Here is a 576,716-nt window from a genome sequence, read left to right as displayed (position 1 = left end):
CACTTATTTATGAAAAATTTTTATTTTATAAAAATTAGAGATTTTAAATTAGGCCATTGCAAATTATATTTAAAGTTTTTGCACCCCCCCCCCCCCCCCCTTGGAAATTGGCTTGAAAAATCGGGGGGCAAAAAAATAATTTGTAGAATATGAGTCAAATTTCTTTTTATAAAATCAATTGTCTGTGGGCTCTACAGTCTGAAAAACTCGAAAAATGAGTCTCCGAGTTGAATTAACGCTTCTAGCACGAAACAGAAATGGAAATTCGAACAATCAAATTTCCGAAAATCGTCCAAAAAATTTTCCTTCGTTTTTGTCTTTTTTCGTATATTTTTGCATAGAAAATAATAACGTATCTATACCTATAAAGAAGGATTTCTGTCTGTCTGTCTGTCTGTCTGTCTGCCTGTCTGTCGGTCTGTCTGTCTGTCCGTATGTTCCTTATAGAATCGAAAACTACTGAACCAATCGGCATGAAAATATGCATGTAGAGGTTTTTTGGGGCCAGGAAAGGTTTTAGTGATGGTAAGAAACCCCTCCCCCCACTAAGAGGGGGGGGGTCCCATACAAATGAAACACAAATTTCTGCATAACTCGACAACTAATCAAGCAAATAGAACAAAATTTGGCATGTGGGTGTTTTCGATGACAAGAATTTATTCTATGGTAAATTGAGACCCCTCCCCTCTTTATAAGGGGAATTATAACTCCTCTCCTCTTTAAAAGGGGGGGGGTTCCATACAAATTTCCTCATAACTCGAGAACTAATCAAGCAATGTGAAGGTTTTCGAGGGCAAGAATATTTTCTATAGTAAATAAGGACCCCTCCCCACTTTAAGGGGGGGGGGGGCTCCTGTACCAAAGAAACACAATTTTCCTCATAACTCGAGAAGTAATTAAGCAAATGGAACCAAATTTGGCATGTGGGTGTTTTTGGAGACAAACATTTTTTCTATGATGAATTGGGACCCTTCCCCGTTTTAGAAGGGGGGATCCTATACACATGAAATACAAATTTCCTCATAACTGAAGAACTAATCAAGCAAATGGAACAAAATTTGGCATGTGAAAGTTTTCGAGGGCAAGAATATTTTCTATGGTGAACAAGGACCCCTCCCCGCTTTAAGAAGGGGGGCTCCTATACAAACGAAATAGAAATTTCCTCATAACTCGAGAACTAATCAAGCAAATGGAACCAAATTTGACACGTGGGTGTTTTTGGAGACAAAAATTTTTTCTATGATGAACTCGGACCCCTCCCCACTTTAGGAGGGGGGGCTCCTATACAAATGAAATACAAATTTCCTCATAACTCGAGAGCTAATCAAGCAAATGAAACTAAATTTGGCATGTGAAAGTTTTCGAGGGCAAGAATATTTTCTATGGTGAATTAGGACCCCTCCCAACTTTAAGAGGGGGGGCTCCTATACAAACGAAATACAAATTTCCTCATAACTCTAGAACTAATCAAGCAAATGGAACCAAATTTATCATGTGGGTGTTTTTGTAGGCAAGAATATTTTCTATGGTATATTTTCTATGGATTTCCCCACTTTAAGAGGGGGGGGGGGCTCCTATACAAATGAAAAACAAATTTCCTCATAACTCGAGAATTAATCAAGCAAATGGAACCAAATTTGACATGTAAGTGGTTTTGGACGCAAGATTTTTTTCTATGGTGAATTGAGACCCCTCTCTTCTTTAGAAAGCGAGTTATGGCCCATCTCCTCTTTAAGAGGGTGGGCTTCCATACAAATGAAATGCAAATTTCCTTATAACTTGAGAACTAATCAAGCAAATGGAACCAAATTTGGCATGTGGGAGATTTTGGAGTCTTGAATTTATTTTACGATAGTTAGAGACCTCTCACCCCTGTGGTAGGGGAATATGGACTCTCATACAAATAAAACAGAAATTTTTGCGAAACTCAAAAACTAATCGAACTCGAGAAATTCGAGACTCTTCCATAAAACATTAGTCAATACAAGACCACAAAAACTATCTATAGTAACACTAGATCATTCAGGACGAGACGGTCGCGAGTGTTGCCGGTGACCCGCCGTCGGAAGCGCCGCCCACTGGGGGGCTTGCAAAACTCGAGATTGTGACAAAGATCATCCGAGATTCATGATTTATGTACAACACAGGTTAATTTGTGGCAATACGAAGTTTGTCGGGTCAGCTAGTATATTATAAGCAAGAATAGATTCGGTTTTCACGTTTAAACCTTAAATAAAAATTCTTAAAATCCATGTTTTTTTTTGCTCGATTAAAAAATTCACTTTGTTTTTTTTTCGCCCCCCCCCCTTCAGTGGCCGAACACGGGAAGGACAAAAACTTTATAAAATATTTGTAATGGCCTTATAACTCTATACCTATAAAGAAGGATTTCTGTCTGTCTGTCTGTCTGTCTGTCTGTCTGTCCGTATGTTCCTTATAGAATCGAGAACTACTGAACCAATCGGCATGAAAATATGCATGTAGAGGTTTTTTGGGGCCAGGAAAGGTTTTAGTGATGGTAAGAAACCCCTCCCCCCACTAAGAGGTGGGGCTCCCATGCAAATGAAACACAAATTTCTGCATAACTCGACAACTAATCAAGCAAATAGAACAAAATTTGGCATGTGGGTGTTTTCGGTGACAAGAATTTATTCTATGGTAAATTGAGACCCCTCCCCTCTTTATGAGGGGAATTATAACTCCTCTCCTCTTTAAAAGGGGTGGCTTCCATACAAATTTCCTCATAACTCGAGAACTAATCAAGCAAATGGAACCAAATTTGGCATGTGAAGGTTTTCGAGGGCAAGAATATTTTCTATAGTAAATTAGGACTCCTCCCCACTTTAAGAGGGGGGGCTCCTGTACCAAAGAAACACAATTTTCCTCATAACTCGAGAACTAATCAAGCAAATGGAACACAATTTGGCATGTGGGTGTGTCTGAAGACAACATTTTTTTCTATGATGAATTGGGACCCCTCCCCGTTTTAGGAGGGGGGATCCTATACACATGAAATACAAATTTCCTCATAACTGAAGAACTAATCAAGCAAATGGAACAAAATTTGGCATGCGAAAGTTTTCGAGGGCAAGAATATTTTCTATGGTAAATAAGGACCCCTTCCCACTTTAGGAGGGGGGGCTCCCATACAAACGAAATACAAATTTCCTCATAACTCGAGAACTAATCAAGCAAATGGAACCAAATTTGGCATGTGGGTGTTTTTGGAGACAAAATTTTTTTTTCTATGATGAACTGGGACCCCTCCCCACTTTAGGAAGGGGTGCTCCTATACTAATGAAACGCAAATTTCCTCATAACTCGAGAATTAATCAAGCAAATGGAACCAAATTTGGCATGTGAAAGTTTTCTAGGGCATGAATATTTTCTATGGTGAATTAGGACCCCTCCCCACTTTAAGAGGGGGGGGCTCCTATACAAACGAAATACAAATTTCCTCATAACTCGAGAACTAATCAAGCAAATGGAACAAAATTTGGCACGTGGGTGTTTTGGAGACAAAAATTTTTTCTATGATGAATTGGGACCCCTCCCCACTTTAGGAAGGGGGGCTCCTATACAAATGAAATGCAAATTTCCTCATAACTCGAGAATTAATCAAGCAAATGGAACCAAATTTGGCATGTGAAAGTTTTCTAGGGCATGAATATTTTCTATGGTGATTTAGAACCCCTCCCCACTTTAAGAGGGGGGGCTCCTATACAAACGAAATACAAATTTCCTCATAACTCGAGAACTAATCAAGCAAATGGAACCAAAATTGACATGTGGGTGTTTTTGGAGACAAAAATTTTTTCTATGATGAACTGGGACCCCTCCTCACTTTAGGAGGGGGGGCTCCTATACAAATGAAATACAAATTTCCTCATAACTCGAGAGCTAATCAAGCAAATGAAACCAAATTTGGCATGTGAAAGTTTTCTAGGGCATGAATATTTTCTATGGTGAATTAGGACCCCTCCCCACTTTAAGAGGGGGGGCTCCTATACAAACGAAATACAAATTTCCTCATAACTCGAGAACTAATCAAGCAAATGGAACAAAATTTGGCACGTGGGTGTTTTGGAGACAATTTTTTTTTCTATGATGAATTGGGACCCCTCCCCACTTTAGGAAGGGGGGCTCCAATACAAATGAAATGCAAATTTCCTCATAACTCGAGAATTAATCAAGCAAATGGAACCAAATTTGGCATGTGAAAGTTTTATAGGGCATGAATATTTTCTATGGTGATTTAGAACCCCTCCCCACTTTAAGAGGGGGGGCTCCTATACAAACGAAATACAAATTTCCTCATAACTCGAGAACTAATCAAGCAAATGGAACCAAATTTGACATGTGGGTGTTTTTGGAGACAAAATTTTTTTCTATGATGAACTGGGACCCCTCCTCACTTTAGGAGGGGGGGCTCCTATACAAATGAAATACAAATTTTCTCATAACTCGAGAGCTAATCAAGCAAATGAAACCAAATTTGGCATGTGAAAGTTTTCGAGGGCAAGAATATTTTCTATGGTGAATTAGGACCCCTCCCAACTTTAAGAGGGGGGGCTCCTATACAAACGAAATATAAATTTCCTCATAACTCGAGAACTAATCAAGCAAATGGAACCAAATTTGGCACGTGGGTGTTTTTGGAGACAAACATTTTTTCTATGATGAATTGGGATCCCTACCCACTTTAGGAGGGGGGGCTCCTATACAAATGAAATTCAAATTTCCTCATAACTCGAGAACTAATCAAGCAAATAGAACCAAATTTGGCATGTGGAGGTTTCTGGAGGCAAAAATATTTTCTATGGTGAATTAGGACCCCTCTTAACTTTAAGAGGGGGTGCTTCTACACAAATGAAAAACAAATTTCCTCATAACTCGAGAACTAATCAAGCAAATGGAACCAAATTTGGCATGTGGGAGATTTTGGAGTCTTGACTTTATTTTACGATAGTTAGAGACCTCTCACCCCTGTGGTAGGGAGATATGGACTCTCATACAAATAAAACAGAAATTTTTGCGAAACTCAAAAACTAATCGAACTCGAGAAATTCGAGACTCTTCCATAAAACATTAGTCAATACAAGACCACAAAAACTATCTATAGTAACACTAGATTATTCAGTGTGTGCGAGTGTTGCCGGTGATCCGCCGTCGGAAGCGCCGCCCACTGGGGGGCTTGCAAAACTCGAGATTGTGACAAAGATCATCCGAGATTCATGATTTATGTACAACACAGGTTAATTTGTGGCAATACGAAGTTTGTCGGGTCAGCTAGTAAATAAATAAATAAATAAATAAACGTCATCAACGCACATTACACATTCCAGGCAAATCGTATAATATGCTGCCACTTATTTATGAAAAATTTTTATTTCATAAAAATTAGAGATTTTAAATTATAAATATTTTATAAAATGTTTTTTTTTAATATGTCATATACTACTGCATTTGTTATTCAATACCTTAATAATACTAATATATGTTATTCCAAACTCTAAATATAGTCATGTTATTTATTTGTTATTCAAATAACACAAGTAGTTATTCTTTTGGCCTTAAAGGAACAAAATTTTGATATTATATTTTGCTATTTTAGCAACTATGTCAGCCAAAACAAGATCAAATTTGGAAATGAGTTATTCGATTTCCATAATACAGTTTGATATTATTTTGCCTTTCGCGCCTGCTCGGGAAACGGCGCAGTGCTTTAAAATCCAGTTTGGCACAATGAAACCGTGTATGAATATCGATAGATTTTTTTTACCATTTGATAAGTAGATTATAAAATAAGTTACGCAAGTTACGGGTGCATAGTCAAGAACCAATTGTCAACCGCACCTTTTCTTAACTTTACAAGATAACCAGCGTTTTACTATGCAGATAAAATTACAGTTCTAAAGTAATCTTTGTGTCTAATCGGACACAAATTTTTAAGATAAGATAAAAATACATCCTGTACTATCGTTTCGTCGGTAAATGTATGTAAGGTAATCACGCAATAAAAGTGCACTATTTATCTATAGAAAAACAATCAAGAGAAGGTATGGTAAATTTTTTTCAGCGGAGAACACACAAAAAGAATTTCGCAAAGAAAAATTGACCGTAAATTCCGCGTGAGATAACTCATTTATATTATGTTTGTTTAATATTCATTAAAATTCTATCTCCGCATTCCAATTGAGCTTTTTACCTTATAGTTTTTGTTCGTAAGCGGATTCAATCAAGGATAAAAATATTATGAGTTTTCCGCATATACGCGTATTTCGATTACCTACCACTGCTGGCACGCACTGGAAAAGATTGCAAATATTCGCCGAGATACGGTTATCTATGGGCAGATGGTGGTGGTTGTTGTTCTAGCAGAATTGAAACGAATGCTTTTATTTATTCAATGGAAAGATCGCTGCCTGAAGAAAACGTTAATCAATTGGCGAGTTCAGTAACTTATTGACTGCTATAGCTAAAAGATTAAAACTCTATTTAACATTGTTTTGATCTACAAAAATTCTTTCACTCTATTATATGACCAGACATCAACGAGTATTGGATCAATACCATTCATACTTAAAATAATTGGAAATAATCGCAATTGCTCCAGCCTGGAGCAGCAGTATTTAAATCTCCCCTGACGGACCATGGAAAGTGTTCTCAGATCATTCGCTGCATCATCAAAATTCTAGACTGGCAGCTTCCTTTCTCTTTCTTTATCACTTTTATCCCGCTTAGGAGCATCCCATTAATCATTAAAATACATAAATCAATTATCGCCATTTCGCCCGTTCCATTTTTTGCTACACATTCTCTTCCCCCATGCACCCGTCCCGGGCGATACGATGCCATTCAGCGTGGTGCATGCAGCAATCGCTACCCACCGCCCAAGAATCAATCTCGATTTCTTTGTTCTACGCTTGACCAGTTACTTTCACATCGCGGTACCGTAAGAATACGCCCCACTCTTGCCCATCCACCACCACCCACCACCAACGCCGCACCGCACCACACCGCTTCGTTTGTGTCCAGGTTCACGCATGCTTTGTGTGTTGGTGCGTTGCTGGCTGAAGGCAGAGACCACTGAGCCAGAGTCTGCAGAGCTGTCGCATCTCCTGCCGTTCGGGCAGGCAAACCCAAAGTGGAGACCCAATAAAAATGCGGAAAAGAGAAACGTGATCGAGCTCGCTCGGATAACTGTAATATAACAGTGAATTTTGTAACAGATACGCCGATGACTGATTACGGTTTTATGACCGCGACGTCGACTCTCGGTGGCACACGGAATTGTTGCTAGAGACAGTCTATGCATGTGAGAAGCAGATCCCAGCGCAGCGGGAGAAAGGCTTTCTTCGCGCTGCTTGCACTGCTTTCGACCCGGCGCGGAAGGTGCCGGAAAGCTCATCGAAGTGTGCTCATTGGCAGTGAAGTTTGGGTGGCCAGAGCGGGCGCAGGCAAAGAAAAGCATACGGCAGGCAGCTCCTCGATTGAGTAGGTTCGAAGTAGGAATCCACGCGAACGACGAGAAACACAACAGAAAAAAGATTTCTGCTACTCGCGGTCATTGACTTCTGTGGTATCTTTGGCTTTGCTTTTCTGGCCTCCGGGCACCTACATTTAGGCTCGTAAACGCTCTAGCCTGTGTGTGGGGCGAAGCGAAGAGATAGGTCTTCGGGCAAGATATTGGATGATTGTAAATTACCTACCTATAATTCGATGTGCGGTTGCATCGTGTAAAGTTCACCGGAAAAGTACTGCCGGGTAGTTCTAAGCTTTTGTTTGGCCAGCTTATAAAATTTTAACGCAGGAATTTTTTCTGTGTTGAGGTAATTTAGTGCTTCAACATTGCATTGAAGACGAGCTTTTGTAAATATAGGAAATATTTCTTTTCATGAAGAAATTGCAGGCTTATAAACTCATCAATTATTGTGAGTTATCTATCTGTTTGGTTTGATGCTGAACTGTACTATCTGGGCGCCGTTTATAACAAACGTTTAATTTCTATTGCAATTGAAATTACATAATAAGTGAAACACACAGTTTTACAAAAAGTTTTTGCACAATTGCATTTAGGAGAATTTATTTAATGTTTAATACTAATACTAATTCTCGTTAAAAGTAAATACAAATAAAACTAAATTTAAATTTTTAATGGTAATAGTTGGTAATAAAGCGCATCCATTAATTCTGCCAAGAAAGTGGACGCATGGTTATTGCTCTCGTTCATATAATCAGGGATGGTCCGATCATTCTGACTTAATTTTGATTCATTTGACAGTACCGTCTCAGCCGAGCGAAATTTAAGAAAGTTATTTATGGGATATTTGTAGAACTAGTTATTATCTACAATTTTGCTGAATAAAGTTTTGCTGTATCTTTTGTACTTACGGTGCTACAATGCTAGTACCTCATTAGTGACTAAATGAACGTTCACTTAGTTAATAATCAGGTACAAGCACTGTAGCACCGTAGTTACAAAAGATACAGCAAAACTTTATTCAGCGAAATTGTAGATAATGACTAGTTCTATAAATGTTCCATACATAACCGAGACAAAGTGGTCGGACCATCCCTACATATAATTATTAATGTTTCACTTAAAAAAAAATTTCAGAATTTATCCAAACTAATTTAACTAGCACACATGCGCACACAATACATTGTGAAAAGGTTGGTAATCCATTTCTTTCATTTATATTCAATAAAATGTTTTATTTACAATATGTGTCATCTCTTACATCGAAAGCAGTTACTCTTCAAACAATGCAATATGGTTGTACTGTTTCCCTAAATATAATTCAAAAGGTCTACTTTCAAATGCCACGAGATTGTCTATGTGCCCCAGTTCGATCGCTCCTGTCAATCCGTCACTCGGGTACAGGCCTACACCGAGCAGTTATATAATTGTTATTTGCATAACCTCTCACACCAATAGTCACCCATCAAAACATTTCTCCGCCGGGATTGATGATGCAAAACTATTATGCCGTACCGGCAGTCGGCCACCGCGGGGCCGTGTTTCACCACACAAAGATCACGGCCAAAACGAGTCGAGCCGGTTGCTAGCTACATGGAAAGAAAGGCAAGGAATCTGCGTTTATTCCGCTCTGTGCTTAACTCACATAACCTTATTCCGTAAGGTACCGAGCGAGGCAATACAATCACGTCGCCGCTCGCGGAACATTCGTACCCACGACGACGCGGCGACGACGACGACGACGGTCTGTGTATAGGTATTCCGTTCATTAGGTCAACCACAGAAAAGGTGAACGAACTCCTCCGCGTGGATATCAAGCCGGGGCGCAGGGGCTCCCCCCGGCGAGCGAGAGCTTTCGCGTGAAAAAATCACTCGAATGTGACTGTGTCCCATCGCACGATGTAATTCTACGGAAATAACAGAACACGCGATTACAAGATGCCACATTCGACAGATATCGTGTACCTGAACGCTAAAGCAGCCTTCTATTTGTAATTGTTCCTCGGCTGTATTATTCCATCCAACCTACTTGAAGAAAGCTCTCATACGCATTATTGTCCCCCGTTCCAGCCGTCTTGCTTGTGGAGTTGTAGCTACAAATGTGGAGCAAGCGATCGTGACTGGTCAATGAACTCCACTCTCGCTCCGGGAGCTCTTTTCGCGCTCTTTTTCCGGGTTTGTTTGACCTAATTTTCCGATCGTAGCATGACAGAACGCGGTGGCTTTTATGGCTCTGTATATCTACTACTTGCGTCGAGTGGACTTTTTGATTCTCAACAATCAATAAATATGCAAATTATGCGACTGATTTTGAATAACAAGCTTCTGGAACGAAGCCTCACTGCATACATTTGTATATTGTTAAATGATTTTTGAACACCTGATACCTATTGTTGATAATATTATTCTTGGGAAATTTCTCTGGAAATTTCCAAGTTGAAATGGGCTGTTTGTTTAAAATTTCTGCGCCTCCGAACTAAAGAAATCTGCAATAATCGTAAAAATAGTTTGAGTAAATAGGAATGAAAATATTGATAAAACGCTAAATATATTGTTTATTAAATTAATCCTCAACATTACAAAAAGTATATATTTTTAACATATCTGGTTCTTATTGAAATTTTACTAAAGGTTCGTAGCTTTTTTTCGGCATTTAAATCACCGTAGTAGAGAGTCATTAAGACATTCACATCACAAAGTAGGGTAAATGTAGCAAATATGCTAAGGATATTTCATTTGTTTGGGCAAACTTACGTATAAATATCCAGTTATGGCTCAAAACGCATGTTATTTCTAAGTTTTCTAAACAGTTTGGGATCTGCAGTAAAGGAACTAGGCATCAGTTTTCATAAAGTTTCGATTAAAAATCTGATATAAAAATCCTCTTGCACCAATGTTACCAACCGTCGTAGTAGTGTTCCTGTCATTTCGACATAAACTTCCGTTTTGTAATGTAATGGAAAGTTAGCTGTTACAGTAATACCGTTCTGATTCAAGCTGATTCGGATACCTCAGCATGAAATGCTCTTTTACATCGCTAATTGAATAAAATGATCAAGTGAGGTATAACATCAAACTATGAAACTCCTTGTATCAGTAGGTGCTGAAAAAAATGTGAACTAAATTTTTTTTTTGGTTAGCTTACTCTTAGTGTATTGCGGAAAAGTTGCTGTTTTTTCGTTTGATATTTTTAATCAATTTTAAAGCGATTATCTTTGTTTGTCATGGAAGGCAGGTATTAACTAAAACAAAGTTAAAATTCAGTGACTAATGTTTTATTTTAACGAAATTTACTTATTCAGATGTCCGAAACTTGAATCTCAATTTGCACGAACGTATCAAACTTCGGACAGCCACAAATAACATAAGATTTTTCAAGTTCTTATTTTACGAAAATAAAATGTCCTGGTTATACGGTTATACAAAATAAACTTGCTTCAAATGCCGTTCGAAAAAGCAAATCCTTGAGTTATAAATGCCTTTAAGACTTGACGCTAAACTTGACGATAAGCGTTAATTTCCATCACAACCACTGGCGTGCCCAGACGGGAGCACACTAGACCACGTGCCCCACTTTTTGTACAAAATTTAATGCACAAAAGAATCTTAAATGTATAGGGGAATTGTGGGTAAGATTAAGAGGGTGGATAAGACGGACAGGTGGTTGATTCTACCAGTTAAGCATTAAAATTCGTAAATGTTTTGATGGGCATCCAACCATCTTGCTATCTCATAATGTCTGAACGTTTCCATCATCATTTAGAACTTTCCAATTTTGATAAAGTACAGAAAAACTAAAAATTGGAAATGATTCTGCGTCTGCATGTAACATTTTTCCATCGAAATTAAGCTTTTTGAGTGGCGTAGTTCCAAATTGTTGCCCATAGTATGAAGTATTTCGATTTAATACCTTTTCAAGTAACGTCTGCGTTGAAATAATACGTAATTTCATTTGCGTATGAAAAATTGAGAACGCTTTAAAAAAATTTATAATGATGGGGTGAAATGGACAACTGCTAGTGTGGGTAAGATAGTCAGTGAACATACTAAAATAAAATTGTTAATTTTGCTTCTTAGTGATATCTCAAGCATATAAATGAAAATTTAACCGGCAAACGTGAACTTCAAACAAATTAGCAGCGGTCAGGCATGAAACAGTTTTTGGAATGCTTGTTCATATTGCCGCTGCCGAACAATTCTTTATTAGCTGCCTCTAGTGGGAGGGGGTGGACTGCCCCCTTCAGTTTTTGCACGCTACACCACCAAATTTAACGTATTCAATTTGTTAAGGGTCAAAAATAATAATATGCTCTCAGTTGGGGCGATTTACAATACCTGTCCATCTTGCCCCGACACATTGTCCGTTTCACCCGCAGCACTAAAAAAGTTCACTTTTTCGGACCATTTTTAATATTCAAAATATACATTGAAAAACACTTTTTGTTCAATATTTCACTAGCTGCTTTTGAAAACAATATATTGAACTGAAGTAGGGTAGATGCTCCAGTAATGGAGGGATTATGTCGGGGGATAGGTTTTAAAGACAATTTGAACGCTAAATTTATCAGTTTCCAATTGAACTACATGATAATATGGTGCACCATAATGTTGGCTTTAAATACATACCAAACTTATACCATTCTGCTGGTTTATATATCTAAACCATTGCTTTTCCTGACATTAGTCTGTGCTCCCGAAGTAGTGGTAATGTTGCTATAATAGTGGAAAATTTGCCTATAATAGTGGAATTTTGTTTACCGCCCTTAGTAACGCTTGCAGTGAGCATGGCAGCAGGTGGATAACAGCGTAGGCTTGTTAAAATGTTATGGATTGTTACGAATTTCTTAAGCAATTGCACTTTATTGGTCTGCTCAATAGGAATTTGTAATTTTTGCACCAATATCTTTAATTTTAACTGTGTATCTTAGATAAAACTGTTAACAAATATATATTTAACAATAGAAAATTGAAATTATCCCGAAATCCGCCATAATTATGATATATTTCGCGTTTCCACCACTATTGGTACTACCACAACTACTGGAGCATCTACCCTAAACTGTATTTAGGTTTTATAAATCATAAGTTCTCTGTATTATATTAGCTGTTTTTCTTAACCTGTTCGTCTTACCTACAGTTCCCCTAATCAGGAAATACAAGGATTTTAATTTAACTGCCCTAAAAATTTTGCGATGAATAAACTAACAGCGTAAACATAGATTTAGCCTTAACAGCCAACGATACCTACTCTCACGCGAGAGAATACCCAGCTAGCACCAACTCGTATGTCAATGTACGGAAATTATCGTAAATATCTCCTAACAAACTCGAAATCGTTACTAAAGCTGGATAAAGTGAAACCAAGTTGATTTTCTTTCGTATATAATGATAATCACTGACATACATACGAGTTTCTGCACAAAATCGTATAGTAGTACGGAGCGACTCGCGCTTAATCGGATATTATCGTATATAAATACTTATATAGCCGTAACGCTCAAAATTATTCGTAATCACGTAAATCGCCTCCAAAATAGTACGGATATGCCAATTTTGCGCATCAAATACGATGTATTAGCAGGTACATCTGTACGTAATGCTGATTTTTATCCTTTTTATACATATGAAAATGCTAACTGGCTATTAGAAGCATAGCATTCAACGCCTATGGCTCTCACGCAAGGGTAAGACAAACAGCCGGCGCGCCGTTGCTGTGTAATCGCGAGTAATCGGTGTCAGCAGCTCGGGTTGCAACGACGAACGAGAGCGACGACTGTAGCTGTAAGCTGAATACACACACAAATACAGAATGCGAAAAGGGATGCTTATGCCGACGTGTTCGTTAGAATAAGTGCGCGTGTGTGAGAAAATTAGACCACACGAGTGTGGGCTTCACAAAACTGGTTTCAAGTCCACTTAAATACTTAGTTGGCTTGCAATTTTGAGACATTGCACAATTTTATTGATTAACTTCTCTAAAGACACCATCGTTGAAAAATTACGACTTTTTTACGCAATAGCAAATGAACGTATTTTTGTAGATCTAGGAGATAATCAGGCAAAACGGGCCGATTGTGAATTCATCACGGTACTAAATCGATGACATTCAACTCTCCTGATGACTTTCGACTAAATTAGTACTATTCGAGTTTATTCCACTGTCTTTGAACTAGTTTATATAAGTTACTAGTTTTATATAAGAATAGGTATTTTGTAAGATTCCACACCAGCGGCTTCTAATTCTTGGGATTACGAGCTCGTTTTTGCCCATTGTGCATTGCCTGATGACCAAAGTTTCTCCAATTTACTTGGTTGTGGGCTAGCGCTCTCCAATTCCTTGGTCACAGTATACTCTCCGCCATATCGCGCTCCACCTGATTTAACCAGGTTTCAAGTCCAACTTCCAGCAAAATTTCAAGTCAAACGTCAAACGTCAAACGTCAAAACGACAAAGAATGGCTTTGTACATTATGGAAATTTCTGAAACGAAAACGAACGAACGAACGAACGAAAGTAACAATTATTTATCGTGGTTTAACCTTCTTCAGCTCGACGTGCAAAATTCTCTCCTACATTTTGTTTCATAGGCTAAGGCCACAACAGGAATCTTTGCAGATTCTTCATCTGTTCAAGCAGACTTGCAGGCAGCATACGATACAGTGAAACGAAATTAATTATGGCGGACAATGGCTGAACAGACCGCTAAAAAGAAGCGTCACACACAATCGTCGAATCAATTAGTAGCTATGTGAGAATCGGCCCTCGACGTTGCCTAATTAACGAGTAGACATGATGACACTGGACGAGTTTACAATCAGCTCGCTAACTAGCAGCCCGTTAACTCGCCTAATGCAATTTTGGCTTTACTTTCAGCCATAAAACCGGACATGACCACAAGCGATTTGCGAGCCACCTGTGTATAGGCAATTCGTGTGCGTATGGTTTGTACCTTCGCTTGGAACTGTGTCGCCTCGAAAATATTCAGCACGTACCCACAGAACAGAAGTGGAAGTCCGAACGATTCGGCGATCAAAAATGGTAACAGAATCTCTATTGCTTTTATTTTTCTTTGGGAAGGTTTTCGCATAGAAAGGAATAACAGCAATATTAGCAGAATACTCGCTGCCTATCGCATTGCAGCTTCCACATGTTTTCGTATGCATTCGTATGCATTCGTGTGTTTTCGTGGAAAAAAGTGAGTCGCCACCGCCAGGTTCGCTAGAACCTGTAGAAAATAGCATGTAACAGGTGACGACTAAAATTTTGGAATTTTTTTGAGGCCCCTATACTCCACAACAAACGAGCTCAGAGAGAAATGAGAGTCTGTATGTGTGCGCTCTCTCTCTCTCTCCTCTTTTTGTCAATATATTTTGTTTTGTTTATACTTGCCTTGTTTTGCTTAAAATGGCGTCGAAACAAGAAGCATTTCGGGAGCGCGTTGTAAAGCAAATATGTTGCGGCTTCGACTGTTTACCATATCCTAAGATGCCCAACAACTATTCGCAAGCAAGGTAGTGGAAGACCAGCCAAAATTATGGACGCAGAAGGACATCGTTCTCTTTCTCGTTTCTTTAACAACAGCCCTCTGGTTTGGCTATCAATTGGGTATTTTAGTGGTATATAAATTTTTCGCATATTCTGATAAGATACGATGCCACTGTATCGTCACACAGAGACTTGTTCAAATTTGACTAGTCGAAGTAATAAAAACAACATTTTTTGTATTTTTAAAAAAAATTTGGGATAAGACGATAGCTTATAAACAAACCACTTTTCTTCTTAGCTCGCCTTAGACAACACAGTGAATAGAAACACTATGGTCATCGGACGATGCAGGTTTCATATGAGAGCTGTCAAAAGCTAGGTCAAAATGAAGAGCTCTATCAAAAAGATAGAAGAGAGGGAGAGAACTTCTGATATCATGCCAATCAATCGGTTTGGTTGATATCTGTCAAACAGCAAATCATTCTATTTTTGATTTTTATTAATTTTTTCATCAATTATTGACATAATTGAGGTAAAAAAAGAACTGCTAGACTCAGGAAACGACGGGCTATCAATTAAGGTAAAAACATCCACTATTTTGGGAAAATTAAAATACCCAATTAAGATGCAGCAGAGGAATGTTTGAAGAATATATTGGTCCCGTTTCTACAAAAACATCATGTAGATGGACAATACGTGTTTTGGCAGGATAGGGCATCATCGCATTACACCAAAAAACACAATCGTTCCTGAATACCCATTCGATCCCATTTTTACCCAAAACTACGACCCAAAAAATCTGTCTCAGTGCGCCCAATCGAAGATTTCTTCGGGGTTTTGAGTTCCTTGGTGTACAAAAATAACTGTAGAACCACGAATTGCAAAAAGTTGATTGGTAGAATCAAAAGATGCATTCGCAAAGTTGACATGACGGCCGTACAACGCCGTCAAACGAAAGCTTTGGCGAACAGCCTATTACGGAGCGTTTTCAAATGTACACTAATTTTTTTTCAACATTGGATAATGTATTTTTAATTTCGGTAGATCAGATCTTCTTCATGTATCTTTGTCTTTTGACAGCTTGAAAAAAAATTCCTAAATTTTAGTTGTCACCCGTTACGATTTTAAATTTCAACTTCCACTTCTGTTCTGTGATGGACCTATATTTCTCTATTCATACACACGAAACTGCAAGGCTTCCGACTCAAATTGCATATATACGGGCGTATCCCTGATTCCTCCTCAGACGATTTACGGTTCATTTCATTCAGGAAACGCAGAGCAAATTGTTTGGTGTAATTAGTCGTCATCGATTCTGCGAATTTCAGAAGCAGTTTTTTGGTTTGAAACAAAAATTCTGTTCATGAAAATATATTCGCTGTGTTAAGTTTAGCAAGAAAAATACAGTGAATACATTTCTATAAACAGAACCTCAGTTTTAGACCCAAAAACTGCTTCCGAAATTGGGCTCTCCGACGAAAAGTTAATGACTGCTAGTTTCCCGTTAATCATACGGTTTCATGCGTAGGGCACCTTAAATTAACCGCCTAAAATTAAATCTCAAATTTTTAACACAATAAAGTTTTAATTAAATGATTTATCATTTACTGAATTACTTATTCATATTACCCGAGAAGGAACAAGTTTCTTCAAATGTTATTTCGTTGGATGACGAATCGTCATGAACGTAACGATCCTCTTCCATCTTCCTAAAGCATGAATATAGCTAGAACTTGGTGCTTTGCATTTCGCGCCATCTGGTAGCAATTAATTGAAGCAGCTGCGTCAGGCTTTCTTGCTGGCTGTGACAGCTTCCATGCAGTTGCATCCAACATTGTATGCAACTTATGAGGTTTTAAGTGTTGTAATGTAGGGTAAGGAACAGATAAATCAGGGTCGCCTATTTTAATCAGTTGAAAATAAATGAGCTATATATTGTTGATGCAGTTGAAAACCGTAATAATCGACGTGCGACATTCGGGTTTATTCTTGTTCTGCGTGCCGCAAGTACGTCGCACGTGGTGCGTTGTGTTTGCACATTGAAGCGCTATACAGCTCACCATATGCGACGTAGTTGCGACACACAGAACACGAATAATACCGAATGTCGCACGTCGGTTTTCAACTGCAACTGCAACAGCAATATGTAATATTTTATTTATATTTTCAGAATCCTTATACTTTTTGATATGAGGTTCTATGATAGTATCTAAAATACATTATGTAGACTTATCTTTTGATCAAAATAATGATTCTAGCTAAAATTACAACGCCTTAAAGTTGATGGATATTTGGGGTTTCGCAAACAAACGAGAAATTGACCGTGCACTTAAGCAGTTTTAGGCCGTTTTTATTCAAACTTGTGATCTTTCATAGTGTGATAGATATTCATAGTGTGTAATTTGCTACCATATATCACTGGGGATTTTAATTTAGTACGTACCGCTAAGAAGAAGAAGAGTAGAGGGGCGCTAAATATTATTTATTAAAAAGTAGCTGACCCGACAAACTTCGTATTGCCACAAATTAACCTGTGTTGTACATAAATCATGAATCTCGGATGATCTTTGCCACAATCTCGAGTTTTGCAAGCCCCCCAGTGGGCGACGCTTCCGACGGCGGGTCACCGGCAACACTCGTGACCGTCTCGTCCTGAATGATCTAGTGTTACTATAGATAGTTTTTGTGGTCTTGTATTGACTAATGTTTTATGGAAGAGTCTCGAATTTCTCGAGTTCGATTAGTTTTTGAGTTTCGAAAAAATTTCTGTTTTATTTGTATGAGAGTCCATATACCACAGGGGTCAGAGGCATACACTTTTCGCTTCGATTTTGCTCTTTTGATTACAGCATCTCAGCCAAGCAAAATTTGAAAAAGTGAAGTATGGGGCGTTTGTAGTATTAGTTATTATCTACAATATTCCTGAAGTAAGTATTTCTATGCCTTTTGTATTTATGGTGCTATAAGGCTGCTACCCTCTTGGTAGCAAAAAGAGCGCTCTATTTGCTACCCAACAGCGTTGTAAATACTAAAGATAAAACTTAACTTTCTTCAGCAATATTATAGATAATTACTAACTCTACAAATGCCCCATACACCACTTTTTCAAATTCTGCTTGGGTGAGGTGCAGTAATCAAAAGAGCAAAATCGATGCGAAAAGTGTATGCCAAGCCTGGTCAGAGGTCTCTGACTATCATAAAATAAATTCAAAGTCCAAAATCACCCACATGCCAAATTTGATTTCATTTGCTTGATTAGTTCTCAAGTTATAAGGAAATTTGAATTTCATTTGTATGGGAGCTCCCCTCTTAAAAGGGGAAGGGGTCGTAATTCACCATAGAAAAAATTTCTGCCATCTAAAACTCCTACATGCCAAATTTGGTTCCATTTGATTGATTAGTTCTCGAGATAAGAGGAAATTTGCATTTCATTTGTATGGAAGCCCACCCTCTTAAAGGGGAGATGGGCAATAATTCGCTTTCTAAAGAAGAGAGGGGTCTCAATTCACCATAGAAAAAAATCTTGCGTCCAAAACCACTTACATGTCAAATTCGGTTCCATTTGCTTGATTAGTTCTCGAGTTATGAGGAAATTTGTTTTTCATTTGTATAGGAGCTCCCCCCCCCCTCTTAAAGTGGGGAAATCCATAGAAAATATACCGTAGAAAATATTCTTGCCTACAAAAATACCCACATGATAAATTTGGTTCCATTTGCTTGATTAGTTCTCGAATTATGAGGAAATTTGTATTTCATTTGTGTAGAAGCACCCCCTCTTAAAGTTTGGAGGGGTCCTAATTCACCATAGAAAATATTTTTGCCTCCAGAAAGCTCCACATGCCAAATTTGGTTCTATTAGCTTGATTAGTTCTCGAGTTATGAGGAAATTTGAATTTCATTTGTATAGGAGCCCCCCTCCTAAAGTGGGTAGGGGTCCCAATTCATCATAGAAAAAAATTTTGTCTCCAAAAACACCCACGTGTCAAATTTGGTTCCATTTGCTTGATTAGTTCTCGAGTTATGAGGAAATTCGTATTTCGTTTGTATAGGAGCCCCCCCTCTTAAAGTGGGGAGGGGTTCTAATCCACCATAGAAAATATTCATGCCCTAGAAAACTTTCACATGCCAAATTTGGTTCCATTTGCTTGATTAATTCTCGAGTTATGAGGAAATTTGCATTTCATTTGTATAGGAGCCCCCCCTCTTAAAGTATGGAGGGGTCCTTATTTACCATAGAAAATATTCTTGCCTACAAAAATACCCACATGATAAATTTGGTTCCATTTGCTTGATTAGTTCTCGAATTATGAGGAAATTTGTATTTCATTTGTGTAGAAGCACCCCCTCTTAAAGTTTGGAGGGGTCCTAATTCACCATAGAAAATATTTTTGCCTCCAGAAAGCTCCACATGCCAAATTTGGTTCTATTAGCTTGATTAGTTCTCGAGTTATGAGGAAATTTGAATTTCATTTGTATAGGAGCCCCCCTCCTAAAGTGGGTAGGGGTCCCAATTCATCATAGAAAAAAATTTTGTCTCCAAAAACACCCACGTGTCAAATTTGGTTCCATTTGCTTGATTAGTTCTCGAGTTATGAGGAAATTCGTATTTCGTTTGTATAGGAGCCCCCCCTCTTAAAGTGGGGAGGGGTTCTAATCCACCATAGAAAATATTCATGCCCTAGAAAACTTTCACATGCCAAATTTGGTTCCATTTGCTTGATTAATTCTCGAGTTATGAGGAAATTTGCATTTCATTTGTATAGGAGCCCCCCTTCCTAAAGTGGGGAGGGGTCCTAATTCATCATAGAAAAAAATTTTGTCTCCAAAAACACCCACGTGCCAAATTTTGTTCCATTTGCTTGCTTAGTTCTCGGGTTATGAGGAAATTTGTATTTCGTTTGTATAGGAGCCCCCCCTCTTAAAGTATGGAGGGGTCCTTATTTACCATAGAAAATATTCTTGCCCTCGAAAACTTTCACATGCCAAATTTTGTTCCATTTGCTTGATTAGTTCTTCAGTTATGAGGAAATTTGTATTTCATGTGTATAGGATCCCCCCCTCCTAAAACGGAGAGGGGTCCCAATTCATCATAGAAAAAATTTTTGTCTCCAAAAACACCCACATGCCAAATTTGGTTCCATTTGCTTAATTACTTCTCGAGTTATGAGGAAAATTGTGTTTCTTTGGTACAGGAGCCCCCCCTCTTAAAGTGGGGAGGGGTTCTTATTTACTATAGAAAATATTCTTGCCCTCTAAAACTTTCACATGCCAAATTTGGTTCCATTTGCTTGATTAGTTGTCGAGTTATGAGGAAATTTGTATGGACGCCCCCCCTTTTAAAGAGGAGAGGAGTTATAATTCCCCTTATAAAGAGGGGAGGGGTCTCAATTTACCATAGAATAAATTCTTGTCACCGAAAACACCCACATGCCAAATTTTGTTCTATTTGCTTGATTAGTTGTCGAATTATGCAGAAATTTGTGTCTCATTTGTATGGGAGCCCCCCCTCTTAGTGGGGGGAGGGGTTTCTAACCATCACTAAAACCTTTCCTGGCCCCAAGAAACCTCTACTTGCATATTTTCATGCCGATTGGTTCAGTAGTTTTCGATTCTATAAGGAACATACGGACAGACAGACAGACAGAAATCCTTCTTTATAGGTATAGATTATGAAGTAGAATAATACAAGTTTTAGAAAAAGTTTTGTACTTTTTCAATTGAAATTTTTATCATGATTTGCATTTACCTATTAAAAAAATAAATGTAAATGAAATAACGGCGGTTTTTGAATTGCATAAATGGACCAGAGTAACACGAATTCACAGCGAATAGAATAGCTTGATACTTTGCTAGTTTATTATAACCATAAAATAAACATTTTAAATCTTAGATAATAACCGTACTATGATTATGGAGCAGAGTGTGAGAATAAGGGTCAGTTCTCAAATTACGTAATACCAAAAAGAAATGGAGATACGTGAACAGCATCTTGAATAGTTCGAACGTATAAACTATTGATTTTACAGTTACTCGGGAGTGCTCGACGGATTACTCACATTAGGAAAAGCAACGAGTTGACAAAAAAGATAAATGGAAGAATAAACCTTTTATTTATATATTGTGCTATTATTAACATAGTGGCGGGTTACTGCTTTTGTGAGAAACGCATGGATAGTTTAATCTGTCGATTTCCGGAACGAGATTGCTACAGTTTTTACTGTATCTAGATTACAAGAATGGTTTATTTACGTTTATCTTGTCGACCAACTACTCCAAGCTGATCTGAATTTGCAATCAGCTCTCACTATTTCAGCTAAACATTCTTTTCTTTTCGATTTTGTTCGCGGTGTTTTTTACTTTTAATAACTTTCGCCTTGTATTCTGTAGTCCGCCGAACCCTATGTTTCTTCTTTTTGACTGTGTCCAGCGCGTAATTTTTCGATTCCGAAGACATTTTTATACTATTGAATTGTAGTGCGAATACTGCTTACAACATTGCTCGTAAATATTGAATGATAATTTTGTACCTATCGCAGCGCCGCTCTAGGTGATTATCGGAAACATGGATACTTGGGGTTTCTCAAACAAACGAATATTTGCAACCCCAATTGAAAGGGTTTCGTGAAACTAACTTTGTCTAGAATTTTGAGGGAAGGTGTAGATATCCTCAAGGATTCGAAAACTGTTAAAAAGTCAATTTTCATAAAAATGGCGTTTGTGGGGTTTCTCAAACAAACGATTCATTTCCTTTGACAATACTGTTTTGTGTGCACACACTGTGCGGTGTTATATTTGTCCGATGTGACACTACTGTTTTCGAGTGTTTTTGTTTGATTATATAAACAACATTATTGTAATGACAATTTGTCATTAGTACGTGTTTTTAAGAATTGTGGCTTGTATGTAATTGATCCCAAAAACTGCGTGGAACTAGCCTGCGGTACGCGCTCTAACACCAACTCCCTTACGTTTCACGCATCGCATTTACGCGGGAAAGCTCCCAACCAACTCATGACACTTTCCAAGTAGCACATTTTCATCACTTTTGGTTGCTGCAACCTATTTATGACTGAAATTAGTCATTAATCGGTTACCACAACTAGTTTATAACAACTGTGCTAGTAGTCTCTGTGTGACAGTTACACGCTACCGGCAATTACCCAAATAATGTGTCATTAACACACATTATGCATTCATGGCAAATCCTCTGATATGCTATAAATACCAGGATGACACACGGCCGCCGAGACGTAGGGTATTGAATTGCCTGATTTCAACAGAGAAATTACGTGAAACTAATGAAGATTTGAGTTTCAGAACGAACAACAAAAAATCTGCCGTGAAACGGGGTAACATTGTTCAGTTCAAGAACGAGGGCAGAAGTTGTTTATTTCACTTATTTATGAGAATGGTCTAACTGATTGATGTTACCCCAATGATCAAAGTTACCCTATTTTACGGTACCTGATAAAGCCACTGGACAAGGAGCTGCAAGGAGGAAGTGGAGGAAAGAAGTGCTTGTGAGAGAAGGTTTCCGGACAAGTACATTCTAGTGAATATGCCTTTTCCTGGGAGCCAGTTTCAGTACGTGCGCACTATGGGCCAGAAATTAAAATTTTGGAACAAAAATATTTGCGGTTAAACAGCATATCTTAGCTCAATGTGGTCTTCGGCAACTTTTTGAATAAAAAATTGATACATATTTTGAAGGGGTCGTCTAATATTTAAGCGTTACTTAAACAACAATTTAAGTAATAACTTTTTGAGTAAACTTTTTCTTACCTTTTTGGTTTCAAAATATTAAAGATAAACAAATTTGAAGTAATTTTTGTGAAGATATCAAACTTCTACCTTTTACCCATTTTCAGCAATAGACCTTTGTTTATAAACGACCCCTCATATCACATTTCTTCTTGTAACAAGTTTATTTCAACAGACAGCTCAATGTGAAGTTCTAGAAAATATTTTGCACATAAAAGAGGAATATTTTTGCTGAAGACTGTTTAGCTTTATATGCATTAATTAATAAGATATAACTGATTTCAGGTTAAAAACCGTCTGATGAAAAATCCGAATATCTTAGCCATCTGCAAGTATCTGCAATTAGTTTGCATACTAATTTGTAGGGAATTATTAAAGCTATCTGCCCAAATGTGTATTTCAGAGAATACCTGGGAATACCATGGCTGGGAATACCTGGGAATAGTGCGGATTTTTTTTCATACATTTTATAACTTAATAAATATGCGTCCTAGCGTTAAACAGTCTTCACAGAAAATATGTATTTCAACATACTAAATAACTTTGTAGAACATTTGTACGCAATAAAATGATCGTGTGAAAAGTTATTGAGTGTAATTGATTTTTAAATGCTCTTTTTTAACACATCATTATATTTCGTAACCGGCAAGAGACAGATAGTTACTTTATTCAGCAAAGTTGCTTATTTTAGTATTTTCTGCAACTTTTGGAGAAAAAAACTTTTTTTTTTAAATTATTTAAGAAAACAAAAGTTTGTATCACCCTAATAGGTGAATTCATGGTCACTCTAATAGTGCACGAAGATGCGCTATATTTTATAATTTTACTTCTCCGAAGACACCACCCTTGAAAAAATACACATTTTTCATCAAACGGTTTTTAGCGTAAAAACAGTTATATCTTATTAATTAATGCAGAAAAAGCGAAACCGTCTCCAGCAAAAATATTCCTCATTAATGTGCAAAATGTTGTCTAGAACATCACATTGAGCTGTCTGTTGAAATAAACATGTTACAAGAAGAAATGTGATTTGAGGGGTCGTTTAAAAACAAAGATCTATTGCTGAAAATGGGTAAAAGGTAGAAGTTTGATATCTTCAGAAAAAATACTTGAAATTGGTTTATCTTTTATATTCTGAAACCAAAAAGGTGAAAAAAAATTTACTCAAAAAGGTATTACTTAAATTGTTGTTAAAGTAACACGTAAATATTGGAAGACCCCTTCAAAAGATGCATCATTTTTTCATTTAAAAAGCTGCCGAAGACTACATTGAGCTGAGACACGCCGTTTAACCGCAAATATATTTGTCCCGAAATTTCAATTTCTGGCCCATAGTGGTGCGGGTGCATTAGTTCTGCTTAGGGATCGTTCAATAATGACGTCCATTGCTTATGGGGGGGTGTCAATTTTGGGACAAGTTGTGACAAAGGGGGGGAGGGGGTCTAGACAAATGTGACATCCGTCGAAAAAAATTGTATTTTCATCAAAAGGCAGCAAAAATATGTTTCTCAGTCATTCATCACTCATCGATTTATTTCGATCTTCGAACTTATTGTTCCAGCTGACGGCGCTTGAAAGTCAGGCATAATTTGTGATTGTTAACTAGATAGACCGCGCGTTACATTGAAGAATATATGTAAATCAATTTCAGTTCATTTGCAATCAAAGTTTCTAGATTTTTACTAAATATTGGATAGAAAAGTACAATGAACTCTAAAAGCTATAATCACGATGTAGTGAAACTTGCTTCGCCGACGCAGATTGAAGCTTGTTTTGAAGCGGAGCCGTGCTACTTCAATTGAAACCAAAGCTTCATTTCTTCATTGATTTGTAACAATTTGCAATTGGATGTTGTTCCCGCAGTTATTATTTGTTATAAATTGTTATTTTCTATATTTTTTTAATCATTTTTTTAACTCTTAAAAGGTTACGATATTTTTAAACCATTTTTTACTTTCAACACGCTTTTCATTTTTATTTTGAGTTTGTGCGACGTCCAAGGGGTGGGGGGGAGGTTGAGTTTTGTGACACAATCGGACAGAGGGGGGAGGGGGGGGGTCCAAAAAAGTAGAAATTTGGAGGACGTCATATTTGAATAGTCCCTTAGTGGAACCGAAAGCTTTAACCAAGCGTAAGAAAGGGTAAATATAAGTTGTATATAAGATTTTCTTGTACGAAAATCTTGTATATATTTAGTTATATTACTAACATTTTTCTCTCCCGATTCATCTTGTAAAAGACCGAGAACAGAACCGTTTTGTTTTACGCTTTCCGGGTACTGAACTTATTAATAAAAGAACTGCAACATTGATAATGTGTAGCATTTTTAAAACATCATGCGATTTATCCAGTGACTTGGTGGTTTTTACGATGTTTAATATTATGCACCAATTAATGCACGTATTTTGTTTGTTTTGATAAATTTGCACCCTTTTTATTCACCCCTAAGTTTATGCATCGATTGATTTGCCTATTAAATAATTCAGCATTCATTTTTAGATCGATTTAGTCTGGAAACTGCTCAATTTTATGCACGAACTAGTCCACCTATTTCGTCTGTACTTAAAAATTTACCTATGTCGTCTAGTTTCGTTGGCCGGTTCTAATTCATCACCTTTCTAAACAGCCAACAGCCAAAAGCCAAGTCGATTCTAGTCGCTCGATTCAGTACAGCTACACATAAGTATATCAACCAGTAAATCTTCCATAAGGATTGTATGCACCGTACGTGAACTTATTATTTTTTAAAGGGAAGTTTGAAAATTCAGGATTCAAGATTAAAAGGATTTCCATCGCTTCAATTTTTAAGGTAAAGTTTAAAACCGGTTCTTTACCCTATTTAGCTTACATTTGATTATGTACAGTAAACCCTTGAATATTGCGGTGTTGATATGGTTTGTCCACTGCAATTCATAGTCCCTATTAAACAAGTGGTGCTATTTTTTATTTCTAGGGGTTGGAGCCATACAAATACGTAAATCTTTGCCGTGGAAACAATTCAAGCGTACTGGAACAAAGCCGTACTTCTCAGCAAAACCCAATATAAACATTTTCATGCAAAAACAAACTTTTAAATGGCAGGTCCTCACCATCTATCAATCATTCTCACTCAAATCATTTGGCGATTGGTGAAAGGCAACTGTAATTATCGTTTCATTTGGACACTGCGGATTTCGGTCTTATAAATGATATAGTTATGTTCTGTAGTTATTGCTTTATTAGTTTCACGTTATAGTGGTATTTATAAAATATCTATGTATAGAGTTTTGTTTTGTCATTAGGTTATAAACGATTCAAACAAAATCAAGTATATTTTTATGTCGCGTAACATTTCCGTTTTTCGATTGCTAAATCAAAATATGGACATTACATATTGGTCACTTCTTAACTGTATGAGTATAGTAAATTTAAATTAACTCCTAAGGGAAAACCTAATAATATAGCAGGATTGGTCCCTGACCTAATAGTGGAAGCTTTCGAGTAGCTGTACATCAACCGGTGGTCATTGGTGGCTATTGCACGGTGGGTGATTTGAGCCTGTTTCCCGGAAACTGTTTCTACAGCTAATCGTCAACTGAACTAAGGGTTGCCTTACAGTTATATAGTATACACAGTGTAGTTAATACTCGCGAGCTAATAATATTAACTTGGAGTACGGTTGTGCAGTTACGGTATAATATAATGTGCGGTTAATTATTTGAACATTTGGACGACCTAAATCTACGACGGCTTAGTCGGTGCCGCCGGTTTTCTCAGTGCCTTATTTTAGGTTAATAATAGATCATCTTACGAATGATGGGAATACAGTTTCGAACCACTGAATGGGGCAATGTAGAGAAGCTCACGGTACGCTCCTAGCGCCTTGCAATATTCCGTCGAAACTTCTGGTACATCAGTTCCATCGTTCGAAACTCCGGCTCGTAAATGTCGGGAAGCTCCTGATCCAACGCGTGACAGTATACCATAGCCACCGATCGGGCACCGGTTAGTTGAAACTCGAATTCACTCAACTGTTTAACGAAAGCCACATTCGGTCGGATTTGTGGTCGACGAGTTTTCACATGATTGTACGCATCTTTAAGACTCATCCTATGGTACTTCATTAGATAAGCTAGGCAAAGTGAAGCGGATCGACTTACACCGGCCACACAATGTACCAGGGTGACTCCGTCGCGTTGGGATTCCTGAAAGTTAAAAAATTACTCATAAATGCTATAGTAGAACATAAAGTAAGCTGGGAGGTACCTCTTCAATTCTATCAGCTACTTCGTGGAAATATTGTGCCAGGTCCGCTTCCCGGTTGTCTTTCACCGGCACCCGCAGATATCCGGTCGTTTCATCACAGGGCAATGGAGTGTTGGGAAGTTCCGATTCAGTCGTTGCGTTGATCACCAAACTTACGCCCAGTTGACGCATCATCGATACGCTGGCCGCACTGCCACCGCATAGATACAGATTACGTAGCAACTTTGATACTCCGGTGATAAAGGACCTGCCATGAAGAGAAAAGCAAAAAAAAGTAACATTATTGTAGTATTTTATAGTGAACATGGTCACTCAATCAATGTTATTTAGCAAAGAAAATCGAAGGTCTTCGAGAAAGAGTAAAGATAAGTAAATCTGTTTGTGTTGGCAAAATAAATCACATACCTAACTGAACCAAAAAATCAACTGACCGCATTTCTAAGTACGCCCACCGTTGATAAAGCGTCTCCATCAAAGAAAAGATATCCATCAGCGAGTGCAAAAATCCACCGCCTCGTTTTGCCATTGAGTAGCCAGGAATGTATGTCAGTATAAGTATTAACACTGTCCACATGTAAGACATCGAGCTTAATATGGGTTCTTACAGGTCAATACTGCTGTCTGTCACTGTAAACAACCTTAGTGCACATCTGTAGAGTCTCGTTTGTAGACTAGCACAACTGGCGGGTGATCTTCCGGAGTAATCATCATCTATGATGAGTAATTTAGGACACTAACGCGTTGCGGAGTACATACTGGCAAATTGTGTTATGCGTGCCGAAAGCCAGATGCGATGTCAATGATGACGAGTGCCACCCAAACATTGATGGATTGGCCAATTTTGCGACCGTGCCAGGTTGGTGGACGTGGGAAGGGTATTTTAACCAGCGCTGGCCCGTTGGCAGTGCGTGAATAAACATTACCAATGATGATGATCTACGGGAGAAAATGTTTCCATTCCGTTGAAAATAAGTAACGTTCCTTCCCTGATGTTTTGTTTATTCTCGTGTGGCCCTGAGATGGAAATTTGGTTGTCAGGATTGTCGAAATTGAATTTGAAGATATGATGTTAGAAAGTTTTACAATCACTATTGCTGACAATCTGACATAATAAGTAGAATCGGTGCAATGAGAAGACTTCAAAAATATTCAAATTTGATAAAAAAAATTTGAATTCCTTACAGTGAATCCAAATTTATGTACACAGTACGCAAAGCTGAAAACTATAATACAAAATCAAAAGCTTTCCCAATTTTTCATCACAAACCATGGGGGACATTGCAAGCCAACTACTCAACATGTCAACAAGTCAAACGCTTTGTCCGCTGCCGGGGGAAGGAAATATGTTCTGATTCATTTAGCTGGCTTACCGCAGCGCAAAGGAATGTGCTATTATTCAACATTTCACAGTCGGATTTTGACAGCTTCCATATTGCGCCCGCACTCGCGTCTATACCGAGCAGCGCAGCGGCTTGCGGCTTTCAGGAGAGTGAAGGAATGCTATTCGAGGGGCCAGCAGCATGCACGCGACTAATGCAAGCAGTTCTGCCGTCGGCGGATTGTTTAAATTTTACGATGCGGTTCTGCCCCATTTGAACAACGTCGCTTGGTCGGAGAATTTCCACTTTTCTGCTTGGAATTTTCATCAACACTCTCAAATGGTATTTTCAATTTATCGTGCAAAATTATCCGCAGGCGTACTTGTGAAGTAATAACTAGCATTTTCTGATCAATTTGCAATATTTTAACAAGCTATGATGAAGAAAAACTGCACCACCAAATTTTTGCCAAATTAATGACGTCAATTTTTTGTTTCATGCATGAATCTAATTCCTAGAACCTTGAAACTCATCAACCCGTGCGATAAAAAAGTCCCAAAATAAATCACCATTTTATTAAAGAAAGTAATTGAATCCCATGGCTCTTCTGGTATATCATTTATTAAATGAAGCGTTCTGCAAAGGAACAATAAAATCAGAGCACTCACCCTGCAGTTTTAACTTTGACTTTTAGTGACAACGGCTTTACACCCGCACAAGATACGTCACACGGAAAATAACGACGTGGCATCTCAGAGTGATGATGGTACAAGGCGAAGAAAAACGTCTTTGTCTTCGGCCCAGCATTCCTGGCCCAGCCGAGCGGGAATGATGTGTACAGCGAGCAAATATTCGCCAATTGGTTTTATTTGCTGTGACATTTTTGTCGCTTGGTTGATAGCGCAGACGCGCGGATAAGTGTCGGTATGGGAGGACCTTTTGCTAATTGCGTAAGTGAAGGGTGACGATGAGTCGAGGAACTTAGGATTTTATATTCTACCCTCAAAAAGTTAAATTGGTACAAACGGAAACTACCTACTACAATGAATGGGAGGAAAAGAATGTGAAAAAATTCGAAAAAAAAATGTGTTCACGTAATTCAACATTGAGAATTAGAGTGCGGTACTTTTTATTTCAATCCACTTGGACTCGAGAACACAAAGAAGTACCACAGATTTATAATGGATGTGTTTTCTTGAAATAACTCTACTTTTGTTTGTTTTGTCGGATGTTTTAGCTGACAAAAGTTGAATTAAATGACACAAATGTAGTTTGCGACAAGCTAATTGAACGCAGAGTACGTTGTGTTGTGAAGCATCAAAATTTAAGAAAGACTGAAGCACCGTTGATTAGACAATCAAAAAAATTGACTGTTGGCAGAGCTTGATGTGTTAGTGTTATACGCTGCTCGAGTATTCCACTACCGTTAGACGATCAAAATACAATGAAATAGTTAGTCAAATAGTCAAAATTATTCATCGATTGAAACCTGATTAACAAATTAATCAAAGTTTAAACATAAAACGAATTTATAAGAGATTAAATCCCGTTTATTCAATTATTCATTTAGCTTTTATTTTATGTAGCCTTGAGATCGCATCTTAAAGCGCTCTACAGACGGAGCTATAAGTGACTCGCCTGTTTGTAGGCAATCCGAGGTCGTAGCTTAGTAGCTGCGTGATGCATGAATAGGCCAATTTACGAACTGAGAACATTACTGATATTCTGGAGATTCTACCATCTTAGACGGTCACGCGAAAATTATAAGCGTGATTAGCGTCTGCAGTGCGCTTTACCATGAATTATCAGCACCTAGCAATACATAGTTGCTAAAAATTAATATTTCTAATGTTTTGATCGAGCACACGTTGTTATAGTTTGACATAGTTTTTGCCCTTTGAGAAACAGTTTACTAATGCTATCAGCCGTGATTTTGAGAAAAAATATAACAAATCGGACGAACTACATCTTATTCAAATGACCATTAAGAATACGTAATAATCGGACAAAAACCAAAAACGTGGTGACTAGGTACGCTTAATAATCTAAATAAAAATAAGAGCCCGAATCTTACGATCAGGAAAATACAACTGTCTGTTCAGAAAACTGCGGATACATTCCATTGGCCAGTATTTGCGAAGATGTTTAATCTTTGCATTAGTTCTTTGAGTTCTTCATAAAGTCAGTGTTAAGTCAGGCAGAACCAAGTGACAAAATTCTGACTTCGTGAAAAATGCATTGAAAGTTTGCTGCTCTGTATTGTTTATAGCTATTAATCGTTCGAAATCATCTTATAACTCTGGCTATTTGCGATATTTATATAGTCTGAGTAGAGTAAAATGTTGCTTAGAAAATTCTTGATCTTTTGCTTTCATTAACTCATTTTTTGAAATTTTGCGACTTGGTCCGGTCTGATTTAACACCGACCATATGATATCACAACAAGCAAGAGCAGGCGAGTCGAGCAGTCGAATCAAGCAGTCGAGTCAAGTAGTTGGGTCGAGCAGTTGGGTCGAGCAGTTGGGTCGTGCAGTCGAGTCGGGCAGTTAAATCAAGCTGTTCAGTCAAGTAGTCCAGCCGAGCAGTTGAGTCGAGCAGTTCGGTGGAGCAGCTAAGTCGAACAGTCGAATCGAACAGCCAGTTTAATCTAGCAGAACAGTCAAGCAGTTTAATCTAGCAGTCCAGTCGAACAGTTTAATCGAGCAGTTGACTCGAGTAGTCTAGTCGGGCAGTTGAATCGAGCAATCGAGTACCACAGTTGAGTCCTGCAGCCGATTCGAATAGTCCAGTCGAGTAGTTGAGTCAAGTAATTAAGTCGAGCAGTTGAGTCGTGTAGTCCAGTCTAGCAGATGATTCGAACAGTTGAGTCGAGCAGTGAAATCTAGCAGCTCAATCGAGCAGTTGAATCTAGCAGTCAAATCGATTGAATCCAGCAGTCCAGTCGAACAGTTGAATCGAGCAGTTGAATCGAGTAGTCTAGTCGAGCAGTTGAATCGAGCATTTGAGTCGAGCAGTTAAAACATACAGCTTAATCAAGCAGTTCAGTCGAACAGTAGAATCGAGCAGTTGAATCGAGTAGTCGAATCGAGCAGATAAGTCAAGCAGTTGAGGTCGAGTGGCTAAGTCGAGCAATTAAGTCGAGCAATCTAGTCGAGCAGATAAATCGTCGAGTAGTTAGTCGAACAAATGTGTCAAGCAGTCCAATCGAACAATTATGTCGAGATGTTCAGTCAAGCAGTCAAGTCTATCTGCCAATCATGCAGTTGAGTCGAACAGTTTAGTCGAGCAATTCAGTTGAGCAGTCCAGTCGAGCAATCGAATCGATCAGTCTTATCGACCAGTCCAATCGAGCAGTATAGTCAACCAGTTAAGCAATGGAGCAGTCCAGCAGTCGACCAGTGAGGTGACTGAGAATAGAACTCATTGCAACGAAAATATGACATCCTGTCAGGGGCCTGTTTTTAATTACCGATAAGCCTCTTATGACGTCCTGTCAGAGACCTCGTTTTGGTCTACAGACAACCCTCTTATATAAATAGATGATCATCATAAAACTTTTTTAAATTTAATGTTTAAAAAGTCTAACGTACTCATAGGTAAAATAGCATTGCTAATTTTTTTTTGCTCGCAACAGATTGTCTTCTTGTTCTTCTCATCATAGTTGCATCATTCCTTCTTGTTCTTCTATAAACAACTTTTTTCATATTTTATAACATCATCGCGTTTCTATCCATAGACTGATAATTAATAATTAATTTATGCGACGCATAACATTTCCGTGTTTTCCAAAACTCAGCGCGTTAAGTAATATCAAAACAAACGGATATTAATCAACACCCAAACAAACCTGTTCAGAAATCTGCGTGTTTTACATAACCAAATTTACGTAATCTACTTTATTTACGTAATCAATTTTAAAACACCTGTAAATGTGTTCTTGCGATTCATCATACTTAAGTCATAATTTATTTTTATTTTTCATTCCTGCTTTTCTAATGGTTTCGTTTTTAGTCTGGGTTTAAAAAAATTTAAAAAAAATTGTATGCTAATAACATAAATCCCTTGTTGGAGTTCAATAAATTCCCAGCGAATGTTTATCAACAATTTTGATGTTGAAATCATTTAGTTTATAATGAAAATGTCCTTGCCATGAGCACTCTAAGAGCTCTTGATTTCGAGATAATGGAGTGCAAACATCTAGTTCATGCGTACATTATTCGTCTTTGTTCTCTTGTTTATTTTCCATTGGCACCTGTACGCTATAAATAAATTATGTGAATTACCGACGACCGGACCTTACTTCCCCATTCATAAAATTTATTCATTCATAGTTTTTTTCAGAAACTTTTCTTTATAATAATGCAAAAGAAAGTATTCATTTTATGATCATATTTTATTTAATTCATCTTCTATCTAAAGTTGTACGGGGTATTTCCTACACTAATTTTCGAGCTCTACGTCTGCAAGTAAATTTATCAAGTACAGTATAGTAGGTATACAACGATGTTTGATAGGGCTTAAACATGATAACAACTTGTTCTTGTGAATACCACGGACGAATGCATAGTGTGTCGAGTTGGGGTGCGCAACGTTAGGCATACGGATTTTAGGTATACGGACTTTAGACATACGGACATTAGGCATAATGTACGTTACGCATAATGGATGGTGGACATAATGGACGTTAGGCATCATTTACAAAACTTTGCTTTTCTACGAATACGAACTTGAGCCAATTATCGCTCTTTCACAATACAATGAGAACCGGGGCCGCCCATTAAATATGAATTCATTCCGCATAATGCTATTTTGCATAACGACGTTTGCCATAAAAACATTTACATAAACATAAGGAGATGGTGGAAGAAAAATATTTGGAATTAAATAAAAAGAAAACTAATCCAATTTAATTCTACTGTGTATTACACATACATAGTACATAGATACATAGTAGAATTAAATTTGATTAGTTTTCATTTTATTTATTTCCAGGTTTCGTATTCTACTAAGACGCTCCAAAAACTTCAGAAAAATATTTGGCATTACGACCTTTTGGCATAATTTTGTTAAAAATACAGTGGACTTTCGGAAAAGTTAATCGATTAACTTTTCCGAAATATTAACTTTTCTGAGTAGTCCTAAGAGTCATCGAAAATGGTAAATACAAAAGCGAAAAATATATTCTCGGATACAGGATACACATTTTTAGGAATCTGGAAGTTGTAATGTAAAGTAATATGTAGCAAGATCCTTATGAAATGGTACTTAGTTCCTTTCAGTAAATTTAAAATAGTCGGTTATTCTAGTTTACTTTTGATTTTTCATTGTCTATGACAACGTTTTGACAATGTTCGCGCTTAATTTTTGTTCCCTACTGTTCCTTCTTTTACATTTAAAATTCAATTTGAGTTGGCGCTTTTTCAGTTTGTTATCAAAAATCCTGAAGCAACTACGTGCCCGTATTAAACTATTACTACAACTGTCCGGTACAAGAGTATAATTTAATCCCAGCTAGCAGCTATGATGATACTCTGTATGAAGTTGTGGAAAGGCGATAATAAACCGAAAAATGAGAAATAAAGATAAAAGGAAAACACACGTGTGTGAATGAACGCTTTGGACAGCCAATAAATTTAAACTCTCAGAAAAGTTAAGCCCAAAATTAACTTTTTAGAGCGTTACATGAGAGCTAATATTCGTTTAACTTTTCTGAACAATTAACTTTTCAGGGATTTTCCGAGAGTCTACTGTAGGGTAAAGTGGTGCAGAATGCACCACTTAAGCAAAACATCATTTTGCAGAGCAACGGCGTGTTTGTTCCACGTTTTTCAACTTCCAGAAGACTTTGGAATCTTTTTTACACTTACTCCTGGTGAAATTTCCTAACAAAAACCAGTATTTTTTGTTATTTTTGACGATTTTTGGCAAGAGTCAAATCATTATGTGAGGCAGAACGCCAAAGTCCGTGGACAAAACGCATCAAGTTTGCCCAGCTAAGCGTTAAACGCAACCTAAAAATTTTACATTCAATCACGTGTTGTATAATCTCCTAAAACTAGGCTGCCGAAATGGCGGAAGCGTTCGTTATAGCGTTTGTTACATACGCTTGTTTGCTGGGACACAATGGGTTCATATCTCAACATAATTGGCAATAAAATTTAATCATCTTTACTTTTCTCCAACTGATGTGTGATGAAATATTGTAAGTTAAACAATGTACAATTAGGTTTAAGGCAAATTCTAAGTCCTATACAATACATAATATTGCTACATTTTTAATAAATAATCCGAAACAAAAGATGTACTGCAAATTAAAAATATTTTATAACTGTTCGATCCCGCTGTGATGCATTCTACCCCTATTTTGTATTTTGAAGTTTTTGATTACTTTTCATAGATAGCAGCGCCGTCGGTGTCATAGTCCTTTGAGATGCAAGGAAATTCAAAAGTGAGTTCAAAAGTTTTGCCACAAGCAACGCCTGTTGCACCTTATGACGACACTCAAGTATATCGAAACCAAGCAAACGGCTCCAGTCAGGATACGGAGGTAAGTTATCTGGATCACGCCAAGGCAGATTCCGTAGAGCCAATCGTATAAACCTTCTCTGGAACGATCTAATTTGAAAGTTCCATTAGAGCTGGTGCGGTATCCATTAAACATGTAACGACAAACAACTGAAGAAACGTTTTAATGGAGTAGCAATTATGGATGGAGATGTATTGCCGAACATTCAAGCCAGAGTCGGCGCTTAGACCGGCAAACCTGTGCGGCGGAACGGAGCCATGCGCTTCAGGGGGGGGGACTCGCGCTTGATGATGACTAAAGAAAAATGTTATCAATTCTAGTGGACAATCCCTGGCTGTATAAAACACAATTGGCTGTTCAAAAATATTTGCATGATTTGGATGATATTCTACCCGTTTTCATATAGAAAATGGACAGCGTTATAATGTCTGAGCTTATCAACATTTTTCGAGCAAGTTTTACTTTGGGACCAATCCCGGAGAATTGGCGGAAAGTAGACAGATACCGGAAAGTAGTCATACCTAAGGCAGAGAAGAAGCGAAAGGCTTTCAGACCAACAAGTCTGACATCAACGCTTCTCAAGTTGAAAGAGAAAATCACGGATAACTATATCCGCAATGAATTTTCAAAGAACTCTCGGTTGCATGGAAGTCAACATGCATACCAACACGGTAAATCTACACATACTGCACTGCGTTTATGACGTTTATTGAGAAATCGCTCAAATATCAAGAGACGGCACTTTGTGTTTTCCTTGATATTGAAGGTGCTTTCGATAACGCGTCTTTCGCTTCAATTTTTACGGCTCTCTTTCAAAACGGTATCGACTTCAATGAATTAGATTCAAGCAATGCTTTCAAGTAGAGAAATCACAGTATTATTGGAAGATACATCTGTATATCGATTTTTACTAAGGGTAGCCAACTTCTAGGTTTTTCAGATGACTTCGATATCGTAGCCAGGAACTTTGCGATGGCGGAGGCAATCTGCGCCAGACTGAAAGCGGAGTCTAGGAGAATTGGGCTGAAAATAAATGCGTCGAAGACCAAATGCATGAAAGGAAGAAGCTCAAAGGAATCAAACGCGCGTATCCCACGGACGGTAACCGTTGACGGCGATGAACTAGAAGTGATAGAGGAGTTCGTGTATTTGGGATCGCTGGTGACCGCGGACAACAACACTAGTAAGAAGATCCAGCGGCGCATCCAAGCGGGAAATCGGGCCTACTTTGCCCTTCGTAAAACGCTACGATCAGGAAGCATACACCGCCGCACGAAGCTAACAATGTACAAAACCTTTATTAGACCGAACTACCGGACTTTATGGACTTGAAGCCGTGACGCTGCTCACGCAGGGCAAACGCGCCCTTGCCGTACTCAAGCGGAAAGCGCTGCGGACGATACTTGGCGGAGTACAACCTGAAAGCGGAGAGTGGCGGAGGCGTATGAATCGCGAGCTACAGGCACTGCTTGGGGAGACTCCCAGCCTCCCATCTTGCAAAAGTTAGCAGGCTACGGTGGGCCGGACACGTCGTAAGGATGCCGGACGACAGTGCGACGAAAATAGTCCTCTTCAACAACCCCACCGGCACCAGGAACAGGGGGCCCAACGTGCTATCACAAGCTATCGCAGCATGGTAACGAGATTATTGCTTACGCCGATGACTTAGTACATATCGTCAGAGGAAAGTTTGACGCAGTGCATCTAAGAGCTAGAAACACCATAACATGGATATCAGAACATGGTATGACATGGTATCTTTTTTGATTAAAGCAAAGGAACGTTTGGTGCGAAAAATGTTAGACTGAATACTGGGCAAGTTTTCGATCTGCGGTTAAAAATATATTGGGTTTAGTTCGTGGCACTGGGACTCCAACCCAGATTTTCTCGATTAGTACTCGAGTGCTTTACGCATTTAAACTATACCACACCCATGTATTAATTAGTCTCAGATCTAGTTTTTGTCCTACCAGTCCAAGCATTCCTTCTTTCGCACACATACGCTCCCCCGGTGACGGTTATTAAGTCGCGAAAAAGTCAGTAGCCACCCTACGACGGCAGCTTACTATACGATAGTGTTACGTATTCTTTTTGCATTATGAAATTTACGAATGATCCCTAACTTATCTCACGAAAATAATCAATGTCAAATGTACACGTGTCAAACTAAAACAGCACACCCTTTGCTCAAAGTCAAGCGTTGGCAGTGACAATGATTTGTCCCTAGGATTACAGTCGTGAAAAATGAGCTCTGCCATGCGTTCATCACATTCAGCAAGCAATCCTTCACCCATCAATCTTTCCCCCGTTTTGATAAATAGCCAATTGGTGACGGTCCAAATAAAAGCCTATACATGACTGTTAATTTAACCAAAAACTTCTCTTTTAGTGAACATCTAAATTTGTAATGCACTTTTGCTACCTTTGATCATGTTCTGTCTATTTAATTAACACAAAGTACAACCGTTACAACAGGGGCTGAGATAGGCAAGCACAATTAAAAATTTAATAAGGGTAAGTGAGACTCTATAAATACAGCTCAAACCCGATTAACTACCTGTTAGCTTTCAGTAGATATTTCCTTACATTCCACAGTGACTTTTATTGTGTACCGCGTGCAGCAGCACTTGACCAAATATATTTATATCATCACTTGTCGTCACTTCGTCGCCATCCGCACTCGGAATACGACATGTCACCTTGAATTATACTTTTCCCACCGCATCTATTTCCCGACCTAACACCACACAGAACATTTTTTTCCAACCGCACAAAGCTACCGTCTGCGAAGGTGTGGCAAAGAAATAACGCGCGGCACGCAGAGTGTGAAGGTAAGCATTTTCATTTCCCGCATTGCCGGCGCACCATTTTTATCTCGTAATATTTTTAACTATGTAGGTATCTAAAAGAGAAACTGTTGGGGCAGCATTCTTTTGAAGAAGCGGAGATTGTATAATACGAAACATGTCGAAAACATTACACTGGTCGGCCTACCTCACTAAATCGAAACTATTCGATACTCTTTTAAGGATCGAAAAATTCAATCAACACTGACGACAATGTTTTCATTATTGAACTTATCTAAGGCTTTATAGTCCATATGCTTTTTACATTCTCGTTTGCCCCCCAGACTAATGAAAAAAAACAAATACTCACGATGAACTGCAGCTACTGGCGGCGATGCCACTGATGTTGCTAATACTAGCCGCTGGGGATGGGGGATTTTCGTGACGTTCCAGCAGAGCCTGAATCTGGTTCGGTTTTGCCGAAGGCAGTGTGATTCCGGAGCAGCCACCACCACCACCACCTCCTCCTGCATGACAGTCACCGCCGGTGTCGCGACCGGACTCGTTGTCCATCACATCTGTGGTGGCTTTTGGCGTAATCGGATCCTCCATTAGCGTCGTCTGCAGCCCGTCCAGATGATGCTGATGATTCACTCTGTTTATGTTTACCACTTTCATTTTTCCGATCGTCTTCACTTCGAATGTACGTTTCACTTATTTTTTCAATGTTAGAACACTTTGAATTAACTCACAGGATCAACGAGAGATTTGCTATGTCTGTCAGAGCCTTGCTTCTTTGTGTGAAAAACTTACTGATAAGATAGTCGCTCAGGTAAGCCACGCCATGACCATGACGCAAGCAACAAACTGTCCATACAAAAGAAAATCAATACCGGTTCAGTGGCCAGGCACACCGCCGACGAAATTCTGAAGTCAGCCCAGAAACAGACACTCACTTATAAAGGTGTTCAACGAAATTGAGCGATCGAATATCGAGTGCCTAACTTGCTTGTGCTCTGTTTGAAGTTCAATTCACGACTAAAGATGAGAATGGAATGCCTCTGAGTCGACTCACCCATTGGCGTTGGTTGGTTTCGTGGAGACGAATGGTTGCCGGTGCGAGGAAAATTCTGTTCGCGTGTAGAGTGAAGGGGACGCACACAAAATTGTACAGCGGGTTACAATACAGGTTAATTTGAATAAGATTTTAATTTTCATTTATTTTAATCACAATCATGATTTTTCAAGCGTCAAACAAACTTGCTTTTTAGGCCACAAAATAAAACATTCGATCCGAATGTGCGACCACTTTCCCTCCCCCTCCGACCAAACGAACCGAACCGGCATACGACGGGTGGTGATGAGTCGGAAAATTCTTCGAGCGAGCAGGAGCGGTTGCTTGAGCTTTCCGCAGGCGTCCGTTCTCACTCGCTCACACCAGCGGATTGTTTTCAGCGGATTGCTCTTTTTTCGGTTCGCGCACTACATACCTACACCACTATATAGCCATCGCACATCTCGTCCTTCAGTGCAAAATGCCACTATTGATGGGTGGTCAGTTCGCAGCCGCCAGGCGTGTGGGGACGCTGTTATTAAACCCATATGCGATAGGTACCGGTTGCCGAACAGCTGAAATTCCTCGGACTGTTTTTCCCTCGTTTAGTCCCGCCGTGTTGGCTGTCCCTTTCTATTTTACTCTCACACACTCTCCGGCACCGACCAGCAGCGTTTGCGGAGTAAAATTCAAACAAGGAAAGTGACTGTTGAACACACAAAATGCGAAAAAAACCGCAACTATTAATAAACACATTCTTGGTCGGGGAAGGCAGGCAGGCAAACAGCTCTTTATGAATCGTTCGAACATATATGTGCAATTGCTGTCGTTTTCTTATTTAAGTGGCATACCATAGCTGCATTTTATTCGAAAAATTGTGCAGACTAGAAAATTGGCGTTTCTATAAGTAAGTAGGTACATGTACATTAGTTCACAAATCATTGAATCGGCTGCTTTTCTCGTACCCAATTCAACGGCAGGAATGTGCCGAACATTGATTTGGCAGTCCTGGTTGGAATGATTAATAACTGAATGTTATGCTAGCGATAAATTTAGCTCCAACTTTGTGTACGCTACTAATCGACAACACCGGACTCCGAGCACTGGTATATGTACAAAGGTTTATGTTTTGGATTCCATCTCGAGTATTGCGGGTGTAGGAATTCTTGTTTTCGTCCATAGTATGTTTACACTTTCCACGACATGTTCACGCTTAACGCTCATGAATCAGGTGTTATTTATTTTCGTGGTTACTGATTTTGAAACCGCCGTTAATATTTGTATACCTTTGAGGCATGCATGTTTATGGTATTTTAGTTTCAAAAATATTATTTGTGAAGAATTTCGGTTGTAAAGTATTGCATAATAGACAGGTTCTATTTTGTAGAGCAAGTGGTGGCTCGTGCTGTTTCAAGCAGTTTCAATGTTTCGCGATTCATTCCTGCATTTGAAGTAGATACATTCCAGCGTTACGGGACACAATAAGCCCTCAGTGTTACCCTGTGAATTGCCTCCTGTTTCACGAATTTTTTGGCAAATACCTTGTAAAATAGTTTAAAGAGTACTTCATCTCCACTAGAATGCCAGAAATTTGATGAAACAGCCCAAGTAACAATGTGAGTTTTATTGTACTCTTATGACAGCTTTTATGACCAATTCTGGTCTTAAATACCATCATAAGAGTGTAATAAATCCCGAATTGTTACTTGGGAGGAGCCGATCTGCATAATAGGAATAGTGTCCCGTAACGCTGGAATGTGTCAGTAACGCTGGAATGTGTCAGTAACGTTTCCTGACTTTTCAAAGACGGTTTCGAAGATCCCGAAGATGCACGTTCCACGTCGTTGTGAAATTTAGCTATCAGTCTCAATCGTCAGCCAAATCTGCAGCCATACATCCTACTCAAGTGCGCGGGCTGTTGGTTTCACGAGCGGGCTGAGCAGAACAACGCTACGAGGCTGTGCGCTCGCGCGCGTTTGTGTGTGTGTGTGTGTGTGTGTGTGTGTGTGTGTGTGTGTGTGTGTGTGTGTGTGTGTGTGTGTGTGTGTGTGTGTGTGTGTGTGTGTGTGTGTGTGTGTGTGTGTGTGTGTGTGTGTGTGTGTGTGTGTGTGTGTGTGTGTGTGTGTGTGAGTGTGTTGATAGCAGAATGTATGCATACAGCACCGGCGGTTGTTTGTCGTACGCTTGCGTTAGGGCCGTAAGCGTTGGATACTATGCTTCTCACACTCACTCATGTATGAGGTGGCATCGTTTGCTACTCGCTCGATTTGAAACATTGGTTTCTATCCGCCTTCTTTGCCGCTTAGCAAATCGAAAGTTTTCCTTCCTGCCCAAGTAACAATGTGAGTTTTATTGTACACTTATGGTGTTTTATATAACCAATTTTAGTCTTAAATGCCATTATGAGCGTGTAATAAAACCCAAATTGTTATTTAGGTGGTCAGCTGTCTTCGTTTTTCTACCACTTCCTACCACTCCAGTAGCAACGTGGCTTTTATTATACACTTTTGAACCCAAAACTGGCCATAAAACCGCGAAAAGAGTACAATAAAACTCACAATATCATTTGGACAACACTGGATCACTTTGAATAGCTTCACTACACGGGACACGGGTTCCCCGATGCTTCGTGATCCATCGTGCAGTCATGATGCTATGCTCGATAAGCACTTAAAAGATTGCGATGAAATTCTGCCAACGTAAACATTACACTCACTCAGCCTACACGCTACAATGTTACAAATATATTAATGTGTTTCTATTTTTCCCAGTACTGTCTTTAGCCGCGGCAAGGTTTGTCGGCCTGAGACCGTTTGCAGCGATCAAGCAATGAAGGCTGTGTGTTTTAATAACTATTCTAACCTATCGCAGAACTATTCGTCAACGTCATCAAGTTTTAGGTTCTCGGTGTGTGAAATGATAATACTTGGAGTGCTCCGAATTGAATGCCTTAGAACTAGGGCAAGTATTCAGCTTGTCAAGCATACTTCCAAAAGCGAGAGCGAGAAAAAGTGAGTAACAGACAGACAGACAGACAGACAGACAGACAGACAGACAGACAGACAGACAGACAGACAGACAGACAGACAGACAGACAGACAGACAGACAGACAGACAGACAGACAGACAGACAGACAGACAGACAGACAGACAGACAGACAGACAGACAGACAGACAGACAGACAGACAGACAGACAGACAGACAGACAGACAGACAGACAGACAGACAGACAGACAGACAGACAGACAGACAGACAGACAGACAGACAGACAGACAGACAGACAGACAGACAGACAGACAGACAGACAGACAGACAGACAGACAGACAGACAGACAGACAGACAGACAGACAGACAGACAGACAGACAGACAGACAGACAGACAGACAGACAGACAGACAGACAGACAGACAGACAGACAGACAGACAGACAGACAGACAGACAGACAGACAGACAGACAGACAGACAGACAGACAGACAGACAGACAGACAGACAGACAGACAGACAGACAGACAGACAGACAGACAGACAGACAGACAGACAGACAGACAGACAGACAGACAGACAGACAGACAGACAGACAGACAGACAGACAGACAGACAGACAGACAGACAGACAGACAGACAGACAGACAGACAGACAGACAGACAGACAGACAGACAGACAGACAGACAGACAGACAGACAGACAGACAGACAGACAGACAGACAGACAGACAGACAGACAGACAGACAGACAGACAGACAGACAGACAGACAGACAGACAGACAGACAGACAGACAGACAGACAGACAGACAGACAGACAGACAGACAGACAGACAGACAGACAGACAGACAGACAGACAGACAGACAGACAGACAGACAGACAGACAGACAGACAGACAGACAGACAGACAGACAGACAGACAGACAGACAGACAGACAGACAGACAGACAGACAGACAGACAGACAGACAGACAGACAGACAGACAGACAGACAGACAGACAGACAGACAGACAGACAGACAGACAGACAGACAGACAGACAGACAGACAGACAGACAGACAGACAGACAGACAGACAGACAGACAGACAGACAGACAGACAGACAGACAGACAGACAGACAGACAGACAGACAGACAGACAGACAGACAGACAGACAGACAGACAGACAGACAGACAGACAGACAGACAGACAGACAGACAGACAGACAGACAGACAGACAGACAGACAGACAGACAGACAGACAGACAGACAGACAGACAGACAGACAGACAGACAGACAGACAGACAGACAGACAGACAGACAGACAGACAGACAGACAGACAGACAGACAGACAGACAGACAGACAGACAGACAGACAGACAGACAGACAGACAGACAGACAGACAGACAGACAGACAGACAGACAGACAGACAGACAGACAGACAGACAGACAGACAGACAGACAGACAGACAGACAGACAGACAGACAGACAGACAGACAGACAGACAGACAGACAGACAGACAGACAGACAGACAGACAGACAGACAGACAGACAGACAGACAGACAGACAGACAGACAGACAGACAGACAGACAGACAGACAGACAGACAGACAGACAGACAGACAGACAGACAGACAGACAGACAGACAGACAGACAGACAGACAGACAGACAGACAGACAGACAGACAGACAGACAGACAGACAGACAGACAGACAGACAGACAGACAGACAGACAGACAGACAGACAGACAGACAGACAGACAGACAGACAGACAGACAGACAGACAGACAGACAGACAGACAGACAGACAGACAGACAGACAGACAGACAGACAGACAGACAGACAGACAGACAGACAGACAGACAGACAGACAGACAGACAGACAGACAGACAGACAGACAGACAGACAGACAGACAGACAGATAGTCTAGAGTAAGGTCGCTTTCGGGACATGTGAAAGACACAGAGGTTAGTTTTACTACCGAAACCGGGAAAGCCGCCTGAAGATCCAGCATCGTACAGACCAATCTGATTGCTGGATACACTCGGGAAACTTTTAGAAAGAATTATCCTCAAAAGGCTGACGAAATTAACGGAGAGCGGTCTGTTTAAGATGCAATTTGGGCGATTCGGAAAGGTAGGTCAACGGTCGATGCCATTCGTAGTGTAGTGGAGAAGACCAAACAGAAGCGTAGGGGCGCTGTGATAACGATCGATGTCAAAAATGCCTTCAATAGCGCCAGCTGGGAGGCCATCGCCGCATCACTGCACAGAATAAGGATCCCAGACTACTATACCTGTGCAAGATCCTGGACAGCTACTTTCAAAAAAGAGTGTTAGTCTACGAGACTGCCAAGGGACCGAGATCGGTGAACATTACGGCGGGAGTTCCTCAAGGTTCCATTCTCGGACCGACCCTCCGGAAGGGATTCAGGAAACGGAAAACGAAGAGTTTTTAGTACGTAGACGCAAGTTGGCACCTTGCGAATCCTACTCGACTGTCGATACGAAGAAAGCCCCAGGACTATGCCATGCCACAGTGGACGTCGTTCGCCAAGGGACCCGATAGTTTAAAAAAAATGTAGAATTTTTAGCAAACCTGAGTTATTTTGTTTACTATTTTTTCTCAGCTTTCCAATGGTGGTCTTTAAATTAAAATCGGCTGGTGGTTCATGGCGAAAACGACGATTTTTTGATAAAATCTAATATGGCGACCTAATCCAAGATGGCTCCCAAACATTTTTTTCCCAATTGAAAGCCCAGTTCTTCTTCTTTCCATAACCGTGCCATTTGTTAGTTGTTTCATTGCAAATTTAGAAAATATTACATGATATAGATCTCAAGGTTTGCTGAAAATTCCACATTTTCTTAAGCCGTCGGGTCCATTGGCGAACGAGGGGTCCACTGTTCCGAGGTTTTAAAAGTCTAATTTTCATTTTTTAACCATTTTCAACCAATCAACTACAAAAGTTCTAATATTTGAAGCCTTCGTGTCAGTAGTGGCCCCGTTTCAACGAGAATTACTCATCTATCAAAAAAAAACTTGTACCTCTTAGCAAATATTTAGTGTTATGTTCGCTGGTTATACCATATCGTTGAGGCGACGCAAGAAGTATTTTAAATGTCTTATTCTTTACTCAACGGAAAATTTTGGCATTCTAATTAGTTTTTATTTTTAATCCATCTTCTTCAAACGCAATGTTTATTTTACGGTCGCACTCAATTAAGCGTAAAGTACGAGACTGGCCAAATATAAACCAGTCACCACCGGTCCTGTTGCATGACAGCAGCAATGCAGCAAGGTGCCCCCTGATTCGTTCCATGAAATTAAGCATACCGCTGCTGTTCCCGTCGAGGTACAGTAGAAGAAATTTTCCTCGTAGGCGGACTGCAATTCCAAGCGAATCATATGATTGAATGTATATTTACACATTTTGTTGCTGTCTATAATTAATCTCCCATGAGTCGGCGCAACGACTCCCACTTCGAACGGGAGCTGATGGTTTCAAATCATTTGCTGCTGGACGTCATTACTGCAAGAATGTTATTAATTCATTCACAATTTTTTGTTCGAATGGTTTAGCAAGTTCCAGTCCAAACAAATATTTCTTTTTTGCTTCGGTGTAATTTGTTTATTGAAAAATCATCACCTACAGAAATAAATAATCTATTTTGGGTTTATAGCGCCGTGCACTTTCCACAGCCCATTATTATTTACTGCTAAATTTCCTGTTTATTTACTTTTCGGCAAGAAGTAAATAAATTACCGATAGGTACAATCGGCACTTTGTTGTTTTCCTACTTCCAACAAAAAATTCGCAATTCGACTTTTTCAATTTAATATCTCACTAAAATGATGAAAATCGATATGAACATGATGGTAATGAAAAAATTGCAAAAAAAAACTTGAACGCTTTAAAAAGTATTACCAAACTAACACAATTTAGATGCTATTTTTTCTACCCCCATCCATAACCCCTCGAACGTCGCCGTACCAAAGAAGGCCCTTTCCAAGGGAGACAGGGCGACCCTCTCAACTGACGTGCGACCGCATTCCTTTGCTGCTTGAAACGCTTCATGAATGACCTCGCGTCTCCACCCGATGCGTCAGTCTGCGCTTTGCAAGCCCTGCTGCTCTGGTTTGCCCCTCGTCTGTAGTACGGTCGTAAAGGAAACTGTGGAATGTCTGCGGGTATCATCGGCCGGCAAATACCGCCTCGTACGCCTTTTGCGCATTGGAAACTCTCGCCATGGTGCAAACGAAAATCGGCATCAGTCGCATCGCTACGCTGCTGCGCGTCCCAATAAAAATATTTTCGTAAAGGTGAACGTTTCAAAACATTGGATCATCAGCGGAGTACTTTTGGGGAACTGAAAACGTACTGCTTGGCACGATGAGATACAACAACGATGTCGATACAGAGTAAAGCGAAGAGTGGGTCTACCCGGGAGGGATACAGAAGCGAAATGGCATTTATTTTGGTTCGAAAATTTCTTCGCATTAACATTCCATCGGTGTCACGACGCCATATGAACTCTGTATCGGGAATGGGAAATGTTCATAAAATTCATATTAAGATTATCAATTTGACTTGTAATACTCATTTTTTCAATTATTGTTAGTCTTCATGGAGTTTTGGCATCGAGTAATTTTATTCAATAAACAGATCTACTACTTGATGGAAATGTTAAAAGCAAAAACAAAATGGAGAAAAAGTACTCTTAAGTAGGGGTTAAACCATATGGTACATGACTATCCAGTTAGCTTCGAAATACGATGCTCGAATCTTGGTAGACGGTGCTACTAAATAGAGTAAGTAGGATCGTTGCACTAGCCCCGCAATTGTGCTGTGCTCTAGTTTATTGTAAAGTCTGTCGATAAAAAAGGGTCAAGTTTTTAAAGATGACTACACCCAAAGATATGCTTTTTGGCCCACATATAAGGGATAGACAAAATTATTGAGACAGGTTAAATTTTGATAACATAAAAAAATTTACCGTCTGAAAAAGACAATATCTCTTTACAATTTTTCTGAAGAACTCGCAGATTTGTCATGACCAGAGGCAGGGATGGAACGCATAGCTGTGATTTGATTCTGTTTTTTTGACTGTACCACTTCAGACAAGCATAATTTGTTTGATTAATTTGTTGTTATGTATGAGTCACTCTTAGATTTATTTATAGTTTATTATATTGCTGAAGTATGTATTACTCTTTCTTTGTTAATTGATGTTTTGTGAAGCGGCTACCTCGTTGGTAACAAAATAACATTCTTTTTGCCACCAACGCTATTGTAACCTTATAACACCATAACTACAAGAAGTAAAGCAATACTTAGTTCAGCAATAACTAACAAGCAACTAACTCTACAACTGTAGTATACAAAACTTTAGAAACTTCTAGGCTCATTTTAGGGCATGACCGGAACCATATCCATATTTTTACCATATTTTAGTTTGAGCAATGCCAAAGTTTGCTTCTGAGCCACCTGGACAAAATTGAAGGCATTTAATTTTATGATTGCAGTGATCAGAACATTCAAAACACATCAGACTACCAAGCGGAAGGATGGTAGCGGTAGGAAATCTGGCACCACAGACCCGAAAAATGCCACTATGGTAGTTACCCATTCAGCACCACCAAATCTTTCGATTCGCAATGTGGCAAAAAAGGTCGATGCGTTCTGGATTACACGTTAATGAAGTTCGCAAGGCACCGAACCGTAGTGACAAATCCAACACAGTGGCCAAAACTCGCACAAGGAGGCTGTACAGGAAGTGACTCACAATTATCGCACAGCATTATGATAAATGAAGAAAGCTACATAAAGTTGTATACCAGATATATCATATATGCTTATGCTACTTAAGAACGAAAGCAATATTCAAATATTTAATATTTAAATAAGGCTTATACAAATTTAAATAAAAGTTTATGTCACCCCCCCCCCCCTTCAAAAATTTTCGAAATGTGAAGGGGCAAAAAAATAAAGCGTCATGTTACTATGTTGCATTCTTTATTGATAAACAGATTTTTTACAGTTCAACGAGTTTACATCTCTAAATACCTAATAAGTACAAAGTTAAAGTAATAATCCCGTTAGTCTCGATCAACTTTTTTTCACCAACTGAGCTTTCTGATTCCTGCTGCAGGTCGCAGGTCACAGGCGACTATTTTGCTTAACCTTTAAGTTCTGGGCATCGAAAATTGGGGTGCTTGCAATCACACTTTTGTGTCCATTTGCTTTAAATTTTGTTTAATTTTAATACAACTTGTTTTAAAACAACCGAATTTGAACCGAAAAGGTACGACAAATTAGACATTCCGTAATATCAGCTATTAGTGCTTTCGGGGCTCCAAATTGGTCGTTTTATACCGCAGTGTAGGTAACTGGCTACCCTAATTTGGATGTTATGGACGTAAAATCTAAATATACAATTTTTACCATGCATTGGATACATGCAGAAAGATTTCACTGAAGTGTTCGAAATTTGAAATTTTCTGACTGTTGGCATGTTATGATTATCATTGGGATCAATGGTCGCCCCGGCCATAACATCAAATCAAGCAATGTTAAGTTCTGTTGCTTTTTTATTGAGAGCTAGATAAGGATTCTCTATGCGCAATGGGCACTCTTCTAAACCTTCCTGGTACAATCATCGTTTAGTTATCAATCTTGCTGAACAATTTAAGAGTGGTGTCAATTTAGCACTTATGTGTGATTTACTTGCTCGAAAGTATCTTGGGAGATGATGTGAAAAAGATACGTAAAAAGAGACGTGCAACAAAGTCATCCTAATACTGATTACCAAAAGGCAGGGATGGTTCGACCAACCCGACCCAACTGACAGCACCGCCTCATCCACGCTAAACTCGAAAAAGTTATATATGGAACACCTGTAGAACTAACTACTATCTACAATACTGCCGAACAAAGTCCTGTTGTATACCTACGGTGTCCCAATGCTGCTACTCCGTTGGTTAGTGAACAGCCATACAGTACTATAAACACAAAGGATACAACCCGGCTCCATTCTGCACAACCGCAGACAACAACTTGTTCTACACTAGCTCTACAAATGTCCCATACCCAACTCCGCCAAATTCCGCCAGGCTGAGACGGCACTGCCAAACGAACCCAAAACGAGTCAAGGTGATCAAACCATCCCTGCCTAAATAATTAAAGGAATTAAAGATGTCGGAGAGTTGCGAGCTTTTTCAACTGTCAAAGAGTTGTTATTGAAACGGTTTGCATTCTTAACATAAAGGTAAATACGTTATTGTTGGAGAGCCAACATCAGCTGAGGAATGCCCTGATATTCATACTATTTCGTGGTTACCGTGCTCTGATCTAGTAAGTGACACAGATTTGGAGCATTTTAAAACACAAGGTAACTAGCTGAGTGACACGCATGTTCAAAGCACCCCCCTCCCCCCTACAACAATATTTTAAGACCAGGACATAAACTTTTTTTCAAATTTGTATAAGCCTATTTTGACGCCTCTTTTTTCAGAAAATACCAAAGGGGTCGTTCACTAATTACGTACAGGAAGAAAGAGGGTGGGGGAGGGGGGTCTTAGTAAAATCTTACAAAAAAATATTTAGGGGGGAGGGAGCAGGGCTTGAAAAGGGATCGCAAGTTGAATGTGACTGCCGTGAATGCGAACTTTCCGCATTCAAACTCCGCTTTTTGAACGATCATTTGACTGTTTTTTTGAATTCAGTCAATCTCCCGCTTGCGCTGCTGCCGTCTTACAATTCATGCGGCATCTCTGCAGAAGCAAACAGTCAATCTCCCGTTTTGCTTTGCGCTTTGAGAATATAAACTGCAAACTGACTGGAAGCATACGGTGACGTATTTTTTCGTTTCTCTTTTTGTCTCCAAATCGGCTGCTCACAGTAATAGTTTGTCACCCGGACGTCGGTCCGACGCAAGCAAAATATTCGTTTGTATTGGACGGAGTCCGACCGACTTCTTCCATGCACATGTAGTGGTTGTTTTTTTGTAGTATTGAATCATACGATTGTGCGGTTGCTTTTCGTTAGCGTGGTGATTGCCAGTCATTTGACTGTTTTGCAGTCATTCGCTGCTCTAAACGGTAAAGGCAACTTGATCGAAACGAAAATGTCAAAAAGCATTAGAACGCATTCATACTGTTGCGTGCATTCGGCGTTTGACTGAGCAAACTGCCAGTTGTGTTATGCATAGCGTTCGTATTCCACCTCTAAACGGACGGTGTGAACTTGAATGCGCGTTGGTGTGACTGCGGTAGAAAAAAAGGATCGGTCGAAGCCCTGGGAGGGAGGCTTCATCATTTCTTACGTAAGATTTTCATACAGAAAAAAATTATGAAAAACTCAGATTTTTAATCGCAATTCACGTTACTTATTACAAATATTTGACAAAAACTTTAAAAATAATTTGTAATGGCCTAACGCCTAATTTCCCGTTAACAAGATTTCTCAAAGAAGTCACGAATGACCCAAAACTGGTTAAAGTGACTATAATCTAAACAAAAAAAAAGATTTCTCAAAGTTTTATAAATCATGTTTATAAGCACAAAAGTTAAACAAAATTTATAGGTTTTGAAGGCTTTGTAATCGGGATAAAAAGCTGATAAAATCGGGGGTTGACAAAATCAAAAGCTGACAAACTTGGAACATTACTGTAATATGATACGCATGTTTGCCGTTTCATTGGAAGAGTAGTGAAAATATGTACTGTTGATTAAATGGGATTGAATTGGTAAAATCTCTTCAACCAACGTGGGCGAACCAGCCGGTATGTAGGCAATACCGTCACGTTATCCGTTATCACGTTATCCATCTGTTTCGCTATTGATCTGTTTTTGAACGACAGTAATCCACCGAATACGACCCTGGTTGGTGCTCTTTTCTCATTGTAATTACTCAGGCTTCTTCAAATAGATACAGATGGTTTTTGGTAGACGATAAGCCTTTTATAAGCCCCAACAATATGCCAAAAATCAGGTTTATTGTTACTTGCGCAACTATGAAATTATAGTGGGCGTCACTCTAGAAATTGGGCCCAATTTAGCAGCAGCAACCTCCTCATTTCTCGCGACTATAACTCAAATTCAGTAGCATTCAGGACCAAAATGCACTCCGATATTCAGTAAATGTTATTCTATCAATTGGTATAAAAATCTTGACTCGAATAGATATAGTTTCAACGTAATTTCTGAATATTTTTCAGGCTACCGCTCAATGGGCTGAAACTACCCTCCCGAACGCTACGTGGCAAAATGGTAACGGTAAAGCAAAGCAAAGCCTAGCTGCTACATTCCGCTATCGAAACTTGACCTTCTGTTTTTTTGATACGACAGACTTCGCAGTCAGCTATTACAGTACAGGACAATTACAGGGCCAGTTGCTACGATCGTATTGACTCTAACAGCCTCTCCCAGCCGAGATTCGAACATACGACGACTGGCTTATTAGGCCAGCGTCATGCCTCGAAGCCAACTGGGAGGCAAATGGTAACGGTACGGTACTTATAATTCGTAAATCTGTTTTTAAAGAGTTCTTTTCTTCATATGTCAATTTTCTGGGCTTGGTATTTCTCCTAATTTCATTTTTTTCTTTGCCGTGCAACAATTGGATTGTACGCGTGCAATATTCGGCAAATGACGTTAACCAAGTGAACAACAATTGGGTCTGTATACTGTTGGACAAAAACTCAAATTGCATAATATATGCAATATTCCAGGCTATGAAAATATATCAAATGTTTTACTGGAAGTTTACAGGACAAATTTCGACTTAAGTAACGTAATAGATTCTTCGAGAGATAAGAAAAACTGAAAGTTCCTGCGTTAGGTGTGCAACAATTGGCAATTTATCCTATTTCGCCTACGACTTCATCAGTGTCTGTTTTCGAACTAAGTTTGCCAAAGCAATTTCACAGTTTTTAAAGGAGTCTGCAAGTCGTAGGTGAAATACGTATTTGTCGCGAATAAATGAAAACAGTAGAATTTAATTTGCAAAAAGTTTTCTTTTTATTTAATTTCAGGTTTCGTATTCCACTTAGACGCTCCAAAAACTTCAGTCGGAACAGCCTTGCATAGTGTCATCGTCTCCATCATCTTTCACAGATACCTTCTCTTCTCTGTTATCAATCTCACTATTCGCAAATAGTGGCTTGGAGATTTCATCTGCTTGTGTAATCAATGTAAAGGGTGTCTACAGTAAAATTACAACACACAAAATTCGAGTAAAAACTAGAATAAAAATTTTCAGGGTATCAAATAAAACATTTGAACTTAGTTTTAACGTCTTTATTTTATTTAATTTCACCTTCTTATCCGAATACACGTACTTTGCCCTTAATCCCACCAATGAGATTTTGCGCAACCACAAAATCGACAATTTTATGCATTTTTACCCTTGCCTTCTTCATTTGACTGATTTAAGACGTTTTAGAAGATTCTACTTCAAAATTGCCGCAGCTCCGGTGTATTTGAAGGGCTACGATCTTTCGGCATGAAATCGACATTATTTGCCTTATACCACTCCAGCACGTTCTCTGCGTAATGGCTTGAAGCCAAGTCTGGCCAGAAGATCGTAGGACAGTTGTGAGATTTCAAAAGAGGAAGAAGTCACTTTTGGAGACACTCTGTCAAATGCACCTGTCCATTTTTATTTTCGATGTACTTGTGCAGATTTTTTTTTGCAAAGGAGTTGGCTTTTCGACGCCATTTATCATATCTAACGCACCTGATAAAAAGACTGCCTCAGTAAAAACAAAGTACTTTGAGCTTTCTCCATGTAAAGTTTCAATTATTTTACCCAACGGTTCAAAAGTTAGAGAAATTTGAGTGTGTTGCAATTTTACCATGGACACCCTTTATCATTCAAATGACTTAAAAAATATTCCAAAATCTTCTCTACCAAATCCTTTAATGGCAAGAACTAGGTATTCTGATTTTGTTTTATAAATTTGATAGCTTCGAACAATTTGGTGGCTTAGAAAACCGATTGTTTAAAAAAATAAAATAAAATAAAACGCGAAATCTGGCTCATACAATGAAATATTATTACAGCAAAGATGTTCTGCTGTTCCTCAAACGGGTTCAACAACTTTATTTGACAGTTTTACACTCAGCATTGCTAATAGTCGAAGAATCTTTTTACCATTCATCAAGTTGTTTTTCTATGAGTTTAACAATCTTCTTTCGAACTTAGTTGTTAGATTTCTTCGAAGCGGTCATATTTTCGGTGCAAAATTTAAAAAATACTAGGGTATTAAAAAATACCGGCAATGCCGATACTACCGGTTAAACCGCGCTAAGCAGACGGTGGGTACGGTAGAAGCAAGTAATAAAATCAAAGGTATTTATAGTGTCTAACAGAGTGGAACAAGACGTACCTAAAGACGAAAAAATGGAAAATTAGATTAGGGAGGGTCATTAAAGCAACGCTTATTACGTTCGTAGTTGAACCAGTCTCCTTCGAATCTTCCAGTTTGGTTAAAAAAGAACGAACCAAACTGCTAATCAAGCAACGATTGCAAAGCACAACCAATAATTTAGTGCAAGTTAATTTTGAATAATTTCCTTATGTTTGTGGTAAGAAGTTTGGCAGCAAGGAGTTAATTTGATATTTACATAGGTCTTTCTTGTATTCCGCACTAGATTTTCTTAGTAATATCTTTATTGAAATTGAATAACCAGACAAAAATTCAATTTACCCAGTACAAGTATCCTTATTATACTTCTCGACCCAGTATCACTCTTGCCTTGCCTTGCCAAATGGTTCCAAAATCCAGCATGCAAGGATGGATGACACTAAATTCATGTCAAGTCACTTAACATCGAATGTCTTTATTTTGTTTTTGAGTATTGATGCTACCTACGACTGTTCGTTCATTAAGCAAACGAAGCATCATTTTACATGCGCACCTCCATCGCTATGAAAGTATTCAGTTTTTAGTGCTCCACATGAAGAGTAAAGCAGAATTTTAAACGGGACAGCAAAACATTTGGATGTCCAAATGGCGTCTTCCTAGAAGATTAACGTATATTATTTCGAGAAGATCGTATATTTTATCAAGATTAAATAGAACTGGTAACACTAATTAACACGTCGCTGATCTTTCCGTGGACGTTCCGTAATTTAGTCTCTAGTAGCGAATACTGAGTCAATATTCCTTCTCTTACGTTACTATACCTACGGATATATAAATTGTGCAAATACTAACAATATTTTACAATACTGATGCCATTTAATTTATACCCAGTAAACATCGGTGGAACAAAACACAGAAGAGCAAAATTTTCTCACATTTTTCTTCATATTTACACCCTTGGGTATTCTAGAGAACCAAATTCTTCAACACTGGCGCCACTCCCCATAAATTTAATCGCTGCCACAATTCGTAGGATCACCTTCGTTGGTCCAACGCACCCGGGTGATGGTGCGAAAATTGACTCACAGGACAAAAATTTTCTTTTGGATTTTTTTTCCGTACATTCGTTGGTGGAAAACACTAATCGTAAAATTATTAATGACTGCTTTGGACGATGATCGCGGCTCGCGTACACGCAGGTGGAAGGGTGCGTTCCGCATGTTCCCGCATATTTTCTATACGCTCACTTTAGTAGCGCCGGACCGCGAGGCGTACGAATTCTGGCAAACCGCTCGGTGTGACTTTTCCGCCACTGGGAAAAGAACCGCCCGGCAGAGAAATGGTGTTTACTGCCAAACTGAGGGACTTAATGGGGAAGCCAAACACACGAGGAATTACATTCCTGGCTGTAGTATTTCATACAAAGCTGACTTGATTGATTGGTGCGGTGTTTTGCCGGGAGGCTGGGGAAATATGTGGGAGCGGTTGAGGAGACTGGAGCCGGTTGTGAAATCCGACTCCGTACTGGCGATGAAGATTTACGCTGACCTCGCGTTCCGAAGGAATCAGTCGCAGTGGCAGTGGGTGGATGTAGAATTTCATTAGTTATATAAGCGTGGAATGTTCGGACGAAATTAGCAACCTCTAGAGCTGACATATTTAATTAAAAGTATGGTAAATAATAAATTTTAATATAAATTAAATGTAGAAAGGTGGTAAAAAACTTGATACGGAGTGCACATCAATAGTTAAAATTGTCATAAAAAATATGCGTTTGCTGTTTTCAGCATTGAACTTCATGAAATCGTTCAGAGTTCCTGACATCAAAATCAATATTGTTTAGTAAAATTGAAGCTGAATTATCTCGATATTTTTAAAAAATTATTTTTGATACATTTACAGTTAGAGACAATCTTAAAATATGATGACTGCTTCAGTTGGTGGATTCTATACTCTTTCGTGCGCATTAAGTGTCTTAGATTTCAACCACCTTTTGGATTACTTTAAAAGCATGACAAGACGAGTGTTTTCCATTTAGGTTGAGTGTGTTGACTCTAAACAGACAAGTTCAAAGCCCTCAAACGGATTCCAACAAGAAACATTTGCTACAGTAAATCGAATAACTTGTATGCTATTTTCAGAAGGAAAATTCGTGTCAAAGTTCAATCAGCGTCGAGCAGATGAAATTGAAAATGCCAACCTATACCTAGTTTTTTGTCTATTTGAAAAATGAAATATAAAATGAAACAAAAAAGTTACTAATATTCAAAAACAACAAAGATGTCAAAAATAGCAAACAACGATACAAATAGCAAATAAAAAATGGCAAAAATAGAAACACATGTGCAAAATAAGGAACAAAAACAAATTCCAAAAGACAAATATGTAGCCTGAGGTCCATTCCATTTCACGCCAACAATATTTTCTGAGTCGCAAAACCTTTAGTTCACGCCGTCTAAATAACATAGAACTATTTGTGCCAATTGTTATTTAACGGCTGGTGAGTCACAGCCATTGATTGTGCATTCCATTAATTGCATTGACAGTCATTGATTAAAACAATAGTGACACACGATACGGCACTGAAAATAAATTAAATAAATTTTATAGCGAAATGAAAAAATAACCAGATGACAGGTATTTGGCGTAGTGCGGTAAAGTAGCGGATAGACGGATTTCAAGTTTCCAAAAATAAAAACAAAAAAATAAGCGTGTGCTGTAATGCGTAAAAATAAACAACGTCCCAAAGACACCATTTTCCGCTGCCTAAGTAAATAAATCGCCATGGTCTGCTGTGCGAAGTACAGCTTTAACGACTAAATACATGTCCTGAAGCGATCGTGAAAAACAACTGATTTGGTGCTAGTTACTTGCAAATGATGCCACTGTGTATGTTTACGGTAACTCCAATTAGATTAATTTAAACAGCACTAAACGGTCACGGCATGACTTCACGATCAATCATAAACCTGGTATACCTGTTAAACCTGTTGCATAACGCTTGCGGTATGACTACCAACGACGAGGATGGATGGGACCGGCTAAATGTAGAAGAAAACATTGACTTTTCCCGAAATAACCCCTCGTGGGAACAACATTCGACAAAAGTGGGCGTTACGGTGTATTCAGTGCGAGCCATGTGTTGAACGAAATTAGGTTTACCTTTCAGTTAAAAGCACGTCTGTTGTCAGCTGGTCAACAATATGACAGGCCGCCCCGGTTCGACAGGTATGAGTAAGCCACGAAAGATAAGTACCGCTGCTGTAAACATCAGGACAACAAGTAAGGAATAATTATATTTTTCTAACAATATCGATGGTCATGTGGTCGAAGCTATCATACCACAGAGTATAAGTCATACAGGTCAATCGTTACGGCGTAGGACATCGTCTTTCATGTCATACCTGATTTTATTTATTTACTAATTTAATTTTCACATTTTCAAAAACATTCCTTATTTAAATTGACATATTAAATTCTAAAACGACATTAATTTCGCATTGACATACTCTTTTTATTATATACGATTACATGGTAACATATTAATACACATAACTCAGTGTGAGCACGGTCTTTGGTTATCTGGGTCCAACAATCAACAATTATTCAAGCTTACTCATGACATTGTCACAAATCAACACTTATTTGTGGGAGGAAATACAAAATTTCAAATCAACAAAACCAGATTACGAATCAACACTTATTCGTGGGGGAAAATGCTTCCCATGAACGAAAAACGCGACAGGATTGCAATGGTATAAGTTTAACCCAGATTTCAACAACGATTCCGCAGAAAACCGGTTCTTGTGAATACTGCGAATAAAGTGTCCTGAACAAACGATCATTACGAAAAAGTATCATAATTTATCAGAAACAACATGCCGACCGACGTATATAATACAGTAAATAGAAATAAAGGGTTATCTTGTCTATCTAGCGAAAATGATTCCTCCAATTCATGCCCACGGTAGTGAATACCACCACACGCGTGCGTTTCTTACAAGAAACCATTGGGCTGAAAGGATTCAATAACTTCAGAAGATTTTCTTTTACCCAAATTACGATAGTAAACAAAATAACAATAAACAAAAGAGCCTCAAGTACACTGGTGCAGCGCATGCTTGTGAAATTGCAAGTTCGGTTGGGGCAGTACAGACCAATAAACCAATTAAAGCCTGCCTACCTGAGCAAATCAAGCCTTCTGTAATAAGTATATGGTTGGCGAACTGCTGGATAATACGTTACATCGGTACTTCGCTTACCTACAGAAATAAAATAGACCCCACACTGATCCTTAGCCTCTTATCCAGCAACTAAAATGTAAACAACCTTGTCAGCCTTGGGTGTTTGTTCCCAAATCGAAAGCGGTTAATTGTGCCGTTGTACTCCAGGTTAGGAGCGGCTCGCGACAACGTCTGATCCAGAGCAGAGAATTAAGAAATGTGTTGTATCGGCACTGCACCTAAGATGACAGTCCCATCACAAGACTCGCTACCCACCCATGTACCCTACCCACGAAACCCACCTAACCCACCTTACTATGAAAAATCAAGAATCTTCGACTCGGAACACTCGGCATAACAAAAGCGAAGGAATAAGGACATAGAAGTGCAGATCGCTCAATAGCGACAGGATCCTGCTTGATCAGTTAGAATCCCGCAAACTCGACATCGTGGTACTGCAGAAGATCTGTCGCAAAGGTGAGAAGATGTGGAGGTTCCGTAGCGGCAAGGCCCAAGTTGACCCGAGCGGTGAAGTGACTAACATGCTGAGAACGGGTTTTGTAATGATGGACCGAAATCAGACCGTTTGATGAACTGAAAGGCGATCAACGAGAGAATGCGTGTGTTTGGCATACTAGGCCGTTTCATCAACTAAAACCGTTGGGCTTAAACGTCTTCCTAACACTTGACCCTTCTTTATCGACACACTTCGCAGAAGTCTCTTATAGTACAGGACAATTACGGCCTAACAGCACCGCCTAGCCGAGATTCGAACATACGACGATTGGCTTGTTAGACCAGCATTGTAACTCGAAGCTAACTGGACGGTTCGTTTCTTCTACTATATTATCATAAACGACCGCAAAAAGGAAGCGTTCTAGGCGCAGATGGAGGCAACGTGCGATACGATAAATCGATGGCCGGTTTTCCTCGAATATCATTTACATACGCTACCTGCGGGGTGCACATATCGACTTGGGTCATTACCTAGTAGCAGTACATGTGCGCTCGAAACTATCGACGATTTATACCTCGCGGCAAAGCCGCCCTCCTCAGTTAAGCATTCGGCAATTAGACCCGCGAGTCACCGAGTGCTACGTGCGCGTACTGGATGAAGCTCTACCTTCCTCTGTGGAGCCAGGTGTTTCGATCCTCGAAGTCTGATAGAGTAGGATACGGTCAATGAGCCCGCTACCGCAATTTCAGGCGAAGAAACGTTGAGTGCACGAAATTGTTGGTTTGACGAGGAATGCCAACAAGCGATGGAGAGGAAAACAGAGCTTAGAAGAAACTATCTTAGGATTGCCACGTAGAAGAATTTGACCAAGTATAAGTTGACCACGATCCTGAGGAGGAAAAAGCGCCAGAAGGACAGAGAACCTGAGGAGCTAGAATAGCTATTCTGGGCTAATGAGACGCGCAAGTTCTATAAGAAGGTGAAGCAATCTACAAAGATACTCATCGAAGTATGATATGTGCAGGGGCGAGGAGGGAAACCTGGTCACAACGGAGTGCAAGGTGATCGACAGATGGAAGCAGTTCGTCGATGGGCATCTTAATAGCAATTTAACAGAAGGAGTAGAAACGAAAGTTAACCTAGGTGTGCCTACAAACGATAACAGCGTCCCGGTTCGAAGAAATGCGCCGAGATATCGGTCAGCTGAAGAATAAAAGAGCCACCGAATAGGACCGACTCCCGGCAGAACTCTACAAAAATGGCAAAGAACCACTAGCTACGGCACTTCACTGGATAATGTCAGTGATTTGGAAAGATGAGAAACTACCGGAAGAGTGGATGGAAAGAGTGGTTTATACATACCCCACTAGCGGGGCAAAAGTGCGAATATCGCGGGGCAAAAGTTCAAAGCTAGAATCCATGAAATTAGCCCAGCAGTAGCTATCAAAACCATATTATCTCCAATCTACGTTATGTTTCGGTAAGGAATGTTCTCAATTTTCATCTATTCTATTTTGCGCTGGTGTATTGCAGCTTCCGTTAGATCGAAACTTTTCGAAACGTTTGTTTTTTGTTTCATCACATTGTTTTTCTTCGGGCAACATCTGTAGATCACACAGTTTTCTGCAGATCTTTCATTTCTAGTATTTGTGATATAGTGCCTAAAGCTGTATATAATTAGCTATACATTTTTGCCTCGTCCATGAATCGCACTTTTGCCCCGCTAGGCGCTTGACGGGGTTAGATTAAATTACAGAAAAGCGAAATATATTTTGTAAATTATTTTCGCCGTATTTTCAAAACAGATATGTGAGTGATGTAAAACGCTGCTACAAATTTTCAACAAGTAATATCCTCCTGTTGATATCGTATTTGCCCCACCATGGTATTTGCCGTATAACGAAAAATTACATTTACCATTTAATTAAATTAAAATTACCAAAGTTTACGTTAGATTGAAGCTGTCAAAGTAGTCACCCATCCATGCCAATGTAGAAAATTTACTCGGAATCTGCACCGATAAATCATTGAATCGCACTTTTACCCGCATCGCACTTTTACCCCTCCTTACTCTATAGCGGAGGCAGTCTACGCCAAACTAAAAACAGAGGTTCGGAGGATAAGATAACAAATCAATGCGTCTACAACCAAATAGAGTACATGTGGATATTTTCGGCCCATTAAGCGTCAGTCTGAGCAATATTCATCTCAATTCAGCAAATTACGTTAAAACTCCATTTATTCTAGAATCTAGACAAGATTTTCATACCAATTGGTTCGATTTACTGAATATCTGAGTGCACTTTGGTCTTAATAAAACGCTGTTAAATTTGAGTTATAGCCACGAGAAATGATGAGATTGCTGCGACTATTTTGGGCCCCTTTGTTATTGTGGTGTCTGTGGGTATGAAATGGGGAAGGCAAATGGGGAAGGCAAATGGGGAGCGTCCAATATAGCTCTAGCTATCCCAAGCCCCTACCTAGCGCCTCAACGTGGCCATACCCGGTAATGCTCTATTGAGTAACCGAGCTAGGAGGTGCGATACTGGGTGGTTCCCGGCTGCCTGATCTGAAAATCGAGGTTTTGGGCAGACGGCGGAGCCACACGACCTTGTTAATAGGTAAGCATAATATAAGTTATTTAATTATTGTTTTCGTTTTAGCTTATGAAGCAGCTCCTGCTATATAGTGAAAACTTACGATACGAGTGTTAGTACTGCACATGGATATTGGATACCAGAAGAAAAACTTAAATTAATTATTAGATGCACTTATGGAAACCAAAAGGAAGTAACTCTATTGCATTCGAAGGACTGCTGGTGAGATTGTTCTATTTTTACTCATATATACCACATTTCATAAATAAACTAGAATCGGGAAGAGGGAGGGACCTTCAGAGCACTTGTTTGAAGCGGTGGGCCTAGGGAGAGTGAAATAGTCAACTTTCTAGGGTTAATCTTGGCCCAATTAACAACACATTCTCCCCAACTGCTGGAGTCATTCTGCATTAAGACGGTTTATTCAACGATTGACACAGGCGACTTAGTCCTTGGAAGGAGATTCTCTAAATCCCTGGTACGTGTAAGCGATGTTGCTTACCGACCAATTCCCTTTTGGCCCTTCATACAAGAGTTGGGAAGCATGACCAATCGTTGAATATGTTCAACTCTTTTTGACATGATAGGCTCATTGCTATGAACAGATGTTCTGCTAAGGCAGGTGGTAGTACACTCAAATCTCGTTTTACGTCCACTATTGGGGGGACGTAAATCAAATCGGTCGTAAAAAAAGTGGACGTTAATTCAAATTTCGGACGTAAAACGAGAGGACGTTAATTCAAATTTTGGACGTAAAACGAGAGGACGTTAATTCAAGTTTTGGACGTAAAAAAAGTGGACGAATTGACATAATTGGTTCCAACATGGAAGAACTCGTGATCCTGACCGTATAGAACGTTGGTGTCTTCGACAAAGTTGTTTATCAGATCAAGGGCTTTTCGTCGGATTGTATGGATTATAGAATTGTCTCACTACGTGGCGCTAGTGTATATGTAGTACTCTTATGCAGGCTATATCTTGCGCTGCTGACTATCTAGAATGTTGCGGTCTTCGGGAAGTTTACTCAAATGACTGACACCTTCAAGATGGTATGGAAAATAATGCAGAATTGACCCATTATGTGGCGCTAGCGTATATGTAGCATTCTTATACAAGCTGTATCTTGCACTACTGACTATCTAGAAAGTTGCGGTCTTCGGGAAGGTTGCTCAAATGATTCCCACCTTCAAGTTGGTATGGAAAATAGCGCATAATCGGCTCAGTACGTGGCGCTAGCGTATATGTTGCATTCTTATACAAGCTCTATTTGGCGTTACTGACTATTTAGAAAATTACGGCCTTCGGGAAGGTTACTCAAATGACTGCCGCCTTCAAGATGGTATGGAAAATAGCGTAGAATTGACTCACTACGTGGCGCTAGCGTATATATAGCATTCTTATACAAGCTGTATCTTGCGCTGCTGGCTATCTAGAAAGTTACGGTTTTCGGGAAATTTCGGAAAAATTTCTGTTTTATTTGTATGAGAGTCCTTATCCTCGTACCACAGGGGTGAGGGGTCTCAAAGCATCATAAAATAAATTCATGTCTCCAAAATCACCCACAAGCCAAATTTGGTTCCATTTGCTTGATTAGTTCTCGAGTTATGAGGAAACTTAATTTTCATTTGTATGGGATTCCCCTTCTTAAAGAAGGCAAAGACCTAAATTCACTGTAGAAAAATTCTTGCCTCCAAAACCCCCAACCCCAAATTTGATTCCTTTTGCTTGATTAGTTCTAGAGTTATGAGTAAATTTGAATTTTATTTGTATGGGAGCCCCCCCTCCAAAAGAGGGAAGGGGTCTCAATTTATCATAGAAAAGATTCTTGGCTTCTGAAACCTTCACATGCCAAATTTGGTTCCATTTGCTTGATTAGTTCTCGAGTTTTGAGGAAATTTGTGTTGCATTTATATAGAAGCCCCCCCCCTCTTACGCCCTCCTTAAAATTGCTCTTTTACCCATCCATAAAATTGCTGGCCGTTTTATCTATCCAACGACATATAAATCGTTCAGTTTCGTTCAGTACTTTAGTAGTTATTCGCATTTGAAATCTTTCATTCAAACGTTACACAAAATAATAAAAATCAATTCAGTGGTTCAAAAGTGATAAATTATTAAAGAAGGAAAGCTTGGCAAAAGTTAGGATTTTTTGGGACCACTCTTTCTCAAAACGGGGCTCCCTAAGTGCCAAATGGAAAAATACGAGTGTAAAATTTGTAGAATTTTTATGGACGGTTGACCAAGCGGGAAAGAGAGGGATAAAAAATACACAATCATCCTAAGAACCTTCCCCGGCCCCAAAAACCCCTGCACCCTTGTTAATTCAAATTTTGGACGTAAATCGATAGGACGTTAATTCAAATTTCGGACATAAAATGAAATCACGTAAAATGAATGGACGGTTCGGTAACTTAAACTACCTTTCCGAAGAAAGGAACTTCTTGTATAACCAAGATCATGAGTTATGGCAAATACAAAAAAACATACACTAGTGCAGCCGATTCCATACCACCTTGAATTTTTCATACCATCTTGAAGGCGGCAGTTATTTAAGTAACCTTCCCGAAGACTGCAACTTTCTAGATAGTCAGCAGCGCAAGGTACAGCTTGTATAAAAATGCTGCTTATACGCTAGCGCCACGTAGCGAGTCAATTCTGCGCTATTTTCCATACCATCTTGAAGACGGCAGTCATTTAAGTAACTTTCCCGAAGACGTTAATTCAAATTTCGGAAGTAAAACGAGAGGACGTTAATTCAAATTTCGGACGTAAAACGAGAGGACGTTAATTCAAGTTTTGGACGTAAAAAAAGTGGACGTTAATTCAAATTTTGGACGTAAAACGAGAGGACGTTAATTCAAATTTTGGACGTAAAAAAAGTGACGTAAAACGAAATCACGTAAAATGAACGGACGTAAAACGAGATTCTAGTGTACCATATATTCATATATTCATTTGTTATTGTGATGTCTGTGTGGTTTAAATTTTCGGCAGGCTGAACGCGCCAGTATGGTACAAACTATAGATGGTAGAGTAAACATAGATCAGCGGATGCACCTTCTCGCAGAACTGGCAACGAAAAAAACAACAAAGACACCTCAGCAACACTGTAAAATTGTCAAGTGTTGCAAAGAATATCGTGACGTCTTGCTCTTTTAGAGACACGTTTTGACAGTTCTTTTGCATGTAAAGGATTTATCTTCGCAGATCTATGTTTAATCTACTATCTATAGTTCAAGCCATAACAGTTTTAAAGCAATCCGTCAAATAATTCAATGCGTGGTACTGTGCGTGCGCCCACCCCCCCCCCCCCTCCCGGTAATTTCTTAGTTGTGCAATTCACAATAAAGCTGATTTTTGGCATATTGTTGAGGCTTATTGAAGGTTTATCTCCTAGTAAAAGCCAGCTTTATTTATTTGAAGAAGCCTGAAAATTTGCGATGAATAAACAGTACCACCAAAGGGCCTGTTCGGTGGATTGCTGTACAGCAGAGCAATTCTCGTGCATTATCTGCAATAGTTAGCTCTACACACTCAACTGTATCATATGCTGCTTTATAATCCATGATAATATGATGCATGGACACGTTGTACTCTCAATAGTTCTGATAGATTTGCCTTTATGTGAAAGTTAAATTCATAGTAGCATGGCTCCCCGATACTGCACTACAAATTCTGTTGCTGTTGGGGGTAGATGACGTAACAAGGTTTGGAAGAGCACCCTGTAAGCGACGTCGATCAGCGCCGTAATAACGCGGTAATCATAGCGATAGTTTTTTTTATTCTATACTAGCTGACCCGACAAACTTCGTATTGTCACAAATTAACCTGTGTTGTACATAAATCATGAACCTCGGATGATCTTGGTCACAATCTCGAGTTTTGCAAGTTTGTAAGGAGTTCAACCTTAGATGATTCATTTTGGCAGTTACGTAACTATGAAATCATCCCAGGTAACCAATAAGCATCACCAATGCTATTCAAATTAGAGATGGTCGGGTAGCGGAAAATTTGCCCGAAACCCGTACCCGTACCCGTACCCGCCGGGTTCGGGTCGGGTTCGGGTATTGAGAAAAAATAATTTGCGGGTTCGGGTCGGGTACGGGTTCTTAATTTTTGTTTTTGAAACCGGGTACGGGTCGGGTCGGGTATCTCTATTGACCACATTTAACACTAAAGATGGTCGGGTACCCGGGCCCGTCCCGTACCCGACGGGTTGCGGTGACAATGCTAATTTACAGCTAATTACCGACACGAAGAATATGAATACAATTTTGGATGCCAATTTACAACACCTATGCAGTCAAAAAGCTAATACCGTGGACCCACGTTCGTTTGACCGATTTTAATCTAAACACTTTTTGATTTGAACCCCGTTGGTTTGCACGACGTGCAAATTAAAAATGGTTCAAATGTCATTCTCAACATGACATCATTTGCTTATGCACACAATGCACATAAACACGATTTGTTTGTTTTGTTGGAGTTCGTCACCGTGAATTTTATATATCACCGAAAAAATCAACAAAATTGATATATACGATATTATTTTGCGAAAAACCTTAAGCGGAATGTACCATTTCACGGAAAACTTTTTTGTGGAAAGTACCATTTCGCGATCCTCTCCTTACTCGCTGTCGCTCGTTCCAGAAAACCCAGGTAGACCTAGGAAAACAAATAAACCTAGACAGTAGTGATTTCTGCGGGGAGTTGCCTTCCCACAGTGAGCGGCGCTTCCGACGGCGGGTCGCCGGCAACACTCGCAGCCGTCTCGTCCTGAATGACCTAGTGTTACTATTGATAGTTTCTGGTGGTCTTGTTATTGACTAATGTTTTATGGAAGAGTCTCGAATTTCTCGAGTTCGATTAGTTTTTGAGTTTCGCAAAAATTTCTGTTTTATTTGTATGAGAGTCCATATCCCCCTACCACAGGGGTGAGAGGTCTCTAACTATCATACAATAAGTTCAAGACTCCAAAATCTCCCACATGCCAAATTCGGTCCCATTTGCTTGATTAGTTCTCAAGTTATAAGGAAATTTGTATTTCATTTGTATGGGAGCTCCCCTCTTAAAAGGGGAAGGGGTCGTAATTCACCATAGAAAAAATTCTTGCCTCCAAAAACACCTACATGCCAAATTTGGTTCCATTTCCTAGATTAGTTCTCGAGTTATGAGGAAATTTGTATCTCATTTGTACAGGAGCCCCCCTCCCTCTTAAAGTGGGGAGGGGTCCTAATTCACCATAGAAAATTTTCTTGCCCTCGAAAACCTTCACATGCCAAATTTGGTTCCATTTGCTTGATTAGTTCTCGAGTTATGAGGAAATTTGTATGGAAGCCCCCCCCCCTCATAAAGGGGAGAGGAGTTATAATTCCCCTTATAAAAGGGGGAGGGGTCTCAATTTACCATAGAATAAATTCCTGTCACCGAAAACACCCACATGCCAAATTTTGTTCTATTTGCTTGATTAGTTCTCGAGTTATGCAGAAATTTGTGTTTCATTTGTATGGGAGCCCCCCCTCTTAGTGGGGGGAGGGGTCTCTAATCACTAAACCTTTCACTAAAACCATCACTAAAACCTTTCCTGGCCCCAAAAACTTCTACATGCAAATTTTCACGCCGATTGGTTCAGTAGTTTTCGATTCTATAAGGAACATACGGACAGACAGACAAACAGAAATCCTTTTTTATAGGTATAGATTTGAGAGTTTTTCAGCCTGTAGCTGGTTCACAGCGATCGTTCTTTTTGTAGATAGGACCAACCACACCTTCCATCTACTCCTCCGGTGGTTATTCCTCCCCTCAAGTAATTCTTTGAATTACTCAGTAAAGTGCCATTCCCAACAATTGAATAGCAGCTTATTCAACCGTCGTATAGCTTATTACCGGATATAGGGTGTCCCACATCCAATTGCACCACGGAAGAAAAGGTGTAGAAAATTACCCATTGGGTATTTTCTCTTGAAAATTTGGGTAGAAGTAGTCTAGAGTTTATTTGTTTACATTGTATTTTTAACGCTAGTTTTTCGAAAATTGGAAAAAATGGCGTCGGCCGAAAAGCAACGTCGCGAATTGAAACACCGGAAAATCTTTGACTCTCTCATCGGAAAACCACTCGGAATCGTGCAGTCAATGGTCAGCCGTGTGATTAAACGTTACTGCGAAACTCTGAGAACACCGCCCAGCACAATTTTGATGTTTCAGGATTGTAAGAAAGCAGAAACTTTCAAAAGTTTGCCAAAAATACATGATTTGGCAAGCGATATACTAACTAATTGAGAAAACAATTAATTAAATTGATACCCTATCAATCAGTTAAGCAACAATTCCAGCAGAAAATAACTCTCACTCGGTTTGTTTACATTTTGCAGATTGGCCCTTTTGAAAAGTTGGTGCCGAATTATTCAAATAGATGTTACTAATTTTGTATTCATCTTTACATTAAATTTGCGATATACATTTGGGCAATACATTATTACAATTTAATGAAGATTGGCACATCAATTGATGATTAGATGAAAAATTATTCCCTGGTGATTTATACAGAGTCTTACGTATTAGCTATCGGGATACTCTGATGCCGCAGTGAAAATTGTCATGAACATTTGTTCTCAGGTCCGTGTCGCTGCGCAAATATTAGCTAAAACACGATTGAGCTTTCTCGTGCTCTGCGTTTCAAGGCCATGGCAAAGAAATTTCTCACCACGATAGTGAAAGCTGATATTATATTTATGTTTCCGGATAGAAGAGACCCGGTTTTGCGATTCAGTGAGTCGAAATAATATTCAAAGACTAATAATAAACTATAATAAACATTCTTCTTCAAAATTGCAAAGAAGTTTTTATATCTGAGAACATATGATAGCAAACTATTTTTTTTCTCGATTATAGTCACTTTAACAGCTTAGGTCATTCGTGACTTCTGCGGGGTTGGGATTTAAACCCGGGTTCTCGGCATGAAAGGCGTAAATGCTTACCACTACGCCGGGATTGACCCCGGTAGCAAACTAATTAATTTCAAGAAAAACAGGTATTTTCTTGGTTTTGTAATGTAAAAACAATAAATACAATAAATTAAAGTAGTAAAATGGTAAATAAAATGGTAACATTAGTATCCAGGATAAGTTTTCGACTACAAAATCAATCCGTCTTTGAGCGACTCATGTGGTATATACTATCTACCTACTACCCAACAATTTATTAACATGATAAGTAATAACGGCCATTAATTTTTGATAATTTATTCCCAATCACTAAATCAATACAAATACTTAAGTCAGAAATGTTAAACAATTGAAATGAGACCTCCTTTTGGGAAATATTAAATTTTTCCGTGGATTGTATGATCCACCCGAATCTAAATTAGTTCCAGATATTGCAAAAAAGTCCGAAACCGCAACTCACAGTGAAGGTTCCACTATTTGAACGTTGTTGTCCATTCGATGACCGGGGAATGTCATTTAATTTTTTTATTTATAGAGCATAAAATGATGTAAACAGTCAGTGGTAGTTCGGTAAACAAAGCAAAACTTTGGACGATACAATTATGACGTTATTACGTACGAAACAATGCGTTGAAGGGTGACCGATCGGCGTTGGTGGCGTCAACAGATTGTTCGAACAACACAACAGATTTGAATGACGAAGTAAACAACGATAAATCTCGCTGTATTTTTTTTTTTCTTTTCTTGACGGACGAAATTACCAGTACCACAACCGGGTCATGCAACAACCGTAGGATTAAGGTTAAATTTAGCGCGTTCAGTTCAAAGTATGGCTATTTTCAACTGACACAGGAAAGTCGCAATAAATCGTAAATCATACACAAAACTTCGCAATCATCAACTGCTTGATTAATGTGAACGCTAAAACGGCTCGGTAGCGGGTGTTCGGATTTCATTAAGAATATCAATTCAAAATACCGAAAAATACACCTGCACCCGAATGTGTCACTCAAGCAGCTCATATCAAGAGATGCTTTGCTTACTTTCTTGTCAAACATGTGGTCGTAGATAACGGAAGCTAGCCTGTCAAATTTTGATGACGCAGGTGTCTCTTCAGATCTAAGCATTTCTTTTTGCACTGAAACAGTGTGGAATAAAAATGTTTAGATTGGATAATATTTTGGGAAACTTAGACGTAAAAGGTTGTCAAGCACAAGCATAACAGTTTCGAAGAAAATTAACCGTTATGTGTGCGACAGGGTACCCGGGTACCTTTTCAGTTTTAAAATAGTTATAACTCATTCAATTTAAAACATACGTCATTGAAATTTTGCGACATCGTAAAACTCGTTGATCTTAAGTAATTGAGGTTTTTTTGGTGCATATCCATGAAGGGGTTTAGCAATGAGAGTCACTTGAATTTTTTTATTACGTTTAAGGGCGACAAGGGTACCCGGGTACCCATGATTTGCTATCTTCATAACTTTAGTTATGTTGAACCGATTTGGATGAAACCAGTGGCATTTGATTCGTACATTTATCTAGTTTTGATTAGACAAAGCAATTGGCCATCAAATGACAAGTAGTTCCCGGGAATCGGTAATTCCGGAGCAACATCCGGTAAAACGTGGGAAGCCGCATGTTTTGAAAGAATATTAGCTTTCAGTAAACCTATTAGCTTTGAACTTGACACTGTGGACCCTTTTTTCATCTAATTATATAAATTGGTGACTTTAGATCGCATTGGCCACTCCAGAATTTGGTTCCTGTAGGGATACAGATGGCGAGTTGGGTGCCTAATCCAATATTAGAATTGGTTTAGCGGATCTTTTAGATGTTTTGAACTGAAATGGTCAGTTTAGTACTGATTGATAATTTCGGAACTGGTTCCAAATGTATAACGGATGGTTCTACGTTTTGAACGGTTCTGATAATGCTAAGCATTATCTTGAATCCTGCGGTATCATCTGTGACCCCGTAGAAACCATTTTCGAAATAACCAATCAAAATACATCGAAATGTAAAAAATATCACCTACCGAACTAATTCCAAGAACTTTGAAACCCATATTGCTAGGTTTTACCTCCAATCCTGGACTGGCCACCCATGACCCCACAGGAACCTACTCCGGAATGGCCAACCTGATTCATCTCATTATATGAAATAGTACATTGTATGAATTTTTAGAGTTTTTATATCCGCATGACTGATTTTCCTGCAATACAATCATTTCTCTTCCTCACAGCGGACACTCTGTCGGAATTCCGGATTTTCGGGCCCCGTATGTCTTTTAGTGGCCAAATGGCCAAATGATTCAAAACTAGATAAATAAACGAATCAAATGACACCTATTTCGTCGAAATCGGTTTAAAATTGTTGATGTTATAACAATATCAATTTTGGGTACCCGGGTATCCTTGTCGCCCTGCTAAAGGTGTTTTTTTTTTGTCGCACACATAACGGTTAAAAAGACGTTAATACCCAGAGTTTTGCTCTGCTTTGTGTTGCGGACGATTTTTGGAGGCGTACAAACGGTAAGCGGAGAGTGGCACAGGCACATGAAGCGCGAGCTAGAGACATTACTTGGAGAGATTTCCATCGTGCATCTGACGAAAGTCGGGAGGTTGCCGTATTTTTTCTTATCTATAATATCAACCTTGTGTGGATATTTTTGGGTTTTTATTTCCAGTAACATCTGTTTGCTTATAATGCACAAAAGCGGGAGTGTCCTGGGAGGGCACCGTAAATATACAAGATAGAGCGATACTTAATTTAGCAGTATTGTAGATAGTAATTCTACAATAGTTTGTACTAGCTTTTTCAAATTTTGCGTGGATGTGTAGGTATAGTCATATAAAGAAAAACTAGGCACAAAATAGATAATAGCCCTAGAGAAGATGATCACACCATAAAAACTTGTATAGAAGCATTTGCTCTAGTTTCCTTTTCTCGCAGAGTTCCAAAATCATACAACACTCACTGTAAACAGCAGTTGTTATTGCGTTATAGTATCCGAAAGCAGTGAGTCACTTTTATTTGCGCGGCAAAATGTGGAAAACAAGCAACCGATTTTTCCGCGACAACAGTGCAATGTACCGGATGGACGCATCAATTTTTGAAACGGTTCCGGTGAAACCGGTACTTTTGTTTCCATCGTTAGTATTAAAACCTACTATTATGCTAAAACTTAATTTCAATTCAATTTTACTAGATGCCCAAATGTGCCTGGCTAATTGTCTAGAGCTGTGATATAAACCCCGTAAAGACGATGCAAACAAGCTAGCGACTATTTTTTCATGAAACTACACTCAAAACAAGCTCAAGTTTCGATTAACATGCAAAAATAAATATCTGGGCGAGCGTACCGTCTAAAAAATTTCTTATTCAACGTTCCACTGATATATTTTTTCAAATCAGAAATATTACAAAATTCAAATAAAGCATATAAAATACTCACAAAAAAGCTTTGATATCAATCGATGTGTTCTAGATGACCTTTTTTAAGTAAAAATAGCCCTAATCCTCGAAATGTTTTTTTTGCAATTTTCATGAATTATTTGTTTCAACTCTGTACTGATAGGACATTAAAGTTTTGGTGTCAAAAGATCGTCCCTTTAACCCTTTAACGAGTAAGCCGGCCTTACTCGTTAAAGGGTTGTTTGTATCTTAACACGGTAACAAAAAATTTGGACTCAAATTCAATATATTTTGGTATGAAAGGTGTTATGATCAAAATTTCGTCAAACAAAATTACGTGCGATTTTCTATTAAAAAATTGAATCATTTTTCATTTTGCAATTTAATTAGCATTGACTGCTTCCGGCTGGCCGAATCTAAACTGCCGGAGCTTTTTTTAACTCCTGTCATCAGATTAGGCCACCTCGTTCTTCCAACTCTCAATAGTTTTTTTTGACTCCTTCGGGTCCCTCTTGACGATGGCTCAATACAAATTTTTCAATTGAATGGCGTTTTGGCATATCGAAAAGGTTTTTGTCCATGGACACCAGCTTCACGTTGTTGACGGCATGTCACTTCACTACCTCTGCTTCGTAATGACAGAATGCCAAATCCGACCAAAACAGCACAAAACAATCATGTGGTTTCAAGAAAGGAGGGCAGATGTTTCTGCAGACAATTGATCAGCCGCTTTTCAAGTCACAAGTACAAAATCTGCCTAAACAGATATTTCTTTGCCAACCACGACTATTTCATTTGCTTGAAAATTTCTTTCACTGTTGTCTTTTTTAGTTTTACAAAACCTCGACCTCGAGTCTGCCTTGTCGTATGTTTCCTCGTTCATTACCACCTTGACTTGATCATCGTTAGCATTGTCGAGTACCGCTTCCTGGGCCGTATTTTACCCGTTTGGTTTCGTTTGACAAAGTTATATATGACGCATTTGTAGCACTACCTATCGACAAATTTACTGATTAAAGTTTTGCCGCATCTTTTATATTTACGGTGCCACAATGCTGCTAGTTCATAAGTAGCTCAGTGAACGTTCACTTACTTACTTACTTACTTACTGGGGTCCATGACCATCGGTCCAACAACACAAAGGAATGAAATCAGAGATCTCTACTACCGACGGTTACCCGCCATGGCTTTCATCTGTCGCCAGGACAGTTTCTCGTCAACAGCTCAGATGTCGTTAGCTAAGCTGCGTCGCATAGAACCTCTAGGTCTGCCTCTTCTATGTTGTTCTGGCGGATTCCAGTCGAATTCTTCTCTGCAGAGCTTATTCCCTCTTTTCTTCAATGTGTCCGATCCACTTCTACTTACGTATTCGAATTTCAGTTGCTATTGGCCGTTGATGACATCGATGATGGAGTTCGTCGTTGGATATCCAGTTGTCAGTTGTCTCCGCTAAGACGCAACACGTTTCACAGGCTTACAGCAATACGGATTTAACGTTTGAGTTAAAAGTTGCTCTGCATATTGTTTCGGCATTGTGCGAGCAAGACAATATCGTCGCGGTCATTTAACTGCTCCATTGTTAGAGGATTCAAAGGCAATCCTCAATTTGGTCTACTGCCAATCACTCCAACTAATATCTCATCCATAACGATGAGAAACAGTAGCGATGATAATATGCAGCTCTCTCTCACACTAGCAGTAACCCTTACAGGGGCGGACACGGAATCCAGTTTGGTACCGCGGAAGCGTAGCGTCGATCTTCTCCTGGATCCGTTTGAAGATTACCTTACAGAGTACTTCAAGAATAATACAGAGCAACGAGACGCCACGCCAGTTACCGAATTCAGATAGGTCTCCATTTTTAGGGACTTTGTATAATATGCCCTGCATCCAGTCCACCGGAAAGGTTGCGTTTTCCCATATATTGCTGAATATGTCATCTAGGCTGACAAATATGGGTTAGCATCTCGGTTGAAATGCATTCTATCCCTGACGCTTTGTTGGATTTCATCATTATGATGACTGCTTAAATTTAATCCAGCGATAGTACCTCCGAGTCAACGCGATTGATGCGACGGACTAATGGCGCCGCTGGTTTTGTAGGTCTTTAATATTTGAGACTCGAAAGAGTTGCTCGAAATGTTCAGCCAATCGCTTAAGTTGCTCTGTACGGTCAGTCAGTAACTGATCAGCTCAGACCTTTAGTGGCATCTTAGTATTCATCCTGGCACCACTAAGGCGATAAATATTGTATAACAAACGCATATCACCATTCGCGGCGGCGATTTCTCCTTCATCGAGGCTCACTTGTCTCGCTTGTAAGCTCGTTTAAGGTGAAATTAGCAGTCATCGATTCTGCCAATTTCAAAAGCAGTTTTTTTTTGTTTGAAACAAAAATTCTGTTTATAAAAATATATTCGCTGTGTTCAGATTGGCAAGAAGAATGCAGTTTTTACATTTTTACAAACAGAACCCCGCTTTTGGGCCCAAAAACTGCTTCCGAAATTGGGCTCTCCGACGAAAAGTCAATGATTGCTAATTTCCCGTTAACAGACATCTCCAGTTCAACGTATCGTTGTTGGGCAGCTGTGTTAGCCGCTGTGGTTCACGCTCGATCAATGTCGGCTTTTGCCTCACTCCACGCATCCACCAGCCATCAAGCTTCATCCGAAATCCACTCTTTCCGTCCGCTGCGCATTTTGCCGAGGGTTTTGTCATCGGTCATTATAACGCCGTTCTTGATATCTGCCCATTGCTCTTCGATGGTTCCACCAAGTGACAAATCCGCGACGCGGGATTCAAGTTGCTCGACAAAGGCCCTTTTCACCTCGGGATTCCCCAATCGGCGGACTTCGTAAAGACACCCAACTTTCTCGTTGCGTCGGTGGATATGTGCGACGCGAAAGCATGCCTCAGCGGTAACAAAGTGATGATCGCTTGCATTATCGACCCTACGCTTGTTACGTACATCAAGGCTCCTTTTTCACGTTCGGCTCTGCCGTCACGAGAAACCCATGTGATCTTATATGCTGGTCTGTGAGGAAAGAGTGATCCACCAATGACCATGTTGTTATTACCATACAGACTCCTGTAAACGACTCCCCGTTTTCGCTCATCTCTCCTAGGCCATAGCGTCCCATGATGCGTTCGGTCCGCGTTGTTTGAGCCAATTTTCGCGTTGAAGTCGCCCAAGTGGATTTGAAGGGGGCATTCGCGATTTACTCAACCATGCTGTTCAGCAGGGTGCCCAACAAACATTTTTCGAAAACAGACACTGAGGAAGCCTGCAAGTCGTAGTCGAAATACGTATCTGTCAAGAATAACCATACACTGTACAAAGTAGACTTTAATTGAAAAAAAAAACATTTTTTTTGTATAACAGCTTATCAATCGCTCTTATTCCGGTAATTGACTATACAATGGTAGAATATTCTTCTAATAAGCAAAAATATTTGTGGAGTGTAGAAATTCTCTTTCTCCTGTAGGTCAGCAGCATGTACTGGATTGGAGTAAGATTTCTAACCTGTGTTCTAAATCTGGCCACGATCATTCTTTCATTTATTGGTCCCACTTCATCAGGACCGCATGCACCCCTAGGCTCAGTAGGAATCCAACTCCACCCTTTCGAGTAACGTGTTCACCTCGTATGCCAGAGAAGAGCAAGACTTGTCAGATGATGTCTTGTGTTCGCAAGTATCTGGCCAATGGACCTTGCTTAGCCCCAGGATTTCATGCCTTTGGAAGTTGAGCCAGCTTATCCTGCTGGCAAAGGGTCAGTATATTCCAGGTTCCGAATCATGTCGGTCTTTTCATGCGAAACTAAACAATTTATATGTCGCTCGATAGATAAAATGACCAGCAATTTTATGGGGGGCTAGATACCAATTTTAAGGAGAGCGTAAGAGGGGGGCTTCTATATAAATGAAAGACAAATTTTCTCAAAACTCGAGAACTAATCAAGCAAATTGAAACAAATTTAGCATGTGGCGGTTTCAGAAGGCAGGAATTTTTTCTATGGTGTACTGAGACCCTTTCCCTTTCTAAGAGGAGGGGCAGGCTCCCATACAAATGAAATACAAATTTCCTCATAACTATAGAACTATTCAAGCAAATAGATCCAAAATTGGCATGTGGGGGTCTCAGAAGGCAATTTTTTCTATGGTGTACAGAGACCCCTTCTTCTTCTAAGGGAGGAGGCTCCCCTACAAATGAAATACAAATTTCCTTATAACTCGAGAACTAATCAATCAAATGGAACCAAATTTGGCATGGAGGGTTATAGTAGGGATGAATTTATTTTATAACGGTTTGAGGATAAGACCTCTCATACAGATAAAACAGAAATTTTTGCGTTTGTGCCATATTTTCTGCTAAGTAACAAGCGGCAAGCTGTGAAAGTAAACTAGTAAAACCTTCTCGAAGCAAAAGACAATGAATCGACGCCGCTAACTTACGTGCCTGTTACCATTCATAGCAAAAGAGAAGGACATTCGAATGGCATGTTTGCGATGAACGTGCTTTGGCTTTAATATTATTTGTAACTAATGGCCCTTTAAAAGACCACAAACGAGTCAAAGTAAGAATATTGAAACATGTCAATCTACGCATAATCATATTCAATACAATAATCTGTGGGCTGGTCCAGGGATGGCACAATAACTTTGACTTTATTCACATTCATTTGACAGTACCGTCTCAAAGTGATTTTTAAAAGAAATCTCTATGTCTCAATGGTTGCAGGCCTTGTAGTTATGAGCCCCCGTCCACGTGTTTTCATAGCGACCATTGCATTCAATAACGAATATGACACCCTACGAACCGTTACTTTTCAAGAGATGGCGCTTTTCTAGTGGTAGTAAAATCCAAATTTCTCAGTTATCTATGTTTACCTACCTGAAAAACAATCATTAATCATATTTTAATTGTGGTACAGTTCCTCTGTTATACTATGTTTGTGAATATGTTTGCAAAATTTCATTTCGAAAAAAAAAACAATTTCGCAACATGAACGCAATAAATAAAAACAACGTTTACTAATTATTTATTGGTTCAGGTGTCAAACGTTATATTGCGATTAGCGATAAACACAACAGAAACTGAGATGCATGAGAGAGTAAGGTTGCTGCGTTGAGTAAGTTTATTGTCGCGCAAAATTCAGCTGTTTCCGAAATGTACAATATGTGTTACGAAGTTACGACATCTGCTGCATTCAACAGGGAAACATTGATAGTTTCAAGCATACTCTCACGCATGGCGCATGATGAAACACTAGCGCCAACTTCTGTTATTTATTATCAGACGGTGTCCTATTGAATTTGAGCATTTCACTCTTCTCTTTTAAAAATTCAATTAAACAATGGCACTAACAGATTGTTATAAACATAAATATGCCAGAAATGCAGTTTATATTACTCCTTGATCTAATGATCTGATATAGTCCTACGTCACCCTTCCGTACAACCCTTAGGGCTGTATACGTTGTAGTTTTTTGTGCATCAAAAAATATGCGTGTATCTTTACCAATATTACTTTGTGCTGGAGTTGCATTGTAGCGATGGCAGCGACATCAAGTTTTAGTTTGCCACTTATTGCTTCGAAGGATTACTCGTTGATTATTGCCCCTTTTATGACTATTTAGACTACTGTGATAATGGCTTTTTGTTTAATCAACTTATGAGTTTGACTTCTTTTTCCTTCTTGCCCTTCTTTTTCACTTCATTTTCCTTGAGCGAAATCATGTGCGAGATTCGATTGTGATAATCGTGTAAATCAGGGTAGTCTAAATAGGGGCAAATGCCGCAACATATAAAAACATTTTACACACCTCTCGTCAATTACCTGTAGGTCTGTTCTCTGTGATATTGCCAATAATAGTTTAAGCGTATATGATATACGTCTTGGATCTTCCAGATTAGCGTGTATGCGACAGGGACGAACGAGACTATTTGATAGCGCGGTGGAGGTATCGGTTCGGCTTGCAGTAATTGTGCCGATTATAATTAACGGTAAATGAAGTTATTCAGCGATATACAGTAAGTGTAATTCCACAGGTACGAGTTAGGAATCATACTTGAGTAGCTCTATCTGCACCGGAAGTGCCATTTTCGAGTATTGCACTGCTAGCAGTACATTGCATCTTAACCCTCTAACGGGCAACATCGTAAAAACGATGCGATCAAGCTAAAGACTGTTTTATCATGAAAGTACACGCAAAAGAAGCTTAAGTTCTGATTTTCATGCAAAAATAATAATCTGGTGGAGCGCCAGGTTAGAAAAAGTCCAATTTCTCTTTTCAGTTTTTCATGTCTAACGCTCTACCCAGATATTTTTTCAATTCAAATACATTGCAAAATTGATATAAAGCATGAAATTTACCCATAGAAAAATTTTAAGGTCAATCATTTTGTTCTAGATGTGCTTTTTCATCAAAAGTAAAAAAGGAAATATTCGTGCATTAATTATTTTCGAAATTTTTCGGAATTTTTGTTTTTGAAAAATGATAACTTTTGAATGCATAGTCAGAATGTTGTGATATTAATATCAAAATGTCAAGAAATCTGTTCTGAACACATTTTGCATATTGTCCATTTAAAACAAATTTCGTATGCGGCTCTGGAGCTCCAAAAGCGAAGGCCGTCTACAGACGGCCTTACCCGTTAGAGGGTTAAGCTAGCGGTACATTGTTTTTCCTATGAAACAATGGAGCATTAAATTCGCCGTTTGGAGCATTAATTAGCATTAATTGAGCATCACTTAACAGAATGGTTCAGCTAATGTTCTACTAACTTTGTACTGCCAGCTTAAGAGACACTTTCAAGTAGCCAAAACTTGAGTAGTGGTCAGTACTTTTAATTTATGATAATGAGAAAAAATATCAACTAAATGAATCTGTAGAAAACTGCAAATAGGGGTATTGCAAGTTACCCAGTAAACGGGGTTGCTTGCAATACTTTTCTGACTTTGCGTTTCTTATGATATTAACCGTTATGTGTTCGACAAAAAAAACACCTTTAAGTGCTCGACAAGGGTACCCGGGTACCCACAAATTGAAACGCTTGTAACTTTGGCAATTTTTGACCGATTCGGACACTTTTACCACCAAAAGATTCATGAACTTATCCACTTCCAGTGTGGTTATAACAGAGCCGGAAGTGGCTCATCTGGTTCCCGGAAATCCGGCGGTCCGAGGATGTGTTCCGGAATTAAAGCACATTTTATATTTTTGGATGTAATTATAGTAATATGGGTGTCCAAAGTTCTTCCAATTACTCCGACAGATCATTCTTCATTGTTTTAAGACAATACAATGATATATCCTTGGAATGGCCATTCTGTGACAAGTTCCCGTGGGACCTCCTGTGGCCATAAAACTGTTTGGTTTGCAACACTGGCAATATGGGTGTCTAAATTCATGAAATTACTCCAGAAGGTCATTTTTGATTATTTTGATTCTATCTGATGATTTTGCCACGGCATGGCCATTCCGGAACATATTCCCGTGGGGCTTCACAGTTGTCCAAAACCAAAAATATGTGCGCATTAGAGTTTTGAGTGGGAAAACTTGATTTTAGGTTTATGGAACCTTTGGGAGAGTTTCTTGAAATTAAAAGTTCTATCGTATGGTGAAATTCAAATTTTGAATAATCCCCCTAAAAGTGAAATAAAAAATTTATTTTTCTGCAGCTTCGATATAACACATTGATGAGTTCTGCAAAGTTTTAGAGCATATTATTACAAGAAATTTTACTGAAGACCGTAACCTTCTATCTCTTCAGCGAAGATAGAAAAGTCCTATTTCTTATATGTGAATCTTCAAAATCAGTTTTTCTATTTTAGCTCTTTTTGTAGTTGTTGTATGATTTTTTCATGTTCTATAAAGTTGTACAAATAGTAAAAATAAACAACTTTGCCGAATGTAGTATACTTCTATCTTTGCTTATTTAGGAGCTGTAAAACTTTTGTTAGAATAAATACCCTAATTTTGATCCCCAATTACGCGACTATGCGCAGACGGATACAAATGAAACTTCCTGACTTTTTGTAGTTTTTTATTTAGTTTCAGATTCATGTAATGTAATTTGTATCTGTTTGTGCATAGTTGAGTAATTCGGGGTCAGATTTAGGGTATTTATTATAACAAAAGTTTTACAGCTCCTAAATAAGCAAAGATAGAGGTATACTACATTCGGCAAAGTTGTTTATTTTTACAATTTGTACAACTTTATAGAACATGAAAAATCATACAACAACTACAAAAAGAGCTAAAATAGAAAAACTGATTTTGAAGATTCACATATAAGAAATAGGACTTTTCTATCTTCGCTGAAGAGATAGAAGGTTACGGTCTTCAGTAAAATTTCTTGTAATAATATGCTCTAAAACTTTGCAGAACTCATCAATGTGTTATATTGAAGCTGCAGAAAAATAAATTTTTTATTTCACTTTTAGGGGGATTATTCAAAATTTGAATTTCACCATACGATAGAACTTTTAATTTCAAGAAACTCTCCCAAAGGTTCCATAAACCTAAAATCAAGTTTTCCCACTCAAAACTCTAATGCGCACATATTTTTGGTTTTGGACAACTGTGAAGCCCCACGGGAATATGTTCCGGAATGGCCGTGCCGTGGCAAAATCATCAGATAGAATCAAAATAATCAAAAATGACCTTCTGGAGTAATTTCATGAATTTAGACACCCATATTGCCAGTGTTGCAAACCAAACAGTTTTATGGCCACAGGAGGTCCCACGGGAACTTGTCGCAGAATGGCCATTCCGAGGATATATCATTGTATTGTCTTAAAACAATGAAGAATGACCTGCCGGAGTAATTGGAAGAACTTTGGACACCCATATTACTATAATTACATCCAAAAATATAAAAAGTGCTTTAATTCCGGAACACATCCTCGGACTGCCGGATTTCCGGGAACCAGATGAACCACTTCCGGCTCTGTTATAACCACACTGGAAGTGGATAAGTTCCTGAATCTTTTGGTGGTAAAAGTGTCCGAATCGGTCAAAAATTGCCAAAGTTACAAGCGTTTCAATTTGTGGGTACCCGGGTACCCTTGTCGAGCACTTAAGGGGTAAAAAAATTCGAAGCCCCCCCATTCCACCCCCTTAAGTGCTACATGAAAACTTATTTTATGAAAAGTTGCAATTCAACTAGTTCTTAGATGTCACAGAGTTTCAGTATCCTTGATCAAAGAAAACTTTAGAATTTCGTACTTTGAAAGCTGAAAAGGTACCCGGGTACCCTGTCGAACACATAACGGTTAACCCTCTAACGGGTAAGACCGCCTGTAGACGGCCTTCGCTTTTCGAGCTCCAGAGCCGTATATGAAACTTGTTTTAAATTGAGAATATGCAAAATGTTTTCAGAACAGATTTCCCGACCTTTTGATAACAACAGACTATGCATTCAAAAGTTATCATTTGTCAAAAACAAAAATTCCAAAAAATTCTGAAAATAATTAATGCGCGAATATTCCCTTTTTTACTTTTGAAGAAAAAGAACATCTAGAGCAAAATGATTGTCCTCAAATTTTTTCTATGAATAAATTTCATGCTCCATTTCAATTTTGTAATATCGTTGAATTGAAAAAATATCTGGGTAGAGCGACACTTGAACTTTGAACTTTTTCTTACCTGCGCTGCTCCAGATAATTATTTTAGCATGAAAATTCGAACCTAAGGTTCTTCTGAATGTACTATCATGATAAAATAGTCATTAGCTTAATCGCATCGTTTTTACAATGTTGCCCGTTAGAGGGTTAAATTTGATTTCAAACCGCGAATGACTATTTTTAGTTATTTTGAGTGTATTTCTAGTAAAACAATAGATACGGGAGGCATGTTTTGTTTTGCAATTTTATCTATCGCTTTTTTGGAGATATTCGGTGGAAATGCAGCATGTCGGCGAACTTCAAATTGCCGTTTCCACGTTCAAGGCACGTGGAATTTTCCACAATTTTAATTTTTCTAGAGATGGCAGTAGACACAATAACATCGTACAGATACAAACTTATTTTGTACATATTGTCTATTACGATAATTATCTATTTTACAAGTGCTGCAAGCCACACCATATTGGAAGTAACAACACGAATTCATCGTTACTTCTCCTAGTTCAAAATATAAACTAAGCTCAAAGCTGCTATTTGTTAGCTTATATGATGCACTAATTGTGTACAGGAACCAAATGATAAAAAGTAATTTCATGTCAATGAACTGACGCAACTTTGAACATCAATTTTTCCTACTCTGAAAGTGAAATTACTTTCCAATCGTATAAAAACAAGCAAAACAATGATATAATCGATTAAACTTAACTAACCAATGAGTCAACGTCCCTGCTTTAAATCGACATTGGCTACAAATGGTTATGTTAACAAACAAATGCGTTGGAGCTGTCAAAAGCGTGTCACGCCGAAGTGTTGCAAGTAACCCCGGTGTTGCAAGTATCCCCGGACGGTAATGAATTGTTTTCAAGGGTAGAACACGAAGAAAGACAAACACTGTCAGCAATTCAGTAGTCATATCCGTGGGCTGACAGATAAAGGAATACTACGCAGGGGTAAAACTGCATGCATTGAATGCGTTTTATATTCGCCCTCATGCAGGGCTGTCAATTTTTTCGAGCACTGCGCACAACACCTGTCCGAAATAGATAAATCATGCTACTTGTGTTACCAAAATCGACCCGCATGAAAATTGAGACATACCAAAAACTTAATCCCACTATATTTTAGTGTCGAAAATTGTCGAAAAATCATCTTTTGAGTAATAAACAATGCAAAATAAGTTTTAACGACTCTTGATTGTCGAATAGGTCACAAATTATTATAATACAAATCATCGCTGCACGTTTACATGTTAAGCCATCTTCTTTCTATCATAAAACTCATAAAAGTTATCTTGAAATACGTGAAAATAAATATATTTTTGATATAATTTAGACTGACACTCTAAGCATTTCAGACGTTTTTAATCAATGTATCTATACAAGATAAATAAAAACAATCCAACATGAGCAGGATCGTCTTGCTTTGTTTAGCAGATGTCTGACTCACCCGCTACAACAAACTGCGTTCAAGTTCAAGACTATCAACAAACGTCAAGCACATCCTATATCATTCACTGCACCATAGAAATATTTTGTTTTCGTTGCCACTGTTTCGTAATCGGCAAACGGGAAACCGTAGCAAAAAAATACAAGCTTCGAAAAACACATTTTTCTTGGCACACTTTCCCGACCAATTATTTCACGAAAACAAATTCGCTCTAATGAGCGAATCTGCCAACCAGCTGGTACCGTTCCAATCATCCGAAACGCCGAATTCGACAATCGTCCTCATCTACGCCGCGTCAGCCCAAGGCAACCGATCGCCATCGCCACTAGGAATGCAGGTCGGCAAAAACGAAAAAAATTTACGCCCGGCGCAAATCATTCTAGCAAATTTGCAAGATGAATATGACGTCCAATAGCTATGAGAAATATTTTATTGACCTTGAACTCGACCATCGTATTTAGCTGCTATTTCGGTATAATCTCGAGCTTTTTTCCCTCGAGTGCACTTTCACTAGTCGAGTCGGCAGAGAATGAAATAATTAAACGGTTCATCAGCCCCATGTCCATGTTCCTCGAATGAAGGCGAAAAAAGTGTCTCGTATAAACTAGAGCAAATAATTTTGCTCTGGCGCTGGCTTTTATCTTTTTGGCACGCACTTACGAGGCTGGCGACCGTCCCTGAGTTGATCTAAAGAAATTGTTTAGGCAATAGATTTGACTCGTGCTAGCGAACAATATATATAACACTTCTAAATTAACTGAATGAGATATGATACTGCATTGGGAAGTGTGTTTATTCACCGCATGGCGTTGAGTGACGATGTTTTTGATGTCGAAAATCTGACTCAATCCGTCGAATGACGAAAATGATGATTATCCTTTATAACAGTTTTATTTGGGATTATTGCGTTGTTTTGTGAATAATTTCTGCTTAGTATAAGAATTCTTCATGCCAGGAAACAATTGATTGTGCCTCGAAATAAGTTTTCCATGCTTTCATTACTGATACGGTTATTTATCAATGTAACTACAAACTACGGTAGGTATCAAGATCAGCAACTCGTCTTATTTTGTACAAGATATAATGAATGCTGCGCCTATCATTAGGCAACATGTAACGTAGTATCATTTCATTCTATTTTTGTTGCAAGCAATGTTTCAAGCAAGTTACGGCGGATATCCTTCACTCAATGAAAACTTCATTCTAATAAGCTTACGAGATAATACTTTTTTATTACATTACGAACTACACAACAAAATACCACCAGCTATGTTTAAACATTCATATAAAACTTGAACGTTTCGAACTTACATAATTTACGAAAAACACAACATTCCCTCACTTCTCATCATCGATACTAATCTTATTATCAAAACCTCCCGCTCCATTTTGCCGTCCATACTTTTCGTTGGCCAGCATCTCCTGAGCTTCAATTGACCAAGGCTGCAACTCACCGGACGCCCAGAACCAGTAGATCATGCAACCAATCAGATATACTCCTGCCGCTATGTAAAACACAATCCGCCACTCGTCATCCGAGTGGTTCGAGGTAATGTAGCCGGTAATGATTGGACTCACAATGCCCGGAATAGTGGCAAATGTATTCGATATGCCCATCATAACTCCCGCACTTTTCGGTGACAGATCCAAGTGGTTGACCGCAAATCCAGACCAGGCAAAAGCACCCAAGCCAACGGCAATCGTGATGCAAATGATCGTCGGCACAGGTTCCAGAACATATGCACCGACTATCATGAATACGGTTTGACCAAGGAACGCTCCGCAGTTGAAGAAACGTCGAACCTACATATGAGAAATCTGGTTTTACTTTGCAGTTTTATTTAAACCATATTCAACGTTACCTGTGTAGTTGTCAGCCATCCTTTATCTTGACTCAAATCTGCGAGATATCCGGCTACGAACAGGAAGATACCCATCACCAGGTAAGGAATGGCCGATACGAAACCAGTTTTCTCCAAATGGAAATGCATGGTGTCTATAAGATTTAAAATTTATGATTCACTACAATTCGTTTGAAAATTCTTCCGTTCTTTACCCTTCAAAAATGTTGGCAGTTGGGTGAGCAGCGTATAGAATCCCCAATTTTCCGAGAAATGTGAAGCAACGAGAGCCCATACTGCCATCGACGTTAAAATTCCCTTCCACGGATGCTTGACCTTCTCCGGAGCACCTTCCTGCCTGTTCAGGGAAGAAAGTATGTACTTCTTCTCTTCCGACGATATCCAAGGATCCACTTCAGGTGACGTTTTGATCATGAACGTCCAAGCCAAGAACCAAACGCAACCGATTGCCCCGAAAATGTAAAACACACTTTCCCAACCGAAAGCTTGCGCAAAGACTCCACTCAATGGCATAGAAGCGACCGTCCCAGCATAGTTCCCGGCAAAGGCTATCGAAACCATTCGAGACCGTTCGGTTGGTGGTGCCCATTTGGACCAAACGGCGTGAATACACGGGAAAGTTACTCCCTCGAAAACACCTTCGATGATACGCACTGCGATCAGCACTCCGACGCCAGCCTTTGCCGCTACTGGCGTCAGCAGGGTAAGAATAGCAGTGGCTCCAATTCCGATGCCGAAAACCTGAAAGTAATATGCAACGTGATAATTTGCTCTCTAGTCAGTTATTTCGTGTGGAGATGCTAATTGCAACTATCAAAAACTAATTCGCGTGTGATAAGAGCGCTTAATATTTACGAAAATATTTGCTCGCACAAGCGTCCAGATTACGGACTTTTTGTTGACTAGACTAAATTTAAAACCAAAATATGTATGCAAAACAACTAGCAACACTTACGTAATTTCCGCCAAACTTGTTGGAAATAAAACCTCCAAGGAACGGAGTCAGAATGTAACCGTAGAAGAATGAACTCAGCACGTATCCCTGCAGTTGCGAGTCCCAATCGAAATATTGCTCCTATGGATTTGGAAAGGAAAATGGTTAGTCAAGTGAAATAATTGTAAGGAAGTAACTAGAGTAAAGTAAATTTTGATATACATTAAAACGGGGCAACTACAGTGGTAAGTTAAATATAATGCACGCAATGGTTCAGTTTCCCAACAGAAAAACGGTAAGATTTTAGGAAATTTTATGCTTTATAAATACACTGTACGATCGTCAATTTTAATCAAATATTTTATTTGAATTGGGTATTTTAATTTTCCCAAAAAAGTGGATTTTTCTATCTCATTTGATAGCCCGTCGTTTCCTGAATCTAGCAGTTCTTTTTATATTTCAATTAAGTCAATATTCGATTAAAAAATTAATAAAAATCAAAACTAGAATGATTTGCTGTTTGACAGATATCAACCAAGCCGATTGATTGACTTGATGTCAGAAGTTCTCTCCCTCTCTTCTATCTCTCTGATAGAGCTCTTCATTTTAACCGAGCTTTTAAAGCTCTCATATGAAACCTGTATCGTTCGATGACCATAGTGTATCTATTCACTGTTGTCTAAGACGAGCTAAAAAGAAAAGTGGTTTACTTGTAAGCTATCGTCTTATTCCAAAATTTTTTTTCAAATATAAAAAAATGTTTTTTCATTACTTCCATTAGTCAAATTCGGAAAAGTCTTCATGTAGCGATTGAATGGCATCATATCTTGTCAGAATATGCGGAAATGTATATACCACTAAAATACCCAATTGTAGGTAACTGGAGGATTTCACTGATTTAACAAAAATGTGATAAACCATTACACAACAACAATATTTGCTCGTTTGTTGTAGTATCGTAAAATTATTATAGCATCATTGTCCCGTAATCTGATACGCATGTGATATGACATATATAGTAATTTAGAAAGATAGGAGGCATTACGATCTTGACGGTTGGTAAATGGTTGGTAAATGGATAATTCGCGACTACGAAACTGAAAAAGATTTTTAAGCCTGTTCGCACTTATACGCAATCCCATGCCGAACTGTCATTGTATGAATGATGACAAAAGCAAAAATACTTCCCTCTTCTTTTTTTCACATAAAAACCAAACAAATATCAGCAACTTCGTAGTCGCGAATGCGTAAAACAGACCCCATAGCGGTTCTTATAGCCTCTTATCCAGCAGCTCCTACCCCTAACGGCTCCTCCTAGCCCTATTTAAACGCTAACACCGGTTGAAGAAGAAGGGTGGTTTTGCAGTCCGGCGTGTTTCCCAAGCACAGATATCAAATTGGACTAACGGGTAGTAACTAAAATTTTGGAATTTTCTCGCGGCCCTTATGCTCAACAACAAACGAGTTCAGAAAAAAATGAGAGTATGTATTTGTTAGCCCTCTCTCTCCTCTTTTTATTAATATTGTTTGTTTGTAAAAGCGAATATGTTGCAGCTTCGACTGTTTACCATATCCTAGATTCACAAGCAAGATAGTGGAAGACCAGCCAAAATTATGAACGCAGAAGGACATCGTTCTCTTTCTCGTTTCTTCAACAACAAGCCCTCCGGTTTGGCTATCAATTAAGATGTACCATACGAATGTTTGAAGAAAATTTTGATCCCGTTTCTACAAAAACAACATGCAGATGAACAATACGTGTTTTGGCCGGATAGAGCATCATCGCATTACGCCAAAAAAGCCGAATCATTCCTGAATACCCATTCGATCCATTTTTACCCAAAAACCACGACCCGAGAAATCTTTCTCAGTGCGCCCAATCGAAGATTTCTTCGGGATTTTGAGTTCCTTGGAGTACAAACTAGAGAGCCACGTACTGCAAACAGTTGATTGGTAGAATCAAGAGATGCGTTCACAAAGTCTCATGGCAACTACCGTCGATTCGGGCGAAACTGATCACCTCGGACCAACGAGTAAAAAACTCTTTATTCTACGTTTATACTGATTCATAAAGCTGAATATGCTGAATAAAATTTACTATTTTGATCGAATCGCAATTTTCAACATGCCCGATTAAACTCCTTGTCGTTAACACAAATTTCGTTGCAGAAGAAAGTTTTGATAGAACTAATTCGGTTCTCTAATTATCTGGCTGTGTTTTGATAATTTCCATGAATAAAATAATGCGACAGAAATCGTTTAACTTGACCTTTTACAAAATAAAACGATTGACAACATCATGAACTGAGGCAACATAGATGTCTAGATCGCTATGGGTGCGAAATAGAGCTGCCACCTTCGAAAGTTTGTTCTTGTTCTTTCTGTGAAGCAGAATGGAGATTTATAAAAGGGTGCAAAAGACAGACAATACTTCGCACAAATTTTACGAACGCTTCATATGGCAGTTGCCTGAGAGTGCAAGAGATCGGTTTGTGCTTACATAGCGAAATGCAACTACGGGGTATGAAATGGGGAAGGCAAATGAGGAGCGTCCAATATAGCTCTAGCTATCCCAAGCCCCTACCTAGCGCCTCCACGTGGCTATATCCGGTAATGCTCTATTGAGTAGCCAAGCTAGGAGGTGCGATACCGTGTGGTTCCCGGCTGCCTGATCTCATAATGCATTTTCATTTATTTCAATTATTTTTTCAGTAAGGGGAAAAGCCAAGATGGAAACGGTCTCAAACAACTTTTGTCTCAATCTCAGGCATAAAAACCCCTTGAAAGAGCTTTACATGTACCTTAACCACTAATTACAAAAATCGCGGTTTCTTCCCCTATAGCTAAAAAATTACAATACAGTTCGGTTTGATTTATGGACCTCAGGCAGTCATAAGACTGATTGGGAGGTTCTCCTTCGCTGTCTGTTTGTGCATAAGAGAGCATACAGATCACTTGTGTTTATATAATATTATCTATAATGTATTTTTTTAAAGTTTTCTTGAATGTGTAAATAGATAAAATATTTTTAAGATATATTGGCAAATTATTAAAATTAATTATTGCCGGATAAATACAACCAAGTCTAACGTAATTTGTTCTTGGGGTTACGACGCTGAAGTTACTCACATTGCGAGTTTCATATCGATGGGCTTCATTTAATAACCGTAGGTTTAGATTGTGTTTGATCAGATTTGTTTTTACTTTGTATATAAATAGCACAGACTCGTAATAATTAATTTGGCGTAGGTTCAGCACTTTGTTAACAGCATATAAGTCTAAAGTTCTTACATTTGGGTCTAAATACTGCTCCCAGAAAATGATTCTCATGAACTTATTCAGAGTAATGGAAATTTTGCTTAGAACATAGTTGGGCGCGTTCTGCCATATAATATTTAGATAGCTAATTTGTGAGTGTACATGAGCATAGAAAAGATTCTTTTTCTCTCGCATAGGCAACATATGGCTAGCTTGACGAAGAATTCCGAGAAATTTTACTATTCTCCGGTGTATTTGTTCAACGTGTAGATTCCACTTAAGATTTTGCTGTAATATCAGCCCTAGGTATGTGATTGAGTCGACTCTTTGTAGCTTTTCTTTTCCTAGCCATAGAACATAGTCCAAGTCACCATAATGATTAGTACTGGCAAAAATTATATATTTGGTTTTAGACGCATTGACTGTTAACCCGTTGTCATAAAACCATCGATAGATTAGATTTAGGTCATGTTGCATATCCTCAAATAATCGTTCTACACTATTGGACTCGAACAGTACCGCAGCATCATCGGCATACAGTTGAAGTTTGCCCTTCAACGGCAGCTCAAAAATGTCGTTAATAAAAATATTGAAGAGCAGGGGACCTAATATGGAACCTTGGGGTACACCAAATCCCACGGTGAGATCGGAGCTTGATTGGTTTTCAATTACTACGCGTTGTTGTCTGCCGTTCAGATATGATTCAAGTAATGTCAAGGCTTGATTCCTTATGCCATACCTTTGCAGTTTAGTCAGCAATATGCAATGAGAAACGCAGTCAAAGGCTTTTGACACATCGATGAAAATAGTAGAGCAAATTTTACGCTGATCAATATTTCGTTGAATTTCATTAACAAGGTTAATGGTAGCACTCGTGGTATTCGAGTTTGGCTGAAAACCATATTGGTTTTTGTGAATTGTGGTATGTCGATTGAAGAAACTGCGTAACCTTTGTTCGATTAACTTTTCAAATACTTTGGAAAAAGTTGGGAGTATTGAAATAGGCCTATAGTTACAAGTATACTTTTTTTGACCGCTTTTGAAAATAGGTACTACTTTTGCATGTTTTAAACAGTCAGGAAACGAACCTTCTTCGAGCATCTGGTTGAACAAATGTGTTAATTTGGGAACAAAGATAGCCATGTTGTTTGTAATCAATTTAGATGGAATTCCATCGGTTCCAGCTGCGCTTGAACTTTTTAGACCATGAACGTAATTACAGATTTCGTTATTTGTAGCCGGTAGCATAACTATGGAACCTGGAGTAGTAGTGTGAAGCGTGAATGTCTGCGCATCATGATTGAAAATTTGTAGCAAGTTATTGTGTAGTTCGCATGGAATTTTGACGAAGTAACTATTGAAAGCATTGCAAATTGCTGTTTTATCCTTCAATGTAATTTCACCAACAACTATTTCCGTTATTTCTTTGCGGGTATTAGATTTGTGGAAGACAATTTCGTTCAATATGCTCCATACCTTTCTGATGTTGCAACGATTCTGGGCTATTAAGCTTTGGTAATAACTTTTTTGTTTTTGTTTAATAATTCGGGCTACGTAGTTTTTTTGTCTTTTGTAATTTTGATGAATTATTTGATTTGCCGGCCATTGAATTGTTCTTTTATACAATTGATTCCTAGACCTAATTTCTTGTAAGACAACCTCATCAATCCAGGGTGCTTTACTACAGTATCTTTTACTAGTATGGACAACGTATGCGTTTCTTGCCATTGTATCAGTTATGAGCTTCGTTAGATTATTTAGGGTGTCTGTCGTATGTATAGATTGTGCCAGTTCAGACGAAATGCGATCGAAATTATATTTGACATTATGTCTTTCTTTATAACCAGGTGTACGCCTATGCCCGAAGCTAACTAATAATGATTTGTGATCACTGAAACTTATGTTATCTAAACAAAAGTAAAATTTTTGGCAGTATAAGTCCGTAAATGCATGATCTATGATCGAACCTGAGGCCCCACTTCCACGAGTGGCATAATTGCTATCAACTTTATTCAAAAACGTAAACCCATTAGACTCTACCGCCGACACATAACTACGATGGGTTGCGTTGAGTAGGTTAATGTTGAAATCTCCCACGCAAAGTAGTTTATTAGATCGTTCGAGAAAATTATCTAAATAATCTACACTGTCTCTAAAACTAACATGAGGAGGCCTATAAATTGTTGCGATGTTTATTTTGGGATTTAATAAAGATATAACTACCAAACTACCTTCTAAAAATTCTTCGTTTCTGATGACATTATACTGCAACGACTGATGAATAAAAATACAGGCTCCACCGCCTGTTCGATTGGAGCGCGGACAGCAAACTACGTCATAGTTGGGTAAGTGGCACATATAAAGTTCGTCTGGGCTCAGTCTAATTTCAGTTATACAAATAAGGTGAACAACAGTTCCAAAATTAGATATATATATCAGTAGATCATCAAGTTTGTTTCGTATCGAGTTTATGTTAACATACAATAAATTAATTCTGGTATTTGTGAAAGTTTCACTCAAGCATGGATAGTAGACATTCAAGTTGTCTCCTAACTGTACAGTGTTAATAAAATCATCTGCATCGTTTGTTTCCGCTGTATCCGTCATAGTGACTAGATCAAAAGTAATGAGTCCAGTAGCCACCAACAGCAGCAGCCGCAACAACAGCAACAGATGCATCAAGCCTTCTTTGGAGATAAGCGCAGCTTTTTTAAGTCTTCAATGGAATCGATGACGTGGGGTTCTGACGAATCATCCCGCTTGCAGTAAATATTGCCTTTGCTGCACCAAACGTATTTATAACCATGGGTCGCTCTGAGAGATTTTGCCTCTTTAAGGATTAATCTGGTTTCTCTGGTTAGATTCTCGTTTATAAACACTTTAGAGTGGTAACGCTTGTTATTAGGAGACGATCTGGAGTTCCCCGGCAGCACTCCGTTGCCAAAGTCGATTTCATCGACGAAGATGGATTTACCCTTACGAGCGCGCAGAATGTCATTACGTACTTTGGAGCTACAAAATTCAACCAGAACCATTCCATTCTTAATACGCTGAATTTTTTCAATGTCAGTGGTAAATAGTTGAACCCCAACAGCTGCAGCAACCTTGGTTACTATGGTTTGCTCGCACAGAGAGAGCTCTTTAGGTACACCGCTGATGACAATTTCGTTCTTTAGACCACTCTGCTCCGCGAAGCGCAATCGTTTTTTTAGATCGATAATTGATTTATCAATAGCCGTAATTTTATTGTCATGAGCATCCACTTTATTACAGCAACTAGCAAAGTCCTTCTTCATTTCCTCATGTAGAGACTTAATGTCCTCATATTGAGCAGATATAAACATTTGAGATGTTTTCACTTCTTCGACTGAACATTTTATTTCACTCTGACTTTGCGACAATTCTCTAATAGACACACTTAAGTTTTGCATAGCATCATCTGATCGTTTGAGGTTCAAGCCATTTTCTTCACATTTCTTATTTATACAATCCACCGAGGTTTGCAGTGCTTTCATCGTGGCTAGCAGTTCATCCATCTTTTTGTTGTTCTCATATGAAGATTCGCATGGTGTTGAACAGAAGTAATAATTGAGTTTTTGTATCTTATTGTAGCGAGATTCGGATAAACCCGCACATTTCATATGGTAGGCGTTGCCACAATAAACACACTTCACTTGTTTTTCGTCCGTCTTGATAGCAGAATTACATGCCAGACACTCATCCATGGCTAGTCTTTTGTTTCGATTGGACATGACGCTCATCAGCAGCTGAACAATAGCCACAACGAGCGTATATATATTTCGATCGAAGATTTTATAATTATTTTTGAGTATAAATACTGTATATATCTATTAATAAACACCATACTAGGATTCTGCACTATCAGATAGATGTTGTTGAATTTCAATTCGAATTTCCGTAAAAAAATTGAATATTTTGTGGAGCGACTAGTGAGGCGTGTCGTCACTCTCAATTGCACACACTATAATCGAGGTTTTGGGCAGACGGTGGAGCCACACGATCTGGTAAGCATAATATAAGTTATTTAATTATTTTTTTCGTTTTAGCTTATGAAGCATTTACTGCTTTATAGTGAAAACTTTGGCCAATACGAGTGTTAATACTGCACATGGATATTGGATACCAGAAGAAAAATTAAATTAACTATTAGAAGCACTTATGGAAACCAAAAGGACGCAACTCTATTCCATTCCAAGGACTGCTGGTGAGATTGTTCTATTTTACTCATATATACCACATTTCATAAATTAACTAGAATCGGGAAGAGGGAGGGGCCATCAGAGCACTTGTTTGAAGCGGTGGGCCTAGGGAGAGTGAAACAGTCAACTTTCTAGGGTTAATCTTGGCCCGATTAACAACACATCGTGGATAATGAGCGGACTCTTCTCCCCACCTGCTGGAGTCATTCTGCATTAAGACGGTTTATTCAACGATTGACTCAGGTGACTTAGCCCTTGGAAGGAGATTCTCTAAATCCCTGGGACCCTGGTACGTGTAAGTGATGTTGCTTATCGACCAATTCCCTTTTGGCCCTTCATACAAGAGTTGGGAAGTATGACCAATCGTTGAATATGTTCAACTCTTTTTGACATGATAGGCTCATTGCTATGAACGGATGTTCTGCTAAGGCAGGTGGTAGTACCATATATTCATATTCACATAGCGAAATGCAACTACACATTCAAAGAGACAGTCAAGCTCCCGTATATGAGGAGAATTAAATTATTTGTTTCACTAGATAGGTGAAGATTGTATACGTAAATCGTACATTTATGCATGTATACAGCAATGTTTAAAGAAAAAAAACGATTACGATGCTAAAATTGGTTTAATATCTTTTTTATCGTTCATATTTATTTAGCAGATGCATTAACCATGCTAATGTAGAGCTGACTGTTTGATTTTCGTGCTAGTTGCTATACGCGACATTGTTGCCTACATGCAGGATGTTATGTTGCCTATCTCGACTACGCCAGATTTTATACTGCACGCTAGCTTATTGCTGTCAGCGCGTATAGTTTAATAGCAATATAGTCTTGATTTCTACGCGATCAATTTCGCCCGTTATTTGTGATTTTTCAATTTCACGATTATATTAAGTTTTATCTAAAATAAAACTATTTATATAAGATATACATGATACAGTCGTGTAGCCAGCACTACAGTACTTATTATAAAATTGAATCATCTCCCTAAATATGTTTCTATTCAAAGATATTTAAAAAATACTCGAAAAAGTGATCAATTTCACCCGAATTCACGGTACCGTACAACGCTCCTGTTTCGACGTCAAATGAAAGCCTCGCTGTACAGCCGATTACGGACCGTTTTCAAATGTACACTAATTTTTTTTCAACAATGGATAATGTATCTTTAATTTCGGTAAATCATATCTTCTTTAAGTATCTTTGTATTTTTTTGACAGCTTGAGAAAAAATACCAAAATTTTTGTTGCCACCCGTTAGGTTAAATCGAGTTCGTAAGGAATTTTGTTGGGACCTTACGGACTTTATCACTCTTTCAGGCGTACTTTCCAAGCACAGATATCAAATTGGTCTAGGTTCAATCGTCGCAAAGAATCTCCGACCTGTTGGGACGGGGAGATTTCGTCACTTTGTTTTTTAAATACGTTAAAACTATTATGGCGTCTTTTGCAACCAATCATGAAGCGAGGATTTATAGTTGGACAATGCTTCATTATTTTCAATTTTTCAATAGTTCAACGTCAGGAATCCATACATTTCGTTCACTGGGTCAATTCTTAGAAGAATTTCCGATCGATTGGTGTAAGAATATTGAAAATCGATCAAGAAACCGCTTAGCTATTAGCGTTCAAAACCTGACCACTTTTCGAGAAAGATTTTTTGGAATGACACACTCCCAAACCTTGCCGTAAGACGTAGTCCTACGTCAAAAAATAACAAAGACAGCTAATTGAGTGATAAATTTCTCATGAAAGGTTATTATATTAGTTTACTTGCAAAAAAATTTACAGCTTTATCAATCGAACTCTAACCGTGATGGCGAAAATAGTGAAGCTACTCCGTTCAGAAGTGTGCACGTTCAAAGAACGGTACCCCGCCGCGTCGAAAACCGACATCGTACGGCGCTTTGTGGACGCCGGATACGCCCGTTTCGGCATCTACAACATCTTGGCACTATTGGACAACAATCAGAGCATCGAAAGAAAACCCGGTTCCGGACGGTCGACGACCCTGAGCGACAAGAAGCTCTAAAGGAGGCTAAAGAGGAAGGCCGAGGGAAAAGTTGCTACATCGCTGCGTGCGCTTGATCGGGAGGTCGGTGGAACCGCCGACCAAACAGTGAAAAAGTACCTGGTGAACATGCTGTGGCTGACAATCAGCGAGAAGGGGATGTCAAAGTCGCTCTTCTGTCACTCCGGATTGGCCGTGAACGGGGAATTTTATAGTACGAAGTGCCTGCCGGAAGTTGCATCGTTCATCTAGAAATACGATAAGGGCGAAGACGTGGTGTTCTGGCCGGATCTGGCGTCGGCCCACTACTCGAAGTGATCGTTGGAGGATATGGAGCGGCTGGTACCCGCCCAGCGTCCCCCAGCTGCGTCCCATCAAGAATTTCTGGACAAACCTGAAGCGTAAGATCTACTCCAACAATTTTGTCGCGAAAACTAAGGAGGAATTGGTAAATAGAACGAAGAAAGAACTCAAAAACATGCCTACACGCATGGTTTCGTCCCCCATGGCGAATGTTCCGGTTAACTGCCGGAAGGTTGCTCGCAAGGGCGTAGAATTCTTTTGCAAGTAAACTAATATAATAACCTTCCATGGGAAATTTATCACACTCAATTAGCTGTCTTAGTTTTTTTTATCACCAGCCGAAAAAAGTCCATTTTTTTAATGCAAACGTTATGATACGCTCGTCCGTTAACGAGTCCGCGACCGCAGTGTTAGGAGTGGAAGCCTCGAGTGCAAGAAATGATTGGTTCGACAGGGAATGCCAACAAGTGATAGAGAGGAAAAAAAGAGTTTGGAAAAACTATCTGAGTATATCAACGAAAAAGAATTATCCTGAGGAGGAAAAAGCGCCAGAAGGAGAACAGAGACCGTGAGGAACTGGAACAACTGTTCCGGGTTAATGACACGCGCCAGTTTTACTAGAAGGTGAACCAAACTCGTAACGGCTACACACCTAAACCTAACATGTGTAGGGACGAGGGAGGGGACCTAATCACAAATGAGCGCGAGGTGGTCGACAGGTGGAAGCAGTATTTCGATGAGCACCTCAACGGCGATAAAGTAGCAAGAGACGCAATGGAAGTTAACCTCGGAGTCCCTACAAACGACAACTGCGTGCCGGCTCCCAATCTCGAAGAGATCCGGCGAGAAATTCGGTGAGAGCAGCATACGATACAGTTGAACGAGAACAGCTATGGCAGATAATGCACGAATACGGTTTTCCGGACAAACTGAAGTGGCTGATCAAAGCTACTCTGGAGCAAGTGATGTGCTACGGGCGCGTTTCGGGGACACTCTCGAGTGCTTTCGAATCGTGCAGAGGGCTACGGCTAGGGGATGAACTGTCCTATATGTTGTTCAATATCGCTATTGAAGGTGTAATCCGGCGAGCGGGACGAAACGAGAGGGACGATCTTCATCAAGAGTAGCCAACTCGTAGCCCTCGCAGAAGACCTCAACATCATTACTAGAAACCTTGGGATGGTGAAGGCAATCTACACCAGACTAAAAGCGTAGGCGAGGGGGATTAGGTTGCAAATCAATGCGTCGAAAACCAAATATATGGTAGGAAAAGGCTCCCGAGAAAGTAACGTTTGCCTCCCACGGACAGTGACAGTAGTTGATGAGTTCATATATTTGGGATCTCTGGTAACCGTCAACAGTAATACGAGTAAAAAGATCCAGCGGAGCATTCAAGCTGGAAATCAAGCCTACTTTTCCTTCCGCAAGACGTCTCCATCAAGGAGCATACGCTGCCGCACAAAACTGACGATGAACGAAACGCTTGTCAAACCGATAGTCCTCTACGGACTTGAGACAGTAACTTTGCTTACGGAAGACATACGTGCACTTGCCGTTTTTGAACGAAAGGTGTTGCGGACTATTTTTGGCGGAGTACAAACGGAATTTGAGAGTGGCGGTGGCGTATGAATCGCTACAAGCACTACTTGGAGAGATGCCCATCGTACACCTGGCGAAAGTTGGGAGACTATGGTGGGCCAGCCACGTCACCAGGATGTCAGACGACTGTGCAGTGAAATCTGTTCTCTTCATGAACCCCAGAAATAGAGGGGCCCAACGTGCTAGATGGCTCGATGGTAACAAATTAGCGACGAGTAGCCCAGGACCGAGTACAATGGAAAGCAATCCTTGATACGGCAAGAGCCACCCCGGCTCTCAACTGCTAAAGTTTCAAAGTTTCATGACGATATTTGTGGCCACCCCAACTCAGAAAGAGGCACCCTAAGCGCATAATAAAAATTATTGGTCTAAACCGTTTCGAAAAGGAATTAACATAAACGCAAAGCTTTGGGCTTAAACGTACTTCCTAAGACTTGACTTTTCTTTATCGACAGACTTCACAGCCGCCTATTAGAGTACAAGACAGTTACGGAGCTAGGGCAACAATCCTACTGACTCTACTAGCAGCATCACCTAACCGAGATTCGAACATACGACGACTGGCTTGTTAGACCAGCATCGTACCTCGAAACCAACTAATCGGCACCGATTTTTTTTTTGGGAAGGGTGACATGTCTGAGCGAAATATGATTAATTGAGTGAACTGAAAAATTTCGATATAGACCAAAAATATATCGAGTAGTGCAATGCAAGGTGGGGTTCGCACCGGTATGCGTATGCAGCATGATAGAATCGAGAGAATAGTAATAAAATTATGTATTAGACTCCTGGTACAATGGGGCCGGTAGTTTAGTTAGTAAAACATTCGAGCGCCAATCGAGGGACCGTGGGCGTGAACCCCACCTGGTATTGCACTGCCCGGTATATTTTTGGTCTAAATCAAAGTTTTTCAGTTCACTTAATTAATCATTCTTCACATTAGAAGAATTCCTCCCTTCCCAAAAAAGAATTTACGTTCATGATCGCATATAGTGTCATATACAAGTAACGGGTGGCAACTAAAATTTTGGAATTTTTTTCTCAAGCTGCCAAAAAAAGACAAAGATACATGAAGAAGATCTGATTTACCGAAATTAAAGATATATTATCCATTGTTGAAAAAAAAATAGTGTACATTTGAAAACGGTCCTAAATCGGCTGTTCGGCGAAGCTTTCGTTTGACGTCGAAACAGGAGCGTTGTGCGGCCGTCTTGTCAACTTTGCGAATGCATCTCTCGATTCTACTAATCAACTGTTTGCTATTCGTGGCTCTTCAGTTATTTTTGTACACCAAGGAACACAAAATCCCGAAGAAATCTTCGATTGGGCGCACTGAGACAGATTTTTCAGGTGGTGGTTTTTGGGTAAAAATGGGATCGAATGGGTATTCAGGAACGATTGTGTTTTTTGGCGTAATGCAATGATGCTCTATCCGGCCAAAACACGTATTGTCCATCTGCATGATATTTTTGTAGAAATGGAATCAAAATTTTCTTCAAACATTCGTCTGGTGCATCTTAAATGATAGCCAAAGCAGAGGGCTTATTGTTGAAGAAACGAGAACGAGAACGATGTCCTTCTGCGTCCTTGCTTGCGAATAGTTGTTTGGGATCTTAGAATATGGTAAACAGTCGAAGCCGCACCTTATTTGCTTTTTAAATATTGTACCGTATACTTTTGCCGAGATTTCTGTTGCAGTTCGTAGAAGTGTACAACGCGCTCCCGAAATGCTTCTTGTTTCGACGCCATTTTTAGCAAAACTGGGCAAGCATAAACAAAACCAAATATATTAACAAAAAGAGGAGAGAGAGAGCTAACACATACATACTCTCATTTCTATCTGAGCTCGTTTGTTGTTGAGCATAAGAGCCGCGAAAAAATTCCAAAATTTCAGTTGCCACCCGTTAGTGACTATACTTCAGCGAGTGTCCCAACTGATGTCAACCCCGATAAGCGCAACCATCGGCTTCTTGTCACCCAAAGTAAGTATTGGTCATGGGCTTTTCCCAGTATATCCTTAATAAACGTATGCGATGGGCTTCTCTTGGTTAAACTGGAATATGCATTGGTCGTTGGCTATTTTGGCTCAACTCAACAACAACAAGGACCTTGTTTTTTCATTTTGTATTTTTTAATGGATTTGCGATAGTCAAATGCAAATCAAAATAATGATTTACAGTCGTATTTTCGGACAAAAACATCACAATCAAAACAAGTTGCACACGCAGTTCCAAAAACCCACAAACAAAATAGTAGAACGAGCTCCCCACATCGCTGGCAAAAAACGATGCAGCATCTCTGCTGCTCAGCCCGTTGGGTTTGTCAGAGCCACTGTGGGAAAGAAACCAAAAAACCATCGTTAGATAGCCATTCACTATTAAGCAATTCCACGTCAAATCGTCCTAAAAAAAGCTAAAACAGAATCCCCAAGGTGAACCTCTCTGATTTGCTTTAACCTTTACATACGTGTTTGATAGGGAGAAACTCATTTATAAACAATCAAAACTGACGACAAACTGATTATTGAGCAAAAAAAAAAACTTGAAATCAAAATAAAAATATGTCATTTTTGGCATTTGAATTTTAAAATTAAATTAAAAAGAAAAATCAATGGCCCCGTTACATGTTTTTTGACATTTTCCAGCAGGCGAATATAAGAACATTATGACCAAAATGGAAACCCGAAACAGCACGAAATTGTCATAAACAACATGTTTTTCTGAGCTGAACAACTAAAGCCACCTATTGTTGATATCAAGCATATTTCGTATATTTGTTTTGAATAGAAATTAAAATTTTGAATGGAATATGATCGGTATCTTTGAAAGTTCAGTAAACTACCCTATAAACATTTTGTTTGCTTGTTCAACCGTCATAGGCATATAACTAATATTCAATAAACAAGCGCTTAATAAGCAACTAAACAGCAAAAATGTTTGTTGGGTATGACCAAAACTCATTGCAAACACTAAGATAGTAACCACAAACGTTCATTATCGCTCGTGACCGGTAATTTGCGTGCTGTTCTCATTGACACTGTAACGCTGTATCACTAAGTAACTACAGATAATTTTCTTCACTGGAAGCTTGCCACTAATTTATGTAAGAGTCGCGGTTGTCTGTATGTCAGACATCACAAATCATGAATGTACTCACCGCTCCAATTGTTCCGTTTCCGTAATCTACTGTCCTGTTTTCGGTCATGGCCACGATTGCCACGCTAAGATTTACCCGTAGCGCATAAACGTTGAAGAAACCGAAAAAGGCCATAAACACCACCATATAGCGCCGGCGCTTCCAAAACATCCATAAGGGCGAAGTGATTCCATCGCTGTAATAGTAAAACAATGATAAAGTAAAGTAATTCGCTACTATTCCCACAATATGGTGAAATAATCTAAAACAAGCAAAATTTGAATAACCGTGCATAGAAACGGGTGACAAGTATTCGGTCGTATGAACCGACTTTTCTTTGCTTATCTAATTTTGGAAAAATAATTAAAATCACCAAATCAAAAAGATTTACAACCAGCGTCAATCCAATCCCGATTTTAATCTGATCAATACAGCAGTGTAAAGTGCTTGAATGAAAACGATGGATCAACACAAAGAATTGAAACGTTTGATCGACACACACACCGGACACGGTCGAACACGTGTTTGATAATCCGGCGTACTCTCCATTCATCAAAATTATATTCCGGCGTGCGAGTCACTAGCTGTGTCACAGCTGTGACTCTCTATCAATTAGACAGACGACTGGCTGGTATTACTGGCTTATCTTTATAATAAGCAAATAACGGTTGCAATCACAAAACTTAAAGATAGTAGTTCATTATCAATATAATCCGACATGGTTGGCCGTTTAATTGGCGTTTAATTGACCATTTGGAATTTTCGGTACAAAAGGGGGTAAGTACAAGGCGCATGCTGGTTGATATCGTTATCATTAGAATTCCGTACCGATATAGCTTTAATTGGCGTTATTTCCCAATTTTGCGAAACGCGGGTGGGCAATTGAAGTGTGTTCATAAAACCACGAGAAAAGGTCATGGTGCCGGAAATGAGTTTACGAAACTGACGCTTTGTCGATTTCTAAATTACCACGCAACACAATAAAACTCGTGATATCTACCAAAAATATACCAATTTTGATTTTTTCCTTTTGCCTTTCTACTATAACAAAGTTCTACTGAAATTCAGTAGAACTGATAAAAAAGTATAACATATTTCTGTTACCTACAAGCATTAATTAAATGGGGATATTTTTTGAAAATTACTGTTGAGATCTATCAAATGAAACCGAGTTGTTGAAAATCGGACGATTAATTCAAAAGTTATTCATACTTAAACATATTAAACCGTTCAAAACGTGTAGAACCAAAATACCGTCAAACAGGGTAACTTGCAACAGTTCTCAACTATGAGTGCAAGTAAAAACTTATCTGTAGCATATTTGAGTTATTAGGTCTAGGAAAGAACAATTTCACATATTGAGAAAAAATATGCAATCAATATAGGCTGTTGTAGAATTTTTTAACTAATTTGGGGTAACTTGCAACAAGCAATATTTTTTGGAAATTGAACGAATCTGATTTGTATGAGTTTCTTTTGACTTGAATATGCAAATGATAATCCGACTTGCGATTTTTAATGCTTTTGCTATGAATATACGCATAAATGTCCTATGTCACGTTAGAGAAAATAATTTATGAGCCCCGTAACGAAAATTACGAATTACGAACTGTGTAAACTTTGTTGTTATCCATGCAGTTGATATTCCGTGTCTGGATCCGATAGAGCTGCCATCTTTAAGGACCATTCGCATATTACGTAATGTGTTTAGGGGAGCGGGGGTTGTGTAACGACGCATTATACGTCGTAAAGCCACTATGCAAAATCGCGGCACGAAGGGGAGCGGAGGAATCATCGATATCTTGGTTACGTTATTATATGAATCTTCATTACGTTACAGGTGACCGAATTACACACTATCATATTGCTGGTCGATTTCTCTCAGTGAGGATATTAAATATCCTGAAAATGGCCACAGAAGAGGCCAAAGAAAATTTTTCTTTTTGGTCTCTTCTATGGCCATTTTCAGTATCGCTTCGCTTATTCAGCCGAGAGCCGGGGTGGCTCTTGCCGTATCAAGAATTTCTCTCCATTGTACTCGGTCCTGGGCTACTCGTCGCCAATTCGTTGCGTGTCTCGACACACGCAAGTCGGCTTCAACCTGGTCGAGCCATCTAGCACGTTGAGCCCCTCTATTCCTGGTGCCGGTGGGGTTCTTGAAGAGAACGGATTTCACTGCACAGTCGTCCGGTATCCTTGCGACGTGGCCGGCCCACCGTAGTCTCCCAACTTTCGCCAGGTATACGATGGGAATCTCTCCGAGCAGTGCCTGTAGCTCGTGATTCATACGCCTCCGCCACTCTCCGCTTTCCTTCTGTACTCCGCCAAAAATAATCCGCAACACCTTACGTTCAAAAACGGCAAGTGCACGTATGTCTTCCGTAAGTGAAGTTACTGTCTCAAGTCCGTAGAGGACTACCGGTCTGATTAGCGTTTTGTACATCGTCAGCTTTGTGCGGCGGCGTATGCTCCTTGATCGAAACGTCTTGCGAAGGGAAAAGTAGGCTCGATTTCCAGCTTGAATGCGTCGTTGGATCTCCTTACTCGTATTATTGTCGGCGGTGACCAGAGATCCCAAATATACGAACTCATCAACCACTTCCAGTTCATCGCCGTACCATATATTTGGTTTTCAACGCATTAATTTGTAACCCTATCCTCCTAGCACCCGTTTTTAGTCTGGCGTAGATTACCTCCGCCGTCCCACGGTTTCTAGTAATGATGTCGAGGTCGTCTGCAAAAGCTAGGAGTTAGTTACTCTTACTGAAGATCGTTCCTCTCGTTTCGATGCCCGCTCGCCGGATCACACCTTCAATAGTGATATTGAACAACATACAGGACAGTCCATCCCCTTGCCGTAACCCCCTGTGCGATTCGAAAGGGCTTGAGAGTGTCCCCGAAACGCGCACGTAGCACATCACTCGTTCCAGAGTAGCTTTGATCAGCCGCGTCAGTTTGTCCGGAAAACCGTACTCGTGCATTATCTGCCATAGCTGTACGCGTTCAACGGTATCGTATGCTGCTCTGAAATCCACGAAAATATGATGCGTGGGCACGTTGTACTCTCGACATTTCTGAAGGATTTGTCGGAGAGTAAAAATTTGATCCGTAGTAGCACGGGCCCCCATAAAGCCCGCCTGATATTGCCCTACGAATTCTCTTGCTATTGGGGATAGACGACGCAACAGAATCTGGGAGAGCACCTTGTAGGCGGCGTTGACCAGCGTAATGCCGCGGTAGTTACAGCAGTCTAGCCGGTCGCCCTTGCGGTTCTTGACCAATTTTGAAGGGTTGTTCCGGGAGTCGGTCCTTCCCGGCGGCTCTATTATTCTTCAGCAGACCGATTTCTCGTCGGATCTCTTCGAGATCGGGAGCCGGTACGCTGTTGTCGTTTGTAGGTACTCCGATGTTAACTTCCATTGCGCCTCCTGCTGCTATATCGCCGTTGAGATGTTCATTCAAGAACTGCTTCCACCTGTCCATTTTCAGTATATCCAGAGAAAAACTGACATATTTCCGACTTACCAAACGTATCTTACACTCTTCAGGTGTGCTTTAATATTGCTTGATGCAAATTTAAATGATTACTTCACTCGTGACGAAGTTAACGGAACACAGCTTTTTATATCTACCAGCTGTTGCAAGTTACCCCGTTTAAGTACTTGTTTTACGAATAATGTGGTTACAAGCAGGATAAACAAAACTAGTCAACATGAATCAATTATTTTGTTTCCTTATTATACATTTTACTTTAAAAAATGTATGTCAGGCTTCTTTTATTTGAAGTGCATGTGGGCGAAACAAACGTTTAACAGACGAAAAATTGATAACGAATTTGACACCATCTTGTGTGTTTTTTTTTAAATTACCAAAACAACAGAAAATTAACATAACAGTATCTAAAGCTTCTTTGAGCTGTTATCAACAAAATTCAGTAACTGATATAGATTTAAAATTGAAGTAATAGATCAAAAAGTACAATAAATTGAATCAATGTAGCGTTGTTGCATGTTACCCCTTTTGACGGTACCGTCATCCGGGGATACTTGCAACACTTTTGAACTTCGACTTAGTATAACTTCCGAAGTACGGCGTTTAGGTCCAAGTGTAAGTAGCCAAAACTTGTATAGTGGTTAGTACTTTTGATTTATGATTATGAGAAAAAATATAAACTAAATGAGTCTGGAGAATGAACAGAAAATAGGGGTGTTGCAAGTTACCTAGTAAACGAGGTTACACTTTTCTGATTTTGCGCTTATAATTTTAAATCTGTTTTCAAACCGCGAATGACTATTTGTAGTTATTTTGGATATATTTGTAGTAAAACAAGAGATACTGGAAGCGTTTCTTGTTTCTCAATTTCTGCCTCATGCGAAAGCGGTACAAAACTATTGTTTCCATAGTTTTCAGCTTTAAAAACGGTTGCCTTCATGGTAACTTTTCTCAGATGTTCCACAGTGTTCCGCCCTAAGTTGTACATGGTGGGATACAGTATAAGTTGATTCACAAAAAATAAGTGAGATTAGCTGCTCATAGGTGCTCTCCCCCGAGATACATCCCCTTAAAGATTACATGTAAAAATTAAAAAACCAGTGATAGCCGCTAAAGGGAAAAAGATAGAGCTCTATTGTCTTCGACGAATATATGCAATTTAATGTGATTAATAATTTCTTAGAACATTTTAAAAGCATATGAAGCGTCATAAAGAGCTAAATCGAAAAGATTCAGATTCATTCACATCACTACTTATAAGCGACAAACACTTTGTCGCGATCCGTACAGATAATGATAAACCTCTTGTCAGATCATGTTCATTGCATGATTGCGTTGAGAAATATAACAGATACAGACGATTGGTTGTGTGCATTGTATGAATACAAACAACATGTGTGACCTTTTTTCTCGCAGCTAGGTAAAATGTAACACTATGATCGACTGCTGAGACTGTTTAGAGAACAAAATCTTGTGATCAACGCTAAAGATTCACTGTTTGTCATGATCTGTACGGATCGTGATCTGTGCGTGTGGCGATAACTCACAGAGTTTAACAAAATCATTGATCTTCCGTCCCTGACCTAAATCATTGCGACACTGCGTAGCAACTGTTGCGGCAGTCGATCACAGAAGCAAAGTGCGATGTTGCAAGTATTTCGGAGCCGTATCGTGTTCCTTCCGATAGCGGATGGCGGAAAAAGCAGCTACGGCTGCAATTGACGTACTAGGAAGATTTCCGATCCAGGTATTACCTTCTCAGATCACATGACAGATGACAGATCGCATGATGGGTTCGTAACTGCCAAAGTCAATGGAATCTTCATACGCAGCTGCTACGCTCCACCAAGATGGACTATGGATCAGTTTCATAATATGCTAGATGAGCTTACTGAAGAGCTTATCGGACGGAGGCCGATCATCATCGGAGGTAACTTCAATGAATGCCTGGGCGGCGGAATGGGGTAGTAGATGTTGTGAATACTCAATGGCATAACAGGTTTCATGCCAGACGCCATTATAAATCGCACTGTAGAAATCACTCGACGTGGAGAAGCGCTGTGTGAACAAAGTACGTCTTACCTGTCCAAGAGTCTGCTGGAAAAGAGGCCAATACGCGAGCAATGTTGCCAATGATAATCGCGCACTGTGACAGCTTCACATGACAGCGTTGCCAACACTTTCGTCGTTAAGGGGGAAGTAGAGTGACTATATATAGAGTCCTGCATGCACCTCACATACATGTATCTCACAGATGTACCAACGCATGAGGGTACAGTCTAATGGAAGCTCTAACGAAGCTAGAAATTACATAGTGTAACGAAGGCAACACTAGTACATTTAGAAGAAATGGCCCTGAATACATTATCGATGTCACTTTCTGCAGCCCGTCGCTAACAGTAAGCATGAACTAGAGGACTTAGAGTAAGAGTTAGTGAGGACTTCACGTACAGCGACCACCAGGCAATTCGACATATCATCAGTCGTAGGAACCCCGTGGTACCACACAGAATTCGGGACTGCGGACGGAAGTGGAAAACGAAAGTGTTTGACAGAGAACTTTTTGTTGTTTGCTTTACGTGTCGATAATGACTCCCTGGACCTGACGGCGGATGAACTGACAGAAACGCTAGCAAAGGCATGCAATGTAACAATGCCTAGAAAACGGGAGCCTTTACTGGTGGAATGACACACTTGGGGAACTCCGCGCTGAATGCCTTAGGACCAGAAGAAGCTTTCAACGAGCAAAGAATACCTCTGAGAGAGAGACACGGAGAATAGTGCACCAGGTGGCCAAGGCTTCACTGAAACGGGCAATAATGCAAAGTAAATCCAACTGCTTTAAGGAACTTTGTCGAGACGCCGGTGCTAACCGCTGTGGTGACGCATGTCGCGTTGCAATGGCAAAGATAAGAAGTCCGACGACGCCCACCGAAATGTGTCCAGGGAGGCTAAAGATTATCGTTGAAGCGCTTTTCCCGGAGCACAATTAAACGATCTGGCAACCTTGTCCATACGGCGTCCATAGGGTGTTGACGCCGATGAAAGACGAGTCTCCAACGAGAAACTCGTAGCTGCCGCGAAAAGTACGAACCCCCAATGTAGCGCTTAGAACGGAATTACAGGCATTTCCAGACATGTTAGGACGGTCTTACAAAAATGTTTTGAGGAAGGCTATTTTCCATATCTATGGAAGATACAGAAGTTAGTACTCCTACCGAAACCCGGAATGTCCCCGGGTGATCCAGCAGCTTACAGACCCATCTGTCTGCTTGACTCACTCGGTAAACTGTTGGTGAGAATTATTCTCAACCGACTAACAAAATACACGGAAAGTGAACGCGGACTGTCAGAAAGGCAATTCGGGTTCAGGAAAGGTAAGTGTACGCCATTCCCGATTTTTCTTCGGCGGGGACTAATGACTCCAGTGTTGCAATGCATGCCATTAGCAGTGAACATGTGATAAACTGGAATAGTGCTAAACTTTTAAAAAATGTACGAAAATCATCACATTTGAATGCGTGGGAGTCATTACACATCCTCACAGCTGAGCGGCCACTGATGAACGAGGATGATGCTCCAATAGTATCGCCGCTCTTCGGCTTAACAAAGTTAAGTCTGTAGCTGCTATCATTAACATAATAAGTTGGACTCGGCCCCGTAGATGGGTAACTACTTATCCGAAACCGGTCGGCAAAAAGGTAATTTTTATACTTTGTACGAACAAAAAGTAAAGTGTCCAAAGGCATTTAAGAGTCATTCTAGTTCTTACGTTAGCACGACTACGTAATTGAAAATATGTAGGGTAATTTGGACACCCTAAGCAAATCACCTATTATCCCAAAATCTATGCATCAAAACTCAAAAAAGTTGAATCGTATACTGAAATTTACTTGTTTTTTGTTTACCAGCGGAGTTTAACAATTGTTTGGCTAGCTTTGCTAGCTTTGTTTTGCTAAAATAGGTTAAAATAAAGATAATGATTTTTTGGCATCAAAATTTTCTTTTGGGTGAAATGAACAATGTGTAAAAAAACGGTTGTTTTTAACGAAATAACATACTTAGGCTTATAGCAGATAACTTAGGAACACATATTAACTAGTAATAATGTTTCGAGCTCAATTCCGTCTATCTGAGTGGAAGAGCCAGTTCATAAGTTATACCAATATCGCTTTAGTTTTTTCGCAAGTAAACAAAACCATACTTCGATGAATCTAAATCTTATTTAAAGTCTTATTCGACATTTGTCACATGCAAGTGCTCCTGCATTAGTTCCTGGTGGCTCAGTAAGGGTGATCAAACCTAAAACTGAAGATATAATGACAGTTCGACATATCGATTGGAATAAATTGGTGACATTGCATTTTGCACAACCATAGACATTCAGGGAAGAGCCCCGAGTGCCTCAAAAATCACAAATTTCAATATGAATCTGAGTATGAGTATGAGGGAAAATGACCAGAGAAATATTTCATTGAGTTTGTTCTCAAACACATCGAAACCCGATTATTAAAATCCCTGACTTTTGTTGCGAATGTTCCCTTTGGCGATCATACGTTATTGGCGGGATTGCAAATACTCTCAAATACTCAAAATCCATTCTTGATTGTCTGTAATGATCTTTTCGGTGAATTCTTGTTGTAACATCACATGCACATATTTTTTGTACTTTTACGGTATCTAGAATTAATGAGACCGAAGAAATGGTTTAAAATCAACTGGACCATTTCACCCCAAAAAACTGTCCATTTCACCCCACACAGCATACAAAAATATGAGTTTAAAAAATTGGATTTATTTTTATACAATCTAGCTATAATTTTCTATCAAACAGTTTCTCTTATGTAGCCAAACAGAACTGCACTGCACAATAATTTGAAAAGTTTGTTAAATCACTGGAAAAACCTTAAAACCTAGAGCATCAAAATTACATTTGGTGTCGTTTTAGGCAATTGTCTTGTTTACATTTACATTTGGCAACATCTGTCAAAGTTAAACCCAATTTTTTTACGTTAATAATCGTGTAAGAAGATAAGGAAGAAGTTGAGAATAATGTGAATGCAGAGAAACTGCTACTTTCCTAGATAAAGCACCTGTCGATTTTACCACAGATGTCCAAATCACCCCAAAAGACCCTACCATGGCATATTAACACTGGAACTGCCTAGAGGTATGGAAATCGTTGGCTGTGCAGACGATATCGTAACGACGGTAGTAGGCGAGACTTTGGAGGAGGTTGAAATGCGATCGAGACCTGGATAAAATGAATGGAGTTATAAATTGCCGACCACAAAACGGAGGTACTATTAGTTAGCAACTAACAACACTAACATAAGTTTAGCCGAAAATTGCAATTTTTTATTGTAGTGTGCTGCCTAGGTTGTGTATACAATGCAACACCAAATTTTGTAATAGGTGTAATATTTAAAAATCGATTTAGTGTCAAAAACTGCACAACTAAATCTGTGTGTAATTTTATATGTTTTCGATAGGGGAAACAGCAGATAAAAACGAGTGCAATATTCTTATCGCAAAAGCGAGTACATACAGCACTTTTTTGCATTTCCGACAAACACCAATCGATAACCTCATCCAACCACAAAAGTTTCGACGTTGTTGGTCTTAAAAACAGCAATAAATTTTCCCTTTCAGCATTGAGATTATGCACGAACAAATCATTTGCACTTGTTCCTTTTTATGTAGTTCATTATGCGTTACTTGTTAATATCATAAGCCTTCATTAGACAAAACCCCCCAACGGAGCATCACCGTTCAATTAGGTAGGAAGGTACCATTATCTAGCAACAGCAAATTGTGCAGTGCATTAAGATAACTATCACCGCATTTATTACCTTATCTTGTTGCTGTCTGCCGTATCCATATCGTCGGTCTGTTCGCGTACAATTTCGCGATTTCAATTCAATCTTTTAAATCCACAATAGAATAATGACACCAGAGGCAAAGTTCACTGACGGCAGCAGCTCCTCTCGTTCTGTTCTCAAATCGGTCACAGCGCGTTATCGTGACACCAAAATCGGTCAGTCGCCACTCAGTAACACTGTCAACATCTGTAAGGTTGAATTTTGACAAATTGGTGCATTATTGATATGCCGCTATCATTGTTGGTCAAATTTCGAGCGTCATGCACTGCTAGTGAAATATTGCACCTGTACGAATCAGCTGTAGTTAATAGCCAAGGTCGCCGAGAAAACTAGTTGCGTGCGCTCGCTACTCGATTCACGGCGAACAAACTCAATGCGGAAAACAGCAGAAGCAAATTGCTGTAGTAATTTTTTCCTTTTACTACCTCCCGCTTTCCGACGGTGGCAGGGGTTCGTCACTTAAATTTCGCTGGGCACCAGGTAAAGTGTGGCACTGGTGCAATTTACCATCAATTACATTTAGCCAAGAAATTAGGCTTTCTATCGAACTGGCCCAGCTGGATTCTTTCTAGTGAAACCACACTTTTGCGCTGGCCACAGGGACAACCCCTGGAAACTGGGAAACTGAACAATGCGGGTGGCTGTGCTGTTATTTGCGAAAATACGAGTAACTCACGGAAAACCGAACCGATTGTGTTGAGCTCAAACAACCGACTGAAGTTGGGCTGTTTGACCGCGTTTAATATCAGCTCCTCAGCTCACTGCATGTCGATAGCTACATATTACTCACGTTACCTGCCAGTCTATGGGAAGCACCTTAACCCTCTAACGGGTAAGACCGTCTGTAGACGGTCTTCCCTTTTGGAGCTCCAGAGCCGCATACGAAATTTGTTTTCAGTTGGCAATATCGAAAATGTGTTCTGAACAGATTTCTTGACATTTTGATACTAATATCATAACATTCTGATTATGCATTTAAAAGTTATCATCTTTCAAAAACAAAAATTCCGTAAAATTCCTAAAATAATTAATGCGCGAATTTTCCCTTTTTTACTTTTGTAGAAAAAGGACATCTAGAACAAAATGATTGACCTAAAAAGTTTTTCTATGAGTAAATTTCATGCATTATTTTAATTTTGTAATATATTTGAATTGAAAAAATATCTGGGCAGAGCGTTAGACATGAAAAAGGAAAAAGAGAAATTGGACTTTTTCTTACCTGGCACTCCTCCAGATAATTATTTTTGCATGAAAATCAGAACTTAAGGTTTTTTCGTGTGTACTTTCATGATAAAATAGTCATTAGCTTGATCGCATCGTTTTTACGGTGTTGCCCGTTAGAGGGTTAAATCCAAACGCGAATTGCCGAATGTGTGTAGGTATGTGCCCGGCTTGTCTTGTGGATGAACAGCGGAAAGTGAATGGCAGGCAGTCATCATCATCATGGTACGTACAAGAATAAAAAATTAACAACAGTGTTGATTCGCTCGTTTTGCACTCGCTACAATCATCGTCGCAAATTAGAACGTTTTCATGTGAAATTTAAGTATTTGAATAAAGTAGTGTTAAGTGGCTGGTGGTTACGCTAAGCTGTATTGCCAGATGACCAGTTTACGGTCTTCTCGGATATTGTTAGAAACTTCAATAATCGTAAAAGTTACGCAACGTATCGATAACATCAAAACCTGTCATTCTCGAGGCAGACGACTCGTGAAAGACCTTCAGATACATCTTCGTTGTGGGAACGACTGTGTAGGCAAAGAATGAAGGACGAATGCTGTCGACGCTGAAAAGGGTATGACGGGTACTGTTTGTTTTGAAACTGCGAAAAGGTTACGCAGGGTTACACAGCTGTGCGTCACATATCAGTTAAATTTCAAACTATAAACACGGTCGAGAACCACAATATTCTACTTCAGGCCAGAACTGTTTTTTCAGGTTGTTGAATAGGTACGGTGGGCCCTGGCTGGGGGGTATACTAGGGCATGTTCCTCACTTGTTGCTTAAAAAATTGAATCACATAATAGGCTTTTTGTAGCAGATTGCACGGCTCAGATGTTGTAAACTTTCGAAGAAATGCCTCGTTTTTTTAATACGAATTTTGAATGTATCCCAATTTTTATATTCATAAAAAGAAAAATGTTGTTGAAGATTTTAATATTGTGCTTTGGCAAATCAACAATACTAATATTTTATTTTAATATAATTTTAACCAATTTCAAAAATTTTAAAAATAAAAAACGATTAGGTATAAGGAAATATTTATTCCTAAACAAAGTAACGTGGTTCAGTCTTCTACAAGAAAAAACAAAGTAAAAATATTAATCCAAGATGAGGGCAAATTTAAATGAAATCAAAATTTACGACAAACAAATAACAAGTAAAAGCAAATTAAAAATACAGTACATAAATAGACATCACGGAGAACAAACTCAATAAAAGTGGTAATTTTGGCAAATACAAAAATAATCTTTTACCAAAACTAGGTTCATTTGAAACAAAGCCATATGGATTAATATTAAAAAACAAAATAAGTAAGGAGGGGTAAAAATGCGATGCGGGTAAAAGTGCGATTCAATGATTTATCGGTGCAGATACCGAGTAAATTTTCTACATTGGCATGGATGGGTGACTACTGTGACAGCTTGAATCTAACGTAAACTTTGGTTGCTTACGAAGCATAGTTGCTAAGTTATGTGCAAATGTTATTTTAGGGTGGTTTTGATGTAATTTTTCGTTATACGGCAAATACGATATCAACAGGAGGATATTACTTGTTGAAAATTTGTAGCAGCATTTTACATCACTCACATATCTGTTTTGAAAATACGGCGAAAATAATTTACAAAATATATTTCGCTTTTCCGTAATTTAATCTAACCCCGTCAAGCGCCTTGCGGGGTAAAAGTGCGACTCACAGACGGGGCAAAAGTGCGATTCACGGACGAGGCAAAAATGTATAGCTAATGTGTAGGCACATTAGGCACTATATTACAGCTATTAGAAATGAAAGATCTGCAGAAAACTGTGTGCTCTACAAATGTTGGCCGAAGAAAAACAATTTTTTCCCGCTGATGAAACAAAAAACAAACGTTTGGAAAAGTTTCGATCTAATGGAGGCTGCAATACACCAGCGCAAAATAGAAAAAGTGCAAATTGATAATATTCCTTACCGAAACATTACGCAGATTGAAGATAATATGGTTTTGTTAGCTACTGCTGGGCTAATATCATGGATTCTAGCTTCGAACTTTTGCCCCGCGGTATTCGCAGTTTTGCCCCGCTAGTGGGATAAAAGTGCGAATCTGCACTTGATCAGAAGAAAGAAGAATTTGTTTTGCAAAACAGTATTACCGCAGATGATTTATGGTTGAATGTGAAGACATTGAGTTACTGCATTACTTTAAAAGATATTATGTTGTTGTCATTCTTTATATCTCACGAAAATTGATGACAACTTCAAACATCGCACTTATGCCCCGCCCTACTCTATCATATAATTTGATTGAAAATTGAGTAAATCAATTTTAAATTGAAATACATTTGAGAAAAAAGGTGTGCAGTTTGAGAAAAAATAAAATAAATTTTAAATGTAAATCTAAATCTTTGGATGTAATGTCATCATTTAATGCCATAATTTATTTTAAAAATTGTATTCCATTCTAATTTTGACGTTGCATCCATTTTATTTAAATTTGGCTAAAGAAATTTTATCGCTCATGCGTAGATTTAATCTGCAGATTCCTTCATTTTACCCGATAACTCTAATATTTCAATTTCTATCGAATTTTGCCTAAAATAAAAAAACTCCCTACCTAGTGACCATGGTTTACAAGCACGATTACTCATTTTGAGCGATCCCGGAAGGCACTGCAGAGAATCTTTTCTCGTTCTCCTTCAAGATTAGCTTAGGAGCTAAAGCTCGTTCGCCTTGACCTCTACAACTTCGTTACTTCGAAAAATAACGATGCCAGCATAAATAAAATATGCCGAATGAATTGCTAACGAATCTAATAAAGTAACAAAAATTAACAACAATTACTCAAGTATGCGTAAAAAACCTAATTAGTTTACTCATTTTTGTAGATCTTTATTCACTGAATTAAGAAAAAATATTTCATCATGTAAACTATTCTTTAAAAAATCATTTTTTGGTATAATCAAGCTTAAAATTTGGATTTATGCTGATAGCAGCAGAAATACAGTGGTTTACCGATTATATCTACCCATCCGAAAATTTTTGGCAGATATATTTGGAAAGTAGACAAATTTGAGGAAAAATAAATTGCTCCAAAATAATTTAAATGAACAAAAAATATTGTTATTATTAATCTTTTTTTTTTTTCAATTATATATTATTTTAGCGTAATCTTATGAGCCCTATGCTCATTTTATTCATATCAACCAATTCAAAATTGTTCCGATTTCATTCAAATTTTGTGTGCTTATTCCTTTGCAGTAAATTTTAGATTCGTATTTTTATTTGGTACTTAGGGTTCTTTTTTCTGAGTCAGTGTGGTCCCAAAAATTTTTTCCAGCTTTCTTTCTTTAAAAATTCCTAACTTTTGATCCATTGAACCGATTAAAATGATGTTAATACCAAATGGAAAGTATTTTAATGAGCTTTTTAGACAAAAATATTGGACTGAAGCCCAAACTTTTTTTATTATCGCAAAAACATTGAAAACATTCACTTTTTATGTTTCCATGGTATGTAGACCAAAGAAACTCTAAGTTTTCATAAAGTGTCGAGAATACAATGGAGACGCATGGTTTTGTTTTTACTTGTAATAAAAGGGGTTTTTCAGAAAGAAATGCGTCTCCAAAATAAAAAGCCATGCGAGTCCATTGCATGGACGCATCTTTATTTCCTATAAAAAGAGTATCTCAAAAACGGTCTGTTTTTTGATATCGTGTGTAAACGACTAGCTTGCCATTGAAAGTATAATAAAAAAATAAAAAACGAATATATTAAAAGCTTTAAGTAATTTTAAGAGGCTCATAAAAAAAATGTTTTTGCAATCATGAAAAACTTTGAACGTCAGTTTACTGTTTTTTTTTCTGAAAAACTCATTAAAATACCTTTATTTGGTAATAAAATTATTAAAATCGGTTCAATGGTTCAAAAGATTAGAATTTTTAAGGAAAGAAAGGTGACAACCATAGTTCCTAGCGGAGACGCTGTGTGCCCGATAGCATTACGGTATAGAAAAATCTCACAAAGGATCATTATGAAATGTTAAACATAAACGTTACATAATAAATGGAAGTTACTTTGCGTATTTGACTTCAGCATTATTATACCCATTCTCTGTATAATTACATACCACAGATGCCATATAGTAAACTATAAAATACAAAGAAATGTTCTCTGTTATGCATAAATGCATGAAATCTTCCAATTTTTCATGCCGTATGGTTGAAACAATTTTAAAAAAAGGTAGATAAAACCGGGTCAAAATGGTAGACAAAATCGCGGGTACCTAAAATCGGGTGTAGATTAAACTAGGTGTAGATATAATCGGAATACCACTGTATTACAAAGGAAGTTCAAATAAAATATTAGTTAGTCCATCACAATTGATTTTATTAGTGTTCTTAGGTCTTGCAAGAAAATTTCTACTAGCAGAGAGCCGGGGTGGCCAAGCCAATACATAGTGGAGATTTTTTTTTTTTTTTTTGCAAAAAAAGTTCTTTATCTCATTTGGGCATTTGGGCTAGGATCAATCTTTTGATATCAAAAAAATGGTATTTTTATGGGAATTCTAATGGTGTGATCCTTGTTTACGGCACGCGCCTGTTTCTAGTAGTTTTAGCCAGATGAAGGGGATTTTACCCTACTTTTCTAGGAGTACTGAGATGTATTGATCAATAACTCTGGAATCCGCTGGAATAAAACCGATCTTTTTTCGACACAAGAAAGCTAACTTTATGTAGTTTCCGTTGGCAGGGTATTCAATCGCGGCAAAATTAGTCATTTTACCCTGATTTTCTCAGTTAACGTTGCCAAATTAATGTAGCATGATCATTATTAGACCAAAACAGAAAACAGAAAATACAAAAAGAAAGTGACAAAAACGAAGAAAGTGTGAAAACGCTCGAACCATGAGCAGCATACGCTATCTAGAATTTTGACGTAGGACTACGTCTTACGGCAAGTTTTGAGATAGGGTGTCATTCCAAAAAATCGAAAAATGCGAGCGTCACGAAAAATGAAAGGTTTTGAGCGCTAATAGCTCAGCGGTTTTCCGATCGATTTTCAATATTCTTACACCAATCGATCGGAAAATCTTCTAAGAACTGACCCAAATGAAGAAAAATATAGATTCTTGATGTTGAACTATTGAAAAATTGAAAATAATGAACCTATGTTTTACAGGAATTCTCGCTTCGTGATTGGTTGGAAGATTCTTTACGATGATCTAAACCTATACCAATTTGATATCTGTGCTTGGGAAGTAAGCCAAAACAAGTGACCAAGTTACCACATTTCAACAAGATTTCATAATACCGCGATTAAACCTAGACCATTCTGATGTCCTTGCTTGGGAAGTACGCCAGAAAGAGTGACAAAGCTCCCTCGTGCCAACAAATTTCTTACGAACGCGATTAAACCTAGTCCAATTTGATGTCTGTGTTAGGGAAGTATGCCAGAAAAAATGACATAAGTTCGCTGAGCCAACAGATCGCAAATTCTTTACTGCGAGACGATTAAACCTCGGCGAATTTGATATCTGTGTTGGAAAAATGTGCTACAGCTGTAGTGTTCGGTTATAATACGACTCTGTATGAATACGCATGCTTGCCGTTTCATTAGAAGTGTAGTGAATAGATGTGCTGTTGATAAAATAGGATTGAATTGGTAAAATCCCGTCAACGTGGGGAACCATTGGTAATAAAAACAATCTTTAATTTCAGTAAGGTACCAGGGAATCAATAGTTTGTGTTCTTGATTTTGTTAAATTGTATTCAAATGCACAATCTTTTGAGAATTGAACGTATGCAATGTTACTACTTTGATAAATGTTACATACAACGCATGCAGCATGTATATATGTTGCATATAGCATGTATACATGAAGAATCGAATGATAGGACTTTTGCTGCATACACATGCAAAACGTCTGTTAGGCACACATTGCATCTTTTCCTATTCGATGCAGCAAAAACGCGTTGGATAAAATGATCATTTTTTCTAAAATTATTTATACATTCGAAACAATTAATGTTTAAATCAACCAAGAAATGTATCCCGATATATATATATATGTTCACATTTAGTAACTAATATTTCAGTGAATTAGCATTAAATCGGTGAGCCAAAAATACGATTTTCGGATGTAGCATGCCGCCAAGTTCGAAACAACTGAATGTAGCATTGATTTTGGTATAATTTATTGTTTTCTTGGCGATTTTTGATCAATTCTACCGCGTTTTAGCTTGTTTGTTGAAAATAGATTTGTTATTTAGTAAACAGATATATTACCTTGCTATACATATAACGCAAATAGTAATTTCTGTTTTCAATGAAGATATTAAATTATTTAAAAATCTCGCCCTTTCCAACCCTTACAGTTTATATGGAGCTGTCACTTTTGCCTGCCCAACAGCTCTTCAATACATATGCACCCTGCAAATATCCTATTACAAGCATGAATACATGCTACTATCACTACAAAGAGACTTACGTAGTCCTGCGTCACCTATATATGCGGTCGTGTCCTGTACACAACCCCTCTGATTTTTTTTTTTAAATCTGTAGACAACGGACCACATTCCAAGGATATCGAACAATAATCGGGTACAAAGTATCTCTCCCGCCAAGCAAAGCAGCACTATGATTGATAAGCAAATCACACTTACGACTGGAGGTGATGTTCGGCATCTTATCTATATTCGAATGTCTAGCCTAGCCTGGTGACGTAAAGCATGATTTGCATTTAGAATGAAGTACAATGATAGGCAGCTTCTGGTATTTGGAATGTAGAATTGTAGGTACTGATAGGTATTGTATGCGTTGCATTGTGGGCCAGAGAGCTTATGTACACGGACTAAAATGACTGCGACTTAAAAAGGTACCTACTTTAGTATTATGATATATCCAACAACTTTGAGATCTATAGAACGCAAGGTAACATTTTTCTGAGCGATCGTCAATCCATTCTATAACACAATACCTGCAAACCAAATGATGAATGATGGAAGATGACATTATGTTTTGTTAACAAAAAAATAGCAATGCTGCAGGTTGGATATCTTTTGACTCTGTGAACTGTTTTAAGTAAAATAAAAAACGCGACAGGTATTTCCAATACAGATTTTTTTTACATAAGGGTATTGGCTAAAAGTTTAACACTGTTTTATGGGAGCCTACCAATGGTTGTCGTAGTTGCCTCAGCCATTACTCTGGTAAGATAATAGTTATTATTCCTGTCAAAAAAAAAATTCGGTTTAATAAATATTTGTTTAAATATACACAGAATACATCCAATATGCTGGATGGCAAGTGCTACGCGAATACTTCTATCGCGTAGATTTGTTTCAGCTTATTGTACTGCGACAGTCAGCTGTGGCATTTTTCACATATGAAACACTTAATTTACCTATTTATTGCTGGCTTTTATCACAAACTAGCCCATAGTTAAACTAAGCACACTTTGTTTCCTTCCGACTTGCAGAATTTGCCCGCATCAATGCATAATATAATGAATGTGACAGCTAATTCATCGTCAAGCAAATAACCTATTGTTGGATATCCGAGCGAACTGTAGGTATAGTAATAATTTATTGCAGACCGTGATTTATAAGGCTAAGGTAACAGAAAAAAATAATTTCAAAGTTTAAAAAAGTCTCCTCCAAAAATTGTTATTTCGAAATTTTAATGAAATCGGCGAGTAAGAACAGATTTCTCTCCCTTTTATTAGATATTCTTATTTCAACAAGATTATGATCGATATGAAAACAATATTCAGATCTACAAAGCCCATCGTATATCACAGTCTATAATCTATAATTTATAGAATCACGTTGTATCCCCAACAGTTTTTCAATGTATTAATAAACGTTCTTACAAGTCAAAACTATTTATTTGTAGTTTCATTATTCATTTAAATTATCAACTCCAAATAGCACCGGAAATTGAAGACAGACAGTTATGTAAACGCCAACCAGATTCATGATTGATCGATGCAAAGTTTGCAAAGTACAGGCAAACATTTATCGGAGAGCCGCAAAAGTGTCACTAAAAAGATATAATTTTCACACTAGCTTGGTTACTAACAACGTTTATCAGCTGTAAATACCACTATGGGCACAATATTGTGGTACAACTCTCATTCTTTGTATTGTTGTATCGAAAATATGAAATAAAGTCTAAATAGGAGGTCATGTGATATCCGGAGTGATTCGCGATTAGGGCGCAACTAGCAAAATGTAAACAATGAGGAATATCGTCGTGATAATTTGCAAGTACATTTTCAAGTCGTAATTTAAATGAAAGTGACAAAAATCGAGTTTAAAGACATGTTTTAAGGCTGAAGCAGCACAAGCATCAAACCGCGTTGGTGCGATCGAGAAAGACAGCATTTTGAAAATCATAAATATTTTTTAAATAACGATACAACATAGTTTGTCGAATACATCATTGTGTGTAAAACCCGTACCTGATATGATATGTCACTACAGTAAAGAGTTCAAAACTATCTAATAAAAGCACACTATTATTGAAAATTTTGCCCCGTATTTTTTGTCTCTCTAGTGCGCTGGCTTGGCCTTAAAAGCGTTTTCATATTATTCATTCAAAACAAATGCGGCTCCGAAGTTTTTAAAACGAATAAGGCCATCCACAGACGGCCTTACTTGTTAGAGAGTTAACACGTAAGACACGTGTTAATTTCATATTTATAACAAACTAGCTGACCCGACAAACTTCGTATTGCCACAAATTAACCTGTGTTGTACATAAATCATGAATCTCGGATGATCTTTGTCACTATCTCGAGTTTTGCAAGCCCCCCAGTGGGCGGCGCTTCCGACGGCGGGTCACCGGCAACACTCGCGACCGGCTCGTCCTGAATGATCTAGTGTTACTATAGATAGTTTTTGTGGTCTTGTTATTGATTAATGTTTTATGGAAGAGTCTCGAATTTCTCGAGTTGGATTAGTTTTTGAGTTTCGCAAAAATTTCTGTTTTATTTGTATGAGAGTCCATATCCCCCTACCACAGGGGTGAGAGGTCTCTAACTATCATAAAATAAATTCAAGACTCAAAAATCTCCTACATGCTAAATTTGGTTCCATTTGCTTGATTAGTACTCAAATTATAAGGAAATTTGTATTTCATTTGTATGGGAGCCCACCCTCTTAAAAGGGAAAGGGGTCGTAATACACCACAGAAAAAAATTCTGCCATCTAAAACTCTCACATGCCAAATTTGGTTCCATTTGCTTGATTAGTTCTAAAGTTATGAGCAAATTTGTATTTCGTTTGAATGGGAGCCCCCCCCCACTCCTAAAAAGGTAAGAAGTCCTAATTCATAATGGGAAAAATGGTTGCCTCCAAAAACACCCACATGCCAAATATGGTTCCATTTGCTTGATTAGTTCTCGAGTTATGGGGAAATTTGCATTTCATTTGTATTGGAGCCCCCCCTCCTAATGTGGGAAGAGGTCCTAATTCATCACAGAAAAAATTCTTGCCTCCAAAAACACCTACACGCCAAATTTGGTTCCATTTGCTGGATTAATTCTCGAGTTATGAGGAAATTTGTATTTCGTTTGTATAGGACCCCCCCTCCTAAAGTGGGGAGGGGTCCCAATTCATCATTGAAAAAAAAATTGTCTCCAAAAACACACATATGCCAAATTTGGTTCAATTCGCTTGATTATTTCTCGAGTTATGAGGAAATTTGTATTTCATTTGTACAGGAGCCCCTCCTCTTAAAGTGGGGAGGGGTCCTAATTCACCATAGAAAATTTTCTTGCTCTCGAAAACCTTCACATGCCAAATTTGGTTGCATTTGCTTGATTAGTTCTCGAGTTATGAGGAAATTTGTATGGAAGCCCCCCCTCTTAAAGGGGAGAGGAGTTATAATTCCTCTTATAAAGAGGGGAGGGGTCTCAATTCACCATAGAATAAATTCTTGTCACCAAACAAAACACCCACATGCCAAATGTTGTTCTATTTGCTTGATTAGTTCTCGAGTTATGAGGAAATTTGTATTTCATTTGTACAGGAGCCCCCCCTCTTAGAGTGGGGAGGGGTCCTAATTCACCGTAGAAAATTTTCCTGCCCTCGAAAACCTTCACATGCCAAATTTGGTTCCATTTGCTTGATTAGTTCTCGAGTTATGAGGAAATTTGTATGGAAGCCCCCCCTCTTAAAGGGGAGAGGAGTTATAATTCCCTTTATAAAGAGGGGAGGAGTCTCAAATTACCCTAGAATAAATTCTTGTTACCGAAAACACCCACATGCCAAATTTGGTTCCATTTACTTGATTAGTTCTCGAGTTTTGCAGAAATTTGTGTTTCATTTGTATGGGAGCCCCCCCTCTTAGTGGGGGGAGGGGTCTCTAACCATCACTAAAACCTTTCCTGGCCCCAAAAACCTCTACATGCAAATTTTCACGCCGATTGGTTCAGTAGTTTTTGATTCTATAAGGAACACAGGACAGACAGACAGAAATCCTTTTTTATAGGTATAGATAATCTCGACTGCTTCCCAGCCTCAAACGTACGATCACCCTATTGTAATCAATCAATAAAAGTGACCGACCATTTCTCGGTATGGCACGCGAGAGAAATCAATCATTCTATCAATCACTCGATCGAAACACGCGCAGACATTTGCTTGTCTTGGTATATCTACAGCATATCCTGTGACAGCGTCTCGCCATAATAATATGTCTCACTCCCTGCAACAGGTGGTGCGTTGATAACAGATGATTTCTTCCGAAAAAATCATTAAGCACCTGATGGATTTCAATCAACCTTGTCATTTTATGTTATTTATGACGGGATATAAGAGTATGAGGGACTGAACAGATCTCAAGCAGTCGGCCCCACTGCGTCAGGAACTGCTTATCGGCTGATTAATTTTAAACTGAATGATCTTTTATTGCTTTTCATCTTGAGAAACATCAAAACACATGTATACTAGTCAAGGTGCTTCAGACATCAAGATTAACAAACTAAACATGTTTGTAAAATCGCCAAAGGCAAAAAAAATATTAGAATTAATATTACACTCAACTGCCTGAATGAACGGCTTAATCCACCAATCAGTAAGCGTGTGTCTTCCTCATATAAATTTTATAATATAAGAATTTAATTGAGTCTATAGCGGCGCCAGATACAACTAACGGGATCTTATTCATTTAAAGTTCGACGCGTGGGACGTAAGGGACGCCGGTACAACAAATTTCAATATAAGTTTCAAATACTTTATATCGAACCCAAATTGTAACTCTGTCGGTCGTATCAGACCATCCAGGTCATATAATTAATGGAATTAAGGAAACCCCTATCTTAGTAGACCACCCTCATGTTTTGTTGTTTCGACCTTTAGAATAAGGTCAGGCATTAATTTTTTTTATAATTGGTAGTCTATCGTAAAGATTACTGTTATAAAAAACCTATCATACTTCTAGGTGGCCTTGATAGGGTTTGAGACAGAATTTTTTTAGATTTTTAAAGGGTTTCACATAGAATAAAATCAAATTATTTGTTTATCCACACACAGGTCTCAGTTGCCATGGGTACATTATCACGTCCTGTTGTGCTATTATGAACGGTAATCATTAATACGGACAGGATGTGCGTAAGAGATTAAGCTACTACAAATACCGGAATTCACTGGCTTTATCAGCTGTGAATTGGTAAGAAATAGATTAGATTAGATCAAACTTACAGACAGTTATAAATAGAATTTGCTTCTATCCAAAGCTGCATTTTTTTGTATTGTAGTGAAAGTACTGAGTGTTTATGTGGAATGGCAAACAAAAATTATTTCAATTTATTCCATCACTGCGATATTACAAAAATCGTTAGCAGGATTGCTGTTTGTAAAAATTAAGAATGCATTTTAAAATACCTCAAAGAAGTTCGTCAGGGCCGCGAATGTTTGAAGCATAAAGAAGCAGAAGCAAACAATTAGATATAATTGGTATTATACTTAGTTGTATTATTTACAAAAAATAGTGGCTAGCAGTTTGTTTAGCGGTACTTCAATTTAGCGAAGGCTAACGAAAGCGCTAACACATTTAAAACTTAACAAACACACTATTCGCTACTCGCTAGCTAGTTAATGGTTAGCTAATTAGTAGTACCCACCCCTGTAAACAAACAAGATTAGATTGGAGGTAATATATGTTAATATTTTAAAATAATTTTTAGCTATTCTAAGCAGTGCCGCAAGTCGCATAAAAGTTCCATTTATACAGGAAACTCCATAGAAAATGGAATTATGGAATGGAATGTTATGCGAGTAGAGGCAGTATCATGTTGTACTAAAAATTGGAAAAACAATATTTATCAAAACAAAGTAAATAAACAAGATTAGGTGTGGTGTAATATTATCGAATAAATTCAATGGACAAATTTAGTAATTTCAGCAATTTCCACTCAGTTGCATATGCTTAGATTCGAGTTCATGAAAGAAAGAGATGAACGATATGTGCTGGAAACGCGTGAGAGCATAGGGAAGAAATAAGAGAAAAATGTATTTTGACTAAAACGCGAAGCAGAGAAGATTGGGTTGAAGATCTTTGTATCTTATTACACCTAATCTTGTTTATGCTGTAACAGCAGTCCCCGAATAAGGCGTTTTCGATTGAGAACGTTTCCAATAAAGGACGGTCTGGAGTGATTCCATTAAGGCGGTCGAACGTTCTTATTGGAGTCCACGTAGTATATGGGATTTCACTTAATTGGTTCCAACATGGACTAATTCGTGATCTAGACCGCATAATACCTTGCGGTCTTCGGGAAGGTTATTCACATCACTGCCACCTTCAAGAAGGTATGAAAAAAGCGCAGGATCTTCTCACTACGTACTTAGGGGAATTGTGTATAACGTGCCCCCACTGGTCAATGCGCCCATCCTTCGTTTTTCCCTAAACAAGCGAAATTAAAATGAAAACCACCCAGAAACCATAGTATTTGATGGAACTAGCCTACTATGCAAGTATGACAGTTGTCACATGCTGTAAAAACAAAACAAACAAAATAAATTTGTTTTTGAGCAGCTTCCGATTTAACTTTAACGTTATTTCCATAAGCTATTTTCTTGTCAAAGTCTGTAAATAACTTGTTGTCGGTTGGTGGTTGTTGCGATTCAATTGCGTAAAGTGAGCTTCGAAAAGACATCCCCGCTGAAAATGACGGTAAGAAACGCTTGATTTGCTTTAGCATTTAATATTTTTTCAAATAAGTAAAAGCACACCAGTATGTCCCACTTGCGGTAGTGCAATTTGCCCCCCTTGCAGATGTGGCTATAAACATAGGTAAACAGATCAAAGTTATTATTTACCATTATTATTACCATTATTTAATTTAATTAGTTTTGTAGAGTAACCGTGGTGGGAAAAATTTATTATCAACGTCCAAATTCCAGGTAATTCCACGTCGCGGTGTAAAATTCCACAGCTGCAGTATAATGTGCCCCATGCAGAAAAGAAAAAGTGCACCAGAATGCCGAAACTAGGTTTATTTTATATAACAATACGATATTTTGAAAACAAAGGAAATAGTTTTACTTTCTACAAAAAAAAGTTGGACTGTCACTGGTAGAAATACTCTAATTACCGCATTGGGCATATTATACCGCAGGTGGGGCATTTTACCCCGCGCAGACGAGAAACACAATATTTAGGTGCTCTTATTAAATAACTCCTAGCATATTTATTCCACAATACTAAATGAAATAAACAATTGCAATTGATTGTCAGCTTAAATACCAACATATACTCGAAGTTGTCACGTTAATTTGGGGAAGCATAACAGAGATATATCCATTTATTCTTAGGGGGGCACATTATACACAATTCCCGTACTTACTTATTCAGCCGAGAGCCGGAGTGGCTCTTGCCGTATCAAGAATTCCTCCCCATTGTACTTGGTCCTGGACTACTCGTCGCCAATTCGTTGCGCGTCTCGACACACGAAAGTCGGCTTCAACCAGGTCGAGCCATCGTGCACGTTGAGCCCCTCTATGCCTGGTGCCGGTGGAGTTCTTGAAGAGAACGGATTTCACTACACAGTCGTCCGGCATCCTTGCGACGTGGCCGGCCCACCGTAGTCTCCCAACTTTTGCCCGGTGTACGGTGTACTCTCCGCTTTCCGTTTGAACTTCGCCAAAAATAGTCCGCAACACCTTTCGTTCAAAAACGGCAAGTGCACGTATGTCTTCCGTAAGCAAAGTTACTGTCTCAAGTCCGTAGAGGACTACCGGTCTTATTAGCGTTTTGTACGTCGTCAGCTTTGTGCGGCGGCGTATGCTCCTAGATCGAAACGTCTTGTGGAGGGAAAAGTAGCCTAGCTTAAATGCGTCGTTGGATCTCTTTATTATTGTCGGCGGTGACCAGATCCCAAATATACGAACTCATCAACCACTTTCAGTTCATCGCCGTGAATAGTCACTGTCCGTGGGAGGCAAACGTTTCTTTCTCGGGAATCTCTTCCTACCATATATTTGGTTTTCGACGCATTAATTTGTAGCCCTATCCTCCTAGCCTCCGTTTTTAGTCTGGCGTAGATTGCTTCCGCCGTCCAACGGTTTCTAGTAATGATGCCAAGGTCGTCTGCAAAGGCTAGGAGTTGGCTACTCTTGCTGAAGATCGTTCCTCTCGTTTCGATGGTCGCTCGCCAGATCACACCTTCAACAGCGATATTCAGTAACATACAGGACAGTCCATCCCCTTGCCATAACCCTGCGCGATTCGCAAGGGCTTGAGAGTGTCCCTGAAACGCGCACAAACGCCTTCTATCCACTCCTCCGGTAGTTTCTCTTCTTCCCAAATCCTTGAAATCAGCCAGTGAAGTGCCGTTGCTAGAGGTTCATGGCCATTTTTGTAGAGTTTTGCCGGGAGTCGGTCCTTTCCGGCGGCTCTATTATTCTTCAGCAGACCGATTTCTCACCGGATCTCTTCGAGATAGGAAGCCAGTACGCTGTTGTCGTTTGTAGGTACTCCGAGGTTAACTTCCATTGCGTCTCCTACCGCTATATCGCCGTTGAGGCGCTCATCGAAGAACTGCTTCCACCTGTCGACCATCTCGCGCTCGTTTATGATTAGATCCCTCCCTCATCCCTACACATGTCAGGTTTTGGTGTGTAAGCCTTGCGAGTTTGATTCACCTTCTCGTAAAACTTGCGAGTGTCATTAGCCCGGAATAGTTGTTCTAGCTCCTCACGATCTCTGTCCTCCTTCTGGTACTTTTTCCTCCTCAGGATCGTGGTCAATTCAATCCTCGCTCGTTGATACTTGGCCAAATTCTCTCTCGTGGATATGCTCAGATAGTTTTCCCAAGCTTTTTTTTCCTTTCTATCGCTTCTTGGCATTCCCCGTCAAACCAATCATTTCATGCACTCGAGGTTTCCACACCTAGCACCGCGGTTGCGGCCTCGTTGACGGTCGAGCGTATCCTACTCCATCCGTTTTCGTGGGTCAAAGCATCTAGCTCCACAGAGGAAGGCAGAGCTTCATCCAGTACGCGCGGTAGTTTTCGGCAGTTCGCGGGTTGTCTAGTTGCCGAATGTTTAGCCGAGGAGGGCAACTTTATCGCGAGGTATGAGCCGTCGATAGTTTTGAGCGCACATGTACTGCTACTAGGCAGTGGTTCAAGCCAATATCCGCACTCCGTAGGGAGCGTACGTTAGTGATGTTCGAGAAATCCGGCCCGCGATGAGAATATGGGCGATTTGGTTCGAGGTTCGTTGGTTCGTTGGGTGATCTCCAGGTGGCCTTGTGGACACCTTTGTGGGGAAAGAAGGTGCTTTTGATTACCAAGCCTCGGGAAGCCGCAAAGTTGACGGGGGATTAAAAATTGTTATTTCTCAATCCACGGTGTACCTGAATGGTCCCCAATATAAATATAACTTAGGTAAGCCGCACGTGTGCTTCTACAGCAACGTACAGATGGTGAGAATCGAATTGGAAAGATTGCCAAATACTACTCGATATAAGCAATTATGGTTGATTTATGACGTGCGCCAATTAGTAATTCCATATCTCTCGTCATTTCTGAGGTTTTATTTCATTATTATTTGATTTGATTATTATTTGAAAAGAGGATCATTGCTCAACCTGACACTAATTTCTGCTTCAGAATCACGCAAGAATTTGCTTATTCCTTTCAATGTCTATGAAGTTATTGGGTACAAATCAGAAGAAACAGTTTTCTTGTAATTTTTGGGACGTGGTTAAATTGGTTATGGAGTTTAATTTCCCTTCAAACTTTAACAAATTCATTTAAATTGTATTTCTGATTCTCAGGGAAAGGCGGCACACTAAATTTTGTGTATTACGGGGTCATTCTTGACTTCTTCTAAGATTATATTAGGATCTAAAATTCACCTACACTTGTAAAATTCCAATAGATTGAGTAATTCACAAACATCCTAATGCTATTATCGTTGATAATAAGCTATCGAATATCTTCTGCCGTTATCGTTGCTTCAATAAAATACGAAAAATACAATTCCAAAAAACCGGAATCCGAAGTTTCTTATCGCAATAATCATGATTACAAAATAAACAATCCATTTTCACTTCGCTATCAACCAACCACTGATGATCGGTGCATAAATCATAACATATGATAGCAATCGCAGTATATGAAAGGATAATTTATATTTCTATTTGGTACCTATCTACCAACAGTTTCATTTCTGATTCTGATTGAACTATGTAATGCCAATAACAACAATTTGCTGATAGCATAAACAAGGCCGTTTAATCAAGGACATAATTTTCATCAATAAACGAAACAAAAACAAAAGGAAGCCGCTGTACGGCACTGACCGAGAAAAGAAATGCATAAAAACGAAAAGCTATTCTGCTTCGAAACTTCAGTCATAACTAAGCACCGACCACAGTTTGACGTAGGTATGTTGTACTTCTGTTGAATCTGAAATGTTTGCTAAGTCTAAATACTTGCGAACACTTGCGGCAGCATTACACATGCCAATGATATTTCCAGGGAGGGGGTAAAAATTAGGCGTAAATTTTGTTTATTAGCGAACGCTGGCTGGTGGTATAATTCACCTAGGTGGTAATGATAGCGTGAATTATTATTATTACCCCGCACGAGTTGAGCGGATTGTGATTGTCAGCCCATGGTCAGGCCTATAGTGAAGATAAGCTATCTCCGGTAAACAGCAGTTCACTGTAATGAAAGTTGAAGAAACCTTCGTGATACACTTCCTGCTGGTCGGCTAATATATTAAAATAAAAATGTTTAAACTTACGAATTTATATCTCGCTAGTGCGAATAGTAGTTGGAAGTTAGAACATTGTCTACTAACATAGCTGACCTGAGGTCGATTCTTCGCATTATTATTCTGACTCATCACTGAGCAGAATATTTTGGGGTAAGTCCCAATATAAATTATTCAAAACAATACCAGATTGAAGGTTCAAGGTGGTTTTGTAGAAAAAACAGCATTTGAAAACAACAACTTAATGTCACGCGATTCTGCAGAATGTAATTCTCAATATAATAACGAAAGCGTTAAGTGATGCAATGGTTTTCTAATCTAAATTTCAAAATACCTATGAGACTGGAGCATGAAACTTAACAACATCCGATAAACAACTCAATTAGGTACGAGGAGGTATCGACTTAGGTGTGAATATTTGATAAGACGATCTTCCTGGCTGACTTGTTTAGGATAATTGCTCGATTTATGAATTTATTATTTATAGCATAATGTCCTTCAGATATATTCATAGCTCCGTTCAGAGTGACATCGTTATTAGTTTGTTTCAATGGACAGTCAAATTAATAATGTAACAATCTTCTAAATATATTTGTCAGAAATAATTATTCAAACAAACATACATATTTAAAATTGCTTACTGAATAGAAAAAAGTTTAACAAACACCATTTTGTGAGCAATTTTATAATCATATTTTGTCCCATTCCCTGACATTTTGATGCACTCTGATGGCTTTGTGAAATTGTCTCGAATGTGATGGGAATAACATTAACTATTTTAAACTTGGCGATAAAATCATTTCCAGAAACGGCAAGCCTAAGCTACTTCTTCCGCATACAAACATACTAAGGGTAAAGTAAAACTAACATATCCTCTGTACAACTTTACATTTATTACTGCACTCGAATGTGCAGCGTTCTTCACCCGACGTAGAACTCATTTAACTACACAATAAAAAGCTCGTCGTAACATAGGTTGTGTTAGATATAGTGCTTCCTTCCACTTTTGCGTAAAATATCATAACATCATGTTTATTCGTTAATATAACAAATGAAAAATCTGTAATTTCCTCAATTAATTGAATTCAATTCAATTACAGAACAAACTGCACTACATCTACTCGTCACTTTCGAAAGCACCCACCTTGGCTTGGATTTGACCACAGACGACACAAACTTGTTACTACCTTGTGGCCAGTTGTTTACGACCAATTACACCTTAGCAGCAACCTAGTGACTTAACTAAACAGTCATCGAGTGGCGACGAAAAGTGCGCGGAGACGGACTGGTTTGCTGCATTTACTTAAAGAAAGTAAAAGCGCGCTTGTCTAGCTGCTTTTTCTGATTCGATTTGCTCACACATTCAATCACACCTTACCTTACCTGTCTGTAGGCCTTCGCTGTACTCGAATGCGATCCAGACATAGGTTCAGGGTGACGATAAAATAGAAAATTTGATGGTTTAGTTCGTTTCATTTTATTTTGATTTTGATTTTGATAAAAGTTTTGTTTAATTTTCCTATTAATAATATTTTTCTTCATAAATAACATATCACCTTAATGATCAAGTAAGTTTATGGACATCCAGTGCATCAGAAAGTGAACTTGAAATGATTCAAGGCCCCTCTGTTTGTTGTGAGAGCGAGAGTCGAGTAAAAAACGACTGTTTCCACGCTGTTGACAGGAATTGAGCAATTTCATCCATCATTCATGTAGACACTGTAGACCGTTATGCATCATACACAGCAAACAAAATATGTGCATTTCAAATGATATATTACCGGAACATAAGTAACATGCATTTCTCTTCAGGTGACATCGAACTGTTTATAAAACCATGAGGATGAAAGATGAAGCAACATTTTTAATAACTTTGTGGCTAATATTATGTGACCAGATACATTGGCAATGCTTGTTAATTACTTATGAGTGCGTCGTGCTTTGAGTTTGATTTATCGTTTATTATCGATAAAGGATAGAGCCAACTTCTATGATTTCTTTCTACTATGATAGCTTTCTACTTTAACTACATTTCAGTAAAGTGGTTTCAGGGATATTATTTAGGTAAAAACCATTTCAGGGAATATTTCGATATATTACAGAATAGTGTTGATCATGTTCTGGTGAATGGTCGGTACTTTTAACGTAGGACTACGTTTTTGTTTTTCAATGGATTTTAGAGATATTTGCATCAATCGATTAGAAATTTTTCTAAAAATTCTTTAATATAGAAAATATAAAAATAATTTGTCCAATCACTTTTGAAAAAGGCATAAATATTAGGCATTGTCAAGAGCGAACCAATAAGCTAATCGCATGGAACCACTCTTTTGCTCACCAGGCCCGGTACGACAATCTTATACGGACAATCTGCGGTTTCGTTTACTGCGGTTCTAAAAAAAGCGACCGAACCCTCGCTTTCCAACAGGACAGGAATTATTCATTATCAGTAAACCTGAACCAAATTGAAGTCCTGAAGGTAAACAATTTTGTAAAAATTCGAATGTGCTACGTACGTGTTTCGGGAGTAGGGTAACCAACCTATTTTGGACCCCCTCAGCAGCTGTACATAATTTGGACACTTACAGCAAAATCAAATGCAAGTGTCCAAATTATGTACAGCTGCTGATGGGGTCCAAAATAGGTTGGTTACCCTACTCTCGAGTCTCTTCGAACCGCCAGGAGAGTGACAAGAGGATGGACCGTCCTATTACTTTACTTTACTTTAGTGTCAACGGTCCGTTACCGATCCTGCGCCGAACGAATTACGGTCCTCCAGTACCGTTGATCCTGGGCGGCCGTTCTCCAATCCCCACGAACACCAGCTGAACGTGCATCGTCTTCAATAGCACACATCCACCGGATGCGCGGTCTGCCTCGGAGTCTACGGCCTCTTTCTGGTTATCTGCTGAAAATAGTTTTGGCTACTCTTTTATTGGGCATTCTGGCCACGTGTCCAGCCCACCGCAGCCGACCACATTGCACTATATATACTTTCACTATATCAGCATATTTGTATACTTGGTACAGCTCGTAATTCATGCGTCTGCGCCGCATTCCATTTTCCATTTTGCCACTAAGTGATCACAGAATTTTACGCTCAAAAACTCCAAGCACTCGTCGATCAGCTTCCTTTAGCGTCCTTGATTCGTGTCCCTAAAGGGCCATCACCGGGAGGATAAGTGTTCTGTAGAGCGCCAGTTTTGTGCGAATTTGCAAACTACGGGACATCAGCTGGCTACGTGATCCGTAGAAAGCCCGATTCGCGGCTGCAACTCGTCGTTTCACTTCGCGGCTTACATCGTTGTCACATGTCACGAGTGTACCAAGGTATATAAATTCCTCCACTACTTCATATCGTTCCCCATCTAACTCCACCTCGGCACCAACACCACTTGGGCTCCCAAGTTCCCTACCAGCAACCATGCACTTCGTTTTGGCGGTATTAATGGTAAGTCTCAATCTCGCAGCTTCCCTTTTAAAGGGCCTGAAGGCCTGTTCCACTGCTCTACGGTTGATTCCGATGATATCGACGTCATCCGCAAACCAAGGAAGCATGTGAGATGTCTTGATGATAGTTCCATTCCTTTCCACGTTTGCCCTTCGTAATGTACATTCCAAGGCAATGTTGAATAGCAGGTTAGAGAGTGCATCCCCTTGCTTCAGCCCATCCAAGGTCACGAAAGCAACTGAGGTCTCACCCGCTATTCTAACGCATGATTTGGGTCCGTCAAGCGTCGCACGAATCAGCGTAACTAGTTTCGTTGGATAACCATGTTCTAGCATTACCTGCCACAGCTCATTTCGTTTGACTGAATCGTACGCCGCTTTAAAGTTCACATACAGATGGTGTGTCTGCAAGTTGTACTCCCGGAACTTGTCTAGCAACTGACGCAGGATAAACAACTGATCCGTCGTGGAGCGACCCTCACGAAAACCAGCTTGGTAGTCGCCGACGAAGGACTCCGCTAACGGTCTCAGTCTGCAGAACAGGATGCGGGAAAGCACCTTGTAGGCAGAATTGAGCAATGTAATTCCACGATAGTTTTTACACTCCAGTCGATGTCCCTTTTTGAAAATTAAGCAAATGAGGCCATCCAACCACTCCTCCGGCATTTGTTCTTCCTCCCAGATCCTGGCAATGATCCGGTGAATTGCTTCGTACAGCCGATCGCTTACAGTTCCTATCCTGTCCCTGGTGATCTCCGCATTTACCTCTCCATTCAACAGTGTCAGGAAGTGCTCCTTCCACCTGGGTGCTACCGCCGTATTGTCGGTAACCAGGTTGCCAGCACTATCATTGCACATCACAGGCATGGCAAAATTCCTGCATCTCACCGTTTTATAGAAACTCCGTGTGTCGTTGCTGGCGTATCGCTCCTCTGCGCCGGCGAGCACGTGCTCCTCGTAGTCGCGTTTCTTTAGACGATAGATTCTTTTTTTCGCAGCTCTAGTCTCTCTGTACCCCTCTCTGTTTTGACGCGTTGCCGCAGTGAGCATGCGATTCCTGGCCTGGTTCTTTTCATCTGTCACTCTCTGGCACTCGGCATCAAACCAGCTGTTACGCTGTCTTCCACGCGTCGTGCCTACCACCTCTCTCGCAGCTGTTTCGATGGCACCATGGATGTTATTCCACAGCCCATTTTTATCTTCTCCCTCTACCTGCTATTCTGCGATTCGCTGGTTAAGCTTCCTGGCGTACTCCACTGCTACGCCGTCTGCCATTAACAGCTGGATGTCGAAACGCAGCGTCCACTCAGTGCGAGCTTTCGCCATGTTCGACAGCCTTGCGGGAATCTTACTCACTACGAGATAGTGGTCAGAGTCGATATTTGGTCCCCGAAAAGACCGTACATCGATAACATCCGAAAAGTGTCGACCGTCAATCAAGACATGATCGATCTGAGAGCTAGACTCTCCATTTGGATGCCTCCAGGTGTGTTTCCGAATATTCAAACGTGGAAAGTAGATGCTACAGATGGCCATTCCTCTGGCCGCGGCAAAATTTATGAGCCTCAAACCGTTATCATTGGACGTCAGATGAAGGCTATGTCTTCCAATAACTGGACGGAAGAATTCCTCCCTCCCGATCTGCGCGTTTGCATCTCCGATGATGATTTTCACGTCGTGTTTTGGGCACTCTCCATAGGTCCTCTCAAGCCTGTCGTAAAACTCGTCTTTAGCATCATCGGATTTATCATTTGTCGGTGCGTATAAGTTGATTAGGCTATAGTTGAAGAATTTGCCCTTAATCCTCAACACGCATATACGGTGATCTACGGGCCTCCATAGGATAACTCGCTGCTTTTGTTTTCCCAACACTACGAAACCGACTTCATGTTCTGCTTTTTTACCGCCACTGTAGTAGATATGCTACTTGAAAGAAGTACATGCAATAGGGTCTACTGCACGGAACTCGCTTTCTCCGGAATTTAGCAGCGATCTCCACTCCGAGTTGATGCAGATCTCGACCAAGCAAGCCAGCCCGTGCCGGTTCATGGAGAGTTCGAATTTCTTTCTTTGTTATTCTTAGTAATTGAGTTTTCGGTATACTACCTCACCGGGGTCGCGATACCCAGTAAACATTTTCATATGCATATCAGAGCAACAAATGAGTTATATGTACTTATATATACCCTGAAAAATTGTATCTGATGCAGAAAACTAGCATATGCGTACTAATTTGGAAGCCTTATACGTACTACAAAATATACGTTAACAATTCAACTTAATAAGTCGTTGTATGCGATAAGATCCGAATCAAAGCGATTAGTTTTATAATGCTATACAAATCTGTACTGGAAGTCGTAGGCACTTGCTATCGTCAAATACGACAAAATATAAACTTGTGTGTACTTCATTAGGCTATATTTACGATACTGAATTTAATAAAAGCCAATAACGATAATTTTCGTACATTGATATACGAGTTGGTGTTTGCTGGGTACCTGCAAACCTGGGTGGGAGCTTGAGAGAACCAGAGCTATGTTTGACACTCCTTCCAGGTAACTCTCTCCATTTCATACCCGGATCATCCTATATGTTATCCAATATTGCTTTGAAGGTGTGATCTGGCGAGTAGGCATCTAAAGGAAGAGAACGATCTTCGGGAAAAGTAGCCAACTCATAGCCTTCGCAGAAAACTTGGAGTGGCGGAGGCTAGGAGGTTTGGGTTACAAATCAATGTATCGAAAACCAAATATATGGTAGGATGAGACTCCAGAGAATACAACGGTCCCCTCACAGGGACAATGCCGACGGCGATTAACTGAAAGTGGTTGATGAGCTCATATATTTGGGATCCCTGGTCACCGCCGACGGTGACAAGTCTCCTTACTCCTTCAAGGACGTATTCAACTGAAACTTTGCACACGAAAGACATACGTGCACTTGCCATATTTGAATGAAAAGTGTTGAGGATTATTTTTGAAAAGCAAAGAATGGCCTCCGAGTATGAACCACAAGCTGCAGGCACTATTTGGAGAGATTCCCTTCCCATACCTGGCGGGAATTAGAAGATTACGGTGGATTGGCCACGTCCCAAGGTTGGCGAACGACTGTGCAGAGAAACCCGTTCGCTTCAAGAGTCTCGCCAGCACCAGGAATTGAGGGGTCGCGTGTGTCGAGTCACTTAACGAATTGGCGACAAAAAACATTCACGGCATTTTTGACGTAGGACTACGTCTTTGTTTACTATTCTGGGTAGGGTAGCACTTTGTAAAAACGCAAATAGAAGTGTAACGTTTGAATGAAAGATTTCAAATGGTTATAATTTCTATACTACTGAACGAAACATAACTGTTAATATGTCGTTGGAAAGATAAAATGTCCAGCAATTTTATAGTAATATACCCATAATAATCTTTCATACGCCTAATAGTGAAAATGTATGTAGAAACAAGGTCAAATTTCGTTAACATGGAAGCGCAGACCCCATTACTAACAAGACTGGCATCTCTGTTATTTTTCCTTATAAGCATCATCCGTCATCATCAGCGGCGCTTCTTTTAGCGAAGGTGGTAAATTTTGCATGTGTGTTAGTAAGCTTTCCGAAATTCTGTATGGTCGACTATGTTGGTATGGCGGTATAAATATTAGCACTCACTCACACAGATGCATCCAGGGACCACCTTGGTCGGCAGAGCGAGCTATAGTACCATCAGTGTCTCCCGAATATTGGCAGAGCTGTCAGTTTTCTTGTTATAGGGGTCTTCGATGGAAGGCTAGCGGTAAGTACGAATGACAAGCGGGAGCAGACAGCAGTGATAGCTTCTAGTAAAACCTTTTCGGTGCAGGATATAATCAATCGATGCCGATAACCTTCGTGCCTGTTGCCATCAGAGGTGTGAAATTGTCAAAATTTGGCGGACTAAACATCCATGCGGCGACTTCTCTGAAGTAGCCTTCATATCAATAATAACAGCTAGTAGTAGTTAAATTATAGCTAATAGGCTCTGTTTAAATCTGTCTGATTAGTTTCAGTTGTTTTAAGATGTATCAATCAGTAAGTAGCAGAACCAAAAGTACCAAAACCAATGAGTGAGACATGGACAATGTGTGTAGTTCGACACCCACACCATCTCAATTCATACCAAAAGGGAAAGACATCCGACTGACGGATCATATTTGCGCTAAACTTGCTATGGCATTGATGTTATTAGTAACCAATGGCCCTTTTAAGGGCAACAAACAAATTAAATGAAGGTTAAATGAATTTTTTTGTAATTTGCACTTCGCATTTATAATTGCAAATTGACTTTCTTGTAAAAATGTTTAGTTTATCGTAACTAAAATGCTAAATATATGCTACTTTTGTGGCTTTCCCTTCAAAGTACTAAACTACAACACTTTAAAATTCCCCAAAACAATTTTCGGTGTTGCTAATGCATCGAAGAGATTGATGTTAAAGGCCACCAAGGCTGTTTGATGGATGACATTCACATTTATCTTGAAACATTTACTAGGAACTCGAATGTCATGATAATTACATATGTGCCTTCCGGGACGGCATTTTGGGTAATTCACTCGCCAACAAGATACAAACGAAGATCTGAACCTCACGAGCGGTTTCCGTAGAGCATCTGTTCACTGTTTTAATTAGTCAAGCTAGAGGCGATAGATTCTTATGAACATACACATGCCAGAAGTTCAGTCTGCTCTAGTCCTTGCTCTAATAATCTAACATAAAGGAATACTTCATCAAGTAAAACATGTTATCAATACAATACAATATAATGTTAACATAGGTCTACGTCACCCTTTCGTACAACCCTTAGGGTTGTAGTTTTTAGTTTGGAAGAACTAACCATACGGTATGAAAACTGTAGGACGGTCAATGGAAATTTCAACCTTTATAATGCTTGATACAAAGTTATAAATAAAAGATGGAACACATGCCCTAATGTACATACCCTGGACACGCTACTGTCCATAGTGATCGACGAGACTTCTTGTAACCCTGAGAAACAGTTGTCTGATACACTTGGTTATGTTTATAATGAATGCTAGAAAGTTGTATTATGATGCATAGAACTTTATCTTTATTATCAAATTAGGCAGTAAACACATCGATAACGATTCGACGATAACGCATCGCTGCATTGTCTTTACCGTAAGCGCCATTGCCAAATAATATACAAATTGCCTATAAAATGATACCCCAAAATGACAGTTTCCAATTCGTAGTACTTTTCTTATCTAATCATGTATCGTTCAATTATACCTCAGCCAATAATGATACTCATTACCGAAACGATTACTCGTAAATTAATGTCACAGCTCCCATACAAATACAGAAGCAAGACAAAATGCCATAAAAACACACATTCCAGACTGACCGCCCCAGCAGCGCGCGGTTTGCCAATAATGTATCGATTTGCGTTCACACAAGGAGATCTTGGACGCTTTAGTCTTTGCTCTAATCTGTTATCTGTCGAAATATTTGCGGTTATCAATATTAAGCGAACACTTCAATACATCATCTGCAACAAGACAAACGTCAGGCACGTAACCGAAGTGTATCTCACAGCACAGGTAGGATGAACAAAGCCGCAAAATCTACTTTGCGTTTTAGAAAACGGCACTTGATAACAGCAATTTGCAGTGGGCAGTCTCCGTCCGTAGCAGGTAATTCCACAATGAAATATTTGTCTCTATTTACTAACTCATATGCAGTCGAATGGAGCAAACTCTCCCGTTCGGTTCAATGTTCAATACACTGGCCTGTGATCGGAAAAATTTGCAATCATGGATGCAACCGGCGTTGTTGATAAACTGAGGTGATAAAAAAACAAATAAGATTTTTTTAATGAGATGCAAAACTGTGGTTGCGATTTTCAATTTTTTTTCTTACACACAGCGATGGTATCGATGCTCCCATCTGGCAATTCTGGAAGCGACGCCGTTTTGTGGTGGTTCTCATGGCGTTTCTAGGATTCACGAATCTCTACACGATGCGTATCAACCTGAGTGTGGCCATTGTGGCCATGACGGAAAATCGAACCGTTCTACACGAGGATGGAAGTGTGGAATATGTCAGTTAGGACATCTATTAGTGGTTGCAAATAAATAAAGTAGGTTTTTGTCTCTGTTCTAGGAACAATATTTTGACTGGAGTTCAAGCTTGCAAGGTCATTTATTGAGTTCATTCTTCTATGGATATTTGATTACGCAAGTCCCGGGAGGATATCTCTCCGATAAACTTGGAGGAAATTACGTGAGTAGAGTAATGTTACCGTAGATTCTGGTTTGAATAACAGGTTGTCCACTTACAGGTTTTGGGCGTAGGCATTGGGTTAACGGCGATTTTAACGCTGTTTATGCCATTGGCAGCACACGGTGGGATAGGATGGCTTATCGGTCTGCGAGTCTTGCAGGGGATGTGCGAAGGAGTAGCTTTCCCGTGCATGCATACCGTCTGGTCCAAATGGGCTCCTCCGTTGGAGCGATCCCGTATGGTGATGTGTTCCTTTGCAGGTGTGTTTGTAGGGACGATCCTCGCCATGATGGTCAGCGGCATTCTGGCGCAAGCTATAAGCTGGGAAAGTATCTTCTACGGGTTCGGTGCAATCGGTTGTGTTTGGTGTGTTGCATGGTTTCTGATCGTGAAACAATCACCGGAGCAGGATCGGTTTATAACCTCCAGCGAGAAAGATTACATATTGAAAAGCATTGGTCGCGCTGAGGGAGACACTAGAAAGATAAAACATCCCTGGAAAGCGATTCTAACATCAAAAGCCGTTATCGCTACTACCGTTTCCAACTTTGCCGAGAACTGGAGTTTCTATTTTCTTCTGACTCAGCTGCCAACATTTCTGAAAGGTTTGTTGTTTTAGACCAATAACATTTAAGAAATTATTTTAATATTTTATCTAACAGAGGCAATGCATTTTGAGGTGCAAACGACGGGCTTCGTAGCTGCTCTTCCATATGCAGCGATGGGGATTAGTCTCAGTATCGCAGGCTACCTCGCCGATTGGTTCCAAGTTAAGTGTATCCTAACAACTACCCAAGTTCGTCGCAACTTCAACTGTTTGGCATTCGTTGTACAAACGATTTTTATGCTGCTCGGTGTCATCATACTGGAACCAATCCCGACCATTAGTTGCATAACGATAGCAGTTGCAATGGGATCATTTGCGTGGTGCGGTTATGCAGTAAATCATCTGGATTTATCGCCCAAGAGTGCGGGAGTGTTAATGGGTATCTCTAACTCAGCTGGCACCATCGCCGGTATTTGTTCGCCGATTGTTACCGGTTACATTACTACGGAAGGAACGGATGAAGAGTGGAAACTAGTGTTCTATATAGCAGCATTGGTCTATTTAGTTGGACTGTTGGTCTACTGGTTCTGGGCATCCGGAGAACTGCAACCTTGGTCTATTGAAATGCAGGAAATGAACGCGAGCGCAAAGGATTATGAAAATCAAAATTAAGCGTGTTATGACAATAAAATAAGCATTGCTGAATAGAACCAATTTTGTGGTGGTAAAGTCAGTTTTACAACTTTTTTATTTTATTTTGTTTTATTATACGGTGACTTCAGTTCAGAGTACGAATTCGGGAAATATTTATGCGCAAAAATACAATATCAGTTACCATTTCTTCTAGTCTACACATTTGGATGACTAACAGCTAATGCAAACAGAAAATCTGGCTTGAGATTTCTTCCAGTTTATAAGTGAGATTTTTGGTGAAGAGACGCTGAGAATAGGCTATCAAATCACTGGATCCAAGGCACAATATAGTTGCCACGCTTCTAGATACCTAGCCCGCATCCCTACCTGGAATGCCCGCAACCAAGAGAAAGATCGGGTAACCAACTTTTCCTTAGAAGAGAGTTTTTCTCCTCAGTGTTTGTTTTGCGGAATAGTGAGACTGACCAGATTGGAGAAATAATTGGGTTTGTGATGGTAAAGGCAACTACGAAGAAGCGCCCAACATAGCTCTAGCCATCCCAAACCCGTACCTAGCGCCTGTACATGGTCATACCAGGTAATGGACTGTAGTTTTGGGCAACCAGTAAGCCACACAGGCTGGGAAAGGGTGAACATGTGTATTCCATAACCTCTGTTCATTAACTCCTATTCCTCCTTCCTCCACGAGGTGCCGGCTGGGGTACGCAACTTCGGTTGTTGTATGCTAACAGGAGGGGGGGGGGGGTACAGTGGCTCCCGCCCACATTAAGATGGCAGCCCCATCAGCGAAATAAGGACCTTAGGTTAACAGCCTACTGTACCAGAACATAAAAAAAAGTTACCGAAAATGAAAGAAGAATTCTCTCTGGATTATTGGCAACGACCTTTAGCATGAAAACACGGACACGAATCGGCACATGGAATATACTGACCCTTGCCCAGCAGGGCAAACTGGCTCAACTTGCAAGGGAAGCTAACCGCCTGAAGCTTGAAATTCTGAGGCTGAGCGAGGTCCGCTGGCCGGGTACTGGCGAACACAGGACATCATCCGCGCAAGTCTTGCTCTACTCTGGCATACGAGGTGAAAATGCTACTCGAGAAAGAGGAGTTGGATTCCTACTGAGCCCAGGGGCACAGGCGGCCCTGATGAAGAGGGAACCGATAAATGAACGAATAATTGTTGCCAGATTCAGAACACGAGTTAGGAACCTTACGGCAATCCAGTGCTATGCGCCAACAGATGCTGCCGACCTGCAGGAGAAAGAGAGTTTTTACAGCCAGCTGGACAGCGTGGTTGAGAAAATCCCGAAGGGGGACATCCAAATCCACATGGGCGACTTCAACGCGAAGATTGGCTCAAACAACGCGGACCTTGAACGCGTCACGGGACGCCATGGCCTAGGAGAGATGAGCGAAAACGGGGAGCTGTTTACAGAATTCTGTGATAATAACAACATGGTCATTGGTGGATCGCTCTTCCCCCATAGACCAGTACATAAAGTCACGTGGGTTTCCCGCGACGGCCGAACAGAAAACCAAATCGACCACATCTGCATCAGCCGGAAATGGCGAAGGAGCCTTCTTGATGTACGCAACAAACGCAGGGCTGATATTGCATCCGACCATCATCTTGTTATCGCTGAGATACGTCTGCGCGTCGCACTTGTCCCGCGACGGGAGGAGAAAGTTGGGGTCCGCTAGCTACGACGTCCGCCGATTGGAGAATCCTGAGGTGAAAAGGGCCTTTGTCAAACAACTTGAATCTCGAGCCTCGGAGTTGCCACCTGGCATCAAGAACGCCTTCATCACGACCAGTGATGAAACCCTCAGCAAAGCGCGCAGTGGGCGGAGGGAGTGGATTTCGGATGAAACTTGGAGGAAGATCGACGAGCGGAGAGAGGCGAAAGCCGGCATTGAGCGAGCACGAACCAGATCAACTAAGACAGCTGCCCGTCAACGATACGCCGAACTGGAAAAGGCTGTCAAACGTGCTTGTAGGCGGGACAAGAGAGCCTGGACTAACTCCCTAGCCGAACAAGGGGAAACCGTCGCCGCCAATGGTGATATCCATTTGTTGTACGATATTTCTCGCTGGCTTAGTGGTGCCATGTTGAATACAAAGATGCCGCTAAAAGACAGAGCTGGTCAGCTATTGACTGACCGTACAGAACAGCTTAAGCGATGGACTGAACATTTTGAACAACTCTTCCGAATTTCAAATGTCAGAGACCAACAAAATCAGCAGCGTACGACGCCTACAGTTCATCGAATAAATCGCGTGAACTCGGAGGCGCCATCGCTGGATGAAATTGTAGCAGCCATCAAGAGTACGAAATCCAATAGAGCGCCAGGGATAGATCGTATTTCAGCCGAAATGCTCAAAGCTGACCCATCTTTGTCAGCCCAGATGATGCATCAGCTTTTCAGCAATATTTGGGAAACCGCAACCTTTCCGGTGGACTGGATGCACGGCATATTGGTCAAAATCCCTAAGAAAGGAGACCTAACTAAATGCGGTAACTGGCGTGGCATCACGTTGCTCTGTATTACTCTCAAAGTACTCTGTAAGGTAATCCTCAACCGGATCCAGGAGAAGATCGACGCTACTCTCCGGCGGCAGCAAGCTGGATTCCGTGCTGGCCGATCATGTGTAGACCATATCACAACGCTCCGCATTATATTGGAGCAGATCAACGAATTCCAGGACTCTCTTCTGCTGGTGTTCGTTGACTTCGAAAAGGCGTTCGACCGACTCAATCACGAAAACATCTGGGGCGCACTTAGGCGTAGAGGAGTTCCAGATAAGCTAGTCCATCTTATCGAGGCTCAGTACGAGGCGTTCTCGTGCAAGGTTTTGCACGACGGCATCTTATCCGACCCCATAAGGGTTACTGCTGGCGTGAGACAGGGCAGCATTTTATCAGCGCTTCAGTTTCTCAACGTTATGGATGAGATATTAGTTGGAGCAATTGACAGTAGACCAAATCGAGGATTGCCTTGGAATCCTCTAACGATGGAGCAGCTAAATGACCTCGACCTAGCCGACAACATTGTCTTGCTCGCACAACGCCGAAACGATATGCAGAGCAAGTTAGATGACCTCTCCGAGAGCCCCCAGGCAGCAGATCTCACAGTCAATGTAGCGAAAACTAAGTCTATGGTAGTGAACACTGACAATTCCACCAACTTCACAGTAACGGGACAACAAGTTGAGCAGGTAGACGCCTTCCAATATCTTGGTAGCCATACAACGCCCGATGGTGGTACCAAGACTGATATAGCCACACGGATCATGAAGGCCAGGGGTGTCTTTGCAGGTCTGCGAAACATTTGGCACTCAAACCAGATCACTCTACGTACGAAAACCCGAATCTTGAACTCAAACGTTAAATCCGTACTGCTGTATACCTGCGAAACGTGGTGCGTCTCAGCGGAGACAACGCAAAAACTGCAGGTATTCATTAACCGGTGCCTGCGATAGATCATTCGTGCCTGGTGGCCTGATAACTGGATATCCAATGAGGAACTCCATCGTCGGTGTCATCAACGGCCGATAGCCACAGAAATTCGTGAACGTAGGTGGAAGTGGATCGGACACACCTTGAGGAAAGGAGCGAACGAGGTTTGCAGAGAAGCACTCGGCCGGAATCCACAAGAGCAGCGTAGAAGAGGCAGACCCAGAGGCTCACGGCGACGGAGCTTAGCCAACGACACCCGGGCTGTAGACGAGAACCTGTCCTGGCGACTGGTAAAAGCCATGGCGGGTAACCGTCAGCAGTGGAGATCTCCGATTTCATCCCTTTGTTCTGCCGGACCGGCGGATATGGACACATAAGTAAGTAAGTACATGCTGTACAGTTAGCTTTGCCGTTGACAAGAAAAATAATTGATTCAAGTAATCGTCATTTTTCAGGACTTGGAAGCAGAGAATGGGAAAGTCCCACTGGTTAGCAGTTCCTGTTAGGCACTATTTGCTGAGAAAGCAAAATTACGTGCGCCCATGAACCAGCAGCAGTGATTTCGCAGTTGTAATTTTGGATTTAGCCGCAGTTAACGCAGATTGTGTGACGACGATAAGACCAGTACCTTCCACAGCTTGCTGTCCGTATCGACGGAGAAATGAATAAACTTTTCTTCAGAGTTACTGGAGGTGTTCTGTCAAACATTCAAGCTGCTGTATTGCACAATAAAAGTGAAATGAATACCGAAATTTTTAACAGTTTTATCAATTTATCAGAAACCTTCCTTTTAAGGATGAAAACATGCTTATATGAAATGATAAATGATTGTTGTTCTCCGCTGGTCACAATATAGTTTATTGGGCCAGCAGTATTTATTAAAACAAAACATTAGGTTTAGTTTTAATGCGTTTTCCTGCACATGTGTTGCGGAGAATTAGTATTTAATTTGGTGTTAAATTGGTTTTAATTGTTATCACTTGCTCACGGCAGACAATTTTTCAATGTGACGTATATTGAAATTAAAATAACTGCGGCACCGCTCGTGTTGCCGTTGGTGGTATATCACAATAAGGAATTATCAAGGCAATTACAATCAAAGAGAAACGGTAGGATCCCATTTAATTGTTTGTTACTTTGTAATAGTAGAATTAAATGGAATTTTCCTTCGACGTTCTCGTTGATTCCTGAGTTGTACCAAGAATTGTTCGAAAATTGGAATTATTTCAACTAATACGAAGCGACAATTTCTAGTTAGACCGAGTTAGAGCTCTTATATTTTCTAATTTGATTTTCCGATCGATTGGTGTAAATATATTTGAAATCTATTAAGAATTGGCTGAATTACAAGCGTAACAACGCGTTACCATTTTAATGACGTCATTTCCAACAACCAATCACGAAGCGAGGATTTCTAGATGGACAATGATCCAATATATCCAATTTATCAACAGTGCACACTTAAAAATCAATAGTTTTTTTTTTGGTGTGGATGCGTAGAAGATTTTCCGATCGATTAATGCAAAAATATTTAAAACCGATCCGGAAACCGCAAAGCTATAAGCGCTCAAAACCTGTCATTTTTTCGTGACGCTCCCATTTTTCAATTTTTTGGAATGACACGCTATCCCAAATCTTACCGTAAGACATAGTCCTACGTCAAAATGACGACAAGTTGGACTGTGACAACTATCGAGCGATCACCGTTCTCAATGCCGCCTACAAAGTGCTGTCACAAGCCATTTTCGGCCGACTATCACCAATTGCGAACAGATTTGTAAGAACATAACATTGTACTGCGGCAGACCCTCCAAAAGGGCCGTGAATACTAATTTCCCACACATCATTTGTTTGTTGACTACAAAGCCGCATATGATACCGTTACCATCGACCGGAAAGAGCTATGAAAAATCATGGACGAGAACAGCTTCCCCAGGAAGCTCATCAAATTGATTCAATCTATTTAATCATAGTGCTGTGTTCGGATTTCGGGTGAAGTTCATTCGAATCACACAGAGGGCTTTGTCAAGGTGATGGTCTTTCATGCCTGCTGTTCAACATAGCACTACAAGATGTTATGAACCGAGTTGATATCAATACGCGGGGCACGATCTTCAACAAATCTAGTCAATTCGTCTGCTTTGCCGATGACATGGATATTATCTGTGGCGGTGGCTGAACAGTACACCACACTATAACGCGATGCAGAAAAGATTGGATTAAAGGCCGGCGGAACCGAGGTCGACCGACGACGCTTGGGCAGTAGTATAATAATCGACGGCGATAAGTTTGAGGTAGTCGACGAATTTGTCTATCTTGGCTCACTGGTAACGGTGGACAATGATACCAGCCGTGGGATTCGGAGGCGTATTATCAGCGGAAGTTGTGCTTACCATGGGCTCCACAAGCAATTGTGGTCGGGCAGACTATGTCCCCGTACAAGGTACGCCCTGTACAAGATGCTTATTGGACCGCTTGATCTCTACCGGCTTGAAATATAGGCAATGCTCGAGGAGGACCTGCGAGTGCTCGGAGTTTTCGAACGACGAGTGCTAAGAACGATCTTCGGTGGCGTACAGGAGAACGGAGTATAGAGGCGGAGGATGAACTATGAACTCGTACAGCTCTATGGCGAACCCAGTATCCAAAAGATGGCTAAAGATGGACGGATACGATGTGCAGGGCATGTTGCAAGAATGCCGGACAACTACCCTGCAAAGATGGCGTTCGCCTCAAATCTGGTAGGGACAAGACGACCAGGAGTGCAGCGAGCAAGATGGTTAGACTAGATGGAGCGAGATCTGGCGGAGAGTACTCGGTGTCCGAGGAATTGGAGAGCGGTAGCCCACAACCGAGTTATATGGAGAAACCTTGTTCAACAGGCTTTGTCTTAGGACGACAAGCCACTTAAGTCAATCTATCACGGCATTTTGCATTCTGTCACAGTAGTATGAGTCTATCACACCACTAAGCCCGTTCATAGTTTATTCGAGCTACAACGCCGAGTTTGCGTGACTGAAACTGTTCGAGCAGCATTCGGTCGCTACGTACAAAATTCAGTACTGTAGTTAGTCTCAAATACCGAGTTTCCATTCGTCATCCTTGTTTCTTCGCCCAGATCGATGCCGAATATTCCGATCCGTGTTTGCTTGAATGTTCGTAGTAATCGCTGTTTGGGTAGGTTACCTTACTAGGATCATGCTAGCAAGCTTCGTGATGGGATTGTCATCTTAGCTTTAGTGCCGATACACCAACGCTGCTGTTAGCCGCGCCTAACCTGCAGGCACTCACCAGGTTGAGAAATGTATATCCGTTAAGAGCCGCCTCTGAAGTAGGAATAGATGCTCATGAAGGCTACATCTCATGCTGATACTTAGCATTTGGATAAGTGCCTCCTTCCCTGTCCGTATACGATCTTAGTTCCCAGCGGGGTTGGCCACCCCATCTCGACTCAGGTTACCGATGGTATGCATTATCAAGCCCTTTTTTCCTCACACGTATGGTGGCTATTGACTCATATATTAAGAATATTTGGTTACCGCCTACGACATCTTAAGTAAGAGGATTTAACAACGCATTCAAGATGGAAAACAGACCTAATTTTCCCTTCCCAAGAGGTTTCGATCAAGGAGCGTATGCTGCTTCACGAAGCTTACGATGTATAATACGCCAATTGAACCAACGGTCATTCACGGACTTGAAACTATAACTTTGCTTATGGAAGGCATGCGTGCCTTTGCCGTATTCGAACAAAAATTGTTGCAGGCTATATTCCACTGTGTATTAACAGGAGACGGAAAACGCTCCAAGAATTCCACGGTAAAAAAATTCCTGGTGAAAATTGGGAGGTTATAGGTGAATCAGTTACATCACGAGGATGTGTCGGACACCAGAGCGGTGAAATCTGTTCTTTTCAAGGACTCTACCGGCACCAGAAATGGAAAATTTCAACGTGCTAGATGACTCAACCAGGTTGAAAATAACTTTCGCCTGAAGATAGGGTATGCCGAGTGCCGAAGACCAAATGGAATGGAGACAAGTTTTCAATACGCAGAGACAATCTGCGATCGTTGATGACGACGAACTAGAAAAGATAGAATAGTTTATTTTGGCCTGTATTTTGGTCTGTTTATTTTGGGCGTGTATTTTGGTCTTAATAAAACGCTGCTGAATTTGAGTTAGAGTCGCGAGAAATGATGAAGTCGCTGCGGCTAAATTGAGCACATTTTCTATAGCGGTGTCTGTGTTTTTTAAATCCGACCGGCCGAAATAGCCAGCACAGGAAATAAATGCTTTTCAAAATCAGATCAAATGAGAGACCGATAGATAACATGTCAGTATTGCCTAGATACCGGCTCATTGAAGATAACTAGTTTTGCAGTGACAACAGCTTGCTGCTGGCGCTAGTGTATCATTGAATCGTACATATACACTAGCACCAGAACCAAGTGGTTGTCAGTGGTGTTACTAGGTATGTTAACCAGATAGAAGAGTTTCAGAAATAATTGCCTCACACATTGGTAGTAGTGTAACTAGAGCACCATATGCTGAAATTAAAAACAAAATGCTGCAAAAGAAGTAGAATTGTTCTGTGATAGCATATTCACAGCTGTTTAGTTTCTAGAATAAGTAAACGTGATCATAATTGTGTGTTTTCCAAACCATCATCAAGAGGGGATACGCGTAAGCGATTGATGCTAGTTTTTTCAGCCTGATTACGTGCCAGTGAAAAAACAGTGGTTTTGATGTTTATTGAACAAAATTTAGCAAATTACTTACATTTTTATGAAAATAGTTATAGCACATTAAAGCTTATGAGTGCTACATTCGTTTCAGTATTGTTATATAGTGGCAAAGTTTTTATTTGGGAAAGTGTAGCCAAAAAAGGTAATATATACCGAAATTAGTAGCGTGCTGGAAATACCCTCCAGTACGCTATATAAATTTGAGTTCGCTGGTAATCGCTAATAACAAGTAAGTAAGGAGAACGTATCACGCATTCATGCTGAAAGTCGGCCCTACTTTGTCCTTCACAAGATACCGCGATCAAGGAACCCTTGCTAGGGCAGTAGTTCTGTATCAACTTAAACTGCAACGGTGCTCACAGAAGACATCCGTGCACTTGCCGTATTTGAGGAAAAGATTTTGCAAATAATTTTAGCAGAATATAAAAAGAAAACTAAGATTGGTTACGGTATCGCTTGGAAAAATTTTCTGTTGTAAATTTGGCAAAAGTTGGAAGGTTATGATGGTCCGGACGCGTTGTGAGGTGCTGACGGCAATTGCAAAAAATTGACGATAAGAGGCTCACTTAGAGTGACTTAGAGGGATGCGAACTAAAGACAATTTTCTATAGTAACGTCCATACAATTCCCTCATAGTATTTTTCAAACAATTTTCAAAAAGTTAATTGATTGTTGAGTTACGACCTGTAGTTAGATCCTTGTGCGTTGAATTAAATGAGTGTCTCCATTTGGCACTTTCTTAGTTTGACAATTTCTATTTCAGTTATTACTATAGTATTACACACATGTATTATTACATGTTGTACTTGCGGGTGAAGAAAGCTGTTAGCCATTTTTTCTTTTCCTTTTGTCTTAATACTACTACCACTAAATACTGCATACCTTGAACATTCTTGAACGTATCGTAAATAAACTAGAAGTTTAAACTAGCTTCAACATGAGATGATTTCTAGCAGAAACAACTTTTTCTGCCGATAGGCAGTATATGCAGTGTAGGCCAGAAACTTATACTTTAGTCATATTGACGTGACTTATATGGAATTCCGAACCGTCGAATTACGTCAGACCATTCCCAGCATTTTTATTGATTTTCTACTCGTCGTTTAGATGCTCCTCGCCGTATGAGCACGTATCATTGAGAGACATTTTTAGAATCAACGTCTGCCAACAGATAAGCGGTAATTAAAATTCGCTGCTGTTTGCCGTTTCGTCACACGGCAGCTGTAATGATAATATTAGATAGAAAACTGTAACTAAGACTGCCCAGGAGTAACTATACAGTTATCAGATCGCCGAAGGTTCTGCTTCAGCACGGACGACGGCTCGTTAATCCTTGCTTATTCGCCGGGTACACGCAGCCTGTGAATAACATGGACGCAACGGAATGCAGTAAACTAAGGTTTGTTGGTTGAGTAAAGCTTCTTACAGTTGTAAGTTTAAAATCAATTAATGTTTTTTTGCAGCGATGGAGTCAAAGGTGCACTATGGATGTTCTGGAAGCGTCGACGCTATGTAGTGGTATTTATGGCGTTCTTGGGATTCGCTAATGTGTATACATTGCGAGTGAATTTGAGCGTTGCCATAGTAGCCATGACCGAGCTTCGGGACGTTGTGTACGAGAATGGAACCATAGGACATGTTAGTATGAAATTGGAACCTAATCAAAATCATCACACAACAAGATAGTCAATTTCCAGGCACAAACATTTGCGTGGAGCTCCAGTATGCAAGGATACGTCCTAAGTTCTTTCTTTTATGGTTATGTATTTACCCAGGTGCTGGGAGGTTACTTGTCTAACAAATTTGGCGGTACAAATGTAAGCGACCGTACCAATTGTAATCTAATCCAACATTAGATCAATCCGCAGGTCTTCGGAATAGGAATCGGAGGAACAGCGATACTTACACTACTGACACCAGTGCTGACCTCGGTAGGTGTTGGATGGTTGATAGCCATTCGAGTGTTGGAGGGCTTCTTCGAAGGCGTGACCTTCCCTTGCAGTCATGCCTTTTGGTCTCGATGGGCTCCACCAAGCGAGCGTTCTAGGATGGCTTCGATTGCCAGTACTGGTGCATTCGCGGGAACCGTAGTTGTGCTGCCGATTAGCGGAGTGCTTGTCAGTGCCTGGGGATGGACGAGTGTTTTCTATTTCTTCGGTGCTGTTGCATGCATTTGGTATGTGGCTTGGATCATAATAGTGAGAAGATCACCAGAGGACGATCGGTACATATCAGAGCAGGAGAAAAATTTCATTATCCAGACGCTCAAACGAACTGAGGGAGATTCGGAAAACACGCAGCATCCATGGAGGGAAATGCTTACATCCAAAGCCGTGATATCTATGTCGATTGCCAGCTTCACTGAAGATTGGGGTTACTACACTCTACTGACCGGCTTGCCAACGTTTTTAAAAAGTACTCAAACTAATTAGGAAATCCAACAACACTAACCAGCTATTTCTTTGCTCTAGGTGTTCTCGGTTTTGACTTGCAAAAGTCCGGCTTCATCTCGGCCCTTCCTTATCTCGTGATGGGTATTCTGCTGAGTTACGCTGGTTATGTAGCCGATTGGTTACAAATTCGCGGATACCTTACAACGACACAAGTGCGCAAATATTTCACCTGTGGAGGTTTTACGGTCCAACTGATCTGCATGATGGTCGGAGCTTGGATTCTAAGTCCTACACCAACTATCATCTGCATTACCATAGCTGTAGGATTTGGAGGAGTCGCATGGAATGGTTACCTTGTAAACCCGCTAGATCTTTCTCCTAAAAGTGCGGGAGTGTTGATGGGAATCAGTAATGGCTTTGCAACTATCGCCGGAGTAATTAGTCCTATTGTTAGCGGTTACATAACTACCAACAACAGCGAAAACGAGTGGCGCCTGGTTTTTTATATAACCGCTGGAATTTATGTTATCGGAACGCTGATTTATTGGGTCTGGGGATCGGGAGAACTTCAACCGTGGTCCGTTGAGGCAAGGGAACAAAGAATAATGCAGAAAGATAGCATTACGTCGAACACAGAGCACAGCAATAAATCAATATAGATATGGTAATGAATCTATTTTGGATGGCTAAAAATTTACATTGCAAAGCGCATGGCAGTGTTCTATCATAATTCATGGACGTTAGCGGCTTCGACAACATAAAGCCATTCATTTTGGCTTTTCACTAGTGAAAATATTTGTTGCAACCAACTGCAAATTGACAGAATCAGCTTTTGGATTATTCAATTTGCAGTACTCTTTGAATTTATCCTGCAATTCACGATTGGTCTGCTGCAGTTTATCCCTTTCAGCCGCTAGTAAGAGGTTAATTGCTTCCACACGATTGATTTTATCGAAGAAAAACTCATACTCAGCTGGACAGTTGGTAGCGGTACGGCCTTGCTTAACACGCCTTTCGAAATACTTTTTGTCGTCATCGCACTCAAGTTTGGAACAATTTCGAGCTAGTCCCAGTATAAGCTTACCTCGTCCCAGCAATTGGTCCAGATGAGTTTGTACATGAAATGCATTGTAGGAAAGCTCTTTCATGCGATCCTTATGGTCTACTTCCAATTTGGCCAATGTCCGCTTATGAGAGTCCAAATCAGTCTCAAGCTTACGTTTCGCGAATCTTTTGGTTATTACTCTCCGATTACCAGCTATATCTACTTCAATTATTTTTCTGTTCAAATGTCTTATGGTTTCACGCAATTGTTTAATTTTCACTCTATTTCCGGTAATCAATTGCTGGGATGCTTCATCTGTGCCATATAAGTCGAAATAAGCTTTTGCTTTCTCCGGATGCAAAATGGTAGTTAGATAATTTTTTACAACCGACTTGATTTCCCCGTGCAGTTGCTGGAGGTGGTCCAGCTTTTTGTCGCGCAGTCGATCGCGTTTTTCAATATGCTAGTTATGGGCAATAAACAGTTAGTTTTGAATAACAACAAGTGAAGGTAAGCATTTACTGTATTAATAGTTTCATCATTCTTCTTTATAAAATCCACACGGTCATCCAGCAGACCTTGTTCCATCGCATCCTCCAAAGAAATAATTGCACCTTCCATTTGTAGAGTACACTCATTTCCATGGCTCTGCGGAATGAAATTAACTTGTAGGTACATTGCTGAACAAATTAACAGGCAATAGGCAGCATTAATAAACAAACCTCTTTCAGTAGAGCATCACGGCGAAACTCGTCCAAGAGATTCTTGCAATCCTTTTCATATTGTTGCGATAAATTGTCCCGAAAGTATGCATGAATGTCTAAAAATTGTACCGAAGTGTAAAGCAATTAAATAGCGCAATAATAAAAGAGCCATAACAAAGTAAAAACGCAATTCGATTCTGACAAAAATCCGAAAAATTATGTTGCTAATATCGAGCGTGTTTTTGTTTCATTTTTATTTTATAGTCAATTCTGATTGTTCTATCCAAAATTAAAGTATAACCATGTATTAAAAAGACCAATAAACATATACCTAACTGTTGACTCAAAAAGATACAGTCAGCAGCAATCGAAATGGACCATTAGAAAATCGCCATATAATACTAAACCAATAGCTAGAATCTACTGCCTAAAGTTTTGCACGGTCGTGTAACAGGACATAGGTATGCTGTTTCTACTCGCTATCGTTCATTCAGCCGAAGATGTAGCAAGCTATAAAACTGTAATAAAACTGTTAATAAAGCAAATTAATTGTGGTATTACTACGAACAAAATACTTTGCTACGCCACATGTTTTATAAACTTACTATAAGTGGAGCGTAGCAATATACTATGGCGTACCAATAAAAAATTGATCTTATTTCGATTACTTATCAAACCGCAGCGCAATCAATCTGATAGTTATATAGCGCTGTTAACCTCTCAAAGGTCTAAATCATTTTAGCACCCGAAAATTTACTAAAATGGCCGTAACTTTTTTAGCTTTCTATATTTATTTACCCAATTTGGGAATTTTCCCGAGAGTCTTCTCTATTTTCATGATATCTACAAATCATGGTCATAGATCACATGGTTCCGGAGTTATTTCAGTGTTCCATGGGGGACCGCGACATGGGGTTTTAGATCATATATATGGTAACACCATGACCAGTTTTACTGCTTCTATTATGAAGAATTTTAGAGTTCATATTACAAATTCTAGTATTAATTTTAGCCCGCAAACAAAAATTCATCAAAGCAAGGTGTGAGCTGCAGAAAAAGTAATTACCAAACGATTCGATAACAATCAATCGAATCCTGCCACAGGAAAGAACTAAATTGATTTTGCTAGAAGTTGATATTGAATAACTGAGTGTATTTATTTTGTTGACACAAATAGTTTTCAAAAATTGCAATATTTCGATGGCGCGTTGATTTTATCCACCTATTGTACCAATATGCACAATAAAATTTAATGCGCATATGTTGCCCGATTACGGTATCTGCTGAAATTTTATTGTTTATTCTATCGGACAATATACTATGGTTATTATGAACTAAATCGATCAGAATAAGCTGACAGTGAAACTTTAACTTTTCTGCTCACGGATATGATTCTTAAAGAGGTTAGGAACCTTCTGAAGAGTGGGACATAGGGAGTCTTATAGGGTAGATGCTATTTGGTCACATCACTAAGCACACTATAACTTCATTTTTCTAGTTTATTGAGACATATGCTTCAATTAATGCTTGTGGGATATAAATTTATCAAATACAAGGTATTTGTCACAAGGTAAGACAATTGCTTTCGTTGTACGAGAAGCTTTATAAAGAAAAAATGAATTTTCCGATTCAATTATATTGTACCAACAGTTGCGCTAATGTTTCCTTAATTAAGTTTGGTGTTCCTTTAATTGTGTTATTCCATATACATTGCTAGGTTGCTAAGTGAAAAAACATTGTAGCAAAACTATAGAAATGAGCGCCTATAGTTGTGCGCTCCAACTGCACGTATAGTTGCGTTAGATTTTGGAAAATTGGCATTTTAGCAAATAATGCTTTAATTTTAAATGGTGTAGTGTAACTACCAATACTTCTAAGAACCTGTTTCATACAATGAACGTAATTGTTTTATCTAAAATGCTACGGTGACGAAAATATGCATTAATAATGAATAGTAGCGCAACTATTGGTACTACCACAACTATTGGATCAACTACCCTAGCAGTCATCAGAAAGTTCTTTTGGAGCTCATAATGTTATTACCTGTTTTAAGAAATTGGTCTTGAAAACTACTAGAGGAACGTAAAGAAACTCAAATTGCTAATTAAGTATGGAACTTTGTGTTGAAACCAGCAAAAATTTCAGCCTCTTTATCTCTGCGTCTCTATCTCCAACCCCCTATCTCCAACTCTTTATCTCCAACAGTCTATCTCTATCTCTATCTCTATACCTATCTCTAACTTTGTCTCTGGATCTATCTCTATCGGTATCTCTATCTCTATCTGTTTCTGTACCTGTATCTGTATCTGTATCTCCATTTCCATCTCCATCTCCATCTCCATCTCCATCTCCATCTCCATCTCCATCTCCATCTCCATCTCCATCTCCATCTCCATCTCCATCTCCATCTCCATCTCCATCTCCATCCCAATCTCCATCTCCATCTCCATCTCCATCTCCATCTCCATCTCCATCTCCATCTCCATCTCCATCTCCATCTCCATCTCCATCTCCATCTCCATCTCCATCTCCATCTCCATCTCCATCTCCATCTCCATCTCCATCTCCATCTCCATCTCCATCTCCATCTCCATCTCCATCTCCATCTCCATCTCCATCTCCATCTCCATCTCCATCTCCATCTCCATCTCCATCTCCATCTCCATCTCCATCTCCATCTCCATCTCCATCTCCATCTCCATCTCCATCTCCATCTCCATCTCCATCTCCATCTCCATCTCCATCTCCATCTCCATCTCCATCTCCATCTCCATCTCCATCTCCATCTCCATCTCCATCTCCATCTCCATCTCCATCTCCATCTCCATCTCCATCTCCATCTCCATCTCCATCTCCATCTCCATCTCCATCTCCATCTCTATCTCCATCTTCATCTTCATCTCCATCTCCATCTCCATCGCCATCTCCATCTCCATCTACATCTCTATCTCTATCTCTATCTCTATCTCTATCTCTATCTCTATCTCTATCTCTATCTCTATCTCTATCTCTATCTCTATCTCTATCTCTATCTCTATCTCCATCTCCATCTCCATCTCCATCTCCATCTCCATCTCCATCTCCATCTCCATCTCCATCTCCATCTCCATCTCCATCTCCATCTCCATCTACATCTTCATCTCCATCTCCATCTCCATCTCCATCTCCATCTCCATCTCCATCTACATCTTCATCTCCATCTCCATCTCCATCTCCATCTCCATCTCCATCTACATCTTCATCTCCATCTCCATCTCCATCTCCATCTCCATCTCCATCTCCATCTCCATCTCCATCTCCATCTCCATCTCCATCTCCATCTCCATCTCCATCTCCATCTCCATCTCCATCTCCATCTCCATCTCCATCTCCATCTCCATCTCCATCTCCATCTCCATCTCCATCTCCATCTCCATCTCCATCTCCATCTCCATCTCCATCTCCATCTCCATCTCCATCTCCATCTCCATCTCCATCTCCATCTCCATCTCCATCTCCATCTCCATCTCCATCTCCATCTCCATCTCCATCTCCATCTCCATCTCCATCTCCATCTCCATCTCCATCTCCATCTCCATCTCCATCTCCATCTCCATCTCCATCTCCATCTCCATCTCCATCTCCATCTCCATCTACATCTCTATCTCTATCTCTATCTCTATCTCCATCTCCATCTCCATCTCCATCTCCATCTCCATCTACATCTTCATCTCCATCTCCGTCTCCATCTCCATCTCCATCTACATCTCTATCTCTATCTCCATCTCTATCTCTATCTCCATCTCCATCTCTGTCTATCTCTAACTCTAACTCTATCTTCTTTTTCTCTATCTCTGGTATCTACATCTATCTACACTCAAATCGCTTTTTACGCGAAGGATACGTTCAACGTAAATAAAAACCGTCTAAATTCCGAAAATCGTGTAAAAACGCGTAAATCCGAAATTCGCATTAAAAAAATGCATTCGAAAATTCGCTTAAAAAGTTGCGTAAAAATAGTCGCGTAAAACACAAACTGCATTAAAAGCGACTTCATATCTCTCTATCTGTGCACTCATAACTTTTTAACATGTTGTATATTGAAGATATTTCGATTAACATTGTTTTTGAATTACCGCGGTTTTCACGTTCTTCGAATTAACGCAGTTTTTAAGGGTGCGCGACGTTAGGCATACGTTAGGCATTAGGCATAATGGACGCTAGGAATAATAGATGAAGGGCATAATCGATGCTAGGCGTAATGGATGATAAGCATAATGGACATTAGACACATTCCAGCGTTACGGGACACAATTAGCAACCATTTTTACACCAAACTTTTGGCAAAGAGCTTATAAATTTGGTGACTAAAGGTGACTTTATTTTTCCAGTTGTATGCCAGGGATTTAGTGCAACAGGAACTGATTTGCGAGGTAGAAATAGTGTCCCGTAACCCTGGAATGTGTGATTAGGTATAATTTACAATACTTCGGTTTACTATGAATACGCACTTGAGCCAATCATCGCTTCGTCACAATACATTGATACTGCTGTTTGGGATAACGTCGTTTGGCATAAGACATTAGAATAAACATAAGGGATCATTTGGCAGAAAAATATTTGGCATAACGACCTTTCGGCATAATTCCGTAAAAAAGTATTGTATGACTTACAATCGGATCGGATTACCTACGAATGGCCGAAACACAAATTGCCAAAGCACAAATGGCCGAAGTAACAAATGTTATAGAAGATCTAATGACCGAATGTTCAACAGGCTTTGTCTAAGGACGGCAAGCCACCTAAGCAAGTAATGACGTCCTTCAACCTGCACAAATATTGCGTATATGCAGTCCTTGCTCGCTGCCGCTTTTCCGGACTAACTTCGGGCTCGTTCAACCACGGGACAAGTCCTACGAGTCAGTAAACCTAGGCTCACAAATCGTGGAACAACGAAGCTCTGTTAAACGAAGGCGTTTTTGAAGTATGGTTTATTGTTTTGTAGTAAATAGTTGTGAGTTGTGACGCTTATATTGTTTTCGTTACATTTATTATTTGTCAACCATTTTTCAATTCATATTTTTTATTGAATTGGCACTTGGGCATTCCGAGAAAATTCGCCCATGCTAAGCCTGTTGAGATCCAGCCAAATACAACTTCGGCCTTATATGACAATGGTTGAAATTCGACCATTTGAATTTCAGCTATTTGTTGTTCGGCCATTCGTCTTCCGGCAATTAGTGATTCGCTCATTTGTGATCCAGCCATTCATAGGTAATCCGGCTTACCCTATATGCAATGCGTTTTCAAACTGAATCGATTGGACCTCCTGCAAGCTAACGGCAGATTGTCTAACACACACGCACGATAGATATAATTATCGTTCTTTATACCTATTATCTATTGTGTCTATCTGCCATTATCCCTATCCCCATTTAACCCTAATGTATTTACGCCTAACGTCCAATATGCCTTAAGTCCGTATGCCTAGTGGGGTACATCCGTTTTTACAGCAATATTAGATTTAGAGCGGGGTCTCAGCGATTTTTTGGAATTTAAACATCTTTTTCGGCAAGTTTCGAATTAGGGTAAGGGCGCTATTATTAGTCCTATTGCTTATATTGGTCTATATCTGCAATGATAAACAATTATCTCTAAATTTTCTAACCTAAGTGTAAGTTTCATCTATGCTTAAAAAAAATACGCTAAAAATATGATTGATATAGGCATTCATTGCAGATATGGATAATTGTAGTGAAAATATGACCAATGCAGATATCTCATTATAAAGCAACTTTATTTTTTATTTTTGTTATGTTATACCGAAGTTACGTTATATCGAAACAAAAAACGCAATTTGTTACTACTCGAACGAAATTGATTGCAAATGACAGGGAAGGCTTTCAAACCGTTAACTTTCGAATTTCACGATGATTGATCTTGTAGTTTGAAAGATTCGTTAAGAAATACGAGGAAGCGCAGAGTGTGTAAAGATTTTGTTAATTGTAATTTAAAAATCGAGTTACGTTATATCGAAGTTGCTTTGAATCGAGATTGCTTTATATCGAAGTATTACTGTGTAGGCAATAGGACTAATAATGGCGCCCCGACTCTAATACGGTTTTTGCGACTATTTTTTAATTGACGCGGTTTTTACAGGATGCGGCAGGAAGAATGCGAATATGTAAATCTTTTTTTTTTCATGTGTGAACTCATCACTGCAACCAGTATAGTTGGTCTATTGTGATATCGTCCGGGTGTTTGCTGTATGACCTGCACTGTATTTCTTTTTGCTATAATCGCTATTGAATGAGCGATATGCTTATAAAATTTTATGCGTGCTTGTATGTATTAGGGTTTACCCTTCCTTCAAAGCTTGATCTACTTTACCCACTTATTCTTCGCTGCCAGGACTATCGCACATTATAGTCATCCATGGCGAGGACTCATTCGTACCTCTGACCAGTACACTTAACTATAGGAGGGACATTTGCATTGTCAAGAGGCTACAGAGGGTGAATATAGGGTTCAGCATGAAGGAAGGGTAAATGGAGGGGTCTGAGAATAAACCCATGCTAAAGTCACTTGACATCGATTGGCTTGATTCTACTAAGATTCGAACTGACGACAACTCGCTTGTCAATGTTAATCTATGTTAATCTTTAATATTAGGTCAATTTTTGTAACCAACGACTTATTTTTGTTGACATTATATTTGTTTACGTTCACTTTCAAGTGCTGCATCAGAACATCGGAATTGTTTTTTTTGCAAAGGGTCTAGCCGGTTTTCCATACAAAAAATGCCCCCGAATCTAATTAAATTATGCAATGAATCAAACAAAGTACTTGACCTGAGGAGCATTTTGGCAAATTTTCAGATCATTAGACGCCATCTTGAATCAGTAATGGCCGCTAGAGTGAATTTCATTTTTCGCAGTTTACTCTGAAACCAATTATCATAAAAATTTGAAAAAAATCACAGATGTTATACTCACTGCAGGACACATTTCCATTGTTTTTTGGAAATTTTCAAGAGCATTTTTTCCAGTGTTCCAAAGATGGCGTCGCTTATTTTTTTCTATCAAAAAATTGTTCAATCAAATGTATAAATAATAGGCTTTTTTGTAGATTTTTAGAAAATGTGGATGGCGGTCAAATTTTCTTTTGAAAAGTTCAATATTAAAATTGCTCTTATATGTAGTTCAGGAATACGGCAATAGGTTACTAAACCAACACACTGCTTACACTACTGGTAATTTATGATGGCTGGCAGTGCTTTTGAAATAAGAATTGTGTTTGTATTTGAAATTGTATATAATTTTTACAATTTCACAGTAAAAAAAATTGAAAAAATTACAAAAATATTAATGAACATTTCTTTCAGTGTTTCAAACATGACGCCGCAGATTTTTTCATCAATAGATAACGAAATCGATTGTGAGAATTATATAATTTTCGATTTTTATTGTAAAATAAATAATAACTTGAGAGATTATATTTTCTAAACTTTTAGCGAGCATGCGAGTACTGTAGTATATCAGTGTCCATATGCAAATTCGCAATGTTTCTTAATGCTCTAATAACCATTTGAATGTAGTGCGAGTGGAGTTTTGGTGCAACAGTACCCGCCCAGTTAGTTTTCAGGTACGATACGGGTCTAACAAGCCAGTCGTCGTATGTTCGAATCTCGGTTGAGCGGTGCTGCTAGAGTCAGCGAGATCGTTGTACTAGCCCCGTAATAGTCCTGTGCTTTAATAACCGGCTTCGAAGTCTAACTGGGCGGGTACTGTTGCACCAAAACTTCACTCGCACTACATTCAAATGGTTATTAGAGCATTAAGAAACATTGCGAATTTGCATATGGACACTTATATACTAGAGTACTCGCATGCTCGCTAAAAGTTTAGAAAATATAGTCTTTCAAGTTATTATTTATTTTACAATAAAAATCGAAAAATATATAATTCTCACAATCGATTTCGTAATCTACTGATGAAAAAATCTGCGGCGCCATGTTTGAAACACTGAAAGAAATGTTCATTAATATTTTTGTAAATTTTCAATTTTTTTACAGTAAAATTGTAAAAATTATATAAAATTTCAAATACAAACACAATTCTTATTTCAAAAGCACTGCCAGTCATCATAAATTACCAGTAGTGTAAGCAGTGTGTTGGTTTAGTAACCTATTGCCGTATTCCTGAACTACATATAAGAGCAATTTTAATATTGAACTTTTCAAAAGAAAATTTGACCGCCATCCACATTTTCTAAAAATCTACAAAAAAGCCCATTATTTATACATTTGATTGAACAATTTTTTGATAGAAAAAAATAAGCGGCGCCATCTTTGGAACACTGGAAAAATGCTCTTGAAAATTTTTTCGATTTTTTTTACTGTCATATTCGCATCGGAAAATTTCCAAAAAACAATGGAAATGTGTCCTGCAGTGAGTATAACATCTGTAATTTTCTGAAAATCTGAAAATTCTGAAAATTTGCCAAAATGCTCCTTAGGTCAAGTACATTGTTTGAATCGTTGCATAATTTAATTAGGTTCGGGGGCATTTTTTGTATGGAAAACCGGCTAGATCCTTTGTGAAAATTTACGCCGAATATGATACCGAAGGAGATTGCCAAGGTGGTAGTATATTATTTGGCCGCAGATTATCACATTAACCGCCTAGTTAGCTTCGAGGTACGATACTGGTCTAACCAGCCAGTCGTCGTATGTTCGAATCTTGGCTAGACGGTGTTGCTAAGTAGAGTCAGTAGGATTTTTGCATTAGCTCCGTAACTGTCCGGTTCTCTAATAGCTGGCCGTGAAGATTGTCGATAAAGAAGGGTCAAGTCTTAGAAAGACGTTCAAGACCAAGGCTTTTTATCACATTAAGTCTCTACAAAAAGTCTCTACAGTTCTGTTTCTGAGTGATGAAAGCCGGGAAATAGAGATCCGCGGTTTGCGCGTACGGCAATGGTGGTCAAATCGGTTCGTGCACAGATTGCTCGTAACCCGGTACATCACAAAAGAATGTTTGTCAAGAAAGCCAAAATTTCTCAGAGATCCATGCGAAGAATCATCAAAGAAGGCTTGCACGCATCTTCCGAAGCCAGAGCGAAACGCTACTTGATTACGGGGCGGGTTAAGGAACTACGAGTGACTTTCTCAAAAAGATTACTTTTTTTTGTTGAAGGAAAAAATGATAATCCTGTTCTCCGAAGAAAAGCTCTTCAGCTTCGATGCTATGTCGAACAACCGCACAGACCACTTTATGTCACCGCTGAAAGCTCAAGCAGCTTGTTCCAGATGTCCCAGAGAAAATAAAGTTTTGGTTCCAAACTAAACATCCGGCTAGTATCCATGATGTTTTGTTTGATGGCGTCCAACGGTTTGTAAATGGCGCTTGTTTTTATTGATGCTGGTATTAAAATCAATACCGAAGTATATATCAGTATTTTGAAGGATCAGGGTCAACTTATCAGAAAATCAATACACTATCCAACAATATGTTGAAACGCTACACGTTACACGTCAAATCAGACCCAAAGATGACTGATGGAAATATAAAGTTTTGGTCAAAAGATTTGCGCCTTTCTAGCAGATCGGAACTTAACCCGTTGGATTATTCGATTTTCGGTGTGAAGACCCTGAAGTCCGTCATTCATAACACGCACATGGCTTCATTGATAAAAATTGAAGGAATTTAGTTTGAAAGGACCCAATAAAGATAAGTGAACTCAAAAATTGTAATATTACCTATTACTTTGAGTAGTTGAAAATTGGATTTGAAACAAAATGCCATAAGTTTTCGCATGATTTTCCTGTCGCTCCCTATATTTACGAAGATTTTTTAACTAAAAGTCGGATTTTTTTACACGGTTTCTTTTCGCGTGACATATCCGGGTGCAAAAAAGACTTGAGTGTATCTCTCTATCTATATTGTTACATAGAGAGAAAGGGATCTAAGAACTTTTTTGAAAAATGGCGCTACGTAATTTGTGTACGACACTATTTCTGATAGTATCATAGGACACAGTACATATCTTAAGAATTTTGCCAAATGTTATTTCAATTACCTAAATAACATTGAATCAATTTCTTCAATCGCTGCAAATTTCTAGAGTAAATATCCTCGATTTCCGTCCGGCTTGTAAGCAGCCTCTCTATGCAGAAATTTTTCCTATCTAGCCGCGGTTGGATGTACTGCTGAATTTGCAGCATGTCCTCCCATATACTTTGATACTGCACATCCGAACACATTTGTTCCCATTGTTCAAACACTCGTTTCTCAGTTTGCAGTGAAAAGTTCTGCTCTCTTTTTAGTTGATCCTATAAAAAGAAAATAAAATCTGCTTATCGTATTCATCTTCCGGAACCTTTCATACCCACTCTGATGGTCTGCCTCTTCAGCTCTTCTGCTGCTAACCGTTTGGCCTGTAATCTCTCGAGTTTCCGGAGCTTTTTCAGGTTGAAGCCCACCGTTGGTTTATCGGAACCATTCGGATTGCTTCCATTCATTGCTACTGATAGATGTTGGAGCTGTCAACTGAATGCTCCAACCAACGTCGACCTACCTAGCGCTAACTTGATTGCTAATGAGCTTTTTCCGTACACACCCGTTTAAAACATTGCCACCATCAACGAAGCAGCCTTTGATTTGAGTTGATCCTACAGAAGAGCATCCGTCTGTATATCTACCTGAGATGGGCCATCTATTTAGCAATCTGAGGGGTCTGTTCAAACTCGTTGATTAAAACTAGAGTGTGGTAAATGGATTGACCATGCAAAATCAGGGTTATACCTGAAATGCTAGACAAGTTCATGCGCAGTCTAGACAACGAAATTATCTCCGGGATAGCTTCAACCCTGCACCGAGGGCAGTTCACTGTGAACCCGAGCTACGTACGCATTTGGCCCAGCCGCGCTCGTCATAAACGCCAGTTTTTTACACGCACTTATCACCACACCAGCCATGATAGGTAATTAATTTATTACCTTTTTGCTCTCCAGCCAGCCAGCCAGCGTCAGATTAAGCTCTTTCTTACATCATCATTATCGTGTCGCTACACCAGACGCATTCCCGACGGTGCATGGTGCATAGTAAATTACCCGCGCGCTCAGGGCGGGTGAGTAAGCTTTTCCACAGATTGGAAAAAGAAAGTATCTGTTTATGGTTCATTCAGGAAGCCGAATCAATTATATTTGCTAATGTGATGTGGAAAAGGAAATAAAAGTTTATATCGGAGATCTTTCTGTATACTATCGCTTACATAGCAAAAATAGTTGACATTCAAGGTCACGCAAATTCAAATGTCGTTTGAAAGAGTTACGTTATTGCATTACCTACTGAGTGAAATAGTGCAATTAACAATCTAATTTGAGAATTCCGTGTTGCACACTCATTACCATTAGCTCATTTCTTACTAAAGCCAACAAAAAGATTTTACTTTAAAAAAAATGATTAAAAACGAAAAAAATTTGATCAAAACCGAATAAAGCTTTTTAGTAGAGTTTTCAATAGCCTGAGATAAAATTCTGTATAGCGTCCTCGAATGCTGAAAGCAAATTTAGTTTATAATTGTAAAAAAGGTTAAACATGTCGCTTGATTGCATCCCAGATAAAACAGATACGGATACAGAGGTGGATATTTTTTAAAGCTCATAAAATTTAACTCTATCGATTTACTACGGTTGATACTGTAAATTGTAGTTAGTTACGATGATTTGCTATCATAATAGAGTACAAAAACGCACTTGCATAACATTGCCAGCGGATAATATATGTTCAAAATCCTATCCGTGCGTTTTACGAGGAACTCTTCAGAGTTCTCTTCGACATAAGGAAAAGTGGGTGTGAGCATGAAACATAACGATTAAGTAGCAAAACCATGAATGGATGAAACATTGGCTAATACACTATTGGACCATTTCATATAAAAACTGGACTAAAATAAAAAATATAACGGATCATTCATATTCAAGTATGTTTGAAACAGATTAAAACTGATGCTTAGTCAGCAGTGTTTGTTACCCATCTTTTGAATTCAATTCGAATTCGAAAGATTTTGATAGACAAAATATAAAGTAATGACTAACTATGGAAGCGATTTATGTATCAGATAGAAGTTTCGTTCGTTTTTGGATATTTTTGGTGGTAAAGTAACAATAGTTTATTAAAACGATGGATTCTTTAATAAGCTTATTAATCGCTGTCATCCTTTCCGTTCGGTCCAGAAATGATCAGATTGAACGAAATTGTCAACCCGTTAAATACATGCAGTAAATATAGCACTCGAGAACATTTTAGAAAATTGTCGGGACGCCGTATCTCTTTATTCATATGTTTCTGCGTTTCGTTAGACATTCGACCAATTGAAAGCATAACTTTATTAGTAATTCAATTACTATGCAAGTATTTTACGCTCAAGAAGTCCAAGCAATCCTCGATCAGTTTCCTTCAGCGTCCATGATCTACTGTGAGGTCCAGGACCACCGGGAAGATTAGTGTTTTGTAGAATGCAAACAGTTTTGTGTGAATTTGCAATCTGAAGGAACTTAGCTGGCTACGTAATTCGTGGATTGTCCGATTCACAGCTGTAATTCGTCGTTTTCCTTCACGGCTCACTTCGTTGTCACATGTCACTACCGTACCAAATCATATTGTTTCCTTGGCACCAACACCATTTGGACTCCCACGATCCCTGCCAGCAACCATGTACTTCGTTTTAGTGGTATTAATGGTAAGTCCCAATTTGGCTGCTTCCTATTTAAAAGGCCTATAGATCTCTTTCCGATTATATCAGCTTCATCCGCATGGATTCATTCAATCCAAGCGGGTTGAGGTCTCACTCGCCATTCAGATGTATGATGATGACCCATCCAACCTCGCACGACTTAGGTTAACTCAACTAATTTCGTCGAAAAACCTTGTTCTAGTGTTATCTGCCACAGCTCATTTCCTTTAACTGAATCGTACGCCGCCTTGAAGTCCACAAAAGGATGATGAGTCTGCAAGTTGTACTCCCAGAACTTGTCTAGTAACTGACGCAGGGTAAGCATCTGATTCTCACGAAAACCAGCTTGATACTTGCCGATTAAGGCAAACCGCCTCAGTCTGCAGAACAGGATACGGGAGAGCACCTTATAGCCAAAATTCAATAACGTAAGGCTTTAATGGTTTTTACACTCGAGTCGAAATCTTTTCTAAAAACTAGAGCAAATGAGGCCATCCAACCACTCATCCGGCACTTGTTCTTTCTCACAGATTCCAACAATAATCATGTGGATTGCTTCATACAGCCGCTCGCTTCACGCTTTTAGAATTTTAGCCCGGATACCATCCTTTCCAATAGCTTTACCGTTTTCTTGCTCACTGATTGCCTTCTTAACAGTCTCCTGAGTTGGTGGCTCTACAACTTGACCATCGCTCATAATTCTTATTCTGTTCCTGTTGATCACTGTGTTTACCTCTCCATTCAACAGCGTCTGAAAGTGATTCTTCCACCTGGCTGCTACTGCAGTTTTGTCAGTAAGTTTTTATTTTACTTCTATTTCTATGGGAAAAAGCGGCATCTTAAAATTATCCTTTAAATAATCCAAGAATATATAAAATATACGAATTGTAAGTTTCCCATCCCATCTGAGCGCGTACAAGTCTTTCGAATCTACGCTCATACTAGCATTCAGTTCAATCTACCATCAGCTGCACGGGAAACGCCAATGTAGTTCAGCGTGAATAGCAGTATCGAACATGTTGCGCTACATCGAGCTACAACGCCATATGCCGCGATGCGACAGTTTGCCGCGCTCTAACTCTGAGCGCGAGCGACACTGTAGGCCGTAAGCAGCGGAGAGCCGGAACGGAACTGCCGGCAACCACACTCTAGCATGAGAATAGTGACGAATGATGGAAATGCTATGGAAACAGCCAATCTCTGCTGGGGAGGGTTGCGGCCGGCAATGTTATACAGAGCGCGCGTCAGTTTCCAATTATACCATCTGATTCTATCGTTTGCGAAAATAGATTCGTTAATACCAATATGATTTATTTGTGAACTAGAATCTTTGATCGAGCTTATACAGCATATTTTAATTATCAGTATAAAACATAATTTAAATATTTGATTTGATGTTATTTTTTCGCTAATATCACTGAATTATTTTTGCTACTTTCTTGACAGTAGAGTTCTTGAAACTTATTTGCATGTTTCGTATATCTTATTGTTCATCATATTCTGTAACTTGCTGATCGCCCAATTTATCTTCCGCCATATTGTCCACAAAATGACCGATTTGTAGTCTCTGTCTTGTCTTAGAAAACTTCAAGCACTTATTTTGTCTTGCCGGAGTTAAGACTAGTTTAGATTGTGGAAGTGATTTTTCCCAGTCGATTGAAACCTTCAATAATTTTCTTGCACAATTGCATTTCTTGCTACATTCATGGTTTCTCCTCGTTAAAGCAGTTGGGTGTTTTGTGTTCTCAACTCAGAATGATGTCGGAACAATCGCAATGGACATTTTACTACAACGCAGAGGTAGCCACTGCTGATTGCAACACTAGCGTCTCAACCCGTTCATGTTCGCTTTAAACTGCACATAAAAACATAAATTTTGACTAACCTAGAAAATAGGAGTTACAGTTTTTCTTGCTTTCGTGCCAGTGTAGAAACTTTTGGTTATCAGAAAATGATAACGATGAAACCCACTAGCGAAATGTAGGGCCCGGACATTTCAGAAAAATCTTTTTTGGCCTGGAAAATCGATTCATCGTAGAATGGCAAATCTATTCAGACTTATCACAAAAATGCCTGCCGATTAGATTAAAAACTCCGGACTTTCGGGTGCAATTGAATCTAAAATCAAACTTAAGTGCCATTTCAAAATCAAATTTGAGTGCCATTATTTTGAAATTAGACTTGCAGCTAGACTTGCAGAGTTAGAATTGGCCTTAAAATAAAATTTAAAATTAGCCTTAGAAGCAGGCTTGACATAGGGCAATACATTAGGCTTGAATTTGGACTAATTTGGATTTGAAGCTTTTTGGAGTAATTAGGACTGAAAGTTTTCCTCGGAATTAGACATGAAATCAGACTTAAAATAGAATTTGAAGTTTATATTTAAAATTGGGCTTAAAATTTTACTTGTAAGTAGGATTGATTTAAACTAGGAGTTGGGCTTGAAATTAGATTTGAAATCAAGGTTGAAATTGGTCATGAAATTATGGACTTGAAATTATGCTCGAAATTGGACAAAAATCGGACTTGAGATTAGACTTGAAATTATAATTGAATAAGACTTGCAATTGGGCATAAAATCAGACATGCAATTTGACTTAAAATTGAACTTGACATTGGACATTATATTTACCCGAAATGCTATCTGCGTGGTTCATTGTGCAACTTCACTAGCTCAGATCAATCACGGAGGTGCGTGGTCGTTCGTGGTACGATGTGTGTGGTCGTTCATGCTCATGCTCATGCTCTTGACATTGGACAGAAATTAGGCTTCAATTTCGACATGGACACTTTTCGTCTTACTCTCTCACACGTTTTGCCTCTGCTTCGTTCTTCCTTTTTTTCTAGTCCAGTTTTTACACTTTTTTCCCATTTTTCCTTCTTTCTGTTCCATTTTCTTAGTTTTTGCTTTTACTTTTCTTCATTTTCCTTCGTTTTTCATCTCTTACCCTAGTTTGTCCTGTTTTTTCAGTTTCACTATTCCGGTTTCCTATGTTTTCAGTCCAATTTAGCTTATTTTCAACCCTGTTTCCTTTCGTTTTCCCTCTTATTTTTTACTGTTTTTTTTTGTAGTTTTGTTTCATATTTCCAACTTTTCTGGAGGAAAGTTGGAAGATTTTTCTTCCTTTTATCGTTTCCAGTTTTCGTCTCTTTCGATCTCTCCTCATTCTCGCTTTCTCGCTCGCTCCTTTTATTTTCTGTTTGACGTTTGACTTTTTACCTCGTTTCCTCAATGGGGTTTATTTTCGCCCCCCCTCTCTCTCTCTCTCTCTCTCTCTCTCTCTCTCTCTCTCTCTCTCTCTCTTTCTCTCTCTCTCGCTCTCTCTCTCTCGCTCTCTCGTTATTCTTAATTTCTCTTTTGGTTTCTCTTGTACCTTTTTTTGGTTTCCTTTAATTAACTAATGTTTATTTGAGCGTCTTAGTAGAATACCTGAAACGATAAAAAAGAAGAAAACAAAAGTTATTTATTTAAATAACTTTGGTTTTCTTCTTTTTTATCGTTTTAATTACCCTACCTTATTCTTTTCGGATTTTGATAAAGGAAACTATTAAATTGAAACTTATCGCCGGTTCGACGTGTTTTCATTTTCGCTTTGTTGTCTCGTTTTCACTCTTTTCTTCTTCATTTTATAACTTTTTCTGTCAGATTTTTTTTCTGTTCCATCTTGGTGTCCAAGTCCCAAAGAAAGAAAACCAGAGAAATCGTTTTGCCTCCTTTTCTGCCTCAGTATTTCTTTTCACTGCCCGCTGTTTTCTCTTTCTGTTTTGTAAAGTGGAGGAGCGTTTGGTAAGAAGAATGGTAGAATGGATAAAACTGTGAAATTCCGATATTGAATAGATTGGAGGGAGATCGGATATCAATCAATTAAGTGTGGCTTGGAGTCCCACTTACCATTGTTCTACACAATATATTTTTGTCTCATATGGAAATTTCCCTGTTTCATTCAGTCTACCATCCTTCTCATCAAACGCTCCTCCACTTTACCAAAAAAGAGTTTACGCTGGATCGCGATAGAGTCAGAAACAAGTAAAACAGAACAATGTAATTGATATTAAATTGGCTTTGAAGCCGGGTTTGAAATTGGGCTTGAAGTTGAACTTGAAAGCTTCTGAAATTTGATTCGCATTATTCAACCATTTACCATCCACTTTTTGAGGTATGTAGATTTTTAAATGCCTGATCATGAAATTTGTTGACGCCACCATCCGTTGAGGAATCCGGATCAAATGCGAAATAGCCGCGATCGAAATCTTCTTCAGAAAATATTTTATAGATTTATAGAAAAAGTGTTGCAAAATCACTACAAATTTTTTCCGAGCTATTCCTAACATTTTCATCACGGTGCATTATAGCGCCTGAGCGTGTGATTGGTCAGACTGGCCCCCGCCAAGGGCGCTAGCTCTAGCAATGACATATGCATTAAAAAGTGGACTGATTTTAGCGATTTTCATGCCACGTTCTCAGTTTATCTGTTTACAACAGCCATGGCGAAAACTGTCAAACAACTACGCTCGATGTTTTGTTCGTACTGCCAGCCCCATTCCCCAGCGAAGAAGTTGCGAAGCAATAATTACCACATATTGCGAAGCAGCGAAGAGCAATCTCATCGTTTCGCCGAGATGTCGGAGTAATCGGCTAAACGGTGAAGAAGTATTTGTCGAGGGTGGCTGTGTCTGAGTAGCAGGCAATCGCCCCCAACTGCGACCAATAGAAAAATTTTAAGCGAAATTTATCGTTGATCGCCAAGGCTACAAAAGAGTTGCATAATGTGTTAACGCCTGTCTTTTGATCGGTCATAGTGAAGGTTCCGGTATTCGAAATTAGTTCATTTTTGCAAAGTCCAGCGAAGTATTGGATGAGGGGCGACTACGAAAAAATTAAAAACCTGGAGGGAATACTGATTTGGAAACGAGGGGTCGCCAAATTGGGGTTCCTTCAAGGACGCCATAATGTCACGCTAACGCTCTGATACATTATGAGACACATTTCACACTGATAATAAAAGTTGGTTTAAAATACGAAAACGAACGTTTGCTTTACGCATTCTATCGTTGTTTTCTATCGTTCTATCGTTACCACGAAGTAGATTCATCCGAATCCTAAATGTTTCGTACATATGAACAAAGCTATATTCGTACGAATTATTGCATTTTACAAAATGATTCGTAGATTTTACGAATGCACGAAAAAGCTCACGATAAAAATAAAACTAGATTTCACTATTTTCCGATAGGTGTCAGTATTCTACATTACCGACAGCCAGGGCTGTCCTGCGCTTAGTGCACCTATTTTGCTTTTTTAGCTATAATACCTCAGCCAAACATAATTCGAAGATGTCATGTATGGGGCATTCATAGAATCGGTTATTATCCATAAGATTGCTGAACTAAGTATTGCTCTATCTTAAGTATTTACGGCGCACTCCTTGTTTACACTGAGTGGAACATCCAGAGCGCTCTCTGCGCACTATCCAGTGTGAAGTGAGAGTGCGCCGTAAATACTTAAGATAGAGCAATACTTAGTTCAGCAATCTTATGGATAATAACCAACTCTATTAATACCCCATACATAACGTTTTCGAACTTTGTTTGGCTGAGGTGTTACAGCTAAAAAAGCAAAATAGGTGCACTGAGTGCAGGACAGTCCTGCCGACAGCCGACACTTATCGAAAAATAGCGAAATCTTTTTTATCTCCGAAAAAAGCTGATTTTTCGGGAATCGAACTGACCTCGTTGTTCGTACTTCTTTACGAACAGTCGACGACGCCACAAACCACAGAACCACAGTTACTGCATACCAAGCAGGTCATAATTGCACAAATCTATTTTCTCTTCGAACAATAAGCCTACAAATGTTTTTAAATGGTAAGAAATTATTTACAAATATTTTTTCAAACAAAATACGAAATTATATTCTCAGTGTAGTGGGTGTGGTGTCCAGCAGCGCTGGAATGTGTCATGGATTGAAAATTATCCGATTTATGTTAAGTTTTCACGCAATTGAAGAAGTTTATAGAAGTGGGCTTTATTTCAAATTCATGTTTTCAGTTGTACTCTTTAAAATTTACTGGTTGCATGCGTCCTAATATATTGCTAAATTTTCACTACTGACTGGCGTGTTTTTTTATTTTGCGGGTCTTAAAGACCCGAGGTCTTTTTGGATTTTAAAGACGTATCTTTTCTTTAACGGCATGTTCAGTCTAATACTTTCATAATTTGCCTTATCGCGTTTAAAAACTTCAACGTGCTCGCAGTTGTTGGGCCTTTGGTCTTCGTGTAGAAATAAAAAAAAATCAATCACTGTGTGAATTGTCTCATTTTTCCAAATAGCACCCTTGCTGCTTCGTCGTAATTGCCTATTCCCGTCCTATCCAACACAAATTATTAAAAATATCAGCGATTTTTGTAACACATAATGCAAAATTAGTTTTTCCCTAATATTATAGTTTGTTGACTATCATACGCGATCAATCAAAGTGAGCTAAGATCTATTTGAATGCTTTTTTTCATTAAAGAATTCCTAGCAGTCAAATTTCCTACGTTTTTCCGTGCGACGAAGAAGAACATGACAAATAATCGTTTCAATTTCCGACATTCATAAAATGAAAATAGCCCACGCAACGCATTGTCGTTATTCTGCAGCCGGAAAGTTTTGCATGACCTGCAGAAATTTTGCAGAATAATATTTTACATGCCGTCATACGCAAATACATGCGCGCTAGCTTCGTAAACATTATTGTGATTTTTAGTTCGGACGATGAAAAATTTTGATGGACGGATTTCAAAACGGTACGACGAATTTAAGATATAAAGTCAGTTGCGTAATTTCAATAAAATACTTCAAAAATCGCTTTTTGGTGAATTCAAAGGGCACGGATCGGAAGGTGAGTGTGTTTGAGTCAAATCAGCAGCGGAACTTTTGGATTATTCTTTAAATCCACCTAAGAAATGATGAAAATTAGAGTGGTTTTCCTTACTACGACGGGAATTGGAAATAAATCCTAAGTTACATCGAAAAGGCTTCTCCTCCTTTCATTAAAATTTCAATTTATTGAACTTCCTCTCTTAACCCCAAAGCCCGCACTTTTGCCTTGACCCTTTTATCGAACCAACCATTACTTTCAATTTCATTTTAGATCACTTTTGTGTGACTTATTAATATTTTTCAGTAAATAAAAGTTCAAGAATGCACGAAAGCTTAACCTGTTTTGATGCAACAACAATATTTTTGGTTTTTGTGTCAGCCAATGATGGACCGGACAAAGTGTCATGATAGCAGATCTTGCAAAAACAGTGCCCAGCCTTTGTGAAACATTAAGAAATGAGAAAAACCGGCCAACATAGATATGGCGACATCCGTCTTATTTCGGCCTTGATGTAAGTCTTATCATGCATCACAATGCGGTGTGAACGTCTGTCTGTACAGATTATTTTGCGTGAGTTTTTGTCATCGTCCTCTGCTTGTTGTTCCGATTTGGTATCTCCCAAACTTTAAATGGATATGTACAGTTCAAAGTTTCATTGTTGTTGTTGCACTACATGTATCGCTTTATCTATGAATGAAATTAAATTATCATTATTCTGTGGATTTAAATATAAAATCAATTAAAGACATAAATTTCACCACGATTTTTCAGCAACAGCTTTTTACAGGATATTCTATAGCGACGTGTGGTTTTTACAAAACATGGTTGCTTATTCAAACCCTTCCAAAATGACGAACACTTACAGAGAAAACTTTTTTCTCCCATGATTATGATTCTTCTATCAGCTCCGGGACCATGTTTTCTGAAGTTCACAAAACATAGCGAATTACAAAACTGCTTACCCATCCCTCGCTCTCATCCCATGGGAACCTATACGCTATTATTTGTGGCCAGTGGCCAACATAAGGCAAGCACAATTTAGTTGTTTAAAATCCTTCTCAGCTTCTTGTTGGTGCGAGCGCATGCATCTTTCCAGCAACGCTCACAACATCGCCGGCGACGACTCTCTTGGGAGCGCGAAACGCGGCGACGACGCTATCGATGCGATGCTGACTCTCCCCATGCCGTGGCAGCACAAATCTGCTCTTTTTTTTTTTTTTTTTTTTTTGATGTTTTGTCTTTGACGGACAGGGCTGAGACCATAGACACAAATCTGCTCACGTTTTGCCACGACGAAATGCGCCACATGGGTTGCTGCATTTATACGCCCATGGAGCCCACCGTACCGTCCGTCGTCGTCGTCGTCGTCGTCGTTGCCGCGTTCTGTTGTTCACGCGAACGGCGTGCGCGTTTGAGAGGAACTGCGGAGATGATTGCAAGCGAAAGCGAAACCTGCCTGGCAGCCAGTCGGTTAGTCCGCTTGGTGACTTTCGAGCGAGTGGTTTTGTGTCCGACAGTTGTGCTCCATGCGTTTAGACGCCGCGCGCGCGGTCAGAGTTCCATCCATCCATCTTTAGTTTGAATTGGTAAACAGACTGTGATTGATGATTTGTTCAATAGTGACTTGTTCTGCGAGAAACCGTGGATCCGGTTCTTCGGAGAACCTAAAAGTGCACAATCTCTACGGTTTGTGGGTGCCCTAGTTAGGGTGAGTTAAGCCACCTTATGTAACGTGACTCCCGTGCGCGCATTGACCGTATCGGGGTTCAATCAAGCCGAAGACGAATCCGAGAAGCTGAATGAAATATACGGACTTGATTCAAGTAACCCCAGTAGGAGTGATATTTTTTTGTTTGGTTTCTCGGTCTTCTTGATACTGTTTGTTCAACCCCTTCGAAACGCCACGCAGTTTATAATTATTTTGACCAGTTTTTCACCTTCGGTAAGAGGCTCTTTTGGCTCTTTTCGTAAAAAGTGCAAACACACAGTGAAGAAGCTACAGGAAGATAAGAAAAACGAGTTTCATCACTACTGTGACGTGAAGTGAACTGTATTATTTTAGTGTGTTTTACTGGGCGACGAACAGCCGTGCGGTTGGGCAACAGGTAGAAGTGTGATTGGCGGTTTGTTACTTGAGCCGAGCGGGCTGGTTTTGTTGTTATTGCTGTAGTAGTGGTGGTGATTCCTGCTAGAGGTCCAGGCACGGATAAGCCTACTCATAGACCCGTGCTGGTGGTTCCAAGTGGGTGACTTGCAACGGCAGGGGAAGCTCGCGGGATGCTTCGTGGCCAGCCTCCACACACACTGGATGGAATATGCTAATGAGAATCGACAAGTCAATAAATTATGAACGCAGCTGAAGACGGATGTTGTTCTGAAGTACTTCTTTTTACTTCGCTGCCTCATACGGTTATTGCCTATATGCGTTGTGGAGGCGAATCAGCACCAGAAAGAGATTGAAAATCGAAAGTTGCGAAACAGTTTTGTGCGCGATTGTGGAGATCTGAAAAGGTGTTGTTGTTTATTATAGTCCGACAGAGGCTCAAGGAATTCTCCTGGCCACGGCTAATCAGCTTGCTAATCCTATGCCAGCTGCACATACAATAGAGTGACAGATAGCGCTAGTGAGGAAAAATTGTGTGTGTTGTATGTGGTGTGCTTTCGACTTAAACGCTGAGCTACCGAGTTAAAAGCGAAGTTTATCTCGCACGTGGAACCACTGGAGGAAAACAACAACAGCCTGAAGTTCAACGCTAACGATGGATTGTGTGTTAATTGTCTGATTGGGTAAGTATTGCGAGAGCTCGATCGCGGCTGTTTGGGGGAGTTGATCGGTGATTTGCCACCCAGTATTTGCGATACGCGTAGGAAGCGTCCCCGCGCCGCTGGTTTGGGAAATTTTCGATAGCGTTGCATTGATTTTGTACTGTTCAGTCGAATATTTTTCATCAGGTTTCAGTTGATTGATTGTTGGTGCAAAATAATATTTCATCGAAATGTGGCGCAAGTTGTTGTTTTTTGCTAAATTGTGATTCTTCAAAAATAGGTATCAGTTTGATGTGGGCTCACTCGAAAATAAATTAAATCTATCGCTTTGTTTACGTAAAAGTCTCTACGCCATTTCCTGTTGCGGATCTTCCAGACGTCCGCTATAGACTGTTGAATTTGGCAAGACTGTTGTTGAAATGTACAAACAAAATTGTAAGACATGATCAAATTCATCAATTGATCATTCGCATGCCAAATATAAGCATCGATTTCGTCGACTCTACAACTATTGGAGCCAAAAGTTTCAACAAGAATGGTTTACAGATTGTGACAAATAATTGACTCTTTAAAATAAAACAAAAAATCTTCACAGTCTCCCAGTTGCTATCCAAGTTCGACATTAATCTTACAAGACACGGGACTCTTACAGCTGTCTACGAAGTCTATTGTATAAAAACAGAAGACCAAGTTTCGGAATGGAATGTACTTTCTAGGATTTGCTTTGCTTTACTTTGCTTACTAACACCGTCTAAATATTGAACGGTAACTTACAAAAGCATATAGTAAAATATACTTTCATTCAGCCTTATTGTACATTCACCAGACTCCCATAATTAGTCAGTATGCTTTAAAAAATACTTTCCAACCGATCCTGTACAATATATTTTTATTAGCCCATGATATTTTCTACGATATTATTTTCAACAAAGCATTACCTTGACGCCACATTCGTTATTGGAACTTGGCCTTCTATTGCGCTATGGTATCTACTGCTATGTAGTCCATATAGATATTTCACTATAATACCTACTGAACGGCCGCTTTAACCGTTTCTAGCATATTTTTCCTTTTTTTATCGCACCACGTGAATCAGCGAAGATTTTAACCATTATTGCAACGGTTATTGTACCGCTGACCATGAATGAAGGAAGACCTATTGAAACCCCTTTTTGAATGGACAACGAAACTTGCAGATGCCTGGGCCATTAAACTCAAAATAATTACGATCAACCGAGCATCAACTGCGGGAAATCGGCACTGCAAAAAAAACGACTGAATACAATTTCTAGTGAATAATTATTCTCAGAAAATTTCTAGATAATATTTATTAAACTACATCTAATGACAATTCTATCTTCTGTTAATTCATTTTATTACCAAATATTTCGAAAATTGAACTTTGTAGCGTATCACAATACAGGTGCCTCGGCTCTGCCAGGTTTTACTAAAGAAATATCCGTAGTTTTATCATTTGTTTTATTTATCGCAGCAGAAAGGACTATTATTTCGTTTCAAACAATAATTCAATACAATTTTATATCAAATTTTTGGTTTCAATCACCGTTCAACTGATATTTGCGCATAATTGGAAGCTTTGTTAGTATAAAGCGTTCATTAGTTTTGCTGAAAAGTGTAAATTAATTTCGATTTGGACTGCATACTAGAGTTTCCTTTTACACGGATAAACCTCGCTTCTTTCCGGCTACTTCTGCGGGTTTGGGTTTTTAACCCTAGTCCTCGGCATGAGAGGCGTGACTGCTAACCACTAAACCTGGATTGACCCTTGTTTTTTGTTGTCTTTTTAACGTTTGTAAGTCGTTTTTCGTTATCATTAACATCCAGCTTTCTGGCATTTCTACATCGTTTTGTTTTTGTCTTTTTCTACGATCTGTCATTTTTTATCGGCTTTTATCGCAATTTGGCATATTTTATCTTCTTACTGGTTTTATTGAGTCATCATTTGTAATTTTTTTTTTTTTTTGGCATTTCTTGTCACTATTTTGCTGTCTTATCACCCTCCCTGACTTTTGTTTACAACCGTATCCTGCATTTGTACGAAATAAATCTGGAGTGCCTCAAGGCAGCAACATGGGGCCTTTGCTTTTTCTACTGTCCTTCAACGATGTGGCGTTACTACTGCAATCCGGCAGCAAGTTAGTATACGCCAATGATTAGAAACCATACGCTGCGATTAGTGATGTAGACGACTGCCGTCGATTACAAGATTTACTGAATTTATTTGCCGATTGGTGAGACAGAACTGGCTTATTGTGAGCATACCAAAATGTGAAATTATTAATTTCCACCGCATCAAAAACCCTATCTGCTTTAATTACACTATTGACCATATTGAATTACGCAGAGTGGATCGAGTTTGTGACCTGGGTGTCTTGCTGGAAGCTAAATTAACATTTAATTTACACCGTGAATTGATTATTTCAAAGGCTTCTCGACAGCTTGGGTTTATTTCTAAGATTGGACGACACTTTAAGAATGTCCATTGTTTAAAATCCTTGATTTGCGCTCTAGTACGCCCTCTGGTGGAGAACTGTAATTTAGTTTGGTTTCCCAAGCAGATCACTTGGAATCTACGCATCAAACGTGTGCAAAGGAGATTTGTTCGAATGGCTTTGTGACATCTCCCTTGGCGTCATCCCGATAACTTGCCACCGTATGAAAACCGGTGCCGTTTAATCGACCTAGACATACTTGACCACAGATGCAAAATGCATCAGGCGATGTTTGTGGCTAAACTAATCAATGGTAAAGTTGATTCTCCAAAACTGTTGTCCTTGCTGAATTTCCGGGTATCACAACGACCATTACGATCGACGGGCCTACTACAAACTCCATTCCATCGAATGGCATTTGGATATAACGAACCAAACACGGAATGCCTTCGGACATTTTTAAAGGTGAAGGAACTGTTTGAGTTCGGCGAACCATCGCACTGCACCATAGGCCAGAAATTAAAATTTGAACGGTTAAACAGCATGTGTCAGCTCAATGTCGTCTTCGGTAACTTTTTGGATAAAAAATTGATGCATATTTTGAAGGGGTCGTCCAATATTTAAGAGTTACTTAAATAACAATTTAAGTAATAACTTTTTGAGTAAACTTTTTTTTCACCTTTTTGGTTTCAAAATATTAAAGATGAACCAATTTCAAGTAATTTTTCTGAAGATATGAAACTTCTACCTTTTACCCATTTTCAGCAATAGACCTTTGTTTATAAACGACCCCTCAAATCACATTTCTTCTTGTAACATGTTAATTTCACTAGACAGCTCAATGTGATGTTCTAGGAAATATTTTGCACATGAAAGAGGAATATTTTTTCTGAAGACTGTTTTGCTTTATATGCATTGATTAATAAGATATAACTGATTTTAGGTTAAAAACCGTCTGATGAAAAATCTGAATATCTTAGCCATCTGCAAGTATCTGCAATTAGTTTGCATACCAATTTGTAGGGAATTCTTAAAGCTATCTGCCAAAATATGTATTTCAGAGAATACCTGGGAATACCATAGCTGGGAATACCTGGGAATAGTGCGGTTTTTTTTTCATACATTTTATAACTTAATAAATATGCAACCTAGTATCAAACAGTCTTCACAGAAAATATGTATTTCAACACACTGAATAACTTTGTAGAACATTTGAAAGCAATAAAATAATCGTGTGCAAAGTTATTGAGTGTAATTGATTTTTAAGTGCTCTTTTTTAACACATCATTATATTTCGCAACCGGTAAGAGATAGATAGTTACTTTATTCAGCAAAGTTGCTTATTTTAGTACGTTCTGCAACTTTTGGAGAATGTTTTTTTTTTAATTATTTAAGAAAACAAAAGTTTGTATCATCCTAATAGGTGAATTCATGGTCACCTTAATAGTGCAGGAAGATTCGCTATATTTTATTATTTTACTTCTTCAAAGACACCACCCTTGAAAAAATACACATCTTTCATCAGACGGTTTTTAGCCTAAAAACAGTTATATCTTATTAATCAATGCAGAAAAATCCAAACAGTCTTCAGTAAAAATGTTCCTCTTTTACGTGCAAATTGTTGTCTAGAACATCACATTGAGCTGTCTAGTGAAATAAACATGTTACAAGAAGAAATGTGATTTGAGGGGTCGTTTATAAACAAAGGTCTATTGCTGAAAATGGGTGAAAGATAGAAGTTTCATATCTTCAGAAAAAATACTTGAAATTAGTTTATCTTTAATATTTTGAAACCAAAAAGGTGAAAAAAAATTTACTCAAAAAGTTATTACTTAAATTGTTGTTAAAGTAACACCTAAATATTGAACGACCCCTTCAAAATATGCATCATTTTTTCATTTAAAAAGTTGCCGAAGTCCACATTGAGCTGAGACATGCCGTTTAACCGCAAATATATTTATCCCGAAATTTTAATTTCTGGCCCATAGTGCACTGGTTTGCACAGAAATTGAAGAGGTGTAATTTGTTATAAGTTTTTATTCATTAAGACAATTTTTATGTCAGATGAAATACCCCAATAAATGTACCGTGAACGTACCATATTCTGCCCTGTTAAGACATTTTTATGATTCTTCCGCTATTCTAAGTATTCTAGATTTAAATTAACAACGTGGATAACAGCAACGTATAGTGCTACGGTCTATAATATCTGGTAAAAAAATATGGGAATTATAAGTCGACCAACAATTGAGTATATTTTTCGTTTTGTAAACTTATCCAAGTTGCCTGATTCTGCGCACTTTCTTGCCCATGTTCCTAATTCTGCGCATGTTTGCTCCTAATTCTGCGCACCCAAAAAAGTGAAAATAAGTACTCCTGCCATGCTGTTTAGGTCTTTATACGCTGAAAGCACACAAAAAAAATCCGGCATTAGCCATTACCATAATTAAATCCATGATCCGGCCTTCTTGTGCTGTCCGGGTGGCAAAGGAATTTTGTTATTATTTCGATTGCCTCATTTAATATTTTATTCTCGATAACGTGAAGGACGAATTGATTCGGGTTTTCTGCATATTGAACATTACACTGTAAACTAATACTAAAAATTGTGTTTTCATGTAGAAACCACTTCCCCACTCTCTGACAGTCCCGCGAGGTTGGACATTTAAAAAAAATAAAAGACATGGTTTCATGAATTGGCGCTCGTAGGTTCGGACCCCGAGACACAGCACAGGATGCCAATCAATGCAAGTTAAAGATTCTACTTGAATTTTCATGCCTCTATACCTCAGCCATTTGAATGAGGTTGCGTATTCTTTCGCGATTTCTTCGTAGGATACATTACTGCGCAGAATTTGGAACATGAATAAAAACTCTGTGCCTAAATCTGCGCATTATTGCATCGCATTTTTCTAAGGAAAGCAATGCATGCAATCACTCTTTGGTCAAAAACATGACTAAAACTAATTATTCTTTCTAATTATGCTGGGAAATTTGATCATTGCAAAGAATTTTGATCATAAATGTGTTAATTTTCTAGAAGGACAATCTTAGTGTTGGTGCTAACAACGATGTTTTCTATCATATAAAATACTTTCAGTTTCACGTTAAATTATTTCGCTCTCAAATATTATGGCCCATTTGTGAATAATGGCGTAATATTCAATAGACATTTATAAAAAATAACGCAATGATCATAGTTATGCACAATGTTAAAAAATACTTATATAAAACAAAATGCGCAGAATTAGGAGCGGTCACGGTGAATGTAAATAAATGGTTTCGAACGAATCGGAAAGCACCATTCGCTATTTGCATTTTTTGGAATATTTTCGGCGTCTCTTCATTGAATTTTGGTCGCCTTTCGTCTCTTATTCATCGTCTTTTCGCCTACTTGTCTTCATTTCTTGCTCATATTTTTGTTTTCGTCTCTCAGGAAAGTAGCACGTACAAGGGGTAATTCAAAAAAAGCAAACGTTACAAAAAAATGAAAGATTTTGATGGTTTGAATACGATTTGGGATTGATTCATAATAGATGTAGTATATATGTGGTTGTTATTACAATTTTTATTGTCTATCACTAAATATGGAGAATGACCTCCTCCAGTGGGTTCACTCTAAAACCACTAAAAAGAAAAAAAAATCACTAAATAGTGAAAATTAAAAAATAATTTCAAGATCAAATTTCGCTACATATTTTCTTTGTGATTACCTTGCTTCACAGGCAGAGACGACAGTTATACGAACCTTGGTTTCCTTTTAGAAAAAAAAGTTACAAACTCCCCTTACCTCGTGTCGGGTCGAAAATTCTCTACGACATTTAAACCTACACCAATTTGATATCTGTGCATGGGAAGTACGCCAGAATGCAAAACCACCCTTTTTCTTCAACCGACGTTATCGTTTGAACATTATATCTAGTCCAATTTGACGTCCTGAAACTAAACGATTACGTTAAAGTGTAAAACCACCTTTCTTCTTCAACCAATTTTAACTTGAAACATTGACTCTAGTCCAATTTTATGTCCTGAAAGTGAAACGTCATAGAAAAGTGAGCGGTCATTCTTTTCTTAGGCCAGATTGCATCCATATACTGCAAGAATTCGTTCGGAACTGTTGGCTTGCACGGAAACAGAGCTGAAGGCATATTTGTGCATGTGACGTGACACAGTATTTCACAAAGTAAGGAAAATCAGCGACTGTCTTAGCCGAGAATAGTTTTTGAGCGTTTTATTTGTTGCTTTGCTTCAGTTAGTTGCTTGTAATCCTTTACATAGTTTCAATTATACTTCTGTCAATTATGCAAATAGTAGTAAAGTAGAGTATCCAAAGGAACTTAAGGTGCAGAGGACATTAGTTAATTGATATTTTAGCTGGCTGTCCACATGTTAATTGTAAAACAATTATAATTCAAATCAATCTATCACAATGAATAATGCTATCAACTAGTCCTACGTGAACCCGTCGTTCGTTCCCCTAGGCACAGACCTCCAGACCATTCTATTTACTCGTATATGACTATACGCAGTCATAACGTAAACTATTTTGGAAAGAGACTAAGTGTCTGATGCGAATAATGATTAATTGGATGAACTGGAAAATTTCGATATAGACGCAAAAATATATATCCAGCTGAACAATGACAGATGGGGTTCGCACGCACGCCCTTTGGGTTGGTGCCCAAATGTTTTACTCACTACTTTACTGCCTCCCGTTATATTGAGTACAGGAAATGACAGAGTTGGAAGAATAACACAAAATAACATAAAATGGATCACGATCAGTACAATGACTAAATTCGAGAGATTGGGAATTTATGGCATCCTACACTTCTGGTCCTAGTAGTCCTCGATATATGATGCTGGCCTAATAAGTCAGTCGTCGTATGTTCGAATCTCGACTAGGAGAGGCTGCTAGAGTCAATATGATCGTAGCTACTGGTTCTGCAATTATCCTGTACTCTACCAGCTGGCTGCGAAGTCTGTCGTATAAAAACAGAAGGTCAAGTTTCGATGACGGAATATAGCATCTAGGCTTAGCTTTTTTACACTTCTGGCTACGATCGTACCTGACCGGATGGAATATGTCCGTTAAGATAAAAAAAAACTATGTTTCGTAGTCGTTTCCAGTTAACTTCAGAGTTCCACAAGGCAGCCATCTTGGTCCGTTTCTTTTCCTATTATACATGAATGATGCAAACTTGTTCCTGAATCGTTACAAAATATCTTACGCTGCCGATTCGAAACTTTATTACAGCATCAATAAACCAAGTGAAGCTCTCTCTCTCTCTCTCTCTCTCTCTCTCTCTCTCTCTCTCTCTCTCTCTCTCTCTCTCTCTCTCTCTCTCTCTCTCTCTCTCTCTCTCTCTCTCTCTCTCTTCAACAACGGCTAGTGGCTTTTGCAGCGAGGTGTAAGACAAATCGTATGGGTTTGAACGCTTCCAAAAACTGTGTTATTTATTTTGGACGCAAGCGATCACTAACACGTCACGACTACGTCCTCGATGGTACATGTTTAAAACGTGACAATACCGTAAAAGATCTTAGTGTAGTTCTTGATTCCTCACTGGCATTCAAAAATGTGTCATATATTGTCGCTAAGACCTCGTCTCAGTTGGGATTCATTTTCCGGTTAAGGACGTCTATTATCTCAATACATCAAAGCCTTGGGGTTAAACCGTCATTAGACATTACCCTTCTTTATCGACAGACTTCGTATGCGGCTGTTAGTGTACAGGAAAATTACGGGACCAGAGTAACGATCCTAACGACTCTATCTAGCAAACACCGCCTAGCCGAGATTCGAACATACGACGACTGGCTTGTTAGACCAGCAACGTACCTGGAAGCTAACTGGGCGGACAGTGGGATTTCGAATTTGGCATGGTTCGATTTTGGCATGCCTCGATTATGGCAACAAAAGTATCCGCTTTTAGCAACACAAAATATTTCACTACCAAAAATATGCTTAAATATCAGTCAGTTTCCGCATACATGCTTTAAATGGCGAAAAAATTATGTTGCCAAATTCGATATCCAACTGTGCTGTGCCTTAGTGCGTTCAACACTCGGATATGCTTCGGTCATATGGGCGTCATTTTATCAAAATGGGATTATCAAAGTCGAGACTGTCCGACGTAAGTGTGTTCATTATGCACTACGTAACCTACCATGGAACGATCAATATTACCTACTCAGTTGTGCTTATCACTGCAAGGTTATCCACCTTGATTCATCAACAGACCTACTGACATCCTTATTGACTGCCCTAAACTTAGACGTAAGCATCCACGCAGGCCTGCTCTCCGTTCCCATTCGTTCCTCGATACAGGCAGATCCAGGACGAACTATGGGATGCATGAACCAATAAAAAATATGTGATGTGTCTGGATGTGACGTGACGAGACTGTTTCGAGTGCTTCGATTTTAGTTTGTGTAGACCCAAAGCAAAGCAAAGCTTTGAGCTTAAACGTCTTTCTAAGACTTGAACCTTCTTTATCGACAGACTTCGCGGCCGCCTGTTAAAGTACAGGACAATTACGGGGGTTGTGCAATAATCCTACTGACTCTATCTAGCAGAACCGCCTAGCCGAGATTCGAACGTACGACGACTGGTATGTTAGTCCAGCAGCGTGCTTCGAAACAAACAAGACGGTTTAAGTGATGTTAATATTATTTGTGAATTAATTTGAGTGAAGTCATTGAGGTTGTTTTTGACCTGTTGGCTGAGGTTCTTTTTGAGTTGTATGAATAAAAATTAGGTATTAGATTACTTAAAATAACGGGCGGCAGTAGTTTAGTGAGTATAACATTCGGGTACCAATCGAAAGAGCGCGGGTGCGAACCCTACCTGCCATTGCACAATCCAATATTTTTAAGTCTTTGTGGAATTTTGCAGTTCATCCTATTAATCATTCTTCGCATGAGACACTTCCTTCCTTTCTAAAATATTTTTGTGTTGTCTTCTCACAGCTTTTTGATTGTTTATTTGCTGTCTTCGTATCGTTTCTACGTCGTCTTTTCGTCATCTTATCGTTGTTTGTCAGTCATATTATCTTTGCCTTTTCGCAGTCTTTTTGTCATTACTTCGTTACCTTTTCTTCATATTCTCGTCTCTTTGTCATCTCTATGTCGCATTTTTGTTGTCTTTTCGTGGTCTTTTTGCCATCTTCGTAGTTTCGTCGCTTTTTCAAATTTTTTTCGCTTTTTTCGGCATCTTCTTGCCGTATTTTGTTACTGTTTTGGTGTCCTTTCGTCGTCATCTTGATGCTTTTTCTTCATTTTGTTATCATGTTTTCATCATAGTCCTGTTTGTTGTCACGCAGTCTTTTTCTTCTATTTCATTTGCTCTTTCATCGTCTTTCAAACTTTGTAAAGGTTGCTTGTCGAACTGCATCAAATCAATTAGTTTTAAAGAGCTGTTAAAATGGTAACACCCTGATCAATAAAATGTATTGCTACTATTATGAGTAATGTTAGATTAGAGTTCAACACCGAAATCATATTTTTTATGCGAGACCATTTTGCCATATTCCAGATTTTGTTTTAACTCGCAAATAAAAATTCATCATTGCAAAGAGTGTTGCAGAAAGAAAGTTATTATCAATCGGTTTTCATGTCACTGGAAGCAACTAAAATGATTTTGCTAGAAATTGAGATTGACCAACTGAGCAAAACCGCTTTGTTAAAACAGCTGCTTTTTGAAAATATCAAAATTTCGGTGGCGTGTTTACTTTATCCAACTATTATATTGAGATGCACAACAAAATTTAGTGTGCATATGCGGCACAACTACGGAGGCTGCTGAAAATTTATTAATTATTTTATGGGACATTTTATTATAGTCGCTATAAACCATATCGATCAGGATGATCTGACAGTAAAACTTTAACTTTTCTACTCATGGATGTATTTTCAAGGTTAATTAGATAGACAGCCAGTCTAATTTAGCTTTCTACCGGAGCAAGCTGTACGCTTTTAGCTTTGTCTAACAAGGCGAAAAGCTTCATCAAATAATGGCGATAGTTGTCAAGCAGCAAAAAGCATAGTCGGTTTCGTTACGCCTTTCTGCAGAGCGTGATAAAATTACTTACGCTTATAACCTTATTACGCTTATTACCTTAAAAGAGGTAATAAAAACATTCTAAGAGTGGAGCACTTGGTCACAAGCAAGTTTTATAGCGGTCATCAGGAAGTTCTGACGATGCTCATAGTTTTATTAGCGGTTTTTTGCAACTGGTCATGAAAACCTCTAGAGGAATGTGACTGTTACTTGGGATAGGAAGACAAGGAACAAGTTGATGTTATTTATAGAGATTTAGAAGCGGCATTTGATCGAATTGACCATACAATACTCTTACGCAAACGATCTCGGCTTGGTGCTTCTCAAACTCTCAGTGGTAGAGTACTGCATGTAGAACTGGGACCCAGTGTATCTTCGGTGTTCACTAATAAGTCTGGAGTTCCTCAAGGTAGTAACCACTAGCACTAGCACTAGCACCACTAGCAACCACAAGGGACCACTGCTTTTCTTGTTGTTCTTTATTTATTTTGATTTAGTTACGGTATTTAGTTACGCAAAGTGGGCCAAGTTAGTGACCTTGGTATCTTATTGGACAAAAATCTGACATTAAACTCGCATCGTGAGCTAATTATCTCTAAAGCATTTCGGCAGCTTGGATTTATCTTTAAGATGGGACGAAGTTTTGACGATCTCCGGTGTTAAAACCACTGTTCGCCCGCTGTTTGAGCATTGTAGTTTGGTGTGATACCCTAAGCAGCGAACTTGGAACATACGGATTGAACGCGTGCAAAGGAGATTCAATCGACTCTTACATGGCGCCATCCGGATCACTTACACACATCTTATGTGGCACAATCCGGATCACTTGCCTCCTAACGCAGATTGATGTCGTTTTCTTAGCCTTAATCACTGGAACGTAGACGCAAATGCAATAGGTATTATTTGTAGCCAAAATTATCAACAGAGAAGTTCACTCTCCATGCTTAATTTCCGGGCATGAATTACTAATTCAAATTTTGGACGTAAAACGAGAGGACGTTAATTCAAATTCGGATGTTAAAAAAGTGGACGTCAATTCAAATTTTGGACGGAAAACGAGAGGACGTTAATTCAAATTTCGGACGTAGAAAAGGTGACGTAAAACGAAATCACGTAAAATGAATGAACGTAAAAAGAGATTCTAGTGTACATCGTTGGCCGTTATCCTTCGTCTCGAAGGACAGGCTTACTAGTCTATTCATTTTTTTCTACTGACCTGGGCGTACCACCAGAAACACTAAGCTGTCTCTCAACAATCCATTTAAAGCTCTCTTATCAATCACAATTTGTGCAATGATGCTTTTAATTTTCCGATCACTGTTTACCGATGTTTACATTATCGTTCATTTACATCTCTCCCCTTATATCACAAAGCCCGCTTCATTTAGCAGGGAAATGTGGTGTTGCAACACTTAGAAAGTGTTTTGCTTGAAAGAATGAATAAAAAACGCACCCAATCGAAAGTGCTCCTTTCTAAATGACCTATGCTTTAACAATCTTTTCTTTTTCTAATGACCGACATGATTAGTGATCTATTTAAAAAGGAAGTTACCGAATGATTGCATAAAGCAACGGTCCAATTGATTGACTAGCTCAGATCAATCACGGGATCCAACTATTACGGGTACTTTTTATATAAACGAATCTTACGGTCAAACAGGTTCCCTCGGATAAAAACAATTTTTACTCGATGAAATTAGTCATATGGTAGACGGTTGTTGTTGTTGCTGGTGGGATAGACATCAGCCAGATGTCTCTTTTAGGTACCTTCAGAGATAAAAATTATTCAGTACAATACGAAGCATCCTAGATAACCGACGATATCTTTAATCGAGGCTCGGTTGAAATCTCATTATAAATAAACATTAAATCAAAATTGTCTACCCCTACAACTGAAGCAGATGTAATGTAATAAAAAAAATCATTATTATGTTATTAATTTACTATATTTTATGCATTCGCATTAATGCACATTAAAAGTCCATTAATGTATTCATTAAAAAAATATATCAAATGTTTTATTGGCAACAGTTACCATGGCTAGTAATGTTGCAAATATGTAATAACTATGTTTAATTTGTATCATATTTGATCGTAGGCAGGGTTGGGATATCGGGAGTGCCGAAACCGGTAATGCCAGTGCTACCTGCAAATTTTATAGTATCAAAGTACCCGTACGTCTACAAGAGGATGCCGTTATTTTCGGTTTCATGCACCGATACTAAAATTCATACCCACTGCTGCCGAAATGATACTGATGGATATTCATCCCTGAAAATTTTATAATGTACAATTTAGTTGACCGAACGAATATTCAATTACAACTCAGCACTCGGGTTCAGGGCTTGAACAGAGATCGCAAGTTGACTGTGACTGCGTGAATACGTATGATTTCTGCTTTCAATATGCGCTTCGAAAACGATCATTTGATTGCTTTTTGAATCCAGTCAATCTGCCACTGCTGCCTACAATGCCTGCTGCCATGTGTCCTCTCAACTTAAGAGAAGGCAACAGTCGTTCACCTGCTGTGCGTTCACATTGAAGAGTGTAAACTCAAAACTAAGCTGCTTGGGAGTATAAGGTAACGTATTTTTTCGTTTTTCTATTTGTCTCCAAATCGGTACACACAGTACCGATCGCCCGGCGTCGGTTTGTGTTAGACGGCGTCCGATCCACTTCTTTCATGTTTTTGTAGTATTGAATCATACGATAGCACGGTTGCTTTTCGTTAGTGTGGTGACCGCCAGTCAATTGATTCGCTGCTCTAAACGGTAAAGGAAACTTGATCCAAACGAAAATGTAAAAAGATCAGAACGCATTCGTACTGCCGCACAATCGGAGGTATAACCGAGCGCATTACTGATTCTTAAAGGCTAGCAAAGAGTGAACATGTGCAAATCTAATGCTAACTGTCATCCCTACCTCCACATGGTGTCGGTTGTCGTATACAACCTTGGTACGACTGATGTACCCAAAAATTGAACAAGTTACTAAAAATGAAAGAAGATATCGATCTTGATTATTTGCAACAACCTTCAGCATGGTACCACTGAATCGGAATATACCGACCCTTGTCTAATAAGGCAAATTGGCTCAACTTACAAGTGAAGCTAGCTGCCTGAAGCTTGAAATCCTTAGGCTGAGCGAGGTCCGCTGGGCGGGGTCCTGACGAACACAAGACATCGCACGGCAAGACTTGTTCTACTCTGGCATATAATGCCATGATACTGAGACGGTCAAAGCTAACCCATCTTTATTAGTCCAGACGATGCTTAAGCTATTCAACAATATATGGGAAGGCGTAACTTTTCCGGTGGACTTGATAATACGCCCTGCATCCATATCACAACGTTCCGTATCATATTGGAGCAGATCAACGAATTCCAGGACTCTCTTCTGCAGTTCTGCTGTTGAGGTGTTTGATCAATTCAACCGCGAACACATCGGGTCCGCACTTAGGCGTAGAGAAGTTCCAGATAAGCTAATCAGTCTCATCGAGGCTCAGTACAAGGCGTTCTCGCCACGACCCTATAAGGGTTACCGCTGGTATATGACAGTACTGCATGACCTCGACTAAGCCGACGATATTGTCTTCCTTCCTCGCACAACGCCGAATCAGAATGCAGAGCAAGTTAGATGATCTCTACGAGAGCTGCCGGAGTGCCAGGTAGCAGTCATAGTCAACGTAACAAAGACTATGTCTATGGTAGTGAACACTAACAATCCCACCAACTTCACAGTAGCGGGACGACAGGTTGAGTAGATGAAAACCTTTCAATATCTTGGTAGCCAGAAAACACCCGATGGTAGTGCCAAGACTGATATATTTACACTTATATCCTGGGATATGGGAAGCAGGGCAGTGCAAGGCCTGCTACATCCCCCCTCTTCAAAGTAGGTTAGCCATCTTGAGAATTTTGATTCACGGGTAGAACGTCGCAAGATAACTTCCCAAGTAACAATTTGGGTTTCATTACTGTCTTATGATGACATTTAAGACCAAAATTGGTCATGAAAACCACTATAAAAGCAGGCTTCATTCTCGGTTTTTTGCTCAGTAGATGCTCAATTGACTACAGCGCCTAACTAAACAGAATTCAAAAAAGTAGTGTAAATGGCGATTGTAGAGCTTATTATTATCTACATTATTGTCGAAGAAAGTATAGTTCTATCTTTTGTATTTACGGCGTTATTCGATTGCTACCCCCGTTGGTAGCCAAATGAGCGCTCTTTTTGCTACCAACGGGATAGCAGCCTCATAGCCTCATACTGAGCAAAAAGCGAGAATGAAGCCTGCTATAAAAGTACAATAAAACTCACATTGTTGCTTGGGTTCATCTAGACCGGATGGCTTCGACGTCGGTATGGATGAAGCTTCGTCCTTTGCCTCTTCAATAATCGTAACAGGATGCGAACCAGACGTACGCCATTGTGGATTGAACCTCCTCGAGAAGGATTTCCCATGGTCCACGATTTGTCCCAGGAACTCGATCTGAAGAAGCGCAAAACAGCAATTTTAGAAGCGTAAGTGGAAACCATACTCACGCATACGTTCGAAAAAATTATAGAGGTTTAGATCGTGCTCCTGTCTCCTGTCGTCCAAATACCGCTTGACTCCAGAGATAGCGATCACCATGCACCATGCTATCGACGATACTTTGGAATGCGCCTGGTACTGACTTGACTCCAGCTGTATTGGAAATGTCTTCTATGTCTGTTCACAGTAAACCACCTGCGGGATTCTTCCTCAACCTCGACTTGCAGGCGTTTGACAAGCCCAGCTAGTTCCGCTAAGATGTCGTCTGGGTTTCGCAGAGGTACCGGTCACATTCCAGCGTGTTGTTCACCCCCGTCGAATAATCTCCATAAGCACATACACACGCCTACTGATATATTGCCCGAATTGTGTACGACGACTATCGGAGCTGCCCTGTCCGAGAATTAAACCAGAGAATTGCTATCATTTTTCTGGATCTTTTTGAGTTCAGCGTTTACTTTAGGCAGGTCGCTTGGGACTGACGTGCGACGGACTTCAGGTACAGTTTCCCATGCGCTTTCGTGCACTTACCCGTGCGGAAAATGGTGCTTAAAATGGATGATCAACTGATCGTTCGTTTCTTGGATGGCGTTGACATCGACCAGGCTCCTAATCGGCGCTGACCATAGATCGAAAAGATCCATAGTCTCGATTGCCAGAAAGTTGAATTCAGCATTGACCGAGATGAAGCAAGCGAAACCATGGGTATAAACGTCCTTAAGAACTTGATTCTTCTTTATCGACAAACTTCGCTGCCGGTTATTAGAGCAAGCGTGAAGGGCGCTATATCTCTGCATATTAGCGTTGATAGGAAGAAATGCTTATCAACTTAGGAACTATATTGGCTTGTTTCATTATGCCTGATTTTTGTTTTCAGGTATAATAAATTCAAATTTGTCAAGAGGTTTTCGAGTCATTTTAAATCTCGCATGTGCATAATATTTTTAGATATAAATTATCAAATTATGGTTGTATATGAGCACCAATGGCATTATATTAAATTTATTAAAAGGTATTTATTAAAGGTATCTTAATTTTCGTAATTACTGGCTTTACCAGAAAATTTTTGAATAGTCAGGTTAGTCTTATTAACTCCCCCCAACTACTAACAACAATTCCTTTCCCGAAATACTTGTGAAGATGCAGAGGATTCCCTGGTCTTTAGTAGCAACAAGTATTGGACTAACATTCCTTCCCATCCCACCAGGACCCGCATTCGGACGTGGCCGGCGTCGGTATTGATCAGCATGCAGGGACCTGATAAGGTTGCACAATGAGGAATAGCGTGCTGTCCCAAGTATGCTCTTTCCAGCCATCATTTTGCAATTTTCATCGGTCCTGGTCAATAACGGAGTAGCAGCACACGGGCGGTATCCTATGCTTATGCTTATGCTTTGCTTATGCTTAAACTTCGCTGCCGGTTATTAGAGTACAGGAAAACTACAGGGCTAGTGAAAAGATTCTATTGACTCAATAGCGGCACCGCCCACTCTTGATTCGAATCTACGATGCCTGGCTTGTTAGACCAGCATCGTATCCCGGAGATAACTAGGCGGGCAATAAGAAAATGCGACCAATTTTGGTAATGTCGCCAATGGGGATCTCGATCTGGAATCAGAAAGACATAGGTTACCTCCCGAAGCTGTCACTGCAGACTCTATCGTCGCTTGAGTGGATGGTTGTCCAATGCTGATCCACGTTTCGTTCGAAATAAAGGTGATGTCAGATGCATGGTCATATTGAAGTTTGACTGCTTCTCGTTTTGTTCTCTTTGGGGTTCGATTGCTTCAATGAGCTGGGCTTGTTACTCGAACAATAGCCTTCCTTGTGTCCTTATTGCTAACAACTGAAGTATGCAACAGCGAAGCGAATGGACACTCACGGACATAGTGCAGGTTACCGCACTTCCAATAGGACGTTTTGAAAACTTTTCAGCACTTTTTAGTGGCAAAATTCTTCTGGTTGCGAGAGACAATATTTACGTTGCGTTCTTCTTTGCTTTCTACCATCGGTGAGTCCAGCTTGAAATTGACCACGCGATGAAATTCTTCTACAAGATTCTCCAGAGTTACTTTACCTACATCTCCTGCTGCGTTTTCATCGGCTTCCAGCTTCGAAATCAATCTGGCTCGGACATCCGCATCCCTTGGCGATTGCAGTTCACAGACTTCTGGCGACCGGAACAATTTCTTCAATTTCTTAACGGTCTCGTCCAGACTGTAGTCTTGGGGATGCTTGAAAAGGATGGTATTTACGTATTTCTCGTGCGTAGAAGTAATCTCACTCGGGCGACATCATCCAGGGCTTTGCCGTCTGTCGTGGAAACGTCCTCGTATCTCGCATACTAGTCATCGAAGAACACTTCTGCGTTCAAATACCTAGTACTGGAAATCTTTAATGCCGTAGACCAGCGATTCGATTAATTCTCCCTTCACTGCCGTTGCCAGCCAGATTTGCACGGTTCTCCAGGTTTTCGATCTGCTGCTGCTGCTGCAGCTTCATGATGAGATTGCTGAGCTGCAGAGTCGCGTTCTTCAGATCCACATTAGATATTTTTTCTGGGTTGAAAATTCTGAGATTCTTGAAATGCTTCCAAATTTTTCACTCATCCCCAATTTTTGTAGCCATAACCAAGGTAAAGAATTGGTAGTTCAAAATAAGTAAACAGGTCTATTTTGCTTAGCGGTTGGCTAACGAATGACAATCTTTATTAAACAAATTAAACTTATGTCCTTTTTGGGAAGTAGGGCCGAGCAAGGCCTGCTACAATCAGGAATTGGTCCCGATACCAGTAGCAATATCAGTACTGCCTGTTGCTTGCAGTACCGAAATACTGGTTCAATGATTTCTGTACTCCTAACCCTATTCGTAGAGATGACCGATAATAATCGTATTTTTGATAAATGAGTTATTTTATAAGTACTGAAATACGATTATGCCAAATGCTAATAAGTTGTATTCAAGGGTATTTAAAGTGCCTGATGCATTCATTTTTGTTGGCTCCTAACACATAAACGCATATTAGTAAATATTTATCTAGTCAACGCAATAAGCAATGCCGTCGATGAGTTGGCGACCTTTTCGATTTTCAAGTCAAAAGCGCCATTGAACCCATTCATCGAGTGATGAATGGTTTTTTCTCTGCCGGAACCGGTAATTTATTTTTTCGTCATACACGAACAATGGCTGGCTGAACCTGAACAATTATGCTAAACATGCTAAACAGTGTTTTACCTCTCGTCACTACCGTCGGTCGTGTCATCGCGTAGCCGTTGTTATTGTACCTAATTGTTTCCAAACTCATTTCTACAAACGCACTCGCCGGTACGGTACGCAGAGGAGGTCTTCGTTTCGCCATGCTAGGAGTCAAGGTTTGCCCCGACAATGCGACGGTCGAACGTTGACCGAACGAAGATCACGTTCGACATGTGTGTAACCCAAAAACAGTCGCCTTGTGTCAGGTGTAACATAATGTCAGTTTGACACGTTCAGTTACTGTATAGCGGCAGTCAGTCCGTCAGCAATAGCCTGTATGATTAGCACCTCCGGTGAACTGAAGTTTTCCCAGTACCGGAGTGTGTAATAGTTAGTGTTTTGACTTCTTCGAATAATTTACCGTTCGTTGTTCGTTTTCTGTGGATGGTGGTTTTGCACTGATAATGCGGGCTTTCGAAATGGGGCCAACCAGAGCGCTTCCTGGTCTGGTTGTGACACCACGAAAGAAAGGTAAATTATTGCTACAGTTCAACAGCTTATGGTGCCGCACTGACCATTTATTGAATATTACAATTTTAACAAGCGAAGTCATATCTTATTGCTACTGAACGACAGAAGAGCAACTTCCTAACTACTATAAAATATGGCTATAAATATTTTTTTATTTCATTCCGATCAATAGTTGGCATCATTTTCTGGCATGCTCATTACCAAATTAGCTGAAGGACCAATTGGGCATATTGTTTCACTACCTTATGCAAACAGCATACGAAAGGTCAATAAATAAATCTCGAGTCGAACAATCCCGATTGGATTTATAGCCATGAGGGTTTCTTTTTTGCAAAATGCCTGGGGCAATCTGTATTCGTGTGAGTCAGTTTTGAATTATTAATCATTAATGTCTGCTCCACGCTGTTATTGGCAACTACAGAGACTATGGGCTACAGAGACGACAAGGCACTCAAAAACAGCTCAATTTTGGTTCAAAACGGAGGGTACCATCATAAATAAAGGTAACTTTTCGATTAGATTTAAATTTACCCTTGTCGACTCTGCAGCCTATAGTTTCTGCAGAAGTGGCAACCTACGGGTGAGCAAGATGGATGTGCAATCGTTCTCACAGTCACCTGATCGGCAACATAAAAAGACTCGGTCCGTGCTAACCGGCAGCAACAGTCAATGGATCCGAAGCCGAAAACGGTGACCTACTCATGCTAATAAATGGGTCCAAGCAAATGTGTTGTTTGAACATATGTTTGGGTTAAAACAGTAAAAACACTTGATCCGGTTCTACGAGCAAATGGAACGCGGGTCCTTGCGGTTAATTAACATCTTGTGGCACAGGTGCAGTAAGACCAATAATGCTGGCGTGCTCGCGTTTGTGCCGATTGATACAATACGGATCTTTATGCGTATGCAAACTTGGGCTTATGCATGCATACCACAGTACTGGTATACCTAGTTAGTGTTAGCTGGTGTAGGATTGAAAAGTTTTATGCAGCAAATGCGAAACTTATTGTGAGCCCACTTCAAAAGCATCTAGAGATTATCCCATAGTAAGGATACCGTCAGTTCATATATTCCTGTTTCCACCACATGGGTTTCCCTTCTTTTAAAAATCATGCAATTATTGCAAATATACATTGCAGTAGGGGCAAGTCCCGCAGCGCCGGACAGCTCCCAATACCGGACACTTCTGATTTTCATAGTTCAAATGGTGCACCTTAGTAGCTAATATGTTAAAACCAATAAAAAGGATGAAAAATTAACATGTGCGATTTAATAGGTCAGAATCATTCATGAAAACAGAGATTTGTTTGTTTTTATCTACCGCCGATCGAATTGTTATGTTTCGGCTAATCTTCGGATCAGCATTACAATCATATTCGGTCACATAAAATTTCGTTTTTCACTGTTAATATTCGGCAGGGCAGTCTTCTGAGAAATTTATCAAGACTGAAGTTTGATGTTTTCCCGTTTCGACACTTTGTTGGTGTCTTTTTCAAGGGGTACTGTGGTAAAATACATTTATATTGTTATTTTTTAGTTGCTTACATAAATTTCAATTTGCTTACATATCATTTAGTCTTTTGTTCTGTTGTTAGGATTGTTTCGTTTTTCATGTATAAAATATCTTTCATTAAGGGGGCATAGTACTTTTTCAATTTAAAAAACCCGATTTAATCTACCTAGTGGTGAAAGAACCTTTGTTATACGGTCTGCATCTACGTTAACGTTGCGTAGTGCGTTTGTTTACATAATTTTTTTGGCAATTGAAAAAGTTTACAAAATTTGAACAAAATAGGAGCACTTATAAATTTCGATAGATCCTTTTTTCATGAAATTGCTGAGAAAGTATAAGTAAGTTGTTACTAATTTGAGTAAATGCAAGTAAAAGTAAATTGTAAGAGGAAATATTATTATTTAACATATACATTGCGTAGTAAATGTCTAGTTTAAAGGTTTTGAACTATGCATAATTTACTGTAATGCCATTCTAATTGATTCAATAAAGTTTTCATCAATTTTTATTAACCTTCGGTTACTCACGCTGTTGTATTTTGTACAACACGTGTAGGTTTTAGAATGCCATATTGTTATAAAGTTACAAATTGATGTTTAACTAACGTATATTTTTCAATAAACTTGTTATGAGCAAAATACCATAATTATTCAGTGCATTAATACTTTAAACTGTTGGCAAAATAGATCAGCAAAAACTGACATCACAGAAACGAAGCAATCAGTATGTGAGGTGTACCGCAATAGGCCCCAGCTGGAACTTTCTCTCGTTTCTCCATATGGGAAAATAGTGTCTGTATGCAACAAAACTATCAGCAAAAGTAAAATGTTTTAAATGTATCCGTCTGTCGATAGTCGAGTAATTTGGGGTCAAAACTAGGATATTTTTATAATCAAAGTTCTACAGTTCCTAAACAAGCAATCATAGAGGTATACTATATTTAGCAAAGTTGTGTATTTTTACTATTTGTACAACATGAAAAAGTCATACAACAATTACAAAACGAGCTAAAATGGAAAAACTGATTTTACAAATTCATATAGAATAAATAAAATATTTCTCTCTTCGCTGAAGAGATAGAAGGTTACTGTCTTCAGCAAAGTTTCTTGTAATAATATACTCTTAAACTTTACAGAACACATCAATGTGTTTTGAAACTGAAGAAAAATATTTTTTTTATTTAACTTTTAGGGGGATTAATCAAAATTTAAATTCTACCAGGCGATAGAGCTTGCAATTTCAAACTCTTCCAAAGGTGCGATAAACCTAAAACTAGGTTTTCCTAGTCAAAACTCTAATGCGCACATTTTTTTGGTTTTGGGCTATTGTCTCCCGCGAGCAACCGTGTTACAAAAGTTGGCGCGAGTGTTCAAGGGTTAATATCTTTTGACCGGCAAAACCAATTCTTCTGAAATTTTGCAGATATATTTGCAGCAATTAAACCTCTAATTTGATGCCAAAAAAATTTAAACTAGATAAATTATCTAAGATGAAATAGTCGAAAATAATTGTAAATTTTAATGTGTTGTATACGATTGCTCATAACTTTTGAATTAAACGTCCAATCAAAAAACAAATCAATAGTGATCTATTAGGCTATATTACCTTTCAAATGAGAATAATAGCGCATAAATCGGTTCAGCCAACTCTGAGAAACAGGCGATCATTTGTACCTAGTCAAAACCGGTTTTTTAAGGCTAACTTTTAAACTGCTTGTCCGTTTTCAATAAAACTTGGTAAAAAGTTTAGTAATAGCAAGAGCTTTCGTTTGGTACTAAGATCGTTCAAATTGGTAGCGTAGTTCCGGAGAAACGCGTATCACGTAGTTTTCACATTTTTGCTTATAACTTTTAAACGAAACGTCAGACAGCAATGCAATTCAATAGTGATATACTAGGCAATAATACCTTTCAAACAAAAGTAAAAGCGGTCAAATCGGTTCAGCCACCTTTGAGAAACAGGCGATAGAAAATGAGCTGCACATACACACATACACACATACACACACACACAGACATTGCTCAGTTCGTCGAGCTCTATCGATTGGTATATGTGATTCGGCCCTCCGGGCCTCGGATCAATTTCGTGTTTTTCGACCAATTTCTAAACCTTTGTTATATAGTATAACAAAGGTAAAAATCGAAATTTTTTTTATTTCGAAAGATTAACATTTTGACCATACGTGTTTCAAGTCATTTCGATGAATTCCAAAAATTGACAAAGTTACAGCTATTTGTACCGCGCATGTCTGGAGCGATTACACAGCGAATAAAAACTTCAACGTCGTTTTTCTCGAAACCCGGTTTTGAAAGTCGGTACCATAAATATCTCAAGAACGGCTCAAGCAATTCTCATGATTCTTTTTTTGTTTTAAAGCCAACAAAATTATCTAGTGTTTGACCCATCCTTTTTTTGATATTACAATTTTTGTATTTTTTAGAAATGTTTAAAGTCAATTTTTTCGACTAAAAACGTTACTTTTATGTTTGAATGTCCGCCATTTTGTTATGCGTTCGAATTTTAAAAAAAGAATGGGTCAAACACGAGATAATTTAATATACTTTCATGTCATTTTGGAATTTTTCAATTCGGATAAGCCCCCCAGCGCCAATCCATGGTACCGTAAATCATGTTTTTTTCGAATGATCATGTTCAAGGAGTCGTAGGGGAGAGGGGAGGAGGTTCATATATGCAAACAAAATTGTAAAAATTAGTATAAAGTGCAATGTTTTGAATGCAAAAACCCAAATCGATTCGCTTTTCGCGTTATCGAGAAAAAAATATTAAAATAAGGCAAAAAATATGGTGTAAAAAGTACTATGCCCCCTTAAATATTTACCAGGCTCCATAGTTCAATTTCCCACAAAATTATTCAATTCGTTAAAAATATAAATTGTATTCAGCAATTCCCTTCACCCAGCATCGAACACCGAGCCATCCCCCAATACCGGACAGCAAAATGCTTTGCTTGGTTCAGTAATATTCCTAAATGAAATCACGATTTTGCAAAAAAAAAGAAAGCAGAAAGAAGACATCGCTTATACCGCAACGGTTACCTTAAATATGGAAAAAAACGAGGAAATGATGATGAAGATCAATTTTTCGAAAAAACAGAAGGGTCTCGATCACGGCAAAAATATACAAGGCCCTACTATGTTTCCTTAACAACCCAACCCAATTTTCAACATTATGAATGGAAAAAACATTTACCACGTGCAAAACAAATCGAGGCCTACTACAATGTTTACTTCGACAAATTTGGTGATGATGGCACATTTTATGTTTATCTCTAGCCTCCTATATTTAAGTCGTGGGCCTCGATGTAGTTCGTAAAAAACCATTAACTTTTATGCAAAGCCATTTATCAAACATCTTTGGTCAACAAGTATGCAAGCAATAAGTGATTTTAAACATTTTGACATGTACTTGTCATAACTATGAGCCCTGAGTTGGTTTATCTTATGATTTATATTAAGTGTCCGGTACTGGGAGACACAATCAATTTTTATCGATTTCTCTTCTGGACGCGTCTTCTGGCTCTGAAGACCCAGACACAATGCATACGGATTTAACTACGTTGCGGCAATATGACAGTTTTTCCATGGGTTTTCTGTCAAATTTCCGCAACGTAGTAAAATCCGTATGCACTGTGTCTGGGCCTTGAGACAACTAGCACGATGGTTGCTAAGTGTGTCATTCCACCAGTAAGCTGGGCGGCGGGCGTTTCTCGACTCCAGTTTTCTCGGAATGATAAATCATGCCCTTATCAATTCGCGTGTTCGTCAATTCGCGTGCATTCCACCGACCGATGCTATATATTGAGCAGTTCCACGCCAAATTGTCCAAAAAAAGCTGAAATCTGAAATGAACCTCTTTGATTTGGATGAAACTTTACGAACGTGTTTGATAGGAGGAAAAATGCACCTTCCACAGGTTTTGGCGCCATTTTGATTCAGGACTCATTTTTAATAAGGGCGTATTTTTTAATTTACTATTTAACGTGGTTTTAACCAATTGGTCATTCGCCACGCAAAAAGGGCGTATTAATTTTCATGTTTGAAAGATTCTATCTCGACAGCTATCGATTTTACAAAAATTATGTCTAAGCAAAAGTTGTAGAAAATTGATTTCTGAAGATGAAAAAAATATGCACTGAAAAAAATATTTTTCCAATTTTTCAAAATTCAAATTTTTTTGGAAAAAATAGAAGCAATTTGCAGCCTTTTAAAAGTTATTCTGTGATGGACCAACTTTCATGTTCTACTTCGTAGAACATCGACTTTCATGATTTTTTTCCAACTTGTGATTTTTCAAGTATAATATATGAATTTGTAATGCAAATAACAATTCTTTATGTAAAATTAAAAAAGAAGAAAACTTATCCAATTTAATTCTACCATGTATATTTTTTTGGATTAAATTGGATAAGTTTTCTTCTTTTTTAATTTTAGGTTTCGTATTCTACTAAGACCCTCCAAAAACTTCAGTCAATTCTTTATGTCATTTACAATAAAATTGGTCATAATAATTATTTTTTTAAATGCAGCCGTTTTCGAGATATTCAGAGAAAAGTAGGATTTATTTTAATTTTTTATGTTAACCACGTCTTTTCCATATGTTACTCCAGTTGTTGAACTGTTTCTATAAAATTTCTAATAACTACATTTAATTTCCTACAACTTATCCGAAAACACCTTATTGGTTCAATCTTTCGCTTTTGAGTTGTGGGTATTTTACAAAACTTTTCTCGAAATAACTGGACACACTGATTAGTTAGTAACTTTTTACATAACAGAAATTTCGACTAAAAATAGTTGAAAGAATGTTGTTTATACCGGTAGAGTTTTACCAAAATAGATTAAGAGATTAGAGTGATATCTTTGGAACAAGAGAAAGTACGCAAAACACTTTGGGTACTTTTTTCGAAAAGCCAAATGCTTCTCATCGATAGAGCGGTAAACAACTCGAAATCAAACATTCGACCGTATCCCAAGTAATCAGACGTTCAAGAAGCATCAGACTACCAAGCAGAAGTCTGTGATGTTGAAGAGCACTTCAAAATTTATCAAATACATAAAAACCCCTAACCCAATTCTAGGAGTAAAGCAAAAAAAAAATTGACTCGAAAGAGTTTCTAATAATTTTTTTTTACATTTTTTATGATCCAGATTTGGAGCGCTATTTATATTCATTTAAAAATAATCGAATTTTCTCAACCTGCAGCTTGTCTCAACCTGCAGCAGGCTACCCAATATGATAATTTTTATTACTTTTACTTATAGGGGAGATGCATAAGCTTTCGCCCTCTCCCCAATCTTCACCCCCCAGGTCAAAGTTGCTTTTACTATATATATATCAACCTTTAGGCATAGTAAAAAAATGTATGTTTCCTTTTAAAACATCAAATTTATTTTCATTTCACATCAATTGCGTATAATTTCGTAATTTATTTAGGATGAAATTATGAACTATAAAATGATGCCATTGAAAACAACACTATTTTTTTTATTTTAAAATGCCGTCATTGAAAACAACTAAACAATTTCATAAAAAAGGGATCTATTGAATTTTAAATGTGCTCCGATTTCGTATTCAAATTATTTTTAAAGTTTTTGCGACCACCCCTCCCCTTGGAAATTGGCTTGAAAAATCGGGGGGTAAAAAAATAATTTGTATAATATACGTCAATTTTTTTATAAAATCAATTGCCGGTGGGCTCTGCAGCCTAAAAAACTCGAAAAATGAGTGTACGAGTGGAGTTAACGCTTATAACACGAAACAGAAATGGAAATTCGTATAATGGAATTTACGAAAATCGGCAGAAATTTTTTCTATTATTTATGAAAATTGAGTTTTGACGAAGTGTACTTAATTAGTTTCTCACTGATCGTCCATTTTATATTTTTTTCCTGCTTAAACTGTGAACTCTTCAATATTTTCTTCTTTGAATTGGATGAACAGTAAACAGTAAAATCAATTATCTTCTTTATTCATACGCGTCAAACGTACCTGTGAGTTCATTACCTTCAATAATAATTGATGAACCGAGTTTTATTTCGCTGGTAGACAACGTCCTGATCAAGCTACTCAGGTTAACAATAATCATTACCAATGTAATTCAAATGTATTACCTTGGGAATAAACATTGAAATCTCTTTAACCGCTACTTAAGAACCAGTTTTGCAAAATATCCGACTACTTTACAGCGCTTATAGCGCTGACAAAGTTTATACACAGCCGATTAGCGACAGAAAGAATTGGAGTAGTATTTTGGGTGCCAATTTACAGCAACGATGAATATATGAATTTATATGATAAGAATTTAAAGACATATTAGTATATTGAGAAAGTTGAATCAATACAGACCTCTCCACAATTATGTTCAAATTACGTGTCGAACCTAATTCAAAAGATGTTTTCCTAAGCAGTTTAAAGGTGGGTCTCAGAGTTGTTTGCGGTCTGAAATAAAAACTTGGTGGTTCAAAATCCCTCCGTTACCCTACGCAGTCAAAACCGCGCTGTAAAAAAATGCGAGAAATGCCAATAAACGGTTGATTTACTGCTAATGTTAATGCTTATTGGTTACCTGGGTATTCAAAGTATAGTTATCGCTATTCGACAATAGAAACAACATGTAAAAGGCTTGAATTCCTGTGCATATTGAACCAACGGTTGAATTTTGTTCCGAGGATGTGCGAAATTCAGATCTCAAATAATTTATTGCCACTGCACTGTGAAGCTATTTCAGCTTTCGAGGTGTCTGCACAGATATAAATTCAATTCGTCCGTTTTTGCTTTTCTGAAGTGCTTGATTACCAGGTGTGCGACGGTTCTTGTATTGATTCGTGTTTGTTCGACTACCATTCAGTGATTATGCGATGCCTACAGCCTGCGTTCAGCTCGATTGCCGGTAATTCGGTGTGGAATTGAAATTAAAATTATACGACGTGTTAAAGGCGAGAAATCGAACGAAAGGTGTTGCTGCAGGTCGTAAATATACTTTACTTTCTGGCGGAAAAATAGATTTTCAACTAGCTCTACGATAAGTAAAGTACTTCTGCATAATTATCTTTGATCAAGTATCATGGACGGCATGCACGAAAGTAGAGTGATAATCGTATAGGCGTGCATTCAGTAACTATAGGTACTAAACTACTGGTATTTGATAAACAGTGCATGCGTTGCAAAAGCGATGAAGAAACTATAAAAGGCATTCCATCGACGTGCTAAAGACTACAAATGAGCTTATTGATGGTAAAAAAATGATTTTCAAGACGGAAAATAGGCAAATGGAAATAGTTTTCTAACAAGCCAAAAAAGTTTACAGACTAGAGTTTTTTTTTAAATCAGTCGAATTAAGGCTACTTGCCCATGCATAAATATATTACAACTTCAATGCGTTATTTATGAAAATCTGTGACGCCCGAAGTCGATGCAAGGAATGTTGATTAGGTTAGTTTGTTTAGTTTTTTCATAATATCGTATAATGATTGTAAGAGACAACGAATTTGATATGGTTATTTTTTTTCACGCACGCAATGTTTGTATGGCTCATTCTAGGAAGAAACTTAAAATTTCGTAATCGATTGTTCGTTTCTCGGCCATTGTCGTAACAGCTAAGATCGCTGTGAGGCAGCAGTTGTTCATCATTTTGCTGAACAGAAGCGAACAGTAACCGATGCAGAAGATTTTATTGTCCTAAAGATAAAAGTTCACACCTGTAGTAATAATCTCGATCGTAATCGACCGCAGTCCAGTTCAACCTCTTTGTTTTCAACTCCATATAACAGATTTATAGGGTAATAGCCCGAGATCGGAATTGTTTTGCTCCTTTTCACAGTATTTTAATGTCAACCGTATTTTAATGGTAAATATCAAACAAAAAAAATGGGAAAATATAAAACAAACATTCATCTACCCGGTTTTCTATCAAATTGTGACATTTGATGGCGTTGAGCTGGATGATTGTTTTTCTCTACCTCGACTGTGGGCTGCTCCAAAATCCTTCATATAATAGGGAGCGATATTCAGTGAGTAGTTATCCCGTACCCGTGGTTCACCACAAGATAAATTAAGTATCTTTTTGCTTTTCTTCTTGCTACAAACATTAAAAGAAAATTGCTACTCATAAAAGGCCTTTTTAATGGTTAATAAGAGCAGGGCGGTGTTTTTGGTGCTTTAACAAAGGCAATCATGTCCAGCGCTTCAGGGATAACGACATTGATCATGGTCAATATTGCTTCACTACCGATTACTGCAAAACTGCATTGTGACTAGCTAGTTGGTCGGTCGATTATGTAACAACAATTTGGAACGTGTGAAAGAGACAACCTCATTTAGTTTGGCGCAAGTCCAAGCAATGTATTTATATCCGTTTTTAGCAAAGTTTTAGCTAACAGTTTATCATTAATCATTCGGCAGTTCTAAAAATGGGCACATTTTTTTTATAAAAGCCGTTGCCGTTTCGTTCCGTACGAACCTTTGCCGACACGTACAGCAGATTGCATAAGGTTAGTCATAACACTAAAATTAAGATAATACGAGAAACAATGCTTGTGTGGCAATATTAGCTGGCTAAACTGCTAGCTGCTGTTTTTTACACACAATTATATGTGATAATAGTTTCCGTGCTATTTCCTGAAATTGTAAACAATTAAAAATGAAACAACGGTTTAAGGTAGTATAAACATTTGCCTGTCCATTATTGGAAAAAAGTTGCCACACGTTAATTTTCCACACTACAAGTGCAAAATATATTACCGTGCCGCTCAGCAACATGATTTCAATGTTTTCCTAGCGTAAATTATATCTCGGGTGGAGTTGTTTTATGAGTATTAAAATTGTTGGGTTGAATCATAGAAAACAATTCGAAATGAAAATATGCCTTTGTTCTATTTACTGTGACGCCATTCTGCTCACGTTAATGTGACTGAATTGTAGATATGTTTTAAACACAAAGTCGTTATTTCTTTAACGGGAAAGCCGTCTTATGATGGACATCGCTTTGGGAGTTTCAAAGCCACTTACTAATTTTTCAGTCGACAGTGCGAAGGGTTGGTGCAGAATTAGTTTTGAACTAATTTTCCACCGATATAACAACATTTTGACGACGAATTTTAAAATTTTTAACATTCAAGTCGCAAAGATCTAGAAATTTGCGTTAAAAATATTTGCGTGAATTTTTGTTTTGTTTTGTTTGTTTATTCTAGGAATAAAAATTGAATAAAATACTCAACATCCATTTTTTCTGAAAATCCTTCATGAGTTTTATTTGAGACTATTTCTCACCTTCAGCTGACGTTCATAAGAGTTTTGCATAAAGACTAAACTTATATGGATGCAGGAAAACTAATTTATTAGCTTGACTCCATTATTTTTACAATGTTGCCCATTAATTAGAGGATTGAAAAAGAGTATTATCCAGAATCATCCAGAAGACAACTCCGTTTCAGTTACGTACGTCTCAATTAGCCTTTGTGCAGCAAACAACTTTTCAATTTAAGGGGCCATTAACGACTAAAAATTTTGAAAAAAATCACTTATTTTTTATTTTACATCTAGATTCTACAGACATTTCCGCTTGTTTTGATACTAAATTTGCAGTGATCCAATCTCCGGAAGTGAAAGAAAAACCATCATACAGATTATTGCAGTTCGGTGCCGAACAAAGTCGACGTAATAAAACGGCGCTTTGAAAAAACACTTTCCAAAACTGACGTACCTTTTTCTCGGGAAACTCTCGGAAAGCAACGTATTGGAACAAACCTTTTTATTTTGTTTTGTTTGTAGAAGTTTGGAGAAGACTTATGTAAACTGTGCAAAACACTGCTAAACAGAAAAAGCAGACAAAATTTTATTTTTTCAACCATCTTTGTTCTCAGGCTGTATTTCGATTACAAAGCTCAAAAGTTTCAAAGGTCTTTTTCACACTTCTACGAACAAAATAAAAAGAGGTTTGTTCCAATACGTTGATTAGTTTCCAGCCGACCGTTTCCGAACATAAAGTTTAAAGGAGCGGCGTTTTATTACGTCCAGTTTGTTCCGCGCCGCACTGTAATACTTATGTGTATGATCATCGAGTTTCATTTACTTCCCGTGGTCGGATCATTACAAAATTAGTAGCAAAATAAACGAAAAAGTCTATGGAATCAAAATCTGAAACAAAAACCCCGATTTAGTCCACCTGGTAGTGAAAGGAACCTTTGTTATGCCATCTTACTCGTTACTTGAGATTGAAATCGACACGTCTTCGGAACATAATTCAACTGTTTGTTAACGCTGTGTAGTTATTTCATATCCCTTTTACTGACAGTTAATAAATATAAAGAATAATAATAGGGGAGTGTCGTCGTGGTTGGGCCACGTTTTGGAGTCCACCCGTAACTTTCGTTTCAAAAGGAGTTTTGGAAATCTAAATACATCGTTGCAAAGGTCTAAGAATAAGGTAACTTTCAGGAAAGTTTTGAATTGATTGCTTGAAAAATACAAAAGTTATAGGCATTTACGTGAAGACAAAAAATGTTGTCATAGTCGGGCCATGTTGTGCAGGTTGGGCCACCGCAGAACATCTAAGACATATGTATTGAAATTCTATATAGAGACATGGAAAGAATGAATTCCGTGAACAGCGACTCATATAGGTACAAATACCCTATTTTTATTTGCATTTTTGCGAAATTTTGGCGATCTTGTAAAATCAATATTGCTACAATTGCCTTTTTCGAAGTGTACAACTACAATGAAAAAAATAACAAAAATCTAGGTTTTTATCGTATTTATTTTGCTTTATTTCATCACATTTTACGTGACTGACATTCTCTAGCGATTATTGCGCTTCTGCGCTTAACATTATGGTGGCCCAACCATGACTACTCAAGTGGCCCGACCTTTACAAATAGCGCTTTTCTAGTATTTTACCTTAGCCTTCCCAAATACCTTACTCAAGGGGATTTATCTATAGTCTTCGTGTGCAGCACAACACGCTTCATAGGTTTTCAAAATTTATTTCGTTAATTGCATTTCATGAATCATTTCTTGAAGAAAAGTTTATTGCGTCTGGAAAACTTTTTTTGTAAGATTTAGTACCTGACTTCACTACGGGTGTTTTGAATACACGATTGAAACTCGCAATATTGTGAAAAGTTAGCTTTCGCAGTAAGAAGTTTTACAATGGTTGTATCATAGATATCATGAGTTACTAAAACTGTAAAATCGTGATGGCCCGACCATAACAGTGGCCCGACGATAACGACAATACCCTACCTTTCATTTGGTATCAAAACCAGCAAAATCGGTTCAGTCGTTCAAAAGTTATGATATCAAAAAAAAAGTTTTGCGAAACGACGATTTTTGGACCCACCCTGTCTCAAAAAGGGGCAGCTCAGACGCCAAATGAGAAAATATGGATTTAAAGTTTTCTGAAAATGAATAAGTCCATTACAAATATTTCATCAAATTTTTGTTCTTCCGTTGTTGAGCCACCAAAAAAGGGGGGGGGGGGGGGGGGCGAAAAAAACAAAGAGATTTTTGAAATCGACCAAAAACATATGGGTTTTAAGCATTTTTATTTAAAGTTTAAACGTGAAAACCAAATCTATCGTTCCTTTTCATATATACGTTATTATTTTCCACGCAAAATAGACAAAAACGAAGGAAAATTTTTTTGGCCAATTTTCGGAAATTCCATTGTTTGAATTTTTCATTTCTGTTTCGTGCTAGAATCGTTATCTTAACTCGTATACTCATTTTTCGAGTATTTCAGGCTGTAGAGCCCACAGACAATTGATTTTTCAAAAAAAAATTAACTCATATCAAACAAATAATTTTTTTTGTCCCCCGATTTTTCAAACCAATTTCCAAGGGGCGCGAGTAACCGTGGGTTAAACCAAATTATTTTCTTCGTATAGTTGTCTGATTGCGAGAAACAGCAAGTGGAGAAAATGACAATTGAAATATTTCATCACTTTTCTTGTATATCAATGCAAATTGTAAAATTGCGAATTGTACACGCATATATGCATACACACATACATTGAATACAATCGACTCTGGATTGAAATATTTTTGTTTTGCACGTCTTAAAAAATATACAGTAGGATTTCTAATTTGGCAACAAATTCGTGTCGCCTATGTTGCCAAAATGGCGACCCTTTTTTGATGTGAAAAAATTGAATTTAAATGCGTTAGAAATTGACTAAATCAACGATTGCAACCTTTTTATTTTCATAAAATCCGCCAAGAGCTATCCGTGCGGAGTAAGTAAGTTTTTGGCGACTTGCTGTAAGACGTAGTCCTACGGTAATAAAAATATTATTGTTCGAAACATTCCGCAAACTTTTTTTCATGAAAACTCTTAGGTCAATATTTTTTCGTCATTTAAAGTATGTATGCGAAAACTGACTGAAGCATATTTTTGGAAGTAAAATAATTTGTGTTGCCAAAAACAGATACTTTTGTTGCCAAAATCGAACCATGCCAAATTCGAAATCCCACTGTATATTATAAAGTACTTTAGTGTTTAAGATTGAATAGCTTTCGAATGTATTATCAATAAGATGGTTCCGTTTCAGATCTGTCAACGGTAGTTTTCCAATAATAATAAATTGCAGCATGCTTTTCATTGAACTAATGCTTTTATGTTACAAAAATATGTTTTCAATACTTATTCTCACATTTCTATATGTAACTTTCAAACCAAAAGGCCAATCATCATAAAATTTGGAGCTGTTAGCTGTGAAAAGACTTCCTTTCATTTGCAATCAATTTTGATCATATCGATTGACCTATGGGAAAATGAGGACTCGTATTTTTCATATTTTTATACATAACTTTTGAACTAAAAGTCCAATCAATACGAAATTCAATAGCGATTTATGAGGGAACAGTGGGGAGGGGGCATAACTCCGACATACCTGGACGGTTATTCATCAAACTTGGCACACATGTTAATAAAAGGGGGTTAACAAAAGGGGGTTAATAAAAGCGGGTTAACAAAAGGGGGTCCCTTACCCTAAGGGGGGAGGTCCTAAAAGTAGAGGGGGTTGCGTTTTTCTTGCATTCAGACCGATTTCAGTTGTGCGAGTGACTTTCATAGAGCAAACCGATGCATAATTAACTACTTGACAGAAAGGGGAGCTGATTGGGAAGGAAACAACAGAGCGTGGGGAGGGAGATAGGATGAGGAACGTGAGTATGAATAACTTCGGAACGTCTGGACGGTCCTTCATCAAACGTCGTTTGTCAAGCACATATTTTTTTGACATAACGAATCAGCGCAGGGGATTGACTTGGTGGCTGGATTTCTGAAAAGAGGAATAGAGTGGCCATTAACAAGGGAGAAGTTCAAAAACGTAAAAAAGGCTTTGTCGATTTATACGGATTATAAAGAAGAAGACAGAATTACAAATGGCTGGGGGACAACAGAACGGGAACTGACAAAGGGAGTAAACTTTCACATGAAGAAAAAGGGTTTTGTTTCTTGCATTATGAGAATTTTCGTTACATTAACAGAATTATACACAGTGATTAAGAGACAAAGCGGTCCCTAGTAAGATGGGATAATCTGCTAGTCCTGGTATATTTATATACACTCATGTCACTTTTTACGCGAAAGATACGTTCCGAGTAAATCAAATCGCGTAAAAAAACTGCGTAAATTCCGAAATTCGCGTAAAAACCGCGTAAATTCCAAAAATCGCGTGAAAAACCGCGTAAATTCCGAAATTCGCGTAAATATAGTGGCGTAAAAAGCAACTTCAGTGTAATAGAAAAGCAAATAGAAAAATGTTCGATGTGTAATCCAATTTTCAGTCAAATTTAATTCTAATTGATACTTAGTAAAATCCCAAATACCACTTTTTTTTCTATTTCAAGTCCAATTTCAAGAGCAATTTCATATCCAATAAGGGTAAAATTCCATTTATTACACATCACCCAATTGTTGCTCTCTTAACGTCTATTATGTCTAACATATTTATGCCGAACGTCCATTATGCCTAACGTCCGTACGCCTATCGTTCGTATGCCTAATGGGGTACACTCGGTTTAAGAAATCACTCTTTACATTTAAGCTTTCAGGTCTTAATTTACTTCATATTGCTTTTTATCGGTTTCAAAATGCTCCATATGTATTCACAATATCTGATTTGCAAAATAGGTATATTTAGTCCTATTTTTTGCTCTAATGCGTATTGGTTAATAAATTGGGAACAAATAGGATTTGGCCATTTCCTTGGGTTGAAAAATTAATCAAATGGACAACACTTGAATTTTAACGGAAATGGGGAAAAAATCAAATATCATAATATATGGTTTCATAGCATAGAATATTGAAAAATTATCCTATAAAAAAATTTCAAGTCGAATTGGATGTTCAATATGCGTCCAATTTAAGGTCCAATCCCAGCTAGCACCAACTCGTATATCAATGTACGAAAACTATCGTAAATATCTCCTAACAAACTCAAAATCGTAACTAAAGCTGGATAAAGTGTGATCAAGTTGATTTTCTGTCGTTTATAATGATAATAACTGACATAAATACGATTTTCAGCACAAAATCGTAGAGTAGTACGGAGCGACTCGCGCTTAATCGAATATTAGCGTCTATAAATACTTATATAGTCTCAACGCTCAAAATTATTCGTAAATACGTGATTACGCCTCCAAAATAGTACGGATATGCCAATTTTGCTCATGAAATACGATTTATTTAGCATGTATATGTGTACGTAATACTAATTTTTACCTTTTTTATACATATGAAAATGCTAGCTGGGATTATATGTTTAATTCCAAACCTAATTTCAACCTTGAACCTTGGTCAAGAGAATTCATTGCACTTATCGAGGCAGCGCAACTCTTGTAATTTGCACTGGTGGAAGGCAGAAGATGTGGAAGAACCTGCGTATAAATCTTCAATTGTATTACTCTACTAGCTGAGTGGCCGATCTGAGTTTAACCTTGGAGAGAGAGAGATATGGTGAGAAAGAGAGAGAGATGGTGAGAAAGAGCGATGGAGAGGGAGATAGGAGGGAGTGGAATGACACAGAAGGCGTTTTATAAATTAAAAGCTGCCATACGTACGCATATGAGTAATTCTCGTTGAAACGGGCTACTGCTGACACGAGGTCATCAAATATTAGAACTTTTGCATTTAATTGATTGAAAATTGTTTAAAAAAGGATTAAAAAATTTGGATTTTTAGCAAACCTTGGTATAGATCTCAAGGTTCATGTGATATTTTCTAAATTAGCAATGAAACAACCAACAAATGGCACAGTTCTGGAACGGATGTAAAATTTTTTGGCGGCCATCTTAGACTTGGTTGCCATACTGAATTTTATCAAAAAATCGCCGTTTTCGTCGTGAGCCCCCCAACAGATTTTCATTTTAACGCCACCATTGGACATCCGAGAAAAAATACGGCAGAAAACATTCATAAAAATAGGTGTGCATTAGCATTAACTAAAATAACAACCACTTATCTGGTTTACAAAGTCAAGGTTTACAATTCTCATGTAATGTTAAATCTTGCTGCAGAAAGTTAATTGTTTAATCTAGTTAATTTCACTGCGTACCTAATTTGATGAATGTTTTTTGTAGCATTTTTTCTCGGCTTTCCAATGGTGGTCTAGAAATTAAAATCAGTTGAGGGGTCATGGCGTACATAACAATTTTTTGATAAAATTCAACATGGCGACCAATTCCAACTGCCATTTATTTTTCACTTGCTTTCCAACATTTAACTTAGAAGTGATAGCTTATTCGGCAACATAAGTCATTTAACACCAGAGTTCCACAAGGCATGCATATCGGTCCATTTATTTACCTGCTACAAGTGAATGCCACCTGCAACGTTCTGAAACGTTTCAAAAAATCTTACGGTGACGATTTTAAGCTCATAGAAAAAATTGTTACACATTTTTTCTAAAACCTCATCTCGATCGGGAATTATATTCTGGATTAGCAAATATTTTCAGGATGTTCATATCCCGAACGTACTACACTGTGCTTCAGTACATTTACTCCTCGCATATTCAGTCACTGCGTTACTATCAAAACAACTACTCAGCAGTTACATCAAAAAACACCTCCAACACTAAAATAAGCCACGATTCTGTTCAAAATAGTTTCAGTATCCAAGAGAGTTTTTCATATTTTTCTTATCTTATCTTATCTCACACTAACGCAGCCAATACTTGAAGGCATCCTGGAAAATGCCGATTGCTTAAATCGGTCATTTTTCTTGTCAACGGCCAGGCCAACTGCGCAGCATGTACCGCAGAGAGAATTCCAAAGAATTAAGTGGAATTAAAAATGATACTTAATTCCATTCAACTCATTGAAATCAAGGGGAAGGAAGAAAGCGTGGACCTCCCGTACCAAACGCTTCCCTTGAAGATATTGATTAATTTACAGATTACAAATTGTAGTCGTTGGGAGTATCTTTGCTAATAAAGGTTAAGTGATACTCCGGACCCTCGGGGATGAACTTATGGCATTAACCATAGTCTGGCTGCAATAGGCCAAGGTTATAGCGCCTTTTTTCGCTCTCTGAAAATTGAAAAATTCCGTCTACCTGGCATCATTTTAATTACTTAGTAAAAGAATAAAATTTAGAAATAATAAAATATATGAATGCAGGAAAATCAAATAGATAAACGAGTGAAGTTATGAAACGACCTCACCGGCATTTGTTTCTTCGTCCATTCCATTAAATCCCGCCACTGAACAGCATCTTCGATTAAACCTGAAACAGTCCAAAGTCCCATTCGAAAGCCAGGTTTTGGGTGCCTCCGGGGCAGAACCCCACAAACCGCAAAAGTCACTACCGTATGCACAAGCGTAAATTCGGACCGCTTCCAGTAACAGTTGCCTCCAGTAATTCCGTCTGCATCCAAACATGTAACTTGCTTGTCACTATCTTCAAGGCACATTCCAATTCTATATCTGCTGCCGCTGGCCGAAAAACTAATCTGTTTGACTATTTCCAACTTCCCAACTCGTACGGAACCGATAATTCGTTTTATTAAATATTGCTTCCCAAGAGAGTTTTTCATATTTTTTCCAGAAAACTGAGATTTTTACGTGACATATTAAAATTTTAGAAAGGTCTATTTAAAAAAAAGTATGTCTTAAAGAAATAAAGGCAATTGAAACCAAATTTCCGGTGTTTCTTGCAATCTGTTGACTGTTTAGTGAATTCGAATTATAGCCATATTTTGACAATTTTAACAATTTAAACGCTGCAAAGTCCTAATCATAACCCTTCAACTGATAACTCTATCCTTTTGCAAACATTTTGTGGTAATAACAGAATTTAGGCCATTACAAATATTTTAAAAAGTTTTTGTCCCTCCGGTGTTGGGCCACTGAACGGGGGGCAAAAAAAAACAAAGAGAATTTTTTTATCGAGCAAAAAAATGGATTTTAGGCATTTTTATTTTAAGTTTAAACGTGAAAGCCAAATCTATTCTTGCTTTTAATATATACGTTATTAATCTCCATGCAAAAATCTACGAAAAAAAAACGAAAGAAAATATTTTTGGCCGAATTTCGGAAATTCCGCTGTTTGAATTTCCATTTCTATTTCATGCTAGAAGCGTTAACTCAACTCGTACATTCATTTTTCAAGCTTTTCATGCTGTAGAGTCCACAGACAATTGATTTTATAAATAAAATTAAATTATATTATAAATTATTTTTTTGCCCCCCGATTTTTCAAGCCAATTTCCAAGGGGGGGTGACAAAAACTTTTAATATGATTTGCAATGGCCTTATTTGACGTTAAATATTTGAAACCTGTAAAACGATTCTGTTGCAAAGTTTTACATTTTACTTAACGATCAAAATCAGCAGACATTAACTATTCGTCGGATAGCCCTATTTCGGGAGCAGTTTTTTGGCACAAAACAAGGGTTCTATATTTAAAAATGTATTCACTGCATTCTTCTTGCCATTCTGAACGCAGCAAATATATTTTCATGTACAAAATTTTTGTATCAAACAGAAAAACTGCGTTTGAAATGTACAAAATCAATGACAACTCATTTCACCTTAAATCTTATAAATAAAATTTACGATCAAAGAGCAATTCAATGGTGATCATTGTTAACAAAAGTTAGGTAATAAGACCTCTCGCACGAGATCAATAACGCACGAATCGGTTCAGCCAACTCAGAGAAACAGGCGACTAAAACCAACGATACCACATATTATACATACACACGCCTCCAGGTATTGCATCAATTTTCGGTCTTTCGACCGGTTTTTGTACCTAAATCCTCAGGCGAAAAAGATGTAAAATTACGTACTTTCCACATTAGTAAGTTTCTATAAAATATTCTAACAAATCATTTCGACAATGCTTAATTGTGAGCTCCTCAAATCTGTTCCCGAACAAACAATACCAACGAGCAAACATAATTAACTTTGTCCTTCTCTGTTCTCCGTTTCCAGTGCCCGACGCAAAGCAAACGACCGCTCGCTCGGCCATCAATGACAGCCTGAGCCGCAGCAAAGCCGACCAACCACTTGATAACGAAGCAAACAAGCAGCGAAATTCCGTGCGGTTTGAGTAATAACCATCCAGCATCCATCGACATCCCGAAAAGTGCGCACTCACACCATACCGTCGTCGATACGAATGTAAAAAGTTGCAAAACCGGAGCTGCTGAAAAATATTTCTCAAAACGGGAGAAAACGACTCCTGCAGCAAAATAAATGAATAAAAGCATCGGCGGAGAACTTCTCGTTACAATCACCATCCTGGCCTGCCCAGGTCCGATCAGATTCGAGCAAGTATCCCATCTCGCGCCGAGCGATTGCATATATGAATACATGAAAAGTCCGATTTCCAGCGTTTGAACAGAAGAAATCCAGTTTTGCTGCAAGCTGCGGTCCCTGTTCCGGACAGACCACCGCCCACTTCCCGCGCCAGGTCCACCGATTGGCGAAGATCAATTTCGCCAGTTCGAGACGAAAACCGGCCCTTACTGCTCTTTGTGTGTATGCGATTCAGCCAGGCCAAGCCAGGGCACATTCTTTCACTGATTTATGCATGCTCGAAATAAGGCGCATTTTCAGCAACAGACCAGCAAAAAATATCAGTGTATCAGCAAGGCAACGAAGAAAAAGCACCAAGACCGGTTGCCGGCTGTATTGGTGGTGCTTCACTGAGCAACTGGTTCTAGATCGGTGGTGGTCCCTTTACGCCACTTGACCCGCCAAGAGGATCCGAGCGGGTTTAAACTGGCTACGAGCGAACGGAGTGATCGTCCGTGGAGGTTCTACATGAGTGCACCGTGCGATCACGCGGACTGTGATCTTGCAACTGATACTGTTCGGTGTGAAAAGAATGTTTCAATGTGACTTCACAGCCAATCAAAATAGTTTCAGCAGGAATAATCGAACGGAAAAACGGTTCGGCTAAAAGTGGAAAAGTGTGCAGTGCGAATGAAAACTTCCTCAAGTTTTTCTTACCGATGAAAAGTGATTCATTCAACGAAAGAAAATCGGTGAATGACTGAAAACTAAGCGAAGCTTTAAAAAGAGGGTAAGATTAGCAAGAAGAAAGTGTGCAAGGTTTAGAAAACAGAAACAAAATATACGAAAAATATCGTCTCCGAGAGTGTTTTTGTGTGAACACACGTTTGTTTTTGTTCCCCTTTGTCTATCCATCTATTTTCATCCAAAAGGGGGCAACATAAGAAACAAGAGAAAAAAATTACCATACCTAGACCCAATGCAATTAATCTCCCCGGCAACTCTAGTGGAGTGAAAACTTGGGGCCAAGTGTGGTTTTTAATAGTGTGTAAAGTTTTCGACAAAGATTTTTCTTGTTTTGGTTTAAATTATTCGGCTGTTTCCGGCTGTTTGGCGTGTCCCCAATAGGGTTAGAGCAGAGAACGCGTTGCTAATCGTGAAATAAATTCAAGGTAAGTTATGATTTAAATAAGATTTACTAATGGTTATATTTGAAAATAAACCGATTTTTTAATGTCATTTGGATCAAATTAACATAATTTAATCCTGAAAGCATAAATATATAATTTATTAAATAATGGATCGTTCAGTAGTTCGAATTTCTTCTACAGCATTCCAATAAGAAAAATAACGCATGGAAATTTGAACAGACTAATGCTTTGGCACAAAGCAGTTCTATTTGATTGGAGTTATTTTTACTGCCACTACATATCACGCTGTCTGAAAGGACGGATTATGTCATTTTGATGTAGGTGCAAGAAAACTTCTTTCACAGCGTGTTAGCACAGGTTTACACAATCTAGAATTTGTCAAAGTAAAAAAAACGTCCATCGGGAAAAATTGAAAACAGCCAGAAAATAAGATTTGCACTTTCAATTCCTCGAAACTATGACCTCCCGAGAGGCATACGGACACGAGGCATAGTACGCTAGGCATAATCGATTTTAAACATACAGATATGAAGCATACAGCCCTGAAGCGGTATAGATTTCAGACCAGAGATATGTGAGGCCTAAGAGATGTGAGACCGAATGGACGCAAGGTCGATTAAATGTGAGGCCAAGTGGACGCGAGGCCAAATAGATGCGAAGCCGAATGTCTACGCGTCCATTATGCCTTTTGCCAGTTTACCCTACATACATTATGCCTCACATTCATTATAACTGACATCTGTATGCCTAACTTATTATGCATTGTGGACGTGCGTCCAATGTTCGTATGTCACGTCACGTACCAAGATCAGTTTTAAAAAAATTGACTTCTTAGCAAACCTTGGCATGTTTGACATCTTAACATGTGATATTTTCTAAATTTGCTAATATATCAACAAATTACAAACAACACGATTTTGTAAAGAGCAAGGATAATAGGGCTTTCAAATGATGCAAATAAATTCTTTTGACGATAATCTTGGATTTGACTTTTTTTTATTAAATTGGATTCTACGTCTGGTACCAGCCAAATTCGAGGCGAACACTCTTTCAGCGGGATTATTGTCCGACATTCTCACAACATGCCACGCCCGTTGTGTACTTCCTTTAACGACTTTCTGGACATTGGATTCACCGGTGCAGCTCACCAGCTTTTGGTTCATCCTTCTTCTCCATCGCCGTCCTCACATACCCTTTTAAAGGTGGTCCTAAGCACAACACATTCCGAAATGGTGCAGTGCCTGCACGTCCGCATCGTGTTCGGGTTTCGTGCCAGTAAATAACTACCGGTCTTGTTAGTTTATGACGCAGGACTAAGTCTTTCAGGAAGGTAGCTGGTATAGAGCGTCATTCCAAAAAATAAAAAATGCGAGACACGAAAAAATGAGTTTAGCGGTTTCCCAATAGATTTACAATATTTTTGCGTCGGTCGATTGGAAAATTCTCTACGCGTCAACTCTAACAAAGAAACCTATTGATTTCTAACTGGAAATCCTCGCGTCTTGATTGGTTGAAAAAGACGCCAACGTGATTCAATGTGATTTTAAAAAAACAGTGACAAAATCTCCCTGTTCCAACAGGTCGAAGATTCTTTGCGGCGATTGAACCTAGAACAAGGAAGGCAACGCTCAAGTCTCAATTCTAAGATTTGTTATGTTCCTCTTCATGAACATGAACAATTTTATAAGACCGCTAATAAAATTATGAACTCCACCAATACTTCCTGATGACCGCTATAAAGCTACCTTCCGACCAAGTGGCCCACTCTTCAGAAGATTTTTATAACCTCTTTAAGAATCAGGTTATAAGCTCAAGTAGTCGTATTATGGTCTGCTGAAATGAGCAATAAAACCGATTAAGCTTTCGCTGCTTGACACCGCCATAACTTATTAAAACTTTTCGTTTTTCGCTCTGGTAAAAAGCTAAATCAGTCCACCAGCTTTGTTAAAATGAAAATACATTCGTGAGTATAAAAGTTACAGTTTTACCACAGACTAACAGACGTGACACTTCGAACAAATTTTCTAACAAAACATCGTTTCAATGACACCCCTAAAACTTGGAAAAAAAACACTAGCATCACCTGGTGCAGTCTTCGCGCTACGCAAAGCAGCTTGCTATAAATTTAGCAATGCTATAAATACTATAGCTATAGCTATAGCTACTTGTATATTATCTGACAACAGCGCCAGTGCAAGCGAGCGGCGTTCTCGCGCAGCGACTGTTGTTGGAGTCTTGACTTAAGGAGACACCGAATCCGAAAGTGGCTAACATTATTGTGCTAGAGCGACATACACTGTACTGTACATCTCATGTGTTCGTTAAAAACCTAAACGTTTATTTGAATATTGCATTGGTATTGGTATTGGTATTGGTATTGGTATTGGTTGTATATAGTATTGGTAATACATGTCAAATGGCAGAGCTTGCAAACATAAACACAGTTGATCCGCAGCCAACCGCACCGACTACGAACATCGCGAAACATTGTTTATTTTCTTTATCAAGACATTCCGATTCATCTAAGATTTGCAGCAGCAATCCTATTGATCCTATGCATTCAATAGGATGATTGCTGGTCAGCTGTTAGTTTGTTTACATTCTCTAAGCTTTCTCTAAGCCGCATTCTCGATGCGGCAAAAGCAGAAACCTCTTTGAAAGCTTATTGATGTGGTGAAACTTTGAGACCGTGGTGCTGTTATTTCGGAAAGCGCTAGGGCAACGAAATATGTGCGCAACCAAATATCTATTAACCAATTCCAGATTATACGTTTTATTAACACGTAATGATCTATATAATCCGTTGAATTTATTTTCCATTAGCAATTATGTTTTGTTGAGCGTTTGTTTGTTGTTACTGGGTCGATAAATGGAATGACAAGATTTAGGAAATTCTAACAGCACTGGGAGCACTGATTACGTGCTCTGCCAATACATATGCATTTTAAGGCACAAAACAATACATGCATCGAACGGTAGCCATTTATCCAGCCATCTTTGAGCCACGTTCGGTTTCCCCTTAAGTGAACATTTGAAATGATCCTTTTTGTTGGCGATGGAATAAGGCTTCAGTGTTACGTCTGTTAGTCTGTGGTTTTACTGTCGGATCATCCTGATCGATTTGATTTAAAGCAACCATAAAATTAACAAATTTTCAGCAATCTCCATTGGTTTGCAGCATATACGCATTAAATTTTATCGTGCATGTTAATATGATAGGTGAATAAAAACAACGCGCCACAGAAGTTTTGCAATTTTAGAAAAAAAAACCCGATTTAATCCACCTAGTGGTGAAAGGAACCTTTGTTATACTTTGTCTTACTTGCTATTTGAGATAGAAATCGACACGCCTTCGGAACATAATTCATCTATTGGTTATCGTTGCGTAGTGCGTTGATTTACATAAAATTTTTGAAAATTGAATAAGTTTACAAAATTTTAACAAAATAGGAACACTTTTAAATTTTGATAGATGAAATTGCCGAGTAGGGATAAGTAAGTTGTTATTAATCTGAGTAAGTGCAAATAAAAGTAAGTTGTAAGTGGAAATCTTATCCTTTAGCATATACATTGTCTAGTAAAGGTCTAGTTTATAGGTTTTTAAACTATGCATATTTTCCTGTAATGCCATTCTATTTGACTCACATCAATAGAGTTTTCTTGAATAATTTTGATCAATTTTTATTAACTCACGCTGTTATATTTTATACAACACGTGTAGGTTTTTCAACGCCATATTGTTATAAAGTTACAAATCGTTATTTAACTAACGTATATTCTTCAACAAACTTATTGTGAGCAAAATATCATAATAATTCAATGCATTAATAATTTAAATTGTTGGGAAAATTTATGCAGCAAAACTATCAGCAAATGTAAAATGTTTAAAATGTATCCGTCTGCTGGTAGTCGAGTAATGCGGAGTCAAAATTAGGGTATTTTTTATAATCAAAGTTCCACAGATCCTAAACAAGCAAACATAAAGGTATAGTATTTTCAACGAAGTTGTGTATTTTTACTATTTGTACAATTTTGTAGTACATAAAATAGTCATACAACAATTACAAAAAGAGCAAAAATAGAAAAAATGATTTTACAAATTCATGTACAATAAATAAGATATTTCTATTCGCTGCAGAGATAGAAGGTTACTGTCTTTAGCAAAATTTCTTGTAATAATATGCTCTATAACTTTGCAGAACGCATCAATGTATTATATTGACACTGAAGAAAAATAATTTTTTTATTTCACTTTTAGGGGGATTAATCAAAATTTAAATTCCACCAAACGATAGAGCTTTCAATTTCAAGAAACTCTTCCAAAGGTTCGATAAACCTAAAATCAAGTTTTCCCAGTCAAAACTCTAGTGCACACGTTTTCTTTGGTTTGGGGCTATTGTAACACGGTTACAAAAGTTGGCGCGATTGTTCGAGGGTTAATATCTTTTGACCGGTAAAACCAATTCTTATGCAATTTTGCATATATATTCGTACTGTCAAAACCTCTCGTTTGATATTAAAATAATTGAAATTAGGTAAATTATCTTGGTTAAAATCATTATAAATTATTGTTAATTTTGGTGTGGTGCATACGGTTGCTCATAACTTTCAAATTAAAAATCCAATCAAAAAACCATTCAATAGTGATCTATTAGGATATATTATCTTTCAAATGAGACTAGTAGCGCATAAATCGGTTTGGCCATCTCTAAGAAACAGGCGATAATTATTACCTTGTCAAAACAGGTTTTTTAAGCATAACTTTTAAACTACTTGTTTGTTTTCAATTAAAAATTCCTGAACAATTTAGCTTTAATCAGGGCTTTCATTTGATAGTAAGATCGTTGAAATCGGTCATGTAGTTCCGGAGAAACCCGTGTCACGTATTTTTCACGTTTTTGCTTATAACTTTTAAACGAAACGTCGTATCACGAAACAACTCAATAGTGATCTACTAGACAATAACACCTTTCAAACAAAAGTAATAGCGAACCATTCGGTTCAGCCATCTCTGAGAAACAGGCGATAGAAAAAATCATTACATACATACACACACACACACACACACACACAGACATTGCTCAAATCGTCGAACCCTATCGATTGGTATATGTGACTTGGCCCTCCGGGCCTCGGATCAATTTCGTGTTTTTCGACCAATTTTTAAACCTTTGTTATAGTATAACAAAGGTAAAACAAAGAAAATGTATTCAGTTAGTCAATCTCAATTTCTAGCAAAATCATTTTGGTTGCTTCCTGTGACAGGAAAACCGATTGAGAATGACTTTCTTTCTGCAAAACACTTTGCTTTTATGAATTTTATTTCACGAGCTAAAACAAAATATACTAGAATTACTTGATAATATGGCCTCGCGTAAAAAATTATTTCGGTGTTGAACTCTAATATTCTTCATAATAGCAACAATAAATCTGATTGGTTATGGTTTTACTGTTTTAGTAACCCTATGAGCCGAACAGATTTATTGCTGTTTGACAAGCAACCGTAATAAGATCAATTTCGATTGGTGTGCCATATTGTATTGCTACGCCACGCGTATAATAAGTTTATAAGAGACGTGGTGCGGCCAATTAGTTTTATCGTGATGATATAAGCCACCACAATAAATTTGCTTTATTAACAGTTTTATTACAGTTTTACTGCTAGCTATAAGCGTATTTTGATTCGTTTCCTCTTGGTATTGCGTAATACCATAATAAAACCAGAGGTAATAATTAATACTGCAATAAAACCCATATAACCTTCCTTCTGTGGCTTGCCGTCCTAAGACAAAGCATGTTGAACAAGGTTTCTCCTATCAATTCGGTTTTGCGCTACCGCTCTCCAATTCCTCGGACACCGAGTACTCTCCGTCAGATATCACTCCACCTGGTCTAACCATCTTGCTCGCTGTGCTCATGGTCGTCTTGTTCCTACCGTATGTGAGGCAAACACCGTCTGCGCGAGGTAGTTGTCCGACATTCTTGCAACATGTACTGCCCATCGTATCCGTCCAGCTTTAGCCACCTTTGGATACTGGGTTCGCCATAGAGCTGTGCGAGTTCATGGTTCATCCTCCGGCTCCATACTCCATTCTCCTGTACGCCACAGATCGTTCTTTACACTCATCGGTCGAAAACTCCGAGCACTCGCTGGGCCTCGAACATTGTCCATGTTTCATGCTCGTAGAGAACAACTGGTGTAATAAACGTCTTATACAGGGTTCACTATGTACGGGGACTTAGTCTGCTCGACCGCAATTGTTTGTGAAACCCGTAGTAAGCACGACTTCCGCTGATAATACGCTTCCGAATCTCACGGCTGGTATCATAGTCCGCCGTTGCCAGTGAGCTTTAACCCAATCTTTTCTGCTTCGCGCTTCAGTCTGGAGTACTGTTAAGCACCACCACAGAAGTTCTGCCGATAATATCCATGTCATCGGCAAAGCAGACGAATTGATCAGCTTTGTTGTAGATCGTGTCCCGTGTCTTGATATCCGCTCGGTTCATAACACCTTGTAGCGCTATGTTGAACAGTAGGTAGGAGAGACCATCTTCTTGACGAAGCCCTCTGTGTGATTCGAGTGAACTTGGCAATCCACCCGAAATCCGAACACACCATCCATCGTATATTGAATCGGTTTGATGAGCTTCCTGGAGAAGCTGTTCTCGTCCATGATTTTCCATAGCTCTTTCCGGTCGATGGTATCATATGCGGCTTTGAAGTCAATGAACTCATGGTGCGTGAGAACTCTGTATTCACAATTCGCAATTGGTGAAAGTCGGCGCAAAATGATTTGGGACAGCACTTTATAGGCGGCATTGAGAACGATGCTCGCACGATAATTCTGACAGTCCAACTTGTCGCCTTTTTATAGATCGGGCAGATAACCCCATCTTTCCATCTTTCCAAATTCTAACAATTAGCCGATGCATACAAAGGGCCAGTTTTTCTGGCATCATTTTAATAAGCTCTCCTCCGATGCCATCTTTCCCAGCTAATTTGTTGTTCTTTAGCTGCATGATGGCCCCCTATCATTGGGGCTGGCACATCTTCCTCGTTTGGTGCACCGTCGGGATCGCTTTCCCCGCCGACATGGTTCTCCGCCTGGGCGCCATTCAGGTGATTGTCGAAGTACTGTTTCCACCTGTCGGTCATCTCACGATCGTCCGTCAGAATACTGCCATTCCTATCGCGATACATTTCGGCTCGTGGCACGTGCGGGATCCGTTCAGTTTCTGGTAGAACTTTTGCGTTTCCTGAGAACGATGCAGCCGCTCCAACTCTGCATATTCCTGCTCTTCCAGGTAGCGCTTGTTCTCCCAAAATATTTGGTTTCGCTGCATATTCTTCTGTTTGTGTCTTTTCATATTCTGACGTGTGGCACTGCGCATCTGGGCCACCCGCGCAACGCATCCATCACGCTCCTACATTCATCGTCCAACCGATCATTCCGCTGATTGCGGGCCACATACCCGATGGAGCTCTCCACTACACTGTTGATGGCTATTTTGATGGTGTTCCAAGAGAGGGGTTTCGTTCAGCTCGGCCTCCTCCGGCAGCGCAACTTCGAGTGAACGCGCGTAGTTTGCGGCGACGCCTGGTTGCTTCAACCGCGCGTGATCTAATCGAGGCTGACTATGGTTTCTATAGATTTCAGCTTTAAAAACGATTGTCTTCATGGTAACTTTTCTCAGTTGTTCCACAGTGTTCCGCCCTAAGCTGTACATGGTGGGATACAGCATAAATTGATTCACAAAAAATAAGTGAGATTAGCTGCTCATAGCTGCTCTCCCTCGAGATACACCCCCTTAAAGATTACATGTAAAAATTAAAAAACCAGTGATAGCTGCTAAAGGGAAAAAGATAGAGCTCTACTGTCTTCTACGAAAATGTGCAATTTAATGTGATTAATAAGTTCTTAGAACATTTGAAAAGCATACGAAGCGTTATTAAAGAGTTAGAACGAAAAAACTGTTTTGAAGGGTGTCCCTAAGAGTTTGGCTCTATAACTTCTTTCATGTAAGAGATACAAATCTTCAGTGTTCAACAAAGTTTCTTAAAAATAGTTTAGCTACAACTTTTCTGTACGTAATAGTCATTTCTGACTTAAAATAGAGAAAATATTTTTTGTATCTAATTAGGGACACCCTAAAGTCCGAATATTTTTTCACCACTGGAAAGTGCTTTTTGAATGAAGAAACTTGTCTGCAGCAACTATTATGCTATGTCTTAAGGTTTCGATGCTAATACTTATGTCTCACTATTTTTAAAACCGTCCCACTGTGCGACGGTAAGCATTATTCAGCCGTATACCAGCCAACCCCATATAAAATACAAGTAAAACCAAGTTCTTGTAGGGATGCTTCTGTTTCACTTGTAAACCACATTGGGTGGGACTGCCTGATTTTTTTCCGTATTTACAAAACCCCAAGAGGATTTTGGATTGCGACGCAAGCCAACCTGTATCATTAAAACGTACGTCTTAAAAAGTGCAGAATTTAGTATTTTATAACTGTAACTCGCACTTTTAAAGATGTTCTTTATGTTTTGTGGGTAAGAGTAAATGTTTCATGTGACGAATGAAAACTTGGTTGAACTGAAAATTTGATGTTAGACCAAAAATATCGACTAAGCGAAGGTGAGAGTCGAACTCACAGTCTCAATCTCTAGTTGAGCGTGTTCGTTCAATCAATTACACCACTAAGTCGACATGGTTTCTTCAACAAAGTTATAGTAGATGTAGAAGCAATCAACTTTGCGGAAGAAATGTCATTTCTATCACTGTCTGATGCAGTGTAACAAAGCAATTTACATTTTACATGAACATATTGTTCTAGAGGCAATTATCCATCAACATACAAAACACGAAGTTTTGCAGAGTATCATAAATCTCCAGGACCTTTTCTTATAAAGTTATCGCATATTCAAGCTTTTACGAGCCTATAGAGTAGAACGGAGCAAGTGCAGGTACAAAATCAATGCTTCACCTCGAAACTTACGTCAAGTAGTGATATTTACTCTTTAAACTAAAGGCACTCCTTCGACCTAGTAATTAGCCGGAACTATATAAGCCATTGATTTACTTGAAATTGCACTTTCAAACAACAACACGTTTCGTTTTAATACGGCTACATCCTTCAATTTTTATGAAAATTTGGCATTCAAGATAAAACAAATATTCATTTTCTTCACTAAAAGTTTAAAACTTGACCGGAAATTAAAGCAACCTCCACGAAAGATCAAATGATACATTCAACTTGATTCTATCCTCGTGGTTGTACAGATGGTTCAATAAAGAATGCCCAATTGAGTGGTAACTTTTCCTAGAATGATTGCTGGAGGCAACAAATATTTTATACAGATCTTTTATTCGATACGGACATTTTTGCTGTCATCTAACTGACGATGTAAAACACAGCAATAAGTGTAATTCAGCAAAGAGTCCAGGTTGAAACAGAATAAAAACAACTGTAAAGTGATCGTAAAATTTAACTACTTGTGTTCCGGCAGTAAGACAGTGTTCGATCTAATTACGGAAACCGAGTACCACTCGCAACGGTTCCAATTAAGTTTGCCGTATAGGAATGTCAATTATTTTAAGACCCGTAGGGCTAGCTAAGGTCAGTACCACGGTAATACTCTCACTGTTATGTAAGACATGATTAGCTGAAATATGTCATTATTTAGACTATTTTTTCTGTTAATTATCAACTGCTGTCTCTATCTTAGACAGTCAAGTCTATAGGTATGAGGGTGAGAATCAAGTTCGTTAGATTTTTGATGGCTTCAGGGACTATTCCGACGGCAGCGAAGTTCTTAGACCCAGTGCAGTCAACTGCAGCGCAATAAAATTCATTGATAGTCGGCCCATTAATTGCTAAATTATCTGTAAACTGAGAGTAGTAAAACTGAGGGAGACTTCGCGTTTCAAGATGGAATTTTGAATTAGACTCCAACGCAGAACAAATCAATAAAGAAAACAACAAATCATTTTATCTTGAGTAAAATATTTGTAATAAAAAGTTTACAAATCTTTTGAAAAATGTGAAGCAATTAACTTGCTTTTGTGTCGATGCCTATTAAAATGATTTTTCGGACAATTCAATGACTGTAAGGTACCTAAATAATCAACTATGGCTTCCACGGCAGTCATAATAGTGCCCATAGTGTACTTTCATTCACATACTGCAAAGCCTGACTTGTACTGTACTGGAAAGTATTGGAAGTTCGAATTCCTTCGTGTCAACGCTACCATTTCTTTTTAAAATATGAACCTTACGTAACACATTATTATTCCGATCGTCAAAGACACCGACAAACGAGTCATCGGTGGTGGTCGTAGTGATGGTTGTTTCCGGTGATCATAATAATTACGTTGGCACTAATTAAAGAACACTAGTTACAGGTAGTCTTACATGAACGGAATAGTTAGATACTCGGACAAGCAATGCAATAATTTGTTAGTTTGTACGATACTTTTATTAGCAAAAAGTTTTCAGTTTTGATCGGAAGAGTGAAAGTGACTTGTGAACAAAATGCAACCTCGTAAACGAACAAATTATCCTTACATCGAGATAAAACTTTTATGTATATAGTTAAAATAATAATAATTCGTGTGTGATGTGTGAGATGCGTTTTTTTTATTTGCACTTGAACAACCGTTAGGGTTTCCATTGTGCAGACTTTTAACAGTTCACTTCTTCAATTTACCCAGAGTATCACATCACGCAAAACATCAGCAGTCAGTGCGTTGGGAAAATCAACGATGCCAAATATTCGAAATCTACAACGAAACATAAACCAACACGATGAGCCATAAAAACGGATACTTCAAAGCCAGGTTAGTGTCAGTGCGCCTGTAAAGTCCACGTGAATGGGAGCCCTTCATAGCGAAAGGAAATTGCACACATTGTCGGAAAAATTTAGATCAGTGAAAACTAACCTTCCCTGCATTCAGCTTTCGCAGGTTTCAGTGTGGAAGATCATTAAAATCAACGAAACAACGGGTCTGAGGAAGATCTGACAATCAGTTCATGTGGGTAATGATGGGTATCTCACGAGATGTGCAAAGTTGCAAAAGGTAAGCAGTTTTCAGAGACGAAGAATCATTCCGAGCCGTAGAGCTCGTACGAGTGGAGCGCAAAGAAAATCCCAACCGTCCTCAGTTGTCAGATGATTAGGTTATAGCTTTCTTTCAAAGGCAAAGGAAAAATGCAGAAAGTCATTAGATAGAGTTTAATTGTTTGTCTGCTGGGCATGCCCGGAGCAGGCGGTACCAGTCGCACGCGAGGAAGATCCTCGAGATGGCGTACAGTCTTTGTTTCCTTGATTTCTGCAGGGCTAAAGGCAGCGGACAGTAAAAAATAGTCGCAATCTGAGACGACCGATATTGTTGTTTTATATGCTCCAGATATCACGCTCTGCGGTCTCTCTGGGTCTATTGTTTCTTTCCGCCATACATACGGTGGGGAAGATTCCCTTGTTCGTCTGTTTCGCTACCTGTTGTGACGCTTTCACCGGTTGGTTGACCTGGCGGGGTTGCAGGCCGATGCTACCTGTAGACCTATTCAACGAACGAGCAACAGTGGATATAATCTTAACGCTTGTGTTATGTTAAATCATGGGGTAATGCACTACGTATAGGAGCGTGTTAGTAAATGACTGCGACATTGCAACTATAAAGTGAAACATAAATTTAAACGTAATGTTACTTTTTTATTTCTGAAACTGTAGTCCTCATTTCCGCAATAGTCTTTGCATTATGTTTTCTTAATTACTTCTATCAGTTAGTTAAATTTATAAGTGAAAGGACTACAATATCAACTTTCAACCTTAGACAAAAACTTTAATGTCACGACTTTTCCTAAAGCTTTTCTCGTTTAGTCATTTCTGTGGTCTGCCTATTTGTTTACTTTTCTTCTAAGACTTCCTTCTCTTGTGAGCTATGGGTTTGTTACCTTTTACCTTTTTTTGCGTAAAACACTTAAGACATGTAAGTGTTTTTCATCGTGCAAGGTTAATATTATACTTAATGCTTATTACGTCACGAATTTTGTTTGGACATATGACTAACATCTAACAAATAGAACTACGAAAAATGGGTTAGAATTTGGGGGATTACCTACGAATGACCGAAAGACAAATGGCCGAATCGCGAATAGTCGAAACAAGAAATTGTCGAAATAATAAATTGTCAGAAGTTTTTGGAGCGTCTTAGTAGAATATGAAACCTGAAATTGAATAAAAAGAGAACTTTCCAACTAAATTCTACTATGTATATTTATTCGCGACAGATACGTATTTCGCCTACGACTTGCAGACTTCATCTGTTCGAAAACAGAAACTGATGAAGCCTGCAAGTCGTAGGCGAAATATGTATCTGTCGCAAGTAAATATACATAATAGAATTTAATTGGAAAATATTCTTTTTATTTAATTTCAGAAATTACAAATGGCATAATAGACCTAATGGCCCAAACGACCGAAACACGCATGGCCGAATGAAAATATTTACGGCCTTCAACCTGCCAGATATATGCTTGGGTATAATCTGTCCTTGCTCGCTGCCGCTCGTTTGGACTCATCTTAAGGATAGTCCCTACTAGTCAGTAAACCCAGGTTAATGCATGCACCTAAATAGAAGTGGTTTCTGCGGAAGGGGGCTGTCTCTCGCAGTGGCCGTGCTTCCGACATAGGTCACCGGAGAATACTCGCGACCTGCGGCTGTCTCGTCCGGAATCATCTAGTAGTTACATGCTTTCCAATTCATATTTGTTGTATTGAATAATTTATTTAGGCATTCTGAGAAAATTTTTCTTTTCATGTTGAGCCTTTCGAGACTCTGCCAAATAGGGGTTCGGCCCGAATATTTTCGAGCGAATATGGCATTCAGCCATTTGTGATTCGACCATTAGATCTGTTTTGCCTAGCATTTTAGAACATACCCATAGGGCAGTGTTTGTTTAGCATCTAGGATCACTCTCAGTTATTCTAACTGAGATTTGGTATCCTATAAGATTGAAAGAATCTCACTGCGTTTTCCACCGTAGCCCTTAGTGAAAACTATCCCAGCAACTTTAGTTGCGATCTCTTTTGTTCTTTCAGATCACGAAGAGTTTCTTTGAGAGCATGTTAAGTCACAACCATAGCCCGATTTGGCTACAGCGTGGACATAGGACGACTCCAGAAAGTGAGTTCTCGTCAATTAGTCTAGTACTTCTGAAGGGTATTTTGTGGACGAACCATCTTCTTTCTTGAGAGTACCTTATACGCTCGAATGGTGCATAGCAAGAGTCCTATTAACTTTTGCCGTAATTGGAGTGATTTTATTATTTTCACAATTGTTTACCCAAGATTTTAGTTTTAATCATCTTAGTTCTTTGCTGCATTCGGTTAGGGTTGTCCTATATTGAGTCCAGTTCGAAGTTGAACAGTTTTCGTGCCATTTTGCAAAATTGTTCGAGCATTTCGTTCCACCAGAAGCTTTTCGTTCCACATTTCTAGTCGAAGTATAAAAAGATTAGTGGACAATTACTATTATATGCAGAGTCTAGCGTTCCCTTTAAGACCTTTGATGCCGACACAAGTTGTTAAACCGACCTAATACTGATGCCTGTTGGTTTTCTTTTCTTTCTTTTGTTCTCGATATACGACCTGTGACACTAGGCCACCCACTTATAGGAAAAAGATGACAGGAAGCACCTCGAATGATTTTACTAGAAATTCATATTGAGTAATTAAGTATATTTATTTGATTAAAATAACTAGTTTTCAAAAATAGCAAAATTTCGGTGTCGTGATGATTTTACCAACCTATCATACCAATATGCACAAGAAATTTCAACGCGCATATACTGCGTAACTACGGAAACTGCCGAAAATTTAATTTTCATACGATCGGATATTTTATTATGGTCGCTATATGGTTCCAACGCAGCTCATACTGCCTCCTAGTTGGTCTCGAGGTATGATACTGGTTTAGTAAGCCAGTCGTCGTATGTTCGAATCCCGACTGGGAGAGGCTGTTAGAGTCAATAGGATCGTAGCAACTGGCCCTGCAATTGCCTTGCACTCAACAGCTGGCTGCGAAGTCTATCGTATAAAAACAGAAGGTCAAGTTTCGATAACGGAATGTAGCACCTAGGCTTTGCAGCTCACAGTTTTGCAGCGGTTTTATGAAATTGGTTATGAAAACCACTAGAGGAATGCAATAAAACTTAAGTTGGGCCGCTTGGGAAGGTCGATGCTACGATAACAATTTAGGTTGACCTGAAGCTTCAAAATCATCCTTTTTGTGTATGCCTTGGAGGGCATTGGGTTAAAAGGCCACTGCGACAGTCTTAATGATCGTCTTTTGTGGCAGGCCCCGATTGCTCATCCTTAAAATCCGTTCTACGATACTCCGTTCCGTTGGTTCCCGGCACGTACCGCTAGCAAGGAACTATTTTCTAGAGGGCATTCACGCGCCCACCTGCCACCAGCATAATAATCACTATTCTGGTATCCAAAAAATACAAAATATATCTTCAAATATACCAATATCCAAAATACCCCAACACTTAACACACACACACATTCTAGCATCTGAAAAAAATTTACGAAAACCTATTATTTTTCGGTTTTCCAGAGTAGGGTCCCCCCATAAATCTCTTACCATAATGGTAACGGTAAGTTAAGAACCACCATCTTTACCTAGTCCGAGACTTGGTGGTTTTTACAAGAAAGAACCAGATACATGGACTTGTACGAAGAGTTGAAGAATTTGGATTTAACCTACTCATTTCGTTGCTGCTGTATTACTATTAATAGATCATCCTGTATTGCACCTTGCTTGCTCAGTGTTGGAACGGTCCCCAGCGAGGATCCCAATTCTGATCTCTAGTCCCTCCTGCAAGAGCTGCAAGGGCGGTTTGCTTTAGCACATCTTGTCCCATTCGCTCTCGGGGCCATAGATTCCTCTTCTGTTTTTTTTCAAGCACGAATTTTCTCCAATACTAGACTACTCCGATACTCGTAGTCTTTTCCCGGATACAGAATCAGACTAGGTCAGTACTCCCGTGCCTCCTTTGCAGAAAGCACTGAGGCCAGCAGACTCTTTATTTTCTTTTTTTGAGCTTTTGAGAGTTTACGTTTCTACCGAACGTCATTCTCAGCCGGATCTTCCATTTTAGGTCCGGAACTGATCATGAAGTTTACTCTTATCGGCGTATCGGCATGTTAAGGATAGACAAGGAACATGACTGAATATCTCCCAGCGCATTAGCGCATTTTTCAGTTCCTAGTACTCCACAAGCGCCGTTTGCAGCTAAGTATTTGTCAACCTCTCCCTATCATTCATCCCTTGGCACAGGTCATATGACACCTTGATATAGGGGTTTTCATCGGTTACCCAATCTACACTAAGTTCTCGGCCGGTACCCCGAGTAGGTAGGATTTGGAAGTTAAGGACCACTGTGGGATCTATTTTATACTAATAGGTAAGTTATAGACCGCGAAGTTCTGGCGGTACGCATTCTTCAGCCATTTACCACCCAAAAAGTTTGAGCCTCGATAAAATGGACTGAGACTCCATTACGCTTTAATGTGCCCCATATGTTTTCGACGTTTAGGTGGTCAAATACATTTTCGAAATCAAAAAACACCAGAACAACAGAGTCCTGTAATTCGTTGATTTGGATATGATCCATGATCCACAAGTACGGAATCCAGTTTGCTGCCGCCAGAGAGTAGCGTTAATTTTATTTTTTCCAGGACCCGATGATCACCTTGCATGATGCGTAGCAACATGAAGCTACGCTAGTTTCCACATTCAAATTGATCACCATTCATTACCAAGATGCCCTGTTGGTTTCTGGGATATTACTGTAACATTCGCGCTGACAAAATATATGCCGGACCATTTTTCTTCAACAGTTCCGCCAAGCTCGCTAGTTCTACAACTCGGGATGCTAGTTGACGAAGGCCACTTTCACCTCAGGATTAACCTGCATGCGGACGTTATTAAGGCGCTCGACTTTCTTTTCCCGTTGTCAAACACGAGCAGCGCGCATGCGTATTTTACCGAAGCGAAGACAAAATGGTGGTCAGAAGCAATGTCGACGATGCGTTTTTTGCGGATATCAAGTGGGCTCCTTTTTCACTCTCTACTGATTCAGGTGTCAAGCCATCATAAGAAGATCGATGAGGGAAGAGCGAGCCATCTATCACCATAGTGTTCATACCACAAAACTCTGCAAACAGTTCTCCGTATTCGCTCATTTGTCCTAGACGATGACATTCCATGACACACTCGACCCAGCTAGCATTTTTATATGTATAAAAAAGTTAAAAATCAGCATTACGTACATATCTACATGCTAATAAATCGTATTTGATGGCGATATACGTGATGAGGAACAAATATACGCGTTTCAGCTATATAAGTAACTATATACGATAATATCCGATTAAGCCCGGCTCGCTCCGTGCTGCTATACGATTTTGTGCTGAATATCGTATATGTGTCAGTTTCTGTCATTATTTACGACAGAAAATCAGCTTGGGTGCACTTTATTAAGCCTTACTTACGATTCCGAGTTCATTAAGAGATATTTACGATAATTTTTGTACTTTGATATACGAGTTGGTGCTGGCTGGGGAGGTCCCCGTTACTCGAGTCAATCTTCACAATTGAAGTCGCTTAAATGGATGTGAACGTCACCCTTTAGCATTTTCACGACAACACTTTTAAACTAGCCTTAAAAATTCTTCTTCGCCTGCAAGCCAGCCTGTAAGTGGCGCGTAACGCTGAATTATCGTAAGGTTTCTCATTAGTGTTCTGAATCTGGAAACGATTATTCTATCGTTTATTGCTTCCCATCTCATCAAGGCCGCGCGAGCCCCTGGGCTCTATAAAAGCAAGTCGTACCCGAGTCGTACTATTATCCTGTGTTTCAGAATATATTTGACCAAACCTCGTGATTTTGATGAAATGATGGTTCTACAATTGATGAAGGGGCGGTAAGGGAAAGTAATGAAGAAGGATTTTTTGGGAATGGAGGGAAAAGAGAGGAAAGAAAGGGGGGCCACTCTTCCCCCTCCATTCCCAAAAAAAATCCTTCTTCTTTACTTTCCCTTACCGTCCCTTCATCAATTGTAGAACCATCGTTTCAAAAAATGTTTCAGAATATAATAAGTCTAGTATACTTGCTATGATGGTATTTTGTATTTATCAATATTTTACCAAATGACTTCGCTCAGTTTCCGTTTTTCGAGCTTCAGACAGCTAGCTCCTCTAGCTAATTGGGCCAACTCTGCTGGGCAGGGGTCAAGACGTTCCATGTTCCAACTCGTATCCGTGTTGGCATAAAGCCCTTATCCCACGGGTGAGCCTTTCACGTTCGGCCGCCCACTCCGGGACAGACGCTATTTGAGCCGTCCCTAAGCTGGGAAATTTACGCTGGACGAAAACTACCCCATCCAAAGAGAGCATTCTCCCTTCCTTGTCGTAAAACTAAGATTACGTAACCCAGGCAAAATTATTGAGCATTTTACTATATTTTTGGCAAGCAAGCTATTTAATTTAGCTATTTAACAGGTAGTCAAAATACCAAAACCATCTCAAAATGTTAAGACTCCTTTGTCATCTGGCTACAATGAGTTGTTAAAAACTCCCATTCCTTCCAATTTTAAAGAACTCGTAATGGGCAGGACCAGCGATGAAGCTGAAAAAACCTGCATAAATTAATCGATTTGGAAATTCCGTATCATTTACTAGTACCTAACCAAATTTAACACATTTTGTCAACCTCATTACGTACCCACATCTCGAACTTTGAGTGTAAGCTATCATAAGGTTACTTTTTATGAGCAAATTTATAGCTTGCTAACTGTCAAAGAACGATTGCACAACCAACAATAGCGTTCGCCTTAAAAGCTTTTAAACCGCCGGATGTGTCGTAAAGGCAATTAAATAATAAATATGCAAAACGTCTCTACTACGGCCAAGGTTGAACGACGTTGCTTCATGGTTTTCGCACACCCACCTTCGGATTCTTCTTTCTATTCCACGATTGTACGATACTGTGCATCGTAAATTGCGGTAAAATCAATCAATAGTAGCAAATCAATGTAGCATGGCGCTTCAGATCGTAACATCGCGTCACCACACTGACGCTGAAGCCTGGAATTTGGCGACTGGCGTAGTTCCCAGAGCTGAATATTAATACACGCTACTCCCTTCCGACGTAATTACATAAATCCATGTTTTATTCATCACCGTCACCCGGCACAGCTAAACCATCTTTTCATCCGACGAAAACGGCACGACGTCTCAACTAGTTAGCATTCTAAAAATGGTAACAGAAATGTAAAAGGTTTGCTTCCTGCACACATCACCTGTTACTGCGGAACCAGCATTGCCATCACCCATCAAAACGGTGGGACGTGACAAGCTAAACTGTTTTTCCGCCCAGAGCAACTGGGCGAGAGTCGAAATGGTTGAAATGTACCCACCGTCACCGGTTGGCTTCTAAACAAATGATGCGAAACGAAATAGAATGTTTATTTTACACCAATCTTTCCAGAATTCTTCTAACGCTTCAACAGTTTACGATTCCGCGATTGCAAGTCCCCGCACGGAAAACCATTCCATTATGATTTATTTGACAAAACAACTGTTGAATTATTAACAAACGATCGACAACTAATGCTTTTGCCAATGAGAAAAAAATTGCAACACCTAACTATTATCATTACAATGAATCGACAGAGAACGTTCTCGACTGGAATTGACACGCAACGTTGGTGATGGAAATGAGTCAGCCGAACTATTGATTTTATTTGGTACGATAAAAACAACTATCCCAAATTCTTGACAGTGATCGATAAACACCCTTCAAAAGTGCGTGAGTCAAGCACACATACGCACCACATATCTGATTACTTTTTGCCATTGAACTTTACCCGAAGGGGAAATCGACAATCCCGGCCGCTAAGACAAATTCTTATTGCGCTCTCTAATGCATTTTTCTCGCCTTCGCGTGCTGGTGATTCGCCCTTCTAGTAACGCGCATCCCGCAATTCGTTCCAGCATCAGCAGCGAGAGGAAAGGGAAATCTTTACTTGCTGTGGTTTGTTGCTGTTAGTAGAGTGCATTTTCTTTGGGAGGAAAATTGCCCTGCAGTAATCGCGTCCCCCTGTCTGCGTGCAGATGAACAAGAATAGTCCAGTGCTACAGCAAGTGGTGATTTTCCACATGTTCCTACCTACGCTTTGGACGAAAGCAGGGAAATATATGGTTCCTAAATTTATTTACTAATAGGTTTTCAACAGAAATGTTTAAAATGTATCTTGCTGTCGGCGGAGTTCAATTTTGTCGTAAAATTAGAGTTTACACAATCTTGCCGTCTCCGAAGCTCCAAGCAATTTATAAAACGTTTTTGAATGCTTGTCCCTGGGGATTTAGAAGACATAATCATAAAATGAGAAATTTAATGAGGGTAAGCTGGCATTTTTCTCATAATCGTTTATTAATACGGTTGCACGCAACATTTTGAGATATTTATGGCACAATAATTATAAATTGAATCCCACAATGTTTAGACTGCAAACTTTGGAGAATCCCAAAATGAAACTAATTTCTTTTACGCAGTTGGCAGAGCAGATTTGTACTATTATTTGGTCTGGCGCTTATGAAAATAAAAACTAAGCTAAAGTGATCTGTAATATCTTCGGGAAAATAAAACCAAATTTTAGCAATACATAAATTCCCTTAATCTAATTTGGTCCTTTTGAGATTTTAGATTCGTGGCGATTAGTGCTATCGTCACCATTCAGCTCAATCTTGCGCCACTCGTTGCCAATTTCCTAGATTCAAAGGTCACTTTCGACATGGTCGAGTCATCTCACACGCTGGGCCTCTCTGCTCCTGATGCTAATAGGGCTGTGGAAGACAACTATTTTCGCTGCAATGTCGTCCGTCAAAATTTTGCTCAAAAGGCGAAAGTCTAAAGTCGAAAATGTCGTTCATCAACAACCTGAAAACAAGAGGCTCCAAATGAGCGCCTTGAGGTACGCCGCGAATTGACTTGGATTGGACTTTTCGTTGAATTTAATCTAATTTGAGCAGAATTTCAAATTTAATTTAAAGTCTAATTTACCCGCCCAGCTAGCTTCGAGATACGATGCTGATCTAACAAGCTAGTCGTCGAATGTTCAAATCTCGGTTGAGTCTGAGCTCGGATACTGCTAAAGTCAATAGGATCGTTGCACTAGCTTGTAATTATCCTGCACTCTAATAACCGGCTGTGAAGTCTGTCGATAAAAAAAGGGTAATGTCTTAAAGACGATTATACCCAAGGCTTTGATTTAAGCTGAAATTCAAGTCCAATTTCAAGTCTGTTTTTAAATCTAATTTTAGGTCTAATTTAAATCTAAATTCAATTCTGGTATCAAGACAAAATTTCTGGTTCAAATTGAAGTAAAGCTTCATGCCCAGAAAAATCTAAAATCAAGTTCAATTTTAGCATCAATTTTAAGTCCAATTACAAGTCTAATTTTAGGTACCAATTTAAAGCCGGTTTCAAGTGAAATTTCAAATTTTATTTATCATTAGTTGAGCCCGAATCTTACGATCCGCAAAATATAAATATCTGGCTTAGAAAATACTGATACCATCCATTTACCTGTATTTTTTCAATGCTGTTAGTAGTTCTTTGAAGTTTAAATTAATTTCAGTAATTGCAGTAATATAGTTCTAAAATGCGATTGTACATGCAAAAATCATAGCCTGAAACCGAAATTAATAACTTTTATACTCGTATTGGGTTGACACCCTGACTGACTGACGAAAATCCTTGAAAAACATCGTCCGACGCATTCCGCTTGCACACTAGCACCCTTTGCACTATGGTCGAAAAAGCAAAAATTCGAGACAAAAATCAATACCTCGAAAACTATTTCCTCTACAGATTTCATGTATTCAGAAGATGTCATTTATAAACAGAGACCAGGGATGAAAGATCAGTGATTTTGATTAAATCGGTGAGTTTTCGCCAAACGCACAGATCACGATACGTACAAACATGATCCGTAGATCATGACAAACAGTGAATCTTTAGCGTTGATCACAAGATTTTGTTATCAAAATAGTCTCAGCAGTCGATCACAGTGTTACATCTTACCTAGCTGCAAGAAAAAAGATCACTCATGTTGTTTGTATTATGATTCATACGATGCATATAACCAATCGTCTGTATCTGTTATAATTCTGAACGCAATCATGCAATAAACATGATCTGTCATGAGGTTTGTCATAATCTGTACGGATCGCGACAAAGTGTTTGTCGCTTACAAGTAGTGATGTCAATGAATCTGATCGCTTCTATGATCTTAATCGCTAAAAGCGATTTTTTTTCTATCTCTGACAGAGACCCATCTTTTGGCATAATTAGTCACTAGGGTGGTACACTTTTGCTCATTATAAATATTTTAACTTTTTGTTCTTGTGATATAGAGCAATATTTTCTAAGACAAAGTTGTAGATAATTTATTTTGCGGAAACTTTGCTGAAAAAACGAAAATTATTTCTCGTCTGTGTATCGCTATATAACGATTTTTCTAGATTGTGTCAGGATGGGCCTTGAAATATTAGCTTTTTTGCTCTAACATTTTTCTTTGAAACCCAATTTGGAAACTGTGTTCGGATGACTTTCAAGGAATATAAAGGTACATTTTTTAAGCCAGCAAGTTATAGAAGTTTTTGTTCCAAAATATTAGAGTTTTCCACGACGGTTGGCGTTGGCACATATTTTCAAAATGAAAATGCATGGTCTAAAAGTCCATGATAAAATCCATGTAATAGCATTTTTGCACACTTCTCCTGTTCTGTTGAAAAACGCATTTAAAAAGTGAGTTTGTCTCTTTTTGACAGCTTGAGAAATAAATTCCCAAATTTTAGTTGCCACCCGTTGCTACAAAGATATCTCTGATTACTACCCACTTATACGCCTTACAAGAAACCCCTTGCGCTCACGATTTGTTGTTGTTGGTGGTGGTTTTACCAGTGTGCTGTTGCGTTTTTCAAACTAAGGGAAAACAATCTACTAACACAACCACTAATTAGTATTCTCTATCAACAGAGCGCACGTTTCCTTTTGCTGCTGTAAGCTTTCGTATGCTTATAGAGAGTGTTTAAGTTAAACATCTGGCATCATTTCGATTTAAAATTATACCGAAATATAAAAATATAGTGTGCAGTTACACATACAGATCGCGCAGATAAACTTTACATACAAAATTATCAATAGAGAGCGCTGGCATATAAACATCGAATGATGCACACTTTGTTGTTTTATATAGACTGAGCCATTGTCGTTTTAACCAGGTTACTGACATCTGAACATTGTTGTATCATAAATTTTTAATACTGATTTTAAATCTCTCCTTTTTCGGACCCACAACAAATCCTGTCCCGAATGACAGGTGGCACATTTAAGGTGGCTTAGGTATTAGTTGCCACTTTCTACAAATCATGTGGTGAGCGAACTGCGATTTATACCATAAAAATATGGCGACCTATCAAGGGCCTGGTTTTAGTACCTTATTATAGGCTCTTATACATTAGATTTTCGGTTCAAATTAGACTGGAGCTTAAAAGTGGAATTAAAGGCGGACATAGAATTAAGTTTGGAATTTAACTTGAAACAGAACTGAAGCTGGATTTGATATTGAACTGAAATTAAGAATAGTTTTAGCTTGAAGTTTTACTTCAATTTGAACTGGAAGTTTTACTTGAAACCGAATGTGAATTCAAACTTGAAATTGGACCTAACTAGACTTGAAATTGAACTTACAATAGAATTAAAATTAATTTTGAAATAAGTCTTAAAACCGTCTTATTTTGGGATGGAAATTGAACTTACAATTGAACATGAAATTAGACACGAAATATGACGTGAATCGAAATTTCCAATTTTGCTTGAAACTGGACTTTGAATGACATAAACTTAAAATTAAAGCTGAAATTGAACTTGAAATCAGTCATGAAAATGTTCTTAAAATCGGAATTTAAATGAGCCCAAAAATTTATTTTGAAATTTTACTTGAAACCTTGAACTTGAAATTGGACAGGACATTGCGATTAATATTGGTCTTGAAACTAGATCTATATTTACGCAATTATTTCAATTATCGCAACAATTGCTAGCGATCATAATAAATTCCTCAGACTTCAGGGTTGAAATAAATGTTTTAGAGTACCTGGGACACGTACCCCAGCCTTGGCACACCAGTGATCGATCAATTTCTACGAAACTCAGTGATGTAGTTTCAAGTACTAAGCTTGTGTCCGCCGTCCTTCTTTCGTCCTTTTGGTCGTAGCCGAATATTGCTATCCATGTTTGCTTGAATGTAGTAGTTTGGTTTGGGTAGATTGCCTTACTAGCCAACCAGGCTACCGAATCTCGTGATGGGATGAAACAATATGTTTTGTAATTCAGCCGCCCCTGGTTCCGGTCAGACGCTGTCTTGAGCCGCTCTTATCTTGGAGTATATAAACTCACTGTGAGTAGGAGATGACCACATATTCGTCGTATTGTATTACAGCAACCTATTTGAAACTGAACTTAGATGTAAATAGCTTAAAAAAGCAAAACCTAGGTGCCTTGTTAAAGCAGCGTCGTATCTCGAGGCCGACTGGGAGGTGAATAGATTGCTGCAATCAAATGTAATGAAAGTGTCTTAGTTGGGGATTGTTTGTAACCGTTGTCAAGTGCCGTACATAACATGGGACTAGACGCTGTAGGCTAACACTAAATATTCTCATTTCCCTGTAAGCGTACGACCATGATTTGCACCTCCAATGGGCCGTGTGCGTAAAAAATAGAAAGAAGAGGTTCCAAACAATGTTGCGAATCGAGCGAGAAGTCAACCATGCCTACTCACGCGAAAGAGTATAAGAAAAATAGCATTCAACACTTACACCGCACACGAAGTTTAAAAGAAACAGCCGCCGGTGCTGTGTGAAATATTTTGTTACCCACACACTCGCGCACGCTCATTCTCACATCGTCTTCCTGCATGGCTTATTCCCGAACCCTAAAAATAAAAAATAAGAAAACTTATCCAATTTAATTCTACTATGTGTATTTTATTCACGACAGATACGTATTTCGCCTACGACTTGCAGGCTTCCTCAGTGTCTGTTTTCGAACCTGAGGAAGCCTGCAAGTCGTAGGCGAAATACGTATCTGTCGTGAATAAAATGCACATAGTAGAATTAAATTGGATAAGTTTTCTTATTTTTTATTTTTAGGTTTCGTATTCTACTAAGACGCTCCAAAAACTTCAGTTATTCCCGAAGCAAAAAACTCTGGGGAATCAAATGCCCGTGAGGCTGGTAGCGCACTGGGATACAAATTTTCCATTATCTTTTCTTCTTCTTCTTCTTTATCTTCGCCCTCGATTCTACTAACGGGCGGGAACGTGAGCCCTCGCGTGTAATCGGCTTTAGCAGATCGGGCTGCAACGACGAACGACGAGCGACAACTGTACCTGTTAGGTAAACACATACGCGCAAAAACTCGTTGGACTGCATGATGAAATAAGAGCGGTAGTTTTAAAGGGATGCTCATGCCCGCGTGTTCGTTAGAATGAGTACGCGTGTATGAGAAAATAAGACAACATAAGTGCGGGCCTCGCAACACTGGTTCCAAATGAGAGCCTTGAGGGACACTAGAATTGGATTCTAGCTTTGTTTTTCGTTGAATTCCGTTATTTGCTGGCAATTTTATTTTTTTATTGTCATTCTAAGATAAATATGTCTGGCAAGCATTTCTGTCCACTTCTTAATTCAAATTGGAAATATTTACATCTTTAATTTTTACGCAGTAGATTATGTGTCAAAAATCTAACGCAGTGTCTGGAGATGTTTCTACATCATTTTGTTACAGAAATACTTGAATATGGAAAAAGATATTATTTGGAAATTTAAAAAGAGAGTGTCGCTTCTATAGAAGGATAAGTCAAAACTTTAAAACACAAAATTTATAAAAATACATTTTGCTTACTGGGGAAGTATGTCTATTAACCTATTTTAGTACAAATCGGAACTAAATTGATGACAATTCTCCATGTTTTAGCGGTCAATTGAGATTGAATAGCTCAAAGGAAAATTGCTAGTGCTGTAACTCAAATAACCAACAGGATTCAAGGCTTTCATTTCGGGCCTATTCTTTTTATATTGTAAGTGAACGACATTGTCTTTATTCACAAAGAACTAAAGTGCTAATCTACGCCGAGGACAATAAACTCTTTATGTATATATATGAAATGTAAAAGACATCGATGTATTCCACATGAAATACACAAATTCTTCATATGTTGTAAAAAATACCTGCTACAATTTAGCACCAAAAAATTGAACCAAGTATCATTTTGCAGAAAAAAAAGCAACACCAAGAATTTCAATTACATTAAGGAATAAAACTTAGCTCAGCTTAGCTTTACACTGGTAGACTGACCGTAGTTGCACTCCGTGTTTGGCCGATCCAGTGAAATTGCACAAAGAACCAATTAAATAGTGCCTCAGAGGCAGCATGATATTATCATTGTGTAACGTCTACTCTCGTGTAATCCTGTAAACGTGTAATTCAATTCAATGGACTTCTACTGCAATGATGCGACTACCACTGCATTTCCACAAATATCACGGGATAGGATTTGTGTTAGTAGGGAAAAATATGATCCAACAAAACAACGCGCGCAATTACATTTCATCGATCTTCAGTATTGATTTCTGTTTAGAAAACGCATGCGACGTGGCTGGCCCTGAATTTGACACATAAAAACTGCTTCGCAACTATACCGGGCAAAAATATTTTGCAATGAATTACATTAGGACTGTGCACGAAACTGTGCAAAAGGTGAAAGCGTTATGAATCTCGAAATTATGCTTAGACGCCAAACGAACTTTTATCGACCATAATAAAACAATAATTCGCAAAACCAATAACATGCTTGGTTTTTTCAAACGCACTCTCACTTTCTGGTCTCGTATGCCATCACAGCACTATATATTGCTTATTTGAGGTCAATATTGGAATACTGCAGCTTTGTATAGTCATAATTTTCATTCACGCACGAAGAAGGAATAGAATTTGTAATTCTATTTGTACACAACCTCTCTTCTACTGCCCATGGGTTCATAGTTGACCTAACAACATTGCCGAGAAAACGCGTCTTTATTGTGCAAAAATATTAAAGCCATATAACCGTATTAGTAAGCTTGTCGATCCAATAATATGTCAATCAAGTACAGATTATCAGTCAAAAGATGACCAACAAGGTTTTGGGATTTATGACTCGTTTATTGCGTTTGCAAACTGATGATCAGCCTATTTGTTGAACTTTTATTCTCATGGCTGGGCGTACAACTCGCAAAAAGCAGGTTACTGTGCTGGTAGTTTATGCAGGGAGTTACGTCAACTATTAGTAAACCATTGGCAAAGTGGTTCATGCAAAAACAGTTCCCCCCGCGGGCTGGATTTGCTGGATATGAGTAATATTTTTCTATGTAAAATCAAATATGTGCCCTAAAGCACTTCAAAAGTATCTGTTGATGCTTCTGGCATAAGAAAGATACGTAAATTTGAACAACGCGATGAACCAAAAGTGTTAAAAAAAATTCTCTTTCAATTTTATCTTCATTTTTTCCTCTCTTCTCTTTTGGAATATTTTTGCATTGAAAGCAATATCACACCTTTATCATACCATAAAAAAACAGGAATAGTTCTTGTATTCACGAATATCCCTTTGGTAGAAACGCCTGAAACGTTTAAAAGGGTTTTTGAAACATTTCTATATTTTTTACTGCATTAGAGTATGTCGTTTAATTTTGTCATTTTGAATAACAATACAGTCGATATAGTAATGATCTATGCCAAAATAAAATGTAAAAACAACCTTGTGTGACCAGCCGGTTTAGTTTGATCATTACGAAAAAATATCCACCATATTTATTTTTACAAAAATTTCAGCATAAAAAACTCCAGCATCTCTGTTGTATTATGTTTATATTCCACATATATTATTATAGCACCTATACAATCTACGTCGTTCAATCTAACAAAGTAATTTGCCGGCATGTTCGAACATACACCTACAATTCTCTATCAACCTGGAATCTACATTAGCCGGCAATCATTCCTTGAGGTACGGCAATGAATATTCAAGTAATGTTCTAAACACCCTCCAACGGATGAGTGAGAGAAGGGGTGGCGGTCTTACTTAGTAGCTCTGAAGGTTTCTTGGAAACCGAAAGCGTTCCGGTGATAAACAACTGACCGCCTGTGTCGCCCATAGGTAATTAACACCGGGTCGGACTGTCGCTTCCATAAAAGGGAGCAATTAATCAAAGCCTTAAAAAGATCAGCAACAGGATTGACTCGGTCGGTTTGCACTTCGAAATGACTTGCATTTGCATATCAATAGAATGCGACAAACGAACGCATCTACTGGACTGGACTGCCGGCCGGAGCAATACAGAATGATGCAGTGCGTCTTTGCGCCAACCCGGAGGCCGGTACTTAGACTCAGGTGAAAATGCATCGCCTTGGTGCTCATTTAAGCTCGGTCATGAAGTGTCGGTACTTTAATCGATTATGTCTAAGCGCAAACTGCGGGCCGTTTCGTGCCCTTGCAGGCCAGGCGCAGGGCACTATTTAAATTGGATGGTGCAATGCAATTATTGCCTATGGTGCTATATGGTCGGGACGGCAAAGTGTCATAAAACAAGGCTTGTTTGGTTCGATCGGGAGATAATTGGCCAAGTGGACCAGTTGGTTTGGCGTTTCTGGTACATGAGTCGTTCGTTTGCATTACAAGCCCGCAGGCTCGAAGGTGTTATGAAACCGGGCTGAACGATTTGCATATTGATGGATGTCACTATGCAGTCTGGGTGGCAGCAGACTGTGTAATTAGTAAGATTTAATCAAGTGTAACCATTTATGTGCGCCTGTGTAATCAAGTATTCTGCAAAATTTGAAGAAAAAAGCAATAATTCTTATGATAATCCAGGGATTAACCTAATTTTTCTTTTTCAAAAACGGCTTAGATTATTCAAGGCACATCAACATTTGTCTGTTTTGAATTAACGCGTGTATGGTGAAATGTGAAAGGTTGTCAGTCCGATATTAATAATTATCATAATTGGAAGTCGATAATAATTTGACATTAATAAATAGCCATACCGACGCGACGCGCTAGATGAAGATGACGATAACAAATGTGCGGAACAGCCTTCAATAGTTTTCGCTAGGTCGCGAACTTCTCCAAACGCTAGCCGCTCTATCGGCCATGACAAAGCAGACTCTTTTTTCCTCTTCGAAAATAATAATCTATTATAGAGGACTTTTTAGGGGTTGGATCTTTCTCCTCCTAACGGCAACGGCAGTTACCCGTTCCCGTAATTATCGGGTCACACCGGGTATTATGACGATAATGATGGCAGCCTTTAAGGTTTACGTCAGATATTAAGATGCGCTATTACCTACATTTTCGGTCACGGTTTACCGTGGATCTATCTTGAGGGCGGTCGTCGTGTTTAGGAATAAGTTTCATCGATATCCGACATTATTTTAGACGGGCATAAGTTTGCAACTGGTTTAGTTGTCTTTCCTCAGTTGGCTTTTCACGAATTGTTCGTAATACAAAATTTGTTTGACATTAAAACTGGAATGTTTATGTCTGAAATAAATAGAGATATAATTATAAACTTTCTATTAGTTTATTTTACTTTTTTTTAGATGCTCTTTTGCTATAAACAATTACTTATTATACTGAAAAATAATAAAAATACGGAATTGGATTTCAAGCCTCCTACTTCAGTTGATCAATTTTAACACTTTGTCACTGAAATCAACAGTTTTCTCAAACGCTTCTGTATTATGCAGTTTCTAAAGGTAACATGTTTCCGAAAGATATTCTTTTCCCTCCGTAATTGACTTGCATTAAACCTGCTCTGCTGCGACCATCTTACGAGCAATTTCGCAAAAACGTTGCGATCAAGCTATTTGCATAAAACTACACTCAAAAGAAGCGCAAATTTTTATTTTCAAGCGCAAATAATTATCTGCTCGAGCGTCAGGTAAGAAAAAATCTGAAAAATAATTTTTCTTTTTTTCATTTTTAATATCCAACGCTCAATCCAGTTGTTTTTTCAATTAGATTTTTTACACAATATTCAAATAAAGCCTGTCAATTACTCACAGAAAAATTTTGGGGCAGATTATTTTATTCTAAATGTATTTTTCTTCAAAAATAAACATGGTCAAAATTTTCGAAATAATTTTTTTTTCTATTATTAACCTTAATCTTTGTTATTAAAGATGATGAACTGAACGCATGTTAGAATGCTATAGTATTGGCGTCAAAATGCCAAGAAACCTTTTCTGAACAAATATTTCATATTTTCCATTCAAAATGAGGTTCGCATTTAGTTCTGAAACCAATGTTGAAACTTCAGCAAGAAACAAACGATGTTACTCTTACCCGAGGGGGTGTGAGAAGCATTGCATCGAACGCTTAACTCCACTGACGCAAACGTACGACAAACAACCGCTGATACGTCTGACAGCCCGCTTACGAAGCTGGTGTGCTGCCAAAAGTTCGTGAGTCCGAGCGTCCCAACAGGATGAATGGATGCAGATTTTACTTTACTTTTTCCTTTCTCCTTCATCTTATAGTTTCATTTACACACGCGAGTAAGAGTGTGGGCCCTTGCGCGCCGACGAGACAAGCTAGAATGCTAGCTGCTGGGTTAAAACGGCAAGCGAAAACGACGAACGTGGCTGATAACTTAATGCACAACCGCGAAAACTCGTCGCAGTGCAAGGCAAAATGAAAAAAGGGAGCCCAAAATGACAATGTGTTGGAGAGCGCGTGTATGGGAAAATTAGACCACTTGAGAGCGAACTTAGCAACACTGCCTGAGACTCTAACGGGTGGCAAATAAAATTTTAGAATTTTTTTCTCAAGCTGTCAAAAAAAGACAAAGATACACGAAGAAGATCGCATTTACTTAGTTATTGTTATACACCAAAGAACTGAAAATCCTGAAGAAATCTTCGATTGAGCGCACTGAGACAGATTTTTCGAGTCGTGGTTTTTGGGTACAAATAGGATCGAATGGGTATCCAGGAACGATTATGTTTTTACGGCTGTATGCGATGATGCTCTATCCGGCCAAAATAAGTATTGACCATCTGCATGGTGTTTTTGAAGAAACGGGATCAAAATTTTCTACAAACATTCGTCTGGTGGACATCTCAATTGATAGACAAACCAGAGGACTTATTGCTGAAGGCACGCGAAAGAGAACAATGTCCTGCGTCTATAATTTTGGGCTGGCCTTCCACTACCTTGCTTGCGAATAGTTATAGGGCATCTTAGGATATAGTAAACAGTCGAAGCCGCAACATATTCGCTTTTTTAATGTTGTACCGTACACTTTTTGCCAAGATTTCTGTGGTAGTTCGTAAAAGTATCCAACGCGCTCCCTTCATACTTCTTGTTAAGCAAAACTTGGTAACCATAAAGAAAACAAAAAATTCTTACAACATGCCCTGCACATCATATCCGTTCAGCTTTAACTACCTTTTAAATGCTGGGTTCGCCATAGAGCTGTGCGAGCAATACAATCTGTCCATCCTGTACGACGCCGAAGATCGTTCTTAGCACTCGTCTTTCAAAAACTCCGAGCATTCGCAGGTCCTCCTCAAGCATTGTCCACGTTTCATGCTCGTAAAGAACAACCAGTCTAAAAAGAGTCTTGTGGAGGGTCCGGTACATTTTGTACGGGAGCTTCGTCTGTTCGACCGCAATTGATTGTAAAGCCAACCCAGATAGCAATTCGGGTTTTATTACACTCTTATCATGGCATTTAAGACCAAAATTAGTCATGAAAACCGCCATCAGAGTACAATAAAACTCACATTGTTGCTTGGGAATAGTAAAAACGACATCCGCTGGTAATACGCTTCCGAATGTCATTGTCATCCCCCGTTACCAGTAAGCCAAGATAGACAAATTCGTCGACTACCTTAAACTCATCGTCGTTGATCGTTACCCTACCGCCCAAGCGGCGTCGGTCGTAGGTACTGCATCCGCCGGCTAGCATGTATTTTGGTTTAGACTTATTTACCTTTAACCCAACTGTTTTCTGCCTAGTGCTTTAGTAGATTGAATCAGTTTGTGTAGTTTCCTGGGGCAGCCGTTATCGTCCTTGTTGTTCGATAGCTCTTTTCGGTCGATGGTATCATATGCGGCTTTGAAGTCAACGAACAAATGTTAAATCTGTATTCACGGCCCTTTTTTGAGGATCTGTCGCAACGTAAATATTTGATCCATTGTTGACCTGGAACCTGGTGTTTATACCATATTAGAGGATTTGCCTGGAATATGTAATGTGTGTTAATTACACATTATCTAGGTGCCGTAAAACGGGGTAACATTGATCAAATTGATAATTCGCATAAATAAGTAACGGTAGTTGACGGTAGTTGTCAGAGTCAGTTGACAGCTTTCCGCGTAAATGGGATGAGCAGTCAGTCAGTCGTGAGATGGTGAACAAACAGGATACCACATTAGCGATTGTGAACCACATTGGGTTCTTTTTGCCAAATCGAACCTGCGGGATGATTTTAGTGGTAAAATATGAGGTAAAAGACAAAGAATATATTTTGCAACGCAAATGGAATGGCACTTTATAGTCCATATCAATGTAGCCGGAAAGGCAAAATTGCACACGAGAAAAAGAATATATTACGCCGGATTTTATTGAGATTGATTCCAAAGAAAGCGAAATCCAAGGTACAATACTTTAGGGTTAACACAAAAGATTTCAATTTCAAATATAATTTAATAGAAATTATATACGGATACGGATAGCGGATTTTAGGTAGCATTTGTAACTTTTTGTCCTATAGCATATCTATCTATTGAACAAATCGCACATTTTCGGTATATTTCGTACACAACAAAAATAAACGGTAAAACAGTTTGGCATTAAAGTTTCGTATTGAAGTTGAGCCGGCGAAAGGCCATGGCCAACCTGAAAAAAATTTACATTAAATTTTGTAGTAGAAACAATGTCTCCTCTTCCATAGCTTATTTTATTGCGGACATTAAAATTTATCGTATGCTTATTGCAAAAGTGTCATAAACTCGAATTTTATTCATAGTTTTCTTTTTTATGGAATGGACTTGAGCAATTTGTATTAAAGTTGAGCCGGCGAAAGGGCCATGGCCAACGTGTATTAAGATTGAGCCGGTGAAAGGGCTATAGTCAACATCTATGAAGATTGAGTCCAGCTAATGTTTTAAAACTGTTAAACTATTGTAGTTAGAATGTCATGACCATGACCATGACCACTTCAGGAAGGCAAGGTTGATAGACGTACAACATCTGACAAGTGTGTGACCTCGCCAGGTAGCAGGTATTTTCCACCTGCCACACAACAAGATCTGGTGGATACTGGGACTATTATACGTGGACTAACAAAGATTTTAAAACAAGTAATTTTTTCCTCCTTTAGGTCGGCACATTACAAAATGGATAGCGACTTTCTTTACAGGTTATGTATGAGAGTTAACGAATTTCAATATAACAAGCAAGAATAATTTGACGACCGCAGCAACACTTCACCAATTCGTATATCAATGTACAAAAATTATCATAAATATTTCTTAACAAATTCGAAATCGTAATTAACGCTTGATAAATTGCGCCCAAGGTGATACATAAGATTTTCAGCACAGAATTGTAAAGCATTACGGAGCGAGTCGCGCATAATCGGATATTATCGTAAATAAATACTTAAATAGGGTAACGACCCCAGAATTCGCCCCTTTTATCAGGTTTTTATGCTGTAAAATGAATAAATCGCCATATTATTATAAAATCAGCCCTGAACTTAGACAAGTATGACTATATATTATTATTCTATCTATTTTGGCTATTCGGAATAGCGAAAATTGACATTTGATAGCAAAAGACCCAATTTTGAACAGGAACCTCTAGTACCACATTTCGCCCATAGCGATCCAAAATTCGTCCCCCATGTGACCCATATTTCGCCCACTTGTTATTTGTTGCAAATTTCCCAAATAACCTCAATTATTATTTTAGAATTGTTGTTACTATTATTTACCGTTAAGATTATGTCTATTCAGTGCTTAATATGGCAATCAATTCAGGAATTCGTTAAATGTAAATCTAAATTTAAATAAACTGAACATGCTCACCTCCTGATACTTGATTCAGTAAAACTAAAAAACACAGAGAAGGTGGGTTTTTACTAAATGTTTATTTTCATAGCAATAAAATAAGACTTTTGACACTCGTCAAAGATATTTAAAATGAATGGTCCTGTTGGTTCTTTTTCTGGTCATTTGTTGAATTCATTTTTACTATTGATATGTGGGCGAATAAATACAATTCAGTGCATACGGAATGGTACAATGTTTATTTTAGTAGTTTAAAAAACCTTATATAATGATTACTTATATCATTGCTTAGTAATTTTTTGGGAAAGAGTATTGTTTACTGTGAACAATAAAAAATTAGATGAACTGAAAAATCTTGATATTCGGCTATATATATTGACTAATCGAAGGTGAGACTCGAGTCCACAACCGAACCTTTTCCCCAAGAAATAACTAAGCTTAACTGCTATATAGTCCATAAAAAGATGAAGAAATTTTTTTTTTTAGTAAATCACTGTCTATAAATGGGTATGCGGGTTTACTGTATTAAATATTCCTGATAACTGGTAAGCATACCCATCTTACCTACTCAACAAGGATATTTTTGACATAACTTGGAATTCTTAACTAGCATTTTTGGTTAGACCGGGTTTGTAATACTAAGATATTAGAGTTTTCATGATATTACCGAAATATTCTGTTTTATCACCACGATTATTTCTTTGTTGTCTGCATTGCACTTTAAATACTTTTCAAAGTTTTATCCATGACAACAATTTTATTGCGCTTATATTCGCGTGGTTTTCCACGTTGTCAGATTTATTCTCATGACAAGAAAAATTGTGATTTTTGAGAATATTATGCGCGTCTTACTAATTCGTGCAGTTTTAATCTTATTATCAATTTCGATGTCGATTATTGCTAATTCAACATTTCGTTTGGAAGAAGCCCCATTAGCCCATGTTTAGCAGGTAATTCTTTTGTTAGATAAATTCAAATGAAGATATGATGTGCTTTCTGCATCAAAATATTATTTATTCGATAATTTTACTCACCATTTTGATAAACATAAATCAGCGAACAAACTAATCGATTGTGACTTGCTTTTGCTTATGTGTGGCATATTTGTATATGTTTGATAGATGAGGGCGAAAACTGGTTCACGCAGTTAGTTCGGTTAAGTATATACAGATTCGACCCGGGCGAATTTTGGAACTCATATGATTTACAGTACCCAGTTTTCGCCCAGTGCATTTATGTTCTATTTTCAGCAGAATTGCAATAAAATATTAAAATAAAAGCACAAATATGAAGTTTGAATCAGATCTAACCAAATTGATGCGAAAAAAGTGCAAGAAGATACGATTTTCCATTACTTTTCCTCAGTTTTATTTTTCGTACTCGTTCTTGAGAATGGAAAAATCGCGTCTTAAATACAATACCTATTTTTCAAACCACATTAAATCATTAAAATACATAAAACAATACAACGAATTCTATTCAAATAACTGAAAACTGAGTTAAATTGAATATAAATTGAACTAACAACTTATAATTCAACTATATATTGAGTTAAATCACGGGAATACCAATGGGAGGGCGAATTCTGGGGTGGGGGCGAATTGTGGGGTTCTTACCCTAAATAATCACGTATAACGCCTCCAAAATAGCATGGATATGACAGTTTTGAGCATCCAATACGATGTAATAGCACGCACGTAATGCTGATTTTTATTTTTTATATACCGCCATACGGGGTGAGATTGTGCCACGGGGGTGAGATTGGGCCAAAAACCAAAAATGTTTATTTGTGAAAATTTATTATATCTATAGAAACAGGTGACCTAAATTCAAAATTAAGATGAAAATAACATATTTATTCATAACTTAGAATGGAACACAGATAATATTAGCAAACTATTTAGTCTAAACAGGGTTTTAAAGTTCGCGATCGAAAATACTCGGAAATAACGCTTGTAAAAAATGTCCCCCATAAACTAACCCAAACAAGAAATCGCATCAACTTGCTATTTTAAAGGTATATAAACTAAATATTTACAATGTATTGAAAGGTTATTATGCGTTGGATAAGGTTTGATTACGAAAATAATATTTTTCGAAACTTTGTACTTTTCGAGCTTTACGGGGGTGAGATTGTGCCAAGCCATAATGATCGATCCAATTTGTGGATTTCACATACACAACAAAAATACGTCAGTATACACCAGTATATGTATATGCTTTTTTGGCACAATCTCGCCCTGGATGACGGTACTATACATGAAAATGCAAGCTGGCTGTAAAGTGTCTATAATAGACCTGAAAAAATATATATTGAATGATTCATTTTACGCATGGGGAGGATGTGGAATCCTGGGACGTATACCATATTAGTGGATTGGCTGGAACGTATAATGTGTGTTAATCACATATTATTTGGGTAGTTGCCGGTAGCGTGTAACCGGTACAGAGAGAAAGCGTCGGAGACGACTGACAGTGACAGCTTTCCGCGTAAATGGAATGAGCAGTAAGTCAGTCGTGAGATGGTAAACAAGCAGGATACCACACCGTTCACAATTGATGCTAGTCGGCGGAAAATGATTTGGAACAGCACTTTGCCGACGACATTGGATACGATGATCGCATGTTAGTTCTCACAGTCCAACAGTTGTCGCCCTTTTTGTAAATCTGGCAGATAACTCCTTCTTCCAAGCGGCCTTTGATTCTCCAGTTGCACATTCAAAAGTTGAAAGTTGACGTATCGACAGTTCCACGTCCCGACTTTCCAGTCCATAGTCCTTTTCGTCAAATGGGTCTATTCCGATGGTTCCAGTCCAAATTTTTTTTATTCCTTATTAATTGCGCTTATTAGTTTTTCAATGTGGCGACTTGCAAAGCCTGTGTCCAACCCCCTGTCTCGTTGGAGAACCAACGAAAATCGAAAGGGTCCTCCTTCGCTGTCAGCATACGACCTTGATTTTCACCGGGGTTGGTTACCCGATATCCATTAAGGTTACTCTATCGCGGCTGGTACCACGAGGGATAGAAGTTGCTAAATAAAAGGCTGTGGACAACTGTAAAGGCTCTATTTTATGCCTACAGGTGTACAAGGCGCAGACGGTACGCTTTATTCAGCTTTTTACCAACCAATCATAAAACATGTAATTCTGCAAAACTCCGATAAAACAGGGGAGGGTTTAAGGGAGGATATATGCAAAAAGGCTTTGTTTATCTTTATAAGGATTTTCAAAGAACAAACCCCTCCCTTCTATCACGTTGTCAATTGTGCACACACTTTACACTCTGATTGAGAGGGAGCCACCAAGGGGGGAGGACGAGGAATGTAAGTATAAATGTATGTTCCGCAATAACTCCGGAACGCCTGGACAGTCATTCAACAAAATTGGCACCTATTTTTGGAAAGAATGATTAATTGGATGAACTAAATACTTGTAGACTAAAAATATATCGGGGCAATGCCAGGTGGGTTTGTTTGTTTGAAATTACATTTTTATATAGGGATTACCGAAAAAACAAATTTACAGATGGCTAATGGACAACAGGAGGGTGAAGGGAACTGACGAAGGGAATAGACATGTTTAAATAAAGAAGAAAAGGTTTGTTTCTTGCATTATGAGAATTTTCGTTACATTAACGAATGTACAAGTGGCTGAGATAGAAAGGGGCTCCGAGTCGGGTTCAACAAGATCGCACAATCAGCTAGTTGAAAACAAAAATGGTTATAAAAGTATCCACTTTGTAGAACATAAATAAAAAATTATTCTTTGTCAAGCTCAGTTTGTCCATGTTTCGTGACATAAAAGTTATTTTTACTACATTATTAATAGGATTTATTTCTAATTCCCGTCGCAGTAAGCAAAGCCATTCTAATTTTCATCATTTGTTGGATGGATTTAATGAATACTCCAAAAATTCTTGTGCTGATTTGGCTAAAACACACTTACCTTTCGATCCGTGAACTTTGAAATCACTGAAAAGCGATTGTTAAAGCATATTATTAAAATTATGCAACTGACTTTATTTCTTAAATTCGTCGTACCGTTTAAAAATCCGTCCATCAAAATTTTTCATCGTCCGAACTAAAAATCACAACAATGTTTACGAAGCTAACGCGCATGTATTTGTGTAGTACGGCATGTCAAATGTTATTCTGCCAAATTTCTCCAGGTCAGGCAAATTTTCCTGGCTGTAGAATAACGACAATGCCTTGCGCGAGTTATATTCATTTATAAATGACGGAAATTAAAACGATTAGTCGACATTTTCTTCTTCGTCGCACGAAAAAACGCAGGAAATTTGGCTGGTAGGACTTCTTTAATGATAAAAAGCATTTAAATCGATCTCAGCTCACTTTGATTGATCGCGTACGATAGACAACAAACTAAAATATTAGGGAATGACTAGTTTTGCATTGTGTGTCATAAAAATGCTGATATTTTTAATAATTTGTGTTGGATAGGACGGGAATAGGCAATTACGACGAAGCAGCAACATACCCTAATCTATTTAATTAATAAAATTCTAAATTTCATGAAAAAGCTGCTAGTTACCAAATTTTAAACAATTTGAGGTGAGAAGCCTTTTCTGTGTTCAAACCTTTATTTAAAACAGTTAGATCACTTATGATATTGGAGAACGCCATATTTTTAAACCATTTTGAAAGCAGTCAAAACAGCCGTGTTTGCCATTTTTTAATGTTCTTATCTGAATCCACCAGACAGCTGTAATAAAACTAATATTACTTGATAATAACACTTAATAATAAAACTACTTACTTCTAGAAAGACAAAGCAAGTGCTTCTATACTTATTGCCTGACGTAGAATAAGCTGCGCTTGATTGAATAAAACTTGTTTCAATTACTTAAGGTAATCAAGTTTTTTACTAGATAGTCATAAACTCTGTCCTTCTAGTATGAACAAAGAAAACGTTGTTCACTGTCACTATCCAGTACATCTTCGTTGTTTTGTGACTTCACTGATTGCCCTAACGAAGGGGTGTTCAAAATATTGGATAGATTTTTTTGTTTACTTTTATTTAAAAGATCAACTTTTTACTATTTTCTCCAGATTTTAGCGTAAATTTTGGCAGATTAGTGGTTGATACTAGAATATTCTTTCTTAAGAGTATGATTTTTAAAAAATAAACGGGTTAAGGGGAGTTTTATGGCATCGTTGTAAAAACAAATCCATTTGTAGAAAAAAGTCATAAAACTTTGTCAAAACTATTATCAAGTTTTACGAAAGCTGTAAAACATCGTTGAACGGGAATCAAGCATCCTCTAAACCCGCTTATTATTATCTGATACTATAAGTATATTATTCTGTCTGTAAAGAAAACTAGACTCCTGACACATCGTCGTATTTTCATAGCAACAATAGCAGCTCGCCTTCTAAATGCTTTACACAAAGCTGAAACTAATACCTCTGGACCTAAACTACACCTGGTGCTAGGATCCTAGGATCTGATGATCACTCTCTTATTCGGAGCAGGATTTGCTGTGGGCCCAACGAAATTGGTTTCATACGAATAACAATATTCATGATACAACGATGTATAGATGTCAGTATCCTGGTTAAAACCCCACAATTGACAGTGGCAAATTGATATATAAATGCATACGAAGACTCAAACAAACTATGCCAGATTGTAGTCAAGACAAGCATCAATAACGAGATTATATCTAATAACGCAACATAGAGTTAGAGGTACATTTAGGCGTTTTGGCAATAAATCCCGGTAATTTCCGTTATAGTGAATTTTGATCCTCGCAGTTGGCCCAGAATCCTCCCAGTTAGATAAATTGCACTCATTGATAATGCAGTTCAATGAGAATGTCATACTTCAGAACTGTCTATCAAATTAGATAAAATTCACATGAGGAAAACCATTATAAAACCTGGTAGATTCTGCAATGCTCTAATAAACCTACTATAAGAAATGAATAAAACCAATTTACGTTTAGATAGTTACTTGTTTTATGATATTGAATTGATTGAGCTAAAAATTTACACTGCGAATGATTTGTATTAAAAAACTAATAAAATTAAAGAAAACCTTGAGCAAGAAATTGAAAAGTCTCCCATTTACACCTCCTGCAGCAAACAGACGCACATTTGAAACCAAAGTAGTTTTCCTCAAGTTTCTCTTTATTTATTATCCCACGTAACATCAAACGGATCATCACGATGACAATCCGAGGGGTGTATACCTTTCACGCGATCCTATTATTAGCCGGAAATTTGGTGACACCGTGTCGCGGCGGCGCGTGTGGAATAAAATCAGCGGAAAGTCGGAATCGCAACATTTTCTGCTTACTTCACAATGAAAGTGCAGCGGAGGGGTAGCTTTGCTTCCTCTTCGCAGGTAATCACACAACACACATACCCCCTCCTTTTCGTCACACCATCGCATCGCATCGCATCGCCATCGTTTCAACAGGGATTATCACACCTATTGGAAGAAGAAAAGTTGTCTTCGGCCAATCTACCGGAGGCGGCCTTCACGTGCCGTGCGGTTGGCGAAAACCTGAGAAACACTCGGAATCTACCACCGACCGCCGCTGCCGGTAACGTAATCTAAATTATGAATCAAGGTGGGTGATAGTTTTCGCATCGCTGAACCGCCCGCCCTGGCAAGTCATGATGGACCCGGTGAGTGAAAGCGTAATCAAATTAATTGAAATTAAGTTTTTTTATCGCCCCTAAGCGTTTCGGCTGCAATGGTTGTTTGGCCATCAGACCATCCGGCTTGCCACCACCACCACCACCACCAGCTCCGGTCTTTTTTCTTTCTTTGCCGATGCGATGTGGCACTGCGGTGGGTCCGCGGTGCACTATTTGATGGGAAATAACTTCCAAAAGCTGCTACCGTTTTCATGCGGCTGGCTACTCGTTTTCGGCTCGTTTAGGGTAATTGTGCTGTATGCTTTGCTTTTTCCGTTTTATCGAGGAAAATCAGTTAACAACAATTGCTGAAATAACCGCCTAGACTTGCACTTTCAGCCAGCGAGCCAGCCATTCAACAGGGCACACTAATTGGGTGGGGTTTTTCCACCGACCAACGAATTGTGCGAACTTATGGGTGTTGTTCTGCTTGGAATTGAACCGATTTCGGGTGGGAAATTTCAGTTTTTGATTTGCTGCGGGTGTATATTTCACATAGTTTCTTTGTTATTGTATGATTTCCAACGGTCCAGAGGACGAGTTACACTAATTGATCTGATTTCCATTCTATTGTTTAGTGGAGGTTGAACTTATTATATTCCATTCATAACAACTACACGTAAAATTGAATGTACGGACAGAAATTTCGAAACAAAGTTGAGTTTCTTCGTAGTACTTTTGTTCAATGCAATTGTGTTGTATGGAGATTGATTTCAATTGTATCTCGTGCATTTTTAGGCACATCAATTGGCTGCCCGCGGAGGGCGCCACTTCTGTTGTATGCAAAACAACCGAGCTTCTGAATTTGAATAATATCATTTTGTCGAGATTGTTTGTCATCAAACTCCGTGGTCCACTCGAAACAACTGGAAAATTTCTCCACTGCGCTTTTTATTTTATTTCTTAGCCGGTCGTAAACTGGCGGCTACGCAATTCACCGCCTGATGGGTTGTCTCTTACTCCAAGACACTTGAAAGTTTTGAAATGCAACAGATTGATTTACGAGAAGTTGTGCATGTTCAATTGTATTGGAACAAGAAACCACCGTACGGACGCCGATTCGGTTTATTGCCGACCACAATTGTAAGGCAACTTTCCCGCGGCGGCGCTGACCGGTTGAAGATGTGACCACCCTTGTGTTTTCTGTTCGCTGCACGACACGGTTGTTGACAATAAAGCGATGCTGTATAATCTTGGCTCGGCCTGACACAGGCTAAGTGTTATGCTGCAAAAGATCAACTCGCTAAGCCATGCATATAAACATGCGTGATCTCGACCGAGTAGATGCGAGTGTAGTGTCTAGGAAGGAAGCACTGGCTGGTAGTGACAATCCATAAGCATAACGTAAATGCATGAAGAAAAAAACCTAAACGTTTAAACCTAAACGTAATTGGCAACGGAACATTTATGTCGCGACATTGTAGAAGTGCATTTTTTTCATATCTACCAACCAGTGAACAACATCATGCCATGAGTTCAATACGCGAATGGACAACCGATGCTGGGAAAAGCTCATCAGCCTGGTTTGTGTTTTTAGCCGGAGCTTTGGAGGAGCGGCAATGCATACCGTAGAGTCTCGCTTTGCCTCAACCATTCACGCAAGCCTATCTTTGCACTCACGCGTACAGCTGATCGGGTCCGATAACAGTTGAGCGACGATCAATGGTAAAGGTTTACCTGTTTGCTTAGTATGGCAACATTTTATCACATGAGAAGGGGTCAGCCGTATGCGGATATAGCAATTTGGCGACAGTTTAATTGGCGGACAGTATGTATTTGTTGCGTTTTATTTGCACTTTATTTCGTTACACTAATTTGTAGTTAATCCATTATACTAATATATTTGACATAGGGTCGAATAAGTAAATAATTTATTTCAATAATGAATAATAAGCTCCTGCTGTCCGGTTTTGTTCAAACATCCCGTTTCAACGCTGTTCTACCAACCACTTAGATAGACATGTAAATGTGGAACCGGAATTTGCCAAAAGTATTGGCCCTAACTGTCAATGTAAGCCTCATCAAAATGCATTATTGGCAGCATTGCCTTGTTTTGAAAATCTAGCAAAAAATTTCAGCATCCTTGGACTTGGACTTGCACTTGGACTTGGACTTGCACTTGGACTTGGACTTGCACTTGGACTTGGACTTGCACTTGGACTTGGACTTGCACTTGGACTTGGACTTGCACTTGGACTTGGACTTGGACTTGGACTTGGACTTGGACTTGGACTTGGACTTGGACTTGGACTTGGACTTGGACTTGGACTTGGACTTGGACTTGGACTTGGACTTGGACTTGGACTTGGACTTGGACTTGGACTTGGACTTGGACTTGGACTTGGACTTGGACTTGGACTTGGACTTGGACTTGGACTTGGACTTGGACTTGGACTTGGACTTGGACTTGGACTTGGACTTGGACTTGGACTTGGACTTGGACTTGGACTTGGACTTGGACTTGGACTTGGACTTGGACTTGGACTTGGACTTGGACTTGGACTTGGACTTGGACTTGGACTTGGACTTGGACTTGGACTTGGACTTGGACTTGGACTTGGACTTGGACTTGGACTTGGACTTGGACTTGGACTTGGACTTGGACTTGGACTTGGACTTGGACTTGGACTTGGACTTGGACTTGGACTTGGACTTGGACTTGGACTTGGACTTGGACTTGGACTTGGACTTGGACTTGGACTTGGACTTGGACTTGGACTTGGACTTGGACTTGGACTTGGACTTGGACTTGGACTTGGACTTGGACTTGGACTTGGACTTGGACTTGGACTTGGACTTGGACTTGGACTTGGACTTGGACTTGGACTTGGACTTGGACTTGGACTTGGACTTGGACTTGGACTTGGACTTGGACTTGGACTTGGACTTGGACTTGGACTTGGACTTGGAATTGGACTTGGACTTGGACTTGGAATCAAATGTATAGCCTGTACGGTAGTCTTTCCAGCAACGATATCTAATCACACCGGATTATCACACGAGGGGTCCAATTTTTATTGGAAGGAACAGTCAGTTGTTCTAAGAAACGAGGTGATATCGTAGACTTTCTGCGGCGAATGCCAAATCAAAATACTTCATTCTTGCCGAAATGTCAGCTTTATACAATAGATTTTACATGAGCTTAACGAAGGAGAATTGAAAAACCACATGTCAAATGCTGCTCACCAAGACTGCCAGACTGAATTATTTCTCCTTTGGATTGAGAGTAGCGATGAAAAGTGGATTAATTTCGAGCGTCCTAAGCATCAAAGATCTTGGGTAAGTGCAGAGGAGCCATCAACATCGCTTGCACGGCCAAACCGCTATAGACGGAAGACAATGCTTCGTGATTGGGGGATCAGAAAAGTCTGATCTAAAGTAAGTTACTCAAACCTGGCGAAACTATTTGCTTCTAAAGAGGAACAGTTCTTTTTGCGTGGTATCCACATAAATTGCACTCTAACATGGCAACCTCGTCAGCGGGATAGGGACACAAATAACACACAAAACAAGTTAGAAAATAATCTTCATGGAAATTAGTCGTTTAAGAGTACTATAAACGTACTTTGAAAACATATGTCGTTATTATTAAGGTTTTGAGATGTTTTGTGATAACATGAATTTATTTGACAGCTCATATCAAATGAATAATGTTTGTTTTTGTCAACATGTCAATACGAAGTTTTTATTATGTCTCCATTACTAAATTTAAACTACTGGAAGAACAAGATGTAGCTTATGCTATAATAACGTTTTAAAATGGTATGAAATAACTTGATATAAACTTCTTTCAATTGTTGTTTCATTAGACTTCAATTTTTTGCGCTTTTCTGGTAATAGAGAAGTGCTGATGTATGTAATGTTATACTATTCTATAACAAGCTGTGTTGCTTGGGGACCTTAGGCTAACAACCTACTGTATCCGAAAATTAAAAACGTCACTAAAAAAGAAAAAAAATAATCAATCTGGATTATTGGCAACCACCTTTAGTCAAAGTTCGTAAATCAGGAAACCTATCTGAAGACAGTAACTGGCGTGACATCACTTTGTTCTGTATTACTCTTTAAGTACTCTGTAAGGTAATCGTTAACCGAATCTAGGAGAAGATCGACACTACTCTCCAGTGACAGCAAGCTGGATTCGGTGATGGCCGATCATGCCCAAGTAGCACACTACAGGTTCATTAAGTTGAAGCAACTTTATTACGGCTGAAATTAGTCATATTTTGTTTACCACAACAAATTTGTAACAACCGTGCTAGTAGGATGTGTAGACCATATCACAATGCTCCACATTATACTGGAGCAGTTCTTCGAATTCCAAGACTCTCTCCAGCTGGTCTCCGTTGACATCGAAAAGGTGTTCGACTCAATCACGAAAACATCTGGGGTGCACTTAGGAGTAGAGGAGTTCCAGATAAGCTAGACTATCTCATCAAGGCCCAGTACAAGGCGTTCTCGTGCAATGACATCTTGTACTAGCCAATATGGGTTATTGCTGGTGTGAGACAGAACTGCATTTTATCACCGCTGCTGTTTCACCCCATCGTTATGGTTGAGTTGGTGTGACTGACAGTAGAACAAATCGAGGATAGCCTTGGAATCCTATATCGGTAAATGAATGAGCTCGACCTAGCCGACGACCTTGTCTTGCTTGTACAATGCCGAATCGACAGGCAGAGCAAGTTAGATGACCTCTCCAAGAGCTCTCAGACAGCAGATCTCATACTTAATGTAGCAAATACTTAGTCTGAAGGGTGTCCCACATCAAATTGTACCACGGAAGAAACGTTGTAGAAAATTACCTAATTGACCGATCATTTTCAAACTTTCAGACAATAAATTATAACACAATCAGTGCTGTTAATATTCATCAGCATAACGTTCAAACTTCTGGATTATCAGTCTACCTTGCATTGAAAATCTGCTTGCTTTGATCAAACGTACATAATAACTATATACAGCAAGCATGAACTTCATGCACGAGAATATATAATATCAGCGCCCTGTGATATTGTAACTGATATTCACGTTTGAGCAGTGAAAATCAATCAAAAAAATTTATGTTGTTATTTAGCATCTATTGCGTTGCTGTTGGACATAAGATTTTTCTTTTCATTTACTGCATTTAAAAATCTTTTTTTCCTGAAGTGAATATCACCTTGTGGATTTGAAAATCACTTTCTCCTGTTCTATTTTCACGCTATATTGAACTTGTATACTACGATGAAAATCGCTGTGGAGTTGTACATACGAAACTCAGAGGCATAAAAAACAATGTATGCTGAGAAAAAAGATTTTCTGTTTTGTTTGAAATTCGGTGATAATTAAAGGCCCTGAACACAATAGTAAGCTTTTGGCATATTTATTTCATTCGACATCAATACCATAACCGTATGCTCGCACCTTACGCTTAACTGTACTCATAAGATTCTGTATAACATCTGGCTGCAGCTTCATTTGTACGGGAACCCACTTTTTCTTCATGTCTTCCTCTTCATGGTTTGACCTCCTTGATGCTTCCGTAGTGCCTGCTCCATAATAATTCAGTATTTTTCGACGGACCAGCTTGCGTAAAGCCAATTCGCGATGTACCTTTCCGGGTGACTCCATTTTTTCCAATTTTCGAAAAACTGATAGCGACAATTGTACAAAATCTGTTCTGATTTATTAAGACTGACAGCCGATAAAAATAACATAATGATAAAAATACAGTGTAAAAAAACACTCTAAACTACTTCTACTCAAATTTCAAATAGCCAAATGAGTAAGTTTCAACAGCGTTTCTTCCGTGGTGGTATTGGACCCTTTATGATTGTGAACACTGAGCAGATGAAAGCCTTTCAATATCTTGGTAGATAACGACAGACAGACAGATATGACAAAAAAAAGACAGGAGCACCAGACAGATAGGATACACAGGACAAATACTCAGGGCAGACAAAAAGATAGACAGGATAGACAGAACAGACAGGAGAAACAGATAAGACAAAACAGGCAGGACTGACGTGACAGTGAGGATAGACAGACAGACAGACAGACAGACAGACAGACAGACAGACAGACAGACAGACAGACAGACAGACAGACAGACAGACAGACAGACAGACAGACAGACAGACAGACAGACAGACAGACAGACAGACAGACAGACAGACAGACAGACAGACAGACAGACAGACAGACAGACAGACAGACAGACAGACAGACAGACAGACAGACAGACAGACAGACAGACAGACAGACAGACAGACAGACAGACAGACAGACAGACAGACAGACAGACAGACAGACAGACAGACAGACAGACAGACAGACAGACAGACAGACAGACAGACAGACAGACAGACAGACAGACAGACAGACAGACAGACAGACAGACAGACAGACAGACAGACAGACAGACAGACAGACAGACAGACAGACAGACAGACAGACAGACAGACAGACAGACAGACAGACAGACAGACAGACAGACAGACAGACAGACAGACAGACAGACAGACAGACAGACAGACAGACAGACAGACAGACAGACAGACAGACAGACAGACAGACAGACAGACAGACAGACAGACAGACAGACAGACAGACAGACAGACAGACAGACAGACAGACAGACAGACAGACAGACAGACAGACAGACAGACAGACAGACAGACAGACAGACAGACAGACAGACAGACAGACAGACAGACAGACAGACAGACAGACAGACAGACAGACAGACAGACAGACAGACAGACAGACAGACAGACAGACAGACAGACAGACAGACAGACAGACAGACAGACAGACAGACAGACAGACAGACAGACAGACAGACAGACAGACAGACAGACAGACAGACAGACAGACAGACAGACAGACAGACAGACAGACAGACAGACAGACAGACAGACAGACAGACAGACAGACAGACAGACAGACAGACAGACAGACAGACAGACAGACAGACAGACAGACAGACAGACAGACAGACAGACAGACAGACAGACAGACAGACAGACAGACAGACAGACAGACAGACAGACAGACAGACAGACAGACAGACAGACAGACAGACAGACAGACAGACAGACAGACAGACAGACAGACAGACAGACAGACAGACAGACAGACAGACAGACAGACAGACAGACAGACAGACAGACAGACAGACAGACAGACAGACAGACAGACAGACAGACAGACAGACAGACAGACAGACAGACAGACAGACAGACAGACAGACAGACAGACAGACAGACAGACAGACAGACAGACAGACAGACAGACAGACAGACAGACAGACAGACAGACAGACAGACAGACAGACAGACAGACAGACAGACAGACAGACAGACAGACAGACAGACAGACAGACAGACAGACAGACAGACAGACAGACAGACAGACAGACAGACAGACAGACAGACAGACAGACAGACAGACAGACAGACAGACAGACAGACAGACAGACAGACAGACAGACAGACAGACAGACAGACAGACAGACAGACAGACAGACAGACAGACAGACAGACAGACAGACAGACAGACAGACAGACAGACAGACAGACAGACAGACAGACAGACAGACAGACAGACAGACAGACAGACAGACAGACAGACAGACAGACAGACAGACAGACAGACAGACAGACAGACAGACAGACAGACAGACAGACAGACAGACAGACAGACAGACAGACAGACAGACAGACAGACAGACAGACAGACAGACAGACAGACAGACAGACAGACAGACAGACAGACAGACAGACAGACAGACAGACAGACAGACAGACAGACAGACAGACAGACAGACAGACAGACAGACAGACAGACAGACAGACAGACAGACAGACAGACAGACAGACAGACAGACAGACAGACAGACAGACAGACAGACAGACAGACAGACAGACAGACAGACAGACAGACAGACAGACAGACAGACAGACAGACAGACAGACAGACAGACAGACAGACAGACAGACAGACAGACAGACAGACAGACAGACAGACAGACAGACAGACAGACAGACAGACAGACAGACAGACAGACAGACAGACAGACAGACAGACAGACAGACAGACAGACAGACAGACAGACAGACAGACAGACAGACAGACAGACAGACAGACAGACAGACAGACAGACAGACAGACAGACAGACAGACAGACAGACAGACAGACAGACAGACAGACAGACAGACAGACAGACAGACAGACAGACAGACAGACAGACAGACAGACAGACAGACAGACAGACAGACAGACAGACAGACAGACAGACAGACAGACAGACAGACAGACAGACAGACAGACAGACAGACAGACAGACAGACAGACAGACAGACAGACAGACAGACAGACAGACAGACAGACAGACAGACAGACAGACAGACAGACAGACAGACAGACAGACAGACAGACAGACAGACAGACAGACAGACAGACAGACAGACAGACAGACAGACAGACAGACAGACAGACAGACAGACAGACAGACAGACAGACAGACAGACAGACAGACAGACAGACAGACAGACAGACAGACAGACAGACAGACAGACAGACAGACAGACAGACAGACAGACAGACAGACAGACAGACAGACAGACAGACAGACAGACAGACAGACAGACAGACAGACAGACAGACAGACAGACAGACAGACAGACAGACAGACAGACAGACAGACAGACAGACAGACAGACAGACAGACAGACAGACAGACAGACAGACAGACAGACAGACAGACAGACAGACAGACAGACAGACAGACAGACAGACAGACAGACAGACAGACAGACAGACAGACAGACAGACAGACAGACAGACAGACAGACAGACAGACAGACAGACAGACAGACAGACAGACAGACAGACAGACAGACAGACAGACAGACAGACAGACAGACAGACAGACAGACAGACAGACAGACAGACAGACAGACAGACAGACAGACAGACAGACAGACAGACAGACAGACAGACAGACAGACAGACAGACAGACAGACAGACAGACAGACAGACAGACAGACAGACAGACAGACAGACAGACAGACAGACAGACAGACAGACAGACAGACAGACAGACAGACAGACAGACAGACAGACAGACAGACAGACAGACAGACAGACAGACAGACAGACAGACAGACAGACAGACAGACAGACAGACAGACAGACAGACAGACAGACAGACAGACAGACAGACAGACAGACAGACAGACAGACAGACAGACAGACAGACAGACAGACAGACAGACAGACAGACAGACAGACAGACAGACAGACAGACAGACAGACAGACAGACAGACAGACAGACAGACAGACAGACAGACAGACAGACAGACAGACAGACAGACAGACAGACAGACAGACAGACAGACAGACAGACAGACAGACAGACAGACAGACAGACAGACAGACAGACAGACAGACAGACAGACAGACAGACAGACAGACAGACAGACAGACAGACAGACAGACAGACAGACAGACAGACAGACAGACAGACAGACAGACAGACAGACAGACAGACAGACAGACAGACAGACAGACAGACAGACAGACAGACAGACAGACAGACAGACAGACAGACAGACAGACAGACAGACAGACAGACAGACAGACAGACAGACAGACAGACAGACAGACAGACAGACAGACAGACAGACAGACAGACAGACAGACAGACAGACAGACAGACAGACAGACAGACAGACAGACAGACAGACAGACAGACAGACAGACAGACAGCATCAAATTTTACCCAGTTCATATCAAGACAAGAATCACCTGCTTCATCAGCGAATCTCAATTCTCAATCCCTTGGATTACTTTACATGGGAATACCTATTTAGTTAAACTGTAAGAACTAAAATTCACACTTCAGAATCATTCTAGTCAAATCTGATCAAAAATGTGGTACAAAATATGATTTATAATCTGGACTAAAATCAGACAGAAAATGCGATCCACAATCTAGTCCAGACCCAAAATCTGGTCCCACATCTAATCCGAAATCTCATCGAAAATTTGGTCCAAAATATTATCCAAAACCTGATCCAAAATCTGGCTTAGAATCTGATGGTGGTTTAACATCTGGTTCAGGTCCAGTATCTGGTCCAAATTGTGGCCGAAATCGCACCAAAAATGTAGTCCAAATTCTAGTCCACAATCTAGTTCAGATCTGTTCCCAAATTTATTACAAAATCTGGAACAAAATTTGATTTAAAAAAATATGGTTCGCAATCAGATCAAGGTCTAGGTCCAGAATCTGGTTTAAACCCTAATCCAAAATTTGGTTGGTGGTTTAAAATCAGATCAAAAAGGTGGCCCAAACTCTGATTTATATTCTGGTCCAGCTCTAGAATGTGCACCCAATTTTTTTCAAAATCTGCTCCAAAACCTAATATTAAACTGTCATTCCAAATCGGGGCAAGGACCACAATCTAGTCCAAAATTTGATCAAAAATGCGGTCTAAAAGATTATCCAAAATGTGGTCAAATCTAATAAAAAGGTGGTCCAAAATCTGGCCAATAATCTGATACATCACCAAAATCTGGTATAAAACTTCTAAGATGTAGTCCAAACTCGGGGTAAGGTCCGAAATCTGGTTCAAGTCCAGGATCTGGTCCTAAATTTGATCAAAACTGTGTCAAAATCTGGTCTGAAATCTGATGAAAAAAATTTCGACCAAAATGTGGTCCAGTACTAAAATTTGGTCCAGGTCCAAAATCTGGTTTTGGTCCAGAATATGGTCCAATATTTGATAAAAAATGTGGTTCAAAATCTGGTTCAGAATCTGGTCTAAATCTGTTCCAAAATTTGATACAAATTCTGATAAAAAATGTGGTCCAGAATTTTGTGCTGATTCAGGATGTGGTTGGTGGTTGAAAATTTTATCTAATCTTATCTTATCTTATCTCAGACTAACGCAGCCAATACTTGAAGGCATACTGGAAAATGACGATTGCTTGAATCAATCATTTTTCTTGTCAACGGCCAGGCCAACTGCGCAGCATGTACCGCAGAATTCCAACGAAACAAGTGGAATTAGAAATGATACTTAATTCCATTCAGGGGGGCTCTGTAGTCGTAAGGTAACAGAGTCTGCTTTGACAAGCGAATGGTCATGGGTTCGAATCTTAGTAGAATCAGGTCATTCGATGTCAAAGTGACTTTAGCATGGGTTTATTCTCAGGCCACTCATCATCCTTCCTTCATGCTGAGTTCTATATTATCCCGATATGGTCAATTGACAGTGCAAAAATGAGACCCTTATAGTAAAAATGCACTGGTTTGCCACGCCAGGGATGACTATAATTGGGACTGCGCGCTGTCATGTGGAACGAGGTGGGTAAAGTAGAGTAAAGCATTGAAGGAAGGGTACCCAATTACACACAAGCACGCATAAAAAATTCAATAAGCATTTCGTCAATCAATAGCGATTATAGCAAAAATAAATGCAGTGCGGGTTAAACAGCAAACACCCGGGCGATATCACAATAGATCAAACGTTACTGGTCGCAGTGATGAGTCCATACAGGAAAAAAAAAATTAATCCATTCAACTCTTTGAAATCGAGGGGAAGGAAGAAAGCATGGACCTCCCGTATCAAACGCTTCCCTTGAAGATATTGATTAATTTACATTTTACATTATGTATAGTATGCAGTCGTTGAGAGGATCTTTGCTAGTAAAGGTTAAGTGATACTCCGGACCCTCGGGGATGAACTTATGGCATTAACCATAAACCAAGCTGCAATTGGCCAAGGTTATAGCGCCTTATTTCGCTCTCTGAAAAGAGAGTTGGTGGTTAAAATCTTATCTAAAATAATAAAAAATAATGGGAAAGATCATTGATTTAAGAAACGAAGGAGTGCTTATTCAGGTCTTCGGCAAGTGCGCCACAATGTTACACTATGGCTCTGCAAACAGGCCTAACTAGTCTAACAAGCCAGTAATCGTATGTTTGATATTTATGGCCACTTATTGCACTTTTATCCATTTGTAAACTAACGTTGGTTCTTCTAAAACACATCGGATGTTAAAAGCAGTAAATTTTTTTTGTATTTATTTCATTAATTTTGATAAATGCGATGAGAAAAAATCATCATGACTCTGAGTAGATAAGCTACGATTATATACGATGTTGATCAATCTGCACTGCATCCTCTTCTGTATGCTCTCCCGATTCCCGATAATAATCGTATTAGCATAACATAAACATAACATAAAATAAACATAAAAGAAATGGCAGTGAAAGGGAAACATCGTTCACATTATAATTTTCCAGCGGATTCACATTGTTGGTTTTTTTTACATAAAAACTTTTCTTAAATTCCATAGTTAGCATAATAAGAACAAATAAAGGTAAGCGTTTTATTTATATGGCCTAATGTTGCACAAAAATCATGAATAAAATTTCTACTCTGAAATTACTTTACTTTACTTTATTACTTTATTTATGGGAACACCGTAAAGTATTTGTTCACCAACTAGACGCTCGGTAATGTTCCAGATTTAAAAACCACAGTATCGCTAACGTTCGCCACCTCATTCTCACGTCTTTGCGTGCAGCAAACCGTGCATATCGTTTTTCAAATCACACCTTATAATCTGCGTTCAATTTTTGCTTCGTTATTAAAAGCTTCCAATTACCGCTGACACCAAACGGATGAAACAAATTCCAACACGCTTTGTTCTACCGAAACCAATTGAAAAAAGCGCGAAAATGGTGAAATAAACCGCGATCATGTTTCATTAGAGCCGTCGATCGGAGCTCGATGCGATGGCGTGCAGCTTGGTGTATGGATAATATTCCGAAAAAAAAATTGACAGACAGACAGTTACCACCGCGTGCCAAATTCTGCTCCAAACAATTTTCAACACTAATGACAATATAATCGCAACCTTTAACCGCGAAATGTCAGCCAGTTAGAGATCAGCTATGCTGCAGCATGAGCTAGCGACTCTTACTCGATAGTCTTACATAACACGAACAAATCACCTTTTAACATGATCAGCACATGACAGTTAATGAAAAACTTGACTTTAAGCTCAAAGTTCGGAAATCGACCACAGAAATCAAAAAGATTAATAACTTTGACGTAATCGAGACCTTGACGAATTAACAAAAGTCATAATCACGATTACAATCGCCATCATTGTCATCGTAATCGAATTGGACACGCTAGCTAGACTCATCTGTCTCAACAGCCATGATGGGAGAGCTTAGTCTTAACTTTCCATTTCTAAATCCTGCTGCCTAGCAATGATACAAATTTTCTCCCAAATAGGCACCATAAAAATGCAACTATGTATGCAACGCCGAGATCCCATTGCGGCAACCTAATCCACACCATTTGAGGCGGACCGGGCGGTGCATTCAAGTGAGAAACCGCGTCACGCTGAACTGAAACCGTGCATACGCTGGCAATAAATCAGCTCACATTAGAGCGTTGACATACCTCCTAAAGGCAGCAACAACATACATTGTGAAGGCGTTTATTTCCAGAAATTACGTAACGCGAAGGAAATTTAATTTCTGTTTTGTAGCCTGCAATGGCTGAAAGGAGATTTATTTCTTATTGGTAATCGGTTTCCGAAAAAATTGGATCGCATATTGCGCACCCATCCGCAGAAGACTGTGAACTGTAAAAAATCACGACATTTCTCTGTTGTGGCGTCAAGCTTCCTGCGGTCAACGCGATGGTGCCAAACGCTGGCGGCTCAGTGTCCCCATCTTCGCAGTGATGATCGGTAGTAGTAAATTGTTAATGATCATGATGGCACTGTTGCTGATTGAACTTTCTTTTGAGCAAAGGTCATCCGTAGCGCTTTCGCTTCGTGAAATTGACCGTCGGTATATGCTGGCCGCATAGTAGTGCTTCGGTTGCTACATAAATGCTGATAATAATCACTCAATAAGAAACAATTGGACGGCTAATGGCCATGGCACCCAACAGTCAAATGTGCGATTTAAAACACATACTTAATTACCGATAAAGATTGCTTTTAATTTTTAAGTGTTGTTAGATTGTGCCTACAATGTTTACTACTGGCCATATGCAGACGTTGACAAGGGTGGTGGTCTGAATGTTGGTGGGCTCTTTACAATGAAATAATAAATGTAGGATAATGTCGTTAGCGTCGAGCCACTGTTATGGTCGCACCATCACGATTTTACAGTTTTAGTAACTCGTGATTTCTAGGTACAAACATTGTAAAACTTCTTGCAGCTAGCTTTTCACACTATTGTGAGTTACAATCGTGTATTCAAGGCGTACTGAATTCAGTGATTAAAACTTCCAAAATATGTTTTCCAATTGCAGTGAACTTTTCTTTAAGAAATCATTTATAAAATGCAATTTTATCAATATAAATATTGAAAATGCAATAAATAGGTTGTACTCAATAAGAAGGTAATGTTTTTGGGTAGGGTAAGACGAAATGCTATAAAAGCGCTTATCGTAAAAGTCGGACCACTAGTGCAGTCATGGTTGGACCATCATAATTTCAAGCGCAATATTCGCTAGAGAACGTAACTCACCTGAAATGTGAAGAAATGAAGCAAAATTAATACGATAAAAACCTAAATTGGTGTTGTTTTTATTGTAGTAGTACACATCGGAAAATCGGTTGTGGGAATATTGATTGTATCAAGATCGTCAAAATTTCTATGACAACTTTTTTTGTCTTTATGTAAATGTCTATAGCTATATTAGTTTTCAAGCAATAAGTTCAAGATTTTCCAGAAATATACCTTATTCCTAGACCTTTACAACGATGTATGTAGATTTTCGAAATTCCTTTTAAAACGAAAGTTATGGGTGAATGCCAAAAGGTGGCCCCAACCACGATGACATTCCCATATATATTTAAAGTGATCTATTTTCGATTATTGAATTTGTGAATCAGAAAATCCTTCATTATTCACAAAAAGCCAATCCACTATCAAGAAGTATCTGTTCGGCAATTATGGTCTGGAGAAGTAGTTCTTCAGTAGCGTCGTCAGATTCACTTTTCTTTAAACTAATACGGTAAATGACTTCTCTGATAAAAAATAAGTTGCTTCATAACTCATACTATTCAAGAAAAATCAGCTTTTCTAATAATTGATAACTAACTATTATTTCATATTTCTTTTCAGGTATGCATCTAACGTCATGATTATCTGGAACATAAAATTATGAAAATATAATCTAGGTAAGTTTTAGACAGAAATATCTATGTACTACAAAACGCATTATTTATAGAAAAACATCTAATTGCGACCAGTACAGCAGTAATTTTTGCCTCCTATAAATAAAACAGTTATCAAACTTGCGTGAAACTACAGTTTTGATTTGAAAACAAAATTGGGAACTGCTGAGGAAAAGTGACCACGCGTCCTCATTTTCATAAGAATCGATGGAGGCGCATTGTTCAGTATGATTACATAACGTAAATCTGGTACGTGTCTTAACCCTTTATAAGGCCGTGGCAATTATATTGCCACCAACGAAAAACGTTTGTTTTGCGTCTATAATGACATCAATATAATTATAGAAGCAAAATAAAAATTTTTTGTTGGTGGCAATATAGTTGTCACTGCCTTACAAAGGGTTAAATGAGAAGATCAAAGGCACAGTTTTTCAATTTTTTGAGGATGATTATATAAACCATGCCATGCCCAACCTGAAAAATTACGTTTCTGTACAGAAACCTGGAAAACAGCAGTGCATTCTGAAAAACCTGCTTATAATGAATCCAAGAGATGCCTAAAATATGGCATCAGAACTAAACGATTGGTACAACATTGCAAAAACAATTCAAGCAACTGTTATTCCTGTATGAAAATAGAAATATAAGGCCATCCCTAAGGGTACAAATGCCCTTTGGGTACATGGTCAAACCGTAGGGAAAACACGGGCACTGCGACCAAAAACTGTCCATTGGATTAGATCTTCGTATCTTACCAACTACAATAAATAATAAACATTGCTACAAATGATGGTTAATACCATGTAAGTTCATCGTTGATCAGGCACAAAAGCGGGAAGGTAACCGCTTTTTGACTAACTTTTTAGCCATTTAAAACACAAAATGTCTGTTTAATTTTTAACTTGTCTTCCTTTTGTTTTCTTATTTTCCATCACTTCCAATTCCTGTCTTAAAGGGTGACCCACATCAAATTGCATCCCGGAAAAAACACTGTAGAAAATTATCTAGTTGACCGATCTTTTTCAAACTTTCAGACAATAAAATATAACCCATTAGTAATCTTTTGGCATATTTATTTTATTAACTTCAATACCATAACCGTATGCTCGTACCTTACGCTTAAGTCCACTCATAAGGTTCTGTACAACATCTGGATGCAGCTTCTTCTGTACGGAAACCCACTTTTTCTTCATGTATTCCTCCGACCTGCTTGGGATGCTTCCGTAGTACCTGGGGCTCTCGTGTTACTTCAACAGAGGAAGCAGACGCTTCTGTAGACACTCCTTGAGGCAGATCTGCCCTTTTGCAGTCCCGATAGTCACGAACGGCGCACTCCGTTTGTGCTGGAAGCTTCTGAGTGCAGGATTCCGATTTTTTTCCAATGTCCCGATAAGATAGTTGAGGATTGCAAAATCAATTCACGAGGTTGCTTTTCGAGTAACGCCATTTTTTCCAATTTTTGAAAAACTGACAGCGATAAATATACAGTGTAAACAATACACTCTAAGCTACTTCTACTCAAATTTTCAAAAGAAAATACCTATTGGGTAATTTTATACAGCGATTTTTCCGTGGTGCAATTTGATGTAGGACACCCGTTATTTTCCAGCACTTCCAATCTTTACGTTATGCCAGGCAACCGTGATGGCAGATCTACTGATTTATCCGTAATTCTGCCGATTTACGAATTTTCTACGGACGTCCGGATCAAGTGCTCATATCTACAGATTTTAATAAATTTTATGAAAAAGGTTGAATTTTTTTTTATTTTAATGTAGTTTTAACTATACCTTAATCTATACCTATAAAAATGGATTTCTGTCTGTCGGGATGTTCCTTATAGAATCGAAAACTACTGAAGCAATCGGCGTTAAAATTTGGGTTTTTGGGGCCAGGGAAGGTTCTTATGATGGTCAAAGACCCCTCCCCCACTAAGAGGAGGGGCTTCCATACAAATGAAATACAAATTTCCTCATAACTCCAGAATTAATCAAGCAAATGAAACCAAATTTAGCATGTGGGTGTTTTTGTAAGCAATTTTTTTTTCTATGGTGAATTGAGACCCCTCCCCGTTTTAGGAGAGGAATTATGACCCCTCCCCCCTTCAATAATGCGGGGGGGCTCCTATACAAATGAAATAAAAATATCCTCATAACTAGAGAACTAATCAAGCAAATGGAACCAAATTTGGCATATGGGGGTTTTGGAGGCAGGATTTTTTTTATGATAGCTTGAGACTCCTCACCCCTACCACAGGGGTAAACATAACTTTATTTTTGCTGAGAGAACGAAACCTTGTTCTATATGTATCAATGTTCTTTATGCTCTTGTTACGCGATAAATAAGAACTGTTGGACATTTATGTATTCATGAAACTATGAAAAGATGATTAAAATATGCATAAAGACAACAAAGAGACGACGAGAGGACAGCTGTAAGCTGACAAAAATATGATGATAATATGAGAGAATAATTACAAAAAGATTGCGATGAAAAGTTTGCGAAAAGACGACATAAAATAATGAAAATAACTTTAAAATACGATGAAAAGACGCCAAAACAGTTACAAAAACAAGCTGCAAACACACACACACACACACACACACACACACACACACACACACACACACACACACACACACACACACACACACACACACACACACACACACACACACACACACACACACACACACACACACAGACACACACACACACACAAACACACAGACACACACACACACACACACACACACACACACACACACACACACACACACACACACACACACACACACACACACACACACACACACAGATAATTTTGTATTTTTGGACCAATTTCTAATCCTTTGTTATAGTGTAACAGAGTTGAAACAGCAAAGGATGCAACAACAGCAAAGGAACAGCAACAGAAAAAACATGCAAAAAGGATGACGTTAAGATGGGAAATATACGTCAGAAAGACGAGAAAAGAACTACGGAAAGACAAGTAAAAGACACCATTTTTGTCATCTTGACCACAATCGGGACGAAAAATAATGAAAAGATTACAAAAAACGAAGATAAGGCAGCAAAATGTCAACGGAAAAACACCACAATAGCAATAAAAAACAACAAACAGCTGCGAAAAACAAACGACCAAAAATGCTAGAAATAGACATCAAAAAACAACGAAAATACAAGGAAAAGGAGACAAAAAGACCATAAAAAACAACAAAAGTATGACATAGAAATGAAAACGAGGCGACAACGCGTGGATGCATGAAAAAAATGACAAAAAACGGCGAAAAACAACGATAATATGACAAATAAACAACGATTAGATAACGTAAAGGCGACGAAAAAAAAACAAAAAGACAGTAAATAAACAACATAAAGAAAACGAACTGACAATGAATATACAGCGTAAAGACGACGGAATAATGACGAAGAAGTAAAGACCAATAGGCGAAAAGACGAAGAACAAAACACGATAGACGACAAAAAATAGCGAATATACACCAGAAGCCAAGAAAAAAACCCGATTTAATCCACCTAGTGGTGAAAGGAACCTTTGTTATACGGTCTTACTTGGTATTTGAGATAGAAATCGACACGTTTTCGGAATACAATTCATCTATTGGTTAACGTTGCGTAATGCGTTGGTTTACATAAAATTTTTGAAAATTGAATAACTTTACAAATTTTGAACAAAATAGGAACACTTTTAAATTTTGATAGATCCTTTTTTCATGTAATTGCTGAGTAAGGATAAGTAAGTTGTTATTAATTTGAGTAAGTGCAAATAAAAGTAAGTTGTAAGAGGAAATCTTATTCTTTAACATATACATTGCCTAGTAAAGGTCTAGTTTATAGGTTTTTGAACTATGCATAATTTCCTGTAATGCCATTCTATTTGATTCACATCAATAGAGTTTTCTTGAATAATTTTAATCAATTTTTATTAACCTTCGGTTACTCACGCTGTTGTATTTTGTACAACACGTGTAGGTTTTTCAACGCCATATTGTTATAAAGTTACAAATCGTTGTTTAACTAACGAATATTCTTCAATAAACTTATTCTAAAGAAACTGACTAAAGAAGTGACAGGTAACTCATTTTCGTTTCGTCGAAACCAAGTGCGCATGAATCTCGATGAAACCTTCTGAATCTTTTGCTCGAAAACTTGCGAAGTATCAGTCGATCAACGCGACTGAAAATAATGACTGCAAGCAAACGGCAACAAATATCATCGTATCATCACGAAATCAATCCGTGCTGCCTAACGAAAACACCAGGCGATCAAATTTGTATCGTACAGTTCATAAAATCGCCTAAATGTTGAACTCGAAAAAATATTGTTCGAACTTTTCCTAGCAACTTTGAACAGAGTCACGCACAACAATCATCGTTGAGCAAATCAGGTTTAATGATGACAGGAGGCCGCGAGTGACTGAGCTCCAGTGTCTTTTCTTTAGTCAGTTTCTTTAACTTATTCTGAGCAAAATGTCATAATTATTCAATGCATTAATAATTTAAATTGTTGGAAAAATAGATCAGCATAAACCGCCATCACAGAAACGAAACAATCAGCATGCGAGGTGTACCGCAATTGACTCCAAGTGGAATTTTCTCTCGTTTCTTCATATGGAAAAATGGTGTCTGTATGCAGCAAAACTAGCCAATGTAAAATGTTTAAAATGTATCCGTCTGCTGGTAGTCGAGTAATTCGTAGTCAAAATTAAGGTATTTTTTATAATCAAAGTTCTACAGTTCCTAAACAAGCAAACATAGAGGTATACTATATTCAGCAAAGTTGTGTATTTTAATCATTTGTACAATTTTGTAATACAAGAAAAAGTCATACAACAATTACAAAAAGAGTAAAAATATAAAAACTGAGTTTACAAATTCATATACAATAAATAAGATTTTTCTATCTTAGCTGTAGAGATGGAAGGTTACTGTCTCTAGCAAAATTTCTTGTAATAATATGCTCTATAACTTTGCAGAGCACATCAATGTGTTATAATGACACTGAAAACAAATAATTTTTTTTATTTCACTTTTAGGGGGATTAGTCAAAATTTAGATTCCACCAGACGATAGAGCTTTTAATTTCAAGAAACTATTCTAAAGGTTCGATAAACCTAAAACCAAGTTTTCCCAGTCAAACCTCTAGTGCGCACGTTTTCTTTGGTTTGGGGTTATAGTGCGCGCGAGTAACTCTGTTACAAAAGTTGGCGCGAGTGTTCAAGGGTTAATATCTTTTGACCGGTACAACCAATTCTTATGAAATTTTGTATATATATTCGTAGTGTCAAAACCTCTCGTTTGATATTAAAATAATTGAAATTAGGTAAATTATCTTGGTTAAAATCATTATAAATTATTGTTAATTTTGGTGTGGTCTATACGGTTGCTCATAACTTTCAAATTAAACGTCCAATCAAAAAACCATTCAATAGTGATCTATTAGCATATATTATCTTTCAAATGAGACTAATAGCGCATAAATCGGTTTGGCCATCTCTAAGAAACAGGCGATAATTATTACCTTGTCAAAACAGGTTTTTTAAGCATAACTTTTAAACTACATGTTTGTTTTCAATTAAAAATTTCTGAATCATTTAGCTTTAATAAGGGCTTTCATTTGATACTAAGATCGTTGAAATCGGTCATGTAGTTCTAGCGAAACCCGTGTCACGTATTTTTCACATTTTTGTTTATAACTTTTAAACGAAACGTCGTGTCACGAAGAAACTCAATAGTGATCTACTAGACAATAATACCTTTCAAACAAAAGTAATAGCGAACGATTCGGTTCAGCCATCTCTGAGAAACAGGCGATAGAAAAAATCATTACATACATACACACACACACACACACACAGACATTGCTCAAATCGTCGAACCCTATCGATTGGTATATGTGACTTGGCCCTCCGGGCCTCGGATTAATTTCGTGGTTTTCGACCAATTTTTAAACCTTTGTTATAGTATAACAAAGGTAAAAAACTATGCAAAACTACGAGGAGACTAGAAACGGATGCAGAAAACGCGACCGCGACTAGAAATATCATTAAAGACTACAAACGACAACGCCATCAAACCAGAAACCTACAAAATACGATAAAAAATGGCAAAAAATTGCTGAAAATAGACAAATGAGCCTAAGCGGCGAGGGGCCCATCCCGGTGTGGTGGTTAGCATTTATGCCTCTCACACCGAGGACCCGAGGATTCGGGTTCAAATCCTAACCCTGCAGAAGTCGCAGCTGTTAATGTGACTATAATCAAAGTTAAAAAATAAGCGGAGTACTCAATAACAAACAAAAAACGGAAAATAAAGACAGACGATGAAAAACCAAACGACAAGAAATACAGAAAAGATAGACATAATGCGAATGGCAAAAAGCCAAAGACGAAAGTCGAGAGTATGCGTCCTTGAGTAATTAACGAAAAATATGAAATGTGTCATAAACTGATTTGATTCAAAAAGTATTAATTTCCTTCAAGTAGGTACTATAAAGAACAATACTTGTGCGATGAAAAATGATCAAATCTAGGCGGGTTTATCCGTGTTAAAAGGAACTCTACTATATCAGAAAACAATACATTTCGAAATTTATTTACACTTTTAAGCAGAAATAACAACAAAGTGTTGAACAAACCTTTAAGTGGAGCACAAATTTTAGGTTAAACTTTCATTTAAATCAAAAATGAGATTAAATTTTGCCTCTTTCTTAGTTTGAAGCGGAATTATTACCCTTTCTTTTGTGATAAAAACAAATAGTAAAACTACGAATTTTTCTTCAGTAAAACCAGGCATCACTGCCAAGCATAACCGGTGAAGATGATATGTAAACCTACGGGGTGAAGTGGCTGTCAAATTCATACATTTTCGATGTCCTACGCATAGGTACCAAAATGTTAATTTTGACAGGAACCAAAAAATTTGCTGGGAATTTCCCTTTACCGAGGACCGTTTGAAAGTTGCTCTCTTCACTCCTACATGAGAAAGAGATAGCAACACACCATGCCCTTGATGTAAACGTCCGCATGACAACGCATCCCGCATTCGATCCTCTGTTAGCTGCGCTCAGTGCAGTACTCCCAAGATCCCAACATCCCGAATAAGGACATAGGGTGTGCTTTACGCTTATTCTGATTTCTCAGTTGTCCACTAATCAATAAAGTAGATTTTTAGAACATAGTGTAGAAGTGATACGAATTTCAAATTGATTAATGAACAACCCTAATTTGCATTTACTATTATATTAATAAACTTTAACAAACCTTTGTATTGATTGCTATTGTGCTTATTATTGGATAAAAGGTGAGGGAACAAATAGATTAAGGAGTCAGTTGAATTTGTATAGCCAATCCGTGCGTTTGCTTTTAATCAGTGCGATCCGAAATTATACCGTCTTACAATACTGTAGACAGGATCGGCACTGTGTCACGGAATACGTTCTAAAATTTGATATCGTGGGCGATAAATTTCTTCGCGGCTTGTTTGTGGGCAAATATAATCGGATGTCGGTCACTTGTGATGAGTGTTCATGAAAGTGAATTGGAAGAGATTTCCAGGATAGTTGCTGAAAAGGTTATCGGCAAAGATAGCGATTGCGCGGGTGGTGTATCTAGTGGGTTAACGGAAGAGATCCAGATTGCCCCCGAGAGTGCATCCGATTCGGAAGGAGAAACATTTGGTTCACCCACAGAAGCACGGCGAGACAGTTTTTTTGAACAATTGTCAAAAAAGGACCCACGATATAAAGTTAAATTGCAAAAGACAAAGGCTGACGATTCAATGGCGGAACAAACTCTAAAACAATTAATCGACGCGTTGCAAGTTCTGGGTGTGCGAAATACTGAACGACGATTCGACGTGCGCGACGTTAAAGATATCGTTGTAGCTTTTGACCCTGATGTCCCCACCACCCCAACGGCGGAACAATGGGTTGAAACAATTGATAAAGCTGCTGCTCTGTATAAGGCAAACGATGAGTGGAAGCTGCAGTGTGGCATCGTCAACTTGCAAGGTGCATCAAAATTGTGGTTTAGTGGTGTCGAAGTAACGACATGGCAAGAGTTCAAAACGAAATTGATACGCGATTTTCCCAGTTCGGTAGATGTGGTTAGCATACATCAGACGATGATGAGCCGAAAAAAGTTGGCTAGTGAAAGTATAGAAACGTACTTTTATAGCCATGTTGCGATGGGAAAGAAAGGAAAACTTCCGGACGAAGCTATTATAAAATATATCGTATCGGGTCTAGAAGGTCGCTACGGGACCATCGCGCAGATCGGAAGTCTACCGGATTTGTTGAAGCAGCTGAAGTGGTTGGTTGAGCTAAAAGATCTAAAGCCAGCCGAAAACAATTCTCGTGCTACGCCATCGCGATTTGTTAAGCCGACGGGAACAATGAACATGAAATGCTATCGTTGTGGCACTGTAGGACACGTTGCTGCAACCTGTAGTGAGAAAACCAGTGCAAAAATACAAAGTGTTGAATGTTTTCGCTGTAACCAAAAGGGCCACATAGCGAAAAACTGTGGCAAGTTTGGTTCTAAGGAAAAAGCCAGAATCATGCAAGAGATCAGCCAACAGAGCAATTTTGTTAAAAATGTGCAAATTGGTGACTGTAACCTAGACGCGCTGTACGATTGTGGATCGGCAGTTACTACCATAAAGCAAAATTGCCGCCGTGCATTAAATAATATTGAACGATGTGATCTAGTGTTAATCGGGTTCGGCGGGAATAAAGTGAACGTTACGGAAAAAAGCACTGAAGTGCTAATCGTCGATGGATTAAATCTGGAATCGGCTGTGTACGTAGTCCCGAATCACGTACAAGCTAATGCAGTAATTATCGGTCGAGATATTCTTGACCGTGAAGACATACGTTTCATCAAAGAAAAGGGTAGTGCCAGAATAGAACAAATTGTTTCCAGTGACTATAAAGATGAAGATGCAGCTGTTAGTGGTGGCCGGCGAGATGTGTTTAATGTTCGAGCATTTGAACCCATTGAGGCGACGGAAATCAACGTAGATGGCGAAGAAGAACGGGGAAGAATTTTGGAAGTAGTGCAACGATACCGACATTGTTTTGCGAAAAATTACCATGAAATGGGTACGGCAAAGGACTGCGAGATGGTGATCGAAATGTCTGGTTCGGAAAAGCCCGTTTATACCAAACAATATTCCCTGGAATATTCTCGGGAGAAAGTAGTTGAATCAACAGTGAAGGAGTTAATGGAAGCGAACATAATTCAGCCGTCGAAGTCACCATATAATAGTCCGACAGTACTTGTACGAAAAAAGAATGGTGATTGGAGAATGGTCGTCGACTACAGGGCCGTAAATGCGAGAACGGTGAAAGACAAGTGGCCGATGCCAATAATCGAAGATTGTCTAAACAGACTGGTTGGAGGACATTTGTTTATTGCCATGGATTTATTCCGCGGGTATCATCAAATCCCTATCGCGGAAGGCAGTCGTAAATTTACCGCATTTTCAACTCCGCATGGGCATTTTGAATATTTAAAGATGCCATTTGGTTTATCGAACGGAAGTGCAGTGTTTCAACGGATGATAGATTCAGTTATTGCGCCATTGCGGTCGTTGGGATTTGTTGCGTATTTAGACGATGTGACATTCGGAGGCGGCGATATCGAAGACGTTATGAAGAAGCTTGAAATATTTCTGGGCAAGCTGAGCGAACACGGGTTAACGGCAAATTTGGAGAAGACGCATTTTCTCAAAACATCGATCAACTTTTTGGGTCATGAGATAAGTGAAGGTGAGATTCGACCGGGAATTGAGAAAGTCGTTGCAATCCGGGAATTTCCTAGTCCAACGAACGTGAGAAATGTTAGAGAGTTTCTCGGTCTCGCTAACTACTTCAGACGGTTTGTGAAGGAGTTCAGTATTACAGCGGAGCCATTAACTAGACTGACCAAGAAGGAGGCAGAATTCGTCTGGAACGAACAACAGCAGCAAGCTTTTCAGAACCTTAAAGAAGTGCTTATTAGTCGACCGGTTGTAGTTATGTACGATCCCGAGAAAGACATCGAACTACACACAGATGCGTGCTCGCATGGACTGTCGGGCGTTCTGCTGCAAAAGATGGATGACGGTCTTCATGCCATCAGCTATTTCAGTCGCAAAACGTCTGAAACCGAGAATCGAAAATATAGCTATGAGCTTGAGGCTTTAGCGATTGTGGAATCAGTGGAAAGGTATAGAAAATATTTGCTTGGAAGACAGTTTCTGATCGTAACAGACTGTGAAGCCGTTAAAAAGACTGTGGAGAAGAAGCAAATGTTACCGGTAGTGGCAAGATGGTTATTAAAACTACAGGAATATGACTATGAACTAGTGCACCGGAAGGGTGAAAAGATGAAACATGTAGACTGCTTAAGCCGTAATGCCGTTGAAGAGCCGGAATGCGAAGAACCGGAACCAGTAGTGGCACATGTCATGGAAGTGAGCATTCGTGAAGATCAGTGGCTGAAGCTGTTGCAGCGTGAGGACGAAAAGCTGCACGAGATTATGAAAATTTTATGAGCTCCACCAGTGGATAACAGGGGCAGACAAATTTACAAAGAATACGCTCTAAAGGAGGAGGGCGTGATGCGAAGATGCAGTGACGGACTGAAGTGGGTGGTACCAAATCGTGCACGTTGGCGAGTGGCACGATGTTACCATGATGACCTTGGTCATAAGGGAGTGGATAAAGTGATTGAAGCGGTGAAGAAAAATTTCTGGTTTCGCCGAATGCGAAGCTACCTGAAACAGTACATCGGATCGTGTATTCATTGTGCGTATGTGAAGGGCAAAGTAGGTGCAAAGGAAGGCCTGCTGCAACCAATCGAAAAGAATCCAGTTCCGTTTGATACTATTCATCTGGACCATTTAGGTCCGTTTATTCGCTCATCGCTTCAAAATGAATATCTTGTGGTATTAGTGGATGGTTTTACGAAGTATGTGATATTGAAGGCAGTCCGTAATACAAAAACTGGCCCAGTGATCGTAATGCTAAATGAGGTGTTTGCAACCTTTGGGAAACCGAAACGCATCATCACAGATCGTGGTACTGCGTATACATCCAAGGAGTTCGAGAGTTTTTGTGTACAATTGGGAATTATACACGTGAAGGTGGCGGTTGGGACCCCGCGTGCAAACGGTCAAGTAGAGCGTGCCAATCGAAGTGTTTTGGATTCTATAAGGTGCATGGTGAAGGAGGATACCAAAAATTGGGACAAACATTTGCGAATGATTCAGTGGGGGTTGAACTCGATGGTCAACAGCACAACCAAGCTGTCACCAAACACACTTCTCTTCAGCTACAATCCTCGAGACATTGTCGAAAACCAGCTAACGATGATGTTCGCCAGTGAGTGCCCTGAAGGTCGATCGGATGAACTAAAACAGTTAGTGCAAGCGAGAATAAAGATGGAGCAGCAGAAGCAAAAGAAATACTTCGATGAGCGGAGGAAGCCGGCCAGGAAATACTACGAAGGCGATCTCGTGCTCGTTGAAAAAGATCTGCAGGCCACCGGGCAGAGTCGGAAATTGGAACCACGATACAAGGGGCCGTACGTCGTTCAGAAAGCGCTAGGCAATGATCACTATTTGATAGCCGATGTTCCTGGGGTACAGTTGACACAGCGTCGAACGTCGACAGTGTTCGCTGCAGAAAGGATGAAGCCATGGTTAATCAACAGGTTGGTCGAAGACAGTGACGATGACGAAACCCAATCTAATGGTTCGAGTGAAGATTAGCTTATTGCCGGGTCGGAATAAAAGCTGTGGTGTCCGATGTAGAAGTGATACGAATTTCAAATTGATTAATGAACAACCCTAATTTGCATTTACTATTATATTAATAAACTTTAACAAACCTTTGTATTGATTGCTATTGTGCTTATTATTGGATAAAAGGTGAGGGAACAAATAGATTAAGGAGTCAGTTGAATTTGTATAGCCAATCCGTGCGTTTGCTTTTAATCAGTGCGATCCGAAATTATACCGTCTTACAATAGTTCAAACCTAGGACATATAAGCTAGTCAACTACGAAAAATCAACTTTGTTGGTTGGTTAATGAAAGACTGAGAAAGCAAACCGCTGTATTACAAAGACGGCTTATGGAATTAACATAATGTCTTCAAGTAAGTGGTAGGTATTTAATTAAAATGAGGGGAAATTTCATTTCAACAACGCATATTTCAATGCTGGTTGATTGGCTGGGTGGGCAACAGGGGACTTTATATTCAATTCTTCTTTCGAAATGTGAAACCCTTTTCTCGAGCTGCTTATTTCTCATCAGCATGTGCCTTTAACATTGCCATAACATAGGTACATTTCGAATAAACCCAAACTGTAATCCCATTAACCCCGTGAAACTTTAGCCTCAACAGTTACTCGGGTACAAAAGAGTGCTGCTCTGCAGAGCATTTCGAACGTAACAATCGCAGCTTTTTACAGCTACCAGTACCCTACTGGTTATATCACTGCTCATTTAGTCCGTTCATCCGTCCTTCAAACCTGTTGCTAAATCACCGAAATAAAAGTAACCTCCCGCTTTGGCTAATAAATCAACCGCTACTGACTTACTGACTGACTAGCTCATAGCTGTGTGTTGCAAATGATCCCTGCCTGAGCACGCAGCCACCCGATGGGAGACAAAAATGCAGGATGATCCATTCGCTCACTGTTGGACGCCTGTCTGCTACATATTTGATACATTCGATGGATCTAGCTGTGAGCCAGCGCAATTTTCATTATTCCATTCGCATTGCAAACTTTTTTTTGCCATTTCCTTGGCCGTTCATTACCGGGCCGGGCATACGGCACTGTACGCCGCAGAAGTCCGAATCCGTGATGATGTCTCTTACGATCGATCGACGCACGACGCCTACGTCTCCGTACATGTGTTACCGTTTTGTAATTCCGAAACAGAGATTATGAACATAATTATCCTCCAACTTTCGGTCACCGTGGCACATAGTGGAAAGGCCTTGTGCGCCCGCATAGGTTATTCGGTGATTAGGTTGAATAATTTTTCTACCGCAATCGAGCGGCGGTGCTTGCTCCAGATTCGGCGGACGGCGGATAGTTTGTTTTTGTGTCTTCGCTTCATCGATGCAGCCAGCCAGCGCAGACCAGCAGCATCAGCGTGCGTTGTCGATTTGCAGCGACTTGATTGCCGTATCGGATCGAAGCGCGCACGTGTCGGCCGCGGGGGGAAAATTGATCTCAGGAAGGAAATTATTGTTGGCTTTTAAAATTTGGGCACTATTAAGCGGAGTGAGAATGTGCAAGCATTTGCATAATATCAATCGTTCGGTTTTGTGAAGGAAAGTATTGGGCAATGTGTGGATAGATTTTCGTAAACTAAACGCTGTTTTATTCAGTTATTTTGATGACTCATTAAAAGATTAGAGAAGAAGTGTCATTCTAAAACGCTACAGCTAACGCAATTTTAAGCAAGATACTAAAATTATCGTGGTTACTAAGTTTAAAAAACAAACTCGGAGAGTGCGCGATTGTGTCTATTTATGTCAAACTCGTATATCTACACGAAATCAATACTCGGCGCCTGTAGAATCGATAAAATAGTCTGTAAAATTGATGAGATTTCAGGGTTCTCACGTCACAGAAATCTATAACACAGAAATGCCTATACCCGAGTCCCGATCGGTGTAAACTAACAAAAAAAGTGGGAAATTGTAAATTCAATTGGTAGAAATTTACAACTTTCGAAAATTCTTTATATAGACCAAGTTTGAAGAGGTTAAAGTGAGAGATTCTGTGGAAATGAGTGGAACATAGTTCGAACATTTTACCAATAAAATTTTTATAATATTAAACATAATGTTTTTCTTTTAACTTAATTCTTTTTCATTAATCGAGGTGGTTGGTGAAATCTTTTGTTCCGACCCAACACATGAAGTTGGGAAACGGATACAACATCGTAGGGGACACACCATAATCAATCTTCATGTCCATTTTCAAATCCGTTTTCAAGTAAAGTTATAAGATCAATTAACCCTTAATTGAATGGACTTTACCCATTCTAAATTCCGATTTTATGTTCAATTTTAAATCCAATTTCATGTCTGATTTCAAATCTAATTTTGAGGATATTTCATTCAAAGTCCAGTTAAAATTCAATATTTTATTTTAAGTCCAATTTCTATTAAAATTTCGTGTTAAACTTCATGTCCAATTTCAAGTACAATCTATAGCCTTATTTAAGTCCATTTTTAAGACCAATTAAGATCTAATTCCACGTAAAGATTAAATCCGATTTCAAGGTCAATATTTATTCAGTTCGAATTGAAGTAAAACCTCTAGCGCAAACTAATTTGATTTCAAGTCTTATTTTAGGGCCGACTTCATGTCCAATTTAATCTCTGCAGCCAAATTTTAAATATTAGACCGCATGAATAAAAGATATAGAGCAAATGCTCCCATACGATTTAAACGGAAAAAGCAAAGTAAACTGTTTTATTCATACAGCCTATTATTTCAAATGTTATGTTTTGCTACCGAATATCCCTGAGACAAAAAATTCTAAAGGCTGCGTAAGTAAAAGTTGTATTTCAAATCTCAAAAACTACCGCCATCGCAAAGCATAATGAATACTAATGATTGATGTTCCCCATAACAATATCAAAAGTTGTAGTAATATCAAATGTTTTGTGAAAATAACTTAATTCCAAAATCTAGCCATGCTTTCGCTATGCAATGAGTGTGCCGTGTATTGTTCCTTTTCGCTGTTTCGCGGGATTTGCTCAAATGTCATCAGATCTATGTTGCCTGCGAACCTTATTAGCAATTCGGAATAACTTCCATTTTCAATTCTGCATTTTGTCAAGATGAAGCCGCCGGATAGATGAAATTGTCACGATCCTGCTCGGAAACAATCTTGTCGTTTGCAGGCAGGTAGAGTGCGGTACCCTGTTTTTTGCCTCTTTTCCTTCACAGCGGTATGTTCTGTCTGTCACATTGTCAAAAACAATCATAGGCGTCCCTAGCCTTCCACTTCGGTGGTTTTGGAAGAAAGTAATACCAATCAAGCCTTGCATGCGGACCCGATCGAATAGCGGAATAGCGTGACATGCTTGCAGCTGTTTTATGGTAGATATTTGTACACCTCTTTTGCCGTTTGATTTTCTTCGATTTCCGACCAGCCTCCCAAGGAGTGAACAATATGTTCTCTGCAGATCCGAAATATTTTTGTTTCACGGCGATGAAATTAATTTATTCTATTTTTATACGCTTTTTTTGCTGTTCGCTGCATAAGCCGCCGTACGCCAGTTCGGGGGAGGCGAACAACCTTTGTTTTTACAATGAGCTCTCCTATGCTGCGCCCGTACATCGTATCGTGTGCCTTGCTTTGGCAGTCGCAGTCATAGGATTTTGGAGGAACCGAGTTTCCAGCTCTGAGGTAATTATTATTCCCTTCCCATATAGCGTGAATGTTCGTTTATGGAGTGCACAGATGCATTACTACAAGCAAAACGTGACAAAATATCTCCCGCGAGCGGTCGCACGCGTTTGGTTCGGAGCAGATTTTCACTTTCGACGTTCGACGGCGGCAAACACTTTTATGTCATGCCACGAAGAGGAAAGGCCATCGCTGCGCTGCGCTGGCTGGAGCCCGCTGGACCGGACGCCGATGCCTTAAGGAGTTCGATTTCATTATTTCATCGCTTGTAAATGGAAATCACTATCGAAGGACAATGACTTCATTGGTTCTGCCGGCTGTGACAGCTGTGATTGTTGGTTGTGTTATAGTTGTTAGATAATTATTCGTTGAATAATATTTATCGTAGAAACGTAACAAATGCGGCAGAATGAGGCAGCAGTTGAAATGTATTGCGTGTAAAGACATTCGCATGCTTAAGGCAAGTTAACTTGTTTTCGTCATCCAGTTGTGCGAAGAGATGCCAAATGTTAAGAAGGAAGATGTGAAATCATATCAAATATTTAAACTTTTTAGATGTATTTATTTATCACAGCAAGTCAAAATTGTGGCTTTCAAAGCTGTACCGTTCGCAAGATCTGCAAGCTATTTACAAAAGGACAAATTTATCTTGTTCCTCACCATTCGAGTTTTAAATTTATTCCATCTATTTTAGATCTATTCTCGACTGACTTATCACTCTATTCGAATTTGATCATCAGGTCGAAGTTTAACGCTCAGTTTTGAGTTACACTCGGTCAGCAAGATTCGGTCAGTCGGAACATGCATTTCCACTGCTGATACTATTGCTATTGCTCTGGTTGGAAACGTAGTGAACTACAATTTCATCGATAAATTAATCGAACAATTTTTTGTGGATGTTTTCTCTGTTGACCGAGCAGCCGAAGCCATTACAACCACCGTTATGCAATATTATCCAATAACAAACGAACGCGCAAATAGACGGATGCGCCGATAAATTTCCATGCTTGGCGATGTTGCCAAAACTGATGAATCGAAAACGAGCTTTTCTCCGGTTGAAAATGAAATTAATACTTAAGACATGCACCAGTCGATTGAAGTCCTATATTTTTTAGAATCCCATCAAAGTGGTGGTCTTAACAACTTCCAAAGTTAAAGAAAAATATTGTTGGCGAACCTTTTACGGAAGAAATTGCTGCGAACGACCTTTGCCCAAGATGAGTAAAAAGCCGTAATAGCAAAATCACTATAATTGGCAGTACTTTGTTACCCTTGAGAATTACACCCAAAGACCCAAGCAACCAAATCTCTAAAAACCGTAGAAAGCGGATTGGCAGTAAAATTTCGTATGACAACCGCATGCGCATGCCGGCCTTTTCAGAAGGGTTTCCAAACAATTTTGCAGATCAATTTACATGTACCAAGCGTAATGGCAATTTCGTACCTTTTCTTCGCTTTTTTGTAGGTTAATTGGCAAAATGATTCCGAAATTATGGGCTTTGGCTCAAAGTATACATGTTATAGCTATTGATTTCATTTGCCCACATTTATGTCCATGTATTTCCTGGTTTAACTCTGCCATTCAAAGAAAAATTATGTTGGCGAATTTTCCAAAATACAAGCTCTTTTATTTCACAGTAGGTATGACTATGAAATGAAAATCGAAAGTCGAAGCTGAAATGTCAGGAAGTAGGCTAAGGCACGGGTTGAAAGAAAGAAAGAAACATCAAAAATCGGTCAATAGAGCGATCATTGTGCAAAGTTTGATCTTCAACGTAGAGACAAGTGGCGTTGCGATTTAGGCTAGATATGATCTAACGGTGGCCGAAACCATGTGACTAAATAATAAATAGGTACTGCGTACCCAAAATCTACTAGTGGTGACTGGCATTCGCAAATGAATTGACGTCTGCGATCGGTCAGTAGCTGAGATGTTTTTTTTTTCGTTTGAAGCTTCCGTGTCGGAACCGGTCAGGGAGAAGCATCTCATGACCTAACTTTACGCCGCGGTGCGGCAAGTGCGACTCACAGTGGGCCACTTATGCAAAATGCTTTTGAAGTGGGGTAGTAATTTGCGATCGGTGCGGTTTGCTTTGTTTTGTAGAGTTAAAATTTGCGTCAAGAGTCCTTTTCTAGACTGAATGGTTGCACATTCCAGTTCAAGCAAGTTCAAAAAAAGAATCCGTTACTTTGCTGTAAGACTTAAGCAAAACAATTCTGTTCCAAATGTCTGCTATTTGGCGAATTCGGCATTAACTTATTTTATAGCCAGTCGGCCTCGAAGTACGGTACTAATCTAACAAACCAGTCGTCGTATGTTTGAATTTCCATCAAAAGAAAATTACGGTCCACTATGAGTTAAATATATGGGAATGCAGGGCAAAATTAAAACTGCAAGTTCAAAATATTTTATCACATCGGTACACCAAAACATTGTTTGTTTGTGATTTGCTTAAATACCCCAAAACGTTTGCCTATCAAAAATGTCTCAAGCGCCACATTCTTTAGTTTTGTTGTAACGGTAGTCTTCACAATAAACGAAGGTAAATAATGAAACAAAAGTGTTGAAAGTACCTCAGGCCACGACAAGATGTGGCGGGAAAAAGCGGAAAATTAGGGATGAATCTTGATGCAAATCTTATTAAGTTTGTATAACTTTCCTCCTTACTCAAGCTGAAGGATCAGTAGATCGATCCAAGCTATATAATCGGAGCCAATAATAAACAGATTGGAACTCAACTTTACCCAGAGACCGAGTGGATCACAGATATTGGTTAACCTTTGAACCACAGCGGGCTGGATAAAAACGAAACTCTACAACCCCCATATTAAGCGTCCGAGACGTGGTGGTAGACATTCGTCAGAGCTCTTGTCGCTTTACACAATCATATGCGACTTTGAAATCAATGAAGAGGTGATACATGAGGACTCGCAATCACGGGACTTCTGGAGAATCTATCGCAATGTGAAGATTTGGTCCGTTGACGACCGACCCTCCATGACGCTGGCCTAATAACTTCTCATGAATTCATTGGCTATTGGTGACAGTCGATGGAAGCTATGGAAAGCACTTTGAGGGCGGCATTCAGGACATTGATTCTAAGGTTTTCTGCGAGATTGCAATCAGAACTGCAGGTTGATCTAAGGCAAACTATGCCTTAACTTACTTTTCTTTACTTTACTTCAGGGATGGTTCGATCACTTTGACTCAATTTTGATTCATTTGACAGTAGCGTCCTAACCGAGCAAAATTTGACAAATTGATGTACGGGACATTTGTAGATAATAACTAGATCTACAATTTTGCTGAATAAAGTGTTGCTGTATCTTTTGTAGTTACGGTGCTACAATGCTAGTATCTCATTAGTAACTAAATGAACGTTCATTTAGTTACTAAAGAGATACTAGCATTGTAGCGCCGTAATTACAAAAGTTACAGCAACATTTTATTCTGCAAAATTGTAAATAATAACGAGTTCTACAAATGTCTCATACATAACTTTGTCAAATTTTGCTCGGCTGAGACGGTAGTATCAAATGAATCCAAATTGAGTCAAAGTGATCGAACCATCCCTGCTTTACTTTAATGGCTGACGATCCATATTAACGGATCCTAGCCGAATATATTAGTGATTTCCAGGATTCTCGGTTATGGGTTACCAGTCTCCAGTCACCCAGCACTCCTGCTGCGTGTGCATCTTCCTCAAGCGCACGGCCAACGAGTGCGTGGTCCACCTCGAAGCCGTCGATCTCGCCCAGGTTTTCTGCTGAACACTATTTTTGCTGACCTTTCTTCTGGCATGTCCAGCCCACCGTAACCGCCGGCGTAGTTATACACCTCGTACAACTCGTGGTTCATACGTCTACGCCATTCGCCGTTTTTCATCTTGCCGCCAAGTATTGACCGTAAAATTTTCGTTCAAATATACCAAATATACACCGATCTGCTTTTCTCTACGTCCATGGCTCATGACCGTAGAGGGCCACCAGCAATATTAATGTATTGTACATAAATAATAATGTACGCGTCCCCAAACTTCGTGACTTTAGCTGGCAACGTAGACCGTAAAAATTCCTATTTGCAGCAGCAATACGTCTCTTCACATCGCGAGTGACGTCATTGTGGCATGTTACCAGAGTTCCCAGATATGCGAATTCCGTGACAACCTCGTACCGTTCCCCATCTATAACAACCTCAGATGCAACATCATTCAGACTTCCACGTTCTCTGTCAGCAACCATGTACTTCGTTTTGTCAGTGTTTATGAGCAGTCCGATTCTCTTTTGAAAGGCACAAATGCCTCTACAATAGCTCTACGATCAATACCAACAATGTCGATGTCATCTGCCTAGGAGCATGTGCGATTTAGTAATGATGGTTCCATTCCTTTGCACGCCCGCTCTACGTATCGCCCCTTCCAGTGTTATATTAAACAGTAAGTTAGAAAGTGCATCACCTTGTTTCAATCCGTCTAACGTCACGAATGCATCTGATATTTCATTCTGACGCTAGATTTTGATTTTAAACGTTGTACGACACAATTTTATTAGCTTGGTCGAAAAGCCGTGTGCGAGCATTATCTGCCATTATTCATTTCTTTTCACTGAATCGTACGCTGCCTTAAAATCCACGAACAAATGGTGAGTCCGCAAGTTATTTTCCCGAAATTTGTCAAGGATTTGACGCAAGGTGAACATTTGATGTGTAGTCGATCTTCCTTCTCGAAAACCACACTGGTAATCGCCGACAAAGGATTCTGATAACGGCCTCAATCTGTTGAACAGAATACGGGAGAGTACCTTATAGGCGGAATTTAGAAGTGTTATGCCCCGCTAGTTACTACAATCGAGCCGGTGTCCCTTCTTATATATCGGGGAAATGAGACCATGAAGCCAGTCTGAAGGCATTTCTTCTTCCATCCAGATTTTTACGATCGTGGCATGGATTGCTTTGTGCAGCTGCTCACTCTCCACTTTCAGAAGTTCGGCCGGAATTCCGTCCTTCCCAGCAGCCTTTCCTTTCCTTTTCTGTTCTTTTATCACCTTTTTAACTTCAACTAGCGTTAGTGGCTCCACAGCTCGACCAACTTCCTCAACTCATATTCTGTGTCGGACGCTTTCTCCATTACCTGTACCATTTAGAAGCTCTTGAAAGTGTTCTTTCCACCTGGTAGCTACCGTAACCTCGTCAGTCAACAGGTTTCCTTCCTTGTCGTTGCACATCACTAGCACCGGGATGCTCTTAGTCGCCGTACTGTTGACTATTTTATAAAAACTCCTCGCGTCGTTCCTAGCAAAACAACCTTCTGCCTCACTACGCACCTGCTACTCCCGCTTATGACGCTGATAGGTTCTTTTCTCTAGTGCTCGTAGCTCTTTATATCGGTTCCTGTTTTGACGTGTAGCCGTAGTGAGCATGCGACTCCTAGCCACGTTCTTCTCATCTGTCGCTCTTTGGCACTTTTCATCAAACCAGCCATTTCTAGGTTGGCTTGTTCCGGTACCCAGTACCTCAGTGGCTGTACTTTTTAACACATCATGGACTCGCCGCCACGGAGCAGCATTTCGGCGCGCAAAGTAGGTGATACAGATTTCCATACCTCTGGCTGCAGCGAAGTTTATCCATATATCGAAGTTTATGGCCGTTATCATTGGTCATCCAGTGAAGGCTATTGTTTTCAATAATTGGGCGGAAAAACTCTTCCCTTCCGACCTGTACATTCGTATCCCCGATGATGATTTTGACGTCATGTTTTGGGCACTCTCCATATGTTTTATCAAGAGATTCATAAAACGATTGCTTCACATCATCGAGCTTGTCGTTCGTTGGAGCGTATGTACCTACTGATCAAGGTATAGTTGTAGAACTTGCCCTTGATCCTCAACAGGCAGATACGGTCACTCACCGGCTTCCGTCGAATGACTCGTTTCTTCTGCTTGCCAAGTACCATAAACCCAACGCCTGTCTCTGCTCATTCGGTGCCACTGTAGTAGATATGGTACTTGAACGAGGCTTCAGTTGTTTGACCGGTTGCCCGGAATTCCCGTTCTCCTAAGCCTCGCCATCTTACTTCTTGGAGGGCTGCCATCTCAGCGTTGATTTTATGCAGCTCTCGAGCAAGTAGGCCCGCCCGTGCAGGTTCCAACAAGGTTCTGACGTTCCAAGTACCGAGTTTTCAAACAGTGTCCATTAAACATTGCCATGTCTTATGCCAATTGTCTAATGCTATTTTTCTAATTTCATTTTTCTGGGTTTTTTGTTGGTTATTCAGTAGACCGCCTTACCAGAGCTGTGCTACCTAGCTTCGCAGACTATCTTAGGTATAGCTGGCGAGACCACAGCATTTTGAAACTCAGCCACTCCTCAGGAGAACAAACGCACCGGTGCACAGTGGTTCCATTGGTATCAGAACTCGCGTTTTTTTAATTGCGCCGAAATGGTTGATTATACTGGTTAAGTATGTTCAGAGAAATTTCTCAGCGTTAAAAGCTCTTTCATATGGCATGAACGATTATTTGATTAATCCCCCTAAAAGTTAGATAAAAAATTTATTTTTTGAACAGTAAGAGATACAGCAAACCAAAGTTCTACAAAATTTTTGAAAAGATTATTATAAAGAACTTTGCCAAAGAAAGTAACCTTCTAGCTATTATAGTTTTAGAGATAAAGAACAATTTTTGTGGAGACTTTACGAAAATCAATTTTTTATCCACAGTTCTTTCTACAGTATTTATACGCATTTGACATGTTCGGCAAAGATTTTCTAACAGTCAAATTACATACTTTTGTAGAATATAGTAGCTTGCTATCATCAATATTTGCGGAGAAAATTAAAGTTTTCGTTTAAAAATTAACCAATTTTCAACAGCAATAACTCCCAAACATGCAAATATATTCAAGCCATTTATTACCCATGTGAAAGTACAAGAAAAATACTACAAAATGCAAAACAAATTAGCTTGACCCTGGCCATCCCTCTACCAAAACACTCGCATTGAAAATTGTTACTCGGTTGAATTTAATATGGCGTAGTGTAAAAACCGTGTTATCCCGATCAAGTAAAGTGTGCAAAATAAATTATGAAAATGTGTAATCCAAGCAGCATGGATTATTAAGATTTTTCAAATTCGTTTTCGGATGAAATTTAATTACTGCAGTTCGAGGTGTACAAATTTCGAAGTGTATTTGAAGATACTTCATCCTCACTATCGCTGTTACTGTGCATATCAAACCTCGTCAAGTATTATCAGCTCGAAAGCTGCATCACTAAACACGTTTTCTGATGAAGAACTGAAGACAGTAACCGAAAGAAGATGAAGATGAAACCGCAGATCTTAGCGAGTATTAGCAAACATTCATTGATGATGATCACATCACATCAATTGTTCCCATGAAAGCAGTAACAAATGGAAAGAATATATTCCTAAATCCACATCCATCTTCGACCAGATATGTTTCTTTGAATTAGCCTAATTAGATCGTCTTCGACCAGGTATTGCCGGCCGTTGCATCTCCAGTTTGCAAAGGAAACGACTGCACTAACGCTGCAAGAAAAAATTAACATAGACCAGCAAATCGCAAAAAATCATCCTACATCCTACATCATGTACGTGAAGGTAGAACGGTAGTGGTTACGAGCTGATGATGACAATGGTGGACAAGGACATACAACAGTTCCGAACTCATCACACAAGGAAGATCCCCAGAATGGCTACAAATACGGATCTTCTGCCGTCTGTTAGAATCTTCTGATCCGGTAATTTCTAGCATGAGGGAACTACCAAATAACAAAAATGTCCTCTGAAGATGTACCTACTGCAACTGTTGGTCAGTACATATGATATGCACAATAATAGCGATAGTGAGGATGAAGAATCTTCAAATACATTTCGAAATTCGTACACCTCGAACTGCAGTAATCAAATTTCATCCGAAAACGAATTTTGAAAATCTTTTTCTCTACAAACAATCCATGCTGCTTGGATTACACATTTTCATAATTTATTTTGCACACTTACTTGATCGGGATAACACGGTTTTTACACTACACCATATTAAACTCAACCGAGTAACAATTTTCAATGCGAGTGTTTTGGTAGAGGGATAGCCAGGGTCAAGCTAATTTGTTTTGCGTTTTGTAGTATTTTTCTTGTACTTTCACATGGGTAATAAATGGTTTGAATATATTTGCATGTTTGGGAGTTATTGCTGTTGAAAATTGGTTAATTTTTAAACGAAAACTTTAATTTTCTTTGCAAATATTGACGATAGCAAGTTACTATATTCTACAAAAGTATGTAATTTGACTGTTAGAAAATCTTTGCCGAACATGTCAAATGCGTATAAATACTGTAGAAAGAACTGTGGTTAAAAAATTGATTTTCGTAAAGTCTCCACAAAAATTGTTCTTTATCTCTAAAACTATAATAGCTAGAAGGTTACTTTCTTTGGCAAAGTTCTTTATAATAATCTTTTCAAAAATTTTGTAGAACTTTGTTTTGCTGTATCTCTTACTGTTCAAAAAATAAATTTTTTATCTAACTTTTAGGGGGATTAATCAAATAATCGTTCATGCCATATGAAAGAGCTTTTAACGCTGAGAAATTTCTCTGAACATACTTAACCAGTATAATCAACCATTTCGGCGCAATTAAAAAAACGCGTGTTCTGATACCAATGGGACCACTGTGCGGTGGGCTAAGGTGCTTATGGCGGCGTCTACTCGCCTTCAAGGAAGCCGTTAGGGAAGACTTGTAGAGCCCACTACGCATCTCCCGGCGCCCATGAACCCTGCACACTTATGTCTCGTGCCAGCAGATAAATTTGTTAGAAGCCCCTAATCAGTTTCCGTGGCTGTATTTGGTGGTCGATGCGATCGAAAGCGGCCTTAAGTTTATCTGCCGTAGCTGGTCTCGATTGACTGTATCGTATGCTGCTTTGAAGTCAATAAAGATTTGACGCGTAGGCACATTGTACTTCAGACAATTGTGCAAGATCTGTCGGATTTAAAAATTTAGCTCGTAGCTCAAGTATTTCATCAGTGCAGGGCCTCCCGGAGAGATAAGGAACAAAAAAATTTTTTGTGGAAACTTCACGAAAATCAACTTTTTAACCACAGTTGTTTCTACAGTGTTTTTCCACATTTGACATGGTCGACAATGAACAAAAAGCGACAAAAAAGCAATAAAAGCAATAATGAATATTGTAACTTGATATCGTCAATATTTGAGAAGAACGTAAAAAAGTTCTTGTAAAAATCATACAACTTTCAATGGCGATAACTCCCAAACTTGGAAGCTATTTATTACCCATACTGCCGCTTCTCGCATAACAGTCCCATTTATATAGGAAACTCCATGGAAAATGGGAATGTTATGCGAGCAGCATCATATGAAAGACAAGAAAAATACTACAAAAGGCAAAATTAGTCTGACCCTGCATAACCCTCTACAAAAATACTTGCAATGAAAATTGAGTTTAATACGGCCAGTAAAAAACGGTGTTATTCCGAGTACCTAAGTAAGTTTCCGACATAATTAATGAAAATGTGTAATCCAGGCAACAGACCTAGAAAAAGATTTTCAAAATTTATTTTTGAATGAATTCAATTCAATTAACTGAACTCCATCCAGTGGTGTACAAATTTCAAAGTGTATTTGAAACTATTTCATCATTACTATCGCAGTCGCTGTTACGGTGCATATCATAAAATTATTCATAAAATACTCATAACATGTATGAGTATTTAATGAGCGGACACGGAAAGGCAAAACTGCGGATGCAATTCAACTAGCTTGTTGAAGTTTCTACTACAGTTTCTATTTCATATTTGCTTTTAAACCATTCACAATCCATATCGTAGCTTGATGATAAAATAATTGGTAGGTCGAATTCCTAGATATTTAGGTTACAGATATATTTTATTACCCGATGCCATTGCTTCCAATGTTGTTTTGTATCGATAAATCACTTCTGGATTTATACAGATAATTTTTGCTGATGATTCCCATTCATAGAAACCGTCGTTTGAGCAACCCCTTCTTCCCGATTGCGGCTTGCCGATATATAATCCCATCTGCGTTTTGAACTGGTATTTGATTACCTTTCCATGAGCAGCAAACTTTAAAACTCATTTATGAACAGTGAATATTTCCAAACACATACTTGATAGGAGTAACGCGCTTTTTCTACTACGCCATGCTAAATTTAACCGAGTAACAATTTTCTATGCAAGTATTTTGGTAGAGGGTTATGCAGGGTCAGACTAATTTGTTTTGCCTTTTGTAGTATTTTTCTTGTACTTTCACATGGGTAATAAATGTTTTGCACGTTTGGGAGTTATTGCTGTTGAAAGTGAAATTAGAAAAAAACGCGTGTTTTCATACCTTTCATAGCTTTAAGACCACTCTGTCAGTGGTGACAGAACCATTAAAATGTTTTTTTCGCATAAATACAAAATTGCTTCCCGTTTACATTGCAGATTATGTTGTGCAACTATAACTAGTTAGCGAAAAAATGGACAACAACCAATTTCCAGCACATATCGGATAGCAAACTGTAAGCAAAGCCATTATGATTAGCAAAAATAAAGTTGGCGAAATCTCTAAAACGGAAGCAGGATAAAATTTCTATGTTGTTTACACCTTACACGTGAAGCAAGGAACAATAAAAGTTGACCGTATCAGAGCCCCGTATGATACAGTTGGGGCATAAAGCCCAAAGTACTCCGTTTGCAACTGGCATGTTTTCACCTTGGGTTAGGACCTCCTGATTTGCCGACCGTCACAACAAGCCCCGTGACCCAATTTGTTGCCTAAGTTTACAACACTCCCTAATTTAACTAGTCAATTATAACAATTGAAATTGGGTAAGGGCCGGTTAATAAGTTGATGATAAAAGAGTTATATAGAGATAAGTTAAAATGCAGTATTTTGATCATATTTTTGCAATGTTTCGATAAGAACATTATCTTGAATCACTTTATCATAGTTGTGATTCATACAAACACAAATACATACAATACAATGAATTAAAATTTGTTGTCAAAAAACTCACATTTTTTCAGCTGCTGAAGAGAATTGCCACCTCGCTACTTTTATGCACTGATTACTGCATTTCTAAAAGTCAGGCACTCAATTTTCACCTACCATATTGTAGTAGACATTTGAGCGCTTGCGTCATTTGACGTCACAAGCAAGCTTATAACAGTGGTAGTTTGGGACAAGTTTGCAATGCATCAGTAAAATTCAGGACTGCCTAAGAAAGTACCTTGGTAATTAAACTACGCCTCGGCTGATTATAATTAGTTTCAGGGTCTCAATTTTTAATGCGAAATTCTGAAATTTACCGTCCGTATTATTGACTTTCAGTGGTAACAACTTGAAGAACTAAAGTTAACAAGAAGATTGGTATGCTGATATCCCCCATTTAGTTAACCCATCGCTTATAATAAGGTAAAACAATCAGGTTAGACTGCTTAAAATAGGTTCCCTACCCCAATTTTTTTATTTATTATTTAATTATATCCATCCGACCTGTTCGATCTTAATGGATTGGATTGGAAAAGCCTAGTAGAGGCCAACCTCTTGGAGACATAAAAACCCTACCATCTTTAACAATGTATCATACAGCTAATTACATCATTTAAAGTCAACATTTCATGGTCAATCACTTAATTCTAATTAAACTAAATACAAAAATTACAGTCACATTATATAATACCACAATTAATAATTGTTTGATAAAATTTCTTTGACGATTCACCAAATTCGTATAAATGTTCCACCGAAGAAAACGTACAGATGAAAGCAGTGATAGGTTCATTGAATCCAAATGCTGTTCGGTGCGATTCAGGTTGCGTTATCCGACGGAACGAAGAGAGCGCTGAAGAGCACGAAAGTCAAGCAATGAAAGAATATTCGGCGAGTCAATTTCTCCGTTCAACACCTTGACGACAAGTACAGCTTGCTGAATTTTTCGGGGTCGTTCTAAAGTATCTAGACCGATTAGGTGACATGGTTCAGGATACGAAGGAAGATTTACAGGATCACGCCACGGGCGATCACATAGTGCTATGCGAATAAATCACTTCTGCACTCGTTCAATTCTCAATGTTCAGGCTACTTGAAAAGAAGTTTAGTTTCAAATCGGCCGCGTATATCAACTTACATCCATCACCCAAAAGTAAAGCAACGCCATTAAAATATAACGAGAAAAGCAATGGGCCCATATTGCTGCCTTGCCCCTGATCCAATTGTAAATGGGGAGGAGAGACATAAATTGAGCTGCACGCGTAGTGTTCGATCACTTAAATAAGAATATAACCACTCAACAAAGCATTGCGATGCGGCAAGTCTGGAAAGTTTACGTAAAAGTATTCGATGATCTACACGGTCGAACGCGGCCTTCAAATCTGCGAAAATTACATCAACTTGTGCCTTTTGCTCTAGGTGCGAGATACAAAACGATGTGAAATCCAAAACATTCGTACAAACAGAACAAGCTGGCATAAATCCATGCTGATCGAAGGTGCTTTTGTACCTTTTTGTATGAGCAAGAACAGCCGTGCTAATTACAGGTATGGCCTTTTGGAAGCGCTAGGACTTGTAATGACCAAAACTATGTTGGGCGCTCAGTTGTCTTTCCCATTTTATATTCACATTTTGTATGAAAAACTTACCTTTGACTAACTCTAGCAATTAACCATCGTATTTTGACGATGAAACAATCTTCGAAGACTGCCAAACGTTCCAAACGATTGATTCGAAGTATTGCAAAACCAAGTCAGTCTGAATGAGAAAAGTGTTTTTTCATACGTTCCTATACAATTAGTAAGCAAAAACGGCACAATATCATATAATCTAAGCATTTTAAAATTATTAATCTTGCAAATAATTAAATTTCAGTTCGTCAGTCTTTACGAAAGTTTAGAAATTTTTCACGTGAAAAGCAATTTTAGAATACAGTCACCCCAGTATTATGGGCCAGTCCAGGCTTGTTATTTCCTCACTCATTGTGCAAAAAGTGCAACTTTTTTTGTTCAACACAATGAGCAGAACTGCTTTCAGAAATGAGAAATAAATCCACACAATGAGAAACAGACTAAAGATAATGAGAAAAACTGACGCGCAGAAAAACTTCTTAATGCGCTCTTTAAATGAGCAACTTTCGGTTTTGCTCCCGGTCCTCTTGGTAGCTACAGCAGTAAACGTGAAAACAAAACAACTGGTGCGCGTACAGCAACTATAGACTCAGAGGCGTCAAGACAATCAAAAGTCGTTAAATTTTGAATCTTAGCGGAGAATTACCTTTGTTTATAATGGGACTTTCCCGTTGGTGCGCGTCAAGAAGCAAATGCATGGAAATTCCAATGTTGTCATATCTAAATAACATTTTTCGCACTGTTGCCGTTGTGACATGCCTAGCCATATGATGCAGTTGCGTTCACGGGCAGCCAAACTCAACTGAATATACTAAATGTAAGAATATTGATTCAACTGCATTAATGGATTAATATTTTTCTGATGGCAATGACCGCTACTGACAATCGTGGTTTTTTCTCAACGCACTACCCATGTTAAAACTACCCGTAGTTGTCATACGTCAGCGCATCGCATCAACGTATTCAAAGTGTATTAACATTCTCCTCAATTAGTAGCACAGTGTGCGGTTGCTCATACAACTGCGTTCAGCAAGAAAGAGAAAAGTTAAAATGAAACGGAGCAGAATAAATCGCGTTGAAGACTGAGCACAGTTTGAATTTTTCTCTTCTCTTTTTTTCTTCTGAGGAGGAACCATCCCTGCACCAGTCTATACTTTACGTTATTTTTAAACGTAACAAATTAATATTTAACTATCGAGTATGAGTTCAATATATAGCAGCAACATCCTGCTGCATGGTTGGCAGCAATACACTCAGTTCCAATGCGTTAATTTTCTTAATTTTCCGATAGTTGTCAGTTAGCTCCAATCGACTTTCGATTTGCTGTTTTTTTGCAGTTGTTATAAAATGTCGGTTGTGAATTATAAGCTGAATAGCGGCGTAAATTTGTGTGTCTGAGCGTAAAATGGATGGAAATCGAGGGAATAGGTATGTATTCATAGAATTACGGTGAAACCACCTAGAAAAATGCATTTTCCGTTTTAGTATACGAAATTAAATAATGGCCCATAATACTGGGAGCAAAATTGACTTTTCCCAGTATTATGGGTCAAGCATATAAATCAACCGAATTCGCTGTTTTTGACTATAATTGTAATTTTTATCTTCAGTAAAACGAAAAAACGTGCAAGGAAAATCAATAGACTAAAATCGAAGCGCTATGATCCTGATTTATTGCATTACGCTCTTGATCTAGCAAGACAAACCGAAAAAATTCGGGAAGTTGCAAGGGATCACAATCTACCGTACAGTACTGCTCCGCGTTATTTTTGGAAACCACCCAAAACTAATAAGCCAGAACCAAATACTTTTCTTCGTCTTGAACTTACATACTTTACTTAGTTGGCTTGCCGTCCTAAGACTAAGCCTGATGAACAAAGTTTCTCCAATGCACTCGGTTGTGGGCCAACGCTCTCCAATTTCTCAGGCTCACTCCACCTAGTCTAACCATCTTGCTCGCTACACCCCTGGTCGTCTTATTCCTACCGGATGTGATGCAAATACTTTGCAGGGTAGTTGTTCGACATTCTTGCAACTTGCCCTGCCTATCGTGTCCGTTAAGCTTCAGCCGCCTTTTGTATACGCCTGTATTGTCTTCACATTTATCTGTTTTAGGCTGCCGCTCTCCAATCGCTCCTAATACCCGTCGTTCTAGCATCGTCGTCAACAGCGCTCATCTAACGGATACGAGTCTACCTCGAAATTGCTGGCCTCTGCAGGGTTCTGTGCTCAATATTGTTATCGCTGATCTCTCAACCGGCATCCTTGCTACATTGTCAGTCCACTGTAATCTGCTGTGTATTAGTCCTTTCCCAACATCCGCATCTTTGTATACTTAGTTACTTACTCAGCTCTTGCCGTATTAAGAATTCCTCTCCATTTCAATCCTGATCGTTCCTGAGCTACTCGTCGCCAATTCGTTAAGCGTCTCGACACACGCAAGTTGGCTTTAACCAGGTCGAGCCATCTAGCACGTTGAGCCTCTCTATTCCTGGTGCCGGCGGGGCTCTTAGAGAGAACGGATTTCCCTGCACAGTCGTCCGGCATCCTAGCGACGCGGCCGGCCCACCGTAGTCTCCCAACTTTTGCTAGGTGTACGATGGGAATCTCTCCAAGTAGTACCTGTAGCTCGTGATTCATAGGCTTCCGCCACTCTCCGCTTTCCGTTTGTACTCCACCAAAAATAGTCCGTAACACCTTTCGTTCAAATACGGCAAGTGCACGTAAGTCTACCGTAAGCAAAGTTACTGTCTCAAGTCCGTAGAGGACTACCGGTCTGATTGGTGTTTTGTACATCGTCAGCTTTGTGCGGCGGCGTATGCTTCTTGATCGAGGCGTCTTGCGGAGGAAAAAGTAGGCACGATTCCCAGCTTGAATGGGTCGTTGGATCTCCTTGTCCTTGTCCTATTGTCGACGGTGACCAGAGATCCCAAATATTCGAAATCATCAACCACTTCGCCGTATTGATTTATAACGTCAACGTCTGCTCTTCGTGGCCGTAGAATATCACCGGGAGCATCTTATAGAGCGTGAGTTTCGTACGGATTTGCAAGCAACGGAACCTCAGCTATCTACGTAACCCGAGAAGCCCTTATTGGCAGCCGATATCCGCCTTTTTACTTAACAGCTCACATCGTTATCACATATCACTAACGTACCAAGGTAAACAAATTCGTCGACCACATCAAAAGGAAGGTACAATGCAATTTTGAAAAGCCCATTAGATTGCTTCATATTATCTAACGGCGCAAGTGCATTCGTTGTCTCACGTCTCACCCGCGTTTGCTTTTTGACGTTTGCTTTTCAACTATCAAGGATAGCACTTGGCAGCCTAGTCAGTTTTGTTGAAAAACTTTTTATAAGCTTAACCCACCACAACTCACTTCGTTTAACTAAATCGTACGCCGCTTTGAAGTCTAGAAATAAATGGTGATGGTGAGTCTGCAAGTTGAATTCCCAGAATTTATCGAGGATTTCTCGCAACAAGGTGAACATTTGGTCCGTCGTGGAGCGTCCCTCTCAAAAACCGCACTGGTACTTACTAAAAAAGCTTTCCTGCAACGGCGTAAGTCTATGAAACACAAAGCGGGAGAGAGTTTTGAATGCAAAATTGAGGAGGGTAATGCTTCAGTAATTGTTGCATTCTAGTGATGGCAAGATGACCCTTTTTGTGAATAGAGCAACTAACCAGTCCGTAGGTAGTTCTTCCTTAGCCTCTACCTTTAGTATAACCTGATGAAATGCACAATGCAGCTGTTCGTTCTCGACTTCAGGCCTCAGGCCATCTTAGACTTAGCCTCTACCAGTGATGGGACGAAGGAAAATTTCGCATCCAACCAATGCATTTATAGCCAGTTTGATCCAAGTTCAGAATCTTTCAAGTATTAATTCATATGATTTACAATTTGAAAATCTAGAATTCGGAGCACATAGTTTTCCAATTCTGTTTTCCAATCTAGGAATCTTTGCTCCACATCTTAATCTTTTTCGACTCGGACGACAAATGCCCCAGTTTAATACATGGTCCGGCTGGAAGCGAAACCTGCGAAGTAAACAATCTCGTTCAAGCCAACAGCACAACATATATAGGTCATTGCGCGCCGATTTTGGTTTCCGATTCCAAACTTTCATTAGCGATACCTCCGAATGCGAATTGGGCTCACAACGTCTCATCGCCGGCGCACCGCGACATTTTCAGACTTTGATCTCCGAACAGGAAATCAACCATAAAAAGATTAACAGTTCATATTTAAGGGGAAAAAAGGTGGACCGTTCTCCACACCCCAGTGGAGATTTTCGGTTATTGATTCATATTAATTAACTATCACGAGCTCCATGCATCCGGTTGTTTGCCACCGAAAGCGGAATCGGGCGAAACCAAATCAGTACCAGCCGTGTTCTGTGAAGTGGACCAACCAGTTTTGCTGCGGAAATTTAAACATTAAACTAAAGTAAACTTACCACATCGTAAGAAAATTTGCGCTGAGGCACTTTTCGATTGCAATCTTTCTGTTTGCACGTACCCCTTTTGTCAGCGTTGGACCCGGTTCCCGGTTCTGTGCGGTCAATCGCATTAGCCAGATTTTGATATTTGAGCCAATTCTCGGTGGTTGCAAAATGTCACACGATTTCGTACAACAGTAAACTAAGTAATAATCTTGCTAACCGTGGCAAATGAGCACACGGCCAAGTAACGGAGAAATCTAATCACACAAAATTGCAACTCGTGGTCATTAATCCAAGTCGCTAACCCATAAATGTACTGGAGCTCCGTGCGCCCATTTGTTCGAGTGCGCCGCCGGTGGTATTGGTGATGGCAAAAGTCAGTTTTGGAGTTTCAAATTTGTGTATCGCAACCAGCAACGGGAATGGTTATCTCACGACTATGGGTTTGAAAACCTTTGTTGTATGCCTCCGCTGAGATCAGGATGAGCAAGCCTCACCGGAGAGGAGCCTTTGAAGCATGGCGGCGGCGAGTCAAATAAAACGATTCACCAAGATTGGATCGTAAAATTTTAAGTTCTTCTATGCAACACGGTGTGTTTACGTCCGCCTGAGGGCATCCGTCGTCTGGTTGAAGGTGTGAATAGTTGGACGTTATTGAAAAAAAAGAACGGCTCATTCGAAAGCCACCAACCATACTCAGGTTCGATTACACCGAGCACAAAACGTTCGGAAATGGATTCGCTGACACAATTTATAATGATGAACGATCAATTGTTTAGTGTGAGTGCCAAAGTGGGAAACTCATCAGTCACAGAGTGAAAGAAAAGGCGGAAGAGTTTTTGGAATTGGATAGATCGCTGACGGGTTCAATAATAGTATACGTTTCACCGCAAGTCCCGGAGTTCGATCGCTTTTACAAATTTATACATCTGAAATATATAGAATGAATGCACTAAATTGACGTTTTTTTTATTAAAGTATCTAATAAAATGCGTTATAACTTCATCACACACGTACATAAAAATCAAATTTAATATAATTTAAACAACATTCGGTTCCAGAATACATTTGCACTTCTTTTAGAAATGTGCAAAAACCTTGACATTTCCTGTCATCGTTGCTTTATCTTTCCGGCTACCTCAAACTGACAGGAAGTGTTCGCTTCGCTTAAAACCAAAACTCCACCGGCAACCTTTCACAAAATCCATCTCCACAGCGAAAACACTCGACAGTCAGCTCGGCGCGCAACATAAGCACACAAGAAACGTTATAAAATAAAAGCATATCATTATTCATCAAACTTGTCAGCGACATTAAAGACGCCAGCTTTGCTTATTTTATGCTTTACTTTCGACTCGTGTTCCGGTCTGACACCTTTTGGCGCTGGTTTTATTCCGCCTATCATCATCGGACAACCCCGACACATGTGCGGAACTGACTGTGAATGCCAAATTTAATATCACCTCACTAGAGCCAGTTACTTGCTCTAGAAAAAAAACGATAAAAAGCGTTTATGTAATAATACAATCTTGTTCGGTGAAGCTAATGATCCTGCTGTTATTTTCAATTTGGATTTGTTTAAAAGCAATTTAAACAATCTAGAAAAAAAAGCCAGGATGCAGCATTATCGCTTGCGCATGTCGGCGCAGCGAAAGCAAAGTTCACAAATATCATGTTCGGTAATGGTAATCAATGTGTAGCATAGGCATATTTTCAACCAAAGCAACTGGCAAAATAAAACACGACCACCAGTCTAACCAGTAAGTGGAAAGTGAGGTGCACCTCATAGTGCCGGTAATACACGCTAGGAGCCCTAACTGCAGCCTCTCGGGTCTAAACATGGAAACGGCGATGAATGAGACACTATTGGAAGCACTCCGGTGTCGTCGAGATTCAAAACAATTGACCATAATCATACCGGAGGCCATTTGAGAAAGCCACAAACAGCGACTTCCATATACAGATTTCACGAGAAGCGGCACTTTGTGGTGCGGTGGCTGCACCTAAAGCAAATCTCGCAAGGCGCTGGAAGCTTAGCGAATTGACGGGAGGGGGAGTGAAGTACACGTGTGATGGATACATACTCTGCTTGCTACTTACTCGGAACCAGATCTCGGAGGCTTTGTTGTTTGAGAAGAGTCAAATTTGGGCAGCTGTGGCTACCGGTCGGTTTCCTAAAATGTAACGATTACAAAGGAATCTGCTGATTTCTCATATAACTAACCTATAGATAATCTTTGTGAAGAGCATCTCTACTTCTCCTACATTTAGTTTCCTATCAACGAAGTACTATTAACATATCGGTAGTTGTGCTGAAATTGTCTTAAGTACAAGTAGTTTCAAATTCATGGAAACAGGAAGTAAACAATGATGAATTTTAAAGCAACAGTATGATAAAGTATGACCGTTGTTTACAATATGAATTACTAGTTAATTTATGGTCTATACATTCAAAAAAAGAAGATCCCCTTATGTTTGGTGATCGATTCATTACATTTTCTGTACACAAGTAAAATACACGGAGTAACAAAAACATGGCAGCTTGTATGAGCTCCTGCAGTGAACTTAGCACTCAGGTTAATGTTAATGGGTTCAAATAATCACAGCATTCGAAACAAGAATGGACACACTCATTTCTTTGTAAATCTTTTCCGTATCGCGTATAGTCACGTGACTACAATTTTGACTGATGGACGATGGATCGGTAAACAGACGGTGGATGATGAAACGTACATGACGACTGATAACTGGAAAATACCAGGATCGCTACACTATGTTGTCAGTTTGCAGTTACCGAAAGTGCACTATGTAAAGAACAAACTGTCGAAATTCGCTGAAATATTCTTTCTCTGACAAGCGATCTGTAGATGTGATAAAATGAATCAGCCGCTCACATCAGCTGAATCACATCAGGGACCGTCAACGGACAAATCTACAAGGATGAATGCCTCCAAAAGTAGTTTTTGTCCTTCTTGATATCTCACAAAAATTAGCTGGATTTAGCATCCTGCCACTCTGTCCGGCCCTTCTGTGACTGGTACAAAAACACCCAAGTAGCACACGTTGTCACAACTGAGTCGCAGCGGCTGATATGCGACAAATTTAAATGTAAAACTTCGGTTACAGTAACCTAAAATATAACAGTTGTGTAACCGAAATAGCGCAACTTATGTAACTCAATATGGTTACATTAACAGTTACTCAATAACGAATATGTAACATGTATAGTTACAAAATGGTTACTATTGAAGTTACACATAAACTGTAAATTGACTTTCAATTGGTGGCAAATTAGTTATCTTGAAACTTTTATTGCATAGCGAAAACAATGCTGCAGGTTTTTTATTCCAATCTATGGCTGTCAACGTCAAGCAGTAAATTTAACTGTTGAATATAGAAGACTGTATAAATTTCGCTTGTTATTTCAACACAAATTTTAACGCAGTTTCAAATTTATGGTGAAATGCACGATTCTAGCTTTGAAAAATTCACGCGCTCTTATTTAATCTAGCTTTTCGTTACTTACCTCTTTGAAAAATTGATTTTTTGTAAAACAAATATGTACAAATATAAAAATTTTAATTTTACTTTACTGATTTTTTACATTTATTCTTAGCAATAATGAATTAGTGGAGCATTCACCTAGAAATCATTAGAAAACAAATTGTTTTCGCTATCACTTAGTAAAATTCATAGCCTTTGGTTTTAACTACTACACCATCTTCCTTGAAGTTTTGTATCGTTTTCGGCATATTGCATGAAATGATTTTAAGCAGACATTGTTCATAGATATCGGGAAAAGGTGTTTTTAGTGATTGTTGTAAAAAGAAAGTATTAATTTAATATCAAAGAATAGTTTCAGTTTGAATAAAACAGTTTACCAGCAGTGTTAATCATAGAAGGTTACATTTCAGTTACATTCTAGTTGCACGTAACCTTAGCCTTCGACCTGGTTACGCTATCGGTTACGGTAACCAATATTAAATCTACTGTGGTCACTTATTCCTTATGTCGTAATTTCTAAGTTATACTGTAACCTATTTTCATTCGGTTTCGATGTAACTTGATCGTTTTGACGTTTGAGAATAATCAAAATTTGTTTACTTAATACCAATGTCTGTGCGGAGAAGATTCCAAGTATCATCAATTAAGTAAATAAACGCATTTACAAGAGCATTTTACAACCCGTGTACCAATTGTTTATCTTTACCATTAGTAAAATTCTTGAGATCTAGTTTTTGCTTAATCCGTTCCGTTGTGTTTACAAGCAACCGTGAACAAGTTGTGGCGAAAATGTTTTAGCCGACTTTTTTTGACTTCGTAACTGCTCGTAACGGAAAATTAACTGTTTTGCGACCAGTTGATGACAGTTTGGAAAAAGGTTTCATTTGTGTCACTTGATAACTATTTGGTAACTCGTAACTGAGAGCTGACTGTTTTGCGACGACCAAGTTGTTGACAGTTCGAAAAAAGGTTTCAATTTGGTCATTTGGTAACTACCTGGTAACTTTTTGAGATTTTTGTCACTATAAAACTAAAAAGTAACTATTTTTAATTTTATGTAACCTAACTCGTTACAAGTATCCTAAATGTAACTGCTGTGCAACCTTTTTGTATTTTTTTATTTTTATGATTAGTTACAAGTGCTACTTGGGCAACTATGTTGAACAACACCCGAAATAGATAACCCTCCAAACACTACAGCACTCCACCCTATCAAGAAATTTTGGGCCTTTCTGAAAGGAAACTTTCGAAATATCCTAAAAGTGGTAGAAAAGGATGAAAATGTTTTTAATACTGTATCCTATTTAGTAAAGCTCTTGCTCATAACATGTCGCTTAACTGTTAAAAATAGCGATACCTGTAGGCATAAAATATACTCCATAGTGGTTCTTACTCTCTTATCCAGCAAGCTTACCTAATCGAATTACCCACATGGTCTTTTGGGCATACATCAAGCTGAAGCGGCTAGCTTTTGATGCTCGACCCTTTTGACTTAACTTCACCTGTGCATGTATTTGTTACGCCATACCAAGTCCAAATCAGCAACCAGTCTACGCTTGCTCGAATGCTCGTAAGCATCCCGAGAGTAAAAGATCCAGCACTCCGCAACTCGTAAGCACCCGTACTGAAGACATCGCTACACGGGTGGCTCAACTCATCCTCCGATCAATGTTGCGTACCCCGCGCTGAAGTGCTCTAATTTTCTCTTACGCGCGTACTCGTTCTAACAAACACATTTGCACGAGTATCTCTTTCAGAACTTTTTTATTTTCGTGTGCTCTGCAAGGAGTTTTTTTTGTAAAATGTAGCTAAATAATCAGCCACGATCGTTGCACTCGCTCGTTACTGCAATCTAACAGTTGATATCTTATCGGTAATGAGGGTCCGCATTCTTACCCACGTGCGTAAGCATGACGTAAGATAAAGGAAAAAAGAGAAGTAAAACAAAATCTGTATCCATACACCCTAGTGAGCGCTCCCACTCACGAGCAGTTGGCTTCATGAGCGAGCTGTGCAGAAAGACGCTTCGAAAATGTAACTATGTGCTCGCGAGTGTGTAGGTAGCAAAATGTAAACACCAACGCTTGCGTTAGTGGAGTAAGCGTTGGATGCTATGCTGCTCGCGAGGATTGCTTCTCCCTCGATATGCAACATTGCAACCGATCATCGGAGGCAGCGATCCCAGAAGAAGAAAACAACATCAGGACAAAGCGCAATCAGACAAGATCAGCAGGCCTAAAATTTCATTATTGCGAACGAGTAACAGGAAATTAAATTTGATAAAATAAAAACTTGATAAAATTCATTGTTCTTATGTGTATCCGACTCCTTGATCAGTGATCCAAGGCCCCAAGAGCCACTGCTTACGTTCCAGTTAGTCATTGAAAAGAGGCTAGCAGAGCAGAGGCCAGCTCCGCTATATCGCCTATGGTGAAAATGTTGAGCCTTCAGCTTCCAAGCGAGCACGCAAGCTCTCTCCAACGTATTGAAGAGCCGTTAGGTCGTCATCGTAGTTCTGCAAAAGGTGTGCTGGAAAGGCTCAACAGAACATAAGTTAGGTATGGTGGTACTATTTACAAGAGCTGTCTTAATACACTACTAGCTGGGTACAGCTTTCATAGTGTTAGGTGAGATATGAAAAAGGTTGTAATGTAAAAAGGTTGTAGAATATGTAGGTTGAAAATCAAACACCGGTTCTTCACCAACGTTTAGATAGACGTATTATCAGCGGAAGTCGGGTCTACTACGGACTCCACAAACACTTGCGGTCGAACACACTGAGCCCACTGTATAAAATGTTAATTAGACCGGGCACGAAACGTGGACACTGCTAGAAGAGGACCTACGAGCACTCGGAGTTTTCGAACGGCAGGTGCTAAGAACCATCTTTGGCGGAGTGCGAGAGAACGGTGTATGGAGGCGAAGAATGAACCATGACCTCACGCGTCTCTACGGCAACCAAGTATTGAAAGTACGTTGGGCAGGACATGTTGCTAGAATGCCGAACAACTATCCTGCAAAAATGGTTTTCGCATCAAACCCGATAGGAACAAGACGAAGACAGCGGGTACAGTGAGCAAGGTGGCAAGACCAGGTGGAGCGAGATCTGGCGAGGACCGGGTGCTCGCGGAACTGGAGACCAGCTGCCATGGACCGAAATAGATAGAGAAATTATACTGCGCAGGCCTTGTCGTAAGACGTTAGGCCAATTAAGTAAGTAAGTAAGTTCTTCACCAACGTGCACAGCGCTCACCTCGGCAGTTTTGAGGATCATAAGGAGGAATTTTAAATGCAGTTGGAGCGTGAATACGACCACTGCTCAAAACATGTAATCGACATCGTCATCGGATTTCATCGCCAAGGTCGGCTAGGAGGAGGAATACAGCTGAACCAACCAAGGGCCCTACGTACGACTTATCGACTTTGTTGCCTACAATTACATGGCTGTACCTACACTCAAAATAATCCGCACATAACTAATGGAAAATTTCCATATGAAAATCCTTATGATTATTATGTGCCACATATAAACACAATCCGCCCAGAAGTACACATAAAAAATTATATGCATATGAATAGTATGTGCAAATTTTAAAGGTAAATTTTAAAAACACATGAATGGTAACTGTTTGGCATATAAAGTTCATTAACTGGGCACATGGAAAAAATCTATGTGTAAAACACATAGAAACTATACGAAAAGTTTTCTCAGTGTAGTAATTTATTTCAACACAACCACCCTCCTAAGCATACTTGGAGGTTACCAAGTTGGACAGGAATACAGGTCGACCACGCTTTGATCAATTGCTGACACTTCTCTACTAGCTAACGTTAGGAGAAGTGAAGGACTGAAGAACAATAAATCGGTGGGGAGTTTATTAACCCATTAAAGGGAACCCTTCTCTGGAAGGTCGAAAAATAAAGGATTTTCGTGACTTTTTTCGTATGTTGGAATTATAGTAAAGTGTTGCGGTATTTTGGTTATAGGTTACGGTATATTCGAATGTGTATTTTTTGTATTCTGAATGCCAAAATAGTGATTATTACAGTTTGTGTTGTTACACTGGAGGCCACTGGGCACGTGGATGCTCTCAAGGAAACAGATCCTTGCTGGCGGTGCATGCCGGAAACCAACGGGGTATCGGAAAACGAATTTCGATTTTGAAGCTTTAGGTCAATATCTAAACTGTTTCTAGAGTTTTTAGAAAATTCGAAAAATTACCAAACTGGTGACAATTTTTCCGAAATAAAGGTGTTTTTTCAACAGAAATCGCCAATTGCAAGCTCATAAAAAATGAAAAATTGAGATATCAAAAGACGGCTTCGTAATAATTTAGATAATTCATTTTTACACACTGAAAAAATGATTAGCCAAATCGGACCGCTAGATTCTGAGATACACGTACCGCCAACTGAAAAACCACGAAAAACGCGTTCAAAGTTTCGTACAGCGATTCACTTCTCTTGAGGTGATCCCACAATTTTCGCCGTAACTTTCCAACGAGATCAGAAATCAAAAAATTCTTTTGGCGTGACATTTCCTAAGGTATAAGCCTCTCGAAAATTGTCTCTATGCCCCGCAACGGTACCACTAACGAACTAACATGACATATAGAAGAAAATCCTTTAAAAGCCATCGGTCTACATATTTTGCTTACTCACTAGCACCCTCTGTTTCGCGTGTTGCGAAGTAGCTTACAATAGCAAGGTTTTATACTGCAGGGTTTTCACATTTGCATGATTTTATACTGAAAACTCGAAGCAACACTCGAGCGCCGCAGTATGGCTATGTCGCGAAACATGCTTTTTTGATAAATAAGTGGTTTTTGAATGGACGATGGAATTGACGCGAGTGTCTCGTCTGTTTGTCTGCCCCCAAACATCGGGACCTACAGCGGGGTATGGGAAAGTTAGAAGTTTTCAAACAGCTGGGATCACTTAGTTGCTCAAAGGTGGGTCACCAGCCTCGGTATTAGGCGTATGATAACAGGTCTTTGGTAACAGTTGGTATCCTAGAAAATAATAGATTAGCTTCACTCATATCTTAGCGATGCGTGAACGTGACTACGCGTGAAACTAGGATCCATTGCAGCGTCAGTGTTTAGCAACAAATTTGGAGTTCCTCAAGGTAGCAACATGGAGCCTTTGTTTTTCTTATTGTTCTTCAATGATGTTGCAATTCTGCTGGAACACGGCTGCAAGTTAGTTTAGGCCGATGACTGATACTATTTACTACGATAGGTAATGGAGATGACTATCTACCTGCCGCTTGCAAGATTTGCTCAATCCGTTTGCTGAATGTTGCAGACTGAATTGGCTTAAAATAAGCATAACTAAGTGTGAAGTTATGAGCTTTCACTGGATTGAAAACCCAATTTGCTTCAATTATACGATCGACACCATTGAACTACGCAGAGTGGATCAAGTTAGCGAGTGGATCAAGTGTTCAATTAACGTTCAATTTACAACGCGAATTTATTGTTTCTGAGGCGACTTGACAACTTGGATTTATTGCTAAGATTGGGTGTACCGTGACCGCTCCTAATTCTGCGCATTTTTCTTTATATAAGTATTTTTTAATATTGTGCATAACTATGATCATTGCGTTATTTTTTTATAAATGTCTGGCGAATATTACGCCATTATTCACAAATGGGCCATAATATTTGAGAGCGAAATAATTTAACGTGAAACTGAAAGTATTTTATATGGCAGAAAACATTGTCGTTAGCACCAACGCTAAGATTGTCCTGCTAGAAAATTAACAAATTTATGAACGAAATTCTTTGCAATGATCAAATTACCTAGCATAATTAGAAAGAATAATTAGTTTTAGTCATGTTTTAGACAAAAAGAGTGGCTGCATGCATTGATTTCCTTAGAAAAATATGATGCAATAATGCGCAGATTCAGGCACAGATGTTTTATTCATGTTCCAAATTCTGCGCAGTAATGTATCCTACGAAGAAAGCGCGAAAGAATACGGAACCTCACCCAAATGGCTGAGGTATGGAGGCATGAAAATTCAAGTGGAATCTTTAACTTCCATTGATTGGAATCTTGTGCTGTGTCTCGGGGTCCGAACCCACGAGCGCCAATTCATGAAACCATGTCTTCTATTTTTTTTAATGTCCAACCTCAAGGGGCTGTCAGAGAGTGGGGCAGTGGTTTCTATATGAAAGAACAATTTTTGGTATTAGTCTAAAGTGTAATGTTCAGTATGCAGAAAACCCGAATCTCGCCCTTCACGTTATCGAGAATAAAATATTTAAAATGAGGCAATCAAAATGATAACAATATTCCTTTGTCACCCGGACAGCACAAGAAGGCCGGATCATGGATTTAATTATGGTAATGGCTAATGTCAGATTTTTTGGTGTGCTTTCAGCGTATAAAGACATAAACAGCATGGCAGGAGTATTTATTTTCACTTTTTGGGTGCGCAGAATTAGGAGCAAACATGCGCAGAATTAGGAACATGGGCAAGAAAGTGCGCAGAATTAGGCACCGTGGATAAGTTTACAAAACGAAAAATATACTCAATTGTTGGTTGACTTATAATTCCCATATTTTTTACCAGATATTATAGACCGTAGCACTACACGTTGCTGCTATCCACGTTGTTAATTTAAATCTAGAATACTTAGAATAGCGGAAGAATCATACAAATGTCTTAACTGCGCAGAATATGGTACGTTCACGGTAACTTTAGAGATGTTCGCTGCCTTAAATCATTGTATTTTGCCTTAGTTCTTCCACTACTGGAGAACTGTAATTTGGTTTGGTTCCACAGTCATCTTACTTGGACCCTACGGATTGAACGTGTGCAACAAAAATTTATTCGACTGGTCTTGCGACATCTCCTGATAACCTGGCACCTTACCCGAGTAGATGTCGTCTACTTGACACGGGCGCAAAATGCATCCGGATACATTCGCGGCTAAACTCATCAACGGCGAAATAGATTCTTCAAAATTGCTATTTATGCTATTTAACTTCTGGGCATCGCAACGGACATTGCGGTTAACTGGTTTGCTGCAAATACCGTTTCTTCAGACTACGCTTAGACTACGATTGGAGCTAATAAATGAAGCTAATGATCACGGAATGCAACAAGATATTTTCAAGAGTCGAAGAACTGTTCGACTTCGGTATGCCTTCGTACTTATTCGCGAAAAGATAAGAAGATCTAATTTGCTATAGCCTGCAATCAATTTTATTCATATAGACAATTTATAGTCAGTACTCAAGTACCCAAATAAATAGCAAATAACAAATAACAAATTGCGGAAAGAGTCCCAAGTGATATCCGTTAATCGACTACAAAGCTGCGTATGATACCATCAACCGCCAAGAGTTATGCAAAATATAGACGAAAACGGTTTACCCGGGAAGCTAATCAGACTAAGACTATGACTATGGATATAATTTTCTAAAGATTTCGACTTCATTTGAATGCCACAGGGAAGTTCGTCAGCATGTTATAAACTATAACTTTTCAAATTATGCATTTGATGATGTAAACTAGATAATACAGGTCGTACTCGATTATCCGGAATATAGAAAAAAAATCGCTCCGGTTAATCGAATTTTCCGAACAATCGAGCTATATTTTTTATTTTTCTAATCGATTCTTGAAACAGAATCAACATGATTATCATTATTTATCGTATGTAGTACATTTACGAGATCAAATAAAAATAGTTAATCCTAAATGGACTGAATTTATTGATCCATGTAATGAACTTGAATTCAAATTTCTTGTCAAATGTAGATCGTAGTTGGCATTTGTCACATACAACCCGTTAAACCCCCCCCCCCCTCCCAGAATATAAATTATTGTCACGACAAAATGTTGCCTGTCCAATAAATTGGTGTATTTTCTCTCTATTAAGATATCTATTATTGTCGCTGGCTAAGTTGTATTAAGATTTGCAAAAAAAAAGTTTGGAATGCTTTTTTTCCCATACTAGGGTGCTGGATGGGTTCATCTACGACGGGTCTTCGTTTACTTTCCAGACATATCGGCAAAAAACCATCATTATAACCAATTTTGATGCGAATTACAGTCAAACCAACCTGGTATTGATATTTATGAATTGTCTCTCGGAAAAGATTATGTTAGAAAATTACTATTTTTCAATATTTGTTCAAAAAATAGAAGTCCTCTTGGTTTTTCTACCAGTTTTGAGTATGACGAAGAGAAGCTTGAGTATGACGAAGAGAAACTACTTGAAATTTTGAGCTGTGATTCAAACTATTTCCACTCTTTTTATAGCAGTTGGGTAGCTCTTGGACACGGCTCAAAGAATACATGCATAGATTTTTGTAAATAATTGCTGTCTATCCATAATAAACGAAAGAAATCTTACTTATGACGAAGTGAATTGTCATATGACGAATTCCCGCTGGAGCATGAAAATTTGTTCCACTGAGAAATGTAAGTTCCGAAATATTTTTTCAGGCTAAATTACTATACATGTACAGGCAAGATGTGACAGATTTATCTGGTGTAAAAAACTAGAGTACTTGTGGATTAATTCTTATGAAAACTTGCAATAAAGTCTGGATTGTGTTAACGTAGGGCGAAGAGGATGCGTAACCTTATTTTTAGAATAAAAGAACGAACATTATGACTTCCAGATAATCGAATTACAGCTAATCGAATCCTAGGATAATCGAACCCCTGGATAATCGAGTCCGACCTGTACTAGCGGTAGCGATCGATGTTTTCAAGAAATGAGAAATGAGATTTTTATAATACCGCGTAATTAACGAAATTTGAGAAATAACTGCGTAAATTTGAAAATTTTCATAAAAAGTAAGTCCATGAAAATAATAGGGTATTGTCGTTATCGTCGGGCCACTGTCATGGTCGGGCCATCACGATTTTACAGTTTTAGTAACTCATGATATCTATGATATAACCATTTTCAAACTTCTTACTGTGATAGCTAACTTTTCACAATATTGTGAGTTTCAATCGTTTATTCAAAACACCCGTACAGAATTCAGTGACTAAATCTTACAGAAAAAGTTTTCCAGGCGCAATGAACTTTTCGTCAAGAAATGATTCATGAAATGCAATTATCGAGATAAATTTTGAAAATGTATGAAGTGTGTAGTGCTGCACACGTAGACTATAGAAAAATCCCCTCCAGTAAGGTGCTTGGGAAGGCTAAGGTAAAATACTAGAAAAGCGCTATTTGTAAAGGTCGGGCCACTCGAGTAGTCATGGTTGGGCCACCATAATTTTAAGCGCAGAAGCGCAATAATCGCTAGAGAATATCAGTCATGTAAAATGTGTTGAGATAAAGCAAAATTAATACGATAAAAACCTAGATTTTTGTTGTTTTTTTCATTGTAGCAATATTGATTTTACTAGATCGCCAAAATTTCGAAAAAATGCTATTAAAAATAGGGTATTTGTACTTATATGAGCCGTTGTTCACGGAATTTATTCTTTTCATGTCTCTATATAAAATTTCAATACGTATGTCTTAGATTTTCTGCAGTGGCCCAACCTGTGCAACATGGCCCGACTATGACAACATTTTTTGCCTTCACGTAAATGCCTATAACTTTTTTATTTTTCAAGCAATTACTTCAAAACTTTCCGGAAATATACCTTATTCTTAGACCTTTGCAACGATGTATTTATATTTCCAAAATTTCTTTTGAAACAAAAGTTATGGGTGAATTCCAAAACTTGGCCCAACCACGACGACACTCCCCTAATAACTGCAAATCACATAGTGGTTGCTCATATGTCCTATTAGCCACTACAGTTTAAACATCTTTGAGTGTTTTCACCACAATTCAACATCGATCAACGACAGGACAGCCTACCAAGCCTTTCAATTCCAAATCTTATCCTAGTTTGGATCATAAGCATACAAAATTAAATCCAATTAATTTCCAAGATCGGGAATCTTTAAACCCTCTATAATGAAGCCTTTATGTTGGCCAATTTATACAGCAGTCGTTTTTTACCGAAGCTCAATTAGTTATACAACAAAAATCGCAAAAGCAACGTTTAATATGGCTAATTTGAAGTTAACTCAGGGTACACAGGAAGTCATAGTGCACAGTTTGACTTGAAATTATTTCAATTAGCTGCTGCACAAACTCAAGTACCGCTTATCGGAAGCTCACTATCGAAACATCATCCGCTGCTTTAATGCTGACTGTGCCGCGGCCAGCGCTTTTGTTATCGAGTACCAGTACCAAACCGGGTAACTTTCCTGCTTAGCATAAATCCTCTGTTAAGTCCGAACTCCTGGGCAGCGAGAAAACGGAGCTCCCCTTTGCCAACCAATATGCAACCGGTACTGGAGAGCGGAACTCTTGACATAGGCTATTATGATGCACTAAATATTAAGTGCCTCTAACCGTCTGACGGGTTCGACTTCCGAACAACAGCACCGTTCCAAACTGGTTTCGATTATCGGAGGAGGAGATTTTCTTTTATTATTTCATTGCTTTGCATGATGTTGGATACGTCGGAGGCAATCAGCTGCATCCAAAAAGTACGCGTGACTCGGATGTGGCACATCAAACGCTATAAAATCTTGCTTGAAGGGCTGCGAACATAGTAAGTATGATTGAGACCTATTTTGATTAAGCAAATGTGCCCAACTTTTATCGCTATCTTTCAAGCAACATTCAGTATCATTTTTTATTATTGAACATGATTGATTTCCAATCGATAAACTTTTTTTTCAAAAACGATTGATGATCCAAAGCGGAATAAGCAGATTAAATTAAATGCGTCTAGCTAGCGAATTATACCGATATGCCTCTCGAAATCCTGCAAACTATTACACATGGGATTATATAAATGAGATATAAAGTTAACATGATTTCATAATTGTTTAGTCCTATCTACGAATTACGCAACACGGATTAATCCAAAAAACTATCCCATCCGACCTCCGTCCATAAAATCACAGACATCGCTCAGACAAACCGGTATGAAATTATGCAGCCGGCTCAACCACATGAATAAATTAAGTTTAATTACCGGCTGTTTAATACATATAGAATTACACGTGGTTGGCTGCATTGCGAGGACCTACGAAATCGAAACTAACATTTGAGGTGCATGCCTACTTTCAGCGTATAGGTCCAACAACGGTCGTTAAATTGACATTACGATAAATATTTCAAAAAAGTAAGAGACCCCCTCTTCTCGTTGCTTTGAAATGGACTCGGAAGCTATGGCTAAACCAAACCAAACCAAAAGCAATGTGGTTCAATTTCCCCATATGTGCGGGTGTACTTTGTTGGCTTGGCTGGACATAAACCATAAACGAATCCACTTCTACGAATCAAACCGCAGGCACCAGCCGTAATACAATATCGAACTCCAGTCGTCGCATACAGCGTGCAAAACGAAAGATCATAACCTAAAAGTGGATTATAATTGGTCATTCTGCTTGATTGGATTTGGGCAACCTTCCGTTTTTGTTGCCGCAACTCCTTCTTCGACGACGGTGATGGCGACGGCGACATTGATGAAGACTTGTCGTTGCTCAGGTCTTCGCCGCTGCTGAGGTTCTTTTAATTTACAAAACTGCAATGAGCTAAGCAGATTACAGTTAAAGGGAAGTATATAAACTTTAACTGCATATTGTATGCGTCGACCCGTTTACCTGGTATTTTTTGTGCTTCGACAACAAACTAACGGAGCCGAGGTTTGCCCATGGATTCTGGCGAATTGCTGCCACATCCGAATGACGGATGTGAGATTAAGGCCACACTCATTAGAGTACACCTGTGAAAAGTGACTCACCACCACGGAGCACCGGAACATGTTGACGAATTTAGGTTTACGGCTAAATAATCGGTTGGTCATTCCGCCCGCTCGCAAACGGGCGTTGTTCATTAATGTTGTGGGATTGACCTTCTTCAGAGTTGAGGGTTTTAACTTTGTTTCAGAAGAGGGTGAGTGGTAGCAATCAATCAGTGGTTAGAAAAAGTTTTTACAAAGACAGAACTACCGTAGTGGAGATAAATGCTGCTATGATTTAAATAATACGAATAGAACATATGAATAAAATTAAACCACAAATAAACCCTCGTTTGGTAGCAGCTGCAGACTGAAAAGAAACGCTTTCGTGATTTCTGTAGTCATGAACTAGAAAAATTATCAAAAGGTACACCTTCAGAAGAGGTTGTTGCCGTTTGTGGAGAGTACCGACTTGGTAGGCTTAAATTTAGCCCTAAATTTGGTTTATATCAAATTCAGCAAAAAGTAGTACAACGACAATGACGTCACTGTGGTTCCAAGGAAGTATATTGATACATGAATTAAGCGCTTACCAGTGACTTTTACTACCTCATATTCATAGTTACAATACTGGAAAATACAGCAAAACAGTAATGCCAAAACCATGTCCATTGAACTGAATAAGATATCGCTTTTTGCAAATCGAACATTTCACTTCACCAACCGCCATAATGAACAGTCAGATCAGTTCACAACTGCTGTGTGACCGCCTGATGTTTGTGGTTCAATCTCGGTTCGGGAACGGAATCAGCTGGACAGAAATAAATCTTGCGCGCTGCAAGGCATGAATTGAAAGAGAAGGTTTTGGTTCGGGTTTCGTCCAATAATCGTCGTCATCCTCGCCGTCGGAAGCAGCAGCGGGATGCTCGTTACCCAGCTAACCCGGTACCGTACGTAGGAAAACACCGTTTAGTACCGCTGTTGCTGCTGCCTGCTGCCTGATGGCTGCTGCCGGTAGTGCACCATCCGTAATCATCCTGGCATCTGCCATCAACCAAGTACAAGCGCCGCCTGGTCTGCTCCGGCTTGCCTATTGGCGAAACCGCGTGCCGAATCAACATGACGGTCGTCCGTCGACGATACGCGGTGGCACTTTGTTCCGTTCCGCCAACGAACGATCGCGGCCGGGCACCCGTTGTGGCCGACTTTCGACGGCCGGCGACTTTTACACTCGCGATAAATGAAGCAATCATTGCTCAGGCCGCGCAAATGTGATTTTGGTCGTGTTTTACATCATGCTCCCAGCACCCCCTTTATCCGAGGAAATTGCAGGCAGGCAGCATGCTCATCAGTAGCCAGCGGGTCTGCGCTGTGTGGCTGCATCGGCTAAGGAAATGTGATTAGAGGGAAAGAAAGTTTAGTGCCGCTTATAAACATTAGCATTTGTTCAAGTAGAATTTATATTGGGAAAACGAAAGTGGCTCCGGGGTACAAACAATGTTGATGAATACCAGTGCTGTTCATGTATAAAACCGACCAATTGTTAGAGATATGATAAACTGTGTATTTTTTGTTAGAAAAACGCTATGAAACATTAGTTCAGCGTTATAATTTGCTGATAAAATTAAAGTTTATGTTCACAACACTATAAAAAAACACTCGTAAGGAAGTGGAGCAGTAATTTCGAATGTCTTAACTGATCCGAAATAAAGTGGAGGAAATTGTTAGAGACCCTCGCGATATCTCCAAGAAAAGTTGACGTCTCGCACTAGCATGAAGCATGGTTGTGACATAACTTATATAAGAGATATTGGAACATAAAAGTCATTATATAATTCACAATATGATAGAATAAAATATTTGCAGTTTAGTAGGTAGCTACGCTTAACAAGTTATCGTGGTGACTCCTACCTTTTGTCCAATGCTGGAAGGTTCATGGGTCGAACCAAGCTATAATCTGAGATTATAACCGGATTTAAACCCACAGCCAGGGCATGTGGCTCGTTGGTACCCGTGCATCTATGAACCACAGAGGCGCTGGACCACAACGAGTCACAACGACAACTTGTTAAGCGTAGCTACTTCTTCATTACTTTCCCTTACCGTCCCTTCGTCAATTGTAGAACCATCGTTTCAAAAAATATTAATATATGCCTGACCGCATTTCAAGGTCATGACTAAAATCACGAGGTTTGGTCAATATTTGCACTTTGTCATGGAATTCGCCAGCTATTTTCTATAACTTCACTTAAGTTTTAAATTCATACATTATATTATATACAATATTTTCTGCGTTTTAACAATCATTAAAGGAATTTTTCTCAGGCCGTGATTCGCTCACAAAGCACCAAACTTACATATTTTTTTCCAAACACCTATAAACAAAAAAAAAGTTTCTTTAATACTTTGTTTAGTTTCCGTTAAAAGTACATAAAGTTTGGAAATATGCTTTTAAAGAAACGGCGTCTTATTGCGTCGAGTTCGATCCACGAGTCACTCAATGCTTTTTATGAGATTTTTAACCATTTCCCAAGGTTGCATCATTACCATATGATTACCAAAATGATTAAAAAATCTATAACTACGCCTGTTAGACCGAACTTTAGCTCTGACTGAAATGATGGATGTCGACATGTTCTTTAGCTCTTTCGTAGCTCCGAAGTGGAGATGACGGTACGAACAAAGCATCGAGCGTAGTTGCTTGACAGTTTTCGCCGTTTCCGCGAGCTATTTTGTTATGTATTGTATTTTGCTTCTAAAGTTTGCAGTGTTTGCTGAGTTATATCTGCGGTTTTATTACATCCAATAAGTTGCTAAACATATGCTCTCAGTTCTAAAATATATACAATCTGAATTTAAATAATTCATTAATAACAATTATTAAATCAAGTTTAAGTGTCCAGCAGACTACCACGTCAGCATAATCGTTAAGATTAGGACACCACAGCCGCAGAAGGTTAAACTTTTCTTCTCGAAAATACCAATTAATAAACTTTTCCATATTAAATAACAGATAAAATAATAGATTTCATTTTTTATCTTTTCAGATCACTTATGCTGTAAATAGACGATATCGAAGGTAAATACATTTGGCCAATCTTTACGGAAAGCTTTTCAAAGCTCGTAAAAGCTTAGCTCACAATAACACCATTTTGAGTGACACGCATAAATAGAATGTTTTTATTATTTACACATGTCCTGCCTTTGTTCAGCAATACCTATCCCAAGAAACAATTTGGACTGTAAAACCTTCTTTTTACGATTCTACCGGTCGTAGCTAGTGATAGAAAATCAAAGCAAAACCTAGTTGCCACATTCCGTTTGCGAAAATTGACCTACTACTTTGACGTAGGACTACGTCTCTCAAGAAGATTGCTGGTAAATCAAAAAATACGAGCGTCACGAAAAAATGAAGGATTTTGAATGCTAATAGCTCTGCCAATTTTGAATGGATTTTGATTGTTTGAATACTGATCGATTCATTATAGATATAGCAATTATGTGGTTTTTATTACAATTTTCATTTTCAATCACTAAATGGTGAAAAATCAATGAAAAGTTTCAAGGTCATATTTCCCCATACATTTTCTTCGTGATTACCTTGTTTCATAGGCAGGGACGACAGCTAGATACACCACAGATGGTGTGGTTTCCTTTTACAAAAAAGTAGAGTGACTGTAAAGTAGAGTGTAGTAGAGGAAATAATAAGATGCAGAGAACGTTAGCTAATTGATATTTTAACTGGCTGTCCGCATGTTAGTTGTAAGACAAATCAATCTATTACAATGAATGGTGTTATCAAAAATTTCGTGGAAATTGACAAATGCGATTCAGTGTTGTAAATGATAACCCAGAATAGTTATTTGTTTTTCGGTTTAACCGTAGTTGCGAGCAAGCTCCTTAACCCTAGAGCAGTCGCGCTAAAAAAGTTACGTAAGCGGTCGCGTCGTGTACTGAGTACACGGCGAATAATACTGCCTATATCTCAAGACTGGCATGAGATAGAAGGTTGCGGTTTTCGACAAAGTTGTTTATCTAGTTAAGACGCATCTAGAATCGAAAAATAAAGTTTGAGAACTGATTCGATAGATGGCGCTAATGACGACCAAATTAAATGATTCGAGAATCTCTAATATCTCGGGACTAGGGCTTTCTAACCGGTAGTACCGGTGGTACCGAAACCGGTAATACCGACCAATTTTTGGATACCGAAATACCGGTTTTGGAAAAACAAAAAACCGGTATTTCCGGTATTTTCTAATATCCTAGTTTTTTTTTAAACTCCTTTTAAACTTTGCTTCGAGAATATGTCTGCTCCGGATTGTAAAACTCATTAAAAACAACTTGGTGTTAATGCTCAAGAGATTCTTCGACTACTAGCAATGAAGAGGGTGAAAGTGTGGGTCAAAAAATTGAAGCTTTTGAACCCCTTTGAGGCACAGTAGGGCATCTTTGTTGTAAAAATGTTTCATTGTGTGAGCCAGACGTCGTGAATTTTTGAACAACTTGTCGTTCAAAGCCACCAGGCTTGGTATGCTCATTTCGCATTGATTTTGCTCTTTTGAATATTGTACCTGAACCAAGCAGAATTTGAAAAACTGGTGTATGGTGCATTTGTAGAAGTAGTAATTATGTACAAAATCGAGGCAAAAAGAGCGTGCCAACCCTGAAAGCCGCCAAATTATTCGAAGATCTCAAATAACGAATTTAGGAAACAAGAACAGAATATGGGGATCTTTTTTTGAGATTTTTTAACATTCTTGCTATTAAAGGTTCGGTCAGGAAAGTCTTTGAAATATTTTTCAAATTTTTCGAGTGATACATTAAACAAGCAGATGGATAGAAATTTTCCACGGGGTCAGTCCCGGTGTAGTGGTTAGCATTCACGCCTTTCACGCCGAGGACCCGGGTTCAAATCCCAAGCCCGCATAAATCCCGAATGACATAAGCTGTTAAAGTGACTATAATCTAACAAGAAAAAAATGTCTATCCACTATCTGTGAATAAATGGATTGATAGCAGATAAGAGAAGGTATCAGTGAACAACGATGAAAACGGTGACACTGGGCAAGGTTATCCCAGTGAAGAAAAACTTCGTGAAGAGACTGTAGAAGACCGGGACATTCATTAAAAGCGAGTTTCCCTACTATAAATTTGAAGAAACGAAAGGAAAATTCCTGATGCGCTAGGAGCCGTTCGTACGACCTCGATGGAAGCGGAAGTTTTTTTAATTTTTGGAGGCGTTGGCAACAAAATCCATTTAGCAAGGGAGATAAATCGCTAAGCGTATTATAACTGCTTAAATTCTACTTTGCTAAGCAATGAAACTGAAGGTAAAGCTTGAAAAATAAAAACATTTACTGAAAAACATCAATATCATCTATTGATTCCGAATAATCTGCCAATACCGGTATTTTACCGGTATTGCCGGTATTTTCTACACCAATACCGAAATACCGGTTTTCACCAAAAGCGCCCAAAACCGACAGCCCTACTCGAGACTGAGATAAGATAGAAGGTTGCTGTCTTTGGCAAAGTTGTTTATCTGGACGAGATCAATCTGACTGCGGACAACAAAATTCGGAACCGATAGATAGATGGCGCTTATAACGAGTATATTGATTTATTTTTGGAATATCTCAGAGTCGTGACGAGATAGAATGTTACTGTGTTCTACAAAGATATTTCTTCATACAAGACGCATTTGGTAATGCATAACAAAATTTGAAACTGTCTCACTAGGTGGCGCACGTGGTTAAATTATAATCTTATGATGATCTCATGACCATGATACGATAGAAGGTTGCGGTTTTTGACAAAGTTGTGTGTCTAGACAAGATGAATTTGAAAATGATCGGTTAAATTCGGAACTATCCCGTTAGATGTCACAGTTGGTAAAATCATATTTCTTTTTGTGATATCTGTGCTTATGTCGAATAGGTGATAAAATAGCTTATCTGCTCTGGTAAAGAACACCAAAATGTTTGCAAATAGTATTCTCTTGGCGATTTTCCCAAAACAGAGTTTGTGAATCATCGGCAATGTTGACAAACTAAATAATGCACATATTTTAGAGACAAGATACTTATTCATCTTTATGGGCTTACCCAAGTAGCACACTTACGATACTTTTAGTTATATCAATTTATTAATGACTCACATTAGTTATATAACAATCAGGTGTACAGTTTCATAACGAGTATGTTTTATAACGAGCGAAGTTTGCTATGGTATGTTGAGGTAATGCTTTAAACGTTAGAATGAATGTATTATCGCAAGAATAGTTACCTTAAGGCGCCTAAACTTATAACATAAAGTACAGCGCAACCGAAATTTCAAATAAACGTTATGTTGACACTTATCATAAAACAATGTAAAACGAGAATTTGTTCGTTTTATTTCCTGCTATGATCACGAGAATGAAAAATGCGCATTAGATTCCTAACAATTTCTAATATTCTTATTACGGTCACTTATATCATACAGGAAATAACACACATGTAATACAAGGAAAGAGTAAAGTATTCAAGCCAAATGAAAAAAGCATGCTGTATACAAATGAGAATCAACCCCATCGGTCAAATTGATCGCCAGCTTTTTGGTCAGACATTTATTAGTGTTTGCTAGATTTTCAAGTAAACCTATTAGCGACCCTGGAAAGAATAGGGACTAGGGACTCTAAAATATTTTTGAATAATGTGATGGAAACGCGGCATGAGTTTCCAGGAACCTTTTTCTGGCGATCTTCTAGCTAGACGATGTAGACGACGAAATTGCTTCGTCAAAAGAATTTTGATTTTTGTCTGTGCTCTTCTTCTCGTCTTTTGATAAAAGTTGAAGCAATGCGTATCAATTGCTTCTGTCAGGAAACCATTGAAATAGCTGTTGATTGGCTGGAATTGACAACGCAACCAATGGTGAAAAGCACAAGGATGCGTTATCTAACGTATTTTGCCTACACAAACCACTTTGTAGCGAATAGCAGTGTTTTATGTCATCATGACACATTCCAGCGTGTCCCGTTACGACCCGACTTTCGTTGACATTTTGCTCCCGCTAGCAAAAAATACGTTTGTGACTAAGTTATTAAACAAGTTTTAAATTATGTCTGTTAAATGTACTTTCTAACTTAGTATTTACTTTTTGATTTAGATTGTTATTTAGGTAGGTATAACGAGTTACATTTCGTAACGGGACACCATCGCAGGAATACCGCTTTTTCCACCATGTTTTAATATGTGTACATTTCAATGTGCTAATTATTAAACTTTCTGTATGTTGATTTTGTTGAGAACTACGTTTTCTTTGTATAATCACTGGTTCATATCCAGTATCATATGAGTTGAAATATGCAAGTTTAAATACCGATTTCTTGATGTCCAGGTGCGTGGATTGTGTCTCATGGTTCCACCATATTCCGAAAAAAATTGATTTTCTCATCATCTCCACCAACTACTGACTTAATTCCGAATTTTATTTACCATCATCGAAAGTATCTTGACCTGATAAACAACTTTGTCGAAAACATCAACCTTCTATCTCGTCATGGTTCGAAAATATCGCCAAATGGATTAAATTTCACCGTATACTCCATCTAGCGGACTCGTTCAAAACTTCAGTGTTCGTTACCAAATGCGTCTTGACTTTACAAACAACTTTGTAGTAAATGGCAACCTTCTAGCTCATTACGGTTCTACAATATTCCTAAATCAATTTAATTTCTTTATTATTAGCGCCATCTAGCGAATCAGACCCGAACTTTGTTGTAAATCACGGGATGTGTCTTAACTAGATAAGCAACTTTGTCGAAAGTCGCAACCTTCTATCTCTTCACAAATTTGAGCTATTGCCCGCCGTGTACACAGTACACGACGCAACCGTTTGTGTACTGAGTACACGCGCGCGGACACACTATTTTTACAAGCAATTTTCGACCACTTTTTTATTTCTTTTTGCTATATTTTGGCATCATTAGAAAGAGGAAGAGTAGATCTTCGAATACAACCAAAACCTGGTGTGATTTAATTAAAATTTCGATAATTTTTTCGCGTTTTTCGAAAACGCGTGTACTCAGTACACTAGCGCGTCCGCTCCAGGGTTAATTTCTTCTACCATTTGCAGGAATTTGGAAGTTTTGACTGAAATGTGAGGGGCGCAGAATTAGTTTCGTTTACGGTATATAACTTTGAAAGTTCTTTTAGGCCAAATATTTTCCGATTGCACCGGGGGATGCGAAGTGAAAATTCAAAGGGCGAGGTGTTTCTCAAGGAAGTCATATGGACCCTTTATACTTCATATTATTTTTTAACGATGTAGTTATACTATTACTTCTTTTGAGATCTAATAGAGTCCTATCGACGGACGACAAATTGATAGTTACTTACTGTTCTGAAATAATAGTTGCATTTCGAATTTGGCATGGTTCGATTTTGGCATGGTTCGGTTTTGACATGCCTCGATTTTGTCAACAAAAGTAGGGGCATTAGGGGCATAATGAGCACCCTAACTAGTTGGCTGATTTAAGCACCCAAAATGACAGAATTTTTAAAGCGTCGTCATTGCAAAACATACATTCACTATCCATAATTAAAGGCATACTGTTAACAAATTGAAAAATAATTGAAATGATAACGAAAATTGAAATTTAATCTTATGCTTCAAAAACTAAAAATCGGTCAGTGTGTGGGGCACAATGAGTACCCCCTGGGGCATCATAATGAGCACCCTTATAAACACATGCTTGAAGGGTGTATATAAGAACAACAACCACACACACACTCACACACATACATATACACATGCATAAACACCTACATTCACATATACACATACACACCCATACATACACAAACATAAAACGTGTCAAAACGCCGATAAAACTATTGACCGCAAGGCAATTAAGCCACGGAGGTTGCCTCTGGAGCACACAAGGAAAGTTTCGGATGACGCTTAAGCTAGCTGTGTTTTAGTGTTGAAGGCATATGCTTTTCCGTTTCCCTCTACCAACTGGTATACGAGGGTTCTGATTTCACGGGTAGTAATATCGTAGCATCGAACCTCCATATACAAAATATGGACCACCAGCTCTTGTTCTGCAGCGGGAGCGAAAACAATTTTGAAGGAATCAATTTGGTCCACCTCCTGCCCCGAGATTGCCCTTTCGTCTCACATACCGAGCTAACGTCTGCCGCAGAATGCTGTGGTACTTGGCGACTTGTTTTGTGGGTATTCCGTCTCGCCTTAGAGTGGTCAAGGCCACTTACAAGGCCTTTTTTGACCAATTATGTCTTCCGTATTCTCTTGGCATATTCATACCATCACTGTAAACAAGCATTGACGTGATAAACAAAGAAACTGATAGGTTTAGTTAATGCGACATAGTGCTCGTTTCACCCCACCTAAGGGTGCCCATTTCGCCCGAGCTAAGTAGTTAAAGTAAAAATGGGTTTTTACACTAATTATAGTATAAAATCAAAACTTCAATGAAGGTGAAATTTGAGATACAATGTAGGGTAACCAACGTATTTTGGACCCCCTCAGCAACTGTACATAATTTGGACACTTACAGCAAAATCAAATGCAAGTGTCCAAATTATGTACAGCTGCTGATGGGGTCCAAAATAGGTTGGTTACCCTATACATCATGTTGCAGTGTGCACTTGATAGTTTAATATATTTAATTGATCGTAAAAGCTTATTTGGTAGTGCACCAAAATTATATTTTTTTCAGCGTCTGAGAACCAAGTTGAGTTTTTTAATATAATTCCTTGTCTTAAAAGTAGAGATCACTCATTTTTTGATAAATAGATACTGTAGTACCTACAGCAGTGTTTCGCATGCCATATGATGTTACAAAATGCGTACTTTCGTAGAAAAGAGGGGTGCCCATTTCGCCCCGCGTGCTCATAATGCCCCTAATCCCCTACCCGTTTTTGGCAACACCAAATATTTTACTTCCAAAAATATGCTTAAATATCAGTCAGTTTCCGCATACATACTTTAAATGACGAAAAAATATTGCCATGTATGTTGATGAAAAAAAGTTTGCGGTTATAGAATGTTTCGAACAATAATATTTTTATTGCCGTAGGACTACGTCGCAGGTCGCCAAAAACTTACATACACCGCACGGATAGGCGGATTTTGTGAATATAGAAAGGTTGCAATCGTTGATTAATAACATTTAGTTAATTTCTAAAGCATTTGTATTTGTTGCCAAATTCGAAATCCTACTCTATTACAAAAAGAAAGTGCGTGCATAAAAGTATCATATGCACTAATGCACGTTTGCCTTGAAAGCCTAGATTCTAAAAACCGAATACATCCAAATAGATACCCGCATCTTTATGATTAATTTAAATCCATTGCTACAAAAATTAAACCTAAAAATGCTATGCACGACTGTTACATCAAATGTTAACTCCCTGCTTTGCAATTCCCATCAATCTATCACAACAATTACAATCGGTTTCAGTTTCGAACTAAAGCGAAATTCCCTGAGCTCCTCACAGCATGAATGAAAACTTTCGTTAGTTTCGCTCTCATTTGAGTCAATACACTCTGTCTTTACACATCATCTGTCGACCTCGCATGTTACCTGTATCTTACATCGAATAATAGTTGTACGTCCATGTTTATAATCGACCAGATACCAGCAGTGCCGGTGATGCAAAAAAAGCCAATCTCACGGAATCTAATTAGCTACCACATTGGCTGAGATGATGCATAGAAAATCGTTGACAAACTTTCTTCCAGACCGTTTGTCTGTGTGCACACCTATGAGAAGGTTGGCGCGAATGTTGTGTTGATAAAAGTAAAGCTGGAATCGAAACCGACACTACCGCCACGACGCGGCGGTCGGTCAACCACGATACCGGGCATCGCGAAAGGAAGGAAGCCATAGAAGTTCATTATATGCAAATCCAAGTCAAATTGATCCACTGACACTGAAACCTGGTTTCCAGAGTGCGAGACGCGCGAATGGCATCTACGTGCCGGTATAGGATCTTACGTTTCCCGAATGATGCAAATTAAAACGACGCTCTCTTCCATTCAAACGTGCAAAAGAAACCCACATTCGGTACCTACCTACCAACATTTGAGATCTCTATCCACCGAACACAAGTTCGGACTAGGATGGCTTCGGATGACCCACTGCCAGCAAACAACGGCTCGTATCTCGTATATTTTACTGGTGACTGATTTTTGTTTTCCCAACCAAATGTCCACCGAAGCGAAGCAGAGTGAAGATAGACGTAATATAAACGACGAATAGACACAGCTGGGGTCATCAACACCTTATTAGCCGGGGCTCATCTTCCAAAAGGGGTCTCTTCCCTTGAAATCCGGTTCGATTGAGCAATTCATTCGTAAATTAATTGTGCATCACTAAGAGCTTCCTCTTTCGATAATCTTTACATGCTGATTTTGTATCACTAATTGCTTCCTTCGCTGTTGATTTACTGTGGAAATTCTAAGATTAATTAAGATTGGAATTTTATTAATCACCATTGTTTGTTCGGAATCATTACCAACTTAGCACGAACTGACAAAGTAAACCAACCTGATCATTTTCAACAATCTTTAAATCCCATCCATTTTAGCGATTCCGCAACATGAGAAACATATGACAGCTAAATGTTTGCCAATTCCAGTGCGTCGCAATTTTCCACCAAATTAACCACGCTGTGCATTAAATCTGGGTGCGTGTTATGGAAAACCTTTCACCGCAGCCGCAGCGGATTGTAAAATTGGACCGTTTTCGCAGCGTGTCAAGTTATGAGGTTTACTATTATCGTCTGACGACTTCATTTGTGAAGCATCCGTAGCCGCCAGTTGATGGGGATTGGCAAAATGGAAAATCAAAGCATTAGCCAGCATTTCGTCGCTTACTGACTGCGTGCTGTGCTGTGCCACCAACGCCGCCGTGAAGCAATTAAAATATACCCGTGACGCATAAATCATCGCATAACTCGGGAGACTGCGTCTGGCAGTCAGCCCAGAAAAGTATCCACTTTTGCGCGGTTTCGTCTTGTGGTGTCCGTCCAAATGGGTGGGAAATTTCCTGTGTGTCAGTCCAGCTTCAAGAGCCTGTCTGGCTGGGCCGGAAAATAAACATAAAACAGCGTAGAAAAAAATGACAGAGGAAAATCCCGTTTCGTTTTTCTCCTTTCTTTTTTATCATTGTTGCGATAAATTTTATTAGATCTGACAGTCAGTCGGACGGAAGAAAACATTGTTAGCGAGTTCCGTCCAGAGTGCCGCTCGCTGGTACCATGAATGAAAGCACTTGTCATGCGGTCTCATTGGCTTGTTGGCACAGATATTTTCATTGGCTTTGTGCTTGTGTTTCTTCATCTGTCCAGGCCCAGGGTTTCGACGAACAAAAGCGTCATGTTGCGCAGAAAAAAAACCGGCAGCTGATGAGTGAGTAAATAGTTCTTGCAATTAACGGCTCGCGAAATGATATCAGTTTCACCAGCGCATTTGTCTTTGCTCTGTGGAAGCGAGGTGTGGATAATGTTTCCTGTTTGTTGATAAAGAATAGCATGGGATAAACATAACCTTTTTGTTCGAGATGGGTTCTACTTGTTAGTTAATACTGAAGAAATTCATTTTATGCATGCATTTGAACGAGTGCAAGTCAGCTTTTGGGAGGGTATTTTCAGCCCATTAAGCGGTGGCATCTATTTTTTCGGCCTATGGCCTAATTCTAGTGAAAGAACAGGTGGTTTTGACGTTCTTTGAATAAAAAATAGCAGATTACTTACAGTCTTGAGAAAATAGCTATAACATTTTAAATTGCATGTCGGCTTTTTATTGGCAAAAGAAGAGGCAAATAGACTGAATTTAGAAACCTGCTGAAAAACCCTGCCATACCCTACAAGTCTAGAAATTCACTGGTTGGTCATTTAATATTTGGACGTCGTTGTAGGTGGTCCTTCGCTGGTAAAGCTAAATCGTTTGTCTATAAGTGTTAATAATCAGATTACAGTTTTTTCAAGGAGTGAGCAAATGTGTACCAACCTTTAGACAGCATTTAGTAATCTTTAATAATATTTTTAAATATCAATCAAAACGAAAAAACTGCTCCGTTTTGCTTATACTACTCAATTTCGATTAGCTTTGCTCTTGAAGATTTGAATCCTGTAGCCTCCGATACACGATCCTCTTGAAACTACCCTAACAATCACTTAGCAAATGAAAAGCACATTGCGAAAAGGCATAATGGACGCGAGGCCAAATGCACGCCAGTATGACCCGAGATTGAATGTGAAACCAAATGATATTGAACTTGTTCTAACTTTTTACTGTCCATTAGTCACTTTTCAATTCTAATTTCTCACTTTCCACTCTTTTCGCATTCCACATCTCATTTCCCACTTTCGATCCTCACTTCTCACTTTTAACTTATCACTTGTCACTGCTCACTTTTCGCTTTACACTTTTTCCTTTTTGCTTCCCTCCTGTCACTTCTCACTTCTCACTTTTCATTACTCATTTGTTATTTCTCATTTGTCGCTTCTCATTTATCAATTCTTATTTGTCACTTCTCACTTCCGACTTGACAATTCTCATTTCTCACTTTCAACAGCCCAGATTTCCGTGGCTAAACTGCGTCGCCACTTGCCTCTGGGTCTGCCGCTTCTTCGTTGCCCTTGTCCGTTGAGTTCACCGTTAGATGTCAGTTACTACTTGAATGTCATCTAGTGATGGAGCATCAGATTTGCCACGATTAATATGTGACGAACAATTGGTGTCAGGCGCTTATTAACCAATTGTCACTTCTCACTACTCATTTGTCACTTCTCATTTGTCATTTATCACCTCTCCCTTCTCACTTAACACTGTCCTCTTTTTACTTCGCACTTCGCATTTGTTATTTATCCACTCTTGCTTCTCACTTCTTCACATAAGCAATGATGATGAACCTGTGAGGTACATACAGGACTCTATATTTGAGCATTCCTTCCCCCTTAACAACGAAAGTGTTAGCAACGCTGTCATGTGAAGCTGGTACAATGCGCAATTGGCGCATTGGCAACATTGCTCGTGTATCTGCCTCTTTTCCAGTAGACTCTTTAAGGGGACATAAACGACTAAAAATTTTGAAAAAATCATAATTTTTTTATTTCAGATTTTGATTCTGCAGTCTTTTTCGCTTATTTTGATACTAAATTTGTAATGATCCGACCACGGAAAGTGGCCGAAAAACGATCATACAAGTAAGCATTCCAATGCGACGTGGAACATCTTCGGCGGAATAAAACGGCGCTCCTGGAAAGCCACGATTTTCAAAGTTTGTGTACCTTTTTCTCAGAAACTACACAACGTATTGGAACAAACTTCTTTTTAAAAAAATAATATTTTTTTTTAAATTTCTAGTCGTTTATGTCCCCTTAACAGGTGCTTTGTTCGCGCAGCACTTCTCCGCCTCGAGTGATTTCTACAGTGTGATATACAATGGCATCTGGAATAAAACCCGCATGTCATCGGGTATTTAAAGAACCGAAGTGGCCTCTCCGAGCAATCTGCTAAAAACACTTTATAGACGATTTTGGGCAAGAAGATTAAGGTATTTTACTCTTTTTTTTTTTTTTTAAATTGGATATTATCACTACGACCAGCATTTTGATCTATTGTGATTTTATCCAGGTGTTGTTCCGCACTTCGTTGTTATTGCAGTATCGCTATAGAGTGAGCGAACTGCTTATTATCCGTGCTTTTCGGTGTGTTTTTCACCCCTTTTTCCCTCTACGCTTCTTACTACTTTTCAACCAATCTAGCTCTAGAGCCGGGAAGTGCGGAGACTAGTTATAATTTGTCCTTGGACAAGAGGCTTCATTCGCACCTCGAGCAAGTATCATTCTTATAACCAGCCCCGGCTAAAGGCTTCATGGTCGGTAAAGCAGAGTTCAGCACAGAGTGAGGGTGTATTTTGTGTGTATGTATGTGTTCCTTACTACTACTACTTATTATGCATTACCAATCTCGTTCCTAGAACCAGGAAGTGGAACAAGCTATAATTTGCCCTTGAACAAGAGGCTTCATTCGCACCTCAAGCAAGTACCACTCTTATAACTTGCCCTGGCAAGAGGCTTTCATTGTTAGTTAACGCAGAATGCAGTAGGAAGGATGTGGAGGGGCCTGAGAATAAACCCATGCTAAAGTCACTTGACAGCGAATGGCCTGATTCTACCCACGACCACTCGCTTGTCAAGGCAGACTCGGTAACCTTGCGGCTACACGGCCCCCCAACTCTAGTTTTCTCGATACAAAAAGACGTAAAAGTTAATATCTCTTGTTTACGACACAAGGTTTTCCTGTTCCTGGTACTGTTCCTGGTACATCGCACTGTTGCACGGCATCCTTGCGATGAGTCCGGCCCATCGTTTCTAAAACGACCATTTGACTGTTTTCCTTCTCGTAGCCATACTGCATCTTGTCGACTGCCTATGTGTAATAGGCGCCGCCACTCAAGAGAAGCCAACGGTCGTTCTTCAGTTAACCCTCTAACGGGTAAGACCGTCTTCAAAAACAAAAATTCCGAAAAATTTCAAAAATAATTATTGCGCGCATTTTCTCTTTTTTACTTTTGTAGCAAAAGAACAAAATGATTGACCTAAAAAGTTTTTCTATGAGTAAATTTTATGCATTATTTTAATTTTGTAATATATCTGAATTGAAAAAATATCTGGGCAGAGCGTTAGACATGAAAAAGGAAAAAGAGAAATTGGACTTTTTCTTACCTGGCGCTCCTCCAGATAATTATCATTGCATGAAAATCAGAACTTAAGGTTTTTTCGTGTGTACTTTCATGATAAAATAGTCATTAGCTTGATCGCATCGTTTTTACGGTGTTGCCCGTTAGAGGGTTAAGCGTTCATATTGAAGACTGTAAACTGCAAAATGATCGGGAGTAGAAGATGACGTGTGTATACGTATTTTATTTTCATTTCTCGTTTTCTTTTCAAATCGTACCTACAGTAAAAGTTGGTCGTACGACGTCGAACGGACGCAAGCAATATATTCGCTTGTGTGGAGTGACATTCCGACGAACTTCTTTCACGCACATGATAGTGGTTATTTTTTCGTGATATTGAATCATTCGATAGCGCGATTCTTACTGTAGTAGCAGTGGCTGCCGGTCAACAACAGTCAATAATTGTTTTGCAGTCAGTTATTCGCTCTCCAAAATAGTAAAGGTAACTTAAGCGAAAAGAAAATTAAAAGAAAATCAGAACGCATTCGTTTTCTTGTAAAATCGGAGGTATGACTGAATGAAGTGTGGTTGTACTGTACATAGTGTTCGAACTCCACCACAAAACATACGCTATGAAATTGAATGAACGGTGGGACTGATTGCTGTAGAAAAAGAGGATCGGTTAAAACCCTTGTACGTCTGCAAAGCCTAAAGGTTGGCTACCCTTGGTGAAAATCGCGGCTCTCGTTTCGATGCTCGCTCGTCGGATCATCATCTTAAGCGTGATGTTGAACAACATGCAGCATAAACTGTCACTCTGTCTCAACCCTCACCACCGCCTCTCGAAGGGACTCGAGAATGTCCCCGAGATGCGCACGGAACACATCACTCAATTCAATGAAGCTCTGATCAGTGGCGTCAGTTTATCCAGAAAACCGTATTTTAATCTAATCTCATACTAACGCAGCTAATACTTGAAAGCATCCTGCAAAACGACGGTTACTTGAATCAATCATTTTTCTTGGCAACGGCCAGGCCAACTACGCAGCATGTACCGCAGAGAGAGTTCCCAGCAATTAAGTGGAAACAGAAACAAAACCTAATTCCATTCAAGTCCTTAAAAACTAGAAGAAGAAAGAAAGCGTAGAAATTCCGTACCCAACGCTTCCCACATTGGGTTTATTTCTAATTCCTGTCGTAGTAAGTAAAGCCATTCTAATTTTCATCACTTGTTGGATAGATTTAATGAATACTCCAAAAGTTCTTGTGCTGATTCGCCTAAAACACACTTACCTTCTGATCCGTGAACTTTAAAATCGCTGTAAAGCGATTATTAAAGCATATTATTGAAATTATGCGACTGACTTTTTTCTTAAATTCGTCGTACCGTTTTAAAATCTGTCCATCCAAATTTTTCATCATCCGAACTAAAAATCACAACAATGTTTACGAAGCTAATGCGCATGTATTTGTGTAGGACGGCATGACAAATGTTATTCTGCAAAATTTCTGCAGGTCAGGTAAGTTTTCCTGGCTGTAGAACAACGACAATGCCTTGCGTGAGTTATTTTCATTTATGAATGACGGAAATTAAAGCGATTAGTCGACATTTTCTTCTTCGTCATACGAAAAAACGTAGGAAATTTGGCTGGTAGGACTTCTTTAATGATAAAAACATTTAAATAGATCTCAGCTCACTTTGATTGATCGCGTATGATAGACAACAAACTAAAATATTAGGGAATAACTAGTTTTGCATTGTGTGTCGTAAAAATGCTGATATTTTTAATAATTTGTGCTGGATAGGACGGGAATAGGCAATTACGACGAAGCAGCAACATACCCCCCAAGTAGCACACGTTGTCACAATTGAGTCGCAGCGGCTGATATGCGACAAATTTAAATGTAAAACTTCGGTTACAGTAACCTAAAATATAACAGTTGTGTAACCGAAATAGCGCAACTTATGTAACTAAATCTGGTTGCATTAACAGTTACTCAATAACCAATATGTAACATGTATAGTTACAAAATGGTTACTATTGAAGTTACACATAAACTGTAAATTGACTTTCAATTGGTGGCAAATTAGTTATCTTGTAACTTTTATTGCATAGCGAAAATGTAGCAGGTTTATTATTTCAATCTATGGCTGTCAACGTCAAGCAGTAAATTTAACTGTTGAATATAGAAGAGTGTATAAATTATTATTTCAACACAAACTTTAATGCAGTTTCAAATTTATGGTGAAATGCATGATTCTAGCTTTGAAAAATTCACGCGCTCTTATTTAACATAGCTTTTCGTTACTTACTTCTTTGAAAAATTGATGTTTTGTAAATCAAATATAAAAATTTAAATTTTAGTTTTTTGATTTTTTAAATTTATTCTTAGCAATAATGAATTAGTGGAGCATTCACCTAGAAACCATTAAAAATCAAGTTGTTTTCGCTATCACTTCTATCACAGTAAAATTCATAGCCATTTTGCCTTTGGTTCTAACTACTACACCATCGTCCTTGAAGTTTTGTATCGTTTTCGGCATATTGCATGAAATGATTTTAAGCAGCCATTGTTCATTGTTCACATTTTTGATATCGGGAAAAGGTATTTTTTAGTGATTGTTGTGAAAAGAAAGTGTTAATTTAATATCAAAGAATAGTTTCAGTTTGAATAAAACAGTTACCACTAGTGTTAATCATAGAAGGTTACATTTCAGTTACATTCTAGTTGTACGTAACCTTAGCCTTCGACCTGGTTACGGTATCGGTTATACGGTAACCAATATTAAATCTGTTGTAGTCACTTATTTCTTATGTCGTCATTTCTAAGTTACACTGTAACCTATTTTTATTGCCGGTTTCGTTTCGATGTAACTTGATCGTTTTGACGTTTGAGAATAATCATCATTTGTTTACTTAATACCAATGTCTGGGCGGAGAAGATTCCAAGTACCATCAATTAAGTAAATAAACGCATTTACAAGAGCATTTCACAACCCGTGTACCAATTTTTTATCTTTACCATTAGCAATATTCTTCAGGTCTAATTTTTCCTTAATCCGTTGTGTTTACAAGGAACAGTGAACAAATTGTTGCGAAAATGTTACTAGCCGACTTTTTTGACTTCGTAACTGCTCGTAACGGAAAATTAACTGTTTTGCGACCAGCAAGTTGATGACAGTTTGGAAAAAGGTTTCATTTGTGTCACTTGATAACTATTTGGTAACTCGTAACTGAAAGGTGACTGTTTTGCGACGACCAAGTTGTTGACAGTTCGAAAAAAAGGTTTCAATTTGGTCATTTGGTAACTACCTGGCAACTTTTTGAGATTTTTGTCACTAGAAAACTAAAAAGTAACTATTTTTAATTTTATGTAACCTAACTCGTTACAAGTATCCTAAATGTAACTGCTGTGCAACCTTTTTGTATTTTTTTATTTTTATGATTAGTTACAAGTGCTACTTGGGCCTAGATAATGAGTTATTTACAGTCGTTGGGAGTATCTTTGCTAATAAAGGTTACGTAATACTCCAAACCCTTGGGGATGAACTAATGGCATTGACCAGAAGCCATGCTACAATTGGCCTAGGATATAACGCCTTATTTCGCTCTCCGAAAATAGATTAGACACCAACTACCAAAAATATTAGTGTTGACGCCTTTGCCAACATATAGAGGTGGGTGGGTGCGCGATACCTCCTAACCGCTTACTGGCTTGCTGCTAACTGAACAGGGTCAGCGCAGCGGACACGGCAGACTGCTTCGGCGCAGTACTGGACACATAATGGGGGAGAGCACGCAAAGGATAATGGCAACGGTGTGCCACACGGAAAGGATAGCAGTGATAGCTAACTCGGGAAGCAACGTTCTTAAAAGAACGATGCCTAAGCTCTTCAAACAATAAGCAGCTATTCACCACTAGTACACGAAACACTAGTCCAATGCGGCTCTCTTCGGCTTCGGCTTTCTTTGGAATGACTAGATATATGTTAGGCGCTTCTTCCTTGTTGCCCTGTTTCATACCCTCAGTTTATCCAGAAAACTTTATTCATGCTTTATCAACCATAGCTGGTTTCGATCGATTGTATCGTATGCTGCTTTGTAATCAATAAAGATGTGATGCGTGGGTACGTTGTACTCCCGACATTTCTGTAGTTGCGCGAGCCTCGCGTAAAGCACGTCTGGTAATTCCCTACGAAACCTTGTGCTATCGATGACAGTCGGTGTAACAGGATCTGCGAGAGTACCTTGAAGGCGGCGTTTACCAGCGTTATGCCTCGATAATTGCAGCAGTCGAGCCGATCACCATTTTTGTAGATGAAACAAACCACTCCTCCCATCCATTCATCCGATAGCTTCTCCTGCTCTCAAATCTTGGAAATAACCCAATGCAGAGCCCTTACTAGCGTTTTTCGGCAATGTATATAAAGTTCTACCGTAAAGGCGGTCCTTACAGGGGCTTTTTTGGTCTTTAGGAACCCGATTTCACGTTTAACTTCTTGGAAATCAGGTGCGGAGACATTACTATCTTCCAAGGGCACTTACGTTTCCGTTCACCATTGGGATGTTCATTGAAGAACTGCTTCCATCTGTCGACCATCTCGTATTTGTTGATGATTAGTTCCTTCCGTCGTCCCTACACATGTCAGGTTGCGGTGTGTAGTCCTTACGAGTTCGGTTCCCTTCTCGTAAAACTTACTCGTGTTATTACAGCTCGTAATAGTTGTTCTAATTTTTTGCGATCTTTGTCCTCGCTTTGGCACTTTTTACACCACAGGATTGTGGCCAACTGGTTTCTTCCTTTTCGACCCTACTGGCAATTCTCAGAAAATATTTCCAAGCAATTTCTTTTCTCAGAACCGCTTGTTGATATTTAACTCATCATTTTGTATACTCCGGGGTTATTCACTTAATTCCGCAGCAGCGGCCTCTCCGATGACCGAACGTATACTACCTCAACCGTCCTCGACGTTTGAAGCACCTAACTTCTTGGAAGAAGGCAATTCCTCATCCTATATTCGCACGTAGTTCTTGGTGCATCTCAGATTATCTAACGGATGGCAATTAAAATTTTGGAATTTTTTTCTCAAGCTGTCAAAAAAAGACAAAGATACGTGAAGAAGATCTGATTTACCGAAATTAAAGATACATTATCCATCGCTGAAAAAATCAGTATACATTTGAAAACAGTCCGTAACCGGCTGTTCGGCGAAGCTTTCGTTTGACGTCGAAATAGAAACGTTGTACGGCCGTCATGTCAACTTTGCGAATGCATCTCTTGATTCTACCAATCAACTGTTTGCAATTCGTGGCTCTCGAGTTATTTTTGTACACCAAGGAACTTTAAATCCCGAAGAAATCTTCGATTGGGCGCACTGAGACAGATTTTTCGGGTCGTGGTTTTTGGGTAAAAATGGGATCGAATGGGTATTCAGGAACGATTGTGTTTTTCTGGCGTAATGCGATGATGCTCTATCCGGCCAAAACACGTATTGTCCATCTGCATGATGTTTTTGAAGAAACGGGATCAAAATTTTCTTCAAACATTCGTCTGGTGCATCTAGATTGATAGCCAAACCAGAGGGCTTGTTGTTGAAGAAACGAGAAAGAGAACGATGTTCTTTTGCGTCTATAACTTTGGCTGGTCTTCCACTACTTTACTTGCGAATAGTTGTTGAGCATCTTAGGATATGGTAAACAGTCGAAGCCGCAACATATTTGCTTTTTAAATGTTATACCGTATACTTTTTGCCGAGATTTCTGTTGCAGTTCGTAAAAGTGTACAACGCACTCCCGAAATACTTTTTGTCTCGACGCCATTTTTAGCAAAACTAGGCAAGCATAAACAAAACCAAAGATATTAACAAAAAGAGACGAGAGAGAGAGCTAACACATACATACTCTCATTTCTCGCTGAGCTCGTTTGTTGTTGAGCATAAGAGCCTCGAAAAAATTCCAAAATTTTAGTTGCCACCCGTTAGTTGCCTAATGTTCTGCCGAAGAGGACGGCTTTGACGTGTCTGGTATACGGCTAACAGTGTCATTGTACGTTGATCAGATAATCTCCAGGAGGATTTGTGGATATCTTCGCGAGGGAAAAAGGTGCTTCGGATCACCTGGCTTCGGGAAATTGCGAAAAAGCTGATTGGCTCAAATTATAGCTTGTTGCGATCAGCGGATCCCCCTGCTTGGATAAAGAGGAACGGTACACAACTCCTGAAGCGTTGCTGAAATGATCTTCCCTTACCTAATTTTCCGCTTTTTCCACTTTACGCCCTGTCCCATTCTAGTTGAACACTATCAGCACCTTTGCTTCATTGCTTTCCTTTACCGTCTCATCCGTCGATTGTAAAAACTACCGTTATAAAAATAAAAGAAATAAAAATAATTCAAACCGAGTGTCAAACCCGGAAAGGCAAAAATCAATTTGGTATTAAATTGAGCCTGGAATTGAACTTCAAATCGAACTAAAAATTTAACGTGAAATTAGACACGAAAGTATACTTGCAATAAGGCATGAAATTGGACTTTGAATAAAGTTTTAAATTTTTCGTAATACTGGTTCTCACTTGAGAGCTTCAATTAAATTTGAAATTGAACTCAAGATTAAACTTGAAAGTGGACATGAAATTCGACTTGAAACGCGAGTTGTAACTGGACGTGAAATGGGACACAAAAGATAACTAGAATTTAGACTGAAGGTGGACTTGAAGTTAGGTTAGCATTCAGATAATTCTGAATGTAAAATTTGTTTCTTTTTTAACTGGAAAATAGACTTAGAACTGGATTTGAATTTAGGCTTCAAATTGGATTTAAAGTTAAACATGAAAATGGTTTTCCAAATGGACTAGAAATTGGACTTGAAACTGGAATAAACATGAAAACAGGCTCAAAATAAAATTCTAAATTTTACTTGAAAATGAATTTTGAATTGGACTTGAAATTATATGGTTGAAATTGGGCTTCATTTGAACATGAAAACAAGCTTTAAGTCAGGGTTGAAAATTGATCTTCAAAACGTACCTAAATTGTATTTGAAGTTGCACTTAAAACCAACTTAAACTAGGATCAATTTTTTACGCAATCAATTATTATTAATTATCGCATAAATGCCAACAGTATGTTTGCCGAACTTTCGGGTTATATCTTAATTTTTTTTTCGTTTTGAAATAAATCTTGCAGAGAAGGAGGGACACGTGCCCCAGTGTGTTCGTGCCTTGACATGCCAGTAAATCCAACCCATAAAGTAGAAGATCTTTTCGTTTTGAAAAAATTCTTATTGTATAATGTTTTAAGCCCTACCAGTTTTGTCGAGCTGTTGTATAACAAAAAGAAAGAAGCTTCATAAGATACTGGACAAAATTTTTAAAATAATATTGAGGTGCGCTTCTTGGTATCTTTACTTTTTTATGACAGGGGTAAAATACATGAAGAACATTCGTGAATAACAAAAATTGAATGAACTGGAAAAACGATATGCAAACTGTCAAAAATAATTGACTGGGCAAGAGGAACTAGAATACACAACTCTCAATCTTGCGTTGAGTTTATTTATTTATTCTAAGGCATAGCATAAGACAGAGTCTTTATTGGTTATTTACGACTAAATTATGTAGCACATGTAATACGAGGGATTACGTAGACTTGCTGATGTTGAAACACTAGAAGATATGTCAAGCAAAGTTAGTAATCAATTGGCAACATAAACCATAGATTGAGCCCCAATGTTAGTTTGCTCCAAGATAGTTTGCATTTGCAGTCCCTCTGCGTTGTAGGCAGCTTACCTTCGTTCTCACGCCCCGAGAAAGAAAGCTCCGCCAGGCAGCGCCATAAAACAAAGCTAATTTTTGGTTACGCAACACCACCGAAGTGTTCGTGTTATAATTTGCCGGCATCGCACACATCAAGCCGCTCGTTAGAAAAACAACAAAACAAAGCCAACCGCGGAAGTCGTGCCACATGGAACTGCCTAGGTACCCGCCGTCAGCCGTCAGCCGGACAAACTTCAAACTTTGACGCGCGAACAGCTGGCTTGTTCAGCCACACGGCTCAACAGGGTCAAACGATTATGGCTCTCTCGAGCGCGACCAAAGATGGTACTCCGCTAGTATAGCTACTAACGACGATGAAGTGAGCGATTATGGTCGCGAACTTATGAGATGATGGCTATAGTAGCAACAAGCTGTGAATAATCGCTGTCAGAGTAGTTTTCCGGATTGCCAAATCGCATTGTGCGGAATTTTAATTACAGACGGCCGATTGCCCTCGCGGATGGCACGATCACCCGAATGGCATACTTTAGCAGAATTCGTGATCGACCGTGCGTGTGTGTGTGTGTTTTATATGGGTTTTCTAATAGTTCGATCCCTAAAAAGGAGTCACAATTAATTTAGAGAGCATGATTCGATTGATCCGAACACGATATTGCAAACGATGGTCGGAATCACACCCTAGCCTAGGTATTCGGCTGGAATCAGTAAATTTTGCATCCTTCTCTTGGGCATCCGGGAAGCAGAAGATGCACTGCAATTTTACATAATAGTTGTACAAATTGGGATAGTATATTTGATGTCTTTATTTTAATTCATTTTGTTGTTGTTGTTGTTAGTTTATTAGCATTTTAAACGCAAAGCGTTCATTCGAGTCCTTCAATTTATTTTAATCACAAGTAATGTCTTTAAATTTTATGTCAAGCATCTGCCGCATTACTGAAAAACTTAATGTAGGTACACACAGTTCTTAAGTACACCTCCACGAAAGTGAGAGTAGCTGATTGTCACGTCCTCGGTGTGCGGTCAGGAAAGCAGAAACCGTGCGCGCACACAAATACGATATAATTAGGCTTCCCGCGCGAGATGACCATCATCTGCCACCGCAACCGAAATGTACGTGAAGTTTGTAAATCTCACGCGCCCGGATAAGCGGCATGTTTACTTTTTAATGCAGACCGGCGCGGCGGGCACTTTGAAAACGATAGTTCCAATCAAAAGCCGCCCTGCGAGTCGTCATGAACTGACACGGACCGACGCTCGGCGGCCGCGGCGGCTCTTCTGCTTGCGCTTGCGTGCACTGAAGCCAAATTGCCTACTTCTCCATTCCTTCGGTGGCCACTGACTAACTGCTGCTGCGACTGAAAATGATCAATTCTGATTCCGTGCAAACGCACGCGACCAGTTTTCCCCTTTGCTTTTGTTGGCCCCTATTATGCAACCAAGAGCGGAGTAGATCACCGGTATCATCATTTCGGTGGGACAGTCCGGTAGTATGGCACGCCGCGTCTGTTTCTTTTTGCTTTCGATCAATGTTTCGATCCTGGGAACGATTGAATGATGGATTCGTGCGAAGAAAAGAAAAGAAGTTTCCCAAAAAAGGTTTGCCTCGTAACGTTCGCTGTGAAACTGTCGGTTACCATTGATCACTAATACCTATTAGTGTCAACTTATTTGTTTGACTATACTAATTTACTACACAATCAAAGGAGAGCTGAGTTTGTCAAAATGTGAAGGAAAAAAATATTCTACCTCCTTACACAAAATAAGCGGCAGATTTTTTTTTACTTGGTCTCTTTACTGAGCTCTGAAAGATCCCTTCTTTTGTTTTTCTAGAAATTGAAGGGAATGGTGCCGAACTTTTTCTACTGTTCATAACTCGGTGCGTTCATAACTCAGATTGAACAATAAAATTGAATTGTTTCATCTTCAAAAATAAAGAAGTAATATCCACAGATATGCCTCTCTATAAATAGACAGTCATGATACGTTCTTTCTGCAGAATATCCTCTTCAACTGCTTCGGAGGTTGATACTCTTCATCTAGGGGCTCTAAATTACTAATATATTACAAGCGCAAACTATGGATCAAAATTAATTTCCAATATCCTACAAAAACAAATCTTCTTCTTCTTCTTCTTCAGCATAGAGCCGGGGTGGGTCGTGCTGTTACAAGCACTCGTCTCCATTCAACTCGGTCTTAGGCCACTCGTCGCCAATTTCTTAGTCGTCTCAGAAGTCGCAAATAGATTTCAACCTAGTCGGGCCATTGTGCACGTTGGGCCCCCTGCTCCTGGTGCCGGTGGGGTTGTTGAAGAGGACTATTTTAGTCGCACTGTTGTCCAGCATCCTTACGACGTGTCCGGTCCACCGTAGCCTGCTAACTTTCGCTAGATGTACGAAGGGAGTCTTCCCAAGCAGTGCCTGTAGCTCGTGATACATACGTCTCCGCCACTCTCCGCTTTCAGTTTGTACTCCGCCAAATATCGTCCGCAGCACTTTCCGCTCAAACACGGCAAGGGCGCGTATGTCCTCCGTGAGCAGCGTCACGGCTTCAAGTCCATAAAGAACTACCGGTCTAATAAGGGTTTTGTACATTATTAGCTTCGTGCGACGGCGTATGCTCCCTGATCGTAGCGTTTTACGAAGGGCAAAGTAGGCCCGATTTCCCGCTTGGATGCGCCGCTGGATCTCCTTACTAGTGTTGTTGTCCGCGGTCACCAGCGATCCCAAATACACGAACTCCTCTACCACTTCTAGTTCGTCGCCGTCAACGGTTACCGTCCGTGGGAGGCACGCATTTGTTTCCTTTGAGCCTCTTCCTTTCATGTATTTGGTCTTCGACGCATTTATTTTTAGCCCAATTCTCCTAAACACCGCTTTCAGTCTGGCATAGATTGCCTCCGCCGTCGCAAAGTTCCTGGCTATGATATCGAAGTCATCTGCAAAGTCTAGAAGTTGGTAAAAATTGTGCCTGTCGTTTCGATGCCCGCTCGTCGGATCACCCCCTCAAGAGCGATGTTGAACAGCATGCAGGTTAAACCGTCACCCCTCGTCTCACCCCTCGCCGCGTTTCGAAGGGACTCGAGAGTGTCCTAGGGATGCGTACGAAACACGATCGACTGTATCATATGCTGCTTTGAAATCAATAAAGATGTGATGCGTGGACACGGTCTCACGGTAGCACGGGATCACGGTAGCTGAACTGCAGTTTTACGTTTTTGACCACTTAAAATTGGCTTCATCTTAAAAATATCCATACTGTTGGCTTTAATATGCGATGTCAACTATCGACTTCTTCAGATCATCTTTGTGTGAAAAATATTCATTTAGCCACCAGGAAAACAAGGCTCAGAAAAGTGCTAAACTCCGTTTTCAGAACTTGACCTTCTGTCAATATTTGATAGACTTCGCAACCGGCAATTAGAAGTGCTCAAGACAATGGGGGCGGGCTAGGGGTACGGTCCTATTGATTCTTACCGCTTCTTTCAGTCAAGTTTCGAACATGCGACGACTGGTTCATTAGACCAGTGCCTTACCTCGAAGCCAATTGGGAGGTTGTAGTCCACAAAACTTAAGAGCATGTGAGACTTTGTAATTATGGCACCGCTTCTCTAGACGTCTACCCTCCTATATTGAACACTAGATTTGACAGTCTATCACAAACGAGTCCGATACTTCATTCGCCATTCTGACACTTGACGTAGAACCATAAAGTTTCGATGGAAACTCTATTTCTAGCATGATCCACCAGAAGATAGTTCCACTCTGATGATTAGCTTGAGGCTTCCGAATCGTCGTCAATGCTTCCTTATACCGTTTGATAACGCGCCATACGATATTTCTGGGCAATTCAGCTGTTTATCTAGCCTAGATGCAGACCACAATGGATTTTCCAAATAACTGCGCACAATTTTTCCTTTCTTTCGGTTTTCATGTTGTTTGTTTACAAAATACAGTGGACCCCCGTTGGTTTGAATGATTCCTCATGCAAACTAACAGGGTTAGTTTTTAATTTGAACAACTGGCTACCCTAAATATGCTAGAACTTGTGTGAACTGGCTGCCCTGTTCTTTGTTATTGTTTTGGTGGTTTGATTCAGTTGGCAGTTGCAAGCAGCGAATATTTCATTCTCCGATTGGAGTTCTACACTAATCGTTGGGAAAACGCAATGTGAAACAGATTAAACACGCTAGACCAGTACAAACAAACGTGTTTATGTGCATTGTCTGCATAAGCAAATGATGTCATATTGAGAATGACATTTGAACCATTTTTAATTTGCACGTCGTGCAAACCAACGGGGTTCAAATTTAAAAGTGTTCAGATTAAAAACGGTCAAACGAACGGGGGTCCATGGTACAGTCATTTTGCGGAATATCACAAATACATAGGTGAAGCTAACAAAATTTCCGACTTCCAGATTCGTCCACCAAGGGCGCCACAATATATGCAAAAGTTTGTTCCAATTCTAAATGAACCAAGCTTTAGATCGGTGATCGAGTCCCGTAGCCACGTCAAGTGCACGAAATGATTAGTTTGACGGGGAATACCAACAAGCAATGGACGAGCGCAGAATGAGTGGACCACGATCCTGAGAAGGAAAAGCACCAGAACGACGACAGAGCTCTTGAATAGCTAGAACAGCGTTCCAGCTTCCGATCGCGAAGAGATCCGACGAGAAGTCTGTCAGTTGAAAAATATCAGAGCCGCTGGACAGGACCACCTCTCGGCTGATCTCTACAAACATGGCCAAGAACCACTAGCAACGGCGCTTCACTGAATAATTTCAAGTATTTGAGAGAAGAAGAAACTACCGGAGGAGTGGATTGAAGGTCTGGTTTGTCCCATCTACAAAAAGGGCGGTTAACTAGATTGCTGTAATTACCGCGACATTTCGCCGATCAACGCCGCCTGCAAGGTGCTCTCGCAGATTATGTTGCATCGTCTATCCCCAAAAGCAGGTTCTTGGATTTCAGGGCAACATACGATACAGTCGAACGCGAACAGCTATGGCAGATAATGCACGAGAACGGTTTTCCGGATAAAGTGACACGGCTGATCAAAGCTACCCTGGAGCGAGTGATGTGCTACGTGCGTATTTCGGGGACTGTCTCGAGTTTCTTCGAATCGCGCAGAGGGTTGCGGCAGCGCTATCGCTGTTGAAGGTGTGATCCGGTGAGCAGGCATCGAGAAGAACGATATTCAGTAAATTAACCAACTCCTAGCCTTCGCAGACGACCTTGACATTATTACTAGAAACCTTGGGACAACGGAGGCAAATTACACCATACTGAAAATGGAGGACCATATAGGATATGACAAGAAGAGGCTCCAAAGAACACAATGTTCGCACCCCAAGGACAGTGACTATTGACGGCAATGAACTTGAAGTAGTGATGAGTCCGTATATTTGAAATGACTAATCACCGCCGACAACAATACGAGTAAGGAGATTCAAAAACGCATTGAAACTAAAAGACGGACCTACTTTTCCCTCCGCAAGACGTTTCGTTCAAGGAGTGTACGCCACCGCCCAAAGCTGACGATTGACAAAATGCTTATAAAACTGGTAGTCCTTTACGGAGACTCTAGCTTCGGTTACGAAAGATATTCGGACACTTACCGGGTATCCGGGTATTTGAACGAAAGATGCTGCGGAGTTTAACTGGCTAAACGCGAACGAAAAGCGGAGAGTGGTACAGTCCTACTTGGAAGATTCACATCATACTTGGTGAAAGTAAAAAAGTGGCGGGAGGCTATGGTGGGCCGGCCACATCGCAAGGGTGCCGTGCGACGGTGTAGGGAAATCCAACGTGCTAGGTGGCTCGACCAGGTTAAAGCTGACATGCGAATGTCGAGAACTCAACGAATTAGCGACGAGTAACCCCGAGTACAATGAAGACAAGCTCTTGACACAGCACAAACTACTGCAACAATTCCCACCACTAATAACCAATGAGATTTCAGCTGTATTTTCCTCGTTAATTCCGATTTAAATACGTTGAACAGCCGGGTGTGAATCTTACATGCTAAGAAATAGGGATCCGAGCTAACAAGGAAACATCACTATCGGTCACAGGCTTAAAGCTTAACCATATACACCATAGTGTAGTCCTGTCGATCCAGAACTTCACTGCACTGCTCGTATAGGTGTAGCCTATGGAACTTTTTTGAGAAAACTTAACTTGAAATTTGTATGGGCATTTGACTTAATGGAGGCGCATGATACATTGTGAATATCCATTTAGGTGTTTTCAAGTGTGCTTGCGAATGATCTGACGTCCAAAGTACGTACATACTACAGATGTGTAGTCATACTTCTGGCAGCAGCAAATTTTATTAACCTCAAGCCATTATCGTGTGTGGCAGAGTGGTAGTTTTCCTTACAAGTCTACGACCTTCAACCTCAGTCACTCAAGCCGGTACAAATATACCCAAGTGGAGTTTTTCGAATTCCGGTTTCGGTTTCGTCAAAAGGCTTCACATCTACGTTGATTACATTGGTACAATTTGATGGTTCAAAATCAAGCGTCAGGATAGCAGATGAGACATCGGACTCGTTTGTGACGTTAGATGGTTTGAAGCAAGGTAACGGACTATGTAACTTGCTGTTCAACATTGCATTGTAAGGTACTATTCGAAGGGCCGGCGTGCAGAGAAGCGGTGCTATCATCACGAAATCTCATATGCTCCTAGGGTTCGCGCACGACATTGATATCATCGGTGTTAACCGTAGAGCTGTGGAAGAAGCGTACACGCATCTTAAAGAGGAAGCTGCGAGGATAAGGCTTATCATAAATTCTACCAAAACAAAGTATATGGTGGCTGGTAGAGAGCGTGCTAACCCTTCGGGTGTTGGAACTACGATGGTGATAGATGGAGATACTTTTGAAGTGGTTGACGAATTTGTTTACCTTGGTACGTTAGTGACATGTGACAACGATGTGAACCGTGAAGTGAAAAGGCGGATAGCGGCTGCCAGCAGGGCCTTCTACGAATTACGTAGCCAGCTGAGGTCCCGTAGCCTACAACTCCGTACAAAACTCGCGCTCTATAAGACGCTAATTCTCCCGGTGGTACTCTACGGCCACGAAGCGTGGACGTTGAAAGAGAGCGGCCGACGAGCTCTTGGCGTTTTCGAGCGTAAGATCCTGCGATCAATTCTTGGCGGCATATTAGATGAAAGAATGTGGCGCAAGCGCATGAATCATGAAATATACTAAGTGTACAAAGATGCGGATATTGTGAAGCGACTAAAATACGGCAGGCTACAATGGGCTGGCCATGTAGCAAGGATGCCGGATGAGAGACCAGCGAAAACAATATTTAGCAGAGAACCCGACAGAGGCCGACGACTTCGAGGCAGACCCCGTACCCGTTGGATGAGCACTGTTGACGAGGATGCTAGAACAGCGGGTGTTAGGGGCGATTGAAGAGTGGCAGTCCAAGACCGAGTAATGTGGAGACGGCTCCACCATTCGGCTTGGATTCGATAAGCGGATTGTCGCCTAAAAAGTAAAGTAAGTAAGTAATTAGTTTTTCCTACTTTCAGTGATAAAAATTTTAATCACTAATTTCGCTCTATTTTCATGGAATAATAATAAAAAAATGAAATTATGAGTTGCGAAATCCCAATACTAAGTTTTCAAATGCAGTAACATTGGAGAAACCGTAAACCAAACGGTTTCGTTCAATCACGCCACATTGAAAATAGTCCACACCATTATTGCATTGCTTAGACAATTACCTTTCATACATACCAGAACGGTAATTCGCAATTTACCCAGCAAGTGTATAGTCAATTTCCTTACGAATCTTACACAACTTCCGAACGACTTGGCAGCAAACCTATTCCAAAGTTTCGTCCGTCCGTCCGTCCGGAAGAGTGCGATCGACAAGCCACACTTCTCCAATTTACAGCCATGACGCACTGTCAGCCCATTTCGGCTGCTTTTCTCCGGTGAAAAACGCCAAAAATTAACTAATTTCCTTGTGCTCTCGGGAAAGGTCGTTAGTCGTTACGCGACGCGGGCTAACGAAACAAAATCCGCTGCTCTGCTCTGCTCTGCTTCGTAGTTTCATTTGTAGTCTGCCGCCACCGCCGCCGACGCCGCCTTACGGTTCGACTTTAATGAGCAAAAGTTTAACAAGAAATCATCTTCACAAATCACAAAACAATACACAATCCAAGCTCGGGTACGTATACGTTCGAGTATGTGTCTCACTCTGGTAGTAAGTCAGTGGAAAAGAAGTTGGCTGGTATGAGGTAACCGATGATCGTTACGCCGCCAATTTATACTGCATAATTGAAACTCATAAGCTTTGCTCCAAGCGCTGCGCTGCCTGCGCTGATGAGTGCATACCTACCTACTTACTTCAGAAGGAGGCTGTTTATTTGTTGTGTGTAAAACTAGGACCATCACAACTCGGGCTCAGGTAGAGTGCGTCAAATACGATGCTTAGACCCTTTCGTTGGTCTCGAAGCAACGGGTGGGCCCCGTGTTTCCCCTCATTTAGCTCCAGCGCAGTTTCTGTGGATGAGTTTTTGTCCTATTGTTTATTTGTGTTTTAAGTCCGACGGTGCTTCCACTTAAGCGAAAGCTTAATGAGGAAGGTAATATAGAGTCGTAATAATTTTACCTGTGGTTTGGTGGCAAGCTTCGCTTGCTACTTATATGGTTCCCGTAAAGGTGCTTCCCCGTTTGTAGTGCGGGTATAGTTTGCACTTTCAAACAGGCCAATAAAAAATAAGCGTGAAAAACTTCTCTCATCCTTTCAATTTTACAAATAAATTAGTCAATATTTGAGCTAGACTACCGCGCTTTTCTAACCAAATGGTCGCATCCTTATTTGCTTTAGTAAATTGGTATACAAATTTAATCTTTCCACTAAACCAAACAATTTTATGCAAATTTCATCTATCTCAGGATCGCACTGGAGCACATTTTGATTTATGCCTCCACAAACGATATCCATCCATCTTCGTAGACGAGTCAGGAACCTGATTAGTTAAAAGGGGTTGCATAAAACGAATCGCATCGCATCGCGTCAGCGAATCACGCTTGTCATGTCACCTTTCACCCGAATGAGCTGCAGGCTGCCGGCGGCCGGGCAGACGAAGAGAACGATTCGTTTCATAAATTTACATCTTTCCTCTTCATAATTCAGTAGGTAACTCATTTCGGGCTTTGCATGGTTTGTCCTATTATCGCTCCGTTTGATCTTAATATGGCCATTATTTTATTAGCTAACATTTTAACCAGCAAGGTTGCAATCCACGGCAGCGAAGGTGCTGCTACTACAGTTATGAGAGGTAGTCCGCGTTAGGTAATAATTCCATTCAATAAACTCCTGTGGCATTCCGTAAAGTAAGAAACGAGATCAAAATTGAGTGATGGTACCGAGCGCTGTCCGGTGGTATGACTGAGCGAGAGCACAAACAAACATGCAAATCTGCTGTGTTTCTCATGTGCCTCCAAATTTAAGAAGTAATAGCAACCAATCGCAAATTCCAATTAGCCACCGCCACCAGTCAGGTTGAAGTGTTTCGGCTGCTCATCAGGCCGTGTTATTTCCACATAGGTGCTGTTTAGTAATGATTTAATTAATTGTTTGTGCATGTCCATTAGTACCAGTAGTAATTTTCATTTCATTTCAAATGTGTTTATTTCAAAATATGAGAAAAGCATACCCTCATTTGCATTACAAACAATAGATGCTAAAAATATATCCAAACCCATTGTTAAATAAGTATCGTAAATCAAACATTAAACCAATGCATTACATTAAATGCAATGGCAACTGTTCTGAACATAATAAAAGAAAAGAACTATTACATACTAATGCGAATAATATTGAAGAATCGATTTTAAACCTAAGAACATTACCTAAATGACGAAGTGTTTGTTGAGTTGAAACCATCCTAATAATAACTTAAACTGTGATAAAAGCAAGATTTTTTTGAGCTTGATATTACCAAAGTGTGTTGGATGTGTTGGAATGTTAGCAATTATACTCTTGCATGTAAAACATAGATCCTTTAGGAAACGGAGCGCTTCATTTTGGTGATAACAGCGCTTCCAGTAATCGGAAATGCAAGCTTTTGATAGCGTTTGTAAAGCAAAACCTAGGTGCTACATTCCGTTATCGAAACTTGACCTTCTGTTTTTATACGACAGACTTCGCAGCCAGCTGTTAGAGTACAGGACAATTGCAGGGCCAGTTGCTACGATCCTATTGATTCTCACAGCCTCTTCCAGCCGAGATTCGAACATACAACGACTGGCTTATTAGGCCAGCGTCATACCTAGAAGCAAACTGGGAGGTTTGTATCGTTTGTAAACGTTTGTAATCAAAGCGTTTGCTTCGAGACCAACGAAAGTTCTGCCTGATCTATTTTTTCGCAGTTTAAAACATACGTGGTTAGTAGATGTTATGGAGACAACAAAACTAATTGTGCACAGTCGCCTCCAAACCGCATCAGCCTCAACTCTGGACTTGAAAGTACAGTGGTGCGATTGTTTAAAAGGCACAGGAAATGTTCACGATTACCTGCAAAGTGCAAATCAAGCGTCGGCGTGGACTCCTCGATCGTCAACGGCGATTGAAGATCAATCGGAAAATCAAGATTGATCCCAACGTCTCGGATTATGATTTGGCAAAAAACTGGATGCTGACCACTGTACTTTGCGACAAATCCGTCTCCGGGAAAGCTTCAAGAGTCACCAACCAAGTAGACAAATCAACCGAAACTTCAAACAACAAACAGTGGCCAGATATCGGACTCAATGCGATAGATGTATCTTCTATCTTGCTCGACGATGAAATTTATGCGAAAACCGATTTCAACTAAATCCAGAGGTCAAATTCTATAAGTCTCCTGCTCATGGTAAGCTTCGTTGCAAATCTTGATTAGTCAAGGGATCTATTCCTGTTAAAACAAGATCAACGTTTTGGTGATGGATAGGACCGTGAACTTGGAAGTACATAACAGGGAGTGCCTCAATAAATGAGTGTCACGCTTTATTAAGTCTCCTGACGGTCCATTTACGATGTGCTACTATGGTATAACGACTTTATTAGTCTAATTTATCCCAAAAGATCCGAATCCACCAAATTGGCCCCATTTCCGTCCAGTAGAAAAGTATTGGGGGATAATGAAACGGAAGCTGAAGATGAAGAGATAAGAAGTGGCTGGCCAAGCCGGTCACGGAAATATGAATGGCGAATGTAATGTGAAGGAAATGTGCTGCGCGAAAGCAGAATGCCCAAACTAATCAAAACAGCACGGAACAAGCGGTTTGCTTCAGGAAATGCATCCAATATTTTTCTAAACACATGTTCTCTTAGATTTTCTGGTTGATTTTCTCTTTTGGAATGAAATTTTCGGTTTTTAAACCTCGCTTTTTACAGATGACTTGTCAAAATTTCTTAGAGACATTTGACAGTTTCATATAGTTGAAAATGGCTGCTACCTTTCTCCCTCCTGCTGCCATCTACAAATCGTAATCAAACTTGATCAGCATCGTCGTATGCAGCTTCCAATATCAAATATCCAATATCAAAGTATTTTAACCGTTACTTGCAGCCTTCTGCAGTGCTTTGTGCACCACCAAAGCACTTTTATCACCACGCGCGTGATTTGATTACACTTCACCAAATTCTCATTTTCCCTCAGTATGGTACAAGTTTTGGTTCAATTTTACCGCAATAATTAGTCAATTTAGTACTAATTTAAGGTGTACTTGTCCTGGCTCCCCTAGGTACAAGAGCTTTTCTCAATAACTTTATCCTAATTTCCTCTAAGTGCCTCTAGAATCAGCTTTTTAATGTCATGATACTGCTCAAATTGCTACAATGCTGAATAAAAATTTGCACTCAATTTTATCCTCACTTCTTACTTCTACCAGCAAAGAGCCGGGTGGCTCTTGCCGTTTCAAGAATTCCTCTCCACTTGAACGTCTCGACATAGACAAGTCGGCTTCAACATGGTCGAGCCATCTAACACTTTGGGCCGTTCTATTGCTGATGTCGGTGGAGTACTTGAAGAAAATGGATTTAACTGCATCCCTGCAATGTGCCCGGCCCAAATTTCGCCAGCTGTACGACTGGGATCTCTCCAAATAGTGCCTGCAACTCGTAGTTTATACGCCTTCGCCACTCTTCGCTATCCGTTTGTACTCTGCCAAAACTAGTTCACAACATCTTTTGTTCAAATGCAGCAAGTTCACCTATGTTTTCCGTAAGCGAATTTACTGTCTCAAGTCTGTAGAGAACTACCGGTGTGATTAGCGCTTTGTACAAAGTCAACTTTATGTGGCAATGTATGCTCCTTGATCGAAGTGTCTTGCGGAGGAAAAAGTAGACTGGACTTCCAGCTTGAATGCGGCATTGAATCTCCTTACTCGTATTATAGTCGACGGTGACCAAAATTCCCAAATATACGAAGACTTCTACCGTGAACGTACCATATTCTGCGCAGCTCCTAATTCTGCGCATTTTTCTTTATATATGTATTTTTCAACATTGTGCATAACTACGGCCATTGTGTTATTTTTTTATAAATCTCTGCTGAATATTACGCCATTATTCACAAAAGGGCCATAATATTTGACAGCGAAATAAATTAAAGTGAAACTGAAAGTATTTTATATATCAGAAAACAACGTCGTTAGCGCCAACGCTAAAACTGTCCTTCTAGAAAATTTACAAAATTATGATCGAAATTCTTTGCATTGATCAAATAACCCAGCATAATTAGAAAGAATAATTAGTTTTAGTCATGTTTTAGGCAAAAAGAGTGATTGCATGCCTTGTTTTCGTTGGAAAAATGCGATGCAGTAGTGCGCAGATTTAGGCACAGATTTTTTATTCATGTTCCAAATTCTGCGCGGTAATGTATCCTATGAAGAAATCGCGAAAAAATACGCAACTTCTCTCAAATGGCTGAGGTATAGAGGCATAGAAATTCAAGTAGAACCTTTAACTTGCATTGATTGGAATCCTGTGTTACGGCGTCCGTAACGGGGTCCGAACCTACGAACGCCAATTCATGGAACCATGTCTTCTGATTTTTTTTGACAGTCGAACTTCATTGAGCTGTCAGGGAGTGGGGAAGTGGTTTTTATTTGAAAACACAATTGTTAATATTAGTCTAAAGTATAATGTTCAGTATAGAGAAAACCCGAATGAACTCGCCCTTCACGTTATCGACAATAAAATATTTAAAATAAGCCAATCCAAATGATAATAATGTTCCTGTGCCACCTGGACAGCACAAGAAGGCCAGATTATGGATTTAATCATGGTAATGGCTAATGTCGGATTTTTGATGTGCTTTCAGCGTATAAAGACATAAACTACATGGTATGAATGTTTATTGTTTTTTTTTTTTTTTTTTGTATGCCAGAAGGACATTGGGTTAAAAGGCCACTGCGACAGTCTTAATGATCGTCTTTTGTGGCAGGCCCCGATTGCTGTACACAGTTTACGGATCGCTCATACCCATATGTTTATTGTTACTTTTTAGGTGCGCAGAATTAGGAACAAACATGCGCAGAATTAGGAACATGGGCAAGAGAGTGCGCAGAATTAGGCACCGTGAATAAGTTTACAAAACGAAAGATATACTCAATTGTTGGTCGACTTTTAATTCCCATGTTTTTTACCAGATATTATAGACCGTAGCACTACATGTTGCTGCTATCAACGTTATCAATTTAACTCTAGAATACTTATAATAGCGGAGGAATCATAAAAATGTCTTAACTGCGCAGAATATGGTACGTTCACGGTACCACTTCCAGTTCATCGCCGTCAATAGTCAATGTCCGTGTGAGGCAAACGTTGCTTTCGCTGGAGCCTCTTCCTACCATATATTTGATTTTCGACGCGTTAATTTGTAACCCTATCCTCCTAGATTCCGTGGTTAGTCTGGCGTAGATTGCCTCCGCCGTCTCAAGGTTTCTAATAATAATGTGGAGGTCATCTGCGAAGGCAAGAAGTTGGCTACTCTTGCTGAAGATCGTTCCTCTCGTTTCGATGCCCGCTCACCGCATCACACCTTCAATAGCGATGTTGAATAACATTCAGGACAGTCCATTTCCTTGCCGTGACTCTCTGTACGATTCGAAAAGACGCGAGAATACCCCTGAAACACGCACGTAGCACATCACTCGCTTCAAGGTAGCTTTGATCAGCCACGTCAGTTTGTTCGGAACACTGTACTCGTGCATTATCTGACATAGCTGTTCGCGTTCAACTATATCGTATGCTGTCTCGAAATCTGCGAAAATATGATGCGTAAGCATGTTGTACTTCGACAATTTCTGGAGGATTTGTCGTGGAGTAAAAATTAGGTCCGTAATAGCACGAGCTCGCTTGGAATTGCCCTACGAATTCTCTTGCTATTGGAGATTGACGACGTAACAAAATAAGAGAGAGCACCTTGTAGGTAGCGTTGATCAGCGTAATGCCGCGGTAATTGCAGCAATCTAGCCAATCGTCCTTTTTGAAGAAGGAACAAACCACACATTCCATTCACTCGTCCGGTAGTTTTTCCTCCTCCGAAATCCTTGATATTATCCAGTGAAGTACCGTTGCTTGCGGTTCTTGGTCAGTTTTGTAGAGCACTTTCTATCCTAAATCGATTTCAGTTTCTCAATCTCTTTGGTATGGAGTAAAACTGTATTGTAAGCAAACTAAACTACAGAGCAGTAAAATTTGTGCTGCTAGGTTTAACTTCAAGTAGTAGATAGTATTTTGTGTACAAATTTGCTCAAGTCGAAAACTGTCCCCTAAGCGCGCAAAAGACTATGAGTCCAGCCTTTGCAGTTTTGCGGTAAAACAGTTGAATAAATTAATTTAATGTTAATAAATTTTTGCAAAATCATACAAAATAATATCGTTGCCGGGAGGTTTGTGATGCGTATGTGGAATGATAGAATTGGGGGCTTAGTAATCTTATATTCAATTTTCTGATTTTTTGCAATACGTCAGAATTATTGCTATATACTGTTCATTGTTTGTTGTTTCTAGTACAAATGAAATGAACTCAGCATTGCCAACCTGAAACTAACGATTCGAGCGAATCATTTACGTTCACTTTGCGTTGATTTTAAAAAGTAGGCAGTTTAAAATACTAAACTTTGAGATCTAAAATATCAGTTATATAGCGAATTCAACTCGCGGTGGACACTTGTCCGAGGTGAAGAGTCACAAAGGACTTGAACTGCTCTTACTTCTACTTTTACTACCTACTTTTACTGATCCTAATATGTTCTTAAGGCTAAAAAGAGATAGACTGTATATGGGACTGTATATAAAATCACTCTATGTTTAGTGTAGGGGAGGGACGTCTACAGTGAGACACTGTTTTTCCAAAAAAAATTAAATTTTTTTGGTGATAGTTATCAACGAGCTCTTCAGTCCATTTGAAAGGTATATCCTTCTAGTTGTCTGAAAAAAAGTTTCAGTCGTTTTGATTATAAGCTAAATTAGTTATAATCACAAATGTGAAGGTATATTTTTAGCTCACTGTTCCCCAGTAGGTGGGAAGAGTGAGACAACGGGTATTGCCTACTGAGACACCTATTTGAATTAAACGTAAACCATATTTTTGGGTAATAAAGAATAGTTTAGAGGTTGTGTTGTTTATTGTGCCTATAAAGCATACATTATTGTTGGATATGATTGAAAATTCCGATTATTTTCAGATATACAGTTATACTCATATAAAACACAAATCTTGGACATCTGACTTTTAACTTACACTTCAGAATTCATTTACAGTCAATCCCTATGGATTAATTTGCAATTGAACACAAAAAAAAATTCAAAAAAATTTGCATAGCGAAAGCTATGTCTCAGTGTCACCCACTTCTCACCGTTGCCAATAGGAATGTTTTATGAAAAGTGGTGAACTAGCGCAGTTAGCAAACAATTCGATTGTCAGATTTATTCAAATATTAACTCTTATTGCTATGTGATGCCATGCAGTAATTTTAATTTTAATTTAATATGTATTTTGTTGTTGAAAATCACTTGAAAATGATTGCAAAAGAATTTATTTGACCCCTCCAAAAATGATTTTTATTGAAAAATATATTAAAAAATCAACAAATTTTTCTCAAACTACATTATGCGATGCAGGTTCACAAACTTCACTTTGCATGAAAATATCGTGGATCTTGGGTGTTTTATGAGGTAGCTGTTCCCGTCGACTCACTGTTCCTGCTGTATCACTGTTGACTGCTCTCCCCTATTCGATGGATAAACCATCCTCAATGAATGTAATTGAAATCCTCGCTGGTCGCGACGCGAACGATGGTCGACACTGAACATCGAAAGGACCAATCAACATTTTATGTGTTCATGTGAATGAATGCATCGTGCAGCCAGAGTCTATGTGACTTAATGAATCATACGGTCGGTTGTTTGTTTTGATCTGTTACGTAATGTTTAGTGTTCATGTTAAGTGTAATGTTAGATTCGGGTGCGTACGTATAGTACACAGTTAAGATCAAGAAAATTGACTGAAAGGTTAGTTGAGCAATCATTCAGCACTGCAATTCATGATCAAATTGTTTTTAAGGGTAGAAAACTGAGAAACACAAACACCGATAGCAAGCAGTTCAGTAGTCATGTCCATAGACCTTTCCATTCTTGTGTGTGTTGGTGCTTGAAAATGAGGCAAACAAGCATCAGCCCTTTGCCAAAATGAGGCAAATATCATGTATATACACGCGTTTTTCGTGTTCGCTGTGTGGGTGATTGAGCTGTCAGAAAGCTCTATGGGCTGACAGATAAAAGAATACTACCAGGGGTAAAACTGTATGCGTTGAATGCGTTTTATATTCACCCTCATTTAGGGCTGTTAATTTAATGTTAACAATGTTAATTTCAGGCACTGCAGTTTAGTCTATAAAACATTCGGCCGGCAACCGAAAAAGCGTGAGTGCTAGTCCCACGTCCCACGTCCCACCTGCCATTGAACAACTCATTATATTTTTGGCCTATTATCAAAACTATTCTGTTCATCCAGTTTATCATTCTTCGCACCAGATACGTCCATACGTCCTCTCTTTCTAAATGACTAAATGATTTTTGTTGAGAGTGCTGTAGGGGACGCGGAATGCATGCGAAAATGTACACGGCAACTCCGCTTGCAAGGCACTTTGGGTGGCTGACATCAAGATGATATTTTGCAAGAATTTCTTTCTGACTTTTTTCTGCCTTTTGCGTTTCTTATCTAATTTTATTTCATATAGGAATCAAAAATATAGAAATTATAGACTAAATTTGTATATTTCGCTGATTACTTTACTTTACGGTCATAGTAGGACACGAATCAGTTCCAAAAAATTAAGTTTTTACTTCAAAATCTGCTTTAAGCTGTTTCCGAAAAACAACTTTATCAAGCTGATGTTCAGAAATATTGCTTCTTTATATATTACACCCTTTTGCAATTGCACTTTCATCAAATTTTCTCGATACTCTTTGTTATTAATAGTGGCAATTTGCTATTGCCCCATTCTTTCTGGATATTTTTATCAATATTTTTTTTGAGAAATCATTAATATCCAGGCATTAATCTTTTATTATTGTTTTAATATTTTGCTAATTTTTGATAAAGATGTGGTGAAATGGAGGTTTAAACCATAATAACAAGTTATAACTATTTATAATTATAAAATTATAACTGAAATAAAAGTAAATCAATACAGAAACGAATTTTGAGATAAATTTAAAAGAAGATTATAAAACAAGTGCCAAACAAATTCCAGGCACAATTAAAACAAATCTTAAAAATAATGAGTAAGTAACCTCAAGTCAAGCCTGGCATGCTATTTTGACGACAGCACCTCAGCCATACAGTATTCTAGAAAGCGGTATAGAGAGCGATTTTAGATTTAGTTATTATTTACAATATTGCTGAGAAAGTATAATTTTATTTTTTGATTTATGGTGCTAGAGGGATGCAATGCAGTTAGTAGCTAAAAGAGTGCTCTTTATGCTACCGAAGAGGTAGCAGTTTCACAGCATGATAAATAAAAAAGATAAAAGCATATCTTCTTTAGTGTTATTGTAGATTATAACAAGCTCTACTATTGCCCTATACCCCACCTTTTGATGAACAATTGATACTTGACTGATGCGCTGTAATCGAAAAGGCAATATCAATGCGAAAAGAGCGTGCCAAGCTTGACCTTACTTATTGAAAGTCAAAAGGAACTAAATAATAACAATGAAGCAAAACACTCGAGCAGGAGCGAAGAGCAAAATAATATCAAAATATGTGATAGAAATCGAATAATCGTATCAAAATTTGGTCTTTTTTGGCTGACATAGTTGGTAAAATAACAAAAAATAATATCAAAATTTTGCTCCTTTAAGGCCAAAAGAATAACTACTTATGTTCTTTGAACAACAAAGCAATAACATGACTGTATTCAGAGTTTGAAATAACATACTTTAGTAATATTAAGGTATTGAATAACAAATGCAATAGCATGACATATTAAAAAATCATTTCATAAAGTATTTATAATTTAAAATCTCTTTAATCAATAAAAAAAATCAGTTATTAAACTCATCTTACAACCAATGTTTTAAATATCTACTCAATAACAAAATGTGTTATCAATGTATCTCCGTAGCTGTTCAATAACAAAATATAGCATTATACTTCAGTTTGATATTGTTTTTATATTATTTTGCTCTTCGCTCCTGCTCGGGTAATGATGCATTCCGATATTTAAAATTGAAACAAAATTAACATAGACTTTTCTCAAGTCATTTTGCACAACTTACAAAATAAATTAAACAATGGCATTGTTAGTTTGTGTTATGGAATTTTGTTATTCATATTTTCGCAGCTCAATAGTTTTCATCATTGAAGTTGTTAGACTGTTCAGTGAATCCATGGTAGATGGACTAGTTTTTTAAACGTTTATGTAAGAAACACTATAGATCAATGTAAGAGATAATTGTGAATTTTTATGGTAGAAATCAACTCTAGTAGTCATGCCATTATCTTACAACACAATCTACCATTCCATTCCTAAACTTCAAGATCAAGTTGTTTGTGATTGTACGATCAAGCATACTTCACGTTTTCTCGAGCGCAACGTGATGGATTGTTAGTTTCTTAGAATATGAGTGCTCCACTTTGCTGCAGCAAGTATTTATTATTCAACGAAATGGATCTGCTGAGTGGCACTTGCGAATTCATAATTCATATGATAAATGTGGATTCATTCTAATTAAAAAGACCGCTGATTCACCTTCTTGCTTGGTAGTTTAGGAATTGTTTTCCAACAACAGAAACATGATCCCATTTGAGAGATAATACTATAAATGAAAGACCAGCCGTAATAAATATGTAGATACATGCAAAACTGACACTCCGGTAAACATTTTCCCGCCCATATTCGTGCTGTCGGATCTTATCCTTTCGGAAAATGATCGATTATTATTTATCAATTTTTGTACATTAAACCGTCAGCCTTCGGAAGATTTTTCCACCCATAAAGACTCTTTTGATCCATACCTAAATGAAACCTTTGGCACATCTATTTTACACGGTAAATGCTGCAACTGCAAATTGCAACCAAAGCCGGATCCGACAGCAGGAAACCGACCGTAAGCGTGAGGGAACCGAACGAACCGCAACCAGCGCCAGCGCCGGGTCCGTGACTACGAGTTCAAAAGCCATCTCTTAACACTCGCCAATGTGCAAGAGCCGATTTCCTAGAGGTCAATTCCATCTTAACCTGCGATCCGACTCGCTTTAAAGCACACTACCTACCATGGGAGCTTCGGCGATCAGCCGACCGTCATCAGCATCATCATCATCAACACCATCTCGTGGTGTTTCGAGATTCGAGTGTTACTAAAGAAACCATTCTTCGAGTGGGATCTACTTATCCAACAGAAATTGTACTCCGAGGCAGATAAAAAGTGAAGGAGTTGTTGCCAACTTCGAGCGGGATGAGCTCAATTTCTGAATTGCCACTTTCGGATGAGTTTTATTTGTTTGCGATTTTACCGGCGAGGGTTCATGCAGCAAAAAACAGGGTACTCAACAGAATGGGCATCGCATAGCAGCTAGTATATAAGACCAGTTTCCTCATCACTTTGAGTAGCAAGTTTCTATACTAGCACCACATGCAAAGGTATTCTGTTTCAACCATCGGATAATCACCACAAGTGTCATCAATTTTCGTTTACAATATTTCTTCGAATATGACACAATCCATTTTACATCGGTATGGTCCGTATTTTCTTGGTGCTTCTGTTCTAGTGGTGAACGAGTGAACGTTTGGAATTTAATGAAAAATCATAATAGACTAATCAATTCTTTATACAATTTTCATTCGTGTGCGGTACAAGTGAACTATCATACACATTTTATGCCAGCAATTTATATGCTTCGAGTGGTGGTCTTACCCCGTACTCCCCTACCTTCGAAAATATGCCGTATGGTACAGGCAGGCTAGCTATACAGATCAAAGATGTAGTTCGAAAGCTATAAACCTTTGGCCACAGGAAATTTGTGATACTTGGATAGTAAATATCAATAATGCAAATCTATAGAATTTACAGAATGCAAAATAAGATAGAATAAACATAGTGAGTAGAACCATCTTTGTTTAGCAAAGATCGCAACATCTAAAACGCACTGAAGCAAGTTAAACCTTATAGGTAGTGAAGGTTTGACCGCTCAAACGACTTCAACTGTGTAAAAGAATCAGAAGGGTTATGCTATAAACACAACCACATGGTTGTCCTAAAACTACGTAAAGTTGATATTTGCTATAAAACCTTGAATAAAAAACTGTTTCACGACTTTGGTCCTGTATAATACCCCTAGTATATAGTAAAAGAATAAAAAAACAAACAACTTTAAAACAATATCATATTCTCCCTAAACAATAAAAACTATTATCTTGAACACATTCTGAAATACTATAGTGTTGCTATTGGGTACAGACCAACTCAATGGCGTGAACTAACCATAAAGTTTATTTCTAAAGGTGTACGTGCGTCATATGAGCAAGCAAAACGTTTTAGACCGATCAGTCGATTGTTTTTTTTTCTGGCTTAAATCACTTGAGCGGACTGTTGATCACCACATTCGCGAAACAAGCTTAGTAGTGGTATCAAAGAAGCAAGTCTACAGTCATCTTATTGTACAATGGAATAAATAAAATTGACGTTACTTTTTAACGAAAGGAATCCTGCTTAGAAACATTATTGGATATTGGAAGGCGCTTTGGATAACGTCTCTTTCGCCTCCATTTTTTCACTAATAATTTCACTACTAATAAAGCCCGGCTCAAAGTTAATCTGGCCACAGAAAACAACTTCAGGTTTAAGTTTCACAGTATTACATTTCTCTGGTTCTGATAAAGTCTCGAACTGTTTTCTTAATAGGACTCAACATTCCCCGTACAGTTGAATATGCGACTGAAACAACATGCTTCTTGTACTTTAAACGCATTTATCAAACTTTTTTGCTTGACAATTGCTCAAAATTTTTCAATGGGTCGAAACTCCGGACAATTTGGACGCCTTGTTGCAATACAAAATTTTTGACGAGGAAGTTGCTTGAAATCCTTCCGTTGAATTTCGTCAAAACTTGCTCGTACAAACACCTAGCACGCTTCTTGACTACCAAATTCTGCTTCAAGTGCCGTTTCGAATGTTTACTGGCACTGTAAAAGCTATTGCCTTCACGAGATAGGACATTCCGCGGGGTTTGATAGTTAGCATCGTACCTTCTAGCTATGTCCTGGATAGAGACACTAAAGAGTGTCCCACATCAAATTACATCACGGAAGAAACGCTGTAGAAAATTACCTAATTAACCGATCCTTTTTAAACTTTCAGACAATAAAATATAACGCATGAGTAAGCTTTCGGCGTATTTATTTCATCCAACTTATGCTAAACTCCACTCAAAAAGTTTTTTGCAACATCTCGCTGCAGCTTCTTCTGTACGGAAACCCACGTTTTCTTTAGTCTTCCTCAGACCTCCTTAGGATGCTTCCTTAATAGGTCAGTATTTTTCATTGGGCCTTAGTTCCGATGCGTTGGGAGGGGGGGGGGGGGTTCATGTCCTTGGATACGAAAGTAACCCCATTGGCTTCGTACTACTCCAGAACATCCTTTGAATAGTGGCACGAAGCTAGATCCGGCCAGAAGATCGTAGGATCCTTGTGTTGCTTCAACAGAGAAAGCAGACGCTTCAGTAGACACTCCTTGAAGTAGATCTGCCCGTTTATAGTCCCGGTAGTCACAAACGGCGCCACATGAGCAGATCGCTTGCCAAATCATGTATTTCTTTGCAAACTTTGAAAGTTTCTGCATCCTTACTTCTTACCCGGAACATCAAACTTGTGCTGTGCCATTAAGTACAGTAGCCCCGCAAGCTGCCGGAAGTCCGCCTTGACGCATCATCCACGATGAGAGAATTGAGAATTTTCCAGGTGCTTGCACAAAATAATTTCGCGGCATTGCTTTTCGGGTGACTCCAATTTTCGAAAAACTGACTATTACTTGTTAAATCGCAGTAAATCTGTTAGTTTTATAGTAAAATTAATATGGCAGCACCCTGAACAAACAGATTTATTACTGATATGAAGAATTGGAGTCAAACATCCAAACACATTTTTTCATGCGAGCCCATATTGCCATTTTAACCTGCAAACAAAAATCATCAAAGCAAATTTCTAGGATGATTTTACTAGAAATTGAGATCGACTAATTGAGTACATTTATTTTGTTAAAACAACTAGGTTTAAAAAATTGCAAAGTTTCGATGACGCGTTGAATTTATTCACCTACCACAGCAATATACTTCACAGCAATATGCATGATGAAATTTAATGCGCATAAGCCGCACAACTACGGAAACTGCTGAAACTTTATTATTCATTCTATTGAATATTTTGTTACGGTCGCTATAACCCAAATCAATCAGGATGATCTGATAGTAAAACTTTAACTTTTCTTCTCATGGCAATATATTTTCATGTTAACGAAGCCAACTGACTGATTTGGCTGCTTTCCCAAGTAACAAGTTTTATGCTTTATAGCTTCGCGAACAAAGCGAAAAGTTTCATTAAATTTTGGTGGTGGCTGTCAAGCAGCGAAAAGCATAACCAGTTTTATTGCTGCTTTCAACAGAGCGACTACTACTTGAGCCTGATTCTTAAGGAGGTTATAAAAACCTTCCCAGCTAGCACCAACTCGTATATCAATGTACGAAAACTATTGTAAATATCTCCTAAAAAACTCGAAATCGTAACTAAAGCTGGATAAAGTGGAATCAAGTTGATTTTTTGTCGTATATAATGATAATGACTGACATACATACGATTTTCAGCACAAAATCGTAGAATAGTACGGAGCGACTCGCGTTTAATCGGATATTATCGTATATAAACACTTATATAGTCGTAACGCTCAAAATTATTCGTAATCACGTATATCGCCTCCTAAATAGTACGGATATGCCAATTTTGCGCATGAAATACGATTTATTTAGCATGTATATCTGTACGTAATGCTGATTTTTACCTTTTTTATACATATGAAAATGCTAGCTGGGTTCTGTAGAGTTGGCCACTTTATCGGAAGGCAGTTTTACAGCCGTCATAAAAAAATTCTGGTGGAGCTCATTGTTTTATTAGCGGTCTTATGAAATTGTTCATGAAAACCACTGGAGAAACGTAATGAAACTTAAATTGCTTGAGTAGCGTACCAGACATAAACAAAAGGCGATGCACCTTTTTTAGGAAAAATGTTTTGGCCTGGAAAAATCAAGTATTAGGGTATGTTACTGCGTCGTCGTAATTACCTGTTCCCGTCCTATCCAACACAAATTATTAGAAATATCAGCATTTTTATGACACACAATGCAAAACTAGTTATTCCCTAATATGAGCTAAGATCTATTTAAATGCTTTTTATCACTAAAGAAGTCCTACCAGCCAAATTTCCTACGTTTTTTCGTGTGACGACGAAGAAAATGTGTACTAATCGTTTTAGTTTCCGTCATTCATAAATGAAAATAACTCACGCAAGGCATTATCGTTATTCTACAGCCAGGAAAACTTGCCTGACCTGCAGAAATCATGCAGAATAACATTTGTCATGCCGTCCTACACAAATACATGCGCGTTAGCTTCGTAAACATTGTTGTGATTTTTAGCTCTGCCGATGATAAATTTTGATGGACGGATTTTAAAACGGTACGACGAATTTAAGAAATAAAATCTGTAGCGTAATTTCAATAATATGCTTTAATCGGAAGGTAAGTGTGTTTCAGTTAAATCAGCACAAGAACTTTTTGAGTATTCATTAAATCCATCCAACAAATGATGAAAATTAGAATGGCTTTACTTACTACGACGGGAATTAGAAGTAAACCCTACTTGTCACAAAAATACCAGCCGATTGGGTTAAAAACTCCGGACTTTCGGGTACGACTGGATTTCAAATAAAAGGGTTTGAATAAATTGACTGGAAATTTCATTTGGATTTGGACTACAAATTAGACTTGATAGGGCATTAAATTAAACTTGGATTTCGACTATTTTGGGCTTCACTTCAAATTGAACTAGAAATTTAACCTAAAATTGGATTTAAAATTAGACTTACATTTGAAGTAATTTAGACTGGAAATTTTACTTGGAATTAGACATTACATTATAATTGAATTTGGACTTATTTGAACTCGAAGCTTTGCTTCAAACTGGACATACGAAATTACACAGGAAGTTTTGCTAGACAATTAGGATTGACATTTTTCGGCTTATTCTCTCATACGCTACACCTCTTTTCTGTTTCATTTTTCCTCTTTTCCAGACCCGTTTTATCACCCGTTGTTCGGTTTTCCCCCTTTTCTGTACCGTTTTCTTGGTTTTTGCTCTCACCTTTGTTTTTTATCCTTCCGGTTTTTCTTCTTCTATCGTTCTTTTCTGTACCGTGTTTCCTGTTTCATTGTTCAAGTTTTCTTCGTTTTCTCCCATTTTGTTTTGATTATTTTCCTCTTCTTTTTCACTCTTTTTTGCTATTTGCTTTCTCGGTTTCCTTCTTTTCTCTTCCTTTCTCTTGTTTTCGTTTCCAGGTTTCGTCTTGTTCTAACTTTTTTATTTCGTTTCCTTCTCGTTTTTCGATTTCGTCTTTAACGTTTTTCTGTCACGTTCATTCTGTTTTTGCCTCCATTTTCTCCCGTTGCTCTCCGATTTTCCTTTTTTTTCTGAAGTTTCTGGAGCGTCTTAGTAGAATACGAAATCTAAAATTAAATAAAAGAGATAACTTTCCAGTTAAATTCCACTATGTATCTATATTTGCGACAATATACGGCTTTTATTTCCCATTTTTTGTTTCTTTCACTACTATTTTCCCTTTTTCTTTGTCCCATTTTTCCTGGATTTCTTTTTTCTTTTATGTCCATTTTTTTTTATTTGTGTCTCATTTTTCTCCTTTAATATTTCGTTTGACCTCTTTTTCGTTTCCCTCGTTTCTTCTGTCGCTCTTTTTATTCCCTTACTATTCTTCTTTTCCCTTTTGGTTCTTCTTGCTATTTGTTCCGTCAGTTCTTTCTAGACTCATTTTCTCTCCCGTTTTCTCACCTTCTGTCACGTTTTTTTTCTTTTTCAGTCCCATCTTCTTCCTATTTGTCTTGTATTTCCCCCGTTTCACTCTTATTTTTTCTTTTTCCTGCCCGCTGTTTTCTCTGTACCATTCTTTTATTCCTGTCTCGTATTTCGTCCTTTCCAGTCCTGATTTTCCGGTTATTTTTCTTCGCCGTTTTTCGTATATTTTCTACCATTTTTCTGCGTTTTCAGGACCGGGTTTTCCTGTCTCATTTTTCACATTTAAGGTCCCGTTTTTATTCGTTTTTATTCTCTTTTTGGTTCTGGTGTTTTTTCTCCTTTTTAGCTTCTTTTTTATCGTTTCGTTTTTTGTTTTCGTCTTTTCGTGCTTTTCCTCTTTTTCCGTCACACACTATTTTTCTTTTCCGTTTAGTTCCTTTCGTCTGCCGTTTCAGTTTTTTCTTTTCTGTTCCACCTCTGTTCTGTTTTTTTCTTTACCTGTTCTTGTTTCTTTATTTTCCTGCTCTCGTATTTTCTCCTTTCCTTTACCTCCTTTTCTTTCTCGTTTCTTTTCTTTCTTGTCTGTCCAATTTGGCACGATTTTCTTTTTCGTTTGCCTCATCTGCTTTATAGCTTTATAGTATAGTTTGCCGTTTTTTTCTTTCAGTGTTCTCTTCTGACTCTGGTGAAATTGGACGTAAAACCAGAATTGAGTTTTGACTTGCGTAATTCCAAGTTAGAGGCTTGAAGCTAATCTTTCATTTATAATAACTGGACTTGAAATTGGAACTATTTTTACGTAGCTAGGGTTTATTTCTAATTCCCGTCGTAGCAAGGAAAGCCACTCTAATTTTCATCATTTCTTAGGTGGATTTAATGAATAATCCTAAAGCTCTGCTGCTGATTTGACTAAAACACGCTTACCTTCCGATCCGTGCCCTTTGAATTCACTAAAAATGATTAATAAAGCATTTGATTGAAATTACGCAACTGACTTTATATCTTAAATTCGTCGTACCGTTTTAAAATCCGTCCATCAACATTTTTCATCGTCCGAACTAAAAATCACAACAACGTTTACGAAATTAGCGCGTGTGTATTTGTTTACGACAGCACGACCAATATTGTTTTGCAAAAATTTCTGCTGGTAATGCAAGTTTCCCGGCTGCAAAATAACGACAATGCGTTGCGTGAATTATTTTCATTTTATGAATGACGGAAATTGAAACGATTAGTCTACATTTTCTTCTTCATCGCACGAAAACACGTAGGAAATTTGGATGCTAGGAATTCTTTAATGAAAAAAAAGCATTTAAATAGATCTCAGCTCACTTTGATTGATCGTGTACGATAGTCAACAAACTAAAATATTAGGTAATAACTAATTTTGCACTTTGTGCATAAAAAACGCTGGTATTTTTAATAATTTGTATTGGATAGGACGGGAATAGGCAATTACGACGAAGCAGCAACATACCCTAATTTACTTATCGCTTGTGATCCAGGCCACTCCGGATTCAAGGTGTTTGTGCAAGATTTTTTACGTCGTTCGTGTTCCATTTTGTACTGCTCCGCAACGTAGTGGAATAGTAACTGGGAACTTGCATCAGTTGTTCTTCATAAACATGTAAACAAAGTTATGTCAAATGGTTCCAGTTCCTACCATAAGAGGCGTACCGGTGATACACGAGGGGCGTCCAGATTTGCTTTTAGTCAAACTTTAGCTACTTTCAAAAAAGACTTCTTTGACTAACGAGAAATAAAAACAATTGCGACCAGTTGATAATTCAAGTTACCAAACTCGATTGAAAGTTTCCGTTGACAGTCGAAAACGGTCAGAAAATCCGGTCAATTTCGATCGGTTGTTTGTCTTCATTACTTTGATAATGCTGGAGGAAATCATGTTAATGAATCACCGAACACGACTGTCGGCTGATGTGGACTGCAGGATGTGTTCATGAATCACACCAAGGAAGGCTCTGCGCGCGCCTTCGGAGTGCACTCGCTCATTCATTACACTTGAACCAGGGATCACGACATAGTACACGATCTTTCGCACCGTTTGGTTACAACGACTGGACCTTAACTGTCGGCTGATGAATGGAGGGACGTTACACAGATGGCGGGTCTATTCATTACACTCTTCGGTCAGCACTCGGACTAAGCAGTGTGAAATGAAAGTGAAAAATTAGAGTTATTGGCATACGGAATTAACCCATTCCAAATTAACGGTCGGCAAACAGGGAGAATGTTCGGCAAAAAACGCAATCTAGCGGTGGGCATGTTGGAATCAGTCAGATTGATTCCGGTCGTAAATCCAACTCGTGTTTAGTTAATCTGGTGCCAGTTTTAAATTATCGGCACACTCAATGTACGAATCTTATTACTTGTGCTCATAAAATCACTAGTCCTAATGAAGCATGCATGCACGAGCAACCATCGTCTGACCACACGGAAGAGAAATCTGAATAAATAGTGAAAACTAGAGTAAATAGGTTAATCGGTTGGTACTTGCAATATCGCATGCGAAATCACAGGCATTCATTATCGACGCTAGGAAAATCAATATTCCAAGTGATCGAAAAAATATGGCCGTTACCTCAGACTCTTCGATATTACATTTCTTATGTAATAACAACGAAGGTATAACTGTTTGTCGGAAGCGGGGAACTCGATTTTACAGATTGAGCACTGTCTCTATGCATATACATATCTTGTTTTTGTAACACTATTAACAAATGGGAGTCTCTTTCTCAAAGATTGCAGAACCGACTAGACAATATTAATAAAGGACATTTTTATTCAGTTTGATGTATTGATACGGCTCAAAAGCCCGTGGGAGTGATAATTCCAATTCATATCTTCTCCTGTGGGCATAGAACCTCTCATCAACTGGGCAACTGGAATTTATTGGTCAATTGATAACAATATAATATTGGAGTGGAATTAACAAAAAAGCATACAACAAAATTTCGGTCGTATTTCAGTCACTCATGACGAATCTGTGTCGACATACTCCCGAAGCTGAACACATTCCTGACATCCGTAGATTTATTGCAGCACGCAGTTAAGCCAAACATGTCATTTTCCCTTAGAAGTTCACCTTCGGTGACGGAATCGGTGCTGCGCTGCGCGATCCAATCATCATCAACATAATCGCTTACGATGATGAAAATCTCTTCACCTTTGCCACCGACGCCCGAGAGCCCTGGCGCTTAATCGATTCGACATTTCCAGTGCTGCTGCCGCCGCGGTACCGGTTCAGGACGGCTGAACCGAAACGATGAGAAGAAAGTTCCCAACCTGCCATCAGCTGACATGTTGTTCCCGCAGCATCACTTTGTTAGCGGAAGAAATGCAGATCGTCGGCACGCCTCCCATTGAAGAGCTAAACAAAACCGAGTGAACTTACGACATCATCGCCTGGCCAGTCCTATTTCGCCGACTGTGAACCAAAGTGGGAGGAGGAAAAGGCGTTGATTAAAAGCTTTTGTCCCGATTAAGTTCTCATTCCCACATGCAAGCGGCGATTTGTACGAAGCTGCTCATTTTCACACTGTACCATCGAGATTCCGGAAGACTAAATCTGTCTCTGATTTTCATCCAGATTGTAATTACTGTAATTGCTCTTTCGTTTGCTCCACTTCATTTCCAATAGAACGATACCTGATTATCTGCTGGAATTTGTGGCGCGTAACCATTAACGAAGAAACTGCGGCAAACTGAGCTATTTTTCCACGGAGCAACACTAACAGTCTATTGTTCTTTGAAATTTCGTTGACTTGCTAATTGATTCAATTACAGGTCATAATTGGACCCGCCGCGGTGCGACAGCAGAGTCAGTTGGTCGGTACAGTTAGTTGAATCTGTACAGTCATGCTCAGCACCTGTCGGGCAGAAAGTTTTCATGGAATATTTTTATCAATTATTACATTCCCCGCCGCGCGTTCTCTACCAAAAGTGGACTGGACGCATTGTTCCCGCAGCTGCTGCAGCTTTAATGTGGGTCCGCTCGCTTTTCTAGGTCAACGTAAGCCGTGCGCGAAGATTTTTCTTTCAACGCAGCAACTCACATAAATTATTTTCAGCTCTACCCAGTGCCCACCATATTCGTAGAACATATCTCCAGACAAGTAGGTTCCCGGTCAAAGTGACTTTTCGGAGCTTTAGCGTGCCCCTGTCTAACGGACCAGACGGTGGAAGTTTGTCAACAACAATCAGCGAAAGAAAATAGGAATTGTGAGAACTGGATTGAATGAACGATTTTTTACGGTGCGTTGATTCTCACCAGTTGTTCATCTACCTCATTGTAGCTACCATGCATCTTAAGATTAGACTTTGTGGCTTGTAATGCTTCATCATTTATCTCTGTAGTAAGATGTATGATTATCAGAAAAATCACAATACTGCGATTAATTGTATTTAATTCCACTAAACACTTTTTACATCCGCAATGTTGCATGCAGATTTTTTTGCGCTTTTGTTGTGCCAATAATAACTTCATTTTTTCCGCGTGACTTAACAGTTGCTAATTACATTTTGTCGATTGATCGAATGATTTGCATCTTCAAATTCGACATGTTCCGTAGGTTTAGCGGTAAAACAAAAAAAATTTAATTGAAGCTGTCGACTTCGTTAAGGTGCAATAAACTTGACTGATAAAACTTGAATAAATTATGTTTTTGAGTAATTAATTTAAAAATTTGTAATATGTTTCTCCGGTGCGTTTGATCTGTCACAGCAGTCCTCAACCGATTGCATCGTACGCTGCACACTGGTCCAAAAGGGCGAAAAACGGAACTTTTTTCCTAGTGTGTTTTGCTTTCATTTCATCATTAATGGTCTTCAGCACTTTTGTTCGTATGAATATCACCCTTAATCTAAAACTGTCAAAAGTTAGGCAAGTTTTGGGTTCGGCAAGTTCGGCAAAGTTGTAAATATTGTAAAAACAAGCAACTTTGCTGAAGAAATAAAATTTCTATCTTTATCGAGTGCTGAACTATAGCGCATATTCTTTACAACTTCTTTAAAAATTGGTTTTTCATATTTAGCTTTTGTTAGTTGCATTTTACAAGTATACAATGTTCTAGGAAATTATTGAAGCTCTCAAAATACACGTCTTTGCAGAAGACCGCAAATCTCTTGGACCTTGCTTTACAAAGTTATCGCTATTGGCTCGTGAAGTTAAGGAAAAAGAAAGCTTAAACAACAGTTATTAGCGACTCCCTCAGCGCAATTCAGGCACTCGAATCGCAAACAGCTCGCCACCCGTGGATTCAGGCAACACAGAAGGACACCAGAACAGACACAATTTTCATCTGGGTTCCAGGGCACTGTGGCATCCCTGGCAATGAAGCTGCTGATAGACTCGCCGGACTCGGGCGAAAAGGAATTTTGTACACCAAAAAAGTGGCCTTCATAGACGTCAAAAAGTGGTTGGAAAGCAAAATGAGACGAGCATGGGAAGAAAGATGGCACGGCTGTGAAGATATTTTCTTACGAAAAATAAAAAACGCAACTATCGCCTGGACTGAAAGAAAGAACTGGAACGAAAGAAAAGTATTATCAAGGCTAAGAACTGGACACACAGGAATAACGCACAATCTAACAGGCACCGGAGAATTCAGGAAAACCTGCTCGATATGCAATGTCACATTAACTGTGGAACACATAATTACGTTCTGTCCGGAGTTCGAGGGACCACGACGCACCAACAACATTTCATCAAGCGTAAGGGAGGCACTGAGCGACGATCCTGTGGCAGAAACGACGATAATACTGTTCCTGAAAGACTGCAGCTTATTCGACCAAATTTAAATTGAATACTTTGGCAGAAACAAAATTGTATTTCTTTTACTTGTTACAAAGAGGCGAACCAGCCGCAGGCTGAAAACCTCTCTAATATAGAATAAAAAATAAAAAGCTTAAACAAGATGATGACGCATGATTTTGGGGGTTGGCACTTCTTCCCCGTTTGTTGCACCATCGAAATCACTTTCCCCGCCGCCATGGTTCTCCGCCTGGGTACCATTCAGGTGCTCATCGAAGTGCTGCATCCTGGGCTTCTCGTCACCAAATCGTTAGGCCCCTCTATTTCTCGTGCCGGTAAAACCTTAAAGACAACGAAGAAAACGACAAATAAAATGAGGATCAACTGAACAGAAAACGATAAAAACAGGATGGAAAACGAAAAAAAAACGGAATAGAAAAAGAGCAAATGCGGGAGCAGGAGAATGAAGAAACGAGAACAAAAAAAAGAAAAAAAACGGGACAGAAAGAAAATAAAATGTAGCATAGCATAGCATAAACAGGTGCATAAATTCGTAGTTGGTGCTTTGCTCAAAAGAACAAGTAACTTATGTTTGTTACCAGCAACATGAAATTTGGGGTTTAATTTCATCCTCCTAAATAAAAGTCAAATGCCTCCAAAGCATTGTTACTGTTCTGGCCACGTCCTTGCAGCTGTTGAGGATGGGAATATTAGTCCAACATTTAATTAAGAGAACCACAGAGAACTCTACGTGCCCTCATAAATGTCCCGGGAGTACTAGTAATACTAGTAAGTAAGGGAAACCCTAAGATACATCTGGTAGATGTTGCGGGTGGGACAGAAAGAAAATAAAATATGGAGAAAAAATGAAAACAGTAGACAAAAGGGAAAAATGGAACGTGATAGAACGGAACAGATGAACAACAACAAAACGAATAAACGAACGAAAAACTGGATGAAAAAGAAATCAAAAAGTGAAAAAAGAAGAAGAAACCCTGAACAATAAAAAAAGTAGAAAAATTATTCGAAAAGGGGTAGATGTTGACAAAGAGACAGGAAAAGAGAAGAAACGAACCTAAAAACGTGAGAAAAAGGAAGAAGAATGACGAAGAACGGAACAGAGGAAATGTGGGACTTGGGAGAAGGAATTAAAAAATGGACTGGAAAAGAAGAAAAAAGGACCAGTGAAAAAGGAAACAAGAGCAGTAGGTAAAACGAAAAGGAAAAAAAGATAAAACTAGACAAGAAAGGGAATATGAAACAGAAAGCAAGATAAACGAAAACGGTAAAGAAAAATAACAAGAGAGAACAATGAGAGCCGATAGAAAAATATGTGACAAAAATCGGTGAAATGGAGCAGGAAAAAGAAAAGAGAAAAACAGGAAAAACGGATTGAAAGAGGTAAAACGGAAGTGAATAAGACGAAAATCTGGCCATAAAAAGGGATATACGGAGAACAAAGACAAAAAAGGAGGCAAAAAGTAGAATAAAAGGTCAGAAAAAATGCAACAACAACGCAAGAGGAAATCGGAACAGATAATCTAATCTAATCTCACACTAACGCAGCCAAATCTTGAAGGCATCCTGAAAAATGACGATTACTTGAATCAATCATTTTTCGCAGCATGTACCGCAGAGAGAATTCCTAGGAATCAAATGGAACTAGAAAAAATACCTAATTCCATTAAACCCCTTGAAATCAAGGGGAAAGAAGAAAGCGTGGACCTCCCGTACCAAACGCTTCTCATATACATAGACAATGATATATTTACAGTTGTTGGGAGTATCTTTGTTAATAAAGGTGAAGTGATACTTCGGACCCTCAGGGATGAACTTGTGGCATTAAGACTAGAAGCCAGGCTGCAATTGGCCAAGGATATAGCGCCTTACTTTGCTCTCTGAAAATAGATTAGTTTACCAAAAATATTAGTTTAAATCATATAATACTTGCAAATAAAGTCGTGCGGTTTAATGGCTGCCTAAAACTACACTTGTAAGATTAGGAACTGAAAACCGCACGACCGCGCACCTCCTAGCTTGGCTACTCAATTGTACAAATTGAAATACTTCCAGGTATGGCCACGTGGAGGCGCTAGGAAGGGGCTTGGGATGGCTAGAGCTATGGTGGGCGCTTTTCCTAGTTGCTTTCCCCATTTCATACCCCAAGAGGAAATCGGTACAGATAAAGACGAAAAACGAAGGAAAATTAAAAGGTAAAAAAAATTAGAACAATACAGAAATTGGAAACGAAAAGATGAGAAAAACAGAGGAAAACTGATAACGGGAAAGAAAATAACAAAAAAGAGTGAAAAGCATGAGGAAAAATAGGAGTGAAAATACGAAAGTTTGAACCAGGAAATGAAGAAAACTGTAATAGGAAGCTCGAGACAGGAAAAAAGAGAGAGAGAGAGAGAGAGAGAGAGAGAGAGAGAGAGAGAGAGAGAGAGAGAGAGAGAGAGAAAGAGAAAAAACGGATGGAAAGTAAGAGAAAAAACGGATGGAAAGTAAGAGCAAAAACCAAGAGAATGGTACAGAAAAGACAAAAAACGGAACAAAATATGAAAAATCGAGCAGGAAAGAGGTAAAACGTATGAGAGAAAAAGACAAAAAATGTCAATTTTAATTTAAACTAAAAGTAAAAGTTTTAAGTAAAATTTTAAATTTAAATTAGTCCAAATTCAGGTCTAATTTAATATCCAATATCAAATTCAATTTCAAGTTGACTTATATGTCCGATTTCAGGTCCATAGTCAAGTCTAAATTAATTCCAATTCTAGGCTCTATTCTCAAATTTAAACTCTGATTTCAAGTCCAATTTCAAATACAATTTTAATTCCAATTTCAAGTCTAATTCAATGTTAATTTCAAATAAAATTGCAAGTTTAATTTCAAACAAAAACTTCAAATTTTGTTTTAAGTCCAATTTCATGCCTAATGCGTAGTAAAACTTCCATTACAATTTACTCCAAATTTCAGTCTAATTACAAATTCAACTTTAAGTACAACTTCTAGTTCAATTTGAGCCCAAATTACTGCAAATTAGATTTAATTAAATGCTTTTAGTCAAATCCAATTTCAAATCCAATTGCAAGTAGAAACAATTTAAATTCTAATTTCTAGTCCAGTTTCAAATTTAATTTCTAGTCCAATTTCAACTTAGATTTTAAATCCAGTTGCACCCGAAAATAGCCTGGAATTTTCATTTTCAACCTAATCATTTGGTGTTTTTGTGATAGGTAATAGTATTTAGATTCGCCGTCCTATGAATACCCCGTTTTCCAGGCCAAAACATTCTACTGAAAGGTCGGCTACCCCATTTTTTTATGTCTCGGTACGCTAGTGCCGGCCATTTTTAACAGGAACAAAATTTAGAGAATCTTTCGATTCGAAGCGCAATGTTAAGTTTTTCAAGCGCAAAATTATGATTGAGTTAATCTATATTACCATATAACTAGCTTTAAAAACCATCTTGATGATCTACTGTTTATATTTTATGCTTCTGGTCAGTGGCATATATATTAATGCTTCAGCTTTTGCTAATATCTAGTCCCCTCAGCAGCAACAACATTGAAAAACGTCGGTTGTTGTGTCCCAAATACGTAAACACACGACTAGCTACCACGATCATGATGGTGTCCTTAGTGACGGCTCACGCCCAACTAAAGAAGCTTATGTATTGTGAAGCGACAAAACTGGACAAGCTACCGACCTCCACCTGTCACCTGTCAAGCTCTAAGCCAATCGAGCATAAAATTTTGCTGTTTCTGTTTCTGCGTGATGCTAATTCAATATATGTAGTAGAAAATGGTTTCAGCGATTTTGTTAATGTTTTCTGCTATCATCTTTGGTCGTGGTGACCTTTGCGAATGACAACGTACCTACACAAAAGTCAGAATAAATCTGGCACATCATTATCAAATGCCAGTAAAACCTTGTGCTTTATTTGTTTTTTTTTCTGACACATTATCAAAACTCTGACAAATTCGAGATCGATCTAGCACAAACTATACCTACCCTGTGTGCTCTACCACACATTCAACTGAAAGTGGATTGAAATTCTAAAAGCTGTAGCAACCAGGATTGACCGTCGTAGTAAGTAAAACCATTCTAATTTTCATGATTTGTTGGATGGATTTAATGAACACTCCAAAAGTTCTTGTGCTGATTTGACTAAAACACATATCGGTAGGTAAATGTGAACTTTGAAATCACTTAAAAGCGATTATTAAAGCATATTATTGAAATTACGCAACTGACTTTATTTCTTAAATTCGTCGTACCGTTTTAAAATCCGTCCATCAAAATTTTTCATCGTCCGAAATAAAAATCAAAACAATGTTTACGAAGCTAACGCGCATGTATTTGTGTATGACAAATTGTGTATTCTGCAAAATTTCTGCAGGTCAGGTAAGTTTTTCTGGCTGTAGAATAACGACAATGCCTTGCGTGAGTTATTTTCATTTATGAATGACGGAAATTAAAACGATTAGTCGACATTTTCTTCTTCGTCGCACGAAAAAACGTTGAAAATTTAGCTGGTAGGACTTCTTTAATGATAAAAAGCATTTAAATAGATCTCAGCTCATTTTGATTGATCGCGTATGATAGACAACAAACTAAAAGATTAGGGAATAACTAGTTTTGCATTGTGTGTCATAAAAATGCTGATATTTTAATTAGTTTGTGTTGGATAGGACGGGAATAGGCAATTACGACGAAGCAGCAACATACCCTATCAATACATTAAACTTGCTGTCATTTACCTTACGCACATATCCGCACGCGATTTGTTGTTGCTGCTGGTAGAATTTACACGTTTGTTGTTATTTTCCCCAAGTTACTTCCCGGTTACGACCCGGTAAAAAAAGATACAATTTTTATAGCTTCTCGCACGTAAAACTCGCGCGTAAAACTTTTTGGAAGGGTCAGCGGATTGTTATGCAATCAGCAATCAGCATTTAAAGATTTTTGTTTTGGGCCGTACTCAATACGGCCATCGGTTGGATATAGCATTACCAAGTATCCAAAGTATCCATTACAGGTTAATTTACCCTATTCACATTTGGGTAAAACCAACTTTACTGATACTGAAAAAACTGATATGGCACCCTAATTACCCTATATGTATTGAAAGGTGCGGTTATACGGAAGATGTAAAGTCTGTAGCAGTTTTAAAGTATTTCGATATCTGTATAATAATCATAACCGCTAAACATTTGACCTTTTCAAACTACGTCAGTAATTTTAAAACTGAATCAACTCTTTCGCCACATCAAGTACAGTGATAAAAATGAAAAAAAAACTACCTATTTGGTTTTTTGTCTAAGGTGATAGAGACAATTTCAAAACACAGCTCCTTACAAGGCTATCTCGCTTTCAAGGTTTATTTTTACTTAACTTTACGAGCCTGTAGGGTAGAATAAGGCAAGTGGAATTATAAAATCGGTGCTAGAACATTGAAGTTAGGTCAAGTACTACAAACTTATGTCACTTGTCCGACTGATTAGTCACTGTCCAACGTTGTTACCTCTGGAACCTCTTCCTACCATATTTTTGGTAACCCAATCCTCTTAGCCTCCTCTTAGCAATCCTCTTAGTTTTTAGTCTGGGGTAGATTGTCTTCGCCGTCCCAAAGTTTCTAGTAATGAGGTCAAGGTCGTCTGCGAAGGCTAGGAGTTGGCTACTTTTGCCGAAGCGATGTTGAATAACATACAAGACAGTCCATCATCTTGCCGCTACCCTCTGCACGATTCGAAAAGACTCGAGAGTGCCCCCGAAACACGCACGTAACACATCACTCACTACAGGGTAGCTTTCATCAGTCGCGTCAGTTTGTCCGGAAAAACCCGAATTAATCCACCTAGCGGCGTGACCTAGCCTTTCTACTGCCACAATATTCATTATTTAATTTGTCAGGAACTTAATTGTAGATGTATAGATGTTATATTAGACTATATTTTTAAATATCCGTTCTGTATTCCTCAAAATCCTTATTTGCCAGTAAAATTCACAACGTATTGTGTAGAATAATTATATTTTCTTTCCTTAGGTGCGTAAATACATGTAAGCGTCATTTATGTTACTTGATGAACACCTTATTTAGTTTTATAATATTTATAGAAAAATAATGTAAACACAAAAGATAATTTTTACAGACTTGAATGAATATGTATAGAAAATTAGAAATTAACCCTCTAACGGGTCTACAGACGGCCTTAACTTTCAGAGCCACATACGAAATTGACAATATGAAGTATTTGTTCATAGCAGATTTTTTGATATTTTGATATTAATACCATGCATTCAAAAGTTAGCATCTTTGAAAAACAAGAGTTCAGAAAAATTATTATTATATTTCGCTTTGAAGAAAAAGGATATCTATAACAAAATGATTGATCTCAAAATTTTACTATTGGTTTGCTTGGCTTCAATTTTGCAATATATCTGAATTAGAAAAAAATTACTGAATAGAGCATTAGATATGAAAACGAGAAATGGAACTATTTCTTAGCTAGCGCTCCTTCAGAGAATTATTTTTGCATGAAAATCAAAACTTAAGCTTCTTTGGAATGTACTTTCATGAAAAGATAGTCATTAGCTTGATCGCATCGTCTTTACAATGTTAGAAGGTTAGGAAAACAAGATGAGGTCGAAAAATAGTGCCAAAGCTACGCCATAAACATGCTTGAGAATGGGAAATACGATCGATATGATTCCCAGTGCTTGTCTTTTTTTGATTTATTTAGGCTTATACAAATTTGGAAAAAAGTTTATGTCCTGGTCCCGAAATATTGTTCAAGGGGGGGCAAGAAAAAAATAATAACATTCAACCTTCAATAACTAAACGAAGGAGAAAAAACCACTGTTTATTTTTCCATATTAATACAAAAATATTGTACAGTACTTAACTTTTAGTTCAAACCGAACCAACCTTCAAAATTTTTTGATTCAAGCACATAAAGTAAGCATTGTGGTGGAGATAAATCAGCTTGATAATAATGGCTACTGTGCTGTGCTACCGGCATTTGTTAAGAACAAAATCTCTGATACTATCTACGTTTGAAACCGCTCGTTTCTTGATTAACCTCTTAGTGATATGAATATCAGGTCATTCCTGCTGGTTCTCAACAATAACGTGTTTATCTTTGTATAAATATTAAAGAATACTAGAATAAAGAACTATCAGAAGCGATTGTCATTGCTTGACTAACAGTATTTTTTCAGGCCGGTGATGCACTTCGGATGAAGTTTACTACTGCGGTGGAAGTTGTTCTCCAAATATTAGGAGTTTTAACAGCCCTCTTCCGAAGAACCTTGATCTTTAATTGAAAATTGCCGGATATCAGCATAACAGGCGTCCTGGGTCTTTTTTTAAGCTTCGGATGATAGTGGTTCGGACAATGTCTTGTTATAAGACCAGTATAAATGATTGCATATTTCTTCGTAAGCGCCAGGATTTTGCGAATCATTGAAATGTTTTGAGAGATAAACCGTTTCGACTGCCTAGCAATAAATATTTTATTCCAATTTAATTCCAGTTTCGCACATTTCCTTACTAAAACTCCATTTTTTAAGCAGAAGAAGATAAAGCTCAGTAAAAAATCAATATAACAGCATGGCTTGATTTGATGTTATGGTCGGGGCCACCATTTATCCCAATGATAATCACAACATGACAATAGTCAGAAAATTTTCGAACAACTCACTGACATCCTTTCTGCATGCATCGAATGCGTGGTAAAATATTGTATTTGTAAGATAAAATTGTAAGTTTTACGTCCCTAACATCCAAAATTAGGGTAAGTTTCTTGGACATTACGGAATAAAACGACCAATTGGAGCCCCAAAAGCACTGAAAGCTGATACTCCGGATTGTCTAATTTGTTGTATTTTTTTTTAATCTATCTACTACCTATGAAAAAATAACCCCACTGCAATTCTGAATATCTCCGTCAAAAGCGGTACCAAATTTCACTAATATATTGTTTAGTTTATTGATGCCTCAACCTAATTCGGTTCTTTTAAAACAAGTTGAATTAAATTGGAATAAAATTTAAAGTAAATAGAGCCAAAAGTCTGATTTCAAGCACCCCAATTTTCAGCGCCGGGATTTAAAGATTAAGCACAATAGTCGTCTGTGACCTGTAGCGAGAATCAGACTGCTTGGTGAAGGAAAGTTGATCGTGACTAACCGGATAATTTCTTTAACTTTGCACATATTGGGTAATTTAGAGATGTAAACTCGTTGAACTGTAAAAAATCTGCTTATCACTAAAGAATGCAACATAATAATGTTGCACTTTATTTTTTTGCCCCTTCAAATTTCGAAAATTTTTGAAGGGGGGGGTGACATAAACTTTTTTTCAAATTTGTATAAGCCTTATTAAAACATGATACATGACATAAGACATCTGTCCTTTAAAATATCACTAACGAAAACAAATCTTACAAAATTTCTACCGTGCAACGTTTACTTCCTATTTTTCATATAACATTTCTAAGCTCTAGTATCTATTGATTGAAAAGAGCATCTATTGATGCGCAGAATTTGTTTGGAATTTGTACAAATTTATTTGGAAAAATCAACTCACTAGTATTTTTGATTCTATACACCACTATACCTACATGCTTAAATAAACTGCTTTTCTTCGCTTTTTGCTTTTCTTGTACAATTGTGAGTAACAGCAAGTAAAGAAAATGACAATTGAAATCAGAAATCGAAGAAAAGAAAAAACTTTTCGATTGAATCCCACTATTTAATATTTATTTGCAACTGATACGTAGTTCACCTACGACGTGCAGGCTTCATCAGTATCTTATTTCAAAGCGTATACGTATCTGTCGCGAATAAATATTAAATAGTGGAATTTAGTCGGTAAAAGTTTTTTCTTTTCTTTAATTTCAGAGTTCGTATTCCACTAAGAGGCTTCAAAAACTTCAGACAATTGACATGTTTCTCACTTTTCTTGAATTTCATTGCAAATTTTAAAATTGCAAATTGTCATCACATACATACATACATACATACACACATACATACATACATACATACATACATACACACATACATCACACACATCTCATACATTGAATACAATCAACATTTGATTGATATGTTTTGATTTCACACGTTTTGACGGTTTAATATATGGTGCTTAAGTGTTAAAGTTTGAATAACTTTTGAATGAAGCGTCCGATTTTAAATAACTCGGTTTCGTTTGATAGATCTCAGCAGTAATTTTCAAATAATCATAAAATGTGTGATGTTTTTCATTAAATTAATGCTTATATGTTACATAAATATCTTTTAAATACTATTTTTTCACATTTCTTTATGTAACTTTCAAACTACAAGTCCAATCGTCATGAAATTTGGAAGTTAAGGGTTTGCAAGGCTCCTCTTTCATATGCAATCAATTTTGTTCAAATCGGTTAAGAGACCTATGAGATAATGAAGTCCCATATTTTTCGTATTTTTATACATAACTTTTGAACTAAAAGTCCGATCAGTATGAAATTCAATAGCGACCAATGGGACACCTAGACCTTTCATTTGACACTAAGAACATTAAAATCGGTCCAGCCATCTCCGAGAAAAGTGAGTGAGATTAAAAGCGTCACATACACACACACACACACACACACATACACACACACACACACATACATACACACACACAGAAAATGCTCAGTTTTCGAAACTGAGTCGAATGGTATATGACATTCGGCCCGCAGGACCTTCTTTCCATTTTCGGTTTTCCAAGTGATTTCTATACCTTTATACTATATATTTATATAGTAGAAAGGCAAAACGTACTCGTGCATTATCTGCCATAGCTGTTCGCGCTCGACTGTATCGTATGCTCCTTCTGACGCTTGTTCCTCCTCAGAATCGTGGTCAACTCATTCCGCGCTCATCGAAACTTGGTCAAATTCTATCTCGTGGCAATGCATAGGTAGTTTTCTCAAGCTCTTTTTTCCTTTTTCTCGCTCGCTAGCATTCCCCATCAAAGGCGAAGAAACCTCGTGCGCTCGTCTCGGTTTCTTCGTCTAGCACTACGGTTCGGCCTTATTGACGGTCTAGCGCTCCATCCATCTTCGAAGGTCGAAGCATCTAGCTCCACAGAGGAAGGTTAAGCTTCATCCAGTATGCGCGCGTAGTTTTCGTTAACTCGCAAGTTGTCCAATTGCCGAATAGTTAACCGAGGAGGGCGACTTTGTCGCGAGATATAAAACGTCGATAGTTTTGGTAATGGTCCGAGTCGATATCCGTACCCCGTAGGGAGCGTACGTTGGTGATGTTCGACAAAAACCGACTATCGATGACCAATAAGAATACATATGTTCGATTTGGTTCATGGTTCCTTGGCCTGGTGATCTCCAGGTGGCTTTTCGAGGTTATCTTTGCGGGAAAAAAAGTAATTCTGAGCTCCAAGCTTCGGGAACGATTCAAGAAAACCTCCAGAAAAACGTAATAAAACTAAAAATGCTGCTTAGGTAGCTATTTTCTTTGGTGGTTTCACAATTTATTTTTGTTGTAGCAAAGTTACTAATGAACTTATAAATAAAGAATAAACTGGAAACTTTATATTGCATCAGTGCAAAATTTCATTTCGCACATTTTCACGAGTCAGAGGAAGAATTAAATATCACTGGATAGAAATAATTTAAACAAATATTATTCTTTGTTTCAGATGAACCTGTGAAATCCCAAACTGGTGCCACTTCTTGATTTCGGTAAATATTTATTATATTATTTATCTAAGCATTATTAGAAGCATTCCAACGGTTAAGTGATTCCGCAATCAACATTCATTTAGTTAATTTTCATTATAAGTAGCAAATGATGTAACAAATAAACCACTTTGAGCGACTGGGCAAGCAATGGCAAGCGGTAAAGTCGCACTTAACACCAGCCGCTTCATTTTAAATTCAACCATTCGAACAAAAGAGATTCCTTTCGATTTCCAATACAAAAAAGTAACATATTTTTCCACAATGCCCCAGCGACAGCGGCTCAGCTAAACGCGATTCCCGATATAACCCACATGAACCGCTTGACCCAACCATCGCATTACCAACAACAGCAACAACGGTGGAAGTGTCCATATAAATTTGAGTGACATAAAAAGAATATTAGAAGGCAACTATTTCACACGGAATGAATTCCTTCGTCTAAATGGCAAAATAATGGCAAACTGCTTGCGCCAGCATAAAACTGCATTCAATCATCAATCATCCTCGTGCCATCATCATTCATAGTGCCTGCCGTAGTGTCTGCCATATGCACACCGAACCTAAATGAGCATGATCCTCTGTACAGTTTCGAAACATGGGTCAGTTCAGTTCGACAATTTCAAGCTTGATTCGGTTAATTCAAATTAACCGAGAGTTTCTTTTTCGATCATGCTTCTTAAATTCGCTTTATCAAAGTGTTTATGTTTTGTCCGCAAGGTTGTTTTCTTACCATTACATTAGAAAAATTTTGCAATTGTGTTTGACACTGAGTCGCACGTCATCGGTTCTTTTAACATCCATCAATCATAAACTCATCAAAAATCAAACATCCTAATAATGATGCTGTAAAATGTCTTAACGAGTCTTTCTGCCTGGGAAAGTAAATGTCTAGTTTTACGCACAACTGAATGGTAGCATTGTATAAATTATTACCCAAGAAGCATCCGCCGTGCCATCTCCGTCAAATGACGTTTATACTACGTACATTTTACGATTCAAGTGTAAAGCCACACCGCACCACAGTTGATGATGATTAATGAGTTGGTGTACTTTTTCCTAGAGCCTAGAGCGCGAGTGATTGTTGCGATTTTTTGCAACCGCCATGACATAGTGACCAACCAAATGGGACACAGCCTGGCCCGGCCACAGCTAATAGCCCGATTACGAGTTACGAACGGTTGCAAGCGAACGTGAATGCGTGGACAGCTCTGTGGCTTCTCGGGCATTCAACCGGGCTCACAATTTGTCCACCCATTTACGAATCATGTCATCACAAACCGATTCAAATCCAATTTGCAGAGCTCCCGCTCGCTATCGTCCGGGCCCAGCGAGGCAGCCAGCGCCAGCGATGCGATGGTCGCACATGCGAATGAATGGGAACATAAATTTACGGCCAAAGAATTATGAATTGTATGCATGCGGCCTAAAGGCTTGCTACATAAGCATGTGGCCACCAAATCATGCAAAGACAATGGTTATGAAGGTGATATCGCTGGACAATTTACTGCTACAATGATTCTGCAGAGCCGCAAACTTTCTACGATTGTTACAGTTACAGATGCCAAACGACTTCCAATGGTTCTGGTTAATTGGCGCCAATTAAGTTACTAAGCAATTGCGTCAAATACTATGATGAATAATGATGATAATTATGTTTTTCATCACAAAAAAAAGGTTTTTATCGGTAGTTAAGATATTATGAACACTTTCGCGATCTTTTTATGATGTTTTTAATCAGCATAATTGGGAATAAGTGAGATGGAAATAAAAGATTTGACATTTGCGAGATTCGATGGACACCGTTCGAGTCTAGCTTCGAGCCTGATGAAGAGTGGTCGCCACGCATAAAAATTATACTTTATTATGACGCTTAGTGGTTCCAATGCTGTCCTCGCTTGACGTGTCGTTTTCATAAAAAACGGAATCAAAAGCCACAGATATAAAACTGAAGAAATGCCCTGCGCCATTTGAATCTATCCATCGATTATTATTGTTAACGTGAGTGTGAAATTCAATTCAGGCAAAGCGGCAAAGTGGTACCTCACGATTGAATGGAATCCACATGATATAACGTTCATCCCGGCAAAAGCTACGATAGGGCCCGTTAGTGCCGGTAGTGCTGGTAGATCGCGCCAAATCAGTTTACGATGCTATCATAATTTATCGATCGCTTCACACCTTCCCATCGGCTACCCATCAAGCAATCAAAAGCCACAAACGTCACAATGTTGGTCTCAAATTTGTTTATCGTGGTTTTCGATTGCCCATAATAACAGTAGTCAGCTGTCAACTTGATTGATCGAGATTGCTATCAATCATAACTCGTCGCGTCGTACTTTATGATTCGAGCGCGAAAAATTACGCTTTTAGTGTTCGCATTTGATATGTAACCGATTTTTATTGCCCCATAAAAACGAACTGTACCTTTATTAATATTCGATTGTAGGGCGCAATTATTGTCCTTTTGCTAGATGGGAATCATAACGTTGATCGTAACAATAAACATAGCCCCGATGTTTTTTTAGAGCAGCAATTTAAGCTAAATTCAGCACGAGTAATACCTAGACTGCAGCACAAAAACAATTTTATTAATTATTAAATTATAATCTCACTGTGAATTAATATTGTTATGTTTATCTGCTTGGATACCGTAAAAGATATCTTTCTTTTTAACTTGGCTACAGAAAGGTTAATTTCAAAAGGCACAATAACATTGCTTTATTACTGGTGCTCGATGTAGACGATATTTATTTTTTTAATGCTAAAAATGATCATGACCAACGTAATATGAATGAAATTAATCTTTCGTCTATTACGATCTAGAAGATAAACACAAATTACTAGCATACACTGTGGCTATTTTTTATAGCCGCTTACATGTTTCAGACTTTATGAACCAGATAAAAGACGGTATAAATTGTTGTAACACAATATGTTTCAAATGTATTTGAAAATAAAAATCATGACATAATTTATAATATGATATCATAAAACATACATTTGCGCGTTCAGCATTTTAATAATCAATCAGCCCTCTGGGACACCCGCTAACCATGTATACCTTTCTAGAATAATTTTTCTCGGTTTATTTCGATAGGTTTTCTTTTCTTAGATAATCTGCCATCACTTTCCAAGGAACAATTTCAGTTTTATTGCACTCCATTGGCGTTTTCGTGACCAATGCTTTCAAAACGGTCTATAAAACTTAGACCTGTCCCCTATTACCGTTATTCTATAAAATGAAAAAAAGTAGTGACTAAAAGTTCGTTACTTCAACTCATGCTTTCCCTTCGTGAAATAGTATCTACTATGCTATAAAAGGATTTTTGTTTCGGCACTAAGAAAAAATACCTATTGTTACCCTAATATTATATGGAAAAATCCGTAATTCGTATAACAGCAGCAATTAATCGTGTTGCTTGTTACGCCCCATCGTGTGATAATTTTATCGCCACTTTATAATAGGAATTTAGTGGTTAGGACTTAGATTTATTACCGTTTGACAAGTAGCTGGGCGTGTTGGGAGCTGGTTAATAAAATGTGTTACTAAGGCAACTGTAAAGTTTTATACTACCTACCGTTCCGTTATAGACAACCGCAATAATATCTGTGTTTAGTTTAATTGCAGTAACTTTGGAAATTCTCCACCGCAATTGTAGGCATACTATGGGATACACTTGAGTATACTGTTATACAAGCTTGGAACGCCATGCAGAACACTATGCTGTGTGAAAAATGCATTTGGTAAACTTTCACCACTTTATAGAGGGCCATAATCGGCCTACACTCTGCTACCAATAATTGAATTATTCGCTGTGATAAATAACACAGTTTTGTGCTCCTACTACCAACTTTTTGGTTGAAAAACTGCTCAGAACAGAAACAGTGTCTGTAAATTCATTTAAGCGTGTAATCCTAAATTGCATGATCACAAATTTTCTGAAAGATGAAGATGACCGTCACGCGAAACAATAGACCAATTGAGAGCCAAATTTAGTGAGCAATCTCTCGTTTTGATTGAACGCCTACCCGAACAAACTTTGGCAACGAAAAAATTTATATCAAAATTATTAGGTACATATATTCTTCTGTCGAAATCAATCAGAAATTATGTTTTATTACCGCTTCAACGTGAAACTTATATATTGATATGTATTGAAATTTGCTTTCCTTTTGCTTTATTTTTTTAAGGAAATTGTATTGGCATGTTTTGTTCATAATATAAATGATCCTACGATATTTCAGATACATAATTTATCTTCATCCGATTTTACCACTTTGCCTGTTATCTGATATTGTTCGATTTTATCTGCTTATTAATTGTATAACCATTCACCTGGCCATAGTATGTGCTAATAGAAGAAAAGTTACAAGTTTTGTTATAAAAATACAATGTAACGTCCGCGATAATAGGAACCATACTCTAACCATAAATATTATCTTCTATCTTCCAATCTAGAACCATTTGTGAAATGGTGTCGCACCGCATTCACTGTTGCATGGTATAATAACAAGTATATTAGTTGTGGTTATTCATCAGGTAACCATTACAACAACAGGCTGTTAAGAATATTCACCATACGAAAACGTGTGATTTTCTATACATATATTTGTAGCGTAGGATATGTTGAATATACAGGGTGTTAGGTAGTTTAGTGCAGACATTTCTGATAGAGGATCACAATTGACGAAAAAAATCATTCTTCACATATGGCCAAATCTCAAACGTTACATAGTTATTAAACATTTTTAGTTTTCGGTTCCTTTTACCTTAAATTAGCTCTGGTACAAAAACTATCCTAACTAGGGTACGGGAGGGTATTTCCAGCACGCTGCTAAATTCGGCATACATTACTTTCTTTTGCTGCGCTTTCCCAAATAAAAACTTTGCCACTATATAACAATACTAAAACGAATGTAGCACTCATACGCTTTAATGTGTTAAAACACTGGCACGTAATCAGGCTGAAAAAACCAGCAGCAATCGCTTACGCGTAGCCGCTCTTGATGATGGTTTGTAAAACACACAATTATGATCACGTTTACTTATTCCAGCAACTAAACAGCAGTGGATACGGCGTCACAGAACAATTTTACTTCTTTTTATCACAGAAGAACGCAAAAATTCCCCTCTGATATGAAAATATAAATCAATTTTCATTCACTAGCAATTTGCTGCATTTTGTTTTCAGCAAATGGTGCTCTATATATACTACTACCAACATGTGATGAGGTTGCACCTGAAACTCTTCTATCGTGTTGACATTGCTAGTATTTGAGTGACAACCACTTGCTTCTGGTGCTAATGTATATGCACAATTCAATGATACACTAGCGCCAGCAGCAAGCTGTTGTCACTGCAAAACTAGTTATCTTCATTCATCAGTCTCTCTTTTGATCTGTTTTTGAAAAGCATCTAATCCCTGTGCAGGCTATTTCTCCCGGTCGGATTTAAAAAAACACAGACACCACTATAGAAAATGGGCCCAATTTAGCCACAGCGACTTCATCATTTCTTGCGACTATAACTCAAATTCAGTAGCGTTTCATTAAAACCAAAATACACGCCGATATTCAGTAAATATTATTCTATCAACTGATATAAAAATCTTGTCTCGAACGAATATAGTTTCAACGTAATTCCTGAATATTGTTTAGGCTACCGCTTAATGGGCTGAAAATACCCTACCGTACCCTAACTCGATTCTGTTACTTTCATGTGTAAGTTGAACGAAAATTTTGTACTAAAACTTGCTTTTACACATCGTGCTTTATGAGATTTAGTAACTTTTTAGAAGCAAAAAGCTTTTAAATAAGTGTTGTTCAAGACGTTTTTATCGAATTTCTTCTATAAAGGTGTGATAAAACTGATAAAAGCTATTTACCGGTTTAAAGCCCTAGTACTGTTCTACAATTCGTTCTTTGACGTAAAACGCCTATCTCCGTGTGGTTTTAGGTGTTGAATTAGTATCTGAAAACTGCTCGAACTCATACATCACGCATAACACACTAGATCAACGCGTGCGACGGACACGGTTTGATGCATATGGAACATATGGAACCTAAGCGTCTTGAGTTTTGTAAGATTATGCAAGCAAAAGTGGAGGCGAACTCGCATTGTATGAAAAACATTGTTGTTGTTTTTCATAGGGGTCAGACTGTGTTTTTGCACGCGGTAAACTAGTGTGCTATGCGTGATGTATGAATTCTTGCATTTTTCAGAAACTAATTCAACACCTAATACGATACGTTTAATATGAAATTCGCACGCGGTAAACTAGTGTGCTATGCGTGATGTATGAATTCTTGCATTTTTCAGATACTAATTCAACACCTAATACGATACGGTTAAAATGAAATTGCATCGAAACTATAAGAGACAGACGTTTTACGTCAAAGAACGAACTGGAAAACGGTACCAGAGCTTTAACTTGGTGAATAACAGCAATCAATATTATCACACATGTTTAGGAGAAATGCGATAAAAACGTCTTGAGAAACACTTATTTGAAAGCTTGTTGTTTCTAAAAAGTTAATTAAATTCATGAAGTAGGAGGTTTAAAAGCAATTTTTAGTACAAAATTTTCACAACTTTCGAATGAAAGTAACAGAATTGAGCTAGTTAGCATAGTTTTTTATCAGAGCTAATTTAAGACAAACAAAACCGAAAACTAAAAATTTTCCATAACTGTGTAACAATTAAGATTTGACCATATGCGTAGAATTTTTTTCGTCAAATATGGTCCTATATCACTCCCTGAAATAGCTGCACTAAGTTACGTAACACCCTGTATATTGATAATGATTGAACCATAATGTTAATAGTAGACGCCATTGAAATTTATGGTTTTAGAATGTACTGTAACCTTTGTTCGTATGGTGATTGTAACGATATGGTTATAACCATTTTCATAAATGTTTTCATTAAGCGGGTGTCCAGAAATTGAATAAGAACATGATGACCAGAAATTGAATAAGACAATCATTGGTTGATGATGTTATATATTTTGCCATCATTGGCGTAAAACAGGCATCAACCAGATGCCAGTATAACAGAAAATTTGTTGATTAATAGCGAGAACAAAAGGGGCCCAAGATTACTCCCCTGCACGATGGTCCGGTTTCGAAAAAGTGCGGACATCAGCATTTGGTTAAAAAATGCGTAATTTTTCAAGGGTGCTGTCTTCGAAGAAATTTAATAATAAATCTAGCGCATCTTTCTGCGCTATTAGGGTGACCGTGAACTTACCTATAAGGGCGATACGAACTTTTGTTTTTTAAATAATTTTTAAAAAAAATTCTCCAAGTTGCAGAACATGCTAAAATAAGCAACTTTGCTGAATATAGTAACTATCTATCTCTTACCGGTTGCGAAATATAATAATTAACACATTATTATATAAAAGAGCACTTAAAAATCAATTATGCTAAATAACTTTGCACACAATTTTTTTATTGCTTTTGAGTGTTCTACAAAGTTATTCAGTATATTAAAAAACACATTATCTTCGAAGACTCTTTGTTGCTAGGACGGATATTTAATAAGTTATAAAATATTAACTACGGGCAACTTCGCGCAAACCAGACAACCAATAGGTGAAAATACTATATTTCGTCTATAAAACAAAAATATTTTCATCACGAGATCTCCAAAGGAATCTCAGAATAAATCAACTGAAAATGTGCTATTTTTTGATAAAAATCTTTATAACTCGTTAAGGGAAAGAGATAGAGAGTTACTGTATTTAACAAAGTTGCTTATTTTAATGAGTTCTACAACTTTGCTAAAGACACTATACCTTTTGGAGCGCATTGAAATAAACGAAAATTTGTATCACGCTAATGGAACTAACCAGTAAAATCACAATAGTTTGCTATAACGTACAAATGCGTAATTTTTTAAGGGTGGTGTCTTCGAAAAAGTTTACTAATAAAATATAACGCATGTTTCAGCACTATTAAGGTGATACAAACTTTAGTTTCTTAAAATAATTTAAAAAAAAATTCTCCAAAAAGTTATAGAACATACTAAAATAAGCAACTTTGCTGAAAATAGTAACTATCTATGTCTTACTAATTACGAAATATAATGACATGTCTAATAAGGGCACTTAAAAATCAATTATACTCAATAACGCACACAATTTTTTTATTGCTTTCAAATGTTCTACAAAGTTATTCAGTATGCTGAAATAAACTGAAAAAATAGTTTTTACTGGCAGAACGACGACACAAGTTAGATTAAAACTTCTCGGTCGGTGGTTTCTACAGTAGACGGAGGAAGAGGCACAATTTGTGTCTATAACCCAACCAGATACGTCGCTACCTTAATAAGGCGGTTGTGCAGTCTCTTTTTGTCCAGCGGCTCTGTGGTTCAAAGGTACATGAGTACCAGCGAGCCACATGCCCTGGCGGGTGCTGTGGGTTCAAATCCGGTTTTTTTTTTTTTTTTTGTATGCCAGAAGGGCATTGGGTTAAAAGGCCACTGCGACAGTCTTAATGATCGTCTTTTGTGGCAGACCCCGATTGCTGTACACAGTTTACGGATCGCTCATACCCATTGATGGAGTTGAGCGGAATTCAAATCCGGTTAGAATTAGAATCTCAGATTATAGCTTGGTTCGACCCATCCACCTTCCAGCATCGGATAAAAGGTAGGAGTCACAACGACTATTTGTTAAGCGGAGCTACCAATAAACCCCACTCCCCCCCCCCTTCACCTTTCCGCTCTTTCCCATCCATTCCAAAATAAATTCATTACTTTCCCCTACCGTTAATATAGGGCACGGGAGGGTTTTTTCGGCCCATTATCGATTGCATCTATTTTTTCGGCCTATGGCCTAGTGTTAATGGAAGAACAGGTGGTTTTGACGTTCTTTGAAAAAAAAATAGTAGATTACTTAGAATCTTAAGAAAATAGTTATAACATATTACAATTGTATGCCGGCAAAGTATTTTTATTGGCAAAAGAAAAGGTAAATAGGCTGAATTTAGAAGCCTGCTGAAAATAATCTCCCGTACTCTATATGCCTGATCACATTTCAAGATCAAGACTAAAACACACGAGATTGGTCTAGTACGAATATATTGAAAATGTATTTTTTTTACTTATCAAATTTGTTGAATATTTTCGAAGCTCAAATACCTAATGCATTAGTTCCTAAGCCCCACCAGTGTAATTCGTGCATGCAAGTGGGTGAGATGAACCCGTAACCCACCAGAAGCAAACTGATGTGACAAAGAAGAGTATTCCTGCCGATTGGCTGGTAAGAAAATTTAGCGTCGTGCTTGTTTTTGCTTTGGAAAATTATCATGTTAAATGTAAAATTTAGTGTCAATTCAATGTGTAGCTATGTTAATGAATATTGCAGTCGAATGATGATAGTCGAACAATAGTAGACTGAAACGTCACGTACTAAAAAAGGAATACAAAGTTGTCAACATTTCACCGAAAATAATCATCAAATTTGATATATAATTAATTTACGGTGACAAAACCCCCCAAAAGAAATATTGAATATGTATTTGATAGTTTCTAAACGCAACTTTTTTTCGAACGTATCCGTAACATAACTTGAATTCAGTTAAAAGTTTCCAAAAAAATATATCACATCCACTTCATCACCTCAGTTGCACCTAACTAACAATGTGCGTTTAATTGCACAATTATAACGATACTAATAAATAAAACAAGTCATTTAAATCGCAATTAGAGGGCTAATAAACCCAAATTGTTTTATTGCACAAAATCGACCAATAAAATAAAATAGCTCAATCATAAGTGCAGAAGAATAGAAAATAACTGGGCCAATTGATTATGAAAATTGCTTCACTATAATATTCGCATTAAAAGTGTCTAATGATAATTATTTTTGTTTTATATTTTATTGTCGCATCATTTTTTTTTAATGCAGTTGCACATTAAACCATAAAAGGGAGTTGAACGGTGCCTGGTTGCGCCACTAATTGAGTGTCCACTCTATTTTAATAATAATAATAATGTTGGTCTATAAAAATGTTACGTTTCACATGCGTAGTTATAGAAATGGTATTACTGGGTTGCACAAACCTGAATGTATATCTGATACCTATATAGTTTATTTTCGTTGTGAACAGCACAAATAAATACTGTTTTGTTTAGAAGTTGAAGTCAAATACGAAAACTTTTGTTCCCAAAATTATTCCGCAAGGCAGTGCTAAATGGCAACCAAATTGAAATTCCTTTGTATAAGTGAGCAAAGCAAATTAAAGTGTCATAAGAAAATCTACAAAGTCACTTTTGTCGGCACATTTTAATGTTCGTCTGGAAGGTATTGAGACAACATTAAAACCGAGTTCATGCGAACTGTTTGCTGACCTGTTTGATCTTGTTTATGGCGATCGAATTGTTTCTTTTTCTGAAGCTAAAATTGCAGCTGCGCATGTGCAATTTTACCATCCTACATATCTTGCCAAAATGTTGAGAGTACAACGTGCCCGTGCGTCATATCCTTATTGACTTCGAAGCAGCATACGATACAGTCGATCGAGACCAGTCATGACAGATACTGGACGAACACGATACTCCGGACAAACCGGCGCAACTTGTATAAGAGCTGCATAGACACTCTCGAGTTCCTTCGAAACACGGCGAGGGCTGAGACAAGGGGACGGCTTGTCCTGCTTACTGTTAAATACAGTATTGTTCCGATTATATCAACCCCTCCGTGAATTTTTGGCTGATATAATTGGAAAAATTTTGTTTTTGCTCAAAGTATGCCAAGTTCCAAACTTCCAAACTTCCTGCATCAATACATTTTTCAGATGTACCCGAATATTTTCAGTTCAATTAGTTAATATTTATATCAGTAAAGTTTTGAAATAAAACTGAAAAGGACTAAACCAAGCTGGACCAAAAAAGAAGTCCATTAGTACAGTTTATGAAGGAACAAACAGTTTGGTCACATTTTGGTTACACCTAAACGATGTTAATTGAAACTCGAAAGGCAAAGTTAATACAATTAAGCTAATCTGCAACTGGAATTATAAAGTCTTGTGGTTGTTATAGCATAACTGTCTCCTATGAGTAGGGGAGTGTCGTCGTGGTTGGGCCACGTTTTGGCATTCGCCCATGACTTTCGTTTCAAAAGGAATTTGGGAAATCTTAACACATCGTTGCAAAGGTCTAAGAATAAGGTATATTTCCGGAAAGTTTTGAACTGATTGCTTGAAAAATAAAAAAAATTATAGGCATTTACGTGAAGACAAAAAAATGTTATCATAGTCGGGCCATGTTGTACAGGTTGGGCCACCGCAGAAAATCTAAGACATACGTATTGAAATTCTATATAAAGACATAAAAAGAATGAATTCCGGGAACAACGGCTCATATAAGTACAAATACCCTATTTTTAATAGCATTTTTGCGAAATTTTGGCGACCTTGTAAAATCAATATTGTTACAATCGCCTTTTCCGAAGTGTACAACTACAATGGAAAAACAACAAAAATCTAGGTTTTTATCGTATTAATTTTGCTATACTTCATCACATTTTACGTGACTTGCATTCTCTAGCTATTATTGTGCTTCTGCGCTTAAAATCATGGTGGCCCAATCATGACTACTCAAGTGGCCCGACCTTTACAAATAGCACTTTTCTAGTATTTCACCTTAGCCTTCCCAAACACGTTACTGGAGGGTATTTTCCTATAGCCTTCGTGTGCAGCACAACACACTTCATACATTTTCAAAATTTATCTCGATAATTGCATTTCATGAATCATTTCTTGAAGAAAAGTTCATTGCGCCTGGTAAACTTTTTTTGTAAGATTTAGTCACTGAATTCAGTACGGGTGTTTTGAATACACGATTGAAACTCACAATATTGTGAAAAGTTAGCTATCACAGTAAGAAGTTTTACAATGATTCTATCATAGATATCATGAGTTACTAAAACTGTAAAATCGTGATGGCCCGACCATAACAGTGGCCCGACGATAACGACAATACCCTAGCTCTACCATATTGGGTTTGATAGAACAAACAGAGCATAATCGTATTTCCAGGCTATTAAATAATGGTTAATCATAAATTACGTCTCGCAAGAATTGGCTACAGCTACAGATTCAACTATATTTCAATATAACAATGCATTACAGCGTAATTGCTCACGATCTGTGTTTTATATTAGTTACTAGCTGACCCGACAAACTTCGTATTGCCACAAATTAACCTGTGTTGTACATAAATCATGAATCTCGGATGATCTTTGTCACAATCTCGAGCTCCCCAGTAGGCGGCGCTTCCGACGGTGGGTCACCGGCAACACTCGCGACCGTCTCGTCCTGAATGATCTAGTGTTACTATAGATAGTTTTTGTGGTCTTGTTATTGACTAATGTTTTATGGAAGAGTCTCGAATTTCTCGAGTTCGATTCGTTTTTGAGCTTCGCAAAAATTTCTGTTTTATTTGTATGAGAGTCCATATCCCCCTACCACAGGGTTGAGAGGTCTCTAAATATCATAAAATAAATTCAAGGCTCCAAAATCTCCCACATGCCAAATTTGGTTCCATTTGCTTGATTAGTTCTCGAGTTATGAGGAAATTTGCATTTCTTTGCTACAGGAGCCCCCCCTCTTAAAGTGGGGAGGGGTCCTAATTAACTATATAAAATATTCTTACCCTCGGAAACCTTCACATGCCAAATTTGGTTCCATTTGCTTGATTAGCTCTCGAGTTATGAGGAAATTTGTATTTCATTTGTATGGAAGCCCCCCCTTTTAAAGGGGAGAGGAGTCATAATTCCCCTTCTAAAAAAGGGAGGGTCCCAATTTACCATAGAATAAATTCTTGTCACCAAATTTTGTTCTATTTGCTTGATTAATTCTCGAGTTATGCAGAAATTTGTGTTTCATTTGTATGGGAGCCCCCACCCCCCCTTGGTGGGGGGAGAAGTCTCTAACCATCACTAAAACCTTTTCTGGCCTCAAAAACCTCTACATGCAAATTTTCACGCCGATTGGTTCAGTAGTTTTCGATACTATAAGAACATCCCGACAGACAGAAATCCATTTTTATATATAAGATAAAGTCGCCCATTGTGATCTGATTTTGTTACGGGATTTTTGAATTAACCATTCGTAGAAACATTGTCTTTGATTGCTTCTTTGATTGCTTCTTTGCAATGCTGTATATTAGCATACATAATTTTCTATTATTTTATAGCTTTTAATCAAATTTGAATGGAGGTCCCACTGGCCACTTGAGAAATATTTGAGCTGAAAGAAGAACTATTTTTCACCGAAAAAGCTCAATATCTCGCGGAAAATTTAGTAAATAGTATATAGCGATGTTCCACTAAAACGTGAATTTTAGTCAGATAAATAACTTTCTGGAGTTCTATTAACACGTAAAAATAGACCAGAATTATTTAGAGACAAAAAACTATTTTTGCCACAAATTACGAGTGAATCATATGGAAATTGGACTGGATAATTGGTTGTAAAAATTACACAAAAATAATACAAATAGTGAAACAAAAAACCGCGTTATATAAAAAATCAACATAAAATAAACCGTGTTAATTCAAAAATCGGTCATCGAAAAATCTGTTTGAGTTTAAAAATCGGTGAAAAAACCGCGTCAATTCGTAAAACGATGTAGAAAAACCGCGTTAATTCAAAAATCGTTATGAAAAACCGTGTTAATTCAAAAATCGTAAAATAACGTGTAAAAAGAGAAGTGTAATACAAACTGATACAATAAGGATGCTAAAAACAACAGAAAAATTAAACACTAGAGATAACCTCAATGGAACAAACATTTTAGAAAACATTTTTAATGGTTTAATATACGGTGCTTCAGTGCTTAAGTTTCAATAACTTTTGAATGAATCGTCTGATTTTGAATAACTTGGTTTCGTTTAATAGATCTGAACAGTAAAGCTTATACAAATTTGAAAAAAGGTTTCTGTCCTGGTCTCAAAATATTGTTGAAGGGGGGGGGGGGGGAGGGCAAGAACTAAACAAAAGAGAAGAAACCAGTGTTTAATTTTCCATATTATTAAAAATCTAATACAAAACTTTTGTTCAGTACTTGAATGAAGCCCGCAAAATAAAGTAGGCATCCTAGCAGAGATGAACCAACTTGATAATAGTGGAGTGCCACGGATCACCTAAGAGAGCCACAAACGTATAACTTGACGTTCATTTAAATTTTAAAATGCTCCAAATCTGTGTCACTTACTAGTTCAGAACACGGTAACCACAAAATAGTATGAATATCAGAGCACACCTCAGCTGATGTTGGCTCTTCAACAATAACGTATTTACCTTTATATTAAGAATGGAAACCGTTTCAATAACAACTCTTTTACAGTTGAAAAAGCTCGCAACTCTTTGACATCTTTAATTCCTTTAGGCAGGGATGGTTTGATCACCTTGATTCGTTTTGGGTTCGTTTGGCAGTGCCGTCTCAGCCTGGCGGAATTTGGGAGAGTTGTGTATGGGACATTTGTAGAATAGTGTAGAACAAGTTGTCTGCAGTTGTGCAGAATGGAGCCGGGTTGTATCCTTTGTGTTTATAGTACTGTATGACTGTTCACTAACCAACGGAGTAGCAGCATTGGGACACCGTAGATACAAGGTTTACAGCAGGACTTTGTTCGGCAGTATTGTAGATAGTAGTTAGTTCTGCAGGTGTTCCATATATAACTTTTTCGAGTTTTGCGTGGATGAGGCGGTGCTGTCAGTTGGGTCGGGCTGGTCGAACCATCCCTGCCTTTTGGTAATCAGTATTAGGATGACTTTGTTGCACGTCTCTCTCCTGCTTCTTGCTTGGAAAATTACGTATCTTTTTCTCATCATCTCCCAAGATACTTTCGAGCAAGTAAATCACACATAAGTGCTAAATTGATACCACTCTTAAATTGTTTAGCAAGATTGATAACTAAACGATGAACGTACCAGGAAGGTTTAGAAGAGTGCCCATTGCGCATAGAAAATCTTTATCTAGCTCAATAAAAAAGCAACAGAACTTCACATGGCTTGATTTGATGTTATGGCCGGGGCAACCATTGATCCCAATGATAATCATAACATGCCAGCAGTCAGAAAATTTCAAGTTTCGAACACTTCAGTGAAATCTTTCTGCATGTATCCAAAATGGTCCATGGTATATTTAGATTTTACGTCCATAACATCCAAATTAGGGTAGCCAGGTACCTACACTGCGGTATAAAACGACAAATTTAGAGCCCCGAAAGCACTGATAGCTGATATTACGGAGTGACTAATTTGTCGTACTTTTTCGGTTCAAATTCGGTTGTTTTAAAACAAGTTGAATTAAAATTAAACAAAATTTAAAGCAAATGGATCCAAAAGTGTGATTGCAAGCACCCCAATTTACGATGCCCAGAACTTAAAGGTTAAGCAAAATAGTCGCCTGTGATCTGCAACAGGAATCAGAAGGCTCAGTTGGTGCAAAAAAGTTGATCGAGACTAACGGGATTATTACTTTAAGTACTTATTAGGTATATAGAGATGTAAACTCGTCGAACTGTAAAAAATCTGCTTATCACTAAAAGAATGCAATATAGTAATATGACGCTTTATTTTTTTGCCCCTTCACATTTCGAAAAATTTTGAAGGGGGGGGGGGGAGGGGGGTGACATAAACTTGTTTTTAAATTTGTATAAGCCTAATTTTCAAATAAATATAAATTGTAGAATGTTTGTCATTGAATTATTACCTATCCCAAGCAACAATGTGAGTTTTATTGTACTCTTATGGTGGTTTTCAAGACGAATTTTGGTCTTAAATGCCATCATGAAAGTGTAATAAAACCCAAATTGTTACTTGGGATATATCTCAAAACTATGTTTTAAATACTTTTTTCACATCTCTTTATGTAACTTTCAAACTGTATGTAAAAAACTCTCCTTCCATTTTCAATTGATTTTGTTCAAATCGATCGAAAAATCCCTGAGAAAATGAAGCTTCGTATTTTTATACATAACTTTTGAACTAAAAGTCCAATCAATATGGAATTCAATAGCGACCTAACCCTTTAATTTGATACTAAAATCACCAAAGCCAGTCAAGTCATCTCTAAAATAATGAGGAGGAAGAGGATTAAAAAGCGTGTCATACACAAGCACAGAAAATACTCTTTTTTCGAAACTGAGTCGAATCCTATCAGACACTTAGCTCGCAAGGCCTCCTTTCGAAATTCGGTTTTCAGAGTGATTCCTATAGCTTTATGCTAGTATACATTTATATAGTAGAAAGGCCAAAAGATATAAACCAACGGAATAGCACACTAGGTTTCCGGCGTAACCAATATCTATTTCGGACTCGTTTTCTTTAAAACTGTTTGAACTGCCGTCATAATTTTACCTATTCACTACGAAGAAATTGTATGACGAATATAAAATTTGAAAAAAAATACATTCAGTGAACTGTAATAAACCTTCTGCCGTGTGTTCGGATTCTGCTTAATTAAAATTGATTCTGTTTATAACAAAGTTATTCAATAGTTTAATGCTTGCTTTTTACTGTCGTTACACGACAGTGCCGCAGTATTCATCTAAGACCTTCAAAATCGTGAAAAGAGCAATTTCACTGAATTTTCCAACGTGTAAAGCATCATAGCTCGATCATAGCAACTTAAAAGCTTCCTCGGGTCAATGCACGAGGCGACCCGAAGCCATCGTAACGTTTATTGCCGATTGCATCGCTTCCAGATTGCTTCCTATTCATGTGTACATTGGTATAAAGCGATAGTTATTGCTTTCGAACGTACATTTTACTGCCGCTGCTGTCAGAAACATCTGAGATAAAGCCGGCCGTTTTAGCGCCCTTTGCGGCACAGGCAGACGTGCAAAATTGAAAGCATCTGATATTAAACATATTGCATTTCACACGGTAAGATTAAGTTCGGATTTCTCTGTCAAACACACAAACAGCTTTTCTGGCGAGGCTGCCAAGATAGCCGCGTGCTTCCGTGCAAACGGCTGAACTCCGTTGGCCATAATGACTGGGCCAGGATGGTTCCTATTCACTTCTGCTGTATTATTTTCTATGGAAAATATCTGTATCGAAATGAATATTCGCTTTCCAAAAATTATTATTATTAGGTGTGGAAAAAAATTACCCTACCCAGAGCGCCGTTCGGTGATTCACATCATACAAGAAACTAATCGATTAACGTTTGTTCGGACCAAAGTTTCTGAGCAAACGACGGAATAGAAACTCATATGTACCTACCTATACGTACATATATGCGACACGATCAACGACCGAAGAAGCGCCATGGGAAAAGCACACATTTATTACAATTTCTTTCACCTCATCTGGCCCCGTCTACGGCTCGTATTTGGTCAATGAAACTGGAAACTGGTTTTCTATTCCTTTCGTATATCATAACGTATGTGCAGTATACCAGTTAACGACCAGTAAAAATTGTACGGCAGGCGCCGGGCTCAACTTAAGCGACGAACAATTCTTACCTGGTAATGGTTTAGTAGACTTCATTGTTTGTTTGGAAGCGGAGTAATCATTAAACAATCAAATTGCACATTGAATCCAATAAGTTGATCATATCAATGCTGTGTTTGGCAGGTTGAATGTAGTTTTCAAAAATTGTAATTTTACCATGCTATTAGCTAACATTATAAAAATCAAACAATATGAATGATCAAAATTAGATTATATTAAGATTTCTAATTTATTTCCAAATTGTTATCAACAAAGATCCGTGCGAAATGTGATTTTGAAATTTTACTTTTACTGTTTCAACGCCTCGAATAATATTCTTTGAAATAGAAAAAAATATCCTTTTAGGCTATTTAGATATTGTTAGATTGGCAATTCACAACCTGCTTGTTTCGCACAATCGCAGGCTTAAAGTTAAAGCAAAACAGCTGTTAAACACCGTCCATATGTACTGCACGCTGCACCCCCTAAGGCCAGAAGTAGGTGGAACAGTGCAGTGGATACCTACCAACGAAACAATGTTTCAACAACAGCAGTTAATCCGCTGCTACTACCAACATCCCAGCCAGCCTGGTAACCTGGTGATTATCACGGTGAATGTTCGAAAATATGTAGAAATCGATTTTTTCCTTTTGCTTTTGAGACGCATTGGGTTATGATTATCATATTACATTGAGAAACAGTGCAAATAAATATAGTATTTTGTAGTGATGGTTTTCGATCCAACCGGTGGGTGTGGTGCGGTGGGTGCTGTTGTGCAGTGCCCAGTTTGGATACCTTGATCGAGGCTGATCTGATGCGGTTATATGTGGTTAAGAGCACAATGTCTTTAGATTACCCGGTTGTTGCAGTTTCTGGTGACTGGCAGCGATGCCAATGGAGGCATATACCTACAACTGACTGTTCATAACTTTTCATTACCTACTGTATTCGATTTTTCTGTTCGGACCCTTCAGCTCAACAGGAAACAAGCAGATAAATATCGTTTTTTTTTTTTGCTTTTATATACAAGTAAGTTATTGAAATTTTTAATACTATTATACTAAAGGGTGCCCCACATCAAATTGCATCATGGTAAAAACGCTGAAGAAAATTACCTGGTTAACCGTTCCTTTTGAAACTTCCAGACAATAAAATATAACCCATTTTGGTAAGCTTTTGGCATATTTATTTCATTTATCTTCAATACCATTACCGTATGCTAGCACCTTACGATTAACTCCATTCACAAAGTTCTGTACAACATCGGACTGCAGCTTCTTCTGTACGGAAACACACTTTTCGTCATGTCTTTCTCAGATTTGACCTACTGTGGATGCTTCCGTAGTGCCTGCTTCATAATAGCCCAGTATTTTTCGATGAGCCTTGGTTCCAGTGCGTTGAGGGGGTTCATGTCCGTGGGTACGAAAATAACCCCGTTGGCTTCGTACCACTCCAGAACATCCTTTGAACAGTGGCACGAAGATCCGGCCAGAAGATCGTAGGGCCCTCGTGTTGCCTCAACAGAGGAAGTAGACGCATCTGTATAGACACTCCTTGAGGTAGATCTGCCCGTTTACAGTCCCGTTAGTCACGAACGACGCACTCCGTTTGCAACATGAGCCGATCGCTTGCCAAATCATGTATTTCTTGGCAAACTTTGAAAGTTTCTACTTCCTTACTTTCGCCGGAACATCAAACTTGTGCTGGGGGGTGAAAAACAGTAGCACTGGAAGCTGCCGGAAGTCCGCATTGACGTAAACCTCAGCGTCCATGATGAGACAATGAGGCTTCGTTGGCATCTGGGTATACAGTTTCCGGGCCCGTGACTTTACCAACTCATTTTGCCATTCGTCACGATTTGGAGCTTTCTAAACTTTGTACGTATGCAGTCCCTCCCGGTCCTTGGCTCTCTGAACGGAAGGACTTGGATAGATTCAAGTTTTTGCCCACATCCCGGGCCGAAGCATTGGGATTCCCCCTCCGCTTTCCTACACGCTTGTGATCCTGATCACTAATTGAACATCCATTCTGACCGCATTTTTCCTTCCGATGAAGATAATGAGATTGTGCATGTCACTTACCCCGGTGTACCTTACTTTTGCTATTATTTACCTGCTCGTCTAGCCTATAACGAGTGTTTATTGGCGTAATTAGTTTGCAACTATGTCGTGGGTAGTTGCGATATTTTCTCGATGCCTTGATTGCAGTGAAAATCTCGTAAAGGTCATTGTATTTAGCAGACTTTTCGTACTTTATTGGTGCTAAAGTTGTGGATGTCGGAATGAATTTTAGCACCCTTTCACCATACGGCACTTCGTTTTCGATTTTCTCAAAATAAACGGCGAGTGGTTTTTGATTTTTCAGCCATTCGCTATATTTGTCCCGTGCCGTTCCCTTTTGTATATTGCTTTCTTGTTGCATGTTTGAAGCGTTTCTTGTAATTTTTCTCATGTATTTTAGATTCTCACCGTCAACGGGCTCATTGCGAACACTCTTGTTTGTACAACGCAGTTAAACTCAGTGTCTTGGATTGTTCAGATGCTTGCTCAAAATCCATTTGCGACGTTGACGCCATTTTTTCTAATTTTCGAAAAACTGACAACGATAAAATTCCCTAACACAGACTTCAAATTGGTCTAGGTTTAATCACAGACAAACAGACATAACACTCGTTTTCCATTCATCGTACCGATTAAACCTTCATTTCAAATTTGGGCTTAGTTGAGAATGTCTCCGTTTTGGTCAAAGTGGCGCTTTTTGACGAAAGAAAGGGAATTTCCCATAAAAAATACTTGCTACTTCGAGGGATACCCATATTGCTATTTGATATTTGGGAATGTCGATCGTAGATGGTGCTAGTGTTCAGGCTAAATGTGAGGTACGATAATTTTTGTTGATATTTCTTCCAAGAGTTATGTCTGTTTGTCTGTGGTTTAATCGCGGTCGTAAGAAATCTTGCTACTTGCTAGGGCGGAGAGCCTTTGACACTCTTTCTGACGCCGTCGTAAAGAATTCCCGACCTGGGCAAGATTTGGTAATCTATATCTCCTCATGGAGAGATTGGAAATTTTGTGTGGCCAAATTGTAAATTGACCATACTTTAATCTGTATTATAAAATTACGCTGGAGTCTTATCTTTCATCTCTAGAGAGTTTGGAGAAAATGACATTGTCCATGTCACTTGCCCCGGTGTACCTTACTTTTGCTATTATTTACCTGCCCGTCTAGCCCATAACGAATGTTTATTGGCGTAATTAGTTTGCAACTATCTCGTAAGTAGTTGATATATTTTCTCGATGCTTTGATTTCAGTGAAAATCGTGTAAAGGTCGTTGTATTTAGCAGACTTTTCGTACTTTATTTGTGCTAAAGTTGTGGATGTCGGAATAAACGTCAACGGGCTCATCTGCGAGCACTCCTGTTTGTACAACGCAGTTCCATTCAGTACATGTGAAACGTGCTTTTACATCCAAATTTTCGAAATCTGTTTGAAAACGACACATGGTTTTAAACGAGCAGTAAATCAAAACACTGATATGCTATGGCCAGCTATTCTTCGGCGGTTGCTTCAATTTCCGTTGGCTAAAATATTGCACTACAGGTTTAATCTTGAGCCACTCTGTCAACGAAATGTTTGTGTTTATTTCAAAAAATCGCCCTATTTCAAGCTTTGGCTCCTCGGAAATCCTAAAAAAAAGTATGAAATCAAATGGGCATAACAACTCGTTCGAAACAAGTCGACCGAAATAAAGTGTTGTTTAGCAGCCGAGACCCGGAGTGGATCTTGCCGTATCAAGAATTCCTTTCCATTACACTCGGTCCTGAGCTACTCGTCGCCAATTCGTTGAACGTCTCGACACACGCAAGTCGGCTTCAACCTGGTCGAGCCATCTAGCACGTTGAGCCCCTCTATTCCTGGTGCCGGTGAGGTTCTTGAAGAGAACGGATTTCATTGCACAGTCGTCCGGCTTCCTTGCGACGTGGCCGGCCCACTGTAGTCTCCCAACTTTCGCCAGGTGTACGATGGGAATCTCTCCAAGCAGTACCTGTAGCTCGTGATTCATACGCGTCCGCCACTCTCCGCTTTTCGTTTGTACTCCTCCAAAAATAATCCGCAACACCCTTCGTTAAAATACGGCTAGTGCACGTATATCCTCCATAAGCGAAGTTACTATCTCAAGTCTGTAGAGAACTACCGGTCTGATTAGCGTTTTGTACATCGTCAGCTTTGTACGACGGCGCATGCTCCCAGATCGAAGGATCTTGCGGAGGGAAAAGTAGGCTCGATTTCCACCTTGAACGCGTCATTGGATCTGCTTACTCGTATTATTGTCGGCGCGACCAGTGATCCCAAATATACGAACTCATCAACCACTTCCAGTTCATCACCATCAAAAGTCACTGTCCGTGGGAGGCAAACGTTGCTTTCTCTGGAGCCTCTTCCTACCATATATTTAGTTTTCGACGCAATAATTAATAATCCTATCCTCCTAGCCTCCGTTTTTAGTCTGGCGTCGATTGCCTCCGCCGTCCCAAGGTTTCTAGTCATGATGTCGAGGTCGTCTGCGAAAGCTAGGAGTTGGCTACTCTTGTTGAAGATCGTTCCTCTTGTTTCGATGCCCGCGCGCCGGATCACATCTTCAATAGAGGTATTGAATAACATACAGGACAGTCCATCTCTTTGTCGCAACCCTCTGCGCGATTCGAAAAGACTCGAGAGTGTTCCCGAAACGCGCCCGTAGCACACCACTTGCTCCAGAGTAGCTTTGATCAGTCGCGTCAGTTTGTCCGAAAAACCGTACTCGTGCATTATCTACCATAGCTGTTCTTGTTCAACTGTATCTTATGCTGCCCTGAAATCCACGAAAATATGATGCGTGGGCACGTTGTACTCTCGACATTTTTGGAGGATTTGTCGGAGAGTAAAAATTTGATCCGTAGTAGCTCGGGCACCCATAAAGTCCGCCTGATACTGCCCTACGAATTCTCTTGCTATTGGGGACAGACGACGCAACCAAATCTGGGAGCACCTTGTAGGCAGCGTTGCCCTCCGTGATGCCGCGGTAATTACAGCAGTCTAGTTGGTCGCCCTTTTTGTACATGGGGCAGACTACACCTTCCATCCACTCCTCCGGTAGTTTTTCCTCCTCCCAAATCCTACAAATTATCCAATTAAGGGCCGTAGTTAGCGGTTCTTGGCCATTTTTGTAGAGCTCTGCCGGGAATCGGTCCTTTCCGGCGGCTCTATTATACTTCAGCTGACGAATTTCTCGCCGGATCTCTTCGAGATCGGGAGCCGGCACACTGTTGACGTTTGCATGCACTCCGAGGTTAACTTCCATTACGTCTCCGGCTGCTATCGCCGTTGAGTTGCTCATCGATTAGAGAATCGCTCGTTTGTGATTAGATCCTCTCCCTCGTCCCCACATATGTCAGGTTTAGGTGTGTAGCCCTTACGAGCTTCGTTCACTTTCTCGTAAAATTTTCGCATATTATTGGCCCGGAATAGTTGTTCCAGCTCCTCACGATCTCTGTCCTCCTTCTGGCGCTTTTCCTCCTCAGGATCGTGGTCAAATCATTCCGCGTTCATCGATACTTCACCAAATTCTCTCTCGTGGATATGCTTAGATAATTTTTCCAAGCTCTTTTTTCCTCTCTATCGCTTGTTGGCATTCACCGTCAAACCAATCATTTCGTGCACTCGAGGTTTCCACTCCTAGCACCACGGTTGCGGCCTCGTTGACGGTCGAGCGTATCCTACTCCATCCGTTTTCGAGGGCCAAAACATCTAGTTGCACAGAGGAAGGCAGAGTTACATCCAGCACGCGCGCGTACTTTTCGGCAACTGGCGGGTTTTTAGCTGCCGAATGTTGAACCGAGGAGAGCGGTTTTGTCGCGAGGTATAAACCGTCGATAGTTTTGAGCGCACGTGTACTGCTACTAGGTAATGGTCCGAGTCGATATCCGCACCCCGTAGGGAGCGTACGTTGGTAATGTTCGAGAAAAACCGGCCCTCGATGAGAATATGGTCGATTTGGTTCGAAGTTCGTTGGTCAGGTAATCTCCACCTGTCTTTGTGGATATCTTTGTGAGGAAAGAAAGTGCTTCTGACCCCCAGGCCCTGGTAAACTGCAAAGTTGATGCACCACTGGCCGTTATCGTTCGTGTCGGCGTGCAGGCTATGGGTCCCCATCACCGGTCTATACATTGCTTCCCTGCCGACCTGGGCGTTCATATCCCCGATGACGATCTTAATGTCCCGTCGTGAGCAGCTGTCGTACGTTACCTCCAGCTGCGTATAGAACGCTTCCTTCTCATCGTCGGGCCTACCTTCGTGTGGACAATGCACGTTTATGATGGTGTAGTTGAAGAAACGGCCTTTTATCCTCAACACGCACATCCTTTCATTGATCGCTTTCCAGTCCATTGCGTGATCCTGCATTCTGCCTAACACTAGGAAGTCCGTTACCAGCTCGTTGGTCGCTCTACCGCTCTGGGAAAATTGGGCTTTGCCGCCACGGTTCCTCCACACCTTCCACCTTTGCGACAGATCTCCTGCATTGCCACGCTGCCAATCTTTCGTAGTTCTAGCTGATCGAGCAGCATCCTGTCGCCACCAACGAAATTTGGCGATCTGCAGTTCCAGGTACCAAGTTTCCATTCCATATCCTTATTTCGTCGCCTTAGTCCATGCCGAATGTTCCGAGTAAGATTTCCTTGATTCTTTTTACCTTTAGGGTTTGGGTAGGTAGCCGTACCAAGGCCTACGCTACCGAGTCTCGTGATGGGGCTGCCATCTTGTAGTGTCGAGACACACTGTGCCTCCTTCCCTGTTGGTACACGACCTTAGTTTCCACCGGGGTTGGTTATCCGATTTCCGCTAAGGTTGCTCGTATTCCGGCTGGTACCACGGGGAGGTAGGGGTAGGAGTTGCTGGACAAGAGGCTAAGGACCACTATGAGGTCTGTTTTACCCATTATCCATTTACGAACCGTTCGAAATACAGAATAAAGGTGGAAGAAAAGTCCTGAGAAATTTTGTTAGGACGAGAGAACTTTCTCACTTTTTCTGGCGTACTTCCCAAGCACAGATATCAAATAAGTAGTGGCTTCGCAGAAGAAACCTTAATTTCAACGAGTCTGCGAGGAGAGCAGCAGCAGCAGCAAGTGGCGTCAGCGATTAACCATGAAATTTTGCAGATTGCGGGAAATGATCCCATGACAAACATAAACCAAGTTGCGTTACAGCCCTGTGTCACACTGAAAGGTTTGGAGCGTGCGGACCCGGCAAAAATGCATCCTTTCCATACTACAGATTCAAGAACTGCTCCCTGCGGATAAACGTAAGTGGCAAGAATTTTGCAAAATTATGCAAGCAAAACTGGAGGCACCCTCAATTTATGAAAAACATTGTTGTTGCTGTTACTGTTATTCATACGTGTTAAACCGTATCCGTCCCACGCGGTGATCTAGTGTACTATGCGTGATGTATGAATTCGTGCAGTTTTCAGATACCGTCATCCGGGGCGAGATTGTGCCTAAAGAGCATATATTCTTGTTCTTTAGCTCAGTATACACACAACTTAGGAACTAAGTTGATTTCAAACCTGTCAATGTATAATAAATTTTTCAATTAACAACTACCGTAGAGATGGTTTACTTACTTACTTACTTACTTAATTGGCCTAACGTCTTATGACAAGGCCTGCGCAGTATAATTTCTCCATCTGTTTCGGTCCATGGCAACTGATCTCCAGTTCCGCGGGCACCCAGTGCTCGCCAGATCTCGCTCCACCTGGTCTTGCCACCTCGCACGCTGTGCCCCTCTTCGTCTTGTTCCTACCGGATTTGATGCGAAAACCATTTTTGCAGGATAGTTGTCCGGCATTCTAGCAACATGTCCTGCCCAACGTATCCTTCCAGCTTTAACCACTTTCTGAATACTTGGTTCGCCGTAGAGACGCGCGAGCTCGTGGTTCATTCTTCGCCTCCATACACCGTTCTCTCGCACTCCGCCAAAGATGGTTCTTAGCACCTGCCGTTCGAAAACTCCGAGTGCTCGTAGGTCCTCTTCTAGCAATGTCCACGTTTCGTGCCCGTAGAGGACAACCGGTCTAATTAGCGTTTTGTACAGTGTGCACTTTGTACGGGGGCTCAGATTGTTCGACCGCAAGTGTTTGTGGAGTCCGTAGTAGGCCCGACTTCCGCTGATAATACGTCTTTTAATCTCACGGCTGGTATTGTTGTCCACTGTTGCCAGCGAGCCAAGGTATACGAACTCGTCGACTACCTCGAACTCATCCCCGTCGATTATCACGGTGCTGCCCAAGCGAGCCCTGTTGCGCTCGGTCCCGCCCGCCAGCATATACTTCGTTTTAGACGTATTTATCTGCAATCCAATCTTCTCTGCTTCGCGTTTCAGTCTGGTGTACTGATCTTCCACCGCCTCAAATGTTCTGCCGACAGCATCCACGTCGTCAGCAAAGCAGATAAATTGACTGGATTTATTGAAAATCGTGCCCCGCATTTCGATCGCCGCTCGCCTTATAACACCTTCAAGCGCAATGTTGAATAGCAGGCAGAAAAGACCATCTCCTTGTCGAAGTCCCCTGCGAGATTCGAATGGGTCCGACAATCCACCCGAGATTCTCACACAGCACTGGATCCCATCCATCGTAGCCATGATAAGTCTAGTAAGCTTACCCGAAAAGCCGTTTTCGTCCAAAATTTTCCATAGCTCTTGTCGGTTTACGCTATCATATGCGACTTTGAAATCGATGAACAGGTGGTGCGTGGGGACTCGGAATTCGCGGCACTTCTGGAGGATCTGCCGCAGGGTGAAGATTTGGTCTGTTGTAGACCGACCCTCCATGAAGCCGGCCTGGTAACTTCCCACAAATCTATTGACTATTGGCGATAGTCGATGAAAGAGGACTTGGGACAGCACTTTGTAGGCGGCATTCAGGATAGTGATGGCTCGGTAGTTCTCACAATCCAGCTTATCACCTTTCTTGTAGATAGGGCAGATAACCCCGTCTTTCCACTCCTCCGGTAGTCGTTCCGTATCCCAAATCTTCAATTGATTCAATTGATGCAGACAGCCGGCCAACTTGTCCGGGCCCATTTTAATAAGTTCCGCTCCAATGCCATCCTTTCCCGCTGCTTTGTTGTTCTTCAGCCGCTGGATGGCTTCTTTAACTTCCCTTATCGATGGGGGTGGCACATCTTCGTCGCTTGCTGCACCAATGTGGTCACTTCCTCCACTATCATGGTCTTCCGCCTGCACGCCATTCAGGTGTTCATCGTAGTGCTGCTTCCACCTTTCGATCACCGCACGGTCATCAGTCAAGATACCTCCATCTTTATCTCTGCACATTTCGGCCCGCGGCACGAAGCCTTTGCGAGATCCGTTGAGTTTCTGATAGAACTTCCGTGTGTCGTGAAAGCGGTACAGCTGTTCAAGTTCTTCGCACTCCTTCTCCTCTTGGTGGCGCTTCTTTTCCTTGAAGAGTCGGGTTTGCTGCCTCCACTTCTGTTTGTATCGCTCCACATTCTGACGGGTGGCTCTACGCAGCATTTGTACCCGCGCTGCGTTCTTCTCATCCAATATCTGCTGGCATTCCTCGTCAAACCATTCGTTACGTCGATTCGGTGCCACACTGCCTAGGACGTTCTCCGCTACGCTGTTAATGGCTGTTTTCACGGCATTCCAACAGTCTTCAAGAGGGGCTTCTTCCAGCTCGCCCTCTTCCGGCAGCGCGGTTTCGAGAGATAACGCGTAGTTTTCGGCGACCTCCGGTTGCTTCAGTCGCGCTAGATTATACCGTGGCGGGCGGCGGTATCGTATGTTGTTCACAACAGATAGTTTTTGACGTATCCTTACCATCACTAGGTAGTGATCCGAATCAATGTTAGCGCCCGGATAGGTTCTGACGTCGATAATGTCTGAGAAGTGCCGACCATCTATCAGAACGTGGTCGATTTGTGATTCTGTCTGGTTGGGTGATCTCCAGGTGTACCGATGGTAGAGGTTATGCTGGAAGAAGGTACTACGTATGGCCATGTTCTTGGAGGCGGCAAAGTCGACAAGTCTTAGGCCGTTTTCGTTCGTTTGCGGGTGAGCGCTGAACCGTCCAATCACCGGTTTGAATTCCTCCTCCTGACCAACCTGAGCATTACAGTCCCCGATGATAATTTTGACATCATGTCTTGGGCAGCGGTCGTATTCACGCTCCAACTGCGCGTAGAATTCGTCTTTGTCATCATCGGTACTTCCGAGGTGAGGGCTGTGCACGTTAATTATGCTTATATTGAAGAATCGGCCCTTGATTCTTAATCTGCACATTCGGGGGTTGATCGGCCACCACCCGATCACCCGCTTCTGCATCTCGCCCATCACTATAAAAGCTGTGCCCAGCTCGTGTGTATTGCCGCAGCTCTGGTAGATGGTATGACCATCTCTATACGTACGTACCATCGTTCCTTTCCAGCATACCTCCTGCAGCGCTACGATGTCGAACTTGCGGCTCTTCACTTCTTTAGAAAGCACGTGAGTACTTCCGAGGAAATTTAGAGACCGACAGTTCCATGTTCCTAATTTCCAATCGTTAGTCCGTTTTCGTCGCCTGGGTCTAGCCTGGGCCTGGGTAGAGATGGTTTAGTTACAATGAAACCTAATTTTACTGGAAGTGCATGAACTTTGGCACAATCTCACCCCTTCTAGGGGGTGACATTGTGCCAAAAACATAAAGTTAGGCTAAAAACCTAAACAGTGAACATTAGCATGTTTATAAACAATACTCATAAATATCTGTATAAAGTAGTTCACATGGGGTCGTCCATGAACTAAGTGGACTATTAGAAGCAGGGAGTCGGCCAAAAACAACGTATCATACAAAAAGTATGAACGAAAATAACCCGGAGATGTCTGAAATAACTAAAAATGAGTTCGTAGTCAATGGACAGCCTTTATATAGCCAGTAGCGTTTCTAGAGTTAACAAGGGGGAGATATATGAAGGGGTGTATCCTAAGGGGGCATACCTATTTGATCATTTAACAAAAGTAACCATTACTTCGTTCGAGAACCCGCGGCCGCAGAACATGTGGCCTGTCCCACCTCCCTCCCCCCTCCTTAAAACTGGCAGTTTATACACGGTATAATATATTCGTCTTATACTAGAGTGTTTATTCAAAGTATCTGAAATTTCCAGAGAAAAAGTAAAAATTGGTTTAAATTATTTAGCAGACCTATCATGCCGTTTACTCCAAAATGGATGATGCAATCTAATCTGTCAAAATATTGTGCTCAATAGTAAAGAATATGAGTGTGCTGGTGTATACTGACGTATTTTTGTTGTGTATGTGAAATCCACAAGTTGGATCGATCATTATGGCTTGGCACAATCTCACCCCCGTGGAGCTCGAAAAGTACAAAGTTTCGAAAAATATTATTTTCGTAATCAAAACTTATCCAACACATAATAACCTTTCAATACATTGTAAATGATTAGTTTATATACCTTCAAGATAGTAAGTTGATGCGATTTCTTGTTTGAGTTGGTTTATGCGGGACATTTTTACAAGCGTTATTTCCGCGTATTTTTGATCGCGAACTTTAAACCCCTGTTTAGGCTAAATAGTTTGCTAATATGGAACACAGATATTCCATTCTAAGTTATGAATAAATATGTTATGTTCATCATCATTTTGAATTTAGGTCACCAGTTTCTAAAGATATAATAAATTTTCACAAATAAACATTTTTGGTTTTTGGCACAATCTCACCCCCGTGGCACAATCTCACCCCGGATGGCTGTACTAATTAAACGTTCGACACGATACGTTTAAAATTGAATTGCAACGAAACTAAGCAAGAGATAGCAATTTCACGCCAAAGAACAAATTATAGAACGATACTAGAGCTTCAAATTGGTAGATAAATCAACTTCATCGCACTTTTTCAGGAGAAATTTGATAAAACGCCTTGACAAACAATTTTTTCAAAGCTTTACTAAGATCAAGACTACTAAGCTTTATGAAGCAGAAGGTATAAGGATAAATTTTAGTACAAAAGTTCCTCAGCTATCGAAAAAAAGGATTGAGCAAGCTAGCATACTTTTCGTACTACGAAACAAACATTTTTGCTGTATAATTGCTTATTAAGCGCTTGTTTATTGAATATTTGCTATATAACGGTTGAATAATCTACTATTCAAATAAAATGTTTGTTGGGTAGAACTAATTTAACGCAAACAGAACCGGAAACTAAAAGTGTTTAATACCTCTGTACCGATTCAGATTTGACCATATGCGTAGAATGATTTTTTCGTGAAATGGGGTCCTCTATCAACCTCTGAAATATGTGCACCGAGCTACCTAACACCCCGTATATAGTGAAATCAAGTGCTTTACTAAACCCTAGTAAGATTTTGAACCTTAGCGCTCCTCCTATGCGTACGGCAGTGGAAACGAATTTAAAATTTTGACAAGCGAAAAAGTCGACAATGCTGGCATTAGTAGCACAGCCAAACGTCAGTCAATCCATCGGTTTGCACATTTAGAGCGGTTACTTAAAAGGTGCGCCGAAATATAATAACCGAATGCAGCACAAAAACACAATGCATCATTCTCCTCGAACGTGCGGACCTTGGCCAATTCCTTTTCATTCCTAGCTAGGTTAATGACATATTACCAACCAATTTAAAGAAAATTGAGCCCTGAGTCAAGTCAAGTTTTTGTCATGGCTGAAATAATTATTCCGTCCAATGTGTGAGATTCTGCTCGTTTCTATTTAGTTAAACCTTGGACGTTTTACTAAGCCCAAGATTTAGCAACCCTAGCAAAGAACTGTTATACGAGATAGACGTCTGCAAGGTGGTAAAAATCCTTCATAAGCCATCACAATCGAAACCACATCCAACGAAGGTAGGCTGTGCTGTGCTACTGGCTCGTTGGAATGTTTTCCTTACAGTTTCTGACAGCACTTTACTGCCCCTCGTCTGACAGTGATTCGGTATTGTTTGATAGCTGCCTCGTTACTGCAGACAGCAGCAGTAGAAAAGAAGCCAGACAGTTGGGGCGGTGATGAGTATTAAGTCATCTTCTTGCGGAGATGAACAGTGTTGAAACAGATCGCTACCGCTAGACGGAAAGGGCGGATATAAAGAAGCAATTGCGGTGTGAAGTTCGTGTCATGAGACCCAACTGAAGTCTATGTTGGTAAGTCGAGCAGATCGATTAAAATTCGTTCATATTGCTGCAATGAAGCCAACCGGATAGCCTTCTGAAGGTTCATCGACTTCCTCTGTTGGCATGAATGGAGTCACCAACAATAATAGGTAACCGGTCCCAGGTGTTGCTGCTGCTGCAGTGGTGCACTCAACTTTTCACTTTCCGATGCTCAGGTGCAACTGGCGACTACAAATGAAAGACGACGAAAAAGAATTGAAAATAACTTGACCGATTTTTGTCGGGTATTGTGGCGATTTTATATGGGCTTTAATCCATAACACAGGGTAAAAGAATTGGTGAAATTATATGCAAAATATACCCTACACACGTGGACTGACGGCCAAATACGTTTTAGAAAACGTTTAAAACTTACACAACATAAACTATCATAGACAGAAGTGTTATAGACCGGTTTCGTTACAACACTTTTTAATCTCTCAGACGTCTGCAACTGCAATTGCAACCAATTTCTTTTATGAAGTATTGGCATTCGGATAAAACTGGCACTACTGATGACAGCATTGATACGAGAAATCGGTGCATAGGTAGGTAGGTAGTAACTTGACCAGCACATTGCATTAGAAAAGGTGTGTAAGATGATGCTTTTGACACATTGTGTTAATTTAATTTTCCAGACGCTTTTTGCCGAGGCGACGATAATACCTATTAAATGTTACCTTGTCCGTCTCTGAGCACTTTGTACGTTTCGAGTCACCTGAGAGGTTGCGAATGGGTAATCCGGTTTCACCCGTTTTCTGCCGGTTAGCTAACCGATGCGTGTCCATTTAAATAATTAAAATTTTCAGTTGCAAGCACATGCTTCAATTCAGAGATAAGTAATACTATGGAGAGTATTTTTTATTTATTATTGTCCGATACATCCTAGTTTCATGTGAATGCTTTACATTGATGTTCACAAACTCGACTAGTGCAGCACCTTGCTAGCACCTTTTTAAATCAAGGAACTTAATACGTGTTTATTAGTAACTTTAAATTGGATCATGCCTTATTTTTATTGTACCAAATAACATATAATATAATTATTACGTCAAACTATTTAAAATTTGGTAATAGCTGTCTTGCAGAAATATCTAACCAAGTGCTATGCTTATTCAAATTCAAAATAGTTCACCTTGGTGCACCTTGTGGTGATGACAAATAACTTCTCTATCTAGATGGTCGTCACGGTTTGAAAGCAGTTATTTTGCAAACCATTCATTGTTTGGGCCAAATTTCGCTTCGTTTGTTACCGTAAGTCATGCAGTAAGTCGATAGAAAAAAGTTTAGTTATGTTTGAAATAACTGAATGACGCGTAAGATAACCGTTTTTAAGTCGTGATCGCAGCTTCGCAAAGCAGTTTGTCATTACAGTGTGTTCAAAAACTGTGCAAGGTTTTCTCTGTGTGTTCATGATGTTCTTTTAAATAATTAAAAATATCGCAAACAAGGCTGGAAAATGTGGGTCAAAATATTGGCAAACTTTCACCTACATTCACCTGAGAGCTTGATATAATCAAGCATTCTGTTAAAAAGATGATAGATGCTTTTTCACTAACCATATCTCTCCGAACCATTATGAAAGTCTTGTCTACTTTTTAATATCTGCCTTTCTAGCATTTTTACACATTTTTTCGCTTTTCAGCGATTTGTTGTCGTTTAATGCTATCTTGGTTGCTCTTGATAACATCATTTTTAGTATATTGTCATTGTTTTACTCTTTATTGTAAACTTTTACGTCTCTTTATCGCTTTTTCTGCCACTATTTATAGTTTTTTCGTTGCTTTTTACATTATTTTTTGACATTTTTTAACGCTTCTTTGCCGTTTTTCCGGCGATATTTTATAGTATTTTTGTCGTCTTTCATTATTCTTTCGCCCATTTGTCTTCGTCGACTTTTGCTCGCTTTTAGTCGTTCTTTTGTCGTCATTTTATTGTGTCGGTGCCATTTCGTCGTCCGTTATCGTTTCTACGCACAATGGTCCAGAATCGCAAAAAAAAAACGGATTAGCAATTGGGTAAAAAATGCGCAATTTTTCAAAAGACACCACTTTTGGAGAAATCTATACCTATAAAAATGGATTTCTGTCTGTCTGTCTGTCTGTTCGTATGTTCCTTATAGAATCGAAAACTACTGAACCGATCAGAGTGAAAATTTGCATGTAGGGGTTTTTGGTGCCAGAGAAGGCTTTTATGATGGTTAGAGATCCCTCCCCCTGCTAAGAGGGGGCTCCCATACAAATGAAGCACAAATTTCTGCATAACTCCAGAACTAATCAAGCAAATGGAACCAAATTTAGCATGTGAGTGTGGTGAATTGAGACCCTCCCCTCTTAAGGAGGGGAATTATGACCCCTGTCCCTTTTAAGAGTGGGGGTTCCATACAAATAATATACAAATTACCTCATAACTTGAGAACTAATCAAGCAAATGGAACCAAATTTAGCATGTAGGTGTTTTTGGAGGCAAGAATTTTTTCTATGGTGAATTGAGACCCCTCTACACTTTATGAGGTGGGGGGGCTCCCATACAAATGAAATTCAAATTTCCTCATAACTCCAGAACTAATCAAGCAAATGGAACCAAATTTAGCATGTGGGTGTTTTTGGAGGCATTTTTTTCTATGATGAATTGAGACCCCTCCCCTCTTTAGGAAGGGAATTATGACCCCTCTCTCTTTTAAGAGTGGGGGCTTCCATACAAATGAAATACAAATTTCCTCATAACTCGAGAACTAATCAAGCAAATGGAACAAAATTTGACATGTCGGTGTTTTCGAGGCAAAATTTTTTCTATGGTGAATTGAGACCCCTCCCCTCTTTAGGAGGCGGGGCTCCTATACAAATGAAATACAAATTTCCTCATAACTCGAAAACTAATTAATCAAATGGAACCATATTTGGCATGCGGGTGTTTTTGGAGGCATGAATTTTTTCTATCATGAGTTGATAGGGGGGGCTCCTATACAAATGAAATACAAATTTCCTCATAACTAGAGAAGTAATCAAGCAAATGAAACCAAGTTTGGCATGTGGCGGGTTTTTGAGGCAGGAATTTTTTTTATGATGGTTTGAGACCCCTCACCCCTGTGGTAGGGGAATAAGGACTTTCATACAAAAAAACAGAAATTTTTGCGTAACTCAAAAGCTAATCGAACTCGTGAAACATTAGTCAATAACAAGACCACCAAAAACTATCATTAGTAACATTAGATAATTCAGCGCGAGACGACCACAGGCGCGGCCACAGTGTTGCCGTCGGAAGAGCCAGCCACTGCGGGGCAGCTCCCCGATGAGATTAGAGGTGATCTAGGTTCTAGGATCTAGGCTTATTTATTTTCCTAGATCTACTGACCTCTATTACTTTCCTTCAGATGGGTCACCCCTGCGAAATGGTACTTTCTACGAAAAGATTTTCCGTAAAAAGGTACACCCCGCGTAAGGTTTTTCGCGGAATGGTATTCTGCGAAACTCTATATTCCGCGTTATGGTCAACCGAGAATTGGTGTTCTGCAAAATGGTATTCGGCGAAATGGTTCGTAATGAAGGCGAATATTTAAATGGTATCCGCTTTATTTTATCAGGCTAAGCAATGGGGGAAATTGTTTTCTACTTAACTGTGAGGAAAATTTGTATATTAAAACACCCATGAACACCCCAGAAACTTGCAAAACTTGAGATTGTGACAAAGGTAATCCAAGATTTACGATTGATGTACAACACAGTTTAATTTGTGGCAATACGAAGTTTGTCGGGTCAGCTAGTTTATTAATGAAATACAGGACATCTTTCTGCACTATTAAGGTGAACATGAATTCATTTTTTAGGGTGATACAAAACATTGTTTTTTAAATAACCTTAAAAAATGTGTTGCTTCCAAAAAGTTGTAGAACATACTAAATCAAGCAACTTTGCTGAATTATTACCTGATTACTGGTTGCGAAATATAATGATGTGTTTAAAAAGAGCACCTAAAAATCAATTATGCTCAATAACTTTGCACACGATTTCTTTATTGCTTTCAAATGTTTCACATAGTTGTTAAAATACACACATTCTCTGAAGACTGTTTGCCGCTTCAAAGCATATTTAATGAGTTATGAAATATTTAAGAAAAATTTCACTTATTCACTATTAAATTTTTTTTAACTTCGGAGAACTTCTGGCAAACTTCCAATGAAAAGTACTATATTTTGTCGACAGAAAAATAAATTTCCGTCAAGAGATTTCCGAAGCTTCCTCGAAAAAAAAATAATTGAAAAGTGTGTTACTTTTTGATAAAATATTTTATAACTCATTAAATATGCATCTTAATGAAAAACAGTCTTCACAGAAAACGTGTATTTTAGCATGCTGAATAACTTAGTAGAACATTTGGAAGCAATAAAAAAAACATGTGCAATCGTGTGCACGTATTCATTGTCTTTTTGTCAATTCTCTATGATCTCGTCGATTTGTCGTCTTTTTTACCGTATTTTTGTGGCCTGTTGTCGTTTTTTACCTACTTTTTGAATTTTGTGGTCGCGGTTTCGGGCGGCTTTTTGAGTTTTTGATACTGTTATGGCGTCCTCTCATCGTCATTTTGTCATCTTTTCTCCCATTTTTTGTTATCTTTTCATTGCAATTTATTGTCAACGCCCCGTTTTTAGTTGTTACTTTTTTGCCAATTATTCGGAGTCCTGTTTGCTATCAAGACAACACAAGTGTTATTTTTACTGCCTTTTCGTAGTAGTTTTGTCGTCTTTTTGTTATGTATTCGTGATCTCTTGCTCGTATTTTGGTCTTGTCATCTTTTTGCAATCTTTTGTAGTGCTTTTTAGTTATTTGTCACTGTGTTGACGTCTATTTGTCTTATTTCATGTTATTTCCGACGTAATTTTGTCGTCTATTCATTAACTTTCTATCGTATTTTCGCTATCTTTTATCAATTTTGTCATGTTTACGCCATCTCTTAGCTGTCTTATCTTCTCATTTGGAACGCGGACATTTCAGGAGGAATGACCCTCTAATTAATTAATTGATTTTGAGTTATAATTATAATAGAGATTTCGACCTTAGATAAACAGGCCGAATTAATGTTTCAGTGCATTCTATCTAGTCCATCGACTAAATCAGTATTCACTACATCATAATCTGGACAGAAGATAAATATTATCAAAAACTCCAAAAACACATTGAAACTTTATTACAATCTATATATAACGGGTGACAACTAAAATTTTGGATTTTTTGTGGCCCGTATGCACAACAACAAAACGGACTCAGAGAGAAATGAGACTGCGTATGTGTTGGCTCTCTCTCCTCTTTCTCCCTGTACTTTTTGTTTTGTTTATGCTTGCCAAGTTTTTGTTCAAAATGGCGTCAAAACAAGAAAAATTTCGCGAGCGCGTTGTACACTTCTACGAATTGCACAAAGATCTCGGCAAAAAGTATACGTTACAACATGCTAAAAACGAAAACGTTGCGGCTTCGACTATTTACCATATCCTAAGATCCTCAACAACTACTTGCAAGCAAAGTAGTGGAACCTGAAATTAAATAAAAAAGAAAACTTTCCAAATAAATTCTACTATTTATATTTATTCGTGACAGATACGTATTTCACCTACGACTTGCAGGCACTTCGAATTTCGAAAACAGACACTGATGAAGCTTCGTATTCTACTAAGATGCTCCAAAAACTTCAGTCAAGGTAGTGGAAGACCAGCCAAAATTATGGACGCAGAAGGATTTCGATCTTTTTCTCGTACTATCATCAACAAGAGTTGAAATAAAGCGCCGAATGAAGACAAGAGCGCCGGAAAACACTGAGGGACAGATTTTGGCTCTGAAATCTCAAACCCACTGGTTGATAAAATATTATTCCGGAAAACGCTTTGTTTTGGACGACGAAAGTGACTTCCTCTTTCGAAGACGCACATTCCTGGAAATGAACTATCTCATGCATAGTTTTACTGTATCTCCGAACTTAAAATACAAGTTTAAACATAAGTTTGAACAGAAAGTCATGCTGTACATTGCCATTTCCGAGTTAGGCGGCTAGTTAGCATCGAGTTACGACGCTGGTCTAACAAGCCAGTCGTCGTAGGTTCGAATCTCGGCTAGGCGGTGCTTGCTAGATAGAGTCAGAAGGTCAGAAGTCGTTGTACTGATAATTTTCCTGTACTCTAACAGCCAGCTACGAGGTCTGACAATAAAGAAGGGTAATATCTAAAGACGGTATAAACCCAGGACTTTGCTTTTTTGCTATTTCCGAGAGAGGTATTTCTAAGTCATGCTTCAAGCCTTCTGGTTTGGCTATCAATCAAGATGTGTACCAGAATGAATGTTTGAAGAAAATTTTTATTCCGTTTCTACAAAAACATCATGCAGATGGACAATAAGTGTTGTGGTCGGATAAAGCATAATGCATTACGCCAAAAAAGCATAATCGTTCCTGAATCCAAAACCCAAAACCCGACTAAATTACCTCAGTGTCGCCCAATCCAAGGTTTCTTCGTGATTCTGAGCTCCTTGGTGCTTAAAAATAACTGGAGAGCCACAAATTGCAAACAGTTGATTGACAGAACCAAGAAATGCATTCGCAAAGTTGACATGACGACCTTCACGGACGGAAGCTTCACCGAACTGGCGATTACGGACTGTTTTAAAATGTTCACTAATTTTCTTTCAACAATGTACAACGTATCTTTAATTTCAGTAAATCAGATCTTCTTCAAGTATTTTTGCCTTTTTTTGACAGCTTGAGCAATAAAATCCAAAAGTTTAGCTGTCACCCGTTATGAAAATGAATTTCTGGCTGTCTGTCTGTATGTATCCTATAGACTCGGAAACTACAGAATCGATCGGCACGAAAATTTGTATGCAGCGCTTTTAGGGGCTGGGAATGGTTCTAATGATGGTTTCAGACCCCTCTCCCTCTGAAAAGGGGGACTTCCATACAAATGAAACATAAATTTCCTCATAGTTCGAGAACTAATAAAACAAATGGAACCAAATTAGGCTTGTGGAAGTTTTTGGAGGCAGGAATTTTTTTCTATGGTGGTTTGAGACCCATCCCCTCTTTAGAAGGGGGGGGGGGGCTCTCATACAAATAAAACATAAATTTTTGCATAACTCAGAAACTAATCGAATCAGAGAAATTTTAGACTCTTCCTTAAAACATTAATCAAAACAATACTACCAAAAACTACCTATAGTAATAATTCATCAGGGTGAGACGGCCGCCGTAAGTTGACAACTTATTTAGCTTTTGCAGAAAAGCGAAAAGTTTTTTTAAATTATGGCGATGGCTGTCAAGCAGCGAAAGCATAACCGGTTTTATCGCTGCTTTCAGCAGAGCGTGATCCGACTACTTGAGTTTATAACCTGATTCTTATAGCGGTTATGAAAACATTTTGAGGAGTGGGCCACTTGGTCAGAAAGCAGTTTTGTAGCGGTCATCAGAAAGTTCTGGTGGAGCTCATAGTTTTACTGGTGGTTTTATGAAATCGGTCATGAAAACCACTATACGAACGTAATAAAACTTGGAAGTGTTACTTGGAATAACAACTCGTAACATACAATATAAACATTAATATATATGTAACCAATATAATTAGCGCTGCAAAACTCTACTGCACTTGTATTCTTGAAAAAATCAATCAAAACCAAATGCTTAACACTGCACGCACTATAATGATGAAGGCCAGCGATATACCATTTTTCTTAAATCTGAAAGTCGCTTGGAAACAAAACTACTAAAAAAAACTAAAGCAAAAGTTACTTTTCCACGCCCTTTGGCGTTTCCGTCACTCAGTTTGACAACAAAATAATGACAGCTTTAATAACGAATTAGTCAATGCCAATTGGAATGAGCTTCTAAAGGGCCCGCCTCTCTATCTCTCTGTCGGTTGGTCCGCTCACCCGCTTGCGAATGTGTTGTACACTCTGAAGGCCGCTATAAACTCGGTAAAAGATAGTCCGGCGTGGCGGCGCAAAACCATAGGCCAACCGCGTGAGAGTGCACTTCTGCGCCTGTGCGATTAATGACGACAACAGAAAAAAAACGGCGGATGCTGATAGCCATCACTACCAATGCCGCGGTGCTCTTGTATACCACGAGAAAAGAAGGTGCACTCCACCAAGTATCTACCAAGATTGAAATCTAGGTCTGACCTACGTCTCATAATGGGTCAAAGGAATTGGGCTTATAGCGAGTACCTCTGCTTGCTTACTTTGTATTATTACAAATGGTTATTATTACGTGTAGCTTTGTGTATAGTGAACTTCTGAGAGAATGCCGGGAATCGTGCGCACAATGAAGATCGAGCCGCATTTTTTTCGTTTTATGTAACATAGTAATTGGCGCTTAATTCGCCGCTAATGATTATCTACAGCCGATGAAGCAGTTCAACCAGAAAAGACTACACCGGGAACGTTGATGAAATGTTGATTGTGATCTGGTTAACTCTAAAGTGGCCATTAGGTAGCCACTTCCCGTTCAATCTCTCAGAGTTGATTTTTAAATCCTATCGAATTCCAATCCAGTAGTTCAGGTTTTTCGCGTTAACTGATTTCATTCCAGCATGATACCTAGCTAGATTCCTACCATTTGGAATAACCAACTAGTTATAAGCATCTGATCAACCGGGAACGAGAAAAACTGTCATATCTGTCTGAGTTGCATGTCAAATCTCAGCGCATTTGCATGATTGAATATACACACGGGGATTTCTATCACAAACTATAAACCCAGCACAGATCAATAAAGTTGGAAAATAACTATTCGACGACAAAACCAACATACCAACATCTCAACCTGTCAATCATTCATAATGTGCACTTCAAAACTCTCCAGGCGCGTCGGGTGAATCGGCTGCCAGACCCAGAAGCATTAATTTGCCATCTATAACTATACTTTCAGCCAGCGGTGCACGGCATCGAGACGGGACGTATAGTAGAAAATATTCCATCCTTGCCATGGTGGCAAGAGCGAGCGCACTCGTCAGTGTCTATCTAGCTAGGCATACATACCTACGGTATTAATTGAAATCCGAGCCGGGCTGGGACCTCAACTACATGGTCCAGTCAACAGGGTGGCGTTTCATAACACAACCGCCTAGCACCTGCCTGTCGCAAAAAGGTTACTTCTCCACCGAAGGCACAGCAAAGCGGTTAAGTCAAGCTGTCTTTGAGTTAGCAGTAGAGATTCTTTACGAACTGTTCTCTTTGTGTTTTATAAACAATTTGAAAAGATTTTGGAAGTTGGAAAGAACCATTTTTGAAAAATAAACTGTTTTGATTTTGTAATTTTATCAAAATTTGAAGTTCATCAATTCTGGACACTTCTTTAACAAAATTTTTCCAGACTGGTGAAAAACTCCAAAATAAAGTCGAAAAACGTGGAAAAAATTTCAAAATATTTCAAAATTTTATGAAAAATTTTATAAAATTCCTTGAAGGCTAAATAAATTTGATTAAATTTTCATAAAAAAGTTCGATTTTGGCCTTAGAGAAACTTTCAAAGGATTCAGCCACAATGCACAGTGGTCCAAAAGGGCGGAAACCGGAACTTTTTTCCTAGTGTCTTTTGCTGTCATTTTATCATTTATAGTCTTTAGCACTTTTGTTTGTATGAATATCACCCTTAATCTAAAACTGTCAAAAGTTAGTCATCGCTTACTATAATGAAAATAAAAAAATAGCTTTTTTGTGTTAGGAAATATAGACATAGTTTCTTCGGCAAAATTGTAAATATTGTAAAAACAAGCAACTTTGCTGAAGAAATAAAATTTCTATCTTTATCGAGTGCTGAACTATAGGGCATATTCTTTAAAACTTCTTTAAAAATTGGTTTTTCATACTTAGCTTTTGTTAGTTGCGTTTTAAAAGAATACAATGTTCTAGACAATTATCGAAGCTCTCAAAATACACGTCTTTGCAGAAGACCACAAATTTCTTGGATCTTTACTTGCTGAGTTATCGCATATTCAAGCTTTAAATTTCCATAGCTTCACGAACCCATGGGGTAAATGGGGCAAGCGGATTTATGAAATCAGCGCTTCATCTTAAAGCTTAAGTCAAGTACTATAAATTTGTATGGGTTCCGCATGTCCCTAACCACCCAAATGAGAGTACGGCAAGCATATGTTTTATGTGTTTCGCGTTCGGTAAAAGCTCGATGCTCGTCCATTTTTTGTGTTAGTAGATAGACACATGCTTTCTTCGGCAAAGTTATGGAAACTATAAAGATAAACAACTTAGCTAAAGAAATGACATTTATATTCCTATCGAGTGCAGAGCTATAGAGCATTTTCCTTGGAAATTCTTTAAAAATAAGTTTTTCATACTTAGCTTATGTTAGTTGCATTTTACAGGAGTATATGATTCTAGACGATTATTGAAGGACTCAAAATACACGTTTTTGCAGAAGATTACAAATCACTAGGACCTTTCCTTACAAAGTTATCGCTTTTGGCTCGACAAGTTAAGGAAAAATAAAGCATAAGCGATAACTTTGTAAGGAAAGGTCATGGAGATTTGCAACCTTCTGCAAAAACATATGTTTTGAGTCTTTCAATAATCGCCTAGAACCATATACTCTTGTAAAATGCAACCAATATACGCTAACCATGAAAAACTTAATTTTAATGAATTTCCAAAGAAAATGCCCTACAGCTCTGCACTCGATAGAGATAGAAATGTCATTTCTTTAGCAAAATTGTTTATCTTTATATTTTTTATAATTTATTTGCTTATATTTGCCAAAGAAACCATGTGTCTATCTACTAACGCACAAAAAATGAACGTGTGTTAGTGAAATGAATTTAAAGTTTGAGTATGCGATAACTCAGAAAGTAAAGGTTCAAAAAATTTGCGGTCTTCTGCAAAAACGTGTATTTTGAGAGCTTCGATAATTACCTAGAACATTGTATTCCTGTAAAATGCAACTAACATAAGCTAAACATGAAAAACCAATTTTTACAGAAGCTTTGAAGAATATGCCCTATAGTTCAGCACTCGATAAAGATAGAAATTTTATTTCTTCAACAAAGTTGCTTGTTTTTACAATATTTACAACTTTGCCGAAGAAACTATGTCTATATTTCCAAAAAGTTTTTTTTTTTTGTTTTCCTAATAGTAAGCGGTGACTAATTTTTGACAGTTTTAGATTAAGGGTATGAATATCCCATACGAACAAAAGTGCTGAAGACCATAAACGATAAAATGAAAACAAGAGACACTAGGAAAAAAGTTCCACTTTTCGCCCTTACGGACTACTGTGAAATGATAACCCAACAACGCCTTCGAAAGTTATCGACACTCGAGCGAATCAAACAAGTATTGCTATTGGTTAAGTGCCAAACTACAAATTATAGTATACCCGATAGACGTTGTCGAGATATACAACACCTCAGTTGACAACACAAAACCGCACGTTAATTGCATGACACAGTTAATTTGACTAACATACCGTGTCTAAAATTTCGCGCAACAACGGGCAGACGAACAGGCGTAAGGCTACGTACGCTGATGTTTTTACTCAACAGCTTACAGGTATATTCATTGTCAATTCCTTATGCTTATTTTTTCTCCACATCAATTCCGCCAACATACACCGGCATCGGTAATCAGATGGAACAGCTAATGAATAGTTTTATTTTTTCCTCCCGCGAGTCTATGCTTTGCCATTGTGCATTCATTGCCCTGAACGACCACCGCGCGGTCTTAAGCGCTCTGTTACCTCTGGACCCGTGAGAGAAAAAACCGTAACTAACAGTTGGATTGTTTTTAGCAAAGAAATGAACTATCTCCTGCGACGTGTGTTGAACACACGTCTGACAGGCTTTCGCGCATTGGTGCAGATTCCTGTAATAATACGTTATTCGAATTGCTTCAATGAACTAAAATGTTTCGTATCGAGTGACAAATTTGTCCTCGACAAACGGTTCGTATGGCATGCCGTGTTGCCACGGTTCAATCAGTACAAGCCAAGATCAACAACACCTGCCATTTGGCCGTATTGATCGACAGAATCAGCAAAATTGTAACCGTTTGTAATCAATTCCCCTCGATTGGTTATTATATTTGTCTGCTGAATGAAAACGAGTGTTGACGAAACTAATTGCTTTGATGGACGTTAATGATTGTTAATTTAGATTTTTCAGTTCCGAGGAAAAAAATCGCGGTTGTCTTTACGATTTATTTATCGATTAATTTAATAATTGGGCCTGACATTTACCACAACACCAACCGTTCAAAATAGGAATAAATACGCTTTAATTAATTGAAACTGAAGATTAGTAACGACTAGTTCGATTTGTTATATCGGATATTTTCAAACCTAAGAATAAACACGCTAAACTATACTGTGACAAACTATTTCACCCCCATCAACTTGATATTTTTTTCATTGTGAAATTGTTTCCGCCAACTACAAAATTATTATTTGCCCACCATCACCGTCCAGTCATGGATTTGTGCATCAACCTGCTAGGGGAACCTTGTTCTGCTTAACTCACCCGTCAGAAGTCCATTAGTTTCGCAAAGCAGTTTTTCGACCATTAGTTTCAGGTCGCACTTTATAGATCTACGGTGGGTTGAATGTCACGGATAGATCGCAAAACTTTAGATCTGTTGGCAATATTGCTGTGGTCCTTCACTTCCTTCTAGACGGTATATACGAAATCTAATGGAAACCATCAGCAGCTCACAGTCTGCCCTCCGCTACCAGCAACGATCCACTGGAATCGGCTGGAAATGGATCAACGTGGGTGTATAAGTGGTGAATTGCACCTAGCTCGCAGTCATATCGGCACCTGTATAGTATAGCGGTAGCCTTAGCTACATTGAACCGTGCAGCACCTGAAATAAAGACATTTCCGATAGATCCAGTTTTGGTACCGACTATTACTTTGTTGGTTATTGTCTGTTTAACGAGTGTACCACTCAGAAAATTAATATTCAGTGGCCAAATGTGCCGAAACAAACTGTAGCTTTGCACGGTAAATTATTATATCCGTTTCTCATATTTCAACTCTACTCTGATTCTGATTCTTACTCAGACTCTGACTCTGACTCTGACTCTGACTCTGATTCTGACTCTGACTCTGACTCTGACCCTGACTCTGACTCTGACTCTGACTCTGACTCTGACTCTGACTCTGACTCTGACTCTGACTCTGACTCTGACTCTGACTCTGACTCTGACTCTGACTCTGACTCTGACTCTGACTCTGACTCTGACTCTGACTCTGACTCTGACTCTGACTCTGACTCTGACTCTGACTCTGACTCTGACTCTGACTCTGACTCTGACTCTGACTCTGACTCTGACTCTGACTCTGACTCTGACTCTGACTCTGACTCTGACTCTGACTCTGACTCTGACTCTGACTCTGACTCTGACTCTGACTCTGACTCTGACTCTGACTCTGACTCTGACTCTGACTCTGACTCTGACTCTGACTCTGACTCTGACTCTGACTCTGACTCTGACTCTGACTCTGACTCTGACTCTGACTCTGACTCTGACTCTGACTCTGACTCTGACTCTGACTCTGACTCTGACTCTGACTCTGACTCTGACTCTGACTCTGACTCTGACTCTGACTCTGACTCTGACTCTGACTCTGACTCTGACTCTGACTCTGACTCTGACTCTGACTCTGACTCTGACTCTGACTCTGACTCTGACTCTGACTCTGACTCTGACTCTGACTCTGACTCTGACTCTGACTCTGACTCTGACTCTGACTCTGACTCTGACTCTGACTCTGACTCTGACTCTGACTCTGACTCTGACTCTGACTCTGACTCTGACTCTGACTCTGACTCTGACTCTGACTCTGACTCTGACTCTGACTCTGACTCTGACTCTGACTCTGACTCTGACTCTGACTCTGACTCTGACTCTGACTCTGACTCTGACTCTGACTCTGACTCTGACTCTGACTCTGACTCTGACTCTGACTCTGACTCTGACTCTGACTCTGACTTTGACACAAGCTCTGATTTTGACTCTGATTCTGACTCTAACTCCGATTATGACTCTGACTCTAATTCTGACTCTGGCTCTAACTCCGACTCGAACCTCGACTTGGACTCTGACTCGGACTCTGAGTGGTCAGCGTAGTGTTGCATCACAAACACAACCATCGGGTGCGAGGTCTGCTCCGAAGTCAACTACCTCTTGCTGGATGCCTGCTGAAAATACTTTTGGCTACTTATTTGTCGGGCATTCTGGCCACGTGCCCAGCCTACCGTAGCCTGCCACATTCTGCTGCCTTCACCATATCAGTAAATTTGTTTACTTGATACAGCTCGTGGTTCATGCGTCTGCGCCACACTCCATTTTCTATTTTGCCATCAAGTATTGATCCGCGTCCATGCGTCCATGATCCATGTCCGTAGAGGGCCACAACTGCTGGGAGGATTAGTTTTCTGCAGAACACCTGTTTTATGCAAATTTGCAAACGACTTTAGCTAACTACGTAAATCGTAGAAAGCCCAAATCACAGCTGCAATTCGCCGTTTCACTTCGCAGTTTACATCGCTGCCATATGTCACGTCACGAGCGTACCACGTATATGAATTGCTCCACCACCTCAATTCGTCCCCACCCAGCTCCCCCGCAGCATCAACACCATTTGGACTCCCGCGTTTCCTGTCAGCAACAATGTACTTCGTTTTGGCGGTGTGAATCGTAAGTCATGCGCCCGCTGTTTTCCGTTCAAAATGCCTAAAAGCCTATTTCACTCCCCAAGTAACAATTTGGATTTTATTACCCTCTTATGAAGGCATTGAAGACCAAAATTGGTCTTGAAGACCACCATAAGAGTACAATAAAACTCGCATTGTTGCTAGGATCCTCTACGGTTGATTTCGATTATATCGACGTCATCGACTGAATCGTTCACCGCCTCAAAATCTAGCTCCGCTAACGGTGTCATTCTGCAGAACATGATACAGGAAAGCACCTTAGACAGAATTAAGCAGTGTAATGTTCGATAGTTTTAGCACTCGTGTCGATGTCGTGCTGCGCCGGCGCGCACGTGCTCATTGTACTCGCGTTTCTTTAGACGGTGGGTTCTTTTTCTACAGCTCTAGTCTCTTTATATCTTTTTCTGTTCTAACGTGTAGCCGCAGTGAGCATACAGTTTCTGGCCTGATTCTTCTCACTTTTTGGCATTTGGCATCAAACCAGCTGTTACGCTCTCTTCCCAAGCAGCACACTTATGACATTTCTAGTTGTAGCAACTTATTAATGACTGAAAATAGTCGTATATCGGTTGCCACAACTGGGTTGTAACAACTGTGCTTGTAGGGTTGCACGCGTCGTGCCTGCCATCTCTTTCTCGTAGTCGTTACAATGACACCAGGGATGTTCCTCCACAGCCCACTTATATATTCCCGGGGAGTGTTCTGTGTATATTTTGGTATATTTCTGGTGTATTACGTGTATTTTGGTGCTTTCTGGTGTATTCTGCTGCCACACCGTCTACTGCCTCTACCGTCTGCTGAAACGCAACGTCTTCCCAGCGCTGGTCTTCGCCGCGTTCAACAACCTTGCGCTAATTTTACACAAGACGAGATAGAGGTCAGAGGCGATATTTGGTCCCCGAAAAGACCGTCAATCAAGACACGATCGATCTGAGAGCTAGAATTCCTGCTTGGATGCCTCCAGGTGTGTTTCCGAAAATTTAGACTTGGAAAGTAGGTGCTACACATGGCTCAGCTTACTGAGTTCACGCTTTTTGTTTTATTTTGTTAACTAATTAGGTCGTGTTACTATATTGTAAAAGACAAAAGATTTTGTTCTACCCTGTCGGTGTCCAGTAACATTATCCAACTGTCTAAATGGACTGTCTAAATAATTTTAACTCACTTATTGTATGTTTATTTATTGCAGACGCTGAAGTCACGGTCATAGCATTGGTAAGTTTTCCTCAGAATTTTTTATTTTACATAAAAATATACTATTCCGTAATTGAAACAAACAAAAATTAAAAGCGACAGAAACTTAACGCTCCAAATTTAATAAAATTATGCTTCATTCAACTGTTTTAGTGGCGAGAAGATAGAAAAATGTAGTTTAATTTAAAATTAGTTTAATAATCTACACCTTTATCTCACCACATCTTCATTTTGTTCGGCGCTGGGCTCAGCTAATGTCAAAATTTTGAAGTGTGAGTTATTCCATTGAAAGCAAAGCCGATTGCATTTAGTTTGCATTTAGTATAAGATGTGTTGATGGTTGAGCGTAGAGCAAAAAAGGCTGAACACAAAGTTTCTCCTAGTGATTAGGTTGACTCAGCCTGTCCTCCAGTCTTTCACCCATATGATGCCCCCGTGTTGTTCCTTTCCCTTGTATTTGTCGTATAAAAAGTAAAGACATGGGTATAACCGTCTTTTAAAACATTACCCTTCTTTATCGACAGATTTCGTAGCCGGTTACTAGAGTACAGGACAATTACGAGCTAGTGCAACGGTCCTACTAACTCAGTCCTACTACTTCTCCAATCAACAAGTAACAAAAGCTAGGAAAGAACTACAAGAGAAAGAATTTTACCACTTCAAATCCAAAGTAGCCGAGCACATTTTCGAAGAAGAACATCCCATTACTTCTGAAAACAATAACTTTCTTCGCCCTGTCAATAGAGTAAGGAGGGGTAAAAGTGCGATTCAATGATTTATCGGTGCAGATTCCGAGTAAATTAACCCCTCTAAGGTCTACATCATTTTTAGCACCGCAAAATTCACTAAAACGGCCATAACTTTTTTATCTTTTAATATTTTTTCACCAAATTTGGGAATTTTGCCGAAAATATTTTCTATTTTCATAATAGCTATAGATAATGGCCCTATGTCATATGGTCCGGGAGTTATTTCGGAGTTCCTTGGGGGACCGAGATATGGCTTTTTTAGATAAAGTTGCCAAATAATAACGCATTTTTTTATACTAAATAAAAACAACTGTATTAACTTTAATTATGGTGTGATCTCTCATTGCAATTGTGCGAAAATTATTTCTATTTCTTAAATGTTGTAAGTTATGATACGTTATTTAGATTTTCAAACTTCAATTAACAAAATCTTTACACACTCTTAGCTTCTTCGCATTTCTCAATGAATCTTTCAAATTACAAGACCAATCATCGTGAAATTTGAAAGGAAACGGTTTGAAAGGCTTCCCTTTCATTTGCAATCAATTTTGTTCGAATAGGAATAAATGTCATTTTTGCTTCGATATAACGAAGCTTCAATGTTGCTTTATATCGAGGTATTACTTTATATATTATTTATAGGAGCTGAAAAAATCAGTTTTTGAAATACATTTCTATATCCTTTAAATATCTGGAAAGACGAATGCAACCGGTTGGCCAATTGAATTTGGTGAACTTGCTTGCTCAATTTATACCTAACTCGACAAAAAATGGAAATAATGAGCTCTTTTCCATAAGAATCAATCTACGTTTATCTACATTTTATTACCAATTCTACTATATGTAGTCTCAAATAAAAGTACAGTAATAACTCGATATAAAGCAATTTTATTTTTATTTTCGTAACGTTATATCGAAGTTACGTTATATCGAAACAAAACCGAATTTTTTCCTAGTTGAATGAAGTTGATAGGAAATGAAAGGGGAGCCTTTCAAACCGTTAACTTCCAAATTTTATGATGATTGGACTTGTGGTTTGAAATATACATTAGGTGGTTACATACAGTTGGGCGTCCTAAAAAGTCGATTCTGTTAGAAGTTCTTTTAGAGAAAACTCTTTAGTCTATAAATGTTACGTAAGTTACCGTAACTGTACCTTAACTTATTTTATTTGTAAATTAGTTATTGAAATTGCTGTTATAGTTAATCTCCTAAAACACTTGCTATATGCACGATATCTATGGACTGAATTGTCGGAAATCAAAAACCAAAATAAATTCGGTAAAAACATTAATTGTCTCAAAGTTGATTGAAGGATTAAGCAAAAGTTGTTGAGTTTATTATTAGGATTAAGCAAAACTTTTTGGTAAAACAACGGTTTGTCAAGTCTAAAAAGTCGGTTTTTGGCAACAATTTGCTCTTTATTATCCATAAAAGGAGAATGATTAATCGGTGACGAAAGACCTTCGATTAACAACTAAAAAATGTCCTTAGAAAGCTTGTGTTCAAATTTGAAGTGGATCGATTCAACCGTATCGAGAAATACTACTTGCTGACTTTGAAAATACGGTTTTGACAAACACGCGTTCAACGTTTTGCGTCCCTTCTTCAATCGAGAATTGTTTCCAGATTCATTTGATGCTCGTTTACTTTACGAGTTGTCATGTCAATGATATATTGCGTACATTTGAAATACATTGCATCTAACCTATAACCTACGTTTGAGAAAACCTGAAATAATCTTGAGCATCAAAAAATACAATAAAGCAAATGGTTAAATATTTTTTAACAGTTATTTTCCCTGTGGTCCGGATTATCTAAATGTCTAAAGGAACTGTCGCATTTTCCTCAAATCACATTCCAACACAAAATTCGGTTATTGAAATCCACCTAATGGTGGAGAACGTCTAACAACCATGCTATTCAAACGCGGATTGTTCGTCAATAGCCTTGAGTTCAGAGGCATTGCACGTTTGCAAAAGCCCCTTATCTAAATTCAAATCGAATCTGAACGGATGGACCATTGCACATAAACTAAAGTCTAATAACCATTCCAAACAATCAAATTATAACGATGCCAACTTTGCCTTCGAACGACCCACTCGGATAATGTTTACCCATCACGAGTCTACCGGTTAATAGCTCTCCTACCGTGAGCATGACTGGCTAATATTATGAGCCTGTTCGTGCCCCAACAAGCTGTGGCCGCCCACTGAAAAGTCCCATTCGAATCGCTCATCCACTTGAGACCCCGGTGCCAGACGAAGAACCGATCATGTAATCGACTATTTGTTTACACCCTAATCATGCAGCTTGGTTCATCATAGGATTCCATTGCCGGAACGGACACTGCAAAGCGCTCTAAGATGGCCATTATTGTGCACCTGGCTGCTGCAGCGCCAGAGCGCGAGGCTCGGCGTGATTATCCTGTATCAGCAGCATCTTTCATTAGCAATATAGCAGCGGATCGGGCCAACTGCCACCGCAGAAAAATGATCCCGAGCTCACGATATCCACGCGACGCCGGAAAAGGACCCACGGAGCACGGTGTGTGGTCCGTAATTTTCAATTCAACTATGCTTCTAGGGCTGTAGAAGCCAGCGTTTGATCCTCCACTAGTAGCTATGGAAACTGGAACGCGGTGAACCACTTTTCATTTCTCAGCGGAAAGCAATGCGACCTTCGCGTCGTCGTCGTGAGATTGATTTAGATGCAGGTTGCTTTCAGTAAGGGTACAATTTGATTGAAACGGGCTCAATATCCAAACTAATGCTTAAGTCTGTGTATTAATCTCTTCCGCTTAGGAAAATAACAAAAGTGCTTTAGCACTTTTGCAGTAATCCGATCTGTTTGCTTGTGATAATCAAAAGCATTGTTGATATTCCAACATCCAGCAGTCTCTCCTTCGTAGTGAAAGTAAACTTAAAATCACTTCACGCACAATTGTGCCACTTATCCCGCGGGTGTCGGACGTAACCGAAACACACAAATGGATTGGCCACTGATAGTCGAATGCGTGCACTAATTCAGACACCTTCGGTCGATCAATAGAAACCATTGAACGTCGTGGCCTATGAAGAGTTTAAATAAATGTTCCGCCCATGCGGTGCCGTTTCCTGGCCGAAAAAGGGCATCTTTTCACCCAGCCAACGAGACGAGGACCGACTCGGAAACGAAAGTAAGAGCACATGCTTCAAGTGCCCTGCAGCAAGTCAATCAAATCTAAATAAATTTTTCACACCTCCGCGCTGGCGGACAAATTGACACTGAAATCTCGTGACATGCGCTCCGTAGAGCAGGGCGAAACGCCAAAATACCGTGTGTAACGTACGAGCCACATTAGGAAACAGCCTTTTCTATTCACATTGTTCGCTGCCCAGGAGGGCGAATGAAATTTTAACTGCAATATAAGGTGGGGCAAAAGCTAAACAATACAAATTAATTAAGATTAGGACTAGTTACTAATTCATCTTCATATTATTTGTTTACTTTTTTATTCTTTTATTATGTTATTGCGGCATTAAGGAAAAACTTCTTTTTTGTTCCACTTTTCATTCAAAGATTACACTCAATTTCTAATTATCTTGTCGGTTTTTCTAACAAAACATTTGAATTTTAAAATTGCACTTATTGCACTTGTAGGTAACTAGATTTTATTTTTAATACTATGAGAAATAGTAAATCATAACCGGTTAAATCTCACAACACAAAAATGAACTTTTACCCCATTCGAACTTTCGCCCCGCCTTGCACTCCCAGTTTTGATTGAATAACACTTAACGGTTGATTAGCAGCGCTGAGCTCTGCTGTAAGGGAAAAACAAAAGCGGTGCGAAATCCGCTCCGGTAGCGGTCAGCTTTAGGTTTAGTAGACAAAACATTTTTCGTCTGTTTTGCCTCAAATCTCTTCGCACCTACTCTCACTTGCGCTTTTCACCGGCGCGGTGCAGCGGAGGTATGTGTGGAGGTAAAAAACCTAGCCGCGTCCAGCTTGCTTGGGAAATAAATTAAATTCCATGCGCACGCGCTCTCTTATGGCTTTCCTATACGGCAGCAGCGGCGTGTAGAGAAATGCCGGATAAAAACAAAAATGTGTAAATTTTAAATTAAAGCACAATCATCGCGCTTACTCAATCGTAGGATGATGCAAAGCCGCTACCGAAAAGGTGTTGAATGGGAAAAAACGCCGTTTGGTTTTACATCACATTGTTCGGGCACAGGTCGATAGCCGAGAGTTTGCGACAAAAACTAAGGATGATACCTACCTGCGTTGGGAAAATTATCCCAAGCTGACCACATACAAATTTCGTAGGAAGTTGAAATAAAATTAAAGACTCATTCACAGATTGTTCGAGCAAAAAATAGACGCCATAATAACTTTTTCTCTTGCCATAAACATGCCACAACCATAACCAAAAAAAAAAGTTGAAAAGTTATGTTCTGTCCCATCTTTTAAATCTTTTAATGAATTTTTTTTTATGAAAATATTTTTATTGTTTCTGAGTCATGGCCGAAAAACTCGGTTTACCTTACTCCAAAATTCACATCTCACTTAATCAAATCAAATCTACCCAAGCAAACAAAAGTTCGAATTTCATTTAAGAGACGAACTTGGAAGTTCATATTTGGTTCAAATTTAGTTCCGCAGAACTTTCTTGATGAACAACCAGACACAACATTTGTAACCGAACTTCTCCGAACCGAACCGAATTCTCAATAAAGTACAGGTAATAAAGTACCGGAAGCAATTTGAAAGTTCAACATGCAGCTTGAAAGTTCAATATGGAACTTGAAGGTAACTTAGAGTTCGGATAATATAATGGTGTTTAAGGAAGGTTAATAAGCTTTATGTCTATGGATCTATAGCTTGCTAAGCAGCTTTACCTGTAATTAACCGAACTTCAAAGTTGACGTGCGTTCGCTGTTTAGAGCGCTAAGTAGATTCTAAAGAAAATTTGCCAAAAACTTATAAAATAGCACTTTGAGTTCTACTTTTATACTTTTCTATTTTCTACCTGTGCCTCCTATAAAAAACTCTAACTAACTCCTACCGCTGCCGGATTTGAACCCGAGCGTTCCGCATTGCAAACCTATCTTGATGCACTGCGCCATCTCTGACACCGCTAGAGATATGAATTTTGCCGATGAGTTGTTACTCAGTGTAAGTTTGTTTCGGGGCTGTGGTATATGAGAAATTATTTCAGCAACGGAGCAGTGGTATGCATCTAAGTCACCGAAAGGGAGTACTCGAGTTCAAATCTCTGAGGTTTGGTTGATGTGGTGTGTGGTAAGTTACAATAAATTAATATTTATTTAAAAAAACAGTCGATTATTCTTCGATGATCTATCACTAAATAAAATAGTTGATATTGGTTATCACTATTAACCGAAATTAAATGCCTTAGTTTAAATAGGAAATGTCTTGAATCTAAAAAACAGGAAGAAGTGGGAAAATTCCCCCAATCTTTTTTTATTTTTAAGATCATTAGAGTTTCTTTTTGAGCTAAACAGTGTTCTATATAGCGACTTAAGTGAACTTTTTGCGAACTCTCTAGTTCTGTTAGAAGTTGCTTTGTATTCCCTTCGAAGTTTAATCATCAAATACGAACTTGAAAGTACGGGTAATTACTGAAAAAATTAAGCTGAATAGAGTTCAATTCATGATCATTTCGTTGGCTGCAGGCTTGGCATACACTTTTCGCTTTGGTTTTGCTCTTTTGATTACTGCTCTTCAGCCAAGCAGAATTTGAAAAAGTGGTGTATGGAGCATTTGTAGAACAAGTAATTAACTATAATATTGCTGAAGAAAGGGAAGTTTTATCTTTAGTATTTACGGTGCTGTAGGGTAGTAGTGCCGTTGGTAGCAAAAAGAGCGCTCTTTTTGCTACCAAGAGGGTAGCAGCCTTATAGCGCCATAAATACAAAATGCACAGTAATGCTTACTTTAGCAATATTGTAGACAATAACAAATTCTACAAACGCCCCATACATCACTTTTCCAAATTTTGCTTAGCTGAGATGCAGTAATCAAAAGAGCAAAATCGAAGCGAAAATTGTATGCCAAGCCTGGTTGGCTGATTACGCCAAAAAAACCTTTTATCGGAACTTTTGGCACTTAGACAAGAAGCCAGGCTACAATTGGTCAAGAATATAGCGCCTTCTTTCGCTCTCTGAAAATAGATTAGACTTCCAAAAATATTATTTTAAATAATAACAATTGAAAATATAGTCGTGTGGTTCAATGGTTGCCTAAAACTACAGCTGTAAGATCAGGAATTGAAAACAATGCGACTTCACACCTCCCAACCTGTTTACTCAATTATACAAACTGAAATATTTCCAGGTATGGTCACGTGGAAGCTCTAAAGGGTATCCACGATAAAATTTGAGAAAACACTCAAATTGCTCTAACTTATGAACCGTTGGGTAAAATTAATTGAAACTTTGCATGGAGAAAGCTCAAAGTTCATTGTTTATACTGTGTAAGTCTTTTTATCAGGTGCGCAATATGAAAAATGGAGTCGAGAGAACCGCTCGTCTGCGAAAAATATCTGCACAAGTACATAAAAAATAAGAATCTATCACATCGTGCCATCAGTAAAAAGTTGCTAATCCCGAATTCTACGGTTTCTCGTGATATAAAACGGTTCAAAAAACATCTGACTGTCGATCGTTAACCAAGAGTTCGAAGGAAAACCGAATTCCTCGAGCTGAAACTCGAGCTGAATTACGCACGTTCAAGTTTCAGAAGGCTGCAAAATAATACGGACGCGAACAGCCGTGCCCAGCAGTTGTGCGATCAAAAGCTGATGAAACCTCATTACTGCGTTATGGACTACCCCAGCAAACAATTTGGTCTGTATATCTAGGTTGCAACTGAGAGATACGAAATCATATCCGCACAAAAAAGTTATATTTCACGCCACATAAGAACATATAAGTACCAAAGTGGAGGCAATATACGTGCAAAAATTTTGACAATCATTTGTAATTCTACCGTGCATTCTATACAACAGTTTTTGGAATACGCAACTTAATACTCCTCAATATGCAATCAAGAAATAACTAAATGTTACAATCAACTATACTGCTATATAATTCACAGCCATAAATTGTATATGACGACACGCACGACTACAAAACAATTTATTATATACTTCGCTTCGGCATACTCTAATCATTACGCAATTCCAATGTAAAACTAACATGCTTACGACTTAATGAGGACTTTCTATTACGATATTGTGTTATCTGACGACACTTACGTGAAGGCGGACTCCAACCAGATTCCAGAGAACCAGTATTTCACTGCCAAGGATAGGTTTGATATTCCAGAGAACCTCCGAAAACAGAAGATGTCGAACGTTTCCAAGAAATTCTCGATTCTCCAAGCTATTTATTCATGTCTCACAACTGTCCTACGATCTCCTGGTAGAATTTGGTTTCATACCATTACGCAAAGACCGTGCTGGAAACCCAGTCAGCATTTTCAAACGTATTATTAGATTGCAAATAAAAGTTACACACTGATACATATCCTACAAAATCGTATTCGACGCGCAAAAGCCGCTTATTCGAACCATTTTGGTGGCGATATACGTACTAAGGAATAATTCAAAGTGATACACTTATACACGTATTTCAAAATGATAAGATCCGATTAAGCGCGACCAGCTCCATACAGCTATACAACTTTGTAATGAAAATCGCATGTTGGTCAGTTACTAGCATTATAAACGATATAATATCAACTTGTGCGCGCTTCATTAGGCTTTATTTACGAATCCGAATTTGTTAAGAGATATTTTCGGTAAGTTAGTGCTGGTTGGGGTGGCATAAGGCAAGTAATGGCGATTTCGTGCCAAAAAATCATAACCCCTCAAATACACAGGTGCCACGGTCAATCGAAAATTACTGGGCTTTTTATGAAGCTTCTTCTGAAACATCCGATATGAAGAAAGCATGGCGCAATATGCAAAACATGTCGATTTTGAGGTTGTGCTAAATTTCGGGTACGGGCAGTCGGATACGAAGGCGAAATTTAGTAAAATAAAGACGGTAAAACTAAATTTAATTGTTTCATTTGATGCCCTCCCAAGTAACAATTTGCGTTTTATTACACTCTTGTAATGGCATTTAAGACCAAAATTGGTCATGAAAACCGCCATAAGAGTACAATAAAACTCACATTGCTGCTTGGGCTGAAAGTTTGATGGCAATTGGATAAAAACTCGAATTATGCGAATTTATTTTGTCAGTTACAATTTGACGTGGACACCCTTTAGGTAGGAGCTTCAGAACTATGTTGGGCGCGTCTTTCTAGTTGTCTTCCTCAAAAATTCATATATCATGAACCAAACAATACGCTGTACGAGCAAACAGATTCTTATGAAAATGTAAATAAACTTATGAAGAAAAAATGGAAAAGTGCACGGGGGAAACCGTGACAAGAATTGGGCAAACGATAGAAAAAGAGGAAAAACGCGAGAGAAAAAGAAGAAAAACTGGTACATTAAAAAAACGAGAGAAAAATCACACAATGGGAGGGAAAAAGAGAAAAACTGGAATGAGAAAAATTGGAGCAAAAAAAAAATAAAAATGAAAACCGAAGAGCAAAGAACCGAAGAGAAAGTTAGAAAAAGACGGGCATTGGAAACGGATGAAGGAAAAAAGAAAGAGGAAAGCCAAAAAATGAAAAAGATAATTACAAAGAAGAATATAAAAAACAGGACTGAAAATAATAAACGGGACAGAAGATGAAAAAAACGGAACGATAAAAGGTAAAACACAGGACCGAAAAAAAAGAAAAGCGTGGAAAAAGAGGAATAAAAAGAAAAGTGAGAGCAAATTCAAGTAAACTAGTCCAATTTACATCCAATTTCAATTCCAATATTAAGTTTGATTTCAAATTCAATTTTATATTCAATCACAACTTCAACTTTAAATTCAATTTCAAGTCAAATTTCAAATAAAAACTTCAATCAATCAAATATCATCTCAATCTCAGGTGCGATTTCAAATCCAATTTAAGTCCTATTTCATATCCAGCTTTAAGTCCACTTATTCTGGTCCTATTGCATGTATGATTTTAATTCGAACAGGAAGCAACTAGAATGATTTGGCTAGAAATTGATACTGACTAATTGAATAAATTTGAAAAAAGCAAAGCCTACGTGCTACATTCCTTTATCGAAACTTGACCTTCTGTTTTTATACGACAAACTTTGCAGCCAGCTGTAAGAATACAGGTCAATTGCAGGGCCAGTAGCTAAATTATAATTTAAAATTTATTTTGTGTAAGGCCATTCCAAATATTTTGTAAAATTTTTGTGCTTCTGGTGTTGGGCCACTGAAGAGGGGAGGCCGAAAAAAAACAAATAGATTGCTTTAATCGAGCAGAAAAATAAGGATTTTACTCACTTTTGCTTAAAGTTTAAACTTGAAAACCAAATCTATACATTAGTATTTTCCATGCAAAAATCTACGAAAAAAATGAGAAAAACGAAAGAAATTTTTTCGGATGATTTTCGGAAATTCGATTGCTTGAATTTCCGTTTCTGTTTCGTGCTACATGCGTGATGCGGTAACTCAACTCGTACACTAATTTTTCGAGTTTTTCAGGCTGTAGAGCCCACAGACAATTGATTTTATAAAAAAAATTAACTCATATCCTACAAATTATTTTTTTGCCCCCCGATTTTTTTGCCCCGACAAAAGCTTTGAAAATGATTTGCAATGGCCTTATTAGAAATTTTATACCAAACAGTGGAGCAACTGGTGTAACATATGAAAAAGACGTGTTTAACATAAAAAATTAAAATAAGTCTAACTTTTTCTCTGAATATCTGAAAACGGCTGCATTTAGAAAAATAACTATTATGACCAATTTTGTTGTAAATGACATAAAGAATTGTTATTTGTATTACAAATTCATACATTACTTGAAAAATCCCAAGTTGGAAAAATATCATGAAAGTCGTTGTTCTATGAAGTCCATCCATGAAAGTTGCTCCATCTCAGGATAACTTTTAAAAGCTTGCAAATTACTTCAATTTATTCCAAAAAAAATTTAAAAATGTTCAAAAATGGTATATTTTTGATATCTTGATTTTAAGTTTTATTTTCAAATTTTTGAAAATTTAGTAAAATATTTTTTTCAGTGCATATTTTTTTCATGTTCAGATATCAATTCTACAACTTTTGCTTAGACATAATTTTTGTAAAATCGATAGTTTTCGAGACACAATCTTTCAAACATAATACACATGGAAATAAATACGCCCTTTTTAAAAATGAATCTTCAATCAAAATGGCGCCGAAACCTGTGGATGGTGCATATTTCCTCCTATCAAACACGTTTGTAAAGTTTCACCTAAATCAGAAAGATTCAAATTTTGTCATTTACCTATTTCACGTGGAACTGCTCAAGAGCGGAAAATTAGGTAAGGAATGGTCATCGAAGCAATACTTATTGAATATGTGTACCGTTCTTCTTTACCCAAGCTGATCGCCCAGCTTGGGCAACAACCGCAAAAGGGACTATATACTACTACACTTTTTTAAATTACTTTTCGAATTTTAAAATTGCCTAAAAAACTGACCTAAAAACAAAGAGGATGCCAAATTGGGATCAGAATGAGTGCCAGTATATCATGCTACAACGGCGAAAAATTTAGCCGAAACCAAAAAGCAACGGATGTACAATTCGAACAGAACGCTAACTGAAATAACAGAGACAAAAATTAAAAACAAAAACTTAGGATTACGCAAACCAATATATACCAATATATCTATTGAAGAAAACTGAAACAAAGTTTTAGTTAGTTTAGCAGTAAGTTGAACTGATAAAAATTTGAGTGAAAGTTGTAATAAAATGATAAAAAGAAACATAATTTGAGGTTCCAGATTAATGTTGATAGTAATGATAATGTATCCCGTTTTTTGTATGCCAGTAGGGCATTGGGTTAAAAGGTCACTACGTCCGTCTTTTGTGGCAGGTATAATATCTTAATGGTTTGATGGAACATTAATGGGAAAATGCAAAAAATTATGTGATAGCAGATCATTTGCAGTACGTTTATTAAGGTTCGTCGTTTGTTGTTTTTTCACCAAACTACCACATCCCCGGGTTAGAAACGGTTTTAATCCGCGCCGATTACTACCGGATTCCAACCTAGGCCTGTATGATATTGCGAACCTTATGGGGACTGGCCAGGTTGATAGTAAACCAGGATTTCATCCGCATTTTAAATGCAATCTTGTCGTGTCGGTGCTCAAATTGCAAAACTCTATTGCAATGATTCCTAGCTTAAGCATATCACTTAATGTCGGGAATGGTTCCCAACGTTGATTACGTCCGGTGAGAGCAGCTCGTAACAGCTCATCTCACCATATGCACGGCAAACACGATCTTCTGCTTGGGCGGCGATGTCGATGCAGGAACGAACAAGCCGCACGACTTTTATTGTTTATAGTACGAGACTAGGCCATAACAACCGCGGGGATTTTTCCTTATGTCTTAAGATGTTTGATAACTGTTCGCTATCAAACAGGATTTTATTATTTATTGCTTTTGTGTGTTTCCCGTTACTGAATCCTGTTTATGACTACGCTTCATTACGAGAATTACGATTATCATTATTCAATCAGGACTATCCTGTCATTTACGTTAAACGAGCGGCTCGAACCAGCAGGCACTATTAATTCGCTAAATTATTGGATAAACGCCAATTTCCTCTGCAGATTCGTAATAAAAAAATCGCGCTGTCGTGCTAATGCCAGAAGGGAAAGACCAGGAAAATGACACATTTTACAGCGAAAAAAACCACAACATTCGGTTAGCCACCTGCCAGCTGTCGACCCGTGCTTCGACGCGGTCTGCCGCATGGGGTCGCCGTGTCACTAGGTGTTAAATCCCGCTAACAGCAACTGACGTTAATTTACCCCAATCAATCTCACTTTCAAAGCAGCACTGAACCGCACGTTGGCGGAAGCCAGATCACGAAAACCGTTTTGGGGTCTCGATGAGATGGTTGGCGTTCAATTTGTTGCCTCGACTGGTTGCCCGTTCTCCGACAGGCGAACGACAGCTCTATGGTGGTTCAGGAAGGTTTGAGCCCGAGATGGAGAACCTATATTCATGCCTTGCAAAATAGCACCTGCTTTTCCGGCGTGAAATCTCGTGTTGTCTGCGGGGAAAAACGCTATTTTACACTTGATTCACTACAGGCAACGGTTTGCAACATTTAAGGCACGATATCGGTGCCTAGTATAGCGATACCCCATACGACTGTGGCTTGGTTTCGAAGGAGGAGAGCTGCACTGCTTACCACCCAGTTTCAACCTGGGTTCATGAAGGGGAGTGTCAGGGGGTTGATGTTCAATTATCTCCTCCTCGGGTCTTCCCAGCTAATTTTCAAAGGGTTTGATTAAACGTTCGAGCTTACCGCCGATGGCATGCCGATATGGTAGGTGGTGCCGATGGGGAGGATTCCGGTGGGAAAATGGATAAGAAACTTAATTTACCGCCGAAAGGGCGCACTGTTTGTCTGTAGCATTTGCGAAGAGTCTTCCTGGTGCATTTTCATATCATCTCGCAATTGACCGGAAGTCAAAGGGTCAAACAGATTGTTTTCTGAAATTTGCTGGGGTTTCTAGTGTAAGTGCATATGCAGCTAGAAATCAACAGTTGAATAAGAAGTTGTTTGTATTTATCTTTTCTTTCAGTTTGCTGCATTTAAATGCACTTCATACTCAAGCGGCATTGTCAACCAACATCCAAAACGATCTCACCGGTAATGCCATTGCCCAGTAGGTGGTAAATCGATCGCGATACGCCTCTTCATGTGAACACGAGCGCTAAAAACCTGGCATTTTTATTTTTATGACTCGAATCAGCACAAAAGCGTTTACGAGTTAGTTCGCAAGATCCATAATGGTCGCTAGTTCAAGAACACCACTTCCAAAAACAGAGAAAACCTGTCCGAGCTGACTGCAGCAGGGGTTCGTCGTTCAACGCCGCTAGTCTGGCCGCAGTCACTGCAGATACTGAGCCACCGTTCCGGTCTCCCAAACTTGTTTAATTTATTCACGTGTTCCTCGTACGAAACGAGTTGTTGACTTGCTCTTAATGCTTAATGCTCGCGGTCTTTGATTGCGCAAAACTTCGCAGTGCATTCTTACACCAGGCGGCTGTGTGCAGTGGAGCAAACAAACCATGCGAGCCCCGAGTTCTGAGCTGATTTTCTTCTACATATCATAATTGAAGATCTCGAGCGTAACTAATCGGATACTTGTTTCAGTGATGCAATCTTGTTGCTGTTTGGGCAATGACATGCCAGGTAAAACGCTCGGCACCGACATCGGGTACCGTTTCTGGTGCATGCAAAAGGCGGCGTACTTAAATGACGTAACTCGCTCCCGTAGAACCACGCAACACTAAAGCTTATGTGCAGTTTAGCTTTTTTCATTCATGAATGTGTAAGAAAATCATAGCTATTTCAGCAATTTAACTCAGTTAAATCAGCGCAAATTGAGTACAGCACTGAAAAATCAATTTTCAGTGTTTTTTTAGTAGACTACGTAACAATAGTGAATGATGTTCATTGGTAGAATTAGCATTCATTTCTACACTCTTAAATGAATTGATAGCTGTGAATAGGTCATATTTAGCTAAAACTTAGTTAAAACTACTCAAAATGCCCTTAAAGTGTACAAACTCAAATTTTGGGTAAAAAATTCAAGCAATTTTGGCTACTTGCAACCGATAATTGAATTATTCTCTGTGACAAATAACGCACTTTTAACTTCCTACTACCAATTTTTTGGTTGAAAAACTGCTTAAAAACGGAATTTTTACGCCTTAAGGGCAATTTGAGTAGTTTTAACCAACCAGCTAAATCCAACCAATTTATGGGGAAACTCATTTAAGAGAGTAGGGAGGCTATCGCACCTGGTATTCTGGCAGCCACTTTATTATGCCAGTATATTAGTATATTGCAAATTGCTGCATGAAATTTGATTGAAGTTATTCGAATAAAACTTGCACTTGAGTTTTTATTAGGTATAGTGAAGTAATAATGCTAACTATAATTTAATCAGAACATTAAACTGATCGAAGTAGCGTGATACTTTTAGTTACATTAACTAATTAATGGCCCAAATTAATCACATAATGGTTAGCAGAACTGTTTTATAACAAGTATGTTACTAGGAGAGGGTCGTTTTACGACGGATCACAAGTTTAGCCTGCATCAGTTACTAGGCCAGTTTCGAGAACACAACATTGTTTGTTGACTAAAAAAATGCGAACGATTCAGTCAAACGAATTGAGTTGTGGCAGATAATGCAAGAATATGGTTTTGCGACTAAACCTGGGACTCTAACCCACTAAAAATTTCACGGGCGTCTGACCTTAATCCCCCGGAACTACCGTTAAGTATTACTTCGAGGGGAGGCTGTGTTTGTACACTGCTCCGTACACCGGTCGAGACTTGAACCGATCCGCAGATGGCGACCGTCATAACGTCCACTCCTTCACAGCACTCTCTCAGGGTTCTACCATCCTTGATGCTACTATATGTTCCTTCACCGTCCACTTTCCTTGCACCTGTCGAGACGGGTACCGATCCAGAGATGGCGACCATCATGACTTCCTTCTCCTCACGGTCACCCTCGCAGAGCTTCTTGTTAGGCTTAGCACTCCTCCGTCGAGTTGGCCACTGCACTTCCACTTCACCTGTCGAGAAACAAACCGTTCCAGCGAATATCGACCAACATAACATGTATCCACTCACGGCCGACCTTGTAGTGTTTCTCACCCCTATTCGGTATTTCGAACGAAAGTGCATGGTATTCTTCATTCTGCCAGCAAAATCAAATGGGCTAAACAACTCGTTCGAAACAATTCGAACAGAATAAAGGTGTCTGCCCAGGCTTGGCTTGCTCTGTCGCATTCCATTAATACTGTTGATGATTGCTTCTAATACTACGATAAAAGTAGGGCGTAGCAATACGATACGAAATAAAGATCCGTTCGAAATACAGAATAAAGGTGTCTGTCCAGGCTTGGCTTGCTCTGTCGCATTCCATTAATACTGTTGATGATTGCTTCTAATACTACGATAAAAGTAGGGCGTAGCAATACGATATGGCGCACGAATCAAAGTTGATCTTATTGTGGTTGCTTGTAATAAAACCGTAATTAAACCGTTAGTTTTATGGTGCTATCAGAATGGTAACACCCTGACCAAAAGAGATTTATGGTTTCGTCGTCCCGGTTAGTAAAAACGAGTTAGATTAAAACTTCTCAATTCGGTAATTTGATTACATTAGATCGAGGAAAAGGCGCAATTTGTGTGTCTATAAACAATCCAACCCACAAGATGGTGGAGTTTTGAAAGTTACGACGCATGCTTAATAAGGGAGTTATGCAGTCTCCTTTTGTCCAGTGCATCTATGGTTCAAAGGTACATTAGTACCCGCGAGCCACATGCCCTGGCGGGTGTTGTGGGTTCGAATCGGGTGTTGTGGGTTCGAATCCGGTCATAAGCCCAGATTATAGCTTGGTTCGACCCATACACCTTCCAGCATTCGATAAAAAGTTACAACGACTAGTTGTTAAGCGTAGTTACTAACAACCGGCAACATCAGGGACCGTCAACAGACAAATTTGCAAAGATAAATGCCTCCAAAAGCGGCTTTTGCCTTGCTTACATCTTACAAAGGCCTATAGTAGGTGCCAGCATGGTGTTCATATACCGGCATTTGTCTGATATCGGACTTGATGTAGGTTTTCATCTACCACTTCCTGTACAGCTTCCTTGCACGAGTGCTGACCACTGTCATCTTTTCGTCATTCCAGTTCGGTGGCTTTCGAAATTCATTCACGTGTACGTGTTTTTTGCCTTTTCTCTCCATCCTGAATCGAAATTCGAGTGCCAACATCTGTGAAAGGTTTCGCATGTTGTGGAAGGAAGGTTTCGCATATTTCCTCATCTATACCTATAAAGAAGGATTTCTGTCTGTCTGTCTGTCTGTCTGTCTGTCTGTCTGTCTGTCTGTCTGTCTGTCTGTCTGTCTGTCTGTCTGTCTGTCTGTCTGTCTGTCTGTCTGTCTGTCTGTCTGTCTGTCTGTCTGTCTGTCTGTCTGTCTGTCTGTCTGTCTGTCTGTCTGTCTGTCTGTCTGTCTGTCTGTCTGTCTGTCTGTCTGTCTGTCTGTCTGTCTGTCTGTCTGTCTGTCTGTCTGTCTGTCTGTCTGTCTGTCTGTCTGTCTGTCTGTCTGTCTGTCTGTCTGTCTGTCTGTCTGTCTGTCTGTCTGTCTGTCTGTCTGTCTGTCTGTCTGTCTGTCTGTCTGTCTGTCTGTCTGTCTGTCTGTCTGTCTGTCTGTCTGTCTGTCTGTCTGTCTGTCTGTCTGTCTGTCTGTCTGTCTGTCTGTCTGTCTGTCTGTCTGTCTGTCTGTCTGTCTGTCTGTCTGTCTGTCTGTCTGTCTGTCTGTCTGTCTGTCTGTCTGTCTGTCTGTCTGTCTGTCTGTCTGTCTGTCTGTCTGTCTGTCTGTCTGTCTGTCTGTCTGTCTGTCTGTCTGTCTGTCTGTCTGTCTGTCTGTCTGTCTGTCTGTCTGTCTGTCTGTCTGTCTGTCTGTCTGTCTGTCTGTCTGTCTGTCTGTCTGTCTGTCTGTCTGTCTGTCTGTCTGTCTGTCTGTCTGTCTGTCTGTCTGTCTGTCTGTCTGTCTGTCTGTCTGTCTGTCTGTCTGTCTGTCTGTCTGTCTGTCTGTCTGTCTGTCTGTCTGTCTGTCTGTCTGTCTGTCTGTCTGTCTGTCTGTCTGTCTGTCTGTCTGTCTGTCTGTCTGTCTGTCTGTCTGTCTGTCTGTCTGTCTGTCTGTCTGTCTGTCTGTCTGTCTGTCTGTCTGTCTGTCTGTCTGTCTGTCTGTCTGTCTGTCTGTCTGTCTGTCTGTCTGTCTGTCTGTCTGTCTGTCTGTCTGTCTGTCTGTCTGTCTGTCTGTCTGTCTGTCTGTCTGTCTGTCTGTCTGTCTGTCTGTCTGTCTGTCTGTCTGTCTGTCTGTCTGTCTGTCTGTCTGTCTGTCTGTCTGTCTGTCTGTCTGTCTGTCTGTCTGTCTGTCTGTCTGTCTGTCTGTCTGTCTGTCTGTCTGTCTGTCTGTCTGTCTGTCTGTCTGTCTGTCTGTCTGTCTGTCTGTCTGTCTGTCTGTCTGTCTGTCTGTCTGTCTGTCTGTCTGTCTGTCTGTCTGTCTGTCTGTCTGTCTGTCTGTCTGTCTGTCTGTCTGTCTGTCTGTCTGTCTGTCTGTCTGTCTGTCTGTCTGTCTGTCTGTCTGTCTGTCTGTCTGTCTGTCTGTCTGTCTGTCTGTCTGTCTGTCTGTCTGTCTGTCTGTCTGTCTGTCTGTCTGTCTGTCTGTCTGTCTGTCTGTCTGTCTGTCTGTCTGTCTGTCTGTCTGTCTGTCTGTCTGTCTGTCTGTCTGTCTGTCTGTCTGTCTGTCTGTCTGTCTGTCTGTCTGTCTGTCTGTCTGTCTGTCTGTCTGTCTGTCTGTCTGTCTGTCTGTCTGTCTGTCTGTCTGTCTGTCTGTCTGTCTGTCTGTCTGTCTGTCTGTCTGTCTGTCTGTCTGTCTGTCTGTCTGTCTGTCTGTCTGTCTGTCTGTCTGTCTGTCTGTCTGTCTGTCTGTCTGTCTGTCTGTCTGTCTGTCTGTCTGTCTGTCTGTCTGTCTGTCTGTCTGTCTGTCTGTCTGTCTGTCTGTCTGTCTGTCTGTCTGTCTGTCTGTCTGTCTGTCTGTCTGTCTGTCTGTCTGTCTGTCTGTCTGTCTGTCTGTCTGTCTGTCTGTCTGTCTGTCTGTCTGTCTGTCTGTCTGTCTGTCTGTCTGTCTGTCTGTCTGTCTGTCTGTCTGTCTGTCTGTCTGTCTGTCTGTCTGTCTGTCTGTCTGTCTGTCTGTCTGTCTGTCTGTCTGTCTGTCTGTCTGTCTGTCTGTCTGTCTGTCTGTCTGTCTGTCTGTCTGTCTGTCTGTCTGTCTGTCTGTCTGTCTGTCTGTCTGTCTGTCTGTCTGTCTGTCTGTCTGTCTGTCTGTCTGTCTGTCTGTCTGTCTGTCTGTCTGTCTGTCTGTCTGTCTGTCTGTCTGTCTGTCTGTCTGTCTGTCTGTCTGTCTGTCTGTCTGTCTGTCTGTCTGTCTGTCTGTCTGTCTGTCTGTCTGTCTGTCTGTCTGTCTGTCTGTCTGTCTGTCTGTCTGTCTGTCTGTCTGTCTGTCTGTCTGTCTGTCTGTCTGTCTGTCTGTCTGTCTGTCTGTCTGTCTGTCTGTCTGTCTGTCTGTCTGTCTGTCTGTCTGTCTGTCTGTCTGTCTGTCTGTCTGTCTGTCTGTCTGTCTGTCTGTCTGTCTGTCTGTCTGTCTGTCTGTCTGTCTGTCTGTCTGTCTGTCTGTCTGTCTGTCTGTCTGTCTGTCTGTCTGTCTGTCTGTCTGTCTGTCTGTCTGTCTGTCTGTCTGTCTGTCTGTCTGTCTGTCTGTCTGTCTGTCTGTCTGTCTGTCTGTCTGTCTGTCTGTCTGTCTGTCTGTCTGTCTGTCTGTCTGTCTGTCTGTCTGTCTGTCTGTCTGTCTGTCTGTCTGTCTGTCTGTCTGTCTGTCTGTCTGTCTGTCTGTCTGTCTGTCTGTCTGTCTGTCTGTCTGTCTGTCTGTCTGTCTGTCTGTCTGTCTGTCTGTCTGTCTGTCTGTCTGTCTGTCTGTCTGTCTGTCTGTCTGTCTGTCTGTCTGTCTGTCTGTCTGTCTGTCTGTCTGTCTGTCTGTCTGTCTGTCTGTCTGTCTGTCTGTCTGTCTGTCTGTCTGTCTGTCTGTCTGTCTGTCTGTCTGTCTGTCTGTCTGTCTGTCTGTCTGTCTGTCTGTCTGTCTGTCTGTCTGTCTGTCTGTCTGTCTGTCTGTCTGTCTGTCTGTCTGTCTGTCTGTCTGTCTGTCTGTCTGTCTGTCTGTCTGTCTGTCTGTCTGTCTGTCTGTCTGTCTGTCTGTCTGTCTGTCTGTCTGTCTGTCTGTCTGTCTGTCTGTCTGTCTGTCTGTCTGTCTGTCTGTCTGTCTGTCTGTCTGTCTGTCTGTCTGTCTGTCTGTCTGTCTGTCTGTCTGTCTGTCTGTCTGTCTGTCTGTCTGTCTGTCTGTCTGTCTGTCTGTCTGTCTGTCTGTCTGTCTGTCTGTCTGTCTGTCTGTCTGTCTGTCTGTCTGTCTGTCTGTCTGTCTGTCTGTCTGTCTGTCTGTCTGTCTGTCTGTCTGTCTGTCTGTCTGTCTGTCTGTCTGTCTGTCTGTCTGTCTGTCTGTCTGTCTGTCTGTCTGTCTGTCTGTCTGTCTGTCTGTCTGTCTGTCTGTCTGTCTGTCTGTCTGTCTGTCTGTCTGTCTGTCTGTCTGTCTGTCTGTCTGTCTGTCTGTCTGTCTGTCTGTCTGTCTGTCTGTCTGTCTGTCTGTCTGTCTGTCTGTCTGTCTGTCTGTCTGTCTGTCTGTCTGTCTGTCTGTCTGTCTGTCTGTCTGTCTGTCTGTCTGTCTGTCTGTCTGTCTGTCTGTCTGTCTGTCTGTCTGTCTGTCTGTCTGTCTGTCTGTCTGTCTGTCTGTCTGTCTGTCTGTCTGTCTGTCTGTCTGTCTGTCTGTCTGTCTGTCTGTCTGTCTGTCTGTCTGTCTGTCTGTCTGTCTGTCTGTCTGTCTGTCTGTCTGTCTGTCTGTCTGTCTGTCTGTCTGTCTGTCTGTCTGTCTGTCTGTCTGTCTGTCTGTCTGTCTGTCTGTCTGTCTGTCTGTCTGTCTGTCTGTCTGTCTGTCTGTCTGTCTGTCTGTCTGTCTGTCTGTCTGTCTGTCTGTCTGTCTGTCTGTCTGTCTGTCTGTCTGTCTGTCTGTCTGTCTGTCTGTCTGTCTGTCTGTCTGTCTGTCTGTCTGTCTGTCTGTCTGTCTGTCTGTCTGTCTGTCCTGTGTTCCTTATAGAATCAAAAACTACTGAACCAATCGGCGTGAAAATTTGCATGTAGAGGTTTTAGGGGCCAGGAAAGGTTTTAGTGATGGTTAGAGACCCCTCCCCCCACTAAGAGAGGGGGCTCCCATACAAATGAAACACAAATTTCTGCATAACTCGAGAACTAATCAAGCAAATAGAACTAAATTTGGCATGTGGGTGTTTTCGGTGACAAGAATTTATTCTAGGGTAATTTGAGAACCCTTCCTTCTTTATAAGGGGAATTATAACTCCACTCCCCTTTAAGAGGGGGGGGTTTCCATACAAATTTCCTCATAACTCGAGAACTAATCAAGCAAATGGAACCAAATTTGGCATGTGAAAGTTTTCGAGAGCAAGAAAATTTTCTATGTTGAATTAGGACCCCTCCTCACTTTAAGAGGGGGGGCTCCTGTACAAATGAAATACCAATTTCCACATAACTCGAGAACTAATCAAGCAAATGGAACCAAATTTGGCATGTGTGTGTTTTTGGAGACAAAATTTTTTTCTATGATGAATTGGGACCCCTCCCCACTTTAAGTGGGGGGGGCTCCTATACAAACGAAATACAAATTTCCTTATAACTCGAGAGCTAATCCAGCAAATGGAACCAAATTTGGCATGTAGGTGTTTTTGGAGGCAAGAATTTTTTCTATGATGAATAAGAACCTCTCCCCACTTTAGGAGGGGGGACTCCTATACAAATGAAATACAAATTTCCTCATAACTCGAGAACTAATCAAGCAAATAGAACCAAATTTGGCATGTGGGTGTTTTCGGTGACAAGAATTTATTCTATGGTAAATTGAGACCCCACCCTCTTTATAAGGGGAATTGTAACTCCTCTCCCCTTTAAGAGGGGGGGCTTCCATACAAATTTCCTCATAACTCGAGAACTAATCAAGCAAATGGAACCAAATTTGGCATGTGAAGGTTTTCGAGGGCAGGAAAATTTTCTACGGTGAATTAGGACCCCTCCCCACTCTAAGAGGGGGGGCTCCTGTACAAATAAAATACAAATTTCCTCCTAACTCGAGAACTAATCAAGCAAATAGAACAACATTTGGCATGTGGGTGTTTTTTTTGGTGACAAGAATTTATTCTATGGTGAATTGAGACCCCTCCCCTCTTTATAAGAGGAATTATAACTCCTCTCCCCTTTAAGAGGGGGGGCTTCCATACAAATTTCCTCATAACTCGAGAACTAATCAAGCAAATGCAACCAAATTTGGCATGTGAAGGTTTTCGAGAGCAAGAAAATTTTCTATGGTGAATTAGGACCCCTCCCCACTTTAAGAGGAGGGGCTCCTGTACAAATTAAATACAAATTTCCTCATAACTCGAGAACTAATCAAGCGAATTGAACCAAATTTGGCATATGTGCGTTTTTGGAGACAATTTTTTTTTCAATGATGAATTGGGACCCCTCCCCACTTTAGGAGGGGGGGTCCTATACAAACGAAATACAAATTTCCTCATAACTCGAGAACTAATCCAGCAAATGGAATCAAATTTGGCGTGTAGGTGTTTTTGGAGGCAAGAATTTTTTCTGTGATGAATTAGGACCTCTTCCCACATTAGGAGGGGGGGCTCCAATACAAATGAAATACAAATTTCCCCATAACTCGAGAACTAATCAAGCAAATAGAACCAAATTCGGCATGTGGAGGTTTTTGGAGGCAAAAATATTTTCTACGGTGAATTAGGATCCTTCCACACTTCAAGAGGGGGGGCTTCTACACAAATGAAATACAAATTTCCTCATAATTCGAGAACTAATCAAGCAAATGGAACCATATTTGGCATGTGGGTGTTTTTGGAGGCAACCATTTTTCCCACTATGAATTAGGACTTCTTACCTTTTTAGGAGGGGCGGGGGCTCCCATTCAAACGAAATACAAATTTGCTCATAACTTTAGAACTAATCAAGCAAATGGAACCAAATTTGGCATGTGAGAGTTTTAGATGGCAGAATTTTTTTTCTGTGGTGTATTACGACCCCTTTCCCTTTTCAGAGGGTGGGCTCCCATACAAATGAAATACAAATTTCCTTATAATTTGAGTACTAATCAAGCAAATGGAACCAAATTTAGCATGTAGGAGATTTTTGAGTCTTGAATTTATTTTATGATAGTTAGAGACCTCTCACCCCTGTGGTAGGGGGATATGGACTCTCATACAAATAAAACAGAAATTTTTGCGAAACTCAAAAACTAATCCAACTCGAGAAATTCGAGACTCTTCCATAAAACATTAATCAATAACAAGACCACAAAAACTATCTATAGTAACACTAGATCATTCAGGACGAGCCGGTCGCGAGTGTTGCCGGTGACCCGCCGTCGGAAGCGCCGCCCACTGGGGGGCTTGCAAAACTCGAGATAGTGACAAAGATCATCCGAGATTCATGATTTATGTACAACACAGGTTAATTTGTGGCAATACGAAGTTTGTCGGGTCAGCTAGTATCATATACATAGGTAAAGTTAAATAAAAAAAAATCACCTCCAATTCTAACTCTTTAGGATGATTTTGGGTAAAAATGCTCAGTTAGCTGTTTTTCACTGTATACTTAAGATAAATACAAACATTTAAACTTATTTTCGTTTTTGAAACCATTTTATTAACGAAATTTTTTTTTATTGCAACATATTTATGTCAATATTTTTTAACGAAATATCTATGACTTCGGGAGCGAAGGAGCTAGCGACTTTATTCCTTCAAAGAAAATGTGGATTTTCGTTACAGGCCCAATAAAGCTCTATTAGATTGTTATGTTTTGAGCCGCAAAACCAATTTTTATGATAATAGTATTAGTTGAAAGCTATTTTAATAAGCGTAAATTTTATTTTATCCTTTAATTAGCGTAAATTTTATTTTTTATCGTAGAACTACGATTGGGGAGCACTTTAGAAGTACGAAAAATGAACATGTAACGAATTTGGTTATGTTTTGCACGCTTATTATCCTCCTCCTCTAGCAGCTTAAAACCCGAAGTGGCTCATTTTGTATTAAGAACTGGTTTTCATTGCACTCGGTTCTGAGCCACTTGTCGCCAATTCGTTGAGTTTCTCGACACGCGCTAGTCGGATTCAACCTGATCGGACCATCTTCGGCCATAGTGCCGGTGGGGCTCTTAAGGAGAACAGATTTCACTTGTAAAGTCGTCGAGTAACCTTGTAGCGTGGCCCCCCTATCATTGCTTTCTGAATATCGCTAGGTATAAGATGGGAATCTCTCCAGGCAGTGCCTACAGCCCGTGATTCATCCGCCTCCGCCACTCTCCGCTTTCCATTTGTACTCTGGCAAATAAAATCCTCAATACCTTTCGTTCAAATACCAAATACGGCAAGTGAATATATGTCTTCTATAAGCAAAATTACTGTCTCAAATCCGTAGAGGGCTACCGGTCTGATTAGCGTTGTGTACATCGTCAGCTTTGTGCGGTAGCGTACGCTTCTTGATCGAAACGTCTTGCGGAGGACAAAGTAAGTAAGAACTACCAACTTAAATACATTGCTGAATCTCCTTGCTTGTATTATTCTCGGCAGTGAAATATATGAACCCAAATATATGAACACATCAACCACTTTTAGTTCATTGCTGTCAATAGTCGCTGTCCGTGGAAGGCGAACGTTGCTTTCTCTGGAGCCTCTTGCCGCTTTATATTTGGTTCTAGGCGCATTGATTTATAACCCGATCCTCCTAGTCTCCATTCGTAGTTTGGCATAGATTAAATACGCCGTCTAAAGGGTTCTAGTAATGATGTCAAGGTTTTCTACGGAAGCTGGCAGTTGGCGACTTTTGCTGAAAAGTGTTCGTTTCGATACCTACTCATTGGACCACACTTTCAATAGCAACGTTAAATAACATATAGAACAGTCCATCCCCTTGTCGCAACTCTCTGTGCGGTTCTAAAGAACTCTAGAGTTCCTCCGAAAGACGCACGCAGCATATCGCTCATTCCAGAATAGCTTATAGCTTTGATCAGCCGCGTCCGTTACCCGAAAAACCACTCTCATGTATTATTTGCCCCAGCTCTTCGCGTTCAACTGTATCGTATGCTGCCGTGAAATCCACGTGAAAATATGATGCGTGGCCACGTTGAACTCCCGACATTTCTGGAGGATTTGCCGGAGTGTGAAACTTAGATCCGTGGTTGAACGGGCCTCTAAAGCCCGCGTGATACTGCCTTATGAAACGTCTTACTATTGATTTGGGATAAGCGACTTTACAAGATCTTAGTGAGCATCTTGTAGGTGTTGATCAGCAATAATTACAGCAATCAAGCCAATCGCTTTTTTTGTTCATGGGACAAATCACACCTTCCATCCACTCCTCCGGTAGTTTCTACTTCTTCAAAATCCTTTATTTTTTTTGTTAGGGGGGACTTAGAGTACTTTGTCCTACGAATCCTTGAGTAGTTCCTCGTCACTTTTATAGAGTTTTGCCGGGAGTTGGTCCTTCCCACTGCCGATTTAAAAAATATCCATTGTCTAAAAAAAGATTATTTGTTGTTTTGATAAACCATTTGCTTAAATTCATTATTCCTTACTCCCTCTACATACAGTGATACTCGACTTGCTGTATGCTTTGCATTCAGCAACACTTTAAGTATTTCTCAATGTGCGCTGCTGTCGTAAAAATTATCCCGTTCTGGTTGTAGGTCTACATTTTTACTAGCGGATATTGCAATCGCTTCCACAGCGCTATTGGAATGCCTTGCTAAATCTGGTACGACGTGAAGCAAACACGAATAGCACCATCAAGAAACCGACTGTCCGAGTGTTTTTCTGCGAAGGGGTCACATATTGTTAAGTTATAAAATTTTCAACTTAACGGTATCTGCGCGGAGAAATGGAATGGAAACCGCCCACGCACGCACCGAGCCCTCAAACGTACCGCAACGAATCCTGTTTTTTTTTATTTCCAGTGCATATGGGCAGCACGTCGATAAATTTTACCGTACGACATTTTACAAATTAATTCGACCATGTGCAGCACAATGTGAAGTGGAATTTCCAGTTCTTCCTCTCACTCAAAGCGCGACCGGTGGCGATTCGGAGCAATTGCGCGCAAATGCAAAGTGCAATGACTTTGCCACAGCCATACATGCAACCGCTTCTCAGTACCAAGTTGGCATGTTGGACTGCTCCGACAGCGTGGTGTCTGATTATTACAGTTAATTAAGAAAAGACTTTTGACGACATGATTGAAGCTCCCGGGGATAAAAAACTAAGATAAATAATTCTACGAATAAACTACCGCCCGTGGCACTTCATTTTCATACCATTTGATGCATAATTGGTATAATTATCAAATAGAATAGGTGCCTATAGTGGGCTATATGGTGATGATTTATTTTATCGGTTATCCAACATCATGGGTCGTAAACGTAATGCTATAAATTAAATTTTATGCCTGCCATAAACAGAGTTGAACTTATTTTTCGCCATCAAATTCGAACCAGTATACTTTGCTATGATTAGGTTATGTGATAAAGATATTACTTACCAACAATCGTTATAAGTAATTTATTATCTGATTGAAGCTGTTGGTAATCCGAACCGACCCCAGTCAGTTAATAGCAATATTCACCAAAATGACTTGGGACGAAAAGACTTAAGCTTGTTTATAAAGCAACAATTTTGTCGCTCAACCTACTCGATAGGCTTGCCCGATAAATATTTCAATCAACTGAAAACGTGACTTAATAATTTCTAGAATCCAACTATTTAAGCCTTTGATTGCCTCCAATTAAACCAAAAAGATATAAATACCATTTACACGATATGCTGTAAAAATAACACGATCGCCTTTTTTTCGCCTGGTTTGATTGCCAAGAGCAAAAAGTGTGCAAATAATAATACCTATTTAACATCTCGTTATTACACTTATTATGCCGTGCCTGCAATACTCATTAGCAAAGTCAAACAGCAAGTATCGCTATCTCGTTTCTTCCCACGGCTGTCAGCGTTTCTTAACACATTCGTTAAAGTCTTCATCGTTGTCGCTGTCGTCGCCGGCGCTGGCTGTCGCCGTCGTCGCAGTCATCGAAACCGGCCAAAAGCGAACGAGATTGAATTGATTGATCGTGTACTCCGTCAGGTTAGAACACGACTTCAATATTTGCTATTAATAGTCTAGGTATCGCAACAAGCCTTAGAAGGAGCTGCATTTGGGCACAGTTTCGCTGGTGTTTCTGTCGAATGCGCAGAACTTTGAGCAATTATTCTTACCTCAGGAAACATTAACCGGCCCAGCAAGACAACATGACTACGTTCTCGCTTCTAATTGCTTTTACTAGTAAAATTAAACGGAATGTGATTAAACAAATAGAAAAAAAAATCCGAATTCTACCAGGGATATCAACTTAACATCAAAGTACGGTAGGTATCTGAACCCAACTCAAATGCAAACGGTGCAAAAGTGCAAACGAGTGCGACGAAGTCACAGGTGGCACTGCAACCGCTTGTTATGCGCCAAACCAGCCAGCAGCTGGTACGAATTTTACAACAATGAACGATTGATGGAGGCCAACTCGAGTCGAGGCCCCAGCCGTTGCGGTATGCCGCCGCTAGAGCTGTGAGAAAATCTGTCTGCGAGTGACCTTGCGAAACACGTGAACTTTTCACAGCGTAGTGCACTACAAGGTGTGCACACTGACTGGCTGCCATCGAAGGGACGGAACCCAGCGATTGCTAATTGCTTCCTTTTGAAGTTCAACTGTAGTTTCGATATGGACGATTGAAATTATGAACTTATACAGCTTCTAAATACCGCCTGTCTATGGTTAGATTGATGATTTGATTGGGTTTGCTGCAACGAACGAATCAGTTGCAAGATTTTTCACTTCGAGAGCGTTTTTCATTTTGCTTTTTCAATTTAGCTTGTTTGAAATTCAATAACTGAAAATATGATCACTTTAATGAAAACTTCCAACGGACTTTGGAGTTAAAGCAATATTTGAAAAGATCATGGTTTCCTTTTTTCCAGGAAATTTCAGGAAAAATTTCTTGAACACAGTTAGCGCTCAACTTCCGAGCTGATCAGTCGATTTTTTCTAGACGAGCAAATTTCGGGAGTCGTTCACGAACTACTAGTACGTTTTTATCGACACTTATTCAACTTTCGCATCCATTATCGCGTGCGCAACTGCCGCGACATTCATATTTCGCTATGCCGCGCCGCGAAAATACGTTTCGCGTTGATTATTCCCAGTTTTCGAAAATTCTCTCCCATGATGAGATCCATAAGTTCATCGCGAAAGAACTCGGTCTGACGCGAGAAAATGTGATACAACTTCAGCCTAGCAGACGGCTTGGCTGTACCTTTGTGAAGGTCAATAGCCTTGAGCTGGCCGAGAAGATAGTGGAAGAACACGACGGCAAACACGAGTTCACGTTCGATGGGAAATCCCACAAGCTACGAATTGCTATGGAAGACGGAGCAGTGGAAGTAAAAATACTTGAACTTCCCGAAGATATCAGCAACGACCAGATTGCCGACTTTCTAGCCGAATACGGCGAAGTTATCAGTGTTCGTGATTTATTGTGGGATGACCGCTTCAGTGATTTTGGTGGTGTTAAAACTGGGGTTCGCGTTGCTCGAATGATAGTGGCAAAGAACATTCCTTCCCTCGTGACAATCCAGGGTGAAGAAACTGCGGTAAAATACAAGGGGCAGCGGCAAACTTGCTTGCACTGCCACGAATTTGCACACATCGGTATACCGTGTGTGCAAAACAAAAAACTGCTGGTGCAAAAGTGCGAATCAGATCTGTCGTACGCAAGCGTAGCGAAGAGAAAACCGATCAAACCATCCAGTTCATCGACCAAACCTTCGGGTCTATCCAAACCAGCACTAAGTCCGGTTACACGAATTGCTAAGAGTCAGCTTGCGGACTGTCGTACATCGGGTATGAATTTAACTTACACTACACTCCAAAAAAATACGATGCCGCCTCCCGCGGTACTTGCGACAGCAAAATTTCAGACAGCCCCCGCTGCCACGCAACTCTCGCCGGCATCAACCTCGATCGGCAACATATTGTCGCATCGCAGGACTGATGGCCATGAAACCGACAGCTCACAAGCTTCACAAGCTTCGCTCGGCACTCGTCGTTCACGCAGACAACCGCCAGGCAAGAAAATGAAACACGCTGCAGAAGACATCGCCACTACTGAACAAGAACACGACAGAATTTCTGATATAGACATGCAGCATTAAATGGATCTCGTGAGCTGTAACATCGGAACACTCAATATAAATAACATCACCAACCAAACCAAGCTAAACGCCCTTCGAACGTTCCTCCGCACCACGGAGTTAGATATTGTATTCTTACAAGAAGTCGAGAACGAACAGCTTTCCTTGCCAGGCTACAGCGTTGTTTGCAATGTCGACCACTCTAGAAGAGGAACGGCAATTGCTTTAAAAGAGCACATAAAATTCTCTCACGTAGAGAAAAGCCTAGATGGGAGATTGCTGGCTTTGCGTGTTCACAATACCACGCTACCCTGTAAGAATGGTTGGTCCGATATTGATTCCACATCGATTCCACAACTCTGCTTGTCAATTCAACATCGATCCGACATGTCGGTCCGTTTCGAATCCGTTGTCGGACGATTTTGCAACAAAAATGTCGGAAATGCCGGATTGAAAATTCATCCGATGAATCCGGCTCGAGCACCTCTAGTTGGATCGATGCCGGTCCCACGAGTGGGTCGGTTGTTGGCCCCGAATACGGGACCAGGAAAACGGGAGTACGTTTTGGTTGTATTTGTTTTGAAGCAAAGCCGCTGCTGCTGGCTGGCGTTCGAAGCGGCCTTGATCAAAACAAATACAACTGAAACCCTTTTTCACCTAGCAGCGATGGCGGACCGGCACCGGTCGCTGGAGATGTTTGTTTATGACGCGCATTACTAGGGCGCATCACTTTCAATAGTGCGGTTCAAATTTAAAAGTATGTTTAAATATAATTTTAATTTAAAATTGATAGTTTTTGCTTTACTTTTTATTATTAATAAAAAGCGATACTCAACATAGAAAAGATTAGTATAAAGCTATTTTTTGTAAAGCTTTATCTTGGTAATTTCAAAGATTAAATTATTGTTCTGTGCTCTAGGGTAGATTATAATGGTTTATTAATTAAAACCGAAGTGTACTACCGATACAGGATGTTTATTTAAAAGATAACAATAAATATAACTGGGTCGTGGTTCAAAGTTGATAAGTCATTAAATTAATGACTAATGACTAAATCAATAAATCAAAAATTTAAAAAATCAAAAAATCGAGAAATTATAAAATCAATAAATCAAGAAATCAAAAAAATTAAAAATCAATTTATCAATAAATCAATCAATCAATAAATCAATATAGGGGAAGGGCGGTAAAGACGAACACTGCGGAAAAGACGGACACTTGTCATATTTCATAAACAACAATTTTTTAAGCAAATCAATGATGGGAAATATTTCTATAGACTAAATTACCACTTTTGAATTAAACTGTCGATTTTTAGCAGCGCAGCTGTCAAATTTATAAGCAAAACAAAGAAAAAATGCGTAGATGCGCTAACCGATGTAATTTTGTGTGTGAAGAAAATAGCTGGTAAATCGTTAAAAAACAACATATTCATGCTAACCCGACGACATTGCGTTAGTTTGATCCTTCATTGAATATCCATGGAAACCTGGTGGATTTTTGAATATTCAGTAAAAAAATATTGAAGTTTGAAAAAATGGTATCCAAGTCGGGAAAGATGGGCACACAGATTTTAAGCCCATTTTGCCCAACAACGATTTAACAATGCAAATACTTACATATTATATATGTAAAAGTAACCAGAAGTCATATAACAGTTGGAATAGGCCAACTTTGAGAAACGATTAATTCGTCATCAATTAAAATATTGAAGGGAATCATTTTATTTTTTCGCTCAAAGAGGGGATCGGGCAGGGGAAGGGGTTTTCCCAAACGAATTCTTTCCTAAATACATGACGAAATATGTTAATCTTTCTTAGTACTGAAAATTCGACGACGCGTGACACCTTTTTGCGAGTGTCTTTACCATATCAAGTGTCCGTCTTTCCCGCCCATGCGCAGAAGCTCTGATTTAAACATGATGTTTATAATATTTAAAAAAAGCATAAATTTTGGAACAAATTTTCCAACACACGTTGTAACTTTATTTGACTTAAAGGTTTGTACGAAAATTGCGATCAATACAGCTATATTTGAGTAGATATTGAGTTTGAGTCTTTATCTTAAGGTGTCCGTCTTTACCGCCCTTCTCCTACCAATTAATCAATATATTAATAAAATCAATAAATTAATAAATCAATTTATCGATAAATTAAAATATCAATCAATTCATAATTCAATAAATCAACAAATCTAAAATTCAAAAAATTAAAAAATCAAAGAATAATTAATCAATGAATCAATATATTTATAAATTAAAAATTCAATAAATCATTAAATTAATAAATCAAAAATTCAAAAAATCAATAAAACCATTACAAATATATAAAAAAGTTTTTGTCCTTCCGGAGTTGGGCAACTGAAGAGGGGGGGGGGGGCGAAAAAAAGCAGATTTTTTTAATTGAGCAAAAAAACTGCGTTTTTAGCATTTTTACTTAAACTTTAAACGTGAAAGCTAAATCTATTCTTGATTTTTATATATCCGTTATTAATTTCCATGCAAAAAAATACAACATCGAATGAAAACTTTTTTGCCGATTTTCGGAAATTCCGTTGTTCAAAATTTCCATTTCTGTTCCGTGTTAGAAGCGTTTATTTTCATTTTTCGAGTTTTTTAGGCTGTAGAGCCCACAGACAATTGATTTTATAAAAATATTTTGACTTATGTCCGACAAATTAGTTTTCTGCCCCACGATTTTTCATACCAATTTCAAAGAGGGGGGAAGGGGGTGACAAAAGCTTTAAAAATAATTTGCAAAGGCCAAAGTCATTGAATCAAAAAAATTAATAAACCAATACATCCATAAATAAATCAATAAATCAATAAATCGTTGATAACTAGTTAATAATCTAATAATCATGATCAGTAAATTAAGTCGTCGATATATGTTGTTTAACAAATCAAATCAAGAATAGGGTTTAAGAAGGCGTGTCTAGAGCATTTTGATTAGAATTTAATTTTTATATTCTTGTTGTTTATTGTTAATTTTCCATTTAGTTTAATTCCATTTTACACAACACTTCATCTAGTCGAATCGTGAACATAAAAGACAATAGTCTTAAGTTTTTGTGAGCAAATAAACTAAACTAAACTAAACAAACAAGCCACTGAAGTGAATCTAAAAAAATCAGAAAATCAATTTATCAAAATAGAGCAATAACCCGGTTTTGTCTCCCCCATGATGAAGTTAAGGATGATAAAAATCGGATAGTGACAGATTCGGGATTTTTTTAATTTTAATTATTTTATTGATAATGTTTAATGAACTGTTTATATTCCACGTTGACCATTGTTATGGCATTTACAACTGCCTACTCCACGTCTGTCGAAATTTTTCTTTTCGTGTCTATATCTTTAGCTCTTAGAATTAATTTAACTCTTGAACCTCAGGCCCTGACTCCAGAACAAATGCAAAGCAAAGCCTTTATCGACAGACTTAGCAGTCGGCTATTAGAGTACAGGATAATTACGGGGCTGGTGCAACAATCCTACTGATTCTATCTAGCAGCACCGCCTAGCCGAGATTCTGGCCTAGCCTGAAGACTGGTTTGTTAGACCAGCGTTGTACCACGGAGCTAACTGATATGGACGGACTCAAGAAAAAAAACTGCAATTTTTACCACTAAAAGATTCGGAATTTATAAATAAGAAGAAAGTATTTTGATAATTTACCGTAATTTAGAACATTATTTTTTCGGATTTTCTCCACCACTATCACAAACTTTTTCCAGAAGATACTTTGTTTAAACCGCTAAGAAAGTTTGCTAACATTTTCATCCAAAAATTTTAATTCTATGATGCTTGGGTCAATAGTTATAAAGATTTAAACAAGCGATGTCTGAGAAAAAACCGGAATATTTCCTTTGCAGTTTTTTCGGAAAATAGAAGACATAGAATATTTTTATAGTGTTCTCGTCCAAAGTCCATTGACTGCACGGGTACAAAATATAGAATAAATAATATGTAGCGACAGTCTGTATTAATTAAACGAAGATTTGTAAATAAATTTAAATTAAATTAAAAGGTAAACCCTCTCCATACGAATCCAGTTAACGTTGCGCCACTGCACAAAACACAAATCCGAGCAGAAAAGCCGTTCGATCGGGTGAAAAACATGACAAAATCGGGAAAAAATGTGACAAAAACGGAGGTAGACCAAATCAGGAAGTGACAATATCGGGTTACAGTGATAATTAAGAATTATTGTCAAATAGTCTTAGTAGAACTCGAAAACGTTGATATCTATCAACCGAACGTTCAACAGCTCTACGGTGTATGGTAAAAAAAATTAGGTGTGCGGCTTCTTCTTTAAACAGAATAAATATTCAAACAAATACATTTATGCTTGATTTCAATATCGACGGCTGGATTTTCCACACATTTTCATCAGAAAATTACGCGCTAATAAATTCAAAAGCTATTGAAAGGGCACTACAAGTATTGAAATGGCAGGTACGAAAATTTACTAACAAGATGGTGGATCAGGGAATTTCGGAGAACAAGAAACATAACGTATTACATAATTCTTTGTTTTGTTGACACAAATTTTAATTAAAAGTTTGTTATAATAGGACCCAAATACAGCAAAAACTATAAATACAACGATATGCATATGATATACAAGGTTGTTTACATATTGCCCCTATCAATTTGAGTTTAACTTCGATACAAAAATATAAAATTATTGTTTTTTACATTATAGTTTTTATTAGTAGGTACTCAGATGTTCATACATACATGAATCAGTTATCATAACGTATAGGTTCTATCATTGTTTTTATTATATTAGTCCAAATTCTAATATTTAATTTTCAGCAATTTATTACAATTTTTCAATATTGTCATCTATTTGTATGATAACGCTGTATTGTGTTGTCTATTGCGTTTTAGGAGTTCATATAAATTTAATTCTTATTTGTCATTTTCTTCATTCCGATACTTTTAATTATCGAGCAAATTTTGACATAATATTTGGAGATTTTTAATATTTATTATACCTCAATTTTCTACTTATTTATATAATATTCATACAACTTTGCAAATCTTATTTCCATGCCTACTTATGCTTCGTTAGCTTTATTTGAATTAGTTTCTGTTTCAAACTAAACTTGTAAAATTAATATTTCAATTTTCCGCCTAATTCTTAAATTATTTTGCCTAATCTTGCCTTATTAATAATATTGTATATTATATATTGTAATTTTAAACTATTTTATATCAAATTTATATTTTGTTGTTATGCAACAGTTTTTTCAGCCTTCTATTTCATTGGTTTAGAAAATAAAAAAAAAATATGATACCAATTTATATACATAACCAAAAAATCTTGCGCCGAAATGTAAAACTTCATACCGAAACGAATAGCCAAAACAAAACTAGATAAAGATAAAATACAATGGATGTACTGCGAATACTGACATGAAAACCGACATTGTTTAAATTGAATGAAAAGAAATTTTCGACCTTTCTTTCGTTCTATTTTTGTATTTTACTAAGAAACCTAAAAAATTTAGTATAGGTTAGATACAATTTTGATTTATTGACACGAAACTTAAACAAACAATTTTTGCACAAAACTTAAAACCTTAAAACCTAATAAAATTAATAGGGGAACTCCCCCTGTACCGGACACCCAAGTATTTTGACATATATAAAATCAATACCTAGCATTACTTCAGTTTTTATTAATTGGAAGAGTAATTTAGAAGACTATATTCCAATAAAAATAGGTTACACGTACTTGCATCAACAATGAACCATTTTAGAAGCCAAATGAGAAATCGATAAAAATCATAACTTAAAAATTGTTTCTCACAGTACCGGACACTCAATAGAAATCAGAAAATAAACCTATTCAGCACTTGTAGTTCATGTCAAAATGTTTAAAAACTCATTGTTTGCATACTTGTTGACTAATGATGTATGAAAAATTGCTTTGCATAAAAGTCAATGGTTTTTTACGCGCTAGATCGAAGCCCTTCTGTTTTCTTCGAAAAATTCTTCATCAACTAGTTTCCTTGTTTTATTTATATTTATGATATCCGATTCGGTTTCAGTGATGTTTTTTTTTCTTCCCAACCCATTTTTTGCAAAATCTTAATTTCATTCAAGAATTTGACTGAACCAAGCAAAGCGAATTGCTGTCCGATATTGGGGGATGGCTCGGTGTCCGGTACTGGGTGATGGGAATCACTGAGTACAATTTATATTTTTTAACGAATTGAATTGAATGGTGTAGCAGGCTTTGCAAGCCGTCACCACCAAAAATACTAAAGCACGGAACGAAAAACAAATAAATTCTTACTGGAACAATCGGAATAGACCCACGCGACGAAAAAGTACTATGGATTGGAAACTCGGGACGTATTGAAGAGTCGCAAATTCGACGTCGTAGCGCTGTAGGAGGTGTGCTGGAAGAGCTCAACGGTACGTACGTTCAGAGATGGACATATCATCTACCCGAGCTGCGGCCACACACACGAGCTGGGTACAGCTTTCATAGTGATGGGCGAGATGCGGAAACGGGTGATTGGGTGGTGGCCAATCAATCCTCGAATGTGCAGGTTGAGAATCAAGGGTCGATTCTTCAACATAAGCATCATCAACGTGCACAACCCTCACCTCAGAAGTACCGATGACGACAAGGTTGAATTCTACGCGCAGTTGGAGAGTGAATACGACCGCTGCCCAAAACATGATATCAAGATCGTCATCGGGGATTTCAATGCTCAGGTCGGCCAGGAGGAGGAATACAAACCGGTGATTGGAAGGTTCAGTGCACACCAGCGGACCAATGAAATGGACCTAAGACTTATCGACCTTGCCGCCTCCAAGAATATGGCCGTACGTAGTACCTTTTTCCAGCACAGAATTCATCACAAGTACACCTGGAGGTCACCAAATCAGACAGAATCACAGATCGACCACGTTTTGATCGACAATCGGCACTTCTCAGACATTATCGACGTCAGATCCTATCGAAGCGCTATCGTTGACTAGTACCACTACCTAGTGATGGTTAAGATGCGCCCAAGACTCTCCGTTGTGAACAACATTCGGTACCGACGCCAGCCTCGGTTAGATCTCGCGCGGCTGAAGCAGCCAGACGTCGCCGCAAACTGCGCGCATACACTCGAAGCTGCGCTGTCGGAAGAGGACGAGCTGGACGAAGCCCCTCTCGAGGATTGTTGGAAGAAGATGCAGCGAAACCAAATCTTTCGGGAGAAAAAGCGCAACCTGGAAGAGCAGGAATATGCAGAGTTGGAGCGGCTACATCGTTCTCAGGAAACGCGGAAGTTCTACCAGAAACTGAACGGATCCCGCAAAGGGTTTGTGCCGCGAGCCGAAATGTGTCGCGATAAGACTGGCAGTATTCTGACGGACGACCGTAGGTGACCGATAGGTGGAAGCACACTTCGACGAACACCTGAATGGCGCCCAGGCGGAAAACCATGGCGGCGTGGAAAGCGATTTCGACGGTGCAGCAAATGGGGAAGAGGTGCCAGCCCCAACGATAGGCGAAGTTAAGGAGACTAGTTCTCAAGTTTTTAGTCTTGACCTTGAAATGCGGTCATACATATATATTAATATTTTTTGAAACGATGGTTCTACAATTAATGAAGGGACGGTAGGGAAAGAAATGAAATTTTTTTGGTGAAGGTGGGGAAGAGCGGAAAGGAAGGGGGGGGGCGGTATTGGTAGCTATGCTTGACAAGTAGTCATTTTGACTCCTACCTTTTGTCCAATACTGGAAGGTGCATGAGTCGAACCAAGCTGTAATCTGAGATTATAACCGGATTCGAACCCACAACACCCGCCAGGGCATGTGGTTTGGCAAAAATATGTGGGTGTGGGCAAAAATGACTACTTGTCAAGCATAGCTACCAATACCGCCCCCCCTTCCTTTCCGCTCTTCCCCACCTTCACCAAAAAATTTTCATTTCTTTCCCTACCGTCCTTTCATCAATTGTAGAACCATCGTTTCAAAAAATATTAATGAAGTTAAGGAGGCCATCATGCAGCTAAAAAACAACAAGTCAGCTGGAAAAGATGGCATCGGAGCGGAGCTTATTAAAATGGGACCAGAAAAGCTGGCCGTTTGTCTGCACTGAGTAATTGTTAGAATTTGGGATACGGAACAGCTACCGGAGGAGTGGAAAGATGGGGTTATCTGCCCGATCTACAAAAAGGGCGACAAGTTGGACTGTGAGAACTATCGAGCGATCACCGTTCTCAATGCCGCTTATAAAGTGCTGTCCCAAATCATTTTCCGCCGTCTATCACCAATTGCGAATAGATTCGTGGGAACTCATCAAGCCGGCTTCGTCGAAGGTCGGTCTACAACGGATCAAATATTTACACTGCGGCAAATCCTCCAAAAGGGCAGTGAATACAGATTTCCCACGCATCATTTATTCGTTGACTTCAAAGCCGCATATGATTCCATCGACCGGAGAGAGCTATGGAAAATCATGGACGAGAACAGCTTCCCCAAGAAGCCCATCAAACTGATTAAATCTACGATGGATGGTACACAGTGCTGTGTTCGGATTTCGGGTGGATTGTCAAGTTCATTCGAATCACACAGATGGCTTCGTCAAGGTGATGGTATTTCATGCCTGCTGTTCAACATAGCGCTACAAGGTGTTATGAACCGAGCGGATATCAACACGCGGGGCACGATATTCAACAAATCTAGTCAATTCGTCTGCTTTGCCGATGACATGGATATTATCGGCAGAACATCTGTGGCGGTGGCTGAACAGTACACCAGACTAAAGCGCGAAGCAGAAAAGATTGAGTTAAAGGTAAATACGTCTAAAACAAAGTATATGCTGGCCAGCGGAACCGATGCCGAACGACACCGCTTGGCCAGTAGTATACTGATCGACGGTGATGAGTTTGAGGTAGTCGATGAATTTGTCTACCTTGGCTCACCAGTAACGGCGGACAATGATACCAGCCGTGAGATTCGGAGGCGTATTATCAGCGGAAGTCGTGCTTACTATGGGCTCCACAAGCAATTGCGGTCGAGCAGACTAAGTCCTCGTACAAAGTGCACTCTGTACAAGACGCTTATTAGACCGGTTGTTCTCTACGGGCATGAAACATGGACAATGCTCGAGGAGGACCTGAGAGTGCTCGGAGTTTTCGAACGACGAGTGCTAAGAACGATCTTCGGCGACGTACAGGAGAACGAACTCGCACAGCTCTATGGCGAACCCAGTATCCAGAAGGTGGCTAAAGCTGGACGGATACGATGGGCAGGGCATGTTGCAAGAATGCCGGACAATTACCCTGCAAAGATGGTGTTCGCCTCAAATCCGGTAGGAACAAGACGACCAGGAGCGCAGCGAGCAAGATGATTAGACCAGGTGGAGCGAGATCTGGCGGAGAGTACCCGGTGTCCGTGGAATTGGAGAGCGGTAGCCCTCTACCGAGTTACATGGAGAAACTTTGTTCAACAGGCTTTGTCTTAGGACGGCAAGCCACCTAAGAAGAAGAAGAACGAATTGAATAACTTTATGGAAACATGAACTATGAAGCTTGGAAAATATTTTATGAGAGATATTTTATACACGAAAAACGAAATTTTATGCGACCGAATAATACTGTAATGCTGATCCGAATCGGCGGTAGATAAAAACAATCAAATCTCTGGTTTCATGAATGATTCTAACCTATAAAATCACACATGTTAATTTTTTGTCCTTTTTATCGATTTTATCATATTAGCCACTAAGATGCACCGTTTGAACTATGAAAGTCAAAAGTGTCCGGTGTTGGGAGCTGTACGGCGCTGGGGGACCCATATAAAATTAACACAAGTATTTTATTCAAGAAAAACAGTCAAAATTTGTGCATGAAAAATTGATATAAAATTGAAAATAAAATATTTAATTAAGATTAAAGATCACAACAGGATTAATCCATTTAGTTTAAGCCTTGATCAAGACAAAATATAAATAAACCTAATAACACCCAATAGACAATACAGTCTTCATCTGCAAACAACGCCCGCAATCAAGTCCGTCATGAAGAGGCTCGAGAAGCTTACGAATCAAAAACGCCTTTAACAGCGCCAGCTGGGGTGCAATCGCGCTAGCTGCATTTGGTGAGGGTACCGGACCCTCAATGCAAGTTGCTTAAAGCTTCTTCGAAAACCGGACGCTAATGTACAACACGGCTGATGGGGCGAAGAAGTATAAAGTGACAGCGGGTGTTACACTGGGCTCAATTCTCGGTCCTACGCTTTAGAACGCCATGTACGATGGGGTGTTAAGACTCGAGCTGCCCACCTGGGGTCGAGATCCCAGGCCTCGCCGACGATATCGTCCTAACAGTTGTACACGAATTTTTAGAAGGGGTGGAAATGCTGGCTCGTTGGAAGTGATCGGGGTAATTGTAGCCATGATCCCCATATATATAACTTCTAGGCGAGGACATCGAGTGCCATAGACAGAGCAACGTCAGAAACGGTCAGGGCAGAGTTAGGCTGGACTCTATTAGGAGGTAGTAGGCGGAATGAGACCGCTGAACACGGCAGGTGGACCCATAGGCTGATCCAGAACATCTCGTGCTGGATCGGTAGAAGACACGGTGAGGTAATCTTCTACCTATTTTTATCAGGGCATGGATGCTTTAAGAAGTATCTACATACGCGTGAGCGGTTTGTGTCGCCCTTTTGCCCCGTATGTACGGTAGCCGAGGAAATGGCCGAGCATGTCATGTTTCACTGCCCGCATTTGAGAACTACTCGGCGTAAGATGCTTGCGTACGATGGAGTGCTTATGCACGACCTCTCCTGAAGTAAAACCTAAAGTTCCGGGAGGGGTTCAGGAAACGGGGAGCAGGAGAGTTTTTAGTAGGTAGGTGCAAGTTGGTATCTTACGAATCCTACTCGGCACCGTGGAAGTGTTGTCTATGAAGATTTTCTCAAACCTGCAAATATAAAAAAGGTGGTCAAGCGGAAGTCACCTATCAAGAAGGCCAAGGAGACCGCGGCGGTAAAGCGTCTAAGTACGCTGACGTACTTCGCAACGTAGTGATAGACCCCACGCTACAATAGTACAATAGTAGCCCACCGTAGTGAACCCAAGTAGGGGAAATGTGATTCGAGCTTACACGTGGACAAAGGGGTGAGGGCTGAGTCTGTATCCGCCAGGGCTTGTTCGTTCACTTTGACTAAATGTTGATTCATTTGACAGTACCGTCTCAGTCGAGCAAAATTTGACAAAGTTGTATATGGGACATTTGTAGAACCAGTTATTATCTACAATTTTGCTGAAAAAAGTTTTACTGTATCTTTTATATTTACGGTGCTACTATACTAGTACCTTATTAGTGACTAAATGAATGCTCATTTGGTTACTAATGACGTACAAGCATTGTAGCATATTACCTACAACTTTATTCAGCAAAAACTTTATTCAGCAAAATTGAAGATGCTAACTAGTTCTACAAATGTTCCATACACAAAGCAAAGCAAAGCCTAGGTGCTCCATTCCGTTATCGAAACTTGACCTTCTGTTTTTTTAAACGACAAACTTCGCAGCCAGCTGTTAGAGTGCAGGACAATTGGGCCAGTTGCTACGATCCTATTGACTTCTAACAGCCTCTCCCAGTCAAGATTCGAACACACGACGACTGGCTTATTAGACCAGCGTCATACCTCGAAGCCAACTGGGAGGATGTTCCATACACAACTTTGTCAATTTTTGCTCGGCTAAGACGGTACTGTCAAATGAATCAAAATAGCGTCAAAGTTAACGAACAAGCCCTGGTATCCGCGCTTGTCCACGGAAGGGGGTGGAAGGTGTTGAAAATCGGTATTTTCTGTCCGAATTTCTGTCGGAAGTAAAGTATCTCATCAATTCGAAAAAAGAATTATCTAGAAAAAAATTTAAGAAATTTTCCACTGTAGTGAAAAACTACCTAGAATAGCAGAAAAACTATGTTCTGAATCATGGAAAATCTTAACTTAAATCTCTAAAATAGTTTTCTTGTTTGCCGATTATTAAACTTTCCATAGGGAAAAATTTGCGAAGACGTTTTGCCTTTCTACTATATAAATATATAGTATAAAGGTATAGAAATCACTTGGAAAACCGGAAATGGAAAGAAGGTCCTGCGGGCCGAATGTTATATACCATTCGACTCAGTTTCGAAAACTGAGCATTTTCTGTGTGTGTGTATGTATGTGTGTGTGTGTGTGTGTGTGTGTGTGTGTGTGTGTGTGTGTGTGTGTGTGTGTGTGTGTGTGTGTGTGTGTGTGTGTGTGTGTGTGTGTGTGTGTGTGTGTGTGTGTGTGTGTGTGTGTGTGTGTGTGTGTGTGTGTGTGTGTATGTAACGCTTTTAATCTCACTCACTTTTCTCGGAGATGGCTGGACCGATTTTAATGTTCTTAGTGTCAAATGAAAGGTCTAGGTGTCCCATTGGTCGCTATTGAATTTCATTTTGATCGGACTTTTAGTTCAAAAGTTATGTATAAAAATACGAAAAATATGGGACTTCATTATCTCATAGATCCCTTAGCCGATTTGAACAAAATTGATTGCATTTGAAAGAGGAGCCTTACAAACCCTTAACTTCCAAATTTCATGATGATTGGACTTGTAGTTTGAAAGTTACATAAAGAAATGTGAAAAAATAGTATTTAAAACATATTTTTGTAACATTTAAGAATTAATTCAATGAAAAACATCACACATTTTATTATTATTTGAAAATTACTGCTGAGATCTATCAAACGAAACCGAGTTATTTAAAATCAGACGGTTCATTCAAAAGTTATTCAAACTTTAACACTTAAGCACCGTATATTAAACCGTTAAAACGTGTGAAACCAAAACGTATCAATCAAATGTTGATTGTATTCAATGTGTGCGATGTATGTATGTATGTATGTATGTATGTATGTATGTATGTATGTATGTATGTGTGTATGTGTATGTGATGACAGTTTGCAATGAAATTCAAGAAAAGTGAGAAACATGTCAAGTCAGAAGTGTTTGAAGCCTCTTAGTGGAATACGAACTCTGAAATAAAAGAAAAGAAAAAAACTTTTACCGAAAAAACTTTTAAATTCCACTATTTAATATTTATTCGCGACAGATACGTTTACGCTTTGAAACAAGACACTGATGAAGCCTGCACGCAGGCTTGGCATACACTTTTCGCCTCGATTTTGCTCTTTTGATTACTGCATCTCAGCTAAGCAAAATTTGAAAAAGTGATGTATGGGGCATTTGTAGAATTTATTATTATCTTCAATATTGCTGAAGTAAGCATTACTGTGCATTTTGTATTTATGGCGCTATAAGGCTGCTACCCTCTTGGTAGCAAAAAGAGCGCTCTTTTTGCTACCAACGGCATTGCTGCCCTACAGCGCCGTCAATACTAAAGATACAACTTCACTTTCTTCAGCATTATTATAGATAATTACAAGCTCTACAAATGCTCCATATATCACTTTCTGAAATTCTGCTTGGCTGAGGAGCAGTAATCAAAAGAGCAAAATCAAAGCGAAAAGTGTAAGCCAAGCCTGCCTGCACGTCGTAGGCGAACTACGTATCTGTCGCAAATAAATATTAAATAGCGGGATTCAATTGCAAAGTTTTTTCTTTTCTTTGATTTTTGATTTCAATTGTCATTTTCTTCACTTGCTGTCACTCACAATTGTACACGAAAAGCAAAAAGCGGAGAAAAGCAGTTAATTTAAGTATATAAGTATAGTGATAGGATCAAAATACTAGTGAGTTGATTTGTCCAAATAAATTTATACAAATTTCAAACAAATTTTGCGCATCAATATGTGCTCTTTTCAATCCTTAGATACTAGAGCTTAGAAATGTTATATGAAAAATAGGAAGTAAACGTTGCACGGTAGTAACTTTGTAAGATTTGTTTTCGTTAGTGACATTTTAAAGGACAGATGTCTTATGTCAGGTATCATGTTTTAATAAATAAATCAAAAATGACAAGCACTGGAAATCGTTTCGATCATATTTCTCATTCTCAAGCATGTTTATGGTGCAGTCCTAACCCTCTAACATTGTAAAAACGATGCGATCAAGCTAATGACTATCTTTTCATGAAAGTACATTCAAAAGAAGCTCAAGTTTTGATTTTCATGCAAAAATAATTATCTGAAGGAGCGCCAGCTAAGAAAAACTTCAATTTCTCTTTTTCATATCTAATGCTCTATTCAGTTATTTTTTCTAATTCAGATATATTGCAAAATTGAAGCCAAGCAAACTAATAGTAAAATTTTGAGATTAATCATTTTGTTGTAGATATCCTTTTTCTTCAAAAGCGAAGTATGATAATAATTTTTCTGAACTCTTGTTTTTCAAAGATGCTAACTTTTGAACGCATGGTATTATTATCAAAATATCAAAAAAAATCTACACTTTGGGCTAAAACCACTCAAAAAAAAATATCAAAAAATATGCTACGAACACATATTTCATATTTTCAGTTCAAAACAAGTTTCGTATGTGGCTCTGAAACCCAAAAGTTAAGGCCGACCGATTATAAAACTAAATAAGGTGTTCATCAAATAACATAAATGACGCTTACAAGTATTTACGCACCCAAGGAAAGAAAATATAATTATTCTACGCAATACGTTGTGAATTTTACTGGCAAATAAGGATTTTGAGAAATACGGAACGGATATTTAAAAATATAGTCAAGTTAATTATAGATGTTCCTGTGAAATTAAATAATGATTATTGTGGCAGTAGAAAGGCTAGGTCACGCCGCTAGGTGGATTAATTCGGGTTTTTTTGTTCCTGAGTTACTACTGAAAAACTACAGATCGTTAAGATCCAACAAGTCATTAGTATTTCGACCCTAAATCCGTAGCAAGAGATACCGCTATTGTGAAATTTTTGTTAAACAAAGAATAAAAATCGGCAAACTAAAAACCAATATTTTGAAAATTTTCCATTATTTAGAACACAGTTTTCCAACTTTTCTTACAGTGTTCCAACATGTTATAAAATTTTGAGGAATGTTTTCCCGATTAATTTATTGCTAGATTGCTAAATAATTGGTTTACATTTCCATCAAATCAATTTGATTTTACATACATACAGAGTTATGAATGTTTAAAATAAGCTAATAAAATTATAAAATTTCTTGAAGATTTTCTTGAAAAACCAAAGACCTCAAAATTTTTAAATTTTACTTTCGTTCTAATGCTATGCGCGACAAAATTTTACAGGATTGTCGAACCTTTCGGTCTAAACTTGTACCGTGAACGTACCATATTCTACGCAGTTAAGACATTTTTATGATTCTTCCGCTGTTACAAGTATTCTAGACTTAAATTAATAACGTTGAAAGCAGCAACGTGTAGTGCTACGGTCTATAGTATCTGGTAAAAAACATGGGAATTAAAAGTCGACCAACAATTGAGTATATTTTTCGTTTTGTAAACTTATCCACGGTGCCTAATTCTGCGCACTTTCTTGCCCATGTTCCCAATTCTGCGCATGTGTGTTCCTAATTCTGCGCACCCAAAAAGTAACAATAAACACGCATACCATGCTGTTTATGTCATTATACGCTAAAAGCACTTCAAAAATCCGACATTAACCATTACCATAAATAAATCTGATTTGGCGTTCTTGTGCTGTCCATGTGGCACAGGAATATTGTTATCATTTTGATTGGCTTATTTTAAATATTTTACTGTCGATAACGTGAAGGGCGAGTTGATTCGGGGTTTCTGCATACTTAATATTACACTTTAGACATATATTTAAAATTATGTTTTCATGTAAAAACCCCTTCGCCACTGCCTGACAGTTCCATGAAGTTGGACATTAAAAAAAATCAGAAAACATGGTTCCATAAATTGGCGCTCGTAGGTTCGGACCCCGAGTCGCAACACAGGATTCCAATCAATGCAATTTAAACGCCCTACTTGAATTTTCATGCCTCTATACCTCAGCCATTTGGGTGAGGTTGCGTATTTTTCGTGATTTCTTTGAAGGATACATTACTGCGCAGAATTTGGAACATGAACAAAAAATCTGTGCCTAAATCTGTGCACTACTGCGGCGCATTTTTCCAACGAAAGCAAGGCATGCAATCATTCTTTTTGTCTAAAACATGACTAAAACTAATTATTCTTTCTAACTATGCTGGGTAATTTGATCATTGCAAGGATATTCGATCATAAATTTGTTAATTTTCTAGAATGACAGTTTTAGCGTTGGCGCTAACGACATTGTTTTCTGACATATAAAATACTTTCAGTTTCACTTTAATTTATTTCGCTGTCAAATATTATGCCTCTTTGGTGAATAATGGCGTAATATTCAACAGATATTTATAAAAAAAATAACACAATGGTCATAGTTATGCACAATGTTGAAAAATACATATATAAAGAAAAATGCGCAGAATTAGCAGCTGCGCAGAATTAGGAGCGGTCACGGTACGATGATTTGAAAATTTTGCTTCAATTAATCAATATAGCCAAACGAAAGTATGAAAATTTCGCGACAATTCACGTTTTGTAGTACAAAACAAGATCTAGGACTAAGTGCATACAAGCGGTCAGCTTAAATATTATGCCATTATTTGTTTTAATACTTAAAACAAAATATTGAATATGGTTTCACGAAGTAAGAAAACATCAGTATTTTTACATTCTGTTTGCAAATATTAATAGATAAAAGTTTTACTTTTGAAGTACAGAATAAAAATTCACCTTACTTACGAAGGGTTTAAAACTCGAAAATGTTAACCAATACCTCTTTGTTTATTACTGTTTAATATGTATCATTTATAATACATTATTAATTATTTCTATTTAGTTTTCATTAGCTGTGATTATTTATTGAATCTATTGTTATGAAAAATAACGGATTTTAATAAGTGAAATAAAGGTTTTATCGAACTTAAACGTATTTCATGCGTTTTTTATTAAATGATTTGTGGTATATAATGTAGAAGTACTTAATTACTTTCGTTCGGAAAAGTTAATTCATTAGGGTTTGGGTAAGTAACTTTAAAATAGTCTGAAAACGTTCGCGTGTATTTTCTGTTCTTTGCAATTAAGTTCAATCTGATTTTACACTTTTTCAGCATGTTATCAAAAATCCTTAAGTAACTATGTGCCCGTATCAAACTACAGTGGAAACTGTCTGGTTCAAGAGTTTTATTTAATCCCTGCTATGATGCGACTCTGTATGAAACTTTGGAAAGGCGGAAAAATTAATCAAAACGAAAATTAAACAGCAAAACACGTGTGTGAATGAGCACTTGGACAAATAGTAAATTCATCTGCCCAGAAAAGTTAAGAAAAAAAACTTTTTAGAGCATTGCTTGAGAGCTAATATTTGCTTAATTTTTTAGAATATTTAACCAAAAATGACTAATCAAGCAATATTGAATATTTTACCAATGTTCAATCTACACAAAACCGGGTATTAGTTTGATTTGGTCTCACATTCATCTATTCTTTAAATCAATTTGGTGTCACTGGTTTTTCTATGTACTTATTTTATTCCAAGTGCCAGTTTAATGTCTTTTAGGTACCTACTCTGAATTTTATTTGTCATTCAATTTTGTCTTAACATGGCTTCATTTTTGTATCGAAAATATCTCAGAAAGATTATATATTTGTTGTTAGGGTAGTTGATCCAGTAGTTGTGGTAGTACCAATAGTTGCGCTACTATTCATTACTAATGCATATTTTCGTCACCGTAGCATTTTAGATAAAACAATTACATTCATTATGTAAAACAGGTTTTTAGAAGTATTGGTAGTTAGACTACACCATTTAAAATTATAGCATTATTTGCTAAAATCCAATTTTCCAAAATCTAACGCGCAGTTGGAGCGCACAACTATAGGCGCTCATCTATAGTTTTGCTACGATGTTTTTTCACTTAGCAACCTAGCAATGTATATGGAATAACACAATTAAAGGAACATCAAACTTAATTAAGGAAACATTAGCGCAACTGTTGGTACAATATAATTGAATCGGAAAATTCATTTTTTCTTTATAAAGCTTCTCGTACAACGAAAGCAATTGTCTTGCCTTGTGACAAATACCTTGTATTTGATAAATTTATATCCCACAAGCATTAATTGAAGCATATACCTCAATAAACAAGCAAAATGAGGGTATATTGTGCTTGGTGGCGCAACTAATGGATCATCTACCCTACAAATTCAAAACACAACGCATCATATTAAAGAAGATAGCACTTACCTCAACATAGGGACATAGTTCGCCTACCTTTGCATCGCGGGATATGTTCCGTTTGGGATCCTTCAAAATCATATCGCACTTGCCCATCACTTCATCGAAATCTTCTTCGGTTATCTTATCACCGAGTGACAAATTAGAAAAATAAATAATCTTTGTAGTATTCCGGCTTCAATTTTAACCACTTTCACTTTCACAATTTTTCCCACATCATCACCGGATTCCAGTATAATAACGAATTCTTCTTTAATCTTATCACAAGTATCACTATTTTGCACTCCCGTGGTGACGATTCTGCCTCAATGGCAGGTTTATTTTTTGATAAATTAACGTCACTTTCCATTTCGATCGCGGTATCATTTTTATTTTTCACGACCGGCACCGGCGCAACACTTTGAACGGTTAAACTTACGCGAAAACATTAAAATGTTGGAGAAAAAAATTAAAAATAAACAGATCACCGATTCAATAACGTTGCCAAGTTTTTTACTTTGAAATCTCAGAAAACTTTCCAAAACATATAAACTGCATATGAAGCATCGCAAGACTTGGCAACTCTGCAGTGCTAGAGTGATCATTTTGCTTCGAGTTTTCATTTCTCTTTACTTCGTATCGCACACACGCGCGGTAGCTCGTGCGCCGTCATGTGTTAGTACGTGTAAACATTCGTTCGAGTTGCGTTTCGTGCTCAAACCAGATGAATTATCAAGAATTCGAACACGACATTCAAGATTTGAGAGAGAACGTCGGACGGTTCTCGGTCTGGGTATGTAACGTGTATGCCCCCTCAGGCTCTGCACTTCGTGCCGAGCGCGAGCGACTCTTCAACAACACCATTGCCTACTATCTCCGACATCGCACCGACAACATCATTCTCGGAGGCGATTTTAATTGCGTCATTCGGCAATGCGATGCGACAGGACAAAATTTGAGTCCAGCTCTCCAAACTGTCGTTCAACAGTTACAACTACATGATACGTGGCAGCAGCTTCGCCCACGTGAGATCGGAAATACACACATCACACACAACTCCTCCTCTAGACTCGACCGACTCTATGTTAGCACCGGTCTCCGAGAACAGCTGAGATCAACTGCTATCCACGTGTGTTGTTTCTCTGACCACAAAGCCGTCACTGTGAGAATATGCCTCCCTCTTCCCGATAAAGAGCATGGACGTGGTTACTGGTCCCTTCGTCCACATCTCTTGACTGCGGAAAATATTGACGAGTTCCAAGAAAGGTGGCAATATTGGACTCGCCAACGCCGAAGCTACTCGTCGTGGATGGAATGGTGGCTTTTGTATGCGAAACCAAAAATCAAGTCATTCTTTCGTTGGAAGTCCAAAGCCGCTTTTGACGATTTTCATCGCGAACAGCAACATCTCTACGGGCTACTACGAAATGCGTACGACGGCTACCAAAACAACCGTGCCGTGCTGACCACTATCAACCGTCTAAAAGCAGAAATGCTCGCGCATCAACGAAATTTCTCTGCAATGTTCGTGCGGATAAATGAAACCTACGTTGCTGGTGAGCCGTTGTCAACTTTCCAGTTGGGCGAAAGAAGGCGCCGAAGAACTACTATAAATCAGCTGAAAAATGAGAGGAACGAGATCATCGATGATTCTGCTGCGATACAGAATCATATGGTACAATATTTTACCAACCTATACGCACGCGGTCATGTGGATGACGAAGCAGAAAACAGCCCATTTCGTTGCGAGAGAGTTATTCCCGAAGACGATGATGTAAACAGAGCCTGCATGAATGAGATTACAACAGCTGAAATTCTCCACGCCATCCGTACAAGCGCATCAAGAAAGTCACCAGGCCCCGATGGCTTACCAAAAGAATTTTTCCTGCGTACGTTTGACATTATACATCGTGAATTGAACCTGATCATGAACGAAGCACTCAGTTCAAATTTTCCGCCCCAGTTTGTCGATGGAGTGATTGTTTTGGTTAAAAAACGCGGCACTGGGGAAACCGCACGTTCGTACAGACCAATCAGTTTGGTAAATGTGGATTATAAAATCCTCTCCCGTATTCTCAAACAACGTCTAGAAAATGTGCTACGGGTGCATGGTGTCTTGACCGGCTCGCAAAAATGTTCTAACGCTGGACGAAACATTTTTCAGGCTACGCTGGCTATCAAAGACAAAATTGCACAACTCAAAGCAACTAAGCAAAGGGGAAAACTGATATCTTTCGATCTAGATCATGCATTTGATCGTGTAGATCAAGGCTATTTGTTTAAAACAATGCGAGCGTTAGGATTCAACTCGGCTCTTATCGATCTGCTAGCCAATATAGCAACAGTGTCATCGTCTCGTCTGCTTATCAATGGGCACCTCTCTCCACCTTTCCCGATTCAACGTTCGGTCCGGCAAGGAGACCCTCTCTCCATGCATCTATTCGTGCTCTATCTACACCCGCTCTTGCGATGCTTAAGCCAAGTGTGTGGAGAAGATCTGCTTGTGGCTTACGCAGATGATATCAGCGCTATCGTCACCAGTGTTGGCAAGCTGGAAGAAATGAAAAGTTTTTTCAGGCGGTTTGAACGTGTAGCAGGAGCGCGTTTAAATGATAGCAAAACCATGGCAATCGACGTCGGGCTGACTGATAATCCATTAACTGTTCCGTGGCTTCAAACGGAGAGTACAATCAAAATACTCGGGGTGGTTTTTGCAAACTCAGTGCGTCTGATGGTGACACTAAACTGGGACACATTGGTAACCAATTTCGCTCGGCTAGTTTGGCTACACTCGCTACGCAGCTTGTCTCTACATCAAAAAGTGACTCTACTCAACACATTCCTTTCGTCGAAGATGTGGTATATAGCAGCAAATCTACAACCGAAAACAATGCACGTAGGAAAGCTAACGGCCACCATGCGAAACTATCTCTTCCGTGGAGCATGTGCAACTGTACCGATGCAGCAGCTGGCGCGCAGTAAACTAAACGGCGGGCTTAACCTGCACTTACCTGCGCTTAAATGTAAGGCACTATTAATAAACCGGCATCTGCATGAAATCGATTCTATCCCCTACTACAGATCCCTCCTAAATCAAACAAATCCCCCCCAAGCAAATTCCCTCTCAGACCTCCCATGCCTGAAGCAAATTCTGAGTGAAACTTCAAACCTTCCCCTCCAAATGCGGCAACACCCTTCCGCAAATCTTATCCATCGTTTCTTCGTTGAGCACACGGACAGGCCAAAAGTAGAAACTGAAAGTCCCGATATCAACTGGTCACGCGTATGGAAAAATGTGGCTGCACGTGATCTGTTACCTTCACAACGTAGCCTGCTGTACTATTGGGTCAACCAAAAAATCTCGCATCGGCGTCTAATGTACAGAATGAGACGAGTGGATGGCGAGCAGTGCACCTTCTGTAACTTGACAACTGAAACAATACATCACAAGTTTTTCGGATGCCCGAGAGTGGTGGCTGCTTTCGACGTACTGCAGCAAAAACTACTTTCGATATCTGGCAGACGTCTTCGTGCTGCCGATTTACTGTGGCCCTCACTGGAGAGGTTGTCAGCTTCTCAACGAATACTGTCCTTGAAAGTTTTGTTCATATATATATCATTCATCGAAAAATGTACTCAAGCTATAGATACAGACGAACTAAAATTTGAATTTGAAATTGGAATTTAAATAACATGTATTAATGTTTTACAATAATCAAGACAAATAAACGTACTTTTATAAAAAAAAAAAAAAAAAAAAAAAAAAACCGAGCATCGTAGTTTCGTGTTTTATGAACATGCAAGCAATTTTTTCCAATAATCCAAGATAATATCCAATGATATATGAAAAAACTTTTCGAAATATTTGCCATGGTGATTAAAAAATGAAAAAAATGTCGGAAAAACTATGTGGGAAAAATTTTAACCTTCTAACTTTTTTTTATTCGTTAATTCGCATTAATTCGGTTAGCCTTATATACAGCGTTGCCAAACGATTTTCATGAATATCTGGATAACGGCAATTAATGTGGAAAATCCGAGTTATTTGGTCTATTTTTGGGAAACAACTGGTTTTTGTCTGGCCAGATATTAAACAGTCTGGAAAATCCAGATAAATCTGGAAGGCAACGCTGCTCATAACCGGTGCATACACACTGAGTATCGTTTCATATGGCAATATAGCATCGTTTGCTTTCGTGCCTTGCTCGTTGTATTTTCCGACAGTTGTTATTTTTAATGAACATTTTGAATTCACTTGGGCGCACTTAGCAATGGCGCGTTTACAAACTGAAACTTATGTTGAAGCGTTATAATCGAGGTATCTCGTGCATTAAAGTCATGAAATCGGTTACATAGAATATCAAATATCGAGTATCAAAAACTTGATAGCTCTTGAGCAGCTCCCTGATAAAACAGTCAAGGTATTTAAGTACAGTCATCCGGGGCGAGATTGTGCCAAAAAACATATGTTTTTGATCTTTAGCTCAGTATACACACAATTTAGGAACTAAGTTGATTTCAAACCAGTCAATATACACTAAATTGTTCAATTAACAACTACCGTAGAGATGGTTTAGTTACAATGAAAACCTAATTTTACTGGAAGTGCATGAACTTTGGCACAATCTCACCCCTTCTACGGGGTGACATAGTGCCAAAAACATAAAGTTAAGCTAAAACCCTAAACAGAGAACATTAGCATGTTTATCAGTATAAAGTAGTTCATTTGGGGCCGTCCATGAACTAAGTGGACTATTAGGGGCAGGGGGTCGGCCAAAAACAACGCATCATACAAAAAGTATGAACGAAAATAACCTGGGGAGGTCTGAAATTACTAAATATGAGTTTGCAGTCAATGGACAGCCTTTATATAGCCAGCAGCGTTTCTAGGGTTAACAACGGGGAAGTTTTATGAAGGGATGTATCCTAAGGGGGCATACCTATTTGATCATTTAACAAAAGTAGCCATTACTTCGTTCGAGAACCCGCGGCTGCAGAATATGTGGCATGTGGTTTATACACGGTATAATATATTCGTCTTATATTAGAGTGTTTATTCAAAGCATCTGAAATTTCCTGAGAAAAAGTAAAAATTAGTTTAAATTATTGACCAGACCTATGATGCTGTTTGCTCCAAAATGGATGATGCAATCTAATCTGTCAAAATATTGTGCTCAATAGTAAAGGATGTGAGTGTACTGGTGTATTCTGACGTATTTTTGTTGTATATGTGAAATCCACAAATTGGATCGATCGGCTGGCACAATCTCACCCCCGTGAAGCTCGAAAAGTACAAAGTTTCAAAAAATATAATTTTCGTAATCAAAACTTATCCCATGCATAATAACCTTTCAATACATTGTAAATGATTAGTTTATTACCTTCAAAATAGCAAGTTGATGCGATTTCTTATTTAGGTTGGTTTACGGGGGACATTTTTTACAAGCGTTTTTTCCGAGTATTTCTGATCGCGAACTTTGAAACCCTGTTTAGGCTAAATAGTTTGCTAATATTATCTGTGTTCCATTCTAAGTTATGAATAAATATGTTATTTTCATCATCATTTTGAATTTAGGTCACCAGTTTCTATAGATATAATAAATTTTCACAAATAAACATTTTTGGATTTTGGCACAATCTCACCCCCGTGGCACAATCTTACCCCGGATGGGGTATGTTTTCTGTTATCGATATTTAGGATTTCTACTACCTGTTTCGCAATGACCACACGTATGTATGTATGTATAAGGGTAGCCACCATCACCTCAAGGGTTTCCCATTGCATGCAAGTAGAATTACTGCAGAATCGAATTTACCTACCTAGCCAACTTCATATCAATGCTGTTCGCGAAGGACCAAAAGGGGTTGGGTGGATCTATAAGCAATATCGCATACATGATTCCACGGGAATATAAGACACTCCTTCCAACATAGACCTGCAGTTTCTACACACCTAAAAAAAAGTACCGAAGTCAGCAAAATTTTGCCAAGATTTGGACAGCCGAGCGTTCGGTAAAATTTTTTATGATGCCAAACGTTAGTAAAGATCCGTTAACGTCGAATTGAAAAACTGAAATTTTTACCGAACGCTCGGCTGTCCAAATCTCGGCAAATTTTGCTGAGTTTTTTAAGTGTGTAGATACATAACTTCGCCGTGCAAACTTATCTTGTGTGATATTTGTGTGTTAGAAGGTCCCGTCAAAATCCGCTCCGACCTTGTATGACTTGGGCTAGTTACCACACCCCTCATCCAGTCTTCGATTCATTCGATGCCCTGATGCTCCCTCCCCTTTTCTATTTTGATGGTATATGGCAATGTAATAAAATATATATTATATCAATATACAATATATAAAGATTACTAAATATATGATTTTTCCATTAAGATGAAATGAAGTAGATTTGGGTAAAAATAGAACAATCTCACCAGCAGTCCTTCGAATAGATTAGAGTTGCATGATCTGAGTTTCCATAAGTGCTTCTATTATTAATTTATTTTTTTCTTCTGGTATCCATGATCGTTTGGCTCAGCTGTCATCCAAACTCGCAGTTTGGTGATCAGGCACCCGAGAACTATCCAGCATCGCACCTCCTAGCTTGGCTACTCAATAGAGCATATAGCTCAATAGAGCAATAGGGCACCACTTCCGGGTACCGGGTAGGCCACGTGGAGGCGCTAGGTAGGGACTTGGGATGGCTGGAGCTATGTTGAACGCTTCCTCATTTGCCTTCCCCATTTCATACCCACCTGTTTCGCAACGGCCACGTACCCAAATACGTCTCCAAATCGTGAGCGATCAAATGATCGCATCACCTGTCTCAGTGGATCCAAATCAGTTCCTTTCCACTAACAACAACCCTTTCCTGTGACACTTGTGGATGATGCCTCGGTCTCTAGTAGCAGAAAGTGTCGGACTAACATTCCTTTCTCGACCAAATTGACCAACATGGACGTGGCCAGCTTTGATCATCACAAGAAATTGGATCACCAGAAAATGCAGACTGAGAATGATCTGTTACGCCCAAGCAGCATTCTGATGTTTCATTCAGCTTTCAGCAAATTCGGCTGATCTAGATCAATCACGGACAACTCATGGGCAGTCAAACTATGCTATGCTACGTTAATTCGCAGTTATTTAGTAATTAGAATTTCATGACAGTGTTTTGGGTACAACTCTGACTCTCTCAAGCGCTTACCTAACGCCTTCTCGAAGATCTAAGATGACGATAAATGGCAATACCTAGAAATGATTTATTTACATACTAAAGTAGCTAAGTTAAGAGGAGGGGGCTCCGTAGCCGCAACGTTACCGAGTCTGCTTTGACAAGTAGGAAGTCGAGGGTTCGAATATTAGTCATTCGATGTTAACCCGAATCATCCAATGATGCCATATGGCATCACTTGACAAATTTTAAACTTTTCGCTATAAAATGAAAACAAATCACTATTTCCATAATTACCAAATTAGCACCATTTTGAAGGCAAATAGATATAGTTCGACAAGAAATATCACATTAAGTATCTAAGCTCTGTACCTTGATGCAATAGCATTTCAAAGTTGGAAATTTGCCTGATTTTGCGGGGTGATTCTGGACTGATTCGGGTTAAGTGACTTTAGCATGTGTTTATTCTCAAGTCCCTCATTTACCCTTCCTTCATGCTACATTCTGTATTTACCCACTGTAGCCTCTTGGCAGTGCAAAAGTCCCTCCTATAGTTAAGTGTACTGGTCAGAGGAACGAATGAGTCCTCGGCTATAACATGGGATAGCACTGGCAGCGAGGAAATACTGCACGGAGCGAAAAAGCTCCAGTTTGTTGCGAACAAAATGATTGTTGCTTTAAGGCTCAATAAAATATTTTTATAACAACCTGAACATATTGTTGTTTCAAAACGAGATTCTGTTTGAATCAAGAAAATAACAGTTTTGAATTAAATGTAAAGTATTTTTAAATTTGAAGTTAACATTGATATAGCAATAAATATTTTCATTTCAATCATACATTTCAGTTTGAAACAAAACGAAATTTTTGTTTGTGCGTAAAACAACCATAAATATGGTTGAAACTACATTTTTATTCTCCGTGTGGGTAAAGTAGATCAAGCTTTGAAGCAAGGGTAAACACCAATACACACAAGCACGCATAATATTTAATAAGCATATCGCTCATTCAATAGCGGTTATAGCAAAAAGAAATGCAGCAGTGCAGGCCATACAGCAAACACCCGGGCGATATCACAATATCAACTATACTGGTCGCCGTGATGAGTCCACACAGGAAAAAAAGTTAGAAGGAGCGAACTTGAGCGCCTGTTCCCCAGGTGAGGGGCGGCTCAAACAGCGTTAAGCACAGCGTCTCGAAAGGAGCGGTTGAATAGGAAATAGTGTTTCTTGGAAGCTATACCTAAGATGGCAGACCCATCACCGGGATGTAGGTATCGCGACCCCTGCAAGGTAGCTTACCGAAACTCTCATTTACCACGAACAACAAAAATGGAAATTCGGAACGGATCAATCGGTATGGGACCAGAAATCTATCACGACCGCTCTCAGCTGAAGCCGCCTCCGATAGTGGTGGTAATAGAGGTAGATAACAAATTTTGAAACAAAATTTATACGAGACAACGCATGTATTTAATGCTGCGCAGTATGACGAAAGCAACGTGTTGTTTCCCCTTTTTCGTTTATCGTAAAAAATATCAAAAAACAGAATTTTTCCGTTCTTACGTTGCCGATAACAGAAAAAACGAACATGTTTCATTATCTACATCCCACATGCACCAAATTTTCAGAAGCATAAAACCGTATGATCGCGCAATTCTTACAGCCGCTGTCAAATTTGACGTAAAATCGACCCAACAAGCCTGGCTCAAACGGCTTCAAGAAAAACGTATGAGAATGACGTTCGTGCCAGGGATGTGTATGGGACACGCCAAAGAACAAGAAAACAATTAATGGGTAATGATTGGAAACTTGGTACCTGGAGGGCCCGAATACACCATAAACCGGTTTGCTTGCTCGGGAGCTACATCGATTTGGACTGGGAATCGCTGCTATTCAAGAAGTTCGGTGACCAAATTCCGGACAAAGGGAATTCCAAGCGTCTACTGCAGGAATGGCCATATGTAACACCTACTTTTCACGCCTGAATATTCGGAAACACACCTGGACTCATCCAAATGGAGACGCTAGCTCTCAGATCGATCATGGGCCCTATTCTAGCAGTCACCTCACTATCCTCACTTCACTCATGGGATTTATTCTTACAGTCACGCTCACCTCACGCCTTGACCGTTCTCCACGAAACTTGGCAAAAAGCAAGAACCAGCACTGGGGGGTGACAAAACGGGGGGAGGTCCAAATAAGTAAAAAGGTTGTTAGGAAGGTTTTCCGGAAGCTTAACTCGTATTCGAGATTCTGCTAAGACGCTCAACGTAACAACTTTAACAACTAAAAAATTGTGTTTCTCTTGCATTTAGCCCGATTATGGTTGTGCAAGTGACTGTGAGAAAAGAGGAATGTTCCACCGCGGAGGGGCATATGGAAAAACTTTTGTTTCGTTTTTGTTATAGGGATTTTCATAGAGTAAACTGATGGGGAAGCAGACAGAGAGAGGGGTGGTCGAGGAATGTGAGTATGAATGTATGTGTGTTTCCACATAACACGGGAACTTCTGAATGGTTCTTCATCAAACGCAGTGGGTTGACAAAAGAAGAAGACTTTCTCTTACAAGGGGTAAGGAAGGTTCAAATGGGTAAAGGGGAGCGTTTCTCTTGCATTTAGAACGATGACAATTGTACAAATGGCTGGATTTTAGAAAGAGGGAATAGGTCTTTGTGTCAATTCATAGAGATTACCAAGAAAAAGACCAATTTTTATGTTGCTGGAGGACAACAGGAGGGGAACTGGCAAAGAAAGTAGACACATTCAAATGAAGAAAAAGGAGTTTGTTTCTTGCATTATGAGAATTTTTGTTACAATAACAGATGTACAAGTTACTGAAAGACAAAGGGACTACTGACTGAGAGTCAAAAGAATCAGCTAGTCAATAGCTATAAAAAAGGATTTCTGTCTGTCTGTCTGTCTGTCTGTATGTTCCTTATAGAATCGAAAACTACTGAACCAATCGGCGTGAAAATTTGCATATAGAGGTTTTTGGGGCCAGGAAAGGTTTTAGTGATGGTTAGAGACCCCTCCCCCACTAAGAGGGAGGAGGCTCCGATACAAATAAAACACAAATTTCTACATAACTCGAGAACTAATCAAGCAAATGGAACAAAATTTGGCATGTTTTTGGTGACAAGAATTTGTTCTATGGTAAATTGAGACCCCTTCCCTCTTTATAAGGGGAATTATAACTCCTCTCCCCTTTAAGAGGGGGGCTTTCATACAAATTTCCTCATAACTCGAGAACTAATCAAGCAAATGGAACCAAATTTGGCATGTGGCGGTTTTTGGAGGCAAAAATATTTTCTATGGTGAATTAGGACCCCTCCTCGCTTCTACACAAATGAAATACAAATTTCCTCATAATTCGAGAACTAATCAAGCAAATGGAACCAAATTTGGCATGTGGGAGTTTTAGATGGCAGAAATTTTTTCTATGGTGAATTACGACCCCTTCCCCTTTTAAGAGGGGGGGGGGGCTCCCATACAAATGAAATACAAATTTCCTTATAATTTGAGTACTAATCAAGTCAATGGAACCAAATTTAGCATGTAGGAGATTTTTGAGTCTTGAATTTATTTTATGATAGCCCCCTGTGGTAGGGGAATATGGACTCTCATACAAATAAAACAGAAATTTTTGCGAAACTCAAAAACTAATCGAACTCGAGAAATTCGAGACTCTAACATAAAACATTAGTCAATAACAAGACCACAAAAACTATCTATAGTAACACTAGATCATTCAGGACGAGACGGCCGCGAGTGTTGCCGGCGACCCGCCGTCGGAAGCGCCGCCCACTGTGGGGAGGCAACTCCCTGCAGAAATCACTACTGTCTAGGTTTATTTATTTTCCTGGGTTTACTTGGGTTTCCTGGAACGAGCGATAGCGAGTAAGGAGAGGATCGCGAAATGGTACTTTCCATTAAAAAGTTTTCTGTGAAATGGTACATTCCGCTTAAGGTTTTTCGCAAAATGATATTCGGCGTAATTTATTTATTTATTTACTATAAGTCTTCGGCCAAGGCAGTTGTAATGTTGTACAATCATGGCGAATATTACTATCCGCTTTCTGGCTATGCAATGAGGGGACAGGGGAGTTGTTTTCTACTTTACTGTGAGGAAAAATGGCATATTTGTATATTAAACTACCCATTCCAGGTACCTAAAAAGCCTTAACGTAAGCAGCAAATCAGCGTATCTGGCATTTTATACTGCACGTTGTTGCATATTAGCTTTTTGACTGCATAGGAGTTGTAAATTGGCAACCAAAATTGTATTCAAATTCTTCGTGTCGGTAAGCAGTAAATTAGCATTGTCAGCACTATAAGAAGGTTATCAGTAAAGTAGCTGTATATTTTGCCAAAATAGCATTTAAGTAGCATTTAAGGCGACTTAAATGCTTATTGGCCTATATTTGAATAGCATTAGTGATGCTTATTGGTTACCTGGGATACTTTCATAGTTACGTAACTGCCAAAATGAATCATCTAAGGTTGAACTCCTCAGAAACTTGCAAAACTCGAGATTGTGACAAAGATCATCCGCGATTCATGATTTATGTACAACACAGGTTAATTTGTGGCAATACGAAGTTCGTCGGGTCAGCCAGTATGCATATAAAACAATTAGAGTCGAAAAATTATATCGCTGAAGAAAAAAGCGCACTAAAAGTTATCCAAGGGTTTTGAGAAGATAAAACAGCAAATAAAAATTCTACATAATACGGAGTGTTAGGCTGTTCTCCGAAGACTTTTGATATCATTCCACATAGCAATCTGCTAAGCTGTATACTCAGTTCAACTTCTCTTCTGCTACCGCACAGTGGGACCATTCTGGAAAAAGGTGGTCAAAACTCTTTTCTCGCTTTTCCTGACGTTTTCGAGCTTAGGTGTCTTAGGAGAAGTTTCATAAAAAAGTATTCTGCATATAATGACATTTTCATATAATTAGGTATTAAGGGGATAACAAATTTGAAAAACTTAATTTTTTATAGGAACTAGATAGCATGGTCATGTGTTCGGCAAAATTGTAGAACTTTGAATTTCATTAAACTTTGCCGAAGATACTAAGTATCAGCATCATATGGTTTGCGAGATATAATTGACTGTCAGTCGTGACCCCCTTAAAATCAGTTTTTGAAACATTTTGTACACAAAACCTCATCTAACAGGTTCGACATGTTCTACAAACTTCTCTTCTGCTACGGTAAACCTGATGGAATTGTAAATGTGTGGAAGAAGACAGCTCGTGTTTTGTGGTGACTGTTGCCGTCGTAATGGAAGTACCGTCCAGGGTTCCTCAGGGCTCGGTACTCGGTCCTTTACTATTCTGTTTCTATATCTATCGACGACGCTGGAGCACTGTTCGGTTAAGATTTACGCCGACCTCTACCAACTTGGTTCTTGTGCACGTGAGTTTAGTCAGGAGGATCAATACTAATCTAGATCACGTTACTGAATGGTCGCAAAAAAATAAGCACTATTATTCACAAGCCGACATCGTAGAGCCGCAAGCATCTTTTCATTTGTAACTGAACCTGTTCTAGACGGTTGAAGCCTCGGATGGCCAGTCTACGCAAGCCTCGAAATGCTGCATTGCTGCACTTTTTCTGCACTTTTACAATGAACTGTTTATTTTTTCTTAAGTCAAATTTTAAAAGCTCAATATAGTAGGTATATGCTTATTAACCGCCTAGTTGGTTTCGAGGTACGGTGCTGGTCCAACAAACCAGTCGTCGTACGTTCGAATCTCGGCCAGGCGGTGCTGCTAGATAGAGTCAGTAGGATTTTTGCACTAGCCCCATAACTGTCCTGTACGCTAACAGCCGGTCGTGAAGTCTGTCGATAAAGAAAGATCAAGTCTTAGAAAGACGTTTACGCCCAAGGCTTTTTTTTATATGCTTATTAAAGCGGAAACATTTATATTTTAACTATTGTGCTCTTTCATTGTACGTTGCAAATTAGTGAGCACACGTGACACCTATGATGGATAGCACATCAAGTCACATCTAGTAAAACGTAAGCCCTCAGCGGAATTTTAACATCCTAATAAAAGTAATTTAATAGTCTACTAAAGGTACCTACCATTCAATAGATTTTCACTGTAAAGTAATGAAACACGTTCAATAGTTTGATTGCCTAGTTTGCTGATTGATGGTTTGTTAAGCAAAAACTGTCTTAAACAAGTTAATTTCATCCTCCGTTTGAAAGTTTCCGCCAAAAAAGAAACGTTACAATAATAACTCCTAATCTAGAGTGTACTTGTAGGTAAACTATCAACTAATGTATAATCAGTCATTCATGGAAGCACACAAGCATCAATCTATGCTTCCTCGAAGCCCTAAGCAAGTTTCGAACTCCTACCGTTCCGGTCCTATTGCCGGAAAATACCGCTTACCAGCTTACTTGTTCATAGGGTAGGCTAGGTTTTATCAAAGAGAAATCCACAATTTTTCAGGAAATGTACCTAATTTTTTCAAACTTTTTGCATTTCTCTATAATTGACAGGTCAAGAAACAGTCCCAGCCTCGGACAACTAAACGGTTAAACGTAAACTAAATCGATACATATACGTGCACCGTGCCACGTCAAGCCTGTAGGGCCTATCTCGGCCTGCCACCATGCTACACACCGATGATTACTTCCGGACGCAATTACAGAGCTAGAGCTACTGATCTAAAGATTTCACTTGCCGCCTGAACTGAGCAACTTTTTTCTCGCATCACATTTGACTTAATCAAGTTTGACAGCATCTGACGACAGAGAGCACATCCATCGTAACTGCGACGGCTCTGTTTGCTTGTTGCGCCTGCCTGGCGGTACACAGTGAAAAGCTGATTTGATTGATTCGCAACTTCCTCGCTGCTTATGCCTAGTATTTGTTGTATAAGATTCAGAAGATCAATCTTGACTGATCGATTGCACCGTCAATTGCAAAACGGATCTAGCAGTTGAGATAAGAAAGTAGAGATTGCAACAAAAAAAACACGAATGAAACATCCCTTGTTGGTTAGGAATCAGAAGTTAGATAACCTAAATTTTTGCTAAAAAAGGGGGGACAGCACAGGTTTTGCTTTCAGAATTTCAGAACTGGTAAGAATTTTATAACTCGTATTACTCACACGACATGTACCATTGAGTAATGGTAAAGCATATTGAAATCAACGAGCCGTAGCAACTTTTTTTAATGGACAGTTTTTACACTCAAAAATTGTTGTTAATTTGAGGTGAAATACAATCCGTGATCCACTGTGCAACAACATCCACGTTTTTGATTCCCAGAGCTGTATCAAATAGCTGTATCAAATATAATTTATTTGCCTAATTGCTTCGCATAAAAATTGCGCATGCAGACAAAATAAATAGCGCAAAGAACTGCCAGTCCATTCTTCGGTATATCAAAGTCCGCCAAAAGCATCAACAACAGCCACACACAAATCGACGGTCGACCAATTGTTTGAATTAAATTCGACTATGATGGCCATTTCCGGCAGAGACTCTCAGAAACGCTGGCAAACCGGTTTTTACTAACGATTACTGGAGAAAAACATTCTCTTCAAACATTTGAAAAAAAAAATGTTTCAAAACATAACTAGGGTAAGGAACAAGTTAAGCAGTGTCATCTATTTTAATCAGTTGAAAATTAATGAGCCGAAAATGCACTTTTTTATTCATATTTTAAAAATCTTTTAATAGGAACATCTTCCCCAGCTAGCATTTTCATATGTATAAAAAAGGTAAAAATCAGCATTACGTACAGATATGCATGCTAAATAAATCGTATTTCATGCGCAAAATTGGCATATCCGTACTATTTTGGAGGCGATATACGTGATTACGAATAATTTTGAGCGTTACGACTATATATGTATTTATATACGATAATATTCGATTAAGCGCGAGTCGCTCCGTACTACTCTAAGATTTTGTGCTGAAAATCGTATGTATGTCAATTATTATCTTTATATACGACAGAAAATCAACTTGATGCCACTTTATCCAGCTTTAGTTACGATTTCGAGTTTGTTAGGAGATATTTACGATTATTTACGATAGTTTTCGTACAATGATATACGAGTTGATGCTAGCTGGGTCACAAATCACTTACCCATAAATTTAATTCACACAAACACAATTTACTGGGTTTCCGACAAGAAATATGATGAATTAAAAATTGTTGTCCAAAAACGTACATTTTTCAGTTGCTGAAGGCAATCGCCACCTCGCTACTAATCAACCCATCAATTTTTTAGCTCTGATTACAACCACTCTAAAAGTCAAGCACTCAATTGTCACATACCATATTATTCACTATCTTTTTTTCTATTATCTAAGGCTTGGTAACCAGCCGAAAGTTTGATTATTTTATAACAAAACTGAAAATAAATTCTGAATGGACGGAACCTGTTCAGCAGTAGCAGCAGCTGCATCGTAACTCATGAACTATCGTGTTGCCAAGACACTGTTTCGGTTCTGGAAATAAGAATTGTAGGTTTGAAATAAACTGAAACCTCCAATGCAATGGTGAGAACGAGGTTCAATACTTTCAAGAGAAATGTATGTTCATAATTAATTTTTCTTTATTAAAAACAACAGAAAAGACAGCTTTTTCAATAATTTTCGAAGATTTTTTCAGTGATTCAATGAAGCAACGATGTGTTTCAATGTTATTTGCTTTGACAACACTGTTCTGCAGTAGACCCGTGTGCACTGCTATGTTTGCCTCTTTTGTTCTCCCACCATCCTTATGAACAGCGAGTGAGACGTCAAACTCGCAGTTTTCCATAAGAACACTAGAGAATAAAAGACACGACGTATACCGTTTGCCGAGCAGTGCGGTGAGTGTATGCCCCGATAAACAATTTAGACAGATGGCATTTTACGCATCTACCGATCAAAAATTTCAAATCTATTAATACAAATGCCGATTAGTAGGTCTCGGATAGGAACGCGAACTTACTGAATAGGGGGAAAAGTTCGAAGGATTTTTTATGGGGGCCTATAAAAATTCAGATTTCAAGACTGCTTAAAAAAGCATCTTGAGGGTGAAAATATGTTCGGTCTGATCAAAATTAGTTCCATCACTCCAACTTTTAAAGCGATAAATCAAAAGTTTAGCTCAACAATAGTGTCTTCCAATGGTAACAGCTTGAAGAACTAAAGATAGCAAGAAGATTGGTATGCTGATATCCCCCACTTAGTCAACCCGTCGCTTGTAATAAGGTAAAACAATCAGTGACCCGCTTAAAGCAAAGCAAAGCCTAGGTGCTACATTCCGTTATCGAAACTTGACCTTCTGTTTTTATACGACAGACTTAGAATACAGGACAATTGCAGGGCCAGTTGCTACGATCCTATTGGCCCGCTTAGACTGCTTAAAACCGGTTCTTTACCCTAAATCTGTAGAATTTTAAACTCGCTATTCCTCTTAGGGCTCCGAGGTAACTCGGTAAGAATTGGCGGATGTAGGTCATTCTGATTCGACTTCTCCGTCTGGATTACGCAATTTACTGCCATCGCTCAGTTTCATACAAATTTCTTGTCAAAAGAAAAAAATATTCCGTTTGCAAAAATTAACCTTTTGAACCTTGGGAATCATGAAATATGTCGCCGAAACGTCAGATAGGTGGAAGCAAAAAGTTGTTTCGCTACTTTCAGTTGACTGAAAAGCTAGAAATTAATCCTCCCCCTCTAGTAGCATAGAGCCGCGGATGCTCGTGCTGTGTCAGGAGCTTGCCTGCATTGTGCTCGGTTCTGGGCTACTCGGCGACAATTCATTGAGTGTCTCGACACTCGCAAGTCGGCGACCGATAGGACATCACACATCCCAAGGCAGCTTTGATCAGCCACGTCAGTTTATTCAGAAAACCGATCTCGCTCATTATCTGCAATAGTTGCAATTCGCGCTCGATTGTATCGTATGCTGTACTGAAACCCACACACAATATGATGCATAAACATGTTGTACTCTCGACATTTGTGGGAGAATTGTCGGAATGTGAAAATTACGCTATTAATTTTTAACGAGAATATTTTAAATGCGGATTATTTGCAAAGAAATCATTTTTATGCAGACTATATAATAACTCCAGTGTAATACAAAATATAATTGATCAAAAAAAGACTTTTGAACAGCATTCATCACTAACAAATTTCAAAAGGTGCAGCAAGGACTTTCTATGTGACATGGTTTAGTGAATAAGCAGGATATGAGCTAGTTAGTCATTTTACGTCTATTGAAACCTGTCGAAACACTTACTAAGTAATTGAGCATGGCATTATGTAACACTTCACTCACATAAAATACTACTCCCTACAGTCCTCTGCTATTCGAATTGGATTTGCAACGTACTTGCTTTCAATATGTGTCTTTTCATTGCAATTACAGGCTTAGAATTATTTTATTAAACTAGTAATGCAGCAAACGCGCTGCTTCTGTTGAAATCGGGTAGGATCGTTGTCCTAAGCTCTCAATTGCCCTGTCTATACACTAATTGCCGGATGTGAATGCAGTCGATAAAAATGTCTACTCTCTGAAAGCTGAAAGTTGTTGCAATTTTCAACCCATTACCACACTATTTTACAGTGGTTAAGAACCTAGGCATGGCGTAACGTGAAGCTTTCTATTTTTTTACGACAATACTGGCGCGTTGTTTAATTTGAACACAAACGGTTGAATGTTGTTCAAATGACATTGACCGGTTCATATCAGTATTCCATCATGATTTATTTTACAAGAGATTGAACAATGAACCGCTGTAAGCAGCCTTACTCGATACGCCTTTGAGAAATGTCCCTTAAACTGGAAGTACAAAGTTAGCAGAACATTAGTTGAACCATTCAATTAATTAATGCTCAACTGATGCTAATTATTGGTCCTAACGACGAAATTAATGCTCCATTGTTTCATAGGAAAAATTAATGTACTGTTAGCTTAAGATAAAGTTAGCAGTGCAATGTCCAGCAATGGCATCTCCGGTGCAGTTAAAGCTAGCTAAGTATGAAAATAATTTAATGCTTAAGTAATGCTCTACAGAAAACATAGTTTCGGTAACTTAGATGGGCATTTTCCATGAAAAATTGAATAAAAAAAGAGAACTTTATCTTAAGCTAGTAGTACTTTTTCTTTTTCTTTCAATTTTTCATGGAATTTTATCGATTTACCAGAGTAGGGTCCCCCATTATCTGAATGGTTCTACTAATGTTCTGCCATCTTTGAACTTCTAGCTCCAGGGACATCCTTGGAAATTATGTTCTATACAACCTTCGAAAGTATTGTGGTAAAACTCGTCTAAAAAGATATTGCCAATGATACTAAAGATATGAATAATTCCTACATAAACATATGCTAAATATTTTAAATGATACGAGTTTGTTATTTAGAGATTAGGTTGAGATATATGTGAGAGCCCAATTCAATTATGACTATCGTGTTAATGGCCTCAAATTAGCGTAAGCAGTTCCCGAACAAGAAGTTATCTCAAACAGCACTAAAATAAACCTAAAATTAATACCTATCAGCTCAAACTCGATAGTCGATCGAGACTAAAATGCTTATTGTAGGGCTGTTTTGCTCTACCCCAGCACTCGGGTGGCATTGGCCTAACCGCTGCTAACGGTACCGATCACACACACCGCACCGGACGATGATCGGCTACGCTTAGAATCCAACAGCACATCGCCGTAGTCGCAGCATTTAGTACCGGCAGCGGTGCTATTTGCCTACAGTCGATATTTGCATAAAATCGCCGTCGGCAGCAGCAAAACACGATAATAAACATACCTACTTAGTTGTAAACAGTCCATCCCGCACAGCATCGATTCGGTGCTAATCCGCAGCACCCTAAAGCCCCTCGGCTCGAGTAGACAAGCGCGGCAGCGAGAATAAAACAAACCTTCAGCCTGTCAGGTTCTGCGCTCCGCGAGAAACTCTTCGCCAATTGTGTCATGAATATTATATTTTACACATTTTTGTGTATTTTATTTGCATTCACCAGCGGAACGAACCGATCGGTGAAGTCCCGCATGTTGGTTTGTGAATCTATTGAGGTTGAGCATACATGAACGTGGCAATGTTTGCCCTCAACAACAACACCAACAACTTCGTGAGATCTCTAAAGTAATTCTATTCAGCACTGACTGGTAGCGTTGTGAAGTCAGAAGGAATTTCCCATGCCGGTTGACCTCCGAGGCCACTGTACGATGTCAGAACATTGTGAAAGTGACGCAAGCACACCATCGTATCGCAGCGAAAGGCTTCAACTATGTAATCGAGACTGTGTTAGAAAATGTAGATTTCAAAAAATACTGAAATACTATTATTGTTGACAAACTAAAATCACTGACACTAACACCCACTGTTATGCCTGTTGCGTAGTAACTTAAATTTGTAGGATTTCCTACTGCAGGGGTTTTACATTTGTATGGGCTTATACTGAAAACTCGATGAAGTACTCGAGCGAAAAATGCTTTTATGAAAATAAGTGGTTTTTGCATGGGCGATGGCATGGCATGGAAATAATGCTAGTATCTCGTCTATTTGTCGGTGCTAAAATCATCTTTGGTCTTATTGCAAAACGAATTTAAAAATTTTAACGCCATCGTATTTCCAAGACTATTCTTCATACAAATCACTTATCCAGGTTCGATCACTTTGATTCAATTTTGATTCATTTGGCAGTACCAGCTTAGCCGAGCCAAATGTGGCAAAGTGGTGTATAGGACATTTGTAGAGCTAATTATTATCTACAATTTTGCTGAATGAAGTTTGTATTTACGATGCTACAATGTTAGTACCTCCTTAGTGACAAAATGATCGTTCACTTAGTTACTAATGAGATACTAGCAATGTAGCACCGTACAAGGCAAAACCCTTTTTACTTTCTTCTTCCATTTTCCACTTTACCAGTACGTAAAGCGTGTCTCACATCAAATTGGATCACGGAAGAAACACTGTAGAAAATTACCTATTGGGCATTTTGTTATTGTTATTTTTTTTTGTTATTGTTTAGGTGTTTATTACTGCAACATAGGATTAACATCTTTTAACGTTACATTTGAATTTAAAATTATATAAATGAACTTATTACGCCAAAAATATGTAGAATTCAAAATTTCAAGCCAAACCTTATAATTATATACTAACTCAAAATAGTTCTAAGCATCTTCTCCGAAACATAACCGTATTGTTCTCACGAATGACCTCTTGTGGAAGTTCGTTCCAGTAGACAACTCCTCTAATGAAAAACGTTTTACCATAGTGACTGGCCCTGTGCCTTGAAATGACTAATTTTCTCAGTCTCAACTCTCTGAAGTGTTGCAGCTTGCTGTATAAGTAATCCGGACTTTTAGACCTAAGGAGCTTATATGAATAGTGATACATGCCCTAGCTTTAGCAAAGTTATAGAAAGAAAAACCGAGAAGGTTTTTTTGAAGATGAGTTATTCGCGAAAACCTGTTTAAATTATAAATAAACCGCACACAACAATTAAGAGCAATTCTGATTCTATCAATTACAGCAGCTGATGCACACAGCAACAAATAATCAATTGCAGTAAAGTGAGGAAGAATGTAAGATTTAAATACTTTTAATTTAGTTTCACTTTTAAGCCTTAATAATTTGCTTCTTCATAATCCTTTCGAAGGCTTTGGAAAGACTACTCAAAATAGAAATATGGCGTAGATTAGCAACAGCATTGCTATTTCGTTTTTTCTTAATAGGAATAAGCTTTGAGAGTTTCCATTCATAGGGATAGATATTGGTTTCTAATATGCAATTGAAGAGATGTGTAATTGGAGTTAAGAAAATTGATAAAGCAAGTTTAATAAACTTAATGGCAACCTCATCCAAACCTATCGCATTGGATCGAATTTCGTACAAAGCGTTGATAATATCATTCTCATCAACTAAACGAACGGAAAAGTGCAGTTTAGACTGTTAACTCTATTATTTAGAGAGTTGGTCGGTTGAGAAAAATTTTAAGCGAACTGATTTGATCCGATTTAAGATCTTATGCAGAATTTCCCATATTACTAGACTTGGTACTGCTAATGTTGAGGTTTTTCACTCTGTATCAAAATTCTTGGCTGCTCATATTAGTATTGAAGATATTTTCGCAATAATTTTTCTTGACTTTGTCAACCAAACTATTACCTAACCTTGTTACGTTTGCTTTCATATAGTTTATTATCAAATTCCGTTTTTGAGATCCTTCCACTGCCTGTGCAATAAATTTCTTTCAATTTCTTTCATTTTCTCTTGAAAATTTGGGTAGAAGTAGTTTAGAGTGTATTGTTTACACTGTATTTTTTATCGCGGTCAGTTTTTCGCAAATTGGACAAAATGGCGTCACCCTAAAAGCAACGCACTATGGGCAAAAACGAGCAAAAGGACAGACTTAATTAACATACGGCCTGCATGATGATGAAATATAGTTGATCTTATGTAAAATTTTCAGGAGAATTGCGTGGTATCAACCTCTTCCCTGTTTGTCGGAATCGGAAAGTGCTCCATTTTGCTCTTTTTCCCCTATTTTTACACATTTTTTTGCACTTATTGGACTATACCAAACAAGGCTTTGAGAAAACAAACTAAAAAATCTAAAAATTTTGTGTGAAGAAGTCTACAAAATCGAATTGGGTTTATCCCATTCAGTTTAGAGCACAATAATTTATTTTGTTGGGTTCCCGTTAACGAACCGACGATACCACACAGAAAGTTAACCTCTCTATCTCTCAAACTATCACTCTCTACCACTGCCTCTCTCTCTCTGCTTCTCTATCTCTAACCTCTTATCTGCCACTCTTTATCTCTATCTCTATCTCTATCTGTATCTCTATCTCTATCTCTATCTCTATCTCTATCTCTATCTCTATCTCTATCTCTATCTCTATCTCTATCTCTATCTCTATCTCTATCTCTATCTCTATCTCTATCTCTATCTCTATCTCTATCTCTATCTCTATCTCTATCTCTATCTCTATCTCTATCTCTATCTCTATCTCTATCTCTATCTCTATCTCTATCTCTATCTCTATCTCTATCTCTATCTCTATCTCTATCTCTATCTCTATCTCTATCTCTATCTCTATCTCTATCTCTATCTCTATCTCTATCTCTATCTCTATCTCTATCTCTGTGTATTTTGTCCATTCCGTTCTCTGTGTACGTGTGTATGAATGTATATATATATGAGCGTGTGAGTATGAATGTATGTGACGCTTGATTTTAGTCGTCTGTTTCTCGGAAATAACTAAACCGATTCGTTCACCGTCATGCTTGTTGTATCGTTTAAAAGTTATAAGCAAACATGTGAAAATAATTACATTCTTTGAAAACAAACAAAAATCCTTTGCTAAGGGCCGTTCTTAAAAACCAGTTAGCACATTGTACCCTTTAGAAAATACAACAAATGGTGAGAGAAAGATGTCTAAAATATAAAGAAAAGCAAACAATGAAGGATGACGATAAAGTGACGAAAATATGTGGAAAGTACGATGAAAAGTTGACGAAAGACAAAACAAGACAACGAAAATACGACAGAAATACGACGAAATAACATGAAAATATATTAAAAGACGCCAAAACAACAATACAAACCAATAATAAAAAGATATTTAATTAGCTTCTAAAAAGTGACTAAATATGCACAGAAAGACGATGAATATACGACAGACAAACGACGTAAGTACGATGTCATGACAACAAACAGAACGACGACAAAATTTCAAAAAAAGACGAAAAAACAACAAATACGGCGAAACGTAGACAAAAGATGTTGAAAATATGCCAAAAAACGCAGATGACAAAAAGGCGACGAATACGAACTAAAGACAACGTAGAAATAAAAGAAACAGAAAGGCAACAAGGCGTCGAAAAGATAACAATAAAATGATAAAAAGACGACAAAAGAATAACGAAGAGGCAGCAAATAGACGACAGAAAGTGATGTAACTCTATAATTGTTTTGTATTCTTATTTTTATTGTATGGTTATTATCCAATTTACATTATCCATGTAAATCCAGAGTGTGAAAAAGATGGCTTTTTATCCAATTTGAGAATAATAGTAATGATGTCAACTAAAATTAACCTTTTCCATACATTGGCCTCAATTAGAAGTAATCATTTGAAGTTAACATAAATAAATAAATGAATAAATAAATAAATAAATAAATAAATAGATAAATAAATAAATAAATAAATAAATAAATGATTAAATAAATAAATAAATAAATAAATAAATAAGTAAATAAATAAACAGCAAAGAGGCAGCGAGAGGCCGACGCAAAGATAACGAAAAAGTGATGATAAGTAGACAAAATGCCGATGAAAAAAAAACACAAAAGACGACAAAAACCGTATGAAAGAAAGCCGCATAAAAAAAACCAAAGAAGCGACGAAAATGTCAAAAAGGATTGTTTAAAAGGATTGAAAAGTCTATAAATAAATGCAGAGGAGGGGTCAATCCCGGTGAGTGGATAGAATTCACGCCTCTCATACCGAGGACACCCTCTATGTCCTCGGTATTTCACCCTCTTTATCATTGGACACCCACTATTGAACTTTAGTTGATTCGTTAGTACCTTCTATGATTTAGTCTTTCATTTATTTACCCTTTAACCCAAATCTTTTGCCTAATATTTGTTCATCTTTTGTACAATGTTTAACCCAGTTTAATTTTATTGTCAATTAAACTTAAACTAGCTATGATCACAAAGCTGGGAGCACCGCACGATCATCGCAAATCGTTCTTGAAATAAATTTGAACTCAAAAGGTGCGTAAAAACAAATTATTTAGAGTATAAACATTATCACGAGGCTGAAGCTCTTCGCACAGTACAGATTCCTTCGCATATTAAGTCATTATTCATACCCCATCAGCATCACTTAACTATTCCATGTTTTATGTATATTAATTCAATATTTACAAAATCATTTAGACCTCTTCATTGCCTTACGACTCTCTTGACACGCCCGCCAAGATCGCAATCCCAAATTGAACGACCACTTCAGCCAAATTACATCACCCTTCACTTCATCTTATCAAAAAACGCAAATCAAACAATCGCTCGTCGAAGCATAAGAACTCCAACTCCAAACTGCCACAACAAACATAACTTGACCGTCTCGAGCGCAAACTGAAAACCACGCATTGTTGTTTGTTTGCCAAAAGACACCGCCAATCTTCTGAAGTTTGCTGACTTCAGTCGGTCCTCCTCGCTCGGTCCCACACAGCAGTAAAATAAAAGAATCTTCATCGCTGAATTTCAACATTTTTGCCCGGTCGCGCAGTTTTCGATAGCGTTCGGTCGTGATCAGTTGTGGCATTTATTCGGTCCGCGCGAAGACGGGTTCTTTTCTTCCTTCATTCCACAAAAGTGAATAACAAACAGGAATAAAAAAATAACACCAACCAACCAGCAAATTCTCCTCCAACAGTTTAATCTCCGAAGATATGTACCTGCAAGGTAAGCGACCCAAATCTAGACGATTTCATAACCCGTACAAATATATAACTCCAAATAGGTGGACCCTATTGCTGTACTCATTTCGAATTTTTGAACCGTAAACTTCAGGTTCAATTTAAAATATTCACCGATAATTAGTAATATAGTACAAAATTATACCTGCCTACCTCTGCTGTTCAAATAAATTACAGAATATATTTCAAACAAAAGATACCCGAGTTCCAAATGCGCCAAGTTTCGCACGCTCCTTTCGCGAGACCTTAGGAAAGTGCACCTTGGCCTCAGGCAGCGTTAAATGTATTTGAACAACACAACACTGCATATTAATCTATAAGTCTATAGTTCCTGACCGTGCGGCGGCACAACTAATCCGATTGGGCCAAGACCATTGACTGGAGCGAATTTCAGTACAATTCCAATCATTATGTCGGCCGCCTTCGGCCCAAAAGCTTCACGATAGTTCAATCAGTGGAGCTCAAAGTTTAAACACTTGCTCTCAGCTTCTCCTCTGACACCCGACTGTACCTGCACTAAGCAGCCCCCAGGTATGTACTTAAATTCGCACGCCACTTCTGCTTAACTTGCGTGCTAATCAAATTTATATTGCTTCAGTCAAGTTGAATTGGGAAAGGCGAGAAGGCAGCTGCGCTGCGTTGGAAACAATCCGCTGCCACAAGGAGATGCAAACAGGGTCAATTAGCATATGTCTGAAACAGGTTTCGGTCGGCGAAAATGGAGATTTTCAGAATATAATGGTTAAAAAAAAAGTTGGAATTTCTGTCGTATCCGAGAATGTTGAAACGTCGAACGAAACTGGTTGGCGGTGCTCTACTAAATTGCTTCATAATAGCCCAATGATATAGAAGACTCTCTTCGTGCACCACAGATTACAATCGGGGTAGAAATGTCATTCGATGATAAATTTTGATTTTTAATTGATTGTTTGTCAATTCTTAAGATCTAGTTTTCAAAGAAGATGAAATATATACGTTATGCATGATGTTTTTATGCATCGTTGAACTGTAAAAATACAAAAATAAAAAGGAATTTGTCGGTAGGATTTCTTTTAGAAATTATTTGAAAAGCATATATTAATAATACGTAAAACTATGGGTTATCATCGATTCAATTGCCATTTGTCGTTATCGCCCTCAACGCACTTCGTCCTTCATGAGTAATCCGGTGAATTAAGACCAGGGCTTACTCCTCCACTAGCAGCATAGAGCCGAGGAGGTTCGAAGTATACCAAGAATTGGTCACCATTGTACTCGATCCTGAATTCAAATCAGGCTATATTCGCACAGAACGGCAGATCTACGGATCTAAGGCGAACTGTTGAGTTTTGTGCAGGCATGACACATTCACACATAACAGTTAGCTCAATACAGATAACTTCATCCCTCCACATTGCCGGTAGTCATCCCATATCCCAAATCTAGACAACTAAGCGATGCAAACTGCTAGCCAGCTTGTCCGGGCATTTGAATAAGTATTGCTCCAATGCCGTCGCTTCTAGCTGCCTTGTTATATTTCAGTCGCTGGACAGCATTTTTTAATTTCAACTATCAGTGGAGGTGCCACCTTTCCTTCACTTGCTGCACCAATAAGGACGCTTCCTCCACTATCTTGGTCTTCAGCCTGCATGCCACTAGTCTCTGTAGTGTTCATCGAAGTACTGCTTCGTCCTTTCGATCACCGCACGGTCGTCTATCTAAATATTTCCATTCTTATGTCTGCACGCTTTAGCTCTTGGTACTTTGCGAGATACTTTGGGCTATTGTTTGAATTTCCATGTGAACGATACAGCTGCTCGAGTTCTTCGCACTCCTTTTTTTTCTAGTGCAGTCTCTGCTGCTGGAAGAGTCGGATTTGCTACCTCCATTTCTCCTTGTATTGTTTCACTTTCTGATGAGTGATTCTCTCATTCGATATCTGCTGACACTCGCTTCATTAAACTATTCGTTATGTTCTCCGCTAGGCTGTCCATGGCTATTTAAACAGTGTTACAATTACAACAGGTCTTGAGAAGGGTCATCCAGCTCACCCTCTTCAGACAACGTGGCCTCGAGGAATCGCACGCAGTTATCGTCAACATCGAGTGGTTAAAGTCGCGTGGCTAGTTGAGTACTATAATTCCCGATGATGATCATGACACCATGTTTTGGGCACCTGATATATTCGCGCTCCAACTGCTCGTAAAAGTCGCCTTTGTTATACTTTCAAGGTGGAGGTGAGCACAGCAATGTTGGGGATATTGAAGAATCACCCGCTTCTGTATTTCGTCCATCACAATAAGAGCTGTGATCAGGTCGTTGGTGATGCCGCAACTCCCTATACCTACGTACCATCATCGTCCCTTTACAATATACCTTCTGCACCGGTACGATGTCGAGCTTACGGGTTTTCTTTTTTTCGGAAACTACACGGGTGCTAGGAAATCCCTAGGAAATTGAATGACCGACTGCTCCATGTTCCGAGTTACCAATTCAAAGCTAGTTTTCATCGCCAGAGTCTTTGTTCCGATTCAAATTATTTCTCGTAGGGACTCATCCCAAGTAGTGAAGTCAACAAAGTGAACCCGAAAATGGTGTTTGGTCAAACGGGATTCAAGCTAGTATAAGTTCTTCAACTCAGCATTTTTCCAAAAGCTGATAAATATGTTCAGTCAAAGAGATAGTGAACACGATTGAAAATACGGAACATTGCTTGAACTGGTTCGTTGTTTTCGTAAGAGGTGCGATGACATGAGAGTCAGAAGAAGTCTCGAGCTCTGAGATTTCGTAGCGTGATGGTGATGTTCAGTAAAGTGAGAATATCTTAAGCACAGACAAACAGACGAGACACTCGCGTTAATTCCATCGTCCATTCAAAAACCACTTATTTTCAAAAAAAAGCATGTTTCGCAACATGGCCACACCGCGGCGCTCAAGTGTTGCTTCGAGTTTTCAGTATAAAGCCATATAAATGTAAAAAACCTACAGTATAAAACCCTGCAAATGCAAGCTACTCCGCAACATGCATAACAGGGTGCTAGTGTGCAAGCAAAATGTGTAGGACGATGGTTTTTGAAGGATTTTCTTCTATGTGTCATGTCAGTTCGTCAGTGTCTTAAGCATCGATTTCCCACTTCAGCAATTTAACAATGGAGATAACTCTAGAAGCATTTCAAAAGTGTCAACGTTTAGCAATTTACGTTTGTTTTCATAAGGTGGCAGATTGATTGGATCAGACCATGGGAGAGATCTTAACGCGTGCCTGATGAATCTCCACTGCACGGTTAGGATTCTAGATACACTCAAGTCTTTTTTTACACGGTTTGTTTTTTTCGATTACTCGAAAACGGTGCAGCTAAGGAACTATTTACAATCTACGTGAGGAATGTCGAGCTACTCCCAAATGTATTGAGAAATAAATGAATGGTCTCTAAGTTACCCCGTTCCTAATACTCAAAAAACTAAACCGTGTAAAAAAAGTGCTTGAGTGTATGCAAATTTCCGTATACGAGCTTCACACTACAGAGGCTGTTTCAAGAATGGAGGGTACTAACGTAAAATAAAGGGCTCGCAAGCAGAGCGGATTATGAAAGTCTTTGGCTGTACACATTATGAATCCCAAGTTGCAGATTGCTTTCGCCATAATACTGGAAAGTTGTTTTGGAACCTAAGTTTGGAGTCCAACTCCCCTCCTAAATCTTTGATATTCCTAACACGTTGCAGAATAGATCTGTCAATTTTATATGCATACTAGCTAATTTCCAGATTTCACTCGGGGCCCTTTTCACTCAGTCACTTTACATCTTATTTTTTTAGTTTTGTAATGAAAACTCTCATAGTTCAAGAAACAAAACCCTTTTTTTCATTAAAAAATGTCTACTCCCTTTGTTAGTTCCTCTCATGTTGTCCCCCAACCACTTATAAATCTATTTTTTTTTCGGTAATATATAAACTATAAATCGACACAAAGCCTTTTTACGTTTTGGACCTCCCCCTTTTTAATCGCCACTTCCTCCTTCCAGAAATAAAACAAAACAACTTGAACAACTACTATCGTTCCCAATGCAAGAGAAATGCACCCCTTTACCCATTTGAACCTTTCTTTCCCCTTATAAGAGACCGTCTCACTCTTTTGTCAACTCCCGGTGCTGATTCTTTTATGCCAAAAACATGTGTTTGATAAAAGACGTTTGATGAAGAACAGTCCGGAAGTTCCGGAGCTATGGTGGAACATACATCCATACTCACGTTCCTCCCCAGCTAGCACCAACTCGTATATCAATGTACGAAAACTATCGTAAATATCTCCTAACAAACTCGAAATCGTAACTAAAGCTGGATAAAGTGGGATCAAGTTGATTTTTTGTCGTATATAATGATAATGACTGACATACATACGATTTTCAGCACAAAATCGTAGAGTAGTACGGAGCGACTCGCGCTTAATCGGATATTATCGTATATAAATACTTATATAGTCGTAACGCTCAAAATTATTCGTAATCACGTATATCGCCTCCAAAATAGTACGGATACGCCAATTTTGCGCATGAAATACGATTTATTTAGCATGTATATCTGTACGTAATGCTGATTTTTACCTTTTTTATACATATGAAAATGCCAGCTGGGTCGTCCCCCTACATGTCGGTTCCTTTCCAGTCAGTTTCTCCTTCTATCACGTACACTCAAGTACTTTTTTACACGGTTTGTTTTTTCGATTATTAAGAACGGGACAACCAACCTAACAACTTGCATTCAGGTTAAATTACAAAGCATATGCCGTTAAAGTATATGAGAGAAAGTATTGGTCCTAAATTACTTCCCTGTGGAACTGCGGACTTGTTGCGGAAATTACTTGACTCTGTCGAACCAAGCCTAATGGAGAGATTGCAATTCTGAAGACAGCAGCCAAAGCCATTTGATGTTCCTATTTGGTACAACTTTCATAGCAGAATTTGGTGATCAATGCGATAGAAGGCAGCTTTAAGATCAGCATTAACCTGTGCAGCATCTTCCATATATCGGAGGCAAAACGAACTGAGCAGTAATAAGTTTGTGCTGAAATGTGCGTATTTCAACTTTGTTTCGCTTTTATAGTAGTTAGGGGCATTATAAAAGAAATATTTATAAGCGGATCTATTCCGGAAGTCAAAACCGAATTTTAATGGAAATAACCCTCAATTATCAAGCAAGGCTCTACTATCAAAGCAAGATTGTCGTTCAGATGCCATATAATTCTATTCTGTGCCATCCCAACATGTTCTGTCTTGTCTGCTTCTTTAGTCTTGACCTACGGTTGCATCCGTTAAGTCACGAAACTTAATCCACATTAACCAATCCGTGAGTGCATATGTCTCCTGTTTGTAGGAAAGGAAAGGGAAGTTGAACTGAACAGCTCGGAAGTCTTGCATTCTTTCCTGACACCGGCCTAAATCTAAATCTTAGAATGACATCCTGCGGTATACCGTCTTATAATATGTAGTTCTATGTCAAAAATTAAGTAGATAGAATTTTTCTTAAAATAATTCTTAAGCGGTTCCATTTAGAAAGATAATCGTTATAAACAATTTTATTGTAAATCAGATAAGGAAATGTTATTTATATTGAAAAATAATTAATTACGTGAAAAGTCCGTGATTTAAAAAACCCCTGAAAGTCGTTCTTCTACAAAATTAATAAATGTTGCTCCGTCTCAGAATAAGTTTTAAAATGTTGCTAATTTCCAGAGAAAAAACTAAAAAATAGAAAATGGTATCTTGATTTTGAGTTTTTTCCGATTTTCGAATTTTTTTCCTGTGTATAATTTTTTTTTATATTTAGAAATCAATTTCCTACAATTCATCCTTGAATATAATCTTGGGGCAAACGATGATTTTCGAGATACGATTTTCCATACATAACATCCATGAAAATCAATATGACCTTTTTTAAAATGTGTCTTGCATCAAAATGGTGCCAATATTTATAAAGGGTGGCACATTTACCTATTTCAAGTGAAATTGCTGAAAATAGAATTGACGATATTAGGGGTGACCCGGGTAAAATCGGCAGGGTGGGCAAAACCGACACCCTCTAATTTATTAAAATTATAAGCAGTTGTTTTGTAAATATTATGGTGCATTCTGTGCACCCTCGCTCTTTTTTACGTTTCGAGTTACCATACAGCTATCGAAGTACCGTGACTGCCAGAACAAAACACAAAACTAATACGATAACTGAACACGCACGCAGTCCACGTAGAATTTCACAAACTGGGATCTAGGCGGTCATGCCCATCACGGCAAAAACAAAGCCCACGTACCTCGAAAGCCCTATATTTTCTAGGTCACAGGGCTTGAAGCGAAGACACAAACAGACACAAACTACTAGACTAAATAGCCAAAGATGAAACTGTGTGAAAGTTATCAGGGTGCCGATTTTACCCACCGTTTCACTACGCAAATCGTTAGTAAGATCGCGAGAAAGCCACTTCCGAAGACAATTTTTTACGAGCCCTGCAGCTCGTATACAATCACCAGATTTAGATGTTTATGGGCTGAGTGAAGATATTTATATACAATAACAGAATCTTCATACGGAGAAAGGTTGCATAAAGTTCAACATTCAAACAGTCAGAAATTGTTATCTGGGTGTACGTTCATAATCATAGCTTTAAAGCTAAAACTATATATTTATATAGTAGAAAGGCAATAAGTTCAAACGCATATTCCTCATACACTTACGATGAGTCAGCAACGAATCCAATAGTTTATGATTTGCGTAGCCAAACAAATAAATTTATGATAGTATGCTGATTGGCACGGTATCTGCAAAAAAGTGCACTAAAAAATTTACTTTCATTTTGAAAGCGTGATAACGAAGAAAGAAAAAAATCATATCATATTTTTTTTACTCCGCTAACAGCACGGTTGGAATTTAAGTTAACGATTATGGGGCCGCAATCAAAGCGTAATGCAGAACTTTCCTATTTGCTTGGAAATCTTCAATATTTTAGCAGTGCTTTTATAGGTCCCAAATCGAGGGTTTATTTTATTGCTGTATTTATTCCAAGATTTGAATTGTCTATTCGAACTTTCAAGTAACTTCTTTTACTTATGGCCGAAATTTCTTTCACCTTTCTAAGAATCCCGCATCATTTTAAGGCTCATCAGAATGTCCGAGTTTTCGCGAAGTAATCACGAAAATAGAATCAGGCGCACTTTATTTTGTCTTATATTCTCCATTTCCTTGGCTCTGATGTTTGCCCAGCAAACACCAACTCGTATATCAATGTACGAAAATTATCGTTATTGACTTTTAATAAATTCAGATCGTAAATATAGCCTAATGAAATGCACACAAATTCATATTCTGTCGTATTTGACGATAGCAAGTGATTGACCTATGACTTTCAGTACAAAATTGTATAGCATTAGAAAACTAATCGCTTTGAGCCGGATCTTATCGCATACAAAGACTTATAAAGTTGAATTGTTAATGTATATTTTGTAGTACGCATATGGCCTCCAAATTAGTATGCATATGTTAGTTTTGTGAATCAGATAAATTTTTTAGGGTATATATAAGTACATATAACTCATTTGTTGCTCTGATATGCATATGAAAATGTTTACTGGGAGGCGTCAATAACATATAACCCTATTTGAGTTGCTAATTGATACATTTTTTATTCGCCAAATCGAACAAAGATCAAGTTTATACACAAATCCAATTTTGCAGAAGAAAGAAGATTTCCAATAAACAGGAGACAAAACAGAAAAAAAACATTTTATCAGACGATCACGAAAATTATGGCCCCAATCTTTATATGGATTCAATAAAGTATTTCGTTCTTCTCCTTAGAAACTGACTTCTATACGTTTTTCGCGACGATCAACTGTTTATTTTGCCATCGGCAGAAGGTTATTTACCTCTGACTCATAGCTGTTGGCACTCGTTTTTTGTCACCGTGGTGCTGTCATCAATGCTACAAGCGTTGAAATTAGTTATTCGTGTTAACATTTATTTTCTGTTTTACTTCTAAAGATATATTTATTATTAAAAAATTTAACTTAGCATTAGCATGTGAGGTTGTACACTTTGAAGATGGCTATATAATCGCATTATACAAGTGCAGGAAACCCGCACTACCTCCATAGATGTTATAAAAAACAGAGGACGCGCTTATACACCTTATTGGAAACCCCTTGCATAAAAATATTATGTACCCACACTATTGGCATCTCAATATCGAGTTGCAGTGTCTCTTACTGCAGCCAGCATGTCATGGGCTCAAAATTTGACAGCGAGTCCAAATCAGACTGCTGGCAGTCGAGTAAAATGCTATTTCATTTTCGCACACACGAGATGCCTGTGGCGAAAATGGGGTGTCTGTACCGTAGCGCCACCTATGTGGTTAAATAAAACCCAAATTCGTCTAGAAATATCAAGAAATCTTAGCATGATAAATTGGTATCGTGAAATTTTTTTGAGATTTCTAGACATTTTTTTTGTTTTGAAACGATGGTTCTACAATTAATGATGGGACGGTAGGGGAAAGTGATGAAGAATTTTCGAATGGAGGAAAAAGAGTGGAAAGGTGAGGGGAGAGGGTTATTGGTAGCTACACTTAATAAGTTGTCGTTGTGACTCCTACCTTTTGTCCAATGCTGGAAGGTGCATGGGTCGAACCAAGCTATAATCTGATATTAGACCCGAATTCGAACCCACAACACCCGTCAGGGCATGTGGCTCGCTGGTACTTGTACCTTTGAATCATAGAAACAAAAGAAGACTGCGCAACCCCCCTTATTAAGCTAGCGGCATGGGTTGGATTATTAGACACAAATTGTTCCTCTTCCTCCGTCTACTGTAGAAACCACTGAGAAATTTTTATCTAATCTTGTTTTGACTGGCGGGACGACGATACTATGCAGACCCTTGCGACTTACAACGCACTGTGTGTGTCGCTGTTCATCTGCCAATTTTTTTAAGAAAGGCTCCGTTCCTTCCTCCGTCACAACAACTTATTAAACATAGCTACCAATAATCCCCCCCCCACCTCCCTCCCTCACCTTTCCACTCTTTCCCCTCCATTCAAAAATTCTTCATCACTTTCCCCTACCGTCCCTTCATCAATTGTAAAACCACCATTTCAAAAAAAAATATTAATATATGCCTGACTGCATTTCAAGGTCAAGACTAAAAACACGAGGTTTGGTCTATTTTTAGACTTGTCTTGTCAGATGTCATTCACAACAGACCTCTGTTGAACAGGGCGTGAGGGAGTTTGAAAGGGGGGTGGGGGGGACTAAAGTGATGTGGAGTAGTTGGAAACTACTTTAACTATGAAAGTTTTCTTACCCATGCTAATCCTTTGTCAATCAGCATGATCGTCATATTACAGGAAGGCGGTAACACTAAACACTATTTCTGTGTTTTAACACTACAAATTTCTAGAAAAACGGAGCGATCGAATAAAAACAACAATCGTTAATCGTGCTCTTAGACCTCCATAACCATAATATTTATTGTACATGTACAGGTTAAATCTTCATTTTATAAAAATCTTACCATTACTTACTGCATTCTTAGAGCAGTTGTAATTTGCTTCTGTTCAACAATAGAAAAAAAATAATTATGCATATTTGTGACGTCTTATGAATTTCTTGAACAGCTTCAGATTGTGAAGTTTTCTATAAGTATCCAGGATGTCCTTTTCTGCCAATGTTTGATTCACTTGTGATGAAGGAGCAGTCTCATGTACACTCTCTTTTGTTTAATAAAACTTCTTCCATTTTAGGCAAGGCAGGTTGTAGCGTTAAAGCACCGGTGTTTCGTTCTTGTACGTAGTAGTTTGATGGTACCGGCAGCCCTGACGAAAATCTGTAAATCTGAAAAGACGGAACGTGACATAATAAAAAATCTCTTGCCATAATGTGACAGACCATCTGTTTTTGAATCTTGTAGACCGTTTTCTTCGCCGTTGTCAACCAGTTTTGACTGCAGCATCTTAAATGTTTATTTTTCTGCGGACATTAAACCACATCCAATGACAGCTCGAATACCGCGTTGCCGATTTTTCAGAAATCGCGGGTATAACGAAATTCGTGCACTAACAAATTTGTAATTATTTATTCAGGGCTGCCCAAGTAATTTAAAGTTCGGATTGAAGGTGATTTTTTTTCTTATTCTGCGTCTTTTTTAAGTAATTAATCAAACTTTCAAGTTCCTATTGAAGAAACAAGTACAAAAATAACTTTTCTTGAACTCTCAAGTTTCTAATGACGTTAATGCAAATCTTAATTATACTCAGGGCCGACGCTTCCCTTAAGGGGGCATATTACTTTTTCAGTTCTATAAAATCGAAATTTTTTTTATTGTTTAAATCAAAAGATTAACATTTTTAGCATATGTGTTTGAAGCCGTTTCGATGATTCCAAAAAATGACAAAGTTACAGTTATTTGTACCGCGCATGTCTGGAACGATTTCACAGCGCATAAAAAATTCAATGCCTTTTTTCTCGGAACCAGGTTTTCAAATTCGGTACCATAAATATCTTAACCCAGTAAACCATTTGGTTTGTATATCTCGATTGCAACTGAGATATACAACATCATATCTGAACGAAAAGCTATATTTCACGCCATATAAGAAGATATATGTACCAAAGTGGAGACAATATACGTGCGAAAATTTTGACAATTATTTGGTACGGTTTTACGTGAGGTTTTTACGGTTTTTATAACACGCAACTTAATACTCCTGAATATATTATTAAGATATAATCAAATATTGCAATCATCTATACTGCTTTAATATTCACAGTCATGAGTTGTATATGAGGACACACACGACTGCAAAACAATTTATTGTTCACTTTATTTTGGCATAATCTAATCATTTTACTATTCCAATGTAAAATTAACATGCATACGATTTAATGTGAACTTTCTATTACGATCTTGTGTTATCTGGGAAGAACGGCTCAAGCGATTCTCTAGCTTATTTTTTTTTTCAAAGCTTATAGAGTTATCTTGTTTTTGACCCACCATCTTTTCGATATTGCAATTTATGTATCTTTTAGAAAAGTTTAAAGTCAATTTTTCGGCTGAAAAACTGACTTTTATGTTTGAATGTCCGCCATTTTGTTATGCGTTCTAATTTTAAAAAAGGATGGGTCAAAGACAAGATAATTTAATGTATTTTCATGTCGTTTTGGAATTTTTCATTTCGGATAAGGCCCCGAGCGCCAATCCATGATACCGCAATTCAAGTTTTTTTCGTATGATCATATTCAAGGAGCCGTAGGGGAGGGGGGAAGAGGTCCCCATATGTATAAAAAATTGTAAATATTAGTTTGAAATACAAGGTTTACAATGTAAAAGCCCAAATCGATTCGCCTTTCGCGTTATCGAGAAAAAAATATTTGAAATAAGGCCAAAAATTTGGTTAAAAAAGTACTATACCCCTTAAGCAAAACAAGCAGCTGCTTGGAGCGCCACTTGGGAGGGGGGGCGCCATAACGGCTACATTAAAAATACTGGAGCATTAAATAAATAAGTGGTTAATATAAAACTCTCCTTCTTCTCCTTTAGCAGCATAGAACCCGGACGGCTCGTATTGTATCTAGAGTTTCTTTCCGCTGTACTTGGGTCTGGGCTACGGTCCTGGGTCGTCAATTCGTTGTGCGTCTCGACAGAAGTAAATCGACTTCAACCTGGTCGAGCCATTTAGCATGTTGGGTCCCTCTATTCCTAATGGCGATGGAGGTCTTGAAAAGAACAGATTTTACTGCACAGTCGTCCGGCAACCTTGCATCGTGACCGACGCGACGCACCGTATTCCCCCGGCTTTTGCCAGATCTACTATGCGGATCTTTATAAGTTCATGGTTCATACGCCTGCACTATTCGGCGCTTTGCTTTTTGTACTCCGGCAAAAACAATCAGAGTTGCAGTGTTACAAAATTACCGTCTTGATTATTCTGATGAAAACCTATTTACAACTAAAACAAATCAATTAAAACACTCAGATTAGCGGGGTGGGAAGGTCGTATTGACCTTATTAAATTATTTAGAAATGTTTCGGGAGATATTTTTGAGTATCCTTAAAATCAGCAACCAGCAGATTAATCTTTCGATTAAGCACCAAGGTATGAGGACGAAGTTTTGGAAGCAACAGAAATTCTGAACCGAACTTTTTTGTTTTTGAAGGTTTATCATTCTGATAATGGATTTCAAGAATCTGACAATTATGCAAGAGAAATGGCGATTAACTGTGAGTTTGACGTGTCGCATATTATCGAGGATTGAATCCGCTCCTGCCACAAGAAGAAACTTTTTTATATAACACAAATGACGAACCCATTCTACTTTGAAATTTAAAATAGAAAGCTTTAACTCTGTTTTAGATACTGCTATCAATTTTATTGAAACACTTTTTTAAATTGTTAAATTTATTAGAAATTAACATTAACCTACATGTTGTATGCTGCAAATTTAAATTCGAACAGTTAAAGAAGCATCAAAAAATGTTTTCAATTTTCTCTGTGAAATATCATTCCATCTTTTCCGCCAGAATCGTTAAAATATCTAGGAATCTTAAACATGTTTTGACAAATGCTACTAAGCATCCGATGTATTTCGTTACTTTTACTACCTGTTTTATGGTTAGGGGCGATTAGTCTGGAATGAAAAGCAAAATGGATTAGGTGAGATGCTAAAATTGATTCTGAAGGCTGCATAGAAAGCGTCAAATAAACTATTAGGTAATTTTGACGCCGTTATAAATGCAATACCCGATCAAATGAAAATGAAAATAAATACTGGATGAGTTCTAAATAACAAGTATTTTATAACAAAATCTCCTTTGAGTTTTGTTATAAACTTGGGCTCGTAAGCAGTTAAAATAAAAAAAATTAACAAAATCTAACCATCTAAGCTCTAGGCATATCACAAATATATCAAATTATGACGTGATTTGATCTAGTTTATATCAAGATGAGTTCCAAAAATCAGCATTTTGTCCTGCTGTATAACCAAATTGTAATAAAGCGTGTTATAAGTAACAGAACGAGATAGAATCTTGGTAGAACATTTTCTGTGTCGCAAGTGTTTCTATTACATTTATAACAAAATTAGAATTCGTTAGAATCATCTGATCGGGTATCTATCCGAATAAAACTCCCTTACGACTGAATTCTGGGGGCGCCGTTTTGAAGATTTGCTTGGAGCGACAAACTGGCTAGTGCCTGCCCTAATTATACTTGATAGTGAATTCAGTTTTGTCTGTACTTGTATATCCCGCTTAATTAGCCTGAAAGCTCCGTGGAACTCACCTTGAACCAAATATCAGCTTTCGAGTTCAATTTATAACTAATATCCGAACTTCTAGTTTCTTGGGTATATAATTGTAGGATTTCTATATACGTTACACTCGGTATAATAGAATTAATTTATTGTGAAAAGCCTACTATATCTTGCTATACATTATTTCATGATATGTGGGGAGAAAAGTTTCAAATCATTATAATATACCTGAACACACTGCAAAAGCGGGCTCCGCCAATACAGATGCATTTGTAAGGTACATTCCAGTGCGTAAACCAAGCGTCAGCCATTTATCTTGCCATTTTCGGCCACTTTCGGTTTCCCCTTAAAAAATTTAACTCCTCTGAAAATCATTAGGGCATTTCTAAACCACGTTTGGATAAAAATCTTAAGTAGTAAATCACTGGATGATATGTAAACTATCCAACACTGACCTTGATAAAATTTCAGAGTAAATTTCATGTTTTTATATTACTGATAATTGTAAAGATTCGTTTAATTGTTTCGTGTGAACACAATTTGAGCCCCATGCTGGTCACCGGGACCGGCAGAATTATTTTTTATTCCATAAGCACGCTTCATACTTCGATTTACCAGTTCAAACCAACCGGATTTGTTCCGGTAAAATTGCAAGACGAAAAAGTGCGAACTACTATGGCCGTAAAATCAATTTTTCGTAGTTAGTGCTTATTATCGATGTTTGAATCATGATTTGAATTGCGCGCTAAACTAGAGAACTCATTATGAAGAATTAAAAAAGTAACTAATTGTAACATATGTTCCAATACACAAATACAAAAAAATGACACACATTTCCCATCTGAATGTTATCTTACATTTCCAACAAACCCCACACCCAATTACGCGATATTATCATTCGCACATTGACTTAAAGCCACTCATTATACTTTTTTTCTCCGCTCTATCATTCCAGATAATACGCATCTAGCAAAATGCCAACCTAAATAAGCAAACTGCAAAGCACTCCTGCCGGCACTTGGAGGACCAATTTTGCGCCCGTGCAAGCCTGCTGAGCGCGCAACATCGAAAGTAAAACAGTTGTAATAACAGTGTGCATCCCGTCGTCAGCGTGCTGGAGGGCCGATGGAGCAACAGGTTATTTAGCAGCTGATATTGAAAATAATGAACCATTTGATAAAGGGCTCGGAATATCGCAGTTGTTCCAATTAATTCGCATTCGCAACAGCGAACGAGCAAGCAAGGTACCTCGGTACCTCGCGCGGCGGACGGACGTAACAGTGAGCGAGGCCAAAGCGGACGCTTAATCGTGTGACCTAGAAAGAGACGGCCCGCCGGTAATTTCAAGTCTCGACTCAAGTGTGCATGCACGGTGCATCCTGCGGTGGAGTGACGAAAGTTCAAGCAGCAGAAAATCCGTTCTTATGATCGTTCAAACGGGCCAAAGTGGAAAGTTTCCCGCAGCAGCACGAAACCAGTGGCGTCAATATGAGTACGAACTCACCGGGAACGCCGAAGAAATGTCGGCTGATACTACAGCAGTGCCTGGCAATTCAGCTCACCAAACCGGGCAACCCACCGGAGGATTTCTGGATGTACGATAGCGGCTATACGATATTTCAGGTTTGTTTTTCAAATTGTTAAGAAAGAGACACGCGATAAACTATAGTTAGAATACTACAAAAGCTTTCAGCTTTCAGTGCAATAAAGCAAACTTATTCCACCTGCCTTCCACAGCAAGGGGTAGGTGTTGAACCCCGTTATCAGCGACATTTCATCGCTTACTTTCGCTTTTTCATTCCTGTTCAAGTTATGTACAAACAAGAATCTATTTCTCGCTGAAGTCGCAAGTTTTTTTTGCTGCCTTTTTTGTTGGGGCGGAAGGAAGGCAAAACAAGATCATCTCTCGGTGACAGGAAAAACGTGGAAAAATAAAACCGATTCACTTTTCTTCACACTGCACTGCCCGTGTCGACGTCGCGTCATCGACTGACGCTCGAGTACGATAGTATGCGCCTAGATCGGAATATTTATTATCACAGCATGTACTGCGAGAGGGTAGAATAAATTATGCAATCACTGCAGCTATTTTCTCATGACACCCGGGGAACCGGCCGAAGTTACTGCACAGAAACAGACCCTCATTAAGTTCCAATCTGATAGGCGATGCATTTTTCTTCTCACATCCGTCATTAATCGTTGTCGTTTTTCCGCTTTTCTGCTGTTGAACCTAGATGCGTGTTCAGGTCGCTATTGCAGGGCCTGGTCAGCGAATAAATAGTTAGGTCATTGTTTAGGTATCATTGTTGACTGTGCCGGTAAGCATGTACCCAGTACTAAAGTCAAGATTTTTCTCCTGCGGCCTGCCCCTAAGCAACCGCAGCAGTCTTGGCTGGGCATATCTCTTGCAGCTCTTTTTCCGGCAGGTTTTCGTTCACATGAGTAACAGTCTAACAGTCACGCATCAAAAAAACGGCTGCATTTATCCGAACATTTAAACTGATTTTTAATTAACCCGGTTACGTAGCGGTGTGTGGTGCCACTAGCAAAGCCTCAATTTTTCCATTAAATCCGGACTGAATGGGGAAATTCGTGCCAACAACACGCGTTTATGCAATTAACGGCACGTTCTCTAGAATACAACTTTACTGCAGCATAGATTTTATTCAATTGAGCACATTGTTTTTCTTTTTGTTTCATTAAAAAGAGCGACTCTTTTTTGTGCTTTTTAACCAATATATCTCGAAACTTACAAAATAGGACCTGATGATATTAAAAACTAAAAGAAATCAACGCACCCTTCCTTTGTGCTGAACTTCACGAATGGCGAAACATCTTGCCGATGCTAGTTATAAGAATTGTACAGGCTCGAGGAGCGTAATAAAGCTTCTTGTCCAAGGGCAAATTATAAGAAGTTACCGCACTCTCTAGCTGTAGAAGCGAGATTGGCATAAATAAGGTAGTAAAAATCTGAACGAAAAAAGTCGACACTCAATTACGCAGAACGAAGTGCGGAATACAGAAAAACACGTGCACAATAAAGACTGACTTAAAAAGCGGATTTTCTCCGCTATTTTTGATTGAAATGAAATCATGTTATGTTGGATATCACACAAGGGTTTGCCATATTGCCATTTGCCATAAAACATAAATCTGATATTAATTTTTTTATAAGCAGTTTTTTTTGTAATCGGCAGAGGGGACGATAGATGAAATTAATGAAAACAAAAATGTTTCTAGTATCCTTCCTAGATAGAGTCAGTAGAATCGTTGCACTAGTCCCGTAATTTTCCTGTACTCCAACAGCTGCCGGCAAAGTCTGTCGATAAAGATGGGTCAAATCTTAGAAAAACGTTTAAGCCCAAGGTATTGTTTTTTTTTTTTGTTTCTAGTATCATCATCCGGAGCGAGATTGTGCCAAAAAGCATACGATTTTGTTCTTTAGCTCAGTATACACACAATTCAGGAATTAAGTTGACTTTAAATACAGGATATTCTTTTCTGAGTCAGAACCTTTACGACATATTTGGTGGAAGCACCCTCCCTTTGTGCTTTATGACAAGCTTGAGACGTTTCTCAAAAGAATCACACGCGGCACGCACCTGGTCCATGGGCATCTCGTCCCAGATCCTGGAAATGAGCTTCTTAAGTGGGTCCATAGTGCTCACTTTATGTTCACTCTGCTTGGCCAGCATGTACAACCATACATAAAAGTCCAGGGGATTAGGATCCGGAAAGCTGGGAGGCCACAAAGTCTTACCGAGAAAATCAATCAAATTCTCCCGACACCACGCTTGGACGATATTCACCGTGTGGGCCGGTACGCCCAGAGCCGTAGCGTGACATTGTGGCGCCCTTGGCGACAATCTAATTTGGCGCCCCCTCGTTTTCTAAACCAATGTTTCCCACCAGGTTTATCATTTTTTCGTATTCGCTTCTTCTCCAATACTGCGTTACATTTAAACGAATGTATTGAGGAAATGGACAAATTTCGGATGGCGATGAAAAATAAAACAAATGATAATACAATGAAACAAATTTTCCTTAAATTGAACCTTCTATAAAAATGCTTCGACATCCTGCCAGGTGGCCGCTAAGGCCGATCAAAAGGTAAACATCGGCATATTATTTAACTCTTTCGTGGCCTTGGCGATCAGCTCTTCCTCCGTTTTGGTCGCAAAATTATTGGAGTAAATGCTCCGTTTGAGCATTTCCGCCCAAACATTTTCAATTGGTCGCAGTTGGGGGACGTTGAGAGAGTTGGTGATCGTCGGTACACCGTTTATCTGAAGCCGTTTCATGTTCTCTAGTGCTCTCTTGGTATAATAAGCCAAGACCAAGTTGGGCCAAAGGACCACATCCTTTGCGTGATACATGATAGCTGGCGGCAACTTCCGATAGATACGTTCGTATCTCCTCGTTCACAGTTGTTTGAACATTCTCTTCTCGTCTAGCATCATTTAGTTTTCGTCGCCCATTATGAACACGATATCGTCCTTCGCTAGAGAAAAGTTCGTTCGTAACTGATGCTTTCGCATAAAAAAGTCCATTTTGGCCAAGTACTTTTTCACCGTTTAACCAATTGCTCCGATCTCCCGGCTCCAGGCGCTAAACCAAGTTTTCGTTAAACGCTTTCGCCTTTCTCGCGGGAGTGGATGTTGTGAATGCCAGATTGGCTCTATTCAGCGGATAGGAAATGATTCACCTTGTCTAACTTTTTCGCTACGGGATGAAGCTGGCAGTACGAACAAAGTATCGAGCGTAGTTGTTTGACTGTTTTCGCAATGGCTGTTGCATGCAAATCAACTCATATCGTGGTATGAAAAATCGCTAAAATCAGGCTAGTTTTTTAACGCATATGTTATTGATAATGCTTTACAAAATTGCATGCGCTTTTTGGCGCCCTTAAGAGCTAGCGCCCTTGGCGGGGGCCAGTCTGGCCAACCCCACGCTATGACGCTGCACATAAACCATCTGACTCTCTTTTGGTCTGCCGTTGAATTACAGCAGTCCACCGAATAGGCCCGTGGATTGTGCTGTTTGCTCATAGCAATTTCTCAGGTTTCTACAAATAGATATAGCTGATTTTTAGTAGACGATAAGCCTTTGATAAGCCCCAACAATATGCCAAAAATCAGCTTTATTGTTAATTGCGCAGCTGAGAAATTATGGTGGACGCCCGCGCAGTACAATTCTTTGAGTTAATCGGTGGTTTGCTGTTTAACTGTTAATGGTTTGTACCAAGCAGGCTTTTTCATCCCGCCGGATATTTAAACAACACAGACATCACATTAAAAATGGGCTAAAATAGTCGTAGCAACTTCATCATTTCTGGTCACTATAACACAAATTTCATAGCGGTTCATTAAGACCAAAATGCATCTTGTTCTTGTTCTTGTTCTTGTTCTTGTTCTTGTTCTTGTTCTTGTTCTTGTTCTTGTTCTTGTTCTTGTTCTTGTTCTTGTTCTTGTTCTTGTTCTTGTTCTTGTTCTTGTTCTTGTTCTTGTTCTTGTTCTTGTTCTTGTTCTTGTTCTTGTTCTTGTTCTTGTTCATGTTCATGTTCTTGTTCTTGTTCTTGTTCTTGTTCTTGTTCTTGTTCTTGTTCTTGTTCTTGTTCTTGTTCTTGTTCTTGTTCTTGTTCTTGTTCTTGTTCTTGTTCTTGTTCTTGTTCTTGTTCTTGTTCTTGTTCTTGTTCTTGTTCTTGTTCTTGTTCTTGTTCTTGTTCTTGTTCTTGTTCTTGTTCTTGTTCTTGTTCTTGTTCTTGTTCTTGTTCTTGTTCTTGTTCTTGTTCTTGTTCTTGTTCTTGTTCTTGTTCTTGTTCTTGTTCTTGTTTTTAATTTTATTCTTATTCAAATTAATACAATCGCAGCCACAATAAAGGACTCTAGAAAATATTTTCAAATTATTTTCTTGTCAGTATTAGCATTTAAAAAACTTCTAGGATATGTAACCAATGTTAAATGGTTAAACTGTGAGGTATTTTATGAAAGATGATTCCATGAAATGAATTTCAAGTGAATAAATTTATCATACAGACATTCATTTCTGTATCAACAGAGCAGGAAGAAACGGCGACGTCTCATACCAGCCGCTTCTATATTATTGTATCAAATGATATTTTCGTTGGGAGTATTTAGCTAGTAAAGGCAGAAAAATACTCCAGACCTTCGGAGATGAACTTTTGGCCTTCAGACCAAAAGCTCAGCTGCTATAGGCATATTAGAATGCTATACAGTTGGATTTCGAATTTGGCAACAAACGCGTGTCGCCTATGTTGCCAAAATCAAAACCGTGCCCAAATCGAGACCCTTTTTTGATGAAAAAGTTTAATGTAAATGCGTTAGAAATTGGCTAAATGTTATTAATCAACGATTGCAACCCTTTTATACTCACACAATCCGCCAAGAGCTATCCGTGCGGTGCAAGTAATTTTTTGGCGACCTGCGATAAGACGTAATCCTACGGCAGTAAAAATATTATTGTTCTAAACATTCTATAAACGCAAACTTTTTTTCATGAACACTCTTAGGGCAATATTTTTTCGTCATTTAAAGTATGTATGCGGAAACTGACTGATATTTAAGCATATTTTTGGAAGTAAAATATTTTGTGTTGCCAAAAACGGATACTTTTGTTACCAAAATCGAGGCATGCCAAATTCGAAACCCCACTGTATTAGAAAACATTTTGAGATGTTGTAACAACGAGAGTTGTTTACAAAATTCTTTTTTATATATCATTTAGAAACCATTTTTTCACTCAGAATCGTCGTAAATGCTTATTGCCACAAAGTTGAATTGATCTTCCTGTTTATTCAACTTCTTGCTCGTTGAAATCTGTGCAAATAGATAAACAACAATTGTAGCATGAACTTTCAGAAAGGCATGTGTGCAAACAAAAACAAAACTTTCACTAAATTTGGTTACGTTTGCCTATTAGCCCGTTTTGTTGTATCAAGTAAAATTTATAAACTTATTTACTTCCACGAATTTTATCTTTTCAACATGGTTGGAAGCAATCATAGCAAAAATAAAAGCTATCGGTTCACAATCAGCCAGATAAATGGCCATTTGTGCGATACGCTGATTTCCAATGTAACGCAAGGTGAGCTTTTGCTTCCATAATTGACGCTACAAAAGTGAACGTTTTCCTATAAAAATAATGAACCACTAATTATGGACGACATGAAAAGGTGAATGCAGCGCCGTTTACAACACTGGTAGCAGATACGAGAAACATGTTGTGAACTTTCATTATAATAGAGGGCTCGGTAAAAGCATGAAAAATCACTAAAATCAGTCAATTTTTTTAATACATACGTTACATTAACATTGTTAGAAATTACGTATTCAAGTGGATACTTACCCCTGTTATTTACTTCCGAACTGACTTAAAGTATTAAGTGAGTGTTCTCATTACGGTAATAGTTCGATATAACGTAACTTTATTTTTATTTTTGTTACGTTACATCGAAGTTAGGTTATATGGAAGCAAAAACGAAGTTGATTACAAATGAAAGGGGAGCCTTTCAAACTGTTAACTTCAAAATTTTATGTTGATTGGACTTGTGCTATCCTTCAACATTAGGAAATGCGATGCAAGTTAAAGTATGTAAAGATCTCGTTACCTGAAATTTTAAAATTTTAATACTGTATCACAAAAATTTGCAAAATATTATCGGTTTTTGGACAGTAGAAAAGTGAGGTCACACCGCAAGAGGAATAAATATAGTTAATTTTATCAGTTTAAAGAAAATACATTATAACGAGTTACGTTATTTCGAAGTTGCTTCAAATCGAGGTTACCTTATATCGAGGTATTACTGTATTTGGGGAAAAAGATAATCTTTGTAGTAGGATAAAACCAATTCCAGTATATAAGAAAATATGTGCGTTTGCTATGAAGATTGTATTCAACTTTCAGCAAATGCTTCACTCAAATATCACTTGGAAATATCAAACAAAGCTGACAAACACCAGTAAGTATCTGTCTAAAAATAGCAAACGAAGCATTCGCAAAGCACCAAAAATAAATATTGAAACTGAAGAGCAAATTCTAAAGCAAACATCTGGAATAACTGTGCAAAAGTTTCCCTCGATAAATGCCGTGGGTTTCCTAAATTCTCTTGAGGAAAAAACTGCTGGGGAATCAACAAACTCGACCCAACCAACAAGACCAGGCCGGTATTTGCGTTAAAGTCTGTCGGTGCTCTTACTTCCTCATCACTTAGCAAAATGTTCGGCTAATATTATCATTACCAATCTCTCGAGCAATTCATCTTCGATGAAATCTCCTTCAGCAAGCTGGAACCACTTTAAGCTAAACGATGCGATGTGGCCGTGTGTCGTTGCGACCGTTGAAATTTATTGATTTTTAGTCGAAAGTCTATTGTTCCCCCTTGGTTTTTGCAAACAAATACATCTGTGCGTGCAAAATACAGACGCACGTTGACAGAATGCCAAGTGGCAGTTTCCCTTCCGAAATGGTCGTCTTTTCGGGGGTGCACCGTGCACGTGGATGATGAAAAACCGGTGATTCCAACATGTATGAATGTATGAAGCACGTACGTTTTTTTTTTCTAATAAAAAGGTTTACCGGACCACGTTCTAATAAATGATCTTGTTATTACTTTTTGTCTGTGCTATTTCGGACAAACAAATGGAACATCCCGATCCAAATTGACTGCTCTTATCTCCGGTTCGAAATAATCGGATTTTGACTCACTCCCAATGCGTTAGGATCTTCATATTCGCCTAGATATATTGCGAGGCAATGCAATTGTAACTTCCGCTCCAACGGGTAGGGGAAACGAATCTCGATTTTATCGAAACAAGAAAACTTACTATCCTGCTACAGATTACAGCTTGCGGTTGAAAACCTCACTTCCGAAACAAATTTTTCACACCCCAAAACGACGGAAACGGTACAGCTGACAAGTGGTTGATTTGATAAATTAGAGTTAGGATTTTCGTTGGGATCGACATACACAAAAAACATTAAATTAAGGGGCCCTGTGGTAAACAAAAGTCTCAGCTGTAACATGAAATCCCTCTAGTTTATTAACTAAGTTAAGGATTTTTTGTAAATATGTAGTTCGATGGCATTTTAGGACTAATATTTAACATTTTAAACCTATGGAAATATCAAAAAAAATTCCACAGTGATTAACAAAACATGTGGTTTAATGATACAAAATTTATACTTTGACATTTGGCTTTTCTCTTTGTGGCTTTCGTCGAAACAGATATAGAGTTTATTTCTAATTCTCGTCGTATTAAGTAAAGCCACTCTAATTTTAATCATTTCTTGACTGGATTTAATTAAGTTCTTGTGTTGATTTGACTCAAACACACTTACCTTCCGATCCGTGCACGTTGATTTCACTAAAAAGCGATTACTCAAGCATTTTATTGAAATTAGGTACGCAATTGGCTTTATTTCCTAAATTCGTCGTAAGTTTCCCGGCTGCAGAATAACGAGAATGCGTTGCGTGAGTTATTATCATTTTATGAATGACGGAAATTGAAACGATTAGTCGACATTTTCTTCTTCGTCGCACGAAAAAACGTAGGAAATTTGGCTGCTAGGAATTCTTTAATGGAAAAAAAGCATTTGAATAGAACTCGCCACACTTTGATTGATCGCGTATGATAGTCAACAAACTAAAATATTAGGGAATAACTAATTTTGCATTGTGTGTCCTAAAAATCGCTGATATTTTTAATAATTTTGGTTTGATAGGACGGGAATACATTGGAACTTTTAAATAGTTTTTCTTTCGGTTCAATCCAATATGGCCGTAAATATAAACGACGACCATTGCTTTTGAAAGTGTTTTGCCAAAGATACATAATACTTACTTACTTTAGTGGCAACGGTCCGTTACCGATCCTGCGCCGAACGAATTATAGTCCTCCAGTACCGTCGGTCCTGGGCTGCCGTTCTCCAATCCCCACGAACACCAGCTGAACGTGCATCGTCTTCGACAGCACACACCCACCGGGTGCGGGGTCTGCCTCGGAGTCTACGGCCTCTTCCTGGTTCTCTGCTGAAAATAGTTTTGGCTACTCTTTCATCGGGCATTCTGGCCACGTGTCCAGCCCACCGCAGCCTGCCACATTGCACTACCTTCACTATATCAGCATATTTGTATACTTGGTACAGCTCGTGATTCATGCGTCTGCGCCACACTCCATTTTCCATTTTGCCACCAAGTATAGATCGCAGAATTTTACGCTCAAAAACCCCAAGCACTCGCCGATCAGCTTCCTTTAGCGTCCATGATTCGTGTCCGTAAAGGGCCACCGGGAGGATTAGTGTTCTGTAGAGCGCCAGTTTTGTGCGAATTTGCAAACTACGGGACTTCAGCTGGCTACGTAATCCGTAGAAAGCCCGATTCGCGGCTGCAACTCGTCGTTTCACTTCGCGGCTTACATCGTTGTCACATGTCACGAGTGTACCAAGGTATATAAATTCCTCCACTACTTCATATCGTTCCCCATCTAACTCCACCTCGGCACCAACACCACTTGAGCTCCCACGTTCCCTACCAGCAACCATGTACTTCGTTTTGGCGGTATTAATGGTAAGTCCCAATCTCGCTGCTTCCCTTTTAAAGGGCCTAAAGGCCTCTTCTACTGCTCTACGGTTGATTCCGATGATATCGACGTCATCCGCAAAACCAAGAAGCATGTGAGATTTCGTGATGATAGTTCCATTCCTTTCCACGTTTGCTCTTCGTAATGCACCTTCCAAGGCAATGTTGAATAGCAGGTTAGAGAGTGCGTCCCCTTGCTTCAGTCCATCCAACGTCACGAAAGCAGCTGAGGTCTCACCCGCTATTCTAACGCATGATTTGGATCCATCCAGCGTCGCACGAATCAGCGTAACTAGTTTCGTCGGAAAACCATGTTCTAGCATTATCTGCCACAGCTCATTTCGTTTAACTGAATCGTACGCCGCTTTAAAATCCACAAACAGATGGTGTGTCTGCAAGTTGTACTCCCGGAACTTGTCTAGCAACTGGCGCAGGGTAAACATCTGATCCGTCGTGGAGCGACCCTCACGAAAACCCGCTTGGTACTCGCCGACGAAGGACTCCGCTAACGGTCTCAGTCTGCAGAACAGGATACGGGAAAGCACCTTGTAGGCAGAATTGAGCAATGTAATTCCTCGATAATTTTTACACTCCATTCGATGTCCCTTTTTGAAAATTGGGCAAATGAGGCCATCCAACCACTCCTCCGGCATTTGTTCTTCCTCCCAGATCCTGACAATGATCCGGTGGATTGCTTCGTACAGCCGCTCGCTCCCCGCTTTTAGAAGTTCAGCCGGGATACCGTCCTTCCCAGCAGCCTTACCGTTTTTCAGCTCACTGATTGCCTTCTTAACCTCCTCCTGTGTTGGTGGCTCCACAGCTTGACCATCGCTTACAATTTCTATCCTGTCCCTGCTGATCTCCTCATTTACCTCTCCATTCAATAGTGTCTGGAAGTGCTCCTTCCACCTGGCTGCTACCGCCGTTTTGTCGGTAAGCAGGTTGCCAGCACTATCATTGCACATCACAGGCATGGCAAAATTCCTGCTTCTCACCGTTTTATAGAAACTCCGTGTGTCGTTGCTGGCGTATCGCTCCTCTGCGCCGGCAAGCACGTGCTCCTCGTACTCGCGTTTCTTTAGACGATGGATTCTTTTTTCCGCAGCTCTAGTCTCTCTGTATCTCTCTCTGTTTTGACGCGTTGCCGCAGTGAGCATGCGGCTCCTGGCCTGGTTCTTTTCGTCTGTCGCTCTCTGGCATTCGGCATCAAACCAGCTGTTACGCTGTCTTCCACGCGTCGTGCCTACCACCTCTCTCGCTGTTGTTTGGATGGCACCATGGATGTTCCTCCACAGCCCATTTATATCTTCTTCTTCTACCTGCTGTTCTGCGATTCGCTGGTCAAGCTTCCTGGCGTACTCCACTGCAACGCCGTCTGCCGTTAACCGCTGGATGTTGAAACGCAGCGTCCTTTCAGTGCGAGCTTTCGCCGTGTTCGACAGCCTTGCGCGAATCTTACTCACTACGAGATAGTGGTCAGAGTCGATATTTGGTCCACGAAAAGACCGTACATCGATAACATCCGAAAAGTGTCGACCGTCAATCAAGACATGATCGATCTGAGAGCTAGAGTCTCCATTTGGATGCCTCCAGGTTTGTTTCCGAATATTCAAACGTGGAAAGTAGGTGCTACAGATGGCCATCCCTCTGGCCGCGGCAAAATTTATGAGCCTCAGACCGTTATCATTGGTCGACAGATGCAGGCTATGTCTTCCAATAACTGGACGGAAGAATTCCTCCCTCCCGATCTGCGCGTTTGCATCTCCGATGATGATTTTCACGTCGTGTTTTGGGCACTCTCCATAGGTCCTCTCAAGCTTGTCGTAAAACTCGTCTTTAGCATCATCGGATTTATCATTTGTCGGTGCGTATAAGTTGATTAGGCTATAGTTGAAGAATTTGCCCTTAATCCTCAACACGCATATACGGTCATCTACGGGCCTCCACCGGATAACTCGTTGCTTTTGTTTTCCCAACACTACGAAACCGACTCCATGTTCAGCTTTCTTACCGCCACTGTAGTAGATGTGGTACTTAAAAGAAGTGCCTGCAATAGGGTCTACTGCACGGAACTCCCTTTCTCCGGAATTTGGCCACCGAACTTCCTGAATAGCAGCGATCTCCACTCCGAGTTGATGCAGCTCTCGAGCAAGCAAGCCAGCCCGTGCCGGTTCATGGAGAGTTCGGACATTCCAGGTACCAAGTTTCCAATCGTTATCCCTTAATCGTTTCCTTGTCCCTTGCCGTGTCCTATACCGATTGTTCCGTCCTGAATTTCTTTGTTCGTTGTTCGTGGTAATTGAGTTTTCGGTATACTACCTCACCGGGGTCGCGATACCTACATCCCGCTGATGGGTCTGCCATCTTAGGTATAGCTTGCGGGATACAGCATTTCATATTCAGCCGCCCGTTACGAGACAGACGCTGTGTGAGCCGCCCCTCACCTGGAGAACAGGCGCTCTAGTTCGCACCTCCTAGCTTAGCTGCTTCAGTAAGTACATGAAGCATTTCCGGGTAAGGCCATCGACCGTCATCATTTGACTTAGATCTGCGTGGAGGCGCCAGGTGGGAGCTTGAGAGAGCCAGAGCTATGTTTGACGCTCCTTCCAGGTAACTCTCTCCATTTCATACCCAACATAATATTCTCATTTAATAACTCATGGCGTATTACCGATTGTCATTGCTCTTATTATGAAAAAATCATACGTTATATTTGCTTTTGCATTAGATTGACTATACTTTCTCAGTAAAATCACCACAATTGCAAATGGCGTCGCAAAAAAAAATCTATAATGAATTTTTCTACCATAACCTTGACAGAATTGGTCAAATCAAGATGCTCCGACACCCTAATTTAACTCCCCTAATATAAAGTTCCAACAGTATTCAAAACAGATGATTCATTACACTTGTCCATTCCCCTTATAATTTTAATCTATCCTCGTGCAATGTAGAAGCAAACAATGCCATATGACATTTAACGTAAGTCTTTGCACCGACCAGCTTCGTTTAATTGCGAATACAGTAGAGATTTATACAGTGCGGATTCGAAGACTCACACTATATTATCTGGTAACGGGTTTTTGGCAAAAAGTAGGTAATACACAGAGGTGGGCACCGCTAATCAGCTAACCGCTAACCTTTTAGCCAGCGAGTAGTGCGTTCGCTAGGTTTCAAATCTGTTAGCGCTTTCGTTAGCTTCCGATAAGTTAGAGTGCCACTAAATAAACTACTAGCCGCTAATTTTTGAAAATAATAACAAAAATAAGTGTGCGGTTTCTTACAAATTGATAAAATTGCTCGCTGCTGTTCGCGACGCGAGCAAATATAGTTCCTTCATGGCTGGCTAGTTGAACTATTTCCAAAAATTATTTTCAAAAATTAGTGGCTGGTAGTTTATTTAGTAGTACTTATGTTTAACGGAAGGTAATAGAAGCGCTAGCACATTTAAAACCTAGCGAACGTGCTACTCGCTAGCTTAAATGTTAGCGGTTAGCTGATTAGCGGTGCCCACCTCTGGTAATACACCTATTATATAGCTACGCTGTACTTAATTGCGTTACTTTACACGAAGTGTTCTTTTACATAAACCCCAATTATTAAACTATATTATGCTGTGTACTTTTTACAAGAACACCTTGTTCGAATCCTATCTCAAATAAAATGAAGACAAAACTAACAAAAAAAACTCCCCCATTCTACCGTCCACAGAATTTCCTTTCGGCAAATCTGCAATGTTGGTGGAATGCTCCGCTGGCAGCGGCTACGAAAGTACTGAAATATCTCGGCCACATTTCACCCGGAATGCTGCTGATAACGGCCGAACCATGCGCTCTGGAAATCATCAGAAGTGCCTACGCACGAAGCGTCCTCAAGCCACCGGCCACCTATCTGATAAATTCCGTAGGTAAGTAAGAGTTCGCTGCAAAATTTATGGATGTTACGATATGTATAGCTAACAGCGTTGACCAAAATCCATAAAGGCTATTCTAGGGGATTATGGTAAATGCCTGTTGCTGATGGGATCTTTACTGTATTGCTTTTTTCAACCGTGAAATTGTACACCGCAAACGACATGCGGACCGATTGGAACTTCTATAGATGTCGAAGAAAGTTGCACTGTAACTTAATAGATTCCAATCTTACTTAAAATGCGGTATAGATACTTGCAACAGAAGGGAACTTAAGAACTCAGAAATGAAAAACGATGTTAGCACTGAAATGTGGTGAAACCTTTATCAAAGATTGGACTAACGAAAAAAATATGTAACAAAATTTCTCTAAAGTAAAGCATAGCTTTACTAACTTTTCTTTGGAATTTTTCACCGTCGTAACTGTGCCCGTCTATAAATTTCTATTTATAAATTTCTGGCACCTTCTGGCCCAGTTTGTACCAAAATTTTAAAAAATGAGATAACATTGGTTTTTAAATGAATGAAATAATACTTAGGGGAAGACGGGGTAAGACGGCCCGCCTAAGCGAATAAATTGCTAGCATAAAATGTGTACGAAAATTCACCTTTTCTTGTTCCACACATGGAAAAGCATTCATTTATCTACCATTAAAAATTATATAAAGAATTAATTAGTCTATTTTTCCGTGATTTTTCATCAATTTTCGAAACGTCTAAAAATTACTCGTTCACAACCAGGCGGGGTAAGAAGGACCACCAAAGGGGTAAGACGGACCATGGCGGAGTAAGGCGGATTGTGGCAGATTTGAAGATTTCTTTGAGTTGTAAACACAATTTCAATATTATTAACTAAATAAGAACAAGTTCTTAAGGGGTTTTAGGTACATGCTAGAAGAAGGTATAGTTTAATTTAGAGACCTGCCAAAAGAAGGAATTTTGCTACTAGTTCAATTTTGAAAATAAGAGTAGACGTTATTTTACTCCACTGGTTTTAATTTACTCTTTTCTTGGCGTTATTTTGTTGATTTGTCAGCAGGACTTTTACTCTTTGAATACGCTTCACTTCAGGTGAAGGTAAAGAAGGCAACATATTAAATGAGCCGTTAAGTGATCATCGAATTTTGATTCCGTTAGATCCAAATTTACATTGATTTTGTTATTCGAATGGCACTTGTTGGCTTCTTTTGAAGTGGGAAGCTCTGTGTTAGACAGGATGATCTCAGATTCAGGGATAATTTTTATTACAGGTGTACTCTATTTCGAAAAAGACACTGATGAAGCCTGCAAGTCGTAAACGAAATGCGTATCTGTCAGAATAATAAAAAAGTTAGTCAAATTCAACAGCAAAAAGTTGATTTTTTCATTTAATATTTTTAAAATCTATTGAGACACTAAACAGAAGAACTTTAGGCAATTATGAGCACTATGACGTATGGCCCTTTTACCCCGTGAAAAATGGTCCGTCTTACCCCTAGTTAACAATTTACATTATTTTGCTTTTATCTCTCAATGCGTACTATTTTATATACCTTTTCCGCTACACACAGAACAAGAATTGCCCAATTAAAGTCAGTGGTAAGAGAAACGACAAAATACATAGCTATTTTTTGCTGAAAACCCTTAAATTTGTTGCTGCTGAAATTATATCGCATGAAGACACTGCGAACGAAAAGTTTGTTTTGATTCTAGTTTTGACGTCAGATACGGCCGAGTGCCGCAGGTTGTCTCGAAAGTGTTTAGATAGGCTAGTAAACAAAACATACTGAGGCATTTGTAGAAAATTTAAGGATTTCTTGACGAAATCGATGTGGTCCCTCTTACCCCGCCGGGCCTTCTTACCCCTTGTTCCCCTACTAACATTCCTTTTTCAACAACAATTTGGAATATGTCTCCACATTTGTCGATGTTGGGCTACCGTCCCGCGAATGCTACACCCGCTAATAGCGCATCCTCGTCAATACCATTCATACCTACTAGAGGTTGTCAGTCACTCTCCTGAAACGTATACGATTCATGGCCGTAAAGTACCGGCCGGAAAATAAGCGTCATACAGAACACGACTTTCGCATGAACTAGCAGACTGTGGGACCTTAGCTTTCCACGCAATCCGTAGAAGACCTTATATGGAGCCGCTATCCACCTTTTTACTTTGCAGATCGCATTGTTGGCGTATGTCACTTAATATACCAAGTAGACCAATTCATCGACGATTTCAAACGCATCTCATCTATCCCTACTGTAGTTCTAACCTCGCTTACCATGCTCTCCACCGTTCCTCCGCCCTGGTAAAACTTATGTCTAGTGTTTGATTTTAAACCACCAACTGTAGCACGTATCAGCCTTATTAGTTTTGGAAAACCACGTGAATTATACCCATTACACTTAACTGAATCGTACGCCGCCTTGAAGTGAACATGTCAATATTAGGAGCTTTGCCCAAAGTCCCCAGCAAACCACAAATCGTATAATAATATGTGAAAATCATCTTAAATATCGCTAAACAAACTCGAAATCGTACATAAAGCTTAATAAAGCGCAACCTAGTTTACATTTATTCATACAAAATGATAGTAACTGATTCACATACGATGTTCGTCACAGAATTGTATAGCATTATGGAACTAATCATGTTGAGTCGGATTCCATCGTATACAAATACTAAGGAATGTGAATGGTTTTCATATCATTTGTAGTACGTATATCGCCTCCAAAACAGTACGCATATGCTGGTTTCGTGCATCGAATGCGATTTTTCTAGATATATATCGGTACATATATCATATTTGTTACTTTGATATACGTACAAAAATGTTTGCTGGGTCTAAAGGAAACACCGCGCTTGAAGCAAACACCGCGCTAGAAATGTTGCCAGAATGTTGTAAACAAACATGTTCTTCATATAACTGTGTCGCCAAACGTAACTAAAACTTTATAATTTCTGTGTTGATTTGAGATTTTATAATTTCTGTGTAATTTCTTCCATTAATATCAAAATCGCCCCGGCAACCATGAAAGAGCACTTGGTTTTCGAGTTGCGTGGTGGATTACTTTCAATGAAACTCACAATAAATAATGAAGTGAACACTTGGTCCGTCGTAGACCATGGCTCTTGAAAACCACACTGACATTCGCCAACAAAGATTTCCTGCAATGACCTTAGACTTTGGGCAAGATACAGGAGAGAATTTTGTACGTAGAGTTGAGAAGAATTATGTCCCAACAATTGTGGCATTGCCTAGACCTTTTTAAAGAAATGGCATATGAAACCTGGCAACCAGTTCGTAGGCCTCCTCATTCCATGCTTTTAACGGGTGACAACTAAAATTTTGGAATTTTTCCGAGGCCCCTATGACCACAACGAACGATCTCAGGGAGAAATGAGAGTGTGTATATGTTAGTTCTTTGTCTCCTCTTTCTGCCAGTATTTTTTGTTTTGCTTATGCTTGCCAAGTTTTGTTTAAAATGGCATCAAAACAAGAAGCATTCAGCAAGTGCATTGTACACTTCTACGAATTGCACAAAGATCTCGGCAAAAAGTTCTCTTTTTGTGGTTTCATCAACAAGGATTCCGTGAGCCAATGGGATGCCGCAAAAAATTTCAACTGTTCTCACCAGTACATCTGCAAAACATTGAAAAGAGTCGGAAATAAGTGCCGAAAGAAAACAAGAGCCCATTGGTCGCCAATGTTGCAAATCGAGCGAGAAGCAAACTATAGCCATTCTTACACAAGCGAGTGTGAGTGAGAAGTAATGGGAATGTCGTCGTCGTTGGGCCACCTTTTGACATTTGCCCAAAATTTTCGTTTCAAAAGGAGTTTCGGAAATCGTGTATCGTTGCAAAGGTCTAAAAATAAGGTATAGCTCTGGAAAATCTCGAATTGATTGCATAAAAAAAATAAAGCTATGGCCATTTACGTGAAAACCAAAAATGTTGTCATAGTAGGGCCTTGTTGTACAGGGTAAGCCACCGCTACATTTTGTAGTTTTGCGAAATTTTAGCCATCTTGTACAATCAATATTCCTACGATCGCCTTTTCCAAAGTGTGCTACTACAATGAAAAAACAACAATCCGGGTTTTCACTGACGGTGACCTACGTTTTCTATCGAATGTTGCGCTTCTGTGCTTAAAATTGTAGTGGCCCAACCATGACTACGCAAGTGAACCGATCTTTGATAATGAGTGCTTTTGTAGTATTTCGCCTTACCCTACCCAAAAACCTTACTGGAAAGGATTTTTGTATGGTATTCGTATGGAGCACAACACACTCAATACATTTTCAAAGATTTTCTTGACGAAAAGTTCATTGCGCCTGTAAAACTTTTTTGTAAGGTTTAGTCACTGAGGCCAGTACGTGTGTTTTGCATAGACGAATGAAACTCACAATATTGTGAAAAGTTAGCTGTCACAGTAAGAAGTTTTACTATGGTTACCACGAGTTACTAAAACTGTTAAATCGCGATGGCTTGACTACAACAGTGGCCCGATACTAACGACGTTACCCTATAGCAACCAACACTTACTCTACTGACGCAAGCGTATGGCAAACAACCACTGATGCTGTGTGCATATATTCTGCTACCCGTCCGTAAGAAAGGTGATTGCCGGAATGTTAAAAACTACAGAGGCATAACAAGCTTGTCCGCTGCCTCCAAGCTTTTCGAAATTATCGTCCCCGCAATTCTCAATCGTATTAAGCACTATATATCCATCCACAAAAAGAGCACTCATTTGGCTACCAACGGGGTAGCAATCGCATAGCGCCGTAAAGACAAAAGATAAAACTATACTTTCTTCAACAATAATCAACAATCAATCTTACGTTTAGCGCTCACCGTACCAATGTTATTTCCAAATCAGCCTGGCAGCTAGTATTCATTACTTAAATTGGAAGAGATTTCAACGACCCTCATTGCCAAAAATCTTTGTATTACGCATTAGTCAGTGCTTTACTTGAAATCTCTAAAGTAATTGGGTAACCCCATTACCTTACTTGGATTTTGAGAATCGAAAGCATCCAGAGAAGTATTAATATTTTTTGAAACGATGGTTCTACAATTGATGGAGGGACGGTAGGGTAAAGTAATGAATTTTTTTGGGCTAAGCAGGAGAAAGAGTGGAAAGGAAGGGGGGGCAATAGGTAGCTACGCTTAACAAGTTGTCGTTGTAACTCCTACCTTTTGTCCAATGCTGGAAGGTGCATGAGTTTGGTCAATCCAGAGAAGGTTTATCCGTATGGCTCTTATAGATTCGACTTGGAGAGATCCTGAAAATCTTCCGCCGTATCCAGCAAGTTGCTGTCTGCAATGTTGCGAATCGAGCGAGAAGTCAACCATGCCTGCTCAGACGCGAAAGAGTATGAGAAAAATAGCATTCAACACTTACGCCGCACACGCTGGCGTAAAAAAAAACAGCCGCCGGTGCTGTGTGAGATATTTTGTTACCCACACACCCGCGCACGCTCATCTTCACATCATCTTCCTACATAGCTTATTCCCGAGGCAAAAAACTCATTCACCACGAGTGCCCGTGAGACTGGTGGTGCACTGGGATACAAATTTTGCATTACTTTTTCTACTTGTTCTTCATCTTCGCACTCGATTCTACGCACGGGCGGGAGCGCGAGTCCTCGCGTGTAATCGGCATCTGCAGATCGGGCTGCAACGACGAACGACGAGCGGCAACTGTAGCTGTTAGCTAAACAAATACGCGCAAAAACTCGTTACACTGCATGATGAAATAAAAGGGGGAGCTTTAAAGGAATTCTCATGCCGGCGTGTTCGTTAGAATGAGTACGCGTGTGTGAGAAAATTAGACCACACGAGTGCGGGCTTCGCAACACTGGCTGTCCGCTTAGTTTGGACACATTGAAAAGACGCCGCAAAGTTCAGCAGGCAACGCTGGTGGCGAAAATCCTAAACAACGACATCGATTCACCGACATTATGTGCTTTAAATTCATTAAGACATTGTCAGATGGATATATCAAATAAATAAGTAAATACGCACACAATCTCGAGCGCACAGCCTCGTAGCGTCTTTCTGCACAGTCTGCTCACGAAGCCAATAACTTTTGAGCACGACCGGCAGACTAGGATGTATAGATGCTGATTTTGCTTTTCTCTTTCATCCAACGCCCTCGCTTACTACACACGCGGGTAAGAGTGAAGGTCATCGCGAGCTATAAGGAATCCACTGCTGGGTTGCAATCACGAGGCGAGAGCGACGAACGTGGTTGATTAGCTGTATACACACTCGCAAAAACTACTTGCAGCGCATGAGAAAATAAGAGAGGGAGTCCGAAAGAAATGCTCATGCAACTGTAATCGTTAGAACGAGAACGCGTATGTGAGAAAAGTAGACCACACGAGTGCTGGTTTCGCAACACTATTAGTCGCTGTTGTGCGCCGCCCCTAACCTGTGATACAACCGCGCATCTGATAGGGAAACGACGATCTACCCTATTGCTATGCTATTGCCAGCCTATAGCCCGTAATATAAATGATACAATATAAAATAAAACATAACAAGATTTAGATATAGTGCAATATCTACATCGGGAGGTTCATTAAAATGTCAACAAACGCAGCGCCTTAGCGGTGTTTCAGAAAGCTGTTAGGGCGAACCACGACCATCTGTACGATCGAAAGATCAAAAAATGAAATCGTATTCTAAAAATAGTAATGAAAGCAGGGCTTGTCTTTCATTTTGACTCAATGTTGATTCATTTGACAGTACCATCTCAGCCAAGCAATATTTGACAAAGTTGTATATGGAACATTTGTAGAACTAGTTATCAACTTCAATTTTGCTGAACAAAGTTTTGCTGTATCTGTTGTAGTTACGATGCTACATTGCTAGTACGTCATTAGTAACTAAATGAGCATTCATTTAGTCACTAATAAGGTACTAGCATTGTAGCACCGTAAATACAAAAGATACAGTAAAACCTGATTCAGCAAAATTGTAGTTAATAACTGGTACTACAAATGTCCCATAGATAACTTTGTCAAATTTTGCGCGACTGGGACGGTACTGTCAAATGAATCAACATTGGTTAAAAGTGAACGAACAAGCCCTGAAGAATATATAGAGATCAATGATTTAAAAGTGTTATTAACCTACATGTCCCGGACTAAACAGTTTCACAAGGCGTTTAAATAGAATTAAATTAAATTCCAATTGAATTAATTTTTCCAATTTCTTAGTCATATTTACTTTTCTTATAACAACAATAAATAAATAAGAATGTATCAGCAATAATTCTTAATATATTCGCAATTAATCATTTAAGCCAATAAACTCTGCTAAATTTATTGTTGTTTTATTAGCACTTTTTAAACGCTAAGACGTTCATTCGAGTTCTTTGTCAAATTTATAGTCAACCCAACCGAACCATGAGCATCTTAAATTCATCATTATGTTCGTAATGCGATAGACACAATCGGCTGTAAACACTTGATTGGATGCAGGCGAGTAAGCAATCTATCCACCGAGTGCCATTAATCACTCTCCGTTTCGGAACTGCGCACAGGGTTTAGCCACAGTTAATTGCGCGCCAATTAACTATATCTGCCAGAGATTACTTATCGTCCTTTCATTTTCCTCTTTCCCCATTTCCAGGTGACATTGACGATTGCATCGTGACGCCGATAGTGCAAACACAGTTTACGCCACTCACCGAGGCACTTTGTGACGTCATTATGGAGCTTACGGCGCAGGGTCAATCGGCCACAATCGAAAACATTCGTTCGCGGCTACGAGCAAGGTAATTGGGAGGATTCGGTTTCTGCTAGACTGAAAGACGTTACCTGTTTTTCCGCTTTCGATTTTCCATTAGATTCACACACATGCAGCAACCTTCGGTCGAGGTGATTTACGATACGCTTGTGCAGCTGATGCAAGAGATCAAAATCTATCAAACTTCAAAGGGGTACTTTATCGTCACGCCAGAGTGAGTCACGCAATGTTTACAACTTCCGCGCGCTATGCATTTAACGACAATCAAACGTTTTTTTCTTTCTAGGAAACGACGTAGCAAATCCAAACCGATCGATTACAGCTTTGCAAGCGACGAAAGCACACCGCCTCAAAAGGAGTCAAAGACGCTGCTAATGAGTAGCCACGAGGCATTGCGTAGTCTGTATGGAGAGATCTCGACTGAACGCGATGGAGACCAGACCCATCAGTGCATTCAAACCAATTTGGCGGATGTGATCTGCGGGGGTAATCCGAACGACAAAATCCTCTATCCACGAAGCAACATAAGTAAGCAGAGAAGTGCATCGCTAGCAGGTAGCGCGAAAACACTCGAACGACGACACAGCTTACGCCTGTTTGGGTCCTCGAAACGGCTGCAACGTTCGGCGTCCACCCGCAGTCTGTCCAAGAACTATTCCCAGACAATCGCAAAGGACAACAACCCTTCGATAGGGAATAGTTCAAGCTCCGAAAATCAGTCCAATTGTGATACAAGTATTTTGTTTTCGTTTTCGTATAACACAATTGATTTATATGATATTTTTTTTATTGACAGAAAAACAAGCGTCTTCCCCATCTCTACTGTCTAGGATCTTCCGACGAAGCACTCGATCGAAAAGTAAATCGAAGCAGATCGAAACCTACTCGGCACAGTTTCCACCGCCCGAATGGTTCAACTCGAAAACTACACACCTGCACAGTGTTGGCACACAGACCATAGATTATTTGGTACGATCTTACTGTTTTACTGCTTTGATTCAATTTTAACTCTTCTTTATTCTGACACCACCAATAGGAAGTCCCAATAAAATCCCGCCTGATGAACTCGACATTTTACGACAGCTCAGATGTAAGCCAACGATCCCTATCGCTACCAAGACGGCGCCATCATCGACGAAACCTGTCAAGCGAATCAACATTCTTTATATCTTCGCGCGATTGTTCACCGGTGCGCCGAGGGAAATCCCCATCCTACTATTGTGGCAGTTTACCGCGATCAATCCACTCCACACCGGCCAGTTCGGGATACTACAAGGTGTCCCGAAGCAAGCAACTCTCCTCGGCGGAGAAGCTGCACAGCAATAGCCAGAATAAGATCGAGAACAAAGCTAGTCGTGTCGGTAGCGGTCCATCCAGTATCGACAGTGGTAAAATGACCTACATAACCTCGGGACCATCCAGTTTTGACAGCGAAAAATTATCGTCTACGCGAACGAGCACCCATTCAAGCTTGGAATCCCACGTTTCCGCTGCCACGGTTACCACGACAATCCAACAGACGACCACTTCCAGCTATTTCATAGCTAACGATACGAAACCGTCGTATGTTAATTCCAACGGATCGAAGGACAATCCGCCATCTGCAGTAACTACCACCACCACAAATTCTTCGAAGAGCAACCAACACTATAAAGGGTTTGAAACAACCTTTGGGTACAATAACCAGGCCATCAATACTAGCACAAACAATCATAGCAATAGTAGTACTAATAACAATAGCAATCTAGTTAAGAACTCATTTAATGCACTTTGTAATGAAGTTATTACAAACAACGGCATTTTAACAAACACCAACAGTAGCAACCTAATAAAGTTAGAAACTGAACTATCGAATGGGAGCAACGAGATGGACTTTGATCAGCTCTCAGCATTAAACGGAACGCTTTTAAACTTCAAACTCAACTCCGAAGCATCGTCCGATGTTCACGAGTTAAACAAATACAATAAAAACATAAACAAACAGGAAAACACACCTATGAACAATAGCAAAACGTTGCCATCGACGCCTCCAGTACAACCGGCCAATTTTTTCTACAAAAACGTCCTCAAAAACATCCAGCACGATGCTAAGAATATCTGCGGCGACCTCGCCACCGATAAGGATCTAACCGGTTCGATGGCTGGTAACCTGCAGCACAACGATCACCAATCAAATCTACGCCGTTCGAATTCCGAAATCAAAAAACTCAATTCAAATCTCGATCTGAAGAATCAAATTTGCCCGTCAGAGAAAATCAGCGGTTTGATCGTGATGAAGAAAAGCTTGTCCGTTTCCAGCGAACCGAATCTCACCAATCAGATGCAGGAAACGAATAAGATCACGATTTTGGTAAAGGATTCGGATAAACCGAACAACTCGGACCGACGGTTTTCCTTCCAGAACAAGGAAGATCCAATGATCGAGGAAATGTACGACTTTCCCAGTCTTACCGATTTGAGCTTTAACTTCACGTCCCTGGCGGCTCAGAAGATCCTGCAGGGCGACGCCAGTCTGAACAGTATCGACACCCTCGTCGAGCTGAACATCAATCAGGAAAAGCAGCAGACAATAATGAAGCTGAAAAATGACGCGCGAACCATTGGCCAACAAGCTCAGGATCCTAGCAAAATCGTGACTGACTTCGGAATGGTGTAATGAGGACGGGAAAGCGAAAAAATGACAATCTTACTAATATAGATTTGTATATTAAACCGAAGCATAAGTGCCAATATTTTGAAAAACAAAAAAGTATAACTGTAACAGCAACATTTATCTAAGTATTATATGTACCATTAAATAGTTGAAACCGTTAATTATTTGTATTATACCTGCTTAATCGCGCGATTGTAATCGTTTGCCGTAACTTTATCGGATGATAATGAAAAGACGAAATACTTGAAACACGTTTACGACATGCAATGCGACCGCGAACGAGTCGTTCCACTACAGCATACTATGGCAGTAGTAATTCATGCTAAGTATACTGAGTAACAATTATCAGCACCCATTTACGAAAATTGTACAATCTTGGAACTTTGTATAAAAAAAACCTCATGTATTATTGAATACAATAAAAATAAATATTTAAAATCAGATGTCTGCTTGTTTCATATCTATTACAATTCGCCTTAAAGAGCCTAAATGTTTATTGCAATGTTTAACCTTATGTTGTCGTTGTTGTTTTTCCTACTTTTACTTATTTAGTTGGCCTGACCTCTAATGACAATGCCTACATAACTTAGTTCTTCCATCTGACTTGTAACCACCAGATTCTTCTAGCAATTCTAGCTACATGTCCCGCCTAGCGTATTATGAATATGAATATATGGTACTACCACCTGCCTTAGCAGAACATCCGTTCATAGCAATGAGCCTATCATGTCAAAAAGAGTTGAACATATTCAACGATTGGTCATGCTTCCCAACTCTTGTATGAAGGGCCAAAAGGGAATTGGTCGATAAGCAACATCACTTATACGTACCAGGGATTTAGAGAATCTCCTTCCAAGGGCTAAGTCACCTGAGTCAATCGTTGAATAAACCGTCTTAATGCAGAATGACTCCAGCAGGTGGGGAGAAGAGCCCGCTCATTATCCACGATGTGTTGTTAATCGGGCCAAGATTAACCCTAGAAAGTTGACTGTTTCACTCTCCCTAGGCCCACCGCTTCAAACAAGTGCTCTGATGGTCCTTCCCTCTTCCCGATTCTAGTTTATTTATGAAATGTGGTATATATGGGTACAAATAGAACAATCTCACCAGCAGTCCTTCGAATGGAATAGAGTTGCGTCCTTTTAGTTTCCATAAATGCTTCTAATAATTAATTTAATTTTTCTTCTGGTATCCAATATCCATGTGCAGTATTAACACTCGTATTGGCCAAAGTTTTCACTATAAAGCAGTAAATGCTTCATAAGCTAAAACGACAAAAATAATTAAAATAACTTATATTATGCTTACCAGATCGTCTGGCTCCACCGTCTGCCCAAAACCTCGATTATGAGATCAGGCAGCCGGGAACCACACAGTATCGCACCTCCTAGCTTGGCTACTCAATAGAGCATTACCGGGTATGGCCACGTGGAGGCGCTAGGTAGGGGCTTGGGATAGCTAGAGCTATATTGGACGCTCCTCATTTGCCTTCCCCATTTCATACCCACATGTCCCGCCTAGCGTATTCAACTTAAACTTCAGCTTCTAGATACTGGGTACACATGCTTGAGTTCGAGGTCTATCCTTCGTCTTCGTATATCTACCGTTCTACTACATGCCGCTAAAGATGGTTAGGCCGTTCGAAATCTCCTCGCAGTGCTGACAGGTCCATGCAAGGTGCAACTTGTACGGAAGCTCCAACTATATGATCTTAAATGCTTGTGGAGTACATAGTAGGCACGGCAACAGCTGGTAATACGTCTTCAAATCTCATGATTGGTATTGTGGTTTGTGGTTGCCGAAGAGCCAGGTTCAAACTCACACCCGTAGATTATAGCAATACTGCATGCGCGGACCCTGTCACACTCTATCGCACTCGCCAGCATATACAGTGTGTTCAATAAGTTCGAATACAACTGTTCATCATTGTGTAAGTGAGTACCATGTGCATTCTGTGTATTGGTATTAGACCAGACGTCCCGGATTATGCGGGACTGTCCCGGATTTGGATGGCTTGTCCCGGATTACTAAGCGTCCCGGAAAATGTCCCGCAATGGTTAATTTTTATATCAAAACACTCTAAGGATGAAACGTTGGTTATATTGCATGAAAACTCTGAAACATACCTCTCATCGATAGTCGAACAAATTCTTTCACTTTACCGTTGATACCGCTCATCAGCTGGCGCACAGCTTTATCAGTCACGGCTTTAGCCAGCCGGCACCTCGAGTTCTTCAGCTGACCAATGCCGCTGGTGAATGCTTTCGCTTCATCGGTACCGAGAGACGTGCTCGGCCAAGGACCGTGCTAGATCCGGGTGGCCACGTTCGGCGAGGACGCTAGCAGCCAGCAAGGTGAGGGAGCGGGTTTGTCGAAAAATAAACCACTCGATCCGGAAGACCACTGTTGACCTGAATGTGTCGATCGGGACTGCCCACACCATCATGGCGGGATGGTAAATGGTTGAATAATGCGCTCCAGAACTATCACGAAGTTCCACAGCCTCTTATTTAGCAACTCCTATCTCTACCTCCTCGTGGTACCATCCGGGATACGCTCCTTAGTGGAAATCGGACAACCGGTGGAAACTAGGGTCGTATGCGGACAGAGAAGGGGGCACTCATGCGAAGGCTGAGTGTAAACTCTCCGCCTGCAAATGACGGATCTCGGTAGAAGCATTTTCGATGAACCTGAAAATACCGAGAACCTGAGCAGAGGGTCCAAAGCCCCCAAAGGAGGATGGTTTTAATAGCTATTATCCATGGCTAAAAGTAAAAACATGAATGGATAAACCCCTAATCCAAGGTGTCATGCGACCCGTGCCGAGGGATGAATGGTGGGGGGGGTTCTATAAATACTCAGCCTCAAACGGAGCCTGTGGAGTACCAGAGCGCCCTCCACAGTAATCAGCCCTTACCGCATCATGAGGGGCTCTGATGTGGCGGACTTTTCTTTCCCCTCAACTCGTGGGATTCTTATGGAAGACAAAATCAAAAATACAACAAGTGTGGATACGGTGGAAAACCCGTTCGCTAGAGGAGGCATCCAGCGTTCTCCACCAAGGGTGGAGAAGGATGCAACTAGGAGCGCTAGTGTGGGTGGCAAAGGCAGCGGTATGCCTACCACGCCGGACACAGCGATGAACGGCCCAGCGCTTATCAGGGCGATGGAGAAAAATAGAGACGCTGTACCTAAAGTGGTAGCAGCGTCACAGCAGCTCGAGGTGATAATCGAGTTTACGTCAGGTCGCGGCAATTTCTCCAAGGACCTGAAGCAGAGCTTGCTCATGCTTCGGAGAACCTTGAATGCAGCGACCAAAACGCACAACGACCTCGTGGCGCGTGCAGGAGAGGCTAAGAAGGTGACCGTGAAGGCGTCGAAGGCAGTACAAACGGACGCTTGCCCGTTGACGGAGTGTCGTAACGCGGCCCAGGAGGCTACGGAAAGCGCTACCAGCAGCGGTAAGGCATCCGCCAAGCGCCCGAGACAGTCCCCGGGGGATAGCACCCCTGGCGGACCGAAAAAACGCCTGATCGGTAAAAGCCCTCAGGCTAGCGGGTTGGCAGAGCTAACCGATGAACCAGCGGAGGAGGCTCCAGTAAAAAAACTGCTCCACCTAAACCGGCAAGAAAGCGAGCGAAGAAGGGCGACGCTCTTATCCTGAAAACCGACGAGTCGAAATACTCGGAGGTTCTGAAGGCCATGAGAGGAGACGCCCTACTCAAGGATCTGGGCGCGGACGTACGGAGCATCCGCCGCTCACGCACGGGCGATATGATCCTCGAGTTAAAGAAGGACGCCACAAAGAAGAGTTCCGCATACAAGCCCATAGCGGAAGGAGTGCTCGGGGACGGAGTGAAGGTACGTGCTCTCACACCAGAAGTGACTCTCCAGCTTAAGAACCTGGACGAGATCACCGAAGTGCGTGAGGTCGTACAAGCTCTCAAAGAGCAAAGTGGAGTGGTGGTGGCAACCGAGGCGGTTCGTCTACGCAAGGGTCCGGCCGGGACCCAGGTAGCCACCATACGACTTCCGCTGATTGACGGAAACAAAGCCCTGAAAGCTGCTAGGCTAAAAGTGGGGTGGTCGGTATGCCCACTGAGCGTGTCCAAGCAGTCGGAAGCTTGCTTCCGGTGTTTCGAGCACGGACATAAAGCCTGGAACTACAAGGGGCCAGATAGGAGCCAGTTGTGCAGGAGATGTGGCAGTGCTGGCCATAAAGCAAAGGACTGCGCGGAGCCTCCTAAGTGCCTGATCTGTACCGGTAAACGGGACGCAAAGCACGTAACGGGAGGTCCAAGGTGCCCGGCCGGTGTGCCGGCGACTAAGCCACGTTCATAGTGCAAGTGACACAACTCAACCTGAACCACTGCAGCACAGCTCAGCAGCTGTTACACCAAGCAGTTTCTGAGTCAGCAATGGACATTGCCATAGTCTCGGATCCATATCGTGTCCCTGCCGGAAACGGCAACTGGGTCTCGGATAGGTCTGCGACGGCGGCTATATGGACAACAAGCAGGTTCCCGGTTCAGGAGGTTGTGTCAACTGCAGACGAGGGATTTGCGGTTGCCAAAGTGGGTGGAGTGTTCTACTGCAGTTGTTATGCTCCGCCGAGTTGGTCTATCGAGCAGTTTACGCGGATGGTAGACCGAGTATCAGTTGTGCTGACTGGTTTAAGGCCGGTGGTTGTGGCGGGCGACTTTAACGCTTGGGCGGTAGAGTGGGGAAGTCGTCGCACGAACCATAGGGGTCGGATTCTGCTTGAAGCTCTGGCAAAGCTCAACGTAGATCTGGCCAACGTCGGCAACACAAGTACCTTCAGTAGGAACGGTGCGGAGTCTATCATCGACGTAACTTTCGGCAGTCCTGGTCTGATAGGAGACTGGCGGGTAGATAATGGCTACACTCACAGTGACCACCAGGCGGTCCGCTATGGTGTCGGTCAGATAACGAGGCGGCAGGCGGCGAGTAGGGCCAACACTCCAACCACCCGTGGATGGAAGACATCATACTTCGATCCCGAAGTATTTGTGGAAGCGATCCGGAGAGAGTGCGGTGATCGCGGTATGCCCGATCCGAACGCTGATCATTTGGTTGAGGTACTGTCGCGAGCATGTGACGCTACCATGCCTAGGAAAGGTCGTCCTAGGTATGGCAGGTCACCGGCTTACTGGTGGACAGATGAAATTGCGGAACTCCGCGGAGCGTGCTTTCGTGCGAGGAGAATTATGCAAAGAGCTCGTTCGGATGAAAGCAGGGCTGAATGTCGAGTAGCACTTGTTGCTGCACGCGCAGCGCTTAAGAGCGGGATAAAAGCTAGTAAACGAGCCTGCTTTGAAAGGTTATGTGCTAGTGCCAATGCGAACCCTTGGGTGATGCCTACAGAGTCGTAATGGCAAAGACCAAGGGTGTGATGGCGCCCGCTGAGCAATCGCCAGAGATGCTGGAGCGGATCATCGAGGGCCTCTTTCCGCGCCACGAGCCAAGGCCCTGGCCCCAGGCCGCTGAGTCGTCCCACGGCCGACGTTCCAGTATCTCAGACCATAGCGTAGGATGGTCGGCCTCCCAGCCGAACATCCAAAGTAACGTGGGCGACGGCGGTTTGGAGGTCGGGGACGAAGTGACGGTTACGAACGAGGAACTCATTGATATCGCTAAATCCCTAAAGGTGAGCAAGGCACCGGGGCCAGACGGTATCCCGAATATGGCCATTAAAGCGGCTATTTTAGAGGCTCCCGAATTATTCGGGGCAGTAATGAATAGATGCCTGGAAGCTGGCCACTTCCCGGACAGATGGAAGCGACAGAACCTGGTCCTATTGCCGAAGCCGGGAAAACCTCCGGGTGTCCCCTCGTCATATAGGCCGATATGTCTACTCGATACTGCCGGCAAGGTGCTGGAGAGGGTTATCTTTAACAGACTCGTACAGTACACGGAGGGTACAAACGGTCTGTCAAGGAACCAATTCGGCTTCCGAAAAGGCAAATCTACGGTGGATGCCATCTTGTCTGTCACTAAGACAGCCGAGGTGGCAATCCAGCCCAAGAGGACAGGTATTCGTTATTGCGCAGTTGTCACGCTCGACGTGAGAAATGCGTTTAATAGCGCTAGCTGGGACTCCATAGCCAGCTCGCTTCGGAACGTCCAAGTGCCGGTGTCGTTGTACAGAATTCTGGAAAATTATTTCCAGAATCGTGTGCTATGCTACAACACGGAGGAGGGTCAGAAATGCGTTCCAATCACCTCAGGGGTTCCGCAAGGTTCCATACTGGGCCCGGTGTTGTGGAACGTCATGTATGACGAGGTGTTGAAGCTAAAGTTTCCGGTAGGGGTGGCGATTGTCGGCTTTGCGGACGATATCACCTTGGAAGTCTACGGTGAATCTATCAGAGAGGTTGAGTTGACGGCTGCCCACTCTATAAGCATTGTTGAAGATTGGATGCGATCCAGGAAACTGGACCTAGCGCATCATAAAACGGAGGTTATCGTGGTTAACAACCGCAAGTCGGTGCAGCAAGCAAGTATCAGTGTCGGGGACTGCACTATTTCGTCAATGCGGTTCTTAAAACTCCTTGGAGTCATGGTCGATGACAAGCTCAAGTTCGGGAGCCACGTCGACTATGCCTGCAAGAAGGCTTCCACAGCTATTTCGGCATTGTCTCGTATGATGTCTAATAGCTCTGCGGTATATGACAGCAAGCGAAGGCTTTTAGCCAACGTGGTCCAGTCCATACTCAGGTATGGCGGGCCGGTGTGGTCATCGGCGTTAGGTACCAAAAGCTATCTAGCTGGAAATCAGCTGGAAAGCACCTATCGTCTCATGTGCTTAAGAGTGGCGAGTGCGTATCGCACAGTTTCACATGACGCAATCTGCGTCTTAGCGGGTATGATGCCTATTGGTATCATCATCAGCGAGGACGTAGAGTGCTTCAACCAACGTGGAACTAGAGGCATACGGAGTACCACAAGATCGGCCTCGATGATCACATGGCAGCGGGCATGGTCTGATTCCAGAAAAGGCCGGTGGACACATAGACTTATCCCGGAACTATCCGGATGGGTCAACAGGCGTCATGGCGAAGTCAACTTCCACCTGACACAGATTCTGTCAGGGCATGGTTGTTTTAGACAGTATCTGCACAAATTTGGGCATGCGGAGTCCCCCGAGTGTCCCGAATGCGCGGACGTTGAGGAAACTGCAGAACATGCTTTCTTCATATGCCCTCGTTTCGAGGGCGTGAGAAGCAACATGATGGCAGTTAGCGGACAGGACACTACTCCGGATAACTTAGTCCAAAGGATGTGTTCTAGCTCGGACGTCTGGGGTGCGGTCAATGCGGCTGCTACCCAGATCGTACTTGAGCTACAAAGCCGCTGGAAAGCCGATCAACGGCGAATAAACAGCCTAACTACCATAGTCCAGTAGTTATCTAAGAGCGTGCGTTAAGCACAATAGCCCCTCCCTGAAGTAATACCGATAAGGTGGTTCCAGGGGGGATTGAGGCTGGAGACTCGAGTAGGGTTTTAGTGGGTCTGGATCTTCACGATCTTCACGGGATACCAAACCCCACTCCCTGAGCTGTCTTCTCAGGTGTCTGATAGCAGATTTCCCCACTCGTTAAAAAAAAAAAAAAAAAAAAAAAAAAAAACACCATCATGGCGGAGGACCTCGAGTTCTTCAGTTGACCAATGCCGCTGGTGAATGCTTTCGCTTCATTATCCCCTAGTATTGCAATGTTGGACGGACCTGGGGACAATTCAGTGCACTCAGCTCTGAACTGAAGTCCATTGTCATTGTAGAGTTGTAACATGCTCTTGCTGTAATGGCAGCAGTCTATCATGGGACTTAATGGAGAGTAAAATCCACCTGGCACTGGCATCCGTGAGGCACTTACAAAGGCGTTACAAAACATTGGTTTTCACATTGGTTCGAAAGAGACAGATCTCACGCCAAATCATGACTTTTTTCACGAACTGATTCCCAAAAACAATCATGATGATCTACTGCGAACCTTACCGTGAATAAGCCTGTAGAACTTAACCCCTGGCTTTGGTTAAAATCGGCTTTCTCTGAAACTTGGGGCTCTATTCTGTCACGTCGAGTTTCACTTAGCTCGACTAGTATTATCACTTTTGGTATTATGTAAGTCACATGCGACACGATTTTGTCGAGTTACTCGATTGAGTCAACCGCTAAAAAGCTAGTGACTCAACTGTCAGCAAACGACGCCTTCGCGTTCCGTGAGCACCTGGATGTACAGCTTTCGAGACCGGACTTTAGTCATTGTTTATTGTTTGAGGCTTCGGTTGGACTCTCTACTTGCTCAGTAATACTTGACAATGTGATATATACAGGTGTGGCACTGTTGGTAAAGTGATGATAGTGCATTGAAGAAACTTCATCATGGTGTGGATGGCATCGTAAATCGGCCAACCATGATCAAACGTGACTCCAAAAACAAACCCAATTGTCCGACGCAGTTTGGTATTGCATTTTCACGTCCATTACTGATTTATCGCTACTTTCACACCTCTTTAAACCTCATTCAAATTTGTAGCCTTTCCGAGATGGGTTTGCCATATAGTACAACGAGCAGTATTCAGTTTTTTCCACCCCACAGACAGGCAACCATGTTTTTGCCGTCAACATCTCGTGTTTGCGAAAAAGAAATAGCATGTCAACACTGCGTTTCACTCAACTGCCAGCAGTCTGATTTGGGCCCGCTGTCAAATTTTGAGCCCAGGACATGCTGCCGCTGACGTTCACTGCAGCTCGATATAAAGATGTCGATGGGGTGGTTTTTTCGCTAAAGCATAATCTATGATTTTGGGAATAGCCTTGACTTCCCGAATGACCTTCTTCGGCAGCTGGCGATCAAGAGTTCCATTCCAACGCTTAGTTTGAGCTTTGTGGGTAGCCTTGCGATTTTTCTTGTACTTTTTATTCCCTCGCACCACAGTTTTTAGGATAATCTGCCAGTTTTGTCAGCTCGACAAAACGTCACCAAAAGTTTGCATTACCGGCCACTGGCGCGCCAGTTTGGCAAATATGCCATTTAATATGTCCCGCATTCATCGAAAAAAAATCTGGTCACTTTATATTAGTGTCAACTTTAGCCTTATATACAGGCTAACCGACGTGCAAGGTGTCGACTTGATGTCATTTGTTATTTGTTTACCACGCGCTATGAAGGAGTACCGTAACGTCGTAATAAAGTTGTTTGCGAGAGGTAAGCGACCCGGCGACATATTTCGGCGGTTGAAATCCCACGGGGTGAAGCGGAATTTCATCTATAACACCATCTGTCGGTACCGAGAGACGGGCTCGGCCAAGGACCGTGCTAGATCCGGGTGGCCGCGTTCGGCGAGGACGCTAGCAGCCAGCAAGGTGAGGGAGCGGGTTCGTCGAAAAATGAATCACTCGATCCGGAAGACCACTGTTGACCTGAATGTGTCGGGACTGCCCACACCATCATGGCGAAAGACCTAGAATGCAAGCCGTACAAGAAACGCATGGCTCAGGGGGTTACGGAGGCTACAACGAAGAATAGGCTGGACAGAGCAAAACTGTTACTTTCGCGGCACCTTCCACCTTCCACCATTTGCTTCCACCGAATGTGTTGTAAAGGTTCTCAATAAACACTGCTTCAATAAAAATTGACTCAGAAAAGAATAACTTGTACTTTTCATTTTTAATCACATTTTTAAAGTGTATTCGAACTTATTGAACACCCTGTAAATCATTTCATTCAGACTCTTTTATCTTTAATCCAACCTTCTATGCTTTAGTTCTATTTAGAGATCCTTTACCGCCTTAAACACGGAGCGAAAAAGCTCCAGTTTGTTTCAAACAAAATGATTGTTGCTTTAAGCCTCAATAATATATTTTTATAACAACCTGAAAATATTGTTGTTTCAAAACGAGATTCTGTTTGAATCAAGAAAATAACAGTTTTGAATTAAATGTAAAGTATTTTTAAATTTGAAGTTAACATTGATATAGCAATAAATATTTTCATTTCAATCATACATTTCAGTTTGAAACAAAACGAATTTTTTGTTTATGCGTAAAACAACCATAAATATGGTTGAAACTACATTTTTATTCTCCGTGAAGGTTCTGCGGACAGCGTCCATGGCATCCCCAAAGCAGATAAATTGACCGGATTTGTTGAAGATCGTACTCTATATGTGGACCACAGAGAACAGATTAACAGGCTCGAAGGAAGTAATCGATTTTTTGTGTGTAAAATCTGTCGGTGGCGCCCTCCAGAAATAGTTTGCCAAACGCATCAAAAAATATCCATGTACCTTTATCAAAATTTCTTTGTGCTGGAGTTACATAGCAGCGATGGCAGCGACATCAAGATTTAGTTTGCCACTTACTGCTCGAGGGGTGCTCTATTGAAGGATTACTCGTAGATTACATAAAAACCTTTTACACACTTTTTGTCGATTACCTGGTAGTCTGTTCTCTGTGTGTCGACCACCGCTCGCCCCATAACGCTAATACACCCAATTCTTTTTTTACACGGGGGATGCGTCCCGTGTAAAAAAATACCGTGCAAAAATAAACCGTGTTATTTCGAGAAACCGTGTAAACAAAATCCGTGTTATTTCGAGAAACCGTGCAAAAAAAGTCGTGCAAAAAAAATCCGTGTAAAAAAAATCCGTGCAAAAAAAGAATTGGGTGTACAATATTGAAGAGCAGACAGGAAAGGCCATCACCTAGTCGAAGTCTCCTGCGAGATTCGAACGATTCCGGCAATCGACTCGCAATTCTTAGATAGTACCAAATCCCATCCATTGTTACATAATTAGTTTGATTAGCTTTCCGATGAGCCATTTTCATTCATAACTTTACATAACTGTTGTTAGTTCCCGACAAACATTTTTGTTGAATAACAGCTTATTAGGCGTTTGTTACGCGGTATTTAGGTGTACAATAGTTCAACAAGCTACTATTCAACAAAAAATATTTGTTGGGTTGACACTATCGTGTGGCTGTCGCTGAATAAGTAATGCGAGGGAACTCAAAATCCGCGGCATTTCTAGAGGATCTGCGCATGATAAAGATTTGGTTCGTTGTAGATTAATCCTCCAGGAAACCTGATATGCCATGAACTCATTGGGTAGTGGCGATAGCTGATAAAAGCTAACTTAAAAAAGCACTTTGTTGGTGGCGTTCAGCATCAACATAATGATCACCCGGTAGTTTTAACCCTTGTCGCCTTGTCTTGTGTTGTCTTTGTCAGATATCCCCGTTCTTCCGCCCCTCGGTAGTAGTTCCGTATCCTAAAGGTTGACAACCTATTGATGCAAACAGCTAGACCGCTTGTCCAGGCCCATTTTGAAAAGTTCCACTCCAATACCATCCGTTCCTGCTGCGTTGTTATATTTCAGCTTTACATCAACAAACAGTCGTCTGTCATGATACAGCCATACTAACCACTGCACATTTCTGACTATTGCATAGGACACACGTGGAGCTTTACTTTTAATACTCACTTACTTACTTACTTACTTATGTGTCCGTGTCCGCCGGTCCGGTAGAACAAAGGAATGGAATCAGAGTTCTCCACTGTCGACGGTTACCTGTCATTGCTTTCACCTGCCGCCTGGATAGGTTCTCGTCAACAGTCCGGAACAGTCGTTGGCTAAGCTGCGTCGCCATGACCCTCTGGGTCTGCCCCTTTTACGTTGTCCTTGCGGATTCCAGTCGAGCGCTTCTCTACAGATCTCGTGCGCTCCTTTCTTCAAGGTATCGCCGATCCACGTCCACCTACGCTCTCGAATTTAATGCTGACATCGACGCCTGCTGTTTTTGCATTGTCTCCAATGTAAAAACAGCAGGCGTACGCAGTGTGCAATCTAGTCTATCACTGGAAATCACCCATTCCGCAATTACCTCTTCGGAATGCACACACGTCTTACCTTGTTAGCTGCTCGACACATAATGACGAAATGTCTTGATCGCTTACACTCACATGGGCACGAGGCTGCAAAGAGAGTATACAATTTAAGGTAGAATACCATATAGTGCTCTCACCCCACACACGCAGCAATACGGATTTAACGTTAGAGTTGAAAATTCGGGTTTTGGTAGTGATTTGGGCTAAGCGCCCGGTTTCGCAGACAACACGCAAAAGTTTTGCCACCGAGAAAAAAAGTCGCATCTAAATGCGCTGACGAATCTTAGGCCGATCAGCATTTCGTGTGCTTTATCCAAGGCGTTTTAGAAGTTTCTTGAGCAGCAAATGATGTTCCTCAACACTGAAAATAACCTGTTCAACGAGTATCAAGCTGGGTTCCGAAAGGGACAGAGCATTCAAAACGTTACGCTTCGTATATTTGACGACCTCGCAATGGTGCTCTGTTGGCTTTCATACTTTTCATTGCTACCTAAATTTCATCCAGTGATGGCGTCGACGATTTGACGCGATATGTGATATGTGACGAACTATCGGCATCATGTTACTTACTTAGGTGGCTTGCCGTCCTAAGACAAAGCCTGTTGAACAAAGTTTCTCCATGTAACTCGGTTGAGGGCTACCGCTCTCCAATTCCTCCGACACCGAGTACTCTCCGCCAGATCTCGCTCCACCCGGTCTAACCATCTTGCTCGCTGCGCTCCTGGTCGTCTTGTTCCTACCGGATTTGAGGCGAACACCATCTTTGCAGGGTAGTTGTCCGGCATTCTTGCAACATGCCCTGCCCATCGTATCCGTCCAGCTTTAGCCACCTTCTGGATACTGGGTTCGCCATAGAGCTGTGTGAGTTCATGGTTCATCCTCCGCCTCCATACTCCGTTCTCCTGTACGCCGCCGAAGATCGTTCTTAGCACTCGTCGTTCGAAAACTCCGAGCACCAGCAGGTCCTCCTCCAGCATTGTCCATGTTTCATGCCCGTAGAGAACAACCGGTCTAATAAGCGTCTTGTACAGGGTGCACTTTGTACGGGGACTTAGTCTGCTCGACCGCAATTGCTTGTGGAGCCCATAGTAAGCACGACTTCCGCTGATAATACGCCTCCGAAACTTACGGCTGGTATCATTGTCCGCCGTTACCAGTGAGCCAAGGTAGACAAATTCATCGACTACCTCAAACTCATCGCCGTCGATCAATATACTACTGCCCAAGCGGTGTCATTCGGCCTCGGTTCCGCTGGCCAGCATGTACTTTGTTTTAGACGTATTTACCTTTAACCCAATCTTTTCTGCTTCGCGCTTTAGTCTGGTGTACTGTTCAGCCACCGCCACAGATGTTCTGCCGATAATATCAATGTCATCGGCAAAGCAGACGAATTGACTAGATTTGTTGAATATCGTGCCCCGCGTATTGATATCCGCTCGGTTCATAACATCTTGTAGCGCTATGTTGAACAGCAGGCATGAAAGACCATCACCTTCACGAAGCCCTCTGTGAGATTCGAATGAACTTGACAATCCACCCGAAATCCGAATACAGCACTGTGTACCATCCATCTTAGATTTAATCAGTTTGATGAGCTTCCTGGGGAAGCTCTTCTCGTACATGATTTTCCATAGCTCTTTCCGGTCGATGGTATCATATGCGGCTTTGAAGTCAACGAATATATGATGCGTGGGAACTCTGTATTCACGGCCCTTTTGGAGGATTTGCCGCAGTGTAAATATTTGATCCGTTGTAGACCGACCTTCAACGAAGCCGGCTTGATAAGTTCCCACAAATCTATTCGCAATTGGTGATAGACGGCGGAAAATGATTTGAGACAGCACTTTATAGGCGGCATTGAGAACTGTGATCGCTCGATAGTTCTCACAGTCCAACTTGTCGCCCTTTTTATAGATCGGGCAGATGACCCCATCTTTCCACTGCTCCGGTAGCTGTTCCGTATCCCAAATTCTAGCAATTAGTCGGTGCAGACAAACGGCCAGCTTTTCTGGTCCCATTTTAATAAGCTCCGCTCCGATACCATCTTTTTCAGCTGTTGTTCTTTAGCTGCTTTAGCTGCATAATCCTTAACTTCGCCTATCGTTGGGCTAGCACCTCTTCCCCGTTTGTTGCAACGTCTAAATCGCTTTCCCCGCCGCCATGGTTCTCCGCCTGGGCGCCATTCAGGTGTTTGTCGAAGTGCTGCCACCTATCGGTCACCTCACGGTCGTCCGTCAGAATACTGCCATTCTTATCCCGACACATTTCGGCTCGCGGCACAAAGCCTTTGCGGGATCCGTTCAGTTTCTGGTAGAACTTTCGCGTTTCCTGAGAACGATGCAGCCGCTCCAAATCTGCATATTCCTGCTCTTCCAGGTAGCGCTTTTTCTCCCGAAAGATTTGGTTTCGTTGCATCCTGTTCTATTTGTGTCTTTCCACGTTCTGACGCGTGGCACTACGCTTCTTGGTCGCTCGCGCAGCATTCTCCTCAACCATCACCCTCCTACATTCATCGTGAAACCAATCGTTCCGCTGATTCCGGGTCACATGCCTGATGGAGCTCTCCGCTACACTGCTGATGGCTGTTTTGATAGTGTTCCAACAGTCCTCGAGAGGGGCTTCGTGCTACTGATGCATCATGTGCTACTGATTTTACTTGTCTCTGCCATTGGAAACTCGAAAGAGTTGTTCAGGCGATTGCTAAAGCTGTTCTGTACAATCAGTCAGTAACTGAACAGCTCTGTCCTTAAGTGGCATCTTCGCATTTATTCTGGCATCACAAAGGCGGCGAGAAATACCTTACAACAAACAGGTATCACCACTATCGGCTGCAGTTTCTCCTTATTCGACTAGGAAGTTAGTTCAGGCTCTCTTATACCGCCTACAAACTCGTTTAACGGTCCACTCCTGTTAGGCGTATCGTTGACGGGCAGCTGTCTTAGCCGATTTGACTTGCGCTCGCTCAATGCCGGCTCTCGCATCCCTCCGCTCGTCGATCTTCCACCGAAACTTGGTGGAATCTACTTCCTTCACTTCCGAAACCCACTCCCTTCACTGGTCATGATGAAGGCATGCTTGATGCCGGTCCATTGCTCTTCGATGGTTTCTCCATGTGTCAACTCCGAAGCTCGGAATTGAAGTTGTCCGACAAAGGCCCCTTTCATCTGAGGATACTCCAATCTGCGAACGCCGTAACGGCACTCAACTCTCTTCTCCCGTTGTGTGCGACACACGCAAACTCGCACTAATATTCGCCTACAAAGATTTCCTGTAACGGCCTCAATCTATGAAATGGTAGGATGTGGGAGCGAAATTTGTATTCAAAGTTGAGGAGTTGAGGTTTCGAAAACTGCTGCATTCGGAAGTAGTTCGTAGGCAGTTTCTTCTCAGTCCATACCTCTAGGAAAAACTGATGGCTTGCACGATACAGCCGTTCGTTCCCGACTTTCAAAAGTTCGGTGAGAATGGTTCTTTCCAGCTGCTTTGGCTTCCACTTCTCCAGCCGTTTAGTCTTCGTACAGAGTTAAGCCTTGATATGGGTATCCTATACCTACACCTGCTATAACTTCGTTGATAAATTATTAAACATTATTAAATTAGATGTTGGGCCATCGTAATAAAGGAATATAGACTTGACGTAGACAGTGCTTTTTCTAATTTATTTTGTTTTGTCAATCAGTACAAACAACAATAGTAGTCATATAGAGAAAGTTTAGATACTTATATCTAATAGATTTTGTTATGTTATTCAGCAATCAAAGGGTAAGAAACATTTATCTTACCAACGTCGTCCTCCTCCTCCTCGACCACCACCGTAGCCGCCTCTACCGCCGTATCCGCTGCGGTTGCCGCCGTAGCCACCCTGTCCAAAGCCGCTGCCATTACCGTTGTTAAAGCTGCCGCCACCACTGTTGTAACTACCACCACCACGGCTGTAGCCACCACCACCTCCACTGTTGAAACCGCCACCACGTCCACCACCGAAACGGTTTCCTCCTCCGTTATCCGTACGTGGGAATTTGGAATTGGCACGAGCTTGATCCAACGGCGTCAAACCAGTTTCTCGCTTTATTTGGAAATCACCGGCATTAAACACACACAGATCCTTGACAACATCCAACAGATGCTGATACTTTTCTTCCAGTTGATTAACCTCCTCCGGATTCTCGGATATTCTTATGATCAAGTCTTGCAACACCGGACGCAGTGTTACTATCAAAGCAGCTTGACGTGGTTCCATTTCATAATTTATCCAATTGTCGATGCGAACTACATTATCAACCCATTCGACCTTCTTGCAGCCAAACAATAGCAGATGAACCGGAGAAACCATTGACATCGACTTGCAGGCAACGGTTCTTGTACGGATTTTCTCTCCAAACACAAAGAACGGATACGGGAATGTCACCTGCAGATTGCTACAGTTTACCGATGTCTTATGAATCAGCGCAGCCTTCGATTCTGTAGTCAGCACTTTACGTTTCTCTTTGTGGGCACAAACGTTGGGATACAAACCAACGCAGAGCAGCGACAGAACCGTATCCAAACGTGGATCATCGTCTTCCGGGTTGAAACCCATCTCAATCATGGATTCTTCGGGAAATCCCGCTTGCGAGAGCAGCTCCAGCAGCTGACGCTTGGCTTCGGAAATGACGCGCAGTGTCGGCAATTGCAGACCTTTCCATTCGCAAAATTGAATTTCTGCTTCTTCTCCGCGACGACGCTTTTCATTCCACATCTGAAATGTAAAAAAAAGTTGTTAGATGGCTCACTAATTTTGAATCCCATTGTAAGATGATATTACCCTGTAAGCAGTTAGCAAGGCGACATAATCTGAATTACGTTTGCCGCTGAGCGCCTTTTGATGGGTCATCAACCGACGTTGTCCAATATCGAGCTGGAAAATTTCCGAAAATGTTCCGGAAAATGCAGCCAGCGTTGCAATGGGATCGCAAACCCCGAACAGCGTACTCAGTATCATCATTTTGCCCAGCTTCGGTTCAATCGGTAAACGGGCCAATATTCTGCCGAATGGTGTAAGTTCCTCGGCAGCGTCTAGGCATTTCATTTCCTTCAGCATAACTTCTGCCTCGATAACCGCATCCAGTGGCGGTGGTTCGATGGCTTTCGATAGAAACTGTCCGATCGAGCCAAGCCGAAGCAGCTTAATGCTGAGAGCCAGTTCGTGCAGCGGAGTACGGAACATTTCCGGAGTCATGTGCTCGTCCAGCTTTTCGAACCGAGCCCGTGAGCAAAGAGTGAAGCATTTACCCGGTCGTACACGACCAGCTCGGCCCTTTCCTGTGAAAATAGATTAAACCAATAAATAAGGTCATTTTAAACCGGGTGGTTGTGGTACTTACTTTGTTCCAGATTTGTGCGAGCTGCCCAAACAGTTGCATAGCTTGTCATGTTATTATGCGATGTGAACAACTTCATACGAGCCTTGCAAACGTCGATTACGTACACGATGTCATCAATCGTGATCGAAGTTTCGGCGATATTTGTCGCCAAAATCACTTTGCGCGTGTCGCCGTAATGAGCAAATACCTTGCGCTGATCTTCTCTTGGAAGCTGTGAATGCAGCGGTAGAATGATGCACTTAGAACCACTGAACTGTGGTTTAGTTTGAAGATACTTCATGAGAGCAAATATAAGGTTCCATCCGGGTAAGAATACCAACACAGCTCCGGGGACATTTTGGTTATCAATGTAGTTAAGCAATCCTTCAATTAACTCGAATGAAACTTCGGATTCGGACATTCGTGCCATAGCGTTTTTCGTTTGAATAGAATAACGTCTCTCGTCGATGACTTGATTCAGATTAGAAGTGTCTGTTTCACCAGTCAACTTAATCGTTGCATCTCCTTCACCGGCCTCCTCATCATCATCTTTACCTCCTCGTTTGCGCTTTTTGTTATCGGTTGGAGGAACAAAGTTCAACATCTGGATGCAGTCCTCCAGGAAAAATTGCTCTACCGGGAACGCGCGTCCTTCCACCTCAATGCAGGGACAATTTCCAAAGTACTCTGAAAACAGAGTTGTATCGATCGTGGCAGACATAAGGATTACACGAAGATCCGGATAAGTATGCAACATATCACGAAGAACGACCAAAATGAAATCACTATTTACGTCTCGCTCGTGAATTTCATCTACAATAACGTGCGATACACCGCGCAATCCAGCTTCCAATTTCCTCAACAAGACTCCAATAGTACAGAACATAATCGAGCCAAACGGTCGAGGCAAAGCGGACTCGAAACGTACCGAATATCCAACTGCTTCTCCTACATTCTCACAACGTTCATTGGCAATTCGCTCGGACACACTAATGGCGCTAATACGTCTGGGTTGCGTCACGCAGATATTGCAAAGGGCACCCTGGCCCGAATTTATGTAATCCTCCAGAATGAACTGAGCAATCTGAGTCGTTTTTCCGCAACCAGTGTTGCCACGAATCAGTACCACCGGATTTTCGTTAATCGCTTCCATAATCCGTCCTCGCACCTTCGCAATTGGAAGCGTTTCCCTCTCCCGCATACGTTCCTGGAGTTCCTGGTCCTGCTGGATACGTTCCCGGGAAGCAGTTAGCAAATCGTTACTAAGCTGATCCAAGGTAGCGGTAGCCAGATATCCCTCATCGATGTTACAGGCTATCCACGGGTTCCAATTTGGCTGCGGAGGAGACCATGGAATCACCGAAGCGATTTGCTTCAAGTTTATAGTCTGAGGTTTAAAATGGACCTCATCGGCCGGATGCAACAGACTGATCGGTTCACTATTATCGTTCTTGTACACCTGAACAGGTTGAATTTCAACTTCTTGCAAGCATTCTTCAATCCGTTTCTCCAGGTCGGCTGAGATACGCACTGGGAATGGTTTCATTTGTTCCTGACTCCTAGTGGATGATAAAACAAATTATTAGACCACCATGAGTGAGCTCCGGGGCTACTTTTCGAATACTTACTTGGCAGACTTGATGTTACCACTATAGGCTTCAATAACACCTAAATGGAACATCTGGCGGACGAGTGAAAGGGCGCAAGATTTGCTAGCCGACTGCTTGTTCGAGCCGGACTCACGCCCAGTTATAGATCGACGCAACTGCTTCACATAAATTGTCATCTCGGCCATGAAACTCCTGTAAATCATTAAAAGATATTCAATTGTTGCACGAATCAATTGTGTAGAGTAAAACAAACAAAGTTATTCTAAACTTATAGAGAATAAAGAAACCGTTATAGTTTCAACTTTTACCATTGACTTTTTGTAAGAAATCTATGATAAATTATCAACTATTTTTTCATCATTTCTGAAGTCCTCACGCCAGAAAAGTGTCATTATTGCTAGTCCTACAATATTTCGTAACAACTAAGGACTTGAGGACATTAAAACGTTATATTTAACTGCAAACTTCAATAATTTAAAGCACAAAGGAAATAAGCAACTACTTACCGATTGCATTTGTACAGCAAAATCGTACTTTTCACGAGTACAGCATTCGAAGATTCCAAATCGCCACTGGCACTGCCATCTTTTGTCTTGGTAAACAACGTAATAGATTAGAAAAGATCGTTTCAAATGGGTTTCTCTGATTCTTTGACTGTTCTTGTCTTGGAACTGGTTGGTTTAAAATCGATTCAGGAAGATCCTAGCGAGCAAGAATTTTCCTCACGATATTAAACATTTAAATTTTTTGATTTTATTCCATAAGAACCATTTGATTCGATCTTTTCGTGATCAGTTAATAACAGTATTGTTGCTTCGACTGCTGCACTCGTGGCAATGCAAACGACCGATTTATCATCTATAAATCTTACCAGTTCTATCTTAAGAACAGTAAAATTTAAGTAGTTAGGAAACAGAACAGGAAATACTATCACATTTCTCCAAATTTCAAAAACAGAGAAATCAAGAGAAATGAAAACTACAGAAACAGAGTAGCGATTAAAGCCCCGAAAATATCTACCTGGCATGATCCGGTCCGACGGCAGTATACTTGTACTCCGGATTCAATTTGTTCAGCTGCAGCCAGTGGTTTAGCTTGGCCTTGGCATTCTCTATGGTCCAATTTCCGTGAATACCGGCGTTAACATCCAACGATTCGGCGGATTCCATATTAGCTGCCTGCTCGGCCAGCTCCTCCTTCGAAGGAATGTATTCATTTCCGCCCTCGCGCACGTACGGCCGATACGCCTGACCCAGATCGGACGGCCCAAGACCACCCTGGAACACGTTGGCCGGATTTATACCCATCAACGAAGGTGGTCCACCCGATGATGCAGCTGAATCACCCGCTGGTGCGGCTGCAGCCGCTCCTTCAGCATCCGTAGGGACTTCCGACGCAGCGACTTTGCCAACTCGAACGAGATAGTTTAGAAAATCTTTGGCGGCATTTCGTTCCGAATCTTTCTTGTTCGTAGAGTTACCTGCACCTACGTAAGATATTGTTGGTACACGCACTTCACACAAGAAACGCTGCCGCTGTTTTGGACCTACAATCAACAATAAAAAATATTCCACAATAGCAGTTAACTATTTTGTTTCAATTATTGCGAGAACTATGCAAAACACTTACCCGTGGGTCGTACTTCAAATGCAGGAGACAAGCTATTTTTTTGGCACCACTCATAGAAAAATGATTTTACATCTTTAGCCGCCATAGTGGTAGAATTCCAGCTAAAAATCAATACTTTGCTAAAATTTGCGTTCGTAACCGGGCTTTTGACAATTGTCAGACCAAATTAGAACGAAATGATGGATTAGTCGTTGTAGCAGAAATAGATCTGTAATTGTTTTAATTAAGTAAATACAGTTTACAACTCTTTAAATTAATTTTTTTATTACCTACGAATCGTCTACACACGCTACCGAAGCCGATACCGACGAAAAATGTAGCGTCCATAGACGTCGCCACATATTTTTGACAGCTATTGTCAGCAACTACCAGGGATGCCAGGAGATTTTTTGAAAAGTCTTCACAAATCAAGAAAAATGTCTTCATATGTCTTCTTCCGGCTTTCCAGATTTTTTTACCCATTTGAATCAATGTATATATAGGTGTGGCAAAGTTAGTTAAGTGGTGTTAGTGCAATGAAGAAATTTCATCATGGTGTGAGTGAAATCGTAAATCGACCAATCACGATGAAGCGTGACGTCAAACTCCATAAACAAACCCCATTGTCCGATGCGGTTTGTTTTTGTAGTTTGACGTCGTTTTCTGATTTTTCGCTACTAATACCATCAAATCTCGGGAAATTTTTCAAAGGGACTTAAGTCGCAAAATGTCAACAAACGGTTTTTTTATGCTATGTTACTATATAACATGTTATGAAAGCACTTATTAGATTAGATTCACGAAAATCGACTCTTGAATAAGTTTAAACAATTTTGACAATATGACCGAACATCCCTACAATTACATTTTTTACTTGCACCGCTTCGGGACGAATGTATGAAACGAATTGTCATTTGACATACGCTCTTATAAAATCAGCCGAAGTAACTAAAGAAAAAAGAAATGCACCACAGTCATTTCCGTCATTTTGTGTGAACTTGTGGTTTTTATTCGGATAGCTTTATTTTACTTTTTCCTCGAGTTTTTCTAACTCACAATGATACGAACAACGAACCAAAACACAACACTGTTTACGTAAAAGCCTATAATGCAGCATAATATGCTTATGTTCAATTCGACGTTAGTAACATTCGATTGCATTGAACGATGTAAACATATTGACGATTTTGACGCATATAACATAACGGTTTTCAATCTGACACAACATTTTGACGTAAGGTAACGCACTAGTTTATAGCGTGCGTTACGCCAAGTGGAGAGTAACACGCTAGCTGTCATTATGTCTTATGATCGGGTGTATGTGTTTTTTACTGAACAGAAGCGTTGTATACCTTATTTTTGCTCAAAACTCAGTTATTTTTAAAAATACTTAGAATCCTTACTACAATAATGCAAAACCATAGTAAAAAGTACCGTTAGGCAGTATCCACTAAAATAAAAATTGCCGGATTTTTAAATAGGATTTAAAATGATGAGTAAATAGTTTCAATGTTGATTTTCTCAGTTCGATGCAAATGTTAGATAAGGCCATTTGAAAAATTTCCCGAGAAATGTCTTCATCTGCCACACCTTTTTAAACCTCATTGCATTTGAATTGCATGGTGAAGACATATGTCTTCAAGTGAAGACATTTCAAAATAAAAGTCTTCTTTGTAACAAAAATGTCTTCAAAATGCAGACATGTCTTCACTTGTGGCATCTCTGGCAACTACTCGAACTCGAAAGCTGTGTACACGCTTAAAAAAGGTTACCTCAAAATTTCCCATGGGGTAACCCAAGGGTTTCCCGTAAAGGCCCAGACACAATGCATACGGATTTTACTACGTTGCGGAAATTTGACAGAAAACCCATGGAAAAATTGTCAGATTGCCGCAACGTAGAAAGATCCGTATATGCATTGCGTCTGGGCCTTAGGCCGAAAGCGAATGCGCTTTCCCCGGTTCGAACTTTGCATCCATTAAATCCGGCAAAGATCCCTGTCCCTACAGCTGCCAGCTGAAGCCTCCGATAGTGGTGCTAATAGAGGTAGACAACAAATTTTAAAACAAAATTTATACGAGACAACGCATGTATTTAATGCTGCGCTATATGACGAATGCAGTGTGTTATTTCCCCTCTTTCGTTTATCGTAAAAAATAAGAATATCAACAGTCAGAATTTTTCTTTTCTTACGTTGCCGATAACAGAACATGTCCGAACATCCCAAGTAACCATAAACATTAATCTAAACCTGTATATTGGAAATAATTCTGCATCCCTGGTGCCAAACCTGTGTATATTAGCAATCTTAATGCTTATAAAACGTATATTAACATTGTTGATGCATAGAAGCATTAACGTAAATCAGCATTAAAGAAAGCAATATATGCGCATATAACGTTACAATATAATGCATTTAGTCAATAGCATTAAAATGAGCCGTAAGTGTTGATAAACGGCTTGTACTTGACTTCTTATGTTGCTATTCTATGGCCACTATTCGTGCCCTCTTCCACCTAACGGATGCTGTCTTTTTCTACCCTATTGGTGATGCAGGACAAGTAGCTATGATATGAGAGGGAATATCACCGAGATTTAAATACGACTAATTTCAACTCACTTAATCACGTCCGCTATGGTTTAGATAGCAAAGGTGCAAGGAAATGAATGAGGTTGCATAACTAACTCCCGGTTCGAGCCCTGTCTAAGTGGTAACTTTATTCAGCATTTCAAAAAATGGTTCTGTCTATCCTGCTCCCCTTTGAGATGCAGCAAAAAAAATCGCTTGCTTTTTTAGTTTTTTAAATCCCGACCGAATCTATTTTTATTTTTCATAACAAGCAAACGATATGCCGTCGATACTTTTTCGATACGTCAATAATGTAGACAAAATGACGTTTCGATTAAGCCTCAAACAAACACTAATAACGTTTATTGGATGCTTGTGGCGTAGCATTTTAATAACCCGCTATTTCGCCTTTTTTAGCATTATGTGAGTTCTACAGAAGTACATACAGAAAAATAAGCTTTTAATCATAGTTCTGAATGCTTATACAATGTTGTCAAAGGACTAGTGCTTAGTGCTTACTACAGACGGTAGATAATCTACAGACGCGCAAAAAGAAAAATTACCAATTCGGCAACACTTTTTTTTGTTTATTTTATTTAAACAGTTTTGGCAACCAGTCAGAATTGGATCAATCTTCCTATAATCAGCAGTAAGTTGTGTGAATCGCGAGGTATGTTCCATGGAATTTCGCGAATTACGACGCATATTTTGCAAATTGAACAAGCCAATTGAATTTTTCAAAGCATTATATGATATATCGAGTGTAACTAATCCATATGTTGTTAGTAAATCAATATTTAAAGTTTTAATATTTCAGGTAGATTACAAAACTTAGTCTTCCCTGCCTATACGAAACACAAATTTGTTTACTTTGCTCATTTGGTGTCTCGATTTGACGGTTCGATTGGTGTTTTATGCCACGCTCTTTGCGCGTCTGTAGATTATCTACCGTCTGTAGTGCTTACTGGTTACTTGGGATGTTTCATTATTATCTACACTCAAAATATTCTGCACATAACTAATGGTAAATTTCCATATGAAATTCTAGATGATTATCATGTGCCGCATATAAACACAATCCGCCAGGAAATACACATAGAAATTATACGGATATGAATAGTATGTGCAATTATTCACATAAAAAATATACGCAAATGAATAGTATGCGCAAAAGTTTTGCGTACCCATAAATTATAACTGTGTGGCATATAAAGTTCATTGACTAGGCACATTGCAAAAAGCTATGTGTGGGACACATATAGAAACTATACGAAAAGTTTTCTCAGTGTACATCCCACATGCAACAATTTTTCTGATGCATAAAACCGTATAATTGCGTAATTCTTACAGCTGCTGTCAAATTTGACGTAAAATCGAGTCGCAAGCCTGGCTTCCAGAAAAATGTATAAGAATGACGTTCGTACCAGGGCTGTGATCCGGCACTTTTCTTCTGTACGGCAGTGTTGCTCTTTCTTTCGCTTACGCAAAAGAAGGAAAGCAATAATTTTATATACATTTCGCTAAGTGGTCGGACGCTCAGCACATTGTGCCGCGGCACTCCGGAGATATCAAGCGGCACACCCCCGGGTCAATTTTACATATGAAATGGGAGCACTGCCAGCTGTCAAAATCATCTTGCACGGTTGCCAGATCAGATTATAACGAATTTAACAAATCTTGCAGTTCGGCTCGTTTTAAGTCACCTAACATAAAAACCGGGACCGAGACCCATTGCATTTCGCACATTTCTAGATAGAATTAACAAAAGGGCGAAGGGCGCAAATGTAAACAAAACGAGTGAGAGTTATTTTTTGCTGGACCAGCATAGGAAAATCAACCCTCACTCGGTTTGTTTACGCTTGCGACATTCGCCCTTTTGTTAATAGGCGAATTCGAGCAAAACTAAGAGCAACCGTTCGCTACCTGGTTGTGATTATTGGAACTACAAAAAAAGTGCAATTCCCAAAATGCTTGCTGGCACCTATATGGAACTCTACTTTAAATGTAATATTTTATTGAATTACCAAAAGTGGGAATGATGAAAATGGATAATAGAGGTAAGAAAAAGCATTACCTTTCATTTGATATATATTGTTCCTGCTTCGGGAGATTATTAGAGCTTCGCAAGTGTATTTATGGTTACGAACTGATAGGTTATATGTTTGGTTCTTGGTGCAGATGATGCTAATCAAAAAAATAAATCCGTTAGCACTTAAAAACACATTGGAAAACGCTGAAGACTGAAAATAATTGGTGATTCTCTATCCAGGATATGTAAACTTTACAGCTGACTCTATGTACTTTTGTTTTATGCGGTACAAAATCAAACATTAACATTTTTCTGCCATAAAGTTAATTAATTCGAATATTTTCACTAACCTTAACGTAGATAAACAAATTTCTTCCAATATTTCGCTATCTAAAATCCTGACAATTGAAAGGGTTAATCAAAAAATGCATTTTATTTCAGTTTTTTTCAAAAATGTATGGAGTTTGACAGCGATTTTACTTTTCATCACTTTTTTTATGCAGCGCCTCTAAGCGGGCGATAGCTTGTCAAAAACGCCTATTCTATCTAAAATTTTCTCGGGAAACACAATATTTTTGGTTAACCGGATTTCGAGTAGTTGGATGTCGATCCCGTCTATCCCCAATTTTCGAGCAGTTACAGATGCACTTTAAAAAAATTTGGCATCCTGGTATTTATTGGTGTAGTGGTGTTGTGTTTCGTGCTTGTCTGATTGTCTGATAGCTGTTTTGTTTTCATTCTTTTTTCAAAATATTGATATCAAATAAAATAAATAAAATTGTGTTATAATAAATAAAATACAAATAATTCCAGAGTTTCGCGATTAGGGCGCAATTATTACTAGTAAATATGTCAAAACGAAATGTAGCATTTATTAAACCTGAGGAGCCTGATTTCTTAAAACGAATGAAGGCCCAAATCGGTTACAAAGAGGGTCCCACCGTCGACACAAAGGTAATTTAAAACTTCATGTAATATATAGGTACAAACAAATTAAAATTCGATTTTTTTTTGTCAGCGACAAAACATTGAAAACTTTGACGATTCTGACGACGATAGCCGTGAGGAACGAGAGGACGAAAAACCGCAGGTTGTAGTTCTAAAAACAGGCGACTTAACTGCGGAAGAGGCCGCCAAGGCCGAAAAAGGTATGCGAAGTGTCCACACAAAAAATTGCTGTTAAATTTTTACATTTCAATAATATTGTTTCTCAGAGGAAAGTGAACGTCCAGCAGATTTGAGTAAAAAAATAGTTTTTAAATCGAAAAAGCTGAAAACGAATCACGATTCAGATGACACACAATCTCGAAAAGCATCGAAAAAGAAACACAGAGAAACCAAAAGTAAATTATCGTTTATGGGTAGTGACGAAGATGATGAGGGGTGAGTGGCGCTGAGTTTTCCAACTATTTAATAAATATAAATTATTGTATTCATATAATATCAATTGAAATAGTGAACAGACCTATAACTCTAGCACTAACATGGGGAAACTTAAAAATTACCCTACATTCAAACATTATTATTATTTACCATGTTCCGGGTTTGCAACCGAATACAATAAAATTGTGTTACAGACGTCGACCCGCAGTGTGCAAGGCTATTACTGAAACAAACACCATGGTATCTCGTATTTTTCTGAAAACGCCTGCTTTTGAAAGTACCATGAAAAAGCTATTTAATTTACTATGATTCTTACACAAGTATTTAACATGTTCTCAAATGTTTCACTACCTTTCATCGTAATGTCTAATAATTTTGACTACGAGTCTGTTATTTTTATTATTTTTATTCGGGCAAACGCCGAAAGTAATGTATAGTTCCATTTGGCCGGCCGCCAGCACAGCTAAGGCTATATGGGAAGTAATGTATAGTAATTTTGACTAGAACAACGCTTGAGCTAAACAGAAATCTTTCTTCAGTCAAAATTTACACAGGACGCACTATCTTATTTGTACCCTCTAATATAGTATGTCCCACACTGAGACGAGATGAGTCAACTCGTAGCAGATTTTTAGACCAGCCGCTGATTGGCCAAATTGGACTGCTTTGCACTGTCATGCGTCAACACCAAAAGAACACTAAGCAGGATTGTCAAGAAAAACATATTCATAACTTTTGCTACAACTGCTTGGCAATGTGGAAAAGTATCGAAAGTGTGCTGAAAACAAGACAAAGAAGCCAGTTGTCACGTGCTGTCTTAGGTCCCACCATGAAATTTCTTTCTGTGACAGTCACTTTTGCAAAATTGTAAGAGAAAAAATCATAATTTTCGGTTTTGTATAACATTTTGCCAGAGACCATATTGCGGAGTACTGTTTCGCGAAAAGAACTATTTCTCTATGGCTGAAACTATCACTTGGCGGGAAACCTTTTCGCGTAATATAAATACCATCCTGCGAAAACCTCTAAAGCCTGTGAAGTAGAGTGACTATATACAGAGTGGCGACAAGTCATCCCAAATGTATGCAATGCGGGTTTTCCAAGGTTTTTCTTTCTCTTTCCTGCATACGTGTTGGGTAGGTCGCCTGCTCGATTGGAATGACACTGACAGATAATTATCATTCCAATTTTGACATTGTCGCCACTCTATATATAGTCACCCTACTGTGAAGGTACAAAGTTAACGTTTTATAGACAATTCCCCGCTTACGAAAAAGTCGGATGCCGGGCAGAAATCGAACAGAATCAACATGGCGTCGGCAGAATTTGACATTCAGAACCGGTTCGTTTTCTTCATTTTTCGCCCTATATATCCTCTTTATGTCACGAGTGACGTTTTCAAGCAAAAGCCTCGTCGAGGTGCGCGTCGCAATTTGGGAAAAAGGTAAGAAAATAATATTAAACATATGGAAACAAGTTTAATTTAATGTTAAACTAGTTTTTTCCACACTCAACATGTTAAACATTTCGTTTTTATTTATTTTATTCGACAGACTACGTAGCCAGCTGTTGGTGTACCAAACATCTACAGGACCAGCTGCGGGGCCAGTTTCCAAAAAGCAAACAGCATTAAATTAAATACATACATGTATCTATTTTGGACAATAAAATGAGTGTAAGTTTGCAAAAAATATTTGTATTTTTGCATTTTCAACCACAAAATTACGCAAAATATAAAAATCAACTGAGCTGGTTCCTATGCCGGTTCTGTTCGGCATGGCTGACAGAAATCGAACAGAAATCTGGCAGAAAAATCAAAACAAAACCGTTAGGCGAAATTTCTGCCAGAATCGGTTGTTGCATTTCTGCCAGTTTTCACGGGTGATGGCGGCCAGAAATCCGGCAGAATGCCTGGCAGAAAAAGTTTTTCGCTGCCAGATTTTTGTTCGATTTCTGCCGGACGCGCGTAAGCGGGTCAGTGCGAGACGGTCGCAGGCTACGAGTGTTGCCGGCGACCCGCCGTCGCACTATGGCGCAAAGCTGGCCAAAAGTCAAAAATCCAATTTCAGGTTTTTGCCATTTTTATATTTTTATCATTTTCTGGAATAGTTTGAAAGCTTAGCCTAAAGATTTTAGCCAGTTTGAAGTTAAAATGAATTTTTGACAAATGCCTGAAGTTGAACATGTTGAAGAATGATATTTTCTTTTTCCATACAAAATGTATGGGAAACTCAACACCAACATTCAGCGATCAAGAAAGTATGGTAGGAAACGTCAGGAAACGATCACGTTAAATGCATCTTATACGAAATTTTCTCTACTTTTCGAAAAACTGGTTGGCTTTCTGCGCTTTGCTGCGCTAAGGAAGGCATATCGATTTTTGAAGGGTATATTGGAAGTGATTTCTACTCTAGTTTCTACTCATTATATGAAGGAATGATGCCAATGGGTCATTCCATCTCAAACGTACACAAAAATCGGAAAAATTGGATCCGACCATCAGCGATTTCAACTAAAGTTGGCATAATTTTTCATTCCGACCCTACAACCAATTTCCCAAAGTTTAATACCGATTGATCAATCCTAGCACTGGCGCTATTTCCTTTTTAACAGATTTTCAAAAAAGGTTCAAATATCTCTGAAACAGTTTGATGTGAAGACATGTTAATATACTTTTTCTATTGATTTTTGACTGCGCAATCGAATGATGTTATCAGTTTTTATCTAATTTGTCAAAATCATACAATTTTTTGCGATTTAGAACGAAAAATGCGAATATCTCAAAGCACCCCCAATTTTATTTTATCTATACCTATAAAAAAGAATTTCTGTCTGTCTGTCTGTCTGTCGGTCTGTCCGTATGTTCTTTATAGAATCGAAAACTACTGAACCAATCGGCGTGAAAATTTGCATGTAGAGGTTTTTGGGGCCAGAAAAGGTTTTAGTGATGGTGAACAGTGAACCCTTCCCCCACTAAGAGGGGGGGCTCCCATACAAATGAAACACAAATTTCTGCATAACTCGAGAACTAATCAAGCAAATAGAACAAAATTTGGCATGTGGGTGTTTTCGGTGACAAGAATTTATTCTATGGTAAATTGAGACTTCTGAATTTCTGAATTTCACTCGTTTTAAGCCAGTTTTCCCCATAGTGCAATGAAGCCCTTTTCAAATTTCGAAATTACTTCGAACTTTCGAATAATCTCAGGAGTGAAATACCACATTAGTCGACATAACAATGCATTATATCGCTCAAATAACTAGCACACTTAAATAATAAAACTATAAAAATTTGCACGAATTTGTTACTTTTATTTAAATATATATAAAACTATCCAGAACATCAAAATTTATTATGCTGGTTCTATGTTGAAAATACATCTTTTTCATTAAAATACATTATTTAGTCATGAAAATGTCCGGAAACTTCAGGTAAACATGTTTAAACATACTTTCGCTAACAATTCAGTTAAAATTACGCATGCCCCAGGTATTCAAAATTCCATATCTCCCAAACTACCAATATTGTTTTTTCTAGTTAAGTCATTCTTGTGTAGAATTTAATGGCGAGCATTTTGAGCATATTTATTTGAAAATAAAATTAGGGGTGTTTTGAAATATTCGCATTTTTCGTTTTAAATCGCAAAAAAATGTATGATTTTGACAAATTAGATAAAAACTGATAACATCATTCGATTGCGCAGTCAAAAATCAATAGAAAAAGTATATTGGCATGTCTTCACATCAAACTGTTTCAGAGATATTTGAACCCGAAAAATGACTTTTTTTGAAAATCTGTAAAAAAGGAAGTAGCACCATTGCTAGCGGGATTAATCAATCGGCACAATGTTTTGGGAAATTGGTTGTAGGGTCGGAATGAACAATTATGCCAACTTTGGTTGAAATCGCTGCTGGTCGAATCCAAACCTTGTGTACGTTTGAGATGGAATGACCCATATGTGCAATTCTATGAAAAATTCTTTTTTCAAAATGATCCGGATTTGTTCAAATTTTGTGTAGTTCTTTCTTTTGGGAAAATTTTATACCCCTTCATTTTTACTTGGCGCTTAGCGTACCACTTTCTGAGTAAGGGTGGTCTCAAAAATCATCATTTTGCTTTTCTTAAAACATTCATAACTGCCCAGCCAGAATTAACTCGACTATCAATCTTTGAAAATTATCGTAAATATCTATAAATGAATTTGGAATCGTAATTATAGCCTAGTAAAGCGCACACAAGTTGATATACCATCGTTTATAATGATAGAAGAAAACAAACATACGATTTTCAGCACAAAGTTGTATAGCTGTATTAACCTGATTGCGCTTAATCGAATCTTAGCGTATAAAAATACCTGTATAAGTGAATCGCTTAAAACTATTCTTCAATGCGTATATCGCCTCCAAAATGGTACGTAAAAACTAGTTTTGCGCATCGAATACGACTTTGTTAGATACATATCGGAACGTAGTTCTCATTTGTAACCTTAATATATATATATGAAAATGCTAGCTGGGTGTTGAACTACTGAACCGGTTTGAATGATTGTGATATAAGATGAAAGGAATTTTAGTGAGCTTTTAAAAAAATATAAGTAAGAAACTCAAAGATTTATATGATATCCATTTTTTATGTTTTTATGGTGACACAGACCAAAGAGTCCCACATGATTTGGGTTTCTGTGAAGATGAGATTTTTTATATATCATTTCGAAAATTATTTCAGTTTTGTTATGTTTTAACCATCCTTTATTTTTTTTAAAATTTTGTGTTACAAAATTGATATTAGTGACTTATAATTTACTAAAGTCTTTAAATCATTAGTTTTTTAAGCTTTGTGAACCACCCTAATGCATCATGATACAAGTTTTTTATGTTGTCAAGGGCAAATACAAAAATTGCCATTCCGAAAAACAACAAACAACAATAAAATAAGTAAAAAGCGAAATTCTTTTTTTAAATTTTGTGAACCACCCTAATAAGCCTACATTTTTAAGATTTTTGATCCCTAATTTGAAATCAGTGACCCAAAATTAGTAAAAGATGTTATTTTCAGCCGATTTGAAGCAACTTTTGACTTTTGGCCAAGCTTTGTATGGAGGAGTGCCACTGTGCGTCGGAAGCGAAGCCCCCCCACAAGAAATCAGTTCTAGCTAGGTTTATTCGTTTTCTTAATCCTGATCTCTAGTACTTTCCTTGAGTTGGGTACGAACGAGCGGTCAGCGAGTAAGGACGGGTCACGTTTTCTTTGTGAGCAGGTTGAAACCCATGATCCAGCTCATGGTATACATGAAAGTATTTCTCTTCACTTCTCCTAACAGCATACAGTTGGGGTGGTTCTTGCCGCATCAGGAATTCCTCTCCATTGTATTCTGTCCTGGGCTACTCGTCTGCAATTCGTTGAGCGGCTCGACATACGCAAGTCGGCTCTATTTCTGGTGCTGGTGGGGGTTTTGAAGAGGACGGATTGCACAGCCGTCCGGCATCCTTGCGACATGTCTGGCTCACCGTAGTCCCCCAACTTTCGCCAGGTGCCAACTACGCCACTCTGCGCTATACGTTTATACTCTGTCAAAAAAAGTCCGCTACACCTTTCGTTTAAATACGTCAAAATTTCGTTGCTATTTTAGACAAATTTTCTACGATGTTTAAGAGCTATTAAGTGATGTTTTCATTAATAAGCTTATAAACTATGCTTGTATGCAAAAATTCATGAAATTCTTAGATGCTTCAGCCCATTGCAATACGATAATTTTGACAACTTTCCTTAAGGGGGGACCCTACTCTGGAAAATCGGAAAAATTGCATTTGATTTTTTCTTGCATTTTTGAGAGGCTTATAAATACCTTCATGTCATTCCAAAAGGATTTTTTGCTATCAGATCTCATTGAAAAGTTACGGCAAAACCTGTAGGGCCAGCTCATGGGAAGTGCATCATTGTACGAAAGTTTAAACACGTTTTTCTCAAGACCATGTTTGTTCAGCTGGTGGTACGTGTATCTCAGAATCTATAGTGGTCTGATTTGCCTGAATTATCTAAATTGTTACGTAGCCGTTTTGACGTAGGACTACGTCTTTGTTTACTATCTGGGACTGGGTAGCACTTTGTGAAAACGAAAATAGAAGTGTAACGTTGGAATGAAAGATTTCAAATGCTAATAACTTCTAAACTACTGAACGAAACTGAACAATTTATATGTCGTTGGAAGGATAAAATGACCAGCAATTTTATGGAGGGGTCGAGAGAGCAATTTTATGGACGGCGTAAGAGGGGGGGCTCCTATACAAATGAAACACAAATTTCCTCAAAACTCGAGAACTAATCAAGCAAATGGAACCAAATGTGGCATATAGGGGTTTTAGAAGGTAGGATTTTTTTCTATGGTGTACTGAGACCCCTTCCCCTTTTAAGAGGGGGGCTCCCATACAAATGAAAGACAAATTTCTTCATAAATCTATAACTACTCAAGCAAATGGAAAAGGAGGGGGGGTGGGGCTCCCATACAAATAATATACAAATTTCCTCATAATTCGAGAACTAATCAATCAAAAGGAACCAAGTTTGGCATGTAGCGGGTTTTGGAGGTGAGATTTTTTTCTATACTGTACTGAGACCTCTTCCCCTTTTAAGAGGGGGGGGCTTCCATATAAATGAAATACAAATTTCTTCATAAATCTAGAACTAATCAAGCAAATGGATCCAAATTTGGCATGTAGGGGTTTCGGTAAGAATTTTTTCTATGGTGAACTGAGACCCCTCTTCTTTTTAGGGGGGGAGGGGTGCTCCCATACAAATAATTTACAAATTTCCTTATAATTCGTGAACTAATCAATCAAAAGGAACCAAATTTGGCATGTGGGGGGTTTTGGAGGTGAGATTTTTTTCTATGCTGTACTGAGACCTCTTCCCCTGTTAAGAGGGGGGCTTCCATTCAAATGAAATACAAATTTCTTCATAAATCTAGAACTAATCAAGCAAATGGAACCAAATTTGGCATGTGGGGGGTTTTGGAGGTGAGATTTATTTCTATGGTGTACTGAGACCTCTTCCCCTTCTTAGAGGGGGAGCTCCCATACAAATGAAATACAAATTTCCTCATGAATCTAGAACTAATCAAGCAAATGGAACCAAATTTGGTATGTGGGGGCTTATGCAGGCATGAATTTATTTTATGATGATTTGAGACCTCTCACTCCTGTGGTAGGAGGATAAGGACTGTCATACAAATAAAACAGAATTTTTTGCGTATGTGCCATATTTTCTGCTAAGTAACAAGCGGTAAGCTGTGAAAGTAAACTAGTAAACGTGCTTTGGCTTTAATGTTATTTGTAACCAATGGCCCTTTTAAAGGCTACAAGCGAGTAAAAATAAGATTATTGAAACATGTCTAGCTACGCATCATCATATTTAATACAATAATCTGTGGGCTGGTCATTCATTTCTATTCCAACTTTTATGATGCACACAAGTGATTTTTAAAAGAAATCTTCTATGTCTCGATGGCTGCAGGTGTTGTACTTATGAACACCCTCCACATATTTTCAAAGCCACCATTGCGTTCAATGAAGTATTGAATCTGAATATTTCGCTCTTCTCTTTTAAACATTCACTTAAACAATGGCACTCATAAAACATACATATGCCAGAAATTCAGTTTACATTAGTCTTTGATCTAATGATCTGATATAGTCCTACGTCACCTATTTGTACAACCCTTAGGGCTGTATATCTTGTAGTTTTTTGATATCTTAATCAGGGCTTGAAAAGGGATCGCAAGTTGAATGTGACTGCCGTGAATACGAACTTTCCGCATTCAAACTCCGCTTTTTGAACGATCATTTGACTGTTTTTTTGAATTCAGTCAAGCTGCCGCTTGCGCTGCTGCCGTCTTACAATTCATGCGGCATCTCTGCAAAAGCAAACAGTCGATCTCCCGTTTTGCTTTGCGCTTCGAGAATATAAACTGCAAACTGACTGGAAGCATACGGTGACGTATTTTTTCGTTTCTCTTTTTGTCTCCAAATCGGCTGCTCACAGTAATAGTTTGTCACCCGGACGTCGGTCCGACGCAAGCAAAATATTCGTTTGTATTGGACGGAGTCCGACCGACTTCTTCCATGCACATGTAGTGGTTGTTTTTTTTGTAGTATTGAATCATACGATTGTGCGGTTGCTTTTCGTAAGCGTGGTGACTGCCAGTCATTTGACTGTTTTGCAGTCATTCGCTGCTCCAAACGGTAAAGGCAACTTGATCGAAACGAAAATGTTAAAAAGCTTTAGATTCCGTTCATACTACTGCGTGCCATCGGCGTTTGACTGAGCAAACTGCCAGTTGTGTTATGCATAGCGTTCGTATTCCATTACTAAACGGACGGTGTGACGTGTGAACTTGAATGCGCGTTGGTGGAACTGCGGTAGAAAAAAAGGATCGGTCGAAGCCCTGATCTTAATTTTTCAATTTTTTATGAACTCTTAATTGGCGAGTTTTGATAAAAGAACAGCTTTCTTTTGGAAAAATTGCCATTTTGGTAATTTTTCGAATTTTTAAAAACCGCTACGTAACATTTTAGGTATTGATCTAAAGCTTCAAAATCATCCTTGAAATTCGTTCTCCGATACTCCGTTGGTTCCCGGCACGTACCGCCAGCAAGGAACTGTTTTCTAGAGAGCATCCACGCGCCCAGCTGCCACCAGCATAATGATCACTATTTTGGCACTAGTAAATACAAAATACATCTTTGAATATACCTTAACCAATAACCAGAATACCCCAACACTTAACTTTAGTTCCAGCATCAGTAACATTTTTTTCGAAAATCCATTATTTTTCGACCTTTCAGAGTAGGCCCCCCTTAATGTGCTAATGTGGTGCATAGAAACTTTAACTCGTTTTTGACGTAGGACTACGTCTTACGGCAAGTTTTGAGATAGGGTGTCATTCCAAAAAATCAAAAACTACAAGGTATACAGCCCTAAGGGTTGTACGAAAGGGTGACGTAGGACTATATCAGATAATCAGATCAAAGACCATTCATTACCATTTCAACCTTTATGATGCACACAAGTGATTTTTAAAAGAAATCTCTATGTTCCCCGTCCACGTATTTTCAAAGCCATTTACATTGGTTTACATTGGTAATGTAAACTGCATTTCTGGCATATGTATGTTTGTATGTAAGAATCTGTGTGTGTCATTGTTTAAGTGAATGTTTAAAAGAAAAGAGCGAAATATTCAGATTCAATTCTTCATTTAATGCAATGGTGGCTTGGTTCAATTTGCTTGATTAGTACTCGAGTTATGAGAAAATTTGTATATTATTTGTTTGGGGCCTCCCCTCCTAAAGAGGGGAGGGGTCTCAATTTATCATAGAAAAAATTCTTGCCTTCTGAAACCCCTACATTCCAAATTTGGTTCCATTTGCTTGATTAGTTCTCGAGTTTTGAGGAAACTTGTTTCATTTGTATGGGAGCCCCTCCTCTTACGCCCTCCTTAAAATTGCTCTCTTAACCCCCCCCCCTCCCCCTATAAAATTGCTTGTCATTTTATCTATCCAACGATATATAAATTGTTCAGTTTCGTTCAGTAGTTTAGAAGTTATTAGCATTTGAAATCTTTCATTCAAACGTTACACTTCTATTTTCGTTTTCACAAAGTGCTACCCAGTCCCAGTATAGTAAACAAAGACGTAGTCCTACGTCAAAAATGCGAGCGTCACGAAAAATGAAAGGTTTTGAGCGCTAATAGCTCAGCGGTTTTCCGATCGATTTTCAATATTCTTACACGAATCGATCGGAAAATCTTCTAAGAATTGACCCAAATGAAGAAAAGTATGGATTCTTGATGTTGAACTATTGAAAAATTGAAAATAATGAACCTGTGTTTTACCAGAATTCTCGCTTCGTGATTGGTTGGAAGATTCTTTACGATGATCTAAACCTATACCAATTTGATATCTGTGCTTGGGAAGTAAGCCAAAACAAGTGACAAAGTTTCCTTATTTCAACAAGATTTCTTAACACCGCGGTTTAACCTAGACCATTTTGATGTCCTTGCTTGGGAAGTACGCCAGAGAGAGTGACAAAGCCCCCTCGTGCCAACAGATTTATTACGAACGCGATTAAACCTAGTCCAATCTGATGTCTGTGTTAGGGAAGTGTGCCAGAAAAAATGACACTAATACGTTGTCCCAACAGATTGCAAATTCTTTACTGCGTGACAATTAAACCTCGGCGAATTTGATATCTGTGTTGGAAAAATGTGCTCCAGCTGTAGTGTTCGGTTATAATACGGCTCTGTATGAATACGCATGCTTGCCGTTTCATTAGAAGTGTAGTGAAAAGATGTGCTGTTGATAAAATAGGATTGAATTGGTAAAATCCCTTCAACGTTGGAAACCATGGATAATAAAAACAATCTTTAATATCAGTAAGGTAGCAGGAAAGTAACAGTTTGTGTTCTTGATTTTGTTAAATTGTTTTCAAATGCACAATCTTTTGAGAATTGAACGTATGCAATGTTACTACTTTGATAAATGTTACATGCAACGCATGTAGCATGTATATATGTTGCATATAGCATGTATACATGAAGAATCGAATGATTACAAGCATGAATACATGCTACTATCACTACAAAGAGACTTACGTAGTCCTGCGTCACCTATATACGCGGTCGTGTCTTGTACACAACCCCTCTGATTTTTCGAAACCCAAACCATGTTTTCAAATTTCGTACAGCGTACACTATTAATTCACCATTCCCTCAAGCGACTATTTTGTTTTGCAAAGCAGAAAATTATCATCGTTTTGATTCAGCTTTTCTCGTTATTAAAATCCTTGAATTTTTAAGATATTTCAAGCCTCTTTTTAAATTAAAAACTACAAGGTATACAGCCCTAAGGGTTGTACGAAAGGGTGACGTAGGACTGTGTCATATAATACTCATTATATTGATAACATGTTTTAATCGATGAAGTATAACTTTATGTCTGATCATTAAATCAAAGACTAATGTAAACTGCATTTCTGGCATATGCATATTTGAGTATTTGTGAGTATCATTGTTTGAGTGTTTATTTGTAAAAGAAGAGCGAAATATTCTGATTTAATTCTTCATTGAATCAATGGTGGTTTTGAAAAAAACCGTTTGAAATTGTTTGGTGGCCCTGAAAAGAACTATGTTTGAGCTGATAGCACTTCTTAAAAATCAGTACTATAATTACTGTTGCCAATATATAGATGGATGTCGCTATTCGGCCCTTTAGACTCTAGGATGATGGTTGCCCGCTAATACAGGAGTGATAGGAAATACCAAATCACTGTAAAGTAGAAATGAATTAGTTTTATCAAAATACTGACCATCCGTCAGTGCGATCGTGCGGTAAATGAGCAGACGGCGAACCTAGTGTGCGATTTTATAGTCACTGGCACTGCCGCTGCTACTTGTAAGCTAGTGTAGGTATGGGAGAAACCAGATCGGCTGCTGCTGCTGCTCAAATAATTATCCGAATGGAACGTTAACCATTTTAGGAAATGTAGAAAAATCTTTCCATTCTTCAATTACCATAGTTCTTATAAGAACTGTTTAAGACCACAACGGCCTGCTGCTGAATTTGCTGCCCGTCAGTCGATCCGTTTCCATTTGCCTTCAGTGTCCGATAGCCGTCGATGATAAATAAAATACTGACCGTCCGTCAGTGCGATAGTGCGATAAATGAGCAGGCGGCGAACCAAGTGTACCATTTTATAGTCACTGGCACTGCCGCTGCTACTTGTAAGCTAGTGGTGGAGGAAACCATATCGGCTGCTGCTGCTTAAATGATTGTCCGACACTGATTGAGCAAGCTATCGAACAATTTCGAACATGTCTGCGATGGGGATAATGCAAAATGTAACGTAAAGTGCATCGTGTGGGATTCACGTTGGCCATTGCCCGCTGATTCCGCTTGTCTTCGGGGTCGGTGTTGCCGTCAATAGCCATCAATGTTGCCAATTGGATTGGAAAAGAGGTGTGGCTTACAAAGTGGTCTCAAAGGTTATCATTTGGATCCAAATCCTTTGGTGTATCTAATTGTCGTCCGTGCCTATGAAGCTAGGCGATCACAAGGGAAATGTATGGGAAAATTCGGCCTTAAAACTTTACACACATTTTCACTATTTAGCGTATAAAAAATTATTATTATGTTACTATAAAATTGCTGGACATTTCATCTATCCAACGACATATTAACTGTTATGTTTCGTTCAGTAGTATAGTAGCTATTAGCGTTTGAAATATTTCATTCAAACGTTACACTTCTATTTTTCGTTTTTACAAAGTGCTACCCAGTCCCAGTATAGTAAACAAAGACGTAGTCCTACGTCAAAAATTGACTCTTATGTCTGACTGTCGGCCATTTTGTGATGCAATTTTCGAAAATGGTAGGTCAAACATGGAAATAATTTTAAATTATACACACAAAACGTTCTACTTTTTAATTGGACCGGAGCCAGGCTTCAATTTTCTTTTCGAGTAGGGATTCACCCTACTACAAACTTAGTAATTTTTGCCCCAATGA

The 576,716-nt window shown here is 39.3% G+C and overlaps 9 protein-coding genes across 16 annotated transcripts; 5 read left to right on the top strand and 4 right to left on the bottom strand.

The window, feature by feature from the left end:
* Positions 1 to 25,938: 25,938 nt before the first annotated feature.
* On the bottom strand, positions 25,939 to 38,624 carry LOC128736954 (dual specificity protein phosphatase 18-like). Its single transcript, XM_053831470.1, has 3 exons — positions 37,976 to 38,624; positions 26,975 to 27,221; positions 25,939 to 26,913 (listed from the first exon to the last, which is right to left on the bottom strand). The coding sequence occupies exons 1-3, from the start codon at positions 38,281 to 38,283 to the stop codon at positions 26,584 to 26,586; spliced, it is 885 nt and encodes a 294-aa protein (XP_053687445.1). The 5' UTR covers positions 38,284 to 38,624; the 3' UTR covers positions 25,939 to 26,583.
* Positions 38,625 to 82,863: 44,239 nt separating this feature from the next.
* LOC128734065 (sialin) lies at positions 82,864 to 109,123 on the bottom strand. 2 transcript variants are annotated; one of them, XM_053828056.1, is made up of 7 exons: positions 108,714 to 109,123; positions 108,399 to 108,614; positions 99,076 to 99,250; positions 84,545 to 84,664; positions 83,784 to 84,330; positions 83,590 to 83,723; positions 82,864 to 83,530 (listed from the first exon to the last, which is right to left on the bottom strand). In XM_053828056.1, the coding sequence occupies exons 2-7, from the start codon at positions 108,425 to 108,427 to the stop codon at positions 83,066 to 83,068; spliced, it is 1,470 nt and encodes a 489-aa protein (XP_053684031.1). In that variant the 5' UTR covers positions 108,428 to 108,614; positions 108,714 to 109,123; the 3' UTR covers positions 82,864 to 83,065. The 2 variants fall into 2 exon arrangements, with proteins under 2 accessions (XP_053684031.1, XP_053684030.1); XM_053828055.1 differs by having other exon boundaries at positions 108,399 to 109,123.
* A 26,752-nt stretch (positions 109,124 to 135,875) lies between these two features.
* Positions 135,876 to 137,939, top strand: LOC128734705 (sialin-like). 2 transcript variants are annotated; one of them, XM_053829014.1, is made up of 6 exons: positions 135,929 to 135,986; positions 136,035 to 136,138; positions 136,219 to 136,393; positions 136,456 to 136,575; positions 136,634 to 137,180; positions 137,238 to 137,939. In XM_053829014.1, the coding sequence occupies exons 2-6, from the start codon at positions 136,107 to 136,109 to the stop codon at positions 137,792 to 137,794; spliced, it is 1,431 nt and encodes a 476-aa protein (XP_053684989.1). In that variant the 5' UTR covers positions 135,929 to 135,986; positions 136,035 to 136,106; the 3' UTR covers positions 137,795 to 137,939. The 2 variants fall into 2 exon arrangements, with proteins under 2 accessions (XP_053684990.1, XP_053684989.1); XM_053829015.1 differs by lacking the exon at positions 136,035 to 136,138 and having other exon boundaries at positions 135,876 to 135,986.
* A 9,344-nt stretch (positions 137,940 to 147,283) lies between these two features.
* On the top strand, positions 147,284 to 150,351 carry LOC128734230 (sialin-like). Of its 2 annotated transcripts, XR_008411973.1 has the most exons (6): positions 147,284 to 147,378; positions 147,443 to 147,617; positions 147,677 to 147,796; positions 147,848 to 148,394; positions 148,451 to 149,927; positions 150,045 to 150,351. XR_008411973.1 is itself a non-coding variant. In XM_053828296.1 (5 exons), the coding sequence occupies exons 1-5, from the start codon at positions 147,350 to 147,352 to the stop codon at positions 149,029 to 149,031; spliced, it is 1,452 nt and encodes a 483-aa protein (XP_053684271.1). In that variant the 5' UTR covers positions 147,284 to 147,349; the 3' UTR covers positions 149,032 to 150,351. The 2 variants fall into 2 exon arrangements, 1 of the variants encoding a protein (XP_053684271.1); XM_053828296.1 differs by having other exon boundaries at positions 148,451 to 150,351.
* On the bottom strand, positions 149,140 to 190,877 carry LOC128736330 (dynein regulatory complex subunit 2). The gene is made up of 9 exons (XM_053830807.1): positions 190,754 to 190,877; positions 189,955 to 190,077; positions 189,502 to 189,743; positions 187,303 to 187,474; positions 160,491 to 160,621; positions 160,178 to 160,430; positions 150,140 to 150,237; positions 149,940 to 150,065; positions 149,140 to 149,880 (listed from the first exon to the last, which is right to left on the bottom strand). The coding sequence occupies exons 1-9, from the start codon at positions 190,875 to 190,877 to the stop codon at positions 149,140 to 149,142; spliced, it is 2,010 nt and encodes a 669-aa protein (XP_053686782.1).
* LOC128738213 (myosin-G heavy chain) lies at positions 171,185 to 538,135 on the top strand. Of its 4 annotated transcripts, none has more exons than XM_053833181.1 (13): positions 171,185 to 171,287; positions 171,631 to 172,488; positions 211,218 to 212,695; positions 318,646 to 318,677; positions 381,146 to 381,188; positions 427,760 to 427,785; positions 513,759 to 514,426; positions 527,112 to 527,307; positions 534,936 to 535,080; positions 535,153 to 535,266; positions 535,339 to 535,787; positions 535,849 to 536,021; positions 536,089 to 538,135. In XM_053833181.1, the coding sequence occupies exons 7-13, from the start codon at positions 514,292 to 514,294 to the stop codon at positions 537,706 to 537,708; spliced, it is 2,832 nt and encodes a 943-aa protein (XP_053689156.1). In that variant the 5' UTR covers positions 171,185 to 171,287; positions 171,631 to 172,488; positions 211,218 to 212,695; positions 318,646 to 318,677; positions 381,146 to 381,188; positions 427,760 to 427,785; positions 513,759 to 514,291; the 3' UTR covers positions 537,709 to 538,135. The 4 variants fall into 4 exon arrangements, with proteins under 4 accessions (XP_053689156.1, XP_053689155.1, XP_053689154.1 ...); XM_053833180.1 differs by having other exon boundaries at positions 171,192 to 171,409; XM_053833179.1 differs by having other exon boundaries at positions 171,192 to 171,409; positions 171,611 to 172,488.
* Positions 275,346 to 278,366, top strand: LOC128736329 (uncharacterized). The gene has a single exon (XM_053830806.1). It carries the CDS (start codon positions 275,346 to 275,348, stop codon positions 278,364 to 278,366), a length of 3,021 nt encoding a protein of 1,006 aa, XP_053686781.1.
* A 15,132-nt stretch (positions 538,136 to 553,267) lies between the features above and the next one.
* On the bottom strand, positions 553,268 to 558,502 carry LOC128733525 (dosage compensation regulator). Of its 2 annotated transcripts, XM_053827175.1 has the most exons (7): positions 558,468 to 558,502; positions 558,199 to 558,406; positions 557,590 to 558,115; positions 556,588 to 556,761; positions 554,981 to 556,518; positions 554,422 to 554,918; positions 553,268 to 554,355 (listed from the first exon to the last, which is right to left on the bottom strand). In XM_053827175.1, exons 2-7 carry the CDS (start codon positions 558,281 to 558,283, stop codon positions 553,396 to 553,398), a joined length of 3,780 nt encoding a protein of 1,259 aa, XP_053683150.1. In that variant the 5' UTR covers positions 558,284 to 558,406; positions 558,468 to 558,502; the 3' UTR covers positions 553,268 to 553,395. The 2 variants fall into 2 exon arrangements, with proteins under 2 accessions (XP_053683150.1, XP_053683151.1); XM_053827176.1 differs by lacking the exons at positions 557,590 to 558,115; positions 558,199 to 558,406; positions 558,468 to 558,502 and adding an exon at positions 557,076 to 557,178.
* A 5,046-nt stretch (positions 558,503 to 563,548) lies between these two features.
* LOC128737968 (uncharacterized protein KIAA1143 homolog) lies at positions 563,549 to 564,176 on the top strand. Its single transcript, XM_053832761.1, has 3 exons — positions 563,549 to 563,729; positions 563,794 to 563,923; positions 563,990 to 564,176. The coding sequence occupies exons 1-3, from the start codon at positions 563,625 to 563,627 to the stop codon at positions 564,160 to 564,162; spliced, it is 408 nt and encodes a 135-aa protein (XP_053688736.1). The 5' UTR covers positions 563,549 to 563,624; the 3' UTR covers positions 564,163 to 564,176.
* The last annotated feature ends 12,540 nt before the right edge of the window (positions 564,177 to 576,716 follow it).

This window comes from Sabethes cyaneus, chromosome 2 (assembly GCF_943734655.1).
Source record: "Sabethes cyaneus chromosome 2, idSabCyanKW18_F2, whole genome shotgun sequence".
Lineage (NCBI taxonomy): Eukaryota > Metazoa > Arthropoda > Insecta > Diptera > Culicidae > Sabethes > Sabethes cyaneus.
This window is presented reverse-complemented; position numbering and strand designations above follow the sequence as displayed.

Excerpts from the sequence above, each read along its gene's own strand:
- LOC128736954 (XM_053831470.1), bottom strand. The coding sequence starts at position 38,283 with ATGAAAGTGGTAAACATAAACAGAGTGAATCATCAGCATCATCTGGAC. Across the intron at positions 27,222-37,975 it reads GCCAGTAGCTGCAGTTCATC|GTCCTTTATCACCGGAGTAT; the intron begins GTGAGTATTTGT and ends TCTTCATGGCAG. Across the intron at positions 26,914-26,974 it reads TAGCTGATAGAATTGAAGAG|GAATCCCAACGCGACGGAGT; the intron begins GTACCTCCCAGC and ends TTTAACTTTCAG.
- LOC128734065 (XM_053828055.1), bottom strand. The coding sequence starts at position 108,427 with ATGGATACGGCAGACAGCAACAAGATAAG. Across the intron at positions 99,251-108,398 it reads GCAGACAGCAACAAGATAAG|CGATGGAATCACTTCGCCCT; the intron begins GTAATAAATGCG and ends TTACTATTACAG. Across the intron at positions 84,665-99,075 it reads GAAACGGAACAATTGGAGCG|GAGCAATATTTCGATTGGGA; the intron begins GTGAGTACATTC and ends CCAAATCCATAG.
- LOC128734705 (XM_053829014.1), top strand. The coding sequence starts at position 136,107 with ATGGATGCAACCGGCGTTGTTGATAAACTGAG. Across the intron at positions 136,394-136,455 it reads AGGATGGAAGTGTGGAATAT|GAACAATATTTTGACTGGAG; the intron begins GTCAGTTAGGAC and ends TCTCTGTTCTAG. Across the intron at positions 137,181-137,237 it reads GCTGCCAACATTTCTGAAAG|AGGCAATGCATTTTGAGGTG; the intron begins GTTTGTTGTTTT and ends TTTATCTAACAG.
- LOC128734230 (XM_053828296.1), top strand. The coding sequence starts at position 147,350 with ATGGACGCAACGGAATGCAGTAAACTAAG. Across the intron at positions 147,379-147,442 it reads ACGGAATGCAGTAAACTAAG|CGATGGAGTCAAAGGTGCAC; the intron begins GTTTGTTGGTTG and ends GTTTTTTTGCAG. Across the intron at positions 148,395-148,450 it reads CTTGCCAACGTTTTTAAAAA|GTGTTCTCGGTTTTGACTTG; the intron begins GTACTCAAACTA and ends TCTTTGCTCTAG.
- LOC128736330 (XM_053830807.1), bottom strand. The coding sequence starts at position 190,877 with ATGGCGAAACGAAGACCTCCTCTGCGTACCGTACCGGCGAGTGCGTTT. Across the intron at positions 189,744-189,954 it reads AAATCTGGCTGGCAACGGCA|ACTACAGTCTGGACGAGACC; the intron begins GTGAAGGGAGAA and ends AGCATCCCCAAG. Across the intron at positions 149,881-149,939 it reads ATGATGAAACTATTAATACA|CATATTGAAAAACGCGATCG; the intron begins GTAAATGCTTAC and ends GCCCATAACTAG.
- LOC128736329 (XM_053830806.1), top strand. The coding sequence starts at position 275,346 with ATGAGTGTTCATGAAAGTGAATTGGAAGAGATTTCCAGGATAGTTGCT.
- LOC128738213 (XM_053833181.1), top strand. The coding sequence starts at position 514,292 with ATGAGTACGAACTCACCGGGAACGCCGAAGAAATGTCGGCTGATACTA. Across the intron at positions 514,427-527,111 it reads GCGGCTATACGATATTTCAG|AATTTCCTTTCGGCAAATCT; the intron begins GTTTGTTTTTCA and ends TACCGTCCACAG. Across the intron at positions 535,267-535,338 it reads TACTTTATCGTCACGCCAGA|GAAACGACGTAGCAAATCCA; the intron begins GTGAGTCACGCA and ends TTTTCTTTCTAG.
- LOC128733525 (XM_053827175.1), bottom strand. The coding sequence starts at position 558,283 with ATGGCGGCTAAAGATGTAAAATCATTTTTCTATGAGTGGTGCCAAAAA. Across the intron at positions 556,519-556,587 it reads GGTAACATCAAGTCTGCCAA|GAGTCAGGAACAAATGAAAC; the intron begins GTAAGTATTCGA and ends ATCATCCACTAG. Across the intron at positions 554,356-554,421 it reads CCTTGCTAACTGCTTACAGG|ATGTGGAATGAAAAGCGTCG; the intron begins GTAATATCATCT and ends TTTACATTTCAG.
- LOC128737968 (XM_053832761.1), top strand. The coding sequence starts at position 563,625 with ATGTCAAAACGAAATGTAGCATTTATTAAACCTGAGGAGCCTGATTTC. Across the intron at positions 563,730-563,793 it reads GTCCCACCGTCGACACAAAG|CGACAAAACATTGAAAACTT; the intron begins GTAATTTAAAAC and ends TTTTTTTGTCAG. Across the intron at positions 563,924-563,989 it reads GGCCGCCAAGGCCGAAAAAG|AGGAAAGTGAACGTCCAGCA; the intron begins GTATGCGAAGTG and ends ATTGTTTCTCAG.